At 38.4% G+C, this 561,990-nt stretch overlaps 15 protein-coding genes and 1 long non-coding RNA gene across 32 annotated transcripts; 9 read left to right on the plus strand and 7 right to left on the minus strand.

The window, feature by feature from the left end:
- The first annotated feature begins 114,922 nt into the window (after positions 1-114,922).
- Positions 114,923-118,227, plus strand: Tip60 (Histone acetyltransferase Tip60). Of its 2 annotated transcripts, none has more exons than XM_076391516.1 (6): positions 114,923-115,010; positions 115,115-115,172; positions 115,579-115,647; positions 115,731-116,811; positions 116,942-117,046; positions 117,107-118,227. In XM_076391516.1, the coding sequence occupies exons 1-6, from the start codon at positions 114,966-114,968 to the stop codon at positions 117,156-117,158; spliced, it is 1,410 nt and encodes a 469-aa protein (XP_076247631.1). In that variant the 5' UTR covers positions 114,923-114,965; the 3' UTR covers positions 117,159-118,227. The 2 variants fall into 2 exon arrangements, with proteins under 2 accessions (XP_076247631.1, XP_076247632.1); XM_076391517.1 differs by having other exon boundaries at positions 114,926-115,010; positions 115,099-115,172; positions 117,107-118,226.
- Positions 118,228-118,623: 396 nt separating this feature from the next.
- Positions 118,624-307,472, minus strand: Rsh (Rap GTPase activating protein radish). The gene is made up of 22 exons (XM_076391515.1): positions 307,456-307,472; positions 164,300-164,442; positions 163,463-163,879; positions 162,203-162,443; positions 161,071-161,536; positions 160,405-160,543; positions 159,967-160,138; positions 159,211-159,418; positions 158,977-159,088; positions 141,996-142,098; positions 140,654-140,826; positions 136,101-136,536; positions 135,047-135,443; positions 134,551-134,785; positions 133,808-133,979; positions 133,476-133,715; positions 133,111-133,266; positions 130,970-131,121; positions 130,502-130,611; positions 128,185-128,706; positions 125,296-127,467; positions 118,624-123,371 (listed from the first exon to the last, which is right to left on the minus strand). Exons 1-21 carry the CDS (start codon positions 307,470-307,472, stop codon positions 127,315-127,317), a joined length of 4,764 nt encoding a protein of 1,587 aa, XP_076247630.1. The 3' UTR covers positions 118,624-123,371; positions 125,296-127,314.
- On the plus strand, positions 155,251-156,301 carry LOC143187238 (uncharacterized). Its single transcript, XM_076391330.1, has 5 exons — positions 155,251-155,766; positions 155,879-155,999; positions 156,054-156,132; positions 156,176-156,180; positions 156,264-156,301. The coding sequence occupies exons 1-5, from the start codon at positions 155,635-155,637 to the stop codon at positions 156,299-156,301; spliced, it is 375 nt and encodes a 124-aa protein (XP_076247445.1). The 5' UTR covers positions 155,251-155,634.
- Positions 297,904-305,920, plus strand: LOC143186935 (uncharacterized). 2 transcript variants are annotated; one of them, XM_076390816.1, is made up of 10 exons: positions 297,904-298,114; positions 299,466-299,662; positions 299,765-299,911; positions 299,983-300,303; positions 300,383-300,506; positions 300,587-300,798; positions 300,908-301,053; positions 301,590-302,125; positions 302,201-302,616; positions 303,511-305,920. In XM_076390816.1, exons 2-10 carry the CDS (start codon positions 299,537-299,539, stop codon positions 303,643-303,645), a joined length of 2,163 nt encoding a protein of 720 aa, XP_076246931.1. In that variant the 5' UTR covers positions 297,904-298,114; positions 299,466-299,536; the 3' UTR covers positions 303,646-305,920. The 2 variants fall into 2 exon arrangements, with proteins under 2 accessions (XP_076246931.1, XP_076246932.1); XM_076390817.1 differs by having other exon boundaries at positions 303,526-305,920.
- Mrpl41 (mitochondrial ribosomal protein L41) lies at positions 305,904-307,029 on the minus strand. The gene is made up of 3 exons (XM_076390819.1): positions 306,908-307,029; positions 306,476-306,643; positions 305,904-306,347 (listed from the first exon to the last, which is right to left on the minus strand). The coding sequence occupies exons 2-3, from the start codon at positions 306,633-306,635 to the stop codon at positions 306,007-306,009; spliced, it is 501 nt and encodes a 166-aa protein (XP_076246934.1). The 5' UTR covers positions 306,636-306,643; positions 306,908-307,029; the 3' UTR covers positions 305,904-306,006.
- A 1,513-nt stretch (positions 307,473-308,985) lies between the features above and the next one.
- Positions 308,986-310,879, plus strand: Tfiifbeta (transcription factor TFIIFbeta). Of its 2 annotated transcripts, none has more exons than XM_076390985.1 (7): positions 308,986-309,457; positions 309,529-309,680; positions 309,759-309,848; positions 309,920-310,044; positions 310,116-310,259; positions 310,340-310,501; positions 310,580-310,879. In XM_076390985.1, the coding sequence occupies exons 1-6, from the start codon at positions 309,309-309,311 to the stop codon at positions 310,493-310,495; spliced, it is 816 nt and encodes a 271-aa protein (XP_076247100.1). In that variant the 5' UTR covers positions 308,986-309,308; the 3' UTR covers positions 310,496-310,501; positions 310,580-310,879. The 2 variants fall into 2 exon arrangements, with proteins under 2 accessions (XP_076247100.1, XP_076247101.1); XM_076390986.1 differs by having other exon boundaries at positions 310,619-310,879.
- Positions 310,880-310,967: 88 nt separating this feature from the next.
- Positions 310,968-313,810, minus strand: Mpi (mannose phosphate isomerase). 4 transcript variants are annotated; one of them, XM_076390984.1, is made up of 7 exons: positions 313,656-313,810; positions 312,958-313,288; positions 312,575-312,890; positions 312,327-312,494; positions 312,048-312,250; positions 311,729-311,973; positions 310,968-311,634 (listed from the first exon to the last, which is right to left on the minus strand). In XM_076390984.1, exons 2-6 carry the CDS (start codon positions 313,273-313,275, stop codon positions 311,767-311,769), a joined length of 1,212 nt encoding a protein of 403 aa, XP_076247099.1. In that variant the 5' UTR covers positions 313,276-313,288; positions 313,656-313,810; the 3' UTR covers positions 310,968-311,634; positions 311,729-311,766. The 4 variants fall into 4 exon arrangements, with proteins under 4 accessions (XP_076247099.1, XP_076247097.1, XP_076247098.1 ...); XM_076390982.1 differs by having other exon boundaries at positions 311,023-311,973; positions 313,653-313,810; XM_076390983.1 differs by lacking the exon at positions 313,656-313,810 and adding an exon at positions 313,549-313,616 and having other exon boundaries at positions 311,023-311,973.
- Positions 313,811-314,292: 482 nt separating this feature from the next.
- Positions 314,293-315,409, plus strand: Rpl30 (ribosomal protein L30). The gene is made up of 4 exons (XM_076390596.1): positions 314,293-314,375; positions 314,465-314,510; positions 314,804-314,949; positions 315,191-315,409. The coding sequence occupies exons 2-4, from the start codon at positions 314,490-314,492 to the stop codon at positions 315,366-315,368; spliced, it is 345 nt and encodes a 114-aa protein (XP_076246711.1). The 5' UTR covers positions 314,293-314,375; positions 314,465-314,489; the 3' UTR covers positions 315,369-315,409.
- Positions 315,410-315,803: 394 nt separating this feature from the next.
- On the plus strand, positions 315,804-317,391 carry LOC143186986 (O-glucosyltransferase rumi homolog). Its single transcript, XM_076390895.1, has 5 exons — positions 315,804-316,076; positions 316,139-316,340; positions 316,468-316,746; positions 316,843-317,075; positions 317,163-317,391. Exons 1-5 carry the CDS (start codon positions 315,865-315,867, stop codon positions 317,365-317,367), a joined length of 1,131 nt encoding a protein of 376 aa, XP_076247010.1. The 5' UTR covers positions 315,804-315,864; the 3' UTR covers positions 317,368-317,391.
- On the minus strand, positions 317,385-357,101 carry LOC143186985 (matrix metalloproteinase-14-like). 5 transcript variants are annotated; one of them, XM_076390890.1, is made up of 10 exons: positions 356,357-357,101; positions 336,408-336,531; positions 331,321-331,425; positions 328,227-328,378; positions 326,850-327,152; positions 326,304-326,469; positions 325,792-325,928; positions 325,321-325,641; positions 324,556-324,637; positions 317,385-319,555 (listed from the first exon to the last, which is right to left on the minus strand). In XM_076390890.1, exons 1-10 carry the CDS (start codon positions 356,480-356,482, stop codon positions 319,413-319,415), a joined length of 1,659 nt encoding a protein of 552 aa, XP_076247005.1. In that variant the 5' UTR covers positions 356,483-357,101; the 3' UTR covers positions 317,385-319,412. The 5 variants fall into 5 exon arrangements, with proteins under 5 accessions (XP_076247005.1, XP_076247004.1, XP_076247009.1 ...); XM_076390889.1 differs by having other exon boundaries at positions 324,430-324,637; XM_076390892.1 differs by having other exon boundaries at positions 319,414-319,927.
- Positions 357,102-386,081: 28,980 nt separating this feature from the next.
- On the minus strand, positions 386,082-515,314 carry LOC143186627 (kinesin-like protein KIF13A). 7 transcript variants are annotated; one of them, XM_076390316.1, is made up of 29 exons: positions 515,055-515,314; positions 490,339-490,426; positions 411,842-412,005; positions 408,482-408,750; positions 404,927-405,174; positions 403,957-404,074; positions 403,099-403,311; positions 402,211-402,474; positions 401,090-401,339; positions 400,856-400,998; positions 399,581-399,928; positions 398,908-399,069; positions 397,956-398,478; positions 397,249-397,470; positions 396,903-397,169; positions 396,230-396,412; positions 395,961-396,152; positions 395,585-395,878; positions 395,219-395,361; positions 394,766-394,934; positions 394,307-394,321; positions 391,014-391,088; positions 389,721-389,872; positions 389,080-389,437; positions 388,360-388,619; positions 388,034-388,217; positions 387,755-387,952; positions 387,365-387,532; positions 386,082-386,685 (listed from the first exon to the last, which is right to left on the minus strand). In XM_076390316.1, the coding sequence occupies exons 1-29, from the start codon at positions 515,107-515,109 to the stop codon at positions 386,597-386,599; spliced, it is 5,814 nt and encodes a 1,937-aa protein (XP_076246431.1). In that variant the 5' UTR covers positions 515,110-515,314; the 3' UTR covers positions 386,082-386,596. The 7 variants fall into 7 exon arrangements, with proteins under 7 accessions (XP_076246431.1, XP_076246433.1, XP_076246430.1 ...); XM_076390318.1 differs by having other exon boundaries at positions 389,080-389,413; positions 398,908-399,084; XM_076390315.1 differs by having other exon boundaries at positions 398,908-399,084.
- A 953-nt stretch (positions 515,315-516,267) lies between these two features.
- Positions 516,268-518,140, plus strand: Pi31 (Proteasome inhibitor 31 kDa). The gene is made up of 5 exons (XM_076390322.1): positions 516,268-516,471; positions 516,774-516,923; positions 517,021-517,283; positions 517,726-517,872; positions 517,945-518,140. Exons 1-5 carry the CDS (start codon positions 516,325-516,327, stop codon positions 518,069-518,071), a joined length of 834 nt encoding a protein of 277 aa, XP_076246437.1. The 5' UTR covers positions 516,268-516,324; the 3' UTR covers positions 518,072-518,140.
- A 560-nt stretch (positions 518,141-518,700) lies between these two features.
- Positions 518,701-521,818, plus strand: P58ipk (dnaJ homolog subfamily C member P58IPK). Its single transcript, XM_076391151.1, has 6 exons — positions 518,701-518,861; positions 518,937-519,047; positions 519,191-519,390; positions 519,754-520,079; positions 520,159-520,502; positions 520,575-521,818. Exons 1-6 carry the CDS (start codon positions 518,813-518,815, stop codon positions 520,991-520,993), a joined length of 1,449 nt encoding a protein of 482 aa, XP_076247266.1. The 5' UTR covers positions 518,701-518,812; the 3' UTR covers positions 520,994-521,818.
- Positions 521,819-522,521: 703 nt separating this feature from the next.
- Nt5c (5' nucleotidase C) lies at positions 522,522-532,104 on the minus strand. The gene is made up of 8 exons (XM_076390939.1): positions 531,807-532,104; positions 528,342-528,517; positions 527,864-528,091; positions 525,687-525,827; positions 525,448-525,605; positions 525,192-525,378; positions 524,590-524,730; positions 522,522-523,935 (listed from the first exon to the last, which is right to left on the minus strand). Exons 1-8 carry the CDS (start codon positions 532,003-532,005, stop codon positions 523,579-523,581), a joined length of 1,587 nt encoding a protein of 528 aa, XP_076247054.1. The 5' UTR covers positions 532,006-532,104; the 3' UTR covers positions 522,522-523,578.
- A 6,073-nt stretch (positions 532,105-538,177) lies between these two features.
- On the minus strand, positions 538,178-538,632 carry LOC143187326 (uncharacterized). The gene is made up of 2 exons (XR_013003187.1): positions 538,529-538,632; positions 538,178-538,411 (listed from the first exon to the last, which is right to left on the minus strand). It is a non-coding gene; the product is annotated as an uncharacterized LOC143187326 (long non-coding RNA).
- A 1,373-nt stretch (positions 538,633-540,005) lies between these two features.
- LOC143186670 (uncharacterized) lies at positions 540,006-540,898 on the plus strand. The gene is made up of 4 exons (XM_076390377.1): positions 540,006-540,054; positions 540,131-540,283; positions 540,331-540,689; positions 540,793-540,898. The coding sequence occupies exons 1-3, from the start codon at positions 540,006-540,008 to the stop codon at positions 540,642-540,644; spliced, it is 516 nt and encodes a 171-aa protein (XP_076246492.1). The 3' UTR covers positions 540,645-540,689; positions 540,793-540,898.
- The last annotated feature ends 21,092 nt before the right edge of the window (positions 540,899-561,990 follow it).

A 561,990-nucleotide genomic window follows, 5' to 3' on the forward strand; every position in this document is an offset into this window, starting at 1 on the left:
AAGTGCGGACCACCCAAAAAAAAAGAGGAGAAAGAGAAGGGAAATCGCGCGTGCAATCGCGAGGATTATTTTCTGAAGACGATAGTGTGAATGAGGACGATCATGGATGATGGACGGAGTCTGGGGAGATGGAGGAACGTGAGATCTTGGATTTCCTTGGACCTCCCTCTGCCTGACTTCCTGATTATTTTTTGGTGGAGGTTTTGGGTGGTATAGGGAGTAGATGTAGGCTGAGATTCTGCAGCTTGCTAAAATTTCTTATTTCTTCTATTTCTTATTCTTGAGTAAGTAGATTTCATGGATAAATTATTCTTGAGGGGTAGGAAATTTTGTCTCAGGAATTCTAATCCGAAAATTGAAGGGAATAATCTAAATAGTGAAATTATTTGAAAATTTAAGAAGCTTTACAGTGGAGTATTTGAAATATTGAAAATTCAGAAAATACTGAAATTCGAAAGCTGTAAGTGCTTAAATATTAAAATATCTTAGTAATTTTCAATAGCAGAGTAGGTACTTTAGAATTGAGTAATGTTCTGAAATTTTTCAGCACTTAAATTTTGCACATTTGAAATTCTAAATACTGAGAATTTGAAAATTTGAAATTCTAGGCACTGAGAATTTGAAAATTTGAAATTCTAGGCGCTGAGAATTTGAAAATTTGAAATTCTAGGCATCCAGAATTTGAAAATTTGAAATTCTAGGCACTCAGAATTTGAAAATGTGAAATTCTAGGCACTCAGAATTTGAAAATTTGAAATTCTAGGCACTCAGAATTTGAAAATTTGAAATTCTAGGCACTGAGAATTTGAAAATTTGAAATTCTAAATACTGAGAATATGAAAATTTAAAAATTTGAAAATTTGAGATTTTAAGTAGTGAGAATTTAACAATTTGAAAATTTAAATGTTGAGAATCTCTTTTACCACCAGTAATCTCAAAAAATCGCTTCTAAAACACGAGTTTTCCTGGTCCCGTTAATCGACGTTCCCAGTGCAGCGGCGAGCAAAAAAATCATCCGAAACCGGACGAATCCTTAGGTTCCCATGAACCTAACTGTTCCACGGCCCTAATATTTGATCGAATCTCTGGTTTCAATTGAAAATCAACAAGGAGAGAGACGAAGCGAGACGGACTCGCGTCTGGCCATCCTCTGCCTGGTCTACGATTTTCGGTTTCACCCTGAGGAGAGGAGAGGAGGATAGAGAGAAAAAAAGAACAGAGGGAGGAAAAAAATCGTCTACCCTAACGGATCAGGGTAAAAGACGGCTAGGTTTGGAGGGGCGAAGGTGAAAGAACCGATCGGGGCTGTAGAGGATATGGATAAAAAACGCACTGTTCCGTTTCTTCTTAAATCTACGCACAGTAGCTCTGGCGAGTTTATAGGCAATGTGTAATGGATCGTGTTTATTTATGAAAAATGACCAAGAGAACACTTTTCAGTTATTTGAGATTTACACTTTCATGTAATATAGTGCATTACACTATAATCTTATAACTTACGTTATAAATGAAGGAAATCTAATTATATAAACTACTTTAAATACTATGTTAAGAAATAGGCAATCTAATTTATTTTTTACTCCTCCTGAAAAATGACAAAAGTGGACTTGGGTTAGTCCAAAATAAAATACACGTTCCAATACCCATTTGAAGTCTCTGGCAACTCTCAGCTTACAATCCATTTCATTGAACACATTTCCCAATCACATAAATTACCTTTCGGTCCATTCTCAAATCCCAAAACAATTATGACTTTTATCATCACCACTGATCGTCTATCATCCCCATCCTACCCAATCGAAGGATCCTGAACACCTCAACGACGATTGCATTCACGACACATCCAAAGGCTATTTTTGAATCAAGTATACCTTCCCGACTAACATCTCTCTCTCTAAAAATTTACATCCTCTCCGTTCTCGTTCTCCTCAGCCCGCGGCATTATCTTTACGATATTTGCCAGCATTATCTCGCGGCGCGTACACGGTCTGGGATTTGTTCGCGAGCCGCGTTTTCGTTTGCCGAGAAAGCAGAACGAGAGGAGAGGGCCCCTTTATCTGGTAACAGAGGAATTAGTCCACCAGGGACGAAAGCTTCTCCCGCGATCTCGCCATCGACGAGGAACAATTTCCCTTCTTTTCTTTCCTCTCCTCCTTCGCTCTCTCGTTCCTTCGGCGACTGGAGTCGCTCGGGCGTTACGCTGAAAAATAATAGTCCTCTCTGGCTTGCGCCCTCACCCCTCGAGATATTCCTTCCTATTACGACGTTACGCTGGTAATTAGCATAGTCATCCACAGGTGGTTGATCGTGAAATATATCGCTGGCCCGTGGTGTACATAGGTACCGTCGTACATAAAACGGAAGCTCGCGCAGAGGAGAAAAAGTCTGACGGTGAATCTGCCGCGGAATAATAAGGAAGGGGATCCCGCGAAGGATAATCGACGCTAAGGACGTTGGCTTAAAGACAAGGCGCACGAGCTACTGCGGGGATAGCTGAGCTTCGTGAATTTCCTTTTTTGATACCTTCCGTTGTTAGACCTTTTTTACCCCGTGGGAGATGCAAGGAAGAATTACTAATTTTTTATCAAGTGTGCTATTAATTCTTTAGCGCACTGTTGTGTCGTTATTAGTAGACTGTGGAGTTTTATGCTATTTTATGTTTTTTGAAGACAGTTAAAGAAGTGGAATCTGAATATAAAGCTTCATTTTTTAAGTGCTATAATTTGTACTCTATTTTTCATATTTTCTGTGTTTTTGATTATATGTAGTTTTGAATTTTTTATACGTTTCAAACTTTCATAAATGTACTAAAATTTGTAGTTTAGGTATACGATCTTTGTCAACACAGTGAAATAGTTTTATTTGTTTATATTGTTATTTGTATTTTTGGTAGAATTAAAATGGATCTCTGTGAGCATATTCAAAAATATATTTCTTGCTATAAATTTGCCATTGATGAGTCTGTGTCGAGACAAAACTGTATACATCTACTTTGTGGAACACCTGGTCTGACAATAGAGTTCTTTGAGAGCGTCCAAGATGTGGGTGCTGTAATTAGAGACGTAGTACTTTTTTTTATTGTTATACTTTATTGAATAAGGAACTATATAATGGGTTTCAAGTTTTATGAGAAAGTGAGGAAAATTGTTTAAAGGTAGCAACATTTTTTAGATATTTCTGTGGCTACAGGCAGAAACATAAATCACATTTTCGAAAAATTTGAATTTATGTTTTAATCCTCCACAAGAAACTTGGAAATTTCAATTGTTTATTGCTCTAAAACAAACTAACTCAACTAAATTTAATGAAACTACTATCTATAACCAGAATTAATGTAGCTTGCATTAAGATCACTGAATACTCAAAACTAAGAAAGTCTTTTCATAACTAATTGCTTATTAAGAAGATTCTCCTTCACGTCTACATAATATTTATGAGTGTGTCTTTATATGTGTTGTAAGAAGTCGTTAAAAATCAACAGTGCATAATGAAAATGTGTCTTTTAGTCAGTTTCTAGAGGCAGTGGTTGTACATAGAATTCTTAACGAGTTTTAGAGAGTTTCAAAGAGTTCAGCAAGTTCTCATCGTCAGATAGCCTTAGGCGAGTCTAGAGAGTGCACTTTGGCAAGTATTGCAATAGAGGCTAATATTTAAGTTAGTACAGTTTGTTATTGTTATTATTGTGTTATAATTAGTCACTGGTCATCATGATTCGTTATGTTCTGTGTAGAGATTACTGGAACACTAGAATTATTTAAAAGGTATAACTAAATTTGCAAACCACCTGAAATAAAAATGAGACTTCTATAGACAGAAGCTACTAAAAAATATAAAATTTTAAAACATTAGTCCTCTCAATGAGTCTCTTAGACTTCGAGTATCTATAGTTACAAGTAATTTAATTTAGGATCCTGTAAGCAGGTCCATCATCCACTAAAAAATGAGAAAGTTCAGAAAAATGACAGAAAAACGACGAGCTTATATCGAATTTGTCTCATTCAGCACACAGTATTCTCTTATTAGCACGAAACTAGAGAAAAACCTAGCAGGAAAATCCACGTCCCATTCGTGTCCTCCGTCGAAGCCAGGTCCGTGCCTTCGACAATGAACGGGTCCACTTTAAAACAAAGCATCCTATCAGATAAGCGTTTGTTCAATAGGAAGAGAGCGAGAGAGACGCATGAGGGCTGTCCAGTGCAGACTGATGCCACGTCGCGATTAACTTCAAACGAAGTGCGCGCCATCGTCCAGCGATTCGACTCGTTCTTTATTCCTGAAAACGAACGCTTTTTTCCTCCCCCTGTCACACTCTTTTTTTTTCAAATTCCCCTCGTCGCTCTTCTTTCGGTGGCTCGGGTCACGGTTTATCTTATCACTCGACGGCGAGTCCTCGCATGCGGGGTCAACCTGCACGAATTATTCGACGCGCTGTGAAATTAATGCCCTCCCCTGCGGAAATGCTGGAAAAACGTCGAGATGTCTACTGACAAGTAATTTTTTTTGGAGGCTGGAGTATTTCCCTTGGCTCTTTAATAATTTGAATTAAATAGTAGAAAGTTTGGGATGGGCTAAAGTCGGGAGCTAGGAAAGCTGAGATAATTGATACAGAATTATTGGATTGTAATTTCTGGGATCTTACTGTGCAGAGCTAGTAAAGTTTCACTATGTAGACATATGTTAACATAGAAATATTCTTTCGTATGTAGGAGATATATTGATTCAATTAGTAGTTGTGGCCACTTTGGTCAATAATATACTAAATCTGAAAATGCTATCCACTAGTCCTATCCACAGTAACAACCTATTATAAATGAATTGTATTTCTGTGGTTGCCAATGACCCTCATATTGATCCAACCTTAATAAAAGAAAAATAAAAGATTCTCCTTGCCAGGATAAAATTTCGTGAGTTCCACAGGAGTCCAAAGAATCTTGAAACTCTGAAACGAAACCAACTAACTCGAGTCCAAAGCCAGCTAATTGTAAACTGGAAGAACAGTTCCACGGAAACGTGAGAGCAGCATCGAGCCAGTACCGAAACAGAACCACCACAGTCGTTTCGTTCTGAGCCAGCCAAATGACTGGTGTTCCGTCCTGAGATGGTCAAATCGCCAGTGTTTCGTCCTGATCTCTATCCTCTGGGGTGGAGAAGAGGAACATGCATAAATTAGCTGGCTGTCTAGCGCTGGACCACCTCCCATTCCTGCAGGGAAGCGGCATTATTCCGCGTAACGATCGCCTCGTCCCGCGGATACCTCGCGATGTGATTACTTTATTAAGGGCATTCCTGACCCCGTGCCACGACCTATACGAATACGCGCTGAAAAATACTACTGTACAGAGAAAGTTTCCGATGGCTCTGTGAGAAACTGGCCCTGCCTGCGCGACTCTCCAACGTCTCTCGTTACTTTCAGCGCAAAAAGTGACGGCCTGTTCGCGCCGGCCGCTTTTCTCTGATTTATGACAGTGACATTGTCGTTCGCGAGCTTGTTCGATGATGGCCTCTATGTGCTTGATTAGAGGAAGCGTTGGGGGAGAGTGGAAGACTGGAGGGGAAAATGAGGATTTTTGGTAAAAGGATTCGTGGAATACTGTGGATATGTAATACCTATTTGTGTTCCAGGAGAAGTACTCTGCAAAGCATTGATCTTAATGCTTTGTAGGAGACTTCTCCTGGGGCAGGATTAGTACTTATTGTTAGATACATGTAGGATTTTTAGGATTTAATCTCTTACAATTTTTTAATACACAGTAACAAGTTTATATGGGGCGAGACACCATTCTAGGTAAATTATCTAAACATATACACAGCGATTTCCTGAACCTTTATATCTTGAAAGGTTTGAGGATTACAAACATTAAAAGAATAGAAGACCTAAGTATTCAATTATTTAAAAAATTAAAAAATTGAGTCGTCTGAAGATCTGACTATTTACTATATCAAAGAGAGTGTTAAGTGCAGACGTCGATTACTTTTTATACATCTCTTAATTAGTAGCCTGCTAATTCCTCTGTTCCTGAAACATTAACGAAACAATTATCTCAAAGCTCTGCCATCGTTCTTTCCCTAAACCTCTACCCATCACCGTGGTTCTGTAACATCAGCTCCCAGCAAAACGTAGAGCCACAGATTTTAATTCCCCCGTCTCGTTGCGCAAGAAGACGAATTGCCATAGGCCCCAGCGCATTTTGTGCAAAAAAAATGTTGGAAAAACGCAGCCCGTCTAATAGATGCATTGCGTGTGGCGGAGTTTCACCGAGTGTTGCGTGTTGCCTCTGCCGCGTTAATAAAGACGATGCACCAGTATTAAGAACCTGCGAGTTGTGGGTCTCTGTGAGTCCCCTTATCAGAGGAATGAAGAATAGTCTAAGGGGCACTGTGATAAGTGATAAAACCCTGGCGAAGTGGGACCCAGTCACAGGAACTGCTAAGTTCATTCTCAGCTACTCCATCTTTAGATATTTCTAAATCTTGAAGGAACTTAAAAGAAGAAAATCTGATGCTCCTACTATTTTATCTCTGCAAAAATTACCAAAAAAGGCCTCTAACTCCATATTCAATTTTTCCATAACATATATTAAAAAAGGTAAATTTTAACACAGTACTCAGACTTCTCGCCCATTCTACAGACACAGATCCAGTACCAGCAGTTCCAGTATTCCCTCGATATAAGTCTTTCACCATAACTTTTACTATAACTCAAAATTGATTTAAAACAAAATACTTTCTCTTCTCTTGTACTGTTACTCAGAGCTTCAACAGATCAAAGTATGCTACTATCAACTTGTCCTATATTATAAACATAATCATAAGTATAATACCCTCAGAGAAGTGTCCCATAGCCTACGCTGTAAAATCGACAGACAGAAGCGAGCCTTTATCGAGGGAACATAACGAAACGAGCGAAGATCGAAGATAAGCGGTGCGCCAAGGCACACGTTGTTGCTACCTGTAAAGAGAGCCAGCCGTGTTCCGGTCACTCGCGGCCTTTTCGAAACTGTTAGGTTTCCCAGCTGGCTTTCTCGCCTGTAATACACTCGCCGATTGGATAACTCACGCGCCACCAGCGCTCGCTGCTTTTTTCCCGCGACGCCAGAAAATGTCAATGTTGTCGCACACCGCTCGCGATGCACTTGCCTCCCATGCTTGGCTAATTATTATGCTCCCCGGATAATTAAATTGTGGATTCTTATGCGGCTGTGGAAAGTGTCAGGTGACCGACTCGAGGCGCGCGTTTCAGATGACTGTGATAAAGGAGTTTCTCCGTTTCTTGTTTTATTATTCTCTAAGAGCGTGGAGGAGATTGACGTGGGGAGGGACGCATTATTTGAGTTGGAGGAAGTATTTTATTTTTGAAATTTCAGAGATTTTTATGAGATATGAGAAAAATCGGGATAATGGAGTTTCTGCTTTTTTAAAATTGAAATAGTGATAGTGGAATTTTGAAAAGGGGCTTGGTGAATTTTTGAATCGATGGAAGGGTGAAATTCTTATGTAGAAAATGTTAGAAAGACGCGAGTCTGTGAATTTTTTCCCATCAATTGCAAAAGGAAAAATTAAAATTAAAATTAGTGATAAATATAATGCTGAAATCACTGAAGTATTAAAGTCCAGGAATTCTATTCTTAACGATCATACAGTTTTGTTACTTTTGCCCATTTGCTTACTTGGTAACATGGACGCTTGCCAAATATATGTAGATATATGCATAATCAACGTTAAAGAGATTCACATAACTCATTTACTTAAAAAATAATTAGCGCCAGTTTTGTTACTAATGAAGAGCTCACTATCCATATTTCGGCTTCTAAAAGGGAACAAATGATTTTTCAGGCTACTCTGCTTCCCACAGATTCATACATCCGAGGTATATAATAATATTTATAATCGTGAGAAGCATGATTATATGGAGCATCTCAGTCTTAACGAAGCATATTAAAGAACATATATTCCTTGAAACGATTCAAGGAGAGACGTTTTTATCAATGGCTGATCAGGAATGGCTTGCTGAAAAATTGCGTTAGGGTTCTATGGAAAAGGGGAAATAGTGTCAAGTTAATAGAATTTGCTTGCTATTGTAGATGGTTAACTCTGCAGGGAGCTGTAGACAACTTTTCACTAATAAATATTTTTTTACTGATTTATAGGCTAAAGGAATTTTTGGAATCCTTGTGTCTACTCATTTAGCATCTGTATTATTAAAAATTAGTATTTCAGCACGTTCAGGACTGCAAACCGTACAAATTATGTATTATCAAAGCGAGAGGAATTATAAATTAAAAGATACTGTAGTTTACATGGAAATTTATGAGCACTGATAAGAATTCATTTCCTTTAACAATACCGAAGTGTTAGAACACTGAAGCTATGAGACGAAACACTTACAAGGATCCAAAGATTTAGTAATAGTAACACTAATCCGCCATAGGCAAACATATTTACCTACTAGCCCAATTTTTTTACAATTCTAGACGTTTAACACACTTAAAAAAATGTTTCAATATTTACCAAAATGTCTACTACGTTAGACCTACAATTTTTTAGTAAGTCCAGTGTTCAAAATTTCTCAAAGATACCTATTCTCCAAATAGCTCTCCAAAAAGTTCTATCATCGAATAACTTTAGTCCCCAAAAATACCTACTATCGAATAACTCTGAACTCTGGCCCCAATTCAGGATCACCCAGAAACCCTCACATTATTAACTAACTTATTTACAAAACCATCTATTATCTATTATCAAACAACTCTGAACTCCATCCCCAACTCAGGATCACCCAGACACCCTCCCATTACTTACTAAATTACTAACGAAACCAAACACCAGTTAAGTTCCTATTTTCGTACTCTTCAGCAGGCAATACTTATCCACAATGACAATTTTCTATTTATTGGCACTCGAGAGCCGCGACTTTCGCCAGTGCCCAAAGGGTCAACTTTCCTCTCATTGTCAGATCAGAACCTTCCCTTCCAGCGGCAGTCCCTCGCTCAGGCTCCTCTGTGATCTCTCAAGAAGCGTCTCTGAAACTGGGCCGCCGTTAATCGGAAGGTTTCCCGGTGGTCTGGCTATTCGCGTGGAATCGGTCGGCTCGGCTCGGCACCGCAGAGGTCGCCTCGTGAAATGCCCGCGGTCGCTCTCCTCTGGGGTCCTCCTCGCCTTCCTCGGCGAGCAGCGGGAGGATGTGAGGGCGTGAGACTCCTTGAGTGTGGGAGAGTACAAGGCGCATTGTGGAAGTCGGAACGCCGACACCGACGTCGCTGCCGTATAACGCGCGAGTCGGCGCGAGTGCGCTCCCCTTCTGCCCTCTCCTCGCTGCTGCTTCCCTCTTTCACTCGCTCTATCGCTCTGTCCCTGTCCCCCACCTGCGCGAGCCCGCTCTAGACAACAGGTCGCGCGAGCACACGCTCGTGTCCGCACACCAGCGAGCGAGTAGGATGTAAGGCCGAAGTAGTCTCGTTTCTCGTGTGAACTGACCACATGGGTCACGTACCTATTATCATTTCCCGGTGCCTAAGCGGAGGAAAGAATGAAATCTAGATCGCCGGAAGCCCCTCATAATTAACGCGCCGCGAACGAGACGAGAAGAGGCAGAGGGAACAGTCCAGGTCTCGTGGCTGAGGAGCTGGGTCTGCTTCAGGGATTCCTGGGTTTCACTTGGGGCTTCGCGTGTGGATGGTATTCCCTCGTTATAAGCTCGATGTGGTTATTGGAACAACTGTGGGGTGGTATTAATTGGAGGAACCGAGTTTTAGGGAGTTGAAGGATCGTCACTTGCGTCTCTGATGAGAGTGAAGTGGAGGAATATGAGCGTAAGGTGATCTTGGAGATTTATAAATTTGTCAATGGGTAGGTGGCTACGTACATATATTGAGGTAACACTGTAGATACAATTTGGTGATTTTTAGGATTGTCAGCTGTAGAGGAACCCAGGGTTTTTGAAGTTCTGGTAAATAGTAGTAGAAAATCAGGCACCTGGAGTGGTTGTCCAGTTACTGGTACATCTGACATCTTAGATGTCTAGGTATGGGGACGTTTGACATCTTAAGTGTCTAGGTATTAGGACATGTATTGCAGGTCAGGTTAGTATTGAAGTTCTGGTAAATAGTAATAGAAAATCAGGCACCTGGAGTGGTTGTCCAGTTACTGCTACATCTGATATCTTAGATGTCCAGGTATGGGGACGTTTGACATCTTAAGTGTCTAGGTATTAGGCCATTTAGCATCAAGTGCCCAGGTATTGCAGCATTCCACATCTTAATTGTCCAAGTATTGGTTCACTTGACACCTGAAATCTGAAGAGTCCAAATACTGAAACATTGGAAATCAAGTGTCCAGATATAGCATACCATCTTAACAATCCAGGTATTAGAGCATTCAACACTTTAACAGACGAGGCACTGGGACCTTCGACATCTGATGTGTCCAAATATCGAAACTCTTACCCCATCTCTAAACCTTAGCTTCACCTAAGATATTTACCTAAAGTTTTACCTAAGGTAATACCTCCTTATTTTGTCCATCGCTGTGTCTAAAGAACAAGACAGGAGGAAGTAGAGAAAGAAGTATGCCTGGGTCACAGAGGGGGCACGCCGTGGCAGGAAAGGAAGCGCAAGGAAGAAGATATTCGCACGTGGACCTGCCCTCCGCGTCCCAGGCAGCCCGTTAACGCCGCTCTTAATGAATGCTCAATAACCGGCCCCGGTGTGTAGTCGAACAACAAGGCCGTTTAATTGTGGCTTCGGGGCCATATCTGAGCTGGATCGCAGACTTGATTTCCGGGTAGCGGGGCCGCGCGCGCCTTGGGAGAATAGTTCGTTTCGAAATTTACAAGCGCAATAGAGGCAACGCTAGGATGCGGGTGGTGATATTACTTAGACTGTTTACTGCGAGGGATTTTGGCTGTGGATGTTTGTGAGGGTGCAGAAGGGTTCGGGGAACTCGGAATCTAGGGGTGGGAGAAAAATTGGAAGGGCGATGAGTGGATTGTTAACCTTGGTATAGTTATGGGAAGTTACATATGGCTCATTTGATGCAACACTGATGCAGGTCAAGGGTTAGAATTTTTAAGGAAATAAGGTAACACTGTTATTCAGTGAAACACTCGATTCTTTTAGTATCAAATATGTTGAGTTTGCAAACAATTTTTAGAATTAATATATTTATGAATTATTTTATTTAGACACTTGTCACGTCTCAAGAATCGTCAATTTTGAGTATTTGCAAAAATTGTAAAATTGGTAATAAGATATTTTGATTTGCAAGAGCGTCAATTTTTAACTATATCGCTAATAATGGCACAATTTAAAGTAAGACAGTGTTAAGCCTTTCTCTAGCCATTTGAGGAAATACCGTGTAAAGGTAGTGAGTGTCAGTACACACCTTATAATTAGTCATACAAGTGCGTTTCTAATTAGTTTAGAATTCATTTCTGAAGTAGAACCATATTTAATAGTGGCTCTACAATACTGAGTACTTCAAGAATTTATTACACCTACATATTTTAATATACACTACACTTCAGGCTGTATTCCTTCCTCAATTCTACGCTGCCTCTAGATGAGTACACATTTGGTTACGAATTTTGCGAAATCTTCCCCAATTTTTTTCCTGACAATGAGAAATTGAAATATGTCTATTTCTCATGCTGCAGATATACACTAAAGCAACAACGGGGTCGGCTGTCAAGCTTCAACTCTGCCTTTCTCCTGTTTATTAGCAGTCTATTGCCCAGCACTTAGGTGCCTGATTAATCGCACCTGTCCGTGAGATTTACCATCACGACGATTCGGATAATCGTTAAGTGTGGTTAATTATATATATACCTAATTGCCGCCTGGTAATCGTGTCTCTAATATCGCAGCTCATAAAATATATAGTCATCACCGACGTGATATTAATCTCTTGAAGAATGCTCTATTTCACATCAAATGCTTCACATTGTATCAGTCGAATGCAATGGTATTACCCACTTAGTAGTAGCATTAGACTTGGAGAATTTAGGATTCGAGGTAACATTAATGCTGAAATTAGATGCCAGCGTTATTTTATTTTTCACGTAGGTATTATTTAGATACAGAGTATTGTATCTACTTAAGTACGTAGAGTTAGGTACAACTGAAGGCTGGATAAAAAATTGGTCAGCAAAATTTGCTGCAAGGATGACTTTTCCTATGAATTTTGATATATTTTAGTATTTAATATTCAGTAGGTTTTTGTTAACACTGAAAAATTTGACAAAATGAAGCTGACCAGATTTTGCCACCCAGCCCTTCAATTCTTCTCTCCTGAAAACGTGTTAGCTCAATTCATTGATCTAAAAAGAATGAAGACATGCCTGAAAACATTTACCAGCCCCCAATTTCTCAGCTTTTTCTTCACACACTTCTGTCTCCATAAAAAAATCTCTGCACCATGCATCTCAAAAGAAAATCCCAAGACAAGGAACCAATCCACAATCCCAACACCACATAAAGTCACCTATTAACACAAAATCTCTCAACAAGAACCCTCTCCCCAGAATGAAACAACCACATCTTCTTCAATAGAGCTCCAGCTCGAGCAACAGTCCTCCCAGTCGCACCGCCACCATCATCGCCCATTATCTCCCCAATCGCAAACGTGCCCGCGACCTCAGGAAGTCCCCTGGCCGAAAGTGTCACGTAGGTCCCAGGGAAAAGGGTTCCTTCGGCAGGATTCTGTTTTGACGCTTCCTCCGCGGCTGGCGCAGCTGTTGTTTTGTTGCGCAAGCGAGCAAGCAACCGAGCAAAGCCGCCTGCAGGGGATTTCCATGGGGGTGTTGGACCTGGCGTTGTCCGTCGGTCCGTCTGTCCGTCTCCTAAGCCTGAAAGGGTTCCTGTTATGCTCGGGGTTCACGCATGTGGAACTGAAAGCCGCGTCCTGCACTCCCATTATATCACCTATCACCTTCGTCCACCCCCTCGAATACATATGGCCCGTCGAGGCTGCATGGGGGCGCGTCATCTTGCAGCTTGCGCAATGATCGGGAGGATACTCTCTCTCTTTCGCTCTTTCTCCAGTCTGTTTGTCACTTTGTCGCTAACGTGTCGGGCTCTGGCACGCGTTCACGCGGCTGAAGTCCATTAACGTCCAGAAGCGTCTCTGTCTGAGGGTCCTAGGGGTGAAGGAGACGGGAGGAATGGACGGGGATGATGGCACGGTTTTGGAGCATAGAAGCAGTGGGATGGTTCTGTTGCAGTGGGCTTTCGAGTTGGATTTGGTGAGGAAAAAGGAGGAGAAATTGTTGCTACTATGGGTACACATTTGTCTTGAAGATTAACCTTCTGCGCTTCCAAGTTCTTTAAATTTTCTTTGAAAGGTCTCGATGGATATTTGGAAAATTAACTGTGTTAGAGTTTCTCATAAAATTGAGGATTCCTAGATTACCTATTTTTCGAGATTTGATATTGGGGGCTTGCTAAGTTTAAGGAGATTAGGAAGGTTTGTCTTTTTCTCATTTTCTGAGTTGTCTTGTTGCTCTCCTATATTACTTTTTGGTTAATTAAGTGTTCCTCAACAGAAGTCCTAATACATATACAGAATAAACACTATCAGAAAAGAGAATGAAAATTGTGTGGACTACATATAACCTATTTTTCAAATTCCAGATCAAGACTCTCAAAATAATCTCACCCCATTATTTCCTCACTACTCCCACAATTTCTCCAAATCACCTCGTGGTTTACACAGTCCCACATCAGAAAGCTTAGAAACGACTCACAAACACACACTCACTAATCTCAAAAGCATGCATGTGAGCTCTCTAAACTCATTCCCATCAACCATTTACGAGATTATATCCAGTATGAATTGTTCCCTACTCTCAACAGCAGCCTACAAAAATTGTCCAATCTCGCAGCTCTCCTAAAATCGAAACAAGTCCACGAAATTCCTGCGACAAGTCCACAGCCGCAGACGGTTGCTCATTTGAAATGTGATTGCGCATCAGGAGGAAAAAGTCGTTGGCCCGCAAACCGAGAGCAACAGCTCGCTATCACGGGTGTATCTTACCACACGAGGGCCGGTTACAGGGGTAGCCGAGGAAAAAAGGGCCAGGGGTGCGTGCTATGGGTGCGCGGAGAGAATCCTGGGAGGCTGGGTGGCTATTAATATTTTTTCCTCCGTGCCACCCCTATTTAGCATAGGTCCTAGACGCAGTGTCCCATCCCTTGTAACGTAACCCTTTGCAAACAGCATGAGAAAAAAAAACGGCCCGCGTCGGTTACTAGGACGATCCCAGCGCGTCGTCGCAGGATGAAAAACCGTGTCTCACGGTGCAGCGTTTTTTGAATACGAAAGATGTCCTTGTGATCGACCGTGCGAGCTAGGGGACATTCAGTGATGGGCAGTAATTGATGGGTTTGTGATTGATTATTGAAAGTAATCATGCTGATTATAATTATTAGTAGTGTATTGATTATTATTGAGAGTAAGGTAAATTAGAAATTATTAGATTATGGACTTTTGTGCAGACAGAAAATTTTATAAAAATATAGAGCATATGAAAATTGAAGTACAAATGATGGTACATATTTAGAAGATGAAGCAGTTTAGGCCTCATTTCTCTAACTCTGTTTTCCAAAACAAGAAATTGCATAAGAGCCTGCAGTCTAGTAACCAAGTACAGTTTCTTCATTCTGTAAACATAGATCAGTAATTTTTAATCATTCAATGAATCCTTAATCTATATTTCAATAGAAACATTGCATAACAAATAAAACACTTAAAATGGGAGCTACACTAAATATGAAGTACCTACATGTACTTCTACATCAAATCATCAATTCTCACAAACAAATAAATTTCACTTAATCGTATAATAAATATGTAGACATTTTCCAAAAAGTATTCCATCTGTACTGCATCTCTTTAACCAGGAGGAAAGGGTTTAAGCTCGAAAAATGAAGATATTCTATCGAAGGTGGAATGAACAGGTGTATCCTTGACACGAGAACATAATCCTTCGCCTGGCGGTCAGTGTCGAGGGTCTGAGAGCCGATCCTCTGATCACTCGTCCGACGCAGGGTCAGCGGAAAAACAAAGGCCAGGCCATTTCATTATTCCCGACGTTAATTAATTATTCGCCGACGACCGACAGAGTAATTAATCTCCGCGGCGATAGAGATCCTCCAGGCTGGAATCGTGGCCCCTGACAAATGTATTTTTTCCGCTGAATCGCACGAAACCCCCGCTAATACGTTCATTGATCGGACGCTGCTCTCTCGCGCTTGCGAAGACGCTTGCTATTCCTTTTTTCCTCGGGTTTAGCGGAAATGGTGGATATTGGGTCGAAAGGTGGTTCATTCGAGGTGAATGGAAGTGGAAGTGGAAGTTAATAGATTGTTGATAATGTTTGGAAGAGTAGACCTGGGTGTAGTGTATGAGAAAAGATGATGGTTACTCAAGTCATCCAAGAGATTACTAGCAAAATGAAATTATTCAAATAAATTACGATCTTTCTTGACTGTTAGAAATATCAAGCAGGTAGTCAGAATTGGTTGATTTGAATTTTTTTGTGACACTTACTGGCCTTCTGTCTTTTCTTAGTGTCTTTCACTGTAATATACTCAAGATCAATTTCATGAATATTTTTTTTAAAAACATCTACGCTATTTCAGACTAAAAAATAGAGGAAGTGCAAAAATGCAAGAAATAAAAAATACAGGAGTACAAATCACCAACAAAAGTCACGAATTAAATTAAATCACCAACACCTAACTGTAATAAAAAGTATATACACAGATTTCTAACATTAAGGAGTCGTGATCCTCCCAAAGGGTCCAAATAACGGCCAAACACGTCCACATCCAAAATTACTCGCCAATCGATAGATTTTTCGTCCGTGCAGCTTCTACCCCGCAGGCTGAACTCAACGTATCATTACAGGGAAGGTCAACATCGCCACCGCGTGGTAATTTGACTAACGCTAAACGAGCCAGCCATTCACGCTTCCACGAGGGTTTTCCTGTCTTTTATTCGCGCGAAATCAATCGATCGATGGGCCCACTGGAATCGGTGTGACCGTCACATATGGTCAAACGGTCAAAAAAGAGGGTGGCACGGAAAAATGACCAAACAGACGTGACCGTATTGCGTGAAAAAGTCATCGCCCTGAATGGGATATTTGCACCCTCCCGCGTCCCTGTTGCCAAAATCCACATTTTTTCTCTCGAAATTGTATATCCTCTCATTAGATAAAAAAATGGCGGAAAAAAGTATGCTTGGAAGCTTGATGGTCCATTTGCTGTGTTAGTGATTTCTGTGTAACCTTAGCCTCGCTATGTTTTTAGTCAAAATCAATAGAAATAGTATAGGTCTGTATATATAAATGAAATCTGAAGCATTAGTTCCCTTATTAAAGAAATTCAGATTCACAAATGGGTACTACGTATTTTGACATTGAAGGCTTGAGTTTATCCAGTGACTAAATAGAATTATGTATCGTCAACTAATATAAAACTAGTATACTAATCTCAATTAAGATTTACGAATAAATAAACAGGAAAAAGTATCAGTAAAACAATCGAGCTACATTAAAGTTAGTTTAATTTCATTTGAAATTAAGTATCAAAAATGTGTAGTTCTTGTTTCCTTATTTCTCACCCTTATTTGTTAGCTAAGCATTATTTATACGAAAGAATCTCACAATCCAGAACACCCTCGTATAACTAACTTCATTATCTCTCTTTTAATAAAAAAAGCAGTTGCTCAATATTTCAATAACCAAATCCAAAACGTTTTTCTCCTCCACAGGTAAGAGGTAACAGACTTCCTCTCACCCCATCGGTGCCCCTCAGCGTCTGCAGCCCCTCCTCAGAGGGCTGGCATAAATCTTCGCCGTAAACGCAGCACGGCCTCGAATTTCACGTGAGTAATTTTATAACCGTAAATCGACCTTTCAACGATCTTCCACGAAGGAAAGACAACGAGGCGAAAAGCATGAAAGCTGGCAGCTCAGAAAAACACAGAAGAGAAAGAGGTTCCTTCGACAGAAACGGTCCACCCTCTTTCTCTCCTCTTCTCTCCCTCTGTTTTCTCATCATCCTCGGTCCTTTCTCTTCTGGCAAAAAAACCCGTGTGTATAAATCGCGCGAAAAAACGAGGCGAAAGAGGCCCGGGCCCTTAATTTAGTTAATTTAGATTTTATCCGTTAGCCGGAAGGAAAAAAGCGATCCTTCGTTGAGCCACGGGGGAAAGTAGGATACGAGAGCCAGGAAGCTCTCGCGAAGGGGTTAAAAACGCCCCAATGGAGACCAGCATTATTATATACTTATTTAAGATCCGCCGACCTCGAGGGTCCCCGAACGGGACGCTTTTTTTTTTTCATCCCCCTTCCCTGGCCCGCATTATTTTTTCCTCTCGCTTCTCTCGTTTCGCTACCCCCTCGTCCTGCAGCATCCTACCACCCCTCTCTGTCCAGGTTTTTGCCCTTGGACTGGCGCTTTATTATAATCGGTGTGAAATGATAACCGATCGAGATACAGCACGGTGTCTTCGCTTGTTTTTGTTATTGCGAGAAAGAAATTTTGTATAGAGCATGCGCGGTGGTTACGGGGAAAAAATTTACGGTTTTAAAATCACGCGAGAAATTATTATGCTCGGATAGGCCCAGGGGTGGCTAACCCTACCACGAGGGATTCGTTAACTTTTTACCACTGGACCCTTATCGGTGATCGGTTGCAGTTTTTTGATTCTTTTTCTGGTTTTTTTTGGTGAGGTGCGCTGCGTCTTTTGACTGGGTTTTTGTTGTGGGGAGTGGTGGACTGGTCGTTGCAATTTTCTGACATTAATCGTAATTAGGGAATTTGGAGCTTGGGAGGGGATTTTGGGGAGATTTGTCACTGTTTTACATGTGACAATAATACAATGAATATAAATTAGGTATATTTAAATTATTGGTCATACTTGAGCTTTGTGCTTTCTTACAGTAGAAAAGTCAGAGTTAATTTTTTTTATAATTCCTTGCGAGTAAATTTTATATTTTGCTATACCATCCCATAGTTAAATTTGCTCTATTCATTTCTTAATATTCAACAAATTTATTCTGAAGAAGTAATAGCTATCCAATGAATATTGAATATTGACAAATTTAACACTATCTAGTTCTTTATTCCAAAAATTGAATATGAACGAACAATCGCCACATCTAAAAAAACAGATTCTCCTCTAAAATTGCATGGTACCACCCCAATAATGTTTCCACTCTCCAAACTTCAGTCTCCTTTCCCACGAAAAAACGCCGTGACACAGCAGAGTCTCCAGGATCCAGAGCTTCGCGCTTCTTTTTTGCTTCGGCGAAATCTTGGCCCAGGGTCGCAGTCGAAGCGCGAATATACGTGACTCTGTTAAGGGTGGGACCGCCAGGAGTCGAGGGGTGCTACGAGCGTGCCGGGGGTGACTTTCGTTGGACATGTGCAATTTGACCTGTTGACCCCGAAGGCCGTGGCACGGCGCGAGGGGCGAAATGTATTTGGGGTAAAAATAATACAATTTACACATAATAGGGGAGAACGTGGCTGCCGCAGGGATGCGCGTATTCAAATGACGCGCACACGCGGGGTGCTTCCTACGAGGAAGATTCACTGCCCTGGTGGGGGCAGGAGGGATGTTGGACAATAGTCCCATCGATCGATACCAGTCGACTTCGATCGCTCATGAATACGAAACGAGCGCGATTTCGGGTCACTTGCGGTGTCTTGCCCTCCTCGAGTAGCTTAGTTTTTTCTGTCGACGTTGTTAGTCTTGCTTCTCTCGTTAAGAAAAAACCAGCGCCTGGATGCTTTCGACGTTTCTCACGATTTCGTCTCAGCTGGCCCGCTGGAAAAAAGCGCTGGCGAAATCTGGAAATTTTTTGACATGCAAAAAAGGCCTTTGGTTGATCACTGGTTCTCACGAGGACTTCCAAGGCGAAGGGAGAGTTTTTTAGTTTTTGAATTTTCTGATGCTTGTGATGTGGGGGACTTAAAGAAAAGAAGACGTTGAGGGATCTATTGTTGGACGTATTTATTCAGAGATTTTTTTAAAAATTAAAACGACAATATGAATGAAGGGGGATTTTGTTTCACTTTGTTTCTAAGCTTCCAATTTTTAAATATTGTAGTGCCTGAAATTAATGTATTCAAATGTTCCAGTTCTGAAATTTTTCAATTTTATATTTTCTACATAGTTTCTTCTCAAAATTTTCTCAATCAATATAAAAAGCTCCAACATACACCAGAATCTAGGGTTCATAAAATTCCAAACGCAGATTAGCATAAACAACCAGGATTCAATCTTCCTTCATTACACAGCCAAGGGTTAATTGCTACAGTCAAGTATTGTGCCACATACCAGATAAAAGTCTTTGACACATGCTGTCCTGGCATCCTGAAGCTTGGCTACACGGAAAAGGTTGCACGATCGCCACTTGCCAGTCCCAAAGGCCTGTAATTTCCCGCGAAATATCATGCACGTAGTTCGCGTGAATACTCGTGAAACGATTAACCATAAGTGGAGCCAAAAATCACTGTTTTCGACGTATTTGAGAAAAGGGGGACATGCCAATGAGGATCATTTGCTTTGACGCTGCATATTAGGGATTAAACCTTGCATTAGAAATATTAGAATATTTCATTTACCCTAGAATATAAATTATATTTAATATTCTTCTTTGAAGGGAGAGAATTTCTTTTCTCCTTAGTAAAATATCTATTTTATAAACACTTCTTATTCATTTTGTTTAAAATTTATTAACATAGTACTTCAGTGTTCTTTTTTCTTCCCAAAAGTGTAAATGTTCTATATATCAATTAAGGTCTCAACTCGAATTTGTTAAAAGTCTGACATAGGTCGTCTTGCCTTGCAACCACAGATATATTCCATTCAGAAACCCAAGAGACACAAGATGCATCTCGTCTCGTCCAGAACTCAGACTATTTCCGTCCCAAAGGGGAAGTGGAAAGTGGGACTCATGATCCGCCTGTAGGACTAAATAGAAAATCCTACCATCCCTCAAGACTGTGTCACTCCCCCTCGCTTCGTTATCGAGTGCTTACCCCTGACGCCGCGTGGGCCACGAGGCTCGCTCGCCCATTCGTTTCTGACTCATCTGCCAGGGCCCGTAGGCGTGAAAGAGACAGAAACGATCGAGGTGCTAAATCCTAGCGGCGACGAAGGAGATGTTACGTCGGACCGTTAGCTCTTGGTGAAATTGTTGCACCCACGCTTCCTTCTGTTTCGTTCGATGACTGGTTAAACGGCGGGAATTGGTGAGGATCCGCGGTTGCCTTTTATTTAGGTCCCCATTGTTCGATTCGTAGTTGGGTCCTTCGAGACGGCTGCCTCGTGTGCAGCTGTGATCGCGAGAAGGATTGCTGTGAGCGGTTAGTGTTGAAGAAAGAGGCTTGAGTGTGATACTTAACTTGTTTGGTAGGCTATTCTTTTTATATTTTTCGCGCTCATTCAAATACGAGGAAATGTAATTTTCTGTTTTCATAGAGACAATTAGGGAATGGAATATAATTGAGAATTTGTTTCTCTCTGGGGAGTCCTGTCTGTAAAGTCTGACAGGGGAAATTATAGATTCGTGAATATCTAAGAACTGATGCATTTTTCTTTTTAATTATATTAGAATTTTTTAGAAGAGTTTGGAAAAATGTAAATTAAATTTAATGTTCCAACTTTAGTTTGTTATGTAGTTAGTATTGTATATCACTGTGACTTACATAAACCACTATGCCGAAAGGTTAATGATCCAGACTTTTCTTAAAGGAATATATTTTAATTGGCAGACGAAGTTTGTAATTCTTAAAGTTGAATGTTTGCTTGAGTTCCTTGAAAGAAGTTATTACGAGGGAAAAGGGATGAAGAGAAAAAGGTATTAATCAAAGGGAATACGGGATGAGAATACTAATATGTTAATAATTAGGTTTACATAATCATAGAAACCATATGAGAGAAAATAAGCTGGAAACAAAGCAAATAATCACAGAAGAAGGAATGAAAATTTAATTAGCTTCGTGCTATGTTAAATGCAGAAGTACATTGTAGTACTAATCGAAGAAAAAATGCAGGGGAGGGAAGCGTAATTAATTAAAAGCAAGTGCGATGATTACAGTAAAAAAGTGGAAAACCTAATTAATCTCATATCGTAGAGAAGGAAAAACAAAAGAAGGCGTCGATTGTAGGGAGAAAAAGAGGAGGGAAATGTAATTGTATTAGTCACGGGGAGGGGTAATGAGAAAATAATTCACTTTAAATTACGGATAAAGGGAATGCAGATAGAAATACTGATTAACACATTGACTGTGTCATATTGTGTCCCTTACAAGCTTTAGAAATTTACATGTAATAAAATAGAACTGTTTTTTTGATCAATTTTTTCGTCCACTTTTTGAAATATTTTTTTGTTTCTAATAGAATGTATTAGAAGCTTTAATTCACATAAATAGTGGCAGGTTTCTCACAGAATTTCTCCAGCAGAAAAATAATTCTAAAAAATGTCGAGAATAATAGTCTTAAATTATATGTGAGACGATCTATACTTATTCACCGATGAGATTCTGTCTTACTACTATTTCTCACTATAATCCTATTAAATAGTATTTGTTCCATTTCGAGAATTTTTCTCATGCAGTCCCTCATTTTTTCGCTTACCAATAAACCATCAATCTGAGGCATAACGAAGCAACTGTATACAACAGTAATTTATTCTTCACCCTTTCTCTATTTTTACTCCATAAATAGAGACTTCCCATTTTCCTCCACTCTCCACTGCATCCACGATAATTCTCCACTATAACCCATGCAGAGTTCCTATAGTCGCATCGGGACACCCGTTATCACCTTTACGTGCGCACACGTGCTCAGGTGTATCGCACGCGAGTCCGATCTTCAATAATAAGCGAGCCGTTTTCGAACGCTAGAAAGCTGCATCGTTACGTGTATCGGCCCCCGTACATGCCTGTAAATACACAGCCGTATGTAATACCATTTCGCACGTAGGAACGATATTTATCGCCCGAGGCCTGGAAACAATTCATTATCCCCCAGTCTGGGGTAATTAGCGGGGCCGAAAGGACGCTCGAAAGTCACGTCGCGTCTGCCCACGTTTTCGACTACCACGCTACCCGCGGGGTTGCGCCTCGACGAGGGGGAGGGAACAGGGGGCGCAGAGGGGAGGAGGAAAGTAGGCGAAGGGAGAGAAAACGCGTCGTCCTGCGCGAGAACCCGCGGCTAGGATCTACGAGACGGTGATTTATGGTATCGTTGGCCACGAATGGATGATAGACGGTTAATTGACGTCTTGTGGATGGTCGGTTTGTAATTATTCTGGCAGGAAGTTGCTCGAATGATTCTGTGGTTGTAAGAGAGAACGAACTGATGTAAGTGTCCCAGTAGCTGACCATGTACCGACGCGAACGCAGACACTGAGTTTATTTTATTTTGGGCTTGAATTTTACTGTACCTAATGAAAGGACAAGGAATAGTATCATGGAATAGTATGTTCAGTTAGTGAGGTGCGTTTCAAGTGTCGAAGTGTAGAAAAATAGTGGAGATTGTTCAGTTACTGGGGCAGTTGACTTCTTAAGTGTCTAGGTTGTGAGATATTTATTTTATGTAATATAATTGAGAGGTTTGAAGCAGAAGAAATATTTAATAATTCTCTCAAGAGACTTAAAGTGTTTGTTCTCATCAGTTTTTCTGTTGATTACAGAAGAGTGAAACTAAGTTAGAAAATTGACAGTTTATTTTAGTTTCACAAACCTTTCTGTTCTCTAATTATGGCCACTGTCACTGTCCAGTACTATTGTACAACAAAGACTTACAATTTTAGGTATAGGAAGGTAGATCTCAATTATTAATATCAGGAGTATTTAGAGATTCTTAAAATAGGATCCATGGTTTCTAATTTCATATCGATGGTATTTTAGTATCAATATATTTAGGCATAGCCTTCTGTATATAAAGCAACAGATATATTTGTCTAAGGGTTGTCATACGTTCTACCTTTTGTTGTCGAAATTAACTGATCTCAATGCATTGTGTAACCCTTGCTCCTTTAACTGAGAACTAATTCCATTGCTGATACATAATTGACACGTTCGCTATCGTGCGATGGGCAGTTCTAAAATATCTGAACCGTAATCATCAGAATATTAATAAACACTTAGATCGCTAAGAATAGTTTAGGGGGAGGCTAATGCTAATTAAAACTCAACACTGAATTAACTTCGATCTTAAGATTTTTCTCAAATTAGGTGTATCAGGGTTTATTGAAATAAAATAGAAAAGCATAAATCAATCATAAGTTATATAAGTGATGAATTTTCTTTGAAATTAAATCAAATTTCCAATTAAATAATTACTAGAATTGTAGCTATAGGCCTGCTATGTATAATATTTTGCCCAGCTGTGGTGGAAGACAGTAACTAATTTCCAATGAATTCTTGAGTACCTATCACGTACATATCGACCTATAAACCATGAACTTCTATCATTTGAGAATCACATAGTGACAATAATTATATTAAATCCATTTTTGTTTATTCCCTGTTTTTATATCACCAGGTGACTAACTGAGTTTCAGTTTAATTCCCTCTACTAATATATTCCTCAAATTTTTAAACTTCCCAACAAAAAAAAGACCAGTAAATTGTCCTGAATCCTAAAATTCAATTTTGAATCAAACTGAGTTCGACTAATCCACTTCTGATGCAGAAACCTGCAACTGCAGAGGTCTGAAATGCTACCCAATAGCTACAAGCTAACCTTCATCCCTCCCAGGACCAGATCACATCAGTGTCCTCCACGACAGCACGCTACCCGAGTCCACTATCGGTACCATGCGCAACGCGGATTCGTCCAGGCCTGGCCTGGCATTCTGCTTACGTTTTTCGCGGTGCTGAAGGTCTGAAGGTATTGACCGGTGGCCCTCTTGGTACAGCTCGGTACCAAGGCCCCCTGTAAGGCGTACCGGGTATATGGCCATCCGTGCTAGCTGGCACCAACTATTGAACAAACTGACCAGTAGTCACGATATCCGACCGAAGTTACCCTTCACGGGGTACTACACCTGTTCTCGACTCTCACCTTGAGCTATCAACGGGGATGGCTTCTAAATTGCCACGACCGTGGAATGTCCACAATAAAAGGATTCTTGCAATCTTGATCGCAAAATTTCAAATGCAAGTGGATTAATTAGTTCGATTTTTCTTATTCTTGAATTTATTTCTTGTTGGGGAGTGAGGGAGTGTCTGTTTTAGACTTGAGGACTGTGTTTCGAATTGGGGAGGTAAAAATTGATGAGGAGGGTAGCAAATTGAATGAAATTGAGGACTCAGTATAGAAATTGTTACAGTATTTGATACCCTTAAATTAGGTCTGAATTAGACTTGTGCATGAATTCTGCTGATATCAAAAATATAGTTAGAGTAATAGAAAAGCCACTACTTGTGTACTTAGTGATTGTACCTAAATATATACTAAATTATTGTTTATTCAATATTGATTATTTTCGAAGGAGAAACTTCCTTCAGTTCAATCTACTAGTATCCAAAGTATAATTCCCCTTTTACAGTCTTCAATTAAAGAAAATATTCAGATTCTTCGAGCTTCTGACATGTATCGTCTTGCACACCCACAGGTGCAAGCTAATGCACAAAAAGAGCATCCTCCATTGCAAGCTCTATCCTCAGAAGGCTCCATAGTCCCAGCAGCGAGCCGAGAAATTCTCCCGCTGACATCTTCATTACAGCCCGCCCTTTGTCCCTTTTAATTTCCACGTGACACAAGCGGAGCAGTCGCTTCGTCAGCCAAAGATTCGCAGGAACTTCAATCAGTTTTCCGAGTGCTCTGTAAAGGATACTTAGCCTCCGTCTGTTGCTGCTTAGCCCTCGAACGACCAACCGAAACAGGAGAGTCCTTTGTCCCAGCAGGAGCGTAAAAAAGGAGCGGAGGACATGGCGACGCTTGGGTAGGTCGAGATCTCTGAAGGAAGATTCGCTTCTGCCGTGGCAGGAGCGTGATTCGCGCGTGTGTCTTGCGGGTCCTCGTCCTCGCGGGGCTCCTGGCGGGCCAGGACGAGCCTTTCGGAGGTCGAAGAGAGAGGGGAGGAAAGGAAGGCGACAGTTGCGCGAAAAAGGGTCGTTCCTTGACGGATGCGAGCGGTGGAAAAAGGGTTGGTAAAAAAAAATGATCGCCCAGGATCTAAGATATAAAAAAGACTGTCCCCCTCCCAGGGCCAGCATCCTTCCCCGAGGGTAAGAAACGTGCGACGATCACGACGGGGGACGCTGGTTTTTGCAGCTGGCCCCGTCCCGAATTACCGACGAAAAGGATTCGGGGGTCCATTCTTCTTCCCTGGACGAATAAGCTCCAAAGGACCTGCGTCCATGCGAGATGCATCTGACCTGCGCCTTCCTACTCTTGCCCCCGATTCACGCTCAGGGGTTTAGGCCCTCCACTTATCGCTTCCTACGTGCACCCGATTCCGTGCCCTTCGAGTCGACTCTGGACATGTATCCCTTTGTGCCTGCGATTTTCGCCCCTGTTATTGAGCGTGTCTATATGTGTCCGCTTTTTTTCATGGTCAGGATCGTTGGCGATGCTTGGAGGATTGATTCATGGTTAGAATGCTGCGTTAATTTTCTGTGCTTTTTTTAATTGTTTTCGATTGGGGGGAAGGTGTTGCGATTGAGGGGATGGGTTTTGGTTTGGTTTGAGGAGTGATGGATGGGAAGATGAGGGGTAGTTTCAGTACTGAATTGTCTTTAGAGAGGTATTGGTGGAGAGGTAGTTAGAGAATGAAATAATAGGTTACAAGGAGATGTATTGAGGAGAGAATCTTTCTAGTTCAAGTTAGCTGTTAATTCAAGCCAATTAAAATGTGTATTCAGATTTTGAGTTAAAATAGGATTGGTTATGGAATAAAGAGTGTTGGACTGCTTAAAGGATTGTATATATGAATAATCGAATGAGTGAAAATGTGAAAGATTTGAGCTTCTGGGTACTTAAAGTACTTGCAATTTTTCAGGTTTGAAAAGTTAGAGGTCTGAAGATTTAGAAACTTAAAAATTGGAAAATTTGTGAATTTTGAATTTTGTATATTTGGCAAATTTTAATGTCTGATTACTCAAGATTTAAAACGAAATTGAAATCAAATTACTCGCTATAGAATAATCACATTCTCTTCAGCCTTAGACTCTAAAGAAACAACTACAAATCATTAACATCCGAATTAATCTCACTCTCAGAAGCCTGATCTCATACTCCCAAAATCTCCTAACTGCTACCTACACTTTCACTAATACTATACCCAACAAACACCGTAGCCACAACTCAATCCACTCGACTCCTCCACAAACTCTCTCAATTTAAAAGTAAAACAAAATTGCACTCTCAATGTCCCTCCTCTGCCTCGTTTTCCCCGCAAGACGGAATCGATCCTGAAAAATCCCGATACCAGTAGCCTCTTGCCACTCGATTCCATTACCATTACAATATCAGCGACACGTCAATTACGTCCACCTCTCCATTCCTCGATGAACCATTTTGCATTCCCCAGAGGCTGGCTGCTCACTCGGGTTCGCTGTCTTCGCCCACTTCACCGACGAATATTTAACCGTCTTATCTTTTCGGTGGCGTGGCTCTTGCTGGCTCTCGAACCAACCGGATCGATCCGGTAACCAGAGGAAATCATAAGCCTCGCGTCCTTTTCAGTAGGCCCGTCCCGCTGCACTGACAAAGAATCTTTAATCAAACGCGGATAAAAGGCGCGGCGCGGATACTCCTTCACAACGGAGCCCAGAGATGGAAGGAAGAGATTCGAATCCTCTAGGACGTATCCCCGCGACCGATTTTCTGGGTCATCCCTTTTGTGCGGGAGCTTGTTTCCCGTATTTACGGGACGTTACCGTCTCCTTTTCGAGGATCCATGTCCCAACGCGCGATAGGTATTCGGGACAAAGTGGGGGGACCAGGTCCCGACAGGATTATGTCACATGGTCTAGCACGCAGGATCCTCTTTGGACCAGGACTCGTTTTCGTGGTTCGACGGGGATCGTGAATGATCGCAAATTGCTCGGACAATTTTCTATGGGGACGATCTCTTCCGGTACGAGGCGCGCGGACCGAAGGACGCGCGATGGGATTACATGGCGCGAAAGGACAGTGATTCCTTCGACCTTTTCTGATGGTAACTGCTGGGTCAAGGGAGGAGTGGAGTTTCGAGTTCTTGGATGGGTTGTTCGTGATTTTCGGGATGGGGAATTTGGGTGATGGCGATGTTGGAAGGATTTTTGGTGTATGATGAGGGTTTTAATAGTCGATGGGATTTTAGGATATAGTTGCTGGGGTTTTGGGAGATACAGGTCTTGGGGGTTTGGGGAAGAGAATTGCTGGGGTTTTGAGAGATACAGTTGGTAGGATTTTGGGGGATATAGTTGCTAATATTTGGGGGTATAGTCTCTGAGATTTTGAGGATATAGTCTCTTGAGTCTTGAGGATATAGTCTCTAGAATTTTGAGGATATAGTCTCTAGAGTTTTGAGGAATATTTATTAGAGTTTTGTGTGGCAAGGTGTAGGTATTAGGATTTTAGGTGGATTTTGGAGGAACAGTTGCTGAGATTTTGGGAACATAAACGTTAGATCTGGAGCTATAGTCTATTAGAGCTACAGTCTACTCTGCTACAGTCAATTAGAGCTCACTGTCATCTTCTCATCGTCCAACAGTACCTTCCAGGTAGAATGGTTACTTGGTCCTGTGGTTTAAGTATTTTCATTCTATTATGCTCTTAGGTCTTCTAATACCTTTCGTTTTTGTCCTACATCATTTATTTCTCTCCCACATCAATATAAAACCTGTAGCTCAATGCTACTAACATAACGTTCTATTATACATCACTTCAGAGTCAGCTACAAACTCCTAGAATCTCTATCCCACCTCCAGCTCTCACATGAAAACTCAACAGAATGAAACATCCAAACCTAGAACCTTCAAAAGTGACCCCGTAATCTCCAATTTGTCAAAGTTCATTACCAACACCATCTCAAAGAGGGTCCCAGCTGCTCGAACAATGGTAGCTCCTCCAGGGGCCACAGTCAGAAGAGGGCAATTACGCACCGTGGCGTTACGATTACAACGAAGGCTCTAATCACCCATCTCAGCGGCTGAAATCCCATTCTTATCTCGGCCGTCTCGAGGTTGTCGCAGCGAATTGGACCTCGCTGCGACATCATGGCCGAACGTGTGCGGTTGCCACCTCGCAAACACCGTGCTCAAACACGTGAATCACGCGGGCCCCTCTCGACGGCGGTCGATCGGACCAGGGAGGGGTCGCGCGGGGGCGGACACTGGTAATAAATTAATTCGAGGCCGAAAAACCGTCGTCCGGAATTCGTTCGTCCGTGGTCACGCAGAAGGTGGCGTCGCCGCGGCGAGATGGAGCAAACAATTGTACAAACACAGCCGTATTTCATGATAACACATGTACAAACAGCCTTACGTAAAGCTGGCAATTATGATAAAACTGGACGGACGAGAGGATACACGGGCGCACTTTTCGTGTACAGAAGGGGGCCAAGGGGGACGACGAGACGGGCGTGGCGACGTTCAAACGCACGTGGCTTTTGGGTCAGCGCTTTCGAGATGACGCGGAACTTTCGCGTGGCAACTGATCGTCAGCCTCCCTTGGAGACTTTGGGGACCCAGAGACTCACTATGGGGAAATGTTCTTGGAGGAAACGATGTGGGAGGAAATATTGAAAAAAGTGTGATTTTGAGTATGGTTTACTGAGGGTCAAGAGAAATTGTAATTTTTTTCTTTTTTATTTAGAATCCAAGTGTATTTGCGTTTCAGCTTTTAATAGATTACAAACAAATGTGCTACAGGTACAGGCTTCTTAATAAGAATAGCATTTCATGAGCTGTGATCTGTGTATCGTGAGTTCATGCTATTAGAAGAACGATGACGCAGGTCTAGTACGCGATGCCTTTTAAGTCTGCGTTTTGGTAAATCACTTCTTCTCAAAAATCAACCTCCAAAGAACACACTCTCAAATCTTCAACATGCAAATAGTCCCTAACATCAACCAAATAATCGAATATCACCCCATCGAACAATTTTCAACCATATGAAGATCTAACAAGCCTCAAATAGAAATCAACTCTTTCTCAATATCAAGCCTCACCTCTTACACCCCCAGAAACCCCTGTTCCCGAAATACCACTCCAAAAATCAACACAATCTCCGCCTACCCTCTCCGAACCTACTTCCCTCTAACAAAGCCAATTACTCCACTCGCCCCTTTGACCCGCCACCCGTGCTACTCTCCATCCCTTCGGCGGCCAGTCGACGGGGCTCTGGAAGGGTGAGCTCGTGCTTTCTGTCGGCGAGAAGCGGAAGCTGAACGGCGCCGTCGGTCGGGGCATGCGCCGCGGCGCCACGTCAGGCATCTGCCGTATCGATCGAGGCCAGAGGACAGCGGAAGGGCAAAGACGGCTGGCGTGCGTGTCCGGGGCTCACGCGGGCTGCACGCGTGTGAACGGGCCCGAGCTCCTGCGGCTAGGCAACCCAACTTACACGAGATTACGCGGAGCCAATAGCGTCGCAGGAGCGGCCGTCAAAGGCATATCGTAATGCGTGGTATGAGCCGAGTCTCTAAAAGGGGATTAGAGCTCCTCGTATTCTCGGATATGTACGTGCACGCCGCACCTACACGTACGCAGGATCGGTTTCTCTCACAGGGACGTGGTCCTCGGCGTATACACATATGTACCGAGCTGGATATCGCTGCCTCGTACATATGGGACGGGTACATAGCCGCGAGTATAGAGGCACATACGCGTAAGCGGTGCAGAAGTCTTGCTTTGCTGCGGGAACGGATCCTCGAAGACGTGGCCGAGGGGTGGGACGCGGACAGATTGACTGGGGTTGGTGGCGGATGATACTTCGCGGGATTCTTTTTTTCTGGGAACACAAAGCTGGAGTTTGAGGATCGGGTCTGGCTACAGGTGGAGGGGGAGGTTGAAGGTAATTCTGGACATCGAAATGAGATGAAGATTTGAAATATTGAGGTTGAGCGTTAGTTTTCGTTTATTAGTTGAGGTTTTAGAAATTTGATCCAATACGGTTGGAACTTGGAGAAATGAGTAGCGTCGTTGTCAGGGTGAAGACTGTGACAGAGTTTGATCATGGCTGGTCAACTTATGGTCCTGGACAACTGTTTGAATTATTGTCCAGGTCAGGAGCTATGGAATCGAATAAATCTGTGAAATAAGTCCTTCCTTAGGTCACTGACTGTGATGACCACTATCTTCCTTAAATGTAGAGCTCATGTGATGATAGAAAGATGAAGCTACAAAGCCAGTTTTATTGTTCTTGATTTTCATTTTATATTCTAGTGTGTAGAATCACTCTTAAGTTTTCCTCTATGTGTAGTTGAACACTCTTCTGCATATACTAGGTTGTAGGTGATTCTGTGCAAGAGATATGATGAGCAGGGTTCAAGGGGTGACATTTCTCGAAAACTTCTATTTTATAAATTGTAGATACTTGTGCTTGAAGCTTGGTTCAAGTGATAAGTTCTTATATTGCATTCCTCGAAACCAATTTCACTGCTAATTTTCTTTCCCTTTTACAGGAACCTGGAAACACAGAAAGTCTATAGGTCAAAAGTCCACCTCTTCGAAATGAAAAATTATAATACACCTACACTCCAAGCAATTTAATAAATATCAAAGGTTCCTGATCTTTGAATTTCCTCAGCACCCAGTATCTATAGTGCCTTTCCACTTGAAGAAGCTATCTGATATTTCCCTCTAAATCAAGACTCCCAGGCACCTATCTCTCAACCACATCTCTCAATAACACAGACTTCTCTATCCATCAATTCATTTCCCCTCTCTCGCCAATCTTCCCTCAAACCTTTGCATCTACTTTCCCAAACGAGTCTCCTTTTCCTCAACAATTCCTCCCAGAAACTTGGCGAACATATTATAAACCTTCGACAAGGGTCCACCAAGGGCGTCCTTTGAATCCTCAGTTCCTCAAAGACTGTCTCCTCCGATAACTGAAAGGGCCGCGAAGAGGCGCTCGGTCCGACGATTATCGAGGGAAGACGGAAGAAAAGGGGTGGTCGAAATCAGCCGCCCCGTGGATCCACGACAACGAGAAGAGCGGAACGGAGCGTCGGGCGGGAATTTATTGCGGCAGCAAGTGGTTGGTTTTCTTTAAATGGGAATCAGGGAAAACTTCGCCGACGAAGTTCGCCGCGCGAAAGTTCGTTCGTCGAACGAGACTCGGGGGCGCGCGGAAATGGGGGTTGGTTTTCAAAGTCGTCGACTTTCACCGTCGCCAATTATCCCGGGCACTTTCGATTTTTCCGTCGGCCCCGCGAACTCCCCGACCGCCGCTTAATTTGAATAAATTTCTAAGCGGAGTGCCCCGCCCCCCACCACCTTCTCGTCCTACTTCCGTGGCCCTCCCTCCTCGGTCCCCTTTCCACCCCTAGCGCCGGTTGCACCCCTTTCGCGCGCCCCTTGTCTCTCCGCGCGTGCCGTCGTAAATCGCGAGTTCACTTTCCACGCTTTTCACCTAGTTGGCGCGACGCCAGCGCCCTGGAAAAGGAGCGAAAACGCGGAAAAAAAGAGGTGGATGATGAAGGGGAAGGAGCTGGCCGAGGAACTTCGCTTTCTTGGGTCGCGAAACCTTCCCCTTTAAGAGCTGCCTCGGCGAGGTAGACCTACCCTCCAATTATTTCCTGTTTCCTCTTCACGCTGGGACAGGGGACACGTATTAGCTCTGAGCGAGATGAATAAATGTGGCGGGTGGGAGAGGAGGAGTGAGGAAGTTGGGTGGTGGAGTTTATTTTTTTTTAAAGTTTTGGTTCTTTAGTTAGGCTTAAGGTTGGCGTAGTGGGAGGCGAGGAAAAGTGCTTGGAGTTGATTTTTGTGGACCTGGGATGCTATGGAATACTACTTATTGGACTGAGTAGGTATCTAACTGAAATTAATATTCTTAAAGAACCTAGATTTTTATTAGAGATTTTCTATCTAAAGAATACCTCTTTCAGAGATATCTAACTATTAAAAACTCTGTTATAGCATCAAATCCTGTTCAACACTTCAACCACCAATTTTCGATTCTAATATCACTATTATCCTCTTAAGACTTACTATACTACCTACCTCTCACCCAATTTCAATTTCCAAGACCCTGAAATTATCGTGCAAAAATTTCTAAGCAGATCCAAGCTACTCAGATCCAACCTACCCAGACCCAACCTAAACAGACCCCAACTCTGAATCCAGAAATATTCTCCAGCTTATAACTCTCGCACTCAGAGGGCCCAGGCATTGATCCCAAGAAAGAATAGCAGGCTGGACAAAAGATCGTCGAGGGCACGTGCGGGCAAGGGTGAAAGGGGGTAGGTCAGCCTGATGTCCAGTTCGTCGAGTGCAGGACCTGCGCGCTCAGCTCGCAGCGAGATCATATGGCAGGGACTGGAAGCCGATTGGAGCAGGCAGCTTCGCCTGGGCGGGTTCTAAGCCGGTTTAGGGGCAGTTTACGCGCGGAACCACCCTCCTCTTCTGACCATGGAGGGCGATCGAGGCTTGACCCAGGGTCAGGTGTCTTTCCTGACGCGATTCTCGTGACGCCCTTGGCGCGTGGCACTGTCTTCCTGTCAGGTGACTGGAGACACTTCTTTCAAGGAAGTAATGATGACTTTATGAAGCTTTCATGTTCTTTTCTTGAAAATACTATTAGGAGTAGGAGTAGAATTTTTGGAATTGGAATTTAGGAGTTTGCTGAATTTTGAGCTTAGGATGTTGACTGAGAGACTACTTGCAATTGATTATTCATATTGTTAGTGAATTTATTTTGGTTTATTTTAAGGGTTGTTTGGCTGGGTTCGTGTAAGGGGAAAGAGTGAATTTTCTAAGTGGTGGGGATAGCTATAGGAGTTCATGGCAGGGTTTGTAGAGGTTCATTGATTCATTCATGTTAGTAGTGGAGATATTCAATAGAGATTCTTTGCCTTTGTCTGGTGATATGAGTAACATTTTTGGTTCTAATTAAGTCATTTTATGAGTAATGTTTCACATTTTATATTCATAGTCAGAGGGATGAAAATGTTTTAGTAGAAGGTGTCAACCATTATTTGAGAACTGCTACAATATATGTATCTACCTATTTAAAGATTAATATACCTCAGATTAAATATAATTCTCAATGCTAAATAATTTGTATACAAAAAAATTAATCTTCGATGACACTACTTATGAGATAATCTACTTTGTACTATTTAGGTATATTTTATGGAAGACAATTCTTCTCTTCTCTACATGTTTCAAACTGTAGTACCTACTGTCTCTTATTTAGTACCTATTCATTGACTTCACATGACCTTTGGTCCAAAGTGTTCCAAAGCAACCACTCTCTATCCCTACAAAATTCACAAATAATTTCTAAATATTTTTTCAAGCAAAATAAATACAAGTCTCTCTGCTAGTAATCTCAGAGTAAACTCACTAACTCTTCTACAGCCTCCTCGCCATAGGTAATAGGTACAAACAGCCAAACACAGCAAGAGCTCTCTTTAATATCCAATTTTCTGCAATGTCTCTAATTAATTCCTAGAGGGGTAGCTTTTTTGCATACACAAGACTACCTACCAAGTACTTATGCACGCTTTCAATAATTCTTCTTCCCTGAACTTCTGGATAGAACATATTATCAAACTCCTATATCCTAGCAAGTGTGGATTAGATATCCATAAAACAGTCGTTCGCACTCTGTAACTCTGAATTCTGGAAGTTGTCTCATGAAAGAGGCATCGAAACGAAGGAAAAATCCGCACGCAGAGCACGAAGAGTTTTCATGCCGAGCGAGGGCTGACGGCCAGCGTATCGCGTAGAGAGCGGCGACTCTCCCCGGCGGTGGCAGGGTGGAGGGTGGTCGTGTGACACACGAGCCACCCCTGCGAATGGCCGAGCGGAGCCCGGCCGCCAAACAATCGATATATGCGTTCAAAATGGCCGCCAGAAACGCCACCCACCCTACCATATCCCTCTACATCCCACCTCACGTAACCATCGTCCTCACCCCCCGCGCCCTCACGGTCTCTCTACATCCCTCTCACGTATGCCCCCGAAGCTCTTTAACTTCAGGACCCAGCCACTGACTGCCAACCAGGCAATACTACTCCTGCTCACCCTCTTTGTCTTGCCACCCTTCCGCCCTCTTCACCGTCCCTCTGTGCCTCTCTCACCCCCTCTGTACCTCTCTCTGTCTCCCGTTGCCCTCGCCCTCCACGCGCCTCTGCACACCCTCGTCCCTCTTCTACATGCGTGCGTGTCCTCTCTTTTCGCCCACCCCCTCGCTGGGGACACCCTGTCTCTTGAAAAATGACGCCCCGAAACCGCGGAATTCATTGGCACGTTAAGTGCACCGCGAAGGGGCGCAATGCCAAGGGTAAACACGCGCCAGTGATAATTTTCTTTCCTCGCGTCGAGTGGCGTCGATGGGAACGCGGGGCGGCGAGCTCGCGCGTGAAAACTCACCGGAAATCGGGGCAAAGGGCCCGAGCTTGGGGAGATCCAGAGATTACTGGGCGCGCGTAGATCACGCGAGTGCTCCAGGAATACTAAACCGACGCGGAGCTGAGGTTCTCTGGTGTCGTGGCTCCACTGGAGAGACTTTTGTTGCTGTGGAAATGAAAATAATGAGAGTTTGCTGTGTTTCAGTCTGATGGCAAGAGGAGAGGGTACACTTGAGTCCTGAGCACATAAGTTTTACACTATGTCCAGGCCTCAAACTGGTCTGGTGTATCGATGAATGTATAATATGTTGGAGTGGAGGATTTTATTGCTACAGGTTGGTCTGCCATGTATAGGATCAGTAATGAGTTTATAGCGAGAGATGGAGATATACTATCACATTTGATGACTGAATTTTTCTCTGGAGTCTGCTTCAGAGACTAAAATATCCTGCTTCCCTGAGTATAGCTCCTTTCCTGTGTTACAGATCCTAGATCAATTTTCCTAAATCTCAGTGAAATCAGTCCCAACACCCTCGCCCCAATCTCTCACCCCTAACTTCAGTCCACATCTGATCCACAAATTTTCCAATAATTCCAACCTCCCCCACCATCGACGCCACCAAAATCCCCATAACAATGAATAACTCCAATCAGCCACGAAGCTTCCCAGCAAGCAGTCGGTCACCCAGAGAAGCAGAGGCAAGCTTAAAGACGGTGTCTGTTCACGGGCCGGTTGCCAGCGCGAAAAGTGTTCCTCGGTTTCCTCTGATCCGCGCGCGCGATTCTTCCAAGCTTGCGGGGGTGGCGCGAGGACAGGGAGACTGTAGGTGGGCGAGTGGAAGCGAGAGAGAGGCTAGTGGGTTTATTAAAATATAATGGCGTTATCAGGAGTGGCGCGGGAGAACGAAGGGAGAGGCGTCAGCTTTAAGAGGGAAGTTTTCTTAAGTGTTCTTAATTAGAAGGGACCTGTTGCTTCGGAAAAAACCGGGTCACGGCCGTAGACACGCCGACGACGCCCTCCCCCCTGTTCCCCCTCCGCGACGCCCCCTCAGACTGCAGACTCCAGCCGCCGCTCCAGACTTGTAAGAGAGTCATTATTTTCTTCTTATTCTCCTTCCTGTTCGCGCTGCCTCCACCCTCCCTGGCGGCTCCAGTTTCTTCGCGGTTTCCACTCACCCCCTCCACGAGCAGGGCTTCTTCTTTCGCTGCAGCGTCGTCTAGTTGTTACCCCCTCTTAGCCAGGTACTACAGCGCTTCATAGAATATTTAGCAGGTCACGTTTCTTGGTGCGGTTCAGCGTCGGTTTAAAAAGCGTTGAGTGAATAGGATCTTCACTGGCTGATGAAGAAGTTGATTCTGTTTAGACGAAGATCTTCGCGAGAGGCTTTGGGGTACTTTGGTGTGGAGTGTTATGGGGATTTTTCTTTATTCATCTTTTCGATCGCGATGATGGTAATTGTGTTTCTTAGTGAGATGAAGTTCCTCAGCCTCCAAGTGAGAGGGAGTGAAAGTGGAGATATAGATGAAGATGATAACGAGAAGAGATTTGTAGGAGAAGGGTGAAGTATAGTTCATTTTTTATTTTTCTCCAATTTTTGAAGAACTGTGAGTAATAATAATATACACATTCATAACAGTAATAACATTATTTTAAATTTTTTAGTTTTAATATTAGAAGATTCTTAAATAATATTATATAGCAAAAATTACAGCAGTAGATAAATAAAAGAATTGACCAATATAAAGATTGGTTGATCACTTTCTGTAAGCTTCATTAGTTTTCACAATTTTGAAATGTTCAATTTAGAATTAAACTAAAACCACCCCAAAGCATCCCTTCCTCAAACTCATTCCCAAATCATTGTCTCGAGTTTCCAAAAAACTGTCCACTCGAAATCCTCCCTACGTTACCCCAAATACACCTCGATCAAGAAATATACAGCACGACGATCCTCTGAATTTCCCTTCGAACGCGTAGCACCCCCTCGCAAGGAGCTTTTCTTAAGCAGGGCTAGAGGCGTAGCCGGAACCGCGGCAGAAACTCTTAGCAGAGGAGGGGAGGGGGCGAGAAATACGGATCGAAGCTTCCGTGCATCTGCCGGCGTCGCTTCCGCTCCAGTTTCGCATCGAAACAGCGAGTATCGACGGTGTATCGCGGCCGGGGGACTGAAAAAAGAGAATGCAAATTCTTTCCCTTTTCTTTTTTTTTCCTCCTCTCTTCTCCTCGAGTCGGCGACCCCAATAACTTGGCCGCCGTTGCAACCGTTATTCGTCGCGCGCGCGCACGAGGAAGGGGTGGGAAGAAGAGAAGAGAGCGGAGCCTTGTCGTAAAATAAATTTGAATATCGATGCCCATTGAATCCGATCGAAGGGTTCGGCAGAAGTCTCCTTTCACGGGCGAAAGGGTTGCGATTTGAATATTCTCGTCGGGGTAACTAGGAGCCAGATCCTTGGGCTAGGGGTGATTCCCCTCCTCTTCCTCACGCTGGAGGGGGGGAGTGCCTTTCTATTTTTTCCTATTTGTATACTTCGCGAGTAGCATTGTGCCCGCGAGGAAAACCCAACACCCAGCCACCAGCCCCCAGGCCATTCTGTTCCATTATTAAAGTAATCAGCGTCATTGTGACGGGTGTTCGGTTTTGACTAATACATTAAGGGAGAGGCGGTCTGGCCGATCGGCAGGTAACCGTCTCGCGTGGAATCGAAGATCGAAGTCGGTCTCTGAGCGAGCTGGAACCCCACGAGACTCCCTGATCTACCTGACCCAGTTCCCGGATGAAAGCCGCTCGAGCGACAGTGGAACGATTTTTCTACACGCTTCAGCTCCTGTTTCTGTTTTCCCGAGGTTTTATCTGTTGTCGAGCCTTCGATGCTCTCGGGGCCCGAAGCATGTCTGTTTGGAATGTCATCGACTCGAGGACGTTAAGGAACAATGGGCTGCGATTCGATGGGCTGAGCTAACGAGGGGCTACGAGTGTCCCTTTATGATTTTAGCTTGTTTCTGGGGAACGAGAGCTTCGGCGACTTGGGGGCGGAGTATTGGGGATTGCTGAGTTTGGTTTCAGAAACACGAAATGGTAACTGATGGTACAGTGGTCTGAGATTCTGAGGAGAGTGGTTTGAAGGTTTGAAGTTGGGTTAGTGATTATTTTATATTAGAAGAAATTTTGTATGTTAATCTTCAATTAAAATAGGTATTCATGGTGACATTACTGGGGTATAAAGTCTCACAGAAAACTAGTTGACCTAACACACTCTGGCTCTGGAGTCTAAATTAAGACATGTGTCTAAAATATCCACGACTTTACGTTCAAGTAATTAACTTCTGTGTCAATTTTTAATAGATGCTGCTTTTCTCTATACTCAGACAATACCAAAAAGTCAGGACACATTTTATCTCACCATGTCTCGAAGAGTCAAGTCTCAGCCAAGCTCCCATAGTCACTGTCCCAAGACACAATTCCAATTTTTCACTTTGAAAAGCTTCCCACAAGCATGTCAGCTACCTGAAAACAGCCGAGGGTATTAAAAGTCCCCGCGAACTGCGCATTCGAGGAGGCTGCCAGGCCCAGGTTAGAGCCGATCGAGGGCCGAGTGTCCTGAAGAGCTCTCGACGCGATGCAGGCTATCTCGAAATCGCGGCACCCATCGAGTGCCCTCCAAGATAAAAATCAAAATTGTATGCGAAAGGTGCGAAGCCCGTGCACGCATGGCTGACCGCATTGTTCGGCCCGATGACGTCTTAACTAAGTCCTACGTGGGCTATGGAGGAAATAAAAAAGGGGGACCCTGGCCCAGTTCAGGAGCTGCCTGCTACCGGTCAGGGAGATCGCGATTTTCCGCATCTGTCGCGAGGATGGACGTCGGATCAAAAGAGGTGTCCCTCGCGGTGGAAACGAGTTAATACGATTGCCAAAGGATAGCTGGACGACCCACCCGTGGATATCCTCTTGATGGGACCCTGATTTCAGTCGCGATAAGGTGGCAACAGCCATTTCATTTGCGTGAAGCCTGCTGGGCTGCAGAGACTCCAGTCGTGCAGTGATTAGAGAGATTTGATAGTGCTAGTTGAGTGATTGGAGTTTTTGGTTGCTCAAGTGGGTCTTGAGGACACTGCTTGATGGTGGTTTGCTCTTTTGCTGGGGGTAGGGATGGGATCTGAGTGGGCCTCTTAATATAGGTCTCGGTTTTGGGGCCTTTTGGTGGAGGGTGATTCAGTTTTCTGTTATGGGGGATTTGATTTTAATGAAGAAACTTTAGTGGGCTCTTGGTGGCTTCTGGAAGGGGTTGGTAGGTTTGGGAAGAAGTTTGGGTTTTGTGAGATAGTGGAGGAGGGAAGTTGAGGGGCAATGGAGACAGAATTTTCTAAATATATTTTATCTGAAGTGAGCAAATATCTCAGTTGATGTTTTACTCTCTACTATGTTCTTCCTTCTTACAGTTCTTACTATCATTTCATTAAATCAAAATAACTCTGAATGAAAGACTACGAATAATCAAGGCTCAATTAATCGAAGTTCTACTACTTTATCTTAGTTCGAACATTTTTTATCTCTCAGGAACTTCAATTTTCCATAAACGCACTAAACAACCACAATCACCATCCCAAATATGAAACCTGACCCCAAATTCTTCCGCAAACCTATTCTCCTCAAACCTGCAAACCTCGAAATCCACGTCTCCTCCGCGAGTCACCCTTTCCACCCAAATGATCTCGTTAATCTTCGATAATTACCCATCGATCGACCTGTCACCGCGTTAGATGACTCCATCGTCGAGATCGAAGGGCACCGCGACGGCAGAGAAAAGGCGAGCATCGAATCGGATTTTTTACGGCGGCTAACGAGACTCTCGTGGTCGAGAATCGACTCCACTTCGATCATTAATAATCGTCACTGTTCGGGACGCGGATCTCCGCATGAAAATCACATTACGATAAGCAATAGTTGTCACGGCGACCGCCTCGAGCCATTTCGACCCTCTCCGCTGTTGCGTTCAGGTATCCCAGGCGGCGTCTATGGTCCATGCCTCGTTTTCCATACGCGTATGGGGGGCCCCACCTGGGCCCCGTGCGTGTGCTCGCACACAGGGCTACGTCGATGTGCTGTCAGGGTAGGAGACGCACATGGGACCCCATAGAATATGCATGCGTTTTGTATTCAGGAATATGTTAACCCTTTCGCTTAGTCTTTCGATTGGCACCACCGAGGCAACACCTCTTGGCGTCACGGTCGAGCTTTTCACGTTTCTTGGATGAGCTCGGGCTCCGTGGATGGAACTTCGCGAGGTGTTCGTCGTGGACTCAAGGTGGAGGACTCTTGGTGACTGGGGAGACAAGATTAGTGGTGAGTTTTCTGTTTTTTCTTTTATTAATGTTTTAGGTGATTATTGCTTGTTGAATTATGTTCAGTGGATTTAAGGAAGACATGATGTGTCTTTTATTCTTTTTCTTTGGAAGACTGAAGTAGGAGAGAGGTGTTCCTTGATCGAAGTGTTAGGGTCTGGCTAAGTTTTTGGGGGTTGAAAGTTCTGGGAGGTTAATTAATGTAGGATACTAATTAGACATGGATAAGTAAGTTAGAGGTACTGGGAAGATATAATGGAAGAGAGAATTACAATAGATTAGAATTTTAGTATTTTGTCTTAGAAGTTCATATTACTGTGTTAGGATAATTATTTAACATTTCTTATAGAAAATATTTTAATAGCAGAAAAAGAAGATTCTTGAAATCATATGAAACTTTCATTAGCGATCCATCGTAGCTTCTAAATTTAATAATTTCTTTATTCTATCATCTCCAGCGAACTGCTTTATACGCATTGTGTTGTTAAGAAGATTACTTGCACAATATGTGGACTACTTTGATAGGAAAAGAATGAATTTGAGGAGACCTATAGCTTCTCTTAAAATGTTCATGCAACCTCTCGAGTTCCATTATATTTCTTAGACTTGTAATACTTATTCCAACATAATTCGAACTAAAATTCATAATATTCTAACAACCCCTAACTCCATGGAAACCAAACAATCAATTATCTGTCTTCATAATTCTCAACTTTACCCATCTTCCTCCAAAATTAAATACCCCATTCATCAATCCCTCTTTTGCATACCTAATCACTTAACTCCATTCACAAACGAAACCCCAATTTCCAAAAACTGTCTCCCTTAAATCTTCATCCAATCCCAGAAACCGAAAAACAGTCCCCATTAAATCGTCAAAACCGAAGATCGAGTCGAATGTCGAATACTCACGTTCGCCCCACTTCGCGTCAAAGGAGCGCCACTTTTTCCCTCCTTTCTTTCTGCATTTTAACGACGAGTTATTCCCGTCAGGAGACATTTCCCGACGGACATTCGGATCGCGTTATACGCGTCGGAGGATCGGAATAATGCAAAAGTAATATCGGGGCTCGGAGCATCATGTAATAGCGGCCTTAAAATATGATCGACGGGAAAATGGAGCGATAAACTTCTCATTGAGTCGTCCGTCGTTAAGGAATGTTCGAATATTCCCCGTTTCGCGCGTTTTATTCCGTCACGCGGGCGACGGGAATAAAACTATTTGTCGCTCGGCGTGATCCGCGCGGAAAACGAGGTTTATCGCGTGGCTGGCATCGACTCCTGTCTTTCGTCGATCATCCTCACGCGTGAAAATATTTTCTGTTCGACGGAATTTATACCCGTCGGATGGATCGCGCCAAGCAAACTAATTTTATAAAGGAATATTTGAGAGACGTCGTTTTATTATGGATGGAAGTGGGTAATCTCGATGCGGAATTGTTTTAGAGTGTAAATTTTATTATCTTTGGAACTAATATCGGCTTCTATGGGTAACAGATTTTCGTCGAGCTGTCTAAAGCTGTCGAGCTGTATCTGGGACTGAATATGTGGGAAACTTGATTTATGGTTTTGTGTGGGCTTCTTTTCTGACGATCACTGGTTTCGAAAATATGATTTCAAACAGTAGAAACAGAGGGTATGTTAAATAATCTTCAAGATTTATTTGTTTTTTTTTTTTGTAGAATTCTATAGAATTTAATTTTCTTTTTATATAATTAAAATAACTGATTTATGTGAAATAAAATAATATATAATTTAAGGAAGCTTCACTTTAATCTAAGATTTTCTTAAAAAGAAGGGACTTTGACTCCCGACATTTTGCAGTAGACGAGGTTCGTCGCCTCGTCGACGCGAAAATGGCTTGCAGCCATTTTGTAAAGGTCACCCTTCGATGCCACCCTTGTAGTAACGTGGCCACCAACCCCTGACTCGAATCGGTTCAATTACCCAGAAATGGCGTGGTTCACCGACTCCTCCGACGACGTCCTGCTGGGAGACAGTTGACCACTGGTCACTCTCTGCTTGACCGTGAATAATTTGATTCCAGTACCAGTTGTGGAGGCCATTGAAGAGGAGTCGAGCGAGCGAGAAATTAGATTTGACGTTAAACACGCGACCTTTTCATAAATTTTCACCTGTTACCTTTTTTAAGGTTCTGGTGAAAGCAGTTTCTCGGCACTGTTCTATTATTCAAAAGTTAAGAATGAGATTCTTTGTAAATTGTTGGATTCAGGAAGCTGAGACAATGTCTGAGATAGCGAGAAAAATTGTCATGGTAGGAGACTTTGGGAACTTAGAGATTTCTGTATTTTTGAAGCACAATTTTATTAAAATTCTATTTAATTTAAATTGAATTTATTTCTGGTTGAATTAAATTCGAATTCAAATTTCGTTCAAATAAAATTCAAATGCAATTTAAATTCAATCCAAATTCAAATCAAATACAAATTTTATTCAAATTCAATTCAAATTTGGTTCGAATTCCACTCAAACTCGACTCCAATCTAATTCTGTATTCTTCAATTTTTTGGAGTAGTTAAAACTCAATAAACACCTGATGTTTTCACACAGCAATTTCTTCCCCGCCCAGAAACTACAAATTCAAGCATCCAGCTCATAAAACTCGTCCAATTATCACCGTCCCAAAGAAAAGGGAGGCTTGTATGTACAATATTTACTATTGTCTGTGGCGAGGAGGGCAAGAAAGTGGAAATAAACGATTAAAAATCGACAGTGCAGTGGCCATGGGCCGCGACCCATCGATAAATCACTGGCTAATACTCTCCAGGGCGCGTGCCGCAGAAAGGAGTGACCAGACATTATCGTTCAGGTCAACCCAGCGAGAAGAGAGAGGGAAACTTGTATTTCCGGTTCTGCGTCTCGTGGCCAATCCAGTAGAGGTCAGCGGGGCCTCTGACCCAGGTCGAGGGTCAGCCCAAACAATATTTCCCCGAGGTCAGCCCACCGCGTTTATGGCACTGATTTATGGCCTACCTCTATGGCTCGATGTGTGCCAGCGACTTTGGCTGCATTCGTGGTCGAAAGGTGACCGTGACCGATTCAGGATGAAGAAAGACTTGCAGTTGAGAGTGGAGACTAATTGGAGCCTGATTTAGTGAAATCCTTCATTCGTGTGTGGAAGTTTGAGACGACTGGATTGACAATTAATGAGGATTGAATCGAGTGTCATTTCGTGAGTGGGTTTTGTGGATTTAGGTAGTTTTGTTTTGTGGATTTTATATGTGTATGAAGTTTTGTTAGAATTAGAGCTGGATCAAGGATTCTTAGATAAATCTGGACTGAATTGAGTGATTTCGAGTGATGAATAGAGAGATTGAAGTTCCTAGTGGCGAGATGAGAATTTGTGGGGCTGACAGCTTTGTGAATTTGTGAGAAAAGAGGAAGTTGAATTAGAAAGCTAAATTAGAAGCTATTGGAATTAGAAGAGTTGTGGATAGTGTCTCAGGTTTTGAGAACCTCTTTCTGGCAGACCTTTTCAGAGAGTCTTCAATTCTTATTCCAACCTCCATCGAAGATAAACCACTATACAAACTCAGCCACGTATTACCTATTCTTGCCAACTCTAATTTATAGTCGACGACAAGATACAGCGATTCTAGTAAAATATATAGGAAATTATGGGTTCTTTACACCTCAAATCAGAAGAAACCATTTCTCTTCGTTCCTGTACCTACGACTAGCCACCGCAACGCAGCTTCATAAAAGCGTGAAAGGCCAATACCCCGCGGTTCTATTAAAACAACCCCACCTCATCCCCTACTATAAACCTCAAATTCTTCTCCACCTACTCTACTCCCCGAAATTCCCCAAAAATACACTCTTTATATCTCCCTCGCGAATCCTCATTCTCATCGTCATCTCCTTCGGCGAGGCAACCCAGCGAGTAGACAGCGGAAAACAGGGGGTGCCTGGTGCCGGTGGCAGAGATTTCTAAGGAGCAATGGTGAACGCAAATTGGCGCAAATTGGCGGCGGGTCCCGCGCAGGACGTAAACCTGCACAAGACGCTAAGCCACTGGCAAGCAATTGCGAAGAGTTCGCCGCGACGAGTCAGCTAGGATCTGCCAAAAGAGGAGCTCGCTAGAGAGGCGGTAGCAGAGGTGGCGGAGGGGTTGAGGGGTCGCGGAGGGTAGCGTATCTGGTGGTGAGAAAAGAGGGAAGACGGGAGACAGAGGGAAGGTCGGAGGAACGGTGGAAAGGAGGCGAGAGAAGCGGGATCCGACAAAAGGGTGGAGAGCAAGACGGGCTAGGAAGGAAGAGGAGAGGGAAGATCGTTAGGCATGTTACGTCTTGCATCCTGCCAGGACGATGGAACAGCCGGCAGACTCTATCGTGTACCGTTGCACGTACACCGTGCCCCTTCTGTTCGTTCGGTATATGTACGCGCGAGGACGTACGGTGGGGTGGTTTTGGCAAGCCCATCCCACGAGCCGTCTTTCGAAAACCACCCCCTCGTGAATAGCGAGGGCGACGAACCGACGCTACACTCGGGCAAGATGGCTCGTGGCTCTCCATCGTCCGTGGAATGGCTTTGCTTCCGACGTGGACGATCTTCCTTGCTTCTGAGGAGAATTTTTCAAGGGGAATTAAATCTGAGCTGGATGGGGGACTCTGATGGATTCCTCGTGGGTTGAGGAAGTTTACTGGAAGAAGATTTAGTAGCTTCTCTGGTTCTTCATTTGTGTTTTTAGTTGCTTCTTTTTGCGTTAGGTACTGAATAAGATTATGTATGACAGAGGTGGAATTTTATTTGACAGTGAAGTAGGTTTTGGTCGAAGTTCACTGTTTCTGGAAGAAGATTTTTAGTAGCTTATCTGGTTCTTCATTTGTGTTTTTCGTTGCTTTTCTTATGCCTGGTGGTGAGTAAGATCGTTTCTGTTAGGTGTGGATTTCATCTGATAGTGAAATAAGTTTCGGTAGACTCTTTCGTAGTTTGAACATGGGGTGGTGGGTATTAGAGTTCCGAGATTTTGTGAAAGGTTAAAATTGACTCTTCTAGCAAGCTTTCTTTTTATAATTTTGCAAAAATTTTTGGTCAAATGTAAAATTTAAACTTTATCGAAAGTAGACTTCAATTGATTGAACTTTTGGTTCTTGGAGGACTTGGGTTCAGAGTTCAGAGTCCGAATTCTGTTTTGTAGAGTTCCTTTTTTGAGACTGAAATTAAATTAGACTTCAAAATAATTGTAATTAGAGATTTTAGCAAAAGAAATTCAAGGGAAGAGTATTGCTTTTTCCTAACACAAAAGTAATTTTCTAAGATAAGTATCTAAACAAAGAACTAACAAAATATAACAGAAGAGTCTACTGTAACTCCACCAAGAAATTAAAAAATACAAAACTCAATTTGACTTACACTGAACTTGGAAGTTACAAATCTCTGAATCTTAAAAATTTTATAAAGAATTTCTTTCCTCAGAAAAAATTTCACACTGCCTTCAAGACTTCAAAAACACATTAAAGTCCTACTCCACTCCACGTGGCCAAGTAAAGTTCTCCGACTTCACTTTAACCAACCGCAAAGTCAAAAGAAATATAGTTCAAACATCCGCATAAAAGCAACCAAAGACCTACTGCTCCCTCTAATTAAAGAAGACACAGGATTTCCCGACGTAACTTCCCTCCAGAAGACTACGTTTAATGACATCTGAAATGAAATTTTCAGAGGCCCTCTCTTCCTCATTACATGTAGCAGACACGCCGCTGTATAATGATCAGAAGCGTTCGTCCTCGAGTCACATCCAACCAGTCTCGATGTCATCTTGACATCTTCAGCAGACGTTCTCGCGAAGTTTTCCCTCGGCGATGGGGTAGCTCGCGAGCTTGATCCTCGCCGACAATTTCAGTTTTCATTGGAAAATAATTATTATGGGATGCTACGCTACTCGAGACGTCCCGAATCCCTCCCACGGCATTAAGTATTGTTTCTCCCTATGTTTGAAATTAATTTGAAGTTGCCTAAGCAACCCCATCGCGCCTCCCATGCTTGCCCTGCCAGTCAATAAGAACCACCCAGCGAAGCAGTTTCGAACTTGCTCCATGAGCTCTCTTCGGGAGAGGATCGAACTCACTGGGAATCGAATTTCGCTGACTCCTGTGGGCTCAGGGTTCTGATCCAGAAGATCTGAGTGTTTTTGGCGAAAATTGTATGGAAGGGGATGGAAAGTGTAACTTTTGGAGAGATTAGTGAGTATAAGAATATTGATTTCTGCAATTTGTGTTAGGACTTATTTGAGAGAAAAAGGTATGCAAATTGTCCGAGTGGCAGGTTTGCGAGAATAAAGTATTAGAGGTGTATGAATTAGTGTATGAAAATTCTAATCTTATTCAACATTTCAGCTTTCAACTATTCTTAAACATTTTCTTAGATTTATATTTTAGGGTTCCTAGGGTTACATTATTTTTAATCGATAAATTTTCTCGCCTTTCTGCTTTGACTTCATTTCCTTCCTTTGGAAAGCTGAGAAGAAATCTGTGATTGTCACCAATTTCTATTATACACTTACAAATAATATAAGTGTACTATTTCCTCAAAAATACTTTTCATATCTCAATACACAGTCTTCAAACACATCTCCAATAAATCTCAGAGCCTTCAACAAACCCTCACAGACCCACAATCCCTTCATCCAAAGTATTACACAAAAACCATGACAACCCCTCGATACAGAGATCCATCTCCTCAAAGATGAACCACTAAGCATGCCCCAGACAAGATACATTCCTCCTCTCGACAGTATCTTCCCCGCAGGAAAGCATCTCCATCGCCCCAAGAATTAAAAGCGATCCGTGGATCCACTTAACTCCCACAGAAGTTCCTCTCTGTATCGTCAGCGAAGGTGAGCCGTGTGGCGAAGGCCAGCGAAATGCGTGAACGTTGTCATCGGTTTCGAGGCGGGTCGCATGATAAGAAACCTGGCGGCTCCGAGGGAACGCGCGATGTTAATGGGATTCGATCCCCAAGCGAGTCGTCGGGGACAGGGAAGACGGAGAAACGCGAAACGCCTCCGCGGAGTGGTCGTGTAATTACGAGGAGAAGACTCAAAGATGCTGCCGCTGCAGTCTGCTACTTTGCCAGGCTCGTGGGGAACTGCAGGCGTTCTCGCTGCCTCGAGGACACCAGCCCTCGGGGCTCGGCGTGGCTCACAATTTCGCGAGACGTGCACGCTTAATTGTCTCGCTTTATTCGACGATACGGGATATGTTCGTAAAACGGAAGAGCCAACAGGAAACTTGGGCCGCAGTTGTACCTCAGATTAAATTCGAACTGGTGCCTGCAACCGCCGCTGTCTATGAAGACGGAAGGAGGTATGAGAGGGTCGAGGAGGACGGGGTGATTAGGCGTTAACCCGCGTTGCGAGGCATTGAGGGTGTTTGGTCAGGGGTAGGGGAAAATCTTAGGGGTGGGTCTGGAGTTTGAAATAAGAGGAAAATTTGGAGTAATGAAATTCGGGTTGAGCTTGCATTTGTTAGGTGTAGATGTTCAAAGGAAGTAGTGGGTATCTATCATAGCCCATTGCAGAGGAATCTGAAGCTTCCAAATATTCCAAGCTTTGACTCTGCAAACTTCTCAAATATTCAAATGCTTAAATGTTCAAACTCTCAAATATTCAAATTCTCAAATACTCAAATTTTTAAATTGTAGCTATATATTTTTATACCATTGCTATGAATACTAAGTACAATACTCAGGAGACTACCCTAACTACAATATACAAGTCAGAGCATCCCACATTAGAGAATCCACTATCTTAGTACCAACACTGTTATTCTATTACCACGAAAAATTTGAAGAAATCTACATATTTCCTCAATTTATTTCAACATACCACTCCATTTCAAAGCTGCCATGTCACTGTCCTGAAGAATTTAAAAAAACCTACACACTTTCTCAATTTTTCTATTTCAGAAGACTACATCAGCCCAACATCTCTTACAGTATTCTAACAAATTTAAAAACATCTACACACTTCCTCAGTCTAATCCAAAAGACCTCTGCTCGCACTACTATTCCCAGAAGTTTGCAGAAACCTACACACACCCTCTCAGTCCACCTCAACAAATCGCCCCAAGGCAGCACCCCAAGTCTCCCATATTAAACCTCGCTTCATCCAGCCTACATCCGCAACCAGCAATCAGTAGACACTCAAGCCACCTCCGTGTCCTCGCTCTCAAGAACATTCCTGGTACATTCCCAAGCGTTCCCTTCACCTACTGAGCCAGCCTGTACATCAGCCTCCCCTGGCGTTACATCCACCCCAAGAACGCCAAGTTCAGGCCGTAGTTCGCAGCTACTATCGACTCCCAGCGCGCAACATCCGGGCCAGGCGGCGATAAAAGAAATCTGGCGGACGTTCCGCGATCGAAGGCTTCAAAGGAGAGGCAAGAACGACGTTCCCCTCGATATCGGCTCCCGCGGCTCGGATGTGCGTGGGAGATCCCGTAGGATCAGGGTCCCTGGTCGTCTTAACCGGCAACATGCTGGATCCCCTCTTGGCAAGCCCAGAAGGTTACCATGACGACCAACACGTGACGTAACCACCCACCACCGTGCCCGCTGAAACAAATGAAGGCACGTCCTCCTTCGTATACCTCCTGCTCGCCACCCCCTCACCCTCCACCACGTCCCTCCGCGGTTCAACGTGTCTGCCTTCCCTCTTTCCACCTGCGCTCGCTGCATGCCCCTGTCTCTCTCGCCCTTCTCCGCTGAATCCTCCATCCTGCTCTTTGCCTTTGCGATTCCGCCAGCCTTCCACTTGCGGGATCACCGCGAGCAAGTGGTCCAGAACGTGGGGATGGAACTCTCGCAAAGGAAAGGACAAGGATGCTGGCAGGCAAAATTACAAGGACCTAGTCGGGTCCTCGGGAAACTTGGGTATGAAGTCCTCGTTGCGGGGAATATGCAGACCGTACGTAGCGGCGGAAGTTTCTATTTTACGGGGTCTGTTTCTAGAGAGTATGTCGGAACGTGGAATTTCGCCGCGCAATGGAGATCGAGGCTCTTTGGGATAGTCGTTCTATGGGTTACGAAGCGACTGGGAATGGCGGAGGCGGTGGGATGCTGAGGGAATCGGCTGGCGATTTTTGGGAACTGGAAATAGTGGGACAGGGATCGTGGGTGGGGATTTTTGGTGAGGGATGGAGATGGTTACGGGGGTTTTGAAATTGAGGGGGTTGGAGTCTTGATTAATTTTAGGGGAAGATGTCTAAAATATTGTCTTAGGTAATGTCCTAGGTATCCTTTTGGATATTATCTTAGGTATTGTCTTTAGTACTATCTTAGGTGCTGTCCTAGGTACTGTTCTAGGTACTGCTCTATGTATTATCTTAGATTGTCTCGTAGGTACTGTTCTAGGTGCTGTCCTTGGTGCTGTCTTAGGTATTATCTTAGACAGTGTCCTAAGTACTGCACTAGGTTTTATCCTAGGCATTGTCTTAGGTACTGTCTTAAGTATTGTCTTAGTTATTGTCCTAGGTATTCTCCTAGAAGCTGTCTTAGGCAGCCAGATGTCTGTGACAAGTTAATGTTACAGCACCTGCAATCACTCCAGGTTTGGTATTTGCTATGGAAAGTATTCCTCTATCATTTTTACAAATCAATAAATTGAAAGCTTCTAAATTTTCTGTACCCAGAAGTATTCACAGTTTCTTATGCATTATCTACAACATTCGAACCACAGTAATCGAAAACACCCTCCCTCCAATTCCACTAAAAAAATTCTCAATTCAAATAGTACCTAACTCTGCCTCCCTTCTCGCAAGACTCATTACCAACGCCCACCCCATCTCATTAACTGTCTTCCCAGCAGCACTAATGCCTCCCCGATCCCAAGTGGGAATACTCTCTGCGTCAACCCTCTCCCGAAACCCCCATTTTTCCCAGAAAATTCGACAAGCCAAAGTAGCGTTCTCGCGTCAAAGGACGCGTTCGAAACACAGTGGTCTTTATGCAAAACTAGGACCTCTCTGTATCTCCGCGAGGTAAGAAACGGCACGGCTCGGGAGAAACGGATACAATGTTCCAGTTCCTTTGACGGAAGACGCCCTTTTGATTCCCTGCCCCGTGCGCGCCATCTTCTCCGTGCCCCGAAGAAGGATTCAATTCCGTGCTCGCAACACGCCTCGATTCTCACGACTTCTTTTTACGGTTCCTATTCTCTTTCGCTCTCCTCCGAGGCATTTCCTACCTTCCGGCGGACTTCCATCGCCCCTTCGACGGGAATACGTAACGAGAGGGCGCGTGGTCGAAATTCGAATCGGCGAGCGTTGCAGGGGCCACGGGGCGAAAGGAAGTCCCAGCGATGGAAAGGTTTTCCTGGTTCCTCGGCCGAGCCTCTTATTCCCTGTTCCTCCTTTTCTTTTTTTCTCTCTTCGTCGGACTGCCCACCTCCCATCGGTTCCTACGACCTCGAGGGGATTTTATTCCGCGACGATGCCTGCAGAACCGTTTCCACTGATTTCTTCCGCGCGAAGGGCGCGTCACCCTCTCCTGCTTCCTAAGCTCGCGATTCGAGGTCGGGATAAGGGAAGCGGAATTTTCGTCCGTGCAGTTGTCGCTGATTAAACTCGTCCATCGGTTCTTACGCTCGATCGCCCTCCCTTTTCCTTGCTGCCTCCCATCCCTCTGCGTCGCCAAGCAAATACTTGTCTCCTTTCTTGGATTTCTTCGTTTCTTATTCTTCTTGCTGTGCTCGGGGGAAGAGGGATGTGGAAGATTTGGAGGGTTTGGGAGGGAAATTGTGATACCTTAGAGAAGGGGAAGTGGTTCCTTTTTTAGGCTTAGAAGGTGTTAAAAAATTATAGTACCAACAGGTGAGATAAAAATTGTTTCAGACTTCTAAAGTAATATTTACTCTGAAGAATCGTAGACACAAATAGAGTGTATTTTTTTTAATCTGTGGGTTACCTCTAGCCTTGGATTCAGAGGACTTTCTGTCAAAAGCTTGTGAACACAGACAGTCCAACCCACAAGCTCAAACTGTGTGTTAGTCAGTGAACAGTTACAGACACCCTTCTTTCTAAGGAACTCTAAAGGATTTTAATTTTATATCCGAGTTCCAGTAGTATATTCTATATTTCTATGTGTATTACCTAATCATTATTTACTGTCTATGCGCAATTCAATATTAATATATCTATGAATATTCTTAAGTGCTCTATAAAACATACATTTCCACTTCACGAATATTTTCTCATCAAAAAGAGAGACGTAGAAAAGGATGCAAGGCTTGCTTCCTTTGTCGAGCACACATAGTGGTGTAATACCTTAAATTCGCACGATTTCTTCGCGGCGAATCGCTTTCCTTCCTCGCGTAGCATAAAGGGGATGAAAGTTGCGCGGATCTCGATGGCTTAGTCAGGCTAATCCTTCGGCACAGCCAGTGAAAAGATTGAATACACCGCGGGGGTGGGACGCTCGTAAAACATATGCAGGAACTTTTTTATCGTTCGTTGTATCATGAAACGTTTGTTTTATTAGATCTTTCCTATGTGAGAAGGAAATGAGATATTATAACTTGCATTCGAATAATCTTATTAGGGGTAATAAATGAAACGTAGAAGGGGGTTGAATTTTATTATATTTTATTGAGTGATGGTTATGAGACAATTAAGAATTTTTATCTGATTTTTTTGTGGAATATAGTCGTACATCCATGTGAATATGGAAACTGGTTGAAAAAATTAATAATAATTGTATCACTTCGTTCTTAATTCTCTGAACAGTCAATCCTATCATACTAAAATGAAAAACAAGAATTTCAAGCAGTACAAGTTAAGCTATACAAAAATAAATATCTTAAGTAGCACTTACGATAAATCAGTAGTACAAATCAATAGAAATACATACAAAATCAGTAGTACAAACCAATAGAAATTCAAACATAGAACATAATTTCCTTAAAATTCTTTTTCCCCATAAAATAAAGAATCCCACAGAATCCTCACGTCTCCTGTCAATCCCAGAAACCTCGCCAACAACAAATCTCCACCCACATTCTCCCCAGATTGACAGAGAATCGAAAGCCGATCGCGGCTATCCAAGCGGAACCCTGTCGCTTCCAATTAATCGAGAAATAATTAGCAGCACTGAGCGTAGACGATCGAAGTGGCTGCACGTCGCTGCAGCAAGGGAAGGAAGGGGATGCACAAAGGGCGGCGGGCGTCGACCGACACAAACGTTTGTCCCGGGTGTCACCGGTCGCGCCATTATCCTTTCAAATTGGTTATTTTCGGTAAATACCATTTTGAAAAGCCAATAACGCTGTTTCCCCATTGTCCCTGGCCTCCCTGCGTCAGCTCCTTCCTCACCCTGCCTCCACCGAGGATATTTACGATTTTACCCCCAGCGTGCTCCTCGACAGGGGTGTCCCTGGAACCGACAAAAGTAATCCCGAAATCGGCACAGGTGATGCTGCTTTCACTGGGAAAAAAAATCATCCTCCCCATGGAACGTAAGGTAGTGGGAAACGTGCCAGGTAGGGAAAGGCTACCCCTAGCGATGGGCTGCGTCACGAGAGAGAGTCGATCCTCGATGTGTACCTGAGATATGGAGAGAGTCGGGGAAAAGCAGGTCGAAAACGCGGAAGCCAATTTTTCGAGTGGAGGGTGCAGCTATGGGAAGGATAGGAGGGATGATGCACTTTTGTCGAAAAGTCGGTGTCTGTCTCTGCTGGTGCGTTCGAGTTTTGAGTAACTCTTGTGGGTAGAGATTAGGTCGAGCTAGGTAGAGCTAGGGAGAGGTACAAGGTGAAATGAGTGGTGGAAGAGAATTTTTTGGGGTGGATTCGGTGAAGTTTTCTAGTGCAGTTAGATGATGTGTGTGTATGTGTGTAGATGTGGGGGCAGGTGTAAAGGAGGGAGTTTTGTGGTGTTTTAGATGTTACAGAAGAGATGGCAGAAGAAAGTTTGTCCAGGTGAAGTGAGTACATAGTAAACTATGGAATTTATTATGAATTTTTTAAAGACAAAGGTGTCCGGATAAATTTCTCAGGCATAATTAAGAAACTTCATAATTTTTACAATTTTTGTAACAGTTAATTTTTACAGCTTAATTTTCACCCATTTTTACTATATGTTTACCCATCCCTCTAATTACTATATTTTGCATCATTTTATGTACTCCATTTTGAGTCACTTCTCTATTATATTTGAGATAATTTTCTCTACTTTATTTTGTGCCATTCTATCTACTCCATTTCTACCCACTTTCCTACTACATCTTAATCCACTCCTGTATGATACCTCGAGCCATTTTTTCTACTCCATTCTTAACCTTAAACCGCGTTAAACCATCCCACTGAACAGCCCACCTCGAACTACCACCCCTATCTCCCTGCACCACCCCATCCACCCCTCGTAGTACTATCTCCACACCTCACACACCTCTCCTCAACCTCGCGTCTCGCAAGTAGCCCGCTCGGAGTCCGCCAGCGCGCTCAGAACGTCTCCTCCCTTTAAAGCGGAACTTCGCCGGTGCTTTGCCTTTTTAAAACGAACAAAAGAACGCCGACACGTCTTAAATGAACGCGCTACTTGTTGCACGGAGAAAAGGGGAGGAGGTCGCGAGCGTGGGCGGCGGGGGGGGAGCGAAAGGGACGACGGAGGTGCTGGGAGCGGAAGAGAAAAGGGGGTGGCACAAGTTGGCCCCCGCTGGTAACGCGCCTCTGGAGGGGGTTAACGGGGCGAAAGGAGCCAGGGGGTGGGCCGCTGGCGGCGGCGTCGACAGAAAACTGTTTCTCTTTTGTTTTTATCGTCTGGAGGAGCCGCGGGGCGGGGCGCGCGGGGAAGTCGCAATTAAAAATGTAGTTCAAGGCCGACGCCCCGGGGAAGGTTTACCTTGAGCCCTCTTTCTCTCGTTCTCGCTTCTCCCTCCCTCTCTGGCCCGCCGCTACCCCTCGCCTCGTCGCGATCGCGCTTTTCGCGCCACTTTCTTTCTTCCCGCGTCGGCGTCGAGAATTTCACGTGGCGCGCTCTTCCCACGTTTCCTTAGGCACAGTCTACTCGTGGACAGCAGGAGCCTTTCGGGCACGCAGAAGTCGCGGATTAGGAGACCCTCGAGGAGATAGGATTGAGATTCTTTTGGCGACGCGAGGATTTGACGACGTGTACGTAGCTGGGAGTCTTCTTGCTGGGCATAGAGAAGTAGCATCTAGCATCGAGGATGGAGTTTCTGGTATGAGAGTGTGAGTGGATCAAGTAAAGATTAAGAATTTGACGAGACGAATTATCAGGGGCCGTACAGTTATTTAAGTTTTTGTAGTTTTTTGGTCTTCTGAGAGTACTCTCAGTTTTTCACTCTGTTTTCAAATATAAAAAGTCTTCGAGGATATCCAATAATAGGATGTGAAAATAGACTTCACCCTTCGAAATGATTCCAAGTTAACTGTTATACGATTTTTTTCGTGAAGTTGCAGCAGTTCAAAGGTCGACAATTTTTTTCCAAGTGTAATTCTGAAAGCATTTGCACAACTTTGGTCATCAGTAACTTAGATTTCATAGAAAAGAAAGAAGTCTCCTTTTAGATGAGACTTGTAGACTGACATTATCTACTGAGAGTCTCTTACATCACTACCCACACTATTTCCTAATATAAAATCCCCAGCCAACAAAACACCAAAACACTAATAATCCGCAATCCAAATACAAAAATTCTAATAATCCATAATCCAAACATAGGTAGAAAATAACCCTGATCCACCAGCTACCTACTCCCATTCCCCACATCTATCCCAAGTAACCCTTTCCTCTTCCCTGCCCTAACCTCCCCATTCCCAACTCCTGTCAAAGACAGATACTCTCCTCAAGCCAATCTCCCGCGACACCATATGCCACCTCAGCCTCCAGGCCTCAAAAAGACCGAATTCCAAGGTGTGTCCCCCGTTCCAGAAGAGGATGGTTCCACAAGGGAGACAGAGGAAAAGGTCAGGTTGCCATCTCCCGGCATATGGCTGCCATCAGGATATATCCGCCTAGTTAGCGCGCGGGGTCGCAGTTGAAACGTCTCGTATACAAACTTCACGTGGAAACGGATGCTAGAACGATCCCAGCATCCCATTCAGCCCCCATTCAATGGACCATCTCGCTTCGTTAACCAGTCTGTCGCATTTTTTATCCATCACCGGCGAACCCTGCGACGGGGCCAACCCTTTTTCTCGCAATTTGAATACATTGTACCCTCGGCCGACATACATATGTATATCCGACCGATACTTTCGGCTGCCTCCCCTCTGCCCTCCCCACGACCCTACCCCTACGTCTCAGTCTATTTCTCGTCGATTCCCTCGCACGCGTATCGCAGTTTCTACCTGGATAACCCGACGGGGGGTTTTGTTGTAGCTTGACCGAGTTTCTCTTCCTCTCCCTGCCTCTACCCTTCTCCTCTCTGTCAGCGACTCACCCTCCGCGGGACGATCTTCGAAACGACGACGTACAATGCGTCTGATTTTGATTTATATGACGCGACCGACAGCTCGATTCGCCGAATCACCGATCGTCCAGGGGGTGCACGGCGGAAATTATAAATTCATGTCCCCCAACCGTGGATGCGAGAGCGTTTCGCTTCGGGCGATTTGCGTTCCTGCCGCGACTGGGAATCCTTGTGTCTTCTGTCCTCGTGTCAACCCTCTACGAGTTCTGCTCGATTTTTGGTTTTCGGGGAGTCTGGTCCCTCGTGGCGATGGGGTTCAGGGATATTCAAATGGGTGGGGGAAATGGTGCCCTGTGAGCCTGTGACGTCTGATGGGTGATCGAGGCGAACGGTTTGAATGGAGGTCGCTGACTTTTGGGGAGAATTGCTGTTTGGGGGTGGAGATCCAGCGAGTTTTGAATTGGAGAGGATTGAGTGATTGATAAGTTCGGATTTGGGGGATTGCTGAGTGTTTCTGTTAATTCTGGAGAGGGCTTTGAAATTATATACGCATCAAGGATTTTTGATTGAAGTATATTGGAATTTGAAAACACTCCAGCTTTGAAGCCTAGACACAGACACATAATGCATCCTTCAGTATTCAACCTCAAAGCTGCTTCATATATTACTTTCACATAAACACTCTGGCTCTAAGGTCCAGACACAGAAATATAACACACTCTTCGATATTCAAAGCTGCTACACATATTACTTCCCCAGGAACTAGGATTTCCGTATCACAGAACAAGCTGTCTCAGCCTGCATTTAACGTTGATACACCTAAGCTAACTCCCAATATTCCTCCCTCCATCGCAGCATCGCTCAGAGATCCTCCAATCTATCTGCCCAGCTCCCCATCCTCATAAATAACGAATCCGAAGTATCTGAACTTAACTTCCTCGTCCCAGCGATGCAGCGCAGTTAATAAGTCCACGGTTAGTCGCGACACCGCAGCCGAGGAGGGTGGCGGATGGATGCAAGAGAGGATCCCATGTCATCGGGAGGCGAAACGCGGAAACACGGTTCGAAATTAACCGCGTACATAATTCCGCATGTCGACTTGACGTCGCGAGATCTGATTTGCCCTGATTCGTCCCTGTAGACGCGAGCAGGGCGAACGTAATTCTCTCCCCCCTCGACCTGTTCCGCGTCTTCCCATCTCGGCATCTGCCTCGACGTCTCCGCGGGGGACGCGGCTTCCCATCAATAACTGATATTCGTCTTCCAGCTAAGGAGTCTGAGAGCTTGCAGCACCCTCCTGACACACATAAGCAGAGGCAGCCGCCCCTAAGTGGAGACGCGCAACGTCTTGGCGCGGGATTCCATGGGGCGGATGCACGAAGTGCATCCTAGGCTGCGGCTTCGAGTAATTTGCGAAATTGGCGACGGGGATCGAAGCAGATTTGTGAAGGGGATTTCGGTGGCGGAGTAGGTTTTAGGATTTTTGGGAGTTTTTTAGGGGTTTTCATGTTGAAGAGTTTCAGGATGTTTGGAGATTTTTGGGGGTTTGGTTTTCTTATGTTTGAAAGGGTTTGGGGAGGTTGACTTTTTAAAGGGACAGCAGAAGGTTGGTGATCTTTGGCTACAGTTTAGTATTTGGTGGTTTAGTAAGGGTTGTGAAGTAAGTCCTTGAAGTTTTGAGGAAATGATTGGTGGATAACTTAATGAAGAGGGGACTTCTGAAGAAAATTTGAATTCTAGACGTAGATCTAGTACGTGAGAACTGATGATTTAGAACTCCTTGTAAACTTTGCGAATTTTTGAATTTTTGAATTTTGGATATTAGAATATTTGAATATTTGAATATTTGAATATTTGAATATTTGAATATTTGAATATTTGAATTTTTGAAATTTTAAAACTTTTAATATTTAAAATTTGGAATTTCGATATTCTGAAATTATCATATGTTCAAATTTCTAAATATTTAAACTTATAAATGCCCAAATTTTCAAATATTCGAATTTGCAAAGCTTCAAATCTTAATATTGTGGAACTTTTTAATCTTGGAATATGGGTGTTTTGGAATCCTGAAATCTTGAAATATTAGAATCTTAGAATTCTAATATTTAAGAATCTGGAAATCTTGAAATTTTGGAATATTGAAAATATGAAGCCTTTCTAGATAACTGATTTACCTAAAATCAAAAATATTCTCAATGCTCGTCTACTAAAGAATCCAAACCAAGTTCCTCAATTAATCACAAGAAATTTAAGTACCTATACCTGACAATATCTGTCTACTTACTATCAATTACTGCTTACAACCAAGCCACAAGTGAACTAGCAACAAATCCCAAACTAAAAAATCCTCACACACAGCATCCCTCCGAAACAAACAGCACGCACAATTCCCAACCATAACAGAATCCATCATCCTCCCAAACCTCTCTGAACGACTCCTTTCACAGTCCCAGCAGCGCGTCCCTGAAAAGACACACGCAGTCTCGTGTGAGAAAAATATCAGGACAAACATGAAACACCGTTAATAGCGGAGGACAGCTCCGAACGAATCCTCCCCGAAAGGGTTGCGCGGCTGAAAGAGCTGCAGGGGAAGAAACGTCGGCTGGAACGGGAGACAGGAAGGTGGGACTTCAGAAATTTGAGATAAGACCCCCTTTGTCGTCGAGGCGAGGAGTTTTCACGTAACCCTTTACCTCGAACGCAGCCGTCTGCGCTGGAAAGCCGTGCGACCCGCGACACCCTTCGTGCCCTTTTCCATTTGGAAATTCGGTACGTGACGCTCCATCCGCGAATCGGGAAGCCTCCTCGAGAGCTTTCCTCCTCCTGTCTGCCCTGGATCACCGTTTAAAGGGCGAGCGAGGCATTCCCATGATATTGGACGTGCTGGATTCAGCGTTCCCCAACGAGATTTTAATTATTACTTGTTACGAGACCTTTCCTTTTCTGTGGCCTGACTGCTCCGATTGAATCGCAAATCAAATAAGTCGGACCGATTTTCTGGGGATTGGGGGAGGAATGGTCTCCTGGGTCAAGGAAAGGGTAAATTGGATATTTTGGGGCGAGGGGTGGTTTTCGAGATGGTTTTGGAAGGTAGCAAGGGGTAGAGAGTTGTCAATGTAATTGTAAATGAGGAGAGATAGTAGGTAACCATTTAAGAGCGGGAATTTAATTTGATTTAGACTTTTTAGGTTAGTGAATTTTTATGCTTGAGATTTGAATATTCTTCAGGTTTTAAATATTTGAATTTCCTAATGGATAACTGCTTAACTAAAGTATTGTAGGATTTAATGAAGAGAGATATTATAGTAGATATTGTAGTTATTACAGTATTGCACCTTTCAAGATTCTAAATTCTCAAAGTTTCCATTTTTCAAGCTTTCAAATCTTCAAATTTTCAATGAAGAGAGATATTATAGTAGATATTGTAGTTATTACAGTATTGCACCTTTCAAGATTCTAAATTCTCAAAGTTTCCATTTTTCAAGCTTTCAAATCTCCAAATTTTCAAATTTTCAAGTTTCAGAATTATCAAGTCTTAAGATTTCTCAATTTTCAATCACGAAAATCACAAATTTTTAAAATTTTCAGAGGCTGAAGATTTCAAACAGATATTCAAATTTTCAAACCTACAACTTAGAAAGTTATAAAAACCATACAAATTATCTCATGAGCAATTTTATTATTTTCCTATTTTCCTATTTAAAAATTTTCAATTTCCAATCACGAAAACGATTAACTTTTCAAATTTACGAAATCCAAATATTTTCAAAACTTTAACCATCTAAATCCACGACAAATCTCGAAGGCACAACCTTCAAACCTCTCCGAAGAATGAAAAAGTCGTTTCAATACAGAAAAGCGGACTGTTCCCGCGAAATGCATCGCGCATAATAAATTCAGGGTGAAAGTCGTCGAGGCAAAAGTAAAAGAGCGAGGGGCTGGAAGAAAGGAGGAGGGAAGTAAACGTTACCACGTGCTAAGAGTCGCTCGGCGAACGAGTCCGCTTAAATAACGTCGCGGCGCGCGGAATCCCGGTGAATAGCGCAAAGTAGTTAGGAAAATGTCTTACTTAAGGGAAAGTTCGTCGACCGTCGTCGCGGGCGGGGTGAGAGCGCTGGAGATCGTTGCGACGACCCTGGCCCAGAAACAAAAGCGAGAAGAAGCTTGTGAATAATTCAACCGCGCGAGAAATGAGGAAAGAGTTCGCTGAAAAGTTTCCTCGAGGAATTTTACGCGCCCCGCTTTCCTTTGATCGCCCTGCCCTTGAAACTCCGCGCGCGAAAGCTTAATTGAAGAACCGGGTCGGATTAAAGACGTTCACTTGTTACGTTCACTCTTTCTCCATCGATTTTCTTCTCCCACCTGAGCGATTACAGGCTTTTTAAAAGGGATGGCGAGTTTTCTTTGATTACTTCTTGTTTTTTTTTAAATTAATCACGGTTTTTTGAGGGATGGGGGATTGTTGGAGAGGATTACTGTTTGATTGGTTGGGATACATTTCTGTGGTGATTACTTGCATAAATGATAGGATTTAGACTTTGGAAAGTGAGACAGAAATTAATGTTATTAATTTTGGGAAGGGTAGGAGGGTTGGAAAATGCTTATACAGTTTTCAGGGACTCTGTTTTATTTTTTAATAAAGTAGACTTTAATGGATTTTTAAAGATTTCTTAGTTTGTTACATAGCTTGTAATAGTATTTAATATTTGTAAAGAAATTTATATGGAAGAGTGTTACTATTTTTAAGATTGCTTCAAAATGGCAAGCTTTACAAATTGAGTTAATTCACAAAATGGAGAAATAAGGTTTATTTGAATATATTTCTGTAGCTTCTGTAAGGAATAAAATTCATGTATGGAATCATGTCAGACCTATCTTTATGTACTTATTTATGAAAGTAATAAGTATCTCTGTCTAGGTATACTGTTTCAAAGTGCAAATAGTCTCTAGAAACACGAAAAATAAAACCACTAAAATACAAATCATAGTATTGAAAGAGAGAAACAATTTTTTATTCTGGTTCCATAATTCCATGAGTCTACCAACTGTGTAGAATTTGCATAAAAATCCTCAGTCCACTAATTCCACACCGAACGCGAAGCCCAAGTATCCACTCTCAGTCCAGTCTCCCTTTTCCCCCTCAAACTTCCTCATTCCCCACCCCTCGGAGCTCCAACTCCAGCAAATCCCTTGAACAAACGCTATCGCGAGCTAAGCTTCAGTCTCACTGCATGAAGTATCCCATGAACGCAAGTCACGCAGGATTGAGCTCTCACACGACAACACAGACCCAGTTTCTCATCCAACGACACCACATCCTCGCGTCGAGGAACCAATTAGAGGTATTACCCACGATTCCCGAGAAAATAAAAGCTCTCCAAGTCGCCAGCTTCTGGGGACACCTCATCAGGCTAATGAGAAGCGATCCTAGTCGCAGGGAATAATGGAGGAGGCCTGACAGCGAGCGAAACGGTTGCCTGGCGTGCCTAGAAGGGCCGATCGACTGTGCAGCGTGGCTGTCAGTCGACGAGCGACACGTATGACAAGAACAAAGGGGCGACAGGGACGCGAGCACGGGTCAGTCGTGAAGGCAGAGATTCGTGCAGAAAGCGAGGGCTAACAAAGCTGGATCGGAGTTCCCACAAAGGCAGGGCCTGACCTTTCCTCCCCCCACGCGCCCCTCCGTCGCTTTCTCTCGTCCCGATGAAAAACAATGCCGACGAAGGTAAAACAAAGAAGTAAACACGGAGAAAAAACGACAAAGGGCGGCCGTTTGAGCTCGTAATTTGTCCCCGCGCTGCCCTTTGTTTTACCGAGCTGCGTGGTGCCCTGGCCCCCTCCGACCCCCGCTGGACCCTTCTCGCCATCCTTTCAGCCCCCTTCGCCTCGCCCTGCTGGATCGTGAATTTTACGGGGCAGTTGCGTCGCTCGTCGAGCGAAACCCTTCCTCGCGAAAGACGAACCTCGCTTTGAGGTAGGTCCTGGACGAAACGCTTTCTTTGCGAGGAAGGGTTTTATGAGAACGACAGTTCTGGCGGGGAAATTGGCTGAGGTGACAGTAAACGGTTCCTGAGGGGGGTGAGGGGAGGTTTTGGGATTTTGTGAGGGATTGAGGGGTTTGGAGGTGGATGAGCATTGTTTTGGGGGTTTTTGTGTTGGCGATAGTGGGATTTATTAGAGGGATGTAGTGTTAAGTCGAAGTTGGAGAGGGTGAAGGAGGAAGGGGTTGAATTGTGGAAAATTATTGTGCTTCTTGTGAGGGAGTATGTAGAGTCTATGGTGAAGAGAATTCTTTGTGAGGCTAAATATCCTGTCATATTTTCAAAAAATTTGAGTTGAGAGTTTAATATAGAATTTATAGAATTTTTAGGAACGAGAAAGTATGTTAAAAAAATTGTTTCATGTAATAATGAGAATTCATGAAGATACAAGTCAAGTTCAACTTTAAACGCCAGTAGCTGGGAAACATGTGACTTAAGTATTTTCGACTTACAGCCATAGAATTATTTGAGACATGTCAATGTTTATGGAGCTATTTCTAGGATATTCTAATATGGTAATGAGGAGGGGGTAAATTGATGATTTTGAGGTAAAGCAGATGGCTTTCTGTTAGTAGTCAGTACTGTGCGAAACTGTGAAGAGTTGTGAGTGTGATTGTGAGTGGTGAAAGGATAAGTATTTATTTAAGTGAACTTAATTTGCGAACAAAGTTTCACATCCTCGAAGAGTGCGGTTGTGTAATATTTATATAATACTAAACTAGTTTTAAATGTGAGAGTTATGAGCGAGATTGTGGGTGCTGAAAGTCTAGTAAGTACATATTTATTTATGTGAATCTGATTTTACAATACAAACTTTCAAATATTCAAGTTTCTTAATACTAATATAGTATGATTGTTAGCCTGCGGATTTTTATGTACTTATGGAGATTTTAAACGTGGAAAATGTTACAAAATGCATACAGTATTCATTGAACTAGAAAATCTGACAAATAGAGTGCAAATGATATTTGATAGATGAAGCAAATATTGATTTAGGATCCATTTATTTATTCGTGTTTCTTAAAATATGAAATTGCATAAAAATCTGCAGTCTAGTGATTGTATGATTTTTACATTAATCATTTTTCAAATCCTCAAGTTCGGAATATGTAAAATTCTCAAATTTTAAATTGTTCAATTTTCAAGTCTTCTAATTTTTAAAATTTTAATACTCTCAAATCTCCAAATATTGAAACTTCAAGTCCTTCAATTTTCATATTTTATAGTAGGTACTCAAACCTCTGATATAAGTGTTGTAACACTCAAATATCCAAATATTCAAGTATTTCTTTAAATATCTACCTAAATGCTAAAACTTGATAAAATACAAATTTCTAAATCTTCTCACCTCTCAGTTTTCCAAATTTATATTTTATGTATTGCAAACAAAAAACTAGAGTCAATCTAACCCAACTTGCCACCCCACAACATCACTCAAGAATTAAACTCCCCCAGCCTCATCAATACTTCTCCACCAATCAAACCCTCTCAAACCTGCGCTTCCAGAAATATCTCCACTGTCTCCACACCTAGCACAAACATCCTCAGTGCTTCCCAAATGTATTCAGAACCCCCAAATGTATTCAGTCTCGACTCCCTCCCAAGTAGGCCAGCTAAAATATTCCCCGATCACCTGCAGGATGCGACTAGGATCAAACCTCCCTGCTGAACGACCGAGTTCGATACGATGGCTCGCTGCCCGGTTATTTCGAGTCGATTAATTGGCTCGATTGCTCGACAGACTGGTCCACCCTCCGGCAGGGGGATGAATCTTTCACGGAATGACGAATAAAACGTCGAATCCAGGCGAGGTGTGGGCCGAGGGGGCAGAAGCAGAAACGGGGCTCGATGTTTGAACGTGCGAACGCGCCACTCCGCTGTTAAACTGACAACGAACGTGACGTCGTTCAAAGATTCACGAAAACCGGGACTGGTTTTCCAGCGAAGAGCCTGGAAAATTCTGGCTGTCCTCTCTATTGGGAAGCCATTTTCGGCCGCGCAGAGGACGAAGACCTCTCGCCGAGTGCAAGATTAATTCCACGCGTTAGGGGCGATCGAGGATATTTGTTCGATGATAAGAATATCTCTGTTTGCTCAGATTTTGTTTTCCTGTGAGCATAAGCTCAGTTTGGTTCGGTTCTTTAGAACAAAATTGCTCTCAGATGTATAGATACTTCTTGTAACCAAAACCTGACACGTCGAAACACAATATTTTCTCGGTATAAGTTGATCACTAATTTCGTAATTTTTGGAAATATTTTCTTAGTGTTTTGAACTTTCAATTTCGATAATAAAAAATCAGTTTTTAATGCATACACTTGTTTGAGGAAGAAGTTTCTCATTTCTTATTTAGTTGCTAGAGAAAATCTACAAGTAGCAGTGAAAAATTTGGAAGCTCGGAAACTTAATGTCTTCAAGTATTAAAATTTTGAATAATCGAAGTTGTTTTTCTGTGAGTATAAACTCAGTTTGGTTCGGTTGTTTCGTGCTGAGTGAAATGTTTGCGTCTGGAAGCGAAGGGTTTGTGTCTGGGTCATGATTTTGGTGTGGGTGGAATAATGGTGTTTGAGATTGGGTTTCTCTTTTGGTTTCTCTTTGGGTTTTGTTTTGGGTTTCTTGGGAAGAGTAAGAAAAATGGGAAGATGGGTGAGTGAAGTTTGCAGATATAAGTTTAAAGAGGATTATATAGTACTGTATAGTAGGTGTTTGAACTCTGCAAATAATTTTTCTTTTGGGGTGAGAAGAGGTTGAACTTTGAGCTGTTCTTTGTGTTCGTGGAATCGTTGGTGTTGTTTGTCACTTTTCCAAGTGAAAATTAGTTTTATTTACAGTAAATAACAGAGGAATAATATACAGCATATGTTATAGACATATGTAGTTTGAATAAGTATAAATAATTTGTTAGCTAAATTGAACGAACAGTAGAATACTAAATACTTCGAAATTGAGTAGCTATCTATAGCTAGGTCTGTTCAACACTGTCTTATTCCACTTATAACAGACAAATCCACTCAACAAGTAGAATATTTGTTGATACCCAGACAATGAGTGCATTTAATTCTGTCTTCTTCTCCAGTAGAAATATATTAAAATTTGCAACCTTTTTCTGAGATCATGTGTGCAATTTGTCCACGTTAAAAAATGAAAGAAATTCATTATTGAACATCCCCCAATGAAGCCAAAGCACCAGCCACGAATTAGATCTCCCATTTTAAAGTCTAATCGACAGCAGCTCTTTCCGCTTGCCAATAAAAATTTCAGCGGAAGGAAGCTCTCAAGGCTCGCGTTGAATAATCGAACTCGAAAATCTCGCTCGTTATTTACGAAGACGAGCGGAAGAACAGGCAGCTAGAGGGAATAATGCGGGGCGAGCTGGTTAGTTGACTTAAGAACCTTTGAATTAATTGAGGGAGATTTAAATAGGACAATAATTGAATCTTTATGGCGCTATTAAGCCACCGACGGTTCTCAATTACTCTGCGCTAAATGAAATCCCTTGTTGTAACGTGAGAGTTCAGTACAAGATGGCGAAACTACTTGTTTATCCTTGGGACGTTTTCCACGCTTGGAAACGAGAAATATCGATTTTTTTCTCTTCACTGTAAGTCTGATATCGTATTCCTTTGCATTATCAGTGTTCAATGTTTCTTTGGTATAGACTCATGGGGCACTGAGGAGTTCATAGTGAGGTCTAGATTTTTAGGGTTAATTCATATGTATGATAGTTTGTTTAGGTTTTGTTAAAGCTGGAAGGGGCAGTTAAAAGCATAAAAAATTGTTTTCTATATTATAGATAGCTTCGAGTTGTGGCAAAAATTTAGAAATACATTTTATACATTTTCTAATTTTATACTGTATTATACTCTATACAATATTATCTCGTGACAAACTTACGAGTTGGAGTTACTTAAAAATCGAGTTCAAGGAATCTAGGAAATTCATTTCTAAAATCGTTTTACTCACCACAAAATACAGTAGAATCTCGTCTAATAATCATAACAGTATAATAGAAAATTGATTGAGACTAGGGTTATGATTCAATGATAGTCTACTGAAAGTAATAGAATTATCTATTAAAAGGGTGCTTCAAGTTTGACATCCGTGTTAACCTGGATAATCGAAGTTCTACAGAATAATAAAACTCATGTTCATAATACTGAATAGGGGTTCGAAATTTCGAGTATTAGTATCTGAAATGTATAGTACGTTTCGTCGTTTTGCCTCGTAACCATAGAAATATTCCGACATTTTGAAGCATCTATTGTAAGTAGATACTTATACATAGTATTCCACGTCGATTTTTCAGTCTTATTATTCTGCCTTTTTCTTTAGCCAAATCACAAATATTGTAAATATATGAACTTCAGTTTCTCTTTTCAAAAGTAAATTCATAAACCAACTAAAATTTAATAAAATATGTAGTTCCAAAGAGACACTCATATAATGTACTTCAACTCTCTACTTGTAAGCTAACCCAAGAGAGAGAGAGAGTGATCCAAGTCCTTTTCTGTTATTTTTTAGGAGACGCGAAAAATAAATAAGATTACAGACTTCTTAATGTATTATTTGAAGTAATTTATATTTACACTACTAAATTTTCTTCACATATAAAGTAACTTAACTAAATCCCTATGATTATAATAAATTGAAGAAAAAGCACTAGGATCCTATAAAAAACTCAAATCTAAAAGAATTGACTTAGATTAGTCTAACTCTGAGGTCCAGAATTATAAAAAAAGAGAATTTAGCGAATTTACCTTATCAGCTTGAAGGTAATTCTGAATCATATACTGGATCGTCAAGATTTAAAATAAACTCAAACGAAGGTACACCAAAAAAACTGAACCCTAAAAGTCCTAAAATACCCCGAAACAATCTCAAGACGCAAGAACGAGAAACCTAAAAATATCCCGAATAATTTTCCACGTCTAAAACGCTGAAAGTGTACTCTACCTCCACGAAACATATCCTCAGTCCCCCAAACTTGACCATCACGCCCGCCCCTAGGCGAGCCCCTCAGACAGCCCTTCGTCCTCCGTCAGTTTCCCCTCTGAAAGTAGTCTGGCGAAAAAGCAGACGGCTCTTACTTTCGAAATTTCCTCGCACGCTGGTCAGACTCGACCTTCCCTCTCTCGTGGGATCACCGACGAGGGTTGAAGGCGTCGTTTGGGAAGAGGGACGGGGATCGAGGGACAAGGGAGAGCCCAGCAAGGGACACAGGAGGCGAGCGAAGGATGGCGACAGAGGGGCGCACGGGGGAGGGAGGAACTCGATGGGTGGGAGGGTGAGGGGTTACGGCGGTCGGCAAGGACCACGAGATCAATATGTATGTTAGGGGATGTGGACCACGTGGGTCGGGGGTGGCCAGCAACCCGCGGCAGCTGATTGGCCAGCGGCCACCCCAAGGCCACGCCCACTCCCACACACGCTGTCTTAAACCCCCGTCGAAGCAACCCTATATACAGCTCCGTGAAGAGCCACCACAAGCACGGGGGGACGCTTCGGGGGTGACTGGTGGATGCACGATGCCAGTACTCTATCCCCCTAACACTGTTACCGAATTCGGTGGAATCATCGAAAATTGAAAACCGACTCTCCCCGTCGAGCCTGCATCCCTCTCCCATCTCTTCGTCCCCCTCCTACGTCCTCTTTGTCCTCGAGTTTTCTGCTCGAAACCTACCCTCCGCCGCGGTGTAATCTGATTAAACGCGATGCACGCGCCGAGACGGAGAGGCGATCGTCTCGGGGGCGAGGAACAGGTTTGCGTCGCGGACAGGTGGATCGGTGATGGATTCTTCATGGAATACTGGTTCCAGGGGAAGCCTGTTTCACGAGCGATCTGACCACTGTCGTTTTTCATTTGCGGGCTGCGTGTCTCGAGGCGATGCACGGGTCGAGTGACGGGGCAGCAGGTTCGCTTTTTGGGGAAATTAATTGGTCGTGAGAGGTTGGGGAGGATGCACGTTTTGGGGTACTCTGAGAGGTGAATGGGTGATGGGGTTGTTTTTGAGGGGGTTTTGGGTAGTGGTGATATTAGAGAGGAATTCGGGAGACAGTTTTCTTTATATTTCGATTGTATTTGCCTATTTTGGAGGGGATGTTAATTTTGAAGAGAGAGGGAATTTTTTGATATTGGGGGGGGGGATTGGTAAATTGTTGTTTAGAACAAAATTGCTCGTAACCAGAACCTGACACGTCGAAACACAATATTTTCTCTGTATAAGTTGACCACTAATTTCTTAATTTTTGGAAATATTTTCTTAGTGTTGTGAACTTTCAATTTCAATAATAAAAAATCAGTTTTTAATGCATACACCTGTTTGAGAAAGAAGTCTCTCATTTTTTATTTAGTTGCTAGAGAAAATCTACAAGTAGCAGTGACAAATTTGGCAGCTCGAAAACTTAATATCTTCAAGTATTAAAATTTTGAATACTCGAAGATTTAAGATCTTGAGATATCGAAAATTTAAAATCGTGAAATATTGAAAACTTTTGAAGATGAAATATTGAGAATTTTTAAACTTGAAACACAGATGAAAAACAGTATTTTTAAACTGAAAACTTCTAAACTCGATATCTCGAAATTTTAAAATTTAAAAACCCTGGAATTTCGAAATCTTGAAATAGAAAAACGATCAAATCTTTGAAACATTAAAATACCGAAATCTTCAATACATAATATTATTAGACCACCAACTCCTCCACAGTACTCCATATTTTAATTCCCCGAATCTCCAAGAAACAAGAAACCTCTTCCAAATTTCAATCTCCCTTTTCCACGCAACGAAACTATGAAACTACACTCTCCACCCCTCTAACCTGACACAACGAAGTCCTTTAAATGTGGTATAAATTATACCCTAGTTTAATCGTTCGCGAGGAAATCGAATATCGTTTCCCGCGGTGTAACTGAGAGAAAGAAGCGAAGACTCGGGGGTGTCGAAGTTGCGGCAATTAACAAGGGTGCAGCGATAAGGAGTCCATCGATCGATCGATCATTCCATCGACGGGATTCGTCAAAGCGCGCGCGCCCAATGGATTTAATTAGCCGTATAGATCTGGAATCGGAAGCAGGACGACGAGAATGGCTAACGACGTTATCCAACCCTTCTGACGATCGCCGATAAACGAGAATCACCTCCGTCTAATTCACGTTCGTCCCCCTTCGACAACCACTTGAGGCGGTTCCGTGAAGAAGTCGGAAATTGCGTGTTTGATGGGCACGGAATGCCCTGTAGATTTATCGCGATCGATAATGAACCCACTGAGAGGCTGTCGAACGCTTGGAGGAAACTGTGAATTTTGTTAGTGTTACAAGGTTACGTAGAATCGATGACATAATGTGTAGACTGATAGGGGATGTTCGTTGTTTGACGTGGTCTTTTTATGAGGTTAGTTTTTAACATTCTTGTAATATTTATATTACATTTGTTGTATTTTCTGGTTTGGAGAAATGTTTCGTGAGAAACTTTATTGTATAGAATATTCATAATTATGTAGAGGTTAGTTTTGTGAGGGATTGAGGGTGGTTTGAGGGTTTTCTTCGTTATTAAGTGGTGGGCGTTCTTGTGACTTTTTTGAGCTACAAATAGGGACTTGAATAGTGGGAAATAAATAAAATAGAATGTAGTAGAAGGAAGAATAAAGGAATGGAATATAGTTATAATATCTACCTCGAATCTTGCATACAATTTTGGCTAGCTTCTGAACAATAATCGAGGTTCTACGTTAAATTTACTTCAAGACGTAGTATTTGTTAGACAAAGTCTAGTATCTATTATGTAGGTAGTGTTATTTTAGGTGAATGATTAAAGCAGTCTTAAAATAAAAATTCCAGAAGCTATTAGTACAGTCATGACTGAATACTATTATGATGGATCCATCCATAAATTTCACATGATACCTAAAATAATTTTACACGACAAAAATACAAGAAACTATTAACTGCTTCCTCTCATATTTATTTAATTTCACCAGAATAGAAACTTCAGAGATTATCTCCACATCTCATATCACGATTTAAAGCAGATACATCTCAAACCAGAAATAAATGTTTCAAGAATCCTGCTTCATTAAATTCGAGTTTTAAAATAAACCAGCAGCTTCTGTGACACAATTTTAGCAGCGCCTTGCCCAAACCGAAGCACCGCCAAAAAATGCACCTCGAAATTCACATAATCGTCTTCCGCGAAATTACAGATTCAAAAACCCTAGAATGACAAAATCCTTCATTAATTCAGCTCCACTGTCGCCTGTTCCCCATCTGCCACTAGGAATTTCTCCCCTCATCTCGAAAATAACCGAGGCTCATTAATTCGCAAAATTTAGCCCATCCTACTCGACAGCGACTGCACCTTAAATATTCTAATTTCTATTTTTTGCCAGCAGTAGGACATTAGAGCGAACCCCAAAAACGAGTAACGCGGAGCAACGATGCGTCTGGAACTATCGGTTGCTGCTTCAACTTGCACGACTTCCGTCCCCGATTTCAACCCCTGGTCTCTCGCCCCTCGTCGAGGATGCGCTCGTAAAATATTCAATCCCCTCGCCGCGTGGATGGCGAGCGAGATTTTAACGCGACGCGACGCTATTCTCGCGGTAATAACAACGAAATCTTCGCTCGTCGCGAACGTCGGCCCCGTTCTGTTATACAGGCTCCGATAATTCCGCTAATTAGTCGATGAGCTGCCACTTAAACGCGGGAAAGTAATTACGAGTGGTCGCGGGGCGACGTCGACGCGGCTGCAGCGGATGAATCTTTCATCCCACGCCTCGGCGACTGCCGTCTTCAATGAGACGTTTTGTTTGGGCTGTGGCGGATGGGGGATATTGATTAATTATTAATTTGTGTATTATTTGGGCGGGGAAGCTGGGTGTTGTTGCTGGAATCTTGGGAAAAGGATTTGAGGATATGGGATTCTTAGAAGGGTTTTGTTTTGAATATTTAGAAGACTGCTTTTTTGGAATTGGGAAAGGTTTTTGGAGGAAGTTTGTACGTGTTGGTTACAGAAAATGTATTAGTAAAATTAATTAATTGTGTATGGTTAGCAGTTCAATTTTAAACTTTTTGGTAATGGTAGAGTCATTCTGAAATCTTAGAACCTAGGTTTCAAAATAGAAGAATCTTAAAATCCTATAGGTAAATTTTTGAAGCCTTGAACTTTTTGAGCGTCTTGAACTCTTGGGAAATCTTGAATTCTTGGAAAAATCTTGAATTCTTGAAAACTCTTGAACTCTATGGGAACCTTGAATTCACTGAAAATTTTGAAACCATTGAAAATATTGTAACCTTGAGCTCTCAAACTCAGAAAATTTTAGAATCTTTATGTCATGCAGTTTCCAAGTCTTAGAATCTTGAAACCTTGAAATCTTGAAATCTTGAAATCTTGAAATCATAAAATCCTAAATGTCTTAAACCCTGAAATCTTGATACCCAGAAACACATATCCCTTGTCATATTAATATTACCTACTACCCTATTTCAAAAAATCCCTGACTCCATATGATAAATCAAAAATAATATTCCTCTTTCCTTCCAGCACCTACACTTCACCTCATGAACCAACCCAACAAATCCTCCCTCCACCTACACCACTCTCTTTTCCTCCCTTCCCTCAATAACCTTAAAGAACACCATCAAATCACTAACTCTCGCTAACACAATTACTCATCGTGCAACTACCTGCCTCCACTCACCCCCTCATCACCTCGAATCCATCGATACACTCGTCTCAGCCTCGGCTGAGCCCTTCAACACAGTGCAATCAAATTAATACGGGTCGTGTGCGATTCCAATCGCGACCGAGGCAAAGATAAACGTCTGTCAGGCTGACGAGGTAATTTGCGCGTGTCAGCTTTGGCTGCTGCACGCGTTTCCAGAACGAGTCGGTTGGAGGCCAGGGGGTTCGTTAGGGCAAGTAGATGGAAACAAACCCCATAGATATAGTCAATGGCGAGATATAGCGATTCCAGTAAATCTAGTGAATCCAGTCTTTCATAATCACCAGTATATTTATTCTAACAGCGTTTAAAACACACATGGGCAACCACCAGCCCTCGACATCTTTCGATTCAGCCCTAATCTATTTCAGCGAAGTAAAACATGAAGCAATTTGTTTTAATTCATTTAATATTAATTCCTTTCATTAAATAATTTACTCTGGCACTTGACTCGAAGACAGAATGATAATTTCGCCTCGAACTGGGAAAGGTTGCCCATGCCTGATTTAGAATAAATGTTGCCACCACTCGGAGCATTCTCAGGTAAACTGATCACCTTGCACGCGTTCCTGGCTGAGCCGTATAATGGGAAACGACGCCCTGGCGATTCTCGGTCGTCTTGAGGGGCCCCGCGAAAATGATGGCCGTTTCATAATTAAACGACGCTCCGTGGCCTGGAACGCGACGCGTGCATGACGTCCCCGTAAAGCATATTAATGGCTGGAGCGACGCGGAAGCCGAGGCGATGCGCTCGCTTTTAATAAGCGGCTTACGAGTTCGCGTTTGATTCGTGGCTGTGCTACTCTCTGTACTATCTACCTCGTGGGCGAATTGCTTGGTAACCGATGCCCTTTGAATTCGATGCGCTCCGAGGAACGCGAGGACCTGGGAGGGATATGCATTCTCTGTTCCTGTATTTGTCTCGCTGGGTGAACTGTGTGATTAATTTCTGGTATCGTAGCCTTCGTGCATGGTGCAAACACTGGGACTTTGTGTTTCAATATTCTAGTCGATTATTAAAATTAGGTATTCTTGGATTAGGTACACTTGAGTGAGAAACGAGGTAGATTGATTATACTTTAGAATATGTTTCGGTGATGTTTCTATTTACAGCACTGGTTACAGCTGAATATTAAGCTAATCGATTTGATGACACGTAGCAAGTGCAGAAGGAGGACACGAATGGGGTATGGATGAGTCTGATTTTGATTTGGGGGATAGAGAGTAGTAGAGTCTAGTATGATGTGTAAGAATGCCTGAGGATACGATCTTATATAGATTATTGAGTATGGTGGGGAGAGGATTATCAGAGTCCTTAAATAGCTATGAGCACACCTGATGAATATGTAGTTTGACATAGGAAGTGGAAACAGAAGTGACTAGCAGTGCTCATCGATGACTGGCTAACAGAAAGTTGGTCATCTAACAGTGTCACAGCTCATTAACACTAGAATTTTTCTTGTACAGTGTTTTTAACAAGCAATGTGTTAGCAATGGAACTTTCAAGATATGTGTACAATAATAAATAATTTTTAGAATTATTGGCTCATAGTAAAAAATCTAGTTTTTTGACTTGAGGGTCCAAAGAATTCTCTCTTAGGAATGAATGTAATCTTCTAAAATTATAAAAACTAGTTCACTGCATAGATTAATTTATTTGATAAATATGGATTCTCTCTCCTCTGGTCTCAAAAGTATACCTCAGTCACTAACCCCAAAACTGCTCCCTCAAAATCCCTCAAAAGCTCCGAAGAATCACTTGAATGACCCACTTCCCAGGAAACCTGATTCACAATACAATCCCTTACAAAAACAGCATCCGACCACGCCAGACCTCTCAAACCACAAAAATCCCTTCCCCGAATGTCTGCCCAAACAAGCAACTCCAAAACGACCGAAGCAATTACACTCTTCCATCGCCAGAGTAACAATTAACAATTACCCATCGCACAATACCCTATCAGCGACGGGGCCCAATTAAAACTGCCTTGTTCCTCATTCGAATGCAAAACGAATCGAAATCCAGGTACACGGCCACGCGAAACCACACAGAAGGCATCGTTACGTCGTTAATTGCGAGTCAAACGCCGAGGCTGCGTCGCTTTGCCGCGTGCAGGCTCGTCTCGCGTCGTCTGACCTACTCCCATTTTTCCTCCTCTAATTATGAATGAAAACTTCGGCAAGTGTCGCACACGGGGGCGAGGAACTCCTCGCGAGCCACCTCTTCTTTCATCCCCGCGACGACTCGGCTAGTAGTACTTTTAGTTTTCTCCCGCCCAACCTTTTCCGCCTTCCGACGACCTTCTTCCACGGAAAACTCGCTTTCCGCCGAGGGAAACCGCATTATCGTAAAGTTTGACGTTCCTCGCCGCGGCTGGAGCGCGCCGTTTTGCCGCTGACAGTTCGTTTTCATTTTATTTCGCGGGATAAAGCGGGCCGAGCTTAAAACTGCTATATACGCGCGACGACACATTTATCCGTTGTCATCGCGTCCTGGCAGACTTCTGTTATTCTTGTCGCATCAGGAATATCCGCTAAGAGTTTTATCAGATTGTCTGTCAGGCACCTCGTGAGGGAATATAATTCAGTGGGACGATTCTCGCGGGGTAGTGAAAGGTGGAGACGGAGGACTTTTCGAGGGGAGAATTTTGAGGGACTTTTGTGGAGGGTTTTGTAGGGAGGGATGGGGGTGGGAGTTTTTATTTTTCGTTTTAAATCGTGGGTTCTGGGAATTTCAAAGCTTGAGTTTTTGGAACCTTCGAATTTTGAGCTCTTGAAACCTTGAAATCTTGACCTCTTGGAAATTCTAAATCCTAAACTCTTGGAACCTCTAAATCTTGAACTCTTGGGCCATAAAATCTTCAGCTCTTGGAAACTCTAAATTTCGAGTCCTTACAATCTTCAAATCTTGCAATCCAGAGTTCTTGACTTCCCAAGATCCTGAAATCTGGAGCTCTTAATTTCTTACACTCTCGAACTGCAGTACTCTTACAATATTAAAACTCCCACATCAACCTCAAACCCTGGTCTTCCGAAATTCCAGCAGCCTCAGAACCACAAAACTCCAAAACCTTAAAAACTCAAAAACCAACCTCCCCCATTTCACCACATCCACGTCACCCCTAATATCCTTCCACCTCCTCCACCACCAAACTATCATCCCCAAACACAGCCTCCACCCAAAAACCCCAACCCAAATTTAGATTCCCCAAATCCCTCTTCCCAAAAAGAAAACTCCCTCTCATAAACCCTCCCACCACAAACGACACCTATCACCCACCCCTTCCCTCTCCCACCCCAAAAAATCCTCCACACCTCATCACCTCCCTCCTTGCTCCGTGCTCAAGAAAGTGTTGCAAGGAAAAAGGCGCGCGGCAAAAGTAACCGTGGCAGAGGTTAAAGTGGCTCGTCGCGAGAGCTCAACGAAAGGCGCCGCGAGGGGCGGGCGTCTCGGCGCTCTCGCCTCACCGGCCGTTTTCATTCATAATTAGAGGAAAAAACAGAGGCGGCGCGAGCGGAGGGCCGCGGGACGAAATAAGACGGCGAGGTAAGGAGGGGGGGGCCTGATAGAGCGAGAGGGGGGCACGTAGTACGTTCGCGTAGCGGAAAGAAAGAGTCAATGAAGAAAGTCGTCGCGGCGGGGAGGGGGCGGTTGGGTTGCTCAATGAACGAGGGGGTGAGGGCGGAAGAATGGAGAGAAAAGCGTCGGCGGCGGCGGCGGACAGAAGAAGTAAGAGGATGAAGAGCCTGGGTGGGGGTTGAAGGGGGTGAGAACGAGCGCGCGAACCGTGACGCGGGAGGGGGGACCGAGTTCCGGGGAATCTTAAAGACTTTCGCCATTCTGTTAATTTTCTTCTTAAAGTGGGTTAAATTATTTTACGACTTCCGCCGCCGCCCCTCGCCAGGGGGGCGCGAGGAGTCGCCCCCCTCGTCTAATCCGCGCCTCTCCGTCACGCGTACGCCGGAGTCGCGCCCTCTCTGTCTCCTGCCAGCCACCCCCGCTGCCACCTGTGCCATCAGCCTGCCCACCCTTTTCCTCCAGACTTCTCTATGCAACTCCAAGTATCGGCCGCGTCTTTTCTCGCGCCCCCGCCACTCTTTGCGAACTGCACAGGAAAGTTTCCGCGTGCCCACCGCCCCGCAGCCACCCCCTCTGCCCCGTCACGTCAGCTGATCATTTCATTTTCTACGCCGTGCTTTCGATAGCAGACACTCGTTAATTTCATTCAGCTGGGGATTTTAGCGGCGTGGAGGTTGTTGTTTGTGTTTCTTCTGTTTCTGGACTTGCGGGGGTGAGTGGGAGTTTGAGGGTGGCGGGATTTTGGTTGGGAAAAGATTGAAGAAAATGAGGAGGAGGGATATTCTTTTTTGTTAAGTGTATGAGACAAATTTTTGAGTAGATTGTTCTCAAGAGGAAATTTATTTATTATTTTCGAATTAATTTTTTTTTGATATGTTGCATCTATTATTTTATGGAATTGTTCTTTGTTTATTGAGGAGCGCAGGATTATGCAGATGATTTATATTCTTTGTATAGAAGAATTCTATGGAATTTTGTTGAGCAGGTGTATAATTTTTGGGGAATTATAAAAGTAGAGTGAAAAGAATAGGAGATGTTGTAAATATTGTAGTATTTATTTTATTGTAGATTATTTCTTGTAGAGTACTTCTATTTTAAAGTAGAGCTGTAGAATATTGTGTGTCCTAATTTTCTAAATTCCATCTAAAATCCACTTCCACCTATTGATAACTAGACAATAGAGAATATTTTATAATTAAATTCTTCTCTGTCCATTGATCTATATAGCATCAAGGTTATTATAATTTTTTGAAACTCTTTTCTTATTTTTTTCTTCTTATTTTCTTTTATAACAAGACAAAAAACACTATAGACAAGTCTCAAATACCTATATACTCTCTGTAAGCTCGTTACTCTCTAGTACCAAATCATAAATTTATATCAAGCAAAGATTATACTCAACGATTAAAATCATAACTTCCCCGAAAATAAATTTCATTTTTTAATTCTATATTTCAAAACAATTTCACCAATTTTCCTAATAGCACAAAATTAAAGATTTTCACCCAGCCAACCCGAAGTAACAATTTTTGTCTAATTTTTAATGGCGCACGTAAATGTTCCGTGTCTCCCCTTTGAACGGGACGATCGTCGAAGAGCTTCTGGTATTTCCGCCGGGCGAGAAACTTAGCCGATGTAGCAAACTTTACAAAGTTTCCCCATTTACTCAGGCAAAAACGAGGAAACTGGCGCGAGCAAACAAAATCACGGTTCGAAAAGTACTCCACGACCTTCGACATCTTTCTGAAGTTAACGGACGCGATTATTACTTCACACCGCGACCTCTTACTCTCCTCTCCGTTCTGCTGCTCGTTTCTAAGCAATTTTGCCTACTCGCGGTGCACTTAAAGAACAAACTTCTTCACAATTTACCTCTGACACTTCTCCTTCCATTCATCGTTCATTAAAACCTTAACTGCTCTGGTAAATTTATGTAGTTTCCTCTTGGGAGTGATAATGAACCTCAAAATCATTATTAGACTACGGACTTCACGCAATTATGAAAATTTTAAATGTGTAAAAAGTTACTGGTTGCATATGATGCTCGAAAATAGAAAAAATATAAAAGTAGATTGTAGATTACAGTATTTGAAAGATGAAGGTAATTTTTATTCAAATCCCATTTTTTAGTCGTATTTATAAAAATATAAAATTGCATAAAAATCGTAGTCTGATTATACGAACGCATTGGCACTACTAAAATAATTTTTCACGTATTTTAAATCATTTAAGTGATGCATGAAGGCGTAAACTGAAATATATTTCACTTAATTCATTTTTAAATCCTGAGAAAGCAAATGTCAGAGGTGGTTATACGTACGTAATCATTGTGTCAACCTTTTCTAGAAATACTTTCCACTTTCTCCACTGGAAAAATCTGTTAGCCAAGAGTACCTAGGCTCACGTCACAGAACCTTGAAGAAAAGCGAGAGACTCACGGTCGCAGTATCTCGCTCCGAAGTAATTATTCTTTCGCGACGCGTCCGTGATAAACAACCCACCTGTAAGTCTACTCCTAGCGGGGGCGTCGAAAAGAAAAGTGAAACAGAGCTGGTGGAGGTCTTCAAGGAAGAATTATCGACCTAGCATAGTCACCTTGAACGCCTCCAGCAGACCATAATAGTATCAGCCCTAGAAACAAAGGTAATCTGCAGAAGCATCCTCTTCGTGCATTATCAAACGTTAACCAATCTTCCAGGATATTTCTACCCATCCTCTGCTACCCTTAGTCCATCCCTAGATATATAATTTAACCCTTGGACAGCTGACCCTGGGTTAGATTTAGTCTGAGTACTTTGTGTACAGATACCCTGTGTAAGGGAGGAATAGGAAATAATTTTTTCTGTATTTTGCATACAGAAAAAACATTTTTCTGTAACAGTCTGAATGTTACTCTCTATATCATACACATTGAATGTTACACTCTATATCATACTCTAGATGTATACCATACGTTAGATGTACAATAAATAAATAATAATATACAGATTGACCAGCTTGAAGTTTCGCACTTAATTATAGCCATTCTAAATAGCAAAGCTACTTTCAAAAACTGTTTCACATAAAGTGTACAGAAGGGGAGCATCTGATGGTCACAAATCTCCTCTAGATGGAGAGGACTTTATCTAAATTCTAAAAGATTCTCAAGATTCCATACAAACCTTCTACTACCTCAGCCCCTCTAATTTTAACCCAGAAACAATTTCCAAAAAAAATCCACACTGGGTCCAGAAAGACCCAGATCCTCTCATGCCCAAAGTTCCGCCGCGCGAAGCTCAAATCCTCCCTGAAAAACCCTCCCCAGTGGACAGTGTCCAGGGTCGTCCAAGTTTCACCCTTCCGTCGTCCGCAGCCGCCGATACAAAGACAGAGACAGGGGTGGGCCACGATCGGTCGAGACCCTGCGCCGGCCAATGGCGTTTCACCCCCGTGGTGAAGGTGGGTCGCCATGGCAACCCCTCGCCATACACGTACGTGTACGTAAAGGCACGTACACATGCACGCGTGATGCTCACTCTCTGGGTTCGCCGGCAGGCTGCGGGGTGGTCGGAGGGTGGGGAGGGGTGGCGAGGGAGAGGCCGAGGCGGGGGTGGCGAAGGTGAGGCCGAGCGAGCGGGCAGCAGGGGGGAGGGGAGGTCCTGGATACCTCTTCCACCCTTGGACAAGCCCAATCGATCGAGGTGTGCTTCGGCCGGACGAAACTCACCCTCTGTCAGCCCGCCCTCCGATCTAGCAGCCTCGTACCGCCGTTACCATCGGCACCACCATCGCCACCACCATCCGCGCTCCAAAGCAGCGCCTGTTATTTGAACGGCGGGGCGGTGGAGGAGGAGGGGGGAGGAGGACGAGGAAGAGACAGGGGGACGCGGGGACGAAAGGGGGGGCCAGCGACGGTGGTCGGGGGTTGAATGTGACAGAGTGCCACCCCCGAGGGCCTCTCCCCGTAGAAAGTGCGGCGAGCGGCTGCCCCCCCTCGTCCCCCGCCGCCTCGCCATTCTGTTTCTTCCCTATATCTCCCTCCCTCCTGCGCACCCCCCACACCTGCTGCCTGCTCGGCTGGCTCGCAGGGGTTGTGGAGACCCGGCGGGGGTGGCGTGGACAGAAATCAATATAAGACGGGCCTCCACGTACTCCTTCCCTCTCTCTCTCCCCCGACCAGGCTCCCTATGTTTGTCTCTACGCGTACTCCTCGCTCTCACACCCCCTCGAGCGACCCAACCCCCTTCCACCCCCCCGCTCGCCCCCTCGCGCTCAGGCCCTCAGCCCTGTCTCTCCGCGTCCCTCTTCCGTTCTCTATCTGGGTTCCACCGGCCTCCCCCTTCCACCACGCCAGCTTCCATCCCTCATCCTCTGCCCCATACCAACGCTCCCTCGAGGGTGGACTAACTAACACACACGCGCGCACATGCAAACACGTAGCGCCAGCCTCGGCAAACCAAGCATTTCTGTACAGGGTGTGTTTCGACATGTAACGGGTGGCTGAGGGGTAGCTGTGGAGATGCGGAGATAAGGAAGACAGTATTTCAATTAACCAGTGGAAGAAGAAATAGAAGAAGCTTCTTACCAGAGGACTTTTATTGTAATCATTCTCTAAGCTGTATTAAGATATTTAAGGCAGCTGCTTTCGAAAGTCACTTAAAACGATGTCGATATGGAGTCGAGGAGTCTTCATGGTGTTAAAAAAAAATGGGAGTTTGTTTGGGAAAGTAGGGTCGAAGGCAGCAGGTGACCTTCAACCTGTTTGAGAGACAGCCCAGGAGCCCGCGGGAAGTTGCCGCGGATAAGAAGTTCCCGATGAAACTCTCTCCATAAATTCAGGGAAGAAAAAGGAGAAGCTGGTTGGAGTCGTTCGCGCGAGGGAGACGCGGCACTGTGGAGAAAGCGAGGTGAAAAATTTGAATTACAAATGCCGCCGTCTCGCTTCCGCTCCTCAATTAACTTTCACTTTCCGCGGCGCTGGGCGGCGCGGACCAGGCGGGGACCGCGTCGCCGATACTTCTCGGACACCCGTTTCGTCGGTGGTATATAGGATCGATAGAAGGACAGCAAACGTGTGGGGAGAGTGGAGTTCGTATCCTGCGGATAAGGGAACGGCATCCATAAATTACGACGCAACTCTGCAGGGTAAAAGTCCTGTACAAGAGACCTCCTATGTACGGTTGAGGTCTCTTCCACCTAGCCTCCCCCGCGCTGCGTTCGCCGACCCCCTCGCCGCCTACGGTCTCCTTCCTGCAGCCACCCCACGAGGAAGCCAGAGAGAGGGCCGAGGGTGGGCGTGCTGTGGAACTATAAATTTTATCGTTAAGTTGTTTAGGATCGCGGCCCGTGAACCATTGGATGGCCGCCCTCTCTTGGTACCCCCGTGGCCCTGAGCGAGGGGGTTGACGCCGAGGACTCACTCTTTGAGAAATACAGGGTGATTGGTAACTGGGAAGACAGTAGTATTTTTTTTTTGTATACAGGAGAGATGATTCATTTAGTAGTTTTGACTGGACTGTGGATTTTTATGCAGTTATGGAAATTTCAGATGTGGAGAGGTGTAGAATTCAGGTAATGCTGATAAATATACAAAATATGAAAAGTGAAGTGAGAAGTAGAGTATAGTACTTGAGAAGTCAATTTTTATTTCGGTTGCATTTTATTAACTGTGTTTGTGAGGGTGTTAAATTGCGTAAAAATCTGCAATCTAGTTATGACTGCTTTGGTTAATAGTACGCTAGGTCTGAAAATGTATGTGAAATCAAGTGATCTTATTTAAAATAACCAATCAATGATCATATATTTTCTGGATGCAACTTTACCAGTTCTCTACATGACAAGTAATCAAGGGGTGGTTCGATTTTTTCTAAAACCGAGCCTCCTATGAAAAAATATTATTCTATATTTTCAACTTATTTGTTTTATGCAGAATCATCCCTTGATCGTTTGCACCACCACTTACCAATCACCCTGTACAATAAATCCTTGCATGTATCAGTCACTAAATTTCTTCTCTGCTACTTGGTTCAGGGCTGTACTTAATTTAGCTACATTTATTTTCTTAGCCCTCAGAAGGCTCCCAAGTCATCTTTTAGACAGCTTTAGTCTAAGGTTCCAAAGAACTAGTATCGTGCCTGAGTCATTTCCAAGCCTCTGACCAGCCACCAAGACTGTCATTGTCAGGGGCGTGAAGAATTGGAACCCCTGCTGTTTTTACGAAGTCACTATATTTCCGCGAGGCACTGTACCAATTTCGAGGCGTCTCATTCCTCCCCGGATACGGGGCGCGCAACTGGAACGACAGGGAAATCGTATCTGCGCCCCCCTGAACGCCATTCCAGCGGCAGGAAGCTTCTTCTTGATCGGGACTGGAGATCGACGAATTCCTTTGCAATCGGGGATAGAGTTTGGGAAGAGGGTGGTAGGGCAGTTGTAGGGCTGAGGGAGGGGAGGCTTTTTGAGAAGCGTTTGGGAGGGTGAAATGTGAGGGTGTGGAATGTAGTGAGTTTGGGGTTGACTTTATTGGGGCGTTTTATATTGTAAAACGTGTTAGAAAATATTATTAATATTATAGAAAGTGTTTCATATTATGTGAGATAGCGATGGTTTTGGGTATTTCAATGATTTGCTAACGAGTGAGGAGACTGCTGATGTTTATGCATATTCAGATTTTAATAGACAGTAGGTACTAGGAACATGGAACCATATTAGAGATTTCCTTCAATTTTCATATCAATATTGTGAGGTGTACTTTTTTACATTTTTATGTATTTATTATTTTTGTGCATTCTTTAATTACATTTTACTGAAATATATACTTCGATGTCTGTACATTTGGTTTAAAGCAGATTTAAGTGAACAAGATAATGTAAATTTTAAAGTTACTCTACCAATTGGTTACTTAAGGGTGCATTCATAATTCTTTAATAATAAGAATTCTCTTTATTTTTGAAGAAAATGCAGTAAATCGTGAAGTATTAATTTTATTTCCTTTTTCTGGTAGCACTTGGCACTAATGGTCTACAGTACTTTTTGCTTACTCAGAGAGGAAGTAGGAAAAATAGTAGCAACTCGCGTTAGAGTACCAAGTACCAAGCGAATTCAAACGTTCCTCTCTCCTTACTTTTTATGTATTTAGAGAAGTTGATACTAGGCCAAGTTGACTCATATAATTACAAAAAAAAAAACTATATATTTATAATATTCAGAGTACTCACAACAATCTTCAAACAATTAACACAAAAACAGTGATACAAAAATCCTCTGCCAACAAAAACATTACAACACAAAATAACCTAATACTCACATCTCTCCCATCTAAACCAACTCCCAAAACACATAACCAAACCCACCCCCAACTAACACCAAAAAAAAAATTCAATAAACAATCCTCCTTCTCAAACCCCACCAACAATTCCCTCCAACAAACCCACCCTCGATCACCTCCACCCAGGGCCCCAGTCATCCAATGACACATCACCCTCGCCATCGAGGGGGTCAACACTCGCCCATCAAGGCAACGACCAGGAGTTCCTCGAACTTGTCAATTCCCAGCTCGCGAGCCTCACGATGGAACGAATAAAAACGCCCCACGTGGCGAGCAGGACAGAAAGAAACAAAGAAGCTTCCGTCGTCATCGTCCCCGAGGGTGGCACGTAAATCCACGGGGGTGGGTGGGAGAGGGTCGAGCTGTCGGGCAGGGGCGAGGGGGGTGTACAGGGTCGTACGAAAACGTGGGTGGTGGCGATGCCTCGGTCCGTCGAGGGGAGAAAACCTGGAACGACGAACGGGGTGGCTGAGGGGGGCGAGGTGGTGCAGAGGGACGGACGGGGGTGGAAACGGGATGGATTCGATTCCTCGAAAAACTGTACGTTTTTCTCGCCGATAGAATGGCCGGGACGTCACCTGAATACATTATGTGTTTTCCACCCCTGGGGCCAGGATATTGAAATTTTTAATATCGAGGGGCGGCGGGCCGCGAGGGGGTTGGCCGGGCGGACGGGGGCGGATGGATGGAGAGCAGTCGAACGTCTATGGCTTCGCGAAGCATCCCTCATGTAGCCACCCTCCCCACGGCGATCCCTTATTTTGCTGTCGATATAGCCTCTGCCTGGATATACGCGCGCATATATTTACATCCACTATACACTACGCGTGTTACGCCGACGTCTACTGCATACAGCCCCGCGGAGGTTGTTACATTATCGTTAGCTGTTACTTCTACCGAGTTCCGCGGATGGGATCGATAGACGCGGTTCTAATTGACGGGAGATTGTTCGCGGGTACCTTGGGTCTTCTTCGGCAATTTTGATGAGGAGCTTTTTGGCATTTTTGGGGAACATTTAACTCGTCATGAATGGGTGACAGAATTTATGAGAGAAACGTGAGTTTAGTGCCTGAAAATATCCTTGTTACACTTTTGGTTGAGGCTGGTTTGATTAGGTGGGCATCGTGGGTCTTCTTCGGCAACTTTGATGAGGAGCTTTTTGGCATTTTTGGGGAACATTTCACTCGTCATGAATGGATGACATCAGAGTTTGTGAGAGAAACGTGAGTTTAGTATTGAAAAATATCCTTGTCACACTTTTGGTTGAGGCTGGTTTGACTAGGTGGGCATCGTGGGTCTTCTTCGGCAATCTTGATGAGGAGCTTTTTGGCATTTTTGGGGAACATTTCACTCGTCATGAATGGATGACATCAGAGTTTGTGAGAAAAACGTGAGTTTAGTATTGAAAAATATCCTTGTCACACTTTTGGTTGAGGCTGGTTTGACTAGGTGGGCATCGTGGGTCTTCTTCGGCAATCTTGATGAGGAGCTTTTTGGCATTTTTGGGGAACATTTCACTCGTCATGAATGGGTGACAGAGTTTATGAGAGAAACGTGAGTTTAGTGCCTGAAAATATCCTTGTTATACTTTTGGTTGAGGCTGGTTTGATTAGGTGGGCATCGTGGGTCTTCTTCGGCAATTTTGATGAGGAGCTTCTTGGCATTTTTGGGGAACATTTCACTCGTCATGAATGAGTGACATCAGAGTTTATGAGAGAAACGTGAGTTTAGTATTGAAAAATATCCTTGTCACACTTTTGGTTGAGGCTTGTTTGATTAGGTGGGCATCGTGGGTCTTCTTGAGTCCTTTCTGTGTGGAAAAGTGTGTAGCCTTTTTAAGGAAAATTTAATTTGTAAGGGAGAGTTCGAATACTTGTCTAAGAGTTAGTTGAGTCTGGTTTGATTGAGTATTTTTATGGAAAATTCAGCTTAGAATGAGATTTTGTTCAGTAGCGATTTTCAGGGACATTTTTAGTGGACTCTAGTTTAACTAGGCTCCAGATGATTTATGTTGTTTTTATGGAGAATTGAATTCGTGGTGAGAAATCTGAAGACACTTTTAATTGCATGATTAAATAACCCTAGAGGTTTTTCAGTACTAAATAAATATATTTTACCTACAATAATATATATCGTATCGAAAAATTGCTTTTAATTGGCTTAAATGGGAATTACGAGTACCAGAGAAATAAAGGTTTTGTAGTCTTCAATGGTTTTTGAGAAGATACCCTGAGAGGCATAGAAACCTCAGCTCCAAGGTAATTCTTTGAACGTTGGGAAGCTTGTTCATTGATCTGAAGGAAAGCATTTATGTAATTTCTGAGGAAATGTATCGGAAGAAAGAGATGTATCTGATATATTGAATATCTTTGAGGTATCTTTGATGTCCTACCACTGTTCCTGACATCGACGACAGTCATTGTAACATTCTTCGTTTCACGAAAGAAGATAAAAGAGAAATTGTTGTATGATATCTTTATTTCTTTTATTCACTGGAAAATTCAGCTAGAAAATTATAATGTTCCTCTAAAAGTAGACGAACGATTTATAATCGGGAACCTTAAATTAACACCCTAATTTAATTGCTGTATTAAAATCCGAGGATATTTCCGTTACCTGTCACTGCTTTATTACAAGTTCTAATGATCGCCTTAAAATAGTTCACAGCGTCACGTTTTTATCAGGAATTACGTAATACGAACAGAATTACTTTTAATTCTCAAAAATGTACCTACTCTTCAGTGATTTAAAAACGTATTAAAAATTCTTAAAAATGGTATCATTCAAAAGCTATAAAAATTTCGATTGTTGCACACAAATTTCATTATTGTATGCAAGTAGAGTAGTGTACAAATAGGTATCCATGGAATTCTAATTCACGTCGAAGTCACTGAGGCTCACCTTCCTCTCTCGATGACACTCACGATCATCGCAGGAGCAAACACAAAAGGGAAAAAGAAACGAGAAACGATGCCCTTCGCTGCAATAAGGGTATCCACTTCCGTTCGTCCTGGAGATCCATTACAAGCCTGTAAAGGATCGTGCGTACTTGCAGTCAGATTACATCAGCCTTTGTTGAACTGGATCTACCATTTAATTCAATTCTACTCTCATTCGGTATGAATTCAACAATTGTAGCCTTCAAAGGAGTCTCGAGTGTGCTGTACCAGAAATCTGAGATTTATTACACACTAGTCCTTAAAAATTCGAGTAGAATCAGTGGGAGAAGGATCCTCGAATTACCTTAAAAATTTCTTCAAATACACAGACCTCAAGTACAAGTCCTCTCAGACTACAAAACCCAAGTCAGATAAGTGTATCCAAGCTCCCAAACAGTGCCCAAAATCACCACTCGTTCCTTTTCCTCCCCTTCTAGAACCCCTGACCACCCTCCCCCAAAATCCTCCAAAAAATCGCAACAAAACTAGCACCAGGTCAGAGGCATCCCCATCGCCCGCGGCATCAGCCCAGAACCAGTACCCTCTATCAACGGTCCCTGTCATCCAGTTCCATCGAAAGACAGCGCAGGTGAGCGCTAGCACGCTCCAACCTAACAATACTCCTCACCCTACAAGATCGTTGAAACGGACCTTCAACCGCGACCCATATTTCAGTCGCCAGCCCATGGAGGCCTCCTCTGCCTTCTACCTGGCCCAGAGTGGACACTGCGTTAATTTGGACTTCTCTGACCAGTATCTGTCGCGACCTAGGTCCTCGAGGGTCCCTGGCCAGTCGATGGACAGTCGCGTGCTACTTAGGGTCCCAGCTCGAAACCTCGGGGCACGACCAGGCTGACCTGGACGGGTCATCCCTTGACCCTGGGCGTGCTGCACGGCCCCAACCCCCTTCGGTGGTCAAAACAGGCGGAAACATGGCCTGACCCTCGTACATCACTGGGGCCAGCGCCTCGGCTGACCAGGCCAGCTGGATGGTCACGCGTTCGCCAATTAAAACTAAATTCGTTTCGTCCCCGACGGGGCTAGTAAAGGCGAAAATTATTGGAAGGGGTGACTGCTGGGGTGGGCTGGAAGATCCTGGATGAAATATACTGCGGGCCCGATTAAGGCGTGCATTATTTATTACGAGCCGCTGGGTGTAGCTGTCTTATTGGAAGAGCATTTTCTGGGAAGGCGAGTTAGATGGTAAACAAATAGGAGGATCATCTGTGGAAATTCATTTTTCGAGAAACGCTGAGAGCGTTGCGGGATTATTGGAGATATTGATGCTGGAAGGTAATATATGCGGGTTTGGGAAATGCTCGAATTAAATGGCGGATTTATTGGGAGTTCTATTTTAGAATTGCGGGGGGTTGGGGAGGAGAGATTTATCTGGGAATTTTTAGTGGAGGTGAGGATTTTATAATAAGTATAATAATAAAATGAACGAAATTTGAAATACACTTAACATAATATAGATTAAAATTATTTTATTTATGAAAGTTGCATTTTATATCTATGGAATTAGAGTTAAATGTATTAGAAAAATTTAGATACAAGTAGTGGTGACAGAAATTGTGTCAGCTTGGAAATATTAATGCTTTTGGTTTAACTCTTGCGTGACTAGTAGCCATCTGAGTTACTGGGTATTAAAGGTTTGATTTACCTCCTTTATATCCCAGCTTTGATTTATAAAGCAATTTAGTGTAGATGCAATGCTTGCAGTGCACCTAGATATTCAGTAAACTGTACTTTTAAGGAGTGCCGTTATTTTATTGGTCACTACTGCGCGTTCAGTAGTAGAAACATATAATAAAAGCGACGTGGCGATGATACTGAATTCTTTCTTGAAAAAGGTGCAATTTGAGAGCGAAACTGTACTAAAATGAAATTGAATTTTCTGTAACTTTCGCTCTAAAGTTCAATCGAAAACGTGGTATAATTATGACAGTGATCCTTCTCGCAAAAATAAATCAAAAGTGTGAAATGAGTACATTGTCTATTATTTCAACGTATAGATAACGTATTCCTCAATTTTTGAAACATTCGTGAGACTCTTTTACTGAAACTCAATTTTCTAAAAAACGTACCTAATATCTAAGATCAAATTTTACGTACCATTTTCTATTTGAATTTTAATTTTACACATAACTACTTTTCATAAACCTACTACTATATTTACAGAGATGCTCGTAACTACACGTAATTATTTCACTCACAAGTACCTAAATACCTATGTACCATAACAAAAATTAAATTCGAATTAATCTCCTCTTTGTCCAAGCATATAAAAACGACAGCTCATGAAGGCACATACAGCACTAGTGTTAATGAAATTTCAGAACGAACAACTTACTTATCGTTAGCATTCCAGCATACCCCTCGCCAGCAGTCGTATTTTAAGACGGGAACGGTAAAAATATTATGCAGGTTCTGCACATATTTTCACGGTTTCGCGTATCGTATAAAGTAATCGATTTTATACCGCGCGAGTGGAAGGTACGTTTCGCATCCACTTGCGTCGACGAGGCATAAAACCGCAGTAGAAAATTCCGACCATGCTTGTACAATGGCGTCGACGTACATATGTACGTACATACTTCAACTTCTTCTTTTTTTTTTTTCTTCCTCCCCCGTCCCCCTTGCGTCACGCTGCCACGGAAACTGGGGAATTTTTATCCGCGAACAGGCACGACGTTGACCTAACTTCGGGCCAACGATACTCGTCGCCGTCGACTCCACTTTGTCTTAAGCGATATCCGAGGTAATTCGAGATCGAGCTGAATTATTCACGAGCCCCGGGACTCGGTAAATGGGGCAATGACAGTGTTGATTCCTGTAATCAGCTGGCTCAAAATAATGGCCCTTTAGCGAGCTAGTGGCGAGGTGTTCTAACGTTTGTTACTTTAGGAAGATACCAAATATCTTCCAGTGTCTCCTTTCTATTAAAATTGTCAGAAGTAAAGATTTTCGAAGCAATTTTCCTTTAATGTGTGAAGTGTTTTTTTGGACATAGATTTGCCATGATTTTTAATTCGTCTTAAGAGATATTCGAGGGAATTCGAGATCGAGCTGAATTATTCACGAGCCCCGGGACTCGGTAAATGAGGCAATTATAGTGTAGATTCCTTTAATCAGCTGGCTCAAAATAATGGTCCTTTAGCGAGCTTCTGACGAGGTGTTGTAGCGTTTGTTATTTTAGGAAGATATTAATACTGGATACTACTTTTCCCCATAATTGGGCAGTATAGAATACTCGTTATTTCTTCCCTCAGCTCTCAGTTTCCCCCGCTGCGCCCAAATACAGAATTCATGCGCCAGCCCTGCCCATCTCCCTATTTCCCATTCACTATAACCTAGTATCTAGTCACTCGTAACCAACTGCAACTCTCCAGACCACCGTACCTCCGTCCCCCTCCTCCACCACCCCCTCAACCGTAGCTACATTCACCTACAATAAATTCCCCGAATACCCCATTCATCCTCTTAGCGCTTCCGATAAGCCGCAGCGGAGTCTTTGAACCCACCCAGCACAAGAAGACGAGTGTCCTCTCCCCAAACGTCCTCCGCTCCATCCGCGGAAAAAGGAAAAAAACAGAGTAACCGCGCAAGAGACATCCGCCATTCAGAGGCAACTAAAGACAATCACGAGGAGAGCAGAAAATCCAGGCTCTCCCTCCCGAGGCCCTCATAATTTTATTTAAACTAGATCCTCCCGCGCGAGCAGCCCCCTCGGCCTAATATCTCATAAAAACCAGTCAGCCCACCCCCCTCGCGGATGCAGTTCAACCCCCCTCGCCCTAGCCAAGTCGAGTCTCTCGTCGGCCAAGCATCCTCGGCGAAATCTGTTGAAGTGATCCCAGGTACCGAATCCACGCTGCTCCTCCCCCCTCTCTCTCTCCTCGCCCTTCCCCTCGCCCCAGCCAGGTGTGTCTTCGCGGAGGCAGATTATTTGGTTCGCGAGCAGCGTGTCCCAGGGTGAGCAGGCATCGTCGAGGGTACGACGTACGCTGGATCGACGGGTGTGCTCGTTACAGCGCCTCCACTCCGCGAGATTCAATATTCTAACCAAAATCCCCGGGGCTAAGGGGTTCGGGGAGCGGCGGCGGGGGCCAGGGGGCGGGAGCAGGGGCAAAAGTTTCCAGGCGTGCAGCCGCGGCGACGTGGCAGGAGCGTTTCAGGGACCAGCGCATCCGGGGGCTGAACTGGTCGAAAGTTTCCCCGTCGACGGGGCTGAAGCCGTCTTCGTGAACTCGCAGTCCACATACGAGCCGCCGAGGGGCGGGAGGGTGGCCTCGCGAGTTACTTGACGGACTCGACGTTACCGACGTCGCACAGTCGCCGACGTGAATCCTGCTGCTGGATTTCCAGGGGATTCTTTTCACGCCGGAAGAGGATGATATTGAGGATTTTTTTAGGGGGATGAAAGGGGATTATTTTTCGGCGAGGGCGGTGGTTGAGTTTCGCGAGGGATTTTTGGTTTCATTTTGGAGGGGGAAATGGGGAAATACTGAGGGGAGGGACTTATTTTCTGTGTAATATGTGATAGATAGTAAATGTCTTTCGAGGTTTTAGGAAGTTTATTAGTAGTCTAATTAATTCTGTGTTGTTAAGGGTTTCGATTATTAAAGAGATCATGTGTTTTATGTACAAAACAGTCATTACTTATTTACTGGATAATGTATTCTATATTAATATGTTAAAATAAATCGCGAAAGTGGATTTGTTTAGATAGTGACTACTCCAGAACTCAGATTGCTGGTGTTGGTTTTGCGTGAGAGTGAAGTTTTAACAAAGTTCAAATAGAGTCTCGTCGATGTGCTTGACGCGATTTATTGGGCTTGCTGATTTTCAGAGAGAGAATGAGACAGTATCTCTGCTTCTGTAAGATAGTATCTTCAAGGATGGTATTATGTAGAATTACGAGCAGAAGGTTTCACAGGGAGCGGTACAATCGGGAAGACAGTAATTCCTTGCGCAAAGAGGAGCAAAAGATGTAGAATAAGATCTGTTGCATTCTTTTTATTCTTACGTCTTACGTGCACTAATAACAACTGAGCAGCTTTTATTGATCTTATTAGATAATACTCATGATTGAATACAAACGGCTGTGCTCTCTATGCTCGTAAACTCGAAGGGGAACAAGAACCTTCGTTTTCTCGATCTGCGTCTGAAAATATAAATAGGTACTACTATGGAGAATATTCAAATTCCATTTCCTTAAGAACGAGATCACCTGCAAAGGGCTCTATTTATATATTTTTTAATTTATTTTAGACATAAGTCAGAGAAATGTATTTTTAGATTACATGTTATGTCATAGTAATTCGATGTTACTAATGGTACCTATTATAGACTTCTGTCAAGAAACTCTAAACTTCAGATATTATTAGCATATTCCCTGACACGCGAGTCGTGTGCACTCGCGATGGTTTCCAACAAGGGAGCTTTCGTTAAAGAAATGAACATATGTTATAATTTTAATTTGAAGCTAGTAATTCGATCTAAATTGTATCTAGTATTCCAATACTTATATTCGAAATGTTGAGCTTCATAATTCCTCGTGCACTTCCAACAATGTGAAACTGTCTAAATATTCATGCAGGGTAGCTTATACACAGATAATATTGCTCTATCATATTAATATCTCCAAAACAGAAACATGTGCCTCCTCCCATTTTGCTTTACCATCACAACTAAAACACACAGAGATACAATATCGAGCATCGTCTGAAGATCCAGCCGCAGAAGAAGCAGGATGTATCTGAGGGCCAAGGAGCGTGATAGGAGGGTAGGATAAGACGGGAAGCCATAGCCCGCGGCCTTTCCGCCTCTATGGAAGCCTTCTCCACACATTTTCCCTGGCACAGGGGTGGGGGGACACACAGTCCGCGCGAAATCGACGGCCACCCCCTCCGAGAGCCACCCTTCGGTCGTGTTTCATGAAACCGATGGCTTCTGAGGCGCAGGGGCAGCCCTGTGCCCGAAAGCCACCCTGTCAGCCCTTATTTTCGTCGATAAAACCGGCGACTTCGATTGGCTCAGGGCATGGGGGAGTGGGCCGCGGTATAAATACGTGTACACACGTGTGACTGAAGAGAAATAAGGCCGTGGAGCGAAGAGGGATGGGGCGACGGGGGTGGCGTGGGGGGAGACTTTTATCGTGGCTCTGCACACCTCGGTCGCGAGAGACCCAGAGAAATATAACTGGGCGTACAGGAATTCTTTGCCATCGCGGGGGAGTTCCTGCGCGCTTTCGGTGTCGTCGGTCTTCTTGCTACTTTGGGAGACTGAATACTGGGACGCGGTGAAATGTCCCTTTTCTGGGGGCAGGTATAGATGCTGAGCGATGGCGAACCGAAGATGGGTAGAGCTGCCTTGGGTGGATGTTTAAGCATTAGTTATCAGGGAGAGCTTGTAGAACCTGTTAAGAATTCGAAAAATCAGGAAACTAGGTTTTGGGGGTGCTATTTTTCCTTTCATTGTATCAGACTGCAAGGAAATTAGTACAAGTCAGATATATCAATTTCTTCATCACAGAGGAAAATTTCTGATGGTCTGGATGTTAGGGATCTACTGTATTCTTTGAGTTTCATAGTAGGTAGCTTGATGGTGAGGTCAGAGTTCAGAAGTATAGCAAGGACTATATAATTTCAAGAAGACTTCAGAAGTATAACAGGGCCTACTTGTAAAAAATGTTCAGAAATATATCAGAAACTAGAGAAGCGTTCAGAATTACCTATAGCAAGAGTTAGAAAAGAGTTCAAAAGAATAGCAGGTGACAGTTTCAAAATTGACACTTCAGCCATCCAATACCCTAGCTAAGGGAAGATTGTTACATTTTAAAAGTATCTTCCTATCTCACCATTACTACAAAGAACCGAAGCCATCTTTTCAAAACCTCCTTTCAGTCTCCCCTACATCCTTTCCTCGTCTTCTCAATAAAACACAAATCCACAAACTCCCAAAGTCCACTCTCCCCTCAATCCCAGTACCTCACCTCTCCCTAAACAAAAGTCCAAAGATTCTCGTCCTCTCCGTGATAAGCCACTTCTCTCTAATTTACCGAGCACAGCATCGCATTATTTCCGCACGCGCGGCCCGCGACACCTTCGGAATCCGTTGCGCGCCCAATGACGCGCGAAGGGTGCAGCCCCCTCGCCACGGATTTAACGTTGAGCGCGGCTCTAATGAGGTGCGCGCGGCTCACGATTTCCCCTGTCGTTGGTTTTTCGTTCGCCAGGTAGTCTCGCCAGCGCATTTTTAATGGGGCCACCGCGTGCTCTCCTTTCCCGCCCCTCCCCGCGTCCCAGCAACCCCTTCGACCGATGGTTACCTGAGGATCCTTAGGTAGACGCGTACCTAGGGCCCCAGGGGATATAGAGGCAGCAGAGAGAGGAAAACTGTCCGCGCCTGGCGAGATTGAAATTCAAATGAGACCGCGAGGATATTCTAATTCCGTGCGGCAACCCCTTTTTTGCATATCGGGACCCACGCAGCTGCCACCGCGGGGACCCAAATTATATACATCTTTTTTTTTCCCTCCCTTTCTCCCTCTCTCCGTGGCCCCGCTATTTTTCGACGTTTCGATAACTCCTGGCCCCCCCCCCCCCCCCCCTGTCTCTCTCTGTCTTCCTCGCTCGACGTTTCTGGGCTCTGCCGCGCGTGATCCGCAACAATTGAGAATCGACAGTATTCAAATCCGAGGCGATGTACCCAGCTACCTAAGCCCACGGGCTTACCGGCTGCCTTCCAGGGATACGATCGATTTTGTGTTGCGGAAAGACGGAGGAGGGGACCAGCCGATACACCCTGTGCCACGCGATTATCGCCAGACACGATAACGGACCGATTCAACTGGGCTTGGGAGGAACTGGGACTTGAGAGCCTGTGGCGTAAGCTTCGGGGCTTTTGGGGCTTTTTGATAGTTCGCTAGATTTAGGACTTTGGAAAATGAGGACCAAAGGAGGCCTTGGTAATACACTTTTTCGAGTTTCTGTTTTTGATGTCAGCTGGCAGCTAAACGAGAGGGTTTTAGGCGTGCTGCCACAAGTTGTAGTGGTAAATTTGATAAGTTGATGAGACAGATGTTAGTGCATAGAAAGGAAATAGTAATGGAGTATACTTTTAGGTACTTTGAGACCTATCAAACTTGATCTGACTGAATTTCTATCAAACTAGATATCATTAAAGATGTTACAGTGTGTTTCAAACTTAAGGGTACCTACTACAATTCAGGTTCTGATACATTACTGTAAGCATACGAAGTTATAAAGATATCTAAAAGACCTATAATAATTTGTAATTTAATTATTTTTATATTATGGTGACTACGAAGTACCTTCGTTGTAGGTAGCAGACATATTTGGAATTCAAGTGTATTCCACCCCTAAAATTCTGAATCTTGTTTCATATACATATGTACACAACCCTTACTCTATCTTTATTTCATTCTTTTTTTTACATAGAATCACTATTTACAATTATCTTCAACATTCCTAATTTTTACCACATTCTATGTAAACTTGTCTAGATTGTCATAGCTAAAGAAATTAATCCAGTGTCTCTGAAGTTACTCATTCATAGGCCAAGTACCCAAATATATTCAATTCACATACCTCCTTGCCTTATTTCATTTCAAAATCAATACCATCTGTGTTCACATAATTTCACATAATTATATTGCACAAATAAAAAACGCTAGGTCTATGAAAATACTTCATAAGTAAACCTAGAATTTTCTTGAAAAGAGACTGAATTAATTTTCACGCCTAATATTCATCAAACCCAGAAGTACAGAAAATAAAACTCCTCGAAAGGTAAAGCGCACGCAGTTCTGGGTTCCAAGATTTCACGCCCCGTTGCCCTAGAAAAATGTTCACGATGGTCGATTAAAGCGTCGCAGAATATTGTTTAACGTCTCGCAGAAGGCAGCCAGTGTAGACGAGAAGATTTATGCCAGCGCAGAAAACTTACCTCGATAAAGTGTTTCCGTGTTCCGTACTTATGGCGAACGCTTATCGTCTTATTACTTCGGATTTTGCGGCGAAAGTTAGGGAAGTGAAAGGGAACCATTTGTATTCATAAATGTAACCTTGTTCGTTGCGACAAGTAGGCTTGCTCCATCGATTCGCGTCGATGAAAGTTTCTTACTACGTCAACTGTGATTTATATGAGCGTCGTTTGGGATCAACCGAGTTTATTGCAGCTGTAATACTGTTAGCAAATTTCTAACAAATAGTGCCAGGGGATATTATGAATAATGGTTCTCGAGGTACCTTTTCGAATTCTTTGTAGAACGATTTGAGAATTTACTGTTACTTTTTTCAGAATTTAAGTAGAAGCGAAGAACTTTTTTAGGACTTTCTGCATAATTTTACAGTAGGTAATTAGGAAGAGCATATGCAGTGCCTTTTTGAACTCGAAGTCACAAGTTTTTTAGTATATTTGATTTTCATTTTTATTTATATGGTACTTCTGCGAGTTAAAGTTTTCTAATTGGAGTAAGTTTCTTTGTAGAATTTTTCACAAATTATTAGCCTGGTGTAATTCTACTTTAAAATGTAGGTGATTCAATTTCCTCCATTTTTCTTCTATAACTCCTTTCAATAATATTGAAACTATGGCATGACGTACTTAAATACTTATAGATGCAAGAAATTTTTAATACTCGATGGAAGTTTAAAAACCCTTGTCATAAAACCTTTTTCACTAAAACTCCATTTTTACTCAATATTCAAGTAGGCGATACTTCAAACTTCTCATAGATAATTAATAATTTACCTCGTCATTATAACTGTTAAGGCTGTAATGTATTTTAATATATTTAATTGTACTTTTGCTTTAATATATTTTGCATATACTTGCACAGTGTATTTTAGATTTAAACGTTTCATTTTACCAAATGAATGAAACAAAATAAAAGCAAGCATGTTAGATTATAAACGTATACATGAACTGAACAAGCAATCAATTCGACAGATCGATTACGTGTCAATACATAATTCTATAGATAGCAGTTAATTATCTAATTGCTCTACTATATCAATAAGCGAGATCCACAGTTACGCTTCATCCTTTTCCTCCAAGCAACAACTAAAATATTTCAATCTCCACCCTCACCCCTACTCGAACCTCAAACATCTAACTAATCTCGAAAAATTTCTCAGGTGAGTGGGCCTCGTGAAATCGCAATTCACCGGAAGTTCGACGAGTCTCCTACGTGTCGTGTCGAGGGAAGAAGGAATAGAAGAAAGAGGAGTGCAAACGGCCTAAGGGGGCCGCCGCTTTGCATAATCAAATCCCGCAACGATGTAGCAGAATGCGAATGTGCCCCCTCTGCCCTTGGAGCGATCGACGAGAGGGGCATGAATCCCGCGAGCACGCGAGGACTTCGAAAAATGTGCCGTCCCTTCTGCTGTTGCCTTTGGACCGCTCGTAAGGGCTTCCACCCCCGCGTCTAGCAGCCACCCCTCGCGGAATTCCGGGAATAAACCGGAAACACCTACTCGTTTTGCCAGAGAGCCTCTGTGTTCTCGCCGAGGGTGAGCTTCGACGCGAGGGTGCGTCTCTGGCGATCGAAATGGAGCCCCTGCGATTGACTGCGCGAAATTTTTCGAGACGCATCACTGCACTGTGCTAATCTTGCGCTTGAGACGGGTGGTACACTTTGCTGGGGCGGCTGGGGGGTGAAAAATAAGGAGTGGTGAGTGTGGGAAGGGGAGGGTGATTTTGATTGGGGAGGAGGAAGCTAGAGTATTTCTTTTGCACTTGTTTTTTTGGAAATTTGGTGATGTGAATTGAGGTGATTGAGGTTTTGTATATTTTTTATTTTGGGTATGTCTGTGGGTGTATTAAGAGGAATGTGTTAAGGGGATGGTATAGCTTGCTGATAAAAAGAGAGTTGAAAGTTGCAACAGTCTTATTCTAAGTTATGGTATTACTTTTATCAAATACTAGAGAAGTTTCTTGTGTACATGACACATATTCATAATTTCCTGCAGAAATTTATTATTATTTAATATTCACGAATAGGCACCCACACACTATATCAAACATCAAAAATTAAATTAGTCTAAACCCCATTATCTCACCTAAAGTCTAAAACACCCCTATCCTTATCAGACACGTATTTCGCATTAAACCACCCCCTCCCGCCCCACCATCTCCTCACTTTCACCACACACTAAAAGAAATCCTCTCCACCCAAAAATTCGATTGACAGGAAGCCTCACTCCCACCCAAACCTCGTCACCTAATTACATCACCAAGTGAAAGAAAAGCATCTTACCACCCCTTCGATACCACGCAACCCTCTTCCTCTCTGAAAGAAAAAGAAAAAAAAGAAATCCCACCAAAAGTGAAGTAGACACAGGCCCAGGAGTCACGTCCACCGACATTTGGAAAAGCGGCATCGGTGTGTCGAGACGTGAAAAAACCCCCATGGAATTCCACTGGAGGCAAAGAAAAGAGGGTGGCTGGTTTCGCAGGGGTGGCACGTACCCCCTCGTCAAAATGGACGGGCTAAGCCCGTATAAGTCTAACGGGATTTTCGATCGTGGGCGGGCGAGTGCAGGCCGCAGTCGGGGGTGTGGGTGCAGGGTAGAGCACGGGGGTTGAGCGATGGTAAGGGCACGGTGGAAGTGGGGTGGCCGGGAGTCCCTCAAGATGGCGGCTATAAGGGATGGTTTAGGGCGCGTGAGGGTTACGGGCGAGGCAATATATCAGAGAGAGAGAAGGATCCTTGCGGAGGGTTGCTTCGCCCTCGATGGTGGCCGTTACCACCCCCTTCCACGTCCTTCCCTGCGTCCTTTCCTACCCCCATCCATCGCTATTTCTTATCCCTCTTCCTTCTTTTCCTCCGCTACACCAGGACCCGCGTATCGTCTTTTCCGCCCTCGGCTCACCCTCGATCAGGACCACCCCCTTAACTCGTCCCCGCGGAGCCCTCGGGTCCGTTCACGAAAGTATAAACGTCAGAGGAGACTGATGGAAATGGACGAGACGGCGTCGCGAGGAGGGGAGCGGAACGGACGATCGGAAAATAGTGGAAAATCGAATGGCAGAGGGTGGTGAGCAGGGGCGAGGGGGAGGTGGGCGAGGGGGAGGACGGCAATTCGTTGCTTCCAGGGATTGAAGGCTTTTCGTTCAGCCGAGGCTTTCTCTCTTTACCTTTGCCTACCGCGGTGATATCGGGGGACGATGGAAATATGCCAGCGGAAGTCGTCGAAACCGGTAGCCGTCGACGATCGTTGTTGATGGATCCGTGTAAACGCGCCAAAAGCCTCTGCCGTGGCGAAAGAGAAACGAGCGCGACGATCAACGCTGCGGTATCGCTGGGAACGGTTTGTTTCGGGGGCTGCGGGAATTCTGGCTTGGACTGATGAGGCAGAGAGGTGGATTGTAGTTCGAGGGTGGGTGGGTTTGATAAATTGGGTGAGCGATGAAATACCAGAGACCGATAGTATCATTATTATTTATTAAAACTGGATAAATGAGGCCTTAGTAAATGTATAGTGGATGTATGATGGATAACAGGATATGGAAACTAGGTATAAAAGAAAAGTTCTATGGAAGATAAAACTCTGCAAAGGATAGAAATGATTTTTAAATGAGAAAGCTACTTATTGAGTCAACAATATTGCAAAACTGATTAGCTGATTTAAATATACATTCATATGTTTGCTAGGATTAAATATGGCTTACCATATACATATATTTAAGAGAAATAAGTCATAATTCAGGACCTAGGACAACTTTGTCTTCAAATAAGATCTCCAATAATTTTTATCCATTTTCAGAGACTGAGAAATTAACTTGAGATAAAATAGTGTTCATATTATCCCTACACATAATAAAAATTATTCCACTCCTTTAAATGTAAATACAAATACCTAAAATTAAAGCTTCCATCATTACCTTCATTTTAATTTAGAAAAAGAGTCTCAAACCCCGACACTTACAGAAGAAAAAGACCAGGCCACAAATATGTCAACATCCACCCCAAACAAAACCCCTTCCAGAATTGTCGTCCCAGTGGCTTCTAACCGCAGTGTTCGCGATCACCCCCGCCATTTCGCCGGAAGACTGGTCGGTAAATAGCGTCGCAAGGGGGCTAATGCGAATTTCTCGAGGGCCTTATAAGCCGCGGGGACGGTGAGCAATCGGCAGGTGAAAAAACTCGGCGATTCCGTTCCGCGAGATTTCGCCCGAGCTCGTTTTTCTTCCCCTTTATCGGGAATTTCTTGCCGCCGCGCTCTCTCGCCACTTTGAGACACGCGATTTCCTCGCCCCGTTTTCCAAGCCGACGTCGATTAACGAGTCAGCCATTGAGACCCCTGGGCTCCGCGTGTTCCTGCCTCCTTCTTTTCCCCCGTTCTTTTCCTCTGTTCCCTGTTGCCCTCGACTCTGACCCCGCGACGCCCCTCGCGCGAATCCCTCTCCTTCGACTTTCTCCTTTCCACCCCTGTTTCGCTCTCGCCCGCGGAAAAACGCAGCGAAACGCGGTTAAAGTACACGCTAAGGGGAACAAATTTGAAGCTCATTACCGCTCCTCTTTTCAGATACGCCGAGGGGAGGCTGGATGCGAGTTGAAATCTTTACGCGCCCGCTTGTTCCTTTTTTCCTCCGCGCTCTTCTCGTCTTTTTCTCGACCTTTCTTCTCTCTCCTTCCTCTGGTTTCGCAGGCTTGCTCCTTTTCTTGCCACTCGCTGTTTCTTCTGCCACGCGGCCACTGGATGGCGGCGCTCGCGATAAATCCTTCGTGAATTTATTATAATGCCTTTTAACCGATCGTGATACTTAGCGTGTTTTCGGGGATCAGGAGCCGCGGCTCGAGGGTGATACGTTCTCGAAGTGGCTGGGGGTGATAAGGGTATTGGTGTCTTGTGGGCGGCGTGAAGATCGTGGTATAAATAAATTAGGAATCTTTGGGGGTGGAAGGGTAGTTGAGGTTTGTAGTATTTAATTGTGGTGGAGGTGATAGTTGATAGGGTTAGAATTTGTGAAATGTGAAGGGTGATTTTCTCAGGTTCATTAAATGTATGATATTTTAAATACTTTTTTTTAGGGTAGGTTGCTTTGATGATACAGATTGAGTTGGTTCTAGACTGTGGGTGTCTTTGCAGATTCATACCTTTGTAAATCATGTCAAAGAAAGGTCATGTTGAAACAGGTACATAAAGAGATCGATATTCAGTAAAGCAAAGATACAGATGAATATTCGAAAATTTAAAGATATAGGAATTTGAAAATTTGAAGAATTGAAACTTTGAGAGTAAGTGAAATTAAAAATTTGAGGGCTTGAAAATTTAAGGGTTTTAGAACTTAAGAATTACAGAACTTGAGGATTTGAGAATTTCAGAATTTAGGGATTTGAAAATTTAAGGATTTAAAAATATAAAGATTTGAGAACTTAAGAATTTGAGCAGTTGAAAGTTCGAGAATTTAAAAACATAAAAATGAGAAGATTTGAGAACTAGAATATTTGAAGATTTGAAAATTTGAAGATTTAAGAATTTATAAATTAAATTAATTGAAGACTTGAATTAGATTGCCTTGAAGAAAAGTGATTGTAGTCACCAAGTGCCCTTTCTTTGACATCCCAAACAAACCATCCTCAACCCCCTAGAACCCCTCAAAACTGACCCCTCGCCTACACATCAAAATATCCACCTCTCCCAAAAACCCATCAAACCAGCACCACCCTCAAATCCCCCGCGAGGTCAACCGAGTACGCGAGTGCACAAAACCAGGAATCTTTCGCGAATCAGCAGCATCCGTATCGCGGTCCGGGGCTAGAGAAAAATCGTCGAACGAGAAGAAGCCTTCGAGGCGTGAAAGAACCGCGGATCTCGCTTATTTCTCTGACGCGTTTCGAGTCGAGAAAGAGCACAGCATGAGCGATCGAGATCGAGCAAGCAAGAGACCGAACTCGAGTGACGAAGCGGCTGGAGAAGGAAGGCGAAACAGCGAGAGTAAAGGAAAGATGTATGCGCAGAGAGGAAGAGAGACAAACAGACAGTGAGACAGAGAGACACACACACCAACAGAGAGAAAGAGAGAAAGAAAGAGTGAGACAGAGATAGATAGAGAGAGCGTGAGAGAGAGAGAGGGCAGAAGGAATGAAAAGCTTCGAGCTTGCGGTAAACATCGAGCGTGTAATTCGCTCTTTAAAGAACACTTGGACGATAATTAAGCTGGCATGGGGCGCGCTGGTTACGAGAGGACGGTGGGGGAGGACAGGGAAGGGGCAGGGGGCAGCAGAGAAGGGATGAGGCAGGTGTTGGAGGAAGAGGGACAGAGGGTGCAGCGCGAGGAGCGAGGAGTCGCGAGGGGGTGGGTTACGGGCACCGCTGAAAAGATCTTTTTCCGTTTATTTTTCGTGACCATGGCTCGGAAAGACATGTGGTCTGATTTTAATTAGCACCGGGGGTGCACTTCGAGCGCGCGCGCAGCCACGGATGGAGAATCTCGGGATCCAGCATTCACCTCGCGCGTTTCACTTCCTTTTCTCGCGGTCCGCTCGCGCCAACCCCGCTGCCTTCCTTCGGCTGTGTTCTCGCGCTCGGTCAAGAGGGTTAATCCGACAGCGAAATTCTCGTCTCGCTACCCCTGGGGAAGGGGGGCGAGGATTGTTTCGATAAACGCCCGCTCGAAACGCACATCGTGGAAATTGAGGGATATGGAGGCGAGGATTTGTCGATGTGAGAATTTTGGTCGACGCGGTTCTCAGATTTTTTTGGGTTCTTTTTGGCGATTGGAGAAGGGTAGTTTCACTTCTGGAGGTACCTACTAACCCTAGTAAAATGTTTTCGATCGAACGTAGTAATACGAGGTTAATTCTGAATTAAATCTGCTCAAGTTTTTTAAATTTCACACTAAGAAATAGTTTCTTAATGCTGTTTTTTTGTACAAAATACAAAGAGAATATAACAAACACTTGGAGCAGATTTATATTTTCTTCGAACCAATTAACACATTAAATTACGCTCATTCATAGTACGTGCAGAACGATTTGTCTTCGGAAACAAGCACTTGGCACACTTGCCAGGCGGAAGCGGAGAGCAACGGTCAGAAAAAGCTCGCAAATATTGAACTTACGTTATCCACACTCTCCAACTATTTCAGAGTCTCTAAAAACAGTCCTTCCTTAATTATATCAACACAAAGTACCATAATTTCCCCAATTTCCATTGCAAATATTTCTATCTTAAGAACTACTAGTAGTACCCCCTAGAACACATCCCTTCTTAACCCTTGAAGCTCAGAGAAAGTTTAATATTTAAACAAATACATGATATTTGTTTTAAAATTTTGATGATATTTGTCAAAAATTTGTCCCAAACAATTAATAAATAATTCTTATTTATTTTCATATCTACAAATTGAATGCCAGTGAACTGGTAGTCAGACAAAATCTAAGTAAGCAGCTACTGCTCCCTTTACACGTTCTACTCTAAAAACGAAATCATAATTTAATTATTACTATTTTCACACTTTCCTCAAAAACAGACCAAACATGATACACAGATTTATATTTCACATGAATAACAAAATTTCCTAAATTCGCTCAATCATTTCATGAATACAGTAGGAAACCCATGCTTCTCACTCCTAAGTGATCAGGAACTGGTTCCTTAGCATAAACAATAGAATCCATCCCCTTCACAGGTTTCCAAAATCACAGCCAATCTAATGAAACCAATATCCCCGAGCCTGACGTCGCACAAAAGGAGCTCAGTGGTGGTAGCAACACCGAACTAGGGGTTGAAAGATCGACGAACAGAAATCGGCACCGTTAGTCGTGGAATCGAACAGCGTGGAGGATCAACGAGGGGGGGAGTAAATTGCGCCTCTCTCTTTCTCCCTGTCAGGTAAAAAGGAAAACAAAAGGGTGACGACTCCCAGTGGCTTTTCTTCTCCCCACGACAGCGGGGGCGGTCGGGGTGGCGGCGGGGGCTGAATCGTCGCGCTCGCCGACGTTTTATACGTCGTCGGGTTTCATGCGGCGGCGGTAATTTTTTTATTAGCTTGAAAACCACTCGACTCGTCGTCGTCGACGTCGCTGGCGTCGCCTATCGTCGTCGTAGTCATCGTTGTGTCGCCCGTAGTCGGTGAGACTCGTCCCCTCCCATAGGGGTAGAAAAAAAAAATCGTTCATCCCCCTCTGTCCACCAGTTTGGCCCTCTCTTTCTTCCTCCTCCTCCTCCCTTGCTGGGCGTCCCTTTTGTCCTTCGGTGCCAACCGTACGCCCTCGCCACCCTTCTGCCTCGAACAGTCAAAAGGACCACGCGTTCATTTGCCTTATTAAGTAGTTTTGTACGAATTAAGAGCGTGTCGCTTTGTCGACCACGCTCGTTCATTGTTCGCTTCTCGCGAGCTTATTTCCGTCTGCCTCCGCAAGAAGACACTCGGGAGGGCTGAGGAGCCTTGAGGATTTTGCGGGACAGTCTTTTTTGGAGGCTGTGGTTCTGGTAACAATGTTCTGTGTTTTCAGCTTGCAGTTTGTGGTCTGCAATCTCCAGGTTTTTAGTCTTTGATGCTCAGTTTTTGATTTTAGTAGCAGGTATTTCTGTGTTTGTAGGTTTCTATTTCAATATTTCAGTATCTAAAGGCTTCTAGTTTTCAACTTGGATGTTTCCATATTTTTAGTTTGGTACTTCAGGTTTTAATTTTTGTCTCAATTTCAGTTTAAATTTCAATTTCAATTTGAGTTTCAGTTTCAATTTGTTGAGAGTTTAGTTCTCATTTTGAAATATTTTGCAGTGCAATTTGTGTGCCTTAATATTTTCAGGTTTCAATTTCATTCTGTCGATATTCGTCAAAAGTTCAAAACAAGTTTATTAAATTTTCAGTTTCAATTTTCAATGTTTCCAATGTCAATTTTCCACTTCCTATTTCAATTGCAGAGCTTCTAATTTTCTCAATTTCTAATAATAAATAATTCCATGATTTTATTTTAATTCGCAAGAAAGGACGATTAGTAATTAATAATTTCGAGTAAAAACTTCCGCAAGTTTAGTTTTCTTAAATCGTATAACGTGGGTGAACTTTAAACCAGTTAAAGTCAAATTGAAACACTTTTACCTACAGGTGACGGTATTAAGAAGTTGGAACAACCCCTTTCCGGTTCCAGGGGTGCTTAGAAACTCTTAAAGGGCAGTAAACTTGTTTCATGTGCACGCTCCTTTCATTATAATGAATTGCGGAAACGCAAGTACTTACTAGGGGCGTAGTATTCTTTCCATAGACGAAATATTTTATTTACAAATAGTTAAAAGTAAACAGCTAAAAGTTCAGTCCTAATTTATGTTTTCAATAATTGTATAATAATGTTTCAATATTACTAAACCCGAGTTATCAATGTATTATAGTACGAAAGCTTTATAAAGCAACATAAAATTTTTAATAACATTTTATAGAAATATTCTTATTAAAATCTAAGCATTCTAAGATTAACTATTTGGGACACTAATTTTAACTGTTTTTAATTCAGTTGGGAGAAGTTTAAGTAAAAAAGATATAATATTATTGCTATAGAAATTTTATAAAATATTTTCAGTCTCATAAAATTCTCAAGAAGTTAATCTACAACTTCTGATAAAATAATATTACAGAGGTCTCAATAAATATATCATAATGATAGTGCTCCTGTTTATTTTTCTGCGTCCTCAATTTTGCATTCTCAAAAGATTCATCATAATCTACTACTTAATACTTCAATCACAGTACTGTCATAGAAAATTCCCAAAAGAAATCCATCCACCACCCATCTAATACAATTCTCACAAATCACATTACCACCTAGGCAAATACTAAAACGAATACTACAAAAAGACTTTCCAAAAATAATTCCCCATTGATTTTCCTTCAACGAACCCTGCCAAAGGCTCCACCTCGACTTCGATGCTCGAAGTCGCCGATAACATGCTATCGGATCAAGAGCGAAGGGGGTTAGGGAAAACCACCCCCTCGTTCAGGCATTAATGCAAAAGAAGCCCTTCACCTCCAGGACTGACAATCACCGACATAAATAAATCGACCTCCAGTCGTCTATTTCTCCCCGTCGGCCCAGAATCCCCGTATTCGATCAGGCATCGAAATACGTCCGTGTAAAAAGGAGAAGTAGAGCGATCGGGAGAAGGAGCGATTGTTCCACTCCTACAGATCGGATCTGTCGTTAAGCCACGCTTACTCTCTGCCAATCCCACGGACGATCTGTAATCAGAACGACGTCCGCGATTTATTCGAGGCGATTCCGTCGCTGATATACCCCTACACAATATGCTGGATCGTTATTAGCGACGGGGGGAGAGTTCAGCCGTGTAATTTTTACGATTTAACCCTCAGCGAGTCACCGATCAGCTAGGGAATTTTTATGTGTTATATTCAATTGTTCCTGTAATATAAAGATTTTTTTAGATTTATATTTTGTGGTTCTTTCTGGTATTTACAGGGGTGGATTGTGGAATTTAACGCGTGGGAAGTGTTTAAGATGATTCTGGGGGTGGATCCTGTGGGTGAGGGTTTGTAGGAAAGGCAGAGATAAAGAGGATGGTAGGACTTTAAATATAGTAGAGGGATTTTGAGAATTTGTAATAGTAATTTTGTTTCATTTTTTGATGGAAAATTGTGTATTGGTCATGCTTCAATTTTTTAGGTTCGCGAAGGCAACTATTCAGGAAAATGTAGGACCTCCTGCCTCACAAATTAGAATCTACCTACCTAAATAAAATAAAACAATTACCCTCATGTTTCATATTAAAAATTGGAAAAGAACCCACAAAATTCAATTCTCTGAAATATCCTCCCCTCCACTTTAGTTAACTATTACAAGCTTACAAACTTTCAAATCACCCTCTCTCCACACTTTGTCACTCGTCACACAAGGGCTGAGCCTCGTCCCCTTTCAAAGAGAGACAAAGGAACCGAATATGCAAGAGCTAAGCGAGAGTATCGCGCTTCGAAAGGGCAGTAATTCATCCAAAGGCGCGAGGCTGAAGTAAAGGAGCATAAATTTTTGTCCAAGGGTCGCTACGCGGAGAAAACCTGGCAACTGGGGCTGGTGGATGGGGGTGGTTCACAGCGGACGCTTAAACACTGGCTCCGTCGTTAGTCTACGAGCCATTAAGTAAATTATGTAAGTGCTGGCGAAGACCTCGGGAACGGGGCGAAGCGTAAACTTTAACCGTCTGCTCCTGAATCAGGACCGATCAAATTGTTTTTCGCATCTTTCGCGCACCCCGTCACCCAGCGGCGCCCTTTTGAACTTTTATTATCACGCTTGCAAGTTTCCCTAGGAGGGAAGCTGGAGCGTCTAGTACCACTCTGTTCGATTGAAGAAAAATGCAACGGCGGAAGGGAAGCTTTGTTCAAATCGAAACTCAGTGTCTGTAACAGAGGATAAGTTATGAGGGTTATGTGGGTTAATTTTGAAGATTTTTGAGGCTGGCGAAAGAGGAGCTTTTGAGAGGGTAAATGTTTTGGCAGTAGTATGGATAGTTTTTTAGTATTATCTAGTGAAAATTAAATACATTTTATAGTATTAAATAATTATTGATAGCTGTTATTATATAACAGGGTGTTTCATGAAACCTTTTATATTTGAATCAGTGTATAAGTTTCAATTTTCAGTATGAAAACTAATTCATAACATCGAACGTCTCGAAAGCGTCTTTTGGACATTTCTAAAACTTTACTGTATATCTATAAGACGTATCTGTGCTACACGAATTCTAATATAGCTACCTAATAAAAAACAGAAACCAAAATAATATATTCAACTATTAGGACCTAATTCAAGTATCGAGCCATGCCAATCCATATTATCCACTTATCGAAACGTTTGACATCTCAAACATCCAAGTATCGAGACATTAACCTCGCAAACGCTCCACCCTCAAAACTGAAACCTCAAAACTGGTCATTCCCCAGATCCTCGAATGGACGCCATCGCTCCACCCCCTCTCCCCCTTGAAAAGAGGGTCGTTATCGCAGCCCAGCGACTTAGCTGCCGGCAATTAATCTCCCTGCGCTAATTATTTAGCCGGTTAGCAGGAGTTCCGCGCGGCCGAACGTAGTTCCGTTATCAGATGTAGTAGGGATCGTTCGAGAGGGATCGGCAGGGGGGAGCAGGAGGGTGGGATGGAACGCTCGCGGTGGCAGGGGGGGGTGGTGGGAGCGCGGTTGAGGTTCAGTCGTGCTCAGGAGGATACACGAGGGGTTGAGGCTCGCGCAAGAGTAAATTGATTAGAATTAAAGGGTTGGCTGGCAGGTGCTGCTGCCGGGTTACTACGGACCATAAGAGAGAAAGGTCGGGGGTTGGGAGGGCGCAGAGAGGCACCGTAGAGAGAACATAGAGGTGAGTGGCGAGGGAGGAAGGGGGGCGAGGGTACAACGGTGACCACAGCCTCGACGCTGATTGGTCGAGTCAAGTTTGTGGCAAGATGGCTGGCTGCCGCTGCCGCTCTGCCTCTCTGTCTCTCCTCCGACCACCCCTCGGTTCGCCAGCCTCCCTCAACCCTCCAGCTTCTTCTCCAGTTCGCCTCAACCTCCTGCCTCGTCCTCAGGCTCTCTCTCCCATCGTAGTTCCCTTCTACGCGGTCTCTAAGATGCTTTATCTATGTGCCAAATAGATGTATGTACGTGTACACGGCTGTTCGAAACAATGCCGGGCGTGCAACCACCCCCGTCGCTACCAGCCACCCTTTCTGCGAGCACCGCGCCATCCATCCACCCCCCCCTGCCGCCCCTGTCCTTCTCCTTGCCCTATCATCCCTCGCGTGTGCTCTCTCGCCTCAACCCGTGCCACCTACGCTGCAACCACCCTCCCGCGACCCCCTCGACATCTTCACCGTTTCTGCCAACGTTCCAACGACCCCCCTCCATCCCCCTTTCCTGTCCCTCGTCATCGTCATCTTCGTTTCTGCCTCGTACCCTTTCGTCCTCCCTCTTTCCTAGGTCTGCTCTCTTCTCTCACCCTGTCACCGTCGCGTCCTATTTCCATCTTCGCGCTACCCACCCTCCCTCCTCGCCCGCGCCACGCTACAGCCACCCCCCTCGCCCTCTGACGCGAGAATGCCGAGCCGGCCTCAAAGAGAATGCGATAATACGAAGAACTTCGACTAATGAGTTAATAGTTGGTGCCTCGCGTTACCGTCACACCGCGGGTACTTTATTCCACGTCGCCCCGAGCAACGAGATTATAGCGCGACGCGCACGAGAGGGGGCGCGCGCGTACAGGTGGCTCAGGGGCGCAGCGAGGCGCGAAAGACTTTCTGGGAGACGAGGAAAGTAATTTGTCGTCGATAATCGGCCCGACCCGAGGCACCGCGTTTTTACTTTCGATGAGGGTGGAGGAGGGGTTGAGGGGGAGGTTCTTCTACTTGTGGATCTTTTGGTTTGTGGTTTGTTGGAGAGAGGTGGGAGATATGACCGCTGGGTGTATTTGATGATTTAACTATTTGTGTGATTGGAGTAATCGAGGATGAAGGAGTAGGTTTCTTTACTTGTGAATCTCTCGATTTTCTTTTACTTTAGGAAGGGTGGGAATAATGACCGCTGGGTATGTTTGATGGTATAGTTGTGTCGTTGAGGTAATCGTGGATAAAAGAGTAGGTTTCTTTACTTGTGAATCTCTCGATTTTCTTTTACTTTAGGAAGGGTGGGAATAATGACCGCTGGGTATGTTTGATGGTATGGTTGTGTCGTTGAGGTAATCGTGGATAAAAGAGTAGGTTTCTTTACTTGTGAATCTCTCGATTTTCTTTTACTTTAGGAAGGGTGGGTATAATGACCGCTGGGCGTGTTTGATGATTTAACTATTTGTGTGATTGCAGTGATCAATGATGAAAAAGTAGGTTTCTTCACTTGTGAATCTCTCGATTTTCTTCTACTTTAGAAACTGTGGGAATAATGATCGCTGAGTATGTTTGATGTTATAGTTGTGTCGTTGAGGTAATCGTGGATGAAAGAGTAAGTTTCTTTACTTGTAAATCTCTCGATTTTCTTTTACTTTAGGAAGGGTGGGAATAATGACCGCTGGGTATGTTTGATGGTATAGTTGTATAACTCTGAGGATCGTGGATGAAGATGTAGGTTCCTTTATTTCTAGATCCTCTGACTTTTCTTCTGCAGGAAGGCTGAAAGAAATGACCGCTGGTTGTGTTTGATGGTATAGTGTGTAAGTGGGATGATCGTGGATGAATTTTATCTCCGTTAAGGGGAAATTCATTTTATTAGGCTTCGCGGGTAAAGTGAAGGGGTGAGTTAGTCGCGGATTATCTGTTATTGGACGATGAACGTGTTTTATTGGGAAATGAGGACCCTTCAGGGGGGATAGGATTACTGTGGAATGAGGAGAAAGGTGGGGAGAAGTGGAGGAAGTTTCATGAATCTAGAAAATTAAGGGTTGAAGTTTGTATTATAGATTTACAGCTGCATACGTAATATTTGATTTTGTTATGGGTGTCTGGTTGGGATTCACTACACAGAATGTTTTTGGAATCTGTACTTACTGAGATACTATAATCTACAATATTTATATACTCATTATAAGCTCGTCACTGTTTTCGATTCTATTTTTTTTCTGAAATTGCAATTACTTTTCTTGTTTGGGAGCTTCATCTGCTATAAAAAATAAATACAACAATATTATTTTTTTAGGCTATTTTATTCTTCTTCTCTTGACTATTTTATTCTCCAACCTTGCCTTAAACTCCATTACAACAATCTTTACCTAATACACAAAGTCTTAATGTAGAGTAAACCTAAACCCACAATTTCTCATTTATATAGTGAAAAAATTAATGAATCTTCACCATTATCTTATTTTGAGCATACCCACTAAGTTACACCTGAGCTACAATCCCATATCAAGCCATGTTGCTTCCATTAATTGACACGTGGCCAAAGACTATTTAATTTAAAAGACAATTTACTATTTAACCCAAATTAGAGAACCTTCTCCTATGAGCAAAAAAATTCCCAAACCCACAGTTCCAAAATCTCCAAATCCTCCCCCAATCCATCACCCAGAACCCACACAAACGCCTCCCAGGGACATCCACGCGCTCCTTAAACGAGTATCACCCGTCGAAAAAGGAAAACCGCCCCCAGCGACAAACGAGTTAATCCCCGTGAGGTGTCCGCCCCTCTCGCCGCTTTTAAAACAAACCCGTCACCGATAGCTAGGCGCGAGAGGGCGAAGAGGGTCGTTCTCGAATTTACATTTCTAATCGCGGCGTGGAAACGGCGCGCGTTATGGAAATTGCAAAAATAAACGGCGCGATATCAGCATATCAAACGGCCCTCTTTGAGCGGCGTGTCCCCGACAGCCGCGGGGCGCTTTTTAAGCCGCGCCGCGGAAAAAATCCCCGAGTTTCGAGTGCGTGTCGATCCGCTGGAAAGCGTCCGCGGCCGCGGCGTGGTAAAAAGGCCGCGAGAAAAGTGCAACCAATAATTTTATTTGCCGCGATAAAGCACGGCCTCTGCCCCGCGAGGGGTGGCCAGGTAGAGGGGAGGGGGTGAGGGCCGCGTATCTTTAGTAAGTAAACAGAGCGCCTTATGAATTTTAAGCAGCGCGACGAGGAAGGCACGACCACCCCTCTTCTTATCTGACCCTCTTCCCTTTTCTTCCTCCTCCAACCCTTTCCTCCTCCTCCTCTTCCGCCTGCTCTCCCTCGTTGACGTTCGCCTTCGTTCCTCTCCCGCCGAGCTCTCGCCCCTCGTTTCCTCTCCTTTGATGGAGCACACGGGCTAATCCGATGAGAGAGAAAAAAGGGCAACGCAAATTGGAAAAGTGGATACGCTGAGATTCCACCTCCTCTTTCTCTCTCGACTGAGGGGGCAAGTGGACAAGCTAGTTCCTTGGGAGATGGGCATGTATATGGAGGTAAATAGTGGCGCGAGCGTCGATTAACGAGGGTGGGTCTCTGCGAGGCGACCCTGTTCTCCTTTGAGCGTTCCTTTTTTTTATCTTTCTTTTTCTGCCCGTTTTTCTGAAGGGGAAATGTTGGGTAAGGACGAGCGACGAACCGCGAGCCGTGTGAAGAGTTTACGAGGCCAAAGATGGCGGACGACGTTTTTTCAGTTACGACCGCTTCGAAATGTTTGGGCTAACGCGGTCTCGTTTTAGTTTGATACGATTTTCACGGGGTCGTTGAACTATCTCGTGGCGAGCGTTGTTGGGGAGTAACGATTTCTTTTTTAAATTGAGGGAGAGAGTGGGAGAGAGGAAATTGAGGGAGAGGGTTTTGAAAATTTGAGTGGGTTGCTTTCAGTGTTTTCAGGATTCTGGGGGCTCCAAAGAATTTTCGAATACGTGGGTTGTATAATAATTTTGGTAATTCATGAAAGGGTGTAGAAAATTAGAAATGTGTACAATATTTTTCAGTTGGGTTATAGAAATATGTACATTATTTTTCAATTACATGGAATGTAAAAAGTAGTCCGTGTTAAACAGACTTATTCTACTTGCTTCTGCCCTCTTTGAGTTCTACTCTGAATAATTTCAAATCATAACAAATCTATCCACGAGACTACAAGAAGGTAATGGTGTACCTTTCTCATTGAGATAATAAGTTATGTATAGGTACTGACAAAGCCATCCCTTCACATAATTTAAAACTGCTATTATCACCTAGTTTAGAAGGAAGAATTATTTTTGTAGAAAAGAGGGGTCAACGACCCCCATTTAGAGGAACTCCCACTTGGGAATTTTTTCAACTTTACTTAACTCGTTAAACGCCCCTTCACAAAGTCCACTTATTTCATTTCAAAAACCTCTTTTTCCTTTAATTTTCGTTCACCCTTTACAAGTCAAGTTTTCAATTTTCCCCACAATTTTTAGAATCTGTCACAAACCTGTAATTGTAAGGCAAAACAACCTATTTGATATCTTTAAAAAACTCAAATAAATTCTATAATATAGAATTTACTTCTCGAGAAGTTTTTCATTTAAAAATAAGGGTTCAAGAAAACCCAAGTCCAAACAGTACTGAAACTGCAAATTTCAAACGCCAATATCTCAAATACAGAAACATGTTCCTTAGGTCACTTTGCCTTGCAACCACAGATTCATGAAGCTTCCTCTTTCTAGAAACATAAATTCTATACCCTAGATGTCAATTAACCACATAAATCTGTGGTTGCAAGGCAAAATGACCTATATCACGTTTTCAAAAAATTCCAGTAGAATCCTTAATTAACATCTACAGCACAGAATTGATATTTCTAAAAATAGAAAAGGGCATTAAAAAACTTCTCCCATCTAAAAATACGTATCTAAGAAATCAGAGGTCCATAAGACAGTATTGAAACTAAGAACATTAAACACCAATATCTCGAAATCGAACCTATGTTCCTTACGTCATTTTACAGCCGCGTAAATATAATTGCAAATAATAAGACCCAGGAGGAAATTCCTCCAAGAAGACCCATAGCCAAAGAGAGCCAGAGGCGCAAGAAACAGGGGCACAAGAAATAGTGGCGCAGAATGGAAGACAGACTAGCGAAGACTGCGTTTAATAGCCGTAGTGTTGCCTCGGAGGCCTCTCGCCATTAAGAATCCCGCAGGACCGTCCTCGCGGGCCCTCTCCTACCCTCTCTCCATCCCCCTTTCCGCAATTCCGACATATTACGCGGTGCCCTGGCGGCCGAGGGTGTAATACGTGTTTGTAGCCAGCTATAACTATACGTTGCGGAGGTACCACCTCGGTGCCACTAAAATCATTAGAAACACGTGCGCCTTGCAGCGCGCAGAATCCCCGTCCCCTTGCCATTAGAATGCTTAGACGGTGTTGTATCCGGAGATCAATATCAAAACAACGCCGCATGACCGCCCACCACGCGGAAAATTCCCTGGAAATTTGAGGAGCCTCGGTTCGAGGAAGTACCTGCTGTTTCTTGATGGTGGCTGTGGGCTCGGTGCCTGTGTTTGAAAGGGTTTCTTTGGGGGCCTCGTTTGGGGGAGCGGGGCTGATAATGGCTGATGGAATTTCGAGAGGGTGGAACACTCTTCGCGAGGTATTTCGTTTATTTTGGTAATGGGTCGTGTGTTTTGTGAGACTTCTTTGGGGCAGGTTGATGTGGAGCAGAATTGGATGAGCGGGATGCAAAGTTAATCTGTATTTTCTTTCCGTTTTTTAGGTATTTTTGTGTGAATTTTGGATGTATATATGATGTAAGATACTATAGTAGTAGTTGCAGTGACTATAATATTTTTTTACTGTAAGCTGTATTACTATTTTTTATTATATTATTTTAGAAATTTGTGATTCATTCCTTATAGGTAAGGGGTTCCTGAAACCACGTTGATGTTTGCATTTAAATAAGAGTTAAGAAATATAGGGTGATAGGAAAATAAATTGACTTGTTCTAATAAAAAAAGGATATTTATCTATTTATTCTGTAATTAACGAGATAATATGTAGATATTGAATAACTCAGAATAATAATAAAATAAAGGAAAATGAAGTTTGAACACCTCCTCTGTTTTAATAAAACTACACTTTAAAAAACTAAAAGAGATGATCCTACACAGAAGATTGTTCTTCCACGATATATCTTCTTCGAAATAATTCAAATTATAACACGAATGTTTCCCATTTTATTAAAAACAGTGGAAGTATTCGGGTGACCTGCTTCAGCTAGGGCACCCTGTATAAAATTTCAGCATCGACAGTACCCACTGTGCAGCAGTCCTGCAGCCATATCTTTTAACCATACTCCCTGGACACCCAAAAGCATGCAACGCACTTCACAAACCTTTACAACCATCTCTATCACTCAACCATAAAAATCGACTTATGCCTCTCATAAAAATTCACAGTAAATATAAAACCCAAAAACCCTTTCCTCAATTAAAATCCAAAAACTCCACCCCAGAACCAAAAAGAGAAAAAGTAGGGAAAGAAGAGGTGCAGGAATTCGAAGATCTCACAGTCAGGATAAGTAACGAAAATGTAAGTCGGGATCAACCGCGCTCATCCCCTTTGGCGTTGGCGTTTGACGCGACCGCTGAAATTTTTACTCGGTTCGATTTGGTCCTTTCGGGGATTCCCCGCCCTCTGATTGGTGGACTCTGGCCACGCCCTGCATATAAGGGTGGCTTGCTCGCCGGAGCACTATCAGCCCTTATGTATGCCCGATGTGAGTACACTTATGTGCCCAGTACATATGTAAGGGTGCAGATTTCGCGCGTACGTATATACGAGGCCGATACATGGGCGCAGGAACGTGTGTAGATCGGGCGGGGCTGCCCGAGGACTATGGAGCAGCGTGGGTGAGCTTCCCGATACGACACGGTCGATCGAGGACCGATCGTAACTTTAGTATCGGACTGTTATCTAAAAATGAACGGCTCGGCTAACTGTCGCTATTCTTTCCGCGAAACGCTCGGGGAATCTGAGACGCAGCTGCTGTTAGTACACTCTCCACTTTGAGTAACATTTGCTACTGAAGTCCTTTTAGAGGATTTGAGGGATGATGGAGACATTTATGGTGTGGAATCTTTTTTTAATTCTGTGGCCAGGGAAATTGTTGATACAATTTCTGCAGGCTCTTCCCAGATAGCACACGTCTATTGGATATTTTTAGGAAATATCTAAATATTTTAAATTTAGCGAATTATTATGAGTTACAAATTTATTTCAGACTTGTGTCTTCTATATCATTTGACTGAGTTTTCTTTATTTTAGAGAATAATAGAAATCTCGTATTTACGTTAGATTATAAGTAAACTGCTTAAAATACTGTGTTAAGGTGGTCAAATTTTTGTCTCTAAAAAGAGGGTTTGAGTCAACTTCCCCTCAGATACAGAATCACCCACATACTAAAATTATGAAGGCATTTAATTTCACGAATATTCAATCATATTGCTCCATGATCCACAATTCAAAAGCGCTCTCAAAATTGAATAAAATAACTCATAACAGGAAAGGAAAATAAAAATGTCTTTACGTGGGAACCGTTTTACATAAAATATATGCTTTGGAGAGGAAGAGGAAAGGAGCTTACATTACCCGCGGTGGCACAGATATTACTATTTTACACCAGATGGAGTAGAATAAGATGTCACTTCGAATCGTCTCGGTTAACTAAAATAGCTTTGCGTTACAAACCTTAAAAGTACAACGATGAAGACACTGCCGTGTGAAATACGCGCGCGGCTCGCGTTACACTAAATTCGCCTCTTTCGAAATTATATGTATTTCAGAATTAATTGCGTGCGAGCACCTTTCGCGACATATCGTGTAACGCTGCCTCTCCAAACCGTATCTTCCTTTGAATTATTCTTACTTAATTATATCGTGCACGGTACTCGACGTTCCATCGTATTACTACAGGGGAGTTTTATTTGATGCCTTGCGCAAACGTGGGTATGTAAATGTCCCCTTTCTCCATGCTTCCTTCACAGGTCTTTTAATAAATTACTAAAAATGCTAATTTCATATTTAATTTTACCAAACTTTGATTCACCTTCTGCTAAGAAATTTTTGCAATTATGCTCTCTAGTTAGTCTTCTTAAAAATTCATTTTTGTGAAAATTGGAAAATTAGTGATGACTTTGAAGCATTCTAAATTTTATTTCTAGTATAAAGATCTAGAAAAAATTCTCGTTTCTACGCCCCAATTAAGTTCTTGTAAAAATTAATAACAGTTTTGAGTCAGTCTAAATTTTAGTTCCAATACAAAGTTTCCTGTTTCAGTAGAAAGTTTTTAAATCACAATACTCTAAAGAGTTTCTTTTCAACTATAGCCTCTACTTAAGCTTGTAAAAATTTAATAATATTCAAGAACTGAAATAAACAATCTCAGAATGCCAAAATACTGTTCTCAAAAGTGACATAAAATGTTCCTTGTTACCACAAATCCTTATCGAAAGAAAAATTAAGTCTTCCTTGTTTCTTTTTCCCGCGCTGAAATTCAAATTTCGCGGTCGGCTCGACCCTCGATCGATCCTTCTCGACTTCTCCATTCGATTGTGCGGGAAGCTATGTTGAAAGTAGTTCCACGCGCGTACAGTTCGAGTGTAGGGGCGCTCGCGTCAGTGCCGTGAGAGCTTGAAAACAAAATTGTGTTTGGTGGCGAGTTTCTTCCTTTGTGATTGAAATGATCGAGGAACACGACGAACGCGAGACAATATGCGACTCGGTGGTAAGTGCCGCAACCTGTTAATTAAGTTTCAATAAAAATGATCTGTAAGAAAAGTCAGCGCATCCGATTATACCGATGTTATGAGAAGTTAACCTCACTTTCAGAACTCGTTGGTGGAGGGCTGCCGATTACCGGTCAGAATGCACGGTACAGATGATTGGCGTGAGTAAACTTCACTTTTGCAATCACAAAATGCCCAGACAATCATTTTTTTCCGATAAAACAACAATTTTTTTCGCGAAATCATTCATACGAGATTGTATCGAAAAGATTTTTTGTTAAGTGTGTCATTAAATGACATTATTGGACAATTCTATCAGCGTTTATAATTTTTCGAGCATTATTTTTATAACCAGTGGGATCGGAAATGCAATCAGTGAACTTTATTAACACTTCTTTTAGATAGATTGTGACTAGCTTGGTTTTAGGTTATGATTAGGTGATTTGGTCAACGTACAAGTACATACTCTCTTCTGGTGTCTCTGAGATTTCGATAACTCTTTATGTTGTATCAGTTTAGACGTAATTATAGTGGGTTTATCAAACATTTCCTTTTTGTCATCCACAGCTCTTGCTGAAATCATCAGTGTTAAAGAAGTACATGGTGTCAAGTGTTATTATGTACACTATGTAGATTGTAAGTATAACGAGACTTGTTTAAGGTGGAAGGAGTGGCGTATGTACGGAAACAATCATTTAACTAAATGTACAACGTTTTAGTCAATAAACGATTAGATGAATGGGTTATGGAAGATTGTCTGGACACTAGGAAAGTCCAGTACCCTCGCAAAGATGGAACTACACCAGGCACTGGTGCAGCAACCCCAAAAAAGCAAGCGCTCAGTAGACCTCCTAGCCCTAGTAGCCTCAGTAACGAGCCAGTCAATGGTACAGCTGTACTACAAGCAGCGTTACAAAAGAAAATGTCGAGGAAAAGAAAATCGACGTTTATAGAGAACGACGATTCTCAGGATGGTCCTCCACAGACACCTGGTCCAAGGCCAACCGGTTCTCTGGTTGCCCACCACCACGACGACATTGTTACCAGAATGAAAAATGTAGAGTTAATAGAACTGGGTCGTCATAGAATAAGACCTTGGTATTTTAGTCCGTACCCACAAGAAATGGTGAACCTACCTTGTATATACATTTGTGAATTCTGCCTAAAATATAGAAAGAGTCGGAAGTGTCTCGAGAGGCATTTGGCAAAGTGCAATTTACGGCATCCTCCTGGCAACGAAATATATAGAAAAGGATCGATATCGTTCTTTGAGATTGATGGCCGTAAAAATAAGAATTACGCACAAAACCTCTGTCTATTGGCTAAATTATTCTTGGACCACAAAACCCTCTACTACGACACGGACCCGTTTTTGTTCTATGTGATGACAGATTTCGATAGCAGAGGGTTCCACATAGTTGGTTACTTTTCAAAGGAAAAAGAATCAACGGAGGATCATAACGTAGCCTGCATTCTCACACTGCCACCGTATCAAAGAAGGGGCTACGGGAAACTGTTGATCGAATTCTCGTACGAGCTGTCGAAATTCGAGGGCAAAACAGGCTCGCCAGAAAAGCCATTGTCTGATCTCGGATTGCTATCGTATAGGAGTTACTGGGCGCACACGATACTGGATATCCTCTTGAACATAAAACCGCTAGTAGAAAACGAGAAGCCTCAGATCACGATAAGCGAGATATGCGAGCTGACATCGATTAAGAAAGAAGACGTGATATCGACCCTTCAGAATTTGAATCTCATTAATTACTACAAAGGACAATATATTGTGACTTTAAATAGGTAATTGGCTAAATAGTCAATGCGTCGTTAGGGAACGAATCGAGCTGAATAATTATACAGAAAAATTTAGCTTCTTCCCACGCGAAGGGTGCCTTACAGAATCTGACTGACGAACAATGTTTATTCGCAGGGAGATTATCGAGCAGCACGCAGCCGCAATGGAAAAGAGGCAGATCAGAATAGATCCTAAGTGTCTGCATTGGACACCAAAAGACTGGAGTGTTAGGGCAAAATGGTGAAGTGGTGTTAACGTTGACAATAATGACAATGCTAATTTGTCTTGGCATATTTTCAGGATCCCTGGAAGTGACTACGTACGATTAGCGCGTGTACAAAACTGTACATAAACTGTCCCGACCTCACGGTCCTGCGTTTTTAAAATAAGACTGTCAGGCTTTGCACGTGATTGCAATGGTCTAATAACGAAATGAGAAATGAAAGAAACGAACACAATAATTCCACGGGGAAACGCGCGTATCTCGGTTAGGACAAGCGAATTCTCTGAACTGAACCGTGGTTAGCGTGTTTTCACGTGTGACGAACTCTAATTAACCTGGCTTGCGTCCAGAGAAGCAACGTTTTAATACGGTGACCTAGGATTTTTTTTAAACTAACACGTACGCATACGTTCCCGCGATCAATCGATTTGTACAGGTACCAGCGAACAGGTATTGTAGAATAATTGTAAATAATATCTGATTTTATAACGTGCGCATCGTTCTACGCAGAAACACGAACGCGATCTAGTTTTAAATGGAAATAAAAAAAAAATAATAAAGATAGTATCCGTGACTTCCGAGATATCAGCTTGCGAGAGAGAAACAGAAGGTATTCGTGTCCTCCTCACGCTGGACGAATTTATTAATCGAACCTTTGCAATTAGCGCGACCGTAGAAGTGTGCACGAGAATACTCGCACAATAGTGCACGCCACTCTAGCAGCCATCGAAATTTATCGGAATGATGAATTGTAATCGAGACGCTGCCGACAACGGGGAACGAAGAAAGCAATTGGGATTTTGCTTAATCGTCTTATCGGGGGAAAAATATAACGAACATTCGCTTGGCGTTGCGTTATCAGCGGCTGTGTTTAATCAAATTCGAAAAACACTCGATATAAATCACTCGTCGGCCCGATGATACATTGTTCTACCAAAACGAAGAGTTACCTATGATATCTGCGAAATAAAATTGATATTTTTCTCTGAAAGTGTGTATTTTTGATAGCGCTTGAACGGTACCATTTCATAGGGTTTCGAAGTAAGTTGATTTTTAGGGCTGGGTAAAATTTGATGAAGAGAACAGTTCATTAAAAAACATTTCAAGGTCCAGCATTGTTGAGATAAAACACTTCCTTAAATACTAAACGAAATTTTGAACTACACAGCTTTATTTTAATAATCTGAAGCATGAAATATAATTTCAAAAAGAAAAGTAGAGAAATAGATTGAGATTTTCCTGAACTAAAAATAATTTCGAATGAATAAAATGTTCATAGTGTCCTACTACAAATAGGTCATCTAACAAATTTGTAACGTTTCAAGTGAAATTCAGTATACAATATACTTATATTTGATTAGGTATCACTTTGTTCTATCTTGTCTCTATTCAACAAATTTGATCTAAACGAATATGTAGCTTTTTCCCCAGAATTGAACCTCGCAAAACCGCTACGAATTTTTCAAAATTACCACACAAACTTTTATTTACTACGATCTGAGTCCCCAAACAACCTAATTAAAAATCAGTATTTTACCCAGCTCTGAGTAGTCGACGATTCTCTCCAGGGAAAGGAGCAAATAAAGCAAACGGCCCCATTTTTTAAATACAGCATCTTTTATGTATATATATATATATTTTTCTTTTATATTCAACAGTAACATCACAGTAGCTTCATATACAATAAATTTGTTTCTTTATCTCGTCAAATTTCATCCGCCTTTGTAGATTCGTCGCCACGCAAGCGTGACACGGCGAGTCCCGAATCGTGTCGCTGATTTACAAAATTCGCCTAAGGTTTTCGAGGGGGATCGCGTGAAACGCCATACGCATCTCGAAGTATCGTTCGGATCCATCGCGCCTCGTTCGTCTCTCCCACAAATCCGTCGAGGATAACGCGAACGCAGCGAATAACGCGCGATCCGAGCGATATTCGCTGCCTCGAAAGCTGCACACGATCTCGAGCTCGCGGGCAAACTGTGCTCGCCAGGGCGATACGACTCGAAGCTTCAATCGGCCAATATTAAAATACCGCTCGGCTCCTCTTGCACGTATCACCCGTGTCCCGTGAGAAGTCCCCTGGAATCCATTAAGTGCAACGCTTTCCAGGGGACTTCTCGTGGGGAACGAATAATACGAATAAATAGTATTTATCCTTATCCAACGATACAATATGCTTAAACGTTACGGCGCGTCTAGACGAAGCGAGCCAATGCTCGTTCTTCCGCTTCAGGAGAGTTCGAGCTATCATGAATGAATAGAATCGACAAATGAATGAAAGGATGCTCGCGTCACTTGAACTTTACTGAACTGGGGGACAACGAAACGTTCGCTTGCTTGGTCTGAATGCACCATTAGATATCGGTGGAACGTGTTCGCGATATTTCTTTTATTTTTTTTTTATCATACACGCATGCACACATACACCGCGGCGATCACTGTCACTGGCCTGGTGATCGGACTCGCGACACGCGACGAGTGTCCCAGGACCAGCGTCTACTCGCTGTGAGCTCGGGACTGGGTACGAGTAACGAGTAGCTAGAGAATGGAACTTATTTATGAGTCGATGATTCGTTTCGGTGTTATCAAAGGCGAAAGTGTAAAAAAAGAATGTGTTGGGCGAGGTCGTTATTCGTGACCAGTCGCGAGCTTAGGGCGAGTGGAGACTGGGGCTTGAGAGACGCTCGATGAACATTAGGCGAGGACTCGGATACCCCGTGAGAGGAATATTGGGAGATTCTGCGAGTATTGATAGGTAACTGAGAATACTCGAATTTTTGTGTATGGAACAAAGTATTATTCGAATAAAGAGTGGAAGACGATGTGGGAGGTGGTTTTCATTTTGTTGTTGGGCACCTTGTAGATGGTAGAGAGCGGGGGTGTGTGGGGTTGGTGTTGGGGAGTGGTTGAGAGTGATTCTTTCGAGGAAATTTATTGAAAATGCAAGAGGGAACTTGCTTTTTTGAAAATGCTGTATGAAATGATATTATAATTAATGATATTTGAAGTTTTTTAGGTATTTAACGCTCTTGGGCTATTCATATGGGAGTGACAGTCTTATTTGTGAGTAATATTCACTCACTCACAATCGTATTCTTCTAGATATTAATTGTGGATCATATTTACCAGAATTTTTAATAGTTCTGGGCTTCTATAAGGTGAATGAATTTTTTAAAATTAAAATTGTTGCGCATATTCTAGTAGAATATTCTACAAAATTTTGTATTCTACCACAAGTCACAAAATATGAAGAAAGAATAATAGTTTGTCATTGGTAATATGATTAACTTCTCATTTTTTACTTTATCTGTAAAAAATAGAATAGTATTTAATTTTTTATGAGATCGAAAATTATTTCGCTACCATAATTGGAGAATTAAATTTCCAAAATTCAGGAGAGTTACTAGGGCTTCAATCAAGTAAATAATTTTTTACTTGAAAATAAGTAAAAAATGTAGATCGTAGATCAAGCTTCTTTTTTTAAATACCCATTTACTTAAAAAATTCTCTGAATTTTGTTCTTCCTTTTCTTTCGAGTAAAGAATCATTTACAGAAACTTTGTCCAGGATTTAGAATCTCCCTAGATAAATAAATACTTTCCTAAAAAATATCAATGATTATAACACTTCCATGTTACGTGATTCACACGAAAGATTTCCTCCCACATTTTCGATTTATTCTTCTCCAGAAAAATCACTTTCTCCCTAGTTTCACCACTTACTTAGAGGCTTTTGATATTCTTCACGTACTCGAGCACTCGATTAATCTTCATTGATCGAGCGTGCACGCTTTGGATCAGTGATCGTTAAACAGACGCGGAATTCGGCGGATAGATTAACAATAACAACAACAACAATGACAATGAGAGTCCGAAGTCGACGAAAGTCGTCGTCAAAGTGGACAGCGAGCGTTAACAGTGATTAGCGCAGAAGGATGATAGTGGGAACATCGATAAATGAATGTTCAACACTTTTGCACCTTTGCGATTCTCGAAAACCCATATTCAGAACTGTAGAATTATATTTCATTCAAATTACCCTCTGCTAGCTACACAATTATCCATACATGTATAGATTCAGCAGGAGAGTATTAAAATCCTCACCAAAAATTAACAATGATTTTTCCCAATTTTCAGTACCTATATTCTTCCTGAACCTACCTACAGAGAATCAATTTTCCTAAACATGTCTCCTCCAATTCTTAATATAAAAGTATCATAAAATTCAGTCTACCTCATATTTCACATAAAAATAAGAAAAGAATATTTTCCACAAAGAAAAACGAAATAATACTAGAGCTCTGAAATATGTTTTCAAAAGAAGGCTCAAAGTGCGAAAGGTGAAAGTTCACCGCGGCACACGTGTCTCTTGGAACGTCCACGAAAGGGCACGACAAGCGTCCCATCGTGCGTCATTACAAATACAACCCTCGTACGTGTGCGCCGTTACGCGAATTCCATGACGCAAAATTTCGCGATATATTCAAACTCGCCGCAGTCCGCCCACGTGGCGCCATGATATTCGTCACAATAAATCTTTCTCTTCCATTAATCGTGTATGTGTGTTTGTGTGTTCGTGTACGTTACGTGTGCGCACTTGTGTACGTCATTTACATATTATACGCGTATATGTATATATATACTCATTCTCTCTTTTTTCCTCTTTCTCTCTCTCTCTCTCTCTCTCTCTCTCTCTCTCTCTCTCTCTCGCTCTCTCTCTGTCTGTGGTAGTTTCTCCCCATCTTTTTTGCTTACACTCCGCGCGAGTACATCTACAAGTTGAACAGTAGTCGGCAATGGCTGGACAGAATCGCGTTCGATGAAAATTCTTCTTCGCTCTCTTACCTTCTCTGTCGGTCCTTTATGCCTGCATTTTCAGTCTACCATTCCTGAACAACTGGACTGTCGAGCGTGGAAAAAGAACTCGCTTTGTACATTAGTGCACACGCATTCGATCGCGACTGGGGTGTTCGACGGGTTGCAAGCTCTAGGCGCTGGTATTTTTCGAGATTTGTGGTGGAGTTTGTTTAAGCTTGGGTTCACTTTGGTGAATTTTAAATATTGTATTTGGGGCAGTTTTTGAGGAAGAAAATTAAAAGAGCGAAACGATTGGTTTAATTTCTTTTTGTGGTGTGGGTGATGGAAAAAATTCGAATTTAAGGACAAGGTTTCAGTTTTTGCGAGATTAATGCTTCCTAGGTGATCGAATTCGATTAAATCTTGACTGATAAGCTGAAGTAGTTGTCGCTGAGCTGATAGAGTGGGTTTTACTGTATTTTCGTGAATTAGGAAAGTACTGTGAGATCATGTTTTACTTTACAAAATAAAGTAAGAATAAATGGGGGTTGAAATCCAGGTTTCAATTTTTATAAAATCATGGCGTTTCACTTCATGGAATTTAAGTAAGTTTCAATTGATAATATGGAATATTTGCCACAAAGTTAATAGAGAGAATTTTACTCTACCCTTTTGAAGGGGTTGAAATACCCCACTGTGAGTTTATACATATTTTACAAAACAAATTCGTAAAAAGGAATCATTAACCCTCTTAACAAAATAAATTCCTTTTCCTTGTATGAAAGTAACAAAAATTCTTCAGCAATCTGTGTAATCTGTAACTATTTAACAAGCTGAAAAATCCCAAGTATCCCAACAATATCATCATTTTACTCAGAAAAATTTTCTAAACACCTCTTCAATGAATATTAACTATTCTACTAATCAATGAAAAAATCTAACAGTACACTTAAATCATCAGCAGAACTTGAACGCCAAGAATCAAGTAATTAATTCAAACCATCCGAAAGCATGAGGGTCGATCTTCGATCACCAAACTCGACCAAATCCTCCCATTTACAACAGATTACGCGGGCACGTGTTGCAATCAATCTTGCAAGCCCCATTTTCGCGATCCTATACTTAATTACGACCCGAAGATTGCAATCGCCCGTGACAAATGAGCCTCCCGCCTCTCGAATACCCCAGGAGGCGTTTTACAAATCGATACAGCGATCAATCGATTACACTTTCGATCACACAGTAAAACATCTACGCTTACACACTGAGCCAGTAGAATTTCGGGCCACACGCGATCCACGATTCACTTTCGCGTTGATTAACCGATAATTGTGCGATTTATTCTATCACGAGTATCGACGATGCAATCGAACCTCTGTTTGTTCCTCGTGGATGATGCGTGCCACGGGAAATCCACTGTTGTTCGCACTTACGAAGATGAACGACAACGTGAGAGCATAGCGACGAGAAGTTTGGACGCTGATCGTGTCGCTTTAACCCCTCAGACATGGAACTGTCGCTAGACTGTGCGTCCACTTACTGTGCGCTGGAAGTTAATGCAAATATTTTCCAAGTACTTGGGCATTGCTTGTCACGCGATGCAGCTGGTTCAGACGATGCTTTTCGACTGATTCGGTAATTCAGTAGAATCGATTTTGAGGCAGCACGCGATTCTGTATCTTCCCTGTAAATTCAATTCTTAAGCTGGGTCTACAACAGCGAACAGTTTGCAAACTTTTAGTCACCCTTACTCGATTTTCCCGCGAACAGACGATTTTTAGAAAATTTAATTTCCATACTGCTCGCGAACTCTGATGCATTGGCATCTTTGGAGGAAAGAAAGATAGAGGGAGTATTTGCAGTTTTTTCTGTGGGAAATTTGTACGAGATCCACATAGTGATTGATTGATAATGTTCGTCTTGTTTGAATTAATAACAGGGCGACTGTGTCAGAAGCTGTCAGATTAAATTAGCAGGACTGATGTACAGGGTGATCAGTTTAACTAAATAGAAACTGTTGGCAGCACTTATTGTAAGTGCTTTTAATAAAGTTGATAGGACTGATTCTATCTTAAATTTGAATAAAGTTGATAGGACTGATCTTACACAAATTATTCTAAAAAAAAAATAGGTCGAAATGAGGAAATGTTTCAACTCTACGTTTCGACTCTACCTACTCCCTTTCTTCTTTACACAGAAATATGTGAACACTGCCTTCGATTTGGAAAAATTACAGAATAGTTCAAAAAACTGTATCGTCTGAACCAGTTGATATTGTTCGTGACATGGGGATGCAATAATACTGAGAGTTTTCGCGCCCGTAGCAAGCTACCGAAACGCTTGAGTCGATGCTGCGTATGGACTTAGAGCTTGAGAGGTTAAATCGCGAGGATTCACTTGGCGCAATCTAATAAGGCGCTTTCTGCTGAATGTAATGTGATCGAGTGATCTATGGATCTTTTGAGTCACGGCTGATACTGGATTCAGAATTATATAAAATGTTCTTTTTGGAGGCTTAACCCTCATGTCAATACCCAGAATTGTAGATATCGTTTGATATGCTGATTTCAATAATTTTTTGGTCACAGTATTTTTAATTTGGAGTAGGAATTGATAGGATTGATAGGGTTAGTATGTGGTCGGATTTAATAATTTTTTATCGGGAAAATAACAAGTTTTAAGAGAGGATTTGTGAAAGAGTATCTGGATATTGATATAAGGGCTAAAGAATGTCAAAATATATTGAGCTTGCATCGACCAGCGATGAGTTTTGAATCCCGCGGGACTTGTTTTATCGACCAGCGATGAATTCAAATTTATACTAAAATTAGAATTCAGTTTTAAGAAAAATATTCACTTAATGAGAAGGTCTTAAACAAAACAGAATTTTTCTATTTATTATACTTTCACCTTTTGTCATCTCAAAACTGAGTTCAATAAATCACAAATTATTTCTAGCAAGAATTCCTTTTGAATACAAATTGAAAAAATTGCAATCATTAAGTATAACCCAAAATAATTATTGTACTATTGTAATGGATATGTATCTTTTGGAAATCTAATGATTGGTCTAGATCATTCCATTTAAATTGCAAGGGTTATTGAAATAAAAATCTGGCCGCAGGTGAAAGTTCTGAATAACAATGAAACACAAAAAGAAATTTCAATTTTATTAACAAAGATGTCAACAGCATTCAGCAGACAGCGCATCAAGATCGATCCCTCGATCCACGAGGATCAAGATCACTGATCCCCAAGCGATCACGTATTCCTCAGGCCTGCGCAACTGGGTACTCTCTGATCTCCAACTGCGCGGGCCTATGATCGACCAGAATCAAACCCGCGATCGATCATCGTCCATCGAATTCGGCACGACTTCTTCACAAACGTTCACGTTTACAACGACACGGTTTTGTTTATTAATTATCTTGCTTTTATACAGCTACACATACGGTTGCATAATTACTTACATTAACGTTACCTATTAGTTCGCCTTGTCTCACGACTCTGCTCGCGAAACGGCCGCACTGGTGCCTCCCCCAATTCTACGATTCTGTAAAAATATTACAAAGAGCCCCTCCTCTTTCTCTCCCTCTCTCTTTCGCCCCTGCCTCGCCAGTTCGAGCCTGTTTACCTCCCAGCTCCGTCCATCGAGGCACAAACGATCCAAGTCCACGACGGTGGCTGCGATCCCACGAGCGATAGTCTCAGGTACTTCCCTTCTCGCGAGGGCAACGAGGAAGGTCTACTTTTCGTCCAGCCGCTTGCCTGAACAATAAGACACTTAACAGTTGGACGATTCCCCGATCGAGGGAATCGATTAGTGTTTCTCCTTCTATTTTTGTCCCCCTTTTTCTTCTTAATTCCCCTTGATTCCTTTTCTTTTAATAGTTAGCCACGTTCTCCTCTCCTCGAACGTCTGCGCGACAAACACAATGCGATAGAGAGGGGGCGGGGTCAGAAACGATCGTGTAAAAAATATGTCTTCTCTTGGAACTGCGGAGAGAGCAGAGGGGGTGAGTGACAGCTACCGAGGGAAAGACAGGTGGACGAGAATCAGCCTCTTCGGTGTGTAAAACCACCCCCTTTATTCGTTTTCTTTTTTTCTTCTTTTTTTTTTTAGTGGGAAACGAGGCCAGTGAAGTGTACGATAGAACGAAATTTTGTTTGAGTTTGTTTCTTCGCTGTTTAGTGTTGGTTTTTTTAAACGAGGAAATTTTCTGCTTCGTCCCTTTCTCTTTGCTGCGTCCTCCCTTCGTGTGCCTCTTCCAGCCTGTTCTCGCGATCTTTTTTTAGAATTTCCGCCTGAGAGTATTGAAGATACAAAAACTACGATAGAAAACAGAACAGACTTCGAATATTTTTTTCTCTTTTTTTTTCCGTTTTTTTTTTCTGTTTCTTCCTTGAAATTCCACATTCAACATCAACATCTTTTGCGTTATTACTATTACTCTTATTATGTATTAGTTATTATTGTTATTATTAGCATCGCCCTTATACGTACATATATGTATCTGTTTGAAGTTCATTCAAGCTTACCGTGTAGTTAATCTTTACGTTTATTATTAATAGCGTTTTCTCTCTCTCCAACGTTTTTTTTTTCTTTTTATTTATGATACAGATTGTCATGGTCGGCGTCTGCGCCGTCGAAACTGTTCAGCCTCGAATACAACCTACTTCCTCCCACTCCACGCCAGAAGCTATCGTTTCGAATTTTCCTTCGTTCTCCATTTTGTGGCTCTCCATGTTAAACCATCGAAATACGTCAGCGACCACGCTGGCTAGACTACTTTCAGCATCAGTCGAAGCGATCTCCTAATTATTTCCTCTAATCAGTTCTAATGCCTCCAGTCAGGGCTCTCCACTTTGGAGGGTCCACTTTGCTATTAGTTTTAGAACGATATGAAATTTGTGCTTTTTCTCTTCATCTTGTCCACTCGTTCTCTTGAAGTCCTTGCACGCTAAATCCTCGAGACATCTGAAGACAATCTTCAGATCTTTCTTTCACTAAATTTTAGGGTACTGAGTGTACCTTCAATGGAAATTGATCACACTGTTTTGCATTGATTCTAGAGTACCTGGAGCCCAGATCCTAGATCTAGTTTCGCACAGTGCCTCGACTAAAAATTGCCTCAAGATTAATTCTCCAGTTTCTTCTCTTCTCCATGAGCTAGTTCAGTGTCCATAGCTCGTGTTCAGTCTCGGTCTCGGGCTCTGTGTAAGGAACAGCGTGCAAAATATCGCCTGGGAAAATGGACGAGGAACCTCCTAGGCGATCCATCATGATCCTTGACGCGTTGTTTTAATTACTTCACGAGCTCCCCTCGAGTTACGAATTCCCCTTTCAGCCCTTCGAAGGGCTAGCAGCCACACAACGACGTGGCTGGGATATCGTTTCCTTGGAAACTTGAATCACTCTGTGCTCTTCAGGTACGTTTATACCGTTTTGGTGAGAAAAAGGATCGTGAGGTGGTTGATACTCGAGAGACTTACATCCCATAGTCGAAGCTTTCCTGGTTTTCTACCTTCTTCTGGTACGCCTCCAAGTAGCTGTCGACGTTCCTGTAGATGCCAGAGTTTGCTTGGTACATTAGTGTCTCGAGGATCCTCTCGTTTTTGATGGCTTTCGAGGGAAGGACGATCTGGAAAATCGTGGGGAGATTGTTTAGTTGATTTTAAATAGCAGAGAGACTTAGGTACAGTGATTCTAAATATTGGCTAAGCCTCTTCTGTTTTGAATTGGTGGATAGAATTTTTTGGAAAATTATATAAGGACTCAGTTAGTAGATACTAAATGTGATAAATTTATAGTAGAATGTAAAATGAGCAAAGTCTGAAAGTAGTAATTTTGTTATATATTATTTTATTATAATATTCAATGTAATCACTTTCGAAATTACTAGAGTTCCTTCAATTTATCAGTTTCACTTTCTTCTATTAAGAAGTTTCATGAGGTTGTTACTAATTTAACATATTTTTTGTTAATTATACTTGTTTCTAGTAACTATTCCTAGCTAATATTAAAGTAACTAATTTTCTTGTCTATTAATTGCTTTCTAGAAATTTTGTTCCTATTGACCAGTAGCTAGTTTGTGATAATTTTTCTCTTAACTAGTAATTCCTCTTTGTTCTCTGCTTTTTAGGAACTCGCGATATTACAGCAAGTAAATTCTATCTCAATTCACCTCTACCACTAGAACAAATTATGTCTCACATATATAACAATAATTCTCCACCTGAGAAACAAACTAACTCAAATCCATTTTTTTTTTTAAATTCATCTCACTTCTTTTAAGCTCACTATGAGCTTACAACAAAAAAGCACTGTCCTCCCTTCCATCCACCTTCTCCAAGCTCACCCTAATAAGCTCCTGAGGCGTTATCCTGTAGAGCTTGAGGTCCTTGCTGAGCCTCTCCATGATGCACTTGAACTCGACCATCGCGTCCACCTTGGCCGACTTGGTCTCGATCTTGTGCTTCGCCCAGTTCAGCATCGCCTCGAACTTCTTAATCTCGCCGACCTCGAGGCTCCTGCACATGATCATCTGCACCATGGACTCGCTCAGCGTCAGAAAGTCTGGGTTCTGGAAGAGCTGGTACGCCCTGGTCTCCACGAACGCGAGGATCATGTTGACCAACTCTGAAGCAGACGTGTAACGCCAGCAATAGTTCTCCAGCGCGCAGAGCATCACGCAGACGATCTCCGTACGCAGGAACTGTTTCGCGTGGTGGAAGCACGCCTGAAGGAGGTCTGGCAGGTCGTAGTGTTCTGCTGCACAGATCAGGCCTGGAATGTTGCTGCAGGTCAGCGAGCAGGAGCCTGTGTGCAGGTAGTCCAGGAGGATTCTGAACGTCTCGGGGTCGAACTCGATGATGTCGAACTGTGGGAAGAGAGTTCGATGAGAGGTAAAGTAGATATTAGTTGCATATTCGAGATTTCTGGGGTTTGAGTACAGTGGGATTGGAATTAAGAGGAATTCAGAGGGATTTAAAGGTGGGTTTACACTATATGTTATATAATTTTTTAGAAAACAGAAAAGAGACTTGTGTATAACATCTCTCTTGTCTACGTTTAGAAACCAATTTTAGAAATTTTTAATTTTAGAATTTTAGAAATCCTGTTTTCTAATAAAACTATATATTATAGTTATATAACTACATGTTATTCTATCTTCTAATATAACACAATATAAACAGTAGTATAATATGAAACATAACTCCCTAAAAAAGCTCTTAAAGATTCGTTTAGATTACATGCTGTGAAAACTATATGCTATAGTTATACAACATATAATTATACATATAAGTAACATGTAGTTACATATTGTGCAGTTTCTTGGTACACTATTATGTCTATGTGCATTTGATTTTGATTTAGTATGATTTGATTTGCACTATTTGGTCTAAATTGGATTAAACTGTTTACTGAGTTAAGATGAATTTGTTTGGCCCTTCATTAGTTTAATTTCTTCTTGTCTGTTTTGTTGGTTCAATAAGATACACTTGTAATCATTACTGAACAGCTCTGTATCAGTTATAACATAATTTTATCCATTTTCAATCATTTACTAACCATCACACTGGTCACAAAACACGCCAGAAACGAATTGAAAAGAAGAAAAAGTATCTTTTAAATATTGCCTGATACCGTAGCCCTACGACGTCTCAAAAAATTGACTCACGTACCATCAGACGCAGAAATTCTTCCCCTTTAAAATGCATTTTGAATCAAGTCGATACGATTTTTCGTTCCCGAGATATCGCAGGTTGAAGTGGGGCCCGATTTTTAACTTTTCGCTGTCTCTGTCCTTGTCGCAGACTCGGACCTCTCACTCTCGCGCGAGAACTGACCTACCCTCAGCACGTGGTCAGTGCAGACGCTGAGTCAGCGTCTTCTTACTATTACTATTTACTATTACTACTACTTCCGGGTAGCCCATTCATCTCCCGCGTCTTAGCTGCTGGACTTTGAAGCCCCATATCTCGGGAACCAATTGAGATATCGACTTCGGAAAAAGTGCATTTTAAAGGGCATTCTTCCCTCTATCTTCTGACCTAGCTGTTTGAAAAATTCTACGATTTTTTTTAACTGCATTTTGTACTAAAAGTCAGTGTTTTAGTGGGTTGCATCGAAGGAGGTACATATTCTGGTTCGTTTTTTTAACTCTGATCTGTTGATGCGGAGTCTGGCAGACTCCACGTGATATATTTGTATTATTGCTCTTGTATTTAAATATCAGACATTATAATGAGAGTTGAGAATATATGGAATACCGTGTTTCTACATTCCAATTAACACCATACTAATTCTAAAAATATTTTAGATTTTGTTAAATAGATTTTAATCAGTCTTTCGTTTTCAAAATTGAGTGTCCATGTTTGAGGATTAATTTATTCAGATATTTATAGTTTAGATATGGATAGTTTAATAGGAAATATGTGTGTGTTTAAAGTTTATGGTATTTATTGTTAGAGGTGAATGAAGTATTTAATCAATTGGTGAAGTTTCTCTGTGTGTAGTATATTAATAAATAGTGAAAATAATGGTATTTCCTCGTTTCTAAATTCATTTTCTGAGGAGCTGTGTATGCTCCAAAAAGTGGAGAAGCTTTTGAACACAGTGAATATTTATATTTTTCACTGAATAGAAGTTATTGAGTTATTTCTTTTATTTACCTCAGTCTGTGCCAACTTTGCGCTATCGACTTTCTGAGCGTTTGCGAAGACGCTGAGTCTAGGAACAACCAGCTGCTGGGCTTTTTCCTTCTCCTTCGCGTCTTTTTCTTCTGCAAAGAGATCAAATTAGAGACAAGGAATTATTTTAATTAACACTAACAATATGATGCAAATTTTTTAAACGATATAATTCCTTTAAATAGTTATGAAGAAGGTTAATTTATCAAGATAAATGTAGGGTGCTGGTATCATTATTATGATATCATGTCATATAATTATCATACCATATAATTACATATCAACACTTCACACTCTAATGCTCACCAAAAATCGATTTCTTTAAAACAGCCAAGTCCACGCAATCTTCAATCACTTTTCACATTTTTCAAAGAAGCACTATATTTTTTGGCACCCTTTTATCGTCTCCTCTCAACGTCCCCTAAATAAATAAAAAATTGACAAACGTACTATTGCATTCCTGCGAGCTGACCCATCTCTTCCTGTCCTCGCTCTGCAGAGTGCTCCCATGTTTCCTGATGCTTCTTCCCCATCCAGCAGTGATCGTGCTCAGCCTCGAGAACGCGCGCTTGACCATCGGCGACGAGGGCACGCTTTTGGGTCTAAACAGGTCAGAGCCAGTATCTCACAGAAATCGCAAAGCGGCACCTCAGGGTACGGATAGGGAATGAATAAATTCATTCATTCTGGGGAAGGAGGCATCCTTGGACAGGGACGTTTGCTGGATCTCTGCAGGTAGGTGATGTTGGGATGGTACAAGTTCCAAGTGTGACCAAGTGGAGAGACGAATATACGAAACAACGACGAAAGCTCGTCTCCCATTTTGCGATATTGTGACAGTGTGCGTGCGATACAGAGAGAAATTGAATTTTTGGAGAGATTGTGTACGAGGCCTTGGAGCATTTTGTTTTACTTTTTGGAGATTTTTTTACGGTTGAGTAGATCCAGACGCATGCCAATAAGTAAATTTAGTAGTTTGTTGGAAATCGTTTGAGAGAATTGTAGCAAGACATATAGTACAAATAGTTGTGATAGGAAAGAGTAGAAAGTGTGGTGTGGACCAAAGATTTTAGAACTTCTTTTTATTTTTGCTTTGGCGATAATTGAGGTGGTGACTATACAAATTTCCTATATGTTTGTTATTATATTATTCATGTGATTGCAAATATTTTATAATTATATGTTCTAAGAAAATCTAGTGATCTTCGTTTCCAATGTCATAGGTCTTTTTTTAAATTACTTGTGGCAAAAAGATTAATTTTATTAGAATGGACATTGGAAAGAAGCACCTTTCCATACTATAAAACTATAATTATATTTCCGAAATTTTCAACAAATATTCTAATTCTTTTCTATCATCAGCAATGGTGTTTTCAATTATCGATATTTTAGAGGTTTTAAAATATTCATTGGAAAGAATACTGTCTTCCACTGAGTTAATTTTATTCATTACACAAGAAGAAACTTTGTCAAATAATCTTAAATAAGTTCTATCCAAAATTGAAATTACAATTTCACTATGCTTGCAGTAAAAAATTGGAAAAGCTCTAATAATACAAATCAGTACCTTTCCTCTTAATACTGGTATACAGTGAGCTTCTTAAAATAAAATTACGTGGTTTTTGCAACAATTGCCAGTAAAAAAGAAAGAAAATATTTTCGATCGCCCACACCACGTGAAAACGAAAATCACGAATTAGATTCACAATGCTTCTGTTCGATCTCGACAAAAATGAACATGCTACACGTCATTCAGAGAAAGTACAAGTATTATATTATGTAATAGAGAAAGTACAAGTTTTATATTTGTGGTGTCCAGTCACCATTGTAAAGGAAGAAAGTTCTGTTTTCATTAAGTGAAGTTAATCATGCGGTGCTGTGAGGATAGGAGACATGGAAGTGCCGTAGAAAATACACTTAATTAACGATTAAATATACAATACATAAGAGTACATTCGACAACGACATCGCAGGCAGTCTCACCGTGAAGAATTACGTTCCAACCTTTTTACAATTATGTAAATCCAGCTCGTCATTTTGTTTTGTTTTATTAACCCATTTATGGTTTGATCGTTTAAATACTTCTGTTTCTTTAATCTAGTGGATTATAGTTTTTTAATTTTCTCTTAATTTATAAAGATATCAAAGGAAATAAGTAAATAAAAAATATGTAGCATTCTAGCGAACTTAGACATTCTCCAAGCTTTCACTTGAGGAAATTAAACGACATAATTTGAAAAAAAGACACCATTAGAAAGAACTGAAGATTTGTCCTAAAATGTAAAAGAAAGGGTTTTAATTAACTTACAGTAATTAATAAATTTAAAATCCATGGAAAAAATTGAAGTCTGACCAGGTGTAAGATTAATCAAAGTGAAACAAAAAATCCATAACGCTTAGTTTCACCCAGAAATGGATTAATAAATTCTTTCATCGTTTCAAGAAGCTTCAATTGAACGAACAGCGTTCGAAAAGTACTTCCATCGTGGAGAATTACATTCTGCTCGCGATTCTCTCGAATCAAATTCAAAACTGGCTTTCGTAAAGATACACATACAGCGTTGATAAAAGTGGATTGGGAAAATACGAACCTTGGTGTCTCCATGTCAGGAACTTGAAGGAAGTTCGAACTTCGCGGTTTTTGTGGGCTGAGCAAAGTAGGTGTTGGTCTGGCGAGCAATTCTGCAACAGGCACCTGGGGACTTCCGAAACCAGTTTGGATTCCGTATAACATTTCTTGAAAAACTCTGAAAAGTAAAGAGCGCCTTGTAGAGAGTTCTGTGAGTCACAGAAATTTCTCGCTGATCAAACTAAGAGTTTTGTTTTAATTAAAATTGCTTGTGGATAAATTGAGAAATTTGGATTTGGTATAGAACAGTAAAGATGAGATATTAAATTCGAAAGCTAGTGGCTAAAAATAAGAAGCTCATTATTTTTTAATATTTTATATAATCACCTGCTTCGTACTGCCAGAATCGCTCTGACACCAATAAATCTGACTTTCTGTTTCTGGTGACCAGGTACCAAGAAAGAAACGTCGAATAAATTCGCGTTCAACGTTGCATTCTCTTGATTGTTTAAGAACACTGTCGTGAAATCCTTCGCTAACTGGTCGTAATTCTCGTATTTATCTCTGACAGAGTCTAGAAGAGGCGAAGATGGTCTCATGTGTCCAATTGGTCTCCAGGAACCACGTCTAGAAAAATCGATAATTATTATGTGTATCATATAATTATAAATATTATTCTTTCACTCTTTTCATTTTTTATTCCACAATTTTCTCTTCACCTGTATGGTTTCGGAATTTCTCCAGTCTCAGCGTGGTTGGCCAGATTGCCCACGATGTCTTCCAGCATCTGACTCCTCGTCCTCTCTTGCATCCTCGCGAATTTCGGCGCCGAGTAACTTGCCCTCTCCCCATTAACGATTTTCGTTAGAATCCATTCGCGAAACATGGAACCTGTTGCACACAGGGACGTGTATATGCTTCTATTAGCGTTTGCTGTGTACGTATCAGAGACGTAGGAAGATAGCAGCGAGACAACACTAAAGTAACACTAATTTGCTTCAAATAATTTCAGAAATAATCAAATAAATATCTTATCTGGACGATTAAGATGGCACATGTCTCTGTAAGTGGACAACTTAAGAATGCATATTTTAATACCTCAATTGCATTCCTAGTACCTAAATGTACTACTTATTTCAAGACCATATTTTTTGATCCTTATTAACCATATCAGAATTTAAGTTTAAAATTAAATAAAATTAGTATTAGTCTTTAGGTACTGGAATATTTACTTTACAGAGAGTAACGATTTTATAACGAAGTCACGCTATACTCTCACCTTTCTCAAAAACATTTTATTCTTAAAGGTACTACTTATTTGAAGATACTGTTTCCTGTTTCATATTAGCCACATCAGAATTTACGTTTAAGATTAAATAAAATTAGTATTAGCGTTTAGATATTGGGTCATTTATTTTACAGAGAGTAAAGAATTTATAACAAAGTCACGCTGTACTCTCACCTTTCTCAAACACATTTTGTTCCCAAAGGTAGGGCTTGTACGCTCCAACCTCGTCCCTCGTAACAACCAGCACCTCATACTTTGTGATTTTCCGTTTTATTCTCGGGCTGACTCTTACTAGGATGAACGTGTGCAGGAAATGCGATTTTATGCACGCTGGGCTGAAGGGAGTGTTGTCAGCTTCCAGAAACACGACGCACACTATGTCATTGCCTATGTGCCTCTTCCTTTGGAGCTGCGCAACAGAAAATGCTTCTTTTGTTTCACTCGTTTATGGTAGAACGTGGGCTATCGATTAGTCAATTTCTTCCTTTTTTTAATTAAAGATTTTTAGATTGGATTTCATTCGAGGTAGCGAAGACCAAGGGGACGTTGATTAAAAATTTCTTCTCGCGAAACGTAACGAGTAATATTCACTTTAGCTCACTGTATGGCAGCAGAACTATTTTTAATGAACGTCCCTTGAATCTCCAGCGACTCTAATAACTCGTTATACCTTCTGAGCGTCGTGTCTCTCGTAAGGCAGCAGTGTGGAAACGTGGAACATAATCTCGATGTCCCTCCAATTAGTGTAGACAGAGTACAAACCAGTCAGATCGTGAATGGTATCCAGACCACCCTTGTACTTCTCGAAGCCTTTTAATCGAACTTTGTCCCCGAGGATTTGCAAGAATTCCTCGAACAATGGTGAGTTCTCGTTGTTGTCGAGTATCTCTTCTTCAGTACACTGGCCCTCTTGAACGTAGATCACGCCGACTTTTAATTCTGATTTTATGAACACCTGGTCCAGCTTGAGCAGCTCATCCTGGGTATCTGGTAGCTGGCCTAACATGAAGGGTGGATTCACGTTGACCTCTTTACCCAGGCTGCGAACAACCTCCTCGCGATTATACCTGCAGGAAAACATTTCTGTCAGAGTTTGGAGAAATTGAGTTCTAAAAAGGATAAAATTGATTTTCTATGATTAAGTGCTAATGAACAGATATTATTAGGTTAATACATTAATTCTAGCTACAGTTCTTCTTTTTTTCCTACATGGAATTAATATTCATTGATAATATGTTGTTGTTATAATTGCAAGAGTAATATGTGTAATAAAATATAAGATAAATGAAATTCATTGAATTTATTTTTCCCATGCTATACAAGAATATTGAAAGAAAATTTTAAAGAAGATTTCATTTTAAAAAATACTGACGACCTTAAAGTATTGTACAAGAATGACCTGGGCAAAAAATTCTGTCCATGGTTACATTGACAAAACCAATTTGTCGTCTCTCATTTACAGAACAGTGCAACTTTATTCTGAGAAGTTTGTTCACAGAACAATAAACACAGCAGATATTTAGGTGATCTCATTTAGCTGACTCACCCTGTATAATTACAAGAAGAAGCCAGAAGCCATAACTATTTTCTACCATAAAAAAGCCTATTTTCAATGCATAAAAAATAGCACATATTTCTGTATCAATCCAACACCAATACAAACGAAAGAAATATTCAAGCACCGATATTCTTTCCCAACAAAAGCTAAGAAAATGTTGAAATACCGATCAGCAAAGACGCAGCTGGCAGGTATCAGTCCATGAACAGTGTAGCTGATGGCCCTGACGAGGATCCTGAACTGATCTCGGCCATTCAGCGTCTCCTGCTTGATGCTCAGTATCACTGGGCCCAGATCCTCGTCGTTGGTAAAATAATTCCAGTGTTCAGTCCCATAGAAATATTTCTCGTAGGTCTCCTGCTCGACGTTGGTCAGCTCGAATCCCTTGTTCTTCTCCCACTGCTCCTCGATGGTGGTCTTCTTCCTCGGCACCTCGTCGGTGTCCAGCTCGTTCTCCTCGTAGAAACAGTAATTGTTGTGCGTCGCGTCCCCGCTCTCGTTCTCGTCCCACAACGTCGCGGTCGTGATCTGCTGCCTGGGGCATTCGATCCAGTAGCCGGGCGTTGGCACCAGATTGTGCGGGAACTCGTTACAGATCTCCTCTGTAACGAGAATCGACAGGAACTTCGTGTAATGGTTGTTTGCCCAGGGCCCTGATGCAATAAAGGGCGGTTTGCACAATGTTGCTGGGGTTCAGTTTCGGGCTCGAGGGTTGAATTAATTTTGAGGGAGTTTGGCTCCATTCTGGCTGCTGTTTTTTCATCTTTTTTTTTAATTCTCGTAGTTTGAGTGTGGGTTGTCAGATACTTTCGGTGGTTTTCGTTTTCAATGGTGCAGAGAAATGGTTCCAAGGGAAGTGAAATGTAATATGTGAATATAGGATCGATTAAATCTGGATCAGACCAGGAATTCTAGCTCCTGTCTCTTTTTTGAGGTGGTATGTTGCAGTAGGTGCTAGAGATAGTCATTTCCTTGGTAGGCTGCTTTGAATCCTGTAAATTTATAATTTTTTTATTTTATTGTAGGTGTCTATGTGAACTGGAAGATTAATATTCTTGCCACCTTGTGTAGTATTTTGCATTGGTTAAGTTGTTGCTGATATTGTAATTGTGTGTAATATAATACATATATGTATAATATAATTTAATACAGTGACATATAGAACAATACAATTAATACTATAATTATAATTATAATAATATTGTACCCATTTGGTAGAAAAAGAAATATTTAGCAGCATCGTAATATTTATATCTCTCCACAACTGATTTTTCAACATTATTTCTAGAAACACTTGTTCTAAATTATAATACTTAACTTACAATTTACTTACAGAATGTTAATATTAATAATTTTATTTAATCCTAGGTTGCTAATTATCTTCTGGTTCCTTTTCTTAAAATGATCTCAATTTTCGAAACTTAAAAATTAAATGTGAAACTACAGTACTCGTGGGCTGACCTAATATCGACTGATTCTACTTAAGTGTTTTTTATTACATGAACACTACACTCTTACCAAACAAGAATTTACTTGGCCGAAGATCTTGAAACTCTCATTGGGGATAAACCTGAGATCAAGTCTAATCCCTCCAGCGATTAAAACTTTATTCACAGCTCCCCTTCTCTTATCATCCACCAATAACCACAATACCAAACCAAAAAAAGAAAAATTCCACGAACACATTACAGACACAAACTTGCATCAAAATCTCAAACTCTTCATCCTCATACCTTGCTAAGAAGTCCCACCTAAAACTTCCCTCAAACGTCTCTTTTAATCCCGCCACTGAAACTACCCTCTCAAGACTCGGCTCGAAATCATTAACTCTAGAACTACCAACCATCTCAAAATGACTTATGTTACATTTTCAAAAAATTCTAGGTAAAATCTTAATCGACATCAGAATATACAATCTATATTTTCAAAAAGAAAAAAGGGTGTTAAAAGAATTTCTTCACCTAAAAATAAGTGTTTAAAAAACAAGTTCATAAGACAGTACCCAAATTGAAACCTTTAAATGCCAATATGTCAAAAATAGAAGCACATGATTTATTTTTTTTTTGCCTTACAACCACAGATTTTACTCTTCACAAACATTACTTATTTTCTCAATTAACCCTCAGACGGCGAACGCTGGGTCAAGAGTGACCCCGAGTCCACTGTCCCTGCACATGAATATAAAAGTCCGTCATCAACAAGTTAATACATAAATAAATTCCCCAATTAATGAATAAACATTGCCTCTGCAAATTACATACCTTCCCAGAAACTTAAAATTATGTATGTCACATCGTTAAAAATAGACACACATTGACGGTAGTTCTAGTGTTAAAGAAGGAACCCAGTCCTGAAGAGGGTCATGGGTCTGCAGTCAGGACAGCAGACTGTAGGCTTCGCGACGTGACTGCTCGTCCACTGGGCCGCTTATCATCGCTAACGCGTCCACGTCGATCCAGGGTTTCGCTTCGTTCGGGCGTCAGCGATACCACGGTCGATTCACTGTAAAGTAGAACACCAAACTGTTTGCAGACAGGCTTGGTATTCGAACTTAAAGTGAATCGGCCGCGGTGCAATCCTCTCCCTCGTCGCATCCGTCTAATCTTGGCGCCCTTCCTCTGCCAGCTAATGGCCTATAGTGCTCGGTAAATTCGATCGCCGATACATGGGCTGGCGCTCCAGTTTCCAGTCCCCCTTGTCCATGGCGTGGGGGCTCTCGAGGTGATAAAATAATGGGGGAAACCGCGGCTCTGATAGAATCTTCTTACGTTATAGAACGCTGACGCCTGGTGACTCTCTCTGTGGGAGTTTCTGGGATTCTTTGGGGTTTGGACTCGAGGCCCTAGGGAGGATTTCATAAGTTTTGGGACGAGAGCTGGAGGTGGGGGTTGGAGGGATTTTGTGAGTTTGCTTTGGGGTTTCTGGAGCTTGGCGTGACTACTTTTTTAATAACTTGAATTGGGTGCTTTGGGTTGGTTACTTGTAGCTCTGCTTCTTTTTTCTTGCTTTGAGACAGAGATGTTAATTGTGGATGTTGTGATCAGAGAGTGTGTTTGTTCATAAGGAGCCTGTGGGTGGAGAGGTGTTCAGAATATTGATAAAAAGCTGAAGGGTTTTTGAATATCTGGGAATTATAGTGTTGGAATATTTGACAGTTTGAGGGTGGGTGTATATTACATGTTATATAACAAAGTTACATTGTTATATAACAATGATAACGTATAACAAAGTTATATTGTTATATAACGCACTACATGTCTACACTGTGTTACATAACAAAGTTATATTTTCTCAAGGTGGGTCCATGCTACATGTTGTACTGGGTGTCCAAGCTGAAGCAGGCTACCTGGATAGCTCCTCTGTTTTTAATAACTCGAAATTTTGAAGAACTAAAATAAATAATTCTGCGAAAACAATTATTTTTTCATATTTCTTTTTTGAAACCATTGAATTTATGACATGGACGATTTTCGTGCCACTAAATACAGAGAAGATATCTAGGTGGCATGCTCCAGTGTGGACACCTTGTATAATAAAGTTATATAACTGTTTAGAAAACAGAAAAGAGACGTGTGTATAGCATCCCTTATTTCTGTTTTCTAAAATAACTTTGTTATATAACACACAGTGTAGAGTTATCTTTAAAGATTTTCTTTAAATTTGAATATTAGAACATTTCCTCTTCTAAAAGTATTTTTTTATAATTATAAATCCTCCACTTGGGTGGATTCTTCTAGGATTCTAATCCTAGGACTTCCTAGGATTCCTGTGTACTCATCTCTCAATATTTACCTCAAAAGACTCACTATAGAACTTCCTCTAATTTTAACTGTAGATATAAAAGCATTTAACAATAATTTGCACTATTTCTATATAAAAATCTGGGCTCCTAAATTTCTTAAAATAAACCTAGAAGCAAAATGAGAGTCTTAGATTAAATAATTCTGTATCTGCAGTATGTCACTATAAGTAAAATAGTCTGTCGCTAGTCTCCTGCGACAGAATTAATGTTCAGTGAACTGCAGCTTAGTGACGATTAAATACGTCATTAGTTCTTGGCGAAAATTAGAAACGCTGCGCCTGAAATGCAAACGAAGTTACTATATGCAAAGGTGTATGATCCAAGAACAGGAGCAACCACCTGTAGCTTCGACTCATACATATGTAGAGTAAAAGTTCGCAAGTAGAGGATTTCCTTCCGGCTGTTCGACTTGTCGCATTCATCGATTCTCGAAGGAACCATAGAACAAAGGATCTTTCGATCTAAAAGGGTTTGCAGAGCATTTGAGGAAGCATTCAAGACTTTAAATATACACACTACTTGCAAAGGAGAGTGACTTGTGTTTCAAAATTATTTCATTAGAGGACGCAAAATAATAGGAGGAAAAGATATTAATATTTAGATAGAGAAATTTACACAGATTGAAACAGATTTTGAAGACTCCTTAAATTAAAAGATTTGAAGATGGTAAAGTTTTTTAAAATAGAATCCTTGAAAATATGAAACTGTGAGCTCTCATAAAAATCTAAATTGGACAAATTGAGTATTTCCCTTTGAAGGTTTCTTCACTCTTAAATTTTTGAGCTGTGAACTCTTTTCCTACCTTAGTGCATCTGAGCTAAAGGATTTCGTAGATGATATGGAGTCTAAAGAGGGCTCTGAAGATGCTAAATGATGTAAGGGATTTAGATGGTCCAGAGAATAATTAATGATCTTACTTTCGCACGCCTGCGCTGGCAACATGAAGATCATGGTGGTCGATGATTTTCTTCTCGCTAATGCGCAGCCTAAACTTTGTGGTTTGAAGCTGCGCAACTGCTGCATGAAGTCCGAGCTCTCCATCAGCTCCACGTCACTGAAGTGACGATCGCAAAAGAATTGGTTCTTGAACCTGGAGATTGAAGAGAATAAATACACACAATGACAATAATGATGAAGATCTAGAATTAATTACTGTAGAATTCTTAATAAACTTTGTTATTAAATCTTAACATTAATCCTTTATCTGACATACTACTGCAAATATTGACGTGTTAAATAACTTGAAATAGTCTTCAATTATGCTTAGAAGTACGAAAATCGTTACTGAAATCTTCAGTACTAATTAAATAATTAGTTTACCATTAAATACTTATTAATATTTTCTGAGCCAATATTTGCAATATTATCAAGTTTCCCATGAAATTATCTCCTTTGCTTATAAAGGATTCGTACTTGTACGAACAGATTCAGAATTCTAAAAAATCGCTATTTGACGAAATAAGATCGTTGACCGAAACCTGACGAGAATTATCGTCGAGAGAAACAATCGACACGAGTTTCATGGAAGTTAGAGCCGTTCGATAAAAAGCGAATCCGCGACGACGTCTCGACGCCAGTCGTTATTGGATCACGTCGACCCTTCTTATATCCTTTATCATCTTTGATTACAGTGGATTCACTCGACAGCAATTAAAATCTCTGCACACAGAGTGGGACAGATTTCTACTATCTTCACCAAGAAGCTCATCAAAAAATGCGCGATGAAAAAATATCAAAATTAAATTAATAATCCAATACTAAAAAGTAAGAATATTCATATATTAGTCTACTAAAATATTTTCACTATTCCACACTGAAAATTCAGAAAAAAAGGACCATCTCTTTCTAACACATTTATGGAATGCAACTTTTTCTTTAGAAAATATTTACAGTATTTTTCTCTTAATCTCATCAGTGCCACTTGAAAATAGAAAATGTTACAGCATTGAAAATCTCAATACTCCAAGCTAGTTAATTTTGGTAGTTCCATTGTGAAGCTTCTCAAAATCGACTGTCCTTTTCGTTCATGTTTGTCAAGACTATTCATGGGTGACAAGTATTGCTCCTCTCCTAGGAGGAAGTCCACGTGAAAAATAACAAACGTTGTTTATCGCGAAACTAGAGGCCTGTATTTTCTCGGCAAATAGAAAATTAAAGCGCTCGCTGGGTAGAATTACGAACAGCATGGTCGCCTAACGGGAGATACGAGGGAATGCGAGCTGGTATATGCAAGAAAGATTGTTGGAATTTTCTGCTCACCGTCTGGCCAGATGCTGATTGCGTCCCGTGAGATTCAGGCCGCAGCTGTTACATTTTAGGCATTCCTCGTGGTAGTGGTTGTTGTCGTACAACGGCGACGGTTCTTGAAACAAATGCACAGAGATTCTACTTAATTCCTTTGTTGCAAATGATTGTCCATTAATTCAAAGAGGTTTACCCTTTGGAAGAACCAGGGGTGCTCATTTAAATCTCCCCAATATATTTTTGTTCTAAGGACCTTTTATGCGAAACTCTTTTCTCTTAGAATTTTTCTTTTCTAAGCGCTGCAGAAATCATAATTCTTTACTGTTTCCATTTAAATTAATGAAAAGAAGCTTTTCTCCTAGTTGCATGATTTATTTATTGTTTGAATGGTTTTAATATTTGGTTACACAATGACTGATTAAATACACTTTTGCTGAAATTGATATTTCAATGTGAGAAGGAATCATTTGTTATCGAGCGGAGACAATAGAGCTCGAATAAATGATAAAAATGTGTAGAAAAAAGCTTGAACCTAGATGGAGTATATCTTTCTTCATCAAGTTTTTGCGAGACTATGGTGTCTTTGAATAACACTGTTACTTAATCCAAGAGACGTCACGGTGTCACTCAGTTGATCGAATGAAAAGGTGATTAATTCACGTGCCCTGCAAATAACAATACAACGAAAAAGCAGTTTCTCGTTATACAGTGGAAACGTAGAAAAAGTTCTCTTCGATAGAAACGAGAACCTGTAGAGGAATTGTTTCAACAAAAAGTAAAATACAGAATCGCAGGATTAATTGAAACTCCTGCAAAATATATTTCGATCGTATTCATTCATATTGGAAATCAGAAATTGTCAGACTTATTAGGCTCATTTGATTTGAAGTAGGTCTGCAATTTATGCTAATTTATTGTACAATATGTTACACAGATTCAAAATGTGTTCAACGAGATGAGATTCGGATCTATTCTCCCTGGATTTCTGAAAAAGTACCTACCTTTCTTCTAAATTAATCTACTATCTTGTACTGTAATCTATTGTACTCAGATATTTTTTAGAAAATACAGAACAGTAGTAAAGGTATACCTACTACACTCTATAGACTCGTTACCTGTTTATCGAATTTGATATGGGGTACAAGGCAAGGAGCATTCTCTAAATAGTAGCATAAAAATCTCGACTATCGTCCACAAGAAAACGATCACATCGACTTGCAATAGCTTCCCCTCGCCTCGCCCTTGGAAAGCTCTCGCATGCCCAAGGCTCCACTTCTCCAACGAGCGCAATAAAATTTTCAGCGATCGAACGCAGACTCGGCCAACGGCCAGCCACAATGGTACCCCTGTGCCCAGCGAAACGTCCAACAGACTCGAGAGCAGAATGAGCTTTCCACGGTACCATTTCCTCTCGGCCGTTATCCCATCGATCAATTTCGAGGCGCTTTCGATCGGCCCTTCGTTCGACCTCTCCACTCATTTTCTCCGTGTTACGAAGTTGAAGGGTTACCTTATCCCAGGTGTGTTAAAAGAAAGTCTAGCTTCACGAACTTGTGCAGGAGAGAAACTGCTCCCTCGAACGAAATTAAATTTTCATAGCAAATGTGAGAGGTAGAGTAATGTAGAAGCTGTATGAAGAATAGAGTCTGTTGTGTATAAGGTGCCTTATAATTTTTTGTATGAAGTTAGTCAGTGTGTATTGTAGCTTGAAGTTAGGCTACAGTGTTGTGTAATAATTGATTTGACAGAATTTTAAATGAGAAAGCAATCAATAAATAAGAAGTTTGTGTATGTCTGACTATTGATGGTTTATACTACTTAATCGTATATGTTTGAAAAGCAAAGACTAAGCGATCCATAGTATACATAACAGTTTTTCTACACTGTAGTAAGTGATTGTACAGAATTTTAAATGACTTGCATATGTCTCACAATAAATGGTTTATACTACTTAATCTTCTATATCTAGAAAACAGACAAATCGACCAGTAGTATACAGAAGACTTTTCCTATCCTATAGTAAATGATTTCACAGAGTTTCAAACAAATAATCAATGAGAAACTAAGCAGTTCGTATATGTCTGACTATTAATAGTTTATACTACTTAATCTTCCATATCTCAGAAACGGAGACAAATCAACGCATAATCCATCCAACACTTTTTGCTCAGAATGACCTTCCAAAAATTCTGAAAAAGTCTCAGTCCCCTGGGACACCCTGTACATTCTCATTTCGAATAAATTAACTCCCATCACGCACGCCCTAAGAAAAACTCCTCAACCAAGGTATCAAGCATCATACTTTCGTTATCGCTCCAAGTTTTTCAGCAGGACCTCTCGTGCGAATATCATATTCAAGGGTTGAAACTCTCGTTCCACGAGAAAAAAAAAACGCAAGTTTTCGATTTTTTCAAGCCACCAGAGTGGCGTAACCCCTTAACGACTCCTCGAGCTGGGGTGTGGTCGCCTTTCTCTCTCTCTCTCTCTCTCTTTTTTCCTCCCTCTCCCTCTCACCCTCTTCTCCCTGCTTTTTAGCGAGGCCATCCCTGGGACCATAAAGAATTCCAGCGTGCGCCGAGCACGGAATTTTGATATCGCTGCGGGACGAGGGCACGAGAGAGACGACGGCGTCACCACGTCGACGTTTCCGTGACGAACGCCTAATTGCGCGAACGCACGCGCGCGTGCACGCACGTACCACGCTCGGATATCTCGCCACGTGTTACGCCCTGTGAGGACGAGGAGACTGCTCGCTGCGCCTCGGCATTCGACGTTTTATCGCGTCACGCGGTCATTTCGGTGATCGAGGGGCGATAAGGACACGGAATTGCGAATAACGAGAGGACCCTGCGTCTTGCTGGATCCTCGGCTTCTTGGGGGTGTTTCGGGGATATTCGGGGTTTAATTTCGGAATATCGGGGAGGAATTTGGGGCACGAGGGGGTTGTTTCAGGGTGGTTCGGTGAATATCAATTCTTTTGTGGGGATGGGAATGGGTTTTAATATAGTATTTCTTTGTGAATTGCTAGTTTTTCTTAGATTTTTATTTTCTCTTATTTTTCTGACTTGTGTTTTAATATTACATTGTATATTAAATAAGCTTGTAATTATTTTGGAAAAGTAGTAACATTATGTAATTTTATTAACCATTGAATAACATACAGATCATTATCCTGTTATTTATTAAGGTAGATACCTATGTAACTTACTATACTACTATACTAATTTACAGGTTTTATACACAGAAAAAATTATCTTTCAAATTATTCACTAATAATTACCTGCTTTTTAAAATAAACACATGAAGACTTAAAATAAATTTAGTGTTAATTGTATAGATGTTTTGATATCTAATTATCTACTTTTTGCCATTACATTGAGAATATTTTTTGACATTATTTTTGTTATTTACTGTGCAGTTACAGATTTATGATTTTCGTAATGAAGTATTGAATAGAAGAAACCTAGAAAATATCAGTTTCCCTGGCGTCATATTTCCTCGATTTAGGGCGCTTTGAAAATAATCTCTTCAATTATGAAGAAACTGGTACGACAGGTTTCATGATAACGTGCACTTCACAACTGTCGTTCAAACAGTTATATATTCCTCATTTTCTTCTGACCTTTCACCTATAGACTACCTTTTCAACCCTTCGTCTGTCACGAGGCTCGTGTACGAATGAACCTCTTATCTACACGTTTACAAATATTACTTTACACAGCTGTGAGTAGCCCCAACAAGGGTTTCTAATAAAAGAAAATCGGAATAAAGAATGAACCAATACTGAAATAACTTCGACTTAAGGATGCGACAGTGTCTTTCACCGTCTTACATACTGAATAGTTCCTACACTATCCACAAATATTAAAACAACAGGCGTTCATTATTCAAGCAAACAGTGTCGTATTGTCCATCCTCCAACCTCAATTACCTCCACCCTAAAATGATTAAAACTATCATACCTTCGAGAGAAGACACTCCCGCGACGATCTACCATCGAGCACCGCCACGCAGCTTATCGCGCGCTGTCTCGTTTTCCTAAAAGCGCCACGGAGAATATATTATAGCCAAGAGCATTAGAAATTCCCCAGTGTTGCCCCCGTTTTCCCCGCCAATTACATTTCACTATCCGCGGCTGGATCTTAATTAATCGAGCCTTTCCTGGCCACCTCCCGCGAGCCTCGAATTTTATCTCGTCCATCGGCTCGCGAATGGACGCGGAAAGCTCACTTCCCGCTTCGTCGAGAGCGTTAACCCTTGAACCGAAGTGGCTGCGTTCGTGCTCGCGTTGCGGGGCGTTCGACAGGGGCACAGCATCGCGTAACGCTTCGTTTTGTTCCAATGGTCGTATCGATTCAACGGAATCTCCCCCCTGACCCCTTGCTTTGCATTAACAATTTCCGCGCGACGAGCTTTTTCCTGCTTCGGTGAATCGTCCTCTCGCTTCGAGTCACTGTTCTTCGCGTAATGTAATTGCTTTTCAGCTGAGCCGTTTAATGGGCTACCATTAGTCTAAATCGGGGAGCTTCGTGTTCTTCGGTCGAGGAGAGCGGCGGCGTGAGTTTGAGGGAGGGTGTTAGTTTTTGTGTCGCGTGGTTTCGTGTTTTCTCGGCGCGATTTTTGTTGGAGCGACTGAACTTTTGTGAAGTAGAATAATTAATTTTATTTGTTTGGGGAATGAGCGATGCAGTGATTGTGTGGAATGCTCGTGTTGGAATTGTATTGTGTTTGGCAACAGGTGTTAGAAATTTTGAGGAGTGAGTCTGGAACTAAGGAGTGCCTGAAATTCGAGTGAAATGTGTCTGACTAGGGACTTATATATTCTACTGCTGGCGTATGTTAAGGTAGACACAGGAAAGTCAGTAGAATAGGTAAATCTCGAGGCAGACACAGTAAAGTCAGTAGAACAGGTGAATATTAAGTCAGACACGAGAAAGTCAGTAGAATAGATCGATGTGAAACTGGGCACAGGTAAATCAGTAGAATAGGTATATCTCAAGTGAGAAATAACAAAGTTGGTAGAAATAAATCAATGTCAATCTCGACGTGAACAAATCAGTAAAACAGGTATATCTCAAACGAGACACGCAAAGGGAGTAGAATAGGTAAATATCGAGTCAGACACAATTTATGCTGGCATCTGTTAATAATTAATTTATATTAGAGTTTCTCGTGAAAAGTTCTGACACCTGTTGTTCAACACTATTAAAACTTATCTACAATTAAAGCCAGTATTTTCTCGCTATAACCTCGTCTATCATTTCTTCTAATCACTCTCTACTTTTCTACCTGTTTTACCTTCAACAATCGACATCAAAAAAGTGTCTCTAGCACTCTATCAGTTCATCACTTCATATAACAAGTGTCAAGATTACATCGAGGAATTCTTTAGCATTGTAAAGGGATGTATAGTTTCAGAGTCATGATTCTCAAAGTAGTTTTCGATCTCATCTCACGAAGCAATACCATAAACCATAGTTTTTAGACATAAAGGTCAGCAATACGGAAGTAATAACGAACTGAAGCACGTGACGATATGTAAATCTGACATTTCTGGGAGAAAAAGTCAAGCAGGATTGGAAACAGCGTCTCGTTACTTTCGTATGAATAGACTGCAAAGGTGAAAAGACATCGATACATCTGAGAAAAAGAAAGTGTTTTAATATTATCTCCATTAAAATATTAATAAATGCCACGTCTGACTCCTTGCATCTGTCAGAATAGAAAACAAAGTTGAGGATATAGATTTATAGCTTGTTTTATAATACATTTTATGGTAGATATAGCGGTGGACAAAGGAAACTTTAAAAGTTTAAAAAAGTGAAGAACAGCTACATGATTTTACAAAAAGGAACTATGGAATATTTATGTCGAAGAGATCCCTAGAATAGATTATTACAAACCTGCTTTTGTCCACCATCACAGCTACTTTTCTCACTACAATTCACCATGAAATCCCTTATTTTTTCCTCATTCAGGCCCAACCTTCATAAACACAAATTTATTAAAAAATGTAATATCTTCGTGTATGGTAAATGAAATAAGCTTAACTCTTTAATAAACTTTCATCTTATCATATTATTTATCTTCATATCATTTTCACTATAAAATAGGAACTTTACATCCCCTTTATAAAGGGTTGCAACAAAATGGTCAACCCTCATGAATTTATAAATTCTAAGCAGAGTTAAATGTAAGGGTTGAAAACTTGGTACTTACATGAAAGCTTAAAGCGCATTACAGTAGTTTCTATAAATAATAAATAATGAAGCATTTAAGCACCTTCTTCAATAAAGTCATTCTCTGAAACTATCTCGAAAATTAATCATATTCTTGCCATTAAAAAAATTTTGCTATTTTTAATTGCACATGCACCGATACACTTAAACAAAATGTAAGGGCTTCCAGATGTAGAGCTTTTCGAGCCATTTATCTCTACCACTTGTTATTCATAATGGAGTCACGACCTGAAACAATTGGCTGGCCCACCCTGTACAGTACAAACTATAACCAATCTTATCCCAAAAGTGATTTGCATGCTCGTGGGCTCTCCTCGTTAACCCAACCTGGTTCGATCGCGTGTCGCCGACGTTTCACCCACGTTCGATGATCGTCGCGACGATCTTCCTCGGAAGAAGTTGCACGAATGGATCGACACGGTTCGCTTCAGCTGTTGTTAATTAAGCCAGCCGACACGGGGAAGTACGCGTTAGGCGAGTAATTGCGTTTGAAACTGCGCGTTCCGACTCGAACGAAACTGGAGCTCGAAAAGTTTCGAAATTTGATTTTCGCAGCGAGAGCGTCGCGAGGGTGGAATTTTTGGTTTACGAGCAGATGTTTCCAGGACTAATTTATGGGGTTTACACGAGCTTTGGTTGGTGATGGGGTTTCATATGTTTTAGGGGTGGTTGGGGGATGCTGTTTGTTTAAAATAGAGTGATTCAGGGGATTTGAAATACTTCTGAATTATTTTTTTCGACTCAGGATTCAATTCATAGTATATGTTGAATAGTAATTAGTAAATTAGTGTATTCAGGATTCAGGGTTTAGGATAAGGGATTTAGTATTCACTGTGTAAAAAATATTGTAACATTATTGTAATATTAATATTTAAAATATTATAATACCAATATTCAAAATATTGTAATACTAATATTCAAAATATTTCAATACTAATTTTCAAAATACTATAGTAGTAATATTCAAAGTATTTTAATACTAATATCATCAGAAGTATACATACACACGCTAACAAAGCGTCTAAATTGAACATTGCCTATATTTATGATAAAACTTTAAAGTGAAATTTCTCAAGAACAGAACCCCATTTCCACGAACGCTTCAAGGATTTTATCACACTCTGTGTATAGAACAAATTATACGCAGTTTCATTCTAAAAGCGATTTCCACGCCCGTGGGCTCTCCTTGTAAGTGAGACACGTTTTAATCACCGACGCGTGTCACGCGAAAAACCAGCAATTAGGACGTTTCTAATGGCGATGGGATTCGATCGATCGAACAGAGCGGATCGAGCGTGGCGTGTTAGATAGGAATTAGTAATGAATGCGGCTGCGTTGTCGGGAATTAATGACGGAAGACGGCCGAGGGTGGATTCGAGCATGGGCTCAGGGGGGGAGGCTGAATTTATTGAAACTAATGAAATTCCTGGAATTGCGGGACGCTGGCGATTACGGCCGTGTCCTGCGAAAATGATAATTACTCTTGGGCCAGTTATGGCGGACGGAATTCCACGGGGGGACGAAAAAGGGAAACGATGAAGTCAATTATAACAGATTTTTCCTGGACGTGGTGGCGATCGAAGGTGACCGCGATGTTCGCTCGTTGAGATTTAGCCTCGAGTGGAGTTAGGGGTTTCGTGATATCGGGGCTTGGTCAGTTGGTGAACTGTTGATTTATGGATTTTTTCTTGCGATTTATTGGCGATTGATAAAGAGGGGCTTTAAATAAATGGGGAGGGAGTTTGTTGATTTTAATGTGGAAATGAAAATTTGAAAATTTGAATTTGTGGAAGATTTCTGTGTCTGACCATATAGTGACTATATCTACTTAGGATTTCCTCTATTCTAGAAATACTTATTAAATTAATATTGCCGCCCCTCATTCATAAAGAGATCCCTTTTATAAGAAATACAGTGTAGAATAGTTTTGTACTTGATAATCACACTGACTTATGTCCTTTTCATGATTGAATATCTTCAGTGATTGAATCTTTCATCGCGCCACCAATCGCCTATATTCATTTATTAATTAACGAAGCTTGAATGTGGAAATTTTCAGTGAAGTATCTTCGACAGTAAGCAACAAACAGAGTCTGATAAATTTTACAAGCTAATAAACACTTAACTCCAGTCGTTGTTTCGGTAAATAACACTTAATTAAGCAATGCAATTATTGTTTGTAACCCCTGTTCAGAATAATTTCATACGCTTCTGAATGGCGTTCCATATTGATAAAACCGAATGAAACGTGAAAGAGGAGATAACAGTGAGACAAACAGTAAACAGTAGTATAGCTCGACGGTTCTCAGTAGTGAAACTCAATAATTTCGCGCGCTCCTCATGTTTTCTTCGCCATCGTCGAAAACATCTTTCAAATACTGATAAAATTCAATGTTTCATGCATCCATCGTACTTCTTCTCTTCCGTCGGGAAATTTCTCGCGAAAAGTGTTATAATTCAGCAGTGGCTGGCGACACCAGCTGAAAACTTGAAGCACTCGTCGTGTTTCATTCGCTCTCGTCGAAAAAACTTCGCGTAAATAACGACGAAACTCAACGCCGAGGAGGGCTCAATAATTCATACGCCCATCACGCCTTCACTTCGTAAAAAAGCTGCTCATAAACAGTAATATAATGGAGGGCAGTAGTACAACTCAATGCTTCGCGCGACCATCGTGCACACCACATTTCCTTCATCCCCGTCAAGGAACATCTCGTAAACAGTAATAAAACTCCAGGCCAGCTAGTAGTAGAACTCAATAATGCATGCAACCATCGCACCTTCCAGCCTACGTTCATAAAGGTACACGTAAAACGTAGTAGAACTCAATATTGGCTGCGTCCATCAAATTCTGTTTCACTCTTGTCATAAAGTTTCCCATAAATAATAATAAAATTAAACGACTATGGGTAATGGGTGCCATTGGTACCTGTAGCTGGAGCAATTCCATCGCTTGGTACAGAATATGGCCATGGACAGTAGTAAAGGTCGATATTTTATGCGTCTATCGAGTGCTTTTCATTTTTTATTGAAGGTTTTTTTAAAAATTGATATAGGATTTAGTTTTATTTAATGATTCATAACATTGAAATCACCTGTGTACAATAATTCAACTTTGTTCAGTGGTATATCTCAGTATTTCATACCGTCTCCTCATATCTTCAATTTTAATTGGGAAACTTCTTGCAAACAATAATGGAATTCATCTCCAGTCACAAGTGAAACTCAATAAAGGACGTGCCTAATAAATAATAATTGTAACATCACTCATAAACATTAATGAATTTCACCCAGTAGTACGAGTCAATAATTCATACGTTTTCCTCACATGTACCTTAATCCACAAAGTCTCTTGTCTATGGTAATAAAATCCAAGTTTAGGTGCTAATGAATTTTAATAATAAAACAATGTTCGTTAGTAATTTAACTTCTGTTAGTAGTACAGCCAATATTTTACACCTCCTTTCAGTCCACTGAAAAAACCTCTCTAGAATAGCAACAGAATCTCCTCAAACCACAAACACATACAGATTTATCTCAGCCAAAGCCACCTCGCGCTAATCCAACTTCACACAGTAGTACAGCTCAATATTTTATGCGTTCTCCTCCTCTGCTTTAATCGACAAAAGCTGTTACGTGCAACGACATAATAAATTCTGAAGTATCAATCGAATTTTCTTTACTATTTGTCTACTTAAATCTAGTAACAACTTTAAAAATACTAATCCTATTAATCTACATAAATCTAGTAGTACAACTCAATATTTGATGCACTCTTACTCTAATCGATAAAAACTGTTTCACGAGACAACAGAACCAAGCCTCAGCTATCATTTAGATCACTAATCAAACAACTAACAATCTCAAAAACTCCTGTACCCCTTTACTACTTGAGTACCCAACTCTAGTAGTACAGCTCAATATTTCACACCTCATTCCTACCAAAAAAAAATCTCTCAAACCCCAAAACTCCTCAAACCATCAACACCCCAGCTCCACCTCAACCCCTGCCCCAAATCCTAGCTAATCCAACTTCGCCCAGTAGTCCAGCTCAATATTTCGTCCACCGTCTGATTCTCCGCGAAAATCCCCCGCGCGATCGCGCCCCCGCAGCGCGTAAATCAGCCAGCACGGATAAATTTTCGAAGCTCCGTGCCCTCCTGCCCCCTCTCACCCCACTGCCTACGCACGAACAATAAATCCCACGAAGGGTGTCCCGTGACGAGCAAGATACCGTCCACGCGAGGTCCCTCGAGTCGATTAACATTTTTTCGATTAAAAGCCCATTAAGTCGCTGTCACGCGGCGCTGGCCCGGGAGGAAGAGGTCAGATTAGGGAATAACGCGATCAGCGCGTTCGATTGAATTTCCATTCACAGCGCTGCAGCCCCCTGCCCGACACCATGGAGCCCCCTTTCCTCGAGTCCACAAGTGGTCGAGGGAAAGGAATCAACCGACCAACGATTTTTTCCTCGCCCTTCGCTCGATTCCTTCCCCTGCTCACCCTCCTCACGCCCTCTTCTCACCCCCTGTTCACCCTGTTTCCACCCTCTGGTCTCATCGCCACGGTCCAGCAGGAGAGAATCCAAAGAACCAGTGGGATTGGCCGACTCGATCGAGGATATGGGAGTGTGTTTCACCTTATTATTCCTTGCTCCTGCTGGAGAATGCGGAAGCAGACCCTGACGCAATTTCGAAATGGAGTCGCGGACAGGAGGCCGCCGAGGATTGCATTAGCCTCGCGGACTCGCGAATTAGGGGCAATTTCATCCCTTTTTTTTTTTTTCCCTCCTCCAGTTGGCCCACTTCCTTCCTGCGCCTCGCTATTCTTCTCCACAGCGCGTGCGAATCGGGAGAGCGAGCGGTGTTAGGTTTGAAGGGAGCGACGCACCGTCGGGAATAAAGATGAGCAGCCGTGATAATGGAAATTACACGCCCTGACCTCGCGACCCAGTCGAAGGAAATGTAATGACGCGGTGGAAGATGAGGCGAGAATGTGCTGGGAATTTTTCTTTCTTGGAAAGAGTGAGGTGTGGAGATTGGGAGAGTGGTTTTACAAGCGCTAGTTCAAAAGATATTGTTTTTTCAACGATTTGGTTACTTTCACGCCCACATCGCAGATAGTACAGGTTCTGAAGACGTCTGTTTTATGTCCATTTTATGTTTCAACGTCTCACGATATGACTTGGACGTCGTAGAAGTATCCGACAGTGTTCGTCTTGAAGACTTGTGTAATTTACGTCTGCAAGACGCCTTAAAGACATACTACATGGATGTCTTAGGAACTTACGCTTTTGGACGTCTTAGGGACGTCTATTTTTGATCTGAACGTCTTATAGATATAACTTAGACGTCTTTAAGATTTAAGAAGACTTATTAATAACTTTGTTAGAGAAAAAGTTAACAAATTTTTACATATTACAAAAAATCAGACAAAAGAATAGTCACATAGAAACATACAAATTTAGAAGAATCTACATACAGAAAAATATATTAACACAATTGTATGAATACTGCCTTCTTATCCACTCGGCAAAATTACCAAACTGGTCAAAAAATGCATCTTCTGAACTAGCTGTTAGAGTTTGATGGGACTGGAAAAGAGTGGGGATATTAGAGTTTGATTTGGTTTGTTTGGCTGCAATGTTATTGGGATAGGGAGTCTCGATTGATCGGGGATGATGGAACGTGTGGTTGTTTGTTCGGAGTTTGCAATTTTTCAGCGAGATATTTTCTTGGGAAGTTTGGAGAATTTTCTGTAACGTCGGCGTAAAATGCTTGTGAGATGTGAGTTCTTGTTGTTGTTGGGAATTGATGCGCTAGCTTGAATTTAAGTTACGTGTTTGTGAAGACTTTAGAGTTTATTCACAGTGATAATTATGAGTAATAATGTAGAATATTTCAAGCACAAGGATTCAAGTTCCATAACTTTCAGAGAATAATTCTTAGGAACTTCTAAAAATTAAATTTAAAGCTTCGAAAAATAGAATTATTTAATTTACTTCATTCTGTTTTTTTTTTTTTTTTTTCTTTAGAAACTGTCAAGCAACTTAATGTAAAAATTTGCTAGTAATTTACAGAACTATATTCAAAGTTTCTCGAATTAAAATTACTACGTGAACGTCATTGGTTTCTTGGTACTTGATAAACAATTTAATATAAAAATTACCCAGCAATTTACAGAATATTTGCCACAAATTTCACAAGTCAAGCTCCAAGTAAATAAAACATCGAACGGCTAAAATGAACAGAAACAGATTTTTCCACGTGTGAAAGTGAAAGAACACCGAACCACGTACTCAATATTTAAATCCAATACTCAATAAATCCAATAAACGCTCACTGGTAATGAAGCGAAAAATTTCAGCTGAAGTTAATTCACTTTCCCAGCTCTGCGAAACGGAATGAAATTCATAGACAAAGAGGGCGTAGTGCAATACACCTTGGATCACGAAGTATCAAGAGATATAACAACAGGACAGCTTCTGTGACTCGAGAGAATGGAGGAAGAATTTCCAGAGATAATCACGGAAGGCAGATATTCGCGAGTGAAATTAAAAGTTGGTTACAGGAGCAGGAGGAACGTTGTAACGACTTCCGGCGCGGTGTTGGTCGAAGTTTTTTGTAACAACCGTCTGTCGCCAAAGCGAAACGAATTTTGTAAAACTTACACTGTCACGAGCTATGTCTTTGTAGTTCTACAGCGACGTAGAATTTTTTTCTCTCTATTTAATGAATAAAAAATACATACGTTCCACTGTGACGTGTGACTTTCTGAGGAACATTTTTATTCAAATATGAGGCTAATAGAGATAAGAAGAAATAATAAAATAACCTGAGCGTGTATATAAATAAAATACAAATGATATTAAAATATTATAAGGTAAAATGTTAATGAATAAAGAATGTAATATATCTGGATATTGTGTAGATGAATAATTAACGTAGGAATGGTAAATTTATCGTCTGTTGTATAATTTTCGACTATAACCAGCGATAATTACAATGTAAAATTGTACAAGTATATTAAAAACTACCCTCGATTTTAGTACCAGCGTTAAAAAACGGTGCTTGTAAAAATACGTAGGTACGTAAGAAACGTGAACAAAGTTACGGAATATTTTTCATCGTATTATAATAAAGAAGAATTCTGCCTTGATCGAATAAGTTAAGAAACTTATATTTTAACAGGTTTAATACTAGGACTAATTACAGTTACTGAGGGCGATGGCTGGAAAGGCACGGAAGGGACACGAAATGAAATATGAAATGGCCAAAGGCGGCTAAACTGTGAAGTGTAATTACTATGAAGCTGTTTCCTTCGGCGTCGTTTAGCAATGAGAAATCTTTCTTTCGCTTAATGAATTGCGAAATTCATGCTTCGACGAGTTCGACTTGGATATCGATGGGAGAATAATGAACGTTAAACGATGTGCTTCAAAGGTGAAGATTTTCCTTGCCCCTTTTATTATGCAAAAGAGCAAGATTCGTTACATCAAATTGAGCGAAAGGAATGACACTGTGCTGACGTTTTTCATCACTTTTAACGTAATATTGAAATGAATCTGTATTATTTTTTTAAATGAAAGAAGAAACGTTTCTTCGACTGCAATTGTTCACTGGGAAACTTGGCGATATTAACATAGAAACTTTTAATTAGCGTTTAAGGATAAAAGGAGGAAACATAACAATTGTTGAAGAATCGCTGATTAAAGTTGGTGGAATAAATGGAAACTTAATAAGTCAAAGAGAAATGAGAAGAGGAACTCTATTCATTGTAAGTATAAGAATAATTAAAAAATAAAAAGTAAAAATTTTGAATACACTTTAATCAGTAACACAAACAGTAGATTTACTTGAAGGAGAAGAAAACGAGGTACATAATTCGAATCTGTGTTTACTAAGAGCTTTAAGGTAAAGAAATTTAAAGCATTTGAATAAAAAGACTGTTTCATAGTAATAGTAATATTAAAAGGAATAAAGTAGATTATTCATAAAAAGAAATTTCTTACCCAATTTCACAAAAATTAAAACACAATTTTCAGAATATAGAGAAAAAGTGAAATATTCAGAATTTAATTAAGAAGAAAATATGTAAGTATTTTTAAATAGAATATATTTTCTGCATTCCACTCTTTTCTAAGAATAGAAATATTGTTAATAGAAATAGAACAGAATATTAATAGAAGTAGAAAAATAGTTCCATTAAGACTAAACTGATATAAATCTGAGGTGATCAGAAAATCTTCCCCAGAGGAACTTACACCAAGAACTAGATAAACAATACAATCACGTAGGCCCATAAAGATCACGAGATCAATTCCTGGCGATCATAACACGACCGCCACGCTGAATGCCAGCGACGGGAAATGAGTATCAAACACGCCGAAACAACAAAAGCATTCTGAACGAGAAGCGTTTCTACGCTCCGCTAGCTACGAAGCTCGTAAAACGCGCAATGAAAGTACTCGCGGACTCATTCGCCGGCTGTGAAACGCATTCATCCACGGTTCCACATTTCCCACAGGCAATCCTTTCCCAAAAATGTGCAATGCATTCGGAATAAAATGAAAACGAAAAGAAACAAAGTGGAAAAAAGAGATAGGACTCTAGAGATGGCCAAGTAAATCCTACCTCTGACACCGCGCGACGAAAGACAGCCTCATCCTGGAATCCTTGGACCCCGCGAGCCTTTCCCATCCCTCGAGCACCTGGCATCACATGTCACACAAGGGCACAGAGCGTCCTTCACTCGATCACACGCGCACCACCTGACCCAGGGTCGAACTCATCGAAGACCCATCCCGATCACCAGGACACCGAGACACAGTCCTCCCTTGGCCAGCTTCCAAGCTGCCCCTCAGATATCGAGTGTCTTGCACACGGTCACCGCCACAAGTGGTTGCGTCTCAGCGCTGACCCCAGGGCGGTGTGCTTCGCGGAGGAGACAACAGCTTCAGGTCACCCTGCTCGAAGCATCCTTCGAAGGATCCCTGGGATCAGCCGATCGATCCCTCTGGAGATCCCTCGATCGCTTGGACTCCTCCCATGGTCTCAACAGAGGACTTCGGCTGTCATTGGAACCAGCAGCTGGATCCTCGAGGAGTCCTGTATTTGCACCGTGTCCTTTGCACGAGGATCGATTCGTAAACACTGGGTAGGAAACAGGTGATCCTCGGTGGGATCAGCGTGGAGTGTCAACACGAGCACTTTGAGTGCTGTTTGTTAGACTGTCCCTTCCTGTAAACAGTCCTGGCGAGAGTGGCCCTAGGTTGTTGTGGCGACCAAGAAGACGTTGGTCCTGTCAAGGGACACCGAGTTGATCGCTGACCAGGACGACCCAGGTGATCCACGAGCAACGAGTCCTTCCTGGGTATACTGAAGGTAGCACTTAGAACTGTTTCTTGGGCTCTGTCTTCAGGCTAACACCTTCTGTCCTCTGGCCAACAGGGTAACACTGTCAGATTGGCGTCGAGGCACGAGAAGGACACGCACACGCTCGCCAAGCAGCAGCTGGTCGGGGCTGGCTTTCTATTTGGCAGCCTGCTGACTGTCATGCACCCAGTGTCAGTCGGTTGGAACTAAAGACACTGCCACCACGCCTGCGTCCACGGAGACGCTCGACGGCGTCGTGACGCCGGCTCGTCGCGACGGCCGCGTTCACAGGGCGCATGCCGCGGCAGTGGAAACGGCGCGGCGATGTTTGGACGAGGACAGTCGGGGCGCGAGTTTCGAGTTCTACTTGGGGGTCTCTGGGGTTTGGTGAACCCTTCAGGAGGGAGACTGGGAATGGTAGAGGGGATTTGGTGGTGGGGACGAGTGGTTGGGATAAATTTGTGATTGAAGAGAAACTCTATCATTGTGTGATTTGAGAAATGGAGAGGGAGGTTCAAATTTGAATTCAGCTTGAGTTTGTTGGGGATTGGTGGGGTTGTTTTGAAGGACAAATTAAATGACTTTATACTAGGGATGGAAGGCTTGTTAAGTGGGAGGAGTTTATGAGTTCAGAAGAAACCATTGGCAGAGATGTGAGAAGTAGAATATTTGTAATTGAGGAGGGGTGTGAAATTTTGAGAACAGGAATAATAAAGTTTAGAAACCTGAGAATACAATAAACTTCGAAAATTCTAAATTAGATACTCTCTAAGTTCGAGATTCTTTATACTCCTTATTTTCTAAAATCCTTTCAGAAATTAGATTCAGAAGCTCTAATAACAAATTGCTTACAGTTGATCAGTCTCAGAAGTTTGCACGTCAAATTCGAAAATTTGTGAAACCTATTGAGTATTGACTCTTCTTGCAATTTCGAGTAATTCAAACATATTTAAACTAATAATCATGAAGAACCACTTCTTTAAACCCTTTGCATCCGTTACTCTTTAATACCTTTTCACACTGTTACTAAACAAGATCTATTAAAAGATTAAAATAATATGATGAATATAGTGTCAGAGTGATTCTTTAAGAAATAAAAAGTTATAAAAGTAACAATATGATAAAATAGATTAATCGTGATTCCAGCTAGTGGAAATGGGCGTCGAATATCGATACACTGCGCACGCGTTGGGCGCGAGATTTAAATGTCAGAGAATGGGGGCGCTCCTGCCTCGTCTGACCATAGATATGCTATACTACTGAAACTGCAGCGGGAAATCTAAACTACGAATAAGCCAGCGCCTCAGGATTCCTTCTCACATTCTAAGCTTCTCAACTACAATTTATACTCTATGCAAAGTGATTCTAAAATTCAAGACTCACCAGTCTGTGTACTGCTATCGAAAAAGGTACTCGACGTCTCGACAGTCATTGTGGCGAATGTTCCATCGATGATTTGCGCTGAACTATCCCTTCGTCCTCGAAATCTCTGAACCTAACAAACACATAGAAATCGAAATAAATTCATGAGAAAGAAAGGTGAAATATTTATTTAGGTATTTCTCTAACGTTTTATCATTTTTAAGAATTCGTTTCTAATGAACTCGTGAAACTAACCGCTTCATCGCTTTGGCAACTCTGTCTTCGATAATTTCGACATCTTATCATCTCCTCTGTGGTGCTCTGACGACGAAAACCTTTGGCGATGAAGATCTCCTCGGTTGTCGTAGACTGTCTTCTTATTATGGGGGCGTGTGATATGCTGCCTGGTGCACGAGCGCAAGGACTGGGGTCTCTCGAGGAGCAGGACGAGCTGTCTGGTGACCTGGAATGCAAACTCTGTTGTCAATTCCAGAAAATGTGGAAATTCTCGGTCAAATAAGTATATTGCCACACTTAATTAAGTGTGATATTTAAAATACATTTTCTTAAATACCAATTTTTTAAACTGAAACATAAATATAAAACAGAAGTACCTCCACATTAAAATTTATATAGAAATAGTAAAATTAAGACTAGATTATTAACAGTAATGCTAAGTTTCATATAAAATAGAAATTTGAATGCTTATAATTCTCAAATAATGAAATAATTTGTTATAAAATATTCTCTCAATATTTTTATTGTATGAATTTTTTAACGTCACATCAACTACATTTTGTTTCTCAGCTACGACTATTGTAAATCAAAATAATGTGACTGTTAGAACTTATTACAGATTGAGAAATATTTTTGAAATAAAATCACAGTAAATATTCGTTTACTGTTGTTGGCCCTCGGTATTGTTTCATCATTTTTTAATCGTCTTGTCTTTTTACCAATAGAGTGATTCAAACACATACTGTATTTTGTAAATCAATAAAGTGTAGATACCTTGCTGGCCGACCGGTCGTCGACGTCGACTGTCTTCTCAGCTTTCGTTGCCTGCTAGGACTGATATCTCTGTTATCGACTGTCCTGTCAGGGCTCAAATGGCTCCTCGAATCGCGACGTCTTGAATAAGAGGCAGAATCAGGGCTCAGCGAGTCCCTGCGAGCTTTGCGTCCTTTAAATAAAAAATTTCTATGCAGCAATCTGGTTTTACATAACTCTTAGACGTTTTGAAGATTTTATTTGAGAAAGCATAGAAATTATACAGATTATCGATAACAAGTAGTGAAGATTGAACATGTTAAACTAAAATATTATTTTTAGAGGAATTTTTGAGAAGTTTCAGATCAAATTTTTGTATTCTGTAGTGTCATTTAATGGTACATAGGTTTTTTATCTACTAGTGAGAGGATATAGATTTGTAATTATTGATAACTTTACCTCCGTCATCAGGATCAGGTGATAACGTCGGCTGACTTCCACGACGCCCTGCAGGTGGCATCGATTCATCAATTGCTGCTGCTTGTCGCGTTAATCTTGATAGTTTATTAGGAGACACTTCCTTTGTTTTGTAATAACACTATAACAGAGTTAACGACAGAAGTAACCACGTCTGACCACACACTTACCACTACTACTTAAACTAATGAAAATAACACTTAATATCTGCAATTCAAATTTTCTTTTTCTACTAAAAAACACTTCTTTCTTCCAAGGTTCTAAATTTCCCTTCAAAATTACACTGTAACAGAGTTACCGATACGAATAACCACGTCTGACTACACACCTGTCGTTACTACTTAAACAAATACAAATAACACTCCATATCTACTGTAATACAAATTTTCCTTTTACAACAAAGAATACTCTTCTTTTTCCAACATTATTTTCCCTTCAAAATTAATACCCTCAAGATAATACTCATACCAAGCTAGAGCCTTTCAAAATACCAGGCGCAAAAATAAAATTCTCCATCTTCTCCTCCTCAATGCAAAGAAATTCTCAATATTTCTCAATCAAAAATTACTGCCACCATCTCCATTACTTGAAACAGAAAGCTTTCCTATTCAATACACAAAAATTGATGCTAATCAGATTCCTCGATACCTGAGTAGTCGAGTCCCTCCTCGTGGTGAGCATAGGATGCGATGGCGCTGTAACGCTGGGCGATCCAACAGGACTGGAGCTGCCGGAAGTCGAGGTTCCAGGAATGGGAAGACTGCTGCCAGTCGTCGGCGAGATTGTCGGCGGTGTCACCGACGACATCACGATGGTCGGTGGAGCGACAGAGGCGTCCAGGGTTTGGCTCTTGCTCTCTGTGCCAGCCTTCGCGTCCATTGTCGTGCTCGTCGTCACCGTCATCGTCGCAGAAGGCACCATCAACGTCGACGTTTTCGACTCGCCCACTGGCGTTTTCGCCTCATTGATGGGCGTAGTTGCAGTGGTGGTGGTCGTCGTTGCCGAGGATGTCACGGGCTTTGTCTCGACTGGGAGCTGACTCGATTGGGTTTTCGCCTCGAGGCTGCTCGATCTCTCGTTTTTCTCCGTCGACTTCTGGGCCTCCAGGTGCTCTCTACAGTGGTGAAGAGAAATTCAAGTGAATATTAACAGTTTTCCTATTAACACTCTTGTAAATGAAGCAGGAGCGTGACTTGGGAGCCTGAAACACTTCATCAGTCAATCATAAGTCAGACCAGGGCAATTATGGCACTAAAAAATACTCTGGAAGTAAAATGAAGCTTGTTTTGTTGAACAAAATTCTGATTCAGAATTTTTCTACTCTTTTGGAGTCTAACTAAAGCCATTTAATATGCACTGATTTTTTTATTAAAAGAATCCATGCACCAGGATTTTGAAAAGTACTTCGAGCTACAATATTTCATACTTATCGTGAATTTAACATAGAAAAATACGTGAAAGAGTAGCACAAAATATTGCAAAGTACTTGACTGTATATACCTGTGATCTACAAAGACCCAAATCCCAATTAAACTATATTAATATCCTGCAAAGCCTGAAATCCTAGTTAAACAAGATCTATGACCTACAAAGGCGCAAATCCCAATTAAATTTGCACAATATCTATATATGTACATTCGGAAGCTGCCTGCTAGACTAAGCTGATCTTAAACCAGACCTCAGCTCCCCAGATATGGGTCCTGACCTATAACAGGCTATTATACACGCCGTGGCCGAAATTACAGGCTCTAGATTGAATTGTTTCCGCGCTATTATGTACCTGACAGCATTGCTGGTCGCGCTGTCCGTGCTAGAGGCGCTTGGTCGTTGATCGCTCCTGTAATATTTTGTAGGCGGTACACCGCTGCCACCATCCATCGATTGCTGTGATTGTCTACGCCTGTGATGACGGCAGTTATGCTTCCGTTCACCCTGGCCTGTCTGTCCAGCGATCATCGAGTCCCTCCTGGATCTTGCGCTCTCGCCAGAGCCGCGACGAGAGGTCCTCGACTCCCCAGAATCTGTGTTAAATTTCAAGATTTTAAGGAACTAACATTTGTTGTGTTGAGTAGATTGTAGGTTCTATTTAACAGTAGAACTACTACAGCTAATGAAAGTTCATTTTTATTGAAGTTATAAGATTAAAGTTTCTCGAGAGAATTCATGAATCACAGAAATAATTACATAACATAGATCAAGGAAGTATTAACTGTTTTCTACTGTATGTAGAAAATAAGCAGACGCATTGTTTTGATCCTTCTGGTAGTTCTAGTGTTAAATATTGTTATTTCTGATTTTTCTAGTTTTTATATCTGCAGATGGTTAAATATTTAAATTTTCAAATTTAGTTTTGTCTCGTTAGGAAAATTATAATAATTGCTAGTGTTTCCTTCTTCACGATAATATAATTCATTGATAAAACTTGGCTAGCTCTGTTCACACAAATGTACAGATTTGGTTCGTCCATAATTATATTGGTTATTACAATGAATCAAGAATAATCGATACTATGGGTTATTATTATATGCTATTGTTATTTTGCCTATACAATCGTAATTCTATATATGGTTCGATGAAATTCTGAGGTAATTCAATCTGATACTGTACGCCAGAGGAAACAAAAATAAAACGCAAATAATTTCGACGAGAACGAGAACCAACACGGTTATTTAATAATTAATTTAAAAACCATGTCAAATTCCCGTACAACACAAATTAATGTTTTCGATAAAAGCATTTCTGCTTATTATAAATTTATCGTGAAAATCCATATGCATCACTCGAGCAATTTTAATACTCCACAGTATCTGTTATAACATAAAAATAAACGAAGTTAATGTATTAATATGATAATTGCATCATTTTAATGCGAAACCAAATTTTAAATCTCATATTTTCGGACCTCACAGATCTTTTTGATATCTTCTTGCTGTATACTCTTAGCAATTGATATTCTCGATGCACGTTCGATGGACACTCAACTTCCCTTGGCACTACTGTTTCAATTTAGTGTCAGACTGAAGGTTCAAATGTTACGAACCTCGACGAGGGGAGGGCGAGATGACCTTAGGCTGTGGGGCATCTTTTTTGCTCCACAGTTTCGCCACGTCATTCTTTAGATCGCTGATGTCCGAGTCCCTTCGCGACTTCGTGGACGATTGGCTCCTGACCCCGCTGTCCACCGAGTTCTCTCGTCGCTTGTGGAGCCTCTCCAAGTGGCTCGTGTCCGTCGACGTTTGCCTAGACCAGGGGAAAGATTTCGCGATGTCAGCCAACGTCTCCCGCCGACAGAGCTTGTTCCCTCGTCCACTCTTCGCAGATGCACCCCCGCTCCATTCCCTCAAGATGTCCGTCAACTGGGCCAAGCTGGACCGTCTGCGACGCTGATTCGTCGGCGACGCTTCCTGGATCTCGTTAGGCGGCGAGATCTGTGTTGCTGAGTCTCGTCTTCCTGTTCCTGAGGAGAGGAAAATGTTGGTTACATATGGTCAGACTTCTGGAAAATTATTGATTAGCTTGATTAAATTACTATCATTTGTATTTATAGTCATATTTCTGATATTTAAAATTATTGATATACTCTTGAAATAAAATGCTCTTTTGACAGAAAATATGGTTGAGCTCAGTGAGCCCTTCCTCTGTCTTCTGTGCAGCAACTCGACACTTGGTCTTTCTAGGGTTATGGGGGTTACCTATGATTCGATATTATTTAGAGGAAACGAAATATTTAAGAATTTTCAAATCTTCACAATTTCCACGTTTCAAATATCAAGAATAAAATTCTGAGACAGTTTCTCCAGAAGAATAGGAGTCCTTAAATTTTTAATTTTGCTAATAGCGAAGTTAAGTAATTGAGTGATTATGGTAAGATCCTTACCAAGTCTTTGCTTCAAGGTGGACTCTTCCATCTGCTTCCGAACCAGATCGTCCCAGCCATTTCCTCCCTGCCATACCAAACCGACCTGATGGCTCAGGATCGGCAGGTTGCAGACGAAGCAGATTGAACAGATTGTCATTGTCCTGAAATGGAAACCCTTAGACTGATCAAGCAGATGAAAACGGGGGATGTGTCGTGATGTGTGATTCAAGGATGTCATTTACATGATTCGATAAATACAGATACACGTATGTACACGAGGAAGCAGAATAGATATCCAAGATTAGATACACAAAAGCAAGACGTGCTAACAATGAATTGGGTTTTGCTATTTAGTATCTACCACAGAGCTAACTGCAAGCGTTTTCATGCTCAATACTGTCGAAATTGTAGCAATGTTATTTGATAGGAAGAAAGGCTGTAAATGGAAAGAAGAATTTTATATAATTTTATTAGTAATATTTATAATATACATATATTGATAATTCTACTTAATAAGCTTCTATATGTGTATTTATGATTATGTAGAGAGTGTTAATATTTCTCTTAGTCTGCAGACTTTAAATCAGCGTGTAGGTATATATTTTATTTGCTGACAAAGGTCCATGGAAAATAGCAAGTCTATTTATAGAAAAAAATTGAATTCACCTATTTAAAAATGTAATGAAAAATCGTATTGTAACTAAATATCTTATAAAAATACTGTGATACTTATTATCTTCTCAGATATTGGAAAGAGACTCTAGAATATATAAATAATTTTGCTATTTAAGATTTCAATTTCTCACATTTCTTTCTCTTCATTTCAAGCAAAATTTACCTACTGAACACATTATAAACAATTTTTCCATGAACCATTCTTCACCCCTTTCTCAATCCTGCAAAATCATCTCGATTTTCAGCGAACACTCTCTACAACAATCAGCAAGGCATTACTTTCTACAACTCGCACAGTGGATAGGCACAGGCAATAAATCGTGGGTGAGAAGCAGAAGCAGGGCTCCAGAGAAGAAGCGCGCTCGAACGTGTATTTATAGACGACGACACGCGTTTCTCCTCTCGTGTTCCCATAAAAGGCGAAACCACAGTGCGCCATAGCTCCAGACTGCGCGTGAGCGTGAAGACGTCCAGCACGATATAAACGATCGCTAAACGGAGCATCACTCTGTCCATGTACACCCTAGAGTGGCGCAGGTGTGGTTACAGAGCTGGTCGCAACGTGCTCGCGTGACGAGCGTCATTCCAGAAACGTGGATGCAGTGAAACAACCAGAGATATCGCAGACGGAGCGTATTGTACACGTGTCTTGTGTATCTCTGCGATGTAAAGGGTCGCGGGGGAGTGATGTGAGCTGAGTCGAGGTGTTCTGTGGGCGAAAGTAAATTTTATTGTTGTTATTTATTGCTGGAGAATAGAAGCTCAATATGTAAACACATACAAATTAATAGTAAACTACTAAAAGAAGCTTTAAAAGACTAACATCGAAGGATTTGAATTAAAAAATTGAAGTTTTGAACATCCAATCATGCTCTCATTTATCAGAATATTTAATCATATTCTGTTATCATATTCTCAATGATTTATTTTTAATAATTTTATTTCTCAATGGAAACCAAAGTTATCTACAAATTGTTTCTATCTATTACAAATATTTTCGGACACAGAATCACTTCGCGCTCACACCGCGTCCTTCGTGTAGCATTCTGAAGAAGTAGAACCAGAAAGAAGTAGAAATAGAGATCGTATATTCGTCCTATCAGAAGAAGCTCTCTTCGCTTTCAAAAGAGGCATATATTATTAAATCTGATTTGAACTCTCGACCTGTCATGTCGAAGTCTGGGGCTCTGCAACGACATCGCATGGCAAGGGGTTGGCCGACCTGCAAGACAACACACAAACATTTTTTTTCCCCCGTAATGTCGAGCTTCTACGAAAATGACCTTCGCTTAGAAAACCCGAAAAAGATTCTGCTCGCTCGAAGCAGAACGTCTAATCCTTAATTACTTTGTTATCTTTTGAACCAGAGACAGGGGCTCAGAGTAAAGTGGACCTCATTCTCATTAACGTTTCTACTCTGTCCCTCTTTCTTTTGGGATTCCCTTTCCGCTGTGCTTTCAACCGCCATTCACGACATAACCAGTTGGCAGTGCTCGCGTAAGCTCGCCGTTTAATGAAGTCCAACGTCCCGCCGAGGAAGCATACTTTAATCTGGTAGCTTGGCCACCCCTCGGCGACACAAGGGGGTTGAAGTTGATTCAGTAAACATTTGCTGAGGCTAAATGCTGGAAACGCTTAACCATCCTTCTTGGAACTTTTCTGACCTCGTTGAAACTTTTTCGGTCTGACAGATTACGGGGATGATGAGGGTTGGACGAGGGGTTGAAATATGATATTCCATATTTATGATATCAGGCTGGGATATTTGAAGGAAGGAATTTATTTCATATTTTTGGGAGCGTATTTTAAAGAAAATAATTTATTTTTTGTATTGTTTGTGATTAGAGTATGACTTTGGAAATAGTCAGGCCTATCATAAGTAGTACAACCTCGAACATAGTCAGACCTCTTCTGAGTAGTATAACCTCCAATATGATCAGCCTCTTTCTAAGTAGTAGGTATACACTCGAAAATAGCCAGACCTATCTTAAGTAGTACAACATCGATTCTAGTCGGACCTCGGGTAAGTAGTATGAACTCAAACATAGTCAGACCTCCCCTGAGTAGTATAACCTGGAATATGACTAGACTTCTCCTAAGTAGCATAACCTCGAACATAATCAGACTCCTAATAAGTAGTATAAACCCTAGCAAAGTCAAATATTGCCTAGTATAGTTTCGAACGTGGTCAGACAACCAGTAGTATAACATAGTCGCTGTATTTTGTTACTTATTATATAAAATATATTAAATTGAATATATTGTTAAGAAACAATACTGAATTTAATATTTCACAAAAATCCTCATGCAATTATTATACAGATTTATCATGGATATTCGTTGTATAATATTTCAGTTATTGACTTCTATGTTGAATATGGTATGATATCAATTTTAAGAAAAATTCTTTGAAAAATTTTTATTAAAACTAAACAGGAGGGAAAAATATTCCCCCCATTTTCAGTGTAAAATATACGAATATAAAGTAACCATGAATTTCTGAATATTAAAAACTGTGTTAGCTGTGTACTTTAATTATCTATATTTCCAATTCTTTTGAACTGAAAATTAAAATAAATTTTATTCAAATCTAAAATCAAATGATATACACTTGCAGCGTATAATGACAGTTTAATAATCATCCATACAAGTATTAAAGCTAATTTTTTAAAATAAACGAGAGTAGAATATCTAGAGTATCTTAATTTTTGTCTGCGCAAATATTCTACTCCAAAATGGCACAATTTTACATCTCTCCGTTTTGAAACATTTCACATTCTCCAACATACTGTAACGAATCCTCGTTCCCGTGTACATAAATCCAAGGCAAAAATACGAGTCCAATATTTGCTGGACAAATGTAATATCGCTTAATTAAACGTTACATTTCGTCGTTCCACTGTTCAGACAGAAAATTTTAATAAAGACGTCACAAACGTTGACGTTCTATCTCTCTATAAAATCAAAGTTTATTGAGTACATTTCGGACCAGCGGGCCATGGCAAATATACGAAACTATAATGTCACGTCTATTATTTCCAACGTCACGTTATCTTCCGCGAACGTCCCACGATATATCGAAACGTTTAATCGTCGTTTAGACGATTATTCAGAGCCAGGCTAGCAGGAATATTAATTCCACTAATCGCGCATATTAATGTCGAAATGTTTATGCGAAACCCTATTATACCTGGTGTTAGTCGCGGCCTGACGAACTCGACGTGACCAGGAATACGAAATTGTCCTTATAAAAGGAGGTAACTGTCACGTAATTTCCTAGTGCGAGGGGCGATTCATTGCAGGACTATTTTAAATCCATTTGTGTGCTAATTCTGTCTGTCATTAAGTTAGGGGAGAGCACAGTGGCTACTGGAGACAAAGCAACAGAGTAAAAATAATTTGATAATTGATCTCAAGAAATGCGGTAACTTTCGTTGACACTTGGAGAATGAGGCTATTGAAAAGGTTCTGAGACTGGCACCCTTTTAGTTTATTTAGGGATTTAATATTGATGAATGAGAGCATACGAGATTATAATTTTTTGGGACAGTATAAATAGTTTTCTATGGAAATATTAAAATGGAAAAACGAAGACCTGATTAAAATGTTTGATTTGTTCTTGGTCTTGAAGAAGTTTTAGTAACATCTAATTTTAATACGAATTTTAATTTTCTTTATAATATAATAAATCTTGAATATCGTAAAATATTCCCATAAAATGGAATGAAAGCAGTACGTATAAAATTTGGTATAAAATTTGGAATTTTAATGAAAGAGGAGAGTATGAAAGGGGAACATGAATATTTCACTTTTATCAAGTATTTTATTCTCATGAAATGCGTCTAAAAATTATATAAATACAGCTTTATCAAATATGAATTACGTTATAGACAAGTATGAACATAAATATTTAATAATATTCACCACGGTGGTTTTATAAACTTTTATACCTTTAATCATTTTGTTCGCCATCAGATTTTGAAAAATATAGGCTAATATAAAAGCAGACCTACCATTGATGCTACTGTAAGGAATTAAATAATAATATGAATCACAATCAAATAGAACTCTCGAATTGTCGATGAAATCGCGTTCTCTGGAAAATAAGCGTCGTCTGGGATCATGGAAATTTTACTCGGGGGTGAAAACGCGCTCGAAGAAAACGTCAGAGAGTAAAATAACATCGGGGTAGAGTGCAGTTTGCTACGTAGATAATAAATCACGGACACTCGAGTTACGGTTAAAAATAGTTCGTAGGACAAGACGAAAGACAGTCTTTTCCTTAACAACGATGAGTAAGAAGTGTTTTAACGTAACCTGATGACGTCAAAGTATGCAAAATATCGACAGTCGACTTTTTAGTGTGATTCCTGAAACGTTACATTAAATTTAATTCAATAGAGGTAGTATACTTTTGTGCAAGTATTTCAAGAATTTAAAAAATTTCTAGTATTTCAATTATTTTCAATTATCTTCAATTATCTTCAATTATTTTCAATTATTTTAGGTATTTCAACTATTTTAAGTGTTTGAGGTAACATGCCATTATATATCCTAAATTCCATTTTACTGACACTTATTTCGACTTTAAATTTCAATTCTCATACTCCTAATCCCTCTTCTTTGCTTTTAAAAATAATCCTTACTAATTTTTAATATCCACACGTTCTCAAGAAAAACCCCTCTGCATCACCCAATTAACTTTTACCAAAGAGAAAGATACTCTCCAAATTAATGAGTAAATTCTGTAGAAATTTCCCAATCACCAAGAAGATCGATCAACATACCAGCATTCAAAAAACCACGCTTGGAAACTCAGTTACCACCCCAATTAATAAGAATGAATTCGATACCGCGAAATCCTGTCCTGAATCTTTTCTCAGCAGTCCAGTAATACGAAAAGTGGAAGTTGGTTATGAAAGGCAAAAAGAAGAGGCAGCGGTATGAAACAGCTGTGAAACTCCGAGTTGGTGGAAACATTTACGAAATTCATACCTCATCTGATATATTTTCACAAGTTCAGGAAGTTTCTTGCAGCAGAATGAAATACGACCCGAAGGGATTCGTATACATTTTCGAGTTCGACCTTGGCAAGAAGTCTGACACCATGGGACTGGATGAGTCACACCTTCGCCAACGCTCGCCTCCCAGAAATACCATTCTCCTGTCGACCGATCGACTCGAGCACAGCGAATGGGCTGCAAGCTCGAGCGAGCAGCAGATGCTTCGAATAAAGCGATTTATTTTCGGTACGGTTGCTCCAGCCATATCGCGATGTTTTTAAGTAGCTTTGAAACGTCTACTCTAACCGTGGATCCTCTCGTCTCCACCTGGATTCACCTTCCCTACGATGCCACGGGATTTTTCTATTGTTCGATGGGAAATAGACCGCGGTGGTTAACATGAGCGCTCAGTGCGTGCTTCGACGATCGAAACGATGTCCTGAAAGATCGCTCTTGGTGCAGCGGAGCGTTGGGAAAAACTACTGTCGCGGTGGTATGAATAGATTGACGATGGGATTGATCGTGTGGATAACAATTATTTAGTGTGTCAAATAATAGAAATTATCTAGCACTATCTAGAGCGCTGATTTTTATATATTTACAGATAACTTGAATTTATAGAAAGCTACAAAATACTTGCTTTAGACAAAAATATATGTAATATCTAAAGCAAAGTAGGCATCACGATATTTAAAGAATCAGATAGGTCTTTACTCAGATTCTGTTTTTAAGATCTACAAAGATTTGAATAACTTTATTAACTTTAATTAAGAATTTCAGTTTCCTCGGTCTCTTTTTTATCTATTTAGTGAATCATTAATCACTGTGTTTTTTATGTAGCTTGCTAGGAAAGAAGAATCACTGTAATATAGATGTTAAAATTAATTATAAAGGGTTTGATTTAAAATCACAGCTTTTGCAAACTTTCTCTATCTCAAGAAACGACGTTCCAAGTTGCATGTAACAGATTTCCATTTCCTGTGATCATAATTTCAAAGGATGTATTACTTGGATTTCGTGGTGGCAGTAAGTTGCTCGTGAGAAACAGCAGAAGTAATAAACAAATTCCTGTACAGAGATGGTCATGGGTGGTAATAATCCAGAGCAGCGTAACATCCTACTGTGGTTACTGTTAACGGATGCTGAAACGTCCCACCTGTCGTCGATAGAATATATTTGACGTTTCGCTGAGCGACATTAATTTTCATAACGACGTTTAACGACCAAGAGGCTGTGTAAACAGTTTATTCAAAGCACGTACTGAACGCCATGCAAATACAAATTGACGGATGAGCTGCGATTATCATGAATTAAAATTTTTTATTATTAATTGGGGATACTTCATTATTGATGTATTTATATAACGAAATATTATTGAAATCATTCAATTGTTTTTACGTTTCGGTTTTCCTTGATTGAAAAAATAAACTTGATGAAGTGTGATACTTGTACATTCTTTTGAACTTCTAAGGCTTAGTGTATGAAAATTGAATCACTTTATGACCCACAATTCTCACATTTTTAATTGTTCAAATAATGAAATATTGGAATATTCAAATATTCAAATATTCAAATATTCAAATATACAAATATTCAAATATTCATACATTTGAATATTTAAATCTTTAATTTTTTCAAGTTTTTAGAGGTCTCTTTCTTGGAAATCTGAAAATCCTAAAATTCACAAGTGAACAACATGGAACTTAAATATTAAAAATATTTCAATTCAACTATTAGGACCACCCAAGGAACCATAGACAACATAAAACAAAAATATATCACTTGCCCTAATTTTTCAAATGTACCCTCAAAACACCCAAAATTACACAACAAAAAAATAACAAATTTCCAACGAAAATAATTGCATCAAAGAGACACGAGTTCCACAAAATCCCTCCATCACTTGTCAAAAACACAATTAATCCCACCAGGGAAATTCATCTGATAATCGATTCAGCGGTTCGTTAAACAATCGCGCGATTTGCTGACTGGCCGCGCCCAAATAGCGATTTTAATTATGCAAACTGTTGTGTCAGCTACCGAGGAAATCGAAATTTACTGGAAACTGTAAACGCCTGGCGAGCGATCACGTTCGCGTGGCGTGGGACAAAGAGCGAACCGCGAAACAATTTTCGAGAATTCGACCAAGCAGATTGTCGTAATCCATTCTGTCAGCGACCCAGAAGGAAGAGTTTCGCGCGAGGACAATTTGCCTCGACGCTGGCGGATCGCTGGGAAACCAAGACGCGAATGGAAGTTTGATCGTGAAGAATAACAACAATGGAAGAAGGAATGTCTGGGAACATAATAACTCGAGGACCTTTTGGCGAATTCGAGAGGAGAGATTTAAACGTCACAGCGTTTCCAGGCTGGAAAATTAATTGATCATATGGCGTGAAGAGGTGTGACGAAGATACAGTGGAGAGTTTTTGAGAGCTGAAGATTAATCGTTGCAGATTATGGACTTTATAATTATTAATTTCTGTGATAGAATTTTTGGTTTTTGTGGTATGCTAATGCAGAGGTTTTCAAGATGAGCAATATTTTCTTCTCTTCTTTTTTAAAAAAAGTACGTGGCATCGAGTGTGAATATTTTATTCGAATGTATTCTGAGACTGAGGGATATGGAATTGTATCACGTAACTTATTGGAGGTCTGACCATGTACGAGGTTTCGCTACTTGCAGGAAGTTAATCTTATCTTGGATTTTACTGCTGGTAGAATGTTAATCTTGTCTTTGGTTTTAGTACTTGCGAGTCGGACTGTTAATGGGAGTTGTACTACTTCCTGAGTGTTTGATTATGAAGACGCGTGTGAAACTATTATAACTAGAGTAGTGTAGATATGGCTTTGGCTTGTATGAAATTATTACTTCAATGAGAAATTCATGTATCCAATGTTTAGCCTTATCGTTTAAGCATAATAATTAACTTGTGCAAACAGTAGCTCACTATAAAGATTCAGTAAATGTTAACATCATGTAAGAGTAACAAATTTGTTAACACATGGTATCAGTTATAATTAATCTGTGGGCTCATGTTTGCGTTTAAAGTAATAATACAAACAATATATAAATTTTGTATTAATTATGTTTAGGAGTAAATAATTACACCAATGTTTTTAAAACAATAGCACTCTTAAAATAACAGATTTCTGATTTCTAAATAAAATACGAAAAGAAAACTGTACGATTGTCAGATAAGGATTTTATGGTAATAGTAGAGACAGAACCATTAATTAACTAAATTTCCCCACATTAATTAATCAGAATTCTTATCAAATTTGTTTTACCGCGGCAACATAGGACGTAATTAACGTTCTATTCAATTAAATTGAACACTGAACAGGGAAAGGGGAAGTTTAGCTTTTGTTTAAAGCCGACGAAACAATTTGATTAATTATAATTTCGCCTTTCTAGGTTCACTTTCAGTGATCGTTTCTCTAGGAGGATATTTACATTAAAGGGTAAGTGAATTTTATCTCTTGAGTGAAACTTCATTGATATAAGTTTATTAGGTGCAACGCATTAACCAAGGATACGATGACTGATGACGGTGGCTGGTAATATTAATAAGATATGCTTGATAATAGGGAAAGTTTAATAATTATTAACCCTCAGCTGACAGCTCATTTTGAGGTCTTATCACGTTAAAAGTTATCACGTTACTTTAAAATAATTTAGAAACTATTAGATGCATATTTTAAGAAGGAAATTATTCGTGAAACGTTTGAATGAAAATTACATATTTCTGAAACTTCTTAATGTGAAGTGAGTGAATTTTTATATATTTATTTTAACCCTTGATTAAATAGCCTTTAAAGCTAATTTTCTCTTCAGTCAGTAGTAAAAATAATTCACTCAAAACTGTCGATAAGATGTACAATATTCATTTACTAATAAAACATTTAATAATTTCTGTAATAATTGTCTTAAAAGACACAAATTCTTTGAAACAAAACAAGTAGCACAAATTTAATAACAACTCAGCGACCATGCAACTATAATTTCAGGACAATACTAGTTGCAAATTTTCATTAAAATAATAACCCATTGTTTCCCTCACAGAACAGTGAGGCATTCTCATTGTAATACGATATTAATTACCACGTCTCGTTTCCAAATAACGATGTAAAATGTAACCTGTTTCTGTCATTCCAGTTTCCCAAAAATAAAATGTTTTCATGCAGATCTCGAAACCTTCGTCGAATTCGCCAAGAACGATATTGTGACCCGCTCAATTCGCGAGGGCTCGTTTGCGTCCGCGTTGACTAGGAAAGCTTTAATAAAATCCAACCTCGAAAGCAATCTGGAAAAACTCATCTAGCATCATTCTGAAAACTCATCTGGAAGGCGGGCGGAAAATGTGAAACGACTCTGGCACTCCAGAAACTCTGCCCGACGATCAGACGAATGAAATTTCGCTTCCTTCGATGGCAAGGGGTTCGTAATGAACTCTAAACGAGACAAACTTCTGGATTTGCACCTTTTCTCATTAGAAAAAATGATTTTCTAAGACCCTCTTAAATTTGGCGCGAAATCTTTTATCGGTTCACTAATCGGTTCACTAAATTTAAAATTTTTGAAATCTTGAAATCATTTTTATTTTTTGAGTTGCTAAATTTTTGAAATCTTGAGATTTAGAATTTTAAAAATTTTGAATATTTAAATCTTTGAACTTTTGAATTGCTAAATTTTTGAAATCTTGAGATTTAGAATTTAAAAAATTTTGAATATTTAAATCTTTGAACTTTTGAATTGCTAAATTTTTGAAATCTTGAGATTTAGAACTTTTAAAATTTTGAATATTTAAATCTTTGAACTTTTGAATTTTAGAAATCTTGTAATTTTTAAATTTTGAATTTTTGAAATCTTCAAATTTTGAATTTTTGAAATCTTACAGTTTTGAATTTTTGAAATCTTGAAATCTTACAATCTTCCACTGAATTGAAAGATTCAAATCAACAACCCCTTAATACACAGAAAAATCCCCGAAATAATCATTATCAAGTGTTCTCTGCTTGGCAAACAGATACAATAACTTCTATGAATTTTTATACCCTGCATATGCTGAAAAACTAATTAAACTCATGTTGACCTGCAATGAATATCCGTTAAAACGCCACCGAAACACCCTCTCTCCATATTTCCCTATTCAATTTTCGACATTTAGAACTCATCTATAGTTAACATGCATTCTCCATTTCCGAGGGGATTTATATAAAATGGAATGGAAAATATTCCCGACAATACGTACGCAACCAAATGCACGCTGGTGCAAACTAGTGAAGCATGTATGTGTATACCTAACAAAATAGAGACGCAGCTCGAATTTTCAATTCGCCTGTGACCAAACGTTTTTTCCAGATTTCCTCGATATTTCCATATAGGGATAATAGCATCGACAGTATCCAATCGATGAAAACTCGCGTGGCAATAAACGTATTCGAAGCGAGATCGATTTAACTTCTTCGTGTGAATGTTTGGAGAAGTCGGTTACTCGGTGCAACCAGTCTGCTTTTTCCAAACATCAATTTTCTCCTGGGGAGGATCGTATCATGGTGATACATCGTTCTATGGTACCGTGAGCATCTTCGAGCGATAGTCGATGTTTACGACGCCATTGATCCACAGGTGGCTCCTAAATGCGAGGAACGGGACCAGTGAAACGTTCTCCAAATCGTGGAAATCGTCGTATATATGGTTTATTTCTTAGAGTCGTGGCTTTTGGAAGATTGCGTAAACTGCTTCGATTAATTTTAAATAGTTTGTGGTTATTGCTGCTTGAGAAGAAATATCTTTTAAAGAGAGAGTTTTGTGATTGATTTTTTCGCATGAAAATAACTTAGTTTTCAGTTTCTAGATTGAAATAAAAAGAGGTGGTTTCTATGGCAATCAGTTTTAACCTACTGCAAATAAATATATACAAGGTGAGTCAGGGAACTGTGTCACCTGAATTTTCTTGTAACCCACTCATCGTATGAAAAAAAGTTGTTTGGAATAAAAAATAATTACTAAACGATTTTCGCTTGAAGTACCGAAAAAATTTTGAAATTTTCGCCGAAACAACAAATAGTCGTATCAAAAAAATTATGATAATTATTTTTTATACCAGACAACCTTTCTTCATGCAACGAATAGGTTACAAGAAAATTCAGGTGACACAGGTGCCTAATTCACTCTGTATACTTAAATTCCCAACTACTACAAGCTTTCAAAGAACTTATTTCCTCAAATTGCATCTTCAACATTTCACAAACACCAATTTTCGTTTAACATTCACATTACTCTGTCCTTAAACTTCATCTACCAAGTAGATTGAAAAACATAAATTTCCCGAATCTCAAAATAACTTCTGTCGTCTTGAATAATCATCATTTTGCAAGTCGATTCGCTGTCTCTCCCGCAAATATTTTCCGTCGACGCATCTATTCGTAAAAGGACTCGACAGAAGAAGGTAAGTTAACAGAAAGGACTGCTGCCCAGAAATTGAATTTGAATGTGAGGTAAGAAGATTACTACCGAAGCAGATTATTCTTTTCTCGCAATGAAGCTCGTTGCCTTCCGCCTCGAACTCACCAAGCGATCAGTTATCTTCCCCTCTCGCGAACTTTTCCCTTTGAGAGCCGAAATTCGGAAGACCATATACGCCAGAAGTTTTCACATTGCTCTGAAGGTTGAACTCTTTCACTGAGCACTCTTTGTTATCGCGAAATTCTTTTGTGAAGAATCGAGCTTTCGAGCAACTTCTCGAAAAAGCTCACCAGTTCTGAGTTTGGTAAATTTTTTACCAGAAAAATGAAACAGGGCAGATACGTTATTAATTTGTTGTTTATTTATCCTCTCTGTATTTGTTTTTCAGTGAATGATCCTGTAGAATGAAAAAATCGAGGGTAAACTTTTTTGATAGAAAAAAAAAGTTTTTGTATTTATCTGTTTCCATTATTGCCTTTCATACCTCACTGTAATAATTTTCTTGTATTTTTCTAATGGGTTATCCCGTACAAATAATAAATAAATATTTCAAGTTTAATACACAAGTTTCAATACAGATTTTCTTTTTATTTTTCTGATATTTTTATATATTTGCAAGCGTTTTCGACAAATTTACAAACTGCGATCACACATGCGACCCGTCATTACAAGTCAAAAGGGCGACCGAAAAATATGAAACTCGAAGGACGTTTTATCGAAATTTCGATACCAACTCGAATGAACTGGCATTGCACAATATCTGTACAGAATTCTCTGTGTTCCAAATTTACAGAGCGTTATCTACTGATTAAAATTTTGTATTTTCCAGTGCATCCATGACCCCAGAAACGTCAATAAAGCGAAGCAACGAAAACCTCGGATACTGCTCTGTTCTATTGATTATTGACCACGTAGGTTCTGACCTCTTCCTATCGAAATGAACTCTTTTTCGTAGTATTTTTAGACTGACATTTCGCGTTTTTTCGTTCTGGAAATACAATCGTCGACAAAATTTTGAGACACACCGAAATTATAGGAATAAGGATTTTTTCTCATAAAATAAAACTTAAAAATCTTACAATCTTCAATTTAAACCAAAGTAATACACAAAATAGTAATAAAATAGGTCGCTAATTACACATATCGTATTTAAGCGAAATTTTGTGTCTCAAGAAGTAAATGTGTAACATTTGGTAGATGTCGGACCAGATACGAGGTTTTACTACTTGTAGCCTCTTACACATCTCTTGGGTTTTACTACTTGTAGGAACGTAATCACATGTTCAGTTTTACTGCTCGCCTGTCTGACTACATATGAGGGTTATACTACTTTCTGAATATCTGCTAACAAATGTATAACTATTTTATAATAGTCTAGCTTAGTTTACACGAGAGTGTTTTAAATATTAATACAGAAAACCTTACACAAGAATTTTCAATTGAATTTTCGTGTTTGCTCATTTTTTATTAAAATATAGTGCAACGTCAACCTGAAGTGAAAGGGAACGAAAATTCCTGAGTACCTTAAGCTTTACAGAAAACATTTCATTGGAAAGGTGAGATCTAATGGCTTCTGTCGCTCTCGCCAAAAGTGCCTGATACTTTTTAGAAATGTTCGTTTCCTTTTTTTTTCATTTAGCTCAGGCCATCTGGAAGGCCAAAGTGCTTTCAAAAAGTGATCATAAAGGAAGAGGACGAATATGCTGCGAGAGCTTTAGTGTAACTATTAAGCTGTATTTCTCGGTTTATCACGTCGTTACGTCTGGAAAGCAATTTGTAGATAGAAAGATCAGGAATAAAACGGAGTCAGAGTGCAAAACCTGGGAGGAGATTGAGTTGATATGTTTGAAAGAGAAGATTTCACGTGAGATATAAAATTCCATTAGTACGGTAATAAATTATGCTTTTAGTCATTGAAGCTGCAGTTGACTGTTTTTGGGGATTAAAAAGGAACAAATGCGAAGTCTATGAAAATCGACTTTAGAGATTCTGATGCAAGATAGACCATTCAAATTGCAAATATTAATAGTTAGATTCGAGACAAAAATTCTGTAGAAAAATTTGAGATGATAATGAGACTGAAACATATTTGATAAAAAGTATCAGTGAATAAAAAAATTGAAGTATTAAACGATATCAATCTTAAGAAATTTTTATTCACCTCTCCTTGTCTGCTTTTTTAGAAAATTTAATTTTATTTCTAGTTAATTCTTTTTTTTTGTAAATGTTTTGTGTTTTAGTAATCAATTTTCGTACAATGTATTGAATTTCATTTGCTATTAACGTCAACATATTGTTCGCAGTAGATCAGTGAATAATCCTGATATTGTTCTAGTTAAAATACTACCATGTAAATTCTTCTTCAAAATATTTATCTGAGGATCCTGATCCAGTACATCGTCAAATGTCAAACGTCCCACTCAACCTGTGCTCATACAGCATTGAGCCCACACAGCTCGACCCTATTGTGCTTCACAGTTACATGCAATTTACATTCCACTGTTTATTTGCCCTCCTCAACGCTGTAAGCCTTCCACGAGTATTGCAAGCAGTAAAGTACTACTGATTGCAAAATGATACCGAGTTTCAAGGAAAGTGCACTTCTGTTTTTCACGTATTTTTGCAAATCGAGTAAATAATATTGTAGAAAATAGTATGACGGATTTTATGAACTTCTCAAGATATTACTCGATTGCAATATTTTATGTTACAATATTTTTCTACACGGAAAACCTTCACCCCTTCAAACAGTTTCTAATCAACCCCAAAGCTACTTCAACACTATCCCAAACACTTTGCAACACCCCTTTTCACCCTGCTTACTCCCCTCGCCTTGGCCCCATCCAAACTCAAAACACAATAACACCAGAAGCCCCAGAAAAAATATCCTCGCCATTTTGTTGACACTCACTCATCACCCTCATCTCTCCTAAGACAAATAACTCCCCCTCGTATTCCACGAAACTTTCATTTAGTCTGCTCGTTTCCCGCGATTCTGTCCTTTCCAGGCACGTGGATTTTTCCTGGAAGGAGGGAAAGGTAAGAGAAAAGCGACATTAGTTTTGGCAAGGTCTCCACCAGCCCCACGAGAATTTCGAGCTTCTCGTGCTCTCTCCTCGTCGCTCCACGCTCCCAGATGCTCTAGGCAACCTCTGTTTCCCGCTGCACAAGCATCATTTCAGCGATGGTTGCTATGGGGATACCCTCGCGGCTTTGTTTCTCGACCAGCAACAGCTCGCGCGATTTCCTGCCTGTGTATTCCTTCCTCGTGGCTCTGCTATTCTTCTTCTTCTTCTCTTGCTCTGTTCTGAACTTTGGAACCTCGACGAGGTGTTCCCTTCTCGTCAGAGAGTTTACAGGCGCACAGCCAAGTGGGAAAAGCTGCCCTGGTGGCCTGCTTGGTTATCCCTCGCGCGACTGTGCTGTAAATCTAGGTTTCCTTTGGCTAACTAGCTTCTGCTGGCTTCTGGGGTCTTTTGGAGCAGTGGTGAAGCGATTTTGAGGGTGTAATTTCGATTTGGGATTTAGTGATTGGTGAGAAGCTGTTTTAGTGGGGAAGTAGAATTTTTTTTTAAGACTTTTTCTCCATGGGTGGGTTTAGTTTTAGTGGATAAATTTCGTTGTTTTTGTTGCGACTTGAAGATTTTGTGAGATTATTTATGGAGATGAATAAGAACTCTATTGTGTTGACGTGACTCTGATCTATGACTAGACTAGGGCTGGTTAATTTCTTTTGTTTGAGCTACATGTTCCTGCCATCAGTCCCTCTCTTTCCCCACTGCTTGGGTTCCATAACCACTACTACTACTCCAGGAGCAATGTATGTGTGAGTGGTCTCTGATGTTAACACATTCGAGACCAGTGTATTTTCCCAAGACTGTGCTCACATGTTGTGTCCTTAGCTAATGAGGAGAGCTGTCCTGTGACCCCATGGGTGGGTCATCGGATTCGAATGTGTTAAACAGAGGGGATGAGCTAAAGAGTCAATAAGCAAGGGAAAGAGCCACGTGTAGCTCGTCAGCAGCCAGTTACCTAGCCCTAAACTACACTATGGATGTTTATGTAAATTCCTATTTCCATAAACAGGCTATGAGAAGTATAATCTAATTAGAGATTTGCTTCATTTATCAAATTCCATAAAGTGTATTTAATTTTCGATATTTTGTATAATTTTGAATAAAATAAAACAATAACAATTTGTAGTCTACTTTTAACAAAACAATTTTCCATTAATTTAATTCTCTCTTTCCTGATTCCACTCCTCAAAACGTCAAAAGTATCTTTAATTTTAAAAAATGTCTACCTCAGCAACCCTTAAAAATTAAAAGCAATGAAATTTCTGGAATATTTACTTTACGATAGAAACGTAAAGCATAAAAAGGAATACATACTTCTTTGCAACATAACGACAAAGTAAGTCCACTTTTTCCTACTTCCTTTTACTGTCACAAGTAGATACTCATTATTTCTAAAGGCACAGATTTTTCTATTTTTATCTCTTCAATTATATACCCTTGTTAGTTTCGCAGTCCCTTCAGGACACTCCACTTCCCAGCCATTACGCGAAAAATTTCAATAATAGTAGGAGATACTCTGGTAATGAAGGCTCAAGTACCGGAAACTCTACTCGAGTTCAGAAAAATATTCACCGAGCCTCGCAATTTTCCTCCACGCTTCTACCTCGTTCCCTTCGAGAAACGCTTCGTTCCGAGCCAATTTCTGAAATCATTGTGCCCTTTCTATTCCACACAATATTTGGAACACCTGTTAATCAAATTTCAACTATATGGATTCATATTGCTGGCCTGTAACGAGAAGAGAAATTTCGCTTCGAAAAGGACCTTCGTAAACGCTGGCAGGTTCGATATCGAAAAACGGGAGGGAAACGTCGGCGTGTTTGCCGAGTTTCGTTCCCATCGTTCCATAGAATCGTCCATGGGAACGTGTAATATTTATCGTCGAGTTATTTCTCATTCCACGGGAGCGCAACAATGTTTCCTCCGCTGTGCTATTTTTCACGTACCGTACGAGCTTCGATCCCTGTTCGAACAGCGACTTTGAATCCCGATCGGATTTCGATTTCATCGAGGCGCTCGAGTCGATTTTTCCCGCGGATGCTGGGAGCATTTCACATTTCCAGGAAACAGATACATGAAATGTTTCCTCTATGCTCGAGAAGACAGGACGCGATCGGGCTCTGGTTTTTTGGAATCGCACAGTTGGAAAATTCGCGCGAACTGGTGCACGCTGTATCGAGTTTCTTTTGGGGGACGTTGGGGATTCGGGTTACAGAATTTTGATGGAAAATTTTCGAGAATATGTAGATCAGAGGTTTGGTGGCGACTGTGTGAAATTTGAGAGGAGTGCTTTGAGGATTTTGATACTGTAAATTCTAGTGTATTTTCAGAACTGGTGAAATATGATGGTAGAGCCCTGAAAATCATTAGAAATTCGGTAAGTAGTACGAGCTCGAATATGTTGGACATTTAGTAAGTAGTATAGTCTGGAATAAGGCTGACATTAAGTAAGTAGTATAACCTTGAATGGGCCAGACACTCAGGAAGTAGAATAATCTTGAATATTGTCAGAAATGGTATAAGTAGTATAGACTCGAATGGGTCAGACATTTAGCATCTAATGCACTCTGCAATATGTACAGCTATAGAACAAGTAGTATAACTTCGAATAAGTCAGACGTTCAATAAGTAGTGTAATCTCGAATATGAACAGACATCGAGTAAGTAGTATAATTTCGAATATATCAGTCATGCAGCAAGTAGCAGAGCCTCGAATGTTGCCAGACATCGAATAAGTAGTATAACCTCAAATGAGTCTGTCATGCAGCAAGTAACATAATCTCAGACAGAAGCATAAATCAAATACATAGTATTATAACCTGAACTAATAAGACAGATACTTAGCAAGTAGTATAACCTCGAACATGATCAAACATCCATTAAGTAGTTCAGCCATGAATACAACCAGATTGCAAAAAATATAATACACATCCCGATAAAAAAGCTCATTATCTCTGATCTCTCAAGCAAAAGAAAAACTTCTCTGAACAAATTCCAGTCATGAACTTCAGCAAAGAAGATTTGCGCGTCCCCATCTCGTTAGCCAATTTAAATTTAAATGGAAACCTATTGTCCTCGATTTTGTCCTCTCGAACACGTCGTAAAATCGATTAATTGTAGCACCGACAAACTTACTTGTCAAGTTTCCGAAATGAACCGATAAATTTTGCATATCGCTGTTATAAATCGCGCAGCGTGTAAGAAGGTTTAACCGGCGACAGCGACAAAAACTGTACATTCTTCAACGTCCTGTTGACGTGGGGCGTGTAGAAGTTAGTTGGCTCGTCGATCATCCCCGAAATTGAATCCCGTTTCTTGTATTTATGTTTGCCCTGCTAATATTCCGGTGGACACGATTTCGTGAGAAACTTTATCATCTTGACAGCATTCGCTAGCTTTCTATTTTATAGGTGTAATATACAATCCCCCTGTAGCTGTGCTGTCAAAAGCAGTTTCTTACGATGGTGCCTTGTGCCTCAACTATTCCATAATTAATGGCACGTTTCGTGACGAGGAATTTGAATCTAGATTAGAATTTCGAAATTGAAATTATGAGTTCATTGAGTCGATACATTCCATAAATTCGTGAAATTGCTCGGTTTTGGAGACTCTGTGAGATTGATAGGAACTATAAAATTTGTCTAAAGTTAATAGAAACCACAGACTCCATTAAATTCATAGAATTTGTAGAATACATCTAGAATTAACAAATCTGAGGAGTCTATAAAATTTATAAACTATTGAAAAATATATTCACAAAAAATTACAAATCATTCATAAACTAGTACTAATACTTAAAACCTGACCATATTAAAATGAAGTTTATGCAAAATCAGTAGTAGTACAAATGAATAATTAATATGTAATTCTAATTATTGTAATAGAAGCATTGCAAAGTTTTTATTTCAATCTCAAGAAACTTCAACTCCAATTCCAATCTACTATAATAGTAGAATATTAATAAATGATATATAGTAGATTATATAAATGAACTTATTTGCCTCTCAATAAATAAAATTCCACTGCACTCGTACCCAAAAACCAAGAACCCTTTGTCTGCCCTAACACGTCCCTTTCCACTTCCTGGTTGAACCCTGTCCTCGAAGAGGACTGATCGAATTTCGATACAGTTTCGTGGCCCGTAATTCAGGAAACTTTCCCATTATCCGTGTCTTCTACGCTTCACGCTGCGAAGCTCCTTCAACAGCACAAATTCGCTTCCCACCCTTGTGACTATACGTGCTCGTGCATAGAAACGCATTGAACGAGAAATACGTCCAGGACGTAACGCCATTAAGAGACTTCTAATGAGAGTCTTTGCAGCGAGAGGGCCCGCCATAATGTATTTGTTCTAGACTCGCTGTATCCCGATTTTGGAAACTATTTAGACGGAATTCAGCTTGCCTCGATGCGACGGGTTCAAAGCTCGCTTGAACTTTTGACAGATTACAATTTCCTGCGTCGAGAAACTGGAAATTGTAGATTTGAGATGGGGAAAATGATATACTGTGAAGGATAGAGCAATTTTGTTACATACTTTCTTTGAAATTTGTTTGATGACTAAAAAATTGTCTGTTTCATGAGGGTCTATATTCACTGTTTTGTTTTGTTTTAATTTTTTTGTGATTTTTTTTGTAGATTTATTAATGCTAGCAAAGTTTAACGATTATTGCTATAAATATTCTAGTAAGAAAGTACTAGTAAGAAATTGTCAGTAAGAAAATGCTAGTAAGAGAAGTAAATCTATGGAACTGTTTCTCGAACAGAGGTTGCATGAGGCAAATTTTGTCGATCGCGGCGTAGAATCGAGTAACCAGAAGCTCCATGTTCCACTTAAAATTTACACGAAAACTATGACGTTGGAAAACAAGCGGAACTCGATTTCGTGTAATTCAGTTTCACAATTCGGTGAACGTTATCGAGCGCGCTTTGACCGATAACTCGTTGCAGTTTCAAACTTTCACTCTTGAAAAATCTGTAAATCGCTTACATTTTTTCACTGCACATATCAACTGCATGATACAAAATGCATGGCCTGTAATCAGGTACAATTTATGTCGAATAATCTAAGGTAAACGTTTGTTACAATTAAACGTAACTAAGATATATTAATGTGACAGAAGAAAAAACGGCGTTGCAAAAAAAGAAACATAAAATGACAGTAAACCTCCTAAAATATGTATGAAACTTATAATCTGAATGTGAATAAAAATTGCTGAACCAGGACAAAAAATCACAAATTCTTCTTTTGAAAAAAAATAACTTCGTCTAAAATTAAAATAAAAAAGCTTCCTAAAATTTTCTGCTATCTCAAACTCATGTAGCATTATTCATATTAATCCAATGTCGCATATTTCCATATTCTGTTTGCGAAGCAGACGTAACTGATGAGACAGTCGAATATTTCGAAGGCAATTAATCAAGCCATGGTCTATTCATTACGTACGACTTTCTTTGGGACATTAGAACTTCCTTTCGATTGCTGGATCTGGCAATTAAGTCAAACAGGTATCGAGGGAGTCGTTAGCAAGTTGTTGCTAACGTTAAGCAACTTGCTGGATCGAGCATTCCGCTGCATTAGTTTCTGTCTCAATTACGAGCGTGTTTCGTTGCGACAAGTCTCGGTATCGATTCAATTAAAGTAATTAAAGGAACGTTGATGTTCTCTAGGTATCGCTTTTCTAAATTTCTTTGAAAATATGTCAAGCGTTTGGAAGCGAATATCGAGCTTAATAAAATCAATGAAGCTCAACACTCGTTTTTTTAAAATACCTAAGATCAGATTTTCAAAACTGAAACATCTAATTAGGCTGATCAGAAAATTCTGCTAAATTTTATTATAAAAATCTTAGTTCAAGAAAATTCTTTACAAAATTTTATCTACAATTTAAATAAAATTCTTTCCTTTCTATTTAACTCTCCTCTGCTCAAACATAATTCCTCTACTCCCAAAGAATTTTGTAAATAACTTTCCCCAAGTAGTGAAAGTATTTTCTCATTAACCAATTATTCCCCAGCCTTCATAAAACAATTCCGTTTCGTTTAATAAATAACAGAAAAATTTAATATTGCAAAAAGTGATAGATTACCCAGCAAGTAATCACTGGAACTCGGGAAAAGGGTCAGTTTGCGGTACTTCGTCAAATAAAGTGCCCTACGTGTCAGGAATGAAACAGAAATTAATCGAGGACGCTTTCCAAGAGGGAAACTGAACCGTCCCCTGAATCAGAGAAATTCTGTCAGTGCCCCCGCGATTAATACGACCACTGCCATTTGATATAAATTTAGAGTGGCTTAGCCGACGTTCTGCCGACTAAGCACATGTCGCCTTGCGCCATCAAACGGGGCTGTCACCGACAGTCCTAAATCGTTTATAATATTGGACTGTGGTAAAGGTTCCGATCGATTTCTTCTGCACGATGGAACATCGAGGAAATTTCATTTTACATACGTTTCACCAGGGTACCTATATTAAATTGTCTAGTTTCGAGTGTGTCAGCAAGATGCTGCTAAATAACCCGTTGCTTATTAAATTGTCTATTTGGTTACATGGGTTGGATAGTTACGTCAGAGTAACATTAATGTAAGATTGATGCAAGTAATTTAGAAATTGCTTTTAGAATATATTTGCTGTACCTACAGTACACCTGATGTAGCTACAGGAGCTTGTGATTGAGATTGAGTAGAATTTTAGCTACTTGAGTATTCTTAAGTGTTTCTAGTTTTTTTATTATCTCTATATTGTCATCCTGATACTATTTTTCGCAGTTTATCTCCCTCGATAATATGAAAAAATCGATATCTAATAATAGAACTTTTACTGTGAAAAACGCACACGAGAATTCTATACCATGTTATATGGAGTAACGGCGTGTCTGACCAGGCACTGACCACTTTCACTTAAACCTCTAGTTTTGCTTTTTCTATGTTTTTTTTTCAGTGGGCAGCTGTTACTAATTTATTATGTTAGTAATTGCGAATATGATGTATCTAGAATATTGGAATATATAGTATAGAAATCGAAGGAACTGATTTATGTAGCTAGATTTAAAAATCAGTAGAGTAACTTCTCGCTAGTCAGCCACTGACGAGTCTAAAACTAGAGATACATTTTTACAATTGTTTCATGCATTAATAACTCTGTAAGTACAACTAATAATTCAATTTCTAATTGTACTATTAAATGTTTTACTATCACACAAATTTCCCCCAAAAGTCTCTCACACATGCAGTGACTCTAGCTTGAAACAAAATTATTTTTAGCTCAATTTTACACTCATTTGTCTGTGCTGTCCTCGTTCTACCATCTCTGGTTGTAATATTTTGCAAATAGATATCTATTACTCATAATTTCAGCATAATATAGTCTCGGACAGATCAGACGTTGAATAAGTAGTAAAATCTCTAATATGGTCAGACACAAAATAACTCGTATTATTTTGAATAAGTCACACATTCAGAAGTAGTATAATCTCGAATATGGAATAAGTAGTATCATCTCAAATAAGTCATACATTCACAAGTAGTATCATCTCGAATATAAGCAGCCATAGAATAAACAATACAAAAATTCCTCAAAAATTCCATCACAAACACAGTGACTCTAGCATAAAGCAAAATTATTTTCATCTCAATTTTACATTCATTTTTCAGTGCTACCCTTATTCTACCAACTCTGGTTGTAATATTCTTTAAATTAACATCTACTATTCATAACTTTATTCTTTCTGACTGTTCTCAAAAAACTGTTTCTAACCCATTAATACGAATCGAAAACTACACAAAGTCTGTCACTCTCACAAATCACAAGACACTTAAAATACTATCAAGAATTTTCGCAAGAAAGAAGAACGAAGGGACCAAAGAGAAAGCACTTCTAGCGGCACTGTTTAGACGTGGCCAAGTAAATTTACTCGGTTGTTGGTTACCGGAGGCCTGGTAAAGAGAGACGAGGCCAACTAATGCGAGTGTCAATGGAGGTAAATAGAGTGGCTTACAGCGGCACGTACTACTAATGTACAGGCCGCATTATGTACACATGCCCCGTCCCACCTGCCCTACCACCACCGTGCATTGTGTACCAATAACGCGGGCTATATTATTATGCTCGCTTCACCGTTGACCAGCCGATCGGACATCAATCGAGATAATGGAGATAATATGTGCGGTCGCCGCGTCACTCACGCTTCCACGGATACGTGGCCGTGCAGTTCGTATGGATCACGGAGATGGACATGTGAACGAGCTCTAACGGGGTTGTTTGGGACTAAAGGACATTTAGATACAGTTTATTTAATAATGCAAACGATATTCATTTTGTGTTCATTTGGCATTTTGACATTTTGGGTCTCCTTTATTTTGGGCCTCCTTTATTTTGGGCCTCCTTTATTTTGGGCCTCCTTTATTTTGGGCCTCCTTTATTTTGGGCCTCCTTTATTTTGGGCCTCCTTTATTTTGGGCCTCCTTTATTTTGGGCCTCCTTTATTTTGGGCCTCCTTTATTTTGGGCCTCCTTTATTTTGGGCCTCCTTTATTTTGGGCCTCCTTTATTTTGGACCTCCTGTATTTTGGACCTCCTGTATTTTGGACCTCCTGTATTTTGGACCTCCTGTATTTTGGACCTCCTGTATTTTGGGCCTCCTTTGGGACAGTAGTTTTATAGAGTTAGTGTTATGCATTTTCTCGAGGTCATTTGTGTAGACAGATACTTCAGCTATTGAAAAAATGAAGAAAAAGTAGTAACATTCTGTAAGAAACTCAATTTTGAAAAAAAATGGACTTGGATTAAGCTGGATCTCGGGTACAAATTTGTTGCATGTGAACATGTTTTAAATGAAAGTTGTTTGGTATCAAGAGAAGCATATAAAAAAGGAGACATCAAAGACCTTTCGTTTGAAACATTTTATCTTGCAGCACGTACATAGTTTAACCCTTATACGACGAATGCAGGGTCACTTTGACTCTGAATATACTACCAAAGTATATGCATCAGAAATAAGTGTATTTTTGGTGCTATATTAAAAAAAGAATACAAAAAATGAAGTATATAAAGTTCATACTATATTTTTATATGTAATTCTTCCCCCAAAATAGTTTGCAACATAAATTCTATTAGGATCAAAATGGCTGGAAACCATCTGCCTTTCAAGGGTTAAAGTAAATTCGAGTGATGCAGTTGCGAGGATAATTATTTTGCACCCAATATTCTCCTTTATCAATGCCTAAAAAATTACAAACCAGATAGTCCAGATCCTCCCTCCCAATTTCAAAGCTCACCAAATGTTCCACATCTAATTACCCAAATCCTCATTTCCTCCACTCACCACGCAATTAATTATGTTCCCTGAGTACAACCTAGCATTGAAATTAACAAGCCTCCCGATTCCTGAACGAAATAGCACCGCTACCTCACGAATCAAAATGGCGAATTTCATTAACGAAGAACCTTCGAAACGCCCGTGAAGCACATACAGTAGAACAATGAGCACATTGTTCATTAAACAAGACTCAGTCTCTTTGAACAATGGTAATCCCAGACAAAAGAGATCAGAGACAATACACTCGCAATGGAGGATTGAATTTCCTAGCAATTTTCCGCGACTTTTTCGAAACTCTGAACCTGAAACACTTTGCAACAATCCTGCGCTCTCTTCAGCGATCGTTTACTCTGTTCTGAAAGAAGCTTCGAGGAAAATAAAGCGACTGTGATACACACTTAAGTGTCCACTACAGGATGAGGTATCTTGAAACATATCTGGAGGCAAGTGTTGGATTTGAGGCCACTATTAATTATTTTAAATCTCCTCCTCTTCGAAGATCATCGACTAAGAGTCAAAATGATTCCAAGTGGTCTGGTGCCACCACTAGTCGCGAGATATGTCTCGAAGCAAGCCTCATCCTGTAAAGGATACTTTTCGTGTCCTGTCTCGAGTCTTCTTACTCTGGTCCTCGTCTATTGACAGAACGAAATTTTCGAGGGAGAAAGGATAAGAGGGATTTCGGGGGTGAAAAGAGGAGAGAGACTGGAAAGCTCGTCTTTGAGGCTTCAAGGACGAGCTAAGAGGAATCACGTACGAGATGGGATCAAATGACGAATAAAATTCTGATTTTCGCCAGCCTCGTTTGCATTACGGTGCAGATCGCGAGTTTCGCGAATCTAGAGAAGCTGGGCTTAGCGTTTCCACGAGAAAGCTGTGAAAGTAGGGTAGCGTGTAATGAGGCAGCAAGGAGCTTAAAAATTCGTCGGATTTTTTAATGATAAAATTGTTCTTGGAGGATCTAGATGTTCGAGGACGTGTTTGCTGTGAAATGGGAGAATTAAAGTGGTTGTAAAGGTGAAGATTGAGAGATAGTTGAATTTTAAGTTTTGTGAACTTTAGTATGGCTCATTTAGAGCAGTATAAATTTTATGCTTGTATTCATGTACAAATAAATGGATCTTTTATGAATACAATTTTTTATGTCAATAACCTTCCATTCTCTAATTTACTAAAATATGTTAAGATGAATAAAATACATAATGTGTACTTTTTAAACAGTGATTCTCTGTGTAAGTTTAATATTGGTAATTAAATGTACATTTCGTGTAAATATTAAGGAAGCCTGTAAATTGTTTAATTTGTGAAACTAATGACAGAGCGTAAATGTATAATTTTGTAAGGTTTCATGTTTACTGAATATATAACCTAGTCGTCTGCGTGACTGTTCGAATTTCACGTCACTTCGTTTGAAATTTAACTTGACTTCCCTGCGCGAATATCACGTTGACGTTCATTTATGAAAGTTAAACTTAATTCGTAATTAATTTATGCAAATCAATTTTGACTTGCATCCAATTAATTCATAATATAAAACCGTACTAATTACAAACATACAACGATAGAATTATAAATATTGTGATAGGAAAATTAAAATCTGGGAAGACAAGTATGTATATTTACAGTGAAGCTTTAAGACAACATTTTAAAATTAAAATTAAGCTTTTCATTATATCCTGGAATTTCATTTTTCTGTGGAAGAGACTTATTATTACATTTTTCAAATATTTTAATTCCTTTGCAAAAAAAAAAATCCTGATCTCTCTATTCAAAAGAATTTAATGTTCTAAAGACATCAACTTTAACCAAAAAAATGCATTTCTCAAGAAATCTCCAAGGAAGATCTAAAAATCACTTCAAAACACAAACTGCAAGTTAAAAGACTTTATCACCTTGTCAGCAGTTACCTCGCGAGAAGTGAGACCTCAAAGCTATTTGAGCTTTAAATTGTCTAAAATGTGTAGAGCCTCGATAAGACAGCTTTTATCTTGTTTTTTTCATTGAGCTTGTCCCACTTAAAGTCGAGTATTTTGTTCGCGTATTTCGTAGGCTCAGCCTTAACGCGATGCACGTGGCTGACCCAGCATCCCCTCAATGGTTTTAGGGCGAGCCCACCCTCGAGATGTTTCCCCTGTGGATACTGAAAAGCTCGTTCGAAGAAAGACAGGGACCTTGCGTTGGTTATAATGCTTTTTTCCTGCCTCCCTGTAGGCCTCCAACTTGAAACTTTCGAGCTATACAGTTCTTACTTTGTACCTCCCTTTTTGTGCTCAGACTGTCAGCAAAGAATATTCAATCGCATTGACACTGTGAAATACTGACAATGTATAGACGATATGTGTCGATTTAAGATATTGAAATAATACGTCGACACTATCTTCTTGAACTCAAATTAATTTTTGAATTTATCTACTGGTTAATATATTTTAGATTTAATTGATCGAAATAATATCTTACAGCGATCACGAAGTATTAAAAAGAGGATGCAGTAAAAAATTCAGTTGAAAAAATTCAAGAGAACTGTTTAGAAGTAATCGAGAAAAGTGGTCCTCTGACGGACCCTCTTGATGACGTACTTGGAGTGGATTTTGGTTCCAGAAAGAAGAAATGGAATTTTTGCTCTTTAGTCGAGGAGTTGCAGAGAGTCAAGTGGTGATGTTTGAATTATTCTTTAGGATGGATTTTTTATTTTATGGTAATTGGCAAGCCAGGGAGTTGTATCTGCTCGAGAATATTGTACATGTATCTAAAAAGTCGTAGAGTTGCAGAATTTTCATTTTTAAGTTAGGATTATGAAGTTTTACTAACTGAACTTCCAGTGAAATATAAATCATTTGAGTGATGCTAACAGAATCATTCGTTACGAATAATGAGCTATTATTCTTTAAACAAAGTACCTACTTAATTTAAATAGCTTTCGTTACATAATTATATTCTTCATGTCAATAATCCTAAATAAAGAAACAATTTCCTTAGGTAAATAATTTTCTTCTAAGCTTCCAATTTTATGAGCCACGTAAGTGAGTGCAGGCATACATAGCTTGCTTTCAAAAACCATTTTTTAGAACACTAAACCTTCCAGAAATCATGCTATTCTACAGATATTATTTATCTATATTTACTACAATATTTGTATACTACACATTCATTATTTTGACTCCCTGTATCTTCTAATTTTTCTCTGGTTACTTCACACAATAAACTAGAAGCTCCAAAATCTTCAAGCCTTAAAAACTGGAGCCACAAAAACTCAAGAATCAAAACACTCAGCAAATAATTTAATATTTACATACCTACTAACATCAACGATAAAGACTTCTCAGTATTTCAGAGAAGAATGGCTCAGTCAAATTTAATCGTTCCAAACAGCCTCATAAAAGTCAGCCTCTGTCTTCCCCGAGACAGATCACAAATTTCCCCGAGATCTCTGAAGCCCCTCTGTCCTCGAATTTCATAAAACGCAATTTCGTTCCGTCTCGTGCACGTGCACACTCGCGGAAGTCGTGTGTCCACGTGTCGTGCGCGTATTCGCGTGTTTACACGGAGCATAACACGTGGCACGCGTCGACGAAAAAGCCCACGGCTATATTTCACGGAAATCGCGGCTCCCTTTTTCGCACAGAGGACCGTGACCGTGCATTCTCGTCGCGTATTACGACGTATAAATTCGTTTCGCTGCGAGACACGGACGAAAACGGTGAAGCTTTTCTCTTGGAAAACCGAGAAAGCTGATGAAAAGCGGACAAATGTGTGGGGGATATTAACATTGTCGCGAAACGTTTTCTATATTTAGCGGAGGACGTGGAAGACAATTTTATTTTGCTGTACGAGAAGTGGGTCACGTGGAAATTTGCGAATTGGTGGGATTTAACAGATATGTAGATTCGTATGTTATTGTAGACTACTGGAAATGAAGAAAATTAGGGGTTGGTAATTATTGATGGATTAATTCAGTTTTTAATTATTGAGAAGTTAAAATGGGGAATTGTTTCCAGGTGGTACAAGACGTCTTCAAAATTTCTATATTATGTTCATTGATTTTTTTTCTTATATCTTATGAGAATATAGATGTCTTAAAAATATCAGGGTTTGTGTTAAAGATTTGTGAAATCTACGTCTATAAGAAGTCTTAACGGCACACTATATGGACATCTTAAACGCCTATGTTTTTGGACGTCTTAAAGACAACTAGTTTTTGCCTGAACGTCTTATAAACATAATTTAGATGACTTTAAGACGTCTTATGAATATCTCGAAGACATCTTTTGGACATTTTAGAGACTCTACTGGTTGTTTTTAAGACGTCTCTGTGCTACATGGGGTAAATACTAAAAATGAGAATTTTTAATAGAAATTAAAAACGTACTTCAACAGATTTCGACGAAACAAGAAAATTAGTATATTTAATATTGACTCCTGAAAACTAAAATAAATAATCTCCTAATAATTTACCTAATAATTTTAGCTTTCAAATAATAGAGAATAAATAAAGCACCCCTTTTTCTATAACTCCCAGAAATAAAATGATTTCCCTGAATAGAATCCACAACTTGTGATTACCTAAATACAAATTTCCAGAGAGCACAGATGCATTAGTAAGGAAAACATCTCTGTGAAACACAAATGTTACGTGATCCCTCTGTTCACCCTCACTGCCCTATTTCCATTTTCCGCTGAAATCGTCGCATTTTGCCAATCGGTTTATGCTCTTTCGGACTGCACGCGATTCCCATTGTTCCAGTGCACCGTGCCCCTATTCACTGTCTACAAAAGCTGATTTATCGCGTATGAATGTCATTTACCGAGACAAAGTCTTTTCTGGAGGACCGTATTTGCGACTCGCCGAGTTTTCCGCGTCGTGTATCGTACAACTCTCGCTGGGAGATTACGAACTATCGAGTTCCGCTTAGAGATGCTTCCTCGGTCTTCATTTATAGCCACGAATAATACGAAGTCGTTCAATGGTGGATAAGCCTCTCTTATTTCCTCGGTTTGAATAAATTTTCTGCCATTGTTCGTTGAAGGATCACCTGGTCGACCGAGAATGTAATTGCCTGCTATGTAGTATGATTTCTGGCAAACTGTGGAGTATAATTACTTTCCAACTAAATTCTCTTCTAGCCGAAATAAATTGCCTATTGTTCGATAGAAATTTTACAATTTTAATAAATTGTAGTTCTTGATTGCTATCCATTACACGTATTTATTATGCATATTCTTTTCAGTAGATATTTATATCTCTACTGTGTTAAGTAGTGTGTCCAGAATATTTCAGTATTTTATGAAGTATTTTATTTATTTTAAAAACTAAAAGTATTTATTTCTTCCAATATTTCTTAGATCAGTTTATGAATACGATTGAATACATTGTCAAACTTCAGAAGTTTACTAAGATTGTGTCTGAAGAAGCTGATTCTGTGCTCCTTGGACGCAGATGAGAAATGAAGGACGATTTATCCCTCTATTTGCAAATGGGAAACAATGAATGTAAATTATCGATCGATAGTCATACAACGATACGCACTACGCTTCACATTCGTCATCAATCCTGGAAATTATTGTCAGTCGATGTAACTCGATGTAGCTACAATTGGATTTCGATTAACCTGTTTGATTGGGAACGAGCCAAACCGTTTAAGTCGAAATTTATCGGATAATCCAGACGTAGGAAGAAATGATTGCAACATTACAGTGATATTCACACTAAAATCTTTGCTCTGTATTAAATCCTTCTAAATAATTACACAATGATATTCTAGCTCTGATTCAGTGGTAAAACGTTCTTCCCTATTTGGAAATACTTTAGCATGTCAAATTTAATATTCTTTACGAACTTCTGAGAACTTCTACTATTATCTATCTCTAAATAATAATTAAATACAATATTGCAGTAACACTGATTAAAGTGGACATTAAGACCGAATCGAAACGAGAAAAAATTCCTCCAAAATATCCTCCCATAACCTGATTCTCTGCCGTCACAGAATATCAACTCTTGCATCGTGGGACACGAAAAACCTTTTCGTTTAAAATGAATTTTGTTTCGCGTCGATATTACTTTTTGTTCCCGAGATATCACAGTTTAAAGTAAAGCCTGATTTTTGACGTTTCACTGCCTCTGTTCTTGTCTCACATTCAGCCCTCTCCCTCTTTCTCATACAGACACTGACCTACGCCAAAACTGTGGTCAGTGCAAACGCTGAATCAGTTATTATTATTTACTATTACTACTGCAACGTTCATTCAGCAACCCTCGTGTCTTAATTGCTACACATTGAACGCTTTGAAGCCTTGTATCTTTAAAAATGCATTTTAAAGAGCATTCTTCCCTCTCTGAACTACTGACTTGTGAATTTTTTTTATGTCTTTATACTGTATTTTATGGTTATTAAGTTGGAGCTGTATTTAAAGAAATTTCACTTGTTTCAAGTAATTCTTTTTTAATGAACATTTTTCAAATTGTAGATATTCTTTACTTCTCTAGATAAATAATTAGTATTCGTAATAAACTCTTATTTCACTGTTATGCCTTTTACTTATTAGTATTAGAATGTAAATCAAGAATAAAAATATGTGGATGTGAAAAAATACGTACCCAGTAAAATAATGACTGTACGTGGATAATACACTAGCACACTACACAAGTACAACACTACTGTCACACATACAACACACTACACAATAACTTTCACATTAAACACTTTGGAAAAACTGTCTTTGATAACCCTCGGTGACTTGTGCACGCTTCGACCTCTCGTCTCGAACTAAGGGTGACCGCAGGCTTTACCACGAGGGTCGTTCTGGTCGAAGGTTAAACAAAACCACAAAGTAAACACAGTGCTAAGTATTCTGAAGACTATGTTTTCTACCTCGTCATTGTTCATCAGTACACTCTCTAACTAACAATATTCTCTACTACTCTTTACAAATAATTAAATTTCTCTCTCTACCACATTAAAAAAATATGATAAATAAAATATGAATTTTAAAAGATCTTTTTTTTTCAAAAAACAATTCTTGTGCCTCGTTATAAACTCCCAGTCAAAAAAAATCAGCGTCACAATTCTTGATATTTTAGAAATCACGTCCACTCGTCACTTCTACTTGCGTCTGACTAATGGCGATTGAAACTACTGAAACAGTGATTTATGACTTCACTCACATCTCAAACGCACTCAAATCACTAGTCAAGTTCCAAAAATAGTTTCCTGTACTTTCATTCTTCAACTGCAGATTTGTATGCATTTATAAAAATTTAGAATATTTAAAAGTTACCACTTTTACTAATAATTACTCTCAAATAATTGACCTATTTGACGTTTCTCTATTTATATTTCGTAGACCTATTTCAAGAATATTGTTTATGTAGACATAAACTAATGCTTTCTTCCCATTTACTAATGAATAAACAAATCAAAGCAAAAAGAACTGTCTCGTTAAAAATTTCAAGCAAAAATTGAACGTGTCCCAACTCTGAAACGTCCTGTACTGTTGGAACTACTCTACACGAGCCACGATATACGCACGTTAGCGAAAGTGCTGCGTCAGGATGGTAATTTCGCTTAATAGTCTCTTATTTCGCGGTCTCCGCGGCGTATACCTCGTGGCGTAATTAGATCCCGCCGCAAATTGGACCCCGTATTTTTGCGGTGTTAGCTAAATGCATCGATACAGGCGTGCAGCAAACAATTAGCCCGCTCGAGACGCGACGCTCGCCATGGGCATCGATGCTTCGCTCGTTCGAACTTCCTACACGTGAAGCAGAGCTGTTCATTGGATATAATGGACGTATGTGTTTACACGATGCATCGTGCGTTTACAGAGCGCGGGGAAATCTGAAGTGCAGGGTAGCCAATTCATTTGGGCGATTCGTGGGATTTGAATCGCCAGGGAGGGCGATATGGTTGACGAAGCTGTGTTATTCCTGATCCGTGTTTAATCTAGCTTAACATCGAGCACACTGTGCGGTGTTTGTTGATTATAGTTTGTTGTTACTGTGTGCAGGGCATTCGGCTGGGGGAGGAAAATTTGAGAGGTGTTATTAGATGTTAGAGTCAGACGAAAATCGGGGAATTGGAATAGCAGAGTTGCAATTTTAGTGTTTTATAATTTTTCTATGATTTAGAATCCTGATTTTTGTTTTATGAGTAGAGATTTTGTCTTAGTTTAGTATTTTTATTTTAGTTTTATGAGTAGAAATTTTTCCCTAAATTTAGTATTCTTTATGGGCTTTATGGGTTATTAGAGAAATTTGATAATAGTGTGAGATTGAATATCAGCGTGACACATTGACGTAATAATTCTAATGAATGTGAAACATTGTTAAATGATAAAGTGATTACCATGCATCGTTTCAACGTTAATTATTGTCCCCTGACCAATTAAATGTTAAATTATGAATGTTCATTGAAATGGATATAACAAGTGAAATAAAATATTCGAGCGTTTAATTGTTGAGTAAATGTATTAACACATTTTATGTATAAAATATTTATTTGATATTATACTGAAGTTATTAAAAATGTCTGAATAAATAACTAATTGAATCAGAAATTACATTTTAAATGATCTAAAAGTTAATAATTTCTGTGTTATAAATCCTGTGTGTATTTAATTTTAAGTATTTACTTAATAAGCTATTATCTCATCAAACTAAATAGTGTTTATGAAATATTTTAAAAATTACAATATTCATTCCTTAATTAAATAGCAAGATTTAGTACATCTTTTGTAAGGATTATATGGAAATCGGATTAAAAAGCTTCGTTTAATTTTCTATAGAATAAATATCCTATATTTTGCTACTCGTTATATACTGACAAATATTTGATGCCAGACTTGAAATCGTTGTATAAAATGAACTCTCGTTTCTGTCTGATTGTCCCGGTTCCACGTAACGTTTTAATATAAACGAATTAACAACATCGTTGTTTACTATAGTCTGCAATAAATATTTGATTTGCTTCAATAAATGAAACATGGGTAAACCATTTTTATTGTATTGATTCCTGTCAACGTTCATTTTGTTTTTAGTACTTTGTTTTACATTTTATTTATCTGGAAGAGAATTTTTGAAAAAAGTCGACCACACCTGATAGCCCAGCTTTTTATTAAAAGTTACCTGGATGGAATTTTCGCAGTGCTCATAACAATTTTATTGTTATTTCACATTAGCGTAACAGTCCTCCTAATCACTGTTCCATGCATGAAATATTGTAACATGGACGTATTTCATATCAATTAATTTTGCATGCCTTGCTGTGAAATTAAAAAATTCCTCTTCAACCCTTCAGGGAATTCTGCGTCCTCTACAAAGTAGATTCCACAGAAAAATTTAAAAATATGCCACGAATGAATTCCTGCCTTCGTTGTTCCTCACGATAAACATTTTATACAGAAAAATATTCCGCAAAAGTAAACCACGTTTTCTGTTATGCTACATGCCCGTTGCCAATTAATTAAATATCTAATTAATGAAACCACAAAATTTCTGTTTTCCGATTTCTCCAAAAAATTCCAAAGTTTAACGAAATGCACGAACTACCGAGAATTTTTTTCGGAGACGCCGTTCACAGGAGCATAAAACTCGATCCTTCTCCTTCAATTTAAAAAAAGAATCGAGTCGCTGCGATTTTTTTTCGCAAAGTTACAATCCATTAAAGTCACCCTTGCATTTTGGTAGCACAAGGGGTAGCGCTAATGCAAGGGTTACTTTAAAGTCTTGTAACTTTGCGAAAAAAAATCGCAGTGACTCGATTCTTTTTTTAAATTACATGGGAGAGATCGAATTTTATGCTCCTGTAAACGAGATCGCTGAAAAAAATTTTTCCATGACGGTGCATCCGACCAAAGTTGGCGATTTTCAATATGGCAAATTGCAAAAGTTTGACAAAATGCAAAAACTCGCTGAAATTTTTTACGGAGATGCCGTTTACAGGAGCGTAAAACTTAATCCTTCCCCATGAATCTAAAAAAAGAATTGAGTCGCTGCGATTTTTTTTCGCAAAGTTACAGGACTTCAAAGTAACCCTTGCATTTTTGCCATGTATTAGCACTACCCCATTCCTATCAAAATGCAAGGGTGACTTTGATAGGCTGTAACTTTGCGAAAAAAAATCGCAGCGACTCGATTCTTTTTTTAAATTACAGAGGAAGGATCAAATTTTATGCTCCTGCAAAGGGTATCCCTGAAAAAAATTTTTCCATGTCTGTGCATCCCGTCGAAGTTGACAATTTTCAATAGGACAAATAGCAGAATTTGATAAAATTGGTACCTCCCTCTTCGATTTTTATTTCCTCTACATGAACATGCCATAATTTTGTTGATGTGTGTATCTCAGTTGTCACTACCTCTACTAATCTATTTCAAATATTCCCCACGTTTGCTCACTCCTCCTCAAAGCGTCCTCACCCCGAAACCAAGTCCACGAAAAATCCCATCCAATGCACCGACCACTGGACGTCGCTCGCGAAAGCTCGTTAACCAGGATTGAAGCGGGAGCAAGTCGTGGGAGGCGCTGAATGCCAGTGAAACTGACCTCCGCCAAGCCTGGTAGTTCGCGGCGGTCCCCGCGTGTCGGAAGTCAATTAGGAGCGGGCGGAAGTTAGCGGGCGAAGGGAGTGAAAGGGTGGATTTCGCGAGTCGCCGAGGGGTAACTCGACCACTGAGCATCGCGCCGCTGTAAATTCGAAGAGCATCCATGGTGGCCACGAGAATCGATGGCGCTCGAACGAGAAGGCGGGACTTTTGTGTGAAATCCCTGTGTGTACACTGTTTCTGTAAACTTCTAGCCCACATTTTGGGGGTTGGTCGCTGGGATATTGGCTATCGTTAGTGTCCATGAAGCTTTTAGGTGAGACAGGGTGAAATGGTGAAGAGACTTAATGGCGTGGAAGCTGAATTAATTTTAGTTTTTTTGTTCGAATAAAAATCACTCCACTTTCGAGGTAATACCTTCTATCATCTATCATCTGCTTTATCCAAGAACGTAGCGTCGACTGTTATGAACAAGAGTAGCGTCAGTTGTCTTCAAGATCAAAGCTTCTCTATTTTCATTCGATTAAATGCAGTAATCGAACGATTTCCAACAGTCATCGAAGACAGCTCGAAATTCCAGCAGAAGTTCGAAGTCTCTGTTCCCAGATAACAGTTATCGACTACAGCACAGCAATAAACGACATTCTTCGATCCTCTCGTACTCAAGGAACGCTCGCGAGGATTTTCCTGTTTCATTCGCACGTTCCTCTTCGCTCGTGGCTGAACGACAATCCCCATTAACTGCAAACACCGCCTTTATCGAGTAATTCCCAATCGGCTCTCGTCACGCCCCGTTTCAGCCTATTATCGACGCGCGCTTTAGAGGTTTTGCATATTCATTCACGGCGAGTCGTGCTTTGCCTTCGACAGAGGCGGTTCGACTGTCAGTTTCTATGTGTTCATTTCTTTACTTGTTATTTCTCGGCTTTCTTTACTATTTCGGTATTTGGAAATATTTAAAGGCATTATGGGGAAATATTAAAATTTTGTGAAGGGTTTAATTAATTTTTATTCTTGTGTTTTTGTTTTAGATACTAAACTGGGAATATTTTTATGCTTCTATGAGAAATTTTAATTTGTAAAGTAGTAGATATAAAGTGTATGTAATCTGTGAAAATATACAAGATATCTAAAGTTGCTATTTGTTACAATTTTATTTTTTGAGGATGGACAAAATCTATATTTAAGTTCTATTTCTATTTTTATGGTTGTGACAATGTAAACTTACGTATTTAGTATTGTTGTTATTACTATATTATTCACTGTCAATAATAGTAGTAGTATTAGTAAATACTGTTTAAATAGTATTATTAATAGTAATAATAACAGTTTAAACCTAGTGTTCTGTCACCTACAATTATGTTTCTATTTACCCCACTTTATGGTACGTACATTTTATTAGAGTATATTTTATATTTATATTGCATTTTACTATGGCACTATTTATATTTATATTTTCGTTTCTTTTTGAAGTTTGATATCGTCAATAGAGAGCTTTATTTTGTTCTTTTTGGGTAGGCACACACATGACGCACGTTCTTCTCGCTTTAGTAGCGCGAATCGATGCGTATCCAGCAAGAATTCCTTTTGAGGCTGTACTCGGACTCAGCCTGTTGCTACGCGTAGCTCGCACAGAGAAATTTATGCACAGGCGTACCAAGGCACGCAGGATTTCAGGAATTAGGTCGTCGTGCACCTTGATGAACCGATTCTGTTTTATTAATCAGGATGGCGGTTTGTCCTTTGCAGTAGCGATATTTATCGACTGAACAAAATTGATAATCGCGTTCAAATGTGTTATTAAATTGTATATGGGAAATTTGTACAGACAGAGTCAATAGGAGTGCTTAGAGAAAAATGGACCTGATTTTCTCCTTTATTTTCTGGTAGCTATATTATTCGCCTCAGAGAAGTGTTGATGGCAATCATAAATAAAACACTGATTTTTTATTTAATTTCGACGAATGGAAAAGATTTTCAGGTGTCTCGCGAGAAAGGGTGTGAAACTTGAAATAAATTGTGTGTCGTGAATAAACAGGGTGGAATAATACCCAGTGTTCATAAAAACACAGGGTTGGCACGTGGTTCCATTTGGACATGAAGGACTTCCACGTATATAAAAAAGTTTCCTGTGTACGCGTACTGAGCGTAATATTACATTCTCTGTGCATGGATGTAATATTCAAATGACTCCTGGAAATTTCATGCTTCTGACACGTAATAAATCCAAAGGCATGAATTTTGGGAAAGGGCTGTCTCTTGTTGAAAATGGAAAACTTAATTAAAGGGACGAAGTCGAAATACAATTCTACATATTTTAAAAGTTATTTAACATCTGCATGAATTGTACTTGTTGACTTAAACTTGAATTATACATGAAGTATGCTTACGAGTAATATTTGAGCAAGCTGTATCACAAAAAATACTTCAGAAATAAAATGAAGTTAGTGTCTGTGAAGAAAATTTGATTAAAAATTTTTGGGATTTAAATAATCCTTTTATATGTATTATTATTCTTCAAAAATGCATTTACAGGGGTTAAATATGCTTCAACCTTTTCCTCTGACGATTTCTAAAATAATTAAAATGATGAAAGCAACACAATAAACAGGCAGCAAGAATTGACCTAGGAAATGCAAACTAAAGCTCCCTAATCATCTTTAAATGTCACAAATATTGTCATCTCACATTTATGAAATGTCAGCTGCTAAAAATAGAATAGGTACTCATTAAATTTTGCATGCTCCTGCGTTTTAATGAATTCTCAAACATGCTACAATAAAACCTTCACCGTCTGATACTACGAAACCAAAGTAATCACGAGTCGTTGACTAAAATTTACGGCGAACTATCCAATTGGTTGCAAAATTTATGAACACATAATAGAACCGAGGGAATAGTGGCTAAAACCGATATCGAATATCGGCATTCGTGCGGCTAATTGAAATATTTGCCGATATTTGACTGGCGTGCATCCCAACGAGTTTAAAGGTTCTGCGGTTCGCTCGCGCAAATAGCATCCCCTTTATTATTTCACCCCCTCCACTGTGTCCCGCGAAATTTATCAGTTCCTTGTTCAGGTTTACTAAAATAATAGATAACGGAAAACGTGTAGCGATCTGAGTTATTAGAAATTATGGTCTCAATCCCTGATTATTTTGATATAATGAAATTCTAAGGTTTTGAAAATTTGAGAAAACTTGGATTAAAAATTTCAGGGCTTGGAAAGCCTGAATTTTAGGAATCTTAATATTGAGTAGCTTATATAAAGACGAGATTATATTATGGATTCTTGACAGTTTCAGAAGTTTGAGGTTCAAAATTTTTGACAATTTAGAGATGTTTGAATTTTAAATTCCCCCGAATTTGGAAAATTTTGAATTTGAGGTATCTTAGAATTCTAGAAATTTTAATATTGAGAAACTTTGTCTCTTGGTTTTATCTTTAACATGCAGTGGATTTCATATGTTGGCGTATGCGTTGACTTATACTACTTAGATACAAGGTACTCCGAAACAAGTAGTATAACCAGAAAAATAGTGATACCAGATGAAAAAATATAAATGAAAAATATGGAATACAATTTCTTGATAGCATTCATTTAAGAAAAAGTTATTTTAGCTTTTAGCCAAGGTCTCCAGTGTACTAGAGTATAGTTTTAAAAAGTAAAGAAAATATTTCCCATCTATTTCACAGAGAATCACAGTCTGATTATGAGGTTCTCCTTATCCTCATGTATGTATTCCTTCAGTCCTTGAAACTGTACTTAGGTGCACTTATACCCAGTCCAAATTCCTGAAATTTCATCTCAATTTTCTCCAACAAATTTCCAACTTCTCTACTTTCCTGCTGATACCATTGATTCTGGGGAACCCTGCATTTATAATAAATCGAATCCATAAATAATTCTAAAAAATAAGGTAAGTAATTTCACCCATATACTAGCCACTCTAACACTACTGTGAACTCATTTCTGACCCCTAATTAATAACATAAAAACCTAATAAAATATCCAATTTATCAACTAACCCATAAACATAAAAAAATCCTCAACACAGAAGTTAATTTTTCAGCCACTAAACTGATCCCTCCATTTTTCCTCCGATATTCCCTGCTATCAAAAAAGCTCTGAACACCAAAGATACACTGCACAGATTAATTATCAGACTGAAAAGTAGCAAAGCGTGCTTTTGTCATAAATCCAGTTCACCGTGTCGCCGACAAGAAAGAGAAAATGGAGGAGCAGTAACAATAGGACAGCTTCAAAAAAAACCCGCATACTGGCCAGTTAGCGCCGTGGACTTTCTGTTTGGAATTTATCCGTCTCTGTCCGACAGAATCACCCCCCGGCCCGACAATGGCTGGCGTCCTTTCGTTTTGCACGCTGCCCCTGGGCGGGCTGGCTGCTTTGACCCAGAGAACGTCCATTAAACGACAAGCCTGGATTAAAATTAAAATAACGAAGAGCCTCTTGCTGTTGCGCCCGAGCTGGCTCTCGAGGTTCATCTAGATATTCGTTCTTCTCGAAACGAGAGACGCTTTAGTTATCTGGTTACTCTCTGTTCGATCGGACTCGCTGGTCACAGCTTGAGCCCCGAGCGAGGAATGGTTGTCAGGGATACGTTTCGTTTGCTTCAGTCGATGAATTTGAAAGGGTTGTGTATTCGACGAATGGTCCCGAGGAGAAACGAGTGCTTCCTGCAGCTCGTTAAGCTGACACGAGGGAGACTCGTTAGAAGGGATTGTTTATTAAAAGATCCTTGGATTCGTAACGGGGGAAGTTGTTCGATATCTGCTTGATGAAGTAAGTGGATACGGACGCAATTACATGGTGCATTGCTTTTGGCGGTCTTTGAGTCGGTTCAGTGTTCTGGATGGGATGAGCAGAGGGGGAAGAAGGATCGAGTTGGGGATGAAATTTTAAGGTGTATTTTGTGGAAGATGGTAAAGCAGGGGATGATGAAGCAATCGGAGCAAATCGGTGGGAGTATGAATTCTTTTAGGTGAGGTGACACGAATGTAAAATATTTGGATATTTTCAAAGCTTAAGAAGGTAAGTCTTCAATGGGTCCAAGGTTTCAAGGTCCAAGATTACAAAGATCTAAGGTTTCATGGAGATCCAAAAGTTTAAAGAGTCCAAGATTTCATGAGAATCTAAGGTTCTAGGGAGTCCAATCACATTTTCGTAGAGATCCAAGATTTCCTGGAGATCCAAAGTTTCAATCGTAATCACAAGCTTTCAAGGGGTCCAAGGTTTCAGGGGGTCCAAGATTTCACTGGGTCCAAGATTTCAGGGGGTCCAAGATTTCATGGGGTCCAAGATTTTATGGGGTCCAAGATTTTATGGGGTCCAAGATTTCATGGGGTCCAAGATTTCGTGGGGTCCAAGATTTCGTGACGATCCAAGATTTCAGGGAGTCCAAGATTTCGGGGGGTCCAAGATTTCAGGGGGTCCAAGATTTCAGGGGGTCCAGTACTTCAGGGAGTCCAGTACTTCAGAGAGTCAAATACTTCAGGGAGTCCAAGATTTCATGAGGATCCAAGATTTCACGAGGATCCAAGGTTTCAGGGAGTCCAAGATTTCATAAGGATCCAAGATTTCAGTAGTCCCAAATTTTCTCAGATTTTCGACTTTTTCGATCATATTATCTCCAGGCTCCAAGATTCCAATGTCTCTGCACGTCGCCACTGATCCATTTCACATGCTGACGTCACTCGCCACCAACTTTGCTCACTACTTCGGCTTAAAAGGAACACGAGTAAGGCATTTGCGGCCTAGGAACTAACGTCTAGAGCAAAGCGTTAACACCCCCGTGAATGTGTATCCCAACGAGAAACAGCAGCGAAGTAGACACGTGAGTGGTCGACAAAGAGCGAAGTGAACAGGCCGACACAAAGAAAATTTTAACAGTCTGTCGATTACGTACGGTCCCCGTCGATATCGTACAATGCCTTGCCCTTTGTTCCCTTCCTATGAACGCCGACTAAACGAACACGAGATACACACAGAATCCCAGGAGCCGTGTGCAGTCGCGTTAATCCGTTGACGTGCATTACAGAGGGCGTGGGCGGCTAAACGAGGATCTCCTGTTGGCGTTTTATGAACCGAGGCTTTCTAAACGACAGGATGGAGCGAGGTGAAAGACTCAGTACGTGGAGACGCCAAAGTATTTCAAGATTAGATAGTGGAAATAGTACTGATAGAAAAGGATTTTGAGTAGTGTTTTAGTATTCAAATATTTGAGAAGCTTTGTTCGTATTTTTGCTTGATTTATGTTCACTTTTAGGTCCTTATTTAATATACAGGATGTTTCATAACATGTGGGACCCATTTTGGGAGTTGGTTGTATACTTGAAAACAATGAAAAGGAGTTATATAAACACTGTCTTCTTTTATGACATATAATGAATTTTTTGTTTTAATTACCTTTACAGATGATGCTCGAAATGACCACCTCGTACTTGAAGACAGCCATGCACTCGTCTTGTCGTCGATTTGGTGACTTTCTTTATTATTCCTGGTGTTTCTCGAATTTGTTAGAAGCCTTGCTTTATTCTGTTTCGTAGTATTTCAGCATTTTCAATCGATGTTGCATACACAGTAAATTTTTATACAATAAATTGCGAAACACCCTGTACATGTGTAGTAGTCTCGACTTATTTTCAAATTTCTTCCTCTTACACGTTTTGATATAATTAATACATTTTAAGGAAAATTGTACACTCTAGTATTATTTTGTTATCACACAAATAAACCTAAAATTCGTATATACTTAGAACAACCTCTAATATATCCTCCATGTCCCAAACTTCCAAGTATCGAACCCTTCACCTTAACCCCACCACGATAATAATCTCATCGCGATCTTTCACTACTGTTAACTTGAAGCCACCGACTGAGAGAATGGAGCCGCGTTCGAAAAGGTAGAACCATTGCGAGGATGAAAACAATGGAACTGCACAAGACAAAGTGGAGGGTAGAAATGGGTAAATGATAGCATTGTTCGTGGAACTGAAGCACGATTGTGGAGGTAGAGGGGGATGAGAGGATTGTGGAGGTAGAGGGGGATGAGAGAATTGTGGAGAACAAGCCGATAGAGCTACAAAGGAATTGTAGATTGTAGAACAAGTACACGAGAGAAGATAACGTGTAATTATTGGGGAAGATGTTTGAATTAAGTGCAAGATAAAGCGAAATGTGTGGCGCGAAAATAATTGATAGAGGGGAAGCTATGGTATGAATTTTTTAGAGGGTTTGGGGGCTCGAATTTGGTGGAAGGAAAGAGGATGTAGGAAGTGGGTTTAATGAAGTAATGAGGGGATTATAGAAATTTTACTTATTGAGGTGGGAAATAGCAGGTGGAATTAGTAGAATGTATGGTAGTAGAACTATCCTGGATATATCAGGCAGTAGAATCACCTTAACTGTGGCATACAGTGGAGTTATCCTGAACTGATCAGACACTAGAATAATCTTGGATCATACAGTAGAATCACCCTAACAGTGCCAGGCAGTAGAATTACCATGGATCGCGTGGCAGCATTAGCTTAAGCATATCAGCAGTAGAATTGCATGTCATATATCAGACAGTATCATTCTACATTAATTCTCTGAAATTATCATAGACAGATTAGGCAAGTTATAACAGGGTGATGTTATCCATTCAGTTTTTGTATTTCAAGATTCATTACCTGCAGTTTTGTACAATACTTCTAAAGTTACAGAATAACTAAATTAGCCAGGTGTGTATACTAAAATGTTGTGGCAAACAGATATCCCACGCACTTCTATCTAAACCGCCACCCCCATCAAACATGAATTAACCAAACTACCTGTCTCTTCAACTATCCTCAAGCAAAGTACTATATCAAATTTACTCTGCTCGCCAAAACTTCTCTAAATACGAGTAGCTCAGATATTCCAACAAAACTTTTGCTTCATTTGCCAAAATTTGCATCTATATAATCGCTTGGGTTATCAGTGCTCCCTTTAAACTTGTCCTGTATTCGCTGAATCGGGAACCTTCAACCCTTTCAAGGCAATAGGAAATCGATTCTCGTTAATTAACAAATAGGTATGAATATTTGAATGATTTGAGATTTCAAATTTTCGAGGCTAAATTTCTACAGCTCCAAAATCACTGATTTTATGATGTGATAAGCATAAGAAATTTTCAAACTTCTAGATCTTAAGAGTCTACTATTTCAGAAATTCAAAAGTACAGAATTACAACGCTTCAGATTCTCAAGATTTCAAAGCTTCAAAGTTTCAAAATTTCAAAATTTCAAACTTTCAAACTTTCAAACTTTCAAACTTTCAAACTTTCAAAATTTCAAGATTTCAAGATTTCAAGATTTCAAGATTTCAAGATTTCAAGATTTCAAGATTTCAAAATTTCAAAATTTCAGGATTTTAAAATTTCAAAATTTTGATGATTCAAATACCTTGAACATTCCCATAAAATCCCCCCTCAATCATCAACCACCCCCACAACTACACAAGTCCCCTGTCCTCGCTCACTCAGCAATCCTAGGACCTCTCTAGGCAGTACGAAATCAATGCTCACTAATTACCACTAAGCCACGGCGACTATTGCACGACAGAATTCCAGCTCCAGATATTATACATAGAATCGAGGAAACACGAAGCTTGCAAGCGATTTAAATCCCCTTGGTCAAGTGGTCGAGGTTTAATTACATCGCCATCGGAAAGTCGCTCCACCAACCGTGAGTTTATCGAGCTCAGCCTGGTCCAATTTGAGAAATGCAGCCGACAAAGTCGCTGGATCGATACATTGACTCGTATCTCGACGCGGATTGGGAATTTCGGAGGGGGAAGTATCGCGACAGCGTGCTACTAATTAAGCCCGAAATTAAACCGCATCGCACGGTTCTGCAATGTCGAGCGCGTCAGGAAACCACGCGTGTCAATCGATACCCAATCGTTGGCCTTCTTTCGCGATCTCCATCGTTAACAGGGAATCGCGCATGGCTGTGTGGGCACAGGTGCAGTCTGTGTATTATCGTTATCGCTGTGGCTTTCAATATTTCAAATGGAAATTCGTAGTTAGAGGTTCGTAATTTGAGAAAAACGAGGCGAACCTTTCTGCCTCTGTGCCGAGTTTATTTTTTCTGAATTTTTCTGTTTGTTTCCTCCCTCTCCTTTGCGGTTTTACGCTTTTGTTTTCGATGTCTTTCTTGTTTTTCGAGGACTCGTTTTGCTTTGATGGCTTTTTGATGGTGCGTGTAGTTTTTGTTTTTACGATATTTTTAGCTGCTCTGCTTCACTTCGGTTTTGATAATGAATGTAATATTATCGTTTGGAGTTTTTGCAATTTCAAATAATTATTTCAGGATTTTCTAACAATAAATACCCACTTCATATTTTTATTAACATTCAATTCTCAATTATATTACACCACTATTTTTCCCTTTTCAATTATCACAAAAATGGAAAAAGAATATTCTACCAGCAATAAAAATTTTCAGCAATATATTGTCTTCATGAAATTGTTCACTAAACCCTCCATTAAAGAGAAATCACCGATAACTCGTTTACTGCAGTGGTCTAAGCTCCTCTTAATCGATAATCTATCAAATTACAGGTAATCGCTGTCGCCATAAACACAGACACTGATATTGTATGATACAGAGTAACAAGAACACTAACTTTTGTAGCTGCCCATTAAGACGGTTCAGTTTTCACTCTAACCGATGATACCCAATCGGTTCCTCAGCGACGAACAAATAAAGCTGCGGCTGCACAGTGACGGGCTCATACTACTGGCGAGGAAAGCAATCCAACATGCAAACAGAAGCCACCGCGCCTTTCTTTCAGCGTACGTCTTTGCCAACAGAACTATGCATACAATCACTAATATTTGCGCACGTATGCAAAAGCTTGGCTTCTGTGCAAGAATTGAATACTGATTCCATCGACCTTGAAGAGTGAGAATTACATGCAAAGTCGTTTGAGACTGAAACTCGTCGAATTTTGTTGTAGACAGAAATAAATTACTACTTATTGCTAGAAAATTGAAATTGTGCTGAATAAAATTTTAATTATGGAAAAATGTGATTCTTGTAATTTATGTGACTTGATTTAATTATTTGTCGAGGGTAAAGATGTACAATATGGTTGAAAATAATTAAGGGAGAATTAACAAATTTTTTTAAAGTAGAGTACTATGAGTTGCAAACTTATTGTTATTTTCACTATTTCTTCATGTTTTTACCAGCTTTTTAGACTCGCTTTTGGGAACATGGAAACGAGTTGTTAAGGAACTAATTGCCCTCAGAACAGTGTGCCTAAATTTTATGAACTCGTTGCTAGTAGAATCGCCAGATTATAACAAGTAAAGTTCATGAACACTATTAATTTCTGGGAAATTTTAAATCTTCTGAATTCCTATTAGAAACTTTCTCCTAGAATTTTTAAAAAGAAATTAAAATTTGTAAGCCGTATTAATTTCCATGTTGCCTTGCAGAGAAAAGTTTTTCCTAGAAAAACGTGGAAACCTTTTTACAATATTGAACGAAATTCTCTGGTTGAAATTTTTTACCTACGTTTTGAAAAACAAAGTCCAATTAGGATAATACAAATTTATTAATTAAGAATGAAAGCAGTTGCTCGATGCAAATTTCCTCCGCCAATAATTTACGCTAAAACCAACCCTTGTCTTGGCGATCGCGAAGCTTCGTTGGCTGAAATGTGTGTATGTAGCAAGCAATTAATAGTTGGTCGGTTGATTATGGTGAACGGCAGGGAGTACGTGATTCGCAGTCTGAATTGGCGTCGTCGTTTGCTCACGATTACGTCTGGTTTATCTTTATCGAGAAAATCGACGAGGTAACGTCGTTGCACTATCATTGAAGCATAATAGAGTTTCAATCCCGCTCGATCTCGGATTTATGGCTGAGTGGAGAACACAGAGACTGGACTTAATGAAATCTGAGCGATTTGGGAGAAATATTGCGTCAGTAGAAAAAAATCTATTATTTCACTTCGTTTGGGATTCGAAGCTTCCGAGTTTTTAGGAAAATAATTTTACTGAGAAAATACAGATAACAATAGAGAGCTAGACAATTGAGTATATTAAAAATAAAATTGATGTAGGTAATTGTATAGCAGAAGATTTTATTTTTGAAAAAATTCTATGATAATGTTGTAGTATATTTTTGGAGAATTCTTCAACACACTTTTTAAAAGATTGTTATTTTTTTATTTGATAGGAATCTGATGTAAATACCAGTAAATATCGTTAAAATTTTCCTGAGCCATATATGGGCCATAGGACAGTCAACGTCTTAACCCTTGCAATGTTACAGTAGGGTCTGCCAAAATTTAGATACAGATTTTCAAGAACTGGAATTCAGAAAATTGCAATAAATGAAGAAAAATGTTCCAAAATTTTTTAACTTTGAAACCTCTATTGAGATCTATCAAGAACCTCAGATTGGCACGCTAGCAGCTCGAATAAAGCCTCATCAAACCTCATCAAACCTCAAAAATCCTGAGAAATCCTAAGAAAATCTCACGAAACCTGAAAAATCTAAACTCAAATCTCTGCAAACCATTCCATCAGCTCCCAATCCATCTTACCTTAATTCAACTAAAAGCAACTCGACAAAATCCGACTCCATCAACCGTCCCCCATTAAATTCCATTCCATCGAAAAGTTCGTTCTAGGAAAAAAAAAGGAGGGAAATAGGGCCAAGCACAGAAAGGGAACGTCAAGCAACGCAGCGATCGAAGCGACAGGCACGACGTCCCGTCAACCCCTCGTTGTCCAGGGGACTTAAGCTCCATCGATTTCGCATGGGGGCTGCTCGGATATTAGCCCCCATGGCACCGATGCACGAGACTTTTTCGCTGGGAAAGGACGAGGAGAGGCGAGCATGAGCGAGACTGAGGGAAAAGGAAGATGAATAGGCTGCTCTGGGGCTGGTTGCTGTTACGAAATGGGAAACCACGGAACGAAGGGATGCCGAAAGGATATCGAGGCAGTGGCGTTTCGTGAGGAGTGGTCGCATAATGATATCGAGGCTGGGAAATCGGCTGCTCCGATGAGGGATGAGATTATACGGAAGGACTAGAAGCGTGCTTAATTCCTCTGGGCCTCTTTTCTGGTCTGTGAATTCTGTGGCAAGTTTATGGTAATGATGAAACAGGAATCTGGAAAGCAGGACTGAATCTTGCAGGATGTGGGTACTTTAGAGGAGCAAGTGTTTCTCGAGGATTTCTGAGGTGTTGGATTGGAAGACTTGAGAACTTGAAAGCTTGAGGAATGGAAGACTTGAGAATTTGAGAGCTTTCGAGCTTTAAAGCTTTGGTGTTTTAGAGCTTTGGAGCTTGTGAGCTCGAGAGCTTGGCAGCTTAGGAGCTTGGGAGCTTGGGAGTTGGGGAGCTTGGGAGCTTGGGAGCTTGGGAGCTTGGGAGCTTGGGAGCTTGGGAGCTTGGGAGCTTGGGAGCTTGGGAGCTTGGGAGCTTGGGAGCTTGGGAGCTTGGGAGCTTGGGAGCTTGGGAGCTTGGGAGCTTGGGAGCTTGGGAGCTTGGGAGCTTGGGAGCTTGGGAGCTTGGGAGCTTGGGAGCTTGGGAGCTTGGGAGCTTGGGAGCTTGGGAGCTTGGGAGCTTGGGAGCTTGGGAGCTTGGGAGCTTGGGAGCTTGGGAGCTTGGGAGCTTGGGAGCTTGGGAGCTTGGGAGCTTGGGAGCTTGGGAGCTTGAGAGAGCTTGGAAGCTTGAGAGAGTTTGGAAGCTTGAGAGAGCTTGGAAGCGTGAGGGAGCTTGGAAGCTTGAGAGAACTTAGAAGCTTGAGAGAACTTGGGCACTTGGGAGATTGGGAGCTTTAGAACTTGAGAATTTAAAGGCTCGAAAGCTCGAAAACTCAAGAACTTGAAGACTTGAAAACTTAAAGGCTCGAGAACACAAAATTCGGATAACTTGAAAGCATGAAAGTTTGAGAACTTGATAATTATAAAACTTTGAATTTAGAACCTCAAATACTTAAAAATCCATATACCTGTGCTCTAGAATATATTAATTTCAGAGAATACGAGAACACAAAAATTGAGGAAGAAATCAAAAAGTTGAGAATCTGAAGAGTCGAATATAACTTCCAGTTCCCTGGAAAATAGCAGAAAGGATTGCTCACGATGCCAAGTCAACATTTCGAAAATTCCTTCCGCTTATCCCCTGCTCTTTTCCCATTTACGCTCAGATCCCCTTTTTATTTGCGGTGAAGTATCTAAATCGTTGTTTACCGCAATTTTCGTTTCAAAAATGAAAGTTTACTCAGCACGAGCAAACGACCCTTTCGTGGTCTCTCGCTTATCATGACGGTCACGCTTCCACCCAGTTTCGTAGGCACACGCCGCGCCGACTAATCGATAGAGCAAACTGTTGATTCTGACCTGAACGTCGACTACGATTCCGCGTTAGCTGGCTAGAAACTATGCCATTTTCGCGAACCACTATTCGAAGAATTCGAGGAAATTTCAATAATACGATGCTTCACATACTAATATACATAACTTTCATTTCAGAATATTCTGACATTTCATTACGTCAAGTGTGAGGAAAGAATTTATGGAATAATTTATTATTCCTTTTTTCTATTATGGTAGGTGTTTCCACTTATTCTTGCAAAACAGTATTTTTCTTTCTACACTTGATAATCAGAGGACTGAATTTTTATACACTTATGAGACACTTAAATAAAACAAAATATTGATTAAAAAATACATATTATATATCAGTACTTAAATCTAGATTTTCTATCTACATTTCTTCGTCTCATTTTGACATTTAGAATCACCCTCAAATTTTCCTCCCACTTGTAGCTAAACATCCCCTATAACTCTTCAAAAAGAGAATAATCCCCGAGGCCTAAAACTCTTCTAAAGGATTCCATCTCCACTGCGGCAGATTTGCAAAGGCAAATCTCCCAGCAGCCCTTCGTCAACCGTAAACCCGATTTTCCATTATTTCCCCATAAATCTGTTCGACCACAGAAAGTCACGAGCAGTGGTGGAACTCGTCACATTTTCAACCCTCATAAATCGAATTCCCCCTTCGATCCAGTCGCTCGCCTTTACCAAACGCTTGGTCGGCCTTTTATCGTTCCTGAGGCTACGCTGGATCGTTCTAACCGAGCTTTCACAGTGTTCTGAAACGATTTTCTAACCTTCGAAAAATAAGAATTTGTAGTATTTGCGAGGTACTTCAAGGCTTCAAAAGCTTCATACATCTCTACTCAAATGTCTACTAATAAAAGTATCATTAATTATATTACTTTCAGTAATACCACATCCATAACGCAAAATTCGATTTTTTGTTGTTTAATATTTTAATACACCAATACAAGACAAGGTCCACATTTCCTCGTGGCAAACAGCAGTTTCAGAATGCCATGTGTCACGAGCAATGGATCATGGTGTCGTGGCGGCAGCTGGATCGAGCGTTTCACGACAAAAGGCCGCTCGCGAAAGCGTCCCCTCCGCGCTGGCTGACTCTGAAAACAATCTGCAAGCTCGTTTGCCACGGGGCTCTGCTCGCTGCGAATCCAGCGTGGCACGCTCGGCGAAAGTCCCGAACGCAATTTGAGCGTGCGTGACGGCCGCCAAAGAACACCTCCGAGTCGATCCTGGGATTAAAAGGAGCCCCATGGGGGGCTTTTGTCTCGGTGTTCAGGGGAAACTCGCGATTGAATTGCTGGGCGCTGTCGCCGCGTCAAAGCGCTTTTTCTTTTGGGTGGACACTTTTGGTTCCTACTGATTTTTCGAGGTAGAAACCGAAAAATGGTGAAAATTCTTGGGGCATGATGTGGGGGGGGAGGAGGGTGGAAGTTTTAATGGAAGTGGCTTAAGGAGGGAAGCTGGTGCAGCGATTAGGGTCTGGGATGTAGTGGATGGTTTTTCGGAAATTAATTATGGATCTTGGGAGTGAGTGAATGAGAGCTTGGCTGGAATTGCGTTATTATTTTAGTTTGTGCACTATGAGAGTTTGATTTATTAAGCAGTTGACAGATTTGCTGAGTGCTGTAGGGTGAAATGGATGCACGAGTTAGGGGAGTGGTGTTCTTCTGCAAATGCAGTTTTAAAAAGATTGTATGGGTAGAATAGCTTTTGAAACTTTTCAAAACTTTAAAAATTTTTTAATTTTCAAACAGCTATTTGAATTTTCAGATTTATAAATATTCAAATATTCGAGGTTCAAAATTTTCAAATTTTTAAATTCGTACTCAAAGTTTGAAGATCTGAAAATATTCAAATATTGAAATTTAGAGGTTTTCAAATTTTTAAATATTCAAATTCTGAGATTTACAAATATTCAAATATTCAAGTTTCAAAGTTTTCAAATTTTGGGATTTACAAATATTCAAATATTGAAATTCCAAGGTTCTCAAATACTCAAATTATGATATTTACAAATATTCAAATATTCAAATATTCAAGTTTCAGAGTTTTCAAATTTTTAAATATTCAAATTTTGAGATTTACAAATATTCAAATATTGAAATCCAAAGGTTCTCAAATATTCAAATTCTGAAATTTACAAGTATTCAAATATTCAAGTTTCAAAGTTCTTCAAATTTTTAAATGTTCTAATGTTTCATATATCTCAATTTTCTATCCCTGAACTACAATTCCCAAAAAATATTGTCCACTTTTTGGGGAACACTTTCCCATGTATTTCTAAATAACAGGACTATAACAAGGCACTGCTGTACTCATTTTTAACTGAAGGGAAAATCTGATTTCACGTTTCCAGGGGCCCGTGTAGATTTCGCACTATTCTGTATCGAATTTATTAAAAATGAAACCTAGGACGCTAGCATTCATCGAGAGGAAACAATCCTATTTTTCTGACCCACTTTTTCGGCCACATTGTCCGAATATTTCTCGCTCCTCTTTTTATTTAATACGTTCTAATAAAAGCTTTCCAATACAAGACTCGAATCGATGGACGTTGTTTGCAATATAACCAGAGGAAACAAAGATTATATTATTTCTAATCTGGGACAGAAATACAGTGCATTCAATATTCACCTACATAATTAAGTATTTAAATGAATAGAATCGTGTCTGCAATTATTCCAGCAACCTCAATATCTTTATACGATTCTCTGGGGGTAATACATTAGTGATTGCATTAATTTTCTGGTCACGTACTATGTGAAGCATCTAAGTATAATAGAATAATGAATTATAGTGTAGCTGAAGTAGGATTAGAAGAAACCTAAATGGTAGCTGAAGAAAAACATAAGGCTATTAAAAAATTAGAAAGAAATTAGAATGTTCGAAGAGCATTTGACAAATAAAATATATTGGGAGAGATATCAGAGGACTACTAATTTATTTATAGCAATAATTGATAATAGCTGTGTATATCAAAAGCACTGAACTTGTTCAGAAATACTAAAAAGTGATCAATACTAAATTTTTCAAGCTCAAGGATTAAACTTTCTCAAAGCATAAAAATTAAGTTACTATTAACCCTTAATTATCAAATTTTCTATGAAATCTACAACTGTACCAAATAAAAAATTTAGATAAACATTCCAAAAGCCAGAAAAATTCGAAACTCACAAAAATCGTAAAAAGAATCCTACACAAATCCACAGAAAGCTCAAAAAACTATTCCACGAACAAGCACACACACACAACATTCATTCCACTCCCCCATTTGTCCTCATCAAACACGAACGACCGAATAACGAGTCTTTTCAGGACCAGAGACCTTATATCGCACATGTCAGCTCATAAACCGTGGAAAATCCCTGGAAACGAGGGTACAGGCCCATCTCGCAGAAAACAGGGAGCCCTAATGCATAGACCGCGCGAAATGTGTCCCTCAAAGCGGAAGAATTCTCTCTCGAAAGTGCAGGGGCACTGATACTTCATTGAGCAGGGCGAACATCGCCTTTATTAATTTCGGGGCCGACTGTTCCGGTTTCATCGCTCGGAAAAGAAGATTTTCAGGCTGGGCTATTGAAGAGGGAGAGCAAGAAGAACCCACGAGCTGGCGCGCTTAATTCGAAGGGCGATGATAGTGTTCGAGGAAAAGGCAATTTCCGTGCCTGTATCGCTGCCCAAAAAGGAGGGTGCAAACCGACGGTCCCTGAATCGACCACCTATCTACTATCTGGAGTCCCGCTCTGCTCATTTCACGCGCTCGTGTTCTTGTCAAATGACTCGTTAAATTCTGAGGTGCCATTTTATTCTCCTTCTGGCGGAATTTTGTTAGCAGATTTTTGCTGGGTACTGTTTTTTCGAATGATAATAAGACAGGTTTCCTTTTATTGTAATATTTGTTTCACTTAACCGAGTTCTTTAAACTGCGTGCAAGAGCAGTAGGTGCTTTTAAGAATTTTTTGCGGGAAAAGTAACCGAGCGAATAATTTCAAATTTTAACGAGAGTTCGTAGACAGTATTTATTAGATTATAATAATTTTTTTTGCTTTCGTAGTTCAATTATAGTCGATCGATGGGAGAAGTCGAAACATGAATATCAGAGAATCAGTGACAAAATTAATATTCAGTGATTGTTAAATATAAAATATAAATTTCGAGTAGATTTGTATTTAATAAGAGTATGGCTTAGTTCTGTTCTAAAATCAAACGAAAATTCTGAATATTTCTTTGGTGGTGGATAGAGAAAGCATTTCTGTCGTATTTAGAAATGAGAGCAAGTAGAGTAGATCTCTCATTGGTCAGACATGTACATTTTACTATATATTACTGATTCCTTGGCATCACTACCCTTTCTAGCAAAGTTAAAATATTTTTTGCTTTTACAATGACCCTAAATTATGTGCATTACACATATAATCATTCTACTAATTGTAAAATATCTCAATGTTTAAATATGATTAAATATACATTAAATATTTTCTTTCCCTTAGAATGACTTAAAATTAAATGCATTGCAAATCTAATCATTTTACTAATTATAAAATATCTCAATTTCTAAATACAACTTCTTTCTTTCTCTCTAATAGATATTATAATAAGCTTAATAAACTTCAATATCTTATCAGTTTTCCTAGTTCAAACAAACTTACCCGTATTTCCTGAAGCCCATGAATCTCATACAGCAGCCCATGTCAAACACACATTAAAACACTTCCTCACTAAGGACAACGAGCACACACAACACAACACAAGTAGTTCATGCGTTCATTTGCAATTCTAAGAGACCTGTTTATCGCTTTAATAACAGAACAGCAAACGAGACTCACAAGGGACATCATCACTTTAGTGTTATCTGTTTATATTCATGTGTAGGAAGTGAAAATCGAAGAGGAAGGTCCCAACTTTATGCTACTGTATACAATATTCCCGAAAAAAATATTAACAAGTCCTTGCATTTTGGCAAACCCTGCAATTTGCCTTATTGAAAATTGCCAACTTTGACGGGATGCACAGACTTGGAAAAATTTTTTTCAGGAATGCCGTTTACAGGAGCATAAAATTCGATCCTTCCCCTGTAATTTAAAAAAAGAATCGAGTTGCTGCGATTTTTTTTCGCAAAGTTACAGCACTTCAAAGTCACCCTTGCATTTTGATAGGAATGGGGTAGTGCCAATACATGGCAACAATGCAAGGGTTACTTTGAAGTCCTGTAACTTTGCGAAAAAAAATCGTAGAGACATGATCTTTTTTTTAAATTAAAGGGGAAGGGTCGAATTTTATGATTCTGTGAACGACATCCCCGAAAAAAATTCTAAGAAGTCTGTGCCTTTCGTCAAACTTTGGAATTTTCAATAGGATAAATATGTCTTCAGATTTAAAGCGCCACAGTAGTAGAAGTACACTAAACTTAAAATTGAGGCATAGTGTCTTACAGTCAAGTCTTCAAGCTGTATTTAAAAAAAAAGATCATGATCCTACGATGATTTTTCGCGAAGTTATCGTAAGTCAAATTTAGCCGATTTTCGCCCAAAATTATTCTATGAAAATATATTTTCTACTTCAATTTTCGGGGTGGTTTTCACCACCTAAACATGAATATCAGCAGCTAATAAAAGATCCGTGTCTAATATTTGTCAATACTTCACTCGTACACCAAATTTCACCAAAATCAGAAAACAGCACTAAAATGATCTTTCTTGCCAATGAAAGCAACCGACTCATGAACTCGTATCTAAACAAGATTCTAAACTTTCGATTATAAAATCCACACGAGTCTCCAGTGGCTCACTCAAAAAAAAATCACAAGAGGACACTGAGAAAGATGGTTGAAGAATCCCGAACCGATCAAAGGCCAGCGTGTTCCACATTCCCTGAGCGCTATTAAGAGCCTCATAATTGTCACCAATCGAGGCAGCTGTCTGCCCTCTAGAAAGAACCAAGCCTCCTCTGAATGGCTCGCAAGTGCGTGGATGGGTATTTGCGCGAATCCTCAGGCCTTCTGATGAATAGAAATGAACAGAGTGGCGCTCTCTAGAACAAACTCAACTTCTGCCTTCTGTGAATAGCGTGCCATGACTGAAGGTCTTCTGAAGGGTTCTGGAGGTCTTATTTTGGGGCTGAAGGTGGGGAGAAGAATTTAGGGAAACAATTAACGCTTTGAGGGAAAATAAACATTGAATTTGGGATTGTCTAGGACAATGGGTTTTAGTTCAGGTCCATAGGGACTACCTTTTCTCTATTTTTTATTTCACTGTATGTTCATTTTTGTTCATCTTGCTCCCTCTATAATAACGTATACCTTTTGTTGATGGCTGTGTGTGTGTTATGTACGCCCTTTTGTAAACGCTATAAGTACTGCAAATGTATAATAAAATCCTAAAAAATATAACAATTATGAGTAATGGTCTTAGTAAAATATTTATTAGATTTTTTCTTGAATACATTCTGGAGTATGGAACAGAAAAAAATGTATGTGATATTCTGGTGAGAGTCATTAGTGGTTTCATAATTTTTCCAGATATATGTAGTGGTCAAGCAAGTATTCTTAAAGATCTGAGTGAATTAAATTCATTTTCTATGGAATTTAAATTCATATTAAATAAGTATGTATAATTTACACTATTTTACCAGTGTTTTATATACAAGATGTCCACGCTGATGAGACCATCTAAATGTTCAGCTTGTACACCTTGTACTTCCTAGCAATTGGAAAAAAATAAGAATTCCTTATTTTATAATCAACTACCTTCACGCTAATCGCTCCACGTTAAATGTTTAAAAAAGGAAAATTTAATCTTCAGATAGAAAAAGATGAGATTTAAGCTTAAATCCTTTATCCCCACAGAAATATTTCTCTAAATTAGAACGCTTTCGTCGCAGAGAGTCGAAATAGCGAGGGGTTACTAATAATTTCGCCAAACGAGTCCATTGAAGCATTCGACAAGTAAATTCAGAGGAGCTTCCTGAACGTGCAAGTGTCTTGCACGAGAAAGGAGGCCAGTCTATGGCTTTGCAAGGCAACCGCAGTCACTGTCAACTGGCTGCAGAATTTCGAAAGCCGCCATGGAACTCTATGGACTTTGAAGAAATTGGAACTGTATCGAGAGTTTGGCTTCCCACTACTCTGTCTCCCTCTCTTGCTTTATGAACACTGCGGGGCCTCTTTCGAAGGAGCCTTTGAGCAGAATTAATTTCCCATTCATTAGCTTCCTCGTTGGGAATGGATGACAATTAGGGACGACCAAAGTCTCATCGATTTTGCGTTTATTATCAACTCTCTCGATCCAGTGTCTCTTCAAACTATCGTGATAGACACGACAGTGTGATACAATAGTGAATTTTCTGATATTTGCATAATTTAGTTGTTTCGATAAAATTTATCTTGTTTTTCCTATTTATCTAAAATATTTTAGGATTAGCAAAAAGAGGGTTAATATTAATTAGTTAATTAATATTGGAGGGTACTAAAACTCTAGAATTTTTTATTCTATTAATTTTAGATGGTAAGCATATAAATTATGTCGTTTTTATTAAAGAATTCTGAGAATCAGCTGTATCACCTGAATTTTTTTATAAACTATTTATTATACGAAAATATATTTTAAATAAAAATTGCTTGGTATCGAGAGTATGCTCCTCCTTAATATGATTATCTCGATTGAGAACAGCTTCTGTTTGAAACAATTTATTTATTTCAGTCGATATAATTGACTCGCCCTGTATTTAAAAAATTCCACTGAAAATTTCCTCTAACTTTAATCATACATCAAGAACCTATTAAAAACCATCGTAAAACTTTCTCTAAAAAATGTCCAACGTCCCTGTTTCGTACTAAATAAAAAATTCCACTGCTCCCACAGTTCAAAAATGCCAAGTGCAAGCTGTGTTTCGTTAAACCACAAACGATTAATAAACGGCGAATCAGGCGATTCTCGCAATGGAATACTCATTTCCTTTTTTCGCTCCCAGTTTGTTCATTTTTAGAGCAAGGGAAACTCGGTCAGTATCTGTCGCGGACAAATATCGTCCGCAACAGCGATCGTAATTTTCCGCCGCGCGTCATTCCGCCGTTCAAAAGTCGTTCGAACTTCACGAAACGTGAAAACCTGCCACACGTTTCGCCCCGTTGCATTTGACAGTCAGTCGTTTTTGCCCGCAGTAAATTATGCGTGGCTACGCGCGCCCCAGCTTTCGGGAGGGGAGTGATTTGCAAGGGGGATGGAAAAAGTTTCTGCCAGCGAATCGTGGTCGCTGGGAAAATATACTGTAATTTTGTATGGAACAATATTCGACCTTTTACAAAGTGTTTCGTGTACTTTATTTGTCTTCTTTTGTTGAGGGATTTGTTATTAAACTGTGCTTTAGAAAGATATGTGAGTCTCGCTAGGAAACAGAAGAATGTAATTTTGGAAATTGGGGTCTTCAGAAAGGCTTCAGTTCTTCTTTATTATTAAAAATAGCAGAAATTAGACTCCTCTAAATTTTTTGAAACTTGCAGAGAAATTGGAACAGAGAATTCTTCGTTGTTGTCACGTGACAAAATTTGGGAAAGTATACTGTAATTTTGTATGAAGCAATATTGGAATTTTAAGCAAGGTGTTTCATTTATTTTAATAGTCTTCCCCTCTTAAAAAAGGCTTCAGTTTTTTGTTTGTTAAAAATAGCAGAAATTAGACTCCTCACTATTTAAATAAAGTTTGTTACATTTCTGAAGAAGTTATTGCAGGAAATATACTCCTGACAATATATCGTAGCGGACACGTGACAAGACGTGGGAAAATATACTGTAATTTTGTGTGAAATATGAAGCAATATTCAACTTTCATACACTTCAAACTTTTCTACTTATTTCATTCCTCTCCTTTTACTCAAAGAATTTCCAATAAAATCACGCTTTGAGAAAAACATACGTATATATTTCAGTAAGAGGCAAGAGAACGTAATTTTGAAATTATGAAAACTGTGGTCGAGAAAAGGGTCCCAGTCTCACATAATTCAAACTGACAAAAATTCAAGCATCCTCTACTCTGTACAAAATTTTGTAATAATATTTAAAGCAGTTGTTAAAGGAAATAAAAGACGAATAAAATAGGCAAGGAAAGGGGAAAACGAATAATTTGCTAAAGCTTTGAGAGGATTCAAGAACGCTTGAACGTGATATGTTAATTGCTTGTTACAAGCGATGAATTAAATTCGAAATTGAACGCTTTACAGTCTCTTAAGCTACGTACAAGCGATTAATCCTTCTGAAGCTAAAACGTGTCCATTTAGAAATTGATTTTGCTGTATCGCCACCGTTGTGGACAACTCTGTCAAAGGTCAAAGGACGAGCTGATATCGGAGTTTGTGATACCTCATATTCGGTTGATCGATCTCACTGTTAGCGCGCTCTTGAGCTTCTAATGAAGCTACCTGGTATTTTGGGAAGGAATGTTTGTAGCAATTCCTCGGGGCTAAATAGCAGAGAGTTTCAATCATCGTGTAGACCGATGGCATTAGTTTGATCAATAAGACTGTGATAACTCAATATGTACATTTGATAGAGAACGCCCCAGGAAGAAATTTCAATTAAGTCAATAAGCTTGAGAAGATTGATTTTGTTAATGGCAAATGAATTCGAATTTCTTAAAATATAAATATCCTACTGAAATTATTATTCCTATGGCGTTAATTGATTAAGCTTTTAAGATTCACAACTTCACGTTTCGTCGGTGTACATACATGCTATATTCACTTTGAAATGCAAAATAGAGATTTCTATCGTGAATTGGAATATTTTGTTTCAGAAATGTTTTATTAATTTCTTCTTGAATTTAGAAAAATATCAATTATATAAACAATATTGCTTTGTTTCTAATATTAAAATACTTGGAAAAAATATCACATTTCAAGATTCACCTCCAAAAAGCTTATTATAATTCATATTACTCGCTCCAGATTGAATTCACAAATTCTTCGTGAAAGAAGATTAAAAGTACCAATTAGCTAGTATCCACCTCGAATCCAAGCCGCAATTTAACTCGAAAAGTTCCCAGTTGAAAGGAAATCGAGTTTTCGAATGGATATAGCAGTGGAACCCAATCGACTCTAGTAACTGCATTCCACTTCCATGGTAATAAGAAAGTTTTAAATGAAATATGGCTGGCTGGTCGGTTCGAGTTGGTAGTCAAGGACTTCCGTGGAAACGGGAATGATAATTAACGAATACGCCCTCCGTTATCATAGTAACGTTGGATATCGTTAACTGAAAGCGATGTTTCTGGGTCTTGCTCGTTCTTCAATGAACACTAAACGATTTAATAAACGAATACATGAATTAAGTCTCCTTTAGAATTACATTTCTGGAGAATTTATGAAAATCTGGTTTTAGTACTGGTAAACAAAATTTAATACAAGGCAGTCGTAATTAATAATTGTAAAAAAAAAAATAGACCCAAAATGAATTTGGAAAAATATATTATCTTCAAATAGAAATAATATTTTAAGTAGACAGAACTGAATATTATTTTTAAACCTTTCGTTAAGTCGTTAATAACGTTACTATTAGCTAAAATTTCATTTCAGACCCTTCAGCTCTTCTTCAGATTATATTTGTTTTACTTTCAGCCGCGAATCGCAGTCGGAAGTTTTAATTTCCGCAAACGTTCCAATATGGATGCAGAATTCTACTAGAGAGTGATTTAATTACTCTCTAAAAATCTGAGCAATAAAATTCCTTCCTCTGCACACATATCACGAAATAAATTTTCAAGCTAAAACTGGGGAGAATTGCTCGTTCGTTAATGACGTGCACTTGAGTGCAACAATGCAGAGTTTAATTTATCAGCATTAATTTCTGAGCACCACTCTAAACGTGTTCATCTCATTCCGCATACCAGCACGTGGGAAATGTTTGTGAAACATGAACACTATTAACATAATAAATATTCTACATTCTTCTAAAGTAGTCTCACAATTCTTCACCTCACCTTTAAGCCTTGTTATATTAGTCAAGTTACTTGAATTCAAGCCACTCTGCTTCAAGCAGTTGTAAAATTCATAATGTTTGAAATTTTAAAACGTTCTCTGACACATTTTTAAACATCGCTAAAGACTATAATATATTCAAATTTGAACAAAATCCAAGATGTTACTCCAAAAGTGTCCAATTTAGCATTGTTCAAGTTGCTTCAAATCACTTGCATTCAAGCTGCTCGAATTCCAGTGACTTGACTAATGTGGACACAGCTTAACGACCCTTTTCACCATCAATTCTTTGAAGAAATAGAAAAGGAAATGTTACAAATTCATAACCCAAGAATCCTCGATACATTCTACCTCCTTCTTGCTCCCTTCAATAACTTTGACTCCAACAAAACGTATTCTCGCAAACGGTATCGTTCTCGTTTCCCAAAGATTCGTCTCGAAGACTCCGCAATTCCCACCATTATCGACGATCTGTCACGAGCAGCAGGATATCGAGCCACCGATGATACCTTGTGCCATACAGCTTTTCGCGTAGAAACGCACGAAACGAACGTAAGTGAGAACGAGGTGGCGCGCGTCCAACTTGTTGCTCGATTCTGCCGCCTCGCCCTTAAGTGGATCGCTGTAAGTGGTCGCTCGAAAACGCGTTACAACGAGTTGGAGAATTCTCTTCGAAAAATATTTCGCGCTTGGCATTCCTGAAAATGGCTTCAGCATTCCATTCAACAGTTTCTAGGAATTTCAAAGGCTTTGCAATTTTGTTTCGAGAAAGAAGAATGCGATCGTGGTATCATTTTGAACTTTCTGTACTGTTCTGTACTCTGAAATTACTTTTTTTAATTAATTTGTGCAATTATTTATACAATATGGTGAGTATTTTTAGTGTAGCAGAGGTTTTAAAAATTGTTGAATATGGTTGATGTGGAAGCAAAATTGGTATGACTGAGTTTGCATGATACGTCTGACCACATACGAACCTCTTCTACTTAAATCTCCCTTTTTCAAAGGCTTTGCAATTTTGTTTCGAGAAAGAAGAATGCGATCGTGGTATTATTTTGAACTTTCTGTACTGTTCAGTGCTCTGAAATTACTTTTTTTAATTAATTTGTGTCATTATTTATACAATGTGGTGAGTATTTTTAGTCTAGGAAAAGTTTTAACAATCGTTGAATGTGGTTGATGTGGAAGCAAAATTGGTATGACTGAGTTTGCATGATACGTCTGACCACATACGAACCTCTTTTACTTAAATCTCCCTTTTTCAAAGGCTTTGCAATTTTGTTTCGAGAAAGAAGAATGCGATCGTGGTATTATTTTGAACTTTCTGTACTGTTCAGTGCTCTGAAATTACTTTTTTTAATTAATTTGTGTCATTATTTATACAATATGGTGAGTATTTTTAGTGTAGGAAAAGTTTTAAAAATTGTTGAATGTGGTTGATGTGGAAGCAAAATTGGTATGACTGAGTTTGCATGATACGTCTGACCACATACGAACCTTTTCTACTTAAATCTCCCTTTTTCTCCTATTTTCACCAATTTATTCAATCCATCTAGAAAAAAATCCACTAGGATTGTAACAGTCACAACAAGAGCATTAATATTCTCATTGGAAAGAATCCAAAGTATGAGCAACGTCAAAAATTAACCAACTCTCTGAACATTGTGGAATGTAATATAATTTCTTCATCCGAGATTCGTTTTTCTTTAAACACGATTCTTTGTATGACTCTCGATATTCCAAGAAAATTCCTGCCACAGCAAGAGGGAACGTGAGATGCCTCGCAGGGAAATACCATCAAAGGGACAGACAATCTCGGAGTATGTTTAAAGAAATTTTTTCTGTGAGAACTCGCAGAAGGCACTGTTTAAAAATAGAGAACGTAGAAATTTAATGATAACCAAATATTTTTTCTAAGTCAGAAGCCTCTATCGAAAGTTTTTCCTGCAGGAAAAAATCGAAGGGGCGAGGAGAGAGGTTACAGGGAGGATGAGAAGCTCGAGGGACCCGTAAGGAAAAACTGAAAGCATGCTGAATGGATTTTTCAAGGATAGATTACTTTTCCACCTTCGGCAACCTACAATGTCAACATGTTGCTGGCCTCTGAAACTTGGCACTTTAATCTAGCACGCTCAATGATCATTGCGCCGCCTTGAAGTCGAGGAAAGTCGTTCGCGTTTTCCTCGATGGAAGTCCATTAATTTCACTCTCTTGCCTCGGGAACTTTCCAAGATATTAAATTTTTCAGTTCGAAGAACCAGTGAATTCGAGTTCTAATTAAATGGATCGACAGCCCCCTAAAACTCGTTCGAGTCTACTACAATGTTGTTCTGTTCTTCCACCAGGCGTCTGTGTCGAATCCCAATAAAAAGTACTCAATATTCGATTCCTATATTCAATTTCCTTATCAGCCTTCACACTCCGTTTCAAATTCTTATCAAGGAAACATGCTCAGCAGAGATATCATTATCGTCTCCTAAAAGACGGAACCCTCGGCCCCGATTCTCATGCAGATGGACTGTTAAAATTCCAAGGAGCGTACGAAACGAGCCGTAGCATGCAATCGTGCTTGACATTTCGCGAGATTCTTTTTGCAAGCTGGTCGAAGTTCGTGACATTCTCTCGACACAATCAGGCAAATGGTAGCTTTGAGAGGAAACAAGGATTATCGTCGCTGCCTCCCCTCTGCAGGCTCTTAAAGGGTTACATCTACAAGGATTACCTCTTGAAAGACGTAAAATCTCGAAAGAGGAGAAATAGAAAGGTCTGGGAATTTTTTTGACTATGAATGAAAATTATGCAAATGTTTTTTTTTAATTGAAATTTAACTCTTTTACGCCAAATTTTTTTCGTAACACTTCACTCTCGCTGGGGATCAGAAATGACAAATTTTCCAAACTGCCAGCCTCGCAGCTCGTCATCAGCTGAACACAGAAGCTTCACGCGATGGCGCGTGTCTGGCAGCTTGCAGGAACTCCTCATGAAATGTAACTTGTTAAATGGCCTCTTCGTGACGAATTTTTAAAGATGCAAAGATGAAACGAAAGCACAAATGTTTATTATTGAACGAATTAACGATGCTGAAGCCTGTGCATGGCAATCGAGATTATAGAAGTATAGGTAAACCGAGGCGCCTTCGTTATTTGGGGATTGCCTGTGTTTCAACGCAATTAAGACAATCTAAGTTTTGGGATATTTGGTGGAAATTATGGAAATGTTATGGGGAAACTGTAGAGAGTAGTTCGATTTTAAAGAATGGAAAGTGGAGAAATTTGGGTAAGTTTAAAATGGAATAAGGAAGAGTTTTAGAAAATGGGTTCTGGATTTGAAATGTAATCTGAAAATTAGTATAAATATAGAATAATTAGGGCATATGCTAATTTTGAGAATGGTTGGAGTAATTTGCATCAACAAAAATTGTGTTATATTTGTAAAGAGCAATTCTGGATAATAAAACAAAGTTTTGAGTTTATGCTGAAGATTGAAACTAAGTAATATCATTAGATACATTCTGAAATTATTTAGATTAATGTAAAATATGTTATAATTTTGAAGAGGAATTGTAGAAAATGAGTTAAAATTTGAGGATTAATATAATAATTCCTATAGAATTAATTTCCCTAAATTTTAGAATAACTGATAAAAATAAAAATCGTCTGATATATTCTTGAAAACTAATTATGAAAAACAAGTTAAGATTAAAATCGATTATTACGTCAATTCTCCATCAGCAAAAAGCTACAATACTCCTCCAATCTCGGATCCACGTCGCTAATCTTAGTTTCAGCAATTCCCAGCGATATTTTCCAAACGTTACCATTTCGCCAATAAATCCTCGAAGAAGTAATATACCAAGAAAAATTTAAGGCGATCGAGACTGTTCCTCATAAGCTCGATGTACGAATGGCGTAGGAAATCCGAGATTCAATATTTCCTCGCGGAAAATCCTACGAGCTTTCTCCTACAATCTCTCTCTGTTCCATCAATAACAAAACTTATTACGTTACATTAAATCCTGAAATTAAATAACCAAAGAAACGAAAGAACACACCGAAGGCACAAATTTAATGCCTTTGTTTAGGAAGCAATTTACAACGCCTCAACTGAAAATTCAATGTGTCCCTGCAAAGGTGTATCGTTGAATAATTGAACGAGAAACCTCAACGTGGACGCAAGCCTGCCAGAGCAAAGCTCAAAAGCGTTTCACGCGACACTGTTCCGTTTATTGCCAGCAAGAATGGCACACGCTCGGAATAATCGCTGGAAGGGGCAAGAGAAACGTTTTCATGGTCGCTGAGCGATGAAAGTACCAGTGTCTGGGAGGATTCTGTCGTTTCTCGTACCCTCGCTCGCATCTAGCTTAATCTTAGTTGCGAAAGTTACTTCCACTACTTTCCACGATGACTCCCCGTCTTTGTGGTAATTTATTGCTCTGGCTTCTAAAGGGAGGGTACGATGAACATTGAAACTTTCCATATTTTTGAAGATACGAGTGTCAAATAAAAATGAGTTAATAAATATAATTTATATGACTGTACAATTTGTGCAATTTCATATTTTCATGAACATAGTTAAAGAAATGGAACCAGAAAAAAAATTTCCTTCGTCTTTTAAGTACTATAATTTGCACTAAAAATTTTCATAAGTTTATGAAAATCCATAGTCTAATGATGAATAATAAGGTTATACATATACTACAAATTTTAGAACTGAAATATGCGTCGTAGTTTCATTTTTATTTGTCACTTGGTCGTGTCTGACCATAGACATACCTTTTCTACTTGCATCGTTTCCTTTCTCTTTTTTTTAACTTATATCCTCAATTTTTTTCTAATCATTGAGAAAAACAGATACCTAAATAAAATAATCACAGTATAGTGAAAGTTAATTTCCTTTCTAAATTCTTTTTACCTCAATAGTTAAAATACATTCCCATTAATCATGCATAGTGTTTTATGCAACACGAGATTTGAAAAGGAACAGAGGCTTCGTTGGGAAATTGAGCAGAGGTGGTAGTCATTTGCACCGACGCTGACAAGCCAATAACGAGGGCAAAAGTGAAAGAGAGGGTTGCAGAGGGCTGCTTTCTCCAGATTGCAACGAAGAAACAGTATCCCAACGAGTCGAAGTTATTGGATACGCGTTTGTTTGTCTACCCGATATAAACAGACAAGAGGAGCAGGAAAAACATGCGTCTCTTTGTAAATCGATGCAATTTATTTTCAGAACATCCGATGGAAGATCAGACCCGACAGAAAGCTCACGAGCGTTTCGAGGCTGGTTCGAATGTTCGAGTTTTCTTTGTGTTGCTCGTTTGCTAAACAGAATGTGCATGGCTCTTGTGAGAAATTTCTTTCTACTCTTTGTTCCTACCGTTTCTCGTTTCCTTCTTCGCTTTTTTGCAGAGAAATCGATTGGGATGAAATGGAGAGGAATTAACAAGTGGCATTTTACTTCAGATCCCAAAATTTCCAGATTCTTAGACTTTTAAATTTTCAAATTGGCAGTTTTCCAAATCTCCAAATATTCAAATTTTCAAATTTTCAAATTTCCAAATTTTCAAATTTCCAAATATTCAAATTTTTAAAGTTTCAAATTTCCAAATATTCAAAGTTTTAAATTTTCAAATTTCCAAATATTCAAATTTTTAAACTTTCAAATTTCCAAATATTCAAATTTGTAAATTTTCTAATTTCCAAATATTCAAATTTTTAAATGCACAATATTTCTACTATTCAGACTTTGTAATTTTCAATGTTTCTACTATTCAAATTTTCGAAGCTTACAATCACTCCTAATCTATTTTCACTAGAACCCAATATACTTTCTCCCATCTGATATCTCTTCATGGAACGCAATAAAATTCACCGAAAGAATTGGTCAAAGAAGAAACAAAAATTCCAGATACTCCTCGCACTTTGCATAAGCCCCCCATTGAGGGATCTAAACCCTCTGAACTCCAGAAAACGAGATTGCCCGCGATTGTACAGTCAGCTAAATAAAGTCGAAGGCAACACTTTGCTCGAAACGCAAACAGCAAGTAATACAAAGAGTAAATTCGATATCGCCCCGGAGGCGTATCCCAGCAAAGAAAACTCATTACGACAAGGAGAGTTCCCTTTTCCAGCCAACTCGACCAGCTGATCTCGTTACGGCCAAGGTCTTTGCCCGTTTTTGCTCGCCATAGGAACAAAGCGCGCGGAAAATGGGCTAACTTCGCGGGAAAATGGTCGTGGAATGAACGAGCATTCCCCATATCGAAACGTGGAACACCGAGCCCACCAGGAGAACCAAACGCAGTGCTGGGGATGAAAATAAAAGCCTCTAGAGGGGCGAAATTATGGGGTGCATATTTTTGGAGAACAATGGCATCGAGGAACAATTCCCCTGTAAAATAAACTGGCTTCGAAAGTCATTGAAGTCATTGTTATCTGTGTTTCTGGGACAATTCAAGTATCGAGGTAATACTGAAACATGGATGTGGAAAATTCTGAGGCAGCGGGATTATTGGCAAACGTTTCGATGCGGTAATAAGGGGAAAGAATTGAAAAGATTTGTGAGGGTCTAATTTAAGAATCTTTCTTTCTTAATTTAAGAATCTTTTTCTTTCTAGTTTTATTGTCACACTTCCATAATGAGAATTTAAAATCCATTTTTAATTTAGTCTTCTTTTCTTTTTTTTCATTCCATCGTTGAAAATACTTCTACTGGGATTTTAAAGAGAAGTTTTTTATTCAATCTTCATTCTCTTTTAAGTTGGCCGTTTCATATGTTTTTTGTGAGATTTTAAAAGTAATCTCTTAATTCAATTCTCTTACCTCGTTTCAATTTTATTATAATAATTTCCATTAAGTATGTAATGTCAATTTTATTATTTTAGATTAAGCTATATTTCTTTTTTTTATTATTACGCTATAAAACCCCTATAGGGTTATTAACAGCACATGCAAAATTGATCAATTACCTTAATAACCCTATTTACTTTAGAAAATATCATATAAAACTAATACCTCATATTCTCGAAATTCTGTCACTCCTGCCCTACCTAATAATTTTGTAACCCTCTCTAACACTTGCTCTTCAAGTTCCTCAACTAATGATAACTATCAATAAACTTTGGAGATTTCAGGCTATGCATCCACATTATCGAAGCGAGCAGCTCGCGGAATTTCCAGCGAGCTCGAGACGTGTGAAGCATAGCGGACCTCTGTTTGTATACTACTGTTTCACGCTGAATTAAGTTCTAAGCTTCTCACGAAACACTCCGCCACGTCGTGCCGTAAACACCTCACAGGAAGAGGGTGGGAAAACACCACCAAGCTAATCCTTGAACAGAGCACTAATCACGGGAAAGAATTCCTCTTAATCTGAGGAAGACGTTTCCCCTTTCATTATACGGCGTTTACTGGTTCGAGAGTGTTTGCTCTACACTCGCTTCCCGATATCTAGTCTAATGAGGAGTATAATAGGGAAACTAGGAACCTGCTAATTATAATAGAAAATTATTTGGAAAGGACTAAGTGTCAAGAATAATATGAAAATATTTTTTAAAAATGTTTTGACAGACTTTTTTGAGGGATCTTTTTATGAGAAGTTTTCGTGAGAACATCTATTATAAATAAATGAGTGTTAACTGAAGATGAAGAATGAGATAATAAAATTTGTTCTTCGATAAATATTTGATTCATTGAGAAAACAGGAGATTAGAATTTATGAAGATTTAATCTGCTCCTTTTTGAAAAGTAGAATCTTAGAATATTTCTAAAATATTGAAATAGTGAGAAATTGACTGAAATTGTGGAGCAGGGTCTCATCTAGATTAGTGTAATCCTTAAAATTTGAATTCCTTAAAACAAAATTTTCATGAAACCATTTTCCAAATACTGTGTATCTAAAATCCACAAAGTTATATTCACAAACTCCCGTTCCACTACTGAAATAATTACCAAACTGAGGAACACGATATCGATACCTGTCTCCGCTAAGGAACTCGATAGCCCTGAATCGAGTTATCAATTAAAAGGAAAACAGAGTGAACGCAGCGATAAAAGGATAGCCATCAAAGTAACGCTATCAACAAGCAGCATCGACAAGATGATTTACCGCCTCAAATCAGATTACGATAACTAATTTCAGAGAGGGGTCCGTTTATCGCTCGACGCACTGGCAAGCGGCCACTTAACTATCGATAGGCCAATAATATGACGTCGAGCGTCACGTCGACGACCGTGGAGTATAACGATCCGCCGATTCTCATTACGACACTTAAAATCGTTACCCCGAGGTCCCTGCAAAGGAAACACGCGGGCTGGGATAAAAATAGACCCCAGGATGGAGTCGGGGTGGATGGGAAGGGAAGGAATGGTTTCATCGATATTCAGATAGCGAAAAGAAAATAAAAGAGTCCCTGATTCCGTGCGCCAAGGGTGGATCAGCCTGGCGACAATGAACGAGAGTCGATGAGGGGAAAGGAATACAGAGAAAGACACTTCACGCTTCGAGCGAGGAAGGATTAAGCTGAAGGCGAAGAGGGAAAGGGTGGACGAGTAGCGGATATTGAATTTAATAAACTTAAGGGAACGATACTGGCGTGAATATTCGAGGAGATGGAGAGCGAGGGGGTGGGAAAGGTATGCGCTTCGGTTCGCTGAAGAGTAACAGTAAACTTGGAGGAAATACAGTTCTGAATGGCGAAGTAAAAATACGGCTCCAGGAGATGGGAATTCGAGAGGGAAGGATGGGAAGATGTGTGTGAATTGGGATCTGTTGGGACTGGATTTGAAAAATTCAGGGAAATGATGTGGAGGCTAGAGACTATCGAAAATATGAAAGAAACTTTATTTGTTTAGCTGTGTTAGTATTAGGGAAAGTTCAAATAAAAGTGCGTAGAATCTCGAGTTTCATGGATGAAGTCGAGAATATGATTGAAAGCACGTTCCTTCTGTGTTTGTAAAAGTGATTTGATAAGCTCATGTTTATTAGTGGCCATTTTCAGTCCAAAGGTGTTTAAAAATTCATTTAATATTAGATAATTATATCTGAGAAAGTTTTAAATTTTATTAATCAGTAATTGTAGATATTTAAATAGATACTAGGTAATAGATAAGCACAGATATTTCAGTAGAACGAGTATCTAATATGTCAACCAGTCAATTCTACTTGCGTCTGACTAATCACGAGTAAAACTACTGAAACAGTGGCTGATGGTTTCACTTATACGCATTCAAATCACTAGAGAACTTTTATTACTTATCTTTTTATTACATTTTACTACCACTTGTTATATGTACTTCCACAGTTTTACATTTAACACATACAATTTTCTTGACTGTGATATTAAAAGTAGAATTTGTTTAAATATTTGAACAAGTGATTTCAAACATATTTTTAGACTAAGCGTTTAAGAAATCCCTCAAATAAATCAATCACATCCAAGAACCCCAAACACCAATACTTCTCTCCTTAGAATCCACCCCCACCCCAGTGCAACCAATTAAAGAATTTCAAGCACCAAAAAGACCTCTACTGAAGCTTGACCCTTCCACCCATCGAGACGTCCATCAAACCGACGCTCCCCTGACACCGCAATTAAAGGAAAGAAATGGGAAAGCATAGACGAGAAACCACCCCTTCCAAAAAATAAAACACCACATCGAACAGCGTCAGTAAAGCCTTGTACAGACCAGCCAAGTTACTTGAATTCACGTGGACTGAATACAGAACAATGTAAACGTGTTATACTACTTGACTTGAATACCTTTTCAACAATTTAAAATACTACTTATTCCATCAATCACAATCATCTACTAGTCATCTACTTGAAACAGCTATTTTCCCCACCTCTGTCTGAACCTGCTTAGCTGGAACAGAAACCTGAAGAGATGTTTCAAATCAACCAAAATAACACGTTCACGTTCCATGTGTGCTTGAATTCAAGTACCAAATTTTCAAATTTTTAGATTTTCAAATTTTCAAATTTTCTGATTTTCAAATATCCAGGTCTTCAAATCCCTAATTTACAAGATCTTCAAATATTCAAGTTTTAAAATGTCCAGATATTCAAATCTCTAAATTGTCAGATTCTCAAATTTCTGAATTCTCAGGTTCCCAAATATCCAGATGGTTAGCTTTCCAAATTCTGGACTGTGCGCTTGAATTCACGTTCCTTGCCTAATCTGAACAAGGCTTTAGACAGTGAAACACGTAGAACCGGTGCACAGTGGACAATGTAAGGCCGCGTGCAGGGAGCAAGCGAGAGAAGTAACCGAGGGAGCAGAGGAATAGATACGGACGAGGGAGCAATGAAGCTGGTCTACAAAGGGTGGAAGGGGGGTTGGCAACCGCGTCGGTCCAGGGATGATCCCGGCTGTGTCTATTTATACGGGCCAGGCGCAGCTACCTGTTGGCTGGCTGTGTACAGTAGGGCGCGCATCAACCCCCAGCGCACGCCGCCCCCGCCGTTCGCGAGCAGCCGAGCTGGCTGGCCAGCACCGTCGCGCAACAGGGGATGCCTATAGCGTGCTCGCGTAGACGGGCCAAAGCGGATCGACGGCGGATAAAGCTGGAACTGGGTCAGCGGCTCGGCGGAACTGGGTCGGCCACCACCACCACACCCCATAGCGCGCTGTGCTTCGCCCCAGACGAGACGATCTCGCGGCGTGTCTGGCTGGTTGGAAATTCGCGAGAACTGCGCCACCCACCCGCGCCGCTTCTTCCACCCATCGCGGCGAGCTTCGGCTCTGATGGGGCGAGACGAGAACGACGTTTCATGGGGGGAGGCAGTTCGCCTTGTGGGTGCTTGGAGATAGAAACGAGTGTTTTCTTTCGTTTTTGGGGGTGAGGGGTGAGGGATTTCACGAGGGGTGGTTCGGGAGACTTGAGGGGCCTTCGAATAGCAAATGTGAGAAATTTCTGAGAGATTGAAATTGCAGAATACGGTGCATACAGCTAGTAAAGGAGAACAGTGGTTAATTCTGCTTTTTGAAGCTTTTTAAATTTTACTCCAGAGCACTTGGTTAATGCTTAGCTTTTTATGTTTAAAGTGAATGGAAGCATGTTTTTTGTGGAGGTAATGGAGTTTCGAGTTAGGGACTCGTGTTTCATATGGATTGAGTTTGATTAATTTTAGCTGCTCCCTAGTTGTTAAGGTCAAACGTGAATTAGATGAGCGATGTCTGACTGCATATGGGGTGTTTCTACTTGAGTATACTGTCTGAAGGGAACAGAGGTCGCAAAGAACTTTCATTTCGCTATTTACTACTTGTTTTATGCACAATCAATTTGCACATTTAATAATAACTGTATCTTATCCTAATTATTGTAAACATTGCAGTAGAATTTAAGAAAAAAATGAACTAATTAAATAATTTGAAAATTTATAACAGCTAAGTATTTTTACATGAATTCATAGAATTAGGAAATTATTTGTAGTTAACGATACAAACTAACTATGAATACGTCTCTGAATTTACAATATTCTTGATAAATTATTTAAAATAAATTTTTCACTAAGGAACTGAAGAGTCGAAGTATTTAAAACAGGACATCTTAAAAAAAGACGAAACAGGTCTCGACGTATTCAAGCATTTTAACGACCACCTCGAGAGCGTTTTCCTAGCAAATTCTAAAAATCCTCGATCACGTTCCCGCGATAAAACTCACTACTAACCTACGCCTCCCCGATTTATGCGCGCCAGGGGACGCATTCGCTGTCATTAAAATTCCAAAGATTAACGAGACATTCTCCAGGAGTTTTCCAAACAAAGCCACCAAAGAGCAAACAAAACCACCGCTCATGAAAAACATTTGCAAAGCAACCCACACAAAGCCCTCTCCAACGAAATCTTCAACCGCGGAAAATCTGCGAAAAACCTATATACACGCGAGACATGCTCCACGATGATATCGCAATATTTAAATACAATATACACCTTCGTCCAAAAGTATTAAAACACTTCCTCAGTCACGACATATGTATTTAGAAAACGTTATAAAATCAGTAAAAATTGCACTTAAAACGCCTGAAATTTGCATAAAGTGTGTGTTACTTAGAATTTATTCTACTACCGACGTGCAGTAGCCTGGTGAGATCCAGTGCATTCAGTAGAATAACTCCAAGGTCAGACACAGAGAGATAAGTAGAATGAGACTTAAACCAGATACAGATATCAGTAGAATAAGTCTCAAGTAAGACATAGTGAAATCAGTAGAATAAGCCCCGAGTCAGACACACCAAATCAACACAATAAGTCCCAAGTCCAATACAGACAGATAAGTTGAATGAGGCTTAAGCCAGACACAGAGAAATCAGTAGAATAAATCTCACGTCAGACCCTGTAAACCCAGTAGAATAAGTCTCTAGTCAGACATAGCGAAATCTCGTCTTACTTGAAATGTAGAATCGCCTCTCAAAATTTCAAATAATCGACTATCAGAACTGACGATCATTAACTCTACAAAGCATAAAATAGAAGTTCATTGCCGACAGCAATTATCCTAATACTTTTGGACGAGGATATACACATCCGCGAACAGAAACGCAATATCGACTTCTACAATACAACAAAGACAAACCACCTGACCAACAACACTGGAATAAATTCCATTCAGCGTTGTTTCCACAATCCACGCCGAGCTTTTGTCGCCCCTCTCGTTTACGTAATAAAATGCGTCGATGGGTCATGAATATTCGACGCAACCGCCACGTCGAAACAGACCGATTCCCCTTTTCCATCTTTCGAGCCCGCGTGCACGCCGCCGTTCTTTCTCGTTCGCTTTATTCATGGAGGGTCACGTGACCGACGGACATTCAGAAAATGTCGGTGATCCACGCGGGGATCGCGTTTTATTAGGGCGATGGAAGGCCGTGACACGCGTCCTTCACGCTTATTTTCATCGGCGCGGGATCAATCTTGAAATAGACCAGCGGGGAATGCTGACGATGACCGTACGCCGATTAAACATGCACGATTATCTTACGCTCGATCGAGGGGCCGAATTTCGAAGGAGAACCGCGTCAGATAAATGATGGATCGCTGGGAGAACGCGTTCACAGACGATCGTGTTCATGTTTCAACGATGAAGCATGGTGTTTGGAAATGGCTCAGAATGGTCTTCTTCTTCCTTTTTACTATGATTATGCTGGGCAGCCCTGTACAGGATTATCAGCAGATGCATTTATGTGCATATTGATATTAAAATTATAATAAGTCTGTGGGAGAAACATTATTCATAATGTACAGTCTGCAGTAGCTGGATTACAGGTACCTACAATGTCTCTTGAGCGATTATAAATATAAATCATGCTTTTTAAGAGATGGGTCATAAATTTTGTTTAAATAAAATAAAATTCATTTTTGTGCGTGGAATATAACTGGATGTATCGTATATTTATTTGAAAAATTGCAGAATTTCAAAAATGAAATTTTGTAAGTTGATACTAGAAAACAGTTTGGTAAACATATTTTTATTTATCGTGAAAATTCTGCTGACCGAATTTCAGAATACAAGAGTTTATTTAAAAAATCCCGTAAATAAGTAACTACAAAAAATATATCAAATTTCAAAAAATATGGACCAATTTAATGTTACTGTTCTTCGTTGCAGACTACAACACCAACGATTTTAATTGCAACATTTTTGCATACCATATTATATGTACTATACAGCGAGGAAAAGCAGTTAAAAAATGTATCTTCAGAACCTTCGTTGTTTTTAGTTAAATAATTCTGTTTCCGCTCTAAATATTTCCAATTCATTAAAAAAATAATTAAGGAAAGTTTTAGTCATTAATAAAGTGACATGCTCTCAATTATTTACACAGGTCTAAGGTGAAATATAATTTTTCGTGCCCAGACAACCGTTTCGGAACACTGTGCTGACGCGACAGATATAATTGTCGCGAGTTTGTTAAATGTAATTGCTTTCCGTGTCGTCTCGAGACAAAAGAACTCAATTAGCGTCTTGAGATTTAATGGCGGTTTAATGGAGCAAGAATTGTGTAATTTTGAGACGCGCTGACGGAGTGACAATTTGCGAATGAAATTAATATCGAAGGAAGAATTGTGTAATGTTTGTTATGAAGTTTGACAAAATTAATGTAAAATGAAAATCTTGTTCCTTCTCCCTCTTTTAATTTTAGAAGTTCCACTGGACGAGGAAAATGTATTTTTAAATGTCCTAAATATTTTGTAGACAACAATTTCATCGGTACGCTCTATTAAACAATATGGTCACCAATAATTCACTTGGATGGATTTAACCTTTAAAAGCATTCCCTTGAAATTCTAAAAAGAGATAACAAATGCGTAAAATAATAGTACTTCTAGTTTTAGTATTTTATGGTTATAGAAAGTTACTTTCGTTCTATTTTCAAAAACAGATACCTACTAAAAATTAGTAACAAATACTGACAAGAAATAAATTAGAAATTGCGTGTTAAAACACGCTTCACTGAACTTGGAGTCAAAGACTGAAGAACTGAAACTCTTCCAGACAACACACATCGACGGAGGCACTAATTGTAAGTACCAAGTAATTTGATAAGCTGAAGTTTGTATTCAGCATTGAAGAACTTGCTAAGTTCCTAAGTATTTCAACCATGGCAGTAACATGAGCAACGTATTGCAAAGTATCATGTTCACATTATTCAGGAGTGTCTTGAGATTTTCGTAATTGGTTTCGAAGTTCCTGAACTCAAGGTTTTAGCAAAGTGAAAAACAAATTTTAAAAAATCTTATGCAATTTTATACGTAAACTAAAGTCTAGCATATTTCATGAAATTATTTCACAGTTTTTTAGACACTGTATTTTTAATTTCCATAAAATTTCATTTAAAAAAAAGAAGAAAAATTCTATGGTTACATAGAATATTAGCATTTCTCCCTAAACTTAACACTAACTCTCGACTGAAGGAATAGTCTAGATCACTCTCAAAATTCAAGCAAAACAAATCAAACTATCCCTCAATAACAACATCCTCGCAACCCTTTCTCAAGAAGAACACCAAACTCCAAACCAGTAAACCACATCTATCAACTAATTCCTCCCACAGCAGCGCAAAGTATCCAAGGTACGGCCCATTCACGAACAAACAGTTTCTCCTGTGACTAGCATTCATGAAAAACACTTCGAATCCAATTTGCGTGGCGTTGATTTTAATAAAATAACACTCCCGCAGAATAATAAAGAGGGAAATGCAGAAGAAGATAGGTTTCCATTTACATTGAATTAAGGTAGTTCCTAAGACTTCGTTCAAATTTTAATGACCACTAATTTGAATTCCAAGAGATTCTTGCGCAAAATATGAAATCGATTTATATGATATAGTCACTTCATTTAGGTATTTCAAAAATCGACGCATTTTAATATCGTGATTTATGGCAGAGTCGAAGAAAACTGATTCTCAGCTACCTTTTATTCGCCAGCAGGGGGCCTTATTCGGTCGATGGTCGCGACAGCTCGCGAAACTATACTCGTCCATCGTGGCCGACGATACTGTCGAGGAAACAGCGAGACTGTCGCTCCGATATTATATTTGCATCGAGACGAGGGGTTGGCGAGCTTCCTGCAGTCTCGGTGCGTTGGACTGGCAGTGGAACGAGCCAGAGATAGGGCAGCCATGGGCGAGGGGAGGCTGGCTCGACAGGTTGGAGAGTTGGCAGGGCCTGTACAATGCTTCCATTGTGCGAGCTACACCATTAGAACGTTTGCCTGGCTGCGGGAGGGGATGAACAGGGGGATAAATTGCTTGTAAATCTTTGGGGGTGGTTATGCATATATTAGTTTTTGGTATTCTTTTTTTCCTTTGGGAATTATTGTTTAGTAGGTTCTGAGGGACGTATACCAGTGTCCATAAATGTTTGTATATTTGGTGAGAGCTGTTTTAGATGATCATATTCTTATTTTAATACAGTAGAGTCTTTTTGGATGGTTGTTGTAGGTACTGTTTGTTAAACATAATAAATCTATCTAGTAAAAGTAAGTAATATATATCATTATATATATTTGTATTATCACTACTATTACTACTGTTATTATTAGACTGCAGATTTTTATGCAATTTCATAGTTTTAGAAAAACAGTTAAGGATACTATCTTAATAATTCTATTTAAAGTTAATAAAAAAAATTGTTATTAATTCTCACAGGAAAAATAAAAATTCCATTTTACAATGAGTACAGATTTTAAATTTAGTAAAATTCTAAATACTTCCAGCTTCAACAATTCCTAAATTAAACTCTAACTAAACATAAATAGCGAGAACGACGCTGCAGACATCGATGCCTAACTCTCAATAACATTAACAGACAATATTGTCACTGAAGTCCAAATTCTCTCGCGGTGACCAACAACAAAGCTGATTAAATGCTCTGTGGTCAAACAATCATTAGCAGTCTGTAACAGTAACCGGAAGTGCAGACGGCAATTAATAGTTAATCGCCAGCAATTGGACCGTTCCTCTCCCTTTACTCTCAGAGATCGTCGATGCCCTGAGGCAGCGTGCCTTAGCCCTTCATCCCCAGCGAAGTAAATTACTCTTGTTTGGGATCTCAGTTTATGGATCTTGAAATAGGACAGCAGGAGCTTCGTCGTAATCAAAGTGTCTAGTGAAAGGGAAAGATACAAGTCTCCGATACAATGAAACACCATAATGCAAGAATTCTCCGCCATTGAGATCTGAACTAATGTCCTGAATAAAGGAAAATTAAATATTCTTGAAAAATAAAGATGCCTGAAAAGCTCTGGATAATTATTTTAAATTCTTTTACTGTTTTTACGATACTCTGTATTTTATTCTATACTAACGCTGGAATTGTTTAATTAAAACTAAAAGTTTACCATACTGAACTGTTTTAATGAAGATTAAAATTACTTTTCGACACTGCTATTAACAGAGTGTCAGACTGTTAAAGAACTAATGGGTACGTGGCCTTAGAAATTAAATATTTAATTGAACTACAGGTAAATGAATTTCATTTAAAGTTAAATCGTTCGAATCTAGTTTAATTCGTTAATTTTTGAGGCATTATGAGTGTATCACTCCTCTGTGACCTGCGGAAGAGCTCGGTTGTTGGAACCATGCAATTATTAGTCATAACTACTACCGAGCCCAGCCTGCCCCGACACGATTGATCGTGGCTTTTCACTTCCGACGTCCTAGTCAATCTGGAGAATAATAGCAGTCATTAAATAGAAGCTTAGAACAGTATTAATCTTCATTTATTTAATGATATTATTCTCTGGTAATTTGCTCGTAGAAAAAGATATCCATTTCTAAACGCAGCGAATTTTAAGTGAAACTTTTTGCGTTTCTACACGAAGAAAAATTATATTACTTCGTATGGAGATGCTATAATTGAAAATTGATTCTCAAGATTTGTAAAAAATTTCGGTCATGCAAAAATGTGATTTTATTTTCCTTCAAAAGGAAGATATAACTCAATCTTATATTATTTGAAAATAAATAATTGAAAGACTTTCTGAAAATTACTGAACCGTAGAATGCAAAATTTGTATCCAAAGTAAAATTTAATGTATTCTGAAAATGAGATGAATTGAGATTTACTGAAATATGGGGCTTAAATCCTGTTGGGTATAATCAAATTGAATTTCGCATCTCTCTCAGATTAGGAAACACTGATGTTATTTCCTTAATTATGCACTCGTATCCAAATTTCGAAAATTAATTTGAGTCACCTGAACTTTATTAATTCTACCCCTTCTACATTCCCCTCGAGACACGAATTTCCGATGAAAAGTGCTGAACTTAATAATGACATGAAAGCTCCACATATTACACCTCTCTATAGCTGTTCATGTGATAGAAGTTATAATCAGATTTATAATATTTCGATTACGTGGAAATAACTTTCGGAGAAACTTTCAAATCCTCGTTATTGCATTTAAGGCGAAATAAAAGTGCGTATTACATTGTAAATCGATAAACCACTTTAACTTAGAATTCCAAGGATTCTCGTAGATCAGAAGTCTGACTACAAACATCCGTGACTACTTCATCTGTAATTCTACCTCGTGTGGAGCTAGGAAAACGTTGACGTCAGCAAAGTATTGAGAATTTATCGTTTAATCAGGGATAAAATATCATTGGAGCTGTATTCGTTAGAATTTTTTTCGTAGATTCTAGGTATTAGATATTCCTAAGAATTATAGTAATTTTTTCGGCACACAGTAAAGGCTGTTCTTCTTATTTTTGGATATATAGTCATTTGTTTAAAACTACCTATATACATTAATCTAGATTGCGAATTTAATACAATTTTAAATTTTCATAAATACAGTTAAAAAAATTGTAAACTTTAATAAATGTATAAAAATTCAGTCTATATTAATAACCCTTAGAAAATAATCAAAACTGAACCTAACTAAGACAAACTAGGATTTCCTAACCCTTTGAGCATCAAAATAGGATCATTCAGGAATCCCAAAACTATTCTTCCAAAATGAGCCACTTTAAATTTTCAAATTTCCAAATAATCAAATTTAAAGTTTTCAAATCTTCAAATTTTCAAACGTTCCAATTTGTAATTTTCAAATCCCCAGATTTTCAAACGTTCAAATTTATAATTTTCAAATACGTCAGATTTTAAACGGTCAAATTTCTAATTTTGGAATGCTTCAAATTTTCAGACGTTCAAATTTTTAATTTTCAAATAGTCAAATGCTTGATTTTCAAGTCTTTGTAGCCCGAAATTCTATATTTAAAATCTGAGTGTTTCCACCTTGACACAATAAGGACTGAAACCAACGCAGAATATTCGCAGCAGCATCTCCCAAAATCCCCATCTGACTCAACAGCTGGACATCAAACAGCGCTACGAAACCCAGAAACCGCGATGACGGATGTACGTTCGATTTACGCGGATCAAACCCGAATGTCGAACCGCTTTAATATCTTTTACTCAGAACGTGACGCAAACGACGACGTCTTCGAAGCAGAGGCCCAGACCTCGTTCGAGTTCCACGAAAATAATCTGATGGTGGACGTAGAACGCTGACGTGGTCGAAGTGGCTTCGCCTCGGCTTTCGACGATTACATTCTATGGCGATGGCACTTGACCTCGCTGGGAACGCGCGGAATTCGGATACGAGTCGGCGAAACGTGTGCTCTCGACGTTGGACGTATAAATACTTTCCCTCGAAGACGTGGGAGAGACTTTGTCCAGTATAAAAAGCTCGACGAGTTTTGCTGTTTATTGATCTGTTTGTGTCCTCGAAACATGTGCGCGCGGAATTTTTTGGGAAGACCAAAGGAAAGGCCAAGAGTTTGCGGTTTTACTTCGCTGGAACTTGGAAGATGATTCTTCTTTCAGTGACTCTACAGAGTATTTATGGAAGAAAACATTGTACAGAACAAATACGAATATTTTGAGAGAATTCTTCTTTTTGTGGGACAGAGAGATTCAGACAGATTCAGTAGAATAAATCTAAAGTCAGACATAGTAAATCTAGTAGAATAAGTCCCCCAAGTCAGACCCAGCGAAATTTCGTCCTTCTTTAGTGCAACACCTAGAATCATTCCTCAAAATGTCTGATCATTAACTATTCATATTGCACATAAAATAGGACATGGAAGACAGTAGCTGTCCTCATACTTTTGCACAGTGATGTGCGTCACACCCTGTAGAAGACAAGCCCTAAAATACTTCCTCCCAGTCCCTGCTATAGATCTATAATTCAGTGCTGTATTTTCTCAAAAACCTGCAGTTGTATGAACGATTCGTGGCGGTTGCTCCCAAGCGGGAAATATCTGTTTCCCCTAGCTCGAAAAACTTGCAAGAATTTCTGCAGTCGGATCAGATAACGTCCATAAATTTCGCGTGACCGAATAAGCCGACACGAGGCGGCTCAGTCGATTACATCGGCAAAGAATCCACGTCGGTGGCATAAAGAGACGGAAATATCGGTTTTCGATAGAGCCGCGGTGGAAATGAATTTGCATTCTAATCGGCGTATCAAATCGACGCCAGGACGTCAGTCCCTTTGACGTTGTATCGACGTCCGAGGCCAGTCTTTTCCCAGCGACCGCGAAATTTTCTTCGGCCAGTCGGCGATGGGACGTTCTACTGATATTAAATTGAATGACTCACAGCCAGTGCGTCACGTTACAACGCGACGAGCGGGGAGCGTTTTGACAGACGTGATGGCGCGGGAAAATTGTGGATGTTGGATATTGAAAATATTTAAATTATTCATTTTAAATATTATTTTATCCTGACGCGTGAAATATTTGCACAGTGATCCACAGAATCGGTCGTATGTGAGCACTCAAAGTTGTTGGTAATGGAACTGATATAAATGTACAGGGTGAGTCATTTAACTCTTTCAATTGAATTTACTTGTAAACTGTATGTTGTGTAAGGAAATGTTTGGCATGAAAGTTGTTTTTTATAAAGAGAAACACACAGTGTTGGAATTAGATTTTTGCTATTTTACTTTTTTTATTAAAATATGAAGGTGTTTTTTAACTATTGTTTTTCAACTGAACACCTTGAGTTTTTTAACTGTAATGTGCAACATATGAATGCTTATTGAGTACAGAATAAAAAGTTATTAAGGTACAAGGTCGAAAATTAATAGTTTGTTCTCTGGTAGCTGCTCGGCGTGATCAATGAAGATTAAAAAGCAGTGATGCAGTGAAAACACGCGTGACCCGTGTCAACTTATTATTATAACAGTTGAGTTATTAAACTTGTTGAATATAATTAATATTCTGTGAAAGGCTATAATGATACCTTTCAGAATTCATTTATTCGTAAGGAAAGTTTTATGAAGTTGCTATTAAATGTTGCACAGTGGTCACAGATTTAAATAAAACTGTGTTTTTAATTAATTGTTTCAATATTTTCTGCTGTATAAAAGAATTCATTAGAAATTGCTGTCTATTCAATGTGAACTAAGCTTGAAAGATATATCGAAAGCTAGTATACCTCGACTGGCATGGCATGGCAATAAGTACACAGATTATCTGGAAATAAATTCAAGGTTTAAGGAGTACTTAGTATGCAGTAAACTGATCAGGTGCTTATCTTAACGTTGCTTGAAATATCAACCTTGATAGGGGCGTATATTAACTAGGCACCTTCTGTTTTTTTGCTGAAACTTACGTAAACCTACTTTCAACTTGGTTCCTTAAAGTATTAATACTTCCAAGTAGAAATATAACAGATAAAAGTACCTTTGTAGATAATACTTCAAATACTAATATAGAAAGCTATACAGTTTTATGTGCCATAAAGTTTGACTACTTTGAACAAGAAAAGAATAAAATTTATAAAAAACTTCTACTCGTTCTTATAATCAAATTTCAGTTACATCTTCCTAGTAACAAGTGGTAATATCAATTATGGTGGCAAATCAGGAAACGATTACTAAATAATTTTTAGTTTTAGTAACATAGAGTAGCTAATTAATTACAGATTATTTTCCCTTCTGCAATTATTTAAATCACATTCTGTATTTTATACTTATATAGTATACTATAGAAAGCTGTTTCTATAAAACTGCTAGACCATAAAATACCAGCAGATTTTTATATGAAACATCATTCTATTTTCATCCTTGTCCTTTCAAATTGATACAGTATCAATTTCCTCGACTTCTTGGATCATTTAGCCGCCGTATTCACTCGACAATACCACAGCTACTGAATACTCAAGGATCGAAGTACCCTATGGACAAGTTTTCTCCCTCAACAGGTGTTATTCGAAGAAAACGAACCAAAGGGGACACTAGAATTCTATAAAATATTTCAACAGTCGCTATAATTTCTAATAAACGACACATTATATTTCTTTAATTTAGAAGATGAAATAAAGTTACTCAACTGTCCAATTAAAAAGTCTAATTAAGTGAGGCATAAAAGTAAATTAACGAAAGGACTCAGTGACTGTTCACTAAGAAGCAATTTTAAAGATACCAAAAAAATAGATTCTAAAAGAAATAAAAATGTCAAAAAAATGCAAGATTATTATCAACAGTAAAGCTTAAAATTGTAAGTCTGTAAATGGATTAAAAAGTTTCGCGCTTTAGATGTCCACGTTACAAATGAAATTTTTCTCCTCTCCGTTCTCCCGCCTGGTCACGTGAACCTAGGTCATGTAAAATTAATGCAGAGAGATGTAGCCAGCCGCTAAAGAGAACCTGTTTCCATTTCGCTGGGAAAACAACGCTAAGCGCGTGAAGTTTAATCAATAAATACGAGAACGATGAAAGTGGAAGCAAGTGGAAACGAGCTTCCAGTACTTACGATTACTCATCTAACGAAACGTGTCGTTGCTATGTAGGATAAATTAGAATGAATACACGCTGCTTAGCAGACAGTCAGATATAGCTATGCTCTCTGATTTGTTTTAAGTTGGACACAATTTTCTCTAGTAGTTTTTTAAATATAGCGAAATTAGTTGCCTACTGGGAGAATTAATGAATAAATTAAATTTAAGCTTGTAAGATTCTGAAACTTGGAAAATAAATATAGAATTAATTTAAGATACCAATTGCAAGAAAAAATTCTCAAAATTCCTAAAAATAACATAGAAAGAAACCATAAAAAAACGGATTTTCATAAATATCCCTCTCTTCTAAATCCATTTCCTCAACTTCGACCGAAGTTAACTTCGCTTAAACTTTTCTGCGCCACTTCGTTGAATTTTACAGGCCATGTCTTAGTCTTACAGACATCCCTTTTAATGGACGCAAGAATAAAAACTTCGCAATTTAACAGGCTTCTTTATCAGTACCACCACCTCCAGAATATTTTAAGCACCTCGCAGAAAAATGATTCTTCCATAAAGCTTCACTGAAATCTTTATTAAATTCCAGAAAGGGAATCTTTATAAAACGATTCAAGAATTTAGAGACCCCACCGCGGCGCGACTTCGCGACAAAGTAGCTGAAGTAAAGTTTCACCCTTTATTAGTGGGAAGTTGCCTCGGTGTTGGTTAAAAATTTAATTAAACGGGTTGCTTCGACAGGGCACGAATTAAGCAGGCCCCTTTGTCACGTAACGAAGTCCAGGTTATCTTCGAGAACCTCTTCCTGCTCGTGGGGAACTCCTACCTTGTTCACCAAGGGAAGGCGAATCTTCTAAAATTCGCTCTCGCTTGTCATTTTACCACTCCTGTCTCGGGAGGAGAAAATCATGCATAGATTATATGTGGAAGAATGGAAAACTTGGTACGTGAAAATGGGAGGGACGTTTGTTGCCAGATGTGAAAAGAGTTGCGTTTTTGGTAGGATGAGGAATTTAGAAAGTCAGGAATTCCAAGAGGGACATGTAGTAAGCTTAAAATCGTGTAAGGAGGGTCAGGTGTGATTCATTTTCATGAATCCCTACTGTCTCTATATCTACACGTACCATTGCAATTCTTCTAAAATAATAATCACAATTTTTGATAGTACTATCCAGAACAAATTTTGTAAAAGAATTCTCGTGACGTAGAATAGTAGAATTCTATATTCTGTGAAGTAATTTTCAAAGATAGATTCTACTCGATTTTATCTCACATTTTTTAATATACACGATGTTCCATGAAGAAATAATAATCATGAAAGTGCATATATACAAAAGATCTTAAAAAGTTGCTGGTAGTCGATTTCCATCAATTACACCCCATTTTCCTTTCTCCAAATCTTCTATCAGAACATAAAAATTCCAAATTGAAAAAAAGAACGTAAGCATACAGATATCTTGATATAATTATCCTAACACAATATTTAGCAAACGTGTTGACTCTGCAATACAACATAAATATCGAAGTTCCGTGTGAAATATTCATTTCACGATATCTCGAGCATTAGGTACATGAATAAACGATAGCACTTGGCAGTTCAGAGCTGCTGCCAGTTCATATAAAATTCAGCGTGCGACAGATCTCGAGGAAAATATCAGTGAAAACGTGGCGTGTTGTAGCATCAGTTGTTGGAGAAGAAGAATCCCGCAGTTTGCGCGCAAGAATCCCTCGAAAATTGTATCCCAGAGGAAGCGTTAGTCAGAATTCCCAGTTTAATCGAACAGGTGGCGCGAGGATATCGCATTTCCGCGATATCATCGTTACTGCTCGGTAAAAGCGTCTTACGACTAATTGATGCGCTCTTCGCGAGATACAGAAGTGTTTCGCGCAATCTCGTGTTACGACAGAATGATAGAAAAAGGTTTGAAAGCAACAGACTGATGGAGAAAGGAATGGAGGATATGTGTGGCCTCGAGTGCTGACGTTTTTAGAAAGCGAGTGATTATGAAGAAAATTGCAGCGGAAGGTGTGTCGAAAAATGAGGAAAATAGAGATTAAAAATTGCGAGTGTGACGTAGAGACTGAAATAAAAATAGAAATTTTATCTACGTTGAGGACTAAATTTGACAAAATAACGAATATTGAGAATCTATACCATTCGAATTTTCTTTAAATTTACATTAAAAAATTAATTTAATTCTGAATACATATTAGGTCGAAGTATTCCCTAATATTGGATAAAAGAATGCTAGACGTAAAATATTCTCAATTTTGAATTTAATGTAAGGGTAGATTAAAGGGAAGCTTAAAGGAAATTGAGAGACAGATTAATAACTAATTTCGATCCAAATTGTCTCTGCATTAGCTCTCCCTTTGATCTAAGCAGCTATGGGTAGAATCTGGAACTAAATATAAAGTGAAGCTTAAATTTCAAATTGAAGACAAAGATCGATTAAACTAAAATTAAACCCGAACTATATTAACAACTAAGTAATGTGTAAATTATGACTATATTATGTCTTCGTTTGATCTAGATCACTCTGCCTGAAGCTTAGGCTAGAATAAAGTAGACCTACAAATTTGAATTTAAGATAAAGAGGAACTGGGTTATCAGCCAATTTAAGTGTAGATTGTATGTCTACACCAGCCATTTTGAACAAAATACACACCCACGCGAGAATCAAGTCTTAAGATTTGGTTTTAAGGTGCAGATACAATGAAACAAAATTAACATTAAATTTGTACTAGATCGAAAGCTAATTTAGGTTCGTAGTAAGACTCTATCACCTCTTTGCTTAACGTAGATTACTGCCTGCAGGATAAGATACATGTAACTTCAGGTTAGACCCACGTTCTGCGTTAATTAAATCGATTTAGACCTCCCTTCAGCTGAGATTAACCATTAACCTCACACCATTTTAGTTACACGTGTTAAAAAGCTAGAAACTTTTTAGAGCGAACAAAATTTGCAAATTTTTAAATTTTAATTCTACACTATTAATAATCCCTTAAAATTAATTATAATAGGTAGGCTTGTACGTAATTCTCTGCCTTCAGATTAAAATAATTTATAAAAAAATATCTTTCATACATAAACTGAGAAATTATTTTTCCTAGTTGAGTTTACTTAATAACATGCAAGATTAAAGAAAAACTGTTATACTTTGAATCAACTTTGGGGGTGGTTTGCACCCCAACTTGGAGAATACTTTTCACCCCTCAAACACGAATACCAGCAACTATCAAAAGCTATGTACTTAACATTTTTCGATGCACTGCACATCATCAAATTTCACCAAAATCTTTCGATTACACGAAAATATCCAAAAGTGATATTCCTTGTAACGATACTCGACCCATGCAAACACAGCAGGCCGCGCTATCAGATATTCACGACCAGAAACCAGAGACCACTGTGTCCACTTCTGGTCCTCTCCACGACCCAATCCCTTCCTGCATCATGATACCTCATGTGCAGCCGTGATTATTAATACGACCGCTCATATCTCGTGGCGTGTCGCAACGATCGCGGGCTGCAATCCACTTGGATCGGATATCCCTGGATTATGCTCGTGTTTAATGCTAGCATTACCATTCTGATAGTGTTACTACCTCGGTACAACCTGAAACGCGGCCTTAACGATGATTATGGCCAGAAATATGAATTCCTGGCGCAGGCCATCGTTAAGAGTACACTGGCACAGTGCTGCGATTCGATGGAACGATTCTCCGTCGGTCCCTCTGATATTAATTAATCCCAATTAGCGGGATTAACGTTGTAGGGTAATTAAGGCTGGCTAAAGCAGCTTGTTCTGCGACGCGTCATTAATTCGATCGACGCTACGGAGAATATTTTGTTCGGCGGGGATTCGACTCGCTTAATCGGCTTTCTTCTGCCGAAGTGGTTTCGTGAATTAACGGGGATTTTCAGTGATTCTGTTTTTGCAATGGTTTCGTGGAGTCAGAGAGTGGTGGAGTTTGTGAATGTGATTAGTAGACCTCTGATTTTTATATAATTTCGTCATTTTAAAGAAGTTGAACCAGGACAAAAATTTGCTTCGTTTTCTGAGTACTATAATGTACATATAATCTTTCTCATTTTGTATATTTTTTAATATGAGTTTTATAATTTCTTACTTGTTTAAAATTTCCATAAATGCATAAAAATCCTTAGACTAGTGATAAACAATAAGATTGTATGTACTAAAAATTTCACCAATGTAGTATGTGTCATAGTTTTATTTTTGTTTGTCACTGTTCTGTGTCTGACCATAAACAGACCTTTTCTACTTGCACCCTTCCTTTTTAACCTATGTCTCCCATTTTTTCACGATAACTGAGAATTATTTTGTGGTCTATATATTATGCAGTATTAAATGAACAACATGCACATCTGGGATGCGTAAGAATCGATCAGTCTAGTGATCAGCAAACGAAATTAAATTTTTTATTATTATAGAAGTAAAACTACTGTTATTGGTTTTATTGTTTTATGAGAGATAAGTAGAATATTTTCTCGTTAAAGGAGTGTCTGTAAGTTACCACGATTGAGGTAAAATTTGAAAATGTTTCAAGAAGATAAGGTGCACAGAACAATTTGAATTATTAAACAGACCGTATATTTACTGAAATATTTAATATTTCTTCCCAGATATGAACTCCCATTTAAAGACAAAAAAGGACGAAAAAATCTTGAATCTTTCGTTTACTTGATGACCTCTCTAATCAATAAATTCCTCCTCGCTGGGCATAATATTCGAAAATTCCGATTTACGAACCATAAACCAGGACCAGGGATTTATGAAATTCCGATTTATGGAATGCAGAATCGTAGATTTCAGAAGTTTTACCGACTCGAAAAAATATAAGATTCAAGGATCACACAGTTCCGCGTAATATCAGAGGAGATCCAAATTTAAAATGTTAGAAGCATAGAAATTCGCATTTCTCGCCGTAACAAAGTATCAGGAAATTAAAGTGCAGACGCGTTTTAACTAAAAAATGAAAAAGTATCATCGTCCAATGAAACTAGCTCTCGTCTGCTGAACAAATATCCAATCATTTTCCCATTTCCTTCCTCTGGCTGAAATTTTGAGCGTTCACTTTGACGATAGGTATTCGTTTTTTTCATTTTGCGGAACACAAATCGGTGGCGGTATCAAAGGGGGATTTACATTCAGAGGAGCAAGCGAAGTGAATTACTCTATTCGACGGTAATTAAACGATTCATCTTGATGCAGATTAAGCCCTCGAACGCGGATAGCGTGGCACAGATTTCCATCGATTATGTAAATCCGCAGCTTTGCGCAAATTCGCAGCTTTATTTGTTTCCATTACCGACCACAAGCAAGATAAAAGAAATTCGCTGAACGCGCGACCGAAATACGAATAATCTCTGTATCGAGTCTCTTTATGACCCATCGACGACACCAAATTCGCTATATGCACAATTATTGAACTTTTGGAGGGATTAGCTAACATTTAGTGATTAATTATTCAACAAATTGTACGACTTCGATGTTTCTTGGAGCAAAAAATACCTGCTTCATTATTTCGAAATTATTTCATAACGAGGAAGAGATGAAGAAGCTATTAAGTGGAGCTGAAGAGAAATGTTTTATGAGATAGAATTACGTTAGAATTATGGAAAAGTTCTGTTGCAAGTGAGATTATTTGGTAAGCTTATTTATTAGCAAGTACTGAGTAAGTTCAGACCTTTTCCCACTGACCAAATTATGTACCCATTTAGAAGTTCGAGCTCTAGCTAATTAATAAATAGACTGCTGTTTTTTGCAGTTATTATTAATGTATTAAACCTTCCATATTTGGTACATATTTGGAGATTTTGTATTTTATTTTCTTCTAAGCTTCTATATTCTGTAAATTATAACCTAATTAAAAATCTGTTTCGCCAAAAATTTGTTTAAAAAGTGTATCAAATATGGAAGGCTTACAATATTTGAAAATAATTAATAGTTTAAGTTACAATATTTAAAGGATGAAACAGATCTCTAGTTAGGTTCCATTTTCCTAATTGTGAAAATATGAGAATAGGAATTTAAAATTAAAAATCTGAGAAGCAGTCAATTTTAGATTCACTCTACTCCTCGATAAAATGGAGACCTCTGTATTTTCATAATCACACTCCCGTCTCTTCTGGGGCCACTTAACGTCGCAATGACTCTAAAAGAAGATAACAAAATCGCGTGCAGTAAATGAACAAGGTTCGTTTATTCTCAGCCAGCGGAGCGTCAACGTAGAAAATCTGAGGCTCAATTAATGGAAAAGTCGTCAAGGTTTCTATTTTCTGCTTTCTTGAGAACTCACAGAGGAGGGAACAAGAGTATCTACCTTTTGGCTGTGGTTTGAATTCGAAGAATCAATCAGTGGAAGAGAAGCAACAGGGTGGAAGGAAACTTTCTGTAACTGACGCGACGTTAAGAGTAGTAGGCGGCAAGGGATATATCTATGGTGAAAGCTTTTCGTTTTGTGAAAGGGTAGAGGCGAGGGAGGAATTTTCAAATAGAAATTTCTTTTTGTAGGGAAAAATTCTAAGGCACTTTGCGAAGTTTAATTTCTTGTGTTTAATTAATATGAAACGATTTGAACAGCTCTGATTAATGTTAGAGTCTTGTAAATATTTTATAACTGTTTTTCAGTTAAATAAACAGTTTGATGATTCTATAATAAAAATTAAAGAAGACTGAAAAAAATGTTGAAGGTACATTTCATAAATTTCACAGAGGAAATGCTCGATTAATCTGAGAAATTTCAAAGAGCAGTCTTTTTCTTGTGGCAATACGATTCCACAAAGAAACAGTGACGATAATTCGCTTAAAAAGTTCGAACGAAATGGATTTTCTCGCGATGAATTGCGACGTGAAAGACACACCTGAGGAGACGGAAACAAATGAAAACAACAAATAAAGTCTCGTTCAGAAGTCAATTGGAACTTATTGGAAAAAGTGTACAATACTTCTGGCCAACATAACATTTATCTAGATCTTCAAACATCTTTCGTTTTGCTCTGCAATCACTCAAATTACGTAACAGAAATCTTCAATAATTTCTTCCTTTACAAATAGAAAGAAAAATTCTCAAATTACGGAGGACAAAGTCCAACAAATATATATCTATTTTCATAAAAATCTACTTTGGTACCTAAAGAGAACTGCCTAAAAAGGTTTCGTAAAGAAGACTTTCGTTAACAATTAAAAATTTAGCAAGAAAAACGAAGGAACTCTCTAGATTAATAAAAATGTATAAAATCCTGAAGAAAAACTCGAAATAAAATTTTTAAGTTAGCAAAAATTCAACACAAAAAAATATTTAAAAAAATCCCTTAGATTGATAAAAATTCTAAAACCACCTGAACAAAGCCTCCCCAACTTTTCCAATCGTCAGGAGTATCATAATGAATATTACACGTCGTAGGAGAAAATGACGACCCTTTGAAGAGCCGATAGGAAAGAGTTTTCCCCATTTGAAACTGTGCCCACGAATGCCCATGACGATCGTTTCGCCACCGCGGAGGATAATTGCATTGGACGAGCGCGAGAAGAAGAGAGCAGAGGGATTAATGTCTCCCAGTTGCGGGAGTCCGATCGAAAAAGGAAAGTGCAGAGGCGGGTCTTGTTATTCGATTCCATCCTGGCTCCTTTTTTCGATATTTTGACCGTCGTTAATTAACGACGCCGCTGGCAGTCGTTAAGTGAATTACTATAGGAAATGTGATTTATGCCGAGGACGACGTCGAGTTCTGAACAGAAATTAACGATCGGACGATGCCCATGGTGAACGACTCGCGACGATCAAACTACGATGGAAAAAGTCTGGGACGAAGCGAATTGCGTCGCTATCAACGCTGTGAATAACTTTCCACTTCCCTGGATGCGTTTCGTATTTTCTGAATAAGCTAAAGCGTGGGAGTGACTGGAGCTGAATCGATTGATTGCAAATTTTGAATAAGTGAATTATTCTATTAGAGATGGATGCCCTGGTTCTCGTCAAAGTATGTTTTTCAATATTTATCTTTTGTTTTTTCAGTATTTTTTCAGCGTCAAAGTTTGTGGTAACTAAATATGAATATTTTATTAATTACTTAGACTGGAAAATGAAGCTTTCAAAATTCTTTCTAAATGTATTTTTCGTCATTTTTGAAGTTTTAGAAATTTAATGAAAGTTTAGTGTGTATTAAAGTACCTACTAAATTAAGAGAATTGAATTTTCATGGAGATATTACGTAAGCCTTCGATCCTTTGAATCTTCCAATTAACAAGAGAGTAGAATCTAAAATTACTCGCTGAGAAGAGCATTCAGCAGTAATCAATTTCTAATTAGTATTGTCAAAGGTTCAGGAAGGTCTAAGGAATGTTTCTTTTAATTAATTATAGGATAGCTGAGCATCAAGCTTCTCTTTGAGTACTTTTACGTGTACACATCGTATCGTTCGCTTTGATAATTGGAATCAAGCTACGTTTCAGAACTAATTTCCTGAAAAATCCGTTTAATGGAACGACGAGCAGCCACCAATTTTTTCCACTTACTCGAGAAACGTTCTTACGGTTTTAGGATTAGTGACAGCTCAGCGAGCTGAAAACGATTTTTATCGCTGATTGCAATTGTTTCATGTATTCTACAATGGCAAACAGACTTCTGTATTTATTGCACAAATTGTTGAATTAACATCGTTTAATGTATTCTTTATATAATCTTAGTTTATCAATTCGATGAGTAAACCCATTATCAATACTTTGAATTTATTAATGGGAAATATTATCACGGCTGAACACGCTTTCAATAGTTTAATAAAATACAGTGTTATCGTTTTTTGAATATTTGAAGTAGGACTTTTCATTTGAAGCAAAGTTTAACAAAGTTTGACAATCCTTTTCACTATGTTGATTTATTACTTGCTGATATCAACTCATTAGGCACCCCTTTTCCTATCTTAGCATGACACAGCGAATTACCCTCTGGCAAGGTACTTGATAAGAAAACTCACATTGTGGTATAGATAATCTACCCTTGGATCAAGAAACAAGTCAATTTAAGACAACTCAAGGTGCTCTAACGAGGGGATTGCTTTCCCTACGTCTGCTTTGATCCCACAAATTTGATAATTCACGCTGGATTCAATTCATTTTTTTAATCAAACAACCCCTACACAACCTACAGTAAAATAAATCAATACAGTTAGGAACAGTGTACACATATTTTATTTTTCCTCTCTGTAGTGTGAAATCAAATAAAATAACATTAGATCAACTTTCAATTTTCCTAAAAATGAACTAATAATTGCATATTGCATACAGAAAATGCAATACGCAAAGTGCTTTTTGTAACCATCAAGATCGTGAAGTTAATATGTCCACCGCTTTGTAGCTCCATCTTAAAAAAAGTCCTCTCAAGATTCAATACACAAATCACCATCCAAGTCTGCTATGTCAAGCCCAGAAAAGATCCCATTAATCCCCTAATAGCACTCGAAATCGAAATCTCCGTAATCGATAGAGCCGCGGAGGCAGACAGCAGGACTCCTGCTCTCAGTGCTCCCATAAAGTGGATTTAAAACAGATTTCGCCTGGCGCGAAGGGAAATCGATGAAGGCCTCCGCGGGGAAGACCTCCGCGATCGCGGGAAAGGAGATCTGGAAAATTACCATATGGAGTCGGGTTCTCCAATCACGGGGAGCGTGATTACTCCGGAAGGAAAAAGTTTCTTCCGAGGCTGCCCGCGAAATTGCTCGATCGGAACTCTATCGAATTCCCAGCGATTTTCCTATTCAAATGACCCATACTTCGCTGGAAATTCGGAATCATTTTATGAATTAGAGCAAATGCAGTTATAAGAACTTTCGTGTTGAAAAAACGAGTATTTGTGGAGCCAGGAATACGTAGTCGTTATAAAGGAAGGACTCGATGCAAACAAGCTTATCGAAGATAATTAGCGTCCCCTTGAGACTAATTTATTATGCTGTTGATAGTTAGGTGTTCTTGTCAGAAGTGGGATCGAAAATATATGAGGGAATATGTAATTTCAAAACTTATTGTCGATAATGTTGAACGTGTAACAGGGAATACTGTAGTTGTACTACAAAGATAGTATAAAACATGCTATATAAAATACTAAAAAGAAATATTATAGGAAATCTTGTAAAATATTATAAAAGTCGTTGAAAGAAGCAGACATAGTAGAGCTTTGCTCTGTAATAGATTTATCTCAAAATGTACTAAAATTGCACTCTCCAAGAAATTATTTATTATTCAAACATAAGCCAGATTAGGTCCAAGACTAATTAAAGACTAATTTAGGAGGTCTAAGACCTCCTCCTTATATAGAGTCAGGTCAGATCTAAAGAAAACTAGCTAAAGCCAAATACATGGATCTCCAAATACACAATTTTAAGTACATCATTTTACAATATTTTATATACTTAAAATTATACAGATCCATATTTAAAATTATGTATTTAAACACGACTGAGTGTACATTGCTTACAACAAATACCTATAATAAATAACCTATCACTATATTGTAACGAGAACTCTATAGATCAATTCTCACTTCATAAATTAACCCATCTACTCCAATCAACAGATTAACGATAATTGACAAATGGCCAAACTTTCGACTATACATTCAATAATAGAAATTCAATTTGTCTCTGAAGTGAAGCAGAATGACGAATGCACCGTAATAATTAGAGGGCTGATCCCACCTGTCGATGATTGATCATTAACAGGGAACCTTTGGTAGGCGTCAAGCCAGTAATTCCCCAGCAGCGTTTGGCAACTCCTAAGACGGTCATCCATCTGAAGCAGTGACCATAGCGCGATTTAACTTTGGCATCCCGATGGAAACCAGTGCTTTCTGCATACAGCCGTTGGCAATTAAGAGTTCTAGCATGGCTGAGCATGACGGAATTCTTCCACTAACGAGGGTATTCACTGTTCCACTTGCTACACTTTGTTCTTTTTAATGACAGTGATACGTTCTCAAATTACACGGACCTGTGATATTTGAGAATTCTTTTGCGGGCTGGACTGTTACTCTGAAATGATCATTATGATGTAGAAAGTTTGAAGAATAATTTTAAATCAATTTTAGAGTTCTCAGGGAATATAAATGGGTTCGTTGTTAGTTAATACTATTTATAACACTATTTTCCTGGTACTATAAAATTCAAATTTTTAAATTTTTAAATGTCAGACTTTTCAAGTTTTCAAGTGTTTAAGTATTTAATTCATAATTTTTAAAGACTGTATTTTTACATACGTTATTGCAAAGACTATTTTTATATACATTATTACACTTTTATCAATTTTCTAAATTCTAGTTCTTGGAAATCTGTGTTTAATTTGATCTAAAAAATTAAAAAAACTTCCTATTCTCCTTTACACAATTATTCCCCGAATAATTCTCCGAAATATCAAAAAATCTCGTATCAAAAGCTTGCTTTACTCCACTACTCGGAATAACAGCTTAATCCATCAAAATTTCACACTCGCCCACGTAATTCTACCTACACCTACCTATCCCGTTACACGCGATTTTAAACCGAAAATCAATTCTAAAACCTTCAACAGCGTCCATCCCAACACTCTCCATGAAACTCTCTAATCAACAAAGCTACTATAAGCGCGCACAAGTGGCCCAGTTTCCAGGGTGCAGCGTGCAGCAAGTGGCGAGCGACCAACAGGTATCCCTCGGCCCTTTTTCGGCTTCCAGGAACTCCGCGCCCTGATCGATGTTGAAAAAACTTTGACCTAGTTACAGGGTCCCCCGAAACATGGGCTGAAAAATCGACTCTATAGGACTCAACCCTTGATGAGACTCGCCTCATGACTATACCAGAGATTTTTATGCACTTATTCAAATTTTGAACATGAAACAATCACAGGATTCATGTAATATCCAAAATATGGAACATATGAAAAATAGAGTGCAAATTATAGTATCTGAAACACAAAGAAAATTTTTATTCTAGTTCCATTTCTTTAACTGTGTTTATGAGAATATGAAATTGCATAAAAGAATGAGTCTTAAATTTTTAGCTTGGTGATACAGAGAAAAAAGGGGTGTCTCGTCTCTCCAAAGACTAAATGACACAGACTCATGAAGCAAATATTGTTATTTTAAGCGATGTAACATAACTAGTTTAACAAGGAATCACGAATCGATGAGACACACTGAACCTGAACCTCCAATTAACTTTAAGGTAACTGAAGATAACTGAAAAGTAACCAGAAAGTAACTAGAAGGTACCTTCAGGTGAGAAAATCAGCCCTGAATATTTATTTTAGTAGCCCACAGTGAAAAGGAGTATCTCAGGTCTCCCAAGACTCAACAACACCACCTCACGAGGCAAGTCTCGAGCCTGGTCGCTCCCTGCGTGGAGCCTTTAACACAGTCGATCTATCGCTCGTTTCCACCGTGTGGCGTCGTCTGGTCGAAACGGGAGCGCGCATTGTTTAATATGAGCCGCGCATACGGAACGAGCCGACGACAAAGCAGTTCGAAACTGCACGAAATCGGGGAACGCTCTGCGCCAGCTTTTCACCAGGGACAATGGAGCCACTCGCTGAGCGCTGGGTTGTTTACGATACCTGCGTGAGAAGTAACTTTCCTCACGGTGAATCTAGTTCGTCTCACCGTGCTGGAAAGCGCGGCTGGCTATATTTAGGGGAGGCGACACGAAGGGGAAATGAGGCTGCCTCGTCAGACCTCAGTCGATCCTACGACGACGCTCCAACACGTGGAAATTTTCCGACACGATGGGACTTTTCCTCGTCTGCCCTATCTTCTAACTATTTTCAACAGCTTTGGCGGGGGATTAGTTAGGGTGGTGCGTTGTTTGGTTAGTGGGGGAAGTTCTGGGTTTGGTGGAATTTCTTTAATTTTAGGGGAAGTTGACTTTGGGAAATGCTTTCGTGTACTAATATTCAGGATAATTGTTTTGAGCTAAACTAGTTACACGGTATACGTAGGGTGCAATTGAAGTTGACCAAGGGGGAGTAAAAATTGTTATACCTTATTTCGAGAATTCTAAGAACGGCAGAATTTTAGTAGAATTTTGTGAGTGTTTTAATTTTTGAGATACCTGGCATGTCTGACACGGTATGGCTGAATCTACTTAATATAAGTTAGGATTTTAAGAAAAGTAGGACGTTGTAAGTATTTTAATTTTTGAGATACCTAAGGTGTCTGCCATCCTATGGCTTAATCTACTTAACGTGGATTTAATTCTGAGAAAAGTAGAATTTTCGTAGAATTTTGTGGTTATTTTAATTTTTGAGATGCCTAACGTGTCTGACACACCATGGCTTAATTTACTTAATATATGTAAATTCTGGCGAAAGTATAGTTACATCCTATTAGTTAAGTTATATCATCATTAATTCCAGAAAACCCCATAAAGATGAAAAATGTCCACGAGCTTGTAACTAAATTTCAATCTTTTTTATATCAAATAATTTCTATAATTCTTCAATTATTTATCTTAATTAAGAGAGTACATAATTTCATTTAATTGGTGTTAGCTACAGCTGTCCTTAAACCATTCTATTGCATGAGCTTCTTGGATTTAAGGATATCTTCACCTCTCAGTAGAAATAGCGAGTGATAAACAGACATAACTAAAGTCAGACGTGACATAAACCACTTGACGATTTTCAGTAGAAATTAGGTTCTCTTGAACAAAGCATTTTATGGAACGGAAATTTGTTCTACATTTTCCCTCCATATTTACGGGAAAAAATCACCCCTTTGTACCGTACTCCATTTCCCAACCTTTGTGCAAGTACACTTTGTATTCGTTAGAAAGTTTGACGTACGAAAATTACGATCTCGCCGAAACATAAAATTCACTGTCACTTACAGAGTGTCTAAGCGTATGCACTACGATTGAAAGTGCACTTGCAATCGGGGTCGAAGTCTTACGTCTTCAGACTCTGTCCCGCGCAACACAGACTTTTTCGCCCAATTATTTGCCATAGCACCGAACTTATAAGCGTCCATAACGAGTTTACATTGAAAGTTTTTTTAAAGTATCGCTGTCTTAGCTTGGCCTCAATGCCTTTAGTGCTGGGAGCAAGTTTTAATGAGGTAAACAGTTTCAGACTTGGATCAACCAATATTCTCGATTTTTTTTACTTTTAATAGTGATCAGAATATTTCTATCAACAATGAACAAATTAGGTACAGTCTAACATACTCTGTGTAAAACTTTTGAATAGTTGGGCGAACTTGAATAACGAAATAGTGAAGACACTACAAGAGAACAAGAAATTACATAAATTAATCTTTTTATCTCAAAACAGCAATTATGACTTCAAGGCTACAAATGTTCACTAAAAATTTGAAAGACAGAAATTCAAATATTAAAATGCAGAAAGGTTCGAAGATTTGTCTAAGCCTACTTCTTTTAACCCCAATAAAAAATTTGAAAAAATAGTCACGCCTGCAAGTGACCAACAGTGACGTATTGGATAGAAACCTCCCAAAGTCAAAATTGAGAGACGTTCCCCTCGCTTCCAGCGCCCTTCAGGACCAAACTCATCTGTTCCCAAGCGTATCCTTGTAAACGTTTCCTTGACACTTCTCATTTTTCACCAAGAAACGTGGCGAACCCTTCAGACTTTCCCTAACTCGATGATTTACTTATTCAAGAAGAAAATTCGCGGGCAAGATTTATTCTAATTCACCCCGTACGCCACTCCCTTAACCCATTCAAGGGATACAAATTCACATTAAGATAACGTCAGACAGAAGACGTTTACAGATCGTATCAGCATCGTTGCGTGCCGAAGGCGATGCCCGCGAGACGATTTACGAATAAAAAAAGACGCGGAACACACAGACGAGTCGTATGAAAGATTGCAGCAGATTAAGTGAATTCCTTCCTATTGTGGAGAAAAATGGAAGCACCTGAGCGATGCGTGCTTGTTGTTATTGCTTCTAGGAGGAAAGTAGAAACCCTTGATATTGGAAAATCGCGAGGGTCTTTAAATAGCATTAACGCTGTATATACGGTGACTCGTTTTACTCGACCCTTTGGTGGAAATATCCTCGAAATTATTGCGCGACACTGACAACTGTTTCTGTTGGAGTTTCAAGACTTTCGACTTCTTTACGAGTGGAAACACTTCGAGTGGAGGAAAGCAGTTTCCTTGAGATGGAATTTCTTTTATTGAATGGAGTCCTCCTGTTCAGTTCTGTTTTGATAATTCTTCTTGGATATTTTGAGAGTGAATTCAGGGATCAATGTTAGTTTTTTATTAATTTAAAGATACTAATTTGTGGAGGTACTTTTTTGCTCTGTTACTTTGGTGTAAAAAGGTTTTCAAAAGTATCGGTTCTAATTTTAGTGCTCCTTGAACTCACTCATAGAGTTATGCTATAGGATTATTTTATAAATGAATCTGATTTAGATTTTTTAGTCTCTAAAGTGTCTCCAACAGTAAAGAAATATTCTGTCTTTTTAAACAGTTGATAAGATCGCTAATAATTTCGACAATAATTCATTGAATCGATTTTAATGAAGCATAATATAATAGAATAAATCACATAATGGGAAGTATCTCTAATAATAGAGAAATTAAATTTTCCAGACTGATTGGAGCATAATTAGTATGCATTCTTTTATAATTAGTATTCGAGTACAATCAAAGTGATTTCTTCTCCTTTTAATTCAGGTCATAGTTCACGCAGACCTACAGATATTATAAATTACAAAGCTCTATTTAAAGTTTCACAAATTAATTAACCTGTCTAACATTTTTAGTCAGCGTCCGCGTATCTAACAAACAATGTTTGCCAGTAAATTACAAACGCTTTGAGTAACGAAATTAATTGCATTTTCTATCTGAGCACAGCTTTTGTTAAAAGCCCTGTCAGTTTCCATCCTACGACTCCTTCCTCTTGAGGAAGGAAAATTTCAACTGAATTTGAATGCCTATCCATTAAAAACAGAAATATTCACAGCTTCGAGAGGGTAACATTAATTGTTACATATACACACCGAGTAGTATTTGTGCTTAGTTGTTTGTCGTGATTCACATTTAGACAGACGGTAGGAACGGTCGTGCTGTCAGTGATTGGTCATTTTGTGTATGTAACACTTTGTGATAGTAATTTCTATGCACGTACATTAGGTGTGTGTACATCTTTGTGGCTCGGTTCAAGAAACTTTTGAATTTTAACTTCAGCTTTCTTTAATTGTATGCTATAATGTGAGTAAATATACTGTGCTACAAGTAAGTCTCAAGATATTTATTATAGATAATTAGTAGCATTTTTTAAGATAGTTTTGAAAGACTACAGGGTCTTCAGAGTGTCAGCAGTCTCCAATAGATACATTAACTGTTCCAATTTTTATGATATTTATTTACAACTCAAGAAATGCTAAAAACTTACAAATTTTCAGTATTTTAAAATTACAACATTTTAAACTTAAAGAATGCTCTACTATTTTCACTTATATGTAGCATACAAATATTCTTGAAGGCTAGATATTGTATATTTTACAAAGTATAAGTATTAAAAATGTAAAAATATTATTTTTGAAGATATTCTCCCATAAAATTAACTAACTTCTATACCAACTGTGACTGCTTTAAGAATCCCAGTAGAATCTCAATGTAAATCACATTAACCACCGAATAAATATTGATTTTTCTCTGAACCTGCAGAAAAGGTTCTTGATCCAAGCCACAGAGCAAAGTGGAGACCTCGTGGAACACAAGTGGGAAAGAGCAACAGACCCATTCACTCTACGAAAGTAAATCGTGGATCCAACGCGCCACCATCGCCCCTAATCTCGTTCAGCTAAGTACGTTCCGCCCAGATCGTTTAGAAACTCCTTCAGGATGGTTACTAAAACCGCGTTTCCTGATCCTCGCAGCCTCCCAAGGAGATAGGAGCAGGCTGCTAAGGAGCAGGCTCCTAAGGAGCATTAATTTAGAGCAGCGTCGCGGTAATTCCGTTTCCCGCCTCGAAAAATTCGTTTTCGATTAAGGCCGCAAGGTTTCGCGCGCATCGACGCGCTCGCGAGAGGAACTTTCGAGCGCCCTCGAATGGAAATGGCCCCGATTTAATGGGAAAAAGATTGCAACCGTGACAATACTCGTCACCAAGGTTAACACGAAGAGTTTGTCGATATGAAATCTCTGTAACAGGTAGCCGATATTTGCGAAAAAAGAAAGTGCTTGTGAATAATTGACCAGCCCCTCGAAAACGTTTAATAATAGCACGACTATCGGATGCTAACTGAATCGATAAAAGCTCACGCTCGATTTCCATTTTAACGCTACTGAGAATGGTCCCGAGTTGCTGCTAAAGAAACATGATAGTAGAAAAGTAGAAAAAATTATATCATCAACTAACTAGTTGATGTAAGAATTCGATCAATTACTCCTAATTAATTCACTAAATGGACTGAAGGCAGTCTTGAATTATTAGTAGTAGACTGCGACTTTTTATGCATTGATGGCAAATTTTAATGTGAAAAATGTGAAGAATCTATATAATGCACAAAATACTATAAAATATCTAAAGTTAAATACATTGTGTAGTATCTGGAGGAAGAAATAGATCTCTAATTAAATAGCACTTCTGTAATCCTACTAATGAAAAGTAGGAATTTGCATAAAAGTCCACAGTCTAATTATTAGACTCTTTTAGATCATCGCGAAGAAAAGAATTTTTTGAATTGTTAGACGAGCAGCACTCACTTCACTGTCACTTGTCTAAGATCGATCGAATCACACAAACTCTAATTCAATCGAGATCCACCACTTGCTAAAGAAGGTACAAAAGAGCATCGATATGGAAAACGTTCGTCTTCCTCTATTAGTCATTAATCCATGCAAAGTAATAAGACTTTTCCCATCATTCCACGAGATCTTCCACGAACACTGAGAAACGCACAGGACGAAGTACCGCGCCGCTGAAACAACCCTTAAACCGGGGCTCGTAAACCCTTCGATCCTCGAATAAGAGAAATCGATTCTCTGCCATAAAATTCAGATTATTTAAGAAACTATTAAAAGGACGAACTTTGGAGGAAGAAAAATTCTTGAGGGAAGCTTAAAACAGTACTATAAAATACTTATAAAATCAGTATTACTGAAACTCAAATTGAGAAGGTAAGATGTCATTTTTATACAAAAATTCGTCGCCCTAAAACACTATGAATTTTAAATACTGTAATCGTTAATCATAGAATATTATGATTCAGGTTTTCAAATAATTCGAAAGTAAAAGAATTCACAGTGAATTTACAAAATCTGATGAGGATGTGATATCAAAAATCCTAGTTAACACTTCCATGTTTCGAAATCATAATTTCATTAAAGAGATATAAAAAAATCTTATAGTAATTCTAAAATAATTCTGAAGCAAGAAAATCCACAGTAAAATCCCCAAAATCCCCAAAATTTTCCCTCCACCATGACTTCACAATAATATAATAAAAAAAAGATATACAAATTCTAAACCAATTCAAAGCTAGAACACCCACATTAAAATTCCCAAAAAATGTCCCTCCAACACGATTCCATAACAAACTTAAAAATCGTCCTATTCAAAGCTCCTCAAAGAAAACCAAAAAAAAAAATACAAATTCCAAACCAGTTCGAGAGCTCCAAAACTCACATTAAACCCCCAAAAATCACTCCACGTCGATTCTACAATAAAAATGCCGAAATTACGCTAAGAAAAATATGTGAAAAAAAAGAAAGATAAAAATAAAGAGAACGATCCAAGAAATAGAGAGATCAGCTGTCGCCGAGCCCGAGCTGAAGAGTGGTTCAAGGGCACGGGGGGGTACAGAAGAGAAAGTGTGGTGTCAGCCAGTGAGGATGAAATTTACTCACGATTGTGTGGCACGTTTCGGTGGTGCGGCAGGACTGTCGCCGAGGGTGGAAAAGCGCGACGGACCGGCCGCGAAAGAGGCTCGCTCCCCTCTCGGGGCGCATCGCGCAGACGTGCCATTCCAACCCCCCGCTGCGTTTACGTGTACACACGGCGGATGATGAACGAAAGGGGGCAGGGGGGGGCGCAGAATCGCTCGGCGGTTTCGCCGAGGCTGACGGCGGGACAGAAGGGCCTGGATGCGAAGGGATCGGGTTGTATCGGTGTCACGGGGGACAGGAATAAACCTAGGCATGTACAGGGTGTAACATGTACACGTTTCAAGATTTTAAGGGGGACAGGATACCCTAATTGAATCACAAAATGTCCTGTGACGTAGTGGCCGATCTGCTTTCGTTTTGCAGTAGCAATGCTTTAGATTTAGTGATTCTGTCTACTGTGGAACATTGTTTCTTAATACCTCTTTATGAGGCAAGATGGAGAACTGAATAATAACTAGCAATTAGTGTCGTTAAAAGCGACAACAAGAAGTCAGGCTATGTTTAGCCATAAATTAAATAAACCTATGAGGAATACTGTAGTAAAGTAGACTTAAGTGAAGTGCAGAGAATACCAAAAAATGATAAGTCCAGCAACAGGTTCATAAAAATAGAAAGCATAGAAAGGCCCTGAACATGTGTTGAAATCCTCGTAGACAGAAGTCCTTTAATGGGACTACTATTGTAAACAGTCCCTGCTCTGTGGATCACTGGGTCAGTCTTGAACAGCTGACTGCCAGCTGTCTTTTGGTTTATACTACATCTGTGTGTGTTACATGTGTGGTGTGTCACATATTGAGAAAAACACAGGTTTCTTTGTACTAATTGATACATGTTCTTTTGCTTTTTTCTTCTATTGCTCCTCTACATCTGCAAAATTACAAAATCCTGCGACTCGTAATTTACTGTACAGACATGAAGGATTATTACTGCAAATGGGAAGCAGATCGGGCACTATGTCATGGGACATTTTGTAACCCATTTGGAGTCCCATACCACCCTTTCAAATATTGAAACGTATACATGTTACACCCTGTATACCTACGCGCTCCACTGGAAATCCTTTTCTCGTGGAAAAAGCTGTTTCCCTCCCCTGTCGAGCAAGGGAGAGGGTGTAGGCAGTCGATCGCATTTGGATTTCGATGTCACGCTGAATGGAGCTTATTTCTATGGGGCTCTGTTTCGGGGTTATTTTTTCGTGAATGGGAGGACGCTGATGGATGTGACTGTGGAAGATGGGAGAGAAAGAGACTGTTATTGAGGATATGTCGAGGAATTTGTTGAATACGATATTTCTTTCGTGTAAAATATTTTTTGGATTGAATACTTATTTATGATATCGCACATGTATTACGGAATTGTCAGAACTCGAAAAAGTATCTTTTTGAGGGGGTAGTAAACTATTTATGAGTTTGGGGAACATTATTTATTTTTCAAAATAAATTTTCTAGGCGTAGAAATAAAAAATCCTCGATTAATCTTACTCGACGAATTTAAAAAATGCACTATGAATAGTTTCTATATTTCTTAGTACTTTCTGTGACTTTTTTAACTTACGTCTAAAGACACCAATAAAAAATCTGAAGAAGATTTAAAGAATCAAAAATGAAGGAGAAATTAAAAGTTTGACATTTGCGATATAAAAATAATATTCTTCAAAAATAGTTACTCTATACCTAAATAATTAAAATTTATTGCTGAAATAAAACTTTGAATATGAATGATGAATACAATTAAGCATCTAATCATAATTTAAATAGAAATCGTGCTAGAGATTTGTGAATGTATCAAATTATGAAACAGAAGGAAGTAATAATATTATGCATGCTCATGAATGGTTTTCAAATTATAAGGCTTGCACGATGTTAAATATTCAAGCAGCTTATCGTCTATAAATTTGATCAGAAACTTCACTGATCGTGAAAAGTTTCTTCAGTGTACGTAATAGAGGTTCGTCCGAAGAGATAAAGCTACAAGACCTTGTAAAGTGTTTCTAAACTTCTAAATACTTATAATATTCGATTGATACTACCATTTTTAACTCTTACAGACGTTCACTTCTAATGTCAAACGTTTAGAATCCTTATTATCTAAAAATTAGACTTGTGTCACTATTTTCTTAGTATTTTAACATTCCAGGCATCTACTTACAATTTAAAAACTGATTAAAACTTGAGAAATCCTAAAATTAAAAAGTCCTTCACGTTGAATTCTACTCTCTGGACTTTATAATTAATTACTTTTAAAACTGTAAAAAATTACTAAGCTTGTCTAGAAATTAGTAAATTAGTAATGAAACAAATTCTATTCGAAATAAAATTGTCTCTTAATAAATGCGAGAATTCACGTAAGAAGTGTGTCAACGAGGTATCGATTCCATTCAAAATTCACGTCTTATCGCAGCGAACAAGGCACCCCGCCGCGATAAACAGCCGATTCAATCCTCTAATTAAAAAGTTGCAAGGAACGAGTTGGAGCAATGTTTTCTCGCGAAGCTCGTGAATCTTTCATGCGTCTCTGGATACGGTCCATTACGACGCAAGACGCTCCACCTGCTACCGTGGGGCCGCGAAAGTAAGCAAGTTTCAAAGCGAAATCGAGGTGGTTTTCCTGGTGGAATGGACGCGAGGAGGCTAGAAAGAGGCGGAAAGATCGATGGGCCGACGGGGCGCGAAGGTTCGAAACAACATTCTTCATTTCGACGCCTGGGGCGTCGGTTCCTCCTCGTATCGTGTACAACAGTGGCCCAAGTCGAGACTCACGCGAGGAGGCAAGTGTTTTGTCGCGTTTCGTCGTTGTGATGCGGAACTTTGGGGATTTGTCTTGAAAATTAAGTGTAAATAATAATAAGCAGCTGAGAAGAGTCTGGTGTTTCTGAAGATGAAGTGGGGCTGTTTTTCTTGGTCATATTTAGTCTGTAACTATCTCACTCTCTCTTTCTCTTTCTGTTGTGCCTGAATCTACGTCACTTCCCTTAAGCCTTGTTCAGATATTTTCTTCCAATACATTTGAAATTTTTAGTGAATTTAAAATGAATAATCTTCTGTAAATATCATTAAATTTAGTGGTTTATATGTAATTAATATTTATTGAGATAATGTATATTTGGAAATCCTGAAAACTGTATCATCAAGTGAAATTGAAAATTTGTTTATAGATTGCTTAATTTAGTAGAGATAATATGCCCCAGCAATTATTATGCTGTTAACTAGATATTTGAATAATCAGTACTAGCTTCGCTCTGTGAGGGACGTGAAATACTAAACTTTCACTCATTCTACTGACCCAGCGTTTCTCTGATTGAACGTGTGTCTCTAGTTAACAATTATTCTAAAAAGCGACGTGATCAAGAGAGTATTATTTAGTCGCTCATTTAGCGACTCGATTTTTCATCTATTTAATTGGATTACCCTCTCATCCTTTTTCGCTCGCCAACAAGGAAAAGCGATAAGAGGAGAGAAAAAGTTTGCAAGATAGATTGTCTTTTATATTTCCAATCGATTACAAGAGAAAGATAAAGAACGAAAGATGAAAGTGCACTCTTAGCATATATTATTTCTGCTATTAATGGGTGAAAGAAAGATGAAGTAAAATACAGAAAGCAGAGAGAGAAAAAGGGCAAAGTATTATTTCGAAAATGATATCAACAAGGTTCTTAGCACTAATCTCAAGGCAGAAAAACATACATTAATTATCAACCCTCCATTAAAGGAGTCAGAAATTTCATAACAGAAGTATTACAGCGAAAAATTTAATTTAGTCTACAGAAGCTACACAGTGTTTTCGCTTATCAGTTTCTATAAATTATTTCTCGTACCACTGTTTCCCAGCTCCATGGAATGTGAATAGCAAAAGTGATGATAAATGACCACACTAACTAAAGGCCAAAGAAAGTATTCTACTGCTTCGTAAATAAGAAAGGAAGATGACTGATGAAAAGGAGGTAAACAGAAAACAAAATAAAGTAAGGTGTATTTAAAATTAAAACCACTGCGCATATTCTGGTAAATAGACTACGGATATTTATGCAACAAAAACAGAATTAAATATGTAAGAAATATGTTGAAAATATGCTAAAATTATACAGTAGGTGTTTATGTACATTTACATGTGGTTCACTAAATACCAGCAACTTTATTAGCTTTATTTATCATAATCTACACTACAGCTTAAGCATGTTTGTGCCATTTTTCACCGTAAATGGTTAGCGTTTATCTGAGAAAATAATTTACAGACAGGAAAGGATCGTCCTACATTTTGAAGATGTAATTGGGACATATTTAAATTTACTCCAATATTGTGCCAGAACTTCTACTTCTTTAAGGGATGCGCTGTTAAATTGTATAAGAATTCATCTCATTGATTTTACTGTACAATAAAAAATGTTCCAATACCTAGACAATTGAGATGTCAAATATCCCAGTAAATGGACAACTTGGTACTTAAATTGCGTCTCCATAGCTGAATATAGTATTTTATGACTATTTTATACCATTTTTTATTTTTGTTTCTTTAAATTACGTACATTAAAATTGAAGCTTAAAACTAAATAAATAAAATTAATCGTTCACATCAAAATACACAAACCACGTACAACATAAAGGCTCAACTGTTCCCAGAAACATCTCCCAGTTTAGTAACAGCCTCCAACAGGCTCCCAATCAATGTCAACGAAACCGAATCAAGAAAAGTGAAGTCAAAGCAACTCTAAAAACCCACAAAAAACCGAGTCAACACGTGTCTGCAGCCCCCAACGTCAGCAGCCACGCTTCCCTGAGTCGTCTGCCACTGTAATCCGAACCGAAGACCATCGCGCGAGGTAGCAGCGCGAGGGGATGGCAGAGGGCAAAAGAAAAGAGGGAAGATATGCGTTCGACCCAGGGTAACGATTACTCGAGCAGGCTCATGGGGGATTTTAATAAGGAAACGAGAGCTTATTCATATCCCCGCGTGGCGCAGGCGCCAGAAAGCCACCTGTAGCCCCAGCCTCCAATCAATACATCACAGAGGCATAGCGTGCAGCTTTCCAGGTGGCGATGTGTGCCTACGTGCGCGTAGGTGCATACAGAGCCGCTAGGGCAGAAGTCGCCTGTTGCTGCTGCTCCATCGTTACGATTCGATCGAACTGCTCCGATTTCAACCCTCCCCATCGATCTGCACCCCTACAGGCGACTTCGAAGGAAATTCTGCGCGGGTATCGCCTTGCCCCTGCGATCGATGCATTTTTTAAGACTCTGGAAATCGATCTGGGTCGAGTCGATTGTGAGAACTCGGGCTGAAGCTGGTCGAAGTTGAGAGAAATTAATTGGACCTCTGAGTGAGACTATTTTGGATGGGGATTCGTTACTGTTAAAATTGAAATCGAAACTGGACATTTATGATAATAATGATAATGAAGAGTTAAATTTAAAGCGACTATTATGTATGCATCTACTCTACTCGTGGTATGATAATATTGGCGAGAGTAGGTTGAGAGTTTTACTACCACTGGCAAAAAATGTTCGACCAAACGCAACTTGTTACATGTTATACATGACAATTTTATCTTAACTCTGTTTCTCGAAACATGGTAAACAAGCCACAACCATGAATGCAAATGCAACGTTGCATTATTCCAGATTACACTGTCCTGAATTGTGACACGTATGTAATTAAACATCATATAAAATATCACTGTACCTACATGTTCATCGTGGCTTCATTCATGTTATCTACTGAGTCCAGAATATAACACCCAAGGCCTTTTCAGAAGGAAACAAGGATGAATGATATTCAAAACTACGTTCAGAATGCAATTTCTATTTTAAAACTAATTTCTGATGAATACGTAACTTGCAAAACTTTACTACAGAGAATATTTTATGAGAATAAAATAAAAAAATGAAATAAAAGCTGATTGAAAAGATTTTCAATTCTGCTCCTGGAAAAATTTTCAATTTCTTATTTTTCGTTTCCAAGGATCGAATTTTCCAAGTAGTATAGAACACACGCTTAGCGTTATCTGAAATCTTTCGTGTCGCTCCATTTTTCCTGAACTCTTTACATCAATTTTTTAGTCTAGAAATCGATAGATCCCATGATCACCCGCGCGCACACGATAAGCCAAAGGCTTCCTGGAGAATACTGAGCTGAACGACCCTTAAATCGCCTCGCAGGGAGATAGTCAATTCAGCGATTCCTTTAATATAATTGAGCATCGTTCAACGAGAAAATTCGCAGCGAAATCGTTTTTTCACAACTCCCTTCAAGTCCTCCCTCTTTCATCTTTTCATGAATCGACGTCCTACCAACCAGACACCCTCACAATAGAAATATTGCGAAGTGACAGAAAGTGGGATTTTTCTGTTGCAGTGGAAGAAGATCAGAAGCCAATTTTGAAGAGATTTGGAAATCTTTTGTCTCGGATCATGTTCTTCTGAAAACACTCTCTTACTGTGTGGCCTTAGTAGAGTCCTCTACAAATGTCAAATTTTAAATGTGAAAACAAATTTACAGTGAATTACTTGTTTTTTGAGGAGGGATTATTATAAGAATTTTTTAAATTGTTAAGGGTCTTGTACCAAAATCAATTGTAGGTCTGGGTTAGGTTAACACTAAAGCACACTCTTCTTTTGTAGACTTTTGTTGACTTAATGAACGTCTATATAGTGTCTTTTATTATCAAATATTTTTTTTATAATGAATAAGGTGTACATATAATGTATAGAATGTACACATTTATGTTTCTTAATAATGTGTTTGCAAGACTGGGTTTTAACAGGTTAATCAAGTAGATATTGCAGACACTTGTCTTCCATTGTGCGTCAGAAGTACCAAAACAGAAAATGTATAAAAAATATTCCCAAGCTCTTCTCCATCTCCATCACAAAAATATAACTTTACAGAACCAACAACCCTCATCAAAATTAAAAACAGCTTACACCCCACAAGGAATCTCCTCTACAACCACCTCGATAATCTCCCTTAATACTAAACTCTGACTATCCATTTTTCCATTTTTCAGTCAATATATACATAGAGTCTCAAGCCACGAATCTCCACAAGAAAATTCTATCGATCTTCGATGCATTCCCTTTGTAAGGAAACTCTTTGCTAACAGACCACCTTGCATAAGCTACAAGGGCCTGTTTTTCTGCTGCCCTGTAATGCACCCTGTAACCATTTCTCAGACACCGAGTATACACGATGCAATGTAAATCGATGTTCGATGCGTATATAGGCCACGAAAAACAAAGTGGAGAAAAAGGGAAAGAACGAGCCGAGGATTCGTTACACGAGGCGCTCGTGATCGATGCGATGGAAAAATAGGCGTCGTAAAAGTACACGACGTAAAAATACGACAAACCGTTTAATTTCAATGGGAGGCTCGCTATCTTTAGGAACGCTTGCGTGGCACGCACAGGAAGTAGAAGGAATGGTGCCGCTGTTTCGGCCGAAAGCCACGGTGTGGAATCAATTTTCAATAGGGCGAAAACGTGGAAACTGAAGGGGAAAAGGAGAGGCTCCTGTTGGCTCTTCATTCATTAGCTAGTCTGTATGTATGGGGTGTTATAAAGAAAGTGTCGGAGGTGTGCTTTATTCATAAAACCTGGGAGAAATATTATATTTAGTCCATGAAGGATGAAAAATGGTATTGGAGATGTAATAATAGATACAGGCAGCCTTTTCTGTGGGCTTTTGGAAGAAATTTGCATGTGGATGAAACAGGCAGGGACTGTAACAAAGTTGGAGTTTTGTCATACATTATTGTAAGCTATGATGGCAGAAAAGTCTTTGATATTCATGAGTAATATATAATGTTTTAATAAAAATGATAATGTGAAATGAGGTTATTGTAATATAATACGTTGTCTAACTGAAATATAATATAATGTGTACTGAAATAGGTTGAAAAGTTAATCTTGTCAGAGGCGTACTTTTAGATTCGTAAATTAGAGATACATGTTTTACCTCTTCAGAGAATCTGTGCATTAACAATAGTAAAATAAATATATAATTGAGAGCTTTCCATGTATTATTTCAATGCATATAATATTCTCAGAAGCTTCTTTGTAAATCTAGAATCGTATCACAGCATTGAAGAACTCATTGTCTGTCCTTAACAGGAATATTCTACTTGCTGAGGCAGCATAAGGATTCCTGACATTTATATCTAGCTTTCAATTTCTACAATTCTTAAATAACTTATAATAATTATTGCCTCATCAAATTACACAATCTTTCAATTATTTCGACCAATAAACTATAATACAAGCTTGTAACGCAGTGATCATTAATTTTCTGATATTATATCACTCTCTTTATCGAAGTGAAAAATAGCTATCAACGTTGTCACAATTAAAAGCCATTTTTATTCTTAATAAAAGTATATCTATGTACTGACCTAAAAGTTTTTAATCAATTTAATGAATGTTTAATACACCCTAGGTACTGCATTCTGTTCTTTTTAACATCCTGTACACGTACAATATAAATACATCCCAAACGAACCCCTCTTTGGGATTCTTTGGATTATTAATACAAGCTCACGTAAACAGCACATAATTAAAATAGAACCCGAACACGAAAGGTAATATCCCCGAATAAGGTAGAAGATACATTTCTCACGAAATTGCTGAAGCTGCATTTGCATCCTACGAAAATATGCCAATAAGCTTGGTCTTAAAACTTACGAGTGTAAAGTATCAAAATATCGGGAAGGAGCTTTTCGATCTTTTGAGTAGCTAAAATAAGCGTACAATATTGGAAGAAGCAAGGGTTTGAAATTTAAAAAAAATTGAAGTTGATAAATAGATTACAAAATGGATTTAAAATTACTAAATCCCCAAATACTCAAATTTTCAAAAATTCAAACAGATAGAAATTTTGGAATTTTCAAACATTCAAACAGACAGAAATTCTTGAATTTTATTTGAATTTTCAGAAATTCAAACAGATAGAAATTTTCAAAGCCTCAAACTTTCAATCTGTAAATATATTTCACAGATATGCATATTAGGTCAGAACCAAATGAGTTTTGTATTTACAAATATGTAAATCTTTGTTACATAAATTCACGTAAATGAAGATAAAAATTCTCGTTTGCTAAAGAACAATTTAGAAGATAATTATTACCCCACAGAAAAAATCCATTGAATAAACAACAGAATTATTCCCAGCATGAACAATAATAAAGAAACAAAATACAACACTTTTATGAAACGCCTTCCCATAGCTACATTATCTGTTCTGTAATTACAATTTTTAATTATTTTGAATGATGTACGTATTGATTACAATACTTTTTCCTCATTCTGATTTCTCAGCCGTGTGAAGGCGCATATTCACCTTTGATATACGATACGAGAAATATATCAACGAGCGTGGGATACAGAATCGAACAAGCTGCAATATCTGCTTTGGAATATGCGTGGAAACGCGTATGCAAACTTTTATGTCTGGAGATTCTAATATCGGTCACGAATAGTACCGCAGAAAACGATAAAGTTGGAATACGATTCACGTTCTTCCTTTGCTGTTATAAATTAAAAATACACTGTTTGAAAATTCTTATAAACACAGAATCTTTTTATTTAGGCGAAATATTGATTTCCATACTTTTTCAGTGCAAGAAGAGAAATAAAACGAGAATCAGATGATGCACTATATTGCAAATATTCAGTATGCATACTTAGTTTTTTGTAGCAAAGTTTATGGTATTTCTTGCGGTCCTTTTATAGTCATATTAATGTAGAAAGGATTTATAATGAAAAGGTAAAAATTGTTTCGCATATTATGCAGAGGTAGTTGGGTACATACAATTCCATTCCAAATGAAATTAAATGAAATGAAAATAAGTTGAGAGGAAGTACAAAAATACAAAACGAAAAAATTGAATAACAAATTATACATCGTCTGTGAATAATTTGATGAATTCTCGAGGAAATTTACTTAAACAATTCCCAACTCTGCTTTACACTCGCTCCATTTTATTGCAATTATATATCTGCAAGTAGAAACAGCTATAATTAGTCTTACATATTCTTTTCCTCAATATAATCAGTCAAACCAGTTACATTAATAATTCTCTATACCTACATGTAAAAAGACGCTGAAAAAATACATCACAAGTTGCATAAAAAATAAAAATCCCTAATCCCAATTCACCTCAATACCTAAACTAATTTTCTTCCACAGATCCAAATGCCAACTCCCAGAATTCAAAAGTCTCCCCTATTCACCGAAACCATCATCCCTCAAAGCCACACATACTCAAAACTGAACAAAGCACTCCTCGAAACAGAAATTCCCTCTAAAAGGGTACCACAAGAACTCGCCTACTCGCGAGGGAAGCAGCGCAAAGATGAAAGTGAAACGAGGAGGCAGGAGCAGAAAAGGCCAGCTCAAAGAGAAAGAATCCGCGATGCTTCCTTGAAACAAAAATCGACGATCTAAAACGAAAGAAGATCCCGGCTGATATCGCGAAATCTATCTTGGGATTCAATTCCTCCTTCCAAGGGTGGCTGTTCCCCGAAGATCTGATCTCTCCTCGGCGTCCCTAACGTTAATATCAGCTCGAAGAGGAAATCGAGCAGGGCCTGTCGTCCTACCTTGCCACTTGATGACGAGGGAAAGGTCTATCTAAATATAACGTCTCGACAAGGGCTGCGTGTCAACCTGGATAATATCGATTTTCCCTCTGACTCTCGACGAACGCCTCTACCCAGCGAGCCTCCAGCTCTGTTATCTACGGTTGATAGGCTCCTGGCTCGTGACCAAAGCGGGATAACAACGCATGGTAATTACACTGGGATTGTTTATCGCTGAGGCTCTTAGCAGAGGACACAGTTTTATGCTTCACGCGTGGAGAATAATCTGAAGCCTCTGGCCAGAAGCTGCGAGGCTGGCCAAATGTTTCTGCCGCAGCGTTATCGGCTGATGTATGTCCTCCACTCCACTTTGCGCTGGTAGTGCAAATAGATGACTCGTAGGAGAACACGAAATTATGAAAATGTTTGCTTCTGCGTATGTTGAGTGGGGGTTGGTGTGCTGAAATGGTTCGAGTTTCTGTGAGAAAGTAGTTAGAGTTAGGGGAATTTTGTGGAACTACTTTGTAGGAATATTGTGGGAGAAAAGTAGTGGTGTCTATGGATCTGTAGTTGTAAGGCAAAATAACATAAATCACATACTCTTGTTTTCGAGATATTGGTGTTTAAAGTTATTAACTATAATACTATCTTAGAGACTTGTGTCTTCTTGAACACTTATTTTCTAGTTATTGTCTTATGGATAGATGATACAATTCTTTTAATGCTTTTTTTTCTTTCTAAAAGTATAAATTCTATATTCTTTGAATTTTTTGAAAATATAATTTAGGTCGTTTTGCTTTAGAACTACAGACACTTCCTCCTTTTTTGAGAACCTTTAATATTAATTGTGATCATTAGAAATTGGTTCTGAAAAATATTATATATCTATAGAAAACGAATTTCCTATTTTACTGTATTTTCATCGAATAGATGCAATTTTCCAAAAATTCAATATTTTTCTTCCTAATAAGTCGTATGTATTAATCGATCGATCTAATTATATTATTCTGCTTTTATTATACTGAAATTCTAGGAAATAGAGAATTTAAATTTCGAATTACCCGTACACCTATAATTCCCGCCATTAAGTTTGAATTTCCACGCGCTCGTGCAAATGCTGCCAACGAGAAATCCACAAAACAGCTTGTTCGACAGTAGTCGATAACAAGTGTTCTCCTCTTACAGATCAGCTAAAAAATTTTTCCCTGGGAATTACCACATAATAATAATCACAATTTTTCCTCAATTACATGAGCAACTCAAGAAATACCTGTAATTCATCTGCATTTCATTATCGATCGTATCAGAACACGGGAAATTCTCATCTAATTCAAACAAACACGTGATCAACGTTTCTAGAAAAGAGAATAACCAATCCTATACAATCTAAAAACAAATGTCAGAAGAAATTCATAATAATAATTTCGAGTTTGACTAACTTCTATCGACTTCTCGACCCACTCTATTTGGACTCACCCTAGTTTCTGTTTAAACCAAATTAATCTTCCTTTTAGGTAATAAAATGAACCAAAAATGTGTCTGCTTGTTCTAAAAATATTTAAAAGACTGCAATTTTCTGAAAAATTTCAGCAATTTGGATGAGTGCTCATTGGCAGATGGCAGTAGCTATCGTGGCTCCTACTCGTAACTAGATGTGATACGACTATGAGTTCTCGACATTTTCGCTATTTATCGTGGAGCCATTGCACACGTGCAATACGTGCATTCGATCCGGGTGCATAAAGGCGGTGCGCCTTTAGAAATATCTTGCCCTTGTAAATTCCACGTTACAAAAGCGGGCGTATTTTACACGAGTGGGGGTGAGGTGAAGCAGGCAAGGGCATGAAAGGCTCTTGCAAAGATTCGAGTCATTGAAAATAGTAGCCCCGTTGTTGCTGAGAGCGTTACTACCCTTTGTCGCGGCGGGCCTTTCTTCTTAAATGGAACCAGATATTGGCCATCGTTCAGCGAGCGATTTACTTTGAAAGATTAGCCTCTGAGAAATGAATTTTTTGGGATGAAAAAGAGTCCTTCTTTTTTAATATTTTTTTTCCACGCATTCTTTTAATACTTTCGCCATTCTTCGGCGATGACGAGGAAATTTGTTATCTTTGAATGATAGGCGAAAATTGGCACTTTTGTTTGGTAATGAGATCGATAGCAAGTATTAGTTCCTATAAGAGCTCGTTCAACTTCGAAAAGTTTTAATATTGTATGCTGATGAGCTGTTTAATGGGTATTTGAATTTCGAGGGCCAGTTCTGAGCTCTCTAATTAGCAGGGGAGGAATAATTAGTATTGGAATTGATATTTATATATGCTTTCTTTGCTGAGCGATAAAGAAGTCTGTTAACAAATGGGTATTTTGCAATAAACAAAGAATATTTATTCATATGTATGACTGACTGCAATATGAGCAGAATTTAATCATTAAATATTTAACGCGAATTTCCTGCTGGGTTTATATTAGTAATGTGTAGAGTAAATCTTTAATTACTTAGTAATTCATTAATTATTCAAGTAACTCATACTTTTTTATTCTATCTCTATCTCATTGAAGTAATCTAATCTTCCTTGTTTCGTTAATAATAGAGAAGTGTTTTATAATTATTCTTCTTATAATTAGTAACACGTAAATATGTATATAAAAAATTATTGCGTAAAAGATTTCCTTTTAACAATATAATAAATACGAAATATCTTAGAGTCATTACTGTACATGAAATATGGGTATTCTATTTTTAAAAAGAAATTGGAATTATTAGAACTTTTTTTTTAACTGTAATCTAAAAAAAATGTAGAGAATTTATATATATTAATTTTGAAAAAATATCTCAGTCGTATCAAGAAGATAGTAGAAACCGCGTAACTAAACTTTCGAAAATTCACGGAAATTATGTAATTGCCTTATCTGCTCTCTATTTGCGCAAATACTTCATGCTCGGTAAAGGAAAAACGCACGAGGTTGAACACATAATGTGACTAGCGTGCATTAAAGTGAAACCGAGTTCTTCGAATGGATTTCCTAAATCGGCCGCAAAAAAATCGGACACCTGTAGGTAAGTCATTGCACTTTTTCTTCGTTGCAAAACCTATTTCTGCGTCTTGGCTTGCAAAATATATCGTATTCGATTAATTACCACAGTATTGGAAAACGAAGATTATAGTATGTGAAATATACATTAATTACAGTACACTGAAATAATACGTGAAAAGAAAGAAATCCTTTAACTAATTACAGCAGATATATATTCATTTTATAGCGTGCTGTTACAGAGTATTTACTCCCTATCAGCTCATTACTATCTCCACTTTTCTTGTAATTATCGCCACATTTTCCCTTTACTTCACTACTAATAGAATAAATACACGAGTTATCGATGCACTCATTAATCTAAGTTTTATTCTACAAAATTTCTCTTGAAAACTGTGTTATGGTAACTACTAACTGTAAATATCAAATGTATAAACCAATTTAGTACTTTCAAGTAGGGTACAAATTTTTCAAATATTTTTCACTTAAGTATAATTCGTGTAAAATTATGAGAAAATATTTTCTAAAGCTGTCATTTACAAGGCAGTAATTCTTTTTCAATTATAAAAGAATTAGAAGCAGAATTTATTTTAAAAAATAAATTCATCAAAGACTTCTAAATTTCATTTATTTTTAATACCAATTCGGCTTTTTGCTTTCAAATGCATTGTTTGGGCTAGAAAATGTCCACCAACAAAAAACACATATCACTTATCCATGGCAAAATCTCGATTAGTTACTAATATTTCTTACTGAAAATTTAAAACAATACAGCTAAAAAATGTATCTTCTAAACAATGTATCTCCCACTGACAGATGTTGTCTTTTTTCAAATTTTTAAAATTGCAAATTTTCTGAGGATCGCTAAGCAGATGCAGCTCCTTAAGTAGAATCCAACCGTACCTGAACAGCCAAAAAACTAATCACAAATCCATTAAATATCCTTCTGTTAAAGCCACCCAGCCCAAGACAATCTCCTAAAAGAAGCTCTCGAATTCCTCAGGCTCCAATGCACCGTCGGGCACACTGAAGCATTCACGACGAGTAACGAAACAGGTTCGCGCGTCAGGTTCAACGAGGAGAGAAAAATACAGCGAGTCGCGGCGAATCATCGAACGATTAGCCTTTCAGAGACCATTGCCCCCGGGATCCGAATTGAATAAATCGCCGTCACGCTCGAGGAAACCTTTTCGTACAAAGTGCTCGGCGTACAGAAAGGTTTCGTCTCGGTTTCTTCTCCCTCGCCACCTCCCTGTCGCCCGAGCCGCGGCACAATCCCCTTAGCGGATCGAACGTGCATGCACGAGGCGCTCGAGATCGCATCTTTTCACGAATGGTCTCGCGTGATACCGCTATAATGTCGTGCGTCGTAACGATCGCTGCTCGGCGATACGCCGCGGGCAAACCTGTCACGCCACGGGACCGCTACACGAATTCATTCACAGCACAAATACGCGCGGCTGCGATCGATCGAATTAATATCGTCGACTTTAAAGCGACGAGGGTCGCGATTACGCTGCGATCTACCCTCTCGCGGGGGGTAAGTAGGGATATGGAGCTGCGAGGTGTCGACGAGGGGAGAATATTGAACCCTTGACCTCTGATTTTTCAATCGTTTCGATACTTTGGAATTCTTGGAATTCTTTGGAGAAGTCTGGTCTCTTGATTTATGATTTTTTATTTTTATGATTGGTTGCTGAAAGAGCGGGGGATCTTAAGAGGGACATAATCTGAGTTTGAAATATATGTATATTTCTTTTTGGGATTAGGAATTAGGAGTCATGTACTTGTTTGAGTTATTTTGTGAGAGATGTTATGAAATGATAGTGTAATAGATATGAAACATGTCTATTTTTAAATTGTATTACTACTAGGCGCGCTTCGACCAGAGAACCAAAAAGAAATAGGCAGAAACCAAGATTGATAACATTATTCGTCTACATAAGAAGTCACAGAAAATCCAAAAAAATATCTTTCAATGTTCCAAAGTCATAAAAATGCAGTGAACAAAGAACCAAAGAATCCAAGCCGCTCAATTCACGCGAACATTCTAACTTCTAATAACCATAGCGCTGACCAACCACGAAGAAAAAAGAGAAACTAGTGACGTAACTCGGCAAACACGATTACGCGCCACAATTTAGCGCAAAATCGACGAAACGTAATCAAAGGCTACAAGCTATCGCAAGCAACGCAGAAAAACGAATGAAAGAATGAACATCTCGAAAAACAAAGCGCAGAAATTGACACCAAAATTAAACGTTACGATGCATCACTGTTTTTTCGCGCCTCAGATTCTCCCAAGCGTCATTCTCGCAGGAATTTCGATACAATCTTTAAAATAGAAGACCAAAACCCATTTGTCTCTCACGTCGTTCATTGGGGGCTTTTCCTACTCAGATTGCATTGTGCGTCAGCTCAGTCGTCGTTCAGAAATTTTGCTAATTACGCAAGCAAAGTGACGCACAGGTTCGTTTGCGTCGGTGAGAATTGGAATTAGTCCACTGACCAGAAGAAAGACGAACGAGGTGGCCAAGGATTCCTGTGATGTCTCTCGCCCACGTCAAGCCGACGATCGATTGGGAAAGAACTGACTTACGCTATCGTAATTAGCTTTATCACGATGACCACCTGCACTTTTGACGATTGCATGATTCGACAAGATTGACCCAACGCCCGTGTCAGCGTCAGCATTTCAGGGGCATTATCTGTATTGGAAGTCGCAGACTGGTTGCCTCTGTTCGCAGTCGAGTGGACTCTTTGGCAAGGAGAAGTAAAAATCGAGAAAAGAAATGGCATTATTGAAAAGATATAGACGTATTGACTCGAATTATTTCTAAATATCATAATTATGGTTCAGTAAATTATTGTGTGTGGAGTTTTTGAAGAAGATACTGTACATAGAGTTACATTAGAGCTCTGTTCTATTTAAATTTCAATCTAATTTTCGGTCCTTTGTTAAAAAGTTCCCTAGCTTTTGTCGTTAATTACATCACATACAATAGTCTTCCCTCTGACGACAATACGCTTGGGAAGTCACGTGGGACTGTGGTATTGTCCACTACTGTAGAATTTGTGTAGTATCTTAATTTCATTGGTGGCTGCTATAAATAGCAAACATGAAGAAAAACTGAATAAAAGTTTACCTAAGAATAATTGAAAAAGTACATAAATTAAAAATTCAAGTCGACTGAATTAAAAAAGTTCCCACAGTATCTTGAATTTATAATTTATAATTAGAAATTTGAGTGTCTGCAGGCAAGAAATGTTGTAGGCCATAAATACCTAGTATACAACTCGAGTATATTTATTATTATCTCAATTATTAATTGCAATAATTTTCTAGACAAGCATGTGTAAGTATACTGTGATTTTATTATCATTATTATTGTTTTTAGGCCTTCGTCTATTACAATCTCAAGTTTGCATACAAAGGTGACTTAGAATTAGTAAATATCTTACACACTTTAACTTTTTATATTGTTTATATAGGTATACTGTGATTAACAATAAAAAATTAACACAGAGTAAAAGAAACATCTCTAATTTTTAAACAAGATTTCGCTCACTATATCTACTCCATTTTCTAAAACAAAGTATCAACAGAAATATCATAAAGGAAAGGAGGATACGTATACCGTCCCACGAATTCCCTTTCAGAAGATCAATATGAGGGTGTACTAATTAATGCACAAGACGGAAACCGTAAATTTGACGTCAGCCGATTTTTGATCCTCCCCCAGCAAATATCATCTAAAATACCTCCGAGACGCGATCGTGACATAAGTTCAGATAAAGTGGCGACCGAAATAAATCGCGCGTCTACGCGCGCTCTGACAAGAGAGGAACTGCTACATCAGAGTGTAGGCGTGAGAACTAAGCGCGTGCGAATATTTGGAATATCGAATTTGAATCGGGATGCCCAAGACTTCGTGCCATCCTGGAAATTTCGCAAGAAACTGCACGAACAATCTGAACTCTCTCGAGCATTCGTGTTCGACTGAGCCCATTCGCATACTTCGAAGTTATTAATCTCCTAAGGCGACCTGCTGATTGGAGGGCACTAGTAAACACTTAGAGTAGGTGAATAAGAAGAACGATGCTGAGAAAAATTCTTCGCGATAAGTATTTTTTTAAACTAGTTTATTAGTCGAATAGGAACGCCTTCGTTTGAAGATGACTGAAGACGAATTAATTCACTTGGGATGTTACCACGCGTGACCTGACACTATGACTGCTTCGTGTTGACTGATGGTGCGAGACCTGTGGGTAAGGTCAAAGGTCAATGTCAGAATGGACACTTGTCACTAATAGGAATTTCTGAGTTAGTTTGTTTTATTCGAGTTTCAGATTCGTGAGTAATTTGTGGATTTTAGTTCGAAAAAAATATTTTGTGTCTTAAGATCTATTTTTGCCATTGACCTTGGCCCTTTCTGATCTCCCCTGTACAGATTTTCGTGACGAATGGATTTGTTTTTCAGTCAGGTTTAGAACACACTATTTGTTGAACCTTGTCTATTAAGACTATGTTAGTAAATTGATTAAATAATTAAATCACGCTCTATATATTGCCATCATTTTCATATGATTCATTTAGATCATTATTAGAATAATAATTTATTTTGTTGATAGTGGTGGAATTTTTATATGAAAAGTAGTTTCGTCTCTTTTTAATAAAAAAAATAGTAACACAGTATGTGTTCTTGTCGTGAGTTTTGAGTACTATAAAAAATTAGATTCCAGTTAATGTTTCATGGAAAGATTCGATCTAATAACTACGTCAACGTCCATTTTCTTCAAGGAGACCGATATTTTTTCGCCAACCTCGCAATTTCCATAAATTGCACCGCAATAAATATCCAGCGTGCTAAAACGGAGAAAGAATTCATAAAACAAGGGATTTAGCTACGGTTTAAGACACTATAGTTATTTCGGGTTCTTTCATCCTCTCTGAGCACTCGAATGCCTTTCTTTTCGACTTTCAAAGCTATCGTGGAGTATATTAGACGTCTGTCTAAAAGAAAAGACAAAGAATGTAAAAAACTAAAGGCTCTGATACGAAACGTCGACGACCCTAGTTTTAAATCCATTCTCCTATTAATCTATCGTCCACAGTTCTCTATTTTTTAGAATTCTGGTTGCTTCGAATTCTCACTGTGTGTGAGTATCGATCGCTCTATTATAACAAATAATCTACCCTCTGGCTGAAGCAAATTTACAGAATAAAATTTGGCGAATATCATGTTGCAATGATTATTAAATTCATTTCAGAAACCATGATGTAGCAATTAGTGATTCCATTAGATATGTTTGAATAAGAAAATATCGAATTTGAATTTAATTACTGCGAGCAATTTAGAAATTTTTAGCTACAGGAATGGAACTTAGATAAAGATTTATTTCACTCTAGAAATATTATAATTAAATATAATATTTAATTTGTTTCTCGTCAAATTTTTCTTTCTTTTAAATTAACTCTCAAATGCAGAGATTTTTTTAAAATATCTACGAAAATACATATCCTGAAATTGTCAATTTATGTGTCAAGAAATTATAGAAAGCATTTTTATTGTATAATGTAAACACAGCAAATTTATGATTCCCAAAAAATATACTAAATCTCGAACGAGAGTTATAAAATAATCTTCCATAAATACAATCAATGTTACGTAGAACCAATAAATTCATTTGATAATCTGAAAATAAATCGAAGATTTTCAAATGTGAACTCTGAGAGGAAGTAGGTTGAATAATATAAATATGTCTATTTTATTTTAAATATTTCGTATATTGTTCCACATAACATACGTTCTCACCTTTTTTAAAGTTCTTATAAATGCAGGAAAGTCTAAAGTTTATTAGTGACGTAAGATTGGACATGTGCATATGAAAATTTATAATATAAACACAATTTCTAAGAAGAAAGTTAGCCAAATATTGTTCAACTCAATTATTAAAAATTATGTTAATATAAACACAAACAAAATTTTTAGATTTAACACTGTTTTACTCGTTTTATCCAGAAATCATGTTACATTACTATTATCGATCTAATTCTCTTTAAACCACTAACTACATACCACATAAAGTAAATAAAAAAACCTTCCAATCTGCCTTCAATAGCACACAAGTGTCAAAATCCTTTTTCATTATATCATAGTCAGTATCCCCATTATCGTTTACTTTCTAACACGTTCTCGACGAGGTGTTAAAATATGTAAATCCTTAGCGTACCACCAGTGGAACACCTCCTCGACTATCAGACTTTCCTTCCCACTTCCTACCTCCAAAAAGTAATTTCCCCCACGATGTTCCATATCAATCAAAACCCCAAAAATATCCAAGCCCATCCCAAGTATCCATCACGCCAGCTCACAGTGGTCTGGAAAGCAGTATTCTGCAGCCAAAATTCGAAACATATTTATATCAATCTTTTCTCATATATTTTTTCTACAATACAACCTAATTTACAGTAATTAATTCTTTTTAAGAAAAATACAATTATTGTACATAATGAAAGCAAAAAAGGAATGGTTTAAAACTGTTTGTTGGTACAAGTATGATTAAAAGATATAAATTCATAAGTATTACCTATGTGTATCTAATTATGTATATACATTTAATTCTATTGCATTTAAACTATTATATTACTATTGCAGACTGGAGGCAGATCAACTATTATATCACAAGACGTTTCGTGTTCCATTTGAGCTCCCCTGTCACCCCTTAGAATACTTCAACGTACACTTGTTAGACCCTGTATTAGGATCCTGAAACTCTAACACCTCTTAGCAAACAAAAATCTGTTTAAATACAGAATGCAAAAAATCGCTCGGCGAAAGAACTCGAAAAATTCCAGACGCCAGTGCAGCGGTCGAAAGGACTCGAAAGGCAGTGGAACAAGCCCATGCATCAGCCGTCACCCCTGCCAGCCAATAAACCCTCCCGAATCTGGCGTGTCCTCCCCCAGAGGGGGTTGGATCATTATTTTCTCCCTGTTCCCGCGGAAACGTTCAGTTATTTCAGGTTGGTTCCAGTTCTATTTGCAGATGGAACGTGGAGAGCAGGGAACGTGGCATTTTCGTAAATCTCGCCTGTTTTAACCGTATCAGGCGTCGCTGCGAGCGTGTCGAGGGCTGCGAGGTGACGGCGATGGCGGCAGCTGCTGTGTCTTCTTACGTTGGCGCGATAAAGCGCGGCTCGAAGGAGGGCAGGGGGATCTGGCGGGGCCCTGGATTGACGTCATTCAATGACGTCAAGCAGGACCGTGCCGAAAGCGACGAGGAGCCACGCTCCCACAGCCAACGCACGCCGAATATCCTTCGTACGTGACCCAGTCACGCTGCCTCGCGCGAAAGGATCTATTTCCGCGTTCGGCGACCTGGCGCAGGTGACAACCAAAGCGAGTGTACTTTCATTAAAGGGTTACAGCCACTTAGCAGACTGCAGGAAGCTTGCAAGTTCGAGAGTTTTTTAAAAATACATATGTTGACTTAATGGAAGCTCTGTGGTTGGCAGTTTGGGGGTAGTCACCCTTTTCAGATCGACAGCGAGGGTGATTGCATTGCTAAATATTGTAAGTGAAGAGGTTGAGGGGTTACGTGCACCTAGAGAACTGTGGGAAGCTTGCAAGTTTGAGATTTTTTTTTTTAAATCTGTCAGTGGAAATGACTCCCAATATTTTTTTGCCAGAAGATACATGGAACAGTTTATTTTAGAGGATCCATGTCACGCAAACGGTTGATAAAAACTGTATTATGGTAAACGTATAGTATGTACTCAGTTTCTTTTTTTAGTTTTGACGTTTTGGTACATTTAGCGTAGTCTGACATTTGATTGATTCTCGAAAGCCGAGTTCCTTTTATTGTTTTAAGCAATATAGAATCTTCTGATTTCTTTGTTTCTCTCGATGGTACACAGGATTTTCAACCTCTTAAGATATTATTAAATATCGTTATGGATTTGGTACATTTTAATGACTGTTAAAATAAATATTACTCAACCACAAAAGTTCTGAAAAGTTTTACATTATTTTATGAAATATCCCTATACCATTTTTATGAATATTAAATACTTTCATCGAGAATAAAATTGCTAATGGAAGAGAGAGAGAGTCATTGCACTCTCCATATCTCTTCTCTCTTCTCTCATTCTGATAATTTTATAGCGATTTTAGCAAGTAAAGCTTCATGAATCTTTTTAATCTTTACCTACTCAAGAAAGCATTCCAAGTTGCACCAGAAAACTGCACTTAAAACATGCACTCAAAGTTGCACTACAAAATATCCACCTAAGAATCTCCAGTGCAGTTTTCATGATGCCTAAATTATTCGTGAATAAAGGTAATAATTGTTCAAAATAAAATTGCTAATCGCAGGAAGGATATATATTTACATAAAAAAATACCTGCTAGTGATATGAACATTTCCTGAACTCCCTGCACAATATATTCTACAGTCTTCGAGGTTACTCATTGTTTCCAATTGCGAGCACGAAGAAAAAAACCTGAGAAGGCTATAGAGAAGCGGGAAGCGTGATCGTAACACGCCTTGTAAAAAAGATGGAAAGTTGGATGGCTAAGAAACGTGGGGAAAGCGGGTATCCTTGCGAAACTTTTGTCAGCTGCGACCTCGGATGCTAGAACCTTGTTCTACCGAGGAGCGACGAACAATAATTTATTCTACGATTGACGAACACACCTCCATCTGAGTCACAGTACGCTCAATTACTGAGTCACTTTGTTTTTCATCGGAGAAGGTTTTTATCTAAATAGCTAGCCAAATAATAGACCATTTGCTTATTGTTCGTGGGAACAATGACATGTCAAGGAGGGTGAATAATACAACAGGAAAAAATGTCGTTTTTTCTGAGGATGACTCACCCTATCCTAGACTACTAGTAACTAGTAAGGAACCTATGTGTACTCTTTTTCTAAATTTAATTTAGAAGTAAGTAGGTAAGTTAGATTTAATAAATTTTGTAAATGCTAACTCGTCTTGTATTTAAATTTTCTAAATATTTCTTAGAATTATAATGATGATAAGGTTAGTGAAAAAAATATAAGTATTATTTTTACCATATGGGATTCAATATTATAAAAAGTAAATAATGATACTACAGAGTTCACTAAGCAACCACGCCAATAATTTCTGTACTTTAATTTTAGGAATAGATGGAAGTAGATGTCAGAAATAATTGGAATAGAAATAATGAAGTAATTCAAATAATTCGTCAATCGAAATAGTTTTCATTTCGATCTCAAATAATTTCTATCCACCCCAGAAATGAATACCACTCTTTCAATCACCGATGCAGTAGATCTGATATTAAACTCCATTCAAAAAAGAAATAAACGAATCGTCTTACTTCTAAATTGATAGCTCCAAAAACTGTCACTTCAATTACTCTTTTCACAGAACCAAAGCACACTTTACCTACAATTTTACACTAACCCAAATTCCACCAAAACAAGAAATTACTCCGAACCCAGCTCCACAGCCGTTTAATCGAATAAAACCACGTTCCTCGATTGCAAATGAATTAATTCCCCCCGATGTCGTTTGATATTACCCAAATATTATTCCCCGATCTCTGATTTCCCATTTTCATATCACGAGCACGCCAGCCCTAAAAACAACGAGCTTCTATCCACTGAAATCTAAACGACGCGAAATAACGAGAAAACTTCAGCGCTGAATGCGAGTAAAAAATTCATTCAAACTTCTCCCTTCAGAATTAGCGCAAAAAAAAAGTAGACGATTTTAAAACAAAATAAATGTCAGATGATCGTCCCCTTTGACCCTTTCACCCTCCACCGAGCTCGTTTCAGGGATCCTGTCTTCGAAGTCGACCGATAGGGTAAACAAACCGAGGAAACGCGAAACTATACAATTATTTATTTTAAGAAATCATTTGTGCGCGAGAACGGGCCGTGCACACGTCGCTATTTTAAACTACGTCAACGCGGAAAGTTTGTAGGCACGCAGGCTGGCCGATGGCTCGCTACTTGTTTAAAATTATCAACAGGCGAATTAATATTCATAGGACTGATACAGATTCTCCTAGCTCTGCGGATCGTCGCACATGTTCCTCAGCCTCTGTGCGCTCCTATCCTCTTAATCTTATTACGTATCCTGATCTTATTATTAGAATTTCTAATATTGACAATGGCTGGTTGGTCAGCTTTTCCCTGGTACGGTTATCCTCCTGCTAATGTTCTGTGCTCTGTCTCTTTGATAATTCAAATGGAGGGACGGTTAATCGTATTAAATGGAGCTTGGGTCACTGGTGAGATTAGGACTCGTGGGTGATGTGGTTACTCTTGGTGGTTCTCTGTTTGAGCAAGTATTTTTGTTAGGTAATGAGGTTATTATTGATGTGTGATTAAAGACACAATTCCACTGAGGAAGTAGTGAGAGACTTGTGGCATGTCGGGAGATCTTTTAAGTTAAATAGTGCGCAGGGTGTCCAAGCTGAAGCAAGCTACCTGGTTTTGAAGGAGAAATGTCATAGAATAGAAGAACAATCTTTTCTGTAGAATCATTTTTTTTAAGTTTAGATTTTCGTGTTATTGAAAACAAAGGAGATATTTAAATGGCTCGTTACAACTTGAATACCATGTATACACAATTTACAGTAATTGAAGAATTATTTAGAAACCTTTATCATGGTTTGGTTTATAAGAATTTTTTTAAATAATGCTCTAATTATTGAACTCCACCATAAAAGAGAACCTTTGCCTTCTATCAAAAATCACGAACAATAAAAACAAATCTACCTTTATATTTCGTTCTACCCTCTGCACATATAGCTACACCCACAAAACGTGACTATACCACTATTCCACCAAATTCCACCAGATAAAAACATAAAACGAAAGAGTGCTACAACAAACAAAAATCTCCTCCCTCCGAAAAAAACGACTAAAATTATCCACCATGAATCATCTAATTTTCCACCAGCTCGAAAACAGCTCGCTCATTATCGTCACGTTGAAAACAGGTCGCCGATTAAACAATCGGCAATAATTTTAAAGGCGTCGCGAAGATGCTACTGACGCACGAGGAGTTTCTTACATATTTGACGAAAAAAAAACGAGACAGAGGAAGCGAAGAAGAGAGAACAGGGGGAAGAGAAGAAGATCCAGCAGACGAACTAGATTCAGTGTGACGTGGAATATCGTTAGACTCGAGAGCTTCAGGGGCCCAGCGTTACGACTTCCTTCCGCGATCGTCACGAGCTTTCGGCGAGTGCATCACACGGCTGTTTTAATTATGACGCACTTGGAGTATATTACGCCAGGGCGTCCGCGGCGCGGCGCCGAAAATACGTCGATGAGAGATACGCGATGACGCTCGGGACCGCTCCTGGATCGCAACCTGAATGAATTGGAAACGCTTCGACGAAACAGGCGGACCTTAAGGGGGTATTCTGGTCTGGAAACTTAAAAATCGATTCCTCTTAGATCTCAGTTTCTGAAAGGATGTGCCCCTGAAGGTATTTCTGCCAATGGATATTGCTGGATTCGCAAAATTCATGAAATTATAAATTGTGTGGTATTAGGGATACTTTAATACTAGTAGAGCCATTGGTAGGTCTTTTTAGATCTAGTAATTACAATTTTGTCACCTAACTTTTTCCTAATAAGTATTTTTAATATAAAATTGATAGTAAGTGGTGCGTTTCAGAATATTACAATTTTTGCCAAATTTTTAACATTGTTGGAATTCTAGTTTCTGTCATATTAAACGAGATTATTTTTAATTCGTTCGTCTTATTGCTAGATCAGGAGAAGTATTGGAATCCTGGCAACTGTGAAGACACTTCCAATAGAGGAGTTTATACTAAGTAGCCGTATCTCGTAATTTTCAATATTTTTACATGAAAAAAATTGTGTACACTCCTTAAATATAGGCGAAAAATATACGAAAAAATCCTATATAAAAATGTTACCGTTTAGAAAAAAAATCTCAGAGAACACTTGAAAAATTGCTATTTAAGCTAGAATGCGTCCTTAATTCGATCGAGTGTAGCAAATATCTGTGGTTCTGTGAATTTTTAATTACCGTGAGCGAGTTAAAGGCAGAATTTGAACCAATTTAGCGAATATCTGACGAATTAACTGATCGATCTCGCCTCAGAGACAGAATCAACAGTGCCATCGTTGAGCAATTAATTTTGTATTTTGTATGTGTACTATTACATCGCTGGCTCGAAATAATTAGCGAAATTGAATGAAATTTGGGCCGAACTCCGCTTGTGATTAATTCTGGGAGAAATGAACAGTGAAAAATTAATGAATACTCTGGGATCTACAGGCAATAAATCGTGAATTTTGTAACCATAAAAGTAAGAGGACATAAAAGCAGAAATAAATTATGATTCGACTGAAAAAGAAATGAAACACACTTTTATTTATTCTGAACAGTGATAATGGAGTACCTAATCCTGGAACTTTGAGTTTCAGGGTGAAAGCTCAAGGTTAATTAGACACTTATTTATATATTTTCGTACATACTAAATTAGACATAATACAGACTATAAATCACAAATAATAGAACTCCTAAATATCTCAGTTAACTTTGAAAATAAGAAAAAATATCAAACAAGAAGGTTGCACCGCTCAAGAGAGTAAATGTGACAATATAAAAAGATTCCCCTTTGACGTCATCTGGAAGATTATTTTTAGACTATCGCTACTTTTTTTAAGCATTTTAGAACCTTCAAACAAATTCAATGATATATCGTAACAAAACCTTCAGGTGACGTCTCAGTTAAAAACTTGGGTTCCATGGTTCCAACGATAAAAAATTTGAATATCAAAATATCATATCTACTATACAGCAGAATATAATAATACACGAAATTGCAAAAAATATAAGTTCACGAAGAAGAAAAAATAAAAACATCTATAATAGATATAAATAAATATACTTACTGTAATTTACTATTTCCAAATGTCTCTATCCTTTCAAATTTCATTAGAACTCCCTTTCTCATACTCCATAAATTCATGACCAATAAAATTACGAAAACTCTCTGACGTAACATTCAGCGAAACAAAAGAATCCCATGCTCCCCTTCATTCCCACAGAAAAAAGAGAATTCGAAACAATGCAGTCATTATCTCTAAATTATTTAACCAACCGGATAAAGATCAAATTATCATTCATCCCATCTACTTTGCGTCATTCGTTACAAGATCAAGATCCGCGATGTCTCCAATTACGTACAAACGTGTCCGTCTCGATTTACGCACGTGGAGCTGGCGCGGCTGAATTATTGCAAACTTAACAACGTTCCCGCGAATGTGAAACGTTCAGACGCGAGCCACCCCCGCGCCACCCGCGTATGTATAGAACTTCGCCGCGATAACGCCACTGCATCCCTGTGTGGGAAGTCTCCCGCGCAACCTTTACCTAACACGCGATAAATACGTTCTATCGGCGTTCATGAATATTTCATTTTCCAGCGTGGAGCTATGATTACTCGCGGTACACGTGACCGAATGCTCAGCAACGAGGAAAAGAGACACGCGCGTCTCGAGATAATCGTAATTCTTTTGCAAATAAATAACGCACTGTTGCATGCGTAATCTAATGCATTCGTTTGACTCGGTTCGCGTAATCGAAGTACACGTGTTTCCTCGCTGGCTTTACTGGGATGGCTCGAGAAAGTTATGTGCGAGTGTGTACTCTTTTTTTTTTTTAGTTGGAGATAAGCGTTGTTTTAATGCCCTAGGAAATGGGCTTTTGTTGTAGCTGTGTGAGGTGAGTTTTGTGTTGGGTGTGTTTTATGGTAGTTACGTGTCATGTGGGACGTTCGGTGTTATTAGTTTCGTCACGTCTGTGTGGTAATGGACAGATCTACTTGTTATAGACTAGTGATTTGATGGAGCTAGGATGCATGTTTCTGAAGTCGGTTCATGTTTTAGTGCCTTGTATTTTTTCAGTTATGTGTCATGTGGGACGTTCTGTGTTATTAGTTTTGTGACGTCTGTGCAGTAACGGGCAAATCTACTTGTTATGGACTCGTGATTTGATGGAGTGAAGAAGAATGTTTCTGAGAGCTGTTCGTGTTTTAATTTCTTGGATTTTTTTGTGGGAATGAAGGCAGTAGAATTTTGAAAGTGAAAATAGAGCTGAGCTTATAACGAGAAGACACTGTATATAGACTTGAGCAAAGAGTATTTGGAATAAAAATGAACAAAAAATATTTAAAATAGCTAACCTTTTGAGTTACTTAAATTTTAATTATATCTCTGTTCTAGAGACCACTCAGAATAAAAAATTTTGTTTTTTAAAAAAGCCCTATCAATCCTTTAAAAATAATATTTTATTTTAGTTATCTCGTTTCAAATAAAATCAAATTTTATTTCCTCCAATTGTTTCAAATAAAATAAAAGATGGTTCTAAGTTCTAAAAACTGTGTTTTCAATGTGTCTCAACCAAAGCTACAGTCGAAAAATAAAATAAATTTCTCACTAATCAAATAACAAAATGATTCTCACGAAAACTTTTCCCTCAGCACATAAACTAGCATACAATTACGTATATCATTTAAAATTACAATTTGTAATGTATTCAAACTAATCATCTTCACATAATTATATTCAGATCTGATACATACAATTTTCCATTTTTTACTAAGGAGATACTATTCCATATCAATTCATTTCCTTAAACATTTCACAGCATTGATTAGACGTGCTACGAGGAATTCATTAGCATATTTTTTAATCGAACAGTTCCGTGACCGTAATTCTGAATCTCGTTTTTTTTTCGCTGATCTTCAAGTCAAATCAACTTCTTATACCTCAAAGATGTGATACGACCACAAATCATATCACAGTTTAACTAGATATAACATGATCAGTGTGTAGGTAGGTACAAGCCTAATGAAAGTCAATTAACTGATTCATTTACAGATCATTCGTACGCTTAATGCCTCGTTCAAATATTTTCGTAAATAAAATTGCATTTCATGAATACACAAAAACTGGTGATTTCTTTTGCATACGTTGCGCATGGAAGGCCATCGTGAAACTCACTTCCGTGTCCCAATATCGCGTATACGTGGCACTGAATGTAATATCCGATTAAAAACGTCGATAACGAACATTTTATTTTTTCAAGGCGCTTCATCGACTGCCTTGAGATGCGATAATGAATGGTGAAAGGATAACCGTGATATGTCCCTCGACCTAAGACAACAACGGATATGCATACAGACGCACGCCAGAGATGAGCAATGTGTACTTTGATCTGGATAATGATAAAATTATTTATCCAGATAAGATTTCGAATAACATGTGAGAGATAAAACCTCTAGACGTTGCTTCTTAAGTAGGTATGGGATAAAGGTGAGCTGACTTTTATTAGATTCTTTGATCAAGTAGCTGCGTTAAAAAAGAGAAAAATATGGGAAAAAATTGGCAAACATGATTTTAGAAAATTGATTAGGATTTTTAAATAATGCTCTGTACACTGTGAATTTAGAAGCTAATCTATCTATCTAAATAAATAAAAATGTACTGAGGATGAAACTAATTTAGAAAAATTTATCGCCAAATTTTATTTATGATATTAAAAATTCATAACAATTTTACATAAATTTAGAGGTCTAGATTCCTGCTGAAATTAGAAATTTGCTTTTGATCAGCACTTTTCAAACATTCTATAGAACGTATCATTAATCTAATGGTGTGCAAGATGCTCCGAAACATTTTTCATTGATAAAGTTTGCTAAAACTTGGAGCCACGTCATCTTTTCACCTTTCATTACGTCAAAAATGTATAAAAATCTTAGATTAAATATGAGATTCGCAATGGCCTGTTAAATTATTTAACTGTGAGTTAAAAGGCTACACAATATTGAACATTAAATATTAAATAACAAAAATATTCAAAGCACAGTAAATTCCATAGACACAAAAAATCACATAAAATTTCATCCATGGTCTGCCAATAACCCAGATTGAAATGCTATTGAAAACTTCATAGAAAAAAGAGTGATCACTGATAAAAAAGATTGAGCTTATTGAAAAAGCACTGCACCTGGCATCGCGATGGAGAAATTAAGACAAACTGCAGAGGTTTGACTAAAAGCATGCCAAATCGCTTTTCCTCTATATTTTAATTTCAACCACTGTAAGTGCATACGAGCCTCTTAATTGACGAATGGCGCGAGTCCAAATCGTGAAATACGAATTTATTGTTAAAATATATTTTTCAATTCGCTCCCACATTCTTTTGCATATTTTCACTCATATTTTAAATTCAATTTCCAAAATAATCTTGCATTTTGAATTATTATTGACGTCTTCCACTAATGAACACACAATATGTATATTCATTAGCTAATCGAATTTCTTGTTACTAAATTAAATAATAAAAGTCCTCCTTCGAAGAAAACTTCTTTTGTCGTCTTCCAATTTTTAACTCGAATAAAACCAAAACAGATCATGATCGCAAAAATAGGTCTCACAAAAATATTTCTAATTTTTTTTCAAACTCGTTATTCATACCCAGCCATACAATAATTAAATATCGTAACGAAATGTCATAAACGTTAAAATGTTATGAACGCTCATTTATAACCAAGGCAAAAAGTGCACGCTAGAATCATCAGTCTTACGTAACATAAACATTAAAAAATGAAACCTGAAGCTGAAATTGTTTATCAGTGACGAAAGCTTCAGTATTATACACCAGTGAAATATTCTTCGTCAGCAACACGCTCAAAGGCTCTACATAAATACATATGTACATTTCGATCTTTTTACAATCTCAAAGAAACACGTGAAATGCTAGCATAATTCACAAAATCGGTATGCTGTTAAAAAACGTTTACGATGGAAATCGTTACTCTGACGTCAATCCCTCAAAAAGAAAAAAATTACCAGTATTTGCCGGAATTAATTATCTGCGGTTGCCAATGACGCTCCGCGATCGTCAAAGTGCTGACGAACATTAGAAAAGAAGTTGCATATCTATTCCGGATAACGTGTATCGAAAACGCCGAGTAATTTCTACGATCGACTCAATAATCGGTAAAACCCAGTATTTTCCTGCCGCCTAAAAAAGCGCAGTATATCAAACAAAACGCAAATGAGATTGTTGGCACGAGTTGAAACATTAACCAGCAATTGATATGTTTATTGTCAAGGCTGCTACGCTCGTTAGAAATTCTAGTTATTCTAGCTAAGAACGCTTCTTAAACGTTCCATGCGTTCGATGCTTTCGACGCTTTTCAGGGCTTGGGGGAAAATTAGGGGAGGAAAGGCGATAAAAAGGAGCTTGAGTAACGTGAAGAGTGTCGTGATAAGGTATCAAGCTGGGGCGGAAGAAAAGAAATGTGATTGCTGCGGAAAAAGGTTGAATGGAAGATGAAATAAGATCCTTGAACAAGAGCTTCCGAAATCAATTTTTCTCGAAAAGTAAGACAGATCGATTTTCATTAAAAATGCATACAGTGGATTGAAATTTGCTTGCAGCGCAAGTGTTGAAATTCGCCAGCCTGCAATTTTGAGAAATTCAATATCTGACGACTATGCAAAAATATGCAGAAAGCACATGCAAAGAGGAGGTTTTGAAAAATCGATAGGGAAATGCAGTTAGTCTAAGTAAGGAAAATAGCGCAAAATTTAGTTAAAAAGGAAAATTACCTTAAGATAGTCTATCGTGTACCAAATTTAGAACTCTGATTGGAGTATTTACCTAATTTGATTCAATTAATTGAATGAGAGATAAGGAGAAGCAAAGTACAAAGTCTGAGTATAAAATTGCAATATAATCAGTAGCAGTGATAGATACTGCACGCGACAGAATTTGAACAAGTAATAGAACAGAGTTTCAGGAAATTGTCTTTACCAATCCCCAATCGATAAGTAAAGTTTTGGGGGATTCGACTTTGAGGAGGATCCAAGTCTGGAGGATTCAAATCTGGGAGGATTCAAGTTTGGAAGAGTCCAACTCTGGGGGAGTTCAAATCTTAAAGGGTCCAAGCCAAACTTTGGGGGTACCCAAGTCAAGATTTGGAGAGGATCCAAATTAAGTCCTGAAGGATCCAAATCTCTGGGGTTCTAAGTTTTGGGGGATCCAAATTTTTGAAGATCAAAGTCTTGAGAACTCCAAGTTAGGGGTATCCAAATCAAGTATAGGGGGATCCAAGTTAAGTCTTGGGGGATCCAAATCTTTGGGAATCCAAATCTGTAGTAATCCAAGCTAGGTATAGAGGAGATCCAAATCAAGTATAGGGGAGATCCAAGTCAAGTATTTGAGGGTCCAAATCTTTGGGAATCGAAACCTTTGAGAATCCAAGTCAAATCTTAGGGAAAGTGGGCTCCAGTCAAGTCTTGAGAAGACTCCAAGTCAAGTTTGATGAGACCCACGTCTTGGGGATCCAAATGTGTTGTGATCCAAGTGAAGTATTGAAGAAATCAAAGTCTTTGAGGGATATCAAAGAAAACAAAACTCAGGATACAACTGTACCCCACAAAATAGTTACGAGACAAGCACCCATGTTCAACTACCCCACGTCCCCACTTCTCTCCCCAACAAAGCGACAAAACCCGCCCAAAACCCCGTCTTATTAATACATCGCGCATGAAACAAAAAGCGTCACCGCGGTCTCCGTGGCCCGTGCCACATGCCCAAACATCTGCATCCCCGCGATAATAAAGCCCAAGCCCCGTCTACGTGTGCCTGGCAACGTACAACATCACGAAAGCCCCAGAGGCCGTAGGATCGTTCGTCACTCCTCACGCCCGCGCGCAAAATAGATCACGACCGGCTCGTGATCGCGCTGTTGAAATCCTATCGAACCCACACACCCGAACCGACACGTCCAACCTCCGCTGCATCGCGGTCCCGCCGCGCAATCACGTAACCGTATCCCATTTTTATTCCTCACCGATTTACACACGTCGCATCTCCGCTGAAACGGATCGAATTATGTGTCGGTTGACGCGACGGTGACCCTGCGGCAGCGCGCGATCGAGGAAGCGAAGACAGAGAACGCGTATCCACAGAGAAGGGGACGGAAGAGGAGACAGATAGACTGTCGCGGTCGGTCGACCACGTGGTGGCGGGCACGGGCTATTTGCCTTGCAATTACACCGAGAAACAATTAACGATGAGACGATAGTAGCGCGGTACGTTGACGTCAATTGTCGAAGATAAGGCGCGCGCGCGTGCACGCGACGCTCGCGGAGGTGGCGTCGAGGGGTGGGGGGAACCAACTCCGAGGGGAGGCTGGAGGGGGTGGCGGTGACGTTCGCCGTAAGAATGGCTGGGACGTCGGCGAGGGGGTGGTGTGGGAGGAGGGCGACGAGGAGGGGGGCCGGTGAGTCTGGCATAGCAGGGGGGTAGCAACATGGCCGTCGGTCAGTCGGTATCGAACCGCCGCGTTACGCGAAGTTCCTACGACTCGTCGTGGGAAACGCCGCTACGACAGAGACGAGACGCTGGATCTCGCCGACGCGAAGGACGACTTCTCGGCTCTCCGACCTTACGCACCCGAGGTCGGCAGCGCCAGCGCGTTTCAGTCGCCTCAGACACGGTCGAGCCGGTGCGGAGCGTGCTGATAGTGACTCGGACGCGGAGGATCGAATCGTAAGTAGCCAGAGAACTTGTCGCTTGCATCTCGGTTCTGTTCTCTGCCTCTTGGGAGCAGGATACTCTCGGAGCTCTTGGGACGAGATCGAGGGAGACTGGAGGGTTCTGCGTGGCTGATTCGCGCGCTGCTCCCTTTTCTTTCCTCGTTTCCTCTCGCCTGGTTCCTTCTGTCGGCTCGTCGAGGACTATCGACGGGTATCGATCCTGGACCCGTCGATGAGCAAGAGGTCGTTGTCGATCCGTGACGTCAGACGAGAATACCTATTGTACTTGTTGCAGGAAGCTTCCACCGTTTTGTGGAGGAAGCTTCTTTCGACCTCGAGTCGAGGCTTTTTTCCCTGGCTTCGATGGGGAATGACGATGTCTTGGTTGGAGTGCACGCTCCGCGCTGAGGCGCGTGAACGCTTCGGCGGGGAGCGTGTGTACCTTTCGATCCAGGACGGGTAGAATATGCTGGGTGAATGATGAAGCAAGGAGTAGTTGTTTGGGTCAGAGTTCGACCTGTTGTTCGGGGATTTTTGTGATTGGAACTGGGAGGCGGAAGTGCGGGCTTGTTTGGAGTGAATGGAGAGGGAGTTTGAAGTGGGACTGGAGCAGGATTTAAATAGAGGCCAAAGTGAATGAAAATGCATGTTAAATCAAAATTTGGAATATAGGAAAATTTATGTGGAAATATGTACAGTTATTTGGAAAGTTGAACTGTCTGATAGAAGAGATAAATTATTGTTCTGTGTTGTATGCTATGCGATAATGAGAGTTGTCTTATGAAACAGAGTTGTATAAGTGGTAGCAAACTTAATTGCTCATTAAAAAATTCATTTAGAGTGTCCATTCTAGAAATATCGTACGTTTAGTGTAAAGCTTTTCCAAAGCTTCACAATTCAATGGAGTTGTCAATCACCCAGCTCTATTTGCATGTCCATACATAAAATGAATATTTATTGTCTCTGCATCTGAATAAGCATAAGGAACCATTTTCCATTGACAGAGGGACTGTGGCAAAATCACAGAAAATTGCATAAATATAAAAAACATGAAAAATACAAATTCATGATCATTTAAAGAGACATTATTTATTTATTGTATTATGTATAATAATACGAGGTATTTAATATTTATGACTTAAAAAACTGAGTGAATTCTGCTTTTATCAATAAAAGTCTTATTTTGTTGTATTTTAAGTGAGCATATCCGAAAAGTGCAGTCTTTTGAACACAGTATTCGCTAGATATTTGAATTATTAATATTATTTCTTTGGTATCCTTGCCTCAAATAATACTCAAATCACTAACAAAACAAGTTATAAACAAAAACTATGCAAATTACTGACCTCTTATTCTTGTTTCAGCAATTCCAGACAATTTAGAAATACAATAAGAAGAAACAATCATTTAAAAGTCACAGAATATTCATGTAAAAATGGATTCTGGAGTGGGACAAAGCAAGAAACAAATTCGTGTAGGATTTTATGACATTGAAGGCACCATTGGTAAAGGGAACTTTGCTGTGGTAAAATTAGCTAGACATCGTATTACTAAGACAAATGTAGGTATGATTTATTACGACGTATGTTTATTACTATTTACATTCCCATTTGCCTCTTCCAAAATTTCAAGCTAAAGCGAATTTTATTTCTTTTCTTTTCAGGTAGCCATTAAAATAATTGATAAAACACAGTTGGACCCTACAGATCTTGAAAAGGTTTACAGAGAGGTAGAAATAATGAAGCAATTGGAGCATCCACATATTGTCAAATTATATCAAGTTATGGAAACAAAGAACATGATATACATGGTATGCTCTCGTAACACTTTTACGCGTCCTAATAAAACCAAAGAATGGATGTAACCCTGTACTTTCCTCAGGTTTGTGAGTACGCAAGTAAGGGCGAAATATTCGACTATATCGCAAGGTATGGTCGAATGGAGGAACCCAGAGCTCGTGCAACGTTTGCTCAAATACTCTCCGCGGTCGAATACTGCCATGCAACGGGTGTAGCACATCGTGATCTCAAAACTGAGAATTTACTCTTAGATGCTCAGATGAACGTAAAGATCGCTGACTTTGGCTTTAGTAATAGATTCTCGCCTGGGGAAAGGCTGAGTACATGGTGTGGTAGTCCCCCTTACGCGGCGCCAGAGGTTTTTCAAGGGAAATATTACGCTGGCCCAGAAATTGATGTGTGGGTAAGCACTTTATACGCGTAAACAGATAACTAATTCTATGAAATTCAAATAACTAAACACAGTGCTTTCATTGTTACAGAGCTTAGGTGTCGTATTGTACGTATTAGTCTGTGGAAAACTGCCCTTCGATGGATCCACCCTTCAGTCTCTAAGGGATTGTGTTCTGAGCGGAATATTTGTAATTCCATATTTCATAAGTACAGGTAATTTTGGTGAACTTTGTTTTCGAAATTTTCAACTCCTGAGCTCGACTTTGAAGTCGTATTTTGAATTTGTATTGCAGGTTGCGGGAGTTTAATACGTAAGATGTTAGTTCTGGAACCTGCAAAGCGATACACCATTCCAAAAATAAAGAGACATCGCTGGATGGCAGGGTCAGCAGATGCAATTTGTCCAATGATCATAACAAGACCAGCGCCATCCATTCAAGAACCAAATGAGCAAATACTTCGACTTATGCACAGCCTAGGCATCGATATCACGAGAACCAGAGAGGTATGTCGTCCACGCGTTTTTAAATTCCAGTGAAAATTACGGTAATTGATTTCTACTATGATTATAAGATAAATGGACTATTTATAAACTATAAATGTGTTTTCAACAGTCATTGAGGAATAACAGTTACGATCATCACGCTGCTATTTATTTTCTACTGTTGGAGAGGACGAAGCAACGTCGTGTTAGTAGCACAGCAAATAATGCATGCTGGCCTAATGCTGCAAGAACGAAAGAGGATAAATTTAAATCGAGGTAAATTCTTATCATCGATTACATGCGTCTTGTAGAGTCTTATTTTATATTAAGTGGTTGTAGGAATATTTAAATTAATGTAAAATGAGTTTTTACTTTACTTCCAATCCTGCCAGTCAGAAGAAGTTTGTACGAAATTAATGTTTAATCCTGCAATTTTTATTTACAGCGATAGCTTAGTGGGACGTTGATCTTTATTGATGGTGATGCAAATTTGGAGATTTTGTCAAGGCAGGTTGGATTGGAAGCGATTCCCTGTCACTTTATTTTTGGTAATCCTTCATTTTATTTTATTACTTTCCTTTTGTCTTTAGTTTCAATTTCTCGTGTTTCTTTTCCTTTTCTGTTCAACATGTACAGTTTTCCTTCTGTTGTATTACAAGTTTCTAAGTCGTATCCAAACTCCTATACATTTCTGAGAAACAAACTTATTTATGCGGTCAACAGGATTAAAAAAGAGTCTCATACAAAAGCTTCCTATTCGAGTATCCTACATTCATCACTGTCAAATAAATACGTTATCTGTCCCTTTTTAGAACAAGAGAGGATTCAACTCGAGGCGGTAAAAGATTTAGTTCGACAAGCTCTTCGACTGACAAAGAATGCTGTGGCGCAGAAGGTGATCTAGAAGAAGACCCGAGCGACGATGAATTAAGAGAAGCTCAGATTAAGCTCGAGGAGCATAGACTAAGCCTAGATCACGATATCAGTCAACGAATTGACAGTCAAATAGTCAATCGAATATTAAGCGATTATCAGCAACATTTTGATACTCCACTTATGGATCCTATTGATCCTCCTAGTCGATCGACATTATTTATGGCAAGTGGTAGTGGTAGCTCGTCGTCCGAACTTTTCGAGTCCAGCTTCGACTCTGGTTGCCCGCCAGATTATTCGAGAGCAAATTCATTCACGAGTAGCCTGCCCTCCTGCACGCCTCCGCCACCAATGAGTCCATCGCCAATGTCTGACAAAATATCCAGAGGACGAAGAGCCTCTGACGGTGGGCCCAGATTATTGTTTTGTCAACAAGGTGGCGGGGACAGACCAATCAAGCAGAGGAGTATTCAAGGTAAATAACAAGCAAATGAAATCTCTGGCAAGCTTATTGTTAGAATATAGTAACGATTTGACTCTATTGTTACAGAGTCAGGCAAGGCAAGGGGCCATTTAGATCTCGTTCATTTAAGACCACCATCCACACCGCCTGAGAACCATGCACAATTCAAAATGCGCGGAAACTCTAGCACGCAGCTACAGTTGCTGGTGCAGCAGCGTGTGCTGCAACAGAAACGAAATTTGCACCATAGACACAGAGGCGGAGGGAGCCCAACTCCGATACAAGTATCAACGAGTACGGGCAGACGCACTGATCACGTACCAAGACAAGATAGTTATGAGCTAGCTCAGAGAACGCAAATCTTGCCATCCTTATCTCAGGGACACGTTGATAGAGACTTTGATAGAGAACGAAAACGAGACGAAGAACGATGGAAAAGTCTACCATCGAGACTAGCAGCAGACTGTCAGTTGGCAGAAAGGACATTGCCATGGAGTCAACAGGTAATTTTATAAATAGAAATTTCAAAACAGAGAAGTCAGTTTGGGTTGAGCTGCCTAATAATAGAGAAAGAATATCGGACTGAAATAAAAGAAATAACTTGATATCTGTTCGTCGATCATGACGTAATTGCTCTTTTCGAGCAAATCGTGCCAGATCATGTACCTATTATATACATACTCAAACTCAAACACCTCAGAGTATTATGTTACTATTGCTTTCGTAATGTTAACATTGTTGTGAGCGTGTATCATGTTCACAACGATGGATTGATGTACATATTCTTAGTATTGTTTTATGACGTTAGCGACTAAATGTTACATACTTGTGATACGATAGCACAATTACTTATGTTAGATGCAAATAAACAGTTATTTTTCTTTAATTTGGCAGTTTATTGTTCACTCTAATTTGCCTTACTTCGTGCATGTACCAATCCTCGACTGAACATTAATGTACAGTTAACAAAAAGGGAAAGAGGTGTGGGCCAAAAGCGTGGGATTCGAGAATAAATTGAACGACTTATGCGCGTATTTTAAATACGCGTGTTGAATGTGTAAACGAAAGAACAAAACATTTTGATAACTGTACAATAAAATTTTATATAGTTATTGTTTGCCTATTAAATACACATTCCAAACAATAACACTGACTTCTGCACCGATACACCGTTGCAACTCGGAGGATAGTATTCTCTGTTATACATACTAGCACAACTGCGGCCAGAAAACCCCCCCAACAATACTGTTAAACATACGAACATGAAGCTTGGAAAATGCATTACCACCTGTTTGTAGTAACATTCCCCTTATTTGGCTTAGTAGAGTTTATTTTTTTATATAATATATAATGAAGATCTTAAGGACAGAAGTTATATACAAAATATAAATTTAAAGAAGAAAATATATCAGGTGGGTCTCAGTGGAGGAGCATCATATTTGCCACCTGGCAGTGTGGGTGGCTTTTTATGGCCCACTGGAAACAACCCTCACTCAACCATCTTCGAAAACGTTGGGGATCCAATGGAATAAACATCTACCCTCTATTATGGTTTTATCATTAAATTGGGGATTTTGAGTCTGAAAGACTAGACTAGAACACGTGAGATACAATAAACAGTATTGCCTTCCTAGTCTTTCCATATCAGTATTTTTGTTTATATAATTGTGTACTTTACCATATCTATTTTCTAAGTACTCGAGGACAACTTTGTATAAATTTCTTTATAGAACTGTTCCATCAATAATATTCTAGCTTTCATACACAAAATCTTTGATTAGGTGGAAGGTACATGTTACTAAATGTCAAAGATTTGCTCCTCTTGAATAGGTTTCTTTGAAAACGTCTGCTTTTGAACATCAAGATTTTACTATATATATTTATATGCATATACTCCATTCATAGATTTCGTGTATCGCATAAATATAACGAAACTACAAAATGTTATTCAAAATCTTTGTCATGTAGTAGCATATGCGACTACCTTATTGACTGACTGATTTAATCAGTCAAATATCCAATTATATCATAGACTGATGATTAACAAGATAAAACACCAACCGAGTTTATATTCATGAGCAAGTGGCATATGTCTTGCTTTTCAATGACAATGTTCAATTGGAAGTACACGTATAGCCATGCATATTTTAATGATAATTGAAAGAATGCTTTTGATGTGCTTCCTGAATAAATTTCAACAAATGACTTGTGTGTATTGATTCTATCTTAAAACTTGTATTATTTTAAACAAATTTCGATCTAATACAATTGAAAAATAAAAGCTTTATTTAGTTTTTAGATTTTATAATTGAAACAAACGAGATAATCGAATGTTGAATATAGTATGAAATTTAGAGAGTATGTTGTTTAAGAGTAAGAAAAATATCAATGCTCAAAGTAAGGACAAGTAACAATAAATATGTTATAGCATAAGATGTAGAACTGCAATAATCCTCACGTTACAGAAATGACTGAAATAAAAAATATATTTCAAACTAGATGCAAGAACTATGCCACTTATGCTTTTCTATATGTAATTAACTGAAGAGTGGAGTTAAAAATGTGAAAGAGATCGCGTTGAAGTTTTTTGTTATACATTTTTATCAATAACTATTCCAATAATGTTGTACAAAACTAGGTGTTTTATCATTCCACTCTTCATTAAAATGGTTATAGCAAGTTAGGAAATAATAAAAACAATAATAAATAGTGATAAATAGTAGTTGCTGTTTAAAAAAAAAAAAATAAAGTGCTGCATTCTGTAAAGATGTTTTAAATAAAATTGTTATATACGCAATCTTGAATGAAAATAATTGTTTAAATTATACATTTTGTATACATTTTTATTTTCTACAAAAAAAAAAAAAAAGGGAAAATGCGAGTCGCGTCAATAGTTACTGGTTAATGTTATCTCGCATAAATGTTAGTACAAAGTTATCATTTCACTAAGAACAAAAAACAAGAAAGAAAAGCAGTTCTGCTTCACGAGCTTCTTGCATGATTACAATTAAGGAAAAAGGAAAACGGATTGATATCAACTGAAAAAGATGTTTGTACATTTTGATATGAATACAGCACTTTTCATGGCAAAAATATGTATTAGATTCTGGTAGTCTAGTCAGTAGGAAGCAATACCGGCCGCGCACAACTGACAACGACTTTAATATTCAAATTCTCCGCCATTTTTTACCCGACACAAAAACAATCAAACATCGCTCAAAAATTTTTTAATAAGTAAAACGAAAAGATAGCTGTTAAGTTAGCATAATCATACAAGAACTTGTTCTGGCATACTGTTCTTGGAAGCATTCCAAACATATATTTAAAAAAGCTCAGGAATTGGCACAGTTGCGCATTACCTTTTTTGTTTAGACTGTTAGACTGAAGTTGCATGGAATAGATACTGTTTACAGACATGTACCATTAACTACTGAATAAATTTGTTCCATTGTTATATGTATAAATTCTGCAAAGCCGTTTTTACTTAAAGACTTTTGCAAAACTTATTGTTGACTATAATACACAACCACTGTTTGGCCATGTACTGTTTGACTAATGTATGCAAGTACTTTGTAGAGTAATTATTTACTGTCAGGTAGAGACAGAATCAATAAAAGGTGAGCAAGAAAGTGCAGTTTCAATTGCAGAGTCTCCTGTTATATCTATAATATATTAAACACTTTCTTGCTGTTACATGTGACAGTAAATAATTACTGTTTAAGAATTGCAAACTGTCAACAAATGTATACATTGTGCATAAAAAAAATACTGAATAAAACCATACGCAGACTGCAAAGCAAATTGTACCTTGTTTAAAGGATACCACCTTTATTTCAATACTATAAATGTTATTTTTAAAAGATATTTACATTAATCTTAACATTACATGTAATCTATTTTTCTTCCCATTCCATAGTAAAGATATCTGTACCAGTTTTTTCAGCATTAATTCTAGCTTCTTCAGCTGTTAATTTTTCATATTCACTAGGGTTCAATGGTTCACCATTTGGTCCCAATTGACCCTGTGCAAAATCTTTTTTAATTTTTTCAGCATAAACTAGATCAAACAGATCTTTTGCAGTAAATTCACGCACAGTTGTGTCTTTAACACAATAAGATACATATGGCTTTAAATGAAAATCTTTTAAGGAAGGAACAATAAGTTCCGGTATTTTTTCTGGTATATCAATCCATTTATCTCCTACTTGTATTCCTGTTTCCCTTGTACCTCTTCCTAAAAATTTGTTAATTCTAATAGAATATAGAAAACTAAACAATTTTTATTCAAACTTCAAGAATACGATAAAATATTCTCGCACATGATTATATGTATTACATAAAAACGAATGAAAGAATACATACTATCAATTGGAACATCAGGATCAGGATTTTTTGCCTGTGCTTCTTTAAATGCACGATTCCCTCTCTTGTTTAGTACCAAGAACTTTCGAAAATTCCGTTTGCCGTGGAAAACAGAAGAAGTCGAAATTTGTCGACTAATAATCATACATGTAGATGCCATTGTAATTTCTACAAAGACAGACGATGTAATTCTCAAACAATTTTGTACTACATTCTAGGTTAGATTCTGTTTTGAAATTTGAACACTCAATTAAGGCACTTTAGAACACTGTTCACTAAATTCGAATTCATTCATAAATAAATTGACATAATGACAATAAATAATTGTCAATCACACAGCTATGCATTAAATAAATGAACATAACTTATTTTCAACTTTGCAAGTTTACTAAATTTATACCACAAATCATAACATATGTTTAATACTGTTACCGTTTTATGTATCGTAATATCCTCACACAAATGTGAGGAATAGTTTATAAAATTTTCCGTATATTAATATTTTGTATTCAATGTATCATAGTTTATATTATTAACCTCTGAACGTGTTTTCTTTATGATCTAGTAACTCTAAGATTTTATACAGTATGTTTAAATTACTAGAATCTAGAGAAATTACTGTTGAAAAGGAAGGAGTTAACTTTATCGATTTCCGTGTATGGTAATATTTACGACACAAATTAGACAAATTTATTGCTACAAGAAGGACTACCACAGGCTCACATAAAGATAAAATCCAAAAACTAATTAAAAGAAGTCATCTTCTTTAACGAGAAGTAATATAAATTTTTTAAAATCATTTTCAATGATTCCAGCACCTTTTTTTCCCACCCTATTTCAATTTCAATTTGCAAAATATATGTTTATTCATTCAAAGACGCAAAACATGATAATTATATAACCTTTGTTTTATAGCAAGCTTGGCAGACCATGGGAAGAAGAAAATATACATATAAATATATATATTTATAAGAACTTACCGATCGTAGACCTGCATATAAAGTGAAATACCTTGATAATGAAGCCATCAACGCTTTTGCTATGTATACTTTAGTCTGTAGATAAAAAAAAAAGAAAATGTTAGACTTTATTTTAAAAAATGATACAAAAGGAGTGCAACTTTTAAAATATTTATTTAACCACAATTTTCTTATTCTTCACTTTCCCTTTTTTATAACACACTATATTATTTTCAAGCTTTGAAATTTGTAATTACAAATTCTAATTCAAATAAATTAAGAATAAGGACTACTTACACTCCTCGAAGAGTTCGTAATGGCAGTTCGTTCGAAGCATTCTTTTTTGATGCACCAGTACACTACATACACTGACTCTACTACCAAAAACGAATTTCGTATTCAAAAATAAAAAGGGAGACAAATAAAACTCTACACAACTCAAAAACTCAAAACGAAAAATGTTTCCACTCAACTCACTCTGACTCTAGCGACCGCATTGCGCGCGGTCTCAAAACTTGACTCATGCGCAGTTCAGAATTTAAACTGAAAGTGTCATGGCGTCGTTCGCGCGCCTCAATCGTTCAACTTTTAACCGCCAAATTTGTCAAATAACACACTTTCCAATTTATAACAAATATCTGTAACTAAACGCAATCTTTTTATAATTAGTCAAATATCGAATCCAAAATGTGAAATGGAAGCATAATTTAACTTAGAATAGCTATATTAATCTCAATTTACTGAATTTGAGAACAAGAAAAAGATGAAAAAATCGATCGACTTTTTTCTGCGATATTAAGTGAATTAACATTTGAAAATGTATTGCAAGTAACTCAATAGTACAGTTAAGATTAATATTAGTCACTGAGAATGTTTGAACAACTAACAGAGTATAATAAATATACCTTAAATACGAGAGGAAATGTCTACACGTCTAATCCTTTCGACGTCCATGACACAAGTGAAGACACCTCGCACCTTACGTGGAAATAGGGGGAAGGAGGGGAACCTCCTTATTTAAACTTCTACCTTTATGAAAATATTGTATATTTTTTGCAAATGGTCTTGAAGGGCTTTATTGATGTTTTCAATCAAAGCCAGATATAGGTGGAAGTAATACCTGCAACATTAAAAAAAATAAAGATTATTTAGTGTTTAATGTTTGAGCAATGTGTAACTAAATTTTATGACTTTATTTGTACAAATATACATACCATGTCTTGTATGAATTTAATTTTGATGCATAAGGCAAATTATGAAGCAAGAGAAGGCCTAGAAGATCTTGATTTCATAGCTGCACAATTATACGATCTTTAAGTATTAATTTTTTGTTTAAAATGTTTGCTTTAATTATGAAATATGTGACTACGAATTTTAACGATACCTTTTAAATTTTATGAAAAATGATCACTTGGTGGCTCTGCTTCATGCGACTGTAGCGACATTCGTGGAATATATCTAGTGGAGATTTTATAAATTAATGCTCCATTTAAGGCAGGAGTTCATGGTGGTACTCTCTTGAAAATTTGTAATCATTGCTTTATTTTTCACGAGATCACACGAGAATTTTCACAACACGGTGCACGAATTGTAACCGATTCTAACGTTGCATTTGCGATCTGATGCAGCTTGTACAAATTCAAAAAGAGAACAAAAGTATCTTTCCTGAGTAAAATAATTACTTAAGTAGCTTATATTTCGAAGTAAAATAAGTACAACTTATCCTAATTTCCTTAAATGTATTTTTCATGATATACAAAAGGGGGTTCACAAAATATATTGTGTGATACAAGTAACACGGTTTTATTTATTTCACAATTCACAATACATATAGTACCTGATTTCTTAAACAATTACCCTGTAAAAGAGGAATCATGTCGACAAGTGTTTCGCACACAGAAAAAGAATTAGATTTAAGTAATGCTGGCAGAGGAGTATGGCTCGTCAAAGTACCTAAATACATAGCAAATAAATGGGAGAAAGCACCTGGCAATATAGAAGTTGGAAAATTAAAAATAACTAAGTAGGTCTCAATTCTATTGTCGTTCTAATCATTATAATTTTACCGCAACTAAATTTTATATACGTTACTAGAAACCCTGGTCAAAAAGCAGAAGTATCGCTTAAACTATCAGAGGCTGTCTTAGCTTTAAAGGAACCAGGGGAAGAAGAAATTCCTAAGCAGCATAGACTAGATGTTACAACAGTAACTAAGCAAATGTTAGGTGTATTTTCACATGTTACTCGTAAGTTTTCCATAATTATTTTTTCGTATTGAACTCTAAACATGTTATAATACCATGTAATATTGTATTCTTTCGCAGCATCAAGTAGCTCAGACTCTATTGTTCCTGAAACTGAGAAACTCTACATGGAAGGGAGGATAGTACAAAAATTAGAGTGTCGGCCATATGGTAAACATTTACTGATAAAACAATTAAAATACTTTGACTTAGGATTGTCTCTATGCTTATTCTATTTTCAGCTGACAATTGTTATATGAAATTGAAATTACAAAGTATAAAAAGGGCTTCTGTACCTCAGAGACAGGTTCAACAGTTGGACAGAGTAGTTCAGAATTTCAAACCTGTTTCTGATCATAAACATAATGTAAGTATTTTGTTAATTATTTCAAGTTATTGTATTTTTACAGTACATTAATGTATTCGTCCATATCCTAGATTGAATATGCAGAAAAGAAGAAGGCTGAGGGTAAAAAGATGCGAGATGATAAAGACGCAGTATTGGATATGCTCTTTGCTGCATTTGAGAAACATCAATATTATAATATAAGGGATCTTGTAAAAATTACTAGACAACCCATTGTAAGTATTTTTTATTTATTTATCGATTTATTTATTGCTGCTGCGGATATTCTATTTCAATAATTATTTTCTTTTCTTAGGTATACTTGAAAGAAATATTGAATGAAGTTTGTAATTATAATTTGAAAAATCCTCATAGAAATATGTGGGAGTTAAAACCAGAGTACAGACATTATAAAGAAGAAGAGAAACCTGCTGAAAGTTCTCAGAAAAAAGATGATTCAGATGATGATTAATCAATGGTATTTGTACATACATTTATTTTCATTTAATTTACCTATTTAGAATGAAGTTACAATATTATATTATTTTTTCTTTAGGGTTGTACAGAATTTAGACAATTCTAACAATTTTTTTAGGTTTTATATATTTATCTCAACTTTATTGTGCCCTGTTAATAAGGAACAGAAATTAAGTTTATCATAAATAAATCGATCTTTTATTTTTTAACAATACATTTAGCAATTGAATTGATTATCAGCAGAATGTTGTAAATATTAGAGAATATATATGTATATATTTATACTTCATAAAAAATGCATTGTATTAGTTCAAATACACTGTTACAAAATTCTTAAATACTTCTTAAATTGTAAATAAATGATAACATATTCTGTACATACGTGAGAATGTTTCAAACACATTTTTGATAACTTTTGTATGCACAACTAAAATAAACTAACATTTTCTATTAAGTTTTATAAACAAAGCATTATGAAATTATTTTTAAATGCTGATTCATATGAAATTGCTTAAGTTGAAGTATTTCATGTCACGTAGCCTCATTTAAAATCTGGTTATATGCCATAAAACAAGGAACTTTCATTTAAGATAAGGTATAAAGTCTTTTTGGGTAACTTAGATAAAACAATAATAGTTAACAAAAATTGACTAGAGTTGATTGCAAGTTATCTTTCGTTATTATATACTATAAGAACTAGTTAAATATCTCACGTTTATATAAAATTTGATTTTCATAAAAGTATTTGCATTAAAATAATAGAACATGTAAATATAGCATCTGCATACTTCTTTTTAAATATGGAATCAACAGGAAGAAACTAACAATTTTCCTAATGTATAAAAATAGTATTTCATAAATAAAACTCAAGTTTGTATAATACATGTATCATGGCAGGAATTGAAATTGATAAATGCTTCCAAAAAAAGTTTGGGAATGTACTTAATGTTACGCATTCATGCATGAATATTGGAAGCATTACATATAAATATCAACTCTATCTTCTACTTGGTGTAATACATACTATGGAATGCCTCGCTATGGAAGTAGTATTTTTTCTCTATTAAGAAAAATGAGATGTTCTAAATAATCTATTATAAGAATCGTGTGCAGCTTCGTGACTAATACTTGTGCCTACATTAAAAGTTCAAAGATCAACAATATTTACTTCGAACTAAGAAGCATTTAGAAGTGCAATAATACTTTATGCGTGCAATTTTTTCATTACCATTTGTTGAAATTTCTTCCGATTACCAAGTTTTTTTCTTAAACATTTACAAAAGCTTGAAACATCAACATTGGATGACATCCACATAAAACTTTGATTCCAATTTTTTCGTTCGCTGGAATGAATATTACAGAGCCTCTGTAGAGGATCTTCGATGACGAAATTTCACCTTTACCGTTTATGATAATTAGAATGCTAGCTGTACTTCTGGGAATTATATTATATGATGATCTTCCAGGAGGTATCTGAAGTGTACATGTGCACTTATAATAATTTTAACATAGTGCTAATTTAAAAAGTGGAACAGAACGACACTTACAGTAATTTTTGCAACAGCGAAGTCTTCTACAGGGGGACGAAACACTTCAGTGCATTCGTCTTCACGGGAAGGCTGAAATTTTTTGGCAGCAACTGGTTCACAATTATATGTTAACATTTCAATCAACGTTGGCACATCTTTTAATTTTGGAGTTAGTCCCGCACGCACTACGTTGTCAGAACATGCCATACACTCTATACAATCTAGGAACACACTTTCAAGATTAATCATATGTGATACAATCTAAATATAGTGTAAAATATACTGTGGAATACTGACCACCCGAAAGATATGCATGTGGTTCATTTGGTCCAAGATAAATAGCTTCACCAGGCTGCATGGTTACAAAGTTAAAAAAATAAATACCAAAGCATCCTACATCTCCTGGGTAGTCTGAATATAATCTTTCCAGCAAACTAGCGTGCAATGTTTGCCTCAGAGATTCATCTAAAATTTGCAAATCATATTATCATTATCATTCTGACCCACATAATTTTTCTGGAAATATAATTGCTAAAAAGATTTACCCAAGTTAGACAATCTATCAAGCAACTTCCTTAGTTGTAACGATATTAGACCAGGATCAGATGTCATAAGACTGTGGAAACATGTTTTTAAAGCCTTAGTCATGCCTGCTTCATCTGTTGTCATGAATTTAAGTACTTTATCTTCTCCTATTACAGCGCGTAACTCTGGAAGAACTTTCAGAAACTCCTTTATTTCTCTAATTGGACGGAATCCGCACAGAGCTTCGAATGGTGTTAATGCCACTGCAAGCTCAGGCTTGTGATTTGCATCTTTGTAAATAGTAGGATATTGTTGATGTAGCTCTTTTGCTTTATCCTGTCATGAAATATGATATTCAACAATGTGTCAGACAGAATATGAGTAAATATAGATATGCGTATACCTTGTTTGGATGTGCCTGAATCGATAAGGCTTTATTTACAGACAAAACTTTGAAAAGAAATGGCAAGTGATGACCAAATATTTTTTCAACTTCACTGCCTAACATCTTACTGTTTTCTTTCACATAATCTTCCAACAATACATTTGATTCTTTTATATATGAAGGGCCATTGGGATGTGTACCCATCCATAGTTCAGCATATGGCTTTTTTTCATCCAAAATGAAATCAGAATTAGCAGATTTCATCAATGTTGCAACAGTACTATCAATTCCATACCTTCCCCAATCGTAGGTCTGTATTTTACATTTAAGTTCCATTTTGTAAATATTTCTGAAATACAAAATAGAGACAAATTAACTATAATTCTTGTATATTTTTCTAGATAATTATTAGTGCATAGATTTTATTATAAAAAAGACGAATTGTTATAAATAATGTTAACATAAATATTATCATTTTAAACAAAAATCTGTTTAGATTAATTCTCATTTTTTGAATAATGTCCTAACATATATTTTCCACGAAAACGTTTAATGTTATTGTGCTTAAATGAAAAACATATGTTCAAAATGTTTTACAATGTTACACACAAACGAGAAAACGCAGACGTGTGTTGAAAATTTCCCGACTACTTCGTGACGTTTCTACAAACTACAGAGCAGATAAAAAGCGAATGTGTAAATATGATTATTACCACCTCTTTTGATAACACCTGCAATATTTCGATCACATCTGTTATCATATTTACAAAAAATTGTTTCAAGCCTGCAACTTCATTTTGTTTTTCGTGTGTTTTCTTATCGATTGTATTGATTTTTAAAATACATTTCTATTCGATTGCATTCCCCCCCACGTTTTCATTTATCTTACAAACAAAATAAATTCAGCCATCCTTTATTTTTCATTACACATATGTATACATATCATATGTTACAAGATTTGATTACAAGTGTAAAGGGCGGTACATATTCGCATGACTACTGCTGTAAGCAAACAATTGAATGGAAATTCGCAAGTAGTTTATTATCACTGCAATAAAATGAAAATTATAAACATGAGTTTCATTAATAATTAAAGAAAAATTAAATGGCAAAAAGATTCATACTTTTTCCTCCAAAATTTCGAGATTTCTGTAATATATAAATATATATTTATATAATTTCTATTTTTTTTTGGACCATTGTAAATCAGAGTTTTAATATTAGTATAATAATTATAAAAATTTTATTTATAATGTTACATGTTCGCATACTATCTTACTCTAAAATTTAAATCAATAGAACACGGTAGTTGTTGGCACCGGAAGTGCCACTCTACTGCTGTTATATTTCATGGCAATATCGAATTCTATCGCATTGCGAGACATTGACTTTCTTTCACGTTCGGCGTGTCTCGCTGTGCAGCGTGTGCAGAGAAGGTATTAGGCTTCTAAATTAAAATTTTATAATAATAAAATCATATAAATATGTAAGAGTTCTACTAAGTATTTTCTTGAATATTTTTCAGATACAGATTTAATTAAACTGTAAAAATGGTGGCTCAAAAGAAACAGGTAATTACTTTTGTCTAATCCACGTGTTGCATCTGCTTCTTGGAGTATTTATTAACATTATTGTTTTACTTCTATGGTTTAAATATAATAAAAATGTATAAAGTAAAATAGAATATCAAGTACTAAATTTATAATTTCTTTTTAAAGTATTAAACACATGTTTTTCAAAAATTTCGAAGGTTAAGTTAGCACATGGAAATCTTATTTTATATTGTTTTCTGTTAATTTTTATAATATTATATGTAGTGTATATTGCATCTGGATAAATTAGGTATGTGCTTTTGTTTCTACAGAAAAAGTCCCAGGAGGGTATCAACACCAGATTAGCTCTGGTTATGAAATCAGGAAAATACGTCCTGGGATACAAGCAGACATTGAAGTCTCTTCGACAAGGCAAAGCGAAGTTGGTCATCATCGCCAATAACACTCCTCCTCTAAGGTGAGACTGAGATGTAGTACTACCCACAAATCACAAAACGACATAAAAATTATAGAACAGTGTTCAAATCAATATGAATTGAAATTACATTGAATAAATTTTATATTTTTGATGTCGTGTTGTGGACCCTTAATGGGAGTCCTACGGAGTAGTCTCACGTCTCTGTTTGTAAGTGCAGAGACATTCCATGTGTAAGTAACAGGCTGAAATCTACAAATTTCTGTTTCTTCTCTTTCAATAGGAAATCTGAGATCGAATACTATGCTATGTTGGCGAAGACTGGAGTACATCACTATGTTGGAAACAATATAGAATTGGGCACAGCTTGCGGAAAATATTTCCGTGTATGCACCCTCTCTATTACAGACCCTGGAAACTCTGATATTATAAAATCTATGCCCATTGGGGAACAAGCATAGGTGTATATATTTTATTTAATAAAAATATAATAAAAGTCAAACCCTGTGTGTTAATTTATTTTTATCATTTATCCTTTAATATGTTTTGGACTGAGATGTAAATTTCGAAGTGTGAAGTTTTCATACTTCTTTTTTATTTAATATAAATAAAAGATAATTCTTCACATACATTTTCTTTGCTTTGCAAAGTACTCATTTTAAATATTTCTTTGTATTACCAAATCATGAATGAACAATGGGCATACTGATATCTTTATAGATGTCAGCAGCTGCAAACACTTGCTGCATGCATCAGTAATTCTGTTTACACTGTCAAGAAGTGTCTTGTTATTATTTTAAGAATATGTTAAAACTAACAATAAGTTCCATTGTTTTATTTATTGCTTTTGGGATAGGTCATGGTGAAGAAGGGTATTGTTCTATTGACAATACTGATAATTGCAATGAAGAAAGAGAAACTAGTATTTACAATGAAGGTATTTATAAGAAGCTTTAAATGATTTTATATATATTTCACAAATTTCTTTTTGCAACAGTTTTGAATGAACGATACAGTAAATATTACTATGCAATTGAAGAAGCAGAAAAAAGTTATAAACCTTGTAACAATACAAAGAATGATTGTTTTAAGGATGTCATTATACAAGATTTAAAACCTTTTAAGCAGAAAGGTATAAGCAAAGATATAATAAATGCTGCAAAAAGTAGGTATGTAAAAATTACAGATCTCATAATAAATTGTTTATATTTAACTGTTCTGTTTCTTGCAGAGGAACATTTTATCAAATAATAGGAGGAAAAGTATATAGGCAGAAAGATTGCATGTTTCCATCAAGATGTGCTGGAATAGAGCATTTTCTCTTAAAACTTGCATCAAATCTGCCAGATGTAGAATTAATAATAAATACGCGAGATTATCCTCAATCTAGCAAACATTTTGGTGGTCCATTGCCTATTTTTTCATTCAGTAAAGTAAGTAAAATATTGGTTGTAAGGACTAAGTATTATACATATTCTAATCTTTTTAAGCCTCATACATTTTATGAACTTCTTCCATGTATTAATTAAAAAATCAGGCTGTTGCTAAATGTATTTATAGACACCACAATATTATGATATTACATATCCAGCATGGGCATTCTGGGAAGGTGGTCCTGCAATTAGTTTATATCCTCGTGGCCTTGGAAGGTGGGATGAGCATAGAAAATCTTTGGACAAAGTGAGGAGAAATACATCTTGGAAAAAGAAGGAGGATAAGGCATTTTTCCGTGGCTCTAGAACAAGTTCAGAGCGTGATAACTTGATACTACTGAGTCGCAGTAAGCCAGATTTACTAGATGCTCAATACACAAAAAATCAGGCTTGGAAATCTGATAAGGTAATTAGTTTCTATTTTACACATTTTTCTAGTGTACTCATAACATGGAATAATTTTTTGAGAGATTTCATTTGCTGAAATTGTCTTTCAACATAGGATACATTATATGCGCCACCAGCTTCTGAGGTCCCCTTGGAATCTCATTGTAAATACAAATATTTATTCAATTACCGAGGTGTTGCAGCATCATTCAGACACAAGCATTTATTTCTGTGTCAGTCTTTAGTTTTTCATGTCGGGGATGAATGGACTGAATTTTACTATCATGCAATGATACCTTGGATTCATTACATACCTGTTCCTCAGGATGCTAGTCAAGCAGTATTAGAGTATGATCTTATTTATTTTTATTATTGATAGTTATTTATTTATTATTTGTACTTAGCATTATATTTAACATATTTTTATTTGTTTAGAGAGCTGATACAATTCGCGAAAGATAATGATGAATTATCAAAAAAAATTGCAAAACGTGGAAGAGACTTTATATGGAACAATTTGAAGATGAGGGATGTTGTACAGTTTTGGAAGGAACTTGTAAAAAGGTATTCTAACCTACTAACATATAAAATTACCTTAGATAAGAGTTTAATAAAAATTGTAAAGAAGGGAAACTCTTAATAATAATGCAATGCATATTTAGCATAAATAATTTTTTATATTTTTTTATTAAAATTTCATTTTTATGATGTAAAATATAAACTAATAAAAATAATTTGGTAATAATCAGATGTCTACTGAATCTTTGAAACAGGATTTAGTTAAAACGAATGTATATTTTTGTTTATTGATATTGTATGTACAATGGCAGGGCATAGCACAATGTGGCAAGTTTCAATATGAATCATTTCATTGCCCTGGGGAAGATCTAATGCAAACAAAGGCCTTGTACATGTAATATGCTATATTTGTGTATTAAATATTTTACACATTTTCAATAATGGTAATATAAAACTTTGCATAGATATAGAACATGGTATAGATTTTTTTCTTTCACAAGAAACGATTTATTTAACAAAGATTAAAAAACTGTACAAGGCTTTTTATGCTTTATTTTATCTTAAACACTAGATAATTCTTAAGTACTTTCATAACAAAACTATGGAAACATTTTTTTAGAATGTAAAGAAACATACGGTAATGTTATTAATTTTTCTACAGTGATATGTGTATACTGTGAATTGTAAATGCTGTCCACATTGTTATTACGATATCGAAAATTATTTAAACAATTTTCTTTTACCCTTAATCTACTCACGTAAATAATATATCAAATAGAGATACATCTTAAAAAAATTCGGAGCATGCAATTCAGAGCATACAAACATTCACGTAGTGCATATAACATATATTATACAATATTGCTTTTAATTCCATTTTGGTTTTAAAGCACAATACAAATAATTATTTTCAAAAATAATAAAAATCGTCGTTTCTCCTGCATACTATATTAAATCTCACATTTTGTAACATGGTCATTAAAAATTTACGTGTAACTATTATTAACATTATTTACTGTAATGTTCTATTATATATAATGAAAGAAGCTATAGAAGTGAAAAGAAATTTATTGAAACAAATAGAAAACAGTATGTCTAGAGCAAGAATTTATAAGTAAAAGAAAACTGTACATATGGTTTCAAGTTAAACACACTAGTTGCTTTAATTAGTAAATTGTGATAACAAGAAATCAGTAGAAACTTATACAAAAGAGCTGCGTTTTATTACAATGTTTTAAAAACGTTTTAAGGCACTTGTAAGGAAGATAAATACTTATTTTTTGGTGCAGTCACTACTATGAGTACTATAGATATTTTCATAAGTTTCAATAACAAATAGCTCAGGCTTCTGAGATACTTTCACAGACCTTTACGTTTCCTTACATTCTAAGATGCTTATATATAAATGAAAATTCTATAATACTCATAATACTCTCTATAGTCTCGCAACTCATTATCGCTAATGACCTTATACAGTACATACATTGATTATGAGTAGTACCAGGGGAAAATTTAACAGTTCCGAAGTATAATAAAAAGCCTAAAAAATGGTGACGAGCTTATAGCGAGTAAATACTGTACTTTGATTCTCTTGGAAACTCATATCCTGCGTGAATGCGCAAAATAAGTGCCCTCGATACCGAACATCTATACAAACTACGATGCACGAATAAAGAATAAATAGGCAGTGTAGAAGGTTCCGTGACACATCATTGCATGCGACTTACGACATTATGTATAAACATATTTTACACGTCTTGTATACTTTACATATCGTACAGTATGTCTTGCAAAACGCATCGACTTCGATCAACAAAGGAACTCGACGTAATCGAACAAGACATGCTGTAAAACACTTAACAACTATAGTGAAGCAAAACATTTAGAATGATATTCACGCGTTGCTCCAACTGGAATGATTGTTTCACAAGAGATTAAGACGTAACGAACAAACCTTTGTGAACGTGTCCGTTGAAGAGGTGATCACCCACAGGTTTGTGAGCATAAATTAGCACAACTGCCGTTTTGGCACTGTTTCTTATCGCGCTCGACACACACTTACAGCCACGCTTCCCCTGTTTGAAAAGGTCAGTTCGAATTAATTCCTAGTGGACTTTCATCGATGATTCCCATCGCTCAATTCGATCCCCGACGATAAGTTCCCCCTTACGTGTCGGCGATAATTCTAGCGACGAACATGGTCAACAGACTGAGCGAAAGGCACCACCAACTCGACGATTTGAAAAGGCTTCCCGCCGCGGAATCCGCGTCCTGATTGGAAGACGTGACTAGCTGCTCGTCCGTTCCGCCTATCGAATTTCAGAAAAGAAACAGTAGGGAGGGGCCTATTTCGAAATAATCGTCGCTGATTGGATGGCTCACTGCACCAGGCGCGCACGCGCGGCTTTGCGCGGGAAACGAAACGTGCAGCGAACGAAATCGCTGGATCGTCGTTGTTTGGAACTTATCTCGCTCGATTTTTCCTGGCACGAAGTCTGCTCCGTGAACCTGTCTCACTTTTTTAAAGGCTAGTTTTTTCCCCCTTGAAAACTTGTCGTTCCGTTTCGCTGCCTCCTAACACGAGTTTACGACTCAACGATTCCTCGAACGAACAAGCTTTTCAGTCTCGTTCGCTCACTTTTTCCCGAACCTGCGAGATTCTGGGTGCAGATTGTTGTCCTCTGGAAAAAGCGAGGTTTTTCCGGGTTAATGACAATCGCGAGACTGATCGTCTCCGAATTTCGCAGCATCATTGTTACGTGTTAAGATTTTCTGCGATTTACTTGGTTTAGGTAAGTATTCAAATTATTATGGTATGTTAGGTTTCAAGATTTTTGTGCTTTTCTGAATTTCTTTCTGTTGGTTTCTTTCTTAAGGTCTGTGAAGTAAGTGATGCTTTCTATGTGAAATTGGGATGATACTGCATTGGTAAAATTCGAAACAGAGAATGTGTGGTACAGGTAAGTTTATGAAAAGAAATTACATTTGGGATAACAAAAATTCAAAAGTAAAGAAAGTAGGTTTCACGGGAGATCCGATTTATGGATCTCTTGAGTGGAAAGCTGATCCCTCTTTCTCTCCTTGCCGCCAAGTAATTGGCGAACGTTTCAATTTTTTTCTATGCTGAACATGGTTGTGAATACTGTGCACGAATATTTTGATACGTGTCTCTTTTGTTCGAGATTCAGCAAAAAAAAGTTGACTGAAATTGACGACTCCACTGCTGTGGCCTCTCCTTGTTAAATGCAAATTCATCTTACTTTATAACTCTCTGAAAGCAGTAAAACGTGAAACTTATAATTACCACAGCGTTCAGAAAACGGGAGATAGAATCTTAGATTTTCAGTGCACAAAAATCTTTAGTGAGTAGAGTAGAGGTTGGGATGTGTAAAGCATTGCAAGCAATTTTTTTCGAAGAATGTTAGGAAATATATATTCTGAAATTCGTTTCGAATTTTCTTATATGATGCATTTAGTACCAAATAAGACCGTAATTATGGGGAGGGCGTTGGCATCGCTATAATTTATAAGATAGTAATTATGTATCTTCAAATAACTTCTTTAAAAACAAGCAATACTTTTTTGTTTTAAATATTCAGAAAATAGGGGCACGTATTGTTAACTTTAGGAAATTTCAAAATAGAGTTAAAAGTTTCACGATTATAATTTTATTTATGAAAACACTAGCGACCCCCTCTGTGGTACTGAGTGGTACCCCTAAGTGGTATTATATACATCATATGAAAGATCGCAGTGAGTTTCAAAATCGCGACAGTTTGTGCAGTCTTTCTAACAATCTTCGACAAAATAGCTTCCAAAGGTTTACGAAATCTTCCATACATAACGTTTCCTTAAAGATCAAACTAAAAGAGCATAAAATGATCGAAGTACTCGTCAAAGTACAGAAAGTCGAGAGGAGAGTTTCTATTACAAGTTTCCAGCAGCTTCCACATAAACCTTGCCAAGAGTAAGTTCCCCAGGAATGAAACAAAGTGTGTGCAAAGGAATTTCTAGTATTCAACATGCCCTGTACCAAAACAATTCCTCGTGTAACGAGATCATGAGGACCGAGAGTAGAATATACTCGTGCATATAAACAAATCGTGTATAAGAGGAGTGAACAAAAAGTACGTGCATATGGATGGAAAGAAGGTTGGAAAATAAACATGAAACAGAAGAATCGAAGGAAAGGGGGAAGAAAGAAAGAGATTAGGGATGAGGAAGGTCAAGGTCAGTTTTGTTTATTTTGGTTAGAATTTTAGAATAGGGTAGGGAGGCGAGACATTGGCCTACAGTAGATTAAGTTCCAAACAACGTAACCGACCTCCTTACAATTTTACATCATGCACCTGTTTCTTCCACAGTTGCATAGAAATACGTGCGTGTTGCGTGCATGTTAACGCACATTTTGCGCGTCTCGTGCTGTGACACATCCTTGCGTGTAAATGCAAATATTCGTGCATAATTATTTGTGAATCTATAATTGGGCTGTGGTTGCAGTGGATAAAATTTGATATAAGTTTTTGCAAAAGTCTAAATCTAAAGTTTGTTATTTATACATATGTGTGTGTCCACTGCAAGCACAGCCTTGAATGGTAAAACAGATTTCCCTTCACATAAGTCTGTCCATAGATGGCGCCTGCGCATACGTCCCCGTTAAAATTCAAATGCAATAGATTTTGGCGGGAACGTTGCACCCAACTTTTTAGACGCCATGATGGTCCATAATGGCCGTTGGCGAGAGAGAGAGCAACGATTTTTCTCGCGGAGCAGATTTTGGACAGACTTGATGGAATATTTAAGTAAAAAAATACTATTTTGCTTTTAAAATGATCGATAAAATTAGAGCTTCATTATTTGGTAGTTTAATATCATAGAATGTAGAGCAAAATAGTAGTTTCTTATTTAATAGTTTTAAGTGGCAGCTCTGCCGCTAAACTGATAGCATTAGTCAAATCTTAACGTGCAATATGAAAGATAGTGATGATACCTCACCGAAAAAAGAAATATTAGAATGATAATGTGTAGGAAACGGAATATAGTTATAGAAAGATACGAGATAAAGAGAAAGGAAATTGATCTTAGATGAGAAAGTAAAGGAGTACGATAAAATAGGAATACTACGCTAATTCGATTTCGTAGACAAGCGACATAAATAAATAGAAGAGAGAGAGACGACAAATAGGGAAAGCTTAACGTTGTTATATTTACTGTTTTCAGCAAACTGGGCCTGGCGACGGTGACTGATGATATTTCACGGTTATGTCCATCTTGTAGTGGGCGATTCAAATGTAACTATTTTTTTTCTTACTTTTTCTTACTTTTTCTTACTTTTAAAACTTCATTTGCCGCCTGGCTAGTAAATACTCTGGGCTTTGGGAAATGTAACAATCTAGATCGCGAAATGATATTCTTGTTTCCAAGAGTTGGGTTGGAAGTTAGGATTTGGGGGTGGGGATGGACTTAACTATAGGAGGACTTCCGGTATTTTCAATAATTTTGTAGGGTATTAGATGTTCTATAAATTATTCTATTTGTAATTTATCGTATAGATTTATGAATTATTATGGATATTTCCAATTTATTTTTCGCAATTATTTATCGTTTTTTATCTTGTAAATTATGTTATGTTTAATATTAGAAGAATATTTAAAATTGTTCTTCTTACGTATTCTGTAAATATTACTATTTTATTCCACTTAATTTTAATAATATTGAATTTTAAAAATTTGTTATTTTATGTAATTTTTGGAGTCTAATTTACCGGAAATTATCCTAGAGAAAATTATTGGGTATTAGGAATAGAGTAAATGAGATGATAATCTTGCATATCAGCAGAAATACTAAATTAAAGTTTTACATTTTGTGAATTTTGAATTTCAAAATAATGATAAGAGTAGAAGCTTGATTTTCAAGTTTTTTGTAAATATAATTATTAAAAAATATGATTAGTATACTACTAATATTTGTCATGAAATACTTACAATTTTAATCACCAAATAATACGCAGTATCAATATTTCTAGATAGTTCAAAGCAACGAGTATTTTTCCACGTTCATTAGTAACAATTGACGAATTGTATTTCACTCGTATTTCTGCCGATGTACAGATATGATTCGTCGAGGAATGAATAGAAACGACTGAATGGTGGTTTATACCGATCTCACATATTTGTTAGCAGATCAACTGAATGTTACGTGCGCGTGATAATGAGAATCTTCGATAATATTCGATCGAACTGATACGAGTCTTTCGACCTTCCTGTTAGTACCATCACCATGTAATACCCAAATTAATTGACCACCGTGTTTTGGGTTTGTCTGGTTACCGAAGAAGTTTGTGCAAACATTTCAATGAATTTAGATTGCTAAAAACAATTAAATAATATTGATAATTCAATTATCTGAAGATTCAGTATGGAAGATGTAATACGATTCATAGTTCACTTGTGAATTATGTGTTATTGTATGGCATATTGCATCACGGTTCTATATGAGTTCATTCTTTTTTAATGTGGAAAAACAGTTGGATAACAATTGATTTTGCGATAGAGTAACACTATCTATGATTCAGATCTCTATTCTCTAATATTCACGAACAATGTCTGTCCTCTGTGTACTATGGTTTAATGAAAATGTTATTCAAAGGTGGACCTTGAAAAGCTGCATTGCATGCACAAATTTCTTCGATGGCTGAAAGCCCTAGGTATGTAATAGCCAGGTGTTCCAGACACCAAATGCTATATCCTCGCATTTATAGTTCACTTAATTCCACTTGGAATCCCTGGCTCAAAGGTGGAATAAGGTCAAAGTTTCAACTATCCACTCTAATAAATTGCTTGAAATGCAATGAAGTGACAATTTTCTGGACAATTTATCTCAAAATTGGGCTTTGACTTGAAAAGACAAACACAAAACATATTTTACATAGAAACTTCAAATTAACAGTATAATTAAAGAAATTCTTTTAATTGAAGGGATTATATTACTTCTGAATACTACATTTAAAAACTTTATTTTCTGCAGTCACTATACTTCGAATTCTCCTTTTCAAAATAGGACTAAAGGGGTAACTGTCCAGAAAAAATATCTAAAAAATATCACTCTAATCACAAAGGAGTGGATAGTCAAACTTCTAATGGCGAGGCAAGAATCTGGTCAGACTGGAATGAAGCTTTAGTACCTGCGTCTAAGATAATGTCGCCGACGTCATCATCATCATCATTCCTATAGTCACCGTCGTTAGACTCCAAGATGCCAGCATGAGGGAATGTGTCTTCAGGATTTTCGCGAAGCCATTGGACATTACCTAATGTTCCCTTGTTGGCGGATCTACATCCGAACCACCAATAGGCTGTCGATCTTGGGAACGCAGGATCGGCAACGTCCACCTAGAAAAGTCGCCAAGGTCGTCTGAATTAAGGTACTGTGCCTACAGTTTACATTTTAATCCCTGCGATATTTTATTAACACTTTTTTAAATTTGTGTGTAAATTTCTTGTGTTTTTTTGTTTTCTACTCGAAACAGCTTTTAAAATAAGTTAGATATTATTGAAGAACAGTTTCTAAATCAAGCTGAATGTTTATGAAAGCTGAAAATTGTAAGTAGATAATTTCCGCCTGAGCCTTCGCGTGTCTGACAGTAAACGATCCGTTTCCCCTTATCGCGTCTTTTACTCTTGACTCTTTATGCATATTTGATTGACACTGCTTGTTGCATTTGATGGTATTTGTACTATTTTAAAAGCTGTTTTTAAAGTTTTTTGGTGAATTCAAAAATTGAATTTATGTATGTATTTATTTCTATGTATGTATTTCATTTTTTTCTCATTGTAAAACTGAAAATTAACTCACTAGTATGTCGTTTATTGGTACATATATCATTGTTTAAATAGAATTTTTATGACTATTTCAGTAATTTTTTTTATTAATATTTTAATTTTACTAAAATAGACATAAAATTCCATGAAAGTCATAGGTCAGAAATCCTGGCCTGAGATATGCAAAGATTCATATCTTTTGATTACAACTTAATTAATCTGATGGGGGGGAGAAACATAAAATATCTACTTACGGAGAACGTCCTGTCGTTGAATCTATAGTAAGCATCCCCCTTGAAGAAATACGTGTAGTCACGATAGACTATCGAGGCATCCAGATTGTCAGGGATTCCCTCCCAGTTTGAGATCAATTTAGGATAAGTGTTTTTCACGGGTGGCTTCTGCGCAGGGTCAAACCTCCAGAATTTGGTACCTTTGTAGAAGTAGATTTTACCATTTCCAGTCCAGACCAGCACTGTGTCGATATTGTCAGGGATTCCTGTGAAACCTTCGCTAATTTCTTTCGGATAGTCTCCGTCCATCCTCTTGCCCACGTATCTCCAGTACTTCGAGCCCTGTAGTCACACGATTAATTATTCATTATAATCGTTTGCTAGGCTGATTAGAACGCCCCAGTAAATTGAAGACAGAAAGGGAATATTTTGTGTGGAATTTTGACAATGAAATAGTTTTCAAAAAATCCATGGTTCAAAATTTTGTTTTACCTTGAAGAAGTATGTCTTGCCATTCTTGTATGTGAACGCAGCGTCAATGTTCCCTGGCAGTCCCTTCCATGAATGAGAGATCAGTTTTGGGTATCCGATTGCTACTCCATCCGCGGTTAATCTCCAGTAGCGGTCCCCTAAAGTGAAATTAATTATTTATAGTATATTTGCAGTAGCCACTAGCTTTCTTTAAATTTTTTTTCGATCTTATACATAATCCTCAACATCTCTCTCCAACTTTTATTGACTTCACATTTCAAATCTCATTTTCATAAAAAAACATGAACTCCTAATTTACAGAAGCCTTCGCATATTTCACTGTCCAAGTAATTTCGCTAATGAACCGAGTCAATGACAAAAACTTCTCCATATATTCGACTCCTGTTTACCGTAGCAATTCAAGCTTTAGTCGAATAGCAGATGGACTGAATCAAATTTTTGTCCTTTAAGTTGACAATTATTTGTTACTTAATTTTTGTGAATTTTTTTTAGCGATGTGAGTAAATTCTTACCTTTGAAGACGTACACGTGACCCTCCGCGGAGTTGAACATCGCGTCGACCTTTGGATCAGTGCAGAGCTCCGAGTTTTCTTCACTGGGCGGTCTTGGAGTCGTGGTTCCGTATCTCGGTCCAGTTGGAATTCCACCAGTATTCACAGTCTTCTTTCCGTACAAAGTCTATGATAGAATTAGAAAAATTATTCGTCTGTTCATTCGAGTTTTTTTTTTAATAATTTTGACTGTCATTGTATAGACAGAGATTCGAAAATTTCAGTAGGACTTTTATATTTCTACTTTTCCTTGTTTCATTCATTCTTCCAATTAACAACTTTTCTCTCAAACTTCTCTGAAGTTAACTATACCTAGTGCTATTAAACTACCAGAATATTTCCCTAAAAGTTCTCCAAAAAAGTCTTCCACTTTATCTCATGACAGCACCACATAATCATCATACAAAATACGGGAAAATCCTTCTCCAAAAAGTTCATTTGCCAGTAGGACTGATTCACATCCTCCTTTGGACCGGATATCCTCACGCAAATTCACTCGGTATTTACCTGAATACCCTGAATATCGTCGTCATCTAGGCGAAACGAGGGCTCATAGCCACGATAGAATGGCGCCATTAGAGCAGTCTTCGTGTCGCTGTGACTGAGCCCAAGGGAATGCCCGAATTCGTGAGCAGCCACCTGGAAGAGATTAGTCCCGCGGAAACTGTCGATGGTCCATTGCTCTGCGTCGTCAAAGTGGGCATCGCCTCCATACACGGGGAAGTAAGCGTGAGCTAAAGTGCCTCCAGGTCCATCGAAGGGATCACCGTCTCCATGTTCGCCTTTTTCGAATCTGATCTCGATGTGGACCTAGAAACATCGAGATAATATGTTTTATTCTGAAGCTTTTTGGAAAGAGCTGAAAATTGGGGATTTTTGTTCATTTTCTGGAAATGAGTTTGATTTAGGAAGATATAGTTCATTGGGTTTCGAGGGACTGGTCTGAATATTTGGGTGAGATTTTGTTGGATTTTATATTGTAAATATTTGCTACTGTGATTAGTTCTTTGAGGCTACTTAAGAGGATATTTAAGAATACTCAAGTGGAGAACACATACAGAGGATCTAGTGGTTCTGGAGAGTTGTAAATGGCTTTTTTAGGGAAACCTTCTCTGTCAGAAGTAGAAGAGAAACTTTTTTATTTGAGATTTAGTGAAGGTTTTTATGAGGTGACAGTATTACTATTTTTTACTCTTGTATTATAGTCTGAGTATAACTCAGTATTTTATATGCCTTATTATATTTAAAAAAAGGAAGAAAATGGAATATTGCTTTAATACTTTATTGCACAATTTTTCTCTATCTTCAGGAGTTTCAGGAAAATACTGTGATATTTAGAGTAGTCCAGTTTATAGATCTCATTAAATACAGGATAAAGTATATTCGATTGTGTTGATGGATTCCTTTAATTCCACGCATTATTATTGGAACACATTTTAATATGGATTCTGCCACAGGAAATATTATAATATTAAATTACGTATGTCAAGCCGCAATAACGTCTAAATATTACTGAAATCACAGATGGCCTGATCGAAAACACACAAATATTACAGCAATAAAAACGTTTAGGAAACATATTCTAAGAACTGGAATCCAAACAATTTTTCCTTCATTTTCTTCTGAATCACTCACCAAGTCGTAAAGTTAATTTTTCTGGCCAACTTAAGTATTATTTAACAAACGATTGGGCACTCAAAATCAGTCAATTTTAACAAGTTTATCAATTCAGATTTTATAAACCTATCAGAGTCCTCTAACTCAAAAATATTCCTTCTTCTTTTAATAGTTTATTTTAACTAGGGATCATATTTCAGTAATTCTTCATTTCTTGTTTCCTATTTTGCCTCATTATTTAAAAATCATTTTAAAAGTTCATCTTACCTGTCCCGATTTCTTCTGCACAAAGACAAGATCGGTGTACTCCGACCACACTTTGAACGCTTTGTTCAGCTCAATGTCGACTTTGTGCTGCGGCAGATTTCGCGGGTACTTGCTGATCTTGTACGTCAGCTTCTTCACTCTCCATCTCGAACCTGCGCAAAAACGATGACGACGCGTCAGAAAACTCGGAAAAATATTTACAGAGTTCACTTTGGACTAAAAATGGTTCTCCTTTATTCTCCAGCATCTCTGGCAGTCCCGTTGAGCCAGCTTGGCACAACCTTCGCGATGCGCGGCATATTTTCATAATTTATCATTTTTATAGAGAACATCTTCTCACTGCTTTGTAATGTCCATTTATGTAACGATTGCTTCTGCGCACAGCAATTATCCTGCGACCGTCTTATTTGTTCATTGTGCAACGATTTTTTTTTAAACGCGACGATCATGGAGGATGGAACCTTTGCGAGCTGCATTTTCGTTTCTAAAAATAATTCTGGAGTGGTTGATTCTTTCATGGCAGAATCATTGCTGATGGTTAATAGGTGCATTGAATTTTCTAACTCTGTATTAAAATTAAGTTACAAATAAAGGGCAAAGAGACTCTAATATTTTCTGTTTTATACTCTCCAACAAATTATTTAAAATTATCACTATTGAAAGCATATTAACCCTTTATTACATTATATTATTAGTGGTTTCAAGTTGAAACCACATTTTGGTAGCTTGTTGTTACATCTTGCTGCTCGTGCATTAAAGAAACTGGCTTTGCACTGTATTTTTCCATTTTCACATTCTGAGCCACGAAGGATTAAACACCAGATACTAATCATGAAACGCATTATATTATTCAATATAATTAATTCGTTTCCACGTGCTGCAAATAATGCAAATCAAACCTGCCTCGTCATCCATTATCTCGCGCAAACAACGGATCCTTCGACAAGGTTCCATCGGCCAAGGTCGATCCTTGAAACGACCATTATTAAATCCTAAAGCGCGTACAATTGTCGAAGCTTAAGCCTCGTTCAGATTAGTCAAGTTGAATTCAAGCAATTTGGGTTCAAGTAGCTTGATGTCAAGTTTGTGTTCAGACAAGTCAAGTTACTTGGATTCAAATGGTTTGAATTTAAATGTAACTTGAATTCAAGCTGCCATGCAAGAATAATTAAAATGGTGTCAGAAGAGGTGGTGGAGATTCAGTACTCATCATACAGTACTTATCATAGTACACATCAATTAATGTGTATTTCAAGTCAAGAAAAAGTTAAAAGGACATCAATTTCACTTGAAGCTTGAAAAGCTATTTCAAGTCAAGCAATGTAACACGTTCACATTACTCAAACTGTCTCAAATCATTTGTATTAAAGCCACTAGAACTCAACTAACATGACTAATGTGAACGTGCTTAATAGAAACTTGAAGGGATGTTTCAAGTGAAGTAAAATAACAGGTTCACATTGGCCAAGTTGCTTCAGATCACTTACATTCAAGCTGCTTGAATTCCAGTGACTTGACTAATCTGAACGAGGCTTTAGATCCTTTGTCATCCTGCTGAATCGCCCCGGATCTCTGGATCGCTCGAAAACCGCCTGTTTGAGGTCATTTCGTTTCGAAACGCTCTACGAACGTTGGCTGTGACTCTAGTGGGTCACAGTTAGCCCCCATATCGTGGAACAGAATTCCATAGGATCCACGCATCGTCGATCCCAGCGACCTATGGGTGCACAAGTCGCGAGAATGTTCGCGCGAGGTTCAAAGTCACGGCTAGAGTGATTCTCTCGCGATTCGAATCGAGATCGCTGGTTGGCGTGATTCTGCGAATGCGTCAGACGTCGATGATGGTTTGTTTTCTGGGAAACGCGGGTTAATGACTATGGTCGGCTCGACGTGATTAATTAGGGTGAATGGGGACGGTGATTAATTAGACGTCTGTGATCGCTGATGATCGATGATTGCGGGCAAAGGATAGTTATAATTGGAAAGAGTTAGGCATTGTTTCAATTATTTCAATAATAGTTTTCAGTGAACATGTATCTAAATTAATTAGCTGAATAAATTGCTTTTAGTTGAACATTTTATTTTGGCAATAATTATGCATTATTTGTATATATTAGAAAACATTAAGATTAGTGTTTTAATAATGCATGGAATTTCACTCAAATGGAAATAAGAATGTTCATAGAAAATTGCAGGGTCATTTTTGCTTTTAAAATTAAATATTAATGATTATTAGAATTTTTTTATAAGCTTATACATATAGTTACAAATTGCTTTCTAATTATTATAAAAGATTGAAGTTACTCAAATTTTCGTTTAGGTATTTTATTATACATAATTATATTAGATTGATGGTAACTTTTTGGAACAGGACAAAGGTGTTATAAAAATGATTAACAGATAAGAGAATTTTATGAAAAATTTGATGGCTCTATTAGATAAGGATTTAGTTAGTTTTGTCTGACATGTATCTGGGATAGTATTGATGGTTAAAAAATGCATTCGGAGCATCAGACAATACAACAGTGATACAGATGCGCATGACCTGTTTAGGGTGACTGACTCCACATTGACGGTAACGAGGCAGGAAGTTAAAAGTAACACCGACAACTGCTAAACATTCCTAACGCCGTGAAAACATTGCATTGTAAAATATAAGTGTCTTTTTCCATCTTGATGAACGATTGTCCAATCTTTCTTGCAAAAGTCGATCATTTTTATCTCAAAGCTGAATTATTTTCTACGATACTATTTTGAAACACTTTTATGAAATTTCGATTGTCAGATAATTGTGATAAGTGTAATTATGGTACGAAGTATTAACGTAAAGTCGTCTTGATGAGATGAGATATAGAGCGATACTTCTTCATAATGATTTGATTTGAATTCTAGATTTTGTCAGCCTGACATAGCAGTTGACGATTAGATAAGCGACTAATCGATCAAACATTATATCACATCCTAGGTTTCATTCTACTGTTTTACAAAATTCCTTTGGATTTCTTTTAAAACCTCTCAGATATGAATGATAAATTTCAAACAGACGTTCGACTGTCTTTCACATGTTTATAAAAAGTAATACATTAATATATACCTTGAAGAACGTATCGTTTCGATCTCGTGAAACCAGGCCCAACCTTGTCTTTAACACCACACCTCGGCAGCGCCATTAGTTTGTACGTTTCCTCGTCAAAGTCACCTAAAACATGAAACACATATCAAATTTAATCACCATTTCAAATTACATCACCATTTCAAATTGCATCACCTCAGTGCCAAATTCTTTGCGCCAACATTATCCTAACAAATTCAATTTCTACAGAGTGCTCATTTTTGAAATCGTATCCTCTGATAAAAATGTCGTTTCACTGTACGCAATTAAAGAAAAACTGCTGCACAAGCTTCCTCGAATTCTCCGCGTGTGTTTCGCTCAGACTCATCTCGTTCCGCCATTCCCAAGCGTATTCAAATCACTCTCGACAACCGTCCCGCTAATGCCACAATTTTCACGCAAACAAGCATTAATAAACGTACGAGTTGCAGTCGCGTGACCGCTGCAAACATAGCAGAGGCTTGTTTTCAGGTGAACGCTAGTTAAAGTCGACGGCACACTTAGACAAATCGATGCTAAAGTTTCCGCTCCAATGGGAGTGAAAAATACAGTACGCGAAGTTCTAAAATCCCAGTGTCTTGTCCTTCGAAGTCAGCGTGGTTTAATTACTCCTAAAAATGTTCGCTCCCCTTTATTGAAGGAACATGGTTTCTTGCAGTTAGGTTTGCACGAGCGTGTGAGGCGCTTAACGTTTTCGTATGCTCTGGATATTATGCATACACGCGTTACGTTGATGCATATGCACCGCGATACAAGGAAACGTATATGTATGTTTGCATCGCACGAAGGATCGCAAGGTATAGTTGTGGGATCGATATCTGCGAATCCTGCGATCTGGAATGGTGTACTCGATGCTTTTTGATTATATTCAGAGCCTCACATTCTTGGAGTAAATAAGCTTCGATGAATTTGTGCTTTAGGGCGATGCTAATGTATTAATAAAGTGGTCAGTTTTAATCTATGGTATTTTATTTTAGTGTATGTAGCTTCGCTGAGGAGTTTATAACGAGAGGCACGTTTCTGTGGCCAACTCATGCCATGGCAAGCCACTTATCAATCGCGAGTAAAACTCTGTTGCTATAAATAATTTTAATCTGTAGGGAATATAGAAACGAGCTTATGATGGAGGAGTATTATAGACATAGTGATAGAAGAGTATTCATAGTGAGAAGAAATACGAGAATTTTCTTTAGACTGTATTAAGATTTTTGTATACTGTAATGAAAATATTTATTCCAGTGCTGAGCACACTTTATGATACGATTTTATTATGATAGCAGTCATATTTCGTCTATTAAAAATACTTGTGTCTGATTTTGGACTTAATCTATTGATTTTGCCATGTCTGACTTGGAACTCATTCTACTGACATCACTGTCTTCAACTTGAGGCCTATGCTATTGACTTTACTATGTCTGACTCGAGACTTATTCTACTGATTTCTCTGTGTCTGACACGAGATGTATTCTCTGATTTTTCTGTGTCTGGCTGAAGACTTATTCTACTGATTTCTCTGTGTCTGACTCAAGACTTATTCTACTGATTTCTCTGTGTCTGACTCGAGACTTATTCTACTGATTTCTTTGTGTCTGACTCGAGACGTATTCTCTGATTTTTCTGTGTCTGACTCGAGACGTATTCTCTGATTTCTCTGTGTCTGACTCGAGACTTATTCTACTGATTTCTTTGTGTCTGACTCGAGACTTATTCTACTGATTTCTCTGTGTCTGACTCTAGGCTTATTCTACTGATTTCTCTATGTCTGACTCGAGACGAATTATCTGATTTCTCTGTGTCTGATTCGAGACTTATTCTACTGATTTAGCTAAGTCTGACTTTATGTCACTTTTACTCACAAAATAAATGCAATACACTTGGTTTAATTATATTTCTGAAGCACCTTGTAAATATGTATAAAGCAACGTTCTTCCACGCAGTAGTTCAACACTCCCACCAGTAACAGACTTTCCTTTACCCGACAAGAAGCTGTAAACACTGATTACGCACTCGCTACTCGATCTCGCGCGATCGTCTCGCAACTTTAGAGCAATTTCATCCACTGTTACGAAACGTTTCAACAGATCCTTCCTTTTTACACGTCTCTGTTCAATCTAGCGCAACCAACGTGAAGCCGACGATACTGAGATACTAGGGTACAGGTTGCGTGGAACGCACGAGTGAAAATTACTGTTGATAAACGCGTCTCATCTCGAATAATACTGCCACCAGCGGTGTACAATTTTGCAGTTAGATCATTCTTCCGTTCACCTTCGCTTTTTATTGGTGGTCGTCGAATCGCTGCTTCCGACTGTGGATGCTGGATATGTTACACATAGTGTTAGACGAGGTGTTCGATGATTGATTTGCATATTTTTGGTGGTATTTGGTATTTGGAGCTTGGTAGAAGCGTACCTATGTGTTTACTTAAATTAAAGTGAATTTTCTCTATCTTTTATCCATTTAGAAGATTTTCAGGTCTGTTTAATTTTAAATGACATCTTTTTTGTGATGTTACTGTTCGATTTGATTCATAAAATATGGCGTTCTTGATGTGAATAAAAAAGTGAGATTAGAGATCGGTGATCCATTTTTTCTCTGTGAAGAGTGACTAGCTTTCACAGTGATTGACGAAGTTGATCAGTTCTTTGCGACAGGTTGCTTCATCTGCTTTGAGATCAGGAACTTTTTGGCCACTTTCTATTAGAAATTACTCTTTGAATATCATTCATGATGTTCAAGAATGTTATATGAGATGTTCATATGAAGTGAAATGGGACGAATGTCGATATGGTTCACAGTATTAGCGATTTTTTATTTATGTAAATTAGATGTTCTGGCAAAACGTGCCACAATGGCAAGATTGTACTGTGAGTCATCTCGTAAGCGCCAGTGGATCGCATATTTCACCGAACTGTGAGTCATCATTCAGTATCATCAGTGAGAATCCAAAGGGGATTCTGCCTCCTGTTATTTTCCACCATGAAACCCACTTCACCATAAAATGGTACTTACATAGGTACAATTTTTACTGAACTTGTGTTGAAAACTATTTAACCAAAATTCGAAAAATTTGTGGACTCTTATATACACCAAATAAATATCTAAAACTTCAGTCCCAAAATGAAGAGATTCCATCAAATAAAAATCCAAAAATTGGTCAAACATTCCACCAACAAAATAGTTAAAACATGTAGACAAAATATCAAAACATTGATCCTCAAGCCCTCATTTTCTCGAATCGACTATTACACAACAGGCCATATCTCGTCCATCGGTGATTATAACATATATTTCTACTGATAACGCTTTATCAGTTCATCAGTATTTCCACGCTTGCCTCCACTCCCACCGGAAACAATAATAATTTATTTCTTTGTCTGCCGATGTCTCTATCATTTACCATAGCCGACTGTCCATGTGTCAGTCAAGGTTCAAACCTTGGCAATGATTGTCCTGGAACGTTTGTTTAATAGCCTCGCTAAACAATTCCCAGCGAGGACTCGCTTTCAGACGTTGTTTGACTTTCATTCGTCAATTTTCCAGTCGCTTCTTCTTTTCCTCTTGCTATTGATTTTTATTCACTGTCGTACGAAATTGCACGTTTCCATGCGGAGACGGCCAAAGCAGCGTCCGGTCTTTCAAGGTCTAGAAATTCAAAAATGCACTCTTTATTCAGAGCCGGTCCGACAAGTATCTCTAGAAGGTGCAAGTGTATGTTTTTGTGCGCACAGAGCAACCAAGGATTCGCAGAAGTCCTCTATAACACGTTGTCATCCTGCTGATGGGTCCTTCGTTGTTCTTCAGTGCGCAGAATTCGATTCTGTGGTTTGTGTATGTTGGCACCATGCTTTCTGCATTTTTGGTGTCTCTGGATTTTGCTTCTGTATTTTAGTTGGCTAATTCTGGTTAATTGTCAAGATAGAGGTGTTATTAGATGACTTGTGGATATTCGCATCATGCTTTCTGCATTTTTGGTGTCTCTGGATTTTGCTTCTGAATTTTAGTTAGTTAATTTTGGCTAATTGTCAAGATACAGGTGTTATTAGATGGCTTCTGGATGTTGGCACCATGCTTTCTGTATTTTTAGTGTCTCTGGATTTTGCTTCTGTATTTTAGTTAGCTAATTTTGGCTAATTTCCAAGATAGAGATGTTATTAGATGGCTTGTGGATATTGGCATCAGGCTTTCTGCATTTTTGGTGTCTCTGGATTTTGCTTCTGAATTTTAGTTACCTAATTTTGGCTAATTGTCAAGGTAGAGGTGTTATTAGATGATGTGTGGATGTTAGTACCATGCTTTCTAAATTTCTTGTGTCTCTTGATTTTGCTTTTAAGCTTCAGTTGATCAATTTTGTTACCAATACAGAGTTGTTATTAGGTGGCACCATGCTTTCAGCCCTTGGCGCGTCTCGATTTGATCCTGTCCATTATTCTCCCCAGTCAAAGTGCGATCAGGGTTTTATTTTGATTCAGCTCGCGCTGGCATAATAATCGTTCGCCTGAACATGAATGACGTGCACGCGTCCTTTGACGTATAGGAAACGGACTTTTGGAATTGGACTCTGATACCTTGCATTATCCACGGCGATACAAGTCACAACTATCTGATTAGTTTGATCTGGCGAATTCGATGCAGAGTGCAGCAGTTTTTCGGTGAGTCACGTCGACGATGAATGAATCCATCCAGGGGGCATGATTCATGAACGGGCACCCACGACAACTATTACACTCAATTATGGTTAAATATAATACGCGGTCCAGGCAAGGACGTAAATAAAATTTAATTGATGTCGAGGAACTAATCGTGCTCCTCGTTTCCTGGACTTATTTTCGTTGCTCCGTCCGCGAAGGTCTTGCTCGAGCTTTAATTGCTACTGTCGTCGATGTTAGGAGTCACCTGTTGCCTGTTGGATCCTTGAATTATTTTTATTGGGACTCGACTTGGGTATTAACTGATTCAAATATTGGATTATGTAATGGAAATTGAGTTTAGCGTTGTAGTCTTTATTTGTTGTACCTAATTTTAAATTTTAAATTATAAAATTCATCGTGAAGAATTGTTGCTTTTACCTGTTATGTTTAGTCCAGCGAAAGATTGGAATTCAGCGATTGCTCTAGACAGTTTGTCTTTAGATATAATTCCACCACTTGTTGGATTGATGGGTTGCAAATAACCATACTGAGAGAGGTAGCTCTGCAACAGAAAAAATTCAGAAAATTAATTTGGGTTAATTTGAAAAAAGATTCAAACTTTAATTAGAATACATTCAATTATTGCTCCTCTGAAATTTAATTAATTTATCATAGCACTGTGAATTCCTCTTGCCAAGTTTCAATATTTTCTGATCCAGGGTTCAATAAAAAGAATTTCAAATATTTTACCCTCTGAAAATTTCTTGCAAATTTGAAGAACTCTCACTGAAGACACTAGAGTCTTTCCAAAAAGGAAAAATCTCTTCTCTTACAAGAATTAAGATCTTGTTAAATTTTCTCATCAATGATTTTATACAAGTCCTTCAGACCATAATACGCTCACGCGTCACAGACAATCATTGTCTCTAATTCAACCATTATACCTAATGTACAAATTATCTTTCCAAAAGTGACTCATCTGTTCTATCAAACCCGAAGCAAAAGTTCTTCTTTCAGAACTTTTCATCCCAACTCAATACAAATCTATGTAAATAAAATTCCACTTTCATTGATAATCATAAAAATCATTGTATATTAACGCACTTATGCTAAAGTGAAATCGATTACGATTCAGATTAATAATTTATAAGAATGATATAGACTGCTAGAACCGCTAGATTTCGCACGTTCGTAAACTGTAAATGGGAGAGATGATGACTGAGGGGATTGACCCGACCGATGACTGCGTTGTGGTATGATACTGTTATTTAACCGCGACTGGTAAAGACAATTGATATTCTGACGAATAAAACGTGCCGCGGCGTACGTGTTTCCGTTTTCCTTGTCGTTTCCTTTCGTTCGCTGGTGAATTGCAGGGAATTTTCCTTCGTCACTCTAGTCGTATAAAGTATTTCAAGTACATTTAGAGATGACTGATTAGTTTTTCCTTTCTGTGGAAACTGGTTTGTAATAGAATTAGGGAAAAAAATAGAATAGGAAAATTTCTAAATTTGTGACAGAATTGAACTTTTTTTCCTCTTTTTGAATTTTTTCTGTGAGAAAGAAAATAGTTGGTTGTGAGATTGAAATGTAATCAGAAGAGACAGAGGCTGTATTAATTTCTTTCTTTCTTTTTTTTTTTTTTGTTAGAAGAATTTTACTTTAATCTTTGCTATAATTTTTGAGGTAGATGGAGTTTTCTAGAATTTTATTGCGTTTCTTGTACCTACTTGCTTGTTCGATGAATGTGAGGATTTTCAAATGATTCAACTATGTGTTTGGTTATGATGCAGCACGTGATCTATGATTTAGACATTCTACTAGGTAGATTATTATTATCTAAAAAAAGTGTGGCACTACGTGACCCCAAGACACTTCATAGTCACGCGCTTTATAACTAAAAGCGCATTATTTAACCGCTGTACAATATGATTCATGGTTGATTAGTAATGCTGAATATTTTACACATTTTAAACAGATACTATTACTACGTGTAATAATAAAACAGCTACAAAATACGAACATAGTATTAAATATTTCTAATAATCGTAAATAACTCTAGTATTAAAAAAAAGTAATTAGATCTTCAGAGTCATTATCAATTTCACTAGCACCCACACAAATGGTTTTGAAAAAAATTAAAAATATATTTATAAGTTAAATTTATAAAAAATTCTCATTCTTTACATTCTCTTATAAAAGTCACTTTGTCAGATTGTCATTGCTCAAGAAAAATGCCATTGCTAAGTGCCACATTCCCAAGGGCATCTCGTTCATATATCCATCCTCTGATAAATCTCCACTGACAGCAAATCCTAACAGTAGGTCCTCCAAACGCAGTCACTTCATTATCGAGACAAGGTGTACATCAATAAACCATAAAATGTACACCAAAGGTTATCGTAACCTCGAACCACCTATCGTAAGTGTAAAGTTATGCTATGAGTCATCCTTACACGATGCACGAGACTAGATAAAGAGGAATATTCATTGGAATATTCAACGTACAAACGCTCATTATGTCAATAATCTAGCGCAATCCTTGCTGCACTTGAAATATCTTTTAAATCCCTTAAGATCGTAGTCTCTAGCAGCGCTGATTCATCGTTACAACGAAATGAGCTCCACGCTATTTTTTCCTGCTTCATAATTAGCTCCTAGTTCTGAACTCTGAATGGATACGTGACACGCAGGCTTATGTCAACTTTGGAAAGGTACTGAGAAGTAAGCTGTATTAAGAGATGGATTTCTGCGTCTTTCGAGAATTATTTTTAAATGTTGCACAAGTTTCCTGGATTTATTGAACTTTTCCAGGTTTCTTTAAGTTGAGAATCTTAAATAATTTCTTGCTAATTTATTCTCGAGTCCTTGAGTAAAACATCTTGTTATAACCTCGTAATGATTTGCTTTTATTTTCACTTTTGACAAGAAGATAAAGAACTGAGACACGAAAAATGATCCACAATTGAAGTGTTAAATTATTCCACACAAGAGACTAAGTCTCAATGTTCCAAAAACACAAATAAATAATTCTGTAACTTCAGAGTTCCACAGCCTCTCAAAAAGTCTACTTTCAACTCAAATCACCCCTTCACACGACAATTCCCACAGTTCCTCGCTCACAGTTAATCAAAATCATCTAAATCCCATCTGTGCCTTCCCCCACGACCATGACGCTCCATCAGGTGTCAGTGATTCAGCAGGCGAAACGCTCGAGCGCTTCATGCATCTCGTTCGTAAGCGCGGTGAGCAGCTCGGCTTCCAGGAACGACGAGATTTTTATGAATGAACGTAAGTGGAGTGCTCGCCGCTCGTACTAGCGCGTGCACGTGTGTCACGCGTGAATGGACGCTCCTTCTGACGCCCTCGTAACAGGACCGCGTCTGTGTTCGAACGCGAGCATTCTACTGGCGCGCTAGAGTTTACGATTCTGAGTCATCGTCTCCTTTTTTTTTTCTAAGGAATTTTGATCGTGACTCGATCGTTGATCGAGGTAGTTCTTAGCTAACTCTGTTGGTCAAATGGGAATTCATTACTAAACGATGAATATAAAATTGGTAAATTGGTATACTATGTGAATTATGGTAATCATTTTTAACATTATTGAGAAAAATTAAATTTTATTACAATGGTTGCAATTTGCAATAGGAAGATAGAATATTCAATTGACTAGCTTCATTGCAATTGTTTACAATTTTATTGAAATTAATATGGCAAATCGATTTTATATTTTGCACAGGGGTTTTCTGTAATTCAGTTTAGTGGCCTTTAAAATTTAAACGAAGTCTTAGACTTCTGCACTTAGCTAAGAACTGTGTTAAATGAAATCGTCGAGATCCAAGGATCTCGTGTTGCCAGCCGAGGGAATATTGACTCGCGTGGGTGGGGATGAAAGATCGAGTTAATTGAGCTTCGAGCACGCGTCGCGATCACTGTAGACGTGATCCACTTGATCTCTCGCGGCTTCGTTGCTGCTCGCTATTGGTCTTGGCTTCTTAAATGGTTTTACTCGCTGGGGCGATTATTCAATTTTGTTTCGTTAATGAGTGATTGGGGGCTAAGTGGTCTGTGTTGAGATGGATCGGTAGTTGAGGGTTGAGCTTCGTTGGATCGATGATATCGAATGAATTTGAGAGTTAACGAGATGCAGCGAGTTCAGTTGGTTAATTTGATAAACTTGTTGGTTTAATAGATTCTATAAATTAATAATACAATTACTCAGGTTAAAGTATGTCTGTTTTTTAATGGTGTCCCAAAATTAAAATTATAAGTTTCTGAAAAAGTACATAATTTATAAAAATAACGTTTGGTTATGGATTTTTTTAGTTTTATCAAGAATTAAGTGATTAGAGATAAATATAAGACTTGTAAGATGCAATTTAAAATCGTAATTTCCCAATTTCCACAACTTAAGCCTAGACGGAAGTATTAGCAATGATCGATTCATCCTCGTTTCATGACGAATCGCAAATTCCTTAATGACGTGACGAATCGTAGGTGTGTGCCAATATCTCATGCACATACTTGATTATTTAATTGTGTCTCATTATCGATTACGAATTTACGACTCCACGACTTTACACTGTCCTAATTTGTATTAAAACGAACAAGGTGACGCAAGAAATTTCGTTTCTTTTAAAAAATTGTATTCCAAGTGAGAAATATGTCTTACGCTCCATTCAAACGAGTCGATATAGAAACCTTAAACGATTCGTCGAACCACGGGTCTGTTCTCAAGAAGATTGAAGATTAAAAATGAGAAGCCACTGTGTCGTAAATTACAGTGGCAGCATTGCAATTATCCAGCACGCGCAAACGTGCACACGTGAAACCAAGAACGAACACTAATATGCACGTATGCATTTTTCAGGACCGAAATTATTATTGCACTTGAAAGAAATGAGTAAGGAAAATAGAATATTGACACCCACTTTTCTCTGAACCTTAGTTCTAAGAACTTCGACTGTGCACACATATGTAATTATTTTTTCATTCTTATGCAATCATTTACTTATCCTCATAATTTGGTCTGGCTACTGTATGCACAATAATGAGTTGAGTAGACTGTAGATAATCAGCTTGAGGAAATGAATCCACTATTTCTGTAAACTCCTATTTTTCAGAGTTCGATTAAAAGGCTGAAACACCTCAGTCGAATTTTTTTTTTTAATTATCAAAAATAATATAGCACCTAGATTTTGCTATTTTATATATTCTTGCAAATTATTCGATTCTCTACTTTTTTATGTATTTAAATTTATCAGAAATGCATTAGCACCCCAGATTAAAGGAATCGACCAACTCCTGAGCCAAGAAGCTTGCTTTAGAGTTCCACTTTTGAGCGAAGGTGGACGCTAATCAAGGCACGAGGACACGATCGAAATTTTTCTTCGACTCGTGTGTTCTCGCAAATTTGCTAATCGATAATCGTCGCCGTTGACGTAATTACTGTGGTGGCTGTTAAGGCGAAGCACGATACTACGTTTTATGCTCTGGCTACCTTGAGAACCGCCTCCGAACGTGCAGAGCACACGATAATACGATTTAAAATCATGGGCTGCGCTGTCGGTTGGATTAATATCGTAGCCTTGTGGGGATTTTAAGGATTTTTATGTTGTGGATAATGGGGGACTTTAATGTCACTTTGATTACGAGCTATTTAGAGAAAAAAGAGTCATTGAGAATATTTTAGGAATAAATCGATATACTGTCCTTGATCGAATACAGCGATCTTAAAAATTTTAGTTGATCTTCGAATTCATCTTGGGATTTATGCTTTACAGTTTCATCAATTTGTAATTATCGAGGAATTTCAAAATTTCTGAGGTATGTTTAAGAATGAAAATGTAGGTGTGTTTCAGTATTATATTGTTCAACTAAGAACAAAAGCAGTATCTACTAAAAATACTTTGCTGCTTTTAATTTCACTAAAAGAAAACACAAAATATTCAAAATTATCCAAAAATGCAAAAATCTCAATTTCACATATTTCTGTAGTTACTATCTTTCTCCATAGTTGGCCAGTATATATCTATCTTAGTTTGTGACACCCTTGTTCAGTCATTGAACTAGATAATAATGAACATTTTTTAAATAATCTATCCACAGGTAATCTCTTCTTTCCTTCAATTTTCGGTCATATATTGTTTTAACAATCTATAGAACAGTCTGATAAACGATAGATAGTATTGCATGCTATTGTTTGAATTTACATGATGATTCACATGATTTGAACAAGTAATGGTTCTTCCTTGGTCGAAGATAAGGAAAAATGTAGGGGAATAAATTGTCGCGATAATGTAACGCGCTATCATATCGCTGTTGACAAATGGGGAAGTGTAATTACATGTTATTTCTCAAATAGAAACCCAATTCTTTTATTAATTTTTTAATGTACCGATTGGGTAATTGCTCCTTTTAGTGCCGACCAAAGTAATTTGTCTTTAAAGAATGACATATTGTTATTCGGTACTAAAAGGGTTAAAATTAGGCACTGGTAAAATTTGTTTCTTTCTTTAAATTTGTAAATTATACTTCAATTTAAGTTTCTGCACTTCTGCACTGTATAAATTTATGAAATATTTAGGTTCTTGTGAATAGACTAATTAGTAGATATTTGTTGGGTATCAGTAAAAAATATTCTTCTTTTTAATTTCTTTTAAGTCTAGTTAAAAAAACCACTTCTAGCACTCTCCTCTATGCAATAACTTTAAGAACAAAAATAATGTCATCTCAGGCAGATTAATTGCTTGAAAAAGATTGTAATATACCCTTCCACTTTATATAATTAAATTAAAACACAAACAAGTATGGACCATATAGAATTGATGAAACCTAAAAAAAATATTGGAAAATTCTTCTTTTTCCAGTAATCTCGAAGCCCATCATAAATTAATTTCGTACACAATTTTCTTGCAATTCTTTTGTTTTTGAATTGGCCATCTCCATTAAGAAAAATCCCTCAAATTTGTTCCACGTTCCAATGACGAAACGATAAGCTCGCGGTACACTTTTCAAAGCGATCGTTGCATAAATTCGGTCGGATGCTCGTTCACCTGTCGAAAAGTTGACACTTTGATTGGCCGAGTTATCAGGAACTGACGTACGCCCCGTTTCCATGACCCGATTTTAAACTCGCACGAAATCCGTGCCTCTGAGCCTCGCACCGTAATAATCACTGTTTTCCATTTCGTAATAATCTCTTATCTGTAGCGTCTATCTACCTGCGAGAGAATTCTTATGCACGTGTCCACGTAATGTGTATCAACGATCCAGAAACGACTCGAGAATCAGTAGGCACTATACGTGTTCCATGAGAAGTCCCCTGGATAGCATTGCCTCTAATGCTTTCCAGAGGACTTCTCACAAGACGTGAATTGTACATTGTTGCTAGTCGATTTTTGCCTCTCAGACGCGCGAAATTTGAAATCCCTTCGACCATCTGATCGATTCTCGGTGGGAATCTCTGCGTAGGTAAGGCTTGATGAATTCACTGGTGCAGTAACGAGGTGAACCGGGTAACTGGGTCGACCGATGCATCAACCAGTGACCTATCAGATTAGAAGATACACCTCAAAGGCCAAACGTTCGCCTCTGAGCGTAAATTTTGCGCTCCTGAGCCGCGAAAAACCGTGACTTTTGAATATCACTTGAGATCACGCGAAAGGTCTTCCCTTTTTGTGTGTGCCTCACTTTTAGCTTGTTTTTTCGTGGCATAGTTCGAATACGAAATTTTTTAGATTGGGAAATTTTCTTGAGTTTGAGGCGGAATGAGCTTTTTAACTGAAATTGGACAAAGTAAATTTTAATTTCCAAAAAAAAGACTCCATTCCAAGAAAAGAATATCTGTACTTCAGAGTTATCAATTCTTCCATTCCTTGCAAATCCACCTACGTCTACTAAATGAAAGAGGATCACAAAATATAGGTCTACAAAAATGGCAAATAAACCTAGAACGATTAAAAAAGAATATAAAACACCACTGTAATTGCTCTGCTGAGTGATAGTCTAGTTCCATTTTTGTAATCACGAACGCAGAAGATCGCGCGTGCAACATTTCCCAAGTAACGCCCGTTTATCTATCTGCAGAATCTTATCTTCCCGCGTTATCACTGATAAAGTGCCTAGAAGAGTGTGCCTTTCCAGTGAAACGCATCGCTGCACATACTTTCGTGAGAGGGAGCGAAAAGAACCTCATGGAACAAACTGACTGCTGTTACTAGGTTTCTGGAAGCACTGTTTGCTACCTGTATCGCGTTTTCTAACAATGCAGAGCGTGACTCGTAGCTCTAAGGGCCACCGGATGCATAAGGCATGATGCACAGGTTTCTGGAATCTCGACACGTTCAGTTTTAGATCTAGGTTCTTGCAGAATTTAATGGGGTTTCTGTTAGTAGGAAATTCTTTGGAAATTTGAGGAGGATCTTTATGTCGTTGAGAATGATAATTTATCTTGATGATAGACTGAAGAAAATGTGCTATCTGATTCTTAACTATTTGCCAATTTTTTTATATTTCTTTCTGAGTATTTTCAGCTGTGGCTAAACAACCTTAGTTATTGAATTTGAATGATAATTACTTTTTAGGTGTTTATAGAGTTTTTGAAGGCGTGTGGTCAATAGTTAACAAGATATTAAGAATAGAAAAGATGAGGAAACTTAGATATCTGGGAAATTAAAAATTTGAAAGTTTGAAAATTTTAAGACCTCTCAATAATAAAAGAAACTTTCAAGATTTGAGAACTCGAGAATCTGAAAATCTTCTCACAATAAAAGAAAAAAAGAATCCCATAAGTTTCCAACTGTAATTAAGTAAAATTGCACAAAATTGGATTCGTGCTATCTAGTTCTTAATGTTTGCTTGTCAACAGAATTAAATATCTTAACGTGCTCAGAAATACCTAGGCATCCACTGGCAAGAAGTCAAGTTGCCAATTATCAGCGACGATTAGGTCAACGACACCCCTATAGCACACGTGCATGGGGGAGAACAGGCACGAGCGCACTCCAATTCTCCCCCAACAATCGATAGCCTGAAAATCGAACTATTCCAAGCCATATGCACCATTTACAGGAGTATGTCGCCACGTTATCGATCAGGGGGATGCTAAAACTAGCGCACTGTTCACGCTCTGATCGCTCCAAGATCGCGTTCACTGCCACTACATTGACTTCTCCCATTGTCACATTTTATCGTCGAAAAATGCTATTTACTAATAACTGATAAATGCTATCAACTAATAACAAGTAACTAGATCAAACTGTTTGATAGTAATAAAGTTTTATCGACAATTATATTCTAAGTAATAACAAAGTCTCTTTCACGAGAGACGATGAAAAATGATTAATTATTCATGAATGTTTAATAAATTGAATAGAAGTAAAAAATTAAGATTACTAATTTAAATTACTGTGAATAGCTCTAATATGAGTTCCTGTATATTATCAATAAATATTGGAAATATCAAATTGGTATCAGAGGCAAAAAATGAAATTAAGATTCATGGTCAGCACAGAAAATTCCAAACTACTTGTTCTGACTGCTGAAATTACAATTTCCTATTATCACTAAATCTTCTATTCTTCATAAAGTATTTAACTAACCAAAGCACCATAACTTCCACGTAGAACCAATGCACACGATCCATACTTTGACTCACGATCTCATTGCGATCGTATGCCTGTCTTCGTTGTTTGTAATTAAGAAAGCAAAGAAAAATATATGATCGCAACAAAATCGTGCGTCAAAATATCGCTCGTGTGCATCTGCCCTTATAGCCAACAATATTAACAATAATTAAAACTTCGTTGCACTCCTATTTTTGTCTGACAAAACATTCTGGTAAATATAGCAGAGATCGAATAACGGATCTCTCTGACAGTATCACAGTCCTGCAAAGAATCACGATGACAGTCTTTCGTGGGTGTCGATATCGCTCGTAGGAGTAAAAAGCGTCAGAACAGGGAGGATCGGTGGGGCCATTAACGCGAAAATATATTATTCGATCGCACAAAGCTGCGGTGGACGATCGAGTATCGGTTTTGTATTCAAGAAGCGGCTGGAAGAAGACGCGAAGGCGTTGAATACTGATGCTCGCGTCGACAAAGACCTCTTCAAGGTCGGGGTCGCTACTCCACACTTGTCCGCTTCTTGCCTCGCCGCGGCTAACTGATACCTCGCTGCATCTCTGCTGCACCGTTAAACGCGAGATGCAGCGATGATACGCTCGAGCTTTCAAAGGAAACCCTGACATTTGCATGTCGGCGCTGAGGGAAAGTCTTATCTTTGATCTCGATGATGGGATGGGCTTTGAATATTTTTATTGCTTTTCACTTTTTCTTTGTTTTTTAATTTCATCTGGAGGATTTGAAGAGGGCTGGCTAGTCATACTGTAATATAAAATTCTTATTGTCAGGCTTTGCGTACTACGTAGGTTGTCTGACTAGAAACGATCTTATTCTACTAGCTGAGAGGTAAACAAGATCGACATCTTGGTTACTATAATCATGATACTAAATATGGAATATTTGAGTATTGTTCACCATCATAACATCTAAAATTAGAGTATTTACAAATTATATATGCTTCTTCAAAAACAACATGATTATGTATGGCAAGCTTCACGTGATAGTAAATATCCAAGCACGTGGTCGGCAGTAGAATAAGATTACCTTAATCAGGCAATTTATGTGTTCTACTAGATCTGAAGGTTTAATTAATTTTAGCAACCACCTTGTTAGAATATTGTCACCAAGTCTGTATCGTTTCTTTCTTTATGTCTGCCTTTGTTGAGGGCAAGTAATTTTGTTATCTTACACGTAATCATATAATCGTTTAAAGAAAACTAGTACCTTTTAATAACAAGTAAGAAGAATTGTTTCTTCATCTGAATCTTACATTTATTTTTAAACATGATTCTATCAATTATCTTGCTTATACTAATTAATATTTTAATAAATTGTTTGGGTGTCCAAAAAATTCTAGTAATAAACTAAACACTTTAGTTTCGTATTTATCAATCACAGTACACAAAATCGTGAGCAACCTCAAAGTGTATAAAATCAAAATACTAGTAATTTCAATTCTGAATTATGTAACAAAAATTTTTACAAGACTTTGTCGCTCTCTGGCGAAATAAATAAAAAGGGAACATGATTACTAAGAGTTTAGTGAGAAATATCTTGATCCAGGCTTCATGTTAATAATTTTTTCATCACATACCACTGATCCCAGAGCATGATGCATATGCACAGGTGTTCGACCCTAACTGACCTTAGTCGACCCAGCTCCGCGATGGGGTCAGCTAAGAGGCCAATTTAAAATCTTGCGTGCACCTGCCCGCGGAATAGCTTCCGAGATAACAGATTTCCGAATAACCCCGAGAGGCAACGCGACGTCCGTTTTCTTAATCTGTTCCCCAGCGGAATTAAAATGTATCACGCAGGGGCTGTTAAGAATCCAAGAGTAGCCATCGCGATATTCTCACGAGGTCTAGCTTTATTCGAATTCAGCGTCGAGGTTGCAATAAAAAACGTGTACTATATAAAAAGTGGCTGATTTATAAGGCAATCTACATGTTCGATTTTTGGCTTGACGAAATCGTTGAGAGAATTATTAAGAAGACACTCCCTGCAATTCTTTTAACGAGTTTAATAAACTCAGAGAAAAATTGATTATATTTTCATTTATCTTTGAGACAGAAATGTTGCTGAATTATGAAGCAATCTACGTGTTTGATTTATTACTTGGCGAAAAAGAGATTTCTTGCAAAGCATCAATATTTTTTATTCTTCTATTTTCTAATTTTAAGAAGGATTTTAACAGACTCAGAAAAAAATTGATTGCAATACTTTCACCTAATTTTGAGACACTAGAAAGGGAATCAAACTTGACGATGAAAATTAAAATTAATTTTTCTAAGAAAAGTTCCTCGAATTAATTACGAAATAATTAATATTTCATTTTATAAAAATTACAATATTAAACAGAATGAATTAAAATTTTCAAACATGAATCTGCTCAGTTTCTGAGAAACTATTTCATGCTACACTGGCACCAATTCCTAGACATTCTCTCACAGAAGTATCTTCACGATTATTCTCACCTAATTACTGAATAAATTATGCTACAATTATTCTACCTTCCATATCACAAATAATTTAACGCACACGTGACCGACAAATATTTATTTCATTCCAACACGAGCCATCGCACTTCCTCTGCCCGCTAGAATGCTTCAAAAGCGGAAGGTTGCTGACCCACGAGCTCCTATGATACAAACTGGTGTTGCAATCTGTTAGAGTCGTCGCGAGAAAAAAAAAATCGCCGATAAAATAAAGTGATTCATACGATGGCAGAAAAACAGAATCGCTGATTCAACGGCTCCGGAAGTAGTTCTTGTGTGTACGCGATTTCACAAAGGCTTGCGCTAATCGGGGCGAACAGGCGATCCAAATGCGTATCAGACCTTATTTTTTCCTCTCTTTCCCCATGACGATAAGACTCGCTGCCTTTCGATCGCGCGCCAATGTCAGCAGATGCAAATAAGGGTTATCGAGAACGTTAGGCGTGACATCATTAGCGATACATCTTGTAATGTCAGACGAGGACGCTCGCGAAGGGATGACGGATTCAAAGTAGATACATAATTCTTGATCCTGACTGCTTCGTTGTTTATGGTTAGTCAAGAATTTGCAGAGGATAAACTGTGAGACATGTGTTGAGAGCATGTGGAAGCTATGCTACTTAAGCTATGCTACTTGTAGCGTGTAGCTTGGAGAATAAGTCAAGTGCTTGATACTATATTCGTGTTCAATGAGAAGTCTTCTGGAACGCATTGCTCCTGAGGCAGTTCAGGAGACTTCTCATGGGACAGGAATAGTACGTGTTTCAAACAGGGAAATAGGTTTGGATTTTGGAGACTATAAATTGTAGAAGAATTTCTAAATTTCTTAAAATTAAAATTGAATCCTAAAATTAAAATTGAATTCTAATCTCAAATTAATAACAAAATTAATTTCCCTTTGTTCGGTTCATAACACCATTGTCTGCGATCCAGATCAGTAGTAACAATGGATTACAATCGAAAAAGGGATGCAGCTCGAACAAAGAGATGCAACAAAGGCGCCTAGTCAGCCAGTGCAATAACAAGTGTATCTTTCCCAAATTTGATTATCCTGACATCATCATATTCAGTAGCATGTCACAAGAACATTTCTCTGGCTGGGAATCGTGTTTGCGCAACAAAACAATTACAATTTCTGCGCTCAATTAGACGTTTGGTGCACGTTGAGTAATGATCAAGTGCGATTAGTAATTGTAATAAGCTGTCGCCAAGAGCATTGCTATCTTTGCATCGACAAGTACCTTCCGTAAAGCTTGATAAGACACGGTAGGTAGGCTCGACGAGCGACCTGTCGCCTTTGTGACTCAGCCGAGGCATTTTTAGTACTTTGAGGCTTGCAGTAGTCTATTTTATCAAAAGTTCCCTAACAATCTCAAAAGAAAAAGAAACAGGATTTTTATATTGCTGTAAAGGTTTCATAAATTTCTAAAAAATTTGAGCCATTGGATCTTGAAAATTTGTGAGTTGATACTTTCAGAAAAATTCAGTGGTTTAAAAAATAGTCTCTTTTAAATATATTCAGGAAAAATAGATAAGGCAAGTATCAAGCATAAAATAAAGCAAGAAAAATGTTCTCTTTTATTCGTGAACATTTTTGCACTACCTAGTTTGTCAGTTGCCCTTTGCTTTATCTCTCGTGATACTACATCGCACGAAATATCAAGGATCAAGCGTGTGAGGCATTTGTAACTGGTCGATTAAGCGTAAATGTATCTACATATCTCCTGAATACTATCTTCGTATCGTGCGAGTTGTTATTAAGTAACAGTTAATTACCCAATGGTTTTACAATTATAATTAGCTGGCGTGAAGAGTAGCTGTTTTTCTCCGTTATTGGTCCCTGAATATCCTAAGTCCTAATAAAACACAAAGAAAACTGGTAAAATTAAAAAATGAATAAAGTCAACGAAATTGAAAATCGATCAGATTTCGAATAATGGGGATGAAAAATTTACCAATTGACGTATAAAGTGTCCAAAGACATCTCATTTTAAATAACCAATTTCTTGAAACAAATTGCCCCTAAAGAAAAATTATTTCCTAAATATTCTATCCAAAGAAAGGAAAAAATAGCACCTACATATGTTTCAAATAATAAATTTTCTCATCCTTCTTCAACTGTTTTTTAAAAACCTGTAGTATATAAAAAAATAGCTGAATTATAAATCAATCTACATGTTCGAATTTTTACTTGACGAAATAGTCGAGAGAATTTTTAAAAACACTACTTGCAAAGCATTAATGTTTAAAGAATTTTATTCTCTCATTGCATAGCTAAGAAAGATTTTAATGTATCCAGAAGAAAATTTCTATATCTATCTATATTATAATTCTATATTTCTAATACTAAATTTGCTCATCCTTCTCCAATTTTTCTACGATCAATTCCCCAAAAAAATGTTTGGGATCGTCAGTCGAACGTGTCGATTCGATTAAATCTCGTCCAAGTGTGGGGCGAGTATTTTGCTCACGCTGGTCTGCAGGGTTCGAAGGAGATGAATGTCAAGCAGACGGATGGGCGCGTAAAAGAGCGAATGATCGCGGGATAGAGCGACGATGAGAATACCTATTGCCCCCGATCGTTAATATTCCGATGACGGCTAGATCGTGTCCCGACTGCGGATCGGCCTCGTCGAAGGCCAGCATTCGCGATCTTTAACGCTGCCTGTATTTCCGTGTCGAGGCACATACATTATTTACCATTTCCTAGTATGATCCAGCGGAGGAGAGAAAGAGACACGAGAAAGAATCGACGACTTGGCACCTTGCCATGTATCGTGAATTTTTCCACTACCGATCTTGTCTCTCGATCAGATCTTGTCTTTCGACCAGATCGCCGAAACAAAGGCCTCTTTTGGGCGACACAGAAAGGGTTCTGTGTTGAGATACCCTGCTGAGGCAGATGTTATCTGGGATTATTTGCTTGTGATGGTGTGGCGGTGTCTTTGGTCTTAAGGGCAGTTCTTTTTATATTAGACTTGTTAGAGAGCCATTAAAAACGAGGTAGCTCCAATGGGAAGCTAAGTGGAAAACGATTTTTTGTGTGAATGAGTATTGTGCAGTAATGGACTGATAGAACTAGTCTCTAATGTCTAAAGACAGAATGTCAGTAAGAAGGGAGGTTTATAAAAAAATTAGATATTTCACGAATTTTATTGGGACTGATGCTATGATGATATTTTAGAGGGTTTTGTGGATGGAAATTGGATTAAATTTTTAGGGAAATTAGGTGATCTTTGTAGGAATATGTAGCAGACTGATTAAGCTCTATTACATTAAATAAGTATTAATTAGATTAAACTTCTATTGCATCACGTAATCTATTAATTTTCCCATCTTTCTCAGAACTAAATTTCTAACTTCATTTTCTGAGTACCTAATACCTACAAACACTAGATTTAATAATTTTTAACATTATTAATGAATAAACGAGCTTTATTTGGTGCTTGACATGAGTCGTTTCACCCTTTTCAACAATTATATGTACTTATATAGTTTGTACTGTTTTATCTTCTTTTCAGCTTATCTTACTTGCTATTAGAGTATTACAAAAATTGCTTCTTGTAAAATAATCATTATTAATGCTCAATATGAGTGCTCCTTGTTATGTATTTTTGTTATCAATTTATGCTACAGCGTAATGATCTGTGAAAATGCATATTGGTCGTTTCCCAAATTTTACCGCGACAAGTTGTGGAGATCAAACGACACTCGTGCTGGTCTTTGTTTGAGTTGGCACGCTGCCCAGGACATAAATTCGTGTCAATTACAGGCAAGATCGTCCTGACAAAGTGTAACGCTACGTGTCGAACAACGTACCAAGATTACATTGTCACTGAACGAACCCGCGATAATTATTGAATAAATTAGCGGCTGTCGACGTGATCGTATTTCTTCCTGATTAATCAGCTGCATTTCTCATGAAGATACGATTCAAGATGAAAGAGAACGATATGTCACATTACTGATTGAATTATTTTGCACAGTGCATTGATAAATAAAATTAGGGGAAAAGATAGTATTTTGTGTTTCCATTTTAGAAGAATGAAAATTGGAGAAACATTTGTTAAGGAATTGTGAAAATAGATAACTTTACACAGATAGCTTTTATGTGTATTTTATCAGAGTTAATGAAATCAGAAGTTAGTAATCGAGTTTACTGAATCGAGAAAGCTAATTACTTAACGAGTAATTAATCTTTTAGTGTACAAGGCAGCAGGAAACAATGAGTGCGCTTCGAGATGTGTCTGATTGAAGCAAGTCCCATTCTCCTGTCTACGTTCTCGACTCTTACTACTTGCAACGAGCATTTAGCCTAGTTTCCAGTCGAAGTAATTTGAATATTGTTAGCTTATCAGTCTCTCAGAATCTTCATCAAATTTAATACAGAATCTTATTTCAATAAAAATGTAGCAAATTCTTTAAATATATTTTATATAAACAGACTTCTAATTTGGAAAACAAATTTCTTTAAATATTATGCATACATCGTGCAGTCAGTTTTTTGTAATTAAATACTTCGTCTCGTCATCGACATATGAGATAGTAATCTTATTTACTCGACTGTAAATAATGTCAGTGTACACAATTATGAATCTAATTGAAGAGCATTTGTGACGAAATCTGAACAAAGCAAATATTGTCAGATGAATGAAATAATTGGTTCAAGACAGTGCTTTCATCACGTAAATTCTGATAAAATCTGTGATAATCATACGTGACAGTGCACCAATAATTTCTGAATAAATAATTATATCCAATTTAAAAATTAATTTCTCACATTTTGGAGCAGTTCTCTTATCTGTTTTTTCAAAATAATTATTTTATGTATCGGTCTTGTTTTCTTATACATGTCATAAACAATAAAAAAAAACCATTTCCTAGCATTTACTCGGTTCCAAAACTTGTTATTCTTCCTTCAAGTACAAAGAGCCTCTCGAATAGCCGTACACCTGTTTTACGTGCAAGAATGTCGCCGCGAACAAAGAGAATCCCAGTTCGTAATCATGTTTACGATGTGTCGTCAATATTTAAAAAGATCATAAAATGTCCAGCAAGATAGCCATTGCAGCGTTATATTAATTCTAAACGATCCTGTGTGTTTTAGCTTCGATTCTACGAGCTTTTTTACAATCAATATGATCGATTAATTAACTGCCTGAAATTGAACCAGTGGAAACTCAGGTACATGTGATTTAATATAAAATATGTAGTAATAATAATAATAATGTGATTTTATGGCAGAATCATATAAAAAATGCAATTAATTAAGGAACAGAATCAAATTTATTTGATAAAATGTAATGACCTAGATGTCGATGGGACGTTAAAATAATAATAAAATAATATAAATTTGTATAGTGTTTCAAAATTAAACTGAACAGAGTTATCAAAAATGAAAACGTTAAGTATCATACATGTATGTAAATGTACTTCTACTAATACTTCGTTAAATAGTTATGACTAGTGTGCAGATGTTTATGCAAGTATGGAAAATATGAATATAAAAAATATACAGAATGCAAATTATACATTTTTCCATGTGCAAGAGTATTGCATGTCATGAGTTTTCAAGACAAAAATTTCAAAATTGTTGATTTTGAAAATTTTTAGCAAATGTTACATAATCGAGGGTACGAGATTTGGTTTTCTTTCACTTGGTATTTTCACGCACCGCGAACCTTGGAGATAAACTTGTTCGCGTTTGTATTTACCTGGACAGATAATTACGTCGTTATCATGTCCAGAGATTGCCTAAGTGTTGCGCACGAAATTGAAAGCACGATATTAATGATCTTCCTTTGAAGCAGACTTAATTATTGACTGACATTTGAAATCTCTATTGTTTGGTGTGATGATTGATTCAGATTTAAATTTAAGTATCTCGAAAAAAGATACACTTCTTGTGCTTAATATTTTGTTCAAATTAAATAGTTTCAATATCAAATACTTAAAGAAACTTTGAATAAATTTCTGCGTTTTATATTGTGTGTAAAGTTAATAGAAAAATAAATTGGAAATTTCCCAATTTGATTTTAAGTTTGATTCTACTGCTGGAAGGAATACTTGAAATAATTCTCGCATAGAGTGTAATAATCTTATCTCGTACCGTCGAATCGCACGTTCGAGTTCTTAAAAAATATTGTTCGAGAAATCCACTGTCAATATTACTGTTTTCATATCCTAATATTAATAGCTGCACGTGAAATCTGTCGATGAGTTTACAACTTAATTGGAGTCTAAGATAGAATTCGTATTTTTAAAAAAATAAATGATGAAAAAAGGCAGTGATACAAAATTTGGATTCAAAATTTTGGAAAGCAATATCTCGAATACAAAAGTATGTAAGTTGTTAAAGTAGTTAGTTAATTTTATTGTCTCAAAATTCTAGAGATATTATAACACTACTTTCAGAAACATCTATTTTAGTGCAAGTAGAAACGCCACTTTGTAGTCAGACAGTAGAATATAACCTTTCCCAAGATTAGGCTTGCAAATTAATTTTCTAATCATTTCCTCAATGCCAGAGCTTCATATTCACAACACAAACACTGACGAATTGCAAAAATTTCTACATACTCTCAAACTATTTATTTCTTTTCTTTGCATCTACTCGACACTAATTAATGACTAATTACATCGATAATACACTACACTGACAATCGTACACAAATATACTCAGAAAATGTTCACGAGTTAACTCACTCAACGTTTGCCTGGCTCGACTTAACTCGCCTTCCACAGTGAACAGGCTGATTATTCTTTAAACTAAATCGGTCCTATGTTCCTTGGCCATCGTTTTTCCATTTTCTTAACTAGGATTAGGAAGGCAGAACGCAAGGTTCCCAAGTGGAACGTTTTCAAGATCACTCGAACCGGTACTTTTCAATGAATCGAAGGTCAGGCACGAGTCATCGTCGCGTAGCTGAACTTTGTCAGCGAAGGCAGCCCAGTGACGTCACATTGTCCAACCTTATGTCATTACGTCGGAAACCGGTCTCTCAGTATTTCTGCATTATGCTCCGCATACCTACACCCATGCATCGAACCTAACCAAATTATTTATGCGACATTCCTCTCGTTCTACCTAGCATTCCTCATCTGTGACGAAACTTCTCGACGCTATTTAGATTCCAAGTCGCAAATGACATTGCACAACTGTGATTAGTTGGGCTGCTACCAGTGGTCCATTGCTGGGATGTAAGAATTGACGAGTAACGAATTGACTTTGTTGAACAGTTAGTCATTCAAAGCTCCACGAATCCATTCAAATGAGAAAATTCCCTGGTGAAACGGAATCAGTGTACGCACGATTGTGAATCGTTTCCAAGATAGCCTCGATATCCATCGTAATCTGTATATCAGTGTCATAGAGATAAACGTTTCCTCTGGAATGCTATTCGCGCTGTCAAAAGACTACGTACCCATTAATACGCGCGGATATTACTCACATGTGCATGACACACTGCGGGGACGATAGATTTCGCGGGAATCAATTTTCCCTTTGATTACCCGACCGTCTCTATGCAGGTATTTTCCTCTGCGCAAACTCCGCGCGGACCAGGGACTTGTTGCGTTCCGTGGCGGCCGATTTTCCAGGAAGAACCGTGAAAACGCTTCCGATGGATCGAGGAATGATCCTCATTGCGCAACTAGGCAACTGGGGTCTTTATTCGCGAGCATTGTCGTCGTTCCAAGTCCATTCCCTTTAGGGGAGGACGAGGACTCGTTAAGAGAGAGCTAAATTTTGCTTCCCTTGAGATTTAGATGGAGAAATAGTGTATAGAAAGTTTGGAATACTTGGAATGTTTTTTTCATGAAATTTGGCAAGAGATTCACAGTGTCCAGGCAGAAAGTTTCCTCTGGACATCTCTAGAGGGTCATAGTTAAGGTACCCACAGTCTCTACTGATTTCGTAGATCGATTTCTAAGGTCAAGTGGTCACTCTAACGTGTCCCCTCTGGCCTTTGACTAGCTACCTCACTAATTGTTGAGACTCTAGCCCAGCTGTCCACGATCTAGTCGAAGTACTTCACTAATTATCGAGACTCTAGCCCAGGTGTCCACGATCTAGTCGAAGTACTTCACTGATTATCGAGACTCTAGCCCAGGTGTCCACGATCTAGTCGAAGTACTTCACTAATTATCGAGACTCTAGGCCAGGTGTCCAAGATTTGCCACAAACACCAAAATACCCAAATCCCCAACCACCTAAGCCCTCAAATCCCCAAGTCCCCAAGGTAGAATCATAAAATTCACTTACCATCGCCGCAGTTTGCGATATGACAGAAGCTTCATCCTCAGTCCTCGCACAGACAGCGAAGAGGATCGCCAGTAGGACACTTCCGATAGATCCCTCCAAGCTAAGAGGACTACTCCACCTGGCCATCTTCGGTCGACGATCTCACGAAACGGTCTATCGCGACAGTAGGATCACCAGAGTCTTATCCCCGCGAACACTGGGCCCTCCTAAAGAGGCTCCTCCGACACTGCACACGCGAGTTAGCAGGCTCTGGATCGCAGGACGAGCGGAGGTCCACGTGTCCTCTCGATCATACGAAGCCTCTGCGCCTCTAGTACCCTTCACCCTCTCTTCACGACCGATCCTTCGACTTGGCCACCTTCCTCGAGGTCCTTCCTTCCTCGCCACGCGGCGGCAGGGATCTCGATCGCTCCTCGGCAAAACGATCCAGAACTGAGCCTCCTCGAAGGCTGGCCGACCGAGTCGCGCGGCAGCAGGGTCAGTCTAAAACCTCGTTGCCACGACACTATCGATTTCGTGCTTTTCCTCGTGTGCCTCGCTCGCCACCGGTTACTTCTCTCTGACGTTTCGCCTCTGCCACGGGCTCTCGGCGTCACGAAGCTGCCACGCACCTCGCTCCCTGGGGGCTGCCCCTCGGTTCCTGGGCCGATCAGGCGCGCGACTGACGACGCGTGGGCGTCGGGACGACTACGACGGGACCGAGTCCGCGGAGGAACGACGAGAAGAGGGAAAGGACGCGGCAACGCACGGGGGACTGGTACCGGTGTCTACCGCCACTCTGAATTACAATCAGTCTGCCACTGACTTTTATTGAGGTCTCCCACCACGCGCTGACTACCACCATCCCGACGCTTGCAGCTACGCGGCTGAAGGCGCTGCGCTACGCAACGTGTGCTGCCTCTTTCTGACTCGGCTGCAAATCGTGGAGTGGGTTTCTTCACTCTTTCAAGCGTGGACTTTTTTTGGAAAATGTGAGGAGTCATAGAATTTTATTTTTATGAGAGAAATTGAGCAGAAATTTTAACATGACGAAGGTTTTGTTCAATTGTTTGGGAATTAGCGAGGTGCTTGAAGTAATTTTAACTGAACTATGTCATTGTGCGTATTTGGGTATTAAAAAGTGGGATACTTTTAACTTCACCGTGATTTTTTGAAACAGTTTAGGGAATTCTTTTTGGTCTGTTTTTGAGATTGAGTAGATAATTAATAGCTGGTTGTCATACAACCCACCTTGCAAGTATGAGGGAGACTCGATGACCCTCTGTCGTCATTAAAAAGTCAAGTTCAGCTCACAAGTGACCCTCATGGCACTCAAGGTGTTAAGGGAGTCTTTAGGGGAGAACATATTTGTTTGATTTGGATGTCCCCTTGTGTTTTCAGTTTCTAATTACTGAGACTATTTTTTTGAGACTCTAATGAGGATGTGGATAGAGACGAGATGAGGTACAGTGGCCTGCGTAATAAGTCACAGTTGTAAAAATCAGTAGAATGGGACGAGGATAGTATCATAAACTTTGGTTCGAATGCTTTAGAAGCAAATATTCTTGGAACATCCAGACCAAAGTTTATGACACTTCCTTTGTCCTGAAATATAACACCTATAAGGATACCTATTAACCCCTTTTACATTCACACACCCTGTTTCATTCAAGTACTCTTATAATACTGCAACAAAACTGATACTTAAGGAGTTAACTATTTAGTATCTTACTGTTTTTATGACAGTTTTTAAAGATAAGTTTAGTATAAGATAATAATCTACTACGTCAGTATTGTCCTGATAAAGATTCGTTTTCAACGAAAGATATCTTTATGACATCACGATGACGATGAAATTCTCCAATAATTACTCCTGCAAATATTTTCACGTATATAAAAAATTTAAACAAAATTCAAGTTATGGATAATTAGATTTAAAAACTTGTAATTTTCCAGATTATCAAATTTTAAAATCTACTCCCAATATAACACAATCTGGTAGTAACTTTTATTACAACATTGCCATCCACAGTTAAAATTCTGTTAGCAGACGTAGGGCAATTTTCTGAACACGACTTCCATTTTTCTCTGTTTTTTCTTATCTCGATTTTCCTCCCAATCGATCGCGCTTATCTATACGTTACACGATTCCGTGTTCCACACAATGGCACTTTGATATTGTTCCTTGTCTCGTTCATAACTCCAGAAAAAAAAACAGATTTCCTTTTGCGATCGCACGATTAGATTTGCTTATTGTCTCCGCGATGACTAATTGCCACGGATGATCTCGTGGATCGCCGCGACCATGGCAATGAGTCCTTCGCGAGGAGAATATTCTGCCACTGTACTTGCTCAAACATTTTCGTTTCGAGGGGTATTAATCCTCCCCTTGCCTACGTTTTTCTGAAAAAATAAAAAAAGGATAAAAGACACTTGTTTTGCGAAGAGTGCATCTAGCGACTCCGCGAATACCTCATGCGTACGACGTCATGAATAAATGATTTCGACGGTGCCGAAATAGTCGAATGCCTCTGGAAATAGTTCACCGACGCAAACAATACGATTTACATGATTAAACTGTGTTTTTTTGGTTGTAAACTACTTTCGGGGAATTATTAAAGGACTCGGGAATAAATTAGGCTGAGGTTTTTATGAGGAAACAATTGTACACAACTTAAAGACAATTATAAATTCCTGTTGTGAGTGATTGTAGGTTTTATCATTATAGATGGACAGAATTTTAAAGGGAATACCATTTCGATTAAAATTTCAAAAGAAGAATTAAGGTACGAAGAAAAAATATTAAATAAGTAAAATATTTTTAAGAGAAATATACTTAGTAGTCCTCAAAAAAATAAGTTTCCTTCGCTATCTAATAAGAGTCCATTATGCATTAAAAAATTAATTGCCTTGTCAACAGCGTTAAATTTCCGCTGGTACACCTTTTTACATCGTTTCGCTTCGTTGCCACGAGACAGCTAGAAAGGCCTACATATTTCATTCTTCCGCCTAGGCAAGAATAATCGATATTTCGCGTAAGTCACGCGGGCGATTCAATTTCCAGCAGGCTTTGTGAAACGGAAGGATTGTCGTAATCCTCTGAATCGCCACGATGCACAGTGGTTTCGCCTCTATCACGCAATGACCGCCGACGAAACAGTGTTTTCTTCCTGGCAAGATCACTTGTTTCGAAAACCTGTTTTTTGGGAGGGCCACAGTCTCGTTCTCTGTGTTTCGATATCTGATAATTCTCGTCTCGTTCAAACACTCGATCCTTTGAGAACTGAAGAAAGTGGAGTCGAATCTTTCACACTTGTTAATTTCGATATAATCATTTCGTGGCTGAGGAATATTTTTGAGATTTAATTTAACCTGGACTCATTGTGAATCCTTTTTTAATTGGAAGCTACTTTGTCTACCTTCGACTGTGATTCTTTTAAAGTTGAATGCCACTTACATGAAAGCGACAAAGGAACAATCGAAGATTATTAGTCAGATATCGAACAATGGGCGTTGACAAATCCTACGTGAATTTCGTTGCAGCAAAAATCAAGGAAGTGGCCACCCTGTGAGACCGCACGATAGTCTTGTGAATCATTCTGGTTCTTAAGCTTCTTTCCATTCCCAAGAATTCTTTTTGCAAAGCCGACGACCGCGAGCTTGAACCTGAATGGAAGATTGGTGCACGAATTCCGAATGCAAATTACACTCGCCGACGAATGACTAATCGCTAAACCAATTTCTATATTATAAATTGCGCGCAACTTGGTTACATCGAACCTGTTCTGTTCTGACGATTAAGTTTCTCTTAAAGTAATTAAAACATTAGATACTGGAAAGCAAGTAAGAAAGGTAGAAATTAATCAAAGGTTCCATTGTGCCAACAGAGGGTTAAAAAGAATAAGAACAGTTTTTGGATAGAATATTCAAATTTTCTTCTAATTTTAGTATAAGCAGAACTTTAATGAACTAGATCTGGATTATTCTCAGTTCCATCGAATTTAAAATCCTTAAGTAGTAGATATTTCAGTGTCCTTAGGTCTCACTCCTGCAGTGATTTAATTATAGCAAAATTTCCAGTGTTCACAATTTCTAGATATTATTCAGTGTTGCACAGGTTGAAAGAAGTATGACAATAAGTGCATAGGATGATAAAAATGATTATTTATTATTGTTAATGTTATGAATAATATATGGTTATAAAATTAAAAATGTAACTCGAGGTCCCACGTGTACGTACCTCTTAAATAACAGGATATTTCCCAAAATACTCCACACTCATAAATTATCTCGAGTCTCAAAATGCACAAACTCCAGGAATCACCACTCTCATGGACCCCACAGGGGTTAAAATTTCCAGGAACCTTAACAAATCAGAATTCACCCCGTCGCATGTCCCATTTCGCACAGCTCCCCAAAATAACTCTAGCTAGCATTAGTCGTACACGAAACAGCGAAAAAACGCACGTGACGGGAAACGTGAAGAAGCGAAACGCGTGCATCAGGTGCGTGAGCTAGAACCCTCGGATTCTGCGATAATCGTTTCGTGCTCTATCAACAAGTGTCCCGCCGAGCGTTCCCAGAATTCGTCTGTGCCTCAGTCGACCTTTGATTTCGGAAAAAACCGAGCACCAAGCTGGCCCACTATGAATGAAACGAGAGCCTTTCCATTCGGGGCTCTGAGGCACGTGAGGCACATGAGAACGACTGGAACCTAAGCGGAATCCTATTTTGAATGAAAATGGAGGGGGTGGGGAAGAGGCTGACAGATGAGACAAAAGGACAGAGGGGTAGGAAAGTGGAGGACGAAGGGGACGCAGATCGTTTTACAATTTCTTCTTCTTCTTCTTTCTTTTTTTGAAGGCATAGGAAAAGACGGGGTCCTCTTTTTTCCTGACCTCTGTGACCCCTGGCCAGAGTCTCCAGGGTGGAATGAATTTGCATTAATTCGGTCCTAAGCCTATTTGAATGCAGCGAAACGAAGCTGTAATCGTATCTGGAACGTCTTGAAAGGATCCGCACAAAGTCGACGAAAATTAGGGGATAAATCTTGTTCTGAGAAGGGCTGTTCATATGGAAACTCTTCGGGAGAGAAAATTAAGTGGGACTCGTTTTGGGAGAGCTGAGAATTTTTAACGAGATTAATATGCAAATGATGGTTCCTTCGTTATTCGGTGGTTTGAAGGTTTAATTCGGTTTCTCTTTGTTCGACTTTCCACATTAATCTGATTCAACGTCTAGCGAGAAATGATACTGTTCCAGAAACAGTGGATTATACGAAGGAATTTATTATTATAAGTATTTCATATCTTGGATGCGATGGCGCGTGCTAGGATGCCTTGATTCTTTTATATCTTTTATTAAATTTCTCACGAAATCAATTTATTTTTTTCGTTCCATGTACAGACTATTGTCCATTAATTTTTTCCTGGAAAATAGTGATAAAAAAAGTTACAGACTTATTAGTTTAGAAGCTTGTTCGAGATGTAGAAATTTTAAAGAAATTGACTGGGAATTTTTATCTCTAATTTCTTTTAAAGAAAAACAATCACACAAGTTCCAGTGTTCACTTAAAAAAAGAAAAATTAGATCTACTGTAACCTCTCATATCAACTTACTACACTTTTATTTATCTTACTAATAAGCTCAGAATTGCAACAGGAAAAAGTCATAAATTAGCAAAAAGGAGTCTCAGTTACTACTTGTCTGACAAGTTCCTCGCTACAAGAAATCTCTGAATCTTCATTCATTTACACCTTCCTTACCTTACAAAAAGGCCCAAAACTCATCTCTCCAGGCCATCATACTTTCACACAGACTTTAACATTGGGCCACCAGCGTCTCCATTTCACTGCCATTAGAAAAGTGTAGTATGCAATCGTATCTCGACTTAGAAAGGATTTATCAGCCAATTCCTCGGACTCTCCTAGCAGGACGACATTCTCGGAAAGGGACATTCTTTAAGTCCACGCAGCTGGGACGTCCATGCCTATTAGGAATTAGCGAAAAAAGAGCAACAAGACTGAAGAAGAAACCACGAGAAAGGCGTTAGGATCTCCTGGGCCGCACCCAAAGAATCGTCTTTCTTGTCGCCCTGGGCAGCCATCTAATTCTAATCGTCTATCGATCTGTCGACTCACTCCTGTCTACGTTCGTCTGTTTTTTCTCCTGGTTCTACGACGCCCTGGTCAAGGCTATCGCGTGACACCAGCACGTCCAAACGCGTCCTATCCTTTTCAAGGATGAAAAATGGTGGAACTGATTCTGTTAGACCCGATCCAGATGCAGATTGCTGGGTGTGCATGCGTCTGGAGAATTGCTGGTCTGTTTCACAACTTTGCATTATGTCGTTGGGGTTCTTGAGGGATGTGTGTGAAAGACGAAAAGAGATTTGAAGAGTACTAGGATTGAATGGGATGACCAGGTTCAGGAACTAATTTCTTCATTTCTTTTAGCTAGAAATTGAAAAGAAAGAAGAAAGGAAGAGGTCGAGGAACTAGGGACTGTTACAGATTCGAAGGAGAACCTAGAAATTAATTCACTGAGCTGTGTTTTTCTTTCTTCCTTGTTTTGTTCCTAAGTAGTATTCTTAGGAACTGTAGGAACTAGGGAAAGATACTAGAAACTATTAGGAACGAGGACAAAATATTAGGCAATATCAGAAACTGGGAAAAAATACTAGAAGCTTCTAGGAAGTAGGGGACGATACCTGGAACTACTAGGAACTAGGGAAAGTTCTGAGAATTGCTACTAGGAACTAGGGAAGAGTACTAGTAAATACTAGAAATGAAGGAAAAATACTAGGAACTAGGGAAGAGTACTAGTAAATACTAGAAATTAAGGAAAAATACTAGGAACTAGGGAAGAGTACTAGTAAATACTAGAAATTAAGGAAAAATACTAGGAACTAGGGAAGAGTATTAGTAAATACTAGAAATTAAGGAAAATACTAGGAACTAGGGAAGAGTACTAGTAAATACTAGAAATTAAGGAAAAATACTAGGAACTAGGGAAGAGTACTAGTAAATACTAGAAATTAAGGAAAAGTACTAGGAACTATGAAAAGATACTAGAAACAACTATTCTTGTCTCTTTATTTTTTACACATTTTCCTATGAAAAAAGTAACTTAAAATTTTCTTCATTCATTAATTTCTATTAATAGAATAATTAAATTCTTGATCACTTAAAAAGATTCACAGAACGATGTGGTGCTATTTGATAGCAAAAGTGATAACTGAACTCATCCATCGATTTCACAGCGAATCGAATTGCTTCTGAATACCATTAGGCGAAAAACGCTTTATCGGACCCTCGACTCGTTCGATGCATAATTGAAACCAGTTACTTGTTGCACGGTAAAAAATGAACGACGCTTCTCTCGTGATGGATGAATCAGCAATTATGGCATCGATTCCTTCCTGCTCCGCGCGCAATTCACGAAAGGAAGTTCACACCTCCACTTCCTTTCCCTTGTGGAAGTTCCAGTACTATGAAACCGCGAGCGAAAAATTTCCTAAAAATATATAAATAACTTGATTAATCCTTAGAAGTGCATTGACGTCGATGGAGGATTCGGGAAAGTTTGCAAAAAAATTTGATTTTAGTATCGATACTTTCAGCGTTGAATAATACAATTATTTATGATATGTATGAAAAGTCGAAATAATTATGAACTTGAAACTTTATTTTCATATTTTTAGAAAATGTAGTGTCCTAGTCTACTTAAAATATATTTATGTTTGCTTCGAGCAAATTATTCATGTCTGTGGCAATATGAATCAAAGTATGTGCAGCAGTGACTAAGTTGATAAAATGCGAAAGAAATTCATCTCTCAAATGACAAACACAAATATTCCTGGGCGCCCTATTCTTTACAGAAGCTAAAGTCTCGACATGTTTAAATATTTTCTCAAATCCCAAGTCCTTCAAGGTGGCATTCTTGCCAATATAATGTTCCAGCAAGGTGTGGCACGGTCTCATTATTAATTTTTTAGGGATACCTCAATCGGTTGGAATGTGGAAAATCGAAATCTTGACTGGTGCCATTTGTCTTCAGATTTAGCTCAATTAGATTTATGTCCAAGAATCTCATTGAACTAGAAGCATATATTAGGGAGATAATCCAAGAAATAAATCTCGAAAAATGAGTAATCAGGCTTAAGTATAAAATATCTATAAGAAGTCTAAACATTTCTTAAATTACGAGATCCCAAAATTTCCATATTTTGATATCTGAATATTTGACAACTTTCGATATCCATGCTCTCTAATTCGAAAAATCCTTGCAAGAACTTAGAAGATGCATCTCTCAAAGCATGGAAATAGTCCATCTCGAGGGCGATGAATGAAGATCTTGCAGACCATGGCAGTGAGACATGCAAAAATCTATAAATGACGAGTCGCTTTATCTCTAATGAGAATCATCCAGAAACCTGTTCGACGTGTACTGGGAGACCAGTTCGCGGGTATCTTAGCAGTAAAGAGGACTTTTTTCCAAGAAGTATCGAGACTCATTCCGCAGGGAAGAGTCGCTGGAAACCCAACGTCCAATTCGACGTACTGGTGACCCAATCTGCTCACGGGCAACTTTTCATCCCGTCGAATTAACTTGTTATGGAAATCAGCTGGCGAAAATGATAAACCATATGGTTTATGTTGTCGTTCGGGAATAATTCCTGTGTAATTAAGGAGAGGATATCATCTCGTTAACCAGTTTGGAACCTCTGACATCGTACGAGGATTAGGTAGAAGCTTGCAGGATTTTATGTTACTTGGTGTTCACAGCACTTTTTGGATTAGAAATCCAGGCAGTAAATTTCTTCAACAATAAGGAAATTTTCAGGCTACAGTGTTCTTTAAAGTATTATATTTTGTAAGTTATTCTAAAATATTTTTCATATAGATAAATATCTATGATTCACACTGAGTCGCAGTTAAGGGTTGAATTGGGGAAAAATATAGATTCTTCACAATTTATTGTGTTTGTTTCCTTTGTTATCTCTTTCCAGTTTTCAGGAAGTGTCTCTACTCTTGCAATGGATTTTACTCTCAATTGATATCGTTCCATGACGCATACACTGAGTAAATAAACTTCATGAAATTCTTACATTTCCGCTGTACGGGGATTACTGTTCTGCAAAACTACCTGTTTTGTTGCGAAATAAATTAACCTCAGACACATATGTCACTTTATAAACTCGTCAGTGATTTGTGAGCCTGTATCAAGTAGATAAATATTGTAAAATGTTCAACCCTATTTTGATTTTTGTATTGCCTGTAAAATAGAACTTTTTCTCTCGGAAAAGCCCAGCAAAATTTTCCTTAATGAGAACAGTTCGGTTCTAGAAATGAATGCTTGAGGAGTTTCCCATCGTGGAACTGCGATGTCTGCGCATGACTGCACAACTATCATAGCGAGAAATCTAGTTCGTCTGTGAGTCTGCAATAACACCGACAGGAAATCTGTTACAATTAAGTAATTGACGAGGCTGAACGCTGGGGCAAACGCTCTCAGCTCAGAAGCGCAATTTATGGAAATTCCTAAAGCTAACAAACGCAACAGCGAGTTGTCGTGGACGTCAGAGGCGATGCAAGACGTTGCACTGTCATAGAAATTCATTCATGATGGGCGATCCCTTTTTGTAACACTTGTTGCTACAGTTGAGCTGTTGGTGTATGCTACTGACCAAAAATTTCGATTTGCTAAATTTTATTTTAAAATTTGTTAAACTAATTTTCTCCTAATTTAAATAGAATCTCTTCTCTCTCTTTAAATTTATCTCAAATCTTCTCTAAACTTATTTGGAGTATTCAAATTTATGTACTTTATTTAATTAGAGTTTATTCTATCCTTTTACTCAGTTTTAACATACTGACTGCCATGTAACTCATAGACAGGTGACAAGTTTGACACCATTGTAAGTAAAATTAATGTATAATGTAATAAAACTATGAATGGTATTAACAAAAAATTATAGTGATAGCTGACTAGATAAAGGAGAGCACTGTAGAATAAATTGCAGAAGTGAATAGGAAAAAAAAATTTTTTTTTCAAGTTGAACTCACTGCCAAGGTGATAGAATTTTTATTGAATTTACCGTGGTAGTCAGCGTGTTGAAGTACTCATCTGTGCTCAATTATCACAGCCACTTAAGTCTTTTACTTAATTAAAGCTTGCTTAACTCTGAGTAATCGAACAGTATTCTCTTGAAATGCATCCTCTGAAGTTATTGTTTTGTCCACGTCATCACGACAAGGAAAAATCAATTTGCTTGTTCGGAAGGGGGCAGACTTCCACGTTTTTTTCCATTTTATGGTAAAAAATTCTTACCTCTACAATTTATGCGTGTAATACTCAGACGTAAGTAATTCCACTTGTTGTCGATTAAAATGCACTTGTTACATATCGCGTTACGTGAATTGCGTAAACCTATTCCACTTGGAATATTTCTTCTTTTTGTATAGTATCTACTTATAAAAGGAAGATTGGAAATTTTGATAAAAGATTGATAATGACAACTTTGAAAATATTATGTCAAATCGAATTTAAGGTTTCGAGGTAGTTAATTAGCATATCGTAAGTGCAAAAGACGAGGTGTAGGCTAAAGCTATTATTAACGTAATCTTAAGTAATCTTACCACATTTTTCATAACCTTCCACTTATGCAAATATACACTTTATTGAAAACAAGTATGTTTCATAATTCACTAGCATAAGAATAATCTTATATTAATTTTTAATTATATTACACTGCCTCAATAAATATCAATATCACAGATATTAAAGTTTATTGATTGAAATGTTTTTAAAGGAACAGTGTCTCCAATTTGTCTAAAGTGTCAGTCACCGGTGACTCTCATAGTAGTGAATGCGTTAAGTAATGTCAATATTAGTCTTCATGAGACCAAAATTATTGGAGTATCGAAAACCTGAATGAAAACTTATCAGTGACTCACAATCAATTCAGTCATCAATTTGGGAGTCACGTTGCAATGTGTTTCACGAACTCTGATTAATTTTGAGCTTCCCCTATGATAACGCGAGGACATACATACACACATAAAATTGGAGTATTAGAATTATAAATAAAAAAACATGAAAACTCATTTGAAGAAAGTCTCTGGTTAAACCTGAATTTATAGACTGAAATGAAAAATTAATTCTAATTTAAATGTACAGACTTGTCCGCAAAGGTGTCATAAATTTTAAAGAGTGATTTTATATGACAAAGCAAGACAAGGAATTTCGTTTGAGGTTTCTTTTGCAAGGTACTGATTGTTAAAAGAATATTTAAAACGAGAGAGAAATGTGTCTGAACAAGAGTCTTATTCTACTGCCACACGCTTGAAGTGGGAGAGAAGTGTGTCTGAATCAGAGACTTATTCTACTGACACTTCTACAGTATCATCAGTAGAATAAGACTCCAAGTCAGACACATTTCGCGCGAATTCTAGATATACTCCCAACAATTAATTTAAGTATATTTTCTTGAAATTTATTCTCTGGAGCAAAATTTTCTTCAATACTACACTTCCATCATAATCTCATCATTATTTTAGATGCAATTCCTTCTGCCTTCATCAATGCTTCTCTTGGCCAGCCTCCCAACGTCCTCACAATCCCCTGTCCTTCTCTCTCATTGGCAGGATGCACTTCAGAAGGAAACCAAAGCCTAACGAATAATTCCTATGCGAGGAATCGGGCCACGTAATTATGCACAAGGCTTTCAGGATGCATCTGCATCGCGTTTCCTTTTCCCATTCGATTGAAATGCATCGCGATGGATCGTCGCGAAAGGTTGCTCGCGAGACGACAGCGAATATCTATGCGTTCGTCTAGCTGCCTCGTCAACTTCCGTTCTCGCTTTATTTCGAGGCTCTGCATTTTTTTTTTAATTCGAAACGCGTTACTTTTTAGTATCCGCGTACCAGCGAATTCTCTGACGCTGGTCAATGAATGACTCACGCGGAGAATAAACTTTTTTCCCTTCCTTTTCATGGAAGATTTTACTTCACGCTGAATCGCTGACGCGACTGTATCTCTCCCATCGGGTTGCGTCCACTCCTCAGGAATCTAAAACGCCGAGGGGGTCGAGACTCGGAAGAGGATCGATCGGTGACTCAGGACGATCGAGAATTCCGAAATCACGATGCAGGGATCTTTATCTTGGCGTTTAATGCTGATCAGACTTCTGTTTTCGCTTGAGAATCGAAATGTGAAATTTTGACGTTGGGTGAAGGATTCTTGGATGATTTTAAGAACTGATGTCTTAGTTTGCAATAAGGAAATATTATGCATTTTCATTCGTGTGAAATTTTCACTCTTTGTGAGCTTAAAAAAGTGGACTAAATAGATATCTATCGATAAAATAAGTTGAATTAAGGAAAGTTTTGATTTTTCTGAATTTGTTTTGTTTTCCATTTTTCATCAATTTTTGGAGGAAAAGTGTGTTTGTTCTTCAGGTGAGTTGTGCTTTAAATTGAAAATTAAATGGTCCCTAAAATCACCTTTTTAAATAAACAAACTTTCGGAATATGGAGGTCACTTATTTATCTCATAGGTTAAATAAAAAGCTACAGGTGTAAGTTTTTATGAGAAATAAAAGATGTAGTTAAAGATCTGTCAGTTTTTACTCCAACATACAAAGTCAATTATGTCTTCGAATAAATATCATAGAACCATTGTCGATGACTTACAGCGTTACGTAACCATCTAGACTACGAGTGTGTAGACGAGTTTTCTTCCGCTTGCATCGCTTAATTCACCTCGAAAAGGAATAGGAAATGAGGAAAATGGTGAACGAGAGAAATAGATATGTAAATAAGCGTGGCAATGGGTACATGGAAAAGGGGAATGAAAGAACGAGGGTGAATGATACGTAATGGGACAAGTGGCCGTAAAGTAGGAGAAAATTGTCAGCAATTTGGTAAAATCCTTCCAGGATATAACCGCTGCAGCATCGCAATGTCGTACAGCTGCATACAAAACGCTTCGATATGTTTGGAGAAGTTGCGTGAAATTGTTTTTCTGTAGAACTTGTAGGAAATTAAACTACTTTTACCTAATATTATTTACAAATTGTAGGATCTCAATAGATGATTAAAAGATATTCCTAAAATATATGTTCCCATTATTATGAAAGTGGTGTAAATCCAAAATTTCTCTAAACCCTATATTCTCATTTTTTATCATTTGTAGCTCATTTTCATGCGATTGAATTACTAAAATACACTTGCACCAGTTTCATAATAACCGACATATATAAAATATTATAAAAAACATTCCACAATCCCCTACTCAAACCCATCCCCCTTCCCATACCCCTCACCCTCAATATTTTTCCAATTCTCCCAGGCACCTGCCCCACCAAAGCCATAAATACTCTCAAAATAAATCTCCCATTCTCTCCCAGACAATTAACACCCACTAAGCTATCGTATTACGATCAGCTACGAAATTACCAATGCACCAAGGCGGTATTAATTAGCGGCACGTGCGCGACACGAGTCACGGGACTTATTAATATCTCCTCGGCTCGGCGGAGATTTCGAGAGGCCGTGTGGGAACACGTTTCCAAGCGTCGAAGCGATCGCTCGATAAATACGATCACGTAGGCACGTGCCTGCGCTCGCTCGGATTTATGCCGCAGAATGACGGAAGCGGCTGGGACTCTGGTAGGAAGTCGTTCGACTCGCCTCGATCGTGTACAGTCTCAATGTAACTGGCGATTCTGAATTCGCCGCGCGAGCAGGACGAATTAATGGCCCGTCACCCTGAAATCGAATCGCAGCTCGATAATTGGATGCGACATTTTTTCGAAAATCGAGATCCTGACCTTCGCGTGCACCTGCCTTCCGGAGGAAGCGCCTGTGGGCGCTGTGATGGACGAGGGATGCTAAAGAGGGTGTGGGTGAAGGGTGGCTGGGGTCAGAGGAGAAAGGTGAAGTTGATTCAACAGGGGGAACAGCTGATGTCGTTCTACATGTGGAGTTAATGGCGATAGGAAATGGCGGAAGTTAAAATTCAACTTAAATTATGGAACATTTGTAACAATTATAATAGTAATAAATGTAATAGGTACTCACTGATATTTCGTGATGTTGGATACAATTTTCTCATGAATTTATTTGGTATTCGTTTCGCGTCGAAAGTGGCGATCAAGTGTAAAGCAATTGCACTGTGTTCCAGCTTTCTCAGGTCGACGTTGACGTAATTTTGTCAGCTATGGTGTCTATCACGGGCTCGAATTTCTAATTTCACGGTTCGTTGATAGTGATGCAACTTGTGTGGCAAAAGTATCTTAATCGTAATTAAACGCATTACGTAAAGTTGTTTTTTAGGAAAAGTGTTTTTCTAAATTTGATTTCTTAAAACGTATGAAGCTCAATAATAGAAAATTTCGGAGAAAAATAAAGTAGCTATGTAGGTGCCTATAATACTGCGAGTAAGTGGAAAATATACAAACTAGATAAGCTGTTTACGAAGAAATCAATTTCCCACGTTAGTACGTGCTGATATCGAAATTTCAATGCTCTTTATTTAAAAATACTGTATTTATTCTTGGAATATTTGTTTACTCGTAGTTCCTTGATTCTCATGTATAAACAAGGAAAGAAGGATCTTGTTGAATCTTAAATTTCTTAAATCACGTTTCTACTAAAACAATAAATGCCACGAATTTTAATTAATCTATAAGCGTGTTCTTCAACTCAGATCGTTCCCTACTTTGTTATTTTATAAAATTGTTTTTAAATACCTCTAAAAATATACATACAAATATATAAAATTTTCAAGGGGACTGCAATCATAAATTAACGAAACTTCACAACAGAAAAAGACATAAGCATCATTTCAGACTCTTCGTTCTCTCATTTGGCAATTTATCCGTGCAAACGCTTTGATATTTCGATCACGATAGTGCCGATGGAATAGGAAACGTCTTCGGATCCATCTGGAGGCAAGTTCGGGCACACATATGTCTCGGGGACTCTACCTACCGTTTACATATCAAAATTAGATATGCCATAGACGGTTTCTGAATTAAACGTTGAATTATTCAAGCGATTTCCCGGGCCCGCAAGGTCGGGACGCGGTTAGTCGCGTTACTGGAATCCCTTCAGTGCTTTTCGAAATGCCGCCTACACGTTCGAAAACCTTCGTTTCGAATCAGAACTCACATCTTTAGTAAATCTCTTTATTAAATCGTTGTTATTCCCTCCAATGCCCATTTCCTGAGCACTATTTTCCAGGGCATTCAGTCGAAAATATTTTAACAGTAGAAGTAACAAAAATTCACATCTAGGGGTCCCTGATATGTTTCCCAAGAGACATATAGATAGATCAAGAATCTGTATCAGTTCCCAATTCTCTAGGTCTAAGTAAACCATAATGTTAATAAATTATAATTGATATTCTAGTAGACTAATTCGTTTTTCGAGTCTTGTAGTATGCTTCTTCCATTAGAGTAAAAGAGTCTTTGGGATTCTATCGTCAGTTGTGTTCTTCATTAACCCCTAGACCTACGATTTTCTTTCGTAATTTTATCACCTTCACTGCCGATCTAAAACGGGTATCTATCCTAAACTGCCAACCGCAGAGCACCCATTAAGCCAACATAGACTCCTCACGCGATAATGCGTGATCGGTTACATGTAAAAAATCTTCATCACGCGTTATCGCGTAATCGGCAGCGAAGATACAGTACAAAGTGCACGAGTCTGACTCGTTGTTATAGGTCAAGGGGTTAAGAAAAATTGAAAAGGTCCTGGGTATTGTCTTCGTAGTGCTTTAATAGTGTCTTCATAGAGCTTTGGTAGTGCTTTAGTAGTCCTCTGACATTCACATTAACAGTTATCTGATAAAAAATCCCGCCTTTCACCTCACCATCGCTCAAGTAGAAGCGCGACTTAACACCAACCCCACACTGCTTCACGTATCGACAAATAACGCGTAAAAGCCAGCACCTTACGATGTTTTCGCGCGAAGGAACGACACCAAACAACAACGTTATGCACGTGCGCTCGTCGTGTCGACGCACCACGATGCAAAGCAACGAGGGGCTCGTTTCGCGTCCACCTCGAGCACGTTCACCATTTTTCTTGTACAGACCTCGCCTCAGAGGCAGCCAATCCCAGGGGGATTTGTATTTAACGCTGCGCCGAAGGGGCTAACGATAGTAAAAATAACAGCTGAGATTGATGTTCGACACGCGCCTGGCCGATGAGCTCGCGGCCAAAATGAAGAACAACAAGACGTGCCGTGGCGCCTCCAGCATAAATGCATTCGAATGCAAGGCGCTCGGAGGGTGTGCGATATTGGAATGCAGCCTGCTCATCGATCGTTTTTCTTTCATCTGGCCCGGTGTTTTTACGAGGAAGCGCGGCGATAATTCGTGGTAGCGCCGCTTGAGGTGTCCAAGGGGAATTGGACTGTGTTTGCACAGACTAAATTCTGAAAGATCGATTGTGTGAGGTGTGAAGACTATTTGTTAGAAATTTAGAGTAAAATCGAATTTGTTGTAGCTAGGAAGTTAGGTGGTGTTTTTTAGATACTTTCTTTGGAGGTTTCTTTTTGTATGAAGGATTAGTTAGGCTTTGACTGTATTTAAGGCTTCCATATGTGAGCAGTGTCCTTTAGGATCTTGTGTCTGACGTTTTGCTAATTTTGCAGCTAGCGGTAGTAATCTTCATTAAGGGTCCTTGGATGCACTGATATTTTGGTACTCCTGAGTTAGATACTTTAGTATCCGATGTGTGCAAGGATTTAGCCAGTATTCCTGGGTTATTTTAGCATGTCCAAGGACCTTTTTAATATGTTTGGATCACTCTTAAATTAGTGTGTTTTAGGACCCCTGATGAGAGGTCCCTAGCGAGGACTTCTAGCTGCAACGTTAGTGATAAGATGGACACATGTTCTTAAAGGACACTTCTCACAGCTTTCACGTGGAAGCTTCAAATACTAGGAACTTGCAGTGGAGTCTTGTTCCTCCCTGCCACAAAGTTGTTGCCTATGTTTGCACTTCACGAGTTCCACTTTTGAAGTCGAGAGCCCTTGGAGTCCTAGGATTCATAAGCATAGAGTTCTAAGGAAGTTAGAACTAGTTCCCTAGTTCCCTAACTAGGGTACTGCTAGTGGACTACTGACCTAAGTGATGATGTATTTATTGTAATAGGGTAGTCTAACTAGTTCCCTAGTTAGGGAAGGTGTTAAGATCCTAGATCCTAGGCTACCCTATTACAATAAATACATCATCACTTCAGTAGTCCACTAGCAATCTCAGCAAACTCATCTAATCAATTAGACTAGCACCAGATATATAATAACACAGAAACTTTCAACTCCAAAAACCTAGAAACTTTATAATACTACAGAGACCTAAAACTCCAAAAATATTCAACTTAAAAAGTCCCACACTTATCAATATTCCCACCTCCCAACAAAGTGTCAATGGCAACAACAAAGTCTCCTTAATAGTCCCTCAGAGTCCCTTACTATTAATCCCCTTGCACCCCAGAGTCACTGACACTCCACCAGAGCCTCCTGAAAAAGTAACCAACCTCAAATTAGCAAGCAGGTCTGAAATCACCGCGTTGGCTTCAATCGAAGTCACCGTCAGTGATTAATGCATCCTGGGACAGTGGACACGTCGATACATCGGTATGATGGCAAGGTGCAAACCGGTGGCGGTTTTTTACGAGCCACCTCGAAGACCCAGCCACGCACGAGCGATCGGCATCACAGAGGAACGATGGTTCAGTGTATTTATATGGCGAGTATATAGTCCGTGCATCATTCGCGAAAGGATCCCAGACGATTGGTGTGCTGGCCATGGGCAAGTTCACTGATCCCATCGTGTTCGAAACACGCGCCCCTCCTCGCGGGGCATCGAGACGCCTGGATACGCGTACACGCGTTCCTCTCGGGCCCCTTACACACTCTCGCGTCGAGAGAGCCGAAGACAAAAAAGAAATAGAGGGGAAGGGAGACGCGAACTCGCTCTTACACCACGGGAACACGACCATGACGTGAAAGCAAAAGAAGGCATGCGTTACATCTGACCAATGTTCCCTCTCGGCTGCTGAATGTCAATGGCTGGGGCGCTTCTTGGAATTCTGGCGAAAATCGATGATCCCCGCTCAGGGGGGACCATATCGGAACCTCTGGCTCGCGAGCGTTAACCTTTCACTCGCGTGACCGCTAGGTTACTGTCGAATTCCACTGGGCTCGGTTTACTAGGACTCTGGCTAGCTTTGTGAGTGGGGACTGGTAGACTCAAGTTGGACACTTTGTGTTCTTTGAGAGTCTTTTTAGTGGAGCTTAGAGCAATAGAATCTTGACTATTATTTGAAAAATTTTAACCTGAAGGGTACTATGAGATGAGAGGAATTTTGATTTCTGAATGTTTTTATGAGACATACCCATTGGTATTACTTATTCATGTGTATGGTCCTATAAGAGTACCTAATTAACTTTCTGTAGTAGTCTTTACTTTTCCAGAGTCTTCCTTTCAAATTTATTCCAGTTTCTTGTGTTTCTTTGGTTCCTCTGAGTTGACGGAAAATTACAACTCCTTGGAGTCATGGCACTGTATTCTGGAGTCTCTGTGGTTGATGGTTTTTAAATGAATTTCTTTGAATGTTATTATGCTTCTTAGAGTATATAAAGGTGATCAGTTTATCTGGAAACTCTCTAATGCGTGTTGACAGCATTTACAATGCTACAGCATTTGGAGGATTTCCAGTGAAACTGATCATCCTGTATAAATTGTATTCTGTCTTCTTGTTGTAGACTTACTGCTCTTTAGAGAGTCCATAGCAAGACATCCTATACTCTGAATTCAGTGTGCAAGCCACCTTTTATAATCCTAAATGAAAGAAATTACCTAAACACTGATATTTAAAGACGTAGATCAGCAAGCTTCTAATTTCAAACACAACACTCACTTCACACTCTACAGAGTCCCAGCAACCAGTCTCTCAACAATTCCCTCCAATTTACCATTAAACAATATATTTTCCTAGCCACTGGCTCCATCCCAGACATATTTCCACAAGAGCCCCAGCACAGAGCAAACCCAGCTCACCTCTCGACTCACTGCTCAGAGTCAGCTGTTTACGCGACCAAGGTAAATCTCGATGGTGATCTCCAGGGGATTCACCATGTGTCAGTGCAGTTCCACGAAGCAAGCAGGCTGCTGAAAGGGTCATCCAAGTGGCATATTAATTGCAGACATCTTGTCTCAATGAAAAAGATTGTCGAGTGCACTCACGTGCATTCTGTTTACTCTGACAGAGATCGGCGGCAAGAAGCGTCTCGTTTCTTGTCCACGCTTCCAGGGGACAAAAAGGACCTTGGAATCCTTGGGGCTCGGTGTCACCGACATTCCCACAGGAGTCATCCTATTATATTTAAATCGGGCGAGCGTGCCTCACGCCCATAATGCAGCGTGCACGTGTATGCAGGCACGTGAGTCGGTGCCACGCACACGGGCACGCCTTCGTCTTTCTGCAAGGGGCCCGTCTGTGCATCTCGATTTTCTTTCTTTCGCCTCCTCGAGGGGACACTCGACAAAGGATGCACTTTCGTTTGTCATCGTGCGATACGCGATCGCCGGAAGCGAGGAATGTTAATTGTGACGGGCTCTGCGTTATATTTATGCTAATCAGCGTATAATTAGGTGACACGAGCCCGACTGGGACTCCTCGTTGAATGCATTTTCTCGAGTCTGAGATATTTCAAGATGGTCTGTAGGATGGGGGTAGAGGAGACTCGAATGTTTAAAAATGTGAATGGTAAATAGGGTGGAGAGAAATGTCAATAGACTTTGAATTTTCGTTTGTTGCATGAATCGAGATAGGCTTCGTACAAATATAAAAATATAGATACACTTAAAGGACTTGATTTTTTATGTTCCATTTTTTACACAGTTTTCGTATTTTTTAAGACTGCATGTGTGTGTGTATTATTGATACTATATCGATGGTTCTCCAAATATTGATTTTAAGAAAATTTGATTTTGACAATGATTGTAATTTTGGAGAGAATATCGCGAAAAATATCGATAGAAAATCTTGTTAAGTGAAGCGTATGGTAATGTACTGAATTCACACTTTCTCATTCTATTCTACATGAAATTGAATGTCAGAATATTGATACTAGTGTTCAATACCATGTAAATTAAATTTAATGTATTAAAATTATATATAAAAATACAGGAAACTCGAGAGATTCTCAAATCGAAAACTACGGTCACCAGTAATATTCACTATACAGTGGCAAATAATTAAATCCTGGTCATTATATTATCTATCATAGTAACCAATCAAATTCTCCTTCAAGTTTCATTTGTTCGTCCCATTACTAACTACAATAAAAAAATGAAAAATAACAAAAATAAATAAAAATAAAAAATGAAAAAAAAATGTAGGAAATACTTGATGGAAACACACAGGCAGAACATTAAATTATACTTTTATTATATTCATAAAAATTAAAATGTACACACCTTATTTTTTAAGTCATATTCGTAATTAGCTTCTATGCAAGTATCGCAGTTATGTATAATATTTAACAATAGAGGTATAGGTACTCTCGAGACGAGACGAGCTTACGAAACGAATACAATGAATTTTCCTTGTCTTTTATTTGAGAGGAGTTAGGGGATGGGTGATACGGTGTTTTAGCTTACTCCCGATAATCATTATTATTAATATTATTGACTGCTTACAAAATAATACTATTACACAGTGATTCATCGTCTCTCGATTTACGACACAGTTCCGGTCTACATCCGTGAAATTAATTATCGTTCCCGCCCTCAGATGGCCTACGCGGTCGAAAAAGTAGCAAGTAGATCTCCCTTGCGTGTTCAGTGTAACTCGCAGTAAACGCTTCGTGGGGTGTTAATCGCGCTCGCTAATGTTCGTCTACAAAGAAAACGAAGATGATTGGCCTCCTCACGCCGAATAGATTACGTGTAATACATTCCCTACCTACGTTCTTTAATCATATTTTTGTATTTTTCGCTTTTATTACTTAACTTCGCCGCTAAGCACGTTGTGCCACTAGTGCGCCAGATCTGCGATCGGATGTGCGCGCGCGTGATTCGCGTGGGTAAAACGTTCGAAAGTGGACCGAGAAGAAAATATCCTGGTAAGCGTTACACGGATAGAGCGAGACGAAAGAGAAGGAGCGAGACGAGAATCAGTCGCGATATTTGGACACGTGCATCGAACGAGCGGCCGATCGTCGCTCAGTGGAAAAAGCCTGCTAACCTATCCTCAGTGTCGACACGGCCCTCGGTTGCCAGACTTTTCCCACGGTCGCACGCTCGACTCCCCGTGCCTGTTTCTGTGCTGTACGCGCGCGTGAGCGACAGATAAAAGGAAACAATCACACAGTGTCGAAGCGTTGTCCCGTGCAACGTGCACAGTAGCACCAGCGCGCGAAAAGGGTACGACGCTAATTCGATCGCTAGCTATCGTCCTCTACATCTCTAAATGGAATTCGAGTTCCTGGGGCGATGGTCGCCGCCTGTTAACACGTTCGCTGCCAAACTCGAGAAGCTGCCTAGCCGTCAGGTGGCTGCAAAGTTTCGGGCTTTGAAATAATGTATTAGGACCACGTGTGTTGCGTGCAGGGGCGTTTTGTGGCGGCGACTCAGCCTGAGATGTCGTTTGGCAGAGAATGTGTTAATTGTTTCTATGCGTAACACGAAATAAAAGTCGCCTAAGCGCCTCTGATCTATCTTAGATTATTTTACACTCCAGCTCGATTGTCGCTTCGATCACGATCGCGTGACTCGGTTTGAAGGAGCTGGTCGTGAGAGTTGAATGTGCTTCTGCGTTTTTTGTATTTTTCTGGGATCATCTTCGGCGAATTTAGACTTAGAATTTTTATGCAAGATGTTCGATAAGAGGGATTAGAAATTTTGAGGGGAGACTACGTTTGAAAATAGGAGAAAAATTAAGACTGATGAAATTGCGTTTGGAGCTTTGTTTTAGAGTTATTGATTGTAGAGAAAATGTGTCTGACTTGGGAATTATTCTACTGCCGTGCAGTAGTCAGGCTAGACACAGGGGTCAGTAGAATAAGTCACTAGTCAGACACGTTCTGAGCATATTTCAGGGGTTTTCTCAATAATTAATAACTCAGAAACGAAGCTAGAAATTTCACTTTTTGTCCATTTTCATTTTTGTCTTGTTTTAGCATGTAGAATTTTTCCTCAAAATTTCTGACACCTGTTGCCAAACGCTTGGTACATTAAAATACGATCCCACTAAGAGTTGTATTTTATTCATTATTTTGATTCCATTTTTTATTCTAATTGGAGAGTAAAATTTTAACAATTCCTGGATTAATTCGTATTGACCCTTGTGACGTCACCATCTGATTTCAATATTCACAGATAACTCATATCGATGAATTTAGAGAGATTTCTGGAGTGTCAATGATGTATTTTACTTTTAGGTTTGATCTGTTTCAAAGACACCACGAGTGCAATCGAAGCGAGTATCGTTACAGCATCGGGACGACGTAAATTCGATTAGTTGATGGTTCCTGTTATTTTGCATACGGCGTCTCTTCATCATAAGGTAAGAGTTTCGATTTTGTTAAGTCTTTTGTACGTACAGCATATGAATTTTGTTATTTTCTTTCGTATTTAGTTATTTTTGAATATTTGATTACGATACTTCGAACATACATGTGCGATATAATATAGTGCATTATGAGACGTATTAAGTAAAATATTTTTTATGTTTGAATTTATTGAGTTAAATGCTTCTTAATATATCGAGATACGACACCTGAACGTTTCTTTTATGATACATTTTATTTATATTGGAATTATATTCTGGTGGAAAGTTCTATTTCGAATTGTTGAATATTTTTAGAAATGTTTAGACTTCTAGAGATTCGAATCTCCAAGTCTTTTTCTCGTTCAATAAATCTTCGAGATGACGAGCAGATGTCGTGTTTGATTATTTTCCAATAAAGCGTTTCGCTTTGTACTATTTCTGGAAAAATATTTATATAGATTTCGATACTTTCTTTATATACATACACTATTTAATTATATAATCGTTTTCGTAATACTAATAAGTTATTAGGTTCCTTTTAGTTCCTTGATACTTGAACAAATTTTTCAAATACACCATCCTTCATAATTCTGAATACAGAATATTTTCAGAAAAAGGGATTACTTTAAATCAAATTAAAAAAATTAAGATAAACCTTACAAATTACAAAGTAAAAAAAATTGCCAATTAATGTAGATATAAATATAATATTCAAGGATAACTAAATAAAATATACTAACAAATCAGCACATTAGTATTTAATTTAATGTTTCAAATCGAACCTCTTTAGAACAATTTTTCTCCCCAATGTCTGTCTAAGTAGACCATTAGATAAATAATTTCCCATATATTACTTATCCATAAACGAATATTCATATTACCATTTATATTCATCTATATCCATTTCCAATTAATATCTGTTTACGCACGTATCTATATTCAATCGTCATAATAGTTTACTATAAGAAAGCTTTGTGCTGTTCGACTCTACAGTACCAATCCAGTGTTAAATTAGCTTGAAAATCGGTTCAGAGGGGCAAAATAAATGGTAGATTCGTATAAACTCTGTGCGATTAAAGTAAAAACATCAGTCGGTTCGATCACGCGATCACGATAGCGGTGCAAACAAAATAGCAGGACATCCCGCGAAACGTCCTTGCGTCGTCCCGTAGTCTTACATAAGACATCATCCGAATAGATATCAGTTGAATGGGAACTGACTCTAAACACGTTTTTCTGCCTTTAATCACGCAATGCAAAAATAGGCTTTCCTATTTCCGGTCACCTAGTACCGGAGCGAGTGACACAGCGATATCTACGGTTCTACGAAGAATTCCCAAAGTCCTTACAATCTAATTATCGATCGGTTTCTCCTAATAATTTTTCTCTTGCTCGGTTCAGACGAAGAGGTGTCCTACGTTATTACACCACGAATACCCGATCAATCGAAACGTAGGTACTCTAATATTCTTTCCTTGCTTGTATTTTGGTTCTTCAGTTTCATGCGATGGCTTTGGTTGAATGGATTAGTCGAGTTTGGACTCTTGGAATTTTAGATTTTAGATCTGTCAGATTTTTATGGCGTGGATTCTTTTGTGGACAGTTCATGAGAAATTAAGACGCACTGATAATGTATGAGATAGTATAGGATATTAGTTTTTTTTTTTTAATATGTGTAGTGAATGCCTGTACTTAAGTGTACTGTTATACTGAATACTAATATTTAACTGTTTTAGTGTACTGAGTACTAGTATATAAATATTCCAGTATTTTGAGTATCAGTATTTAAGTACCCTGCTATTGTGAATACCAGTATTTAAGGATATCAGTGTACTCAGCTAGTAAATTTGGTATCCTAGTTTATCGAGTATCAGTATTCAAATATCCCTCTATACTAAATACCAATATCAAAGCAATTTAGTATCCTGAGTACCAGTACTCGAGTACTCCTGCACACCGAATACCAGTACTCAAATATTTCATTATATTAAGTATTCATATTAAAGCATATTAATACATTGAATACCAGTACTGTCTATAGTATAATACCAAGTACTAATATTTCAAATTTTTCGTACATTAAATACCAGTATTCTCATACCTTCGTATATCAAATATAAATTTAATTAAGTACCAATACGTCTCCACAAAAACTCACATAAAAAATACAATTTAAATTTCGTTTTAAGTAAAAACTCCGATCAGTGTTTGAATTCTGAAATATGAATTCCATGTAAATAAATCAGTAATCTATTTGTATTCTATAGACTTGAAAAAAGTATCCCTAAGCTCCAAGAATACGACGTTTCTCAGATCGGGCATTCGAGTCGGTACAATGAACGAAAATTACATGGTCGACAATTCTCTTTTTTTGTTTTGTTTTGTTTTTTGGTCGCACCTAATAGACGTAGCAATGTACAATGTTGGCCTATCGGTATCGTCTACGATTAACAATAAACGGAAGGGATGATGGTGAGCATCGGGGGTGGGATGAGAGGTAGGGGACTAATTCGTGAAGCTAGTGCACATCACACTAATTTCCTTACATACATACTGTGTCGATAAACGTCTAAGTATCAGTGTGTTTGATGGTTTTGTTGCGCACATACGTTTTGTCTTTTGTTACTTGCTCTTCTTCCTTTTTCTCTTTACATTACATTAAAATATAACACCAATCTCGACTTGCTTACGTTATACATATACATACGTGAGTTTGTTCCTTTTTTTCTCGTTTTTTTTTTCCTTTTTAAATGTATTTAGCGATGATCGTTCGAACAGTCTCTCATCGTCAAGCGTTTTAGAAGAGTTCCGAATTCAATATTACGTGCTCGCGCTTTGCATTTAATTGACGACACTGGGTAATGCAGGCTTGCGGATAGGGTTCAAGAGTCTTGTGATTTTCAATCAATTTTTGGGTTGTAACATGTTACTTTTTCAGATAAAAGAATTATATAAAATGTAATGCAGATACTTTTTTATGATAGATTAGAGATTAATCTGGATTTTTTTAATGAGTTACAATGTTGTCTCACGTTTAATATAGTACAAAGTGAACACTTTAATTTGTTAGTGGATTTATTTTGTATTTTATTGTGCAATTGATTGATAACTTCACAGAACAATTTTGTATGAGACTGATTATTTTTTTAAATAATTTCTGAAATTAATAGATTCAGATTTTAAGATTGAGAAATTGTGATTTTTGGTTCTACTCTTTTTTGAAGAAAAGAAGTGTTCTTAACTTTAATTCAAAGATTTGTTACAACCCAATATTCGATACACCACGAAGATTCTTAAACAAGTTTTTGTGGATGAATTGTTCCTTCATAGTTTGTTAGAACATATAACCAAGAATTGTATTTGAAGGAATTGGTCAAATTGAATCCCTGGTTATCTTTTGGTCGCTACCCTTTAACATTTCAAATACATAATGTAAAGGTATGTTAAATTTGTGAAGCTAGTTGATGCGAATAATGCACATAGTACCTCAACAATTGTTACATCAGGCAAAAGTACAGTGGATCAGGATGTTGTTCGAATACTTGCAATCAAAATGTTTGATGACATAAATACTTAAATTATTGCATTCCTATGAAACATGTTCACTGAAGAATGGTTTCAAATTTATGTAAGCATTGTTAAAAGTGCTTCTAAAATAGTATTTTATTCTCTACTAGGGAATTCATGTAATTTTAGAAAATTTAGTAGGTTTACCAAGAGTGCATGAAAGTTTTCAAATAATCACTCATTGTATAAAAAATCACAATTTAGAATAGATTGGTATTTTTCATGTGATGGAATTATTGAGTGCAAAAATTTAAATATCAGAAATTATCTGACAAAAATCTTATTTCAATTTAAATATTTCTGCAAATTTTAGAATTGCAACACTGTTTCTTCAATTTTATACAATTTTTAATTAAGAAGCCCAATTAAATCATCAATATTTCCAGTAATTGTATATACGAGTATGAACAAAAATAATTTAAGTTACTCTTTACCAGAACAATTTACCTGTATTCAATATTATATAAATCTTTTATATCCATAAGTGTCTCCACAGTTCAAGTGCACCCTCAACCAAATTATGACTACCCACTTTTGCCCACTTGAATTTAACATCAATGACCCTAAGAGAACTTCTGCATCCTACATAGCACAACTGACAGTTTAACAATCCCTCCAATAACAAAAATTGTTCCTGCTCTCGCCACGACGATGATTTTTCAAATCACAGTACATGCATTTACACAATTCATATCTAAATACACAAGCATTCGAACTTCCTCCCGATCCACCACTCATCGAAATGAATCTTACTGAAATCGTTCCACACGTATCTCACAAAGACTCCCAGGTATCAGAAAAATCGTAATGGTCGATCGTGTTCGTCAGAGCGGGCAGTTAGTTTGATCAGAGCAATGTCAGCCCCCGAGTCGGGCTGGACGCATGCAACGGTGCATGGATGCGCGTATGCATCGGCAGCAGCAGCAGCAGCAGCAGCAGCAGCAGCAGTGTGAGGATAGAAAACGAGGGAGCGGCGTAAACAGCAAAAGATTAGATTTCACAGCCTTAGTTAGGAGATTCGATTAGATTATTACAGAGCGCATTAAATACTTGTCACTCTCTCGAGAAAATGGACCCGTGCGACCCCTTTTTTCCACGTATTCCTCAGTTTCTTTTTATTTCTCCCCTTTTAACTCTCTCTCCCTTTCTCTCTTTGGAACTTAGACCGTGTCTGCTGCAGCAATTACGGATAATGTTAAACTCGGAAGTCTTCCAGAGACATTCGTAAAACCGATTGGTCGAAAATATTATTCTAGGATCCGTTAGGGTACAAAGTATAGTTGCGTGAACGATTATCATTAGATAATTATAACGATAAAAATGGACATTGTCTTATCGTGGGATGGAATAGGCTGTGTAAGCTCCGTCAATGCTAGATGCTCCGCTGCGGTTTCATTGGAAACGAAACGAAGACGGTACGAGAAAGTAGAAATTCGAAATCAGGGAACAGAGGGTGTCGCGAGATCCACGAGGGTTCGAATGTTTTTTTTTTTTTAGAAACCAGTCGAAAGAGAAGTACCAGAGTCGAGAATGGAAAGAAACAGAGACGAGTGGAACCGAGAGATCGACACAGTCGGCTGTGTCGATAAAATAAAAAAGTAAACAGTGGAACACATAGTGTCTGAAATGAAAATTTTATTAATCTTATGCCCGGCAGGCATGTAGCATCACTGTGACATCGTGAGTCTTAATTTCTTTCGTCTTTAATAATCTTGATTACCAAAAAATGGACAGAATGCCTTCAGCCGCGACGTTTTCCTCTCGAGTAGTCGTTTCGTTTACTTTTTGTATTAGTCTCTTTCTTTTTTTTGTCAAATTAGCAGCAGCCAGAGATCTGATCTATCCGCGACAAGAAAACATCGCGTCGCAGGCGAGTTTATTATTTATATTCAATAAATATTACATACAGTAATATGTTCATTATTGATAGCGTTAGTATTGTTCTAATTGGACAGAAGTTGTTTGTTGTGTGGTGGTTCACAATTTGGGCGAATTTCATATACGATTCATCCTTAATCGTTAATTGCTTTTTTTTTTAAATATTCCCTTTTTTCAAGTCGTTCTTTCGCATCCCTCATACTCTACACAATCTATTCCGTGGATTAAAAAAAATATGATAGTTATTGCCGCGAAAGCATAGACTAAGACGGTTGTGGAAATTTTATCGCGGTGGGACTTAAGGCCCAGGATTCTTGGAAGTCTGTGCACTAAATGTGCTCTAAATAGAAGCAGGATTTATTGTGAAGCAGTAACAGTGCTTAGTTCTCCCTTAAAAAGGGCCTGAAAGGTCCCAGAGAGGCCCAGAGGGATCCAAAGAGGTTCAGAAAGGTCCAAAGAGACCCACAGAGATCCAGAAAGGCCCAAAGGGGCCCGACAGATATTTTTCCCCCTCCTTGATCTAAATTCCCCAATTGGATCCAATTGTCACAACTCACGACGAATTCTGCTTCAATTTAGGGCCCATATCCTGTGCAGGCATCATCAATTCTGGGCCCTAAGACCCACAATATAATATCCCCAACTCCCTCAGTCTACACTCCCGCGCCACGACATTTAATCAGTTGATTTTGCCATAGAGACGCGTGTACATCCGTTTTTCTTTTTCTTTTTTGTGTCTTTTTTTTTTATCTAAAAGGGAATATACATATAATCGTATCAGGTTCGTTTTAGTCCTGTAAAACGAGAAATTAATCGTCACCCATATACTGAGCAAATCGCGTTCGAATGTATCAAATATATAATATGTGTGTGTGAGTGTGTGTATATCATATAGTTCCTCGGCGTGAACGAAAAATTCCGCGTGATCTGCCGCGAAGAAGTTGAATCGATACAGCTACGCAATTAATACAATTGAAAGCAAGCTCGTCTATTCGATTTCTACTACCTTCAGAACAAAATAGAAATAAAGAAATAAACTTAAGACCCTAATATTGCGATCCTATATCAGCACGTTGCCGCTCGGTAAAAGAAGGAAGGCACTGGCCCAGCAGGTTCATCGGGCAGCTGGACCAATGCCGAATTTCTCAGCGATCGTGCAACAGTGCACGCTCAACGAATTCGGTTTCACATATAATTAACATATGTATAATATGTATAAATTAACGCGTGTGTGTTCCGCGTGGCAACACAATCGATGGACACAGGGGGAGGGGATGTATGTTACAATAAAAAGGAACTTAACAGATTGCGCTAAAAAATACAATATACGAAACAATTGTATACATATAAAATCTTTAAATAATCTACACAACGCGTTAAATAGTATTTAAAGGGCTTCACATTTTGGGCGTTCGTCCATCCGTCGTTTTCTCGGGTGCACATCTCCGACGTTCCATAATTACCACGCCTGGGTAATTTCGGAGAGTGTGTACGGCGCGTGTACACACGCGTGTGTATGCGTGGATACGCCAGCGGTGGTTCAAGAAAAAAAAAAAAAGAAAAAAAAATATAAATTCCAATTCCCGCTGGCGACTTATACGTATATTGAACGGTCCTCCCGATTTCCTTAAACGCGACTGACGCTTAGTCGTTAATGGAATTAACTCTTTGAACTTGCCTTGACGCCTAGCCCTCTGGTCAAGGGGGTGCGGAGGGGGATGGAGATTGAACTGTTCTCTTCCCTTCTCGGTATAGCCTTAGACAATGTACAATTATTCTCGTGTAAATTACGCGAACTAAATTAATGTAAAAAGTAAAATGGCTCATCATCCCAGTCGTAGAACGTAAAATTCGTGGAATGCATTTGAAATCATTGGATAACGCCGTCGCTGACTCTCCGATACATAAAGACCCAACTATTATGTATTGATCCTCTCTAATCTACTGAAATGCGAAGTAGAATACGCTCTATGCTCTCAATCAGCATGTTCCGTTCGAGATCGGAGAGGGGGGGAAGGTGAACATCCCATGCTTATTTTTTTGTTTTTTGTTTTGTGTGATACACATTAAACGACCTAATATCTCAAGTAATATTTAGAAGTTATTAATAATTCATAGCTGCCCTAACGTCTAAGGGACTGAAACACTGCTGCTACACATATCATAGGCATGTAGCAATTAGGATATTTAGTGGCTTTAGAGTAAAACGAAGTTACGGTGAAGCGGTGTGATCCGTTTACTTGCCCCGTGGAGAGGATCGCGTGCCTGTCGTTGAGAGACCTTCCCCTCGGCTCCGACTTCGGTGCAAGGAATGTAAACCTTCACCTGAAACATTAGGCACTATTATTAATACTTGTATTTTGTGGTCTTGTACCTGTTTCTCAAGTGGGAACAAAGAGATTGATATTAAAATAGGTAATAATTATTTACGAATTTTTTGGAACAAATTTTTATGAAAATAAATTTTGTGTAATTTGTGTAATGTTTTGAGTCTCGATTTTTTTATGAACTTTCAGACATTAGTCGTGTGTCTTTAACTTTTGTTATACTAAGGTGAAATCATCTTGATTCAGCTTTCAGAGTTCTAATATTCAAGTTCAGGAATAGGAAACCAGAAATGGGACTTTAAATATTTGAAAATTTGAATATTTTGAAAATTTGAATATTTTGAATATTTGAATATTTTGAATATTTGAAAATTTAAATATTTTGAATATTTGAAAATTTGAATATTTTGAATATTTGAAAATTTGAATATTTGAAAATTTGAATATTTTGAATATTTGAATATTTCAATATTTCAATATTTCAATATTTGGCAGTTTTTAATATTCAAAAATTCAAAATTTGAAAATTTAAAAACTCTATTCCAAAGAGATATTCTAATTCCAAAGAATTACTGTATGTCAAATATAATAGACATTCTACAAATTCTTTTACAAGCGTGAATATTTTTAAGATAATGTCTACTTTGATAAATGTAACTGTGTGATAATATTTGTACCTTTGCTGACGCTTCTGCGCATCGGTGCAGATTGAGGAAGAGTGAAAGTGTAGTTCCTAAGTGCTCTGCCTCGTTTGTCTTGAATTAGTTTGTCCACCTTGACGAAGATTCCGCATTTCTGCCGACACGTGAAGTACCTATGGCCATTCACAGCACCATCGTTTTTACCTGTAACAAGGAAACATTTGTGAATTAGTTAGCGTACTTTACTAACAATAAATTACTTTCACATATACAATGTCCAAGTCAACACATCATCACACAAGTCATTTCTACTCTAACTAAAAATATAAACAAATCAAATCTCAAACATGGATATGCCTCAGCCTATCAGAAAGGACGATTTTTCAGATCAAGTAACAAGTAAAAAGTATCATAATAGGAACTTACCAGTCGGAGCATCGAGTTCAACTCCTATCCACGTCCCAGATGCAAATTCTGTTGGTCCAACGTATGCTATCACTCCAGAGTAGCTGTAGGGACGCACCAGTACAGATTCACCCACAACGACCCAGTCTGGGAGTGGTGTCTCGACTCTGCTTAAGTCGTGTCTCGAACCAAAAGCTGAACTCTTATCGCTCACGTCGTCTGCTTTGACAAAACAGAAGCAAAGGGTTAGAAATCGTTCAGAAAACAAGACTTCGATTTCGATAGATAAAAGACATGTACCATCGATACGTTCAGAGGAGCTGTTGTCCCCGTTTTCGTAGGGCATGTTAGGTTGCATCGATTGTTCCAGTCGCGCTGCAGCTTTGCTCTCTGAAAGTTGTGGACGGACCATGGGGAATGAAGCCCTGTGTTGTGAACTGGTAGGCCTTCCTGTGTTTGCAGAGGCTTTCCTTCGTCGCACCACCTGAGTATCAAACAGTCGGAGCCAGAAATTATAGACACTGGCATAAAATCTCTTATTGCTGTGTTAGGTTTAATTAATTCTTTCAATTATTTCTGCGTTATATTTTTATCAAGAATTCTTAAGGGATTTCGTTATTGCATACCTTGCCAGGTGGCAGTTTCGTGTGTACAACCGAGCTACCCTCCAAGGGACTCTCCTCTCCCGAATTCGACGCCTGACTGATCTCCATTTCGCTTTTCCTTCGATTACTCAGAGCCTGATTGCGTACGTCCTTCTTCTGATTAGTGTTTGCATGTGTTGCACTGCTATTCGCGTCGCTGTCGCTTTTCGTCGAAGACACTGGACTGTCGATGTCCGCGTCAGCGTAGGCGCCTGTTTCCTCTAGGTTCTTCCTGGTGCGTTCTGCAACCACAAATCCATTTCAGTATCTTTTACGAACTCAAAATGAACCTACACACTTCCCTGTGATACTTAATAGGTAATTGAGCCACTTAGATGCCAAACTGATTAACTCCACAAAACAATATGAAAAGATACAAAAACCTAACTTTTCATAAATAAAAATATATTTGAAAATTCAGCTTGAAATAAATGAAGCAAAGTAATGTAAGATAGATGTTATTTAAGAGATCAGTTCTCTTTCTGAGATATTGAATTCTCAGTTCAGAAGTCAAAATTACAATTCACTTGGATTTAAGACAGTAGATTCACGTCTACTGTCAAAAGCAATCCTTGCTAAAGAGCTACCAAAGTTTTATGCACCAAAAGAAATGAGTTCGACCAATTTGGCTTCTGTAAAGCTCCCTTTCAACTTATCCAAAGTTTTAATCTATACCATAAAGTGTCTTCAGGACTAACTAACCCTCAGTGCAAGTGTTCCTCATCACATTCAAGTTATCCAGCGCATTAGTAATCTCGCCCATGTACTCTTCTGGTGTCTCCTCGACCAAAGAGCTGTCCATTCTTTCTGGCTTCTTGCTGTCCAGGAGATTTCGGTACTCCAAGTCTGGGGTCTCGTCCACGCTGATTGACTTGACGGAGAGCGAGTCCTCGGAGGTCAGGTTCGTCGTAGACACGGCTTGGGAACCGTAACCACTGCTACTCATGCTTGGCGTGTTGATCTTCGTCGATTGAAGTTCGACGAGAGAATCCAGTGTGCGTGAAGAAGTTAGTGGTTTTACTGGTTTCGCCGTTGCCTGAACGTAATCGTGTTTGATATGCTTTTGATAAGGATGAAACAGTATCGTGAGACTAAAGAATCGCAGTTGCGACTGTGTGCTGGATAAGTCTATCTAGTCAAACATTCAGAAACTGTGTTCTTTGTCAGAGTTACGTGGCAGCTACTTGGTCTAGTGAATCTAAGCTGTGGCTTTATAAGAAGTACTCTAGCTGTTTAATACTGGAGCAAGAAGGTCCATTAGTGAATTTTAGAATATCTTTTTAGGAAACTTCTAGGCTTGGGAGTTCATGACACTACTTTTGAGACTTAGGAAGGTGTACTACCTGGTACGGGTCATATTCAGAATAGTCAGCGTCGCTCTTCTCTTCGTCCTCGTCGTGGATAGGCGTCGACAACTGATTTCCAACGTTCGACGTTTCTTCGTGCAGTGTAGTCATTCGTAGACCCAGTTTGGTGCCCACCATGTTTGGAGATGCTAAAACGAATAGAGTGAAGTTAGCGTGAAATTCTCGACCATCTTCATGAATTCAAAATGTGATTGCTTATGAATATCAGGGCCGATCTGGCCACTATAAAATTCTTTCGCGTCGATTTCATAGTTAATCTGGATTACTCTTCTGCCTGGAGTCAACATAGATTTCGTATAATTGGGTTCATGAGTTCATGAGATTCACACTAAAGGTGCCAGGTCGGTTCTGATACACATTTGTGATTACAAAAAATATCGAACAAAGGAGGACCCATGCTGTTCCTAAAAACCAAAAGAGGATAACATATTCCACGTATTCGACTATGTTTTCTTTCACAATTTACTATTCATCTACAGATGTTTTGATACGTGTAGTTTAATGATTCCTGGTGGGACATTTCAGATCTTTTCTATGTGTAACTATGGTGTGTGAACTGAGTTTCCTGTTTCATTCTGTGAGTGAGTGTAACAATCAAATATTAGGGCTCAGTAGAGGAAGCGCATACGTGGAATATAGGGCAGCCTGAAGTAAACATAAAACAGAGCTGAGAAGGTACCGATAATTGTAAGCAATAATACATCAAACATAGAAGGAACTACACACTGCACCATTGGTACAGTAAGGCTGCAATTCCGAAATGACAGTAACTACAACGAAGTTTCGATAAAAAAAAAAATTCTTTAAAAAATAACTTACAGTTTTAATAGTATCTATACTTATACTACATAATGGTTGAACTAAGGTATAAGGAAACAAAAGAATCTACTAATCACTACAAGAATGATCAAGGGGACTCTTTCAAACTTTTCAGAAATTAATAATACCAAAAATCATCATTTATATTCAAGAAAATTTTTTTTAATAAAATGTCTAATCCTTTAGCCTTTTCTCTGCTAATCATAAGCTAATGTTTTAGAAAGAATAAGAACACTAATTCGTCATATAGACACTTCAGTAATTTGTGCCAGAGAAGCTGTTCAAAGAATCAGAGAAAGGGATTTTTAAAAAATCAGTGAAGTCTGAGACAATTAAATAAAAACTGAGAAATTCGTATCAGCTTTTTTGCTGGAAATTTCTCGCATTTTTTCTCAGCAAAATGGTGGTAAAATGAGTTTGAAAGAGTGTCCAACAGCGAGTGTCACCTACACTTGGCAGAGGTGGATTGTTGCAGACGTGTCAATGAGTTGAGATTCAGGTTGAGATTCAGGAAAGTTGGTCTCGCTGAAAGGAGATAGACGTACTGATTACACGGCACTCTTTGTTTCTCTTGTCGATTACTAAACACTACGTTCTCTTCTCCTCTTAATGGCGAGCCATAAGTGAACATTTCTCTTTACAGACCGTTTACAGGCTTTATACAGTCAATCAAAACCATGCCTGCGGGCAAGAGAACACTGGATAGTGAAACAAACCAGACGAATGTATACTTGCATGTTGTGTTAGATTCGATGTTCGAGGAACAGTCATATAGATACAATCACGCGGTTAATGTACAGACAGTAATGATACAAGAGTAGCGCTAGAAAGATTGCTTTTCTCATATCTGGTTGAACCGACCGTACTTCTCCTTCACAGAAAAGGGTGGAACGTTTTAACTCGCCATTTTTATTCAAATCCAAAATGCACTGCTCCTATCACGAAACAATACACAGAAAAGACGTTTCTAAATGTCTACTATAACGACAAGTAGAGGAACTATTACATCTCTTGGCCTAACGTGCATTGTGAATTTGTTATAAATATATTAATAAAAGTGGTGAACTCAAAGTCAATTTTTCTGTATTTTCTTTAATACGTTTTTGCTAGTTCTGTGAAAGATGATTATACATTTTTTGTATATTATTTGAATATTTTTTTATAGTTTTGACTTTGAGTTAATCCTTTCTATGAAGATAGAAAAAAGGAAATTTTTTATCAGCTGTAAAATTTTTAATATCATTGTTTTTGTAGAGGTAAGAGTTTTTCCTTTTTTCTTAAGTTTTGTGAAAAACAATTTAGTTTTTTTATATACTGATTCACTGTTCTTTTAGTTTACTGATTTCTAAATTAGGGAATGAAAATTCTAAATTGTTTTTCAATACTGAATCCACCTAAATCATTAATCATATAAATAATATATATATATTATATATATATGTATATGTATATGTAGTATGTACACATCTATGATACAATTATCCTACGTTTGTTTCTAAAATATTGCCGAATAGAACATTCACAAGAAAATTAGAAACATTTTACAAGCGACTTTTGTTCGTTTCCTTCTTTCGAACTATGTGCGTTTGTAAAATATCTTATGCACACTGGTTCACTCTTGATTAGTGTTTCAACGTTTCAAAAATTCGATAATTTGTTGAACGCAACGAGTCGCGTGTGCTTTTAACAAATTACCAAGGAGCAAACTCTATAGAAATCATTTCTATCCTAATAGAAGAATTTTTGCGAAAGAATTTTTTCAAAAAACCATGCTCTCAGTTGCGAATAAGTGAATACAGTGCCAGTGAAAATGATTTCTACGCGTGAGGGGGCAAGAAACGGAGCAACGCGAGGCTGGTCTCACAATGCATCGATATGGTTTACGCAAATACCCATGGCCAACAGCACATCGACTCAGATCGGAAAAGTGTCAGAGAAGAAACAATTCAGTGAACAGAGTTGCTGATGCTTGATATACAAGGAGCCACATTCGCATGCAATAATCCAGTAATGGAGCTAAAGTAACATCGCTCACGCAAATAAATAGCGTTCAGTCCAGACAGAACAAAAAAAAAAAAAAAAACACCAGCAATTTTCAGAACTAGAGCACAGGTGAATCAGGAGCGTCGATGAGCTTTGTTCAACAGAAAAACCAGTGAAAACAATAGGAGCAGCGTTCCTCAAGCTACTAATACGATCTAATTATTATCAGTTAATCTATATTGCGTATAAATCTGAATCTATGTCTATTCGACGAGACAAAAAGCGCAAGAGATCGTTAGGGTACTTCTGATTACAGCTTCCGGTTCTGAACATTGCTAATATCCACAAGTAATACTGTCGACACACTAAGGCTTACTGGATAACTAAACAACAGACAGACTCAACCACTCACGAGACATATGTACTAATTGTCACTGCCTGTTACGGCATCAATTAAATATCAATCAAGACTCCATTTTACCTGAGTTCAGAATGGAGCCTTGCGTGGGCCGAAATAGTTGAAGTAGTAGACGTAGTGTTAAACAGAGGAACAGATAAGTTGCATACATTAATTAGTCAAGGAACGTTTGTTAATTTTGCTACAGAATTCGCTATTTTAAGTTTCGTAAACTTGTCTTAGATACTGTTAATAAGTGGTAGAGCTTAAGTGTCGCTGCTAAAACGCTAGGCGGATCTGAGAGAGTGGGTTCTTTACCATGCTCAACTTCTCTTTAGCCGCGAGACCTGTCGCGGTCAGATCGTCTAGGAAGCTGTAACATTGTCAATGGACCCGGAAAGACTGTGTGCAATAAAGTTGAACATAGCGTGGTGACATAACAATATGATAGAAGCTGTAAATATAATAATACGAAATTCCAGTGTAGTGGTAATCGCTAATAGGGAAACCGGTATTACCAAACATTTTTAAGGATAGTGATAAAATGTTGATCGTGTTTGTTCTAAGTGACAGCAATTTCCTTTCATAATGTCATTCACTTGACTCTGTTTTAACTCAGGAAAAATTGCTTTAAGCCTGTTGTAGTATAAAGAATTTATTTTGTAAATAATTGGACGCTATGGAAGGAAATGCTAATGAAGGATGACATGAATTTTAATTTAAAAAATAGAAGAAAAAAAGGAAAAAAGTAATAGATGAAATGGTTCTTTTTCATCGTCCAGAACCATGTCCAATACCAAAGGAAGACGTAACAGTGGAATTTTAGACAATCTAGGGCAAATCGTAAAGTGACTATCATGGCAAAGGTGATATATAATATCAAAAACACTGCATAAGCCACATTTCAGAAACGTATTATAGATTCTTTAATCGAATATATAATTGAAGAAAGCAAAATCAAGGCAACGAGAAGTGATTCAAAACGTAAATTGATATTATTCTAAGACTAAGGTTCTTAAACACAGTGCCATTAAATTCATCAAAGCATTATCTCAATAATTCAATTGTAGTTTAAGCAAACTAAGATGTTGCATTCATTAAATGATGAATCTGCGTAAATATAGTAAGTTATAAAAAGACCGAAATAAAATGTCGTAATCAAGTTCATTAAAAATTTATAGTAGCAATCCATTTAGCTAAAAATCCTGCGTTATAGTAGCAAGCTCTGTGTAAAACAGAGAACAAATGTAGCATAAGAACAGAAAATAAAATATAACTCGTCTCACTAAACTCGCTATGCCTTCAACATCATGGCAAATGCTTGCAGAGCGAAAGAATTCTCTCGTGGAAATCATCAAATTACCTTTTTGTTGGCGTACTTATGGTAGTACCGTTGGATATTGTTAAAAAGTTATTGTGAACAATAGTATCATATTAATTCTATGTCAGTAAACGATTGAGAAATTATATGATATGTAGTCGTTTATAATCGAAATGGATTACTACAAAATGAATAGTCAACTAATGGATGAGATAATGAAATGTATGAGTGAATTTTGTGTGAATAACGAGAAAAAATCTCTCACTTATCATCTATTTAATGGAGTACCAATTCGTTTCTCATCTTTTCTATGATTTCATAAATTACATTTTGCAAGGTTTCCCCACATTGGGCTATACTTTCCATATTAAAAGTTGAATAATTTTGCTTGTAACTATGGCTGTGCAATTAAGAAATCATAGAAGGTATATATTAATGAATCTATAATTTGGAAATATTTAATTGTAAGATGTAGCACGTATAAAATGAACGTATGCTTACCGATTCCAAATGGTTTTGACGGTGCAGGAATGAAGTTCTCATCGTTCCTGGCATGGCCAGTAGAAGCTCGCCGAGAGTGTAGCAGCCCATTCAACTCTGAGTTGAGATCAGTCACACTTTCAGAGCGTGTAACATTCAGAGCGTCCATCGAGGTATCGGACCTCATGATCTGTAAAAGCCAGCAAACTCTATCACATCTACTCAAACACAGACTCAATCCAGTTAATAAATTCTGAGGACTCTAGAACACTAATAACTCAACAGAATTCCAAGCTAAGTGAAACAGAGATTATCTAGAAAATCTTTTACTTTTAAAAACAATAAATAGGAAAAATGAACGTTTAGAGTTAAAGAGAATTAATGTGTGAGACGTGAGAAAATCAATAAAGAAAATAAAAACAAATTAAACGAAAAGCATACAGTGCGTCCAAGACGGCGTAGAGGCAGTAGTACCTGCGAGAAGTTGGGTACGCTTGCTGTCTTGCGCATCAGTGGCTGGCCTTGTGCTTGGAGTAACTCTTTCACTGCGACGTTTTGTCGTAGTCGGTCTAAAGTTAAGATAGTTTCCACCGCAGAGACGCCACGCGTATATTTCTCTGAACATCATAGACGCAACTTTAGCATGACACTTGCAACGACGAACTTAACACATTGGAGACCGATGACCTACCCACTGGGTCAGAGAGCTGATCCTCTTTTAGCCAAGGGTACAACATAATTTTTATACTTAGAAGAGCGTTCCTGGCTGAGGATGGTCTTGGAAAGTCCACTGGTCTCGAATGTGTTAACTCATTTCTTAATTCTAAGACGCTGACTCACCGATGTATGTTTCACCATCGCACAAACTGGTGTCTTCCCCACTGGCGGCGATTTGCGCCAAACTTTCTCTGTCTTCCAGCTCCTCGCTGGCTTTTGGTATATTAGAGACGACTTCGTAGGTGACACCAGTCTGGGACAGGCAATCTGTGCGAACGATCCTCTTGAAGAGTCTGCCTGTGATGCTCTGTCTCTTGTAAATGTTCAGGGCCAGTCGTTTGCGCAGCACCAGGTCCATTGGCGCTGGATGGGAGAGGCTCACTGTTGTTTTTAGGATCAGGAAGATCCTTTCGTTCGCTGTAACAGGGTTCCATCGTATAGTAGAAAGTTCTTGCGTAAAATAGAGCTTTGTTAGTAGCGAAGAAGTCGTTTTATTTACCATCCGTGAGTTTGTTCAAGTGAATATTGTCGTGTATGCTAGAGTCCCAAGCAGCGATGGCACATACGTCTTTCTCAACGCGTCGAATAATTGGTAAATTGTAAAATTTGTTGCCGTGTTCTTTGGGTAAGATAGAGTTCAGGCCAGTCACTGGGACTTCTTCCCCGGACTGGTGTGCTGAGAGATCATCGGCTGTGCATATTTATGAGTTCATTAAATGTTGTCTTTTCTCAGGAGTTGCTAGAAATGTTAGGAATCACTTCACTTACCATTGAGATCAAGGAAGAGGACAGGAATGTGTGGTTCCATGCCTGCTGGAGGGTTCCAATCAGCTGGGGCACCAGGAATCCCTGACCCTGCTGCAGGAACCAGGACTGCGTTTCTTTCTTCTGTTAAACTGACCCACTGGTCAACCAGACTTTGCTCTCGCTCTTTGTCCTGTTCTGTTTTGTCTAGACGTAGAAAGTTGGCGTTAGAATCCTAGTCTACTATCAGTTCTATATCTCACTTAGAGCCAAATCAAGATTAATTTTTTTTTTGTAATTTTTAGGAATGCAAAAGGACAAATGTGGTCATCCATTTTGTAATATTGCATTTGAGGTAGTTTATAATATGAAATTTATTTCGTTTATAAAGTAGCAGAAACAGAAACCTATTGTAAAATTAGTAAAATTAAGAGAAATCAGTGAGAAGATGTATAGAACTCAATTTTGAAGAAAGTGGACTCTTAGGTACTCTCAGACACTCTCAGGTCGTCCATATATTCTCAAGTACTCTCAAATACTCTCAGGTAGTCCCATATACTCTCTAAGATACGCTCAGATACTCTCAGGTCGTCCTAGATATTCTCAGGTACTCGCAAATAGTCCCAGACACTCTCAAATGCTCCCAGACACTCTCAAACACTCTCAAACACTTTCAGCACTCTCAATCTCTCTGTACCTTGTTTATTAATAAGCTTCTGTATCTGTTGATCCAAGTACTGTCTCCTTCTCATCAAAGCCTCACTCCACTTTTCCCTCAGCAGACTCAAATCTTCATCCTGATAACTGTCCAATGGAATTTGGAGTCGATTCCTCACAGACACGCTACCAACAGCTATGTTCAATATCGACTGGCAGATTATGGGTAACGTTCCCGAATTTTGTACTGGTTTCACGCGAACTTGTATCCGCCGCTGTTGTCCCTGACGTAATTGGTAAATTCCTCCTAAAAGAAACACACACATTTCAGTAATCCAACTCCTCGTATAGTAACTGAAGCAAATTCTAGCCAAAATGCTAGGTACCTGTCCACGTGTCTGGTTTCACGACTACTTCGACTGGTGAATACTCTCCCTGCTCGTTGAGTTCCTGAATCTCAACCCACAGTTCTATTTTCCGTGTTAACTCTGACCATCGATCAGCCAGAGATCTAGCTTTGGCCAGTTGTTGCTCGACTTCCCAACCAGGCTTGCTTCTAGAGAAACCGGCACTTCGATGCCCCCAGACTTCTATGCTTAAGGCACCTTCTGCAATTGCAGATGAACTCTTTAGGTACACAATTCACAAACAAATTAATATTTTCTGGGCCACAAATGAATTACTAATTCTTGAGAATATGAAGTGAGTCTGACTAAGAAATATAGATGAAAGGAAGGTCAGCAGAGAAACTGGCATTTCGGTGCCCCTCAGACTTCTATGCTTAAGGCACCTTCTGCAATTGCGGATGAACTCTTTAGGTACACAATTCACAAGCAAATTAATATTTTCTAGGCCACAAATGAATTACTAATTCTTGAGAATATGAAGTGTGTCTGACGCATCAAGACTGATTCTACTGCAAACACTTCTCTCATTACACCACCTAATAGAATCAGCCCTCAAAATTTCTAATTCCTCAGTGAATCATAGGACTACAGCATACAAGCCCTATCGTTATCAAAGACAGTATCCACAACACAAATGAATACAACCTACGCATCTTTCAACTAATCCAAACTCAAGGACCCCTTACCAGCACAGTGTTCCATGAACTCCTCCGTAATGGGCACAATGAAGTCTTTCGTATGGTTGAACTTGAACGCCAAGGAGTCCCTCTGCCCCGTCTGGCAATTCGAGTTCATCTGCTCAGAGTTGTCCACGGCTGGGACCACAATTGGCTCTGGATGCCCGCAGAACATGTACTGGCAGAAAACGTAATGGCTCAGAGACAGTGGCAAACCAGTGGCTTGTTTGATAGTCACGCGACAGGTGATGTGACTGGATCCAGAGTAGTCCTCAGGCTCAGAGGAGGCCGAATCAGCCGAGGACTCCGACGCGGCCTCGCAGATACGGTCCTGAGGGAAGTGGCCAGATATGCGACTAATCTCGACCTCCAGTCGACCAGCGACTTCTCCCTGTTGGCTGATAATCGGCGTGTGGTAGTCTAACCTGACGTCGTGGAACAGAACCTCTAAGAAAATATTCGCTACTCCGATGAGGTTGTGGTTCTCTTGAGACTCGTAGAAGGGGTCCTGCGTTTTCCCTGGCACCTCGTCCTGTTTGGGAAGCGAGTTAGTGACTTTTTAGGAATTTTATTAACCACCTGTGCTGGAATAATTGTTTATAGAAGGTTCTGTAAAGTGGTCTGTTGATTTGAATTTACTGAATTTGTGATTTCTTAGTAGAGTAAATTCTTGTCACGTTTGCAAAGCTTTGTTTCGTTATATGTTCATCGTTACTTCTATCACTGGAGGAAAGGGTAGTGATCCTCAGAAGGTGACTCTAACTCTCCACAAATTGACTCCAATTAGGAGATGAGAATTGTCTGCCCTGTACACGATATATGTTCCTGACTGGATCCCCAGTGACGAACATATAACGAGAGTTTACTGTATTTTCAGTGTTACATGTCAACAGTGTCTTATACAGCAGGTGGTTTATTTTTTTCCTCAGTTTTACTTAAATATTCTGGATTATTTTCCTACCTTAATGGCAGGCAGTCGTTGACAATTATTGGGGTCCTTCCTCTCTTCGTACATGTCCCGCATATCGACTAATTTATTCTCTAGCTTCTCCATGGACCACACCTGGCTGCCCATGTTCGTCCTTTTTACTAAGATCGCGGGTTCGCTGACGAAAGCCCCCCGCTGAAAAAATACACTCTGCATATTGAAGAGTGCGAAAGCAAACGTGCACAAATAAATAAACAAAACACAAATGAACTGAAGTGAAAGTAAATAAATGATAGTAAATGATACTTGAATCTTGGGGCAAGATAATGTAAACAGTAAGCCATAGAAATTGTAATACAAAATTAAGAAAAAAAATTATAAAAAATCACTCATAATTAGAAGATATTTTTTCCAGGAAGAATTAGGCAAAAAGATCTATACCAAATGAAATTATTCAAATAAAAATTGCCCGTCTCTGCCATGAAAATATTCAAAGAGATTTCCCAACTTAGAAAATCCAAAGAAAGAAAAGATATTGAAATTAAAAAAATAGACACAAATGAAAAAATTGGGTTCACAGTTCATCTGCTTTAAATTCTAAATATCCTGTTCCTACTTTCAAAAGAATTTTTCAAATAGCTTCAAAAGTAGTTTGCAGTACGTAGTGAAAGCAAGTTCCCTCACCGATGAAGGTTCCCCAAATTACCTTTCTATTTGGACTCAAATTGTTCGGCGGAATTTGCAGGGTCACGCTAAATTTCGTCTGCTTCCCCATCTCTTCCGCCAAGAAGTTTGCCTCCTGTACCAGCGCGTTCGCCTTCAAGATGTCCGCTTTTAATTGACCTAAGCTCCTCTTGAACATCTCGTCCCTCTCTTGGGCCCATTTCTCCACGCGTATTTGCGTGGTCGGCGTGCAGGCAGGCAATTTGCCGCTTTGACTGCCTCTTAAAGGGTCGTAGGGCACGTAGGGCGAATAGGGCGTCGACGGGGACAAAATATTGCGAAGCTGCTGAACCTGCCGCTCGTACGCTTGTCTCTGCTTTTCTAACGCGACCTTTGAACAAGGGAATTGCTTCTAAATATCCAAGTGAGCAAAGACTTCGCTGCTACGCTACACAGGGTGGGATTTAATTTATGGCACACTATTAATCTATAACATACACGTGGAAGTAGAAACGGTGAGTCATAGACAGACACACGTTTCGACGAGGTGTGAGTGGATTTGGTGAGTCATAGGCAGACACGTTATTCAACTGTTATTCAATCGTACACGTGCTGGATGAATTATTAAAATGTATTTTCTTGAGAATGAGGTTTTGCAAGATAAATCTTGTTCTATGCGTTTGTTTTATTTTTACCTAGAATTATTCTTTTTTGGCTTTCATGTATTATGGTTCTGTTTAAGTTAAGTATATGAGATTTATTGGTGACACTAGCTGTTTACCTTTTTTTCTGAAAATCTATAATTTTGTTATCAAAACTAACAATAAGTGACAGATAAGCATAGTGTGTTTATTCAAAAAACAGTACTGAGGGCTTAAAAATATTTCAAGACAGAAATATCTCAAATTCAGAGTAAATTAGAATATATTAAGTAATTAGTAATAAGAAACTGAATTTAAAAAAAAGTAAAATTAAATCCTTTCTACTAATCATTTCATCGAGTACAATATATATTATAAATCCCTTGCTAAACCCTTCTCTTAAAGCATCTCGTATAGACCTATCGATTAGTTAGTAGACTAATTGCTAATAAACCAACAAGCCTCCCACTCGCACCACCCAGCAATAGCACAATAATTAGGTAGGATAACATCACTAATTAGTGTGATCTAAATAGACCTAGCAGGATCAGGCTGCTCCTTTATTTGCATATATCGATGCCACCAAAATCCTTCTTATCCACTGTACCAGAACTCACGCCACAGCGATCTTCAAAGAAACAGAAATGATAGCAGCCAACGTGACTCTGATAGGCTACCTGTTTGTCCTCCTCGTGTTGTTTCTCAAGTCTCGCGATGGCCCTTTGGATAGGATCGTTCGACAGCTCGTTAAGCATCAGCTCTTCCCGGGCGAAGTTATAATCGATATTCTGCGCTGGCGTCTGAGGCTCGCTGTTAATCGCTGAAGAGAAACAAAGCACAGTTGGCGGCCGGCTAATCTCGATAAGGCGATTTTTAAAATTCAATAAACGAGAGTGCCGCGTCAAGCGTACCTGTTGCGCTCCTTGGACAATTCACCCGGAAGAAATGATGATTTCCCCAGACGATCCTGTCGCCGTGAAGCAGCGGCGTTTTTTCCATCACCTGCGTGCCATTCACGAAACACCTAGCACCGTTCAGGGGCGTCATGTAGAGGCCAGACTCCTCTATCGTGATGACACAGTGCTCTGGCAGGATCCCCAGCCCGTGAAGCTGGATGTCCTGGTCTGTTTTCGCTGAACGTCCACCCACTAGTGTCCTTTCCTGTTTACAGAATTGGTGGATTAAAATGTTGAAAGCGTATAAGTGTTGGATGTTTGTTAAGTGATAATAGGATTGTTAATAGAATAGATATCTAGGTTTTGAAGTTAAAGTGTATTAAAGGAGAAGAAGAGAAGGTAATATATTCTGGTTCTGGAGTCCAGATATAGGATGTTTCAAATATGCAGTGTTTGGCTACAGGTAGGATGAAGTTTAAGAGATAATTCTAGATGTCAGGGTAAGATGAAAACGATGAGTATAATTCTTATTAAGATGATCTTGAGTCACTGTCAAAGTGGGACCACCTATTTTGGTGTCACCCTGTAGGTTGTATTTACAAATACGTTAGAAAATCTCTGATGTGTCTCCATTTTGCAATAATTAGACCTTAGAGTTAACACCTGTATATGCTGTGTTAACAATTATACTTTAAGATTTAATATACATACTTCTAGGTTAATATACAATCTTCCACAATTTAGCTTTGAAATTTTTAAAATTAGAGATGGATATGAGAAAAAGTGCAGTTGAGCTTTGATAGTACTAGATCAGAAAAAGTGACCCAGTAGTAACCTGACCTATTTGCTACTGCTGCAGATGTACTGTCTATGAGAACCTCAAGGACCTTCCAAAGATCTAGGCCTAGGTCAACAACCCATTTCAATGAATTCAGCTCAACAATCTTGTATACAGTACGTACTATTCAAACTAAAATAAGATTGCAAGCTTTAAGGCGTTCTAATTGCAAAATGGAGGATAACTAATGGAATTACGAATTATGGGACAATATAGGATTAGATTAGGCAATGTCTCTCTCAAGAATCACTCTTATTAGTAACACTACTATTAATATGCTCATGATAATTCTACATACTTTTAGATAATAAACCAGCAGCTCGTTCAAACTGGGATCATCGTTAAGATTAACAAGGTAATACTTGTTCTTCTCGACTTGGATACCAGAAGCTTGAACGCTGATTCCCATCTTCTCCAGGGCCTGCTGCCTCTCATGCTGCAACCTCTCTGTCTTTACCAACTTCTCCTCCCATGTCTGCGACATTTCCTTCATTAATCGCTCTGACTGCGACAGCTTCTCCGTTATGACTGTGCGTTGTTGCCCAACTATCGATCCCTGCCCCTTTTGTGTGAAAGAAGATTGAGTTACGAGAGGCTCTGGAACTTCGTTCCTGAGTTCTTTAATGGCTCTTATGACACTTCATAATTATGCTCGGAGAAAGCAGGATTAATAGGGCTCGATCTAGCTTAATTAATCTTCAATGCCTGATTTGGCTGGCCTGAGGAGCTTTGAAGTTCCTTTCGGGACTGAGTGCTTTTGTCATGGATTAATTGATTGGGTCTTGAAAGGCTGAGTGCTACACGTGATAGAATCTTTATCGAGCCCTGCACGATAATTTTCAATATTAATTTTATTTATCCCACAGTAGGATCCTTTTTATAGTATATTTCATTAAAGATTCTATCAAATTAATATCTGATGGTTTCAGTAATTGACTCTACTTCAAATTACACTATTTGCTCTCGCTTGAAAACTGACATAAATCTTCTCAGTGAACTGTATTTAATTGCACCCCATGGCAGTGATTAAATTACACTCATTGAGAATGAAGTACTACAAAAGACTTGACTAATAGGTTCCAGTGTTATCAAAGCATAAACGTTTCCATGTGTGTATTGGACAAATAGTCCCCCTAAGGACCATGTTTGCTCAACTGTTCCAGCAGACGGAATATAATCGTCTTACGGTTGCATGCAGCAGCATCTCCTTCAGCGTCTCCACCTCCTGCCTCAGTTCCCGAATAATTCTTGCATTCGGATCTTCGTTGACCACCGCGTGATTAACGATCCTCTTCGCTCGGTCCGCGTACCGAAGGGTGGAAAGCGTCTCCTCGTAATTGTCTGCCGCTGGAGATATAGTGGCCACCATCACGGTTTTACTGTTACCACCTAAATTATCCTACAATCGACAGACCATATATTTGCAAGGAGACCTCGTTAAAAATCGATTCAATTTTGCTTTTAGTGCAGGTACAAAGTCTTCTGCTGCTAGATTAATGTACAGTAATGGCTTATTTCTGTTCTACTCTTCACTTATTTCTATGGTCACTGGAATTTGGACTTTAATCCCTTGTCTCACAATTTTTCTTAAGTTACACGCGTTGAGGGTAATTCAAATAAAAGAAAGATGCAAATATAAATTAGGTAGATACTCAAAATTGTCTATTTAAGTTAGGTACTTGAGACTAGTTACTCAAAGATTCTACAAAATTTCTCCATTTTCTCTAAGTTTGGTGATACAACGTCTGCTTCAGTATTTACAACAAAATTCGTAACATGAGTGCAGCTCTTCATGAGACAAGGGATTAAATCAGTTATCTCTCAGATAGCTTCCATATTCCTGTACACAGAGTGACATATTAATAAAGCAGTAGAACAACTATTATTCTTGGCTCTAAATAATGACTCTAGAGATTCACAGCTATCAAAGACAAAATATCACTAAATATTTCCCAGAAATATTCAAATATTAAACTTGCTACTTGTCATGCATCGAAAAAGGTGATACAAAGAATTAATCGAAGTATGTGTTATCAAACAGTACCTTTAACAGCCACGTTAAGACAGAGTCCCTATACGGCACGAACTTGTCCCTATTCTTATTACTTCCGGAATTCTGATCCGCCAGCTTCGAAATGACTAGACCCAACGTTGTTAGGGATCTGCAAATATTTGATCTCTCCTGAATCCCCTGATCGATCACTTCTCCCAGGCACGCCAGTAACTCGACGTGGGCTAACGTAACATATTATAAGAGCTTCTACTCTTATTCTGGGAAGATTACATTTAATCTCTCGAATCTGAGCCTGTGGGTGATCCTGACCCCTGCGCCTCGGCTATAGACCAAAGCCCGCATATAGAGCGGGATCATGTGCTTTCGGAATCATTGAATTATCAAGCTTTTTAGAAGAATTTAAATTACATGTGTATAGATATCTACTTTTTAAAAATATTCTCTTTAGATGTAATCGATATCGATTAAATTTACGTTGTCTTTGGATGTCACAAAAATATACAGAAGTTTGAAACTATATCGATTTTAAATATTTCATATATTTAATTCTATAGATTTACATAATACTTGACTTGGTCAAACAGAATTTTAAATTGAAATTATGAATTGTAATATGAAGCTAGTTGAATAAGGTAACGCTACTGCTGGGAGCTCAGAAGTTGTTAATGGATCTCACTGGCTCAGTAGAAAAATACATACACACGCGAACTGAACACTCCTCTCGCCCCTGTGCTGTGTCACTGACAACTGAGCTCCCAGCAGTGCTTGATAATATAATTTAAGTAAAATGTAGAGGTCCCCGGTTATGGTGATCAATTTCACCCCGGATAATTGTCACAGACAAACTCCTTCCTATTTTTCTCCTAATTCTTCACTGTGAATATTGATTAATTCTTCGTTCAATTTGTTGGCAGTTTAATTTTCCTTTTTCTTTTCTTCTTGGGCGTGCCCATAACAGGAGACCTCTGTGTATGTCGATGTATAGAATTCGTTTCTTTACTTGTTTATATTGCTTCCTTCTTTAAGCCTATCGCCCACCGCCCCAGTTTTCACAGCCCTTTCGCTCCCTGCTAAGTCCACTAAGCTCATCCGAGAGACTTTTTCCCCGCTAACGCCGCTTTTCGTGTCAGTCAAGGTTTGCGTCAGAATGACGGAGAATACGGCGTGCGAACGGGAGCTCTCGGAGTTCATGTTTGTTGCCGCCACGGTCCTCGACTTGTTCCCCTCCGCCATCAGATTGTCAATATCCTGCGAAATTATCGATTTTTCTACTTGATATCTGCTAATAGGAAGATTGCGCGGTGGTTGTGGGATTAGTAGTTAGTATGCTGTCTTGAGAAATTGTATAATGGAAATATGAAGATAGTTTTTGATAAGAATTAGTATAGAATTTCATTTAGGAAAGGTATGGGAATATTTGAGGCTTCGAAATTTGAAATTTGAATATTTGAAGCTTTGAAACTTTGAAACTCTGAAAACTTGAAAGCTTTGAATATTTGAAACTTTGGAAACTTGAAAACTTCGAATATTTGAAACTTTAAAAACTTAACAAATTCGAATATTTGAAACTTTAAAAACTTGAAAATTTCGAATATTTGAAATTTCAAAAACATGAAAATTTCAAATATTTGAAAATTTGAAAATTTCGAAAATTTGAAATTTTAAAAATTTTAAAATTTTAAAATTTCGAATATTTGAAATTTCAAAAACTTGAAAATTTCGAATATTTGAAATTTTGTAAACCTGATGAAGGCTTTGAATATATAAGATATAAAAATTTTTGGATTTGAGAAATTTGAGCTTTCTACCTCAAATTCAGTACCCTCCATTAAAAAGTAGTAAATTAATTAACCAAAATTCTAGATGAGCCATTCCTAAAATGTCCAATAAAACAGGATTAAGAGGCTAAGTAGACTTCATAGCACAGACGTAGCAAATTGAAACTTATCACGCGCTACTGGTATGCGCGAAACGTGTTTGTTGCATAAAAAGAGGTAGCCGCTGCCTTCGCCGTATGTAAAACGACCTGATTTTACTTTCTGAAAGGATCGTGTATCATTACCTTCGTCCATTTAATGTTTTGCACCTAGGCCGAGCGATCGGTAAAAGTTGTTTGATTTAAATCAATCGAGATGCTGACAGTTCAATCGATTCGGTGACAACGTAGGGTGATACGAATAATTGTGCTAATTGAAAGGTGATCTTTTAATCAGTGTTGAAGATAGTTATTTCGTCAAGATCTATTATTTTGCAATAATTTTTTTTTTTTATACTGGACAGTGATATTTATTTTGATAGTGTCTAATAAAAGTAAAATTTTACTAAATTTAATTAAATTGTAATGTAACGAATTTATCAATTAATCATGACAATTACGTGTTCATTGATATCAAATGAGACTGGTTTTGATACAATTTAAAATTACATGCTCTTCGATGGTATTGTTAATGGTATTTCGTGATAATTTGTTGATGTATCAAATCTACGTAAAACTAATTTATTATATGAGTGGTAGAGTTTATATAATTGGAATTACAGATGCTATTAATGTGATTTTAATTGACACTGGGTATAATTGATCTGTTATAATATAAATTAACGATTTGCTAACTGATAATTGTCTTCACAGAATTTCGAAATAATTTACAGCTATTTTAACATAAATCTCGTTCTACGCAAAATAAGATGAATTCATAGGAAATGAATGATTGTCTCTTAAATACGTAGTGAGTGTAGTAAAATATTAAGAAGAGAAGCAAAAACAAATAAAAAGGAAGAACACATAAGACATTTCAGATTCAGCAAGTTAAAATTAAACAGAACCCAATTGTGGGAGCACCTGAAGTCCCTGCTTGTCCCTAATTAATGTAAACGCTAAGTCGAGAAACATGTTTCTGTAATTTTAAACCGTGCAATAGAATACACAAGTTCTTGAATCAGCTTTAACTCTAAAGTTAGCAAATACGATTCGATAAAGTAGCTTCTCTTGTTGTAGATACCTCTTTAAATACTTTATTTTTGTAAACTGTAACAATTTGTAGCTCAAAACTATCGAAAATTCCTTTTAAGCATTCTGCAATAATTAAACCATGATCTATTAATTCTAGTGAAAAGAAAATTATAATAAAATCGAAGGAAGCATAGAATACATCACTCTGTTCACAAAACCCATATTACAGAGTTACAAAATGTTAAGAATTTTTAAAAATAATTAACAAAAATTCTGTTCTCCAGAGAAAAGGGACAAGGTTAGAGCAGCAGATCTGCCATCAGCGATTTCAAAAGCCATCAAAAACTTCAAAATTGAAAAATAAATAGAATATCGATCCCTATGTTCCTATATAGAAACTGCTGGCGTTTAATAGCCAGCCTAGTTGTATTGTTATAGAAATTAAATTGATGAAGCACTGCAACGACAGGTATTGATCACAAGAGTCTGCCTCTGGAACCAAGCCAGTTACCAGTCAAAACAAGTGATAAATAAAGCAGCCGCGATATATTCTTCTATCTATGCAGCACGCAAGGACATTGGACGTCGCTGAGGATTGATAAATGATACTTTCAATGAACGCTGGATAAGGGATCACCGTTTGAATTATAAAAGCCGTGAAATAATTAAAGGACCGCCTATGTTGGACGATCAAACCTCTGTTAGCCGTGATTCATCAGTGTTGTACCCCCACAGGTGTTTTCGAAATATATTCATTATCGTTCATCACTTCCTTCTTCAGAGTTAAAGTTACAAAATCTGAAGGCAAGATCGTTTTATTGTTAATATTTTTCGAGAAAGAATATTAGTTTTTAGGGAAAAAATGACTTCAAGTGTGTTGTATTTTTGTGAGAAGATTTTGTGCTCCTTTTTTTAAGTAATTTGTTTTCCTGTGAAAGTGGAAATAGGGTTCGAAAATTATTTAAGATTAGAGGATTAGATTTTGGAATATGCGCGAAAGCTTAATTTAGGAGAATGAAGTATTGTCAGATTTTAAATTTAATATTCAAAATCTGGAGTCTGATAGTGTCCATGTTTGAGGCTTCATTTTGTAGGAAATAGCAAGCTTTTAGAAATATTTAAAAAACATATTGTTACGTATTAAATGTGATAATTAATTTCTAAGTATTTTAAAACACTGCTATTTCTATCTTACACAAATCTGATCTTTTTATCTCTTGATTGCTCTCAATTTTGTCCACAACTTTCCCCAAAACATCCAAATTTATATTCCCCTCTAGACTCTAATACAGCTGTGCTCAAAATAGTCACAAATAGCTCAAAATAAAATCCAAAAAATGCATAATCAAACACACATAAGTATAACAACTGTTCACTGCACACAGAGGTCTCAATAACTCAATTTCCTCCATACATAGAACTTCTTCGTTCCTCCCTCAAAAAACAAGAGGCTTCAAAAAAGAAATGTAACTCTCAGTCAAAGAAAACAGGACAAAACGTGAAGCATAAGAAAAATAGTCGTAGGCAAACGATGCTCCTCCTTTCTCCTGTACTATTATCTCTATTCAGAACATAGTAGAGGTCAGAGGGCAAGTTCCTCGTTACCTGGAAGGATGTGACGGCGAGCTGACTGAGCCCGTCGACGTACGGCCCCAGGACATTGTGTTCCCTGACTTTGAGCGACTGTTTGTTAGGCTTCGGGTCCAACAGGTCGTGCACCTTCTCGTTGTAGATCTCCATGTACGAGACCTCGACTTTGTACGTGAGCTCGGAGCTCTGCCGCTTCGCTATCATGTCGAATAGGTTGTCGCACAGCCGTGGTATTATACCCTTGTTCTCGCCGCTCCCCATCATCGTGTACGACTTCCCAGACCCTTTAAAATGAAACCACGTTCTGGTGAATGGTCGCAGAAAAAGCTCTCGAAATGGGGAAACCTTGTAATAGTCTCTTATCGCGCGTAGATTAGAGGTTGTTTCTCGTTATTAAGCAAAATTAAGGGACGACTATAGAGATAAGTTTCTGTAATTCCTTGAGAGGGTGGTGCTTCTCCTGTAACTTTCGTTTGTGAATTATGATAATGGTAAGGTTGGTGAGCTTTTTTAGGAGTTATGGGGACTGGGGAGGTTTGTTGGAGAGTTTAATGCTGGGGCTGAATGTTTTATTAGGTTGAGAAGTTGCAGTGAATTATGGGGACTAAATAGGTACTTTGAGGCACTCAAGTTTTTCCAGTTTCTATCATCGTATACTTCTGCTTTAATTATTTTATGGTGTGTTTAAACAAAATGGATATATTTAATGGCAAGTTCTAGAGTTAAATAAAATAGGTAATAAATATGTTCTGTTTTTACAGGAAAGAAAAGAAAATCTTAAGTCATATAATTCTGTTAAAGTACAATTCTATCAAGTTCAAAAATAAATAAAACTAGCATTAGTGTCCAGTTACTAGGAAATGGTCGACTACTAGGACATTTACCTTACATTTCTTTCCCAAATACTAACCCAAAACTCCCATGGACAAAACCCTCACCCACAGCAGTCTTTAAAAGCTAAAACTCCCAACCTCTAAACCACAATTATCATCGCAATTTCTTCAACCCTTAACAAGCTTTGCTTGCTCCTCATTGCTCGGTAAGACGCGGGATCAGTCTTCTAGGCGTAAGCGTTTGAGAGGATAACAGGGCAGAAGGTTAAATCCGATTCATCGATGACAACCGAGCGTCTAAGTGCCACAGGGCAGACGCGAGAGCCTTTAGAAGTGCCATAATCTGATTCTTCAGAAATGGTCGTAGCCTGGCGCGTGTATTGTCTAAGACGACGCTCGTCGTCGCTAGGGTCAATGTCTCGTGCAAGATCAAACCGTTGAACGTTTATCTGAGGCCTCTCTTAATTGCGTTACTCGCGGCGTCCAGCTTTATCCGAGCGGACAGTTATTGCACTGGGTGTGGAACGACGCTTTTCTCTTATCAGGAGAAACGAGCGTGGCGGGGAACGTGGATGGGTGAAGACAGATAGCTTTTCCTAATTGTTGCGTTTCTGCGAGACAGATCAAGGCCTTGTGAGCTTTATGTGACGAGGGGAATGCTTGATCTTGGAATGAATTCGATTTTAAGGTTTAGAATAATTTATATTTCAGAGTGAAGTAGTTTTTCTCAGATTTGTCAATATTTTTTAATTAAGTAAATTCATCTCTCTGAAAAATTGAGGAAATTCAGCTGAAAATATTCTACTCATAAATTTATATGATAATAATAATAATAAGTCTGCAGGATAAATTTACTCTTTTAGCTACCCAAAATATTAAAACTGGTAATGCATATATTTTTGTTATCTCAGATTTTCTATATTATTTTTGGTTAAGCCTGTAGCCTTGTGTAGCACCACCATTTTCTCGTCGACATTTAACTCGTGACCTTCACATTCCACGAACCCCTGCCTCAATTAACTCACCCCCATGAAATTAGGGTGCGTGACGTTACATAAATTTCTGTTATCACAAGCTGCTCTATTATTTTCCTAGACCTCAATCGACACTACTGGTGCCTTAATTCTTAGTCTTCACCCCTCAAATTTATTATTTCAGCCTTGCCACTGGAATTATCAAAACACTACTCAATTATACTCCTAAGTATTCTGATAAACACTAGAATAGACACTGCTCTGCAAAAATGAGATTACTAAATTTTCTTACTACAGAGTTTAGTAGCAACAACTCGAGGGTGCTAGTGTCCTAATTTACATCGAATTAATTTTCTTATTTTTTCATGAAATGAATAACTGTTTAGATTAAGTGTCGAGTCTCAGGTTTGCTTGTGCGTGATGATGGAGTGACTCTTTAAGAGAACAAAGAGTGCATGGATTCTGGATCACTTTTTGAATGCCTGCAGTAGAATATAATTCATAAACGTGTTGCACCACTATTTTTATATATTAAATTCTTTCAACTTTAAAACACCAGACCTGATTATTTCCCCTGTATATAATTTTACTGAGAATTCCTAAAGCAATTCCACGCTTCTGAGCCAGTGGTGCACGTTCAAAATTCTCCACTCAGAGTGTCGAAAATTAAAATGACGTTCAGAGTGACTAATATTACATTATAACGTAGATAAGCGTGAAACAATCTCATTTCTGCTCGCTGACGATAATCCCATCGGAAAGGGAGGCTTAAAAACCGCACAACAGCCTGTACCGAAGTGACAAATCCGTAACACGACACGCCGATACGATGCAAATTGAAAGGAGACTCTGATCAAAGTACGCGGAAACGTTCCGCGTGAAGGGAGCTTAATCAGCTGCGAATTGCGTGGGTGTGGCTAACGCAGAAGGTCGTGGAACCAAGGCTGAAAAGCTACGTTACTGCAAAAATTCTCTTCATTACCGATAACGCGAAATTTACGCGTTACAATTACATCCTGCGCTCAGTTACACGCGAGTTGATTGCTCATTGCACTGATTATTTTATATTACTCTCGTTATTATGTGCAATTATCGGGCTTCTACCTTCGTTTATCAAATTTATGGACTTCCTGTACAAACATTAATAATTTCAAAGGATACTTTTGTACATGTTATGTCCACTCGAAATGATAAATCTCTGAAAAGCACGATTTTTGCATTTTCTACTTTGCTTCTCGAATTTCTGTTCCCACCAATTTTGCTCCACGTTTTCGATTTATTTTAACATTCAATTTGATGTATATTTGTACTGGTTTCGGATTTTAAATTCATGAATTAATCTGTAACGCGTATCGTTGGTGAAAAAACGGTATGGAAAATCTGTTGCAAATTTTTTGCGTCGAGTAAACGAAAACCAATGTGAGGGAAGTGTCGTCAGCGAGGATTCGATAAATATTTTAATACCTAGTAATTTATTTTGTATTATCGCTTTTAGAAACTCAGGAAAATAACGCGTGACGTTATTTCGAAATTTATCGACGAAATGAATGCTCTTTTCTGGAACTTACCAGTCTGCCCATAGGCGAAAATGCAAGCGTTGTAGCCCTGGAACGCATTGTCCAAAATATCGCGACCCAGGGCATCGAACACCACGTCTTGACTCGCGAAATTTTCTGTGCTCGGGTCCAGGGAGTAGAAACAGTGGTCGAACGCGAACGTCTTTGGTTTGCTCCTGGAACAAAAGGAAAATCGAACGTCAGAAAAAGAGAGAAAAACGTAGAACCTTCTCTTTGTACTCGTGTCTGACTCAGTACGGTGTATAGTTACTTGTGCTTCAGATATCGAGTTTCGTTATTCTAAATTGGTGAAGGAGAAAATGAGATATATTTTCGAAACTAGGTTCAAATTCTACTGAATATATTGCTTCCTAGTAGAAATAATAAATTTGTTAGTGTTTTTAGAAATTTGTTTTAAAGAAATACTGAGTTTGAAGTACAGTCAGCCCTCCTATAACGCGATTAATTTGTACCTCGTTATAAGAAACTTAAAATTAGTGTAAATCAGAATAATTCATACTGTGTTATATAGAAAAGAAGGTATTTCCCATTAATTTTAATTGCAAAAGTGTACATATTACAGAGACATCGCGTTTTAAGACTTCCACCTGTCGCAATTTTTGCTTAGCCTTATGAAAGTATCGCGTTATAGAAGAGTTTACTGTATAGCTAATAGTTTCAATCATTAATGAGTCTCAAATTGCCATGGTAGTTTTATATGATTAAATTTTTATATGAATAAATTCTTATATGATTCCCAATAACATTATTTTACACAATTATGAATGTTATTAATAAAGAATTATAGCTACAACTACTGTAAGGTGGATACTACAGAACACATAAATATAAATATGAATGGAAAATAATTTTTCTTTAAGTTATAATTACTGCCACTATGACAGAGTTTTTAAGTAGTGAATTTAGCATAGCAGTCATCGTGCTAAACGAGTAAGAATCAGATTACATTTAAGTGACACAAGGATCAATCGTGAGAAAACACGTGAGAAAATGCTTGTTAGATGCTGGAAGATTTAAGGTAACAATTGCAGTCGGTAACAATTGTTGGGAAATTTAAATGCATTCAGTGGTGTCACTGTTTTCTCGAGCTTCTTATCTATCGTATTACAAATTCACCTGTCTCCGATAATAAAACAATCCCAGAGGCTCTCACGCGAGATAATAACATTATTTCGATATTAATAAATGCTTCAGCAGGATTTTAATCAATTTATACGCTACTGGGATTTCGATATTGAGAAATGTACCAGTGTCAGTGGAGAGTTGATTTGCAACCCTTTCGCCATTGAAAGCATTCTCGGATATTAAATTCACGTGCCAGCCTCTGGAGAGGAAATCCTGTGATACGATTAAAAAATTAATCGTACTCGTATTATCTAATACGATTTAAATGACTGTGAACAGTGAAGTTAAATCGATTAATAGGTACTTAATGGGAAATTTCTCTCCTGAAAAATAACAACAAAGGACTTAAGTTACTCTAGCTCTGGGATACAGAATATATCTCCCTGCACTCGTAGACCAAGTGTCACCAAAACCTGAAGATGCTCCTAAAGCGATGTCCCTTGTCAGTTCTGATAACAGAGTTCAAGAAATTCGACAGGGCAAGAAGTTCGTACAACAGAGGCTCAAGAGGAGCTCCTAAAACTTCGTGCAACGAAGACTAAACGAGGTCCCACTGTGCCACCTTTGCCCAACAAACATGAGTCTCCTCAACATTACCAAGAAAAATAGATGAAAGGAAGGTCAGCAGGGCTTTATTTCCACAATTTACGCTGAAAATTATCGCTGAAGATGACTGCAGAGGAAATACGCGACTCGTTCGCTGGAAATGAAAGTGATTTCCTCTTGTCCTGGATATCATCGGGCGCCACGACCCTGTCACCAGCGTCAAAAGACTCGAAGTCGCTGGGAACGACCCAGTCGAGTTATACGCATCGGCTTGCTATTGATTTCCCGTCGCATTTTCTCTCCGAGTAATCAGTTTCCATCGGTTTTTCCGGCTCGCGGAAAAACTGGAGCGTTTAGCTCGCGGCAACGGCCGAACAGCAACTCATTACGCCTTCATAATTTCGCCAGAAGACTGATTCGACGGGCCTCGACAAAGAAATCCCAGCAGCCATTCGCGGAGAAGTTTGCAATGGTGATTGCTAAGTTTCTGAGGTTTTGTTTGGTACTTGGACTCGACTTCCTCTGGGTTTTCTATGAAATCTTCAAGCTCTGGAATTTATATGCTTGATAATTTCACTTATGTTTTTAGAAGAGAAATTATTCTATTTTTAGGGTGAAATGTTTCTCTGGAGAATCATATGTTAAAGAAGCTTTATTGTATAGGTGAAGAATATGAATTCAGTATATGTTGATAATAAAAGTTTGTTAACACACGATTTTGTAGAGGAATATGTATATATTGTATATTATGTGGTAAAATTTGTAACTAAATTCTTCTTTAATACAATTTGGTATCTATATGAAAATTTCAAAGCTTGAAAAATTCATTATTGGAGTATCTAAATATTAGAAATATGTAACTTGTAGATTTGAAAGTTGATAACTGCAATAGTAAAATAAATCTAGGAAACAGAGTACTCGAATGTCTCCAAAATTTAAAATCACTCATTCCGACGAAAATAATTTTTCAGTCCATCAAACACAACTATATCTGTATTTAAAAATCCCATCAGACATTTCTCCAATCATCACTCAACGCAAAAAAGTATCCACTAAAAAAAATTCGTAAAAATTCAAAGCCACCAACCCGCTGAAGTAAAATATCTCTTCGTAAATCGACCTTCGTACACCTTTTCCCAAATTGAACTTCAAATACTAGTCCCTCCCTCGCTGACGTCACCAGGCCAACCTACGCGCGTTATATTCAATCCCTCGGCCCGAATTTCAATAAGAATCCCCAGAAGCTTCTCTCCTCGTAGAAGGCGATCGGTTAAACGCGTTAAAAGCGATCCCTCAGGGCGGAACTTCGCAAGATTCCCTCTCTAGCCGAGGCAAGTAGGCAGTCGTAAGTGCGGGGGAATGTTGCTTGGAGAAGTGATTCTCGCCAGAAAACGAGGGGGACGTGCCACGTTGCAAGGAGATCGATACGCTCGAAAACTTCGTGAAACTGGCCACGGGACAACGATCCCTCCAGCCTTCCGTTTTCTGGCGATAAAACTTTTTCGATCGAAGTCGAACACGCGCCAAGGATCGTCTCGTCCAATTCGATGGATTTATTGACTTCCTTGACTGCTGGCCGCTGTGCAGAGCTCCACTGGCGTTCCAAAAGGGGGATGGTGATTTACATAATTGCAGGGAGTCGCGATGGGCGATTAGACGATAGGAAAGTTTTGGGAAAAATAAGGTAATAGCTTCGAGCCTTTGGAGCGACTATGGGGGTGGTTTTGGGGATTCAGGGGTGGCATACTTTTGGGGAGAGCAACGTGTGGAAGGGTGGGAAGAGAGCATGATTTAGGGAGATTTCTTTTGTATCTTTTAGGGCGCGAGAAATATTCTTTTGTGGAGAATCTTTTGAAATTTTAGAGAGTATTGTGTTATAGGTGTTTAGGGGTGTGAGGAAGTCTCACTTTGGGTAGAGAGAATGTGTGAATAATTGGAGCAGAAGAGAATAATACGAATTAAAAATTCTGCAATAAAACATAATTCATGAAAGGACAATATGAATACTTGAAACAAAAGTTTCCATAAATGGTGTCTTTTTTCGTTTTATCAAGGAAATTTTAATTCCTGAAGAATAGAAAATTCTTAAACCTACAGTCAGGGGCAAACCTGTCACCTGTCTATTTTATATAAAAGTATTGTAATTTACTTCATTTTCCAAATCAAGCTTTTATCTTCTATTTTTCATCACAGTTTACATTCCCATCAACAAATTTTGCTTGTACCTAGCTACTTATATAAAACATGAAACTGCACTGAAATTATGTAAATGAAATTATCTTTGCAAGACCACGTACAGTACCCACACAATTAACTATCTACATTTTCAATTAAATCTCAACAAATTATACTAAAACCACAATGCATTTTTTATTTCGTAATTTCGCTGTAATATCCATCATAATTGCAGTAGACCGAACAAAGTTTACTGTATGCAAGAGGGCAGAGACTCGTAAAAAGGATACAGAAGACACCACTTTGATTTATGAAGCGTAAGTAAATACAGAACGTAAATCGTGCATCAACGATTCATTTAGCTGACGTGATGTAACAAAAATTCAGCTCGTCAAGAGTGCCTTTTCACAGCTAGACTCTCATTCAATTTTCCATATTCTTTTAGCCTTCCATTTATGTAAGCGTGCGACACTAAAAACAAGAACGTTTTGTCTAATGATGCTTTTCAGATGAAAATCCAGCACTATGTATTTGTGTAGAAAAGAATTCTTGACTCAGTTTAGAATATTCATAGAATATTCAACAGTGCCTTAAAGTTAACAAATATTGAAGTGCAAATCTACTAAAATACAATCACAAAAGAACTACGACATTTGCCTCATCATAAGCATGCAATTCGACACAACTTCCTAACAAACTTATAGCACAACAGTAACCAAATTTCTACGATCGATTTGTCCACTGCCTCGTGTTCTACTTCCCTTAGAACGAGGTCCCAATAAAATAAAACCACAGTCCCAGAAAATAACTAACTTACACAAAATTTGTTACACAAAAATTTACCTCAAAAGAACACTGTGCTGTTCAAAATATTAGACATAATCCCAATAATCCTTTAACATTAGAAAATCATCAGCTCAGTAATTTTTCAACACTGTAAAATATTTTTCAAACGAAAGCCTCGTCGTTGTTCCAAAGAAAAATACCTGGCCTGAGGTTCCAAGAAGTTCGATTCCCCGCTGGCTTTGATAGGGGTCGTTCAACCCCTCGAAACGATAACGATGGGTGAAAAAACGGTCGACAGGGGGTGGGATGCACGGAGGACCACGGAAACACTTGGCACACGCAAATTGGGCCGACCTCGCTGTTCCACCGAGAAAGATCCGTTTCCGCGTTTCTAGCACGCTGCAGATCCGCGGACTTGTGTGCAAGGGCTGTGCAAAAGGCGACGTAGGCCGCTCGATAGTCCCTGTTTTAATCGAGACCGAGCCCCTCGGACGCCGCGAGAAAAGCCTCTGGCTGACCATCGCGTGACGGAACCCCTTCGGTCAACTATCTACTGGGTGTGCTTTAAATAATGCCAGGACCAAGGAATATGCCCTTATGAGGTCAAACAGGGTTGAGTAGAAGTTCAGGGTAAGGATTTAAGGGATGGTTGAGTTTAGGATGTGGGTGTGACTTTTTCTTTCATTTGCAAGCTCAGAATTTCGTTCTTGAATATATATGACTGAGATATTGAGAGGAAGAATTGGCTAACTTAGATGAGCTAAGAGAAATCGAGAAAGTAAATAGTCTAAAATACAGGGTTTCTTTGTAGTAAAATAATGATACTAAATACGAATTTCTAATTGAATCGAAATGTGGCTTAGGTCCTCTTTTGCACTCAGGATCTCAGTTTTTGTAGTTGTTAGCATGTAGCATTGTGAACAGGAAGATTTCCAAATTTCAGTCAGAGTAAATACCTAATTTTCTAGTAAATAATATTTCTCATAGGAAATTTCAATTTATTTGGTCAAAAGTTGGTTATTCTTTTCGAACTATAATATCAAACTATAGTACTTACAGAGGTTCGAAAGTTCGAATCTATGTCATTTAAAAGTCCCAGTAGCAATTGCTAAGGTTCGTTTCGAATTACTTTCTTAAAGTTTGAAAAATATCCCAAGGAACTAAGTTTAACAAACTTGAAAGTAAAGTAAAATAGAGGAAGAGGTTTATTAAAGCGAAGGTACTGGGTGGTTCACCCTGTGTGTATTCGTGACCTTGCTGAAACGAACCCCATTCTTTATTAACACCCTGTGCACATGGAAACACATCCTCCTCGGTGCAATATAGGCGAGCTTCGATGGCCTTCGACACGCGAGGCTCTGCGGTGGTCAGAGCGTCAGTAGTAAAGGTGTACAGGTGGTCAGACGGTGTAACTGGGTTATAATAGGTCTGCATAATTGCTTGTATTCGGGGCGACGTCTGACGACTGTGATACGGAAATTGTGTGATTCACCCTTCTGGCTATCAGCCGAGGGTGCATGGAACTAAATTTGATTTCCAGAAATAGTCTCACTGCGATAATTCTATGCTTCCTGTTGGACGATTTTATACTTCTGAAGCAGCGCTATCTGAACATTAATGAAACGCGGGATAAGTAGTTAATATGGGAGAGGAGTCGAAATGGGATTAGCGAGTTCCCGTCATAGCCCTTTATCCGAAAGGCACAATTGACCTTTAGTAATCCATGGATTGAACTCTCGTAAAACCCTTGCTTTAAGGTCTGCGCCAAACGACGAAAGGTCGGGTAATATTGCTGTTAGATTTTATCAGAAGTTGCATGGTGCTTAAAATGTATATTTAATAGAGTGTATTACTGTTTCGATACTAATGCGTCATAAGGTTATAAGAACACAGAAAAATTGTTTTCAACTGAGTAATAAAAGTTTACCCTTCATTTCATAATGTAATTACAATCTTGTACATCTTTGCAGATAATTAACTCGAGAATAATCGATTGCAGATATCACTGCATTGAACTTGTTACCAGTACAGACATATAAAGAGATAGATGGAATCCAAGAACCATCGATTCTCTTTGCAACTTAAAACAACTTAAAAGCTTGAATCTTAAACTAGTAGGTGACTGATATAGATGTCAGCCTAGTTCTATAAATGCCTTTAGCTTGGATGTGAAAGTAGAAAATTACCAAGTAAACATTAAGAAAAGTTTGGGAAAATGTGGACTCTAATGCGTATTGTAACGACAAGAATCTTGATACATATTTATTAATTTTTAAATAAAACCAAAAAGAATTAAATAAAAAACAATATCGCTATGGTTCCCTTAGACCCAGACCATGCACTAGAGAGTTAAAAATAAAAAATGTTAATGAAATCCATTGGTCGATAGGATGTTTTACCTTGTAGACCTAAATATTAAAAAAAAAAAAAAATAGAGAAATAAGTTTAAAATATGAGCAAGTCTTACCAGTGCTCCAAGATGACCAATGGTCAAGATGGACAATGGTCAAGCTGACCAATGGTCAAGCTGACCGATGGTCAAGCTGACCGATGGTCAAGCTGACCGATGGTCAAGCTGCCCACTGATCAGGGGAGTCCAGTCAGCCAAGGGTCCCATGTGGTCAGAGGTCCAGGAGTCCCTCCAGTTGATCCCTAGAAGGACCTCTTCCCGCTGGAGGACCCGTGGCGAGTGAGACACTCGTGCTCCTGCAGGGGTACTTATACTCTCTAAGGAAAGATAGGGAACCAATCAGAGAAGTTCTTCAAGCGATACGAATTTCGAGATTGATCGAGCGAAGAATAATTTGTAAAAAATTGAAACTTCTCATAAAATAATCATCTTAGCAACAATTCCTGTTATACATATTGTTACTAACAATTGTACACACTGCTTTATGAAAATTATTAACATTTATAATTGTTGAATTACGAAATATAACGAAATTAATTATTATGAGCTATAAAGAAAAGAATTGCAAGGTTCTGAAATTCTTTTCTATTGCGTTATTGAATAAGTATAAATGTTAATAATTTTCATAGATCACTGTGTATAATTGTTAATAATAATATGTATAGCAGAAATTGTTGCTACAATGATTGTCTTAACAGAAATGTCAATTTTTCGTAAAGTATTCTTCGTTTGATCAATCTCGAAATTCGTATCAGTTGAAGAATTTCTCTGATTGGTCCCTCATCTTCTGCTACGGAGTATAAATACCCCTGCAGGAGCACGAGTGTCTCACTCGCCACGGGTCCTCCAGAGGGAAGAGGTCTTCCTAGGGGTCAACTGGAGGGACTCCTGGACCTCTGACCACATGGGACCCTTGGCTGACTGGACTCCCCTGACCAGTGGTCAGCTTGACCAATGGGCAGCTTCACCAGTGGTCATCCGATTGACCAATGGGTAGTTTGACCAGTGGCCAGCTTGACCAGTGGCCAGCTTGACCAGTGGCCAGCTTGACCAGTGGCCAGCTTGACCATTGGTCATCCTGGTCAACTGGTAAGTCTTGCTCAATTTTTTTTTTCTTTATTTTATATCATTTATTTAAAGGTTTGTAACAAGGTAAAACGTCGCATCCACTCATGGGTTTCATGAGTTTTCATGAGAATTCCTTTCTTATTCTAATAACATCTCAATACGAGGTTTGTATCGTTCTGTCGTTCTTTGGGATACTCCCCTGACTCCTATACCTCCTTTCAATCCCATCACACATTTATGAAACCTGGCTTTCATCCATGTCATTCACATATTAGTTTAAAGTGTATTATTTAAAATTGCTGTAATTTGGGGATCGACAGAACCTGGATTCCATCTATTTCTCTCCAGCTCTCCACTCGTCCACATCCACCACATGGTGAGACCTGGACAATCGGTAGTGTCCCAGTTAATTGGCTGCGAACGCATACAAGACTGTAATTGCAAGGTTAATTCCAGACGAAATATAATTAAAAGCAGCATACTTCACTAAAGTATTTCCACTACCTCATGCTTCCCTATTTCCAGATTAGCTCGTCACATTCTCAAAAACTAATTCAATATAATTCCTACTAAGTCCTCAACCTCTTCAACCCTAACCCACAAGGAAATGTTTACCACATTTCTTCTTAGCTAAACCCAGAAGTTCTCAAGATCCTACAGCTTGCCACCACGTTCTGCGCGTAGATACTAAAAATCGTGGGACGAATTATTCTCGACTAGGCCCAGTTTCCACCTAGCGGGATGCAAAGCAGGGAGAAAGGGTGGCGCGCGTCGGCTGCAGGCGGCGGATGTACAAGGCGTACAGTGAATCGGGGCTTTAACGAAGGTAAACTTAATTAAGGTAGTTGTCGCTGGCGCAGCAGAGGCTGCGTAGGTCGAGGATCCGCTCGGCCCAATAAATCGGGGGATTTCGCTTGAATAATATGCCTAACCCTCGAGCGCCGGAACTCTCAGCGGCATCGTGCAAACCATTCCACGTCCAACTGGCCGCTGGAAAGATGCATGGTTTTCATTTGGCCCATTTGTGTCTGTACGAGCTGCCTGCAATCTATCCTCGCCGAAGAATTATTAATTCCCCTGTTCGGGGAGTCTAATTAAGGCTAAACTGAATATAGCGCAGCCCTTTATAATTAAAGGATTGGCCTGAGGATTTTAATTAAAAATTAAAAGCGAGTGTCAGGGTCATCTGCGACTGTTCTTATCGCCGTGTAACGTGTGTAACTTTTCTACGGTGATAATGACTGTTTTTACTTTAAATTTCTTTCGAATCTAGTTAATCTAGTATAGGGTTTAGAATTTACCTTCAAGCTGATTTTATAATTCTGGACCTCAGAGTCAGACTAAGCCAAGACCATTTTTTTGAAGTTGAGTTTTCGAGTGATGCTTTGCTTTGCATCACACTGTTCTTAAATTCAGGTATTCATAAATCAGTAGTACCACTGCTTGGGTCGTCATGTAACATGTATAAGTTTCTTACAGTGACGATGACTGTTTTTAATTTCAGATTTTTCGCGCTGTTTTTAAATTTAGGTATTCATAAATCAGTAGGTACTCCAATTTTCCTGGTGTTTCTTGGTCCTTCAAGATGTTTGAAGATTGTGCTCGATTTATATTTCTAGATTTCTACTGTTTTTCCTATTTTTGGTTTTCCATTTTTCCTGAATACTTAATCAGTAATTTTATATTATATACAAGGTGTCTCATTTCAAGTTTCCCATGAAATCTCGACAGTCTATTAAATCTCAGAGGCACGTCCACCTAGGAAAGATTTGCGACTGTCATAAGATGTCCTCTGCGTCCCTCCCCCTTTCCCCGAAATAGAGCAAGTTTTATTTCACACATATTTTTAAAGAAGCTACAGTGTGGGAGATAATTGCGTGTGAAACTTCAAATGGTAGTCCATATTACGAACATCGTGATATTTCTCACATACTTTCTAACAAAAGAACTCTATATAGACCATCGCCATTTTTCGATACAACAAATGTTCTCCAGTCTCCAAATAACAGGTTCTCGCCCCAAAGCAGAGTATCGTGATCACGCGTAAATACACCAACCTTATCGACGTTCCAAGCGAGAGCCAGAAGAATGAGGACATTATAAGAACAAGATGCCAGGGAGTTTCACCGCGCAATGATGAATGCTCATTCCCAGAGACGTAAATGAAAACTTGGGAAATTCTGAAACTCAGCTTTTCTTACACGCTTTGCAACGATCCTCCTATACGATCGACTTCCACGATGGGATCGTCCCTGAAAAACGTTTCCATCGACCATCCACCGCTGTACACAACCTCCACGCTTCATCCTTTATTCATAAGCGGTTGAAACATTAAAAACTACCGTACGGGACTATTGCTCTGCTTGATCGTATCGCATCAAACCGATTGCTCTGTGCACGAGAAAAATCGACGCGTCGACAGCTGTAATTTATTTTTCTATTTTCACGAAATTGCTCCTGGTGTCCTCGTTCTGGATTGACTTTCGTGAGATATTGTCTGGCTGGACATTGAAAATCGTTTTGCAATAGACTGTGAGCATTGTAAACCACTATCCAACATGTTGTGAAACATTCTGTATAATATAAAAAAAATATTGCGTAGAAACTACAAAAAAGTTAAAGACAGTTTATTATATTTGCAGGGTGAAACAAATCTTTAATAAAATTCCATTTCTCTAATTTTAGGAATCATTTAAAAAAGAGTTTGCACAAACGTTCGCAATCTAAATAGCTGTAATTCAAAGGAGCATGTTTCTCTAGTTAATTTTTGTATTCGTAATTCGCGGGATTGTTGTAACTAGAGAAGTCGTCTAAAATAAGAGAATTGTAATTTATTTTCTCATTCATAGCGGTTAGAAAAGTCATTGCGCGAAACCCTGCAGCGCGGGTCAACTTTCGGAACCTGGAAAATCGGTCACGAGCCGCTTAAAACGATCGCCCTCCCATTCGCTTTTTTTTTCGGCTCGCGAGCCTCGGGTGACGGTTATTTGATAGTCCTGAGCTGAACTTTCGCCTGGAAAACTCGGGAATTAATTCTTCGCGCGAAATAAAACGGGCGAAATGATTTCAAGCGCTGCTTGTTAGAGCGAAAAATTGGGAATTGCGAAAGGAATCTGTTAAAATAACTTCTCGTTAATTCTATAATTTTCTTTATAAATACTTTTAGTTTCTAGGTTATTGAATTTCTCAATTTATGCTCTTTGCTGAATTTCTCAAAAGTGTCGTTTGATTCTTAGTCTCAATCTTCGAATTTCTTTTTTATTTCGTCACATCAGGCAAAAATAAAGGTAATTAAAAAAATACAGTATTGTCTCGATATAAGTTGACCACTTGTAATCAGTTCTTGAGCTCAAATTTGCCTTCCTGAAGTCGAGGTAAATTGAAGGAACAATTCCAAGAGAATTTGAGTATCCATCGAACTTATATCGAGACAACACTGTATAAAGGACTTGTAATCGTTGAAAAATGAATCAGGTACAGATTTTGAGAAAGAGTTATCTTCTTAGAGTTGTCCCATAAACAGACATATTTTATTTGTATCAATATCAATATTTACAGTTAGAATTTGAATTAACATTTGAATATTTCAAATGCATTCGATGTGTAAGTGGTGTGGAACAAACCAAACAGATCAATCATGATTTATTTTTTATAGTTTATTCCCTTATGTTTTTCGTAAATTAGACACTAATTAAATTGGAACATCTCCAGAGAACTTGAGTGCATGGACCTCGTATCGAGACAACACTATTAAAAAAAACTGAGTGGAAAAATACCCCCACCTATATTCTCTTTCCCCTAAAACTGGATTCCCTCAGAACAGAATAATAGCTTCATTTCCATGGTCTGTTGCTGTTTAACTAAAATCTAATGACTTCCACTCTAAAGGAACTTATTACCGCGTTCTCCAGCCTGTGAAGTGTTGCCTTTTTTCGACGTGATTCATGGTGTGCCATATTACTGCTCACGTCCAAAGAAAGGGAAACGAAGGGATAACAAAAAAGAGAGCACGTTTCCTCTATGCATGATCTTCATACAGGATTCAAAGCGTGTCGCGCATGGGATGCACCGACGTAAAGTGCACGAGCAATTAACGCAGCCAACGTGTTCACGTTCTCGCGTTCTTGCCGAACAAACAGCGCAATTATATTCCCTGCACAGCAGTCGACCGTAAAACAATGCAGCTGAGTCCTGTGCACCGTTTACGTCATTTACATCTTGCATTGCTGTATTGTGTGCATGGGTAATTACAATCATGGAGATATAATAATCGGAGAGTGTCTCCATACAGTTCACTTATTAGAAATTATTGGTTTTATGGGATGGACGTTTGACAGGTTTTGTAGGAACTGTATTGATTTAAAATATATTGAATTTACAAAAAAAAAAAGATTTAATTGTTTTTTACTTTGGTGAGTCGCGAGCCATTTGCTGCTTTTAAGCAATTAGTATATATGTTAAATGTTCCAAAAATTCTTGCAAGGTTGCTCACCAGATGTGTTTTAAAAAGAATGCTTATCTGGAGGTCAGTATCAGTAAATTATTTTTCTCACAGCTTTAATTTAGTCATTTACAGTGTTCTTTAATTCCACCTTTCAATTATTTTGGATGAAGAAATGACACAATGGCAGTACTAATTCTACCACAGTACAGGTATTATAATATGTTCACCATTTTAATTGAAACTTAAACAGAGGAATAAAACAGTTATATTCAGTACTCAAGGCCCTCAGTCTCCCTCATTCAACCCCTTCCATCCCCCAAATCCACCCACAACCTGTTACTCTGTCCACCAACAATCACCCAGCAGCGTAATTAACTATCGATCTCTCATTTGCAGCTCACAATGGCCCTAGCTCATCGAACCAGTGGCCCACGATGACTCGGAGGACCAGCACGCATCACGGTTGACCTTTCAACCCGTCCCAGAGGGTCAGCTGGGATTTTTAATTATTCCAGTGGGCCTGGACATCTCGACTGGAGAGGAACAAAGAGTGTAACAGGTAGGTGGCTCACGATAATACCCGCATTCAGCGTCTGTTTTAATCGATCCAGCTCGCCTAAGCACGCGTATCGATGAGGGGGAGGGTGTGTTTAGACAGCGCGTTGCCAATGACGTTGACAATGGATCCAGTGTCCAGAGGGACGATCTGAATGCAGACAAAAACGGTGGACCCGCAGTATCGTTTCGATTGCCAGGCGCCTGACAGTTGAACCGCTTCGAATGAATTTACTCGGGGCATTTAATAACGTCGTTAATCGCTGCCATTGTTCTCGGGGGCTCGTGAAATTGAAAAGGGGATAAATGGACTTTTGCTGGAATATAATCATATTTCTGCCGCTGTCGGCAGAGCTCAGCGCTGGGGCGGCGAAGATATTGGGAAATGAGAAGCGCGATTGTTGTTGATACGGTTTCGGGGATTGCAGCTTTTTGCGTGTGAATCCTATCTGAGAGACGGGATAACCAAAGCCCTTTTTTCTCAAAATTCAGTTTTATACGAAACAACGTACTCTACTGCTCTCTTTTTATTTAATAGAGTAGTGGAAAGATTCATTTTATGAGAACAAAAGGGGATTTAGTAATATAAGCTAAGTTAAAATTTTAAAAGACTATGTTAAGGCATGGGTGATTGTATTCATTTTCTTTTTTCTTACTTTCCTGAAAAATAAGAAAAAATACTTGGGTCAACCTGGCCTAACTTGGCTGTCAGACATAGAATTAATGTATAATTGGTAACAGGATAAGTCTTTCTTAAAAACACGTGATTTAGCTAGAGTTTAGGTAGCTTAAATAGGCCAAAGTACCTAAACTCTAGCAGCTAGGTTTGCTGGAAGGATATCGATAGTGAGATTAACGTCATAGCTAATATATTGTGGTCATATTACTTGTACTAAATCAAGCTAAGTTAAAATTTTAAAAGGCTATGTTAAGGCATGGGTTATTGTATTCATTTTCTTTTTTCTTACTTTCCTGAAAAATAAGAAAAAATGCTTGGGCCAACCTGACCTAACTTGGCTGTCAGACATAGAATTAATGTACAGAATTGGTAACAGGATAAGTCTTTCTTAAAAACACGTGATTTAGCTAGAGCTTAGGTAGCTTAAATAGGCCAAAGTACCTAAACTCTAGCAGCTAGGTTTGCTGGAAGGATATAGATAGTGAGATTAACGTCATAGCTAATATATTGTGGTCATATTACTTGTACTAAATCAAATTTTAATAAAAGTTAGCTAACAGATTAGTCAAATGTATTAAAGATTAATTGCGATTTAGATCCATTCTTGGGATATAAAAAATGGATAAAAGAATTTCAAAAGAAACCTTGAGAGTTCTGGAGCTTTGACAGCAGTTTTCTAAAGAAAAGTGATAGTGTAGTTTCTATTGGTAAATCAAACAGGATGCTATGAAAGAACAGTGTGGGTCGTGTCGACAGGGTTCAGTGAAAAATTGTGAGGCGTTCGATATGGTGGTCATGTGTGTCCATGCTATTGTTCAGTGACTAATTTAATATTCATGCTATCCATTTAGAAGGTTACATCATTATGTCCATAATGGTGACTATAAAAGGCATTTCAGATTTTCTTGGCTTCTCGTAATTAATATACTTTGAGAATATAAAACCCTCTTCGTTTAGTAAATTGTCCTTTAGAAGGTTCATCAACTTCATTAGTAGACTCACTCACAATTTTATTAACAGAACATTCAAAAATAATAGTGAAACCACTTAATCTGTTTTTAAACTCTGCACAGGCTTCGACTATTCCTCTCCACGCATTTTTTAATTCCCTTCATCAATTTATCACAATCAGCTCCCACTGAAACCTCAGTCACAACCACGAATCCACACGACAGTCAAGTGTCCTCTCTCGATTCACAAGCATTCTCCAAGTCCTAACCCAGAAGTTCCATCGATCAAAGCAGAGTATCCACGGACAGCTTCAAAAGCTGCTCCCCTACACAAACAGTTTCCTCAAAACGAATCTCTTCGGGAATTAATTGTCGGCTATCGCTTCTCTTCCCAGCGAAACGAATCGAGGAAACTCGAAAGATTCACAGCTAACGTCTCCGTGTCATTTATTACATTTTTAACTTAAAATACAGAGATGAAATCCTACGTGAAGGATAGAATCGTTTAAGGTTGCTTTCTGTGCCGCGACGGGATAAAAAAATTCTCCTCGAAGAAGCCACGTTGCTCGCGACGCAAATTCATTAAATTCTATGAAGGGCTGTGGGTGGAATACCGAGTTAGAACGCGTGCTCAAAGAGCCCTGGTGTAATTTAAACGCGGCATTATAATCGCACGATACTTCGCCTGACAGGAAATTTCATTACGCCCAACTTTCCGCGGGCTTTTATATTTCCGATTTTTCGCTGTGCTCTCTATGGAATAATCCTTGAGCAACTGCTGGTGGATAAGGTATATGGGATGTCGAAATTGAGTTCATTTTCTAGCTATGAGTGTGGAGTATTTCAGATAGAAAGATATTTCAGGAAACCCTGAATCGAAGAAGGTAAAAGATTTTTGAGAACAGGTTTGAATATCGATGGAATTTGATGAATAATACGAAGAGCTAAGATATTTTTGTAGACTAATTTCTATACAGGGTGATTCTAGTAACTGGACTGAGCTGTGACTCTGTTCTATGAGAATTTAGAAAAGTTACATAAATTTCTTCATACACCCGAAATAATGAACTATTTAAAAAAAAACGAAAGACGCTATGAATATTTTTCAAAGCAAAAATAAAAATTGTGTTTTTACAAGCACTATGGTTCCACCTTACCATTTAAGTATGAAGACTCAAATTAATATAATCTCTGTAATTGTACTGCATATTTACTATTGCAGTATACATATTTATAGCATCGTCAATCTTCTCTACCACTTCCTTCGTAAAATTCATCACTTTAATGAACCCAGATGTTCTAATCCAACTAACGAGGTATGGTCCAACCTTCCCAGAACAAATTACCACCCGAGTATCCTCCACTTCAAAGCTCCACGATTTTCCAAAAACTCTCGATAGCAAAAATCGAAATCGAGATGCAACTGGCGACAGGACCAAGTAAAATAGTCCCAGCTATCGGAGGCAAGAACAGCTTCGATTCTGAAGCAGATAGCTGATAATAGAAGCGAGTACATATTAGTCTGTAGCGAGGGATTGGCACAGGGCCAGAGCCCCTTGACGATGAAGAAGAGATCAGACACTTGACACACAGAACTCGCCGCGACTGTGGAAAAGGAACACCTTGTGCCTTGGATGCCTTCAAACGGCCTTCTTTGAGGAGGGAATTAAGGAGAAGAGGGAGAGTGAGAAGAGGCAAAAGGCGAGAGGCGAAAGATCTTCGACGATTGCGATACCTTCTCGCGCGCTATTTATTTTGGCGTGACCCCTGCGCCACTGTACCAATGCAAACGAGCTATTGTGTTGATTTCTCGAAGCTACTCGCATCTACCTTTTTCTCCCTTCCATTTCTGGACTTAGTTGATTCAATATCGATTAGAGTTTGAGGGCGTTGGTAGATTCTGAAGACAGGTAGAGTGTTTTTTTTTTTTTTTTGTTATTTTCATGTGAAAAAATAGAGTCTGAGTAAATACCTATATCGTGATGCCTACTTTGCTTTTGATATTTTATGTATTCTTATATATAGCGTTCTCCTTTGATACTGCATAAATTTTCACAACAAAATACCTGATAAATTCAGCTTCTTTATATTTCTCACTTGAACCACATTCACAGTTATCGTCCTATCAACAGACCTTTACAAGCAATACAAAATTATCATCATTAATAATCATATAATCCACAGTTCCTAACAAAAGCATCAAGTTGTCCCAATTCTCTGTCCATCCTCCCAAAGACGTCACTCGAAGTTACGCGAGGCGTCTAATTTCCAGTGACAACAAGAAGCTCGCGTCGTTTTCGCGGGAATCAGCGGGAATCGTCCTCCAGTGTCGCTTTCATACGTCCAAGCGAGCCGCGAAACGTATTGGAGCGCATGTGACAGTCGTTAACTCTGGAAATCCTGTGGACGCTTGGCGGGGATTCAAATGCGTTGCTGGATCAGCGATACTGCTGGCCCAGGCATCGAACCGCCGCCAGAAATCCACGACCCTGCGGAAGCGGATTCCGCGCAGCACGCTTCGCTTGGGAACCGAACGCGACTCGTCACGCGAAAGTAATCTCGTCTGCATCGCTGGGTTTGTCCTGAATCTTCCTAGTGATTTTCTGGGCAAGCCTTGTCTTGATGAACTTGGTTAATCTCAGTATATTGCGATTTTATTTTGTGAATTTTTGTGATATGGGTACACATAGTCATTTCGCAATTTTAGTGAAATTTCTGTAAGTACCTAATTAAATTTGTATTCAGAATGAAAGCTTTTTAGTGTTTCATATTTCGACAGGGTTTGGTAGCAGAAGTGTAATGTAGTCTATGTTGCATTCTGAGAAAAAGAAAGAGAGGAAAGGAAACTATATTTGTATTTTCTTTCAATGGAAGTTCAGAGAGCACTGGAGGATAATAATTTGTTACTTATGCATCAACCTAACACAAATAGGTCCAACAATCTCCAACCAACCTCCTCATTCAATTACATTTCGCTTTATCTCGAACTCGTCAACCCAGCACAAATAAGTCCAACAATCTTCAGCCAGCCTCTCATCGAATTACATTCCACTTTATCTCCTCCTCGTCGCTCTTATCATCGACGCAGAAAAGTGCAAGGCGACAGTTGCCCGTTCCCATTCGGAGCGAATGAAATCGGAAACAATTCGTCCGAAAAATGTTCACAGGCCTCCGCCTTCCTGCCCCCGATCGCCGGGAAGCTGGAATTCAATAAAATCGCGCGCTTGGAAAGGTCAGAGGTCAGGTGCAGTTAAGGCTGCGCCGTGGTGGAAATGGATTTATGGGGTTGCAGGCCGCGCAACCTCCCGAGGCCTCGATCCCCCGTGAGGGCGTCCATGATCTATGCATCGAGCCTTGCGTGGGACGAGGAGCTTTCACGGTTGACGCCTCTGACGGTCGTCTTACGGTAAATTGAATTCGACATCGTGTGAAAGATGACCCGTCGAGGCTGCATGCATTCTGGGACGCCTCGGAAGGGGTTATTAAGGTGGTCTTGATCGAGGACACTGGGCAGGGTTTTGAGGGAAAAGGAAGCTAGGAATGGTGGAGTTTGAGTTTGAGTTCAGTGGGGAGTAGACTGATCGTGAGGTTATTTGTGAGTTACTATTTTCATAAATATTTAGAGTTATCAGGGTCATTTTGACGTGTAGTAGAATTTCTATTGCTAACTGGTTTTGGGGAGGAATTTTACTCATAATATTATTTTATTTGTGACAGACCTTGTATAACGTCTAGTAATTAAATATTAATATTTACAGTTACATTTGTCTCTGAAATGATTGAGTTTTTGATAGAAGATGAATATTTGAAATGCACTCGATGTAAGTGGTGTGGAACAAGGCAATGACAGTGGGAGAAAACCAACAGAGCAATCGTGGTTCAGTGTTTATGAGACTCCTATGTCCTTCGTAAATTAGATACTAATTGAATTGGAACATCTCCAGAAATATAGGTGGTTCTTAAAAATGATTAGTCGTCTCCCCAGGGAATAGGTTGGACTAGATGGAACATGGTGGAGATAATAAACTGTATTCGAGAGATGCAACAGTATCTGAGATCGACTCTTCCGGTGATCGTAAGGGAATTATTAAAATAGTTCACATTTTGTTTTAAAGTAGCATAGGTAAATCTATCTACAGCTGTGAAGAGATGTAAAAGTGGTGAAAAATTTAGAAGAGCTAGGAAAAGTTAAGAAAAACTAGGGAAAACAGGAAAAATTAGAAAAGAATAGAAGAACTCTATAAAAATAGCTTGGAGGCATTACTTGTTTTCCCATCTCAAATAGTTCTAGTGTCGAATTCATCTTTCTAGCGTTAAATTCTGTATCCTCCTTCACAAAAAAAGATACTAAAAGAAGAAATTCACTGTTACACAAACCCAACCTAAACACCCTAATCTAAACTTCACCCTCCCTTTCCAAATCAAACCCACCATCCCACTATCCTAGTATCCCCAACCTCCACCCTCTAAAACCTAAAAAAACTCGACCTTCCTCTGCTCCCTTTTCACCTCTCACGCAAAAAAGCAGATCTCCAAAGGGTCCCAGGGTTGTCCACCAATTGCAGCGACAAAGCACCCCACCCTATAATCTTCTCCTATTCTAACACTGTGTCTGGCCATCAGGACACCAGAATAAATACCTCTCCAGGTTCTCTCGACCCGTTTCTCCGCGGATTCGATCGGAATCCGATGCGTGCATGCAAAGAGGGTGTTCTCTCTGGGAGCGAGACTCTGATGGATGCAAAAGTAAACAGCTGCTATGTCCAGTTGCTACTTCCGTGTCTACATGGAGGCAGATATAGAGACAAGAGCGTTGCTTCAGGGGAAACGTCTTCGTTCTTCTATACAACTGTGCCGCCTTTCTTTTCGGGGGTGGCGCAGTGAACTCCGTTTAAAGCACGCCTTTGGCATTGTTCTCTGGTGAACTCTGCTGCCACTTCTGAATGGGAGAATAGACGGTGGGCGACGTTTATCGGGACTGACAGCCTGAATGCTGAATGTTTCTTTTCGTTTGGAGGAAGACAGGTTCTTCTTCTTGAGCTGGGATGATTTATACATTATTCTTTGAGAGTTTTTTAAAAGTGTTTCTTCTTTCTTTTTAAATAGATTTTGAAGGACATTTTTGCAGATTTTCGAGAATATTTTTGTAGACTTTTAAGGATTTTGTGTAGATTGTTAAGGATTTCTTTGTAAATTGTGAATATATTTACGCATTTATAGGAAATTGAAAGTAATTCTTCAAGTTCAAAGATAGTTTAAGATGTGAAATTTTTGGATTTAGGATTCATAAAATCTTGGAATCTTTTTCTAATTGTCATATAAAAATAGAGTACACAATTGTTCCATTTTGAAAGCAATACAACAATCTATAATGAAGTAGCCACCACAAGTGCACAGAGAAAGCTAAAGAAATAAAATAAATACTCTAAACAGTAAAAAGTACTTTTACAAGTTTGTTAAAAAATAGTCGAGAGAAGTTTTATCGATTTATAAATTAACACTCTCAGGGAAACTGTAAATTTATCCAGAAAAATTTCAATCGTCTAAATCCTCACGAGAAGAGGGTAAGTCAGAAAAGGAAATTTACCCTCCATCCCCTTGAAACGCTGTTCCGTGAAATACCTTCTGATCAAAATTTATGAGATTAACTTCCTTATCTCGACACAGACTTGCCACAATGTGTTAGTGTACATTCTCATGGTAATAGAGTTTTCACGCAATGCTGTTTCGCCCCGCATAATTTCTCCCCGACGTAAATATTTCACAGTCCTGTAAATAAATTCGTAGAAAGTCAGTAGAAGCCATTTCCACCGAAAGAAATACGTCCGACGATAATGGTCGAGTTTCTGCTGTTTTTTAAAATTATCTGAGAACCTTGTGACAGAGAATACTTTTACAGAAATTTACTGCAGACTCTACAAAAAATAATTTCAATATAGATTAATGTTATTTTTACTTAATTCTTATAATATTAATTTCTTTAATTCTCTGAAAAAATTAAGTACTACAATTCATGGCGTTTACAATTTTTTAAATTTTTACTAGCACTACTTTCGTAAATCCTGTTATAATGGTTTCGTTTGAAATTATTTATCGCGAGTTTAGTCGAAAATTGAATAAATTCCAGTATCTTTCACGCACTGATAACGCCCTGTTGAAATTAAGATTTCCCTCCATTATTCTGCAAATGGGACGTCAACTTTTTTCAGGAAAAAGGATATAATTATGCTTTAAGCTTCGTCTCGCTCGATAAAAGTGAATGACAAAAGGAGCAGAGAAGGAAGAGAATTATATTCGCTGGAAATGGGTTAAGCAAGCAAACGCTGACTAAAGACAAAAGCGCTGGCTTCTGTTAGAAATATTCAGCAAGCCTGGCGAATATTCGGCAATGTCAAATTTTCAGCCCGTGCAAGCACGATTTTTTGAACGACTTCTTATTAGAAAGTGTCCTAAAGTCAGCGACACTTCACATCTGAATTGCTCGTGAAATTACTGCCAAAATTTTATTTTTCAGATTTTTTATTGAGCAAGATTTAGCAAAGGGAAAAACAATTTTAAAGAAATGGTAAGAATGAATCGAAATATTTGTATTTTTCCAATGAGATGAGGTTCATCATTAAAGACACTCCTACCAGAAGATAACTTAATTTTCTTAATGAACGCGATATGTTAATATCTGTCGTTGCCTTTTTCTATCAGTTATTTCCGTTCAAACAACGCCCCATAGGGACCATATCTTTCGTTATTATTACTTAAATATTGCAAGACTGTTTTTTACCATTAAGATGTTCTTGAACAAGTCATTACGTGTAAAGGTCTTATCTCGAGAATAACGTCCAATTATAATTAACACGCCTTTCTCTCTGTCATCGTGACAGTGAATTAAAACTCACGCGTAATTTAAGATGAATGATTGTATCAACGTGTTTGGTAATGCTAGAGTGTAACATAAGAACACAAAGCTATAATTATCTTTTTAAGGTTCTGTGGCTTGCAAATAACTTGAATTTCTAATATTTGCTGAGTTTTCAGACTCTGCAATTTGAAAACTCAGAATTTAAAAAATTTTTTAAATTATTCAAGAGTCCATGATTATATGGTGAATCAGTTCCATATTTCTCACAAGGGTTTCTTATAATCCAGATGAGTGGTCCTCAAAATTTGGACGACGTCTTAGACTTTTTTAGGGAATTAAATTTAAAATTTTAAATCTCTTAAATTTCTTAAATTTCTTAAAAAATCTCTTAGATTTCTTAAAAAATCTTTTAAATTTCTTATTTAAAATTTTTAGGAAATTACTGACTGCTTCCATTCGTTGTTCCAATGCTGTTGAATACTATTGAAACATTTTTGTAGATCATACGAGAGAACTCAATATGGATAGTATTTTACATTTTCAAGAACCACAATATTTTCAAACAATTTCCTATGATTACGTCTATCGAAAATTTGTTACCAGAAGTACACTTAACATTTAAAACAAAAAATCCTCCCCAATCTTCGAGCTCCACGAAAACCATGAAAAGGAGGTAAATGGAGCAGAGGGAATAAATCGAACCGATAATTGCGACCACTCAGCTCGCGAGATATATCGAATTGGACGAAGGAAGGGGAAGGGCATATAATAACACCGATTTCGTCTCCTATTTCCTGTCTCGCGTGCTTTCTCCCGAGGTCTCCTGACTCGAACGGGTCATCCCATATCCATTTCCATTCACCCCGAATGGAAATCCTTTAATATCGCGAGATTGAGGACGGAGCTTAAGCACCGACCAGGCAAAATAACCGTGAACTACGAACTCTTCGGTTCTCGTACCCTCGAAGGGCTAACGATTTTGCTTTTGTTCGTCGTTAGAGATTTTTCATTAACCCTCTAACATGGGAAAATTTTTAAGCACCTTTACTCTCGCGTGGGTTAACCTGCTGGGGAAGGGGAAATGTGTAGACACATGAATGATGGTATGAGAGAAGCACTTAGTGGCTTTCGATGAGATTTTTGGGAGGGTTGAGTGGTTAGTTTGTGTGGGGGTGTGGTGGAATCTCTGAGTCAAATTTGGATGGAGTTAGGATAGCTGGGAAATATTATATGCATTTTAATACCTCACAGTTTGAAAATTTGAAAATGAAATATTCCATTTATTTGAAAATTTAAATATTCTAGTTGAAAATTAAAATTCTCCAGTTATTTGAAAATATAGAAATTTAAATATTCTAGTGATTTGAAAATTCAAAAATTGAAATATTCCATTTATTTGGAAATTTAAATATTCTGGTTGAAAATTAAAATTCTCTAGTTATTTGAAAATACAGAAATTTAAATATTCTAGTCATTTGAAAATTCAAAAATTGAAATATTCCATTTATTTGAAAATTTAAATATTCTAGTTGAAAATTTAAATCCTCCAGTCATTTAAAAATACAGAAATTTAAATATTTCAGTTATTTGACAATTTAAAAATTTAAATATTCCAGTTGAAAATTTAAATTCTGCAGTTATTTGAAGATACAGAAATTTAAATATTTTACTTATTTGAAACTGTCCATATTTGAAGATATTCAGAACTTAAAAAATCTGAATATTCAAAAGTTTTCACAAGTAACCGTGTAATTCCAGAAGTTTAAAGATCGAAAGAACTGCAATCTCGCTAATCAATGGCTGTACTCCGAAAAGAACTAGAAGGATTAGAAAGTTCGGTTATCCAACCCCTCTTCGATTTGGGGAAAAAGTTTTTTCAGGAACTATCCAGCGGAAAACCGCAGGTCTGGTTCGACTGGGCTGAGGCGCGCGCCTCCGTAATTAACCCAGATTCTTAATTAGTGTACGCAACTTCGTGACCCCGCGAATTTTCGAGTAGTTCCTCCGTTTCGTCGTCGGTTGTCCCGCTGACGACGAGGCCCTAAAGGACACCTGTCTTCCATACTTTTAAAGGGTTCACCATGGTCAGAGCGTGCGTAATCGGTCGAAAACTGCCGCTTGGAATTGAATTGGCGCGATGAATATTCATTTCTCGTCTACGTTATTTTTTGGTATTCATAGAAAAGGAACCAAATAAAGATTTGAATTGATTTTAAGGGCCAACGAAACGATAAATGATTTGAAATTTATTCTTCTAACTGTTGTGACGAACTCTCTCTTATAAGTTTATTTGAGTTGTCACTAGATTGCAAATTTGTATGCATTTATGGAAAATTTGAATGAGGAAAAAGATATACAATCTTTGTGGTCTCTAAAAATGTATTAAATATGGTAGGTGTAATATATTTTACAGTATTTGAACAGTGAAATACATCTGTAATTATTTTGAGCTCTATTTTCCTAATTGTGTTTATGAAAACAGGAATCTGCATAAATATCTGCAATCTACTTATCACCTGATATTATACAAATCTTTACAGACAAGACTTAAGTAAACTTAGAGCAAGATAAAATTAGATAAGTTCAATGTTTCGTTAGATTGAATAAATTGTATTCATACAATGATCCACAACGTGAGCCATGCACAAAGTTTACTCAGAAGTAATCAAGTTTCATTAGTAATCGAGGGTTAAAGTTTTCGTATCGTACAAAAGAGTTTAATTAATGAGTCACAGTTCTCACTACCCATAAGACAAATGAAAAATCCCAGCAGTGAAGTCTAGTATAATAGTCCTAGCTTGAGTCGTAAAGAGGATATCGTTCTATATCAGTCTAATACAGTTCAGAAGTGATTTCTCGCTATCCACAGGGAAGTCTGGAAACGAAAATCCACGTTCTTTGGTCTTTTACTATCCGTCTAGTTCTATTAGCCGACCCATCGAACGAGGCGATTCATTTATCCCTGAATCCGTTTCACCGAGTGATGCATCGACCGTGTAAGGGAGAGGATGATCCTGGGATCCAGTGAAATGGTGTCGAAAATCAAGGACATGTAGGCCGTGAATTTCGACAAATCCTATAGGGTGATCATTTACCAGAAAGGCAGCATTTAGTCTTGTCTTTGTGCCAATTGTTTGCTACAAATGCATTGAAAAATATGGGGTCGTTAGTCTTGGAACATATGGAGGAATTGTTTTGAAATGCTAGTTGCAGTTTTAGAATAATATTTTTCTTTCTTTCTTCAATTTTTCTGGTTGATTTTTGTTCGATTATTTTGTGGGGCTGTGAGATTTATGTGTGGATTATTGGATATGTGATTTATGTACCTTTTTTAGCTAGAGATGAGCAAAAGATTTCTGTAATAAAAGGTAAATTAATTTGTCTTCATATAATTAAGGAAAATGAATCAATATTATTCAAATAAATTACTATTTGTTTTTCTGTAATAAGTATATTCATTTTTCTTCATACAGTTAAGAGTTCATTATTGCAGAATAACAAGTAGTAATTTATTTGAATAATATTGAGTCACATTTCAAAGAAATTGTTTTATTGTTAGAGAAATATAGTAGGAAATTCATTTATTTTTATTGGATATTAATTTCTACCATCCAAGAGGAAAATGTATGTATACATAAACCTAGATAAAATTTATTTCGTTTTCTATACAGGAAGATACAATTCAGAAAGGTTTCGCGTATCTCAATTATTGAAATAATTATTTTGAAAGGTAATCAAAGTTCATACCAGTGTACCTATGCATCCAAGAAATTAAAAAATTCCATATGCTTTTTTTTCCAATTAAAGAAAAACTTTCCAACAAAACTACCAACTCGAATGAAATAATAATCCAGTTTTGATGGAAAAGGATACGAACTAGAAATAAAATAAAATGAACAAATGGGTCATAAAATTCTGGACATCACGTAAAAAATGTAATAGAGTTTCTGTAGCGAAAAAAAAAAGGTGGTTCAAGTGTATCTGCGTCGCTGAAAGTCATCACCGCTATTTTTAATTACATTTGGATATTTCACGAGCCAGCACCAGCGCCGAGTTTTCCAGCTCGAAACTTTCCACCCTCCCCTGGTAATCTGCGAGGAGCGCATAATTTCCTCCTCGTCTCGAACACGAAACACGGGTGGAAGGTTCTACTAATTAGTCAAGAGAAGATAATCGCTGCGCGCCATATACAGGAAATGGGTAAATGAAACACGCCTCGAATTAACTCTGAATCAACGATATCTGATCCTCCTTGGGGAAAGCCATTTTTTCAAGCATTGAATAAATATTCATGCTTAATAATTTAGATTATTTTTACGAGGTAAACACTTTGATTCGTTTATCTTAACATGCAGATGTTGTTTCAATTAGAAGTTATCTTCTGTTTTAAGATATCCACTTTGGCTAAATTAATTTCTGTGTGTGGTTACAGTAATGGTCAGAAAAAATATTTAAAAGCTACAGAAATATTTAAATTTGAAGGAAGAAGTTGTGTACCTCTGTTTTAGTGTTACATGAACTTACAAGAATTTTCAAAATAAATTATTATTACTAGTATCACAAGTAGACTAAAAAATTTCAACTATTTTCTCTCTTCACATTTTTTATCATACTTTTTATCCTTCCATGTACCTATTCAATCACTTCATTGACACCACTCTGTTTCATTTAAATTCCGATTAATTCCCCAGCTTCTGCTTCAATGAAGTTACTTCATAATTACTCAAAAATATCGGGAAACAGTGGTTAAATAACCAGAAGCCATCGAATATCGAAAATCTGTCAAAAACGACGAACAAAAGCATATTAAGAAGAAAGCAAACGAACATTCTAATACAATTCTCTCGAATGCGCTTCGAATCGGTCGAAAATACGATTGCAGAATATCGATAAAGTGCTCGATTTATGATTCGCTCGAAAATGAAAGAAAGGATCGCGCAATTCATTTTCGACGAACCTCGATATATTCCATTCACAGGTGAGGTCGGAATCGGGTTACTATAAAACAGTATTAATGCATCCAATTCGCTTTCGGCAGCCTTTGGACAGAAAATGGGGGATAAGATCCGCGGAAAGCTCGCGCGTTGCTTCGTGATCGATACAACGCGACTATGCGCCACTATTTTTGCGTAGCCTGTGCAATAACGTGCAATAGTGTGCATTACTATGCGGTTATGCGGTCATCCGAGCATACTGTAGCCAACGTGTATGGACATTCGTCGTGTATCGATCTCCTTTCGGTGGAAATGGAACGAAACGTGGAGGTACACGAACCTCTTGCAGTTACGAGCAAAAAAGACAGGCCAGGAACACGGATCTTTTAAGTAAGGGTAGATATCCTCGGGGAAAGTGCTTTAAAAATAGCGAGGGAGAATAAAATTTAATTTTCTTTTGCTAATTGCAGCTAATTGTAAGATTTAGTGTTCGAGACTTTTCATGTTCTCATATTTCTTCTCTTTTTCTATGCTAGGATTTTTGTGAAATTGTGGAATTTGATTATGTGGAGAGAGAAATATTTTTAGGAAGACTGAGCAGGGGTAATGCTTTCGATTAGAAGGCGAGGGAAGATTTGCTTATTTTAAGTATTTGAAAAATTGAGGATTTAAAGATTTCAGTATTTGAAGATTCTAAGATTCGTAGGTATATTAGAAAATCTATAGAATTTGAAAATTTGAGTATCTAGAGATTCATGGATTTGAATGTTTAATTATTTGAAAATTTGAAGATTTAAATATTTGAAAATTTAAATGTTTTAAATATTTGAAGTTTTAAGTACTTGAAATTCTAAATATTTGAAAATTTGAAGATTTAAATATTTGAAAATTCGAAGATTTAAATGTTTGAAAATTTGCTATCTTAAATATTTGAAAATTTTATTTATTTGCAAGTACATTCGTGTATACTCAAAAATCTCCGCTATTAAGCTCCTCGTCACGCAATCTCTAGCAATATTCTAAATCCAATAATATTTCCTCTTAAATTTCCCCTGCACAATTCTGCAAAATCCACAAAAAATCTCCTCCCAGAAGTCCTCACCACAATACCAATATCTCAGCCTAAGAAATTTTGCTTTTCCCCCAAAAGACCAACAAACTTTCCCAAAGCTATTCCAAGAACTCTTCGCAAGAAAAGACGATTCAGAGAACAGCACTCTATCGCAAGAAAGACTTCTATAAGCAAATTACACATGCACGTTACCGACTTCCTAGAATCGAGTTTTCGCCGCGTATTCCTGTCTCGAATTCCGACAGAGCTGACAGCCGTAGGACAATACGCCCGCGAGGATTATCGATATCTAGCAGGCGCTTCCGGTTTCGATCGGCAGGACACGTTGACAGTGATTTGTATTCCAATTCCGTGTCGCGTCGTCCTGCTGACCGGACAAAGGAACCGTGTGCCAGGGCTGGTGTCCTTGGCCCTTCGCGGAACATTCACACCCTCTGAATCACTCAGGAAACACAATTCACCGTACCACGCCTAGTGGAAAGTGGAACATCGGGGCATTGCGAAAATGTCGGCCCTCCAGTGTCTTCCTCCCATCGTTTGGGATGACGTCTTTAAGTGGAACGAGGTTGAATAAACTCGAAATTCAGGGAACATGCTTCGCTGCTTCCGTGGGAAAGCTCGACTCGGTTGTGGTAATTGGGTTCTCTTCAACTTGGTTTACTCGTCACGTGGCTCTGCTATTGGGGAGGTCTAACGTTTGGTTATTGCTATCTGCGACTGGGAGGAGGACTAGTTGGATTTTGGCAAGATGTATTTTTGAGGAAATTTGAATATGTAATTGTGAATTTATTGCAATAATGATGTAATTGAGAGATTTGTGTTTTTTAAGTTAGTAGTGTTAAAAAATGGTGCTATTTTTGTTCGTTTTGTTCTACTTATTTTTCTTCGAGTCTGTCTTGGTGTTTATTCTATGGAGTAATTCTCTTGTTTGGGGACCAAAAGGCAGTGTCATTTCGAAAACATCGCAGTGGGACTCTACTGTGACCTAGGATGCCCACAGGCAAACTGAGCATTTCTCTTATCCTCTTGCTGCCTCATTGACAACTTCTGAACTGTCAACAGTAGTTATTTCTCTTTGTGTCTGAGTAGGAACTTATTCCACTGGTCTCTCTGTGTCTGACTTGTGATCTATACTACTGATTTCTGACTGAGTCTAACTATGGTCTTAATCTACTGATTTAAAACTGTCTGACTCGTGGTATTTTCTACTGATTTCTGACTTAGTCTAACTACGATCTTAATCTACTGATTTAATACCGTGTCTGACTCTGAATGTATTTTCTACTGGCTTCTCTACGTCTTACTCGTGGTATTTTCTACTGATTTCTGACTGGGTCTAACTATGGTCTTAATCTACTGATTTAATACTGTGCCTGGCTCTGAACATGTTCTTCTGGTCTCTCTCTGTCTGACTCGTGACTTATTCTACTGATATCTGTTTTGTCTGCCTCTGAACTAAATCTACTGATTTCCTTCTGTGTGTCCTCTGCACATATTCTATAGCCTTCTCTACGTCTGACTAGTGACCTATTCTGCCCTCTGTTTTGGTATAACTACAGTCTTAATCTACTCATTTATTTCTGAGTCTGAACCTAAATGTATTTAATTATCTTCTCTACGCCTGACTCAGAACCTATTCTCCTGACCTCTTCAAAAATATAATGTCACCACATTCTCAAAAACCTGTCCTTATTTTACCATCTAAACTCACCCTTTGACTATTTCTTCCCCTAACAAGAGTCCCCTGCACAAGCAGACCATTAAAAAAAGACAGAGCTGCTCAAAGAAACCACGCTCAGCCGCGCGCTGCGTTTCAGCGGATCGCGATAAGGCTCGGTCGAGGAACGACGATTTTCCAGGAGCACGCAACGGGACAGGGGAAACTCTCACAGTGAAATGACGACACTACGCTCGCTCTGGAAACTCCAGAAAGGCTGACCCACATAGCGACACCGTTTAAATTCCTCGCCCGAATAAGTTTCCCTTCTGCGAGGGCGGTCTCCGCGTATCGAAGGGGCGCTCTCGCTTCCTTATCAGGGTGTGCTCGAATCCAGGGCGTTCTACTTTCCCAACAGTCCTCGAGGACGATACGACGAACCCTTAGAGCCTCCCCTGAACACTCAGAGGGATTGAATTTTAACGACAGCGAATTATCGACGCGAGAATCGCGTTTCCATAGAGTCCAATGTGTTAGGAAGCTCTCGATTGGCTCCTCAGATGGGCTCGATCGCCTCTCTGTGGCGATTTCGAGTGGGAACGTGGAGATCGGAAGCTGGGGTTTGATAAGGTCGCTTGAAGCCTCGGCGAATGTCTTTTGAGTTGGGATTTTTTGGGGATGGAGATTGTATCTTCAGTGGCTGCTGGAAGAGATAATTTGAGTGATTGAGAAGTATCTATCCTCCATACAAATAACAAGAACAATATCTGTCTCCAGAAATTAATTACAATTTCACCCCATTTATTTTACCTAGCTTACTCACTTACAAAACTTTCAAATTTATTTTCGTATTAATAAGTTCCTCTGAATCCTTTCTTAACGAAACATAGTTTTCTCTGTGCCAGCTAATGAGATAGATCTCCGCTATCAGAGCTCTTAACGTGCTCCCATATTTCTCATAATGAAGAGAAGGGAACAGCTTTGCCTTAATCGCTCCGTTTACTTAAACGCGAGACGTCTCGAAGAATATTCGCACGGTGATGTTTGCGCTTTCGCCTGGTCTAATGAAACGTTCTAGTTTACGATTGCATCAGGCTATCTGATGAGAGTATTCGGTGCTTTCGAATTTTTTAGAACGTGACTCAGGATAACTAATGAATGGAGACCATTTTTAGCTGCTGTTAGAAATAGAGAAATTGGAGAGAATGCTTCAGGTGTTTTATCGTTTTAAATCAAAATCAAAGTCATTATCAAATTACTCTTATTAAAAGTGTGAGTATGTTTCTGGGCGAGTGCTTCATCAAATTACTGTTATTAGATGTGTGAGTACACTTATACATCGAATCTTTTAAACCTTGCACTGGGAAAGCTCTAGACACACTGGTTAGCGTTAATATTAATTAAATATCCAATTAAACCTACGTTCTGTGAATATTTCTTAATGAAGGAGTGATTCTCGCTCTTCTGCATAATTTCATTAAATTTCTATCCACCGTACAATTAACTTCATTTCCCAAATTTCCGGCGAAAATTTCTGTATAAAAGAGTCTAAAATCCTACTATGTATCTTCTATATTTCTGCTATTTCTCAAATTTCCACGCTTTTTAAATTAAGAGCTCGTAAAGTCAAGCATTAGCATATTAAGAGTTCCTTAAAAAACGTAGTACTTCTTGTATTTAAAAAACTGATATCAGCTTCACGGAACTATTACAAGTTTCAACTGAAAAATAACGAACAGACTATATTATCATCATCAAAGCTCCACACACTCTTTTCTCAGAAAATCTCACAAGCATAAAAAATCTCATAAAAATAAGGCCAAAAATTATCCTTAAAACTCTCTCGATCCCCAGGATATCTTGCCTTAAAAAAATTGTGTCACAGAACAGTAAACATATTACCACAATAAAATTCCAAATCAGTGTTCCAAAATCCATCTCAGATCCAACAAAAACATGGAAACCAAAACAATCTGTGGATCATCTGACAAGAAGGCATCGTTTTCATCTTTAAAACCAGAGCTTCTCTCTGACCGAGACAAAGATAAAAAAAGAACAAACAGGCTCACAAAACTATAAACATATTAACACAATAAAACTCCAAATCAGTGTTCCAAAATCCATCTCAGATCCAACAAAAACATGGTAACCAAAAAAATCTAAGGATCATCTGACAAGAAGGCATCGTCTTCATCTTTAAAACCAGAGCTTCTCTCTGACCGAGACAAAGATAAAAAAAGAACAAACAGGCTCACAAAACTATAAACATATTAACACAATAAAATTCCAAATCAGTGTTCCAAAATCCATCTCAGATCCAACAAAAACATGGTAACCAAAAAAATCTAAGGATCATCTGACAAGAAGGCATCGTCTTCATCTTTAAAACCAGAGCTTCTCTCTGACCGAGACAAAGATAAAAAAAGAACAAATAGGATCAGAAAACTATAAACACATTAACACAATAAAACTCCAAATTAATGTTCCAGAATCCATCTTAAATCCACCGAAAACCCAACACAAGGAACCAACCAACTCCATTTCAAGACCTCACCCAGTTTACTAGGGCTTACTTCCATTCTCTCGCTAACAAACTTTAATCGCCTGAACCGTAAGGCAACTCGGTTCCGTGAACAGTTAACAAGACGTCGAACGGAACTCGTTCCAGCGGTCCTCCAACGAGACGTAACTCGCGACATCGGTGCGCAATTCATAATGCAGCGCGGTAACAACGCGCTGTTTCGCGAAACGAAGCTGAAAGCTTAACTGTGCCGAGGGCTCATTCACGCTGCCCGAGAATTATCGTGGGTGGACGAGAATGGAAGCTGAGGTGACTCTATTCTAATGCCAGCCACTGGCCACGTGCATAAATTACTTGCAAAGGAACTCGCCTGTTTTTTACCCCTTAGCGCGTGGATAACTTTCAGGAGCTTTCGTTCGGAGCTTTCACTGGGATTTAGTGTAAATTTTGAAACTGTGAAATGGTGTCAGTTTGTTGCATAAATTTGCAGAGAGAAATTGGTACACAGGAAAGTAGAATTGCAGGGTTTCTTATGATTTTGAAAATTTTTAAAAATTTCGATTTTTTAGATAAAAGTATCGAATTTATTTTCATCGAAATTTCAAGCCTCCTATTGAATTATTTTGATGATTCTGTTCTATGAGCTCCCTCTGCAAGCTTCTTTGTTCACACAGAACCAGGAATGGCCTGTTTGTTCAGCAGTTGACAGAGCTGAAGCTGCAAGGAGAATTAGGAACGGTCTGTCGCCCCCGCTCGCGAGTTGTTTCCCATCGATTTCGTTGTGTACAGCCCGTGAAAGGATCGATCGCGAATCTGGTCACGTAGCTCGACGCGTAATGATCGTAGCGTAGGGACAATCGCCGGAAGAAGCATGTTTGTATCACTTTGTATCAGTGTAATTTTAAAGAGTTACGTGTTATGTCATTAGCGGCCTCTTCCGTCCGGCTGGCGATGTTTCCTCCTTTAGTTTCGTGGAATGTTCATTTTCAGAGATGCAAAATCGAGAGAATTTTGAGAAGAGACTAATAAGTCAGTGGAATAATAATTAGTCTTATTTTGACATAAAGCAGTGAAGCAGTAACACGCGATAGTTAGACGATATGGCCTTCTCAGTGTATCCATTAGTGAGCTTATAGGGAGGCATTTCAGAATATTGTAGAGAATACTGTATTTAATTTCATTTATTTATTTACTTGCATATTTCAACTCTCTACTTTCTACTCAACCCCCATTATTCATCTCTGAGAAGAATATTCCCCCAGAAATTTTTGAAATTCCCATCAAAATGTTCTCCAACATCACAAACTATCCTCCTAGAGCCCTGTATAACAACGATCAATGAAAGGCCCTCGCGATCTAATTAATTCCATTCAAGTTAAATCAGAATGCACCTCGCTCAGCATTCCCCAAGACTTTTCCCCTCAAAATCTCCCCCCAGTGGTGTCTTTCTGCACGCTACCCTCCATCCAGTTCTTCCTCGCGTGCAGGAATAAAGAACAGAGTACAGAGGGACTGCCGTCGAAGAGGAAGAGTCGATGCTCGACGCGCGTCGTACGGAAACGCTCGATGCGCGCGAGCAGGCGCGCGTGTTCCGCCCCCCTCGAGTTATGCAGGTATTAAATGGAATTATTTTCCCCGTTTCGCGGCTGAAAGACGAGCCTGAATGGCCTCGCGCAGGGAAAGGTGAAGAACTTTTCAGCTACGAACGATTTTCACGTTTCCATGAGCATGGACACGCGCGAGGGGGATGTGTGCACGTACAGGGTGTGTCATATCAAGTGTCATAAGGTGTTCTTTCTGAGGTTTACAGAGGTAAAAAATTGTGCAACCTTCTCTGGTCTTCTCATGCGATTTGAAAGAGAGGTTTGTGTTTAATCCTCCAGCTGTAACCTTAGTTTTATTGATGCACCACCTGTACTATATTTTTTTATTAATATACTACTGGTAAGAATTATTAAAAAGAGAGAATTTTACATTTTGTCTTCAATTTCATGCTTCAAAGAGTTAAAAATTAAGTCTAAGAAATTTTGTTTTATATTTTTGTACTTTAAATCATCAAAAATCTGAAAAATTATCTATTAGCTTTTATTGCTATATATTACACGTGGCCTCAGATCTCATTGATGTTCGTCTTGCAAAAAATTCAAAAATAAAAGTAAAATCTGGGTTAAAAAAGACCCACGTCACAGACAAAGGTTCAACCCTTTTAACAGTCTAATAAAATTTCAAATTTTAGAAAATTGTAATTTTAGAAAATTTTTAATAAGTGTGTTTTATTGTCTAAAATACTTCTATACATTGTAACAAAAGAAAGACCATGTTAAGAAATGGTATGAATGTACCATGTTAAGAAAAATCATATTTAACTTTCTATTTTATTTCTATCGACATCCTGCCATGTCTATGTTTCACTCTTGATTACCTATCAAAGAGTCAACAGAAAATTCGATACATAAACAACCACTTCACATGATTCACCCTGTATAGACAGTCAGAGGTGTGCGCAGCCTCCAAAAGAAGGGATCGTTGCTGAATTCGCGAACGAGCCTTTCAGGTGATCTCCACGAAGATTAAATACGATGACTTTTACCTACCCCGTGTCCCTCTGAGAAGTGTGGCTTTTTCTACCATTTTCGCGGGTCCCTTTGTACACGAAGGAGAGCCGACTGCAGTCTGTAATTTGCATTGTCGTGAAAGGAAACGTGGATTCTCGCGACGTCGCGCAGGAAATGAAACCGAGCGACTTCGAGGGGTTGTTTTCCGCGAGCTGCCCTTCCGGCTAGGCGCTATTATGCCTTAAGTGGGTCACGGAGCTGTTCGAATGGGTTTAGCATTTAAAGCTTCGTTTGGTTTCGCTTTTGTCGCGAGCCATTTCGCGACGAGTGTCTTTTGTTCTCGCGATGCCGACTGTGTTGACGAGATCGATGAATTTGCCAACATGAGGGACGTTGAGATGCACAATCGTACTTTTCATCCTGAGTGGTGCCTTTTGTCTGTTGTTTGTGGTAGATTTGGAAGAAGCATACTTTTCGTCTTGGAAATTGTGGAAAATTGTCGAAAGGAAAAATCGTTTTTTTATTTTCCCAGTGAGAGATTTTCAGATTTTTAAACTTGAAAATTTGTCATATTGAGAATATTGATAGGAAATAGGCGAAGAAAAAATACAGGTCATCTACCATTACGTTTGTCCTATGAGTCCTTAAAATCTTGAAACACTTTCTTTAACACTCTCTATAATTAAACATTCAGAGTAATTGCAACAAAATTGAGTACAGAGGTTTCATTAGAGAATTCTTTAACTCTTTGAAGCATGGTGCAGCAAAAAGTATCTAACTTTTTTAGTACCCAAACATGCACAGTCTTGAAAGACTTATTAACACCCTCTATATTTTCTAATTTACCAATTAATCGTCTCATACATTTCTCTCTCCTCCGAGCCCTGAAGCAGTCAAAGAGAAATGAAAAAATCATAAAGCAAGGGATCCAGCAGCTCGCTATACTGCTCAAGAAAACAACAAATGGCGTCAAACAGAGCGAATAATTGATATATCGATCATTCACCGAGGAATCAGCTCGTGCGACGAGCAGACGTACGTGCAAGTTTTCTGACCCACATTTCCGCGAGTTTTCCACGCAGAGGGGATCTCGTAACGGTGAAATAGCCCGCGACGAGTCGAGTTTCCGGAAAATTGGCGGATCCAGGGGCCGTGGGACTGCGGAGCCTATGGCCTCTTCGGCCTTCCATTTTCGTTCTACCGTGAAATTAATTCAATCTCCCCCTTTCTCTGCGGTCTCTGTGTACACTGGGAATGGGTCGATCGTGTGGACCCCTCTCCATCTGCGAGGGAAGATATCGGGACTCGAGACGTATTCGGTTCGCGAACACTTTCAGAGGGATTCGTCTCCCTCGTGCAGTTATTCGTTCGTTGATCACTGTTTCTGCTGATTACTAAGTGACCCACTGATTAACTCCTTCACTTACAATTGTTTTTGTAGTGGCGTCGCTAGGCTGTGGATCTTTATGCATTTATGAGAAATTTTAATATGTGTATAATATGTAAAAATGTACACAATATAATTTTATTTTGTGTTAATTTTAATTTCTTTTTGTAATAGTTTTAGGAAAGTGTAGGTAAATTCACTAAATATTAGACCTTTACTAGCAAATGAAAAATTCCAAAAATTGATTTCCTTCGTGAAGTTGTTTTTCTTTTACGCTTCTAGCGAGACTAAAGTTTCCTTCGAGCTTTTCGCAACTTTATTATGGATTTTTAGCTGACCTATGTAGCCAGTGGATTTCGTAGGAATTTTCTCTGGGGAAAATATTTGATTAATTTCATATTCCAGGAAGCCAAGTTTTAACTGTAATTATTCTCCACAGAGCTTTTAAGAGTAGATATAATTAAACGCACCATATTCCCTTTCTTTTTATTTTCCAAAGCAAGAATGTTAGTATTCAGAGCCTCACTAGGTTATTATCCTCTTTGTACCACGCGCAGTCTTCTATACAAACCCACCATTCCTCTTTCATTAACAATTTATAAATTTGTAAGGAGCCAAAATTTGTGCATATAACTTCTATTTAGTTAAATTAAAACGAAAATTAGTGTACAACAATTACTAAACGTATCCTCTCCTTTTTCGCTGATAACCCATATAGGGTCCTAGCACCATAAAAAGAAAATGTTAGAATTCAATATCATAGAAAAATAAAATATCTATAACTGCTTTTAAAGTGCCACTTCTCAATATTGAAAATTCAAGTCTGGTTCTCGGTGCACTCCAATATTCCTAAATAAAAATAACAATCCCAATAACGTCTCAAGAGGATAAATAACGAAACAGCAATGATTGCTTCCCGATAATTCAACAAAAATATGACGTCACTGATAGCAGTAAAGTCGCTGTCCGTCGAGTATCTCAATCAGTCTTCAGTAATTAATAGAACAGGAGGGTATCGCGTTCTCCCCGATATTATTCCTCAGCGTTCAGTTCCGCGCTTAAAGAGAATACGTTCGAATGGTCCACTGTGTGGTATTCGTCAAAGATGTAATTAAAAAATGTGGGTTAGAACGAAGCACGTCGAAGTGTCACTTCGGTTCCTTTGATTAAGAGCTGCTCTCGACGCGATGCGTAACGATTGACGATTCCAGGGCGAGAAAGGAGTCGAGAGGCGCGGAGGGTAAAGAACTCGATGATTTTTTCGTTCACCGAACCGTGCCAGCGTAATTACCCCTGTAACTACATCGTGAATACCGTGAAAGTAGAGCTTGTCAGTCTCCGTTACTCCTTTCTTTCGCCTCCGATAATTACGTTTACGAGTGTCGCCTGCGTTTTAACAATCTTCTCTCCTTTTCCTCTTACGAAGATTACTGTTTTGCTCCATTTCTTTGCTGAAAGCAAATCAGTCCTCGTCTCCCTTCGGTGGTCGATGTTACTGGGTTATTTCAGAAGCTTCTGCGTGCTTTTTGTGTTTGTTATAAAAATGAAGGTGGAAGGAGGTGAATTTTATTTCCTTTCTTTCTTTTGATGACTGTTTTGTGGGCGTGGTTAGAGTTATTAGTTTTGGGTATCTCTTCGAATATCCCTAGATTTAGTTTCAAAATTCCTAGATACGATTCAATTATCCCCATATCTAGTTATATACAAAATTCTTAGTAGAGACTTCAGCTATCTCCATTTCCTTATATTTCATTCTAATTTTAAAATAATTCCATCAGCTTTCGAATCACAATGAAAACAAAACGTACAAAGATTTGTTCTCCTGCCAAATCACAGAACTTCGAATATTTACGAGTATGTACTATACTATCAAAAATATTTCTGCAACTGCAGTCTTCTAAAAACTCAAAGCAGCTCTGATGACAGCTTCGATGACTGTTTTGTGGGCGTGGTTAGAGTTATTAGTTTTGGGTATCTCTTCGAATATCCTTAGATGTAGTTTCAAAATTCCTAGGTACGATTCAATTATCACCATATCTAGATACAAGATCCTTAGTAGAGACTTCAACTATCTCCATTTTCTTATATTTCATTCTAATTCTAAAATAATTCCATCAGCTCTCGAATCACAATGAAAACAAAACGTACAAAGATTTGTTCTACTGCCAAATCACAGAACTTCGAATATTTACGAGTATGCACTATACTATCAAAAATATTTCTGCAACTGCAGTCTTCTAAAAACTCAAAGCAGCTCTGATGACAGCTTTGATGACTGTTTTGTGGGCGTGGTTAGAGTTATTAGTTTTGGGTATCTCTTCGAATATCCCTAGATTTAGTTTCAAAATTCCTAGACACGATTCAATTATCCCCATATCTAGTTATATACAAAATTCTTAGTAGAGACTTCAGCTATCTCCATTTCCTTATATTTCATTCCAATTCTAAAATAATTCCATCAGCTTTTGAATCACAATGAAAAGAAAATGTACAAAGATTTGTTCTCCTGCCAAATCACAGAACTTCGAATATTTACGAGTATGCACTATACTATCAAAAATATTTCTGCAACTGCAATTTTCTAAAAACTCAAAGCAGCTTCGCAGATCGACAAAAATTGTTTGCTTCTTTCGAGTCAGCGTGCACTATTAATTCCTCGTCAACTGCACCATATTCGATGGTCGTAAACAAGAAGGCGCGTTTACATGCACGATCGAAACGAACTAAAAAACCGAGCCTGGAGAAACGGAAGCTTGTCGAACGCAGAGATTTGACATCGATCTTCCGGCTGCCACAGCCACGCTCCGTTTTCCCGCGAGATTTATTTCGAGCTTCGAGGAAATCGCTCGTTTACGCCCAAGGCTCTTTTTGGAACGATTCACTCGCGTCGATCGCGAGACTTCGCATCGATTCGAGAGAATTATCGATTACGACGGGCATTCAGTTTTCTGCGGAAGCTAATTTCAGGGAGAATTCGCGAGGCACAAGTGGGACGCGATTAAATGCATCAATGAGATTGGAATTTCGTATAGCTACTGCGGATTGTGTAACTGGAGGTTGAACGAGTAGGAATTGGGTGACTGTTTGATCAATTTGACGCCTTTTCCATTAAGGGGCTCGTGACGAAAACAATAATCTTTCGAATATCGAATTCTACGAGAAAATAGTTTAGAGATTAAAAGGGAGAGATAGAAGAATATCTACTAAAAGAAATGAAAAAAGAAAAACTGTAATCTGTATACGTTGAATATTTTGTTTAAATGACTTTAAGTTTTGGACTGAGGATTCAAAGTACTAGGACAATTTATTGTTCTCTTTAGTTTTAATATGATTGACTTACTGCTTGTTGTTGGGACTTGGCCATGTTTCTAAAGGGAATCAAGTATCTCTATTAAAGAGATTCCTTACCTGAAACACAAAAAGATATTTGATATTAGGATATGGTTCAAGAAAGTTAAAAAAGAGTTTTCAAATTGCTGCATTGGAGATAAGAAAATATTGCTTTAATTAGGATTTTTGGAAAATTCTAGGTGTATTCAAATTTCCAATTTTCCTGTAATTTATATCTTCTCATTTTTCCTAAGTTCATTCATGTATATATATTGTACGTTATTCATTTATTAATTTGTCTCATTCTCACTCAAGATGAGATCGAAAGAAATTGAGTTAATTTCTCTCGAGAATTAAAGCAGAGATACTAAAATCCAAACAGAATAGGAAACCACACAGTTAATATAAATGAATAGAAATTGCATAGAATTATGTAAAACACAGAAGACAGCTTAAATATTTAAAAACTACTCCCCCACAATATGCGAATCCTTTGCCTACATGACCCAAAATTCCTCAAATTACTTCCAATTCCCCAGCGACGCATGAATAATAGAATATTCGAAGAATACTCGCGATTCTTCAGCGCTCATAGAATATTCAAATAGATCCAGCTCGCTCTGGCGCGAATTCCACCTAAAATTTTCGCCATTCGCGTTTTCATCCGCCGATGGCGGAAAAACGCGCGTCATTTCCTTAAAATTTTCCAGCCAGCGCATCCTTCAAACGAACGTCTGTCTCGGTTTCACACGACGAGGCGTGAACCAGCTTTCGCTGGCTCCTCTTGATCTCTTATTCTTCGAGGCAGAAGAGACTCGGCTGGCAAGCCAAGTCCCTCTGATCTAGCCTCTCGCGTCTTCGAAATTTGCCAAAAGAATGCATATCCATTGAAGTGAAAGCTCCCTCTGTTTCCTCGGCAGGAATTTCTTCTGATAACCATGCAATCTCTGCTCTCCTGTTTATATCCCAACTGAGTGGGGCGATATTTCGGGGTTTTTGTGTGGCTGGGTGCTTTGCATGTGACAGAGGGTTGATGAAAATGTGTATTTTTTGGAAGAAGGATCTCGCCAAAACAGCGAGATTATTTTTTAATTTAAGTCCATGGAATAAATGAAATTAATACCTTCTTTTGTGGTAAGAAAAAGAGATAGTTGAAATTTATTTCACTTTTTATTTAAATTTTTGTTTCACCTTTTTGTCACTATTGTACTTCAGAGATTTCATCAAATGGAGAGTAAAAAGAAAATGGTGAATGAATATTTTCTAATTTTTAAATATTTTAAATACTGTATAGGATCCTCAGTATACAATCAGCTCCCGAAGTAGATCCCTCCTGTTATGAAACAGACTATGTCTTGCCCCAGCTGCAGATATCACACACTCAAAATCTGTTGCAAATCCACGAAGGTTCTACTTTCATTCTCCAGCTGTCCCATTGTCCCTACAAGTGTCGCTGCATTAGCAAACGTGTATCAACGTTCAGCGAACCGCTATTAAGAAATTAATAGCGCAGGGCAGCGTGGCATCTCGCTCAAAATGGGACAGTTTCTGTGTAACGCTGGCGTCTGCAAAAGAAACAAACCATAAGCAGCGTTCCCACCGCTTTTATGCGCCTCTGAAACTCCGCTGTCCGCCTCTGCAACTGCTTTAACCATTTGTACGTATAATTAAGCTCGCGTTTCCATGGCTGGCGAGTCGTAATGCTTTCGGTTGGCCAGCTACCATCCTCAAACGCGATAGCAGAGACTCTCTTGCACGTAGCTTGTCACGCTTTGTCTGTGGGGAACTATGTCGTGAAAGTTTCTGGCCACGCGAGAAAGACGTTTTCTATGCGTTTTGTACCGAGTCCTCGTTATTCGCTGACGTCTTCGTGGATTTTGGGTGGAGACTGGGGAGACTGATTCTTTCAAATTCGAGTGATTGGGTTTGTTAAGGAGGGAGAATTAATGGAGAATTAATTCTGAGGAATAGTAGGCTTTGAATTTTGGGGATATAGATGGAGAGAAATATTGAAGTGTTCGAGTAATTTTTTTGTGAGTGTACTAGAGGATTATGTAACAGAGAAAAATTTTGTGTTACATTTCTCAGGTTCAGTGATACATATTGTATGCTTCCTTTTTTTGTCGTATTTTCTGAGACAAATTTGGTGGCTTCACTCTATGATACATAGAGATTAGTAGAATAAATCTTAATAATAATTAATGCACAGTTCACAATAATACAAGTCTTCAAACTTATTAAATATTTCAAATACTAATGGGGTAGCTTAAAGCCAGCACGAAATTATTTTCCACGAAACATATTATCAGTTTTTTTTCTTTTCTTTTCTTCTACTACTTTGCATGCTATTATCTTCAACAAAGTGCCAGCTCCAATCCCTCAAGAAAGTAGTTATAAAAATTGATAGGAATCACCTGGCGCGCCGTAACTCACGTAGCATAATCGTAACAGGGATCGCAAGCAGCACCCTTCCCAGCGTGTAAAATCGATCCTGAAGGAACATCCACGAGTTTTATTGACAGAGTAGGACGGTTTGGCGGCAAATCCCCAATCGGAGTTACATTTATAGCGTCCTTGAGAGACTCTCTGAAAGGTTCTGATGCACCAGACGGGTTGCATAGCCGCAAATGGATTCGAGATGAACTTTCAAGATACTCAGGCCAGGGAAGGATAGGTGGTTCCTCGTGGGGTTACCATCGAATGTTGGTCACGTTGCTTTTCACCGTAAAAAGTGAGATTTGATCTCGTAGAAAAGCGTGAGAAGGAACTTGTAACGTGTGTAGGCGTCGAAGGAGGGATTATTCGAACGAATTTATTGAGAAGTGGACAGGGAAACAACCCCTATTAGCTGTGAAGCGAATTCTGGATACTTTTCTTATGAATAATTTTAGGTAATTATAAATCTTGGATGATGTACAGTACAGTGTCGATTAGCTGAACCATACAAAGACTTTAACTATCGCTTAGTAATAGTTTAACTAAAATAAAAAAATTGAATCTTTAAAACCGTGAATTTTTAAGTTAATGTTAATTTCGAGAATCGATGTCCTACTGTATCTATAATTTTTGATTTTATATAATCATGAGATCTAAAGAATTAACCTATTGACAATATTTTAAGCTACGTTATAAATAATTTTATTAGGAATAGTGTGTCCCAGTTTAAATTTAACCAGATGAATTTCAGAAGAGAACAAATTAGAATTAATGTTCTCGTTTCTCGTCCTCCAGGAGCTCAGTATGAATCCTAGAAACCCACTAGAATACTTAAAACAATTTCCTCAAATTGATCTTCTTCACCGAAAAAAAATCAATTTTAAAAATCCACAGAAATCCAATAAACTAAATCTAAATCACAAAGAAAGTAGTTATCTACCTTGTAGATCATTTTACAAGACCTTAATTACCAGAATTAACATGTATGTAGAACACATAGAGAACCAAATTAAAGCTGAAGTCCTCTTTTTTCAAGAGCAGAGCATAAATTCGCAAGACCTAATAGAAAATTTCGAATTCAGCTGCAACCGCAGCGTGGGCTGGTGTCAAAGTGCGTGAACCTGTGGAAGATGCATGGCCACGATATGCGCTCCCAGATTGCCCCCATCTGTGGAAATGCAATTTATAGAACTGGAAAAGCAGCGCACGTGTTGCGTTAAAAATTCCCAAGGAGGGTAGAATTCAGTTATAAATCCGCGTGGATCGGTAGACGTAGGTGGGAAGCACGGTGCAGACGCAAATGCTACTCGTGACGGAGCCAGTGCGCGCCTTCCGCCATTAAAGAGCGATTAATCGCGCCGTGAACGTTTTACCATGGCAGAGGAAGCTGGTATGCAGAGCTTAACCTTCTTTCCAATAGCATGCTATAAAGCTCCGATGACTTTTATCGATCGTTTTCATTTCTTTTATACCGAGTTCCATCGATCGGGGGTGAGAATCTTTTTTTAATGCTGGAAGAGTGGTAAAGTTGGCGATGAGATTGGGGTTGTTTATTCGAGAGTGTTTTCGCTCGAGACTGGCAATTCATTGTTCAGTGAAATGTTAATTACTGCCATGGGGATAACGTTGTTGAGAAGTCTAAGCTGTTATTAGTGTTAATTTGCTTTAATGACTGGGGTGTGATTGGAGCTTCCTGGGATACTTCTTTTCGACTTGTTGAAATGGGTTAATTGTGGATAAACTACTGTCCTCGATGCAGTAGAACTTGTGGAATAAATTGGAAAATTGTTAGGAATATTAGTGGGCTTGAAAATCTGAATAGCTAATAAAATCACCCCCACATGTCTTCCACACCCCCAAAAACGACTAACCACAATTGAGGAGTGGAAACAGAAAAGGCTGAAAGCTTAGAAGAAAGAAATCTATAGAGGGTACATTTCCTTGTTTCGACTTATTGTTTTTCAGGATCTACCAACTTATTAAAATTAAATCTCCCTGTTATTCAAATTAACCTGTCATTTTTTTACAAATACGCTTGCATTTATTTATTGCAACAAGGCTGAACTTGTCAACAAACCACCACATACTGATCTTATATTTGATATCTTGTGATCCCCAAAAGACATTACAAATATTCTCTACATGCCTTCCTCTTCTCTAAGACTGAAACTGTCAAAATTGAAGTCATAAAGAAAATTTTCACTATCATAGAAACAGTCTCTGTAAAAAGAGATACAATTCTTAAAAAATGGCACAGATGTCCACTTTTCATGTCCACTTCTCAATTATCACAATAGTCCCCCCACGCATCGAGCCATGAAAAGCTTACCAAGGAGTCCGTGACGTCGAAACGTCCCATTCAATCCCGCAGACCGCAAGAAAGGCGCAATCGTGTCGCTCCGATTGCCCCTTCGTCTTGATCGGCCGCTGGAGCAGGGACGTCGCGAATATTCACACTCGAGGGAATCGTCAGCGCTCGGGGCCAGCGAAATCTCGCTCGCTTATCTGCAACGTTCACCAGAACCATTCGAGCGTCCCTCCACTGCACGTTGCCCCATTGGAACCGCGTGATTTAGCCAGAGCGTGTCGTTCGAACCAGCGAACGATCAATGAGACCCAGTTTTCGCGGGCGATTGCGCCAGCACGGCGGTGTAATTCGGACACGACGTGCGGGAAATATGTACACGCTGCAACGCCAATCAACGAAATCCATACAGCCTACCCCCTGTCCTGCGCCTGTTTGCCAGGGCAAACGTGGGATTTCGTTAAATTAACAGGGAACGCTGAATTGGCAAACCGATGGCTAATTAAGCGGGGAGGTTTAGAATTGACAGCTTGGGTAACGCTGTTTGGAGGTGTTGGTGGGCTTTGGGTTGGGTTTGGGAGTTGTTGCAGCGAAATTGGGACTTGGTGTTCGAAGGAAAAAGGAAAGGGAGGAGTTTGTGAAGAAGGGTGGACTTGTTTGTAGAGGAGTTGTGGTAGTGTAGAGTTGTTGGGGTTGTATTGTGTCGAGTTTGAGAAGGGTGGAAAAAGGCAAAAGGTTTGAAGTGGTGTTTTAAAGAGGTAGGAAATGAGAATGATTTTTGAGAATTGTGATTTGAGATAAGAAGATTATGAAGAGGAAGTATTTACTGTGAATCTTGCTATAGTTTGAATAGTTCCAGTGTGAAGATAGGATGATGGAATGTTTGTTTCAAGTTGTTGGTTTGTTGTTGTTGCAGCGAAGGTGGGACTTGGTGTTTGAAGAGAAAAAAAAAGGGAGGAGTTTGTGAAGAAGAGTAGACTTGTTTGTAGAGGAGTTGTGGTAGTGTAGAGTAGTTGGGGTTGTATTGTGTCGAGTTTGAGAAGGGTGGAAAAAGGCAAAAGGTTTGAAGTGGTGTTTTAAAGAGGTAGGAAATGAGACTGATTTTTGAGAATTGTGATTTGAGATAAGAAGATTATGAAGAGGAAGTATTTACTGTGAATCTTGCTATAGTTTGAAAAGTTCCAGTGTGAGGATACGAGGATGGAATGTTTGTTTCAAGTTGTTGGTTTGTATGTTGTTGCAACGAAAGTGGATCTTCTTTGAGGGAAAAGAAAGGGGGAGGAGTTTGTGAAAAGAGTGAAGTTGCTTGTGCAGGGGTTGTAGAGTGTAGAGTGATTGGGTTTGTACTGTATCGATTTTGGAGAGTAGGAGGTTTGAAGTAACATCTTAAACGAATAAAAAAGAAAAGTAATTTCGAAAAACTGTGATTCGAGGTAAAAAGATTGTAAAGAAAAAGTACCTACTGTGTCGTGAATTATGAATCTTGCTCTAGTTTGAACAGACCCATTTTGAGGATAGGGAAATGGAATTTTTGTGTTTCAGTCTGTTGGTTTATGAGTTATTTCAGGGAAATTGAGGCTTCGTGTATGCGAGAAGAAAGGAAATGGTGTAGAGTTTATGGAGAATAAAGAGCAGTATTTATAGAGTGATCTGGTTTTTAGTACGTTGAATTTATAAAGAATGGAGAAGGAGGAAGCATAACTTCAAAACCATTTCACGAATAAAAAGCCACTAATCTTAACAAATGATGAAAGTAACATATATATAAATACAAAATATTGTACTGTGAATTATTAATCTTTTTCTGATTTAGTTCATTCCAAATATGGTACAGGTATTACTATTACTCATTAAATATATCCAAGTACGAAATTGCATGACGTAACTCAAATAATATATTAGTCGTACGCTCTATGTACTTTGCAGTAGATTCTGTGTTTGACTTCCCTAGATCCTCAATTTGTCGACATCTGTCGATTTTTCTGAGTGAAGCTTTCCTACGTGACCCAGATCTGTTGCAACCAACCTAATATTCCTTGTGTTTCTTCAAGTATAGCACAAATTTCATTGTTACTGACTTTCTATTTTCTGCAGACAGAACATCGATTGGAAATTGCATTGAAATAAAAGCAAAGCTTCTGTACAATTTTATTTCTCTGTTAACCGTCCAGCATATTCGATTTCGAGATGTTCCTGAACTTTTATCGCTGAAGCATTTTTACTTCGTCCTCTTGTACTACGAGACACTTTCCCTCTTTCTGTGTGATGTAGATTAACAGGTGACTATAGGTTACTGTGAAATGAAAGTAGAATTACTTTAAGATACTCTTTTGATTGGGTACTGGAAATTGTAAATTTCTGAATATATTTATCCATTTATTTTATGATATCTAATTTCAGAACATCCATAATAGCTCTTCTAGTTATTCCAATTTCTCTTTCCTTTGACTACTTAAGGCTAGCATTAGAGATAGCAAAGCTATTCCACAACTCATTTCCCATTTAATTATTTAAAGTTAGTAGCTCTGAAATTCCTATTGAGCTCAAGCAAGTTTCTATTTTATTCTCGAATATTTCTATTTTCTACACTCTCGAAATTAACCCCAAAATGTACCAAACAGAATTCAAGACTATTTTATCCCAAAACTACCCTCTTTTTCTTAACCAGATAATTATTAGTTTAAACCAATGTTAGAAAAATAGTCCCTTGACCCTTCCACCTAAAGCAGTCTCTATTTAATTTCCTATTATTCCAAGACATCTCTTTCATTTTCTAAATTAACAAAGCCAGTGTCTCAAAAAAGCCCAAAGCTTTTTCAGGAAGAATCTCCAAACCTCTAGATCTCATTCCCCATTAAGTCCTCAATCTCTCTTTCCTCTCCATCTCAAACCACCCTGTTCCTCCTCCATACCACAAAAATCCACCACCAGAAAGACAAGTCCCCACACAAGCGATTCCCCATTCAGCCGAAAATCCAGACTCGAGGACACCCGTCGATTCCTCCCACCGAGGCTTTTCTATTTCCTACCCTCCTGCACCCTCCAGCCCCGTGCCTCGCAGACGGCGAGTTTAACGCAGAATTTATTGCCGCGGCGTGCGCAACGCTCGATACGTGACGAAAATTCATGCACCAGCAGGACCGCGACAATACATAATGCAAGGAATCTAAGCATTACCCAGCTCGCTGTTGGACCCTCTCCAAGGTCCGAGAAACGTAGAGGGGGAGGACGTCGTCGACGATAACGTCGGTTCGACGAACTTTTTCGAGAGGAAACGACGCGTCTAGGGGGCGAGGGAGGGGGCACAAATAGGGGAGAAGTCACCAGCAGCGAACCGCTCCTGGTCGAAGGAAAATAATCGCTTTCTGTGTGTGGGTCTGCTGCCAGGCGTGGGCGGTCGACTTTCGGCGAATGGCGGAGATACCAGGGAGGGGAAAAAGTTTGTGAATTGAGTTCGGTTAATTATTGCGTCTGGACGTTTCAGTTACGAGTTTAGCTGTCGTTCTTGCGACGAAAGGTCATGGGGGTGGGAGGAAATGGAATCGTGAAGAAGGACATTTGGGGAGGTTGAATAATTTCAACTGGACTTTAAAGAAATTTTATCGATATTGTTTAAGTGGACGAGAACAGTATTTTTACATCGTTTTTGAGAATAGTTCATATTTCAATATTTTCAACTGCAATTGAATAATATTGTTTATGAAGATTTTAAAACAGGATGTACCTAAAATGGTATATAAGTAATGACCAAAATAGCACCTAACCAGTATTCAAAGTAATAACTAAATAGTACCTAACCAGGGCAGAGAATAGTACCTGAAGTACCTAAAATAGTGCTTAAAACAGCGCCCAAAATTGTACCTTAGTAGCACCTAAAAATAGTACCTAAAATAGTGCTTAAAATAATAACTAAATAGTACCTAACCAGGACACAGAATAGTACATTAAGCACCTAAAATAGTACTTAAAACAGCACCCAAAATTGTACCTTAGTAGCACCCAAAATTGTACCTTAGTAGCACCTAAAAATAGTACCTAAAATAGTGCTTAAAATACTAGTTCAAGTAATACCTAAAATAGCACCTAAAATACCACTTCAAATAGCAACGAAAATAAGACCTAACAAGTACCTGAATGATGAACTAACCAGTACCTAAAATAGTACCTAACTAGTGTCTAAAGTAGTACTCAGCCAGTACTCAAAATAGTAGCTAAGTAGCACCTAAAATAGTATTTAACTAGCGCTCAAAATAGTACCTAACCACTGCATAAAGTGGTGTACCTATCAAGTACCTAAAGCAACACATAAAGCAGTACCTAAAGTAGCACCTGAAGCAGTATCTAAGTAGTACCTAAAATAGTACGTAAATATTTAAAAAAAATATCTAATTATCTTAAAGCAGCCACACTAAGTCATTCTGTCCAAATGACTCCCTTCCAATCTTTCTGTATAAAATAAGGAATAAGGAAGATTCATTGAGAGACCACGAAAACGTAGTACACTTCCGAAGTAGGAAATCTTGTAGATAACAGATGCAGTTCATTAACTTCAGAAGCACGTTTTTTTTCATCAGAGCGACCAGCCGGGATGAAACCATGCTCTGAAATATTTCCTCATGAATTTCAATGAACCGTGCAATATAAACGATATCAGATTAAAGTTCACCCTATCGAGCAAAACTTTTGAGAACCAGAAATCGATTATGCACGAGAAATAAGAAAAAAGTACGGATTTCTGGTGACACCTTTGGAATACGCTTCATAGGCACTTTGAAAAGTTGTGAATTTGATTATAAACTCGTAATACTTTGAGTTTTTCTATCTTACAATTTTTCGCTGCACTTGTACTGTGTTGATAATATTAAAGTTAGCTGCAATATCTAAGTTTAAAATCTAATTTTATTAAAATTAAGTCTCATGCATATTGCACGTATTTAATTATGAATCCTCATTAAAGTAATATACGTGTAAGTACTATAAGAACAATAACAAATACGAAGAATCTTTAATATTGGTTCTTTCATCAAACCTCGAAAGATGCTCACCACGACTGCCAAAGTACGAACTAAAATTAAATCAGCACTATATAAAAATACAAATTACTCCTAATTCCACAATCTGTTTTCTCTTTTCTTTATATTGAGTCTCAGGAAAAAGATCAAGGGTTCCATATCCTGTTTCAGATTTAGAGCTTTCTGTTTACGACATTAAATATTAACTAAAATACGAACCAAAATTCTATGTCCTGATCTGGAGTTTATTTAATATATTAAACACTAAACAGCTCATATAATTATGCAGAGACAAAATTCTTGACCCCAAAAGTAGCGAAGAAGTCACGTCCACGTGAAAAATCCTATCAGTCCCTGAATCTTGATCAAATTCACCGATTAATAAGCCGCGATAACGACTAATTAAGGGGCTGACAGTGTAGCTGATAGATCGTAGCGCTGGGCGAAAAGAAAATTGAGTTTCTAATGCAAGCCTAATGAGAGACAGTCGACGAAGAGACGGGACGGTTCGATAACGAATGGCTCGCGGCCAGGGAATGCAAAACAGCTGTTTCGCATACAGAGGGTGGCTTAATTAACCGTTTCGCGTTAATTCGTTAAAACGGCGACAACGGTTATCGAGTAAGGATTAATCGCTCGGCCAATTGTCATGTCCGCCCGCTGAAACGATTTCAGATTGCGTCATGGGCTCGCTGATTCAGCGATAACGGGACTCGGGGTGCACTGTGATTTTTGTCCAATCAAAACTGTGCTATATACATTTTTTATAATCTTTTAATATCTGGATTTTGAGTGGTACATGTGATGGAATACAATATTTACTTGTTGCGAATTTGAGATGAGTCTATTGAGTAAAATACAGTTTTTTATTCTATTTTTACATAAAGGCTTAGTTCAGTTTCATTTTTTATATTGGCTTGTATGGGATGTTTCAATAAAAATGATACTCTGTTGAATGTATTTTTTAAAGTGATTTGAATGTCAGTGCATGTCATAATAATTCAACTTTCATAAAAAAATATTTCTTCTTAATTTCCTCTGAATTCTGGGGAAAATTTATTTCAATGAAATATTATTTATCATTTTCTAGTAATTCATTCATTTTCAAACTTTGGATAATATACATTTGTGCAATGTTATATCTACCATTATTTAATTAAAGTCTAGAAATTAATAAACGTATCAGTTTATCAGCGATGATTACAAATAATTCAGAGGTACACATACGAATTTAAATTCCTTTTCAAAATATAATATTTGAATTCTCGTTCAAAGCCCAATTTCCCAATAACTTATTTAAACATGATACATCTCTACAAAAGCGTGAGTTTTAATCTCTTCAATTAACGAAGTTCACAATAGTTATCAGAAACGTATAAAAATTAGAGTCTCCAATTTGTAATCGAAATACTTACATATTTTAGTACGTATTAACAAGTAATAATGAGCAAGGGTTAAGCCAGTGACCAATTATCATTGGCGAACATACTTTATGAATAATAAATCACACAGAATATTAAATTTCGCTCGTGGAACTCTGATGACCTCAGTAAACTCGTTTCGCCCACCAGAATTTTTTACTCCACAGAAATTTGCATTTCTGCATGCTTGCTCATGTATTTTAGCAAACAACGATGGTGATTGGAACCACTCTCAAATATTATCAAACGTTTCATTCCATAACGAATCATTTCAAAATAACAAAGAGGAATCGCTCGCTTTACTCAGTCGTTTCATTACGAAGAATTTGTAGGAGTCAGCAGAGAAACAGTATGGAAAATTCGATTCTTGCTTAGCTAATAGAATCTTAATTAAAAGCTTAATTAGAGCCGCTTTGTCGGCAAAGGGATCTGGATGCTCTTGAACTCTAAGGCTCCAGCAATGAATCAGACTTTTCTCAAAAGCATAGGGGATGAAATTACACGGTGGTCGAATCGAAACGTGTTTGCAAAAATAAAAGGACGAAAAATTAGAGAGGGAACGAGGAATCCTTTCGAACGAAGACGTAGCTGTTAACGAGTCTGATAATCGCGAAAGGTAAAGCTGGAGAAGGTGAAATTAGCTCGTTCCTTTCAGCTACTCAACAGATTACCATTTCTTCAGAGTACGAGGTCAAAGTTCTAGAGTTAAATTTACAGATATAAAAATTTGTATAAAATACAAAAACTCAATAACACTGTATTCTCAATAGTAGTTATCGTTTCATGGCAAGGTTTTCAAGAGGGACACATCAGGCTTAATATTTTAGTGACTTAATACCTCCTCTAAATTAAACTCTGATTTTCATTTCTGTCCCATTATTCTACCGAAGCTCGGTCTTAGCAACTCACAGCCAAGCTTCTCAATCAAAATCACGCGCTGACTCGGGAGAATAGAGGCGCGACCTTATTTCACGCACGACGAGAAATCGTTCGCGCGTTCCGAATGGATCATAGTTCTTCGTGGATTGAGAGCGATCGTGAAACCCTAGAATCGTCAGCGACACACGTGGACCTGGTCCCAACGATGGTTAATTTCCCAGAATAAGGAGGGTCGCTGCGATCGACTTGGATCGACAGTCAGCCACTTTCTGGAAGTTAGTTCCGAGTTGAAGGCGCGAGTTTAAATTGAAACGCTGCAACGGGGCACCCTTCCCAGTTTCCAATCTTCCGAAAATGGACCCGTGGAGATTGATTAACCGACGGTGGTTAGCCCCGAGGCTGCATCGAAATTTAATAAACCCTGTCTACCTTCATTGCTGTGCCCCTTTTGGCTCGGAACAATGCGACGAAACAAAGCCAAGGGACATTGTTTGGTAAATGTCACTGCGCGATGTTGGGACGAAACTGGGTGGTCGATGTGGAGTACCTAATTGGGAGTCACGATACAGTGGCATCTGGTTTACTGATGTGTCTGGAGATAAAAGGTAGAGTTCATTTTTTAGGGAGAGAAGAAGGTGCATGTGATATCTTGAGTCTGTATTTCTTAGAGATTCTTAGAAAAAGTGTCTTTCATCAATCATGGGATTTGTTACAGTAGATGTCTGTTCTTCATAGACTCTTCCTTAAACGAGCAATTAATGTACAGTAGTAATTATCGTCAGTTTACAGTTATCTTCCCTCAACCATTTTTATCATTTAGCCACCTTCGTATCTCTGTATTCCCAACTATCATCAATTTCCCAAAAACTCAATCCTCCCAAAACTGTTACGCCATGTTTCCCTCAGAAACCTCCACTCCTCTCGCCTTCCCTCGCTCCCGTCCATTTGCCCTATAATTCACTTGTCTCAGCAATTCTGAGCCAGCCTATATTATCATTCATTCCATTATCCCGCCCAAGCCCAGCTACAACAATCCCCATCCAACTATCAGGGACACGCGACAGGAGCCATCAACGTGTTAACTCCCAACAAAGCCTCTATCATTCATCTCGATTCCACCCTCGAGGACACCCCCGGCAGGAGCTTCCTCTTTGCAAAGAGGCTCCCACTCGCCGCTGTTCGCCTCGGGGAGGAGGCTTTTCGAGATCCTTTAAAGAGCCTTCGACGACTGTTCGATTCGGCGGTGTTGGGGTAATCAGGCCTGAGGTAATCAGCCATCTTGGGCTGAACATGTTCACAGAGACGGGGCGTATTTACGGGACTATTCTCTACGCCGTTCCGCTAGACGTGAATGCATCATCTCCCGAGGGTTTTGCGCCGGTTTAATCTCGAGGCGGGAGACCTTGCGCGTTTTGTTCGCCGCGAGCCCGAAGGTGCAGGAGAGCGTCCCTCCCACGCTCAAACATATTGAAACGGCCAGCCGCCACCCCCGTGCGCCCTCGTGCCGTTAAATTAACGTCAAGCCGTGTCGGTATTTAGGCCAACCCGCTCTTCGACCCTCCCCACCTCTTCACCGCGCAGCTCTATTCGTTATCAATCTTGCTGCGCTGGGACGATCGGGAAATGGGAATCATCTGTGGAGGAGAGATGGGGGACTGTGTGGAGCTTCGGTTTGGGACTCTTTCGAGGGTCTCCATAAAGGGAAGATAGTCTGAGGGGTGATGGAATGATTAGCAGGGTGGTGAAGACTAAAATCAACATGATTTTTGGTACAATTGTTTAGTTAGGATAGAGATGTACTTTGAAACACAAAATTGTGTAATTTAAACGAGTGTATTTAGGGTGTTGAAGGTGTCAGAAATTTTGAGGGATGTTTCTGTATATTAAAATACGACGAAAATCAGAAATAGCAAAATTACTTAGTTGGAGAAGCTCCTGAAATACACTTAACTCAAAACTTATTCTACTGCTGGTCTACAAGAGGTAAATGGTGTAGAGAAATGAGTAGAATAAGTTCAAAGTCAGACAGAAAGAAAATTCAGTAGAATAAGCCCCAAGTCAGACACAGGGAAGCTAGTAGAATAAGCTACAAGTCAGACACAGCCAAGTCATGAGAATAAAACCTTAGTCAAATATAGCAAAGCCAGTAGAACGAGTCCCAATTAAGACACAGTGGAGCTAGTAGAAAAAGCCCTTAGTCAGACATAGCAAAGTCTGTAGAATAGACCCTTAGACAGTCAAACAAAGTCAATGCAATAAGCCCTAAGTGAGACACACCGAAGCTAGTAGAGTGAGCCCCAAATCAAACACAGCAAGGTCAGTAGAATAAGTTCCTGGTCAAACACAGCGAATCTAGTTGAGTAAGTCAAAAGTCAGACACAGCAAAATCAGTAGAGTAATTCCTAAATCATACACGATAAAATCAATAGAATAAGAGCTAGGTCAGATACATTTCATGCGTATCTTAAGCCTAAATATTGTGGAAAATTTCTTGCTCCAACTTTGAGGGTTGCTTCCATTCCTTAAATATAAACATTTGCTCTTAAAAAATAAAAGAAAATAGAAATTCATTATTTTTATCCATTCTACAAATCTTCAAGTTCTCATAAAACTCAGCTTCAGCCTCTTAAATATCCTTTCAGAATTTCTTATTAATACCCAACTTTGAAGCATTTAATACTTAGCAATTTCTGTCATTAATTTATGACATTAAATTTATCTCGCCTCTCTACAGCATATTTTTCAAATTCAAAATTCAGAACTGCACCAACGTAAGCCATCATTGGTGCCCGCAGCACAGAACACATTAAAGACCAAAACTTTCAAGAATTAATGCTCCAGCGAGTAAATATGACGCCACTGCAAACAGACAGTATTGCCTTTTCCCAGCTGGGGAATTTCGCGTCGAGGAATGCCATCTCCCGTCTTCAAATTCGTATTCGCATGTTCCACGACACAATATTTCACGGTCCTCGTTCTCCGTGCCTTCAGACCTTCGTTCGCCACCCTCGCCTGACTTTTCGCGCGACGACACATGACGCCATTCCGACAATCGTGTCTCCGTGTTAAGCCCGTTAAGGTGAGGTTCATTTCGTGGCTGCTGGTGGAAATCCCTTGGAAGAGGCGAGGCTTCCAGCAAAAGGCAACTCGACGCCTTTAATCGAACTTTCTCTGTTATCACAGAGGGAAAGTTCCACTCTTCGTTCGACGTCATCGGTGGAGAGAAATTGATGCAAGTTTCTTGGAGGTATTCTATAACTTTGAACACCTACCCTCTCAGGCGCCATGTACCAGCTTATCCAATCTCTGCTGCCCATTCCTATCACAGCTGAAATGATTCTGTACTTGCTGGGCTGTTCCTATCTCAATTGGAGGATTCCTTTTTGCGATGTGAGTGGGGTTAGATCTGTCTTGGTTAGGGATCTGAATCTGTTTTAACTTTGATGTGAAATGCGATATCAGCTGGGGGTTAATTCTGAGTTTTATGTTCTATTGCAGGGTTTGAGTTATGGAGTTTCTTAGTTTGCAATTGGAGAATGTTCTTTAAGTGATTTTTGCTGGGTTATGAAACTGAAGATGAAGTTAACGTATCAAGATATTGAAAATTTTAATTAAGATTGACATTAGAAGTTTCGAACCTCAATTTTGCACTAGAGACTCGCATTTTATTAATTTTAGTTTTTCAAGAGAATAATTCTTTCGACTCAATCCCTGTCTACCAAAAACACAGAGAGTACTTGCAAATTTTAATTTACATACGTATAAACTCAATTTCTCTGAAAATATAACCTATGTCATTTTGACATTTATCTACAGATCTAAAGCCCTCAACAATTCATCAAATAGTACCACTTTGTCCATCCCCAACCCCAGCGATTATTCGTCAAGATATTGAAAATTTTAATTAAGATTGAGATATTGACATTAGAAGTTTCGAACCCCAATTTTACATTAGACACTTGCATTTTATTAATTTTAGTTTTTCAAGAGAAAAATTCCTTCGACTCACTCCCTGTCTATCAAAAACACAAATAATACTTTGCAAATTTTAATTTACATATGCATAGACTCAATTTCTCTGAAAATATAACCTATGTTATTTTGACATTTATCTACAGATCTAAAGCCCTCAACAATTCATCAAATAGTACCACTTTGTCCATCCCCAACCCCAGCGATTATTCGTCAGAAGCTCATAAAAGTAAATAAACAAGAGCCCAAGTAAAGGGGTGCAAGAAAAATCTGCTTGTCCAGCTTCGCGAGATTGCTGTCGTCTGAAAAATGTATCGCGACCTTTTCAAACTCGCCTGCCAAGGAATGCCGCTGCTCGCATGCCACGAGGGACGAGGGTAACATGAAGGGTTATAGGGAGCAGAGAAAAATAAGGAATCGGGAGGTGGTCGGGCGTGGATGTAGACGTGGAATGCGAAATGGAACTCCATAGTATATGCTATAAACGGCAGGGTAAACGAGACAAGGCTATGAAATATGAAGCTAGACGCGCGCGAGTCAATGGGGGTCGTGGATGGAAAGCCAGCGAAATTGAGATCCAATCTTTATCCATCTACTTTCCTCGTCGCCGCCTTTGGATCCGTAACTGTAACATTTTTCAAAGCGCCCTTTGAGAGGAGGAAACAAAGGACTCACGCTTGAGTCGATATCAATTGAAACAGGGCGAGAAATGGAAGAGAAGAGGAGAACGAAAATTTGCTGTGAGACCTGTTAGAGAAATGATGAACCTTGGAAAACTGCGACTGTAAGTGATATAATATTCTACGAGAGGATTCGTTTCACCTTTCTTGGATAGCGGAGCAAAAACTGGATAGTGAGATAGGAAGCAAATTAGAGCTTTCAATATTGGGGCTTTGGGATGTTAACAGTGTTCTGGGTTAGTTGAGTAATTGGAAAGGACTTTTGATTAGGTACAACATTGACCAATGTTGATGTCATTGATTGACGTTGGTATCTCTTTAAGAGAACAACTCAGATCTAAAAATCTGAACAGTGAGAGCTATATAAAATCAAATTACAAAACTCGGATTTCTTAGAAAACAAGTTTTCAATCTCCAAAGCTGCTACTAGACTCTAGATCAGAGGGCTCTAGATTCTATACTCTAGACAGACAGAAGGATTTGGTTATTCGTGAGCGAAGCCAAGAACAACCCCAAGAGTAAGGAACGTTGCTAGCCATAAAACAGAATAAAGGAATTTCAACCTTTAAGTGGAATGAAAATAAGATGAGGATTTAGGGATCTCATAAATCTTTTAATTTGGCTGGAGTTAAGGGAATTTTTAAATCGATGTGATTCTTACTTATCTCGTGGATGGCAACATGTAAAATATTTCGTCAGTTAAGGGACAATTTAAAAAAGAAGAAATATTGAAATATATGGAATGTTACATTACTAATCCAGAGTTAAAGGACCTAAGTCCTTTTATTGAGAAATTGTTTCCAACTTAAGCTTCCAGTAACAGAGTCTTGGACTTAGGATTGGGCTGACAAGTGATATGGGGATGCTATAGTAGTGATAGAAGCTACAATAAAGTTAGCATTAAGAGTGTTATCTCAGTGTGGATATAAACTTTACAAGTTCCCATCTGGGGTAAGTACACAGCGTTATCATCATATAGTGCGCCATGTCGTCCACCACTTGATAGTTTAATCTCTGGACATATCGACCCCTAGAACTCTTCAGTTGCTTTCCAAGCCACCTTAGTCACTCTCAGCTCTTGGTTCTCAAAATTTTTACCTGGATCTAGCATTAATCTTGGTCCTAGCCCTAGCCCTAACTTTAACCCTAGTCCTTGTCCTAGCCCCTAATCCTAGTCCTAGTCCTGCAGACTTGTTCCACCTAGAAATCTCCTGACTACTTGTTTTAATAAATTCACAAAAGTCTCCATAAAAGTCCACACCTCGATCCAGTCCTGACAGTCTCAAAAGAGTCCCCACCTCCAAAAGAGAGTAAATCTCCCATCTCCCAATGCTTCATCTCAACCCTAGCCCAAGCATGCAACGCAAAGGATTCTTCTCGATTACGTTTCCCATCGCCAAGGGCATCTCAAGCTTGTCCCGAGTCCCTCATAGCAGTCCTCCCAGGAAGCGTCTAGATCGGCGAATCGATCGAAAGAAACGATCTTCCCATGCACTAAGTCAACGAAGACACGGTTCCCTCCGTCAGTCAAAAGCTCCCCAAAGACAATGGGATAGTCAGAGAGATTGACCCCAGCGCCTCGGTTCCTTTATCTTCTCAAACAGAGGGGAAAAAGTAGGAATAATGGTGGCCTCGGTATGCAAAGGAGAACGAAGACAAAAGGCGTCGGGTGGGAAACGCTGGAGCGGATCAAAGAGGGACAGAGACGGGGACCTGGGCGAGGAAGACTCGCTGGGTTCTCTAACTACCTGCAGAGCTTTTTCTTCCTCGTGCTCCACTTTCCGAGTTCTTCACCTCTGGATCCAACCCCCACCGTCCGAGCCACTTGACACGCGTGTTAAGTGCGCGAACCCTCCTTGGCCCTCCTCTGGACGGATACGAGGACCGTTACACCCTCTCCAGAATGGAGTCATCGATCCTTCTTCCCCGAGACTCTAATGAGTCACCCTCCCACTGATTACCATCGGAACGATCGGCGGGCCAGGCGTTGGCGGACTAACGAGCACTTGCGCCAAACATTTTATTATTTTCCTAACGTGAACTTAGAGGCTCTACGAGGCATGGGCCAAGGGCCTGAGAGGGTTGTTGAGAGGGACCTAGGACAGGAGTAGCTGTTGACAGCTAGGGAAATGCTTGGATGGTTATTATAATTAAGGGGTAGGTCTCTAGGGATGAAGATGCGCTTTTTTTTGTTTTATTTAGGGATGAAGAGCCCTTAGAAGAACGCTATGAAGCGCCTTTAGATATAGAGTAGAATCTTGATTAAGGAGGTTCTGGACTCAATGATTCTTCAAGACCCAAAGTCCTCCAGATACTCTTCTGAAGACTAATTTTATTATTTTCTTTAGAATATTAGTGTCAATTGATGTTCTACTGTACTCTTACTATCATTACTCCAAATTGACATAATCGTGAGTGAAAAAGAAATTCTAAAAAAATTGAGACAAGGTTAAACAAACTCCCTTTAACAGAGTTACAGATATAGAGCAAAGAGCCTATAGAAATATATATAGAGAAATTAGTAGAAGGTCAACGAATAGGATTTAAACAATTCCAGCAGCAAGTGAGCTGGCAGCTTTTGAGAGGATTTTACAAAAAAGTCGATGTCAATAAAAAACACAGACAAACTCTCGATTCTACACAAAAAGGATCAGTGGAGCTGAAATAAAAAATTGATCGACAAAAATCCCCAAAAACTGTAATCAAAAGCCTCACAAAACAGAAGACCAAAGAAACTCAGAGAAACCTAACTCCAAATCCTCCATTTCAATAGGAATAAAAGTCCCCCAGACATCGCACGTGGAACCCAATTCCTCGAAATAAGCAAGAAGATAAAGACAGCGGAAAGTTTCCCCCAGAATCGACAGCCTGACAGAACCCTTAAAACTTTTCACTCCAGGTCAGTGATATCGCTAAGAAGAATAAGTTTCCACACCCTACAGAGACAAACAGTCTAGGCATGCATCACGGCTATTGGCTCTGCGACCAAGGGTCTAGTGAAAAACAGAGAAGCAGTCGAAATTTATGGAGTGTCTTAAAACTGAAATATCGGTTGGGTAAGGGGTATTCTTTCGCTGGAAAAAAGCCACCCCTTTTTTCGTCGCGCACCAAATCCTCTGGAATAGCGATCCCGAGGAAGCACGGACCCGTAGACTTTCAAACGTTATTTCCGCTGAAAGGGTTCCTGACGGTCTTTTATTGACCCTAGGGAATCCTGTCCTCGAAGCAGAATCAGGCTGGCGTGAACTGAATCAAGCTCGCCAACTTGTGTAGCTGAATAAACTTCTCAATCCTCTGCGTGTCCGACGAGATCTACTTTCCGCTGCGAGAGGGAGGAATCATCTTCGCGACTGATATTGCTGGGAAGAGAACGTCGAAGATTGTTTTATTCGATCCAGCTTCGTCTTGGCACGGAAAAATCACGGCGCATAAAATTTCGAGATGAAGGAAGGGAGGAAAGAAAATTCCCTTGCCTGTAGAATCACGTACTCGAGCGTTTTTATGATGGTAAATGTCTGAGGAAAGAAGGAAGCGGGGTATTTTTTTAAACAGAAGCTGTTTTATGGAGGAATCAATTTTTTTATCTTCAAATATTGTCGATTGGATTATTATATCGCTTAAGGTAAATGGTCTTAGTAATGGAGCATGTCTCGAGACTTGAATATTAACATTAATTTTAGTTCATTTTAGGCTAAGGTATATCTACTTAGAAACATGAAATATTCGTATTTTTTCATGAGTTGTCCTCTCAAAATTTTTTGAAACGACTTCCACTAAAATCCCCTTAAACAACTCATCATTGCAAGCACAAAATCCAATCCTCTCAAGAACACAAATCGTCGAAGTTCCATTTGGCGCAAGACAAAAACAGGAAAGCTCTTTCTCTCCAATGAAGCCTGCCTCCAAATTCAGCGAGAAAATCATAACATTTAAGTCGAAGAAAAATTGCGAGTAGAATCGACAGCCTTCGCCAGACACTCTCTTCGATTGCCAGTAAATCAAACACTGTGAGGGAGGATCTTAGACGTTAAAAGTATATTCCAACGAAGTCAGTGAAACATCTCGACAGGAATCCCTTCTCTCTCTTTTCCCAATATCGCAATCTTACATTTAGATGAGACCAGGCTCTGAGCACCGAAGAAATCTGCTTGAACCAACAAACGTCTTCTGATAATCCATTTAGATCCTTGAATAGAACCCTGCGACTGATATTCGAGCAGATCGAAGGGGCGTTTCCTGCCTCTGCAAGGGATACCACCCACGCTTGTTCGCTGGGATATGTGCATCTTAAGCCTGCTTAATGAGCAAACACTGGGATCTGAACGCTACGCGAGCTCAAAGTACATTCGGTAACCATGGCTGCCTCTAGGAGGCAGTCGATCGAGAGTTGTGGAGGTGAAGGAGGCAGTAAAGGGTGCATGGGAAGCGGAGCGTGAGGAAGAATCGCCTGGACACGGTGCTTCTGCTTGATGAATGCTGGGGAGGAAATGTAAGAAGGGTGGTTGGAGGAAATCTTGAAAAATGTCAGAGACAAAAAATGTGGAGAATGCGGAAATTGGCTGGGGGTTGATTCATGGGGTGGATCTGATGATAAGGAATTTTGGGTGAAATGAAAATGGGTTTTGGGGAATTCTAGTGGCAGGGTGAACCCTGGTAAACTAGAAGGTGAGCTTAAGAGGAAGAGATAAGTTTCTTGTAATGATCTCCTCGTAGGAGGAAAGTAGCTTTTTTGGTTTTCAAGAAGAATGCACGAGGGTCTTCAGAGAAGTCTTTTTCTGTGGATTTCATCTTTTGTGAAGAGAGCTTGAATTGATAGTGCATGGACTGACCTTAGACACGTATCTCCCACGAGACTATATACTAGGTTATCCCATAAGAAGTGTGGTCTTTTATTCCAGATATTGGGTCAAAAGAGCAAAAATTTATTCAAGAAGGGGTCAAAAAATGACATACATGATATTACAGACACATTTCATTCTAGTATGGACTAAATTCGACTCAACAATTTCTCTCGACTTATTCTACTGATTCCGCTACGTCTGCCTTAATATGCATGCTGCAAGTAAAATAAGTACCCTAACCAGACACATTTTACAAGTACACATGTTTGTCGAATATATACTCCACTGTGATACAAAACAAAATATTTAATACTTAATAAAATTCTAGTTAGCTACATATGAATATAAAAAAGACACATCAGAATTCTCACAGTAGCCATTTCACCCCAGCTTAAAACTACACATCGTCCCACCCCAAAGTCCTCTCGAAAAGACTTTCCAGACATTTGTTCTGATCCAGTGTCCTAATACTTCTCAGCAAGTGTGTATCTACCTCAGTAGCTACATATGAACACAAAAAAGACACAGCAGAATTCTTTAATTCCTAACTTTCTCACAGTAGCCATTTCACCCCAGCTTAAAACTACACATCGTCCCACCCCAAAGTCCTCTCAAAAAGACTTTCCAGACATTTGTTCTGATCCAGTGTCCTAATACTTCTCAGCGAGTGTGTATCTACCTCAGTAGCTACATATGAACACAAAAAAGACAGCAGAATTCTTTAATTCCTAACTTTCTCACAGTAGCCATTTCACCCCAGCTTAAAACTACACATCGTCCCATCCCAAAGTCCTCTCGAAAAGACCAATCCAGTTTACCAAGCGGCAGCGTCCCACGCACAGAGGCCACGAGCTGAACGACAGCACCAGGTTTCAGAGGGAAACAACCCGTAACGCCAGCGGAATGCCCGTCGACGTTACAGCGAATTAGATGTCGCGCGAGGAGTAACAAGGGAAAAGTCGAGCGGCAAAAGATAAAAAAGACGACGAGCCACGGTGGAAAACGAGGAGTCGGAGGGAACGCGAGGAAAAGGGACGGTGGGCAGAGCTGGCAGAGAAAAAGAGGACCTGGGTCGTCCTTCAATCCTGCCATTTTCGTCCTCGACCCGAGAAAAGCCCGCATTAGATGTCCTTTCTACCTCCCATCCCTCTCCCCCTGGCTCCATCAGTGGCCTGCTTTTCAACCCTGCTGGAAACCTCGTTCGTACCCCTTTTACCTCGGCTACCGCCACGGAAGTAATGAAGATAAGGAACAGGGGGAGGGGGAAGAAGAGTCGGGAACGCGAAAAACGCGATTTCTGAGAGGAATCCTTCGATAAACGTCGATATCGACGTCTGGATGCTCCTTTCATGGAACGATCTCGTGAGCCTCGATCTGTGGCTCCTCTGAGGAAATTTATACGGCTGAAGGTATGTTGATGGTGGCAGTGTACACTGATGACTTAGGGGGTGATCTTTGGGGAATTGATAGGAATATTTGAGGTGCTAGGTGGCTTAATATGGAATATTGTGGGTGATTTTGAAAAGTAAGAATTTAAGTGGTTAAATGGTACAGAAAACTTGGAGTGAAGTTGTGTTGGATGATGAGAAGATGGCAGTGGACTCTAATTGACAGTAGCGCAGGTCTGCTTCAACTGTACATAGATAATTATTATAGCATTACAGGAACATCAAAGTAAAATACATATTTTAATATGTTTAGAGGGTAAAATAGATCTCCACTTAGTAATAGAAGCTAAATAACTTCATTCAGTTCCAGTTTTTTAGTTTTGTCTATACAAATTTGAATCTACTTAGCATCTACAATCTAGGGGTGAATATATTAGACTAGACTATCTTTTGAATGAAGATGGTAGGTATAAATATGTTTCTTAGTTTTTTTAATATATTTCATTGAAGATATTTGAGAGTGTTTATGGAAAAATTAATTGTGACTCCTGAGGATTATTCATCAGTGTCAAAGTATCTCACAACAAGTAGATACAATATGAGACACATTATATCACGAAGAATAATTACATCTCTCTCAAGACTTGAGGTTTCTATTCTCAAATCAAAGCTCTTTCACAAAAGAAAACACAATTATTTTTCAAAACACTTATCTATGCATTGGCCATGAACTCTATGCGTCTCATAGATCACCAAAAATCAGTCTCACAGTATTTACCACCCACACCCAATATAATGAACACCCTATGCAAACTTCTCAGTAACTCTGTCATTGTTAATTCCACAACCAAATGTATACATATGTATATGCGTTTTCTCGGCTGAAAGTCAGCGCGAGGAAGTCTCTCGTCATCATTTATAAATATACCATAGGTGTCAGACTACTCATGACTCGCTCGATTCTCTCGTTAGCAGTCAGATGGGGTTGGTTACTTCAAGGTCCCCGCTGATACAGTCTTAGTTATTCGATATGACATCTTCTGAAGAAACGTCAATGTTCTGTTTCGATCGCTTCAGCTCGGTGCAACGTGCACTGAGGAGAACGAACCATGCGCATTGATTATACGCTAAACGAAGCGGATGATAAGCAGCTTTCGCGGAGGTAAAAGTGATGTCGTGAACCCTGGCTTCCTTCTGAGTTGATCAGGATTTGGAGTTTCTTTTGTGATTATGTTCTTAGAGTGGCAGTGTCAGCGACATGTTAGTTGAGAGTCTTTACTTGTTATAATATGATTTCTCGCCAGAATACACTTTTTTTAGTGCGAGAAATGTACCTAAGTAAGGATCGATATTTTTATCGTCGATTTATATGTTAAGTAATACAAGAGTCAACAATTTACAGAATATTAATAATTGAAAGTGTGATTTTTGCCGTTTGGGAAGATTTGGAGACGTGAAAATTTTGAATATTTGAGTACTGGATTATTTGAAAATTTGAATACTGAATTATTTCAAAAATTTAAATATTTAAAAATTTGAATATTTAAATATTTGAATATTTGAATATTTGAATATTTGAATATTTGAATACTAGATTATTTCAAAAATTTGGATATTTGAATAGTTGAATATTTGAATATTTAAATATTTGAATATTTGAATATTTGAATACTGGATTATTTCAAAAATTTGGATATTTGAATAGTTGAATATTTAAGTATTTGAATATTTGAATAGCTGAATATTTGAATATTTGAATACTGGATTATTTCAAAAATTTGGATATTTGAATACTTAAATATTTGAATATTTGAATATTTGAATACTGGATTATTTCAAAAATATGAATATTTGAATATATGTATATATGAAAGTTTGAACTCTAAAAATTTGAAAATAGTAATATTTAAAAATCTGGATACTTAAAACTTTGAAACAGTCCAAATCATACAAAATTTCCAAAATTCCATTACCTACAGCTCCCAAAGTATGTAAATCAAACACAAACTTCACACAAACTCTCTTCATTATTTCTATACCCCCAACTCTATTAAACTCTGTCCACCCATTTTGAAACGCCCTATACAGACACTGCCTTCAAATAGCTAGTTATTTTTCCAGAACACATATACATCCATATACCTTATCCTCAGCTCAGGGGTTTAGTCATACTTGCTAGCAAGGTTGAAACGAGCCCCATCTTGGCAGAATTATCCACTCGACCTAAAGATGGTACCCTTGCTCATCGATCTCCCATTGGCTGATATTATCGCGGGATATTTACATATCGTCACATTGTTGCTTCAACGCAGACATGCCTCGAGGACGTCTCTAGCTTCTCCTTCGAATTTCCTCGAATCTCTGGAATTGCATATACCAGAAGCAACGTGTAACAAAATCATAAGACTAGTTTAAAGTTTTTTCCTGGGGGGAAAGTTTTTATTTGCTTTGGACCGCAGCATCCACTTCCTCGGACTTGTCAGGAACTTCCCGCCGCGGAATATTAAATCCTCATACCATGGTTTCCCTACATACCGACTGCTGTTGCATAATTTTACGCTAAGTGCTTTGCTGAAAGAATTCACGATGACGTAGCTGATCTTATTATCCGCTCGGTAATTCTCCTATAAAGAAAACAGCTCTGAACGAACTTTTCTTTAATATCCTTACACGATTTTGGTACCTCGAGTTCGGTTTGCGGGAAACGCTGTTCTGGGGAATGTTAATGGGAAATGTTTGGGAACTTTGAAAAGTTGGGAAACATTCATGTGGATGGACCCTGGAATACGCAAACAATTTAAATTGCAGTGTTTTAGAAATATGGAAAAATTCCTACTGCAATTCTGCAACAAGTTCTGTAGAAAACTCTTGCGGAATTTCATTAAAAAATGTCAAGATGGTACTCTGAAAATTCTGATTAAAGAAACGAGAAGAAGGCCTTCAAGGAAGTCCTTTGCAAAGCAAGCAATATATTAAAAACGTGATACATTAAGTATCAAAGTAATATTATAAAATACTGTGACACTATTTCTTAGCTCCGAGCTCTGCGTTATTACGAGAAGAATTCTTCAACTACAACCTTCACTGTTTTTGCAAGTACTGCTTTAAGTATAGTATGTTCAACAACAGGTGTCAGAAATTTTGAGGAATACTTATACACACTAAAATAAGACGAAAATCAAGATTGATGAAATTATATTTGAGGCTTCGTTTCAGTTATTAATAAATATAGAACTACCTAAAATGTGTTTAAAGTATGTGTCTGATTTAAGGCTTATTCTACTTACTGCACGCCTTAGAATTATCATCGAGTTCCACACTGACTCGAAAATACTAGGTGTTCCTTGAGTAGCCTCAAACACATTTTGTATCCTTTGTTGCAGTTCATGCACATTACTTGCATTGAATACTCAATAAATTTTAAATAACCTCTAAGATAAGAATCTAATAGGTGACACTTTCGAATACTTTCTTTAATCATCCATAACTCCAAAAGAAAAGTACTTAGGACATATATTCATATAACAGTTTTCACTTGTTTTACTGTATAGACTCAGCTCCTGGAGTATTGACATGCATTTCTCAAACACCCTGTATGTTTCACACTGACACCTTACACCCACATACATCACTCCTACCCCATTTCTCAGTCTCTGCCACGAATCAACACCCTCAGCGACACTCCCTCAAACATCGGTTCATTGTCAGGATCCTCTTCAGCCGAAAATCGGTGGTACGTGTCTGGCTGGGGTGTTCCACTGCTAAGCCAGGGAGGCACGCGAGCACACGCCCCTTCGTGCAATATCCGTCGTCGGTTAAGTATACACGACGTAAACGGCCCAGGATTCTATTTGCATGGCGGACCTTGCGCAAACGTCGCCTTCAGCTAGCGGAAACTAATAACGCGGTTAAATGCAGCCTCGTAAATGGCGACTGCAGAACACTGGGGACAAAAGGAACAAGGATTTTCAAGCATAGTTTGGAAATCGTTGGCAGAGTTTTACGAAGGCGGAGAATTTACCATTTTTTAGTTAAACCGAGGGACTTTCGTTCTTGACTCTTCTGGTGGAATATTTTTCTGAACTTTATTATCGATATGATTCACGAGTGATAGTTGATGATACTAGTTGCAATGTGATGTATGAAGTAGTGTGAGTTGAGTGAAGATTAGTGGGATTCTGAAGAAGCTATCTGTCGGTAGATAAGAAAACTAAGAAAAATGTATATATAGGGTGTCTAAGCTGAGGCAGCCACCTGAATGTCTCTTCTAGGTTTAATAACACGATCATCTGAAACACTAAGAACCATTGTCCTAAGCAGAAGATGATATTCCATGATATTCTTCTTTTGTAATTATTTGAATTATACTATGAACGATTTTCGTGTCATTAACAATAGCCTGTTTCAGCTTGGATGCTCTATATAAAATATAGGGGATTTTGCAGGACACCACTAGAGCAGTCAAGGGTTGGTCTACGATTATTCTCAGGTATAGAACGTGTCCCAGTGAAAGGTCATTATAGAGTTCCTAGAATTTAAAGATTATTATAGAGAATTTAGAGTTTCTTGCGTCTCTAGTTCTCAATATCAATATGTAACGAATCCTAGGATATTTGGAAGGCTAAGTTAGGATGCAGTTATCTCAGAAATTAGACTTTGATATCCTGGAGACAGTGATGGAGAGCACAATAATACCCCAGTGTTAAAAAACGTAAACTAGTGCAACATTACAGGCTACTATCCGGAATTTCAGGTTTTCTATCGACTAAAAAAGGTACTAAGAGTGTTCAGCTAGACAAGTTCTACAATCTTTCCAACACACATTAAAAAGTGAAGGTTACACTAGGAAGTTCTCGTAAGACAAGACATGGCGAGACACTGGAACAATTTGGCACGAATTCCGCGGTGCGTTTATTGCAAGGAACAGTTCGCTCTAAAGGATATATCGTAGATCCGCTTTATAGGTCCGTCTCGCGGAGGACGATTCACGGATCCTCCTGCAATAAAGGCTAGTGTTATGTGGCTATTATCATGCGTACGTCTGACAAATTTGCTCGACATTGGAGCCCGACGACGTTCTTCTTTATTCATCGATGGGGACAATTTATCGTTGGAAGGCTGGAAAATCCCTGAGAATGCGCGACTCATGCTGAAGCATCAGAGAAATCTGGGGAAAGTAGTTCGAAGCAAATTGAGGATGCAGTTGCAACTTTGTTACGAGCATTCGATCTTGAACGACCCTACTCAGTCTTTTATTAGGACAGTTTTGGGAGTCTGAGTGTGGTAATTATTCTAGTTTTCTGTTTAATCTTCCAATATTTAATCTTCAGCGCGGTGTTATCTTCAGAAGCACTGAATAAAACGAACATTATACAATAGTGGCCTTTAAAATTCCTTGTTGCAAATATCAATATCAATGCTTTTGACTACCACACTTAGAAATATTTAGGTTAACTGACCCATCTCTCACGAAACTCACTACCAGACAAATCTAGACTAACAGACTCAATCCTCAAAGGTAAAAAAGTGCGAAAAATTGCAGCCCAACGTCCAGCCACCCTTCGAGCAGAACCCTCGAGGGCACTCACAGAAAACACGTGATCCTGCTCTGTCGCGCGAACGTTGCATGTACAAAGGTCAGAAGGATCTGAAAAACGTTGGATATTCGGAAATTGTGGAGCCTGTTTCATTGTCGCGACGGCGCCGAGGCGAGCACTTCAGCTCCGCGAATGTTTTCAAGCATCGTGGGGTGGTTTTGGGTTCGCGAGAAACGCGAGTGCTTCGGGCTCATAACTCCCTTTCATGAGGGTCGCGAGTTGGCAGCGTGAACGTTTCGCTATGCTCCATGTATGCAGCGTGGAATAAATTATGGTTGGTGTTTCCAGGAATTATAGTTACAGCTTAACCCTGTTGGTAAAAGAGCTCTAGAAAACGCGGCAGAATTGTAGCAAAATTGTTCAGTTGCCAATACTGCAAACTAAATTGGCTTGTTAGGAAGAGATTATCGCAGAGTTTGAAGATAGTTTAGTTAGTTAGGCTATTTCACCTTTGAAGATTAAATGTTTCCTACACCATAAGACTTGCCTCGAGAAATATCTCGAGGTATTCGATCTCTCGATGGGTTTCTCGATGGATTCGAGATCACTTAGAATTATGTAGAATTTCTTTGAAAATCGAATAAGAATTAAAGTAACTCAAAGTAGTTTGGCCCCATCACTAGTCTTGAGACATACCTCTAGACAAGTCTTATTGGGATCAGGGACACTGAGGCGAATATCCCAGTAATTAAACATATCCCAACACCTAAACACTATTGTTAATTTTATTCAATTTTAGACTTAAATTCTAATATATCAGGTTACTTAATTAAAAATACAAATCAGTGTCTGTTTCTGAGACCTCATGATTAAAGTATCTGGACATGCAGTCTCAGATTACTTACTGAAAAATTTGACATTTGAAGCGTTTAAGTATCGAGACATTTACTTCACAATAAATCGTGCATCCTTTTAATCGTTTCCTTTCCACCCCATAAGTGTTCCCACGTTTCTCTGGCGTCCAAGGCGGCAAGGAGCACCAAGTCGCGAGAAAAGCGTTTGCATCGAGCCTCGGGAATGAGCCATGAGTCACAGTGATCCCATACATTGAGCAGATACTGTCCGTGAAGGGGCTTTGTACAGCTGATGCTGCTGTTGCACCAGCTACCGCGTAAAAGTGCACGGACAGAGCAGCGTTTCCAACAAAGACCGATTATTTATTGCTCCCAGCGGTGCGTGCACAATGAGACTCGAGCATCGAACACGGCCTGGAAGTTAGTCAGCATTGTCGAGTGCACGTGGAAAACGCTGGATTCGGTTTTGCATGATGACAAGTGGTCGTCGTGGATATGAGATTGGGGTTTTTCTGATTTATGGGGGAGACAATGGGGAGTGATGAGTGAACTGTGGGAGTTCATGTGAAATAAAATATTTCTGGTAATTCAGGAGAAATATAGGTCTACAGTCAGAATAAATGTAAATTTGAATAATTAGAAAAAGTGTAATTATAGATGGATTCAATCTTGTATATTTTTTATTAATTTTCTAGGTATTTTTAAAGATGTGTTTTATAGTTTTGTTATATTTACATAAAATTCCCACCACAGAATAATTATTACAAATATACTCTAGTTCCTTCAATTTCTTTTTATCTGCCTCAAAACTTTCCCATGCTTCAAATGACCAAAGCCAGCGTAGTCACTCTAAAATTAAAATTCCTCATTTTGAACGTGAAGATTGAATTTTGCATTTCCCCACGCACCATTACGTGACACAACGCGTAACGCAAAGCTACCGCGGCGCTCGAGTTATTGCAAAAGGCGTATCGCGTTACGTAAAAATAGTTTGGTAATGCTTTCAAGAAAACCATAGCTATATACATACAGACCTGCGGAAATGACTCAGAATTCGCGAATTTACAGCGAAGATTTTTATCAAATTCGTGAAACGTGAAAACGAAGCAGTAAATTACATAAGAGGCACGTTTGTACGTAACAATTGAAAGGACGCGAGCGTTAGTCGTAGCGTCGAGGAACTTGTGATAGTGGTTCTGGTAAGAAAATTTGTCCCCAGAGGAAAAGCTGGAAATTCAGGTTTCATGTGCGCGACACTGTTCGCGGTGTTTGTTCATTCTGCGATTACTATCAGAGATCCATCGCGTAACTGTTACGAAACTTCTTGCGAACTGGGTGAAAACGAACGTGTTTCGTTGCTCGAACCATGAACGATTTTTCCTAGGTGAAACGAGAGCGCAGCTGATCGCGAATCGTGCAAGAAAATTGTGAAAGTGCCTTGGACATTGGATCCCATTTTGCCTACTCTTGGAAGTGGGTACTATTGTTCGAGACGTGGAGAATAAATCCTTGCTGAATTTTTTCGTCACAAGGAAAGAAAAGAAAACCAGAAAAGGCACTATCAATTTATATACTATGCAAGAGGACATAATTTCTAATAGAGTTGACTAGAAAAATAGGGCTCAAAAATGAGAAAAAATTTTGTATTAAATTCTACATTTTCGTATTCTTGCACTTTGTGTATTTTCTTAACTGTGTAATTTAATATACCTAGTTAACAATTATAGTACTGTCTCGATACAAGTTCAGTGATCCACTCTCTTTTTCTTGGAATTATTTTTCCACCTTACTCATCCCTTGCCTTTGAAAAAGCAGATGCAGGCTCCTCTCTGATAGCTTTCAACTCATTCAAAACAGTGAAGTCATATCGACACAATAAGGTAGTCTCATGGAGATATGATTATCTAAGTGAACATGTATCGAGACAAAACTGTCTAGTGAACAGTTGAACATACACACCATTGTGAAAACGTCTACCAAACATCAACCTGCTTAGTCACTACACAGAAGTGTCTTTAATTTCTTTCCTCCACTTCGACAAGCTAAAGTGTTGTTTGTCAAGATCAAACAGACCGAAGCTGGTTTCCAAAAAGATACTAAAGATTTGAATGAGCAGATAGCGAGATCTGAAAAATACTATAAGCATTCGCCAGAAGGAAAACAAGGAGGGAACTGTCCGTGACACGAATGGATTCATAAAAGTTGGTGGACGGGTTTAGAAACTAATCGATGACACGAGAAATGTTTCAATCCTGCTGTTCGACGACTTCCCCTGCAATCTGCACGATCGTTAACAAAACAGTAAATTGCATCCTGACGGAGTGGAAGCTGGCGTTCTCAATATCTGACCTGGTTTTGGTACACCATAGAGACAATAAACTTCGTTGGCTGTGCCTAGTGTTCGAGTCGAGCACTGTTTCTTTTGAAAGTTTCTGTTTGTGGTAGATTGGTACGATATTTCAGAAACATTGGGAAATAATAGAGAATTATTGCATATGGCGATAAGGCAGCAAGATTAATATCAGAAGACAGAAATAATTGTAATAATTGGAGTAGGGATTCCCTGTAGTTAGATTTTTAGCTGTGGATTTTAGAAATTTCATGAGAAAATATTGAAAATTTTCTGAATTGGGAAAACCAAAAGAATTTAGAAGTGCAGGAATATTCTTCAACTTTCTCACACAACTTTCTAAATTTCTGCAATATTGACACCATTCTGAGCCTGATCAGCGTATGACTACTCTGACAACCATGGTACCTAAATCAATCATTACTAAAGAACCTTCTGTCAGTCATCATTCATCACTGAAGAGTCTAGTTAAAATATTCGACAGATAGTTTTCGCCTCCAGGGCTGTCTGGAAAAGTTTCAATCTACTCTAGAGAATTGCTAATTCTCTCAGCTCCTGTTGAATCTAGACTACTTGCTCAGAATCTACATGCAGAGGCTCCAAGATTAAATTACACAAGTTAATGAATTCATGGTAGAATAACCACTGGAGGACCTGTAATATCCAAACTCAGCTTCCTTGATATCGGGTCGGAGTTCGAAATTATTTGGGTTTGAATTAGGGAAACCTTCGGTTTTGGGAAAACGGCTGAGGCCCTCGAAGCTTTGACGCGCTGACCCACTTTGGAAAATTTTATTCCTCGATTATCCTCGACGACTGCCAGATCCCAAACGTCGACGCAGATAGGTCAAACGTTCCATAATTTATCCTGAACCTGTAAACTGGTCTTATGCCCTTAATACAGCAGTACAATACAGTGGGCGATTTCAGAATCGACGAAGAATAGAGAGTCTAATTTTGGGAAGGAGGAGGGAACCTATTGGGCAGTGAAAATTGATAAAATTGGGGGATGTAGAGTGGTGGAGTATAATATAGTATAATGTAGAATAGAGTGTAAGATAGTGTAATGTTGGAGTTCCTCGAGTTCTCTCTATTGTGTTTGAGGAAGATCACTGACGAGATTCTGTTTAGTAGAAATTCTACATTATCTTGTGCCCTCTTATCAACGATAGGAAGATATCCCTAGTACCCCAATACTCCAATGTGTGCGTAATGAAAAACAGAAAATAGTACCCATAAGTATCCAGCTACTGGGACACAATTTAACTGACAGGACATAGAAATATCTAGCTTGGTCACTAACTAAGACACATAGCATCTGAAGTGTCCAAATATTGAGAGACTGACTTTACTCAAATACTCCAATGCTACACTATTCCAAGACACTTCTGTATCTCCACACAAAGCAAAAGTCCAGTACCCTAGTACCCCAATACTCCAATGTGTGCTTAATGAAAAACAGGAAATAGTATCCATAAGTATTCAGCTACTGGGACACAATTTATCTGACAGGACATAGAAATGTCTAGCTTGATCACTAACTAAGACACATGACATTCAAGTGTCTAAATATTGAGAGACTGACTTTACTCAAATACTCCAATGCTACACTGTTCCAAGACACTTCTGTATCTCCACACAAAGCAAAAGTCTAGTACCCTAGTACCCCAATACTCCAATGCTCTAATACCCAAGCGCTGAAATCACGCTGGATGAATATTCAAGCAGACGTAGCCTCAGCAGTGACTCGTTACGATGCAAGGTCTCGGTTTAATGAGCGATCGCACGCGCTTACTAATAATCGCGCGCTGTTTTTCCAGCCGGTAGTTCATCACATCTAAAAGTCACGCTGAGAACGTGCGCTCGCGTACATGTCTCGCGCCTCTCCCCTTCTCGCTGGTAATTAGCACGTAAGATAATCAACTGTGAATAATCGGGCACGAGGAGCGGCCAGGCGAACTTCGTCGTTCGTTTCGACGACGAAAGTAATTTGGTCACTGTTAGGGAACACGCTTTTAATTAAAAAGATATTCTGTGTTTGAGATGACAGAGATAGGCACAGCTGCGAGTTTTGTGAAAGGTTATAGCTGAGTTAGAATTTGTTTCATTAATCTATTGAGACACAAAGTTGCGTAAATGCAACATTTCACTCGTTATTTTCTCCTGTTTCTTTTTTTTAAATTAATTAATTTATATTGCTGAATGCTCTGGTTCTTTATACTAATATTATAAAAGCAGATCCCAGAGATTAGATTAATATTCCTTTCGTGACTATTTCTCCTTTCCGATCTAGATTGTATGTTTTGAAAATTGAAAAAGTGGAAGTGCTTCTAATAATAGAGTACATGAGTTTAATTAATGTTATAGGCTTCTTTTTGTGGACTTTTTTATTTAATGGCTGTCTATGCTATAGTGTCTATTATTATAAAATGTTTTTCTTTTATCTAGACAGAATAATAGGATCTATACGTTTAGAGTTGTCAATGATGTTGCGTTCATGTAACTATGGGCTTTAAGGAGTTAAGGAACCTCTGACTAATAAATAATTAGACTCAGTAACATTTCATTTATGTATCTTTGGACCTCAATGGGTTAAGAGATCTCTACCTAATAAATAACTGGATTCAATAGCACTTCATGTACATATCTCTAGGCTTCAATCGGTTAAGGAACCTCTAACTAATAAATAACTAAATTCAATACCATTCCATTTATCTAACTTTGGGCCTTAATGGGGTTAATAAATCTCTAACTAATAAATAACTAGATTCAATACCATTTCATTTATCTAACTTTGGGCCTCAATGGGTTAAGGAACCTCTACCTAATAAACAACTAGACTACTCTTAGTCCACCCACGTGAATCAGAAAAACATAGATGGGATTTATATAAATTAAACGATTCTAACTAATAAATAACTAGATTCAATACCATTCCATTCATCTAACTTTGGGCCTCAATGGGTTAAGGAACCTCTACCTAGTAAACAACTAGACTACTCTTAGTCCACCCACGCGAATCAGAAAAACATAGAAGGGATTTATATAAATTAAACGATTCAAAGGCGAAAGATTCAGACCACGAAAGATTAATGGTGCCTTCAGCAAGACCTTCAGTTAATACACGCCTCGCTAGCAACCTATCCAGTACTTTCTGTCTTTCCTCTTACAAGATTCATGCGTCCAACGTCAGCGTTAGTTTTGAAGAACCCGCCGAAGTGGGACAAACTGGAGAGCGTATGTTTTGCAAAAGTTTAAGCAGATAGTGGAGTTTGAAACAGGAACGTCTAAAGGATCATGGGTAACACGTCGAGATATAACGACGAGAAACGACCTGCTCTGTATAATGTATTGTGCATGGTCGGGGACTGTGCGAGCTACATCTAACGACGTCAACCTGAACATCCTTTGTTAGATACTGCGTTTGGGAGAGTCGGTTTGTAATTGAAAATACTGCACTGGAAAGCTTGGGAGTTGTGACTAATCATGTCAAGCTGAAGCACCTTTGCTAAAAACAGATATAATAATTATGAATGTTAGTGAGAGTTTAATTACAGCTGGGTGCAAGTGACTTCAGATTCTCAAACTTCTCGAGCTCCAAAAATTTTCATTTTAATTTTCGAATCTGGTGAATTTTATGGAGCTTAATTTATCAGAACCTTTTTTATTTTTAAATTTGTGGATTTTATGAATTTTAATTTTGCGAACTTTAATTTCGTAGAACTTGACTTATCGATTTCTCGAGATTTTATGAATGTTAATTAAATTTTTGATAGCGTAAACACTCATTCAGGTCATAGTCGTCGAGATTATTCAATGAATTACGTTGCTTCAGGATGATAATTCAGTAGGCTCGTGAGTAACTAGTTGTGAGTCATTAGAAGGTCCCACTGATAACGTGATGGTCGTTATTCATCGTTTCCTGCGTGCTTCAATATTCAATGGCGTAAAAAGTAGAGCAGTTCGTTTGAATCACGCGATTATCAATAATAAAGGATTTTTGATTAAAATTCTAAGTATGATAGCATTGTTTTCACTCGAAGCCATAGGAATGATTGAATGAGCCAGATCGCTTTGGAATTATAATTCAATGGCCATTTGCAAGTCATGGAAACGTCCCACTGATAATTTCTGACGGTCACTATTCATCGTTTGCGGTGTGTTTCGAAGTTCAATGCAGTTGGGAGCGGAATTGTTTGTGCAGCAATTGATAATGGGCATTTCTGCTCATGATGAAATAAATAATCAAAGAAAGACAAACTGTATTTTTTAGAAAATTAATACTTTTGACCACATTTGGTAGTTAAAAAAAATTGTTCATATTTACTCCTAGTAATATCTAATAAAAAGATAATTACACTAAATATTTTCAGAATTAGAAATTTTCTGAGTTTGAAGATGTAATAATTTGACAATTTTTAAGCTTGAAAATTTGAAAATTAAGAGATTTAACCATTTCAGACTTATAGAATCTAAGAAAATTGATGTGTTCAATTTTAAATACTAAAATTTGAAAATTTAAAAGTTTGCATATATAAAGTTCTGAGTATTGGAATACTTCCAGGTTTAAGGATTTAAAAATTTGAAAGGTTTAAAACCTGAATTAGTTGCCCCAATATGGAATACCATAATATTAAAGAATCTTGACACTGCCATCTCCCAATAATAAACGTATCCTATAACCAGTAGAATACACGTACCATAAGCTCAGCCTGACGTTTCCTCGATTCTTCCACTCACATATTTATTAAACTACCACTGAAATTAAAAACCTTGGAAACCTAAAAACCTCAGAATCCAAATACTCGCAGAGACCCCAACAAATAAACTTCCAACTTACCCTGCAACTCCCCTTCGACAATTCCCCACCCCAGTGGCCCCATAATTCAACCAAAATGCTCAACTTCCAGCGCCAATAGAACCCCAATACACCCAGCAAACGATGAATAATAACCATCCGAAGACACATAGACGTTCGACCACTCTGTCCTAACTGACCATCGAATTATTATTCCAAAGCAGTCTGGTTCGTTGCATAATTTCGGTGTTTGCGAGTTAAAACGACCGCCTGCCTCGTCTCATGCGAATGGACGTCTCGAGGACTGTTCAATTATACAGTGATCATCGTAAGTTTGTCGGGGGCTAGACAAAACGCCTCCGCTGGTAACTCGACCGCTGGCCCCATGGGACATCCATTCGACCGCGGTTACGATGGTCTCAGCGAGCTCGTATCGATCTTCGACGTCGTCCTCGAGGCAGGCAGGATGCTGGCGACACTCGAGCGGGCCTGGCTCGTGAAATGCACCGTTTTTCCTCGCCAGAGCCGCGGGATCGACGGGGACACGTCGCTGGAAAGTTTCGCGAAAACAGCGACGCGATGGTATCGAGTGCGTGGAATCGAGGCGAACGCCTGGTTCTCTCGAGCCTGGAGTATTGCCTCGCTGAAGTGTTGGGTTTTCTGGGATTACGAGAGCGCTCGCCACGGAGGCTGAGCTTCTGGTACGTGTTAGGGAATTGCTTTTTCTGGGGACGTGTAATGGTTTCACGGGCTTGTAATTGTTTTTGTATTGATTGGAGTGGATGGCTTTTTTGACTTCTAACCTTTTCGACTTTTTTGAACGTTTTGATGGCGTGTTTCGTGGGGAGAATTAATTCGCTTGACATTTTTTGTTCGTTGGATCACTTCAGAGTTAGACAGCTATTCTTAACTGAGTATTTCTGGAATTTTTTATTTCTTTTTTAAATTTGATTGAGTTAGTTTCTTTGGTTTTTTTTTCACTTTGGTTCCAGAGTTCAAATATATAACTCGCGCTCTCATTGGCGGGTGTTTTTCGTTAATAACTCGTTAACGAAGCCTCATCTTACATTTTCGCTAAGGAAAAAGTTGTTTCAAATCATCCCTTTTAAGGAACTGCGACATTTTTGTTACACCCTGTATAGTCATCTGAATTCAAAATTAAAATTAAATAAGTAATCACAGTTGAATATAATTATCAGATTCTTCACAATTCCATTCTATTTTTCAGAAACATTAATTCCTCCACATGATATAATATTTCCACCCCCAATCACTGAGTGATGTCCCCGAGTGTCAAGGATCCAGACAGATTACAAATTCATATTCTCTGATCTTTCTACCCCAATTTTATTCCCGACGCTTTCAGCCCTCGACTCCATTATGCAAAACACATCATACGTGATTATTTAAAGTCCGCGTCGAGCTTCATTAATATCTAAAACATCTCGATCGTGTTCTCTCCGATAACGTGACCTTATAAGGTGGAACGAGTGCCCTCCCACGTGTAGGGGCAGAAAATGCTAATTAATTTCTCCTCCGAATAGAAATGTCTCACGAACGCTCTAAGCTTGCGTGGAATGTGCTCGCGAAAAAAAATGGTGGCAAACAATGCCACTTTTGTTGACGTCACTGGGCGATTTAGTTATTTTTAAACCCCTATTCACGTGAATTTTCCGCGTCCCCCTGTAGAGGGAACCTGCTGACGTAGGCGGAAATGGAAATTGTATTTATCACAAGAGGCAAACTTTCCCTCGCTCTGTGTTCCATTAAAGGAGAAATCGGGAAATTTATCAGAGTCTGTGACGTGGAACAGTTCGTCTGTATTTTTCGGAATACCACCTTTTAGTTGGAAATAAGAATTCAATATTTCAATTCATTCAATAATTTATTATTTATGAATGAACGTGACAATTACTTCTGATTATAATTTATTTTATAATTTTACCTACTAATTTTTGTGTTAGTTCTTTTTAGTCGATTTTTTTTAAGACTCTTATATTGTTGAGTGAAATTGACGAGTTAATTCGTCATGTGGAATGAAAGGATTACATATGACAAGTTTATTCGTTAATAGATGATTAAAGTAAAGAATATAATGTGTATGATATTTTAGTTTATTGTAAGATAATCTGCTTCATTTTTTATCATAACAAGTTAACTCATCGTAGTATTAATATCGTAATTACTGTATTCTATTGCACTATTATTTAATACTCTATAATCCTTTTTTTTAATCGTCACGTAAGGTGGAAAATTAGTTAAATATTAAAATAATAGTTTCTATTTATATTTAATATTCAGATATTTAATTTTAGTATTTAGTTTTTCTTGATATTTAATATTTTATTTACAAAAATGACTTCAATTGAAAAAGTAGTATCACTTCGACGTTCTCTATCAGTGTGCCTGATAAGACTGTGTACTTTAATTATCTAGAGAATGGCACAGATACGAGACCTGTATTCCCAAGTTATCTGTGTCTATGCATGTAAAGGGCGGCTATAAATTTGCAATAACGAGAATGGCGAGTTTTATCATTGAACTTAAAGTACTCGACCACACAGTACTTTGTTGAAAAGCGTAGGAAGCAATATAATATGTAGAACTATTAATTATACAAAATAATCTCTGGGTATTAAATGGATAACAGTTCTGCAACACAATTTCAAAAATTAAATCTTCTGTAGCGTTTCCATTTCTATTCTAAAGATATTCTAAATATTTCTCATCATTCTAGTACCCATTTAAGCATGTAATTTCGATCTACTATCGATCTATTATCACAGATAGTGCCAGACGTTTATCACCTACAAAACTGTATCAGTGAATGATATCGATTCAACTCACAAGACGCAGTTGCGTTTCAAGAATCGATTAGATAATTAGCTCTGGAAATAAATGACGCTGCTCTCGAAACGCACAGTTAATCAAGCATTCATTCTACATCTTCTACTGTATCACTCACCGTTCGATTTTGTCCATCGTGGTGGGATGCTGCAAGATGGTCTGCTGTCCGGACATTTCGACGACGCATTGTGTACCGAGTTCCAGCTCTGAAAATCGAAGAAAATCGATTAGAATTATGTAGAACCATCAATTCATTGATAGAGACATAGACTTCTAATTTTATTTTGCCACAGAACTTTCATTCGAAGAGAATTCATTTGAAAGTGTCTTTAAATAAAGTTTAGGGATCTTTTCACTGCTTCTTTTTCTTCAACACAAAAGTGTACTCGAAAAATAGAAATGTCTTCACTCAGAGAACTTTTTATTTAATAAGATCTGTTTTCTAACTTTTTTTGGTAACCCTTTTTTCCACGTTTTTCTTTCAAACGTCATTAACTGCTTATCCACGACCTACACAATTATCAAAATAATTAATTTCACGTACATAGTGTATCAGTCGCAGAAGCTAGATAAGAAATGCTGTAACAGCCGCTGCGTTCGCGAAGCTAGGAGCTCCAGCAGTGCTCGACATCGCTTGTCGTCGTTTCTGCTGACGTTCCTCATATGCAACTGAATATACATCGTATGCTCGAAGGGATTTATCTAATTATAAGCATGGAGCATGTTGAACAGCAGCTGAACATCGAGCAGCAAGCTGCGTCGATGTTGATGAATGAATCTTTGATTGACACGGATTCGCTCGAGATCCATAATAAGGAAACTTAATAGCGTGCTTGTGGAGCAGTGGCGAATCGGAATTACGAGAGATAATTAAAACCAATTAACCTCCAAATACACGATTTTCTGCGAATATTAGCATATTTAAAAATTGCCCACTTATGTAACTGGAAAACCGTAGAAATTGTAATAAAATTAATTAGGGAAATATTGGGAACCTTTTACTAAATTAAAGAAATTCGAGTTGCTTTGTTTAATACACGGTCTAATTAAAAATAGCTAGAAATATTGAAACACAGAGAAATGGGAGATCTCTATTACAAATAGATGTATTCGAAAATCTGGAAGTTTAGAAATTTGAGAACTAGAAAATAGAACCTGTTTCAGAAAAATATTGAGGCCAGTGAGCAACCCCATTTTAACATGCTAAGGGTTGAAGATACTTTGTGATACAGAATAGTTAATTAATGAGAATTAACAAGTGTTTCTAGACTTTTGGCCAACACTTGTCTAAATAGAAGTATCTTGCCAAGTGACAACAGAATTTGTTTAAGTGTCAAGGCAACAGAATACAGGAAAGAAAGATCTGTCATAGTTTAGGGGAGGATTAAAGAGAATGGCGACGTTCAAGTTTGAAAAGAAGTCTTGGAAATTCACTCCTCTGTGTTACGACGACAGAGATTTAAAAGACATTTACTTTTAAACATTTGTCACGGAGTTTGGTCATGTACCCAAAGCGGTAACTGCTTTGAAGTTGGCTCGTTTTTATATCGAGGATACAACGCTAAAAAGTTCAGAAAGCGAACTTCTTTCTTCTACTTTATTACTTCTCTTTGCCTTACTTGCGCTTATTGGCTCATTTGAAAGCAAAGATTCTATAGAGGCAACATTTTCATGGAAATCTTTTCTCGTTTTCTGTGTAAAGTTTTGAGAGAATCTGAATCTTTCTTCGGAACTAACATTGGTACACGCAGCGAAGGGAAATTGTGCGATAAACCGTCAATATGGAAAACTTCGATAAGGTTACTGTTCCTTTTTCCATGTGTTTTTAAATTGCGCTGGTTATTGGGAATAAAAATCACCTAGCCGCAATAACAAGGAGAATATCTGAATAAATTTGTAGTTGAATAGGTAATGTTTCACTGAATATGCATCCAAATAAATTTTTAATGCGCCCATATATCTCGAATTCAATTCAACTTATATTGAATTTTACCTTTAATTTTCATTTTGCTCATTTTACCTAGGAGGTTGCTCATGGTAAACACGAAAGCAACGATTCAAGACGATGCATTAGACTTCTGATATAAAAAAGCAGTTTGCATGGCATGCTTAGAGACACATGTGTCATCTTATGTTTCCCACCATTCATTTGTTTGGCAAATTAAGACATATACCTTCGAGTTATTGAAGCAGGGATCGATAAAAGCTCGACTTCTCGAGGTAAACTTAATCTACTAGAGATTTGATTATTCTAATCCTTTGCACTCCAAGGTTCTTATTTCCCATTCATTTTGTCCCCTTAGAAGGTACACCCGAGTGCAAAGAGCTAAATTCGAGCGATAGGGGTAAAAAGTGCACCTAAATACCTGGTAAATAATTCAAGTTAAAGTGACTTTAATCTCAATTTTAGAGGCCTTCCCAGTGACCAAAATTTTCGTCTTATAGACGTCATCAAGTTAAAGAGGTTCGAGTATAGACACAATTTCTCAATCGTAAGCAATCATCGCCACAAAACCAACAGAAATCCCCTCCGATGGCAAAAAGGGGCAAGTAAGAAAGCAGGGGAAGCCCTACACCTTGCAGCACATCTTACATCGGTCTCGCCTCGTAATGCCCCTGTCACAACTACACCCACGCGTAATCGTATCACGCAACGACAGTTCGCGAGTAAACATTCGGGCTGGTGTTATTCAAACAGACCATCGTCAGCTCGGGTCGATCCGATCGATCTCTCGCGGGGCTCGTGTCGCGCGCAGAGCCTCCTCTGCGATGAAAGCTTCTCTTCCTCTCGGAGGGAAATCCCCTCGACAGGTCGCGGCAATTTCCAACTGGCGACTTTCACGCCCCCGCGCATCAGCTTCCTCTATTCCTTCTTTTTCCGCCCCTCGAAAATTCCAGCTCCGTTTTCGGCGTAAACACTCTCGCGACGATCAAATCTTCCAAGCTGCTGGGAAGTTTGCACAGGGGTATCGTTCGGAGATAGGAGACCCTCGTTGCGCTCTAATTCGTGACAGAGTCGCCAAGTTTCCGCGAACGGGGCTGTGAAGCTTCCACTGGAGATTAAAATCGAAGGGGATAGGGGTGTGAGTGAAGGGTTGGGGATGGAGGGAATTGGGGAGGAATTTTTTGGTGATCCATTTTGTGGTTTATGTGGCATCTGTTATGTTGTAATAGTAATATTACAATTTCTGTAATAAATTGTAATAGTGATATTAGTGATAAGTTGTAATAGTGATATTAATATAATTTGTAATAGTGATAAGCTGTGTGAGTTAGTGATAAATTGTAATAGTGATATTACGATTTCTGTTGTAATAGTGATAGTGTGGATTTTGGGTTTTGTAATATTGTGTCAAGTTTTGGGTTTTGTAAAATTGTGCGAAGTTCTGGTTTTTGTAAATGGGAGTAATACAGTGAGATCCAAATTGAGAAAGAAACTGTTTCGAGGTTTAAGTATGTGAAGCCAAGTTCTACTAGAGGAATTAGCAGATTTTAAATTACACAGAGTAAATAAAAAATGAAAGATACAAATTTCAGGGGACTTTTGTATAGTAAATCATATTTAATATCTATATTTAATAGAATCTTCTTGAGCATGTGTGTTCTCTTAATGTATTACTCTCTTGTCTATCAATTCTACTTGCAAAATAAATTTTAGTATTATACAGTTTTCACGTGTTTTTACCTATATAAATTAAAATATAGGAATCATGTCATAACAAGTGTCTCTGCATTTGAAGAATGTAGAAAAAAATGAAGTATTTACCTACACAAAAAACAGTATATTATCTTACTGACAATAGTATCTTAAGTTTCTTAAGATATTTGTGAAAGTATATTAATCATTAATGATTATTTCTGTCTTTATCAAAACTCGAATATAGAATTCACAGGTATAATAAAAAAATACCTCTGTAATTAAAAAACGAAATGATAGTAATTCCTACAATATTTTATTAATACCTAAATATTATATTTATAGTAATAATTACTTATTCCCTTACCAAATTCAGGTATCTATAAAAATTCTATAAAAAAAAAAAGAGAGAGGGAGACCATTGCAATTCGAAAATGCAACAGAACTAATAAACAAGAAAGTACTGCCCAATGATTGATGGGCAGGATCGTTTAAACAAGCAGAATAGAATCACAGAGGCATAAAGTATCAGGGAGCCACGTAAGGAAGCCATGCATGAGGTCTTACGACAGTCTTATGACAGTCACGAGCCATAACGCTGGTAATATGCAGCTCTGCATGCATACGCAATCGCGTAAGGCGGTAAATCCATACTGAGCAGAGCCATTCGCCTTAACTTTATTCAAACGCATCGGCGAGTTGCCCCGCCAATTGGATCGATACCTGCAGCGTGTGTTCATTCATGACTCGATGCACTCTGCACGGCGCCAAGAACTCTTCTTGTCGAGACTCCTCCCTCGAACCTTTTTTTTTTTCTTTCGATTCATTGCCAAAAAAGTCAAGTGAAGAGGTCTCGGGTATTCTTGGAACGAAGTTATTCCTTTGAAGTAGTAATGGATTGGAGCGGCTCGCGAGTGTTTTTGTTTGGGTGCGTTGAGTACATCATTCAAATGCAGTTTATTCGTATGGATATTTTAGGTGAAACTTATTTTGGTGTCTAGTAAGGTATAGGATGTTCCAAAGAAATCTTGATAGTGTTCTCTTTGTATGGACTCACTGTGCTTAGAGTTAGTGATGAGTTTATAGCGAGAGATGTTTGTGAGATCAAATTATTACATATTTGTAGTAACTTGGTTTTTATTGAATACATTTCATTGAAAATGAGACTTTTTTCTGTAAATAGTTTCAGGTTGAATATTGCAAGGAGATTATAAGGAAGAAATACTGTATGCACAGTACATTATGCGAGATAATGAAAATATTTTATGTACAGTATTAGAAATCCACAATTAATTAGAAATGAAATGACTATATCTATGTCCTTATAGTTACAAGTAAAAATTATTCGATAGAAGTAGTGATGGGTTCGAACATCTTAGAGACATTTCTTAGGCATAAAATGGACATTTTGAAGACGTTGTGTGCTATCTAGCTTCACTATTCAAATTCTATGTATTCACTAGGCACTATTTTATTCATTATCCAAATATTATTATATTAAAAATCAATTTCACAAAAAAGAAACCAATCTGTACCTAAACTCAAAAGAAAAAGTTCTACAATTTTTCGCACATTTTCGAAAAAACCATTCCTGTATAATACTATCTGTTGCATTTAATCGCAATAAAATAATCATCAATTCGATAAAGGTTGACTCGATCTTGTCAATGACACGCCCATCCATTGATATTTCCATCGACGTTCATTGATGAGAATCTTACGCGCGAGTGCGCGTACGGCTTGCGCACCGTGCCGACTTTATCGAGCGTGCCTACGCACAACGATCGCGTCTTAGAAGTTTTAATTGCCTTTGTCACGCGTACGTGTCACTGCGTTGATCACAGCGATTCTCTTGAACGAGGGACGAGACGATCGACTGTACCCTGAGCAACAGTAAACTCCTTATGCACGTAATGCCTAGAGAAAGCTTGGGTTAGCGTGCCTCGACGTTACTTGTAATCCTTTTCGCTGTTAGCGAAAATTCGAGAGAAAATAGTGACAGAATAATAATTCAAGAAAAGTCATCCAACAAGCTGAAGGGACGTTAAATAAAGAAATTAAAAGGAAATATTCAAGAAGAATAATAAATTCTACTAATACAAATATTAGATACAAATTTAATATTGCATAAACCAATTTTAGTATAAAAAAAGAAAGGAAATATTTCAAAGGAACATTAACTTCAATTACAACATAAATAAGACACTATACAAACGTCACGAAGTGAAAGTGAAAATTATTCCATCTTTCTGAAGTTCCTTCTCGTAACAATCAAGGAAAAACAGCCTCAAACGATGCAAAATCTCGACCAATTAGCGAGAAGCATTAACGCGGAGCTAGCAAGGGAACGAGAAAGGAAAATTGTCCAAGTAAACTTCGCCCATTTTCCCTTTTTCAGGGCTATTAACGTCCCAGTTAAAACGGGATTCTTCGTAGTCCTTTTTCATCCAGCAGCGCCCTCGAAAAAATGTCGATCGACAGAACGAAAGGGAAAAAGAAAATGAAAGAGCGAAACTCCAGCGTTTCGCGGAGTCCTGAACAAAACCGAAGAACCCTCGCTGAACTCTAATTAACTGAGAGAAGCACTGGTTCTTGTTCCACTCGGAGCGAGTACGATATCGAAAAGCAGAGGATTCGTCCAACGACTAATGAAAATTGAACGAGCGAGCTAATGGAACGTATTAATTGGCTCCCGACGACGCCACCCCTCGTCGCCGAGGAACGAGATGTTATAGGCCAAGATTCGGGGGTGGTCAGTGGACTCGTGACGAATGCAATTGGTTGGGTGATCGTTCAAGACTGTTTCATTGTTCGTGAAGAATTTCATTCTTCGAGCTGGCAGGAATTTTGGAGTTAATATTGTTTGTACAGAGTTGGGGAAATTTATGTTTTGGGAATTTCTGTTTTATTAGGGAATCGTGATAACATTTCCCCAATATGAGCAATTTTCTGTCTTCAATTTTCAATTTTTCAATTTAAAATTCTGAGATTTTTAAATTCACAAATCCCTATTTTCAAATATTTAAAATAAATACAGATTTCAATTTTGCAGATTTTCAAATGTTGAACTTCAAAGTTTAAAAATCTTCAAATATTTGAAAATCAAGTACTCAATTTTTCCAGGTTCCCACTTTAGAATTTTCAATCTTTCAAATATTCAAAAAGCTTAAAAATATTTTCAAAATTTTAATTTTCTAGTCTTCAAAGTTTCTATTATGTATCTATTCATATTTCTAATTTACACTTCCTAAAACTCCATATTTAAAAACTGATAGTTCAATAAAAGTGATTTCACACTGTTATCAGTATAATAAGAGTAGTAGTAATAAATCAGTTGCCTTATTCGAGCATTTTTTCTTGGGACTGACTATAGGGGTTTAAGACACCTGTCAAGGAATTTTCCAAGATTGCTTTAGAAATCTTGACACGGGTTACCAGTGCCTCTTGAGCAAACAAGGTTTTGCTTTTCTTTAGACCCATCTGCGGGCCCAGGTAGACAGGTGCCTAGACCTGCTTTAGGCCCCAGATTGAAATGAGACACTCGAAACGAGTCGTCCCTGGAAGGAATGTCCAAGAATTCTTCAACCCTCTCCAATCAGAACTTCTAATTTTATAATTCAACTTATAGAGGCTTCAACTTACAACAATTTACAATTTCTAATTTAGAATTCATCCTCTAAAATTTAGAATTCATGTCCCAAAATATAAAATTCAAATTTTCTATTAATTTTAAAACTGAGAAAGTTCAGATCCCAAATTATAGAATTCAATTTTTCTACCAATTTCAAAATTCAAAATACTCGTATTGAAGCACAGTATATATATTTCAGGATCTATCTTCCCAAATTTGTTATTCAAATTTCACACTATACGTAGTATACTAAATTCTCAACCTCGTGTACATGAAATAGAAAATTGACCCAGTATATGAAAATAGAAAGATACAGTACAAATTCACTTGAATTAAATTAGTGGTTTCAGTCTGAAACCACTGAGCCACAAAGGGTTAGCTCAAAGAAAATTCCCCTATTTCCACTTTCCAATTCGAATCATTCTCCCATCTCGAAACATTAAATTCTCCCTTCATAACATTTCCTCCACATTTTCCCCTCTTTAATATCTTCCAATTCAGACCTCCGAAGTATTCCCTCGCTCCAGCGACTCTGAAAGCTCAAAAAATCAACGACGCCAGCTTTCAGCGCAGACCTCCCTCTCCCATACGTCACTCCATGACGAAATGAGCGGCTCGACATGAATATCGTTAACTATGTCAGAGAATAGTCAAACAGCTTTTTTAATCGATACTTCTTTCGCCCGCACAAAGCGCACGCGTGCGTCTCGAATGAATAAATGTTTCACGAGGGCGTACATACACGCTCAAAAGCAGGGGGCAAACACTCGCGGCGAGGAGTACGTGTGCTCGTATACGATGCCTCTCCGCATGCACACAGGGCTAAGCAAAATTGCTACTTTCCTCCCCAAAGGGCCTGCATGTGTCTCGCATTTTCCCTTGCTCACTTTCTTTCTGCTCAATCTCTGCTTTCTGTGGAAAGCTCGCGTGGAATCGCGTTCATGCAACTTAAAGTAAGAACCTTTTCTCTTTACTGATATGACCGATATTGCCATTCGAAGAAACACGCGAAAGAAATCCCAGTTTTATCGCTGGGGATTGAAAGAAACTGAGCACTTTTATTAATTTGGGGAAAAAGTGATTTTCTTGGGACTGTTTTTCCTTTTGCGCAGAGAAAATGGTGGGACTGATATTTTTTGACGAAGGAGGTCTAGGGAATGAGACATTTTTAGTTTTCTGGGAAATGGAGTAAAGTGAAATTTAAGGGGAATTTTTACTTCTCTGGAAGAGTGGAAATTTTAGTAAATGATAATAAAATTGTTCTTTTCTTCTTGTTACTAATTTCTGTGTCTTGGTTTTATATAAATGTTCTAAAATATGAACTCGTTCAGAACTATACTTCAGTGAAATGGAAATATAATATGACATAAATTTATGTCGACGTAGATAACTCTTTGCCACTCACATTAAATTTGCTAAAAACTCCATCACCTTGATAGTGTTTGCACTTTTAAAAACAGGTTGTTCTTGATTCATTTTCATGATTATCTTAAAATGTTTTTTCTCTTTCACTAACTATCCCTAAATTTCTCTATATTATCATTCTGTATAGTACCATTTATAGTGTAATTTATTATATGTTATTCACAATCACATAAAACTTGTCATCCATACATGGATATCATGGCAGTCAACATGTTAATTCTTTGCAGTATGGTAGAGTTCAATGCTCCACTTTCCTCATGAATATACACACAGTAGAATATTCACTATACCATAATCTAAATCTAAATTTATTAAATGGAACAATATTTAAATTTACATTAAATAATATAACAATTCCCCAGTAATTAACCCCTTGACCTATAACAACGAGTCAGACTCGTGCACTTTGTACTGTATCTTCGCTGCCGATTACGCGATAACGCGTGACGAGGATTTTTTACATGTAACCGATCACGCATTATCGCGTGAGGAGTCTATGTTGGCTTAATAAGTGCTCTGCGGTTGGCAGTTTAGGATAGATACCCGTTTTAGATCGGCAGTGAAGGTGATAAAATTACGAAAGAAAATCGTAGGTCAAGGGGCTAAAATCTACTTCTTAAATTTCACAAGAACAAACTTCCCGTGGCTCTTTTTATTCCCCAAAATTCCTTGCTTCGAGGAGTCAAATTAACTCGAAGAAACCGCCTGGCAGTGCGTTAACTGGGCCGTCTGTTCCACGAGCCCCTTCACAAAAGGAGCAGAATTGCACACGACCTGCGGTTTCGGCTCGCTGAGCAGCGTCGAACGTGCATCAACATGTGGAACAATCTATCATGCAAAATGAACATGCTACGAGCGCACACGGTGTCTCTTCTACGAAACGCGGCAGTCTCTTATCGAGATGGTTCGTTACGCACCGCGAGCAAACGTGCGCAGGCAACTTCGTACGTCTGCACAGGCACAGACGTCCTTTATCTGGCGCGCGTAACCAGAGACCGAGTATTGTCTGCGACGTATCGATTAGCCAGCGACTTATTATTTTACGTCACAGGTGATCGTCATGCAATACGAATACGTACACATTCCGATTGACAAGGTTTCAGGAATTATTTCGTCGTCGTTGCTCGATTACGTTCCCATCGATATTTTTTTAATTAATTAACTAATGGAAATGTACTGCGACTTTTGTAGGGTACGAATTTTTTTAGAGGAATTATTTCGTTCACAGGTTGGAATATTAAATGTTTCAGTTTCTTAAGGTAAAGTTTTGGTTAAGGGAAATTATAAATTTTTCGATTCTTGAAGGCTTAAGATGTGGTCAGTAAGTGAGCAACCTAAAGGTGGGTCTACGATACGTTATATAACAAAGCTATATGAGTTTTTAGAAAACAGAAAAGAGACATGTATAGTGTCTCTCTTTTCTGTTTTGTAAAAAGTTATGTAATTGTGTTACATAATATGTAGTGTAGACCCACCTTAAGACTGAATATTTCCTTACTTAAATTGTGAGGTCACAGTAATTTAGAGTACTATTTTGTGCTATTAATTTTTATTTTTAGTTAGATATGCTTGATACATTAGAATTTAAGCCTAAAATTGAATAAAATTAATATTAAGGTTCAAGTATCGGGACATAGTGAATTACTGGAACATTTACCTTAGATTTCAGTTTTTTTTAGTGAAATTAAGAGAAATGGGTCAGACTTATGCGTGTAACTTTAAAATGAGATAGATAATAGAAAAAAATATACGAAAATAGTATAGTACTTCTATTTTTGAAAAATCATTACTAGCGATTGCTGATTGCAAACACCTTTTCAGACTCAAATATACGACAACACTGATTAACAAGGATAATATAATCTCAATTTAATATAATCATTCCGATTCTGCGCGGACGATAAATTATTCTTAACGAGGCATTACGGTGTAATGATTCCCGTTTCGATGAAATAATCTAGCTTAATTGCTCCCGCTGTATCAATGGCGACGTTTTGCATACTGAAGAGGAAACATTTTCAGATATTTTCTGTGAATTATACAAATGGAGTGTCTAAAAAAAATTATGACATAAATTATAAAATGAGAATTATATGATTCAAAACAATACATCTATTATTTGAATTCCTCTGATTTTTATTTGTGTTTTTTGAAATAAATCGTTTTCTACTGCTTAGATATTTTCGTTAAAATAACAGGCGTGAGATTGTGTTTAATGAATGTTTTTAATCGCCTTATTCGTGAAGAAATGTTTATTAGTATTCGTGCTGTTTTAGTAGAAGTCTGTGTGGAAAAATCAACATCAGAAAATTACGTGCTCCGTGGTTCAGGAATTCTTTTATTCAAACAATCATGTGTCCGTGCTACTATAGATATTTTATTTATTCAAGTGGAGTAAGTTCCATTACGTACGAGCCTAGAAATGTGGAACAGTAAAAAGTAGGTTGACGTGTAATTCTAGATGACGACACATCTGACGTGTAATAAAAGAAAAAGCAGTGACGAGGGAACACAAGCAAAGATTGAGAAATAAGAAATAATGCAAGTTAATCGAGAAGTAGCTTACTAATAAACTCATGAATTTGTTATCAGTAATGAGCTTCTAAAATCTGTAGAATCCATATCGAGATAAACATGAGTCGAATCATTTTAACCTCAGCACGAGAATTATTCCAGAAAACAAGGAAAATGGACACACGAGCTCATAGAGAATAAATACTGTATACAACGTAACGAGTGATTTCGAGGATGAACTTCACATTGGTCGACGATCATTGAAACACGAATGACTGGGTCAAGGTGGAACGCAGGATGTAAAACGACTCAATGACTCGAAAAAGGACTCCCACCCTCTCGTTAGCAGCCCAGCTGGTTCTGCTCGTCAGCGAGCCTCAGGAAATTCGTCAAAGGGAAATCCCTCGCGATGAGAACGTCGACTGAGAGTTTGTTTCACTAATGAGAACTGCTGGCCACCGTGTCGGTTTATGGGTGGAGAATTTTGGAGCAGTTTTAAGGAAGTATCTGTAAATTGAGCTGTGGTGTTGATCAGTTCTGGGGAAATGGAAACTTCGAACGAATACTGAAAGTCTAAAAGCGTTTTTAATCGAGTATTTTTTAACTGGTCTCGCTTATCGTATAAATATAATGCAGTGCAAATTGCCGACACAATTCTCCTACATTGTTATGGCAGAAAAAAGAATAGCTTTAAAGTATTTAAAAACTATGAAAATAAAGATAGCATTTAGTGTGATAGAAGAGATAGAGAAAGTGTTAAATTTACATCGCTTCCATGGCTTTTATTCGAGATGTAGAGACAATATAATTTCTATCGATCTTATCGTGTAAATTATATTTATCTACCTAAGTTATCTTGCAGAATGGTATTTTCCAAAGTATTAGTCAATACGAAGACCCAGTTTCTGCATATAATATAAATAACTGTTGACTGGTAAAACTATAATATTCACTAATAAATTTCTGATAATTAAATAGACTTTCTCATCGACTTTTCCTTACAGTTTTAATTACATTTGTTATGCTTGTTTAACGCGTTAGAATCTGTAATTAAAAAATTCTTGTCGTGGGATCATAAAAAGTGAGCGATTTTTCGTTGTTAACATTTGTTTCATATGGTTTTTACAAAAATAAAACTGCGTTATCGCGAGAGATAAAATATCATACAAAATAAATTTCACAACTGCAATCCGCTAGGTATTATCTCGCAGTTCATCCGTTCGCGATATCGTCTTGCGTGTGTTTCGTATCACTGATTTTGCGCCACTGATAACACTGTTTCTTTTTTAATTGCAAGCTTGCGAAAACGATAAACGCTGTTCAGACTCACACTGAATCGCATCGTCATCTGTTTTTTGCTTTTAAGTTAGACTTAGAGAGTCTCGCCTACATTCTTTCGTACATTTGAATTCAAATCAGAGATATTCGAATATAAAAAGTTCAATATTTTAAGTCACAAAATTTATAAATTCTCTTATCTTTATACGTCTCAATATTTATGTACTCAAGTATTCAAATTCTCAAATATTTTAAAATTTAAATACTCTAATTTTCAAATTTCCAAACATTCTAAAAGTTAAATATCCCAAATTTTTTGAATTTCCAAACTTTTGAAAGTTTAAATATTCAAATTTTCAAATTTCAAATATTTGAAAGTTCAAATTTTCAAACTTCCGAATTTCCAAATATTTAAAGATTTAAATATTCAAATTTTTCAATTTTTCAATTTTCCTATATCCCAATATTTGAATGCTTAAAACTTCAAGTACTGGAGTATTCAAACTTTCAACCATTTCTAATTTCCAAACATTTAAAAGTTTAAATATTCAAATTTTCAAGCTTCCAAATATTTAAAACTTCAAATTTTCAAATATTTGAAAATTCAAATTTTCAAATTTCAAATATATGAAAGTTCAAATTTTCATACTTCCGAGTTTCCAAATATTTAAAGATCTAAATATTCAAATATTTCAATTTCTCAATTTTCCTATATCCCAATATTTGAATGCTTAAAACTTCCAGTACTGGAGTATTCAGACTTTCAACCATTTCTAAAAACCCATAAATATTCAAACATAAATTCTCAAGACTCCAAATCTCCAAATTCTCTAATTTTCACCTATCCCTACATTCAAATCCCCAAATATCAAAATTTCCACTTCCTGCTCTCACATTCAAACCTGAAAAGAGTAACTTCATATACCCAAGCATCTCTAACACATACATATTCCATACACCCCCCTTTCCTCTTCCCTCTCTCTCTCTTCCCAAGTGAACGATCTTTAAATTCAAGTCAAACAACCTGACGCTCTTCATCCTTTTTTTAATATCTCTGCGCGCATAAAATTCCAATTTCAACGACGCAGATTCTCTCTCTCTCTCTTCCTCTCTTCCTCTCAGTCCCTCTCAAGTGCTCAGGCGAACGCGTCCCAGGTCCCAGCAATGAACGCCTGTCGGGTCGTTCCATCGACAGGGTCGATAGCGTCGAATTAGCCGATGCACCGATCGCCGACGCAGATTATTATGCAAAGATGACAGTCGCTCGTGCGCGACGCGAATCACGATACAACCATCGCGCCAGATCGCTCCGCTTCGATAACTGTCGGTTTACTCGACCGTCGATTGTGCACGCGCGCGCGTAAACGCCGTGCACACACGGGCACACGTGCTCGGTACACGTGCACAGTGGTAGGGAGCCGAAGTTACGCGTTACAATCCCTCTGATGCGGGACTGCTTCAAAGAAGCGCTGAGGCGAGGGGGTGGATCGATAACACGCGACGAAGATGGTTTCCGCAAAGTGGACTGACGAATTGAGCGATTATCGAACAGTGTCGATATCGGGAACTGTGCAGCAATCGGGGAGGGGAAACGTTTGGTTTCCAGAAGAGCTTTGAAAGTCTCGATTCCTTCGAGGGTGGCGAGCGTTTGGCTCGCTTTTTGGGGGTGAGGGCTGGGAGGTTGGAGGGTGCGAGGGGTTCCCTGGTTATGGGCTCGTTACTGTGTTTAGTTTAGTTAGGAAATTTGTTTTAAGGCGCTGTAAAATTAGAAAAATAATTTTGAGACACAGTGAAATTGCAAAAGTGATTTTAAGACGCAGTGAAACTGAAAGAATAATTTTGAGACTGGAAAATTATTCTGAGACACAGTAAAGTTTCAAAGACAGTAAAGTTAAGAAAATAATTTTGAAATATAGTAAAATTAAAAAAATAAATTTGAACACAGTAAAATAAGAAAAATAATGATTCCTGTACAAGAGTAAAAAATTCTGCAAAATACAAAGATGAAATGTAAAAATAGAAAAGGTCCACAAAATATTAGTTCGGTTAGTGAAACTAACTGATAGTATCAGCAACACAAAACCAATAATAGGAATGAAAAAATAACAAAAACGGACAAGAAAAGAAAAAAGTGTTTAAAAACTTAGATATATGCTAATAGCTAACTTTTATCTCACCAAAAGCATGAGTGAAAATGGATGAAAGTGAAATTCTGACTATTTTAAGTGCACAGTTTCCAAGTATGCTGAATCTATATTTGTTAGCTCTAAACAAACTTATAACGAGTAAAACATTAATATGCATAAACGCAAATAGAACTGATTGCCACGACTTGTCTAGTTTGCCCAATTAATTCAAAACAAACAAAACTTGTTTGTTATTTATTTAAGTTACCAATATATGAGCTTATTTCAGAAACATGCTCTATGCTATAAACTCGTTAGGAAGTTTTTAGCAAGCAAACATTGTTAATTTAAGCTTGTTTTGGCGAACTTCTTGTATGTGAAAAATTTGGGAGTATATTTGATCTTCACAACAAATATATTATATACTCTTTAAAATATTCACTCGCTATAAGCTTGTAACTATCTCTGCTATTTCTACTTCTTTTCTTTGAATTATTTCCACATAATTCAATCTAATCTTCAATATAAAAAGACACACACTTCCCATATTTAATATTAAATCACGATACTATAGCGAGAGGAGTACACATCGTGACATGCACATCAAGTGTCTAATTACCTTCCATAAAATGAATTTCACAGTGAATTGCGAAGACCTGTTTCTCCACCCAGGATTTATGTATATTTTTGGAACGTGCACTTCCTCCGAGGGAATATGTAAGTGCATGCAGCTTCCCAAGTAAAGCTCAAGTGCTGTGTTATTTTTTAACGGCACTTGAGGCGATCCTGTCGTGGAAAAGTAGATGTAACGAAGTTATTCGAAGAGACGAATGCAGGCTGCCCTCTCGAGCGGGGAATTAAAATTGCCAAGACTTATTCTCATTTCCAAATATAAAACCAGATGCTACCCTTGCTTCTCTCGTTTCGCAAATTAAGAAGTTGCTGTACCATCAAATTGTTACCACTGACATAATTCTCGGTGAAATTTAGGATTCCATAAAAAGAAAATTAATTTCGCGATTCTTTCTCCTGAATTACTGTAATTAAAGCTGAATAGGTTTTTATTTATTTTGGAAGTGTAAGAATGATTAAGGACACCTAAAACTTGGAGGTATTAAAAGAATACTAAAAGAGAGAGCAATTTCCTAATTTTCCAAGAGAAGATCTGAGGATTAAAAAGAAAACTGTTTTCATAAAAATGATCAGATTACTGAAACTAGATCTCCTGGAGAAATTAATCATCTATTGTATCATGTTTTTTTGCAAGAAATGTACTCTTCAATCAATTCTTGAAATCTAGAAGATATAGATAATACTCAGATAACAGGCTTTTATCAGTGACTGGCTTTAGTCTGTTCCAATTTTTCCTTGAAAATTCTCTATCAAATAGCTCGACAAACCACGACAAACCCATTATAATAAAGACATAAGTGCAGTCACAGCTGCTGTTTAAAAAAGTAAAAAAATGTTAAATTATCTGGAAGACAGAAAATGGTCATGGAAAATAAAACTCTAATAATCAAATATAGTAACTCTATACATTGATCTCTACTCCTTAAAAAAAAAGAAAAATATGCAAAGCAATTTCCAGAGATAAATTCTTACAATTTCATTATTTAATAAAAACAAAAAATTCAGATTTCTCTAACCCTTCCTCGAGATTCCACACCACCACAAGAGAATAAAAACTCACGATTATTTAGTCATTTGTAAGTACATCATTCTTCTCGCTTCGACCCCAGAAAATAAAAAAGGAAGAAGAAAACATCATTGCACATGCAACAAACCAATAAGCGAGTGGTTGGCCCGCGAGATTTTCCCGCAATAAAATTAATTCAATTAGATGAACCTCAGAGGACATCAGTCGTAAAAGCGACTCGTAAAGCCCTCGGTGGAAGCACGAGCCCAGACGAGGAGTGCATTTAGGTAATTAAAAATAAAAGGAAGAAAGCATGGGATGAGAATCGAAGGAGGCAGAAAAGACATAATAATTTCACGGCAACGCATTACACGCGAATCAAACAATGATCGTGCTGAGCGTAAAAGAAAGCGGCAGAAACCACGAGATAATTATCGAGCGCAATGGAAGAATCTCAACGAGGGAACGTTGCCTCTAATTGAACCTGACTATGGTAGTAAGTCGAGCACCGTGTAACTCGAGCACTTTACTGTTATGATTCGCACGTGGTTAGTTATTCGTGCAGTGGGAATATTAATCGTTGGCCTATTGAGGAGTTGAATCCCCACTCGCTGTAATCTCGGGACTTTTGCAGAGCGAGCTTAGAGAGTAATGGAGAGTAAATGTAGCTTGGAAGCAAGTTAAGGCTTTTATAAATAATTCCTGGTTTCTGTGTCACGTTTGTGATCTGTCTGATCAATTTTTCTTTTGGTAACAATTTCTCTGCTATAAAAATCTGTCGACTTAATTGAGATACTTATCTTCAAGAAAAAACAAAGAAAGATGTAAGGACGATTTTTGTGTAGCTTTAATATAAATAAAATATATATACATGAACAGCATTCCCATATTTCTCACATTTCATATTTTTGTTACATAACATATTCCTCTTATTTTGCCCTGTATATGAAATATCTTGTTAATCTTCAATAGGGGATATGACTCGAGTATTTATGATAGGTGAAATATGTATAGCTCCTATCAGGACAAGGTTTAACTACCACAATTACGAGCTCGAGTATGTAAATACAAGATAAATCAATTAATTAACTCTAATAATAACGAATTGATTTTCTATTAAAACGCCCAAGGAAAGCTTCCAATCAACCCAACAAAATTAAATGCAAATGAAATAGTGTCTCTTAATGAAGCACCTAGGTATATAAAAATCGCTTAAATAAATTGATTTCTCCAACTGCGAAACAAAATAGAAGTATTTCACTTTCCCAAGAGACTCTACTTTTAAACAGTCAAATAAGGTCTCTGATTCCAACTTTGGATCCTCATTTAAAGCACAGCAAAGGAAAGTGAAGACGAGTGCACGAAAAAAGTGACCAACCCGCAGTTTTTGAGTGGCAATGTGCAAGCATCATACAACAGCTGAGAGAATCAAGGCTGCAAGCACGAGGTCGAAATCAATCGATTTATGACATTCTCGCATGACGTATGGTTATGACGTTTTTGAGTTATTCATTGTTCGCGTAACACGCACGTCTGGCAAATTTACGTGCCTCATGGTTATGGCAACCCGCTATTTTTCATTCTCGACTTTGTGATTTATAATGACCAGGCAGTATGCATATCGATGCCACTCTGAAAGCTCCATAAAAGCCACAATATTCTAAATGCTGCGATATAGACTCATGCTTATCAATATGTCACGCGGGTATGTCTGAACTTGTGTACAACACAATGTAGTATTTACGTTTGACATTTTATGTGGAATAATAATAATCAGAGTGAGGAAAGTGAGAGTTATATCTTACGACACAATGAAAGAAAAGTATGGTTATTAGTTAATGGCCAGTTATTGGTACATTTCCATGATTCATATGCAAAACTACTTGCGAAGAGGCAGTGAGTACTGTACTAACTCTGTGTACTTATTTGAATATTTTTGAACTCGAAATGGAAAATTTCACATGATAAAGTTTTGAAAATTTAAAGATTTGAAAATTTGAACTGTTTGAAAATTCAAAGATATGAACATTTGAATTATTTGAAAACCTGAAAATTTGAACTATTTTAAAAAATCTGAAGATCTAGAAATGTGAACTATTTGAAAAAATCTGAAGATCTAGAAATGTGAACTATTTAAAAAAATCTGAAGATCTGGAAATTTGAACTATTTTAAAAAATCTGAAGATCTAAAAATGTGAACTATTTAAAAAAATCTGAAGACCTGGAAATTTGAGCTATTTGAAAACCTGAAAAATCTGAACTACATGAGACTCTGAAAATGTAAACACTTGCCCATATTCGAGAATTTGAAAATTCCATGACTTTAATGTTTCGAATACTCCAGTTTTTGTAAATATGAAATTCGAAAATTTGAAGATTCTGAAATTAAAAAATCCAAAAATATGAAATTTAGAAGATTCGAAAACTTGAACCTATGACGCTTCTATGCGTGGCGAAATCGTCGAATCTCTCGTTCCATGAATCGACTCGCGATCCCACTGTGCGTTTGTGTCATCGTTTTCTCATCCTATAACGATAGAGAGAATCTCGGGACGTCGATTACGTAGAAACGCTGACCAGGCGTTCGATCACGTGCAGGAGGATATCTGGGCCAAGGATCTCGCGGAAGGTTTCCGCGAGTTCAAAGCTACGCGATCAAGCTCGATACTCGATACAAGCTCGATAGCTATTTTCTTTTACAATTTAAAAATCCTAAAATTCAATCTACAGCATCCTCTAAAAGAACCACTAGCAACTACTCGCTACAGTATCGCAAGCCATTACCAACACTGAGCTTATACCGCGTACTATTACAGCATCTCTGAATCAATTAATATTGATATTCTACATTTCTTATTAAAGCTAAAAATGAAAGTGCCATAAAGACACTCTGAGCTCACATCGAATATCCTCAGAATAACCCTTCAAGTCATCAAACATCCAACAAAAAATACACTAATGAACAAATTTAATTTCCTTTCGCCATCCCGAAAGTCCTGAAATCATCCAATCTACGTCTAAAAGAACCTTATCTCCCACCACTTTCCAAAACTCTGCTGTCTAATTGAATGTCGTCGAGTGGCAGCGACCTAACTCCCCCGTTTCGTTATCGCGAGCCACTCGAAAGATTTTCGATCCCAGTGGCAGGCAGTCGATAGCTCGACTCGCGGTTCGTTGGTCCCTGGAAATGTTGCCGCAGCGTATCGCGAAAACACGTCGATCGATGGCGTAATGCACGGAGGCCTAGGCTCGAATAGCGTCGGATTATCAACAGGCACCGCGGCTGTTCAGACCGAAGTGCACTTTCCCGATCCCGACAATCGTTTAGCGTCGTCGTCGGATAATTAAGGGAATAAAAGTAAACCGAGCGGAGTATCGATTGCTGGGGACCAGGCTGCGTTCGATAGGGAGCGATTGGCAGCCATTCGTCGCGTGATAATGCAGCGCTAATTAGTTGGGAGCCTGAGAGATCGCGAATTTTTTGTTAGCGCCTCGTGCGCGTCAGATGCGCTTGAGGAAACGTATGTTGGTAAACAGATTTTTTTTTTATTATTATTGTTGGAGTCTGGAGCTGTGTGAGATCATCTTGATTAAAAAAAAAGGTTTCTTCTTTGATTTCACTTTGATAATATGTTTTTTCAGTATTTTTTTACTGAATTAAATTGAGAATTTTTGTTGTGTGAATGTGTTCCATACTACAATAATAGTATGGAAATATTGTAATACCTGCTTCAGTACTATAGGTAATTTATAAAAAATGAAAATGTGGAGCAATAATAGTGTGGAAATATTGTAATACCTGCTTCAGTATTATAGGTAATTTATAAAAAATGAAGAAACAGAAAGCTATTGAAAGCAGATACCGAGATGTACTTTGATCGCGCGCGTTGATCTGGTAATTTAATAATTTATTTTGTGTGATGAGGTGACTGTACACCATTATTATCTACAATTAGATTCTCTTATCTACGTATTTCTCGGTAACTTTTGTTTCTGAATTTTTTTTATTATGCTGTATAAATAAAAGTAGTTTTTTGGTATCAAGCTCGCCACTATCTATGCTGTTTATTAAATTAATAATTTTCTTAATTTTATCTTTGGTAATTCTGTTTTACTGTTGTCTACTCTTATCTCTGATGTGACAGAAACGAATGTCTAATGGGAAAATTGACTTCAGTACTGTGTCTAAACTCCACATTGTATAAACTCATGGTCTAGAGTCTCGAGTCTATAACGAATATAAAAATTCTCAAATTATAGTATCTAGTTTTTGCAAAAGAAACAGCTGCATGAATTTAACAACAATCAACACTGAAGAAACATTAATCGTTTTTTAATATGAAATTCCTTTAAAAGTCAGTTTACATTTAACTCTTTTTGTTATCAAGATAAGCAATTATCATTGTGATAATTTAATACAGTCTTGGTTTTTCCTCCAATAATTACGTAAACCAGTGTCATATATTCAATATATAAAATAAATAGTATTAATTAACTTAGAATCGTCAAAATTGCAAAGCTTTAGAGAAAAATGAATTTTTAATGAGACTTAGCAAGTAGTTTTAAACCTTTCACTGTTATTATCATTATGTGTGTATATGTAAATATGTAAATATACATAAGTCTCTTTCAAATAATATTCTTCGCAGCTAAAGAAACATTCAAAATTAAAAATTACAGTCGCTCATATATGAATCACCCAATATACCTGCCTACATTTAGCTCCTATTTCTAATTTGAATCTTGTCAACAAAGTTCTAACAACCACACAATAAATTATTCACTGTACACATATCTACCACGAACTTCCTCGATAAGAAAATGGAAAATTCCCTCATATGATTAATGAACGTCATATCGAGCAAGTAGATATAATTGCATACACAAAAAATGATTAATCTTCCTTTCATCGACTAACATATCAAATAAACCAGCTCCAAAGGCAGAAACTATTTCACTGCCCCTTCATAGAAAACCCCAGAATACGATTTTCCATTCGATTTCGAATAGCATCGACGTGTGTCGTTTTCCAATTCATGGAGAGGAGAAACAAAAATGAAAAACGTTCCAGATCTCAGTTCGACTCGTTTCGACGCTGATTCAAAGAAATACAGATTCATGAAGCTTAAAGCAGCTGCAATGAATCGAACGACACGTTATTGGGTAATATTTCCCGATTCCCCTGCAATCACGCTCTCGAACATCGATTTCGATTGCTCGTCGTATTAAAAATGAAAGAGGGGAATAGTACAGAAACGTCTGGCTCTTTCTCGTGGAAGGAAACTCTTTCTTGTTTAATTAAATGTGCTTAGAGAAAATAGAAACTGGAAGAGATCTTTCAAGTGACTTAAAAGAACTCGTTCACATTGATCAAATTGCCCCAAATCACTTGCATTCAAGTAACTTGACTAATCTGAAAAAGGCCTAAGATGAAATATCAGATATCTAGAGATTATGAAAGAAGTTCAAGTCAAATTCCAGAAACATTAAGACTTCCAATTATTGTACATTTTTTCCCAAGCAGGCAAATGTTTGTACAAAACACTGTGTGTCGAGACTCGAGACAACATCGTGAGTGTAAAAGTCGCGACGGCAATGGCAATGGCGATGCTAATGGCGCTTTCTTTATCTGTCGTGCGCGCGCGCTAACGATACTCCGATTACCTGTCGCGTGTTACGTCAAAACGACCGACGATAAACTATACGCGTCGATACGCGCGAATCGCTTCCACCTGAGGCACGTGTCGCACGCTCGGTGACAGGAAGACAGGGAGGGGATGGGAGTTTAGAGGACGCAGTGACAGAAAACGAAGGCAAAAACTGCGGATACTTGACAGCTGTTCGAGCAAACAACGCATAGCTACACACGTAAAAGACAATAAACATTTCCTAGCTGGGCCTTGGGCATTATTTAAATGAAATGTTTGGAAAGTAATTAGTTAAGCTTGGAGCAGGAAGACTGGCAGAGAATATTAATACAGTGCCTACTATGACAAATGCAGCAGAAGATTTTAATTAAGTACGGTCGTGGTGAGTCTAGTTTGAGGAAGAAATTATTTTCGACTCTTCTTTGTATCTATTTTATATAATTATGGAACCATTTTAGAGCTTTTGAGTGTTGTATGTTTTGATTAAAATTAAATTAGACTAAATATTTTAATATTCCAGGTTTCGAGATTATTTATGCATCGTTATTTTACTTTCATCTCCAATCCAGTTAATTTAACATACGATTTAAATACTTCAACCTGGGTTTATAGTTATGGAACGCAGTATATTGAGGAAAAAAGTGGAAGTAATTTCGAGAAGGATGACAGAGATAATAAAAAATTGCGATGAGATCACAATGAACGAATAATGTAGGTATTCTTGTTTATCTCGTGTCTCTCCTCCTTGTACAGTGTTCAAAATTTGTGCGCAAAGGTGATTCATTTCATTTCACAACTTGACTCAAAGTATTCGTTATACGATTACTTAGGATAATCGTAAATGTGTATATTACTCGTAAACTATTCGTTATATGATTTAATATAGCACACCATAGTTTACGACCAGTACCGATTTCTCAGTTTAGTTTTCACCATACTTTAGATGTATTCAGACATCGTTTATATAGTCTTTGCATGATATAATCTCGCTAGAAGTTTATAGAATGTAAGGTAGAATATTTTTTTGAAGTTAATTCATGTGTCAAAAAAGGCTCCAACAAATTATAGTTATGATACGAAGAAAATAGAGATATTAAAAATAGATCCCCTCGATATATCCTTGTATCCTTGTCGACGAGTTTATAACGAGCACTGTGTTCCAAATAATAGCAAACGCGATGAGAAAAGTAGCCTACTTCAAATCACTCCAAATTATTCTTATGAAAATGACATACTTACTGATATGACAACGAGCTAATAACGAAAGAGTCAAAATTTATTATTCATTTTGTAATATACAGGTAAACACAGAAAAGATTATTTCTCCTAGAAATATCAATCATAATTACACGTTTTACATTCTAGGGATTCTTCTCTAACACTGAACTTATAACGAGTACGAAACACTTTCCTGAGATTAATTTACATGCCCATAACTCATATTAGTTTACCTAGAAGAGACAGTGACAGAAATTGGAACTACTTTACAGAAGAAAGTAGAGATGAAAACACTATGGAGACCACAAGCTCATAAAGAGTAAAAGACACTATTTCGGAGTTAATCCACGTGTCCATAACTCATATTCATTTCACCAGACACGAAAAGTGACAGAAACTGAGGGAACTGCATAAAAGCAGGTAGAAACGAGAATATCGACGAGCTTACAGCGAGGAAACGCTACATTTCCTATCACATTGCGTAGATCGATCGAACAATGCTCGATAGCCGAAGGTCGCGAGCGTAAACGTCACTCTGGCGTTTTGGTCACATGTTTGCTCCTTTGTCACGCGGTTTTACGTGCGACAGCCACCATGCGTGAATCGAGCCAGGGAGACACGAACGCTGGGTAATTTTAACGAAGCCAGAACAGTCCAACGTCCCCAGAGGATCGTGGCTGCTCCAAGTATAAAACAATGCACCTCGAGAAACGTCACTTAAAATTCGTGTTCTATTACATCTACTCGATATGAGCTTGTTACTACTCTACTATTCTTCAGAATTATTTTAAAATCTCTTGGCTTGACTTCTCACGAAATCGTCACGAGTTATAAGCATCTCGAAAAATGTCAGTACAAGTGACACTTGTAGTGTCTACTCGTTATAAACTCTTTGCTACCTTACAATCTTTTTAGAGTAACTATCTCAGAGCTTCTCTGAGTTTAATTTCTCACAGAATTAACACAAAATAAGTCACGAAGCATATCAAGAAGCGTCACTGGTCCACAACCAATTCGTTATTATCTCGTTTCAATTTTAACATCCCTCGTAGCTACAATCCCACCCTCTCTATTTAACTTCACACGACAACACATAACGCCCCTAGAAAATCACTGATACATAATCTACTCGCTATAAGCTCCCTACTCCACTAACTGCCATAGCTCCAAAACTCCCCCATCATCTCACAACCGAAAACACACTTCCATCTTCAACATCGTCACTGTTACACAACCCACTCGTTATAAGCTCGCCGCCAGTGAACCCCCCAGAACGATCCCCCGTCCTCCAACTCGTCTCCCCTCAAAACAAACAAGCCATCGGACCACCCATTAGCGACTTTTTCCGCGAGCCTCCCCGCTGACGCGAGATTAAAGCGAGTAGGAAGAGTAAACACGGTGGAAGTGGGTGTCGAGGACAGGCGAGCGTTTCGCCTTCCCTCGGCACGCTTCCTTTTGATCGGGCAAGCGGCGATACGGGATCGAGATAAGGGAGCGCGAGCAGATAACGAGTTGTCGCTTGGCAGGTGAAAAACACCTTGCACGTCGCTGTCAAAAACGACCCAGCGAGGTGGGATCGACGGTGGTCGATTTCGAAATCGTCGCTCGCGCGATGGAGCGACTCTTTGCTCTGGGATCGAGCTGACGCGATGATAACCGCGAGAGGGGAGGAGGGGGATGATCGTGAACGACGATAGTATGGTTTTGGTGGTACGTACCTCTGCGATTGAACGGCCGAACCCGAACGGCGACCTTTATTTTATCCGTAGCCATGATTTCACACCGGTAACGCGCACTGTGTATCCCGATCACAAGGAACCGCTCGTTGCTTTATCTTTGTACACAAGTAGAAGTTGCACAGGACCTCCGTAGCGCTACATTATTGTGAACCGATACCGCGAACCTCTCGTCATTTCAAACGGCACTACGTCTCACCGAGCCCATGACATACTTCGCCATATTGCTTGAAGCTCGTCGTGCGCCAGACGACAGATCGTCCTATCGAGTGAACGTACTTTCGAGAACTGCCGCTAGGAACGCTCGGGATCGCTGAGTCCTGTGACGTCACGTGTCCTGACGTTCGCCATCTGGTGGCTGGAGATCGTACTGGGGGATCGCGAGGTATCGATCGAGGGGGAGTACCGCTTGCGCGAGAGGCGCGAAATTTGAAGTGGAGCAAGCAGGCAGCGGGCAACGATTCTGTAGATGAGAGCAAACGTGACTCGAGAAGTTTTTTATTGCCTTTTTAGAGAGCCTGAATGCAAATGAGATTATATATTGTTTAGCGTAGTATTTGAAGTAGTTTATGTACGAAAGACGCACGTTTGGAGATGTCTATTTTGTGTCCATTTTATGACTGCTCGTCTTATGGCATGAAAACATTCAAGAGCGTATGTTTTTAAATATTTTCGAAATTATGTCCATAAGATGCTTAATAGGTCCTAAAGACATGATGATTGGTAATTTTGGACATCTCAAAGACGTCTTTTGGACATTTCTATTTCTAAAACTTTATTGGATATCTTTTAAAAAAATGTCTATATGTAAAGAAAAGTAAAAAGGTACAGAATGATGCTTTGAAATTTGAATATTTTTAATATCAGAGAATGAATGAATGAATTTAACAACTAAATTCATTGTTTTAAATAATTCCTTTCGTAACCCTGGTTACTCCAAAAACAAGTGCATTACGACACATGAAAAACTATAAAACAAATTCATCTTGGAGTATCATGCATCATGATAAGATACGATACCTAACAAAACAATCATGACGTAAATACAAAAAAATGAAAAAAGATCTGTCCTGGCAAATCAATAAGAATGAAATTTAATATTTCAGTTTAATATTCATAACATGTGATTCAACTTAGAAGTATTACAATTTCATACCTGCTACCGGAAGCACCAGCCAACATCCGCTCAGTACAAACGCAAATGGCGTGAAGCCGAGAAGTTTCAAAACACGTCTGTCATTCAACAAGCAAAATGGTCGATACAAACCTCACGTTTGGTTTTGAAATTCTGCAAACATTATACGACAGCCAGCTTACAAAAAAAGAAGACGTCTTAATTTTATTCGTGCACTGGTATCTCCTCAAAAATGGGTTTAGATGTATTGGTCTTGGTGATTCGGTAAGTTACAGATGAAAATGTTACAAGAAAAGACGTAATACCGATAATAATACGTTGTCTATAATTTACTTGAATAATTAATATATATACGATATCTATTTTATCCTTACGGCGTTTCTAACCTATAAAAATTTCACAATCATTTTCTAGCATCAAACGTTTCAAAATATTTACCCAAAAGATTAACAATTTTAATGTAACTATACGTTGTCATTGCATGGCCTCATAAATTTACAGTACTTAGGGTGTAGACATTTATTCTAGTACTATTTAAAAATTTGTTCTTTTGTTGTTTTTTCCAGAAAGCATACAATGCATCAGAGAAAGGATCAGAACTGCTTGCAGAGGGATGGAACACACGGCCAAATTATGCTATACGATATGTGAACGATGGAAAGTTGTACATATTTCATGGTATAAAATCTGATGAGGATCTGTTATTAAATATGTTGGTAAGTTTGACTAACTGCATAGAACGTCAATGAAACAGAGGAGAAATGTCTTTATGATAGTTTATACAATATAAATTATTATATTTATTTTTCACAGAAGGTGGATGATCAGAGTGTGTCGAATGTTCGGTTTCCAATTAACCAAACAGTAACTGACCTCCGGGGACCATTAGAAACCATAATACCCTCACACCAAACTGTTTTACAATCGCTTCAAAATGATTTTATTAACCCAGTACTTCCCAGTAATACTACAGAAAATTCTACACAAACATCAGCTACAGAGAGGAATGTTCGGACAGAGCCTGATCCTGATCCATTAAGTGTAGGACGTTCGTCACATCCATTACCTCACCCATGGTAATATTCGCATCGATTCATAAGAATATGCTATATAATTATACATGGTGTCCAAACTAAATAAAATAAGCTAAATATTTCACTAATGAGAGGCAAGAAAGATATGAGGGATGACAGGGAGATGAAATGAAAGAATCGATGCGATCGTGGTATATTAAATTTTATAATAACATATCAACATCTTTACAGACCTTACACATCAGTGATGATATGAACATGGATGGCTATTGGTCAATATTCGAGTCTTAACCTTTGTCCATTTTCGAGCGCTAAGATCAGTTTCTTAGAATTTTCGAAATGATCGCGATCCTGCGCATGATTGGTATAACTGCTCATTCTCCCTGTGACATGCCTAAAATAATAACTATTTTCTTACAAATTGTTTTATGAATAATATGATACTAAAAAATTAATTGATACTTGAATCAAAATATTTATATAGGAATACAGACCCTAGTAGGGTGGGAGCCGCAGATTTAGATCCCTTTGGACGAGGCGGAGGCATGATCTTTGATCCATTCAGTCCAGCTGCTCGTAATCCCATAGATCCACGCAGGCCAGCTTTAGGAGTTCCTGGAAGATTGCCGCCGTATGTTATTATAAAAATATACTCGATTAAAATTTATACAAAAATATTAAAAGGTTATCTATCTTATTACAGAGGAGCTGTTCCGCCTTTCGCAAGATTCGATCCTTTCGGTCCACCTGACAACAATCCACCAAGGCCACGTCCTAATCCAGACAGCGATGACGTCCTTCCTCCGGGATATGATGACATGTTCATGTAAAATGAGACACTTACTATCTAAATATGTAATGATACACTACTGTTTTAAATAAACGATTTGTAGCATTTTTATTGTAGTGTCGCCAATTTTATGATGCCCCTACAACTCAGTATGCAACATTTAAAGAAAAGTATAGCTTAACGAAATGTTTTTTAATTTCAATGGACTTTTCAAATAAGTTTCAAAGAGGCTGCAAAGGGGGCGCAGATTTCATAAGCCGAGCATAGCAGTTTCGAGCTCTAGAATGGAGTTTTGAATCCTCGAAAAAGGGAAACAAAATTATAAATTTTTAAAATATGAAGAACTCGAGTCGTCTACTCTCGTATAAGATCCATTTTAAATTCTGTTTATGGACTTCTGCATTGAAGTTCATTGAAGCAACATTGAATCTCCCTCTACTTTGGCAGAGAGCGCTAATTTGCATACATCAAAATCCACATAACTACGTGTCAGTGAGCACTACTACAAATGTTTCAATGTTGGCAAGGATCAGTACTCGCCATTTTTAACTTCAGAGGAAGTTACCTAAAATTTTATAGTGGGTAGTAGATGCGAATGGTGGGGGAAACTGATTCCTGTTGGGTCAACCTGGACCAATCGCATAAGACCACGATCGCAATGGCGGTGTGGCTGAATAGTTTTGTGTTATCTGGTGGTTAAGTAGAGCTTGTAAGGCCAGCAAGTCTGTTTTCTTATTTATCGAAGTGTTCGTGTCATCACGGCTCGATTTTTCAGTCAGACATGTACCACTGTGGTCTACTGCTCGTCTTGTTGGATTTGTCTTTAGATGGTAAATAATCCTAACCTGCGATATCCCCGATATAGCGATTTTACACATGTACTACTTAATCAGCTTGTGTTACAGTGGTTGGGAGTGTTTCTCAATTAGAGATTGACAGACATTTGGAGTTAGGTAGAGAATTTTTAGCGAAGGGTCAGTTACAGGATGCATTGTCACATTACCATGCAGCTGTTGGTAAGTTTCACTTCTAATCGGTCTAATTTTATAAACTTTATAATAATTCGTTTTTTCTGTGACAAGTATATTAAAATTCACGAACGATTCGCTAATTTTTAACATTATTTCGTTGTGTGTAATTTATTCTGTAATTATTCCAGAGGGAGACCCGAATAACTATTTAACATATTATAAGAGAGGCACAGTATATCTAGCATTAGGTAAAGCTAAATTTGCACTGCTGGATCTCGACAGAGTTTTGGAATTGAAGCCAGATTTTACATCTGCGAGATTACAGCGTGGCAATGTGCTGCTTAAACAAGCTCAATTTGATAAAGCAGAAGCTGATTTTCGAGATGTAGTAGGTATATTTTTATAAGTTATTTGACTGTTTATGCTGATTCTTTCTTGTTTAGTTAATGGAACTTTAAAGATTGATAACTTTTCAATAGTATTCAAGTAGTACAGATTATATTTAAAATACTGTTTCTGTTAATTATATTGATTGATAATCTCCTACAAAAAATCTCATTATGAAATTGATAGGTTTCTTTCAGTGTCTTCTAGTCTTTTCCCACATTCATATTGAATAGCCTGTCATTCAGATTATTAATTACACGTTTAATGATTGCTTATTGTTCTATGAACAATTTGTGATCTCAAATGTTATTTGATTTATTAGTGCAATAATTATATTAGAGTCTATTGTATTTTTATTTTACAGTTGGCAGTTGAACCGAACAATTTAGATGCCTATAATGCCTTATATAAAATAGCACCTGCACAAGAAGATTTAAGAATTGTAGACAAGTTAATGAGAAACGGTGATTATACAGCAGCTGCACAGCAACTTACAAGAATTATTGAAATATGTCCATGGTCAGCTGAGCTTAGAGAACGTAGGGCAGAATGTTACGAGGCCCTTGAAGATTATATCAGTGCTATTTCTGATATACGTTCTACGACTAAATTACAGTCTGACAATACACAAGGGTTTTTGAAGTTGGCTTCTCTGCATTATCGTCTTGGACAAGTAGAAGAATCATTAAAGTACGTATAAACAAAAATTGTTGCTTCTGTAAGATTCTTCCATGTTGCAGGATATATAATTAACAATTTAAACTTTTAGAGAAATTCGGGAATGTTTAAAACTAGACCCAGAACATTCAAAGTGTTTTTCATTTTATAAGAAAATAAAACAGATAGCAAAGCTACTGACAGAAGCAGAAACAGCTAAAGAGGGTAACGATCACAATAAATGTATAAAATCAGCTGAATCCATACTTAGACTCGAACCAAGTGCAGTTAATGTACGCTTTACTGCACACCAACTTCTTTGTAAATGCTATACTGAAACCTCTGAGCCAAGCCTTGCGATTAAAAATTGTCAAGAGGCAGTGAGTATACGAAAAGAACCCGGAGTGTTTTGCGACAAAGCAGAAGCATATCTTGCTGCTGAAATGTTTGATGACGGTAAGTTATGAATATGTTAAACGTTATTGGTACTGATAAGGTGGATCTAACATAATTCCTTATTCCATACAGCGATACGAGATTTCAAGGAAGCTCTGGAAATTGATCCAAATCTCCAGAGAGCAAAGCAAGGCCTTCACAAAGCTCAGCAACGGCAAAAACTGTCCGAATCTCGAGATTATTACAAAATTCTGGGTGTGCCAAGAACAGCATCGAAACGAGACATTATTAAAGCATACAGAAAAGCTGCACAGAAGTGGCATCCCGATAATTTCAAAGAGGGAGAGGAGAAGAAACGTGCAGAGAAACGATTCATCGATATCGCAGCTGCCAAAGAAGTATTAACTGACGATGAAAAAAGAGCGAAATTTGACCAAGGAGAAGATCCTTTGGACCCAGAATCAGGAAAACATCAACAAGGTTTCAATCCCTTCCAAGAATTCCACCACTTCCATGGTTCTCCCTTCCAATTTAAGTTCCACTTTAATTAGTCATTTTTTCATTCTCATGGTATTAGCCCAAGAAAAATTCCTAAATTTACTATATCGTCGCTTTGTATGCGACACGACTTTTGCTACCTTAGCTGAAATTTAATTTTGCTAATCTACCTCGTCGGTAGTCATACGTCTTGCATCTCCATGGAATCGAAAGACTGCTCGTGGAAAATGTCGATCAATCAGTAAGTCAAGTAATCAATCAGCGACGAACTAAAATACACTATGAATTAACCTAACCCTAAAAGTGTAGGAGGCTGCGTCGCAGCGATTTTGTATTTTGTTAATATAATCATTGTATACGTAGCATGAAAGACACATAAATTTAACGCTTTATTTATGGTAATTTGTGAGTAAATTATCATAATTTGGGATGCTGACTTACTGGGTAATTATGGAGAATGATTGTATTTGATACAGACTGAACACGTGGATAAATCTCTTCGAACGAATTTCGTACACGTGATACGGGAATCTAAATAAACTCGCATTTTAATAAAAACCCATAGGATGTATGGCGGTGACACTGCCACATGAATGTTGCGGCGGGCTGTGGATTCATTGAGTTTAGCTTGAGATTGTGCGATGATTAGAACAAACAAATACGTTACGAAAGTCATTCTCGGCAATACAGTCATCGAATGTAGACGCACTTGTTAAAGTAGCGTAGTATACCATGCAGTGACTGTATTCAACATCCATAAAACGAATTGTGTAGGACAGTGCTGTGCGCGTGTTGTGTTCGCATGAGTGTGAGAGAATTTTATGTAAATACTGTAATCTCTGATATTTGTTTAAATATATTTGAATAATTTATACAAACCACTCCTATCATTTGTACATAAAAACTGCGGGCATTTTTATACGAAATACATGATACATGTTGCATATAATTGCTATTCAATGATCGTTGCATTCACCATTGCGCGATTTGATATCAACGTGGCCATGTTGGAGCTTTCTTCCTAATAGTGATCTTTTTTATATTTGTTACTTTCTTGTAATTAATTTTTGTATTTGTATATAAAGCGACAAAATTATAGTACAAAATGAGTTCATTAGAGATATTATGCAGCCTTGATTAATTTATTCTGAATTTATTTGTGCCAGGAGAACAAAGATAGTTTTGAGAATTAGTATTTAATTTCATGTTTTGTTGTATGATTATTTACTATCTTTTCCTGAATTGTAAATATTGTATGAAACAACGAAATAAATCGCTACTTTTCTCTCATGTTTTCATTTTTCTAAGTATATTTATTTATTATCTATTTTTATCGTTTTTTTAATTTTTATTTGTGCAGTAAAAGTTGCACTCTCACAAATTCAGAGTTGCCTAATAAATGTTTTAGGACTTGTAATTAGTTACTTAATTTCTTATTTACTGAATCCATAATAAGTATTATTGTACAAAATATTAGTTAAAAATGGAAAAATGATTTACTTTAAAAATCGTTAATTATGAATAAGCAGTAGAGATTATGTAATTTAAAAAAGTGTCTATTGTACTTAAAGTGACAGTTCATTATTTATGGAAATCGTAAATAAGTAATGGATATATTTTAATGAGAAATAAAATTAACTCAAGATAGGGATTAAATAGAGGAATTAGTAAGTGGAAATTGTGTGCACGGTACTAATTTATATTATCTTTATTCATTCCTATGATCATTGACGAACATTTTGAACACATTTATTATAAGCATTATTTTCCTCTTTGGAGATGACAAAAAATAGTGTAAAATTATTCCGATAAATTTACAAATATTTTTTCATTGTAATTTCCGTCAATATTTATTTTCCATCGTAACAAAAGTTTCATGTTAAAGAATCTAATTCGATCGAAGTATAGCCACAATTACTAGAAATAATCCTATTAACTTAAGCTTTTGTATCCTACTTAGCATAAGTTGTACTTTCTAAGGTCATCATGGATTTGTACATTTTTGCAATTCACGTCTACGATATATGCGTATTGATAATAGATTTCGCAATTTTTAATATATATCAACTATGATAAATTTTGTACCTGAACGAACCATAGTTACATCTCTTTGCCACGAAGAATAAAATAAATGAACTATAACAGAGTTTCAAACACTCAACAAGCAGCTAATCCTCCTCCATCATTTCACGACCTATTTTATCTTTTTTCTATTCTAGTCTGTTTTATCTTACTATTTTTCCTATGTAACGTCTATAATTTGATTTGTACCATCGTGTTCTCGTTACTGTAATTCGGCACATTAGTATATAGTTTATATACACATTATACATACAATAATTAAATTACACTGGCAACACGTATTATGCATTTATATTTTATCTACGCAAAGTTTATATGGACAAAGGAACAAACTCACAGCTACTCGTTCTTTGTTCTCTTCTTTTGATCGTCTCTTTAAACAGTCTGCCATTCTCTTTTTATTTACATAAAACGAAAATGCGTTTCGAGTATCTAATATTCGAGACTAACATTAGTTTTAGAATAGTTTCTTGATATAGTTTTGATATTCTGCTCCGATTTCAAGTTTTCAATACATAATTTTTAACGGAACATCTAGCCATGGATTTACTACAAATTAAACGAAGTAACTTGTGTACTCGTGCGGCATCACGCCTCTTCTCGGATAAAATGTGTGACTTGTTGAGTATTCCAGCAGATTTGTGATCGAGCTCATGTAAATATCAGCGAACCTGAAAAGCCTCCTCGAGAAATATGTAGGATTATGATATGTTCTAAATACAGAACCGAATTGTTTATTGAACACTCGTTTTATATCATTTCGTAGCTGGTCTCTTTCTTTGATCCACTCGTCGAGTACATTCTGCACATCAGGCCCTTCATAATCCTGATTCTCCTCAATCAACCCAGTCAGCATTTGTAGCCAGTTTGCATTTTCTTTGAACTTTGGGTCGTTTAATGTTGCGATTTCGTGCTATAATGTGTGAGAAAATGTTGAAAATCTATCTTCTATTATGATATATGTTCGACAACAAGTGTGCAAAATTTTAAGGAGTGATTCCATGTGTCAAAATAGGAGGAAAATCAAGAATGATGAAATTGCATTTGCGGCTTTCTTTCAGAGTTATTAATTACTATAAAAACAAGTAGAATAAGTCATTAGTCAGACACAGTAAAATTAGTAGAATAAGTAGCAAGCCAGGTACAGCGAACTAGTAAAATAAGCCTCGAATTAGACAGACAAAGTTTAGTAGAATCAGTAAAATAAGTCAGACATAGAAGAAACAGTAAAATAAGTCAGACACAGAAGAAACAGTAAAATAAGTCAGACACAGAAGAAACAGTAAAATAAGTCAGACACAAAAGAAACAGTAAAATAAGTCAGACACATTTCACGCATGTTTCAGGTGTTTTCTCAAGAAATCATTTTCATTTTCTTCTCATCCTAACGTGTGAAACCACCCCTTAAAATTTCTGATACCTGTTGTCGAGTACATATTATACATTTTTCTTTTTTCAACAGACCTAGACAGAAACATCTTTACTAAATTATCCTAACTGTTTGTATTCAAATTCAAAATTTAATTTAGAGACACTTAGAGTGTAATAAAATAGTTCAAATATTTACCGTCAATTCTTTTATTATCGCTCCAGTTCGCCAACCATGTTCCAAAGTTACATCCGCCAGGTCACTGTAAGGATGATCCCCGAAATATAATACTTGGTGTCCTCGCCAACCAGTCATATCTTGCAGTTGTTTTACTGTGCCCTATATTCAAAAATATTCATGATAGTATACAATTCTAATATTTTTATCTTCAGTTTTTTATATTCTTATGTTTGAAGAATCTCTGAAAAAATCTCGAATATAGAATTCCTCTATTTTAAACTTTTTCTGAAGAGCGAAATCTGAATCTTTTACCACTTTGAAGAAAATTCGAAAATAAAAATGGTCTGGGTTAGAGAGGACTCAAGTTGCAGACGTAATTCTAAGCTAGATATTGAAAAGCGTTATAGCAAATTTTTTAGAATTTTTAAGAGATTTTATTTATACTCTGTGTACTATTTGAGGGGTCATAAATTATTGTCTTATACCAAGCAAAATTAGAAAAACTTATATAAGCAACGACTGATCTTTTATCTACAGTAACTATAGATACTGTTATATTCTTCTTATTAATTTCCCTATGTATCTTCTACTCTTTCATAAATTCTAATCTTAGAACTCACTTCAAGATATATTACACCTTTCTCGAGTTTGGTAACTCGATCCCACAGTTGAGTTTTATTAATTTCGTCGTATATTCTGAGAGGTCGAGATTCCTCCGTGAAAAACTTTGGTTTTCTCGCTTGTACTATAACTACGTCGAAGTAATCTTTCCAGTCGTTTCCCACCAAGAATTTCATTCCCGTATCACTGCAAATATTACAATTTCTCAATCATCTGCAACCTGATCTGTAATCACCAAGTTACAGCAACACTCACACAAAATGAAAAGGACTATTGGTAACTAGAAACATTTTCTTATTGGCAACTTTAAGTCGGTCGAAAAATCTCTTTAAATCCTTATTCTGCTCCAAATACTCTGACACATTTTGTACCACCATTCCATGCATTATGGGGTGGCAGCTTTGCACAGAATTCTAAACAGAAGTAAAACTATTTATTAAAAAGCGATCGACGATAATTCATTTTTGCGATCTTTTGGAGGATTTTTCAGATACCTTCACGTCTCTGAAAAGTATTTCAGGGTGGTAGTCGATGTGATTTCGAAGGAAGTACTCGGTGACGTTGCAGAGAAGACCCATTTCAGGCACCGAGAATAAATCAGCCAGCTGTACCATTTTTGTTCGATGCAAGGCTTCCTAAAATGAATTTCAAATTAATTCTTTGAGTTTAAGAGTTTTTAGTAATGGAAGTAATTTGTACTCACTTTCTGTATTTTACGTTCGACAAATCCATCGTGAACAAATACATATGTGGACGCATGCAAACAAATAGAAATTGATTAAGTTGTAAAATGATTAAGTTCCATTTTTTTATGGTTCTCCTTCGGAGACGTAAAGTTAAGAATACATATGTGTGTGGACATGCAAAACATCTACACGCTTTGGAAGAAGGCCAAAACAATCGTGCACTCAATTACGTCATTAGACACTGTCCAATATTTCACACTTCAATGTAATCTTTGTCAAGCCTTCTCATTGTGACGAACACGAAGATTCGTAAACAAAAGGGTGCATGGCTTTTGTGCATCACGTTCGTGTTTGTTTTCGATTTTTTATCGTCAGTCAGCTGTTAGACAATACTGAAGGTAAAACAAGATAAGATTACACAGGTAATTGTTAAGAACTTAGAGGCTATAACTCTTGAGATATTTACGTAACACTTGCATATTACATAGTATGTCATTAATTGATAGTTCGTGGTTTGTAAACACGTAATGCATACTATGATAAACACGAACGTGTCATAAGTGTTTGATATGATCTTTGAAAGAAAAAGAAATATGAGTTGATTCTTGACAGAAAAAATTCATGAAAGTACTTCTATTATTTTTTACTTTATAATATGTGTAGTATATGTTAAAAAAAAGCTATGCTAAAAAGAACACAGCTGAAATTAGTAATACTTCACGTAGGATCGAAATAACAGTAAAAAAATAATAATAATAAGTAATAGTTGTTGGTCTTCAAAAGTCTTCGAAAAATAAAATTGGTTTTAATTTGGGGAATACTGCAAATAATAAAAAATAAAATTATATTCTTTAAGGATTGCTATTCATGTAAAAATTTGTGTATTTTCAAAACGTATTCTTCTCCTTAGTTACATATAGAAGGCGTTCGACAACAGGTGTCAGAAACTTTAAGGGATATTTCTATATGTTAAAGTAAGACGAAAATGAAAATGAACGAAATTGCGTTTGAAGGTTCCGTTCCCGAGTTATTAATTATTGAGCAGAGGTCTGAAATTCCTGTGAAATTAATGCGTCTAATTTGGGACTTATACTACTGAATTTTCGGTGTCTGGCTGGGGACTTATTCTACTGAATTTTTGGTGTCTGACTCAGGCCTTTTTCTACTGAATTTTCTGTGTGTGTGACTTGGGACTTATACTACTGAATTTTCGATGTCTGGCTGGGGACTTATTCTACTGAATTTTTGGTGTCTGACTGGGGACTTATTCTACTGTTTTTTTCGCGTCTGACTCAGGACTTGTTTTGCAAGCTATTGTGTGCCTGACTTGGAATTTATTCTATTGAATTATACTACTGAATTTTCGGTGTCTGGCTGGGGACTTATTCTACTGAATTTTTGGTGTCTGACTGGGGACTTATTCTACTGATTTTTTCGCGTCTGACTCAGGACTTGTTTTGCAAGCTATTGTGTGCCTGACTTGGAATTTATTCTATCGAATTTTCTATGTCTGACTGGGAACTCATTCTACTGATTTTGTCGTGTCCTACTCAAGCCTTCTTCTACTGATTGTTCTGTGTCTAATTTAGAATTTATTCTACTGAATTCTCTACGTCTGACCTGAGTTATTGTCTTTAAGTCTCTGTGTCCGATTCGATTCTTATTCTACTCAATCCTCTATGCCTGACTTGTCCTACTTGTTTTTACAATTAACAATATTACTACTCTTTTTGCGTCAATTAATAACTCTGAAAAGAAGTCCCAAATACAGTTTCCTCATTCTTCATTCCCTTCCTACTTTGACATGTAGAACCACCCCTTAAAATTTCCTGCACCTGTCGTCGACCAACACTTCCTCGCCTCCTCCGATCATCCCACGCAAACACACGTACACATATCTCAAATTCGATAACATCCCGTATCATTCACGCACAAGTTAGACCACTCTTCCACACAACTATCGATCGCTTCCCTGTCGTCCTTACATGAGAGTGTTTATGCGGCGCCTCCACATAAGCGATCGGTATTATCCTGTTTTTGTAGAGCCTGAGGACCTCGTCGTCGGGCACAGGATGCAAACCGCGGTAAACGGTGCCAAATTGAATTTGCAAGAAGCTGTCGAGTTTCAGCAGCAGACCCTTTTCGATGTCGTAATGGAGGCCGCGAACAGCGAAATCCTTCTTGTACTCGAGGCTGGCGATCCCCTCGGGGTACTGTACACCCGATTAAACGAGTTTGCGTCAAGTTTCAATTGAAATTCTCGTTCGGCGGTAATTGTCGCTTGATTTTCGAGAAAACGCCGCTGACGAGACGAACTCGCGAGGAGAAACGAGTTAGGAAGTTTCGCTCGCTCGTTCGAATTAGTCTCGCAGGGGCTCGGCAAGTTTCTGGCTGTTCAGCGGCGGGGACGAGCGCGAGGGATTTTCTTTCGGCCGCGGTTTAAGAGAGAACGCTCTGCCCTACCTTGTACCTCTGGATGAGCATGTCGCGGCCAAGGTTGTAAAGCAGATAGTCCATGGACGGCTTGTAACAGGCCAGGGTGTAGTCGTAGTCGAAGCCATAGACCTGGACCTCCCTCAAGTCGAGCTCGTTGCAGGCGAACACCCCCTTTGGGTTCACGTCTTGGGGAAGTTTTTTTGCTGAAAGGGATCAGTGAACGATTTGTTTTGGTTATTCCACGTAGCACAGAGACGTCTTGAAAACGTCTTAAAGACATCCTTGAGGATATGTTATTTTTGTTTTTATTGGACTAACATGAGTGTCAAAAATTGTAGAGTAATTGAAGAGAGGAAAGAGAAAAGAGGGGCTAATCCAAGGAAAAAGTTACGTAAAATATATAAAATATTTTATTATTGCTTCCCTTTTTTGAGAGAAATGATTTTGGATGTTATGAAGCTAAAGGTTTAGGTTTCAATTGACTTCAGTGACAAATAGTAATGAAATTGCAAGACATATTTTTTTATAACGTAGAGTTGAAGCATTATATTTATGTTATGTTTCAGAATAAAATGAAAGAAAAATCCAGAAAGTACAAATTTTGCTCTATTTAAAAGTGAAAATCTGAGGATACAAAAAGATTCTACAGATTACTTTAAGATAATCAGTATTTTTCGTTTTTTTATTTTAAGACGATTTTGATGAGGTCTAATATTAAAAATTGTAGGATGTAATTATTTCACTGTATTTCATTTCAGGGGGAAGTTTTGATTAAAAATATGTGAATTGAAAATGACAGCGTGTTATTTTCCACACAATTATTAAGGACTCTATTCCATAATGTATTATTCATTATTTGTCAATCATTCATAGTAAGAGAATGCAACATTGTCATTTTGACAAATTTAGACACGTTTGAATGAGTATTTTATGATTTCAGATAGAAAATAATATAAGATACACATTCACGAAGAAATAGAATATTACCAAAAATAACTGAGGAATTAATTTGTAATTAAAATGAAAAGGTGTACAACATATCACAAAGTGTAAACTGTAAAATAAGCTGTTTTATTCGAATTAAGTTAAATTCGATTCGACGTAATGCTTTCAACAAAAAAGTAAACACGAGGTCTCATTAAATATTCCCAAATTTTGTACAAATCTTATAAAGAACCAATACTCGATACGATAAGCGACTCAACTCTAAAAAAAAGCAATCTACTTCTTGCATGCGCATAAACACTTTGTTGCAACACGTGTATATCGTCTTGCTACAAACTTGGCCTAAGTATGACGCGATAATTCAAGGTGAACCTGTCCAAAGCTCCGTACCGCGATTATTTACACGTTCGTTAATGTTTCTATTTCCCTTATCGGCTGATGCATCGGCAGCGGCATAATTTTAAAAAGCAGACGGCCGCTATCCCTCCCCTCGCTGCGTTTCGTGTTACCTCAGATACGCGTATCAAGATGAACGAACGCGACTGGAGAACACGATCCGTATGCACGTGACTGCACAAGCGCGGCCTTGTATCAGGACACCTTCAGCCATGCGGCAGGATAACGCGTGGCGTTGATCCTGGCGTGTTCGATTCGCGATAAGCCTGCGCTCTCGTTTTGTTCCGCAGATCCCTGATACCAGATGCTTTTCACCGTCCTAGATTTTTCTGCTCGCCCATTCGTCTCGTCTCTACTCTGGTCTAGTGCTAATTAGCGTCAGATACGAATCCGCGATATGAGCTTTCCTCTGATTATTTCACTGAATGTCGATGGATGGACAGAGGAGATTGTTGCTGGTCTCGAGTCTATTAGGTTGGTTCATGTGAAACGTTATTTGTATTGGGTTGGTGTGTATTCTTAGAGAGAACTTTAAATACCAAAATAGTATGTTAATATACCTAAATAATATAGTGGAATATACCAGTTTACCAAAATAGTATGGTGGAATGTACTAAATCTGAAGGAGCAGTAAGTAGATATTTGGATAAATGAGTTTTTATTGCTTATTGGATAGAGATTAGAAAAATTGATAATTTATTTATATATGGATTTCATAATTTTTTAGGTGATTTTATATCTAGGTATTTTAAAATAAGTCGAGAATGAAAATAAATGAAATTGTGTTCCAGGACTTGGTTTTAGAGAACGCCTAAAATATGTGTGAAGTGTGTCTGACTTGAACACCCATTCTACTCAGAGTCCAAAGTCAGACGCATCGATTTCAGTAGAATAAGACTTAAATCAGATATATCAAAGTCAGTAGAATAAACCACAAGTTAAATACGTAAAAATCAATAAGGTAAGTCTTGAGCCAGGGATAAAAAACTTAGTAGAATGAGTCCATAGTCAGACATATCAATTTCAGTAGAATGAGGATCTAGTCAGACGTAGAGAATTCATTAGAAGAAGTCATAAATCAGACATACAAAAATCAGTAAAAAATCAGTAGAATAAGTCCATAGTAATACATACAGAATACTCAGTAGACTCAGTAGAATATTTGGAATATTTAGAAATAGAATACTCAGTAGAATACTTCAGTAGACACAGCAGAGTCTAAAGAAAGAAAAGAAAAAACAGTAGAATAAGTCGCCAGTCAGACATATTAATGTCAGTAGAATAAGACTGAAGTCAGACACAATAATGCCAGTAGAACAAGTCTTTAGTCCGGTATAGATAATTCAGTGGAATAAGTCATAAGTCAGACACGTCAATTTCAGTAGAATAAGTCCCAAATAAAACACAATGGAACCAGTAGTATAAGTCGCCAGTCAGACATATCAATTTCAGTAGAATAACTCCCAAATCGAACACAGTGAAACCAGTAGAACAACTCTCTAGTCAGACACACTAATTCCCCACACATTCAAGACCTCCTTTTACCAATTAATAACTCTAAAACGAAGTCTTCAAACGCAATTTCATCTCACAGTAATTAATTCAAAGTACTTCATCGATCCTCCTATCAAAACCCCTTATTAACTTCATACACACCAACCCAATACATCAACATTCCTCATCCTATTTCCACCTAAAAAATTCCCTGTCCATCGACCCACTGAATCAAAGTACCAAGCCCTTGACCAATCAACTTGGCCGCCATTCAACAGCTGCTACGCTAACACAGCCTCAACCTCCTGCCAAAAATTCGCCAGTCATCTCCACCGAACGTCCCCCAAGTACCCTCCCAGCATCATCGCCCTTAAGATCAAGCGCAAATCGAACGTTTCCTCCTGAGGGGGATTCATTGACATGTCAATTACAATATCCCCCAGAGGCACGTGATCCATTCTGTATCAAGGTCCCGCGCCAGTGGCATCGATTCAAAATATATCGATGGAACTCCCGCGGACGCGCAGGCGCGAGCATCGCGGGTACTCGGGAGGACGCCAAGGCGCCTGCGCAGGTGGCACAGTGCTCGAACCAAGTGGCTCAGGCTAGAGAGAGAACGAGAATGGTAAGATGGCCGCAGCCAGTGTTAATACTTACACTTGTACTTTTCGAGCGCCTTCGCGTAGTTCTGGAGCATGACCTCGCGCGAGATTGGGCCGCGGTCGAGGGCACGGTCGCCGATGGGCCGCGCTGACACGAGACGGCGGCCAGACACGCGGGCCAACCACGAAGGCAGGACATTTTCGACGGCCAGAGGCGATGCTGCAGCGACAGCGAGGGTCCTCGTGTGCAGCATCACGGACAATTGGCTGCTCCGCACCTATGGGCCACGGTGCTCGACGATTGGCGCTCCGCGCGGCGGGAGATTCAAGTGCACGCGTGCTCCCCGCTGCGCCGTCGCCGAGGGACTATCAGACACTGTGTCTGCCTTTGCTATTATTACGCGATCGCGATCGACTACCGCCGACACGCACGCACTCTAACAATCGGATCATCAGCGGTTAGCCCTTTCGTGGCTCGTGCATTGGATCGACGGTACCCTCGATATTTATACTTCGAGAGTGACGCTTCGATGATGGTCCACGAGCTGGATCCAGTTGAGAGTTTAGGGAATAGTGGAAGGGAGTTTATAGGGTCTCGTGCTGAGTTTTTGGGTCTTTATGTTCGGTTCTGTATTAGGGTTTGAGGGTTCCAAGGTAAGGGTTAGTGCAATGGAAGAGTTGTTTTGGGGGATTTTCGTGGATCTGTGGACTTTTAACGAGACGACACTGTGGGCTCGCGGTTGTACGATTTTTTTGAGATTCTTGTGTTAGAGACTGGAGTTTGAATTTTCGAAGCCAAGGGTCACATGAAGTGGAAGAATTATTCTGAGGAATTTGAGTGTATTGTTGAACTCCTATCGAGGTAATACTGTGGAGCAGTGGTAGTATAATTTTGTTTAGATTCTGTTTCTGTATTAGAAACTAGAGCTTGAATTTTCGAAGCCAAGGATCACATGAAGTGGAAAAATTATTCTGAGGAATTTGAGTGTATTGTTGAACTTCTATCGAGGTAATACTGTGGAGCAGTGGTAGTATAATTTTGTTTAGATTCTGTTTTTGTATTAGAGACTAGAGCTTGAATTTTCAAAGCCAAGGATCACACGAAGTGAAAGAGTTATTTTGATGAATTTTAGTGTACTGTTGGAGTTTTAACGAGACGACACTTTGGGCTCGCGATGGTTCGACTGGGTTTTGAGAGACGGCAAGGCCTCGAACGCCGCGTCTCTCGAACTAATCACTGTGTGTCTTCGTGCACGATGTGAGGGGATGAACCCTGTGTGTGACTGTGGCTTGATCATGATGCTTGGCCCATTGGGTGGCTTCGTTGTAGTGATAGATATGGGGAATTGTGAGTGGGGAAAAGGACGATGCCTGGCAGATGGAAATACGATAGAGGTTTGGGTATTATAGTTGTTTGGTACATAATTGGTTATTAAACGTTATAGTATTCGAGAATTCTATTATTTGGGTGTATTTTTGTTCAAGCAGTAATTTAATTTATGTAATATTATAACACATCAGTAATATACATTTCACTTAACGTGAAATTACTGGGCCACAAAAAATCGTACACTAGCTTTTACATAGGTTTTTGTAAATCTGAGACTTCAGTCTTTAAATTCATGGTGATTTTGATCGCAAAGAAAATATTTAAGGAAACTGAAGTTCTTTTTTACGATTTTTTAGGCAATTATCTTCATTTTTTCAGATGCTTCTTAGTGTAGAAGCATCTTTGTGAAAATTCAACTCAGGGATCTAAAAGTAGAGGATTTTCTCTTTAAAATGAGTCTAGGAATATTAACGTTTGAGATTTTTTCACGAAGTTACAGTAATTCAAAAATTGACAATCTTTTGACCTAGTATTTTACATATAGTTTTAAGATTATTTAAAATTATCTGAAAATTGTGTTTTAGATCACGTTCTCGAATTATTGATTCCTAAAATACTTGTGAGGTGTGTCTGATTTAGAACTTATTCTACTGACACCGCTGTATCTGACCTGGCTAATCCACCGCGGCAGTAGAATAAGCCGCAGTCAGACACACTTCACGCATATTTTAGGCGCTTTCTCAGCAATTAATAACTCTGAACCAAACCCTGCTTTTCTTACCTACATTTCCACTCAAAAATATTTGATTACTTGTCGTATGTGCAAAGTAGTTAGTTGTTTCTTGTCTATATCAAATTAACAACTGTTCTCTTACCATATTCTCAGTTTTGCTATTTTAATTTACACATATGTGTATTACTGTTAAGTAATAATAAACACCGCTAAATCTATGATAAAATATTCTTGAGCAGTAGTGTACTTTCAGATATAATTATTTCATAAAATTATAGACACCTGTCGTTGAACTCTGTACACATCTTCAAAGCCTCATATGTATAATATAGCAGCAAAAATAATAAAGGATTCACTATGAATTTTTTCAAACTTTATTTAATAGAAAATCCATAAACTTATTTATCAGAAAAGTGATTATTCTGTTATCCAAAAATTCTTTTATTAGACCATTTCTGTTTATCTATCCCTATTATTCAGATACAGAAAATGCTACCACAGATATCAGTGTGTGACGCACGATGGGTTGCCAAGCGCGTCTTTCAAGGTGTTTCAGGTTCTCGACTGGTTTGTTGATTTCGTGGTCTGGCATCTGCGGCAACAATCGTCGAATGACCGTTTCTTGGTTTTGCGTTTCCTACGAACGAATACCTTTTACTGTAAATTTGTAAACATCTACAGAGAACGCGTTGAGCTGACGAAGGAGACTCACTGAGGTGTGAATGTTTCTGAAATTCGTTTACAATTTTGAATGTGAAAGACGAGTCCATATTGTGTGGTTAATTGGTGCTTTCAATCTCGATCTTATCTTATCTTTCAGAGCGATAGGTGATCATAGATTGTAGGGTTCTTGAGTAATAGGAAAAATTGGGGTTCAGAGGACTGTGTATTGTTGGTCATTCAATTATTTGTTATTAGTTATGTAACTCTCAGTTTATATCTATGTACTTGAAGTTATCTGTGCCGTGAATTTTACTGTACACATATTTGTTTGTTGAAAACTTTCAAGTACTGCAATTTCGAGTTTCATGATTAGTATTGAGGATATAATTAAATAGTAGACACAAGCTTGCATTATATTTGTACAGGAAATTTGTTAGCACTTCTGTACCTCAGAGCCAGAGTGGTCTAACACCACGAAATTTGAGAAAATAAAAAGGCCCATGTTGCACAGAAATTTTATTCTTGTAGAGTACACAGTAGATTTATTTGAATTATTACTGAATTATTAAGAAGCTTCAAGTAACTTTAATTTTTCAAGGCGATATAAAAAATATTCTACCATATTTAGAATTTAGGTATTAAAAAAGTTGGGACACTTTTAATCCCCACCATGCTTCAAAGAGTTAACTCCTTAACAACATTATAATGCAACGGTCCCTATTATCAGCGACACAAAGTTAGAAAAGAGGTTGTCGCTCACCCATGATGTCTATCTCTGTCTTGTCAGAACAATTGCCATTTATACTCTCAGAATAATCTAATTCGACGATCTCAATGAAAATGGGTTAATTAGTGTTCAAATACGAGCAGGCTGCCTTGAAACGCCCCGAGTCGCATGCGTTTCACCTAAGAAAGATCATTTTAAAGAGCCCATTCTAGCCACACGTTGGTTGCACACGTTTACGCAAATCGACTTCATTCTTCGTTGCTCAGCACACTTCACGGCTGATGCTAATCGCAGGAAGCTTCTGTGAACGAGCGAAGACGTCCCTCACGACCGAAAAGTTCATCTAACTATGCTAAGGATAGGTCATACTGAACTCATGTATTCGTTTTTAATATCAAAAGAAAATTGATCATTGTATAATCTCTGTAGGGAACCTACAACTGTCAGACACGTTCTTGTTTTCAGTGCTTTATCAGCTCGAGACAGACGACTTCGTGAAATCTATCCACCAACACAAAATCTACTCAGGAGCAAGGAAAGTTTTGAAAAAATAGTTAAGTACCTGAAAACCAGAATCAAACTCACAAGTTTGGACGCTGAAATCTTCACTATTAAGGCCTGTTTGATGAAACGCTTGGACATGTGTCGATTTATTTTTCACTATGTTCAGTTTCATTGAAATCAGTTATTGGCTCATGATGTATTCTCCTTGTCAATCTCATATGAAATTATATCGATAACAGGAGTCGCTAATAACGCTGTAATTGATGCCACTTCGAAATGGAGAAGAAAGAAGTACTTATTTTGCGTATTTCTACTTCTGCGAATGATCTATTTTCTTGTCTGTGTATCGATAGCTGTCTCAATGCTGTCTACTGATATTTGAGTCTTTGGTAAAATAGCTGCCATTGTAAGAGCCACACTGGTGTTATTGATTAATGAGTGGCTGCGTCCTTCTGACGGTCATTCTCACATTTCTGCTTCCGCGTGGTGCACTTGACATTATTTCGCGCCGCAGCCGAGAAACTTTCTTATCTCCTCGATTTTAACGCAGACGCGTATAAATTACTGCAGAATCTTGATGAACTGATATATCACTAGAATTACTGGGATTAAGGTGTTACTTTTTTTAATGCTGTGCAAGAATGACAAGTCTTTGAAAAAGTATAAGGTTTACAGGAATAATGCTCGTTTATGCATTTATGTATATTTTGGTGCTTTATTCAGCATTAATTGAGATATACAGGTCTATTGTAAATGTCGAGATACACTATCTATGAGAAATATATACATGTGTGTGTGTTTCTATATCTATAATATAAGTACTATAAACAAGTTCATCTTCTTATTTTAATGAAAACTTCCAAGATCTGATTTTAATGAAAATTTGTGTGTATGTAAAACGTCATAGATTATACAAGATTATACAAGACACAATTTTAACATGCACAGAAACTTTTTATAGTGTTAATGGAAGTTATGAATGTATGGATGAGTAAACATTCATATAATCGAATACTTGCTTTCTAATATTGATCTTTGCAGAAGAGATCCTCTCTTCATTGCAAAAATGCCTCCAGAGGATCAATATTTGGTATTGATTCTGTATTAAATATTGAAAAAATGCATTGTTGACGATAAATATTGACAATAAATATTTGCGAATGATCGTTTATCTCATATCAACGTTGCTGTCATATTCAATAATGCTCTTCTAAGGAAATATTACTCCTAGCTATGAAAAAGATAAGCAAACTAATAAGCAGTGACTAAAGAAGTACTACAAATTTTTGCAATGAAATTTGTCCAATAAAATTTTCTTATTTTGACCTGTGAATATTTCCAAAATTAATTGCACAGTTTTTGGAAGAAAAAGGAACTGCTGCTTTGGGAATTTTAAAAAATGATACTGTAGAACACATGCATGTATAATAAGACAGTATTGGTAGTATTAAAAATATGGAAGAACATTTTATTTCTATTTTTAGTATTATAGGATTCTGAGTGAAGATTCTGCTTCCGGAATGTCGATAGGAAGGAAGGTCAGCTGTACCAAAGGTCAAGACTAGAGAGGTCAGCTGACTAATGCTACGTTATGACAATCTTATTCAAGACTGTATTTCAAGCTTGTAATGGACCTGTGACTGAAGAATATTTCTTGCAAAAATTTTAATAGTTATAGGTTCTAGTATTAACAGTTACTTATCTAGTTCATATTTCAGAATTTTACTTTCCATCAGATACTTACATTATAAAAAATTCATAGTGACCTAATATGGCACTCTAAATACTTTTACATTTTTTGTATTTTTTATTTAGTTTCTTCTATCATTTTTTGCATGTCTAGGTTCTTACTTATTTCAATTTCAGTCTCAGATTGGTCATAATTAAAGAAACATAGTTTCTCTCATGGAACATTCTTCAAATAGTCACCATTTATTTAAAAACATAATATTCGTAATTGGAGACTATAAAAAACTTCGATTCTTAATCCATATTTTAAATTCGTTATTTTGCTTTTACACAGATTATTTAGTATAAAAAATATCAACTAACTGTACAAAGTCTATTTTCTCAGTTTTAAATATTCTGTAGTTAAGATAAAAGAAATACATGCCATAAATAAATATTATTATATTTAATAATATATGTTTAATATTATTATTAATAACAGTATTACTACAAAATAAATACTTTTTATTGGTAGCAGCTAGATACAAGATTAGTACAACTTTCACCCACTCTTTTCTCCAGTGAACTTCCTCAACCTCACCTCATACCTTCCTATCAGATTTCCACACCCCTCTCCAGAACAAAAGACATAAACTAAACAATAACAACAGCACAGAAGCAACAAGACAAAAAATACTCTCCACTGTGGCACGTGGTCAGAAAGTCCCCCAAAATCATCACCCCCACTATGCAAAGTAGACCATCAGTAGCATCACAAGTAAACTCCGCTATTAATCATTGTGCACGCGTAAAAGTATAACTGTGCCAGGGTTTTTTCACCAGCGAATAGAATCTCTCGAAGAAAATCCTGAATGGGTGGCGATCGTCGGACGATTTGACGCGGAATGGTTCATACGAAACCATACCAGCGCTACCAGTGGCGCGTGACCTCGTTGCCTTAATCTAGCCCAGTCGTCGGTCGTTGTACTCTTGGTAATGCTTCCGATCGGGTGTATGCAGTCCCGAGTGACGTCTCTAGACGAAAAAAGCGTCTCGATCGTGGATCGTTCCAGTGTTTCACGGTGATTCGCTTCACGTTCACGCATTCCGTCGCGCAAAGGCGAGGGAAAGAAAAGAAAAAGGGATACGCACCGACTTTCCATTCTTTATGGAATGCAATTCCATGATACGGACTTTCTATGCTCTTCTGCACCTCTCACCTGGGCTCCACCCTTCCGGCCGATTATCATTCTCGATCGATTCCTCACCTTCCTCACGGCCCATTGTGAACGACCACCAGCCACGTGTCTAGGCTCCCTGGGCCTCCAATGGTGGCTGTTGATCTAGAGTACTTGCCTAGCCTCAGATTGTTCAGATTAGTTAACCCCTTGACCTACAACAACGAGTCAGTTTCGTGCACTTTTTATAGTATCTTCACTGCCGACTACGCGATAACGCGTGATGAGAATTTTTTGCAAGTAACCGATCACGCACTGTTGCGTGAGGAGTCTATGTTCGCTTAATGGGTGCTTTGCAGTTGGCAGTTTAGGATAGATACCCGTTTCAGATCGGCAGTGAAGGTGATAAAATTACGACAGAAAATCGTAGGTCAAGGGGTTAAGGTACTTGAGATCGAGTGGCTTGGATGCAAGTGATTGGTAGAAACTTGACCAGTGTGAACGTGCTGCTTTGGTGAGTAGGTTATCTTCAGTTGGACCTGGGTTAGAAAAATGATAGAAGATAGTACGAATGCTCCAGGATGCAGGATTGTAATAGATTTGTTAACAGTACTGGTCGCCTGCTGGATATACTGTAATTATGTTTAATGTGAAACGCTTGCGCACGTACCATGTATCATCGCCCAGTTTCGTAAGACTCTAATCTTAATTAAAAGAGTTCATTTTGACTCGTGTCTTGAATCGACAAGCATTTGGGTGGGATCGTTGACTTATTTGCTGAAGGAATTACCAAGTGGAACAAATTCTTTTTATTCTCACGGTTTTAGGTATTTACACGTATATATACTTCTAAGGAAACGCCAATGTGATACGAAATATAGCTATGTAGAGTAAAATCTGGATTTATGTATAAAGGGGACCATAATTGTATGCAATTATTAAGATTTATGGTTACATATTTATGTGATATTTTTGTAGATTTTCTTATTGTAAAGCTGCTGTGATTCAAAATGATTCATTGCTGAGAAAAAATCTAAAATTTGTGTGTGTGAAGTGTGTCTGACTTGGGACTTATTCTACTGCCAACGTGCACTAGTCGTTCTAGCCAGGTCAGGCTTGGCGAAATCAGTAGAATAAGTCCTAAGTCAGACATATTTCATACTCACGAATTTTGGGCCTTTCTTTAACAATTAATTACTCTGGAACAAAGTTTCTAATGCAATTTTATCATTCTTCATTTTTTTGTTAGTTTGTCATGTGGGATCGCCTTTTAATATTTCTCATACCTCTTGACGAATATTTCGTATTAGTATACGAGTAATATTAGTAAACATTATTTTACACTGTCATTCTCTTATTCTTAAGTCCATTTCATCGTATGTCTACCATGATCTGTTAAAATGCACTTCTATCAACTTCTATTAAGAACTTATAGATAACTGTATGGTAAAATGATTCCAAATTTTGCACAAGTGTGTCTTTTAAAAAATATTGTCTGCAGCATTACTATTATAAAAGAGATACTTAGATAGCCTTACATAAGTGGACCACCTCATACATTAAAATAATCTGGAAGTGTCCACATACTTCAGTCCAAAACCAAACAAGATAAATATCCCAGTAGCTGACCACATTGCAGCACCTGAACACCAATTTGATTTAACTTCAAGCTTAAATTCTAACAAAAACCCATTACTATTAATAAAAAAAAAACTGTTACCACAAAACAGTATATTCACTTATTAAAACACAATTATCAAAATATACACTTTCCAGTTGTCCACTTACTGGGACATTTGACGTCTCAAGCATCCAGCTACTGGTGCATTTACCATCGAAAAATAAACGTGTCCGAAACCACCGTGTGTTTCTCTGCAATCGAAGAAACGAAGTCGAAGTCGATGGCCGTTTCGACCAGACGTCACCAGGTCTTCGACTCGTTTCTTGTCACACGCGGTCGGCGTACCTTTATCCTCGCGCGCGCGTGCACGTGCAGAAGCGGAGACGTCGGTGTGCCTGGCAGGAGCGCTCGCACACATGGGTGTCGAGAAGCCGAAGAACGCAGATTGCTAGAGGCGCTGTTCCGGTGACCTACTCTACGATTATCACTCACTATAGCCGATCCGTCGGTGCAGGTGCGTGTGCGTTAACTAGCGCTGCCAACTATACCTCCTCCAGGAAAGGAGGACGCGGCGCGGGGACGTAATCAAATAAACTTTTTCGCTCGTTTTATTCCAGGTAACGTCACTCCCCGGAAGTGGCAGCCGAGGAGACTATTTCCTACTTACGGAGGCTGAAACAGCGAATTTCTTTTTTTCACCCTCTCGTGACCGTAGGATTTTTCTTGAGAATCTTTCATTACTTCTTTCCTTAACTGTGTTAAATGTGAGTGGTTTCGTTAAATGGGAGTGGAAAATAGTCAGTGGGCTGTTGTGTCTTGTTAGTTAGTCACGAAAGGGTTAAGTTTGTGAAGTATCTTTTGCTTGATTTTATGTGGAAGTGAGTAGGTACTATTTTCTGTAATTATGTATTTTTCTAAATATTTGTTGCTTTGATTTATTAGTAATTGTGCATGATTGTGGAACATCTACTAATTTTATAGGATTTTGCAAGTTTTTTAATTTCTCTGCTCATCTGAAACTTGTATTTTTATTCTAATATTAAGCTATGGATCTGACTGACCAACAATTTCGAAAGATAAAAAATTCTATCACAGTAAAAAATCGAGTAAAGCTCTAATTTGTATCTTTAAGTGTTCTGTACTAGAAAATTGTTAAAGGATATACAATTCTTGAAAATTCTATTGACTAAAACTGTTCCTTGCTCTCAAAATTACTAGAAGGAGAAAAATTTGCTCGGACAAAATTGGCCTTGGTGCATGTTCTAGGGTTGATCGTTTCCATTAACCCAAGAAATCTCATAAGGATTGCATCTCGTGATGGGACGAGCTGGAAGCACGTTTCGTGTAATTGCGAAAATTATATGTGAGGTCATGTTACATTCATCAGCATTAATACGAGACGGTGTAAGATGATTGATTAATACCACTTAAGGTTGAATGTTAGGCTGTGCTACATTTTTGTGAATGTAAATTAAGGCGCTCTGCTGAATTGCGTGCCCCCAAATATTGTTGAAGTTTTTTCATTCACTAGAAAGTTGACGTGTAAACTTTTATATTGAGTTAAAATTGTAAGTGCATGTACGTGTTTCATTTAGAATCAATTTGAAGTGCCAGTGCTAAACGTAATCTCTACTTTTACCTAATTTCTTTAACTATGTTTATTTGCAGTCTCATCAAATTGTTAATCGATTTTAGTTCAACGACTATGGACATCGTTTCGACATTTTCTTAAATGTCATAAATCTGTCTGTCCTCTTGATAGATATTTGACTTTCTCTATATTAACCCATTAAAGTATAAACTTGATTGCTTTATTATTTTATCGTGTAGAATTTCCAGTAAATCTCTAATATTTTTTTTTACCACAAATTTTCCAAAAAATTATGCAAAATTAGCAAAACTTTTTGTCAAAAATTAGAATACATAAATGAATACATAAATGTTTCAAATATGAACATTATTTGAACCTAAACCAGAAGGTTTCTTTTTTCGATCAATAAAGTAATAAGTGTTCGACAATAGATGTTAGAAATTTTAAGGGGTGATTTATTTAAGGGTTGAATGGTTCTCGAGGTATTAAGAAAACATCTAAAACACAAATTCAATGTGGCTGATTTAGGACTTATTCTACTGATTTAGCTATGTCTGAATTTTGACTTATTCCACTAGCCTGTTTGCATCAGTAAAATAAGTCCCAAGTCAGACACATTTCACACGAATTTTAAACAAAAATTAGTACCTCTGAAACAAACTCTCAAATACAATTTCATTTTCCTTCATTTTCGCCCTTTTTAATATTTTTCAATACTTCGACACGTACAATCACTTCTTAAACATTCTGTTATTAGACACCTTGTATATCCAAACTCTCCTAACAGAATATCCACGACATAAATTCTTACAGCGAGGAAACTCAACCCACACTATTTCATGAAATAGAATTCAGTTCAATTATATTTTACTACTCGTTCAAACACTACCCAAGAGTTAAAATCAGCAATTAAATTTCACTATTCAAGAGCACGGAAAAAATCTCCCACAGAATATAACGATAAAATCTGAACCCATCTCGAATAAACACGAATAACTTTCATTCATCCGCGATACCCGTCGCCGCCGAAAGATCGAGACCGCAAATCGCGATAGTGTCCATTAAATCATTAAGCATCGATCTTATGTTTCGCCAGCCACCGTAACGATCGGCTAGAGCCTGTCGATTGATTGATCTAAATCGATAGTCGTTACCGATCACGTGCACGGAAAGAACAAACGTCGCCGTTCGCGCGTGTACACGCGAGCAAAACGTTTCCATCGGCGACATACATATGCCAGCAGCGGGAGGCGACGAGTCCTCTTTCGCTGGTTTTATTACAGCTTCGCCTCCTCGTCTCTCTTCCTCCCGTCGAGCGCCGCTCAAATCAACAGTTAATAAGGAATCTCGACCGAGGAAGCGGGGAACGACGACGATTTTCAGCTTGGCAAAAGTATGGCAGATCGATCTCGCGATCGTTCGATGAAGCACGACCAATTCGAAAGCGAGCACGGTTCCTTCCCCTGCCTTTGTAGCACTTTAATCGGCTCTATCAATTTTTTTCCACGCACCAACGTCTCTCCTCGGCTCTCTGTCGCATGCCTCTGGACACGTACTGCACAGTCCATTTCCAGAGGGGCTGACAGTGGCTCGAAAACTTTCTACCGAGCAAAAAGTCCTCCTATTGGGATATACGATGAAAATTCGCTCGGGATTTTCGCGATGAATTTTTTTTCACAGATAACGAACACATAGGCGATCTGGATGAATCGATTTTAAGTGAATATAGAGTACTTCGGAAATACATTAATAGTTTAAAGGCTGAATCTGTGTACATGAAAAGAGTAAAAAATTTGTGAACGTACCAGAGCATAGAGAAGTCTTAGAAAGGTTTTAAAGATATACAGTGAAGTTCTGAAAATGTCGAAAAGGATTTACTTTATGTTTCTATCGAACTAACAGCAAGTAGATTTTCTTTTTTCTTCTCGTGTCTTCGTTACAAATTCTACCAGAAGATTTTCTGAAACTCTCTGTTACTTTAATCACTACTGTAGATCCCTTAATCCCACTTCTTCTTTCTCTTTTTCACCTTTCTGTCCCTTCCGCTTCCCTTAGTCTTCTTTCCAATTCTTTTTCTTTTTCGTCGTCTCCTGCTCTTTTAATCCTCTCCCTAATTTCACAAGTTTCCCCTTCAGTTACTCTTTCTTCCGTTCAACCCTTTTTTCCTATCTTTATCTTCTTCATCTCCTCTATTTTCGTTCCTTAACTTTTACTTCTCTCAACGCATCCTTAATTTCTTGGACTGATGCTCGTAAATTCATTTCTAGTGCTTTACGAAGGATCTGTTACTCTGTTCTTACTTTGTGTTTCTAGGCTTTATTTTTCTGGTTTTATTAGATCGTCTACATATGTCTGCCTTCTTTCTTGCTGTTCTTCTTTTTGTTGTTGCTTGTCTTCGTTCTCTGTCGCAAGTATTTTCTAGTTTCCTTCCCTTCTAGTTAGATAATATTTTACTAACAATAAGGAACATAATTTTCTTCCTAAAATTTGTGTTTCTATGTTATTGTAGTAGGTTCCTGTAAGGGTTTAAATTTGATGTAGACATCACTGTTTTAAACATGTAATAAAGAAAGACATGTAATATATATTATAGGAAATTAAAATATTAAAAACTTGTGCGTCCTTAATGTGTGAACAGGAAGCTATATAAAATGTGTAATAACAAGACTGCGAAGTTTTATTCATTTATGAAAATTTAAAACGTATAAAAAGTTACAGAATGCTTAATATTCAAAAATATAGAAAAAAGGAAACATAGAGTGTAAATTATAATATTTAAAAAATGAAGCAAATTCCTATTTAACTATATTTATATTCATATATTTATTCAGTGTACTAATTTATATTAGGAACAAAAATAACACTGTTAATTTTCCTTATTTATAAAAATAATGCCTCAAAATTTGATGTATAAAGATAAGATCCTTGAAAAACTTCGAAATATAAAATAGCAAACGTAAAATCAAAAGAATCTCGTTCCTGAAAAGCTGTATTTTTCTGTGCACTGTAACTTCTATTCAGGATTGATAGCGTGCAGAGTAATATTGCTACGCGCGTAATATTACGAAACAAAGATATGTTGCGTGTAACGCCATTGTGTGGGTAATATATTGCATGCAACTCTGTCACACTAATATGACACGCAAAGAGTGTCAAGCGCTGCCTCGTATGTACATTTGTGAAATCTGGAAAATACTGCTCAGGGGAATATAAAGGGTCTCTGCATCGATTCAAATTTCGCGCGCAATTAATGGGCGCCACGAGCACAGCCTTTTGGAACTACAGGCGCGTAGAGTGAATAACCTATGGTTTGAACGTTTGAACGCTGAGCTGCTGTGAAAGTGAATATTTCCGTCGTTTTTGATGGTAAGTTTTTCCTTCTGAGTTTTGAAATTGTTAATATTTATTATTTCTTGTGGTGACAATTCTTGGGTATCTGTAATCAGTAAGAAATTTTAATTCTCAAAAGAGATAATTGAAGGTTTCGAAAATGGTTATATTGCAAGTTCATGTTGGTCAGATTTCTCGTAATTTCTTTGAATTTAATTAGGTAATTTAGTTTTTATTTACAAATTTGAAAACAGTATGCATAAAATAGTAACAGGATAGTTATAACAGAGATATGTAAATTACATTAACCTTCTCGGTATTGAGTAATACTGAAAAGGTTAATATTCTATACTATAGCAATTGTATTATATTTGTACCAATTCTACATCAATTATTCATATACATATTTTATGTATTGCAAACAAGTTACTACAAAGTCTATTAATTTATCAACAACAGCAATGCAACTATTCTGTCCAACTATGTAGAAAAGCAGTATCTGCAAAAAATATTTTACTTCTATTTTGCCCTAAAACAAGAAGCAAACTGTTCAAAATTATTCAAATATGCAGAAAACTTAAGTTTAAATTTTTCTGTAGTTATTGCCTTTCTGCATAGTTGGGCAGTATTACATAAATACAATTTTATTTCACCTTCTCAATTTTATAACATCTACTCTGCTTATTGTTAAACATTTTATATATCTTCATATTAAAAATAATTTACAAAAGAAGAATTTTTGAACATAACCTGAGGAATTAGATTTTTATTCAGGTTTATTTGAATTTACTTATTAATATGTAAGATTTAAAAAAGTAAGTTTTATACTTTTTGTATTACACCCTCAAAATTTTCATGAAAGCATGAAAATCCTTAGTCTCCTAATGATTCATTAACTATCTACTCTATTCATTTCAACACATTGACTCTAAAAAAAAATTGTTCATAAGTAATTTTACATAAGCAACACTGCGAAACTGCAGATGATTCAAACAAAAAACCTAATATTTAAAATAGTATTTACCATTTTCGAAGAATTCTTTCTCTTCCATTCTCAGTTAGGAATTTAAGAGAAAACAAGTAGGTCCACAGCCTGATTCATATTTACAGAAAAAGGGAGCCAAATTTTTAAGTTACTTTGAAAAGCTTATTCAGCAGGGTCACCACTGACCCCATGATGTCATCCTAGTATTAAAATCACATCCAAGAAGCCCAAAAATACCAGCACACAGTATTACTTCAACCGAACTGAAAAATCACATCAAGCATACATCAATCGAAAGTGAAAAGCTGATCAGAAAAGGGCACCCGCGTCGACTGGAATTCATAATAAGACTTTCGTTACATCGCTTCGTTTTCCACGTCACGTGACACGAGGATGCTCGCCTATTGTGTTCAAGAACGAATAAGACAGTCCAAGATGACTCCTCCCAAGTGATGCTATATGGAATCCCATTTCCTGACATTGCGATCCGACCTCCACGTGGCCAGCTGACTGGGTCAAGGTTGCTTTTCAACCTGGAAAACGCCGCTAGGAAGTAGGCAACGTTCCCGTCGACTCCGCTCAACTTTAGACACACCTATTAATACTTGATCGCTGGTATTGGCTGGGGAATCGCGTGCCAAGTTCCTCGTCGGCTTAACACGTGCTCGAACCGCGATGTCGTGATAAATTGTGTAACGTGAAACGTTGTTTCGCTTCTTGGCAACGGGAGGCGGGAAACCGTTTACGCGAGTTTTTCTGAGGGGAAACTATTAATAGAGCAGGTGTTACCGATTTGCTTCTTGCAGCTACAGCGATTCTATATTGACACTAGGAATATTCTGATATTTTAGACTGTTGGAGATTTAGAGATTCAGTGTAACGTTGGAATTAGCGTTGGGTTGTTTGATCACATTTGTTGGAATTTAATGTTGTTTGTGGTAGGTTATTTCTGTGGTTGTAAGGCAGAACAATCTATGTCACATTTTCTGAAAGTTCGAGTTGAGGTTTTAATAGATATCTTTTTTCAGAAAGAAGAAACTGCATTAGAAGAATTGAAGAAGATATAGCCCATAATTACAAGCCAACTTTCTGCAAGAACATAATTATATCGTGAATCGCTATCATAATTAAACTGTGGATTTTTATGCAGTTATAGAAAATTCAAATATGCAGAAAAGTGCAAAATACATACCATGTACAAAATATATAAAACATCAAAAGCATTGTGAGTATCAAGGTATTTAAAGAATAAAATAGATTTTTATTTACATCGTTTCTTAAAGTATACTTATTAAAATTTGGTTCTGCTTAAACATCCTCAGTCTAATTATAATATATTAATCTCCACGTTTTCAGCTTCTCACAACCTGGCTAATACAAATGTCACTAATGTCCTTGTTCGTCACGCAGGGGTGAAAACATTCCAATGGCGCCTCGTTCCCGATTCCCAGTTGCGACCCAAGCTGGAGAGAGTCATCGCGAACGAAAAGGCCACTTCTCGATCAGGTGATAACTTTTGACTTCGTCTATTCAAATGTCCCCCCCTGGCGTCGCTAACTGGTGGGCCATGTAATTTACAGCGCGACAGGGAAACGATGGCCCGCGGTTGCATCGATGCGTCTTTCTCTTCTGATGCTGTCCCTGAAATTGTGGAAAATAATCGTGCCGCGTTAATGGAACAAGAATCGCGGGAGAATTGGCGAGGCGACGAAGGAGGCGTAAATACGAAATGTGAGGCTCGAAAATAACAGGACCATCGATGGGTCACGTATCGGCGTCGAACGACCAACTGGTGAGTGTCTAATCGTATGTTCGACATTCCTAAAAATATTAACGCCATTAGGATTTCTACTCGTGTGTGCCATTTGCATGGATTTAATAGAGTCGTTATCGTGTCATTTGTGTACGAGGAGAGGAATACAAAGTATTAGAAACGAATGTTTTTAATCCTTTTTTTCGTTAATTATTCAACGACTGAGAACGATGTGTTTTGAATACTTTGCAAATCAAGTATCTGGTTTTTGTGAATATTCTAACGCTTTTAATGTAGTCGAATTCTTGGTCCATTTGATATTATTTCTTAGCGAAGCAGGACGGAGAATTTAAATAAGATTTTTATTTCTATGATTTTTATTGACTATGTAGTTATAGGTATAGCTATATGGAGGAAACAAGAGTTAAGATAGAAATATGAGATATTCTTATTCTTTGAGTTTGTTAGAGTGTCTTGGGATATCTATACTGAAAGAAAAAATGAGGTGAATAAGTTTCAAGAATTTTATGTCAAATGTGTCACATAAATGTAAATATTGCGGATCTTATAAAACTTTTATATTTGACGACTGAAGTTAAACTTTTTTAGTCTTTCAATTTCATTCTACTTAATTTACTACTTTATGCAAATATAATTATGTATATTTTAGTACTGCATATGTAGCTCATATTTAAATGAATTCAAGGACCATTGGCTCTTAAGATTAATCACGATCGTAAATGAAGTTCCCATTTCATTTGAAAATGATTTCAATATCCTACATACCATTTCTTCCGTTTTTCAAAGTACAAAACAAAACAAGCTCCACTAAAAACCATGCTGATTGCATATGCCTCTATAATGAACTGAAGCAGCGTTCGCCACAGCTAAAAACAGCAAAATTAATGACATTACGATAACTCTCATGGAAACGCGATGTCAAAGCGTGAATACCGTTCAAAGAGAAAACGAAGCTCTCAAACACTTTAACACGGTTATTTCGTTCAATCTTCTTCATGGTTCGTCTGCAATAACTATGATAGTCATATTTGCTTACAACAGCGCATGTCTTTGCCTCAAACCAGCTTCAATTGAAGACGATGAATCACTGTTTCTTTGGAGCAAACGTGGCCATCTATCGCGAACGCGTTATGCCCAATCGCGTTACCATTACCTACATTCTTCGCGTGGGTTTAAACATTTGTGGGATATCTGTTTTTGAGAACGATCGCGGCCAATTATTCACAGTTTCGTTTTTCTTCGCGACGAGTAACCTGTGCCAGGCGAAACGACGTGAATCGGCCTGTACACACTGAAAACACATCAAAGTGGCGTGCCTTGGGAGTATGGACCTTGTGAGCGGTCAAAGTCGTGGCCTACTTCACTTCCTGCCTTCGAAACTTTCTCCTCGTGGCGTCGGTCGTGCGTTCACGAGCGACTCAGGCTCTCTCGATTCGATCTCGGCTACATGTGCTACCTTCTTCCCATACTTGCTCGCTGGGGCCCCTAAACGCGCGAGAATTCAGTTTCCTCTGGAAAAGAAGCATCTTCAGACGATTTTGGGGCCTTTGCAATAATCCTTGCAATAATCCTTGCAATTTGTCTGTGAATTTTTGCTTGAATTAGGGACATCGAGTTTGGAGTCATTTCGATGAATTCTTGTGGTTTGAGTGTGTTTGAGAATTTTTTTAGAGGATATGGGGTTTTTAGTCACTTTAAGGAATTCTTGGGATTTAAGTACCTATGGTTGAGAATCTTGGAGAGAAGATGGAGTCGTTAGTTATTATGAAAAATTCTTGGGATTTAAGTATCTTTGAGATTTATGGAGAGGACGTGCAATTTTTAGTTACTTTGAAGGATTTTTAGAATTTAAGTATGTTTGAGAATCTTTTAGATGTGGAGTTTCTGGTCAGTTTGAGGAATTCTTGGGATTTAAGTATATTTGAGAATTTGGGAAAGAACATGGATTTTTTGGTCACTTCAGGGAATTCTTGGAATTTAAATATATTTGAGAAGTTTAGAAAAAAATGCAGTTTTTAGATACAATTCTTGAGATGCTATTCTTCATTTTATATATTTCTGTGCACTTTCTATTAACACTAACTCTAACAATTTTGAACCATGAAAGAGTCTTTTCGATTCAAAATGTTTGAAGACTGTTTGCTTATCATAACTGTTTGAGCCTTCGCGTTGGTATATGTTTGTACGTAATTATTTCATGCCACGTTCATCACCATCATGTTCATGGTAATCTGGTTGATCGCGCCACTAGCTCGCATGTAAGCAGCGGCTGCTAATAATCCTTAATTACGGCTGATTCCTATGCTTTGCATTTTCCTGTATCAGTTTCAGTAATCATGTATCGTAAATTATTTGAGAGTGGCTGAAATTGTTCCCTGCCTGATCCTGTTTTGGCTCCATTAATCCTCTAAATGAAATTTTGTACACAAATTTGTAAATGTATTTTTATAGTTTTTTCGACAGTTTTCGGGTTTCTTTGAAATCGATATTAATGGATGATTTAAGTGCTTTGCAAATATCAAATAATATTTGTTTGTTTGATTCTATTATTTATACTTCTTTTTTATCACTATTAGTCTTTATTTCTTTTTCGAGGAAAAGGGGCAAAGTTCATCGTCCTATTAAAAGTTCTCCTCTGTTTAGATATATTTGAATAAAAAACTAGTGAGCCTATAGGTACACAGGAATTATAAAAAAGAAGAAATTTAGAAATATGTCTCTCAAAAAAGGAACACAATATTTTCTACTAATAGATACATATTATTATATTATTTACTGCCTACATTGAACAGAACTAGGCTTCTATATTAAACGTTTTAGGATTGAATTTTTGAAATATTATAAATACTCTTTTATCTAAGCAACGATTATGTACCATATTTAAATTAAATTTATTTTGAACGTGAGATATCTACATATCTCAACGATTAAATCTCTTAACGTTTACATAAGCGACACAAATTCTTGAAATTTCAATAGAAACTCATCGAGTGAAGTTTTTTTTTCTCAAAAAATCGTTACACGAGCAGTGACACTATTACTGCCAGCAATATCGCGGTGATTGCGCTACCGACTGGTACTTGGAAGTGTTTGCGTGGCACGCAAGAATCCTGAAAAACTACAAAAATGGCACTTTCATCTTCTCTTGCCGTTTACAACGTCAGTGCCGTTACAACTTACGTTTTAATCGTGGAAACGTACAATGGCTTTATGCATCGCCTTATCATTATTGCATACTCTCATACCGCTAAGAACAATACTTTTTATCGCGACACGGAACTGTGTATGAATAATACTGGGTAGAAGTCTAGATTTACTGTGTTCGTAAAATGACGACAAAAGTGAAGGAAAGTTCAATATTGATATTCTTATGAATATGTATCGATAATCCTGATACTGGACTTTCTTTATCACGTTGGTACCAGCTAGGTTGTTCCAGTTAGCCTTACTAACTGGAAGATATTTATTTGTAAAACAAGGCCATATTTATAGAGGGTGGTCCACTTAATTAAGGCCACCTAAATACCTTTTTCCTCAACTGTAATGACAAAAAATATTTTCCATGCAATTTAAATGACATGGAGGCTCGAATATACTGCAGGGAATGTTTCTTTCAAAGTCTCAAATAAAATAGTTTTGAATAAAATATTTTTTATAGTATTACAATTGGAATAGATATGCAGGTGTCCTTATTTAAGTGGATCATCCTGTAGAACATGGCCTGCAATTTTCGAGATTTGCATATTACTCTAAATTGCAGCTTTTTAAATACAATTTTTATATCTATTTTTTATTTTTGAAAAAAGTAACGTCTGTACTTTTTTGTTTTACTGATTTCGTTAATTTTATTTTTAAATAGGTGTAGGGAATTTTATTAAAAGGGCAGAGTCAATCGAATTTATTACCAAATTTCGTATAGGCATGATCGTATTTAAAAATTTGTTTAAAACGGTTCTCAAGAAAGACTTTTTGTATCTCCGTCTACATGTAGGATGTGCAACTAAAAGTATTATTTGGAACGTTCCATTGGCCGAGTATTCATCGCACACGAGCATGAGCCACGATCCATAAACTGTGTATACGAAGCGTGCACTGAACGGATTATTTACGTTTTCAAAAATTCTGAAACACTTTTTTGATAAATAAAAAAGTGCTCATTATACGTATACATATTTGAACATAATATATATTATCCTTCTTGAACATGAAAAAAATGTGTATTAAATACATAGTAATTAAAATATTCAGACATATAAATTAGTTGCTAAGAAATAGTAAAAATTCAAAATTTCCTGCTCAAAGATCTAACAGAACTTTTGTATCACCATGATCATATTTGAATTCTCAACTCATTTTAATTTTATAGTATATATTATTGCATAAAAATTCGTAAAACTGCCATATCTAAAAACTTCCAAACAATTGAAACTAGCCTTCTCAATTTTCATATCGCACACTTATCTACGAAAGACTTAATCTTCTGTCTCCTTGTGATCATTCTCTCACAATCAGTGATCCACCGAAATTCATTTTCGTATCTCGTTCAGGACGAGAGCCCACCGATCGCTATGTTCTGATTGCTTGAGGAATCAGAGCGTCCTCCCTACTGGCCGCAGTAGATTAAATTTTTAGCAAGCCGCTTACCATCGCCGAGCTACCGTTTCATCACAATGTTATTGCAATTAGCTACCGGTGAATGGATTGACGGTATTCTTGAACGGCTGGCTGGAAGTTAGTAACGACTTTGAGTCTGCTGAGCATCCAATCGGTCGAAGTGAGGCCTCAGATCCGAGTTTTATGTTCGATTTTACTGATACTTGGGAACTTCTTGCTCTATCTCGAAATTTAGTATCGAGAAAGAGAGCACTGAATTTTTTGTCTGCTCCTTGTCTGGTTTGATTTATTTCTGTGAAGAAGTGTTCGATATTTTTGATTTTCCTGGCGGTTCAGCAAAGAATTCTGTGTATTTGACTTCGAACCTTTTTCCACTGATTAGTCTGGGTCTGCTTAAGGACTTTTTCCACTGATTATTCTGTGTCTGCTTAAGGATTTATTCTACTGATTCTACTGTGTCTGACTTAAGACTTTTTCTACTGATTATTCTGTGTCTGACTTAGGACTTTTTCCACTGATTATTCTGTGTCTGACTTAGGACTTTTTCCACTGATTATTCTGTGTCTGCTTAAGAATTTATTCTACTGAGTCTACTGTGTCTGACTTAGGACTTTTTCCACTGATTATTCTGTGTCTGACTTAGGACTTTTCCTACTGGTTATTCTGTGTCTGACTTAGGACTTTTTCCACTGATTATTCTGTGTCTGACTTAGGACTTTTTCCACTGATTATTCTGTGTCTGCTTAAGAATTTATTCTACTGAGTCTACTGTGTCTGACTTAGGACTTTTTCCACTGATTATTCTGTGTCTGACTTAGGACTTTTCCTACTGGTTATTCTGTGTCTGACTTAGGACTTTTTCCACTGAGTATTCTGTGTCTGACTTAGGACTTTTTCCACTGGTTATTCTGTGTCTGACTTAGGACTTTTTCCACTGGTTATTCTGTGTCTGACTTATGACTCACTCTATTCGCTCTTCTATGCCTGACTTAGGGCTTATTCTACTGACTTTACTATGTCTTACTTGATGCTTGTGCTACTGATCTTGCTGTGTCTGACTTGGGGCTTATTCTACTTGTTTTTACAGCAATCAATAATCCTGTAACAAAGCCCCAAACGTCATTCTGATATTCCTGATTTTCCACTTATCTTGGCATATAGATTCATTCGTTAAGTGATTCTGAAAATTCCCTAAGAAGTCAATCTTAAATTTCCCTGCACTTGTTCTTCAACACCTTATATATTTCGAATACTCCATTTTATAGAACAATTCCACATAGCATACATTACTATCCTTCACTATTTTCAGGAATTTCTCTCAAATTTCTTCCAACTTTTTCTACACTTCTTCTGAACCTATTCTGACCTTCTGTGCCATCTTTTAAACTTTTCCTGAACCTTTTCTCAGACTATCCCTGAAACATGCTCTACCAGTCACCTCGACTCCACATCACCCTACATCCTCAAAATATTTTTAGGCAATCTTCCCCCACAAATTCCATTCAAACAGCAATTTAGTTGTCACCCACCACCTATCTAACACCAGGCCAAGGCATCCTTCAGGAGGATTAATAACGGGGCCTGGCAAGCGGCAAGTCAAGCCGTTTCTGCCGATCGGAAATTAATTGCAGCCTCGCGGTAATCCTCCTCGAGAGGCCTCTAACCGTCCATGAATTTTCGCGTAAAATTCTATTTGCCACTTACGCGTAGGCTCGCGTTAGCCCGCAAACGGGACTAATGGCCTGGCGGGCCGCAGTGGGCCGAGCTGCGCCGAGCGAGCGATTGCATCCTGTTTACGTATCTCAGAGAGCCCGCTCGTCGATCGATTCCGGATGCGGCACGCGAAAGTAGTCGGCGAGAAGTGGATGCGATTCACCTCGAGCGACGCAACTCGAATTCCACGCGGAGAAAAGCGCATCGCTGTCTATTGTTGGCGAATAGTACGACCTAGTCGGATGTGGACGCCTTCGGTGAAATCATGACTGTTCCGCGGTGCTAGGAGCGAGAACAGGTGAACGCTCGAGGGATTTTTGCTGATGCCTGTCGACGAGAGGAATCTTGCTTAGCTGTTTGCCGTCGATGCTCTTTTTGGGAGGCGCACGCTGTGGGTTTAGATAGTTAACTGGGGAATGTAAAACGGAATTTTAGAGGAGATAGTGTTTGCAGCGGGATTCAGTTTATGTATAAGGTGTAACAGATATAGCATTTAATATTTTCTGGTTATGTATAGAGTGTAACAGATATAGCATTTAATATTTTCTGGTTATGTATAGAGTGTAACAGATATAGCATTTAATATTTTCTGGTTATGTATAGGGTGTAACAGATATGGCATTTAATATTTTCTGGTTATGTATAGAGTGTAACAGATATAGCATTTAATATTGTAACTCTTAGCCTAATAGATGGGGTCACTTCAGGTTTGTAAATTCCTCTTATTTTTAAAAATTCTTTCATTTTTAAGCTTTTCAAAGTTTCGAATATTTAATTTATGAATTTATGAAATCTTTTCATATGGTTCTTTCAATTTTTTGAATTCTAATTCCTGGAAACCTGTATTCTTAACTTAGTGTGTATATACTTTGGTATGATAAGGGTTAAGGGGTGATATATTACTTTTTGTCGGGTTATTTAGAGTGAGAACAATTTTGAGGAGAAGGTTAATTTAATTATATTGTGAAAATTCCTAAATTCTGAGTTTAAGAATTAGTTAAGAAGTGTGTCTGACTCGAGGACCTATTCTACTGATAGCGCTACGTTTAGCTTAGCTAATACACAGCCGCAGTAGAGTAAGTCCTTAGTCAGACACTATATTTTTCACAATTAATATCTTGGAAACGAAGCCTTGTCAAAATAATAATTAATACCAATTTTATAAGTATAAAACGATTACCCATGTGTGTAGTGAGTTAAAAGAACAATTTGAAATGGAGATTTTAAGGAATAAATAATTTCAATAATTGGAGAATAATTACACCAATAATAAATCGATATTAATTTACCTGTAATTCTTAAGTAAATTTTTCTTTGATTATGAATACAAATATCAGTAGTAAATCAGATTTTACGTTGCTTTAAATGTGTATTCATTTATTATTCAGTAGTAATTATCCTTAATAATTATTTCAATGTAACAATTAGATGAGTTTTATGAAGACAATCAGTAACCCAATCTGTAAAATAAATCTGTATAATACGAGAATAAAACCCAATGAATATTATTTGAGAAATCAAATTTTCATTCACAATATTCACTAAAAATTTCGTATAAAGAGTTATCTTAACGAAGCTCTTAAACAATCTTAAATCTTGTAACTGATTGAAAGGAAGATTAAGTAATCCACATTGATTAAGTAAGCCAAATAGACATGGAAATAATTTTAACTAAACCTGAATATCCACCTTAACGTTACACGATTTCGTCAGATAAAGTTAATATAAATTTAATTATTGAGGTATTCCTCTTTAATTTCTTACTACTTTTACATTATTTTAATTTAAACTTATTTTTCCCCCAAGGATTCTTTTAGATCATCATAATTCACTGTCCTTGATTCGATTATAACGTAGCATTCTAAAAACCAGACATTAATATGCAAAAAAATGTCGAAGATCATAAAACAACCATAACGATGATTTTAAATACGACTTCTTTTTCCTCACTGTACGACAATTTTTATCACTATAAAAAAAGATATAACTGGTACAAATACAATATAAAAGCATAACTCACAAGAACAAATGAATTTTTACGCTATTTTTCTTCTCAACAAGCTTTCTCTTTTTATCCACTCTTTTCATTCAAGAAGTTTCTAACACACATAATTTGCACACTATTTTCTGCGCGATCCGTGAAATTTCTCGCGAACAATTTAAACGTGCTATAGTTAATCTCCGCGATATCTTCTCGAGGAAGAAAAAAAAGCACGGGACACGTATAATGACGGATCATCATCGCCGCTGAGAGTTTCACTATATTTTACATCCGACACAGTGAATGGACACGATCGGGCGTCGTCGTGCAAAAATGGCGGTAAAATGGAAAAAAGAAGCGTAGAAAACTCGCGGGACAGTTAAGAAAGTCCTCAGCCATCGGGGAAACGTTTGGAACGGGCGTGAATAATTACCAACAGTGTCCGGTCTACCTCCTTAAGAACGTCCAGCGAATAAATAATTAAACGTTAACGCAAACCTCGGCAACCGTGACATTCTTATATCCGTTATTTAAAAGCGGATGCCGAGGAAGAAATGGGATAACGCGCGTTCCTAATAATATAATCGGCAGCCACTGTTCTTGCGCTGTTGTGCATTACGAAACTGCTGCCATAGAGAGACTTTTCTAATTTGACTGGATGTAGGAGTTTCCTTTCCTTTTTATATTTTTGTGTAGCCTGGTCGCTGTTTTGCTGTTAGATCATTTAACTCAGTTGCTGTAATAATTATTGTAAATAAAGAATCGTTACTAGACTGTGGATTTTTATGCATTTATGAAAATTTGAAATGTGTGAAAAATTGTAAAATGTATATGATATTCAGAAATATAGAAAATTTGATAAATAGAGTGAAAATAGTAAGTGTTTAAAAGGTGAAGTAAATTTGTATCTAGGTTTTAGTTCTTTAGCAGGGTTTATAGAAATATGAAATTGCATAAAAATTCGCAGTATAATCGTGAGTTCTAGGGACATGTGGTAATATTGTTGTTTGATGTAACAACTGCTGTTTTTATATTTTTTTACTAAGCTATGTATCCTGTTACTGGATTATTATCAAATGCCCGTATATGCATTATATCATTCGAGATGCAATGCAAATACATTGGGGCAACATGGGAACAACATTAGAGGTAGTATTAATTACACATGTGACATATAGAATATACGATACAAGAATGAAGTAAAAATATAGAGAAAATAAGTAAAAGAAAATGACATGTATAAACAGTGGTTCTTTAGTTTAGAATAATCATCAGAGGGAAAATTGTGTTCTTATACTGATGATTCGAAAAGAGGAAATTTATGTTACCAGCTGTTATATTATTGATAGTGACGTTCAATAAATTTGGTTTAAGAAATTTGCTTCGAATTTCACGTTGAGGTGCAATACGTTGAGGAAGCAACTATTTTATTTTACGCTCACGTTGCACACCCAAGGGAGCGCAGCCGAGTGTAAAATTTATTTTGAGTTACATATCCTTGGGGATCGCGTGGTTTCGTGTTCCAGTTTTTACAAATTTAACCAAACACATTTCGTTTGAAATTTATATTGAACTACTTTACGAATAAACAGTCCTTTACAATTTTTTCAATTTCGTCCATTTTGTGTTCTGACAATGAAGTGTAGAACATCATACAATATACAATATCTCTTAAGCTAACAGATATTTAATTATTTATCTATAAACAGTCAGAAGCTGCAAATAAATGTTTCTCCCAAAATTTGCAGTTGCATACGCAAAAATGTTATTTTATGAAAAATTGTTGAAACATCGTTATTTCTTACAAAATTTTCCATCATTTTAGAATCTTATTTTACGAAAAATAACATTTTTCAGAATTTTATGAAAAAATCCTTTTCATTCATAATATATCTTAAGCATGACCTAGTTCTGCATTTTCTTCTTCACAAGTGTTAATATTAAATTTTCACAAGAAGTACACTTCCTTTGCTCAACGTAGAGAAATTTCCATATTAGAAATTAATTCACTTTTACAAATAATACATGTACAGTATGCAATGTAGGTCTACATGTACCTCACGATAGGTTGCAAAATAGGGTAATTTTAAAAAAAATTATTTAAAAGCAAAGACACAACATTTTCATAATTATTTGAAAGCAGACACATTTCCAAAATTGTTTCAAAGCAATAACACAACATTTTCAAAAATTTGAACACCATTTCTCTACTCATTAAAAAAAAACACTATCACACTGATCATAACCAGAGAAAAGATTTCTTTACGATCAAATAACCGTTCCCATAATTCATTTAAAAAAGTAATGTATGCAAAGATCCTCTTCTTATTCCAAGCTGCACCGAGAGATTCGGTCACCAAGAATTTCGAAATCTCCACACTTGCACGCGAGAGACATTCCTGTTCAGCGCGCAGCATTGTCCAAGGTGTTTTAGGGAAATCGAGTGACGTCGGGCAGTTCCGTTGTCTCGAAAGGCGAGACGGTCGGGCCTGGCTCGTATTATGCCCGTTATTCTATTTACGCGAGAATCTCGACGATTCCGGATGCAGAGGATGCAGCTGGTGAAAGTGAGTTCAGGGGCGTAGCCTTGCGCCGCGAGATTAAAGAATTGCTCTCTTTGGGAGCGCGGAGGGGGGATGGGGCGCGAAAGGAAAGCGGCCTGCAAAGGTTTCCGATCGGGTTTTCGATGGCACGGTTTTAATTTCGTTCGCGTGCGTTACCTGATTTGAACGTTCTGCTTTTGTTCTGTTTGTTGTTTGAACACCTCGGCTGACACGCCACTTCACTGTGTGCGGTCGTTTCAGCGATAGGATCTCGGAACGGATTAATTTAAACGAATGGAAATTGTACCATCTACGAGAGGAAATTAGAATGTGCATATCTTGATACTGTTTCTAGGAATATAAAGTTGTAATGAAAGTATGCACATATTAGCGTGTGATGAATGAGTAAGAGAAGTGAGGTGAAGGAATCGAATGGGTCAATTGGGATTTGTGTATATGTGGAGAGTTGTATAGTGAAATGGTTCGAGGAATACAGAGACAAGTGACTGGGTAATTAAGTAATTCATATTTTTAGTGTTTTAATGTTTCTTCTTCCAACGCAATTTCAATTTTTGGACAAAATCCAGTTGGTTGCTTCCCCTCTGCACCCTTCCAGTATATTTTTCATTAATGGTTACTGTTATTTGAGAAAAGATGAAAGTTAGGTATTTATATTCAAGGTTTTAAGATCTGTGTATTCTGGAGGATGAAATGATTCTATTTCATTATTTCCAAGTGAAGCTAGTCTCTTGATTAACACTTGGAACTAGGTCTTGGACTAATCTTGAAATTTGTTGTAATCAGAATATCTAGATAAAGAACATTGATATTGAAATGATTATTCTCAAATTTTAACACAAATTGCCTGATATCACCCGTGACAAACATCAAGGCTGATCCTCCACAAAGAGCAGTTAGTTCCACATAGACCGATGATCTGCCATTAGATCGTAACAAGTGTATAACATAGTAGCCTAAGGCGGTTCTGTTCAAAGTTGGTCCCAAGTGGCAGCAACATCCACCGTTATCATGATACAGAAACCTTATACTCTATGAGGAGATTTTGACTGCTTAAGGCCAACGAGGCCACAATTCTATATATTCTACTATTTCAATTTTTAATTCTATATTTAATTGCTCTGTTTTCTGGAAAACAAGAAAGTTGGCTAAGCTTCTACTCACTACAACCACACTGACGAGTCTATTAATTACACAAACAAAATTTCAGGACAAAGATTTATGAACGAACCATGGGATGGAAGTGGTGCTATGAAAATATTCAACAAATATTTTTCCCTTGAATTTAACTTCTCCAATAATTTCAAAATGGAGAAAAAAGCCCAATTATTGTCACTTTAGTCAGATATTAAAGAATATTAAGAACTGTCTCACGAAAATGACAATTTTCAGGTGTTTTACCTTATCTTGAAATTATTCAGAGAAAAGTAGTTTCTCTTGTCTTTACTGTGGCTCACATTTTTAAACATTGGGACACATCGAAGTGTCCCACGACACTCATGAGTCAGTTTAAAAAATATATCCCACGCTATAGAGCCATTAGTAAGCACTGAGCCTATATCGACGTTGTAAACGATGACGCAAAGAGAAGTGGCGTAGGGAGAGAGTGAGAGTGACTAGCCCACTGAATCGATATTAATATCCCTCCGTATTAGGAGTACCGGAACTAACGACATTGATATGCAAGACGGTGGGCAATAAAAACGAGAGTACGCCCGCGTGCCTCGTATCACACTGAACAATTTCAAAATTGCACCGCGAGAAAGTAAGGAGGTCCGGCTGTGAATCATTGTCACGCGAATCGTCAACATGTGGGAGCTGGTTTGGAACAGAAAATTTTTGCGTGTGGGTGGTGAAAGTGAGTGGATGAATGACTTTATGAAATCCTGCTCGTCTGGCGAAAATAGAGCGACCTAGGTATAAGCATAGTGGGCGACGTATAATATTTCTATAATCTAGGAGAATTTCATTTTGAAATTGAATATTATTAGAAAATTTTCTGATCATTCTTAATTTGAAAGTAGTAATTCAGTGACCCAAAATGAGTAGTATTTTTAATATTATATTGCGTTCAAGTAAGACAGACATGACTTAAGCGAAACCTAAGTATGTACAGGGCAAAGATTAAAAGTTGTCGAAGTAAAAATATGTGATTTAAAAAGGTGTCTATTTCTGTAACAAAATTTGTCGCTTATAAGTTCTTATTCCCTCAAGAATTTTTTTTTAACTACGTAACAATTTTTTTTCGTCGTGGAATAATAATTGTGATGGAGATATAATTGATTTTGATTCTTCGTTATATCGTCTCTGAAGTATTATGTTACAGTTCTTAGGTAGGACTCTCTGTAGTCTCTGGTAGCCATCTAGTAAAGTGTTTACCTTTTATTAAAGTATTTAAAAAATAGTGTCTTCAATTTTGCATAAAATACAAAAAATAATTGAAAGCTAAAAAGTATATTCTCCCTAAAAGTAATAAAATCCTACATTACTTCCAAACTGTGTTTCGCCCAGTTTTGTGATCTCTAACTTTCACATGCTCGAAAATACAGCCACCATTGTGGAGGTTAAATGATAAACTCGTCCTGTTACTTTCTCGATCGTTCCCAAACTGCAGGAGGTTGCGTGTGTATAGACAGGCGTTGCGAACTCACAAAATATAAAACTACTTTCTACTTTTCGCGTATCACGGATGGGTACCGTTAACCATCTGTGTTAATACAGTGAAAACAGAGGACCTATAGTTAAAAAGTCACTTGGGGACGAATATTGAGTTTTGGTAACTGAAACTGGATTCTGTTGACACAGATTTTATACATCACCAATGGGTGATTGAAGTTGGTAGCTAAGAATATTCTAGTAACAATTTTTAGTTATTGATAAAAGACATTTTTTCTTCGTGAGAATTATCTATATGATATATTCATACCTTTTTTTATGTGTGTATTGGTTGGTTGCTGTTGGAATACTTTCGTCTTGGCATAATTTTTTTACTTTTTTCAAGCTTTTTCATTGGTACAATTTTTTACTTCTATTTTCATATCAGATTTTAAAAGATCAAATATTTAATATCATTACTTGAAGAATTTTCAGAAAAATCTTGATTCGATTTTATTTAGAGCAATTGATCGACAGATTATTTTTTCCATTATTATTTCATTAGAAATTCTTGATGTGAAGTATGTATTCATCTTTAAAAACTCATCGACAGACGTCAATTTTTATTTTCTCCTAAGAGATTTTTTTACGCCATCAAAAGCTGTAGATCC

Source organism: Calliopsis andreniformis, unplaced genomic scaffold (assembly GCF_051401765.1).
Source record: "Calliopsis andreniformis isolate RMS-2024a unplaced genomic scaffold, iyCalAndr_principal scaffold0022, whole genome shotgun sequence".
Classification (NCBI taxonomy): Eukaryota; Metazoa; Arthropoda; class Insecta; order Hymenoptera; family Andrenidae; genus Calliopsis; species Calliopsis andreniformis.

Bases quoted from the DNA above. Each gene is read 5' to 3' on its own strand.
- P58ipk (XM_076391151.1), top strand. From the start codon at position 518,813: ATGTACCACTGTGGTCTACTGCTCGTCTTGTTGGATTTGTCTTTAGAT. The intron at 518,862-518,936 runs GTAAATAATCCT...CTTGTGTTACAG, and splicing joins GTTGGATTTGTCTTTAGATG to TGGTTGGGAGTGTTTCTCAA. The intron at 520,080-520,158 runs GTACGTATAAAC...TTAAACTTTTAG, and splicing joins CAAGTAGAAGAATCATTAAA to AGAAATTCGGGAATGTTTAA.
- LOC143186985 (XM_076390889.1), bottom strand. From the start codon at position 356,482: ATGGCCAGGTGGAGTAGTCCTCTTAGCTTGGAGGGATCTATCGGAAGT. The intron at 327,153-328,226 runs GTAAGATGAACT...CGATGTTTCTAG, and splicing joins TGCAGAAGAAATCGGGACAG to GTCCACATCGAGATCAGATT. The intron at 324,638-325,320 runs GTAAGTAGATAT...CGACTTTTCTAG, and splicing joins TCAACGACAGGACGTTCTCC to GTGGACGTTGCCGATCCTGC.
- LOC143186935 (XM_076390816.1), top strand. From the start codon at position 299,537: ATGGATTCTGGAGTGGGACAAAGCAAGAAACAAATTCGTGTAGGATTT. The intron at 299,663-299,764 runs GTAGGTATGATT...TTTTCTTTTCAG, and splicing joins ATCGTATTACTAAGACAAAT to GTAGCCATTAAAATAATTGA. The intron at 301,054-301,589 runs GTAAATTCTTAT...GTCCCTTTTTAG, and splicing joins GAGGATAAATTTAAATCGAG to AACAAGAGAGGATTCAACTC.
- Pi31 (XM_076390322.1), top strand. From the start codon at position 516,325: ATGGTCGATACAAACCTCACGTTTGGTTTTGAAATTCTGCAAACATTA. The intron at 516,924-517,020 runs GTAAGTTTGACT...TATTTTTCACAG, and splicing joins ATCTGTTATTAAATATGTTG to AAGGTGGATGATCAGAGTGT. The intron at 517,873-517,944 runs GTATGTTATTAT...ATCTTATTACAG, and splicing joins GTTCCTGGAAGATTGCCGCC to AGGAGCTGTTCCGCCTTTCG.
- Nt5c (XM_076390939.1), bottom strand. From the start codon at position 532,005: ATGCTGCACACGAGGACCCTCGCTGTCGCTGCAGCATCGCCTCTGGCC. The intron at 525,828-527,863 runs GTAAGGACGACA...AATTCATTTTAG, and splicing joins CGCCGCATAAACACTCTCAT to GAAGCCTTGCATCGAACAAA. The intron at 523,936-524,589 runs GTAAATATTTGA...CACACATTATAG, and splicing joins CGATAATAAAAGAATTGACG to CACGAAATCGCAACATTAAA.
- Mrpl41 (XM_076390819.1), bottom strand. From the start codon at position 306,635: ATGGCATCTACATGTATGATTATTAGTCGACAAATTTCGACTTCTTCT. The intron at 306,348-306,475 runs GTATGTATTCTT...ACAAATTTTTAG, and splicing joins TCCTGATGTTCCAATTGATA to GAAGAGGTACAAGGGAAACA.
- Tfiifbeta (XM_076390985.1), top strand. From the start codon at position 309,309: ATGTCGACAAGTGTTTCGCACACAGAAAAAGAATTAGATTTAAGTAAT. The intron at 309,458-309,528 runs GTAGGTCTCAAT...ATACGTTACTAG, and splicing joins GGAAAATTAAAAATAACTAA to AAACCCTGGTCAAAAAGCAG. The intron at 309,849-309,919 runs GTAAACATTTAC...TTCTATTTTCAG, and splicing joins ATTAGAGTGTCGGCCATATG to CTGACAATTGTTATATGAAA.
- LOC143186986 (XM_076390895.1), top strand. From the start codon at position 315,865: ATGATTTTATATATATTTCACAAATTTCTTTTTGCAACAGTTTTGAAT. The intron at 316,077-316,138 runs GTATGTAAAAAT...TGTTTCTTGCAG, and splicing joins ATAAATGCTGCAAAAAGTAG to AGGAACATTTTATCAAATAA. The intron at 316,747-316,842 runs GTAATTAGTTTC...CTTTCAACATAG, and splicing joins AGGCTTGGAAATCTGATAAG to GATACATTATATGCGCCACC.
- Mpi (XM_076390984.1), bottom strand. From the start codon at position 313,275: ATGGAACTTAAATGTAAAATACAGACCTACGATTGGGGAAGGTATGGA. The intron at 312,495-312,574 runs GTAAATCTTTTT...TGCAAATTTTAG, and splicing joins TGATAGATTGTCTAACTTGG to ATGAATCTCTGAGGCAAACA. The intron at 312,251-312,326 runs GTCAGTATTCCA...GTGTGTTCCTAG, and splicing joins ACATGCATATCTTTCGGGTG to ATTGTATAGAGTGTATGGCA.
- LOC143186670 (XM_076390377.1), top strand. From the start codon at position 540,006: ATGATTCCAAATTTTGCACAAGTGTGTCTTTTAAAAAATATTGTCTGC. The intron at 540,055-540,130 runs GCATTACTATTA...ATAATCTGGAAG, and splicing joins TTTAAAAAATATTGTCTGCA to TGTCCACATACTTCAGTCCA. The intron at 540,284-540,330 runs GTATATTCACTT...TACACTTTCCAG, and splicing joins AAAACTGTTACCACAAAACA to TTGTCCACTTACTGGGACAT.
- Rsh (XM_076391515.1), bottom strand. The intron at 161,537-162,202 runs GTACATAATAGC...TCACCACTGTAG, and splicing joins GCGACCAGCAATGCTGTCAG to AGAGCACCTGGAGGCCCAGA. The intron at 134,786-135,046 runs GTATAACGAGTT...TCTGTTGCGCAG, and splicing joins AGAGACACGACGCTCAGAAG to CTCCAAAGGAAGAGGCACAT.
- Rpl30 (XM_076390596.1), top strand. From the start codon at position 314,490: ATGGTGGCTCAAAAGAAACAG. The intron at 314,511-314,803 runs GTAATTACTTTT...TTGTTTCTACAG, and splicing joins TGGTGGCTCAAAAGAAACAG to AAAAAGTCCCAGGAGGGTAT. The intron at 314,950-315,190 runs GTGAGACTGAGA...CTCTTTCAATAG, and splicing joins AATAACACTCCTCCTCTAAG to GAAATCTGAGATCGAATACT.
- Tip60 (XM_076391516.1), top strand. From the start codon at position 114,966: ATGATCGAGGAACACGACGAACGCGAGACAATATGCGACTCGGTG. The intron at 115,173-115,578 runs GTGAGTAAACTT...TGTCATCCACAG, and splicing joins GCACGGTACAGATGATTGGC to CTCTTGCTGAAATCATCAGT. The intron at 117,047-117,106 runs GTGAAGTGGTGT...GCATATTTTCAG, and splicing joins TGGAGTGTTAGGGCAAAATG to GATCCCTGGAAGTGACTACG.
- LOC143187238 (XM_076391330.1), top strand. From the start codon at position 155,635: ATGAACGTTAAACGATGTGCTTCAAAGGTGAAGATTTTCCTTGCCCCT. The intron at 155,767-155,878 runs GTAATATTGAAA...ACTTTTAATTAG, and splicing joins CGTTTTTCATCACTTTTAAC to CGTTTAAGGATAAAAGGAGG. The intron at 156,000-156,053 runs GTATAAGAATAA...CACTTTAATCAG, and splicing joins AGGAACTCTATTCATTGTAA to TAACACAAACAGTAGATTTA.
- LOC143186627 (XM_076390315.1), bottom strand. From the start codon at position 515,109: ATGGCTACGGATAAAATAAAGGTCGCCGTTCGGGTTCGGCCGTTCAAT. The intron at 396,153-396,229 runs GTAAGTGAAGTG...AAATATGCACAG, and splicing joins CCTCTTCCTTGATCTCAATG to CCGATGATCTCTCAGCACAC. The intron at 395,879-395,960 runs GTAAATAAAACG...ACCCTGTTACAG, and splicing joins CTTGAACAAACTCACGGATG to CGAACGAAAGGATCTTCCTG.